General features: G+C 38.4%; 5 protein-coding genes, 1 non-coding gene and 1 pseudogene across 14 annotated transcripts; 5 read left to right on the top strand and 2 right to left on the bottom strand.

Moving 5' to 3' along the window:
* Nucleotides 1-49,199: 49,199 nt before the first annotated feature.
* Nucleotides 49,200-71,193, top strand: HMGCR (3-hydroxy-3-methylglutaryl-CoA reductase). 3 transcript variants are annotated; one of them, XM_057740986.1, is made up of 20 exons: nucleotides 49,200-49,338; nucleotides 54,772-54,959; nucleotides 55,758-55,869; nucleotides 56,158-56,245; nucleotides 57,619-57,703; nucleotides 58,895-59,000; nucleotides 61,661-61,767; nucleotides 61,873-61,989; nucleotides 62,422-62,582; nucleotides 62,704-62,951; nucleotides 63,061-63,239; nucleotides 64,277-64,471; nucleotides 64,865-65,023; nucleotides 65,167-65,324; nucleotides 66,038-66,143; nucleotides 67,771-67,941; nucleotides 68,250-68,390; nucleotides 68,475-68,633; nucleotides 69,073-69,227; nucleotides 69,358-69,496. In XM_057740986.1, exons 1-20 carry the CDS (start codon nucleotides 49,335-49,337, stop codon nucleotides 69,410-69,412), a joined length of 2,694 nt encoding a protein of 897 aa, XP_057596969.1. In that variant the 5' UTR covers nucleotides 49,200-49,334; the 3' UTR covers nucleotides 69,413-69,496. The 3 variants fall into 3 exon arrangements, with proteins under 3 accessions (XP_057596969.1, XP_057596980.1, XP_057596960.1); XM_057740997.1 differs by lacking the exon at nucleotides 49,200-49,338 and adding an exon at nucleotides 49,874-49,990 and having other exon boundaries at nucleotides 69,358-71,193; XM_057740977.1 differs by lacking the exon at nucleotides 49,200-49,338 and adding an exon at nucleotides 50,554-50,689.
* A 7,589-nt stretch (nucleotides 71,194-78,782) lies between these two features.
* CERT1 (ceramide transporter 1) lies at nucleotides 78,783-196,072 on the bottom strand. Of its 3 annotated transcripts, none has more exons than XM_057740922.1 (18): nucleotides 195,557-196,072; nucleotides 190,549-190,683; nucleotides 160,141-160,257; nucleotides 140,625-140,732; nucleotides 139,706-139,844; nucleotides 134,601-134,684; nucleotides 123,390-123,547; nucleotides 118,525-118,617; nucleotides 103,039-103,125; nucleotides 100,860-100,952; nucleotides 100,277-100,354; nucleotides 93,491-93,586; nucleotides 90,863-90,995; nucleotides 89,880-89,950; nucleotides 87,380-87,508; nucleotides 86,708-86,837; nucleotides 85,351-85,487; nucleotides 78,783-81,871 (listed from the first exon to the last, which is right to left on the bottom strand). In XM_057740922.1, exons 1-17 carry the CDS (start codon nucleotides 195,650-195,652, stop codon nucleotides 85,360-85,362), a joined length of 1,875 nt encoding a protein of 624 aa, XP_057596905.1. In that variant the 5' UTR covers nucleotides 195,653-196,072; the 3' UTR covers nucleotides 78,783-81,871; nucleotides 85,351-85,359. The 3 variants fall into 3 exon arrangements, with proteins under 3 accessions (XP_057596905.1, XP_057596922.1, XP_057596913.1); XM_057740939.1 differs by lacking the exon at nucleotides 195,557-196,072 and adding an exon at nucleotides 195,128-195,264; XM_057740930.1 differs by lacking the exon at nucleotides 100,277-100,354 and having other exon boundaries at nucleotides 195,557-196,070.
* A 66-nt stretch (nucleotides 196,073-196,138) lies between these two features.
* Nucleotides 196,139-260,236, top strand: POLK (DNA polymerase kappa). 3 transcript variants are annotated; one of them, XM_057740904.1, is made up of 16 exons: nucleotides 196,139-196,352; nucleotides 219,229-219,392; nucleotides 225,757-225,876; nucleotides 233,079-233,231; nucleotides 236,061-236,192; nucleotides 239,073-239,226; nucleotides 242,739-242,978; nucleotides 244,162-244,286; nucleotides 245,833-245,999; nucleotides 248,814-248,846; nucleotides 251,454-251,550; nucleotides 254,820-254,991; nucleotides 256,725-257,681; nucleotides 258,249-258,291; nucleotides 258,524-258,635; nucleotides 258,794-260,236. In XM_057740904.1, exons 2-15 carry the CDS (start codon nucleotides 219,237-219,239, stop codon nucleotides 258,606-258,608), a joined length of 2,634 nt encoding a protein of 877 aa, XP_057596887.1. In that variant the 5' UTR covers nucleotides 196,139-196,352; nucleotides 219,229-219,236; the 3' UTR covers nucleotides 258,609-258,635; nucleotides 258,794-260,236. The 3 variants fall into 3 exon arrangements, with proteins under 3 accessions (XP_057596887.1, XP_057596876.1, XP_057596895.1); XM_057740912.1 differs by adding an exon at nucleotides 197,365-197,530 and having other exon boundaries at nucleotides 196,324-196,352; nucleotides 258,524-260,236; XM_057740893.1 differs by having other exon boundaries at nucleotides 258,524-260,236.
* A 4,313-nt stretch (nucleotides 260,237-264,549) lies between these two features.
* ANKDD1B (ankyrin repeat and death domain containing 1B) lies at nucleotides 264,550-326,200 on the top strand. The gene is made up of 17 exons (XM_057720424.1): nucleotides 264,550-264,571; nucleotides 264,903-265,014; nucleotides 266,953-267,132; nucleotides 267,191-267,321; nucleotides 273,235-273,338; nucleotides 276,301-276,399; nucleotides 288,268-288,366; nucleotides 288,465-288,569; nucleotides 296,849-296,947; nucleotides 297,716-297,814; nucleotides 308,595-308,693; nucleotides 311,128-311,226; nucleotides 314,952-315,050; nucleotides 319,166-319,261; nucleotides 322,581-322,782; nucleotides 324,984-325,115; nucleotides 326,139-326,200. Exons 1-17 carry the CDS (start codon nucleotides 264,550-264,552, stop codon nucleotides 326,198-326,200), a joined length of 1,839 nt encoding a protein of 612 aa, XP_057576407.1.
* LOC130843273 (small nucleolar RNA SNORA2/SNORA34 family) lies at nucleotides 303,722-303,858 on the top strand. Its single transcript, XR_009050880.1, has one exon. It is a non-coding gene; the product is annotated as a small nucleolar RNA SNORA2/SNORA34 family (small nucleolar RNA).
* Nucleotides 326,201-329,381: 3,181 nt separating the features above from the next.
* POC5 (POC5 centriolar protein) lies at nucleotides 329,382-366,449 on the bottom strand. Of its 3 annotated transcripts, XM_057740963.1 has the most exons (13): nucleotides 366,334-366,438; nucleotides 362,861-362,956; nucleotides 362,361-362,645; nucleotides 351,365-351,506; nucleotides 349,120-349,206; nucleotides 346,890-347,095; nucleotides 345,259-345,435; nucleotides 343,507-343,611; nucleotides 341,736-341,915; nucleotides 340,447-340,600; nucleotides 336,738-337,021; nucleotides 333,005-333,181; nucleotides 329,382-329,747 (listed from the first exon to the last, which is right to left on the bottom strand). In XM_057740963.1, exons 4-13 carry the CDS (start codon nucleotides 351,414-351,416, stop codon nucleotides 329,604-329,606), a joined length of 1,566 nt encoding a protein of 521 aa, XP_057596946.1. In that variant the 5' UTR covers nucleotides 351,417-351,506; nucleotides 362,361-362,645; nucleotides 362,861-362,956; nucleotides 366,334-366,438; the 3' UTR covers nucleotides 329,382-329,603. The 3 variants fall into 3 exon arrangements, with proteins under 3 accessions (XP_057596946.1, XP_057596931.1, XP_057596938.1); XM_057740948.1 differs by lacking the exon at nucleotides 362,361-362,645 and having other exon boundaries at nucleotides 366,334-366,449; XM_057740955.1 differs by lacking the exon at nucleotides 362,361-362,645 and having other exon boundaries at nucleotides 349,120-349,203; nucleotides 366,334-366,449.
* A 122,507-nt stretch (nucleotides 366,450-488,956) lies between these two features.
* LOC130837019 (keratin, type I cytoskeletal 18-like) lies at nucleotides 488,957-490,362 on the top strand (annotated as a pseudogene).
* The last annotated feature ends 24,740 nt before the right edge of the window (nucleotides 490,363-515,102 follow it).

Genomic DNA, 515,102 nt, shown 5'->3' with positions numbered 1-515,102 from the left:
TGTATCTCAATAAAAGTTCTTAAAAAAAAAAAAAAAAAGAGCAACAGTTTTGAAAGCAAATGTGACTTAGCCAAAAAAAAAAAAAAAAAAGTCTTAAATCCTCAAGACAAATAGCATCTCTCCTGTGATTAAATAACTTTACATACACGGGTGTGTATGTAAATACTTAAGATAAAACGTAGCTGACACGGATGTGTATGTAACACAAGATAAAATGTAGCTGACATTTCTTCATGTAACCTGCTCTGAACTTAAACAACATTTGTCACCACATTATATAATAGGCATTATCATGAAGAACCATATGAGATGTCCCTAAGCAAGAGTACCAGAGCAGTGTAAAAACCTCCAAAGGCAAAAAGGAGCAAAAAAAAAACCAGAATGGCATCTGAAAGGAACAGAAGTGTCCAGGAATATAAGCAGAGAGTAAGAGAGAAGAGAGAACAGGAGGAAAGGGGTAAGGAGGGAGCCAAGGAAGAAGAGAAAAATAAAGCAAAATCATGGGCTAACTGGTAAGTTTACAGAATCCAGATTTATCCTAAGATAATTGTTGTCCATTCATTGTTCTCTTAACCGAAAAGCAGGTGTTTCTTAACCCCTCAAGCCTGTTTGAGGTGCCCAGTCCCCCAAAGATCTTTGCCATGTTTCCCTTTGACTCAATGCATTACCTTTCCCATCTCACTTTCACTAGAAGTTTAGGACCTAGGTAGGTATTGGGTGGTAGTTGATGAGTGAGAAAAAAAAGTTACCTTAGAAACTGTCTCTAATTTCTCTCTGCCTTAACTTCTCTAGTTGCAAATGAGACAGGTTAATTTGGTCCCTGTAATTTTCATAAACATTGTTCCATAATCATCGACAATTATTTATGAAAATGCTTTTTAGTCATAGAAAAAAAATCCATAAAGCTTAGATAGTAGTGTTACCATTCCTATGCACACCTAAGAAGCAAATACCTGCTTACGGCCAACAACATGTGGGCTGGACTTCCTAGGTGGCAGAGTGGTAAAGAATCCGCCTGCCAATGCAGGGGACACGCGTTGGAGCCCTCCCCTGGGAAGATTTCACATGCCATGGAGCAACTAAGCCCGTGCGCCACAACTATTGAGCCTGTACTCTACAGCCTGTGAGCCACAGCTATTGAGCCCACGTGCCGCAACTGCTGAAGCCCACGCGCCTAGGGCCCATGCTCCACAACAAGAGAAGCCACTACAATGAGGAGCATGCGCACCGCAATGAAGAGTAGCCCCTGCTCGCAGCAACTAGAGAAAGCCCATGTGCAGCAACGAAGACCCAACGCAGCCAATAAATAAAATAAATAAATTTATAAAGAAAAAAAAAAACATGTGGGCTGAGCTCCACGCGAGTTAGGAAACCTCATTCTGCAATCTGGGACCATTTTTGTTCTAATTTGGCTTGTTGGAGAGGGAAATAAAGGCATTATTGAGGAATTATTGAGGCAGTAGGGTGGGCAGGCAAAAAATATGAGGTTGGGGAAAGGGAAGACTTGTCCTATCAGATATCAAAATGTATTTTAAAACTATGAATTATAATATCATATATACCGGAGCAGATATAGACAAATAGCTCAGTGAAAGAGTATGGGAATCACATAACTAGACCCATGCATGCATGAAATGCTTGGCAGTGAAGATCAAGAGGGAAAGGCGGACTTATTTAAGAAATGGTGTTGGAACAATTATTCGTGTACAAAATATTAAATTTGGGTCCTTACCTCAAATTATATACAAAAATGAATTCCATATGGATCAATGAAGAAGCCAATTTTTAAACATTTAGAAGAAAATATATCTTTATCATCTCAAGGTAGGGAAGGATTTCATAAACAAAACACAAAAAGCAAAATTCATTTTAAAAAGGTTGATAAAATATACAACATAGAAATGAAGAATTGTGTTCTTTTGAGAGACAAGGAGAGCACAAAAACAGAAATGCACAAACCAGGAAAAAAAACTTATAGAATATATAACCAGGAAATTATTAACATCCAGAGTATATAAAAAGCTCTTCTAAATCAATAAGAAAAAAAAATCAAACAATCCATAGAAAAATGTGCAAAGGTCACAAACAGGCGTTTCATATAAGAGGAAACTTGGTTGTTGAGTAAACATGAAAAGATGCCCAACTTCATTTGTAATCAGGAAGACGCAAATTGAAATGAAAAGTAATGCCAATTTACATCTACCTAGTCATACCTCCTTGAAAGATCTTACACAGGTGCATTAGAAGACAAGAATATTCATCAAAGCCTTATTTATGATTAGCAAAAGCTGAAAAAAAAATACCAATAGGAGAATGGATTAATAAATTGTATGATAGTCATGTAACATAAACACAGCAGCAAAAAATGAATGAATATAGTTATAAGTATCAACATGAATGACTCAAAAAGACAAAGCTTGGCCAAAAAGGAAGGTATGACAGAACATACCTATGGAAATAATTTTCAAAGGAAAAAGCAAAACTATTCAAAATATACTGCTTAAAGATACACAGACTGTGTAACATTATAAAGAAAATCAAGGTGAAAGGGGCAGTGACAGTAGCACAGTTTTTAATCTCTTCAAATTCCCACATAAAAACAGAGAAACTAAGTGGCAAAACCAAAAACTCGTGGACAACATTTCCAACACAACCATCTGCCAAGGACCTGAAAAGACAAATGGATGGAGATGAACACCCATGGCCCCAAGAGCTGTGTGGTACCTGGGGCTGCGCAGGAGGAAGCAGAGAGAGAGCTGAAAGCCCCAAACAGCCAACAGATGGTCCCTGGAAAGCATGATGCGCCCATTTCAGAACAGCTGCAGAGATGGAGAAGGGTGTTGTCCAGTGCAATAAAAGGTGAGTACAAGGGTCCTTGGTAAAGTCTGAAAAGGGTGAAGGCAGCCTGGGCTGCAAGAACTTGTAAAAACAGCCAGGCAAAGCTGCCTTTCAAGACAACTGCTGAAAATAGGATAGAAAAGAATAGAGACACAGTGTGCACTTCATAATATAAGAGTACTGTTGTAGAAAGTGTATTGTTCCCATTTTTTTATATGTATGTAGCTTGAAAACCATATTGCAATAGTTGTCCCAAGTTTTAACTCCAATCTTTCTTACTCTACCCTTTGAATTATGTTCCTAAAACTCTTATGTGGCCTTTTTGCTTATCTACCTACAAACATTTAGGCCTGTATTTCTCTAAGTAAGATCCATTGATCCCGTGCACCAAAATCACCTGGGATACTTTTTAAAAATGCAAATTACCCAGGCCCCTTCCTAGATTTGTGAAATCAACACTTGGAAGTGAGGCTCAGGAATCTGCATATTAAACAACTCTCCCCCAGCATATGCTTGGGTGCACTAACGTTTGAGAAGCTTTAAGGCCCGCGAACATGAGTATGACCCAAACAGGCCTGTCCCTCCACCAGCAGAGAAGCAGGCACCTCCCTCCACCAGCAGAGAAGCAGGCACCTCAAGATACAGGACACAAGTGTTTCTGTGGGAGATGACTGGGCAGATAGGAAGAATGGTAAGGGGGCTATTTTCTGGTCTCCTAAACCTAGTGTGGGGTACTGTGGGTTTAAAATGGATCTTGGTCAGGCCAAACACATCAGGAGCCTTTTTGTTTCGAGCAATAAATCTTGATGGCAATGGCGATTCAGTTTCTATTTGTTCTGGCTTAGATCTATTGTACTTGTAGACACCATAACATATACCTTCTATTTGGCCTCTTTCGGGAGGAGTCCTGTGACAATCAAGAGCCCCAAATCCAGAATAAATAGAGGTTTGAAGAATCAATGCAGAAATGCCAAATAGCTTTTTGATATGTGGGCAAGAAAAGATGTAGAGAACAGTGAACAATCTCACCCTGGAAGGGATAAAAGATATTCTCTCCTTCCCCCTCTTCCCATATGTACACAACACACAACTGAATGCAATTTTGAGTCTGAGCAGAGGGTGGAGGTGGGGGATGGCATTTTCCTGGAGGCATTTCACTGGGTTCCTGGTGTCTTGTATCAGTGCAGCTTGCATAACCTACCTCACTCATAGCACACATCTTAGTTTTTCAGCAAAGCACTTAAAAAAGTACAGTTAGCTCTCATCTGTTGACTAATAAGGCCTAATTACCCAAAAGAAGGGCTCAACAATGTGTATTTTCAGTAAGCATCCCATAGAGTTTTGTAGGAAACTTTAGCCTAAACATGGAAAAGCTGCTGAGGAGAATAAGCAAATACATTTTTAAAAATTTCAGCATGTACTCAGGTCCAAGTGAAGCCAGGTATCCAAGCTGCCCTTGCACCATTCATGTGTACAGTTTGTGTGACGTTTTCACATCAAATACGCTGCACAATAAAGGAAATGGCTATGACAGGGTTATTTGTATTTGTGCTTTTTTCTGGTGCCAGCTGATGATGAAACCCACTTTTTGCAAGTCACACCAGCTGGGAGCAGGGCTGAAATAACGTCAGATAGGAGTCCTCTGCTCAGCGGTCCCTGGCAGACTGGGTGAACGACCTTCTCCATTAACTCAAATCCCTTTCAATACAGGAGGTCATCCTGGGTGCCTCATCAGTCTCCTTATCTGCCTGTGACGTGGGTGGAAGGATCCTAGGGCATTCTTTGCCATCGCCTGCCACTGAGTGGTTCCGCTCCAGATTTCTGAGGCCTTCTCAGGCTCCTGGTGTTGACTACACAGACCCCCCAACTATGACTGGCATATCCTCTGTCCTCAACACTTCACCCTAATTATATTTCATACTTTCTAGAATGGCACTGAGGTTAAAGTGGCACAGATTTTTTTTCCTTTCTTTGCTCTTCCTCAAGTCCCTGGAAAAGGTAAGTTCCGTGCATATCCTGCTGACTTCAGAATTGCCCCTTCCCAAGAGGCCTAATGCTTTCAGACCAAGCCTTGGTGCCCTGACTCCTTAGGTGGAGGATGAGTTTGTTCCTAACAATTTCTGCGGTTCTCAAGACCCTCTGCCCCACTGCACTAAGACTTGTTTAAACCATCAGCATAAATACGGTTTATGCGCCCAGTCTGAGGCTACCACTGCATGGAATATTCTGAACAAGTTAAAGCAAAGAGTACAAATATAGTTTGTCTGAAAGCTGCCAAATGGCTAGATTGTAGAAAATCCAGAAGGAATTTTGGGGGAATATTCTAAGATACAGTTACAGCCATTACCATTTACTGAGTGATGATTGCCAAGTACTATCCACACACTCAACATTACGACAACCCTATGAGATACATCATCACATACTACAGGTGAGGAAAGGGCTCCAGAGAAGTCAGGCAACTTGCCCCAAATCATAGAGATAGTAAGTAGGGGAGGAGAGGTCAGGATGAGGGGATTAGATTTGCTCCCAGGTCCATGTCCAAGTCTGTGCTCTTACAAGCTCGGCGCTGCCAGATCAAGACCTTTGGAAGTGAAAGGGCCCTGAGAGACCAAATCAGTTGAGATCCCAGGGGATCAAGATTGTACTTTACTGTATTGCTTGAGGAAAGGCAGGTATTCAAACACAAATAAGACAGGTGGATTATTCAAAAAGAAACTGAAGACACACATATTTCCCACTGCTTAATTGCCATCAGTTCAGTGAAATCACAGACCTTGATGTGATGCAGAACTATTTGATGGAAATTAAGTTACCATTTCTGAAAACCCAGAATTCATGTATTGATGAGTGTGAACCATCATTTGTTTCTGTAACTGTGGAGTGCAAACTTTTGCAATAAGTTTAGACTGATGTGAAATCAAACTGTATTAAGTGAGAAGACACAGCTTTCCTGGAATGATGAGCATTAGTACACAGTTAGTAAAACGACCTTGAAATTCCATGCTGAAGCAGGCTTCAGTACAAAAGGTAATGTTGCATATATCCAACAGTAAAAAAAACATTCTCTTTATAAAACTGTTCATCTCAAGGCTGGGATACACTTCTCTTAAAAACAATTATAGTAGTGAGAATTGAGTATGTCAAAATTGAGGAGTTCTGAATTAATACAATCCAAGGTTCTGATGAAGCTTGAAATATCATGTGGCAGTATACTGAAGGGAACAGAATATGCCACCCCCAAATATTCCACTTTGGCATACAGATTTTTTGAGCTGAACACAATTGAGAAAAAGTAAATATAAGAAAAGTTCTCTGGGGCTTCCTAGGTGATGCAGTGGTTAAGAATCTGCCTGCCAGTGCAGGGAACACGGGTTCAATCCCTGCTTCAGGAAGATCCCACATGCCGCAGAGCAACTAAGCCCGTGAGCAGCAACTACGGAGCCCATGTGCCACAACTACTGAAGCCCATGTGCCTAGAGCCCATGTTCCGCAACAAGAGATGCCACGGCAATGAGGAGCCCTTACACCACAACAAAGAGTAGGCCCCACTCGCCGCAACTAGAGAAAGCCCGTGTGCAGCAATGAAGACCCAATGCAGCCAATAAATAAAAAAACAAAAAAGAAAAGCTCTCTTGCCCCATCTCATTTGCCTAAAAGCGGGACATAAATTTATAAAGGTGTCTCCCCTTTCCTCTCGAAAAGGAAAATTCTTGTGTTGCTTTATTCTTACACTCTACTAACACTCTGACACCAGATGTTTGGGGGATTTTCCCATCAAGCAATTCTCAGATATCAGCTAGATGTCGTACAGTTTAACTCAATTTTGATACCATCTACCTGAAGGTAGCATTCGCTCCCACAAGTTCAGGGCTCAGTCCCACAACATTGCCCCAACTCAAGCATGTCAATCACAAGTCCAGGTTGTCATCTGTGCTTCTGACCGATAGGCTATAAGTCAGAGGTTCGATGGTCCCCTCCTCGGGTTTTATCACGTGCTAGTATGGCTCACAGAACTCAGGGAAACAGTTTACTTACTAGATTACTTGTTTACTATAAGAGAATACAACATAAGAACAGCCAGGTAGAAGAGATGCACAGGGCAAGATATGTGGGAAGGGACTGAGCTTCTATGCCCTGTCTAGGCAAGGCTACCCTCCCAGCACCTCCATGTGTTCTCCAACCTGGAAGCTCTCTGAATGCCATCATTTAGGATTTTTGTGAAAGCTTCATTACACAGGCATCACTGATTAATTCATTGGTAGTTGGTGATTGATTCAATCCCTAGTCCCTCTCGCCTCCCTATAGGTCAGGGGATGGGACTGAAATTTCCAAATTTCACATGGTTGGTTTCCCCCCACCAGTCATCCCCCATCCTGTGGTTACCTAGGCACTTTCCAAAAGTCACCTCATTAACCTAATCTCAGGATGAGCTGAAGGCGCTTGTTATGAATAATTAGTTTCACCTTCATCATTCTGGAACTATTTGAGGATAAAAGACCAACCGTTATAACAAAAATGCTCACATTGCTCTAATACCTTACAAAATTACAAGAATTTGGGGAGCTGTGAGCCAGGGACTGTGGACAAAGACCAAAATATATATTTTTCACTATATCACAGTATCGCACCTCTTTACCAGGAAGAACAGACATTAATCACCAGAGACCACTCTAGACCTGTATCAGTCCAGAGACTGAAGAGGGATTACACAACAAACTTTACTAACTAGCTCTTATCTTCCAGTAGCTCCTCCAATGCTTACCTTCTCTCACTTTGCCACACCAGAAACTCACAATTTTTTTTCCTTCGTCGTCTCTAAAAATTTATCGCTCTTCTGTTAAGAAGCTATGTGAGCTCAAGCTCTAACCACTCCTTTGACTTACTCATCACTGAGTTCTCCTGTGTGTATGTACAATGCACATGTTAATAAACTTCTGTTTGTTTTTCTCTTGATAGTCTGTCTTGTGTCAGTCTAATGTACAGGGCCTCAGAGAATCTAGGAGGGTAGAGAGGAAAAGTATTTTTCCTCCCCTGCAACATGAATATGTAGGCTGTTTTAAATATGATAATGTAACTTTTGTTTTTTTTTTTTCCTTTGTGCACAAGAAAAATGAAATTCAAATATTTACACCTCACCTCTTGGAAAGATTTGAAGATTAGGCCATCAACCGCACTTACCCAGTTCTCAAGGAAAGGGAGATTTATTTTTTAGTTACTAATGATCTGGGTTCTAGGTTTCAGAAGATAACGGGGAGGATTTCCCAATGTCTAAAAAGGAAAAGCAGCAAAGTGAGGTAGGATGCTCCATGAGGTCCTGGCACGCCCCGCTTAAGAACAGCAGTCATTAACATCTGCTAGGAGGGTAGATCTCATGTTAAGTATTCTCATCACAGAATAATAATAATAAATAAAGAGGGTAAGAGGAAACTTTTGAAGGTGATGGATATACTTATGGCATAGATTATGGTGATGGTTTCTTGGGTACATACTTATTTTCAAATTTATCAAGTTGCAAGCATTACATATGTACAGCTTTTTGTATTTCGGCCATAGCTCAATAAAGTAGTTTAAAGAAAAAAGGACAATAGTCATTATATGGCAGTGGCAGAGGTCTCAGGTCCCATTTAGACAGCTGTTCCAATGGTCTCTGATAACACTCTAAGTGGGCAACCTCCCTGTTCCCCAACCCTCAACAATGCCCCGGGATATATGGAAGTCCAAAGAAGGGGAGGAGGAGGGCAACTAGAAACCCATTTGGGTAGGAATTTCTTATATACACCTGTACTTGTCAGAGCACAATGAACTGAAAGATCCTGAAACCTACGGGCTGGCGCAAAATTAATAATACCATTTAACATTAGCTTTGGAAAGTAGTATGGAGGTGCCTCAAGAAGTTAAAAATAGAACTACCATACAATCCAGCAATTCCACTCCTGGGTATTTTTTCAAAGAAAACAAAAATGTTAACTCAGAAATACATATGTACCCCTATATTCACTATAGCATTATTTACCATAGGCAAGATATGGAAGCAACCTAAGCGTCCATCAATAGATGAATGGATAAAGAAGATGGCTACCCTGGTGGCCTAGTGGTTAGGATTCGGGGCTTTCACTGCTGTGGCCTGGGTTCAATACCCAATCAGGGAACTGAGATCCTGCAAGCCTCGCTGCACGGGCCGAAAAAGAAAAAGAATGAAATTCTGTCATTTGCAACAACATGGATGGACCTAGAGGGTATTATGCTAAGTAAAATAAGTTAGACAAAGGCAAATATTGTATGATTTCACTTATACATAGAATCTAAAAAACAAAACAAATAAAGAAACATGACAAAAGAGAAACAGAGTCATAGATTCAAAGGGCAAACAGGTAGTTGCCAGAGGGAAGGGGAGAAAAAAAAATAGGTGAGGAAGATTAAGAGGTACAAACTTCCAGTTACAAAATAAATGAGCCACAAAGATGAAAGATACAGCATGGAGAATATAGTCAATAATAATGTAATATCCTTGTGTGGTGACAAATTGTAACTAGACTTGTCATACCGATCATTTTGTAATGTACAGATACACTGAATCACTATATTGTATACCTGGGGCTAACATAGGGTCATAGGTCAACTATACTTCAATGAAAGTAATTAATTACTTTTTAAAAACATTAGCATTGCCACAAGCTGGTGGAAACTGAGGTGGTAACTGGGGTGGTCATTGGTCAATTAAACTGATTGGATTTTCCTTTTTCTTCCCTATTGCCTTTATATTATGTTGGGGGGAAAAATATCTGACATATTATGTTTTTATCATTTTTATTAATAACAAAATTTTATGATCGATGATAGTGTTGTTCATAATTGAAATAATATGGTTAATGGAGTTTAAATGAGCAGGATGAAAGTCAGTGGAGAGGACAAAGGGGTCTGGGTGCTTGGGGCCGACAGTGAGACTCAAGGGAAAAAGGGAAAAGGCCTGGGCCATCATATGTTCCTCCAGATCGTTCAACACAGGGCAGCAGGGCTGGCAAGGAGGCGGGAACCCATAGCAACAGCACTGTCTTGGGGGGAAAATCATGCATTTGTCTGAAATGTGTCAGAAAAGAGGAGAAAATGGCAAGACCTGGGCTTGAATCTTTTCTTTAATCAAAGTAAAACAACCAGAAGCAAAAGATAGAAAGTCATAGCCCAAATGAGCATGCAGCTGAAATCGCTAAAGGCCAAGTACCTACTCCTTTGCTTCAAACTTAAAGCAAAATGACCATGAGAAGCAAAGAGCTAGCAGAGTTTTAGAGGCCAATTATCTCTCACCTGAAACCAGAGAGAACCCTGAGCAGATCCAGAAGCAAATGCTTAGGAAAATATAGGACTGCCGGACCCACTGTCCCTGCTGGAAATGGCCGGCATCTGGCGGTGGATGAGAGCACAAGTCACTGTTAACTTCTTCTCAGCCCACCTATTACTTTGAAAGTTCCAGCTGGCAAAACTGTTTTCAAGGTAAATGAAGCCCGGATACTACTTATTCAAGCCTCCTCTCAATTTTCCCCAAATGTGACCTTGTTTTTGGACCTGAGAGATAGTGAATGGTACAGCATAGCATTTCAAAGCCTGCAAGATGGACTGATTTTGGTAAGACTAAAAATCACTTCAGGAATCTATCCAATCCTAGTATTTTTCTGTTGGCTTCTTTTAAGTGGGTTATTCAGGAAAGTAAGCAATACACAAGATGAACAGAGAAAAGTGTAACACAAATAATCCCACTGTCAAGTAGGGTACTTCCTGTCCTAGGTCTCCAGAGTGAGGTTCTTTGCTATTTATTTAGTCCTATATTTGCCCCTCTGACTGCCTGCTTCTTTTTGTTCTAAGGGGAAAAGTATTCCATTAGAATATGGGCTTTACATCTTTGGGTCTCAGTTTCCTCATCTATATATTGCGCATTAAATGCATCCCTGACTACCTCGCAAAATGGTTGTGAGACTTAAAAAGAGATAAACTCAATGCTGGAATTGAGGAGGTCCAAATAAAGACATCCCTGTTTTCCTCCGTTATGTTCTGAATAATTGAGGCGTAAGACAAAAGAATATGTCAGATAGAGAACTATAATATCTCTTTTATTAGAGATAAAGCTAATATTGGAAAAAATGGCTTATATCTGCAAGCAAACAGAATTCCAAATATAGAACTCAAGAATTAAAAGGACTTACCCACCCAACCCTGGAATAATTGAGTGTCCCTCGCCACTTCCTTCCTCCCTTCCCAGTAAACACCTGGAATAGAGGAAAAGGGCAGAATTTATGCTTCTGCTGGGTAGCTTGCTCCCAAGAGGAAGATGGTATAACTGAGCTGAACATGGCCACTTTACACTTCCAATCCTACCAATCTATTGGGTCATCCCTTCTTTTCTGGAGAAGTGCAAAGAAAAAGGGACAGAAAGAATCAGACGTGTCCATACAGGTAAAGTCATCTCCATATGGAAGGGCACATCAGGAATAGAGAAAAAACATGGCCTTCACCTTCCCAAGAAACAGATCTTATCACACCATATACATATTATATTTGTATTCAAAAGCTACACTTTAAATATAGTACTTTATACCTACAAATAACAAACACTGGAGAGGGTGTAGAGAAAAGGGAACGCTCCTACATTGTTGGTGGGAAGGTAAGGTGGTGCAGCCACTATGGAAAACAGTATGGAGTTTCCTTAAAAAACTAAAAATAGAGTTGCCACATGATCCAGTATTTCCACTCCTGGGCGTATGTCCAGCCAAACTATAATTCAAAAAGAGAAGAACTTGAGGTTTGGGGGGGCGGGGGGTGAAGGGGAAGCTGAGACGGAGGGAGAGAGTAGCGTAGACATGTATATACTACCAACTGTAAAATAGATAGCCAGTGGGAAGTTGCTGTATAACAAAGGGAGTTCAACTCGAGGATGGATGATGCCTTGGAGGACCGGGACGGGCAGGGTGGGGGGGGAGTCGAGGGAGGGAGGGAATACGGGAATATGTGTATAAATACAGATGATTGAACTTGGTGTACCTCAAAAAGAATCAAATTAAAAAAAAGATACATGTACCCTTATGTTCAGAGTTGCACTATTCACAATAGCCAAGACATGGAAACAAACTAAACGTCCACTGACAGGTGAGTAGATGAAGATGCAGTACATATACACAATAAAATATTACTCAGCCATAAAAAAGAGTGAAATAATGCCATATGCAGCAACATGGATGGACATAGAGACTATCATACTAAGTGGAGTAAGTCAGAAAGAGAGAGATGAATACCATATGATATCACTTATATGTGGAATCTGAAATATGACACCGCTGAACTAATCTATGAAACAGAAATAGATTCACAGACATAGAGAACAGACTTATGGTTGGGGGGTGGGGGAGGGATGGATTGGGAGTTTGGGATTAGCAGATGCAAACTATTATTTATAGACTGGATAAACAACAAGGTTCTACTGTATAGAACAGGGAACTATATTCAATATCCTGTGATATACCATAATGGAAAAGAATATGAAAAAGAATGTATATGTATAACTGAATCACTTTGCTGTGCACCTGAAACTAACACAACATTGTAAATCAACTATACTCCAATAAAAATTGTAAAAAAAAAAAAAAAGAAAAGAAAGAAAAAGAAAAATGAGGAAACCACACACACACACACACACACACACACACACTAGTGAGAGAGAATCCCTTTCTCTAGTGTGCTACAACAGTCTCATATAACATAATGTAATCATTTGGCACGTTCTATTGGTTAAAAGCAAATGACAGGGGACTTCCCTGGTGGTGCAGTGGTTAAGAATTCTCCTGCTCATGCAGGGGACATGGGTTTGATCCCTGGTCCAGGAAGATCCACATGTTGTGGAGCAACTAAGCCCATGTATGACAACTAATGACCCTGTGCGCCTAGAGCCTGTGCTCCACAACAAAAGAAGGCACCATAAGGAGAAGCCTGTGCACCTCAACAAAGAGTAGCCCCTGCTCACCAGAACTAGAGACAGCCTGCGTGTAGCAACAAAGACCCAACACAGCCGAAAGAAAGAAAAGAAGCAAGCAAGGAAGGAGGGGGAAAGCAAATGACAGATTTCACTCTTACACAGGGCAAGAAATTATACAACGGTGCAACTCATGGGAGGCAGGGACCACCTTACAGTGTCTACTATGCATTGTATGCAATAGCGCCACAGTTCATCACATCATCACCTATGGCTGATACTGTTACAGCAGTAATGATGACTGTAAGGATGTGGTGATGAACAGATTTTTCTGAGTGCATTGGAGCAGTTACAGAAGAAAAGGAGCTCAGGCCTTTAAGCTCTCAGCTAAGTCATCATCATAGAACCAGAGGGTTTCTACGGTTAGCCCGAAGTTTTTCAATGTTTGGTAGCCACTAAATCTCTCCTATAAAAGTTAGGACATTGATTGGGAAGAAGTGAGACCCTGAAACTTAGAATGAGTACATCTGTTTGGAATAAGATGAGGCTGAGATTCTTGATTCTTGAGACACCCCTTGGAGTGTGGGGAGCTTGCTCTCCCTGTTTGAGTAGGCTAGCCTTAACTTGCATGAAAAACCTGTAAGAATTTTGCCTGCAGCAGGTGCCTGATAAAGGGATACCCATGCTCCTTGAGATGTGCCCCCGCTACTCTGTCTTGTCACAAGACCCATAAGTAGGGTGAGATTGCAGATTGGTTCAGGGAGATAAGTACAAAGTTTGACACAGCAGGAAATAGCTTAGTCTCTAAAATAATGAAACATTTTGCTTACTTATATTGGCAGAAGCCTGGTGAATATGTGGATGACCAAGGAGGATAAAAGGTAACATTGAACAGGCCAAATGTTATTGCTACGGGTGTACTTGCCAGTGATTCTGGATTTTAACGAGTTAGCATCAGTACACCTTTGTTTTTATCCAGCAGGGCCAGCGGTCCACTGTCACAGTCTTGCCCAAGGGGTATGTCAACCTACCCGCTGTCTGCCAAAATTAGCAGAGATCTTGACTGTCTTGAATTCTATAAAGTATCACACTGGCCCATCACACTAATTATGTCTATTGGCCTAATGAACAAGAATTTGCAAGTTTTTAGATGCTTTAATAAGGGCTATTTGAACTCCATGAATATTTAGATTTAGGGGCCTGCCATCTCAGTAAAGTTTCTGGGGATCAAATGGTCTGGAGCATGTAAAGATATTCTTTCGAAGGTGAAATACAAGTTACCGCCCCTTACAATGTCTACCTTTTAAAAAGGCAGAATGCTTCGTGGGCCTCTTTTATGTTGGAGGCAATATGTACCACACTGAAGAGGTTACACAGAGCTATTCACTAAATAACTGGACAGACTTCAAGCCTTTTTTTTACTTTATTTCTCTGCAGTTTAAGTTGACTTAGCTCTCAAGCCCCCATTTCCACTGAGAGTAGAAAACTTAAGCTTGCTAACTCAAGCTTTCTTAGTTTCATCTGGATTAAATTTCTTGTAAAGAGAGACAGGAAGCAAGGCACAGGTATTCTCTGCTCTTGTGTTTCCAAGCTCATCTAGTTTTTCATTTGTTTGTTTTACTTTAGTTGACAGCTTTGAGTGAGTAGAAAGTTCAGGCTGCAGTGCTAGTTGCTCCTGTACTTAAGTCCTATGACCAAAATACCAATGACCAATGATACTCAAAGTGCCTAGGGCACGTCCATCGGGAAACTCTTGCAAGCACCAATAGGAAATTCCCAGCAGATACCTTTAGGGTTTAGAAGCAATTTATTATTGTGTCTTTTTTAAACAATATTAACCTGAAGTTAAATAACTTGTCTAAGGACAGACAGCTGGGAGGTGGTAGAGACAACATGTACCCATGCCATTTGAATTAGCCATCAGGCTATATTGCTTTTGGTAATAAACACACAGTACTTCAATTACGGCACTTATCTTCATCTAATCTCTGCCTCATCTTCCCACTAAATTGCAGTCATTGCTTCTCGATATTCCCACACCACCCTGTAGAGTGCCATGCACAGAATGGACACTGCATTAAACATCTGTGGGATTTGACAGCTACACCCCTGCTCATGAGAAGTAACACTTACGTGATCATATGATGAGTTGAATTGGCAATCAATAAGTATCATAGTAGCCTTTTTCTTTTCAAACCCAAAGCCAAAGAATCTTCTAAGTTACATCTGAATCACAGCATCTGTGTACCCATGCCTATCATCCTTCTCTCTTACTCAATGCTTTCCTTATGGCATCTGCTTTATAACCTGCCAAAATTAAGGATGCTTCTCCTCTATGGGCAAAATCATATTCTGACTCTTCTGGCCACAATAAAACATAAATTGTACAACCAAAAAACAGAGATCTGTTATAGGGTTTCATTCTTCTAGCCCCATCAGACGCAGTGCCAAGCAATACCCAGATATTATTCACATTCTTCTTGCCCTTGACTGAAGCCATAATTCTTCCATTTTTTATCTTTGACCTTAGTCAGTGGTGATATCACTCTGTGGGCATCATCTGATAACCACATACAAGAGCAATAAGTGTGCAATAACAAAGTTCACTCAGGGCATAAACTGTGGGCCCAGGTGACACCTTTTACCTTATTCAGGACACTGAGAATCAACCTCCACCCTAATTTTTGTAGCAATAAAGAAAGCACAGGGCATGACTTTACAACAAAGGGGCATTTAGTAGGGGATTTGCAGGCATTGCTACTTACAAAAAGCAACGTAGGCTTTGACATGCTTTCCTAAAGAACAATAGGCAATGTTGATCCATTTGCTCCTCAGGAGACAGTAAAATAACAAATTGATATCAGGAGGTCTTAGGCTCCGGGCTTCCCTGGTGGCACAGTGGTTAAGAATCCGCCTGCCAATGCAGGGGATGCAGGTTCAATCCCTGGTCCGGGAAGATCCCACATGCTGAGGAGCAACTAGGCCTATGTGCCACAACTACTGAGCCTGTGCTCTAGAGCCCAAGAACCACAACTGCTGAGCCCATGCACTACAACTACTGAAGCTCACACACCTAGAGCCCATGCTCGGCAACAAGAGAAGCCACTGCACTGAGAAGCCCGAGCACCACCATGAAGAGTAGCCCCTGCTTGTCACAACTAGAGAAAGCCCATGTGCAGCAACGAAGACCCAATGTAGCCATAAATAAATAAATAAATAATAAATCTTAAAAAAAAAAAAAAAAAAAAGGAGGTCTTAGACTCCATGGGGTAGATTTTTCTGAGAGTCTTCCATCACATTTGTCAACTATACTATGGAATTCATATGTCTAGTGAAATTTTTCTTAAATGCTAACTCCTAAGAATGAAAGCACATGTCTCAGGACCTTAAGATTGTCTGTGGGTCTCTGTGCAGGTATCACTTGAAGAGATATTCACTGCTCTGCATCACGTATCTGACTTTACCAAAATCTTTGGGAAATTCTAGAGTGAGACATGCTTGGCTCATTCATTCATTCAACACAAAGTTCTTGAGAGCTTAGACTGTGGAAAACACTACTAAGTCCTAGGGAGTAAAATGGAATCTGAGTGGTAGACAAAGCAGACGAGGTCCCTTTCCTCGAGGAATGTAGAGTTTAGTAGCAGAGGTAGGAAATTAGACAAGCAATGGCACTACCATGTGAAAAGCGCTATAATAAAGGAGGTACAGGGACATGGGAGTTAATTCAGGAGAAGAGAAGGATACCCAGCAGAGGTGACATCTAAATGGACACCTGCAGAATTCCCTGGTGGTCCAGTGGTTAGGACTTGGCCCTCTCACTGCCAAGGGCGCAGGTTCAATCCCTGGTCGGGGAACAAAGATCCCACAAGCCATGTGGTATGGTCATAAATAAATAAGTAAATAAATAAATAAAATGGTTAATGAAAAAAAAAAAAAAAAGAACATCTGAAGGATGAGTTAGACTTTGCCATATGGTGGGGTTAGGAGGTGTAGGGACACTGTTTCAGGTGGAAATAATAGAATATTTGAAGATTAGGTGGTGTGGAAGAGGAAAGAAAATAGCGCAACTGGGCCACAATGTTCAAGGGTAGACATGGTGAGAGATGAAGCTGAAGAGGGAGACAGTCAATAGGATCCAGTGCTGCCAGCAGGTTGTAAGGTGCCTGTTGGGTTGTTTTTACACAACATATAGCGTACTGTATAGAGTTTTCTGCAGTTTTCTTTTTTCACGTATATCTTGGAGCTTTTTTTCTACCAGCACATAGAGGACTTACCCATTTTTTTTTTCAAGTTGCATAGTATTCCATTGTATAGATGCACCAAACTGATTTAATTAGAAAGATCAATGAACATCTTTCACTACTGTGAATGATGCTGGAGGGTATCACTTTGCCCTCGAGAGCACAGCCCCCGCTTGCCCGTGAGCGCTGTCTCAGTCAGCCTCCCCCTCACTCCCCGCTCTGCAGAGGTTGATGAGACAAGGGCTTGGGTGCGGTTAGTCTATTGACATGTGATCCCAGGAAACAGGAGAATGGGAGTAGGGAGAGGGAGACGTGGGGGAGGAAAAGCCAATATCACAGTATTTTTAGAAGTTTCCAGGACCTCCTGAGACACGTACAGAGCACCCCAGAATTGTTCATGTAAGCATTTATCCACTGCCTCTAGATGCATTAGTTCTCCCACACTGCTGGGCTGAATTTCCCCTACTAAAAGCTCACAGAAGGTTACTGTCAGCCGAGATGAGTCTGAGAAACCATAAAACTGCCCACAGCAAGGTGGCTGAGGTGTGTGGTGGGGTTTTAGAAACATCCGTTACATTTGCCTTTGTGAAAATTAGAGAAAAGGTGCTCCATTTAAGCAGAGCCGATCCTGCATCCTCCTTGCTTGGTGAGTAGATAGCATCTCTGTGCTAATTTGAAAAAGGCTTCTTTCTCTAGGCTCTTATCATCCCTGCCCCAGGACCAGGGTGTGCAGCTAGAAAGGAGAATAGACTGGATTTCAGCCCTTGGCCAAAGGCAATCAAGCACTGAACAACTTGCACAACTTTACTGTGTGCTGTGGGTATGTCTGTATCAGGAGGGTAATTCCTCCAAATGTGCCAGAGGTATGATCATGGTTCTTTCTCCAGCTCAGTGGTTTCCTCACACATTTGCAGCTCTCTGGGCACTCTCTCTGTACGTCCTCCTCCCTGGTACTCTATTCACAAATTCCATCTGCCCCGGCCTCCTCATGTTCCAAACTCTGCTTTCCAACTCAGGGAGATCACTTGTGCTTCCCTTGCCTGCGTTGAGCTTGGAACTTCTCTGCAGGCAGTGATCTTGGACACTCAAAGCATCCACCTTGCTTGTTCCTATCTCAGACCACTGGTCTTGGCTGCCTGATGGCCAATATTTTGAAGTCGTGATCTCATATATTTGGTCTGAATTAACAGTTGTTAAAGTATGAAGGTAAATTGAGTACCAGTTATTCCTTCTTGGCCAGAAATGGGAATCTCCGTATATACATTTTTTTTTTTAATTTGTTGGCTTCATTGGGTCTTCGTTGCTGCATGTGGGCTTTCTGTAGTTGCGGATAGTGGGGGCTACTGTTCATTGCTGTGTGTGGGCTTCTTATTGTGGTGGCTTTTCTTGTTGCGGAGCGTGAGCTCTAGGCGCTCGGGCTTCAGTAGTTGTGGCACATAGACTCAACAGTTGTAGCTTGCGGGCCCTAGAGTGCAGGCTTAGTTGCTCCGAGGCATGTGGCATCTTCCTGGACCAGGGCTCGAACCTGTGTTCCCTGCATTGGCAGGCAGATTCTTAACCACTGTGCCACCGGGGAAGCCCTGTATAAGCATTTTTAACTTTGATAAATACTCCCCAAATTATTTCCACACTGGCAGTACCAATTTGTACTCCAACTAGCAGCAACATATAAGGTATATGTCTTCAAGTGCCAGCCACAAGACAGAATGTTATCAAAATGTGTTTACCTTTGCCAGACTTACGGGTGAAAATGGTGTCTTGTGATAGCTTTAATGTGCATTATCTTGCTGTGAGTGATATTGAGATTCTTTAGGATATTGAAGAACCATTTATGTTTCCTGTGATCTCTTTACTAACATCCTTTGTCCATTTTTTTCTGGGTTGTTGGTATTGTTCTTTTTGACATATACTGAGGTCCATGACTTCAAAGCTTCACATTATCAGTTGAAGGTCACACCAAGTCAGAGGATAATGCTGACATTATAGTGCATCTTATGTCATTGGTGTTTCATTTATGAAGTACCATCATACTTTAGATTTTATATTACTATTTCTCAAGTAAAATGTGAAACTGAAAAAACTTCCTAGTAGCTAAAATAATGGTCTCAATACAGGAGAACACACATGTAAACATTCTGAAACAGGAACTTCGAGGACAAGTACATTTATTACTATGTAAGACCATTCCCTTGAGGGAAGGGATCAGGTCTTATTTTTATAGTTTAACATATTTTATAGTTTTACTATATTTTAGTCTCTCTCTCTGTATATAGATAGATAGATGCACTCTCTTAAGAGGATTCTCTGATATGCCACTCAGCAACGGATATAAAGGCAGAAATCCTAAGCTTTCCTTTTATTTTTATAACTCTCTCTTCTGACTTCCTTTTTTAGACTGTATTTTCTTCCTTCGTATATGCCCATTTTCCTTGTATTCAGTCTATATATTTTTTAACCCCTTGAGGAAGGATTTAATATGTCTTCACTTTCATCACAAAGAACTCAGTTTTACCAAAGCTTCTGAAAGCAATGCACTTTTTTAAAAACATAATTTTTGTTATTGAGATACAATTTAAATATAGTGAAATGCACACATCTTTTTTAAAAAAATATTTATTTGGTTGTGTCAGGTCTTAGTCGCAGCGGGCAGGCTCTTTAGTTGTGGCATGCAAACTCTTAGTTGTGGCATGCATGTGGATCTAGTTCCCTGACCAGGGATCAAACCCACACCCCCTGCATTGGGAGCGTGGAGTCCCCACCACTGTGCCACCAGGGAAGTCCCTGAAATGCATACATTTTAAAGGTACAATTTGATAAGTGTAAATCCATATACAGGATCTTGGATGTCTGCATCATGGTGGTGTGAGTGGTTACTTTTTTCTCTCCCCTTTAATCTCAATTAATTGGACATCCATAATTTTTAAAAATGCCTCTGATATGGGGATATATGTATAAATGTAGCCGATTCACTTTGTTGTACAGCAAAAACTGGTACAACAGTGTAAAGCAATTATATTCCAATAAAGAGCTTAAAAAAAAAATGCCTCTGCACAGTGTACTAGGATACCCAAAAGATCCATCCATCTATGCACCAGAAAGTGGGTGGATTGCACCACAGAGAAGATGGCAGAGTAAGAGAAGTGGTGGTGAAGCCAGTGGCAGCAAAGGCAAAGAAGGCAATGGCTGGTCCAGCAGCAAGCCAGCATGACTTTTCTGGCAGAGGAGGTGGAGGGTGAAGGTGGTAAGCGGGAGTGTGCCTGGCCATGCATGTTGCAGCTGGAGGGACCAGTTGCTGTCTCTGAGGAGAGACCACAGTGACTAAGGGGACAGAAAGGAAAGAGAAGTAGGCAAAGAGAATTGAAGGAAAGCATCTCTTGCTGTCTGCCTTGGGAGGCAAAGAGGCTGCTCATGGGCCTCTGAGACCATCCCCAAATTGAGGATCCTCCAACTAGGCCACAGGCACATTCAAGTGCTAAGTACACACATCCCTCTGCCACCCTCAAGAGGTATACACTCTGCCACCACCAGTTGCTTTTTTTTTTAATGCGTTATGGGTCAGTTCCAGTGCAAGAAACCAAAAACTTGTGCTATAGCGCCACCTTTTGGAAAGAAAAAGGAAAGCTCCTAACTACTAACCTGTTGAATCAGAATCAAAGTAAACAGAGCATTGCCTAATAAGAAAGGTGTTCACTATTTCAAATGTAGCAGCAGAGGCACTTTTCATCAAAACCATAAAAAGTCACAGTAATATGGTATCACAAAAATAAAATGACAATTTTCTAGCAACCAAACCCAAAGAATGGAATACTAAGATGTAAACCATAAAGAATTTTAAACAGCTGTTATGAAGAAATTCAATAAGCTACAAGAAAGCTCAGAAAGACAATTCAATGAACTCCAGAATAAAATTAATGAACAGAAGGAGTACTTTACCAAAAATTTTAAAAAAGGACCAAATAGAAATTCTGGAGCTGAAGAACCTAACAAATGAGCCAAAGAGTGAATTAGAACGCATTGGAAATAGAACAGATCATATAGAAGAGAGAATTAGTGAGTTGGAGGTAGAAATATAGAAATGATTAGGGTGGAAGAGGAGAGAGCACTAAGATTTTTAAAAAGTGAAGAAACCCTGACACCATTAGAAAAGCCAACATAAAGGAATTCCCTGGCAGTCCAGTGGTTAGAACTCCAAACTTTCACTGCCAGGGCCTAGGTTCGATCCCTGGTTGGGGAACTAAGATCCTACAAGTTACATGGCATTGCCAAAAAAAAAAAAAAAAAAAAAAAAAAGCCAACACACGAATAATGGGTGTCCCAGAAGAAGAGAGTGAGAAGGGAGCAGAGTGTATTTAAAGAAATAATAGTTGAGAACTTCCCAAAACTCGGGAAGGAGCTAGATATGTGAATCCACAATGCTAATAGAACACCTCATTATCTCAACAAAAAAATACCTTCTCAAAGACATATTATATTAAAACTGTCAAAAGACAACAGTAAAGGAAGAATTTTAAAGGCAGTCAGGGAAAAAAAGACAGTTACCTACAAAGTTACCCCCATCAGGCTATCAGCAGATTTCTCAGCAGAAACTCTACAGTTCAGGAGAGAGTGAAATAAAATATTCAAATATTGAAAGATAAAGTCTGCCAGCCAAGAATCCTCTATGCAGCAAAGTTATTCTTCAGATATGAAGGAGAAATAAATGATTTACCTGATAAACAAAATCTGAGGGAATTCATCACCACTAGACTGGCCTTACAAGAAAAGTTGGAAGGAGCTTTTCAAGCAAAGATAAAAGTACACAAAACTCTAATTAAGATGATAAATAGTCAGTCAAAATTAGAACACTGTAATCTTTGTAGAACAGTATATTAAACTCTTAACTATAGCATAAAGTTTAAAGGAAAAGAATAATTAAAAATAACTATAGCTACTACAACTTGGTAATGAAATCACATCATAAAAAAAGATAATTTGTGACATCAAATACATAACAGGGGAAGAATAAAAAGACTGAGCCTTTATAGGCAAACAGAGATCAATTGCTAACAGCAGAAAAAAAGATTACTTTATCTATGAGGTGTTTTATATAAACCCCAAGGTAACCACAAAGCAAAAATCTATAGCAGAGACAGAAAACATAAAAAGAAGGGAAACTGAGAAAATCACCATGGAAAACACCAAGCTACAGAGGTAGGCAAAAAAAAATGGAGAGACAAAGTAACCAGAAGGCAAAAGATATAATGGTAGTAGTAAATCCTTACAGATCAAGAATCATACTAAATGTAAATGGATTGAACTTACCAATCAAAAGGCACAGAGTGACTAGATGGATTAAAAAACAAGACCCAGGTAGCCTGCAGGAGACTTGTTTTAGCTCTAAAGACACATGTAGATAAAAGTGAAAAAAGTGAAAGGATGGAAGATGATATTCCAAGCAAATGGAAACAGAAAGAAGGCAGGTGTAGCCATATTTACATCAGACAAAATAGACTTCAAATCAAAAAGAATAACTAACAAGAAACAAAGAAGGTCATTATATAATGATTTATCAATGATATATACACTCCCAACACCTCAGCACTGAAATATACTAAGCAATTAATAACAGATATTAAGGGACAAATAGACAACAATAAAATAATTGTACAAAACTTCAGTACACTATCAACAATCAATAAATTGTCCAGACAGAAAGTCAACAAGGAAACTTTGAAATCGAACCATACTTTAGAACAAATGAACTTAATAGACATATACAGAGCATTCCATCCAATAGCAGCAGAATACACATTCTTCTCTAGTGTACATGAAACATTTTCCAGGATAGATCATTTGATAGTCCTCAGAACAAATCTCAGCAAATTTAAGAAGACTGAAATCACACTATCTTCTCTGACCACAATGGTACAACACTAGAAATCAACAATAAAAGGAAAGTGAGATCTACAAATACATGGAAATTAAGCAACACACTTGTAAACAACCATCAGAGTCAAAGAAAAAATCAAAAGGGGAATAAAAAATTATCTTGAAACAAATGAACATGACAAGACAACATATCAAATATTGTGGGATGCAAGAAAAGCATTTCTGAGAGGAAAAGTTATAGTAATAAATGCTCATATTAAAAATTAGAAAGGTCTCAGATAAACAACCTAAATTTACACAAGGAACAAGAAAAAGAACAGACTAAGCCTAAAATTAGCAGAAGGAAGGAAATAATAAGAATCAGAGCAGAAATAAATGAAATAGAGAGCAGAAGAAGAATAGAAATGATCAACAACACTAAAAGCTGGTTCTTCAAAAAGAGAAACAAGATTGATAAACCTTTAACTAAACTAAGACAAAAGGAGCTAAACTCAACTAAATAAAATTAGAAATGATATTACAGAAATACATAGTATCATGAGACTATTATGAACAGTTATATGCCAACAAATTACATAGAAGAAATGGATATGTTTGTACAAGCACACAACCTATCAAGACTGAATCAGAAGAAATAGGAAATCTGAACATACCAATAACAAGCAAAGAGATTGAATCAGTAATCAAAACATTTCCAACACAGAAACCTCCAAGACCATATGACTTCACTTGAGAATTCTACCAAACATTTAAAGGATTAACACCAATCCACTTCAAACTTTTTCAAAATATTGAGGAGGGAACACTTCCAAATTCATCCTATACAAGGCTAGCATTACTTTGATACCCAAATCAGAGAATGACACCACAAGAAAAGAAAACTATAGACCAATATCCCTGATTAGTATAAATGCCAAAATTCTCAACAAAATATTAGCAAATTGAATTTAAGAACACATGAAAAAGGGGACTTCTCTGGTGGTCCAGCAGCTGGGACTCTGTGCTCCCAATGCACAGGGCCTAGGTTTGATCCCTGGTTGGAAGGCTGGATCCCACATGCCACAACTAGGGATCCTGCATGCTGCAACTAAGACCTCGTGCAGCTAAACAAACAAACTTCTTTAAAAAAAAAAAAAAAGATTCAATATATTAAAAAAAAATAAAGAACACATGACAAGAATTATATGCCATGACCAAGTGGGATTTATTCCTGGGATATAAGGATGATTCAACATATACAAATCAATAAATGTAATAAAATGAGCAGTAAAAATCACATGATCATTTCAATCGACACACAAAAAGTACCTGACAAAATAAAACATCTTTTTAGAATAGAAATGCTTAACAGACTGGGTATAGAAGGAACATAATTCAATGTAATAAAGGCCAAGTATGACAAACCCACAGCTAACACTATACTCAACGGAGAGAAATTGAAAATATTTGCCCCAAGATCGGAAACAAGTCAAGGATGCCCACTCTCACCATTCCTATTCACTGTAGTACTGGAAGTCCTAGCCAGAACAGTTAGGCAAGACAAAGAAATAAAAGGTATCCAAATCAGAAAGGATGAAGTAAAATTGTCATTATTTGCTGATAATATGATCTTATAAATAGAAAATCCCAAAGAATCAGTTTTTTAAAAATCCTTATTTTTAAACAGATGATTGAACTTGGTGTACCCCCCCCCAAAAAAAATCCTTATTTTTACTTATGAACACACAATATACTGCCAATCTCTTAATTGTAACCTAACTCTATTCTTTATCAGAAATATTGTCTACTGAATTCTCTTTCTACAGAGTCACCCAAAGCTAAAGTCTAAAAGTCATCCTATACAAATGAACTTATTTACAAAAACAGAAACAGACACACAGACATAGAAAACAAATTTATGGTTACCAAAGGGGAAAAGGGATGGTGGTGGGGATAAATTAGGAGATTAGGATTAGCAGATACAAACTACTGTATATAAAACAGATCAACAACAAGATCCTATTTTATAGCACAAGATGTTCAGTATCTTATAATAAACAATAATGGAAAAGAATATGAAAAAGAATATATATATAAACAAACCACTTTGCTGTACACCAGAAACTAACACTGACAAAATATTGTAAATCAACTATACTTCAACTAAATAATTAATTAATTTTTAAAAAGCCATCCTTTATTTCTCCTAATCCTTTATCCCAAACCACTGAGTCCTGCATTCTTCTACCTTTTGAATTTCTCTTAATATATCCTTTCCATTCAACCCTTATTAATCTGCTTCAGTTCTTAAATACCAAAATTTCTCATCTAATTTCCATACCTTCAGCCCAACTTTCTCATTTTTCATTCTGCCTCCACAGTGACTGGTTTAATAAGTAAATTTATTAAAGGAGCCTAAATAGTCATTACTTGAAAATGATTTTGTTTACATAGAAGACCTAAGAGAATCCACGGAGAAACTGTTAAAATAGAAAGACTTGGTAAAGTGGCTAAATATAATAAAACATTTTTTAAAATAGCTTTCTTTTATAAGGAAACATAAAGGAAAAGTAATCCTCCTCACGATAGTAAACAAAATATCTAAAATACACCACAGATTAGTTTTAAAAAAAAAGGGAATGTGCCATGAAGAGAAAAACAGCAAACTTCTGAGATATATAGAATATAAATAAATGTCTCCATTACTTCTTCTCATGATAAACCCCTAATTTTCTAAGATAATGTGAATAAATCTTTGTTCCTTATAGATACATCCTATTGATGTCCCTGGCAGAGAAGACTGAAGAGTATAAACATGTCAATTCAACCCACATTAATATGTGGATTTATCAAATTCCCACCAGGAACTGTTTGGGGAGGAGAGTGCTTGACAAAATAATCCTAAAATTCATTTACCTGGTAAGAATGTCAAGGATAATTTTACAAAGAAGAACATTTAGGGGGACTAGGCTTCCCAGATACCAAAACATTATACAACCATGATAAGTAAAGGTTTAGAAACAGCAAAAGGATACAAAAATGAATGAAACAGAAAAGGAAATTCCCAGACACTTGTATCAGTAAACATTATAATATATAATAGCTATTTGATATATAATTTAATTGGGAAGAAATGGATTATTAAAGGAACAATTGGGGAGCAAGGGTTAGATATTGAGAAAGAAATCAGTTAAGACTTTGAAGTCACTGTCTATTTATCTAATCTATTCCACACCATAGAAACTGAAAGCATTTCTTACGAGTTCCCTCCTCAAGCCCCAGGCCCCAGTCTGAGTTAAGTGCCTCCCATTTATCCTACTGCATTGCAGTAACTGGCTTATGTGTCTGTTACCGAACTCAGACAGGGACAAGGAACTGGAAACTCAGACCAAGACAAGAATTGCTATGTGTCCCATCCCTCTTTAGTTCATACTAAATGCTCAGTAAGTGTAGAGTTCATAACAGAGGAGAGGGAACACTAAGTGCACAGGATTGTAAGCAAAGACTCCATTCAACAGCTTTTATTACTCAATAATTGATGGTTGGGTTATTCAAGACTAACAAGTCTAAACAGTAGCGATTTTAAAACCAAGATATTAAGGAAATGCACATCTATATTTTTGGGGTTAAAAAAAGATAAAGTAGTAAAATTAAGATAAACCATAATATCCCCAAACAGTAGAGATCGTTCAGCTACATCCAATCTCTCTCTTTTTTTTGGTCGCACCGCACAGCTTGTGAGATCTTAGTTCCTTGTCCAGGGATCGAACCCATGGTCCCTACAATGGAAGCACAGAGTCCCAACCACTGGACCACCAGGGAATACCCCAATCTATCTCTCTTTTATTCTACATGGAATAATACCATATCTTCTTGCATAACTCTAAACTCCTTCCAGGTGTATTTCCTCCTCTGCCAATCTTTTAAGGAAAATACAAGATTCTTTGGCATAGCATGTTTTTTCTACGGTGGGCTGACAGTGTAGTTGTTGTTACTGAGCATTTTATAAACTTTCATCAAGGTTATTATTTTTCCTGCTACGTTGGCGGGAACAGCTACAATGCATTCCAAAGAACCATGCAGCCTTATGATGGTACGGTGGAGCAATCATGCCTAGTTATGTAGGGTAGAGGGCAGGGGAGACCATGTTCTTCTAGATTTCCGAACAGCTTGACAGCAGCAACAATGATGTTTCTAGGTGTGATAGTGCTGGTGGTAGGGGGTTTTATTTTGTGTTGGTTTAATATTTATCTGTTTTGGCAAGATCATTTTTTTTTTTTTTTTTTTTTTTTTTTGCAAGCTGACGGGTAGAGTGCTCTTTGATGGCTCTACTGTTACATAGAAGAAAAATTTTTTGTGTTAATAATCAGGCCACCAAAGGAAATTCAGAAAGAAAACCCATGTAGCAGAACACGCTTTTCTTTTACATGTATAATCCCTCACTGAAGGAAGCTGCATGATCTTTGGCTTGTTATTCTCCTCAACACAGTGACCCTTCCCAAACTGAAGACAGTATTCATGAGCAGATCACATAGGCAGCCTAGAGAGAGAAGTTGAATGAGAGGGAGAGCTGGTGGCTGATGGTTGGGAAAAAAGGATTAGGGAGAAACCTAATGAGGATAGTAGGTTGACTAAGGCTCCAAAGTCTAAACGAGGTGTCTTTGTTTTTGTGGCAGCTGGATGGTGACAGAGTCTCTCTTTTCCTGTCTTCCTACTACCAATCAACTTACTTCACCCTCCACCTCAGGTCTACCACTCACTCATAGTTTCTGCTTTCTAATGGCTTCTGTGTGCTGTATACCAAGTCTTTTGGATCCTGCTCCTGCTACTAACTGCTTGGCTCTTTCTTCAGACCTATCGTTCAAATTTCCTAGGAAACGAATTGGCTTAACCAAACATTGTCCCCATTAGAATAGAGTCTTCCTATTAGGGCACTTAAAAATCATAGGGCTGAGGCAACCTATGGATTAAGGAAATTAAGGACTTCCATGGTCAGCAAGATCTTTGCAGGGGAAAGTTCAATAGTACAATGTAGAAGGGGCCTGTGGACATAGCCATAGCCTGTGGCTTGTCTAGTACTACAATATAGAAAGAAGAACTTGGGAAAGTGGGAAGGAGGGGGAGTCACAACTTAGATTTGCATCTTGTTTCATTAGTTGTCTGTAGTTTGTCCCCACAGATATGTCCTGCAGGCTGAGGGAAGTTCTGGGTGTGAAGGTTGGGAGTTTTAGCAGCATTTTTTGTGTCTCTTGTAGTACCTACTTTATTATAATTATCAATTTACTTGTTTCAAAACACCAGATTGTTAGCTCCTTGAAGCCCAATATTTATCTTTGGGCCCTCAGTGCCTGACCCAGAGGAAATGCTTAATAACTTGATTGAATGAATGGTTGTGGTTTGGAACATGAACATTAAGAATGTTTCAGAGTAAACTGACAGAGATCATAATATCACGGTATCTTCCCTATTTTGTACCTGAAAAATATTAGCAGGAAAGACACATTTCATCTTTTGAAATCTTACATTTCATAAACTTACATAATCTTAATCCAACAAATGTCTTAACTTACATTGTCTTTACATAGTGTTCTTTTTTTCCATTTACCATTCTTCTGTACATAGATTTCTAAATATTGATGTAGCCACATAGCAGATATTTTTGTGAACTTCCATGGTCTTAACATATCATTGTCTACTTAACCACGTCCCAGTTGTTAGATGTTGGGAGATGTTACAGTGTCCGTTAGCATAGGCTAGTATACACGTATAAATTAATTTTCATCTCACCATAGAGGTATTTAGTTAATATTTAAAATACTCCAATCAGGAATCTGCCCTGCTGAGATAGCTACACAAGCATTCCAAATATCTTATTGAAATCTACACAAGGATTTGTTAATTAGCTAAGGGACATTAGGTATGACTTTCATTGGTAAAACAAGTGGTGCTCAAGATACAAAGACTGCATAGACATCACTGTCCTTGAATGAATAAGCTATAAGAATCCAGGAAGCCCCACAAGTTATTACCTTTGGTGGAGCCCCTGAGGTCTAGACCTTTGCTTTATCCAGCAGCTGTCACTTCACAAAAGATTTTTTTCCTGACAACTATAGGATTAACTGTTGCCAAGTCCACCCAGAGTGAACCTCCAACTTCAGGTACAAGGCAGAGTACCTGAAGCCAGAGATTAACTAATCTGAGCTTCTAAGAATCGATTACATGACTGCTTTTGTGTTTGTTTGCTTACAAACGTGATTTGGCAGAATTTGTTTGAAAGTTTGCTTTCACCTGGAAGCAAGGTTGTAAAACAGGCACACAAACCCTCCACCTATTTAATCACCAGGGCATTTACTTGTACCTGAACAAATTGGCTTATGTCAATTCTCAATAGATGGCTTGCAAATATTCCCTGCCAAAAATAAGTGAGAAGAGATTGTTGGGATCAAGATGGTGGAGTAGGAGGCCGTGCGCTTCCTCTCTCTTGCAAGAGCACCAGAATTACAACTGACTGCTGGACAATCATCAACAGAAAGACACTGGAACTCACCAAAAAAAGACACCCCACATCCAGAGACAAAGGAGAAGCCACAATGAGATGGTAGGAAGGGCGAAATCACATTAAAATCAAATCCCATAAATGCTGGGTGGGTGACTCACAAGCAGGAGAACAGTTATACCACAGAAGTCTACCCACTAAAGTGAGGGTTCTGAGCCCCACATCAGGCTTCCCAACCTGGGAGTCCAGCAACGGGAGGAGGAATCCCCAGGGAATCAGACTTTGAAAGCCAGTGGGATTTGATTGCAGGACCTCCACAGGACTAGGGGAAACAGAGACTCCACTCTTGGAGGGCACACAAAAAAACTGCTCACCAGGACCTGGGGGAAGGAGCAGTGACCCCATAGGAGACTGAACCAGATCTACCTGCTGGTGTTGGAGGGTTGCCTGCAGAGGTGGGGGGCAGCTGTGGCTCACCGAGGAGACAGGGGCACTGGTGGCAGGGGTTCTGGGAAGTGCTCATTGGCGTGAGCCCTCCCAGAGTCCACCATTAGCCCCACCAAAGAGCCTGTAAGCGCCAGTGCTAGGTAGCCTCAGGCCAAACAACCAACAAGGTGGGAACACAGCCCCACCCATTGGCAGACAAGCAGATTAAAGTCTTACTGAGCTCCACCCAACCAGCCCTACCCATCATCAGTCCCTCCCATCAGGAAGCACGCATGAGCCTCCTAGACAGCTTGCTCCACAAGAGGGCAGACAGCAGAATCAAGCAGTATCAGCAGTATTTCCTTCTTTGGAACTGAAAACCATAGCCTCAGAAAGATACAGAAAATGAAAAAGCAGAGGACTTTGTACCAGATGAAGGGACAGGATAAAACCCCAGAAAAACAACTAAATGAAGAGGAGTTAGGCACCCTTCCAGAAAAAGAATTCAGAATAATGATAGCGAAGATGATCCGGGACTTTGAAAAAAGACTGGATGCAAAGATCAAAAAGTTTGCCAAAGACCTAGAAGAATTAAAGAGCGAACAGAGATATGCAACACAATAACTGAAATGAAAAATACACTAGAAGGAACCAACAGCAGATTGAGGCAGAAGGGCAAATAAGTGACCTGGAAGACAGAATGGTGATAATCACTGATGCGGAAAAGAATAAAGAAAAAACAATGAAAAGAACTGAATCAGAAAGAGAAAAACAAATACCATATATTAACACATATATGTGGACTATAGAAAAATGGTACAAATCAAGCGGTTTGCAAGGCAGAAATAGAGACACAGATGTAGAGAACAAATATATGGACACCAAGTGGGGAAAGTGGGGAGGGTTGGAGGGGAATGAATTGGGAGGTTGGGATACCAAATTGTACACTCTAAATATATGCAGTTTATTGTATGTTAACTGTATCTCAATAAAAGTTCCAAAAAAAAATTATTCAAGTGGTAATGAAAACATTCTAGTTGTTAAAAAAAAACAATATCTAGGTTTATGGTGTAAAAGTTAAAATACTCTTTCATATCTTCTTCTCTCCTCAAATTCCATTCTTCTCTACTTATAAGTTGTAACTTAAATTTGGTACATATTTAAAATTTTTCACATGTAAATTTTTCCATATTATATGTGTATTTGATTATATATTTGTATGTAAGCCTATTGCTGTGGTTTTTTTAAACAAATAAACCTGGAAATCATTTTTTTTCCTGCAAAAAAAAAAAGTGAGAAGAATGATATCTTTTAAAATAGGAAACTACAGTCCTTTGAGATTAAATTCTAATCCTTACATGTAAATAAACTGAGGACTCTAAATTTAAGTGATTTTGTTCAAGATACATACAATTTGTTAGGGCAGGGCTGAGACCAAACCACAGGATCTTGTAGCCTAGAATTATAAAAACACCCATCTTCTTTTTCCATTTTACCAGGGACATCCAAGTTTTCCCAATAATAGTCTACATGGTGATCATGAAGGCTAGATAAAGTTTTCATTGATTAAAATTTGTGTCAAGGAAGTCCAAAGTGGGCATATGAAAACCTGAGTCATTTAGAGGCTTTATTTATGCTTATTTTTCTTTTAAAGTCTATTAGTCTTCATAATTTCAATTTAATGATCTAATTTAAATGACATTAAACTAGAACAGGTTAAAAGTCATATAATTATGTTCAGCTTCAATTATAGTTACTAATCAGTCCAGACTGCTACCATGACTCTTAGCTCCAATCAGTTACATTACAGTTAATATCCTCAGTGACTTACAGATTCATATGTTACTTTACTGGACAATTTTGGAGGCCTAAACTATTCATTTTTATAATATATACAGTACTTATTTCCCAGTTGGATCCTTACACATGATTTTTTTTTTTTTTCTAGCTGGCTTCTGTCATTAATCTGGCTGACTTTGGGTGAGTCATTTAACCTCTTTGGAACTTCTCTTAAGAGAATTGAGGTAGAAAATCTCTAAGAACAATTCTCACTTCAAAACTACCCTTCACTGTTCACAGTTTGGGTACACCTTAACATTCATATTTGCTTCCAAAGTGTACCCTAGATCCCTGCCTTCTTTCTAATTTGGATTAGGTACTCTGGAAGGAAACGTGAAAATCTCCTTCACCATTTCCCCTGCGCCTAGAAACAGCTCTCTGAAGCCCTAAACTCTTCAAAGCCAAAGATACATCTTAAAGAAAAAGAAAACCCTCCTTTCTCATCCAGCCTCTAAATTCACTTCTTCCTTATTCATGCCCAAAGTTCCACACCCTCCAGTTTTTCTGAGACTGTAAATTTTCACTCTTCTAGAGAAAATATCTTCCACTCTAAATGTATTTTCTACTTCTAAGAAAGGAAATAAATATCAGCTACCACCTTTGTGCCAAAAGGTAGGTCTGTTCCAAACTCCAACCAAATTAAAACATTTTTAGTATCGGTTTCACTTTTTCACTCCTGTTCTATTTAATTAAATTTCTTTTCTTTTGTCTCATTAAAAAATAAGTAACAGTCACCATACAAAATTTGGAAATTATAGAAGATTACAAAGAAGGAGATTTTTTAAAAAGGAAAAAAAAAAAAAACCAACCAGTGATAGTCTATTCCCAGACAGCCACTGACCACAGTTTGACAGTTTCCTTTTAAGTCTCTTTTGAGTCTCTATAGTGACTTTTCACTTTTTCCTCCCACTTATCCTTCCCTGCATGCCTTCAGAGTCTGAGAACTCTCAGCCTACCCAAATAACCAGACTAAAAAAGGTGAGAACTTAAAAAGCAAATTAAATTCTAGAATAGGCAGAACAATCCCCACTTTTTCAGACCATGTTTTCTGCCCAATTTAAAAAAGAATATGAATATTTTCAAACACATGAGAAGCTGAAAGAGTAATGAAATAAACACCTGAATGCCTACCACCTGGATTCAATAATTGTTAACATCCTAAAATTTTGCTTTATCTCTATCAATCATCTGCATATACCTTTTTTCTTCTGAACTATTTGAAAGTAGGAAGCAAACATCAAGGCACTTTATCCCTGAATACTTCAGCATGCATCTCTTAAGAATAAGATATTTTCTTAAATAACCACCATACCATTACTTTACTTAAATTATTAACAGTAGTTTCACACTATCATCTAGTACTCAGTCTATATTCAAATTATCCTAGTAATCCCAAGAATATGCTTTGTTGCTTTTTTCTTTTGAACCAGGATTCAATTAAATATTCACACATTGCAGTTGGTTGTCTCTGTAGTCTCTTTTAATCTAGAACAGTCCCTTTTCCTTTTTCTTTTAAAATGAGCTTTACTTTTCGGACTTCCCTTGTGGGCCAGTGGCTACGTCTCCATGCTTCCAATGCAGGGGGCCTGCGTTTGATCCCTGATCAGGGAACTAGATCCCACATGCTGCAACTAAGAGTTTGCATGCCTCAACTAAAGATCCCATGTGCTGCAACTAAGACCCGGTGCAGCAAACAAACAAATAAAAATTAAGAATAAAGAAAGAAAGAAAGAAAATGAGCTTTACTTTTTGAAGTCAGACCATGTTTTAAGACCATCCTTTAAGCTTATTCCACCTCAGAACTAGCACAATTCATTATCTTTTATCTCTACTATCGCAATTACCTCCTCACTCAAGTCTTGACTCCATCTCTCCAATCTTGTCGATAAGATTATTTTTCTAGAGAACATCCCACATCGTCTTCCAAATCAGGACTGGTGAACACAGCCTTGCATCCTCCATGCAAATATGACTTGAGTTGGGCCGACTAATGTGAATCCCAAGACTTTGACGGAAGCTACCAGACACTACTCTTCTCTTCTTGCTAGACTTGAACTTAACAGCTTTTGAGGCTGGAGTGCCCACAGGCATCTTGCCACCATTAGGGAGAGTGTGGGGACACTGGGGCTGCACTTGGAGCCAGAAAAAGAAGCCAACATGGCAGAAGGCAGAGCAAAGAACTAGAGAGAAATAAACCTTGGGATATTTTCGGAGGCCTGAATCTTAACTGAATAGAAGTCAGATCTTACTCCTGGACTTTTCAGTAATGTGAGCCAATAAATTCCCTTTTGGGGGCAAGCCAGTTTGTGCTGGGTTTCCTATCACTACATTCCAAAGAGTCCCAGCGGATGCATGTTTTAAAAATTTACTTTCACAATAAACACTGATTCTTAATGACTCCTGGAACTTGAGCCTCAGCACCATAATTTATCAACATCCCACCACCTTTTTTCTGAATATTTGTTTTGTTTCATTTGCAGAGTTTTTTACTTCAAAGATAGCAACTTATCCTTAAGTTAGCTGATCTTTTTATGGCCTACATATTTATATTCTATTATCTAATTGCTTTCATTGATTTGTTTTTTCACTGCATTTTCTTTAGTATCTCAAGACTTTCTCTTTATCAATAATTCTATATTTAATCCTCTCTAGTCAGTTCCTTGATATTTATAATTTATTTATTAGTTCTATAATGGTATTATTTTGGGACTCAATTCATTTCCATCGCATTGAAATCTCCTTTTTCAGCCCATTCTGTTATTTTAGCATATAGTCTTTGAACTTTTGTTTAATTGAATTTATATTGTTAATAAGTTGTTCTAAATTATTAATTGTTCTAAAGTATTAATCGTTCTAAAATGAGAATGAGAGAAATTTCTTCTTCTCCTCGAGTTATGTTTTCTTCTAGAATGGATTTATTTTCTACCTTTTGCTTACTATCTTCCTTAATTTAATTCACGTATTGTTTTATTATGGTATGTTTCTCTAGCTGCCATGCCATTTCTTTTCTTCTTGCTCATGTTTGAAGTGGGCTGCCATGTCTAGACTCTAGAGCAATGGTTTTCAACTCAGGGTGATTCTGCACCCAAGAAAACATGGGGGGCATTTTTGGTCGTCACAACTGGGGCAGGAGTGGGGGTGGTGGTGTTTGCTACTGACATTTAACAGGCAGAGGTCAGGGACCCTGCTAAACACTCTGCAATGCACAGGATACCCCACTCCCCAACAACCAAGTACTATCTGGCCCAAAATGGTAAGTGCTCAACATTGAGAAACCCTGCTCTAGGGCCTCTGTTCATTTGATGTCTGATCTACGATATAGAGGAATTGTCCTTTGTCTTCCTTTAAAAAGAATAACTTTCAAGCTGAACACTGTGTTCTACTCATTTCTCTCCAGAACTAGAGGGGAGACAGGAGAGTCCTTCTGGGGCTACATGCACCTGTTATTATGGTACCTGGGCTTTGCTCTATTTTCTGAGATTTCTTATACCCAGGAAGCCTCTACCTGGTTGAAGCAGCATTTATTCCTATGGCTTTATATCACATCCCTAATTCAGTGTGAAACCAAGAAAATGATGAGCCCAGGCAGTTCTTCCTGCCTCCGCTGACATCCTGTGGTGATAGTGGCTTCTCTCTAGGATTCTGTGACTTTTCCCTGGTCTATCTACTGACCACCTCAGTCCAATTCCTTCCTAATTGAAAGTTATTAAGAAAGATTGGATCAAATACCGAGCTCCTCGGTTTTCCTTAATTGGGATGGGCTGAGATAGGATGAAGAGGGGGGTTAGAGGTAAAAATCTTGTCTTTGGTTCCTTGGCCACTACTTTTTGAAGTTTATGACCTAAAGTTGTAGTTCTTTCCTTGCTTTATTGCTATTGGTGAGATCTTTTCATCTCTCTCTCGCTCTTTTTTTTTAATTAATTAATTTATTTATTTTTGGCTGTGTTGGGTCTTCATTGCTGTGCACAGGGTTTCTCTAGTTGTGGTGAGCAGGGGCTGCTCTTCGTTGCAGTGCGCAGGCTTCTCACTGCAGTGGATTCTCTTGTTGTGGAGCGCAGGCTCTAGATGTGCAGGCTTCAGTAGTTGTGGTGCTCAGCCTTAGCTGCTCCACGGCATGTGGCATCTTCCTGGACCAGGGATTGAACTTGTGTCCCCTGCATTGGCAGGTGAATTCTTAACCACTACGCCACCAGGAAAGTCCTCTCTCTCTGTCTTGTGAAGACTTTGTCAGGTGGTAAGAAAAGATTTTTGTGTTCAACCCACCCTCTTTCCCCACAATTTTCCTACTATAGCAATAGGTATTAAGATACCCCAGACACAATATTTCATTACCCTGATATTACTTTATTATTGATCTTGGATGGCTACAAAACCAGGCCAACCAGGAATCACTAGATCTGGGTACTGGGTGACAGTGAGGAGGTTTATGAGCAAGGAATCACGATCAGGTGAAAACTTTTCTAGAAGAGATTTGTAAATATAACACCATCTAACCAGAAAGAAAGAAAAGAAATCAATTTTGAAACAGACAGGTCAGATGGGATTCTTGTTCAAGAAATCAGGCAAATCTGGATGAGAAATAGCAATAGGGTCCTCAGGGATGGACCCTCAGATGACAGCTGTTTAAGAGACTGCTCTCCTCACATGCCTTTAATAAGCCTTTCTTTTCTTTGGGGCATGTAATACCTCTGTCTCTAATCTGGTCCACTTCAAAAGATTGTCCCAGTCTAATTCCACCGAGCTTTCTTAGGTACTTATAGAACAAGGACACTGGATGGGAGGAGGGAGAGAGATGTCTGAGTCTCTGTTTTCTTGAAAGCCCAGCTTTCCCACCCTGATCCTAATTACGTTTTTTCTATTTCTGTGCTCTGCCTTCCTGACTCCCAGCTTGCTGTGTTTTCTTCTTCTGAGCAATATATTCACTTCTCAAATATAGTTTTCAAAACATGGAAGAATCCACAAACCTCTGTGTCTCAGAGTCCAACCTTTCTGCCCGCAAACATGCAGGGCACACAGCTGTGCAGACAGCGTGTTCTGATCACTGGCGAGAGCTCTGTACCTTTAAACGCTTACCTTCACTGATAGGCATTCCCTGAGAAAGGCAGCATGTAGGGCACCCTCTGTCCACAGACGCAGCCTTCCCATCTGCATAACGCCCCAGGAAAAAGGCTGAGGAAAGAGGTGTCTCCACCCTGACAGCCAGTCAAGAGCCAAAACATCGGGGCAGAATTTTTGGCTACAAAACCACTTACGTTCCCTGTAAGTGCTACATTTGGAATATCTCGGCAGTTTGCTAGATTCAAGTCAATACAGAGCTGGCAGCCGGACCTAAGTATCCATTTCTCACAGCCAGGAGAGGGTCAGCTCCACAAGTGCTGTTTATATCTGCCTTTGGCTTACTGGTTTCACTTCCACAGCTACAGTTCATAAGAGATCATAAAGCTGGCCTAAAGCAGGTGGGAGATATTTCTGGCAGTGAGGGCCAAGAGAGCAGAAGATAGAGGCGGGAAAGGCATCATCACTTTTCCCCCAGCCGCCTCCCAAACGCTGATGTTCCTGGAAAGCCCTGAAAACGTCAAGAAATTCTGTGAATTTCTCATCTGTTTAATTCCATAGCTATACAAGCTACCATAAATTGGTAGGAAAGTAATTTTGCAATTATGGTTCTTGGAGTTCAACCAGAGGCTAGCCCACTTGGGGGTAAGTGGAGGAGATGTGACCAAATCAGATGGTCAGACCCTATCATCCCTGGAGTTTCCTCTGGTTTCTGAAACTTGGGAACCTGACTCTGTTGCACACTCATGTAAGGTGTTTGGGAGCTTTCAGCAAATTGGTTAATTGGCACATTAGCTTTTGAAGAAGTTATTTCCAGGGACATGACCTAGAGCCCACTTCTCTCCCAGACACTTGTCCCTCATCACCCACTCCGGCCCTTAGCACGTCTCCCATTCCAGGCTCCGACACTGACAACCTGCTCCAGCTCCTAGTCTGCTTCCCAGGCCTCTGACCTCAGTTCACAGCTGGCCCAGACCAGCCACCACAGAGCCAGTAATCAATTTGCCTGACTTACCTTAGGCCCTTCCAAACTCATTTTCATCAGCAGCTATCATCCTTGATCTCTCAGAATCATTGTCTCCGTCTTTCTCGAAGCTGGTTGTTGTTTTAACTCCACCACCACCTGCCTTGTTGACGCACTATTCCAGGTCAAGGCTGCTACCCTCTAGCGGAGTAAGTGGGCCCTCCTTTGTTACAGTGGGAAGTCTTCAGAGTCATGCGAACTCATCCTTTCCATTTTTTGCTCTATTGGTGTCTCTGAGGTGTTTTCACTCACAACACTTCTGACACCAAACGTGTGGAGTCTTTTCTAACGCCATTTCTCCAACTCTCCTACACCAGCTGGCTGACCTGCAATGCAACTTAATTCAGAGCTATCTACTTGGAATTGGAATCAGAGCCTACAAGTTAAGGGCTCAGTCCTGCAAGACCACCCCATTTCAAATATGAGTCTCAAGTCCCAGGTTGTCACAGGTGCTTCTGATCGACTGGTTATAAAGTCGGGGGTTCCCATAAACCCTTCCTCAGGTTCGATAACTCACTAGAATGACGCATAGAATGCAGGAAAGCACATTTATTGGTCTACTATAAAGGATACAACTCAGGAATAGTCAAATGGAAGATGTGCATAAGGCAGGATTTGGGGGTAGGGGGCACAGAACTTCCATTCCCTCTCAGGGTGCACTACCCTCCCAGCACCTTGATGTGCTCAGCAGCCCAGAAGCTCTCCGAGCCCCATCATCTAGGGATTTTTATGGAGGTTTCATTACATGGAGATGCTTGATTACATCACTGGTATCACAGGGCCTTGGGGGAGGGGGTGTTGAGGTGACAATTCCAATCCTTTAATTATGCCTTGGTCTTTCTGGTGACCAGCCCTCATCCTGACACTATCTAGGGACCTCAGCCACTAGTCATCTAATTAGCATACAAAAGATGCTCTCATCACTCTGCAGATTCCAAAGGCTTTGGTAGCTGTGTGCCAGGAACCAGCGACAAAGACCACATATGATTTATTTTTATTATATCATAGTATCCCAAACAAATCAAAAACTAATAAACTTGCCTGCTAAATTTCTCAAACTGGAAATCAAGACATTTCTACTTAATAGCAGGCATAATTACCCTACTTAAAGGGTAGTTGTCTTCTTTGGGTTTCTGGATCTGACAATATACCACCAATTATCACATATCAACATACCAAGTTGTTTAGATTTTTACATTATTTATACTTACATATACTAAAACATGCTGTCCCTTTGCCTCAGCATCTCCAGGAATAATCCCTCAGTGGTCAGGCTTTCTCTCCACGACTTACCCCCTGCCTGTGACCTTGAGAGCAGTGGGCAGCCAACCCGACCTGGTCTGGCCAACCTCTTTCATCTGAACTTGAATTGTGGGGCATAGAGACTAGGAGTTGGGAGCTGAATGCCATCAATAGCAGAGCTTTAAGCAGAAGATCCCTTAACTCGTGCTGTTGAGATTCCTACCTTCTGCTTGTTTAAATTTTTCTTGGATTGCATAAGATCTGGTACTGCATTTTCAGACCTGTATCATACCAGGCATTGTTTTCAGCAAGCAGAAATTTGATATTTCAGCGTGGTCAATCCATTGGTTGGTTAAGTAGCCATTCCCAGTCCCCTCCCCATGGCCGTTTCCCCCAAAAGAGATTACAAAATTTTAAATATTCTATTTCCCTGCTTCTCTTGCACTTAACGGTGGCCATGTGGCAGAGTTCTGGCCAGACACAAGCAGAAGTCTTCTGGAGAACTTTGGGGACATTTTTTTTTTTCTGATAAAAGAGGTGCAGTATGCCCCTTTACCTTATTTCTCCTTTGAACTGTAGGGGAGGCAAAACTTTTCATCAACCTCTTAGAGTTTCTGGCCGGGCCTAAGAATTAAGTTGACATAAGACAGGTTAAGAAGAGAAAAGCATACAAATTTCATTTTTTACATCTGCTTGAGAGACTTCACATAAAATGAAGACCCAAAAAGCAGTTACACTTAAATGCTTATCTACCAGGTTGAACAAAGAGCACTAATTGTGGAAAAGTAACTAAAATATATGGGGAGGCTAAAGGAAGATAAGGGTTAATTTCACAAGATCTGTTTCTACAGGTTTCCCTTAGCCTCAACTCCTGATCTCTGATGATAAGGATGTCCTTTTCTTCCTGGTGTAGGGAGGGTATTTTCCACATAAAAAACAAAAAGTGCTTTCAGGAAGAAAAAGGGAGATCACAGTGCCTTTCCTGCATCTGCTATTTTTCAAGTGCCTCTAGCTCAAAATTATCCTTATGCCAAAGTGGCATACTTGGGGATAGCACATTCTACTATTCTTCAGAACCCAGATGCAATACCTGGAGCTTCAGTGGCCATTTTGGAACCATGTGTCAAGGCCAGCAGAATCATAGATGTGCTATTTCTGACACTACTGAGCTATTAGACCAATGCTAGTAACAACCTACCTCCAGATTTCTTGATGTGAGAGGGGAAAAATTGTTTAAACCTCTGTGAGTTAGGTTCTCCATTACCTGCAGCTGAAATGAATAATTCAAAAACAACTCATCTGTAAAGACTAATTATCCTGCCTATATCCAAAGAAAATAAAAACACTAACTCAAAAAGATGTATGTACCCCAAAGTTCATAGCAGCATTATTTACAATAGCCAAGACAGGGAAGCAACTTAAGAGTCCATCAACAGATGAATGGATAAAGAAGATGGATATATATATCACATATATATATCATATACATATATATCACATCCATTATATATATATATATATATATATATATACATAGAACACTACTCAGCCATAAAAAGAATTTTGCCACTTGCAACAACATGGATGGACTCGGAGGGTATCACGCTTAGTGAAATAAGTCAGAGAAAGACAAATGCTGTATGTTATCACTCACATGTGGTGTCTAAAAAATAAAACTAATGAATATAACAAAAAAAGAAACAGACTCACAGATATAGAAAACCAACTAGTGGTTACTAGTGGGGAGAGGAAACAGGGGAGGGACAAGATAGGGGTAGGAGATTAAGAGGTACAAACTACTATGTAAAAAAAAAATAAGCTACAAGGATATATTGTACATCACAGGGAATATACTCAATATTTTATAACTATAAATGAAGTATTATCTTTAAAAATTGTGCATCACTATGTTGAAACTAATAGAACAGTGTAAATCAACTACATCTCAATTTTTAAAAAAAAGATGAATTACCCTAGTGCAGAGAAAATACTTCCTGGTATTAAGGCAGTAAACCATAAACTTCGCTAGTTCTATGCAGCCTTCAGTTGTTTTTCTAATCACTCCACATGTACTCCTTAACCATGGGAACCATATCATCCACCTTATTTAAAATTTCCACAATCGCTGAGCATGGTTGGACCATCAGAAAAGTGCTTTTTAAATACAATATTCTTTTCATGAAGCACTAGGGCTCCAGAGAAGGCACACCCCAGAATCTGTAAACAGTTTCAGAAAATAGTACCCTTTGGAACCAAACAAAAAAACTAATGTGATTCACTAGAGGCAGAAGTGACTTATCCTAAGAGGGAGTTATAGATGCAGAGAACACAGTGTTCTGTGTATGAGAAAACCAGAATACAGCCACTTGGCAAAAGATAAAATTGAATCTATACCTCACACCGCCTACAAAAATAGACTCCAAACCAATCAGAGATCTTTATGCAAAGAACAAAACCCAACAAGTACTCAAAGAAAACACAGATGGATTCTTTTACAACCTGGTGTAGGGAAAGTCTTTTGAATTATAATTCAAAATCCAGATATAATAAAGGACTACATTTTAAAAGGCAAAAACAAAACCCAAACTTTTGCATGGCAAAAATCACCATAAGCAAAGTCAAAAGACAAAGTGGAAGAAAACATTTGCAAAATGTATCACAAATAATGGGCTAATTCTCATAACAAGAAGTACAGCTCAAATCTAACAACAAAGAGAAGGGTAACACTGACAGATTAGAGCATCTCTGCCTACAGGCAAGCAGGGATGTATTACCATTCACTAGCTACGTAGTTCCCATGTATTTTAGGCCTTAGTTAAATCTTACAGACAGAAAGGTTGAAATGCTTACCAATCTGCAGATAGACTCTTTCAATAGTCAGGGGATGTCAAATCTAGTGTGCAGAAGAATTTCTGTCAAATCTGTAAAAACAAAATACGCACCCTAAATTTAAGAAATATAGGAGAATTGGAGAATTCAAGGATATTTTTGACTCGGACATTTTCCCTCCTCACATGGTTTTAAAAAAATTAAAAAGCTTTGAGATTCTGCTGGAGTTCTGATTTTTGCACTGATTTTAGAAAATAACTCCAACAAATCATAAGCTTCCTCTGTCCTACAAGATTTTACATATTGGAATCATAGTAACTCCACCTGTATGTAAAGCTTCATGAATTCCTACTTAACTATCCATCAGCCCCCTTGTGCTTTTTTTGAAATACATAGGGCAAGAGATATTTCTTGACTTCACCTGACTGGGCAAGTTCCTGCTTAACAGTATTTATAACCAGAGTCAGAGTTTCACTATTGTTAGGATCACCAACAAATATGTACTGATCACTTTCCATGTGTAAACTAAAGTATTTGCAAGCTTAAAAGTGTTGACATCCACCAGTTACAGGGATCGGGTCTATTCAGAGGCCAAGGACAACCAAAGTGAGGAATTACGAGGCCTTCAGAATGTGGTTTGTGAATGGAATTCTATTGCCCAGGCATTAGGAAGGAATTATAACAAATTCGGGGGGAACAGGGCCAGCTTCTGAGATGGCTTAGGGCTTGTAGTCAAAAGAGGCCCAGTAGGACTATAAAAGGGATGAAAAGGCTGCTATGGCAACCCACGATGCAGTCCTCACGGCAGATGAGCTGCCTCTTGCCATATCTCCTGTTCGTGGGTCATCATCTGCTGCAATTTCTGGCAGGCGGAGAGTTTCCCCCTTCAGGTGTCCACCAACATGTGTTTGAACTTCTTTGCTTCAAGGCTTTTTCCAAAGCCTCAGTATCTCTGCCCTGCATACATGCAGCTGGAAATGTGCCCCAGAAGGCATTTCTCAACCAAAGAGGGAGGCAATAAATGACCCCACATCACCACCACTCCCCCCCACCCCCTGCTCCGCATCTTTCAGAGGGGCATTCTACAGAGGGTCCCCGGTAGAACTGAGCCCCAGTCGCCCACAATGGTGGCTAGCTGGATACTGACTTTCCTTCTTCCCTGTTATTCTTTGCATCCTTATTCTGACCTCCTGGGGTCATACCCCAAATGAGCTATTGCACTAGGGTTTTTGACCGTCTTTGCCTTTGGGGGTAAGCCAAACCAAGATGGTCCTAGTCTAGGTGAAGGAGGAATAGGATCAACTGAAAAAGCAGGTTGAAGTTTTAGACTCAGTCAGACCTGCTGGAAAAGAATAGGGTACCAGAGAGAAGTGGGTCTATCATACCTGTGCAGGGGAGAGTGGAAAGAAATGCTTCTGTTATATTTAAGACCTACCCAAATCAGAATGCCTTCCTTCTTTGTACCTGACTATACTTTTATCTTTTTCTTTTTATTGGAACGAGAAGGGCACCTATAGACAGAGACCAAACAGTTTCACTCTCACTTTATTCCCTGCTAAATACAATGTCACACAGTGGCTTGATATTACAATCTGAGCTTTGAGCTCTTTACCAAAATTGAGATTATCTGGTCATCCAACCAGTTCTAGATTCCAAAATAAAGATGGCTCCCCTTGTGAAGAATAAAGTAGAGACCCAAGGCTTTGTCCACAGCCTGTAACCAAGCTCCTGGAGAGTTTCTAGAGCAACTGTTTCAATAAAGGACCAGGTAAGAGTCTGTTCTGGCTGCTTTCATTACCTTCTTTAGGGCAAAAATTATTAGCCCATGGTGACATCAACTGTAATTATCTTAACCTTCTTTGGCGAACATGCGTCAAATTTCTTCCTAAACATGTATTTCAAAAGAACAAGCAAATGAGAGTTCTGAAGAGAGGCGTTGAGCAGTCTTTGCAGATGTTTTATGTTCTCCCCTGGGGAAGATAAACAGCCCATCTTTCTAGAAGAAGCACAGAGATCTTGGCAATACATTTCTTGAGAACACAGGTTAGTTTGCTAATCCCACTCATTCTCCCGGAGAAGGAAAAAATTAGCTTTAGGGATGTTTGGATCCAGCTAGGGAGATTTTATCAAGAACATCTCATAACACACTGTCATTCAAGAAGCACAAATTATTCAAACCTTGGAAGTGCAAAGTCAAAGGGAAAAATGAGATTTTAGGGATGAGACAAGGTCAGAAGACTTATCAGTGCTCATTGGGCCCCTCCAAGGCACAGGCTTTGAAAGCATCAATAACTGTAGTTTCAGTTCAGACCAGCTGAAACAAATATGGAACGAACTGGAAAACTTCTTAGGGAGGCAGGGCTCACAGGCCTAAGAAATTTCAGAGTAGGAGGTAGTGATTGTGGTAAAAAAAGCATGGAGATCATGGTAAGTATTAACTGACGCAGAGGAAAAAGCAGGGAAATCAAGACCACACACTGGTTGAAAGTTGCTGTTAACTATTCATTCAGTGTTACAGGTATTAGAAACAGAGCAGTGAATAAGACCAGTGAGGCCCTTTATTCTTTTTTTATTTTGGCTGTGCCACTTGGCTTGCAGGATCTTAGTTTCCTGACCAGCGACTGAACCTGAGTCCTCAGCAATGAAAGCGCAGAGTCCTAACCCTTGGACCACCAGGGAATTCCTGAGGCCTTTTATTCCGAAAAGAGATCCCTCTTTGCTAGTTTCCCAGATTACCTTTTAATGTGCAACTATTTGTAATATTATACATTTTTGGTAGATGTAGCTGAAAGTCGTCTAGATGTTAATGAGAATTCCAATGACATTTCAAGCTAATGTTTATAAAATAACAGATCTTTGATCTTAGGTTTATATCTTTTCCTATGCCCCTAAAATCTTGATAGTAAAATTGTTTCCTATTTTTGAGTTAAATGATCAGCCACTGGATCGGGTACTTACTGTGTCCTCACACAGCATGGGAACCATGTGGAAGATTTAGAGGTGGGAGCCTTTCTTCAGTTTTGAGCTGGGCACCTTGTTGCCGAAAATGAAGATTGCATTCCCCAGCTCCCTTGTTGCTAGGTATGGCCTGGTACTTCTGGCCACTGAGCTATAAACATTGAAAAGGGAGCTGACTCAGCTGGGAAGGGCCCTTTTTTCACCCTTTTGTTTTTATTCTGCTCCTTCCAGAAGGACTGAAATGCAGATATGAAAAGTGGAGCTCCAGTCGCCATTTTGGACCATAAGGTGACCCTGAGGATGGAAAACACAGGCTGAGGATGGGGAAGCAGAGAGACAGAAGGGTCCCTGAAAGCATCTTGTGCTTCCATGTTAATCCTAGATGATCTGTTTCCTTTACCCAAGAGAAAAAAGAAATGCTCATCTTGTTGAAGCCACTTCTAGTTTAGGCTGTTACTTGCAGCCAAATTCATTGCAATTTGTAGCAGATATAGTTAGGGTGCTACACACTTTTTGGGCCATCTTTACCTACAAGTGACAGTAATTTCATATTAAAAGATTGCCTACTATTTGCAGGCCTGGGCAATTGTTCTTTGGCTTCTCTTTCAATGGAGTTGCTCAGGAAAGCTGAGGAGGGCTCTCTTGGGCTACTATCCTTCTTTCTTTTACATTTGCCTTGTTTTTCCCCGACCAGTATAATTTCCTCCCTCAACTGGGAGCAAATACAAAGCTGAAGGACAAGGTTGGGACTGGGAAAATGAAGGTGAACAGGAGAAGGATATTGGGAACTTGGCAACTGAGCTGGATACAGCTTTTATAGTAAACAGCTCACTCTGCTCTTAACTGAGATCACGTTTAGGTTTGTTATTGATGGAGGAAAAGCAGTGCTCACACTTGGGTCGAAATGTGTTTTCTTTCCCCCTTTTATTGGTCTTTCATTGACTTTTTTGGGAACCAGTTACCCTAGCCCTAAGAATCTCAGGAATAGGTGCTTACTCCTCACTACAGATATGCTGTTCCTATTGATATGTTGCCTGAGCATTCTTTTTTCCCTGAGGAGAGTAAATTCCTTCAAAGGAAAAAAGCATATAATCCAATATATCTCATACCTAACTCCCCAACTGATCCTGCAAAGCTGGGGAAAGGCCTAAAGAGAGGAATGGGGAAACTGTAAAGAAAATAAACAAAATGACCATTAAATAGTGAAAGCAGGCTTGGTGGACAGAAGAAATCTTTAATTGTGGGCACCCTCTCCTGCAGAGAGCTTTGCTCCTAACTTCAAGAGAAGCTACAGCTATTGATTTCTGTTTAGAAAGTTTTGGAAACAAAGCAGCAGCAGCATTCTAAGTTTTGCCAAAAAAAAAAAAAAATATTTCTGCCTAATGAAATGTTCTGCTCCTGTATCTATGTCACCTCCATTCTCATGCTCACGATCTTGACTCCAGTGCCTAGAATAGCCTTCCTTCAAACCACTTCCTCCCCTTGTTCAAAACACCCTGCACCCCAACTCCATGCCCCACCTCTTTTCTCAGTGGAGCCTTTGCACACCTCACTCAGAACCCTTATCATGTTATCTGAAGGATTCGTTTGTGTATGTTTTCTTATTTAAATCTGCACCTTGAGGGACTTCCCTGGAGGTCCAGTGGTTAAAACTCCATGATTCCACTGCAGGGGCCGTAGGCTCAATTCTTGGTCAGGGGACCAAGATCCTGCATGCCGTGTAGTACAGTTAAAATACACACACACACACACACACACACACACACGTATATGTATATACCCTTACACATATGTATAAATCTGTACCTTGAGCAGCCCTTTGCCTAGCAGAGAGTAGCTTGGTGAATATTTCTTGACCTTGAGCAGGAGTGATAACCAACCACAACATCTACCAAAAGTTAAGTGACCAGTTATCACTTGCAATGCACTAGTTAAAAAAGTCATTCCTGAAATTAAAAAAAAAAAAAAAATCGTGCAAGACAAAGAGAGAGAGAAAATTACCCAAAGCTGGAAGATACAAATTTGAACACAGCTAGGAACTGTGAATGGGAAATAAATAAGTAAAACTCTTTGTTGATGTTATGAAAGGCCTTTCACAATGGATCATCAGAAGCTTCAATAATCATGATATGTGCTAATACTAAAGGCAGCACAGCAGAGAGGTTTAGGGCATGTGCTTAGGAAATGTATTTCAAAGTTCATATTCCAGCTGTGTAAACCTAGGCAGATGATTCAACTTCTCTGTTTCTGTAGCTTCATCATTTGTAAAATGCAGATTCTACTAATGCTTTCCTAATGTTATGAGAATTAAAGGAGTTAAAGCACTTAGAAAAGTGGCTAATGCATAGAAAGAGCTATATAAAACTTTATTATTATTGTTATTATTGTTCCTGTTATAATTGCTCATCCTAAAGCATGATGTATGACAACAAGAAGAAAGAAAAGTAGATGGTTAGAGGGCTAACATACTTACATAAGTAAATACTAAGAGCTATGCGGATAAAGATGGCAATGTGGACCATTCACTACTCTAAAAGAGTATTTTAAAACTGTACTTTTGGGGCTTCCCTGGTGGCGCAATGGTTAAGAATCCAGCTGCCAATGCAGGGGACACGGGTTCCATCCCTGGTCCAGGAAGAACCCCTGTGCCTTGGAGCAACTAAGCCCATGAGCCACAACTACTGAGCCTGTGCTCTAGAGACTGAAAACCACAACTACTGAGCCCATGTGCCACAACTACTGAAGCCCGCGCACCTAGAGCTCATGCTCTGCAACGAGAAGCCACCGCAATAAGAAGTCTGTGCACCGCAACGAAGAGACGCCCCACCTCTCTGCAACTAGAGAAAGCCCACACACAGCAACAAAGACCTAATGCAGCCAAAAAAAAAAAAAAATCCAAGAAAAAATCAAAAGCAAAAACTGTACTTTTATAAACTCTTTGCTGTGAGCGTAAACCCACAAAAGAGGAAGGTACATAGATTCCCTACCACCCACTTTCCCTTTCTATGTTGTGTCCTTGCCAAATTTTGTAATTTATCATTAAGTACAAATTATTATTTAAGTGCAATATTCTTTTGACATAAATTTTGGAAATCATATCAAAGTTGTTTTAAGAACATAAAACTAGGCAATTAGAGTTTATTATTTGCTTTTGAACTCATAATCTCATTGGAGTTCTTAATTGAGCAGAGTTTGGGAATACAGTTTCCAAATCTTGGTCTAAAGCCTTTTGTTGAAATACCTTCATAATCCTTATTTGAGTTTATATTAGTAAGCATTTGTATAATCTGTAACTTATAATTCTGAGATATCTGGTCCTTTTGACTTCTAGGAACATTAAAAGTATGACAAAGTTTCTAGCTCTTAGTACTTACACATCTTTTTTCCTTTCTTCTTCCTTTTGATAAGATTCATAATAGGATACTTCCATTTTTGGTTAGTTCTCCTTAGTCTTCTTCACTGTGAAAACTCTTTCCTTCCATTGTAATTAATTCAACAAATATTTAACAATCATCTAATTCTATGAAGGGATATAAGGTTCATAAAGGCAGTTTCCATGTTTGTCATGTTGCCACTATAACTCCAGTGCCAACCAAGATGCATTGCACCTGACAGGCGTTCGAAAAGTATTTGGTAAAGAGATATAAAGATTCTATACTGAAGCAGTGGAGGTTAGTAGAACCAGTATAAGTTTTAGATCTGGGTTCAAATCCCAGTTTTCCTAATTATTATCTATATGATCTAAAGCAAGTTGTTTAACAAACTCATTTTTCTTTGTAAATGGAAGTGATATCCATTTCATAAAGATTATGAGAATTCAGCAAGATAATAGTTTATTAAAACTCCTCCTGAATGTATAGTAGGTATCAGGGACTGCGTTTCAAAATACAGGGCTTTAAAAGTTGAGTGGATTGCAATTCCTGTTCTTAAGAAATTTCCACATAATGAGATAATAACACAAGTCACAGAATGGACATGTTATGGGTGTTCGAAGTAGGGAGAGATGACATGCATTGATATTTGCGGGAATCAGGCAACAAGGTGACATATGAAATGATCCTCGAAGGAGAGTTAGGATTTCAACAGTGACAAGGGGCAGGCATATCCAGATGAAACAAAGAGAACATAAACAGGGAGGTAAGAAGGTACTGAGTGTGACTGAAAAACGGTCAGTTACTCTTTTGGCTGAAATGTAGGGCTGACAGAGTGAGTAGTGAGAGAGCAGCAAGAGATGCGGGGTAGGGCCATATTGGGGTTGCCAGGTTCTTTAATCCCGTAGACAGTGAGCAACTCGAAGGTTTGGGGGTGGGCCAACAGAATCATAGGACTGGAAGTTGTAAGCACCTAAGAGTGGAGAGACCAGTTAGGAGAGCCTATTGCATTATTGCAGGCAAGATATAATAAAGGCCTGCAGCAGGGAGGGGTCAGAGGGAAAGCAGGGAGTGGTCGGGGTGAAAGCAGACAAGACAAAGGAGGCACATTTCAGAGAGAATCGCGTCCGTGAGTAGAGCCTTGCACTGGAGGGAGAGAGGGAGAGAGAGAGATACCCCATGACTGGAGGCATTTAAAGTATTTACAGGAATGGGTAAGTCACAGGACAGTGTCGTTTTAGGCTTCGGATATGGGTCAGCTTGCGGTCTGGACTGCTTCTTGCTGCCACCTTCCCTCTTTTTTTTACATCCTGGATTCAGGGCCACCTTCACCTCCCTCCACTAAGCAATTGTGCTTTCTGTCCTCGACCTGACCCTGCGTTTATCTTCATGCCCCAATTCTGCTCCCTACTACTGCTTTCCCAGAGTACTCTCACAGCCAGAATGACCCCAGGTCAGGTCCTGGGCTGCAGGACACTCCACCCGCCAGATCCCCTATCGTCTTCGCCTCGGCCGCTTCCATGCGTGCGTCCCCACGGCTCTGTGACCAATAGGCAGGCCCTAGTGCTGGGATCCGACTAGCTATTGGTTGGCTGAGCCATGGTGAGAGATGGTGCGGTGCCCTTTCTCGGCGCCCGAGAGAGCTGTGGGCGGTTGTTAAGGCGACCGTTCGTGACGTAGCGCCGTCAGGCCGAGCAACCCCCAGCTGATTGGCTAGACGATCGGACGATCCTTCCTTATTGGTCGCAGGCTCGTCCGGCTCTGGGCGTGCGTAGAGCGAAGGTTCCTTCCGCTCCGCGTCTCCGTTGACTGGAGACGGGCGGAGTGCCGGCTCCCGGGAACTGTGGCCTCTAGTGAGATCGGGAGGTGAGCAGGGCGGTGGTCGGGGTGGCGGTGGGTGGGAGCTGGTTAGGGTCGCGTTGGTGGCGGTTCTCGACTTCCGTCCGGCCCTGGGAAGGGGCAGCCGGCACCTCCTGCCGACCCGGGGGGAGCTGCGCCGGCAGCTTTGCCCGGGGTGGCGCCCCGGTTCCCGCGGGGAGTTCGAGGAGACGTCCTTGAAGCGCGGCCGGCCGAGCGGCGGCCCGCACCTGTGCCGGGGAGCCCGCGGGCCAGGCTGGGCCTGAGGGGCGGACGGCGGGCCGGCCTCCTCGGGGCTGCGGTCGCCCTCGGTGGGCCGGCGGGGCGTCGCCGTGTTCGCTGGCCCTGTCCGAAGTCGGCGGTGCTGGCCGCGCAGTCAGGATCGTCGGGGCGGAAAGGGCCCAGGCGGGGTGACCTCGCAGTTCCCTTGATTCGAGAAATGCCGGGGGGCTGTGGAGCAGCCCGACCCACGGCTCGGGGAGAGGCCACGAGAAGGTCTTATCAGGTGCGGGCGTTCACGCCCAGGCTTGCTCTTCGCACTAGGTTCACGCCCTGGCGCTGCTGTTCGTCAGCACCTTTCTTTAAAGTGATGGGCGAGATCTCCGTAAATGCTGCTGAGTAGCTCAGATCCGTGAAAGAACCGTGGATCTGCTTAGATGCGTTGGGTTATTTCCAGGAGAAACGGATTGAGAGGATGCAGAGCCCAAGGTAGAGACTTGACCAAAGACGTCAAGATTCTTCTTTTCTTTTCTTTTTTTTTTTAGTAAGGGGCGTAGGCTCCTTGGTGCTGATTGCTGATGTCCTTTAGTCCAGACCTTTAGGTTTTTCGGAATATTTGGTCTTGGTATTTTGGTTAGGAAAAAACACACCTTGGAGATTCACAAATAGAACAGTCAGTTTTTGCGGTAGGAGGTTGATGTATTCCATCTTAAACGGTCGTTTAAAAATTTTCAGGGCTTGAGGACATGCCTTCTTAGACTTGGTCCTGAAAATCCTGGGAAACATCTGTTTCCAGGCTGTACTAAGTAATTATGTATAATTTTAGCATCACACAATGTAGAGAATGTATTTTTTTTGTATACTTGTGAATTAATTTTTCTCTCCATGCAATGAAAGACATTTTATGATTTAGAGGTAGTCTAGCAAAGGCCCAGAGTGTACTTTGGGGATAGACTGAATTTTGAGAGCCTGCTCGGTGGTAGTGTCTTTCCAATTTGTGATAAACTTGGCAGTAAAGACAATGGAAGTCAGCAACATGAAGGCTAAAAAAAGGTGCAAAGATTACATCGTTAACCTGAAAATGGTTGTGTGTGTGGCATGAGCATTTCAAGATGAAAGTGTGTGCACGCGTTTGCACGCGCTCTTATTATTCTTGTATGAACTAGTTTCTAGACCATAGGTAGATAACCACATCTATATCAGTATTTAGTTAGGTTGACCATACGAAATTGCTGATATTTGAAATCCGATCATTTTTCCCACACAAAAAATAGCAATTTCATATCGTTCACTTAATACTTGCCTTTGGTAAAGAACTTTGGAGCTCTAGCTTCATAAGTGAATACAAAGAATTGGGTGTAGAATCCAGGTTTCCTGATTCCAGGGTAAGAATTTTCTTTTCCCTTCAGGATAACGGGTTGAGCAGCAAAACTGTAGATCCTATTGTAATTAAAAATGACTCAGTACAAGACATTCAGAGAGACAAAACGTACACAGCAATTAATTTGAGAACAGTGTAAGACATTGCATAGTCAAATACTGGAATTGTAGCACAGGAAGGGTGCTGAGTGGGGGGAGAGAATTAGAGTAGGATGCCAAAGCATCTTTTTCTATGATTGGCCATAGTAGGTGGTTTTTGTAGCATATTGAATTAGAGTTTGGGGATTCACTTTAAATTATCCATTCTTTTGTATAACCTGTGAAATGCTTGCAGCGTACTTCAGTCTGAATAAGCAAGGCATGCATTGCCTAACTTGATTTTTTTAAACTAATATTTAATTTTATTGCAGCGTGGCCTAACTACTGTCCTTTAAATTTGCATGAGCTGTCACTATTGCCTGCTAGTGCCACTTGCAACTGCTAATGAAGTAGGAAGATTGGATTCCATGGCATTTAAATGCTTTGCATAATCACAGAGAAATGGGGAGGGTGCTAGTGGGAAATGAGATGCGTGTGCAATTATGGTTACTTTTGACACACCCTTGTACATTTGGTTACTCATTTTGTATTTCCAAATGTGTTTGGGAATGATTTGTGGGATCATGTCATGGGATCATGTGTAAATCTTTCCCTGAATGTTGCAGAGAAGACTTTATACCTAGGAAAGAAATGTCCCAGATTTGACAATGCTACCATGAAGCTTTTGAGGGAAAATGTAATGTCCCTAATGTATAAGTATGGATTAATAATGCTAAACCTACTTGTGATCAGATTGGGGTGCTTCTTGCTAGCAGCTCAGATTTTAATTCAACTGAATTCACTTTTTAATAGTGAAGAATACATTTTCTTGATAAGGGAATATTCTAAGTTGAGAGGGCTTGAGGGGAGGGAGTGTTAGAAATTTTGACCCCCACCCCCAAAAAAAAGAAAAAAAAAAGAAATTTTGACCTAGCTTCAAAATGTTTTAGTTAATTCATTTTCTGGAACCTTGATACTAGTTGATCCTGTAGACTGGTTTATAGGGTTTTGTTTTTTGTTCAGTAGGGAGGTTATGTGATAGAAGGCTGTCACGAAAATCTGGGCTCTTATGAGGCTTTTAGTTGAAGTAGAGTTCAAATCCAAGATATGATTAATATTCTTCAATACTGTAAGTCCAAGTCTCTGCTAATTTAATGGAAAGCATTTTTGTTATTGTTGCTCATTTTCCAGGATAGTATAGAAAATGTAGCCTCTCTTTCCCACCTCATCCCCCCTTAATATGTTCTCTAAATGTAGAGAACTGGGGGGCTTGAAGTGGGGGAGTTATATCTATATCCAAGTGCCCTTTAAAAAAGTCATCTTTAGGTTTATTTCAAGATGTGTTAATAAAATGCATGCCACTGTTTCTTAAGAATTTAATTAGCAGATATTTGTTGTGCAGCTCCTGTATATGAGTACAAGGTGCTGGAGGATGAAATGAGGAATAGGACTCAGGGAGGAAGGTTGAAAAAGCCTGAATAAACACAGGCAAATGCATGCCACATTTATGCATCTCTGTGACTGACAGCCTTTTAAAATTGAGACCCACAGTAAGAAATACATGTTACCTCAGAAACCAGTACATACACTCATATGTATAATTTCATGAAACGTAACGTTTCAAGAAATATCTACCCATATCACGTCTTATCCACAGCTATTGTTTTCTTTTTTCTTTTATTTTGAAATGTTTGTTCTGACTTATAAACTTGATTTCATGAGCTCATCGATCCAGTGAAGGGTTGTGACCTGAGGTTTGAAAACCAGGTACCTACTTGGTGGCCTGGTATGGCTAAATGTAGAGAAATGAGTGATACAGTGAGAGGTGACGCTTAGCAATTACTTTGGTTCCTAAAAGCATCTCTTATTTTCTTTTCCCTAATGCTTTAAATAGATTAATGCTTTATTTTCCTTAACTTGGTTCCTTTTTATTTTCTTCCTTTGATAAATGAATCACTTTCTTAATTATTACCATAAATGTGAGATTCATTTGAATTCTTGATAGTCTGTCAATCAGTGGGCTTAAATCTTAATTTTAATTGATTTTTATGAGTAGTTAATATACTTTATCATAAGCATTCATTTTAGTGTAAGAAGTAAGGCTTGCAAGTTCCTACATTAGAGATCAATAACTATATTAAGATTTTTTAAAAATCAGAATATCAAAATTATTATTATTTAGCCAGCAAACATGGAGAAATTTAGTCGTGGCAGTCATTAGATCAAAATAACCCCTAATCTGTTGGGAATTTTTGAATGCTCTGGTTGTCTGCTTTGGCCAGCCATCCTCTTATCCTGGTACTGTTTCAGCATTTTTATTAGCTGTTAAAGTTTGGGAAAAGACCTCTGGTGACAGCAACATTAGGAAGGTTTATTAAACATCATTTTGCTAGTGACATTATGCCATGTATTGTATGGAATGGAAAAGTCTAATGGACTCCTGCCCTTGAGGAGCTTTATAAACTAAGATAATGATTTACAGGAAGACACCAAACAAGTAGATTGTTTGGTGTTTACCTTTTGCGTAACTGTCAATAGAATGTAGAGAATGAAGAGAGTGCTTATATGCATTTTGTGTTAGGGTAATCAGAAAATAAATGTGAATGGTTGTTTCTCACTATTGTTTTCTGCTTTATTGCTCTCCTTGGGTCAGATAGTAATCAGGGGCTGAAATATTTATTTGGTTTGATCTTAAATGCTCTAATTCATGCAACTGGTAAGAAATAGCTGCTTTTAAGTTGTTTGCTAGTGAATAATAGAGGATTTAAGTGTTTTGAGTAAAGAAGTAATAACAGAGTCCTCTTATTTTAATTTTGTAATTATTTTCCAGAATTATAAGGAACACTATTAAGTAGTATTATTCTTTTTTTTTTTGGCACACGGGCTTAGTTGCTCCGCGACATGTGGGATCTTCCTGGAGCTGGGATCGAACCCATGACCTCTGCATTGTCAGGCGGATTCCCAACCACTGCGCCATCTAGGAAGCCCCAGCATTATTCTTAATGTATAAAACTGCATATAAAAGCAGGGTTTAAAATGCACTTTGCTTGAACTCTTTTCCTGAAAGTACAGTGCACTGTATTCTAAGTGTTCATACTTGATATTTCTTCCAGGATCCAAGGATTCTGTAGCTACAATGTTGTCAAGACTCTTTCGAATGCATGGCCTCTTTGTGGCCTCCCATCCCTGGGAAGTCATAGTGGGGACAGTGACACTGACCATCTGTATGATGTCCATGAACATGTTTACTGGTAACAATAAGATCTGTGGTTGGAATTATGAATGTCCAAAGTTTGAAGAGGTTTGTGAGATTAATGTGATTATTGACTAAAGTAAATTACATTTTAAATTTCTAAAGGGGAATCTTTTAGGGATCATATAATCAAAAAAACTTATGAGTAAAATTTTCATTTCAGTATTCATAACTTACCTCAAATTTTCATTTACTTTTTTAAAAATAAATTTATTATTTATTTATTTATTGGCTGTGTTGGGTCTTTGTTGCTGCACACGGGTTTTTTCTAGTTGCAGCAAGCGGGGGCTACTCTTTGTTGTGTTGCACGGGCTCCTCATTGCCATGGCTTCTCTTGTTAGAGCACAGGCTCTAGGCACATGGGCTTCAGTAGTTGTGGCACTTGAGCTCAATAGTTGTGGCTCACGGGCTCTAGAGTGCAAGCTCGATAGTTGTGGCGCATGGGCTTCGTTGCTCCGTGGCATGTGGGATCTTCCTGGAGCAGGGATCGAACCCGTGTCCCCTGCATTGGTAGGTGGATTCTTAACCACTGCGCCACCTAGGAAGCCTCATTTACTTTTATAGTATGGAAATGCATCATAAATATTTCTCTTTTGCTTTTGATATACAAATGAGTGTAATTGACTTTACTCGAGAAATACAGCTTTCATAAGTGACTAACAGTGAAAAATGATTGGCTTAAACATTGGATTGTTTAAAAATTGGGAGTCAGATTTTGATTTGCATTTTAATATTTTATTTAACTTGTGCCTAAATTTATATTCTCATGATGATATGTAAACTAATATGCATACAAAATAAAAATTCTTACTTTTGATTTGGATTTTTGTTTATCTCTTCCAATAGGATGTTTTGAGCAGTGACATCATAATTCTGACGATAACACGATGCATAGCAATCCTGTATATTTACTTCCAGTTCCAGAATTTACGCCAACTTGGATCAAAATATATCTTGGGTAATAATTTTACATATGAACCTTTTTGTATACTATCAGATTTTTGATTTGCTGTGGAAATTTACCTGTTTGTTTAAATCACGTGTGTGGAAATGTGTATGTTGCTTAAAGTGTGCTACATGTATTCAGTAGTTTCATTTCTTTTTATTTGAGTTAGACCTGCTATTTGAGACCTTAGTAATCTGGAGAAAATAGTATTATTTCTTTCAGAATATTGTATGGGACTATATGTTATTATGTGTGTAATAAAAGATGAACTTTTTTGCAATTTGAATTTTGTCGTTTTAGGTATTGCTGGACTCTTCACAATTTTCTCAAGTTTTGTATTCAGCACAGTTGTCATTCATTTCTTAGATAAAGAATTGACAGGCTTGAAGTAAGTATTTAAAGCATAAATATACTTTCTTTCAAAATATATTGTTAAAAACTTTTCTTCTCCATGTTATAAAGCATTGTAATATGTAAATTATCAAAAGTTCATAGGAAATATGGGAAAATTTTTCATGTAATCATTTAGCTAATTTTAATAACTGTTAACATTTTGGTATATATCCTTTCCCACTTTTTTATACTTAAAGAAAACTTCTGAGATAGTATTATACTCTACATACTGCTTTATAACTTTTATGCTTAATAATAGTTTATTAACATCTTTGCCTGTCCTTAATGCTAACCTAAATTATTTGTAACAGCTGTCTGTTATTCCCCTATGTGAATATATTGTAGTTCATTTACTTAATCCTCTCAGTTGGACTCTTAGGTTATTTACTTTCCTCTGTTACTAACAACACTGATAAATGTCTTTGTAGATAAGTTTTTGTTCATATTCGTAGTCATATTCTTAGGATACATTCCTAGGAGTGAAACAGTGACTGTATAGGTTTTTAGGGCTTTTAAGAGTTATTATTGCCAGTTTACTCTCCAGGAAGTTTGTTAGTTTATCCTTCCATAGATAGTGATTAATGAAAAAAGAATTGCATACAGTATACTGCTTTCCCCTGCTATTCAAAAGTACAGCTTTCCTATGAAACCTTTTGTAAGTGAAGAAGCAATTACCTTAGGACACATCTTGCTAATGGATGCACAAGAGAGAGAAAGCACGGATGCTCACAGACATGGCGGCTTGGTGCTGAGATGCTGAATGTAGTTCCCAGGCTGTGCCACTCTCACTGTCTGCTCCAGGTGCCCACTGCCTCTATAATGGTTCCCTGCAAAACAAACACTGAATGCTATTTTCACTTTTCGCCTTTTTTTGTAGAAGTGAAAACCCTTTTTGGGTTTTTTTTTGGTTGGCAAAAACTGGTACTATGTAGGTCTTTCATGAAAGTGAAGTGGCATAAAGTGAACTTTTGAAGTGGTGGATGCCTGTATTCTTTCTTTCCCACGCTGATTCACAAGAACATATATATACATATATATATATATATATATATATATTTTTTTTTTTTTTTACTAAGGATGATATTTTGCTATAAAATGATCAAAAGGTGTTTGTGTAAATGTATTTACATTTTTAACATTAAAAATATTCTTAAATATTTTGAGTGACTAGTATATTTAGCTTTGAGGCTGTCAGAGGAGTATAGGTTATACCTTTTGGCTTGCAAAAAAGTACACATACCAGAGCTCATACAATATATGGGATGGGGAGGGGCGGGAGAAGTTTTGTTTTAGAAAGGGATTTTTAAGTGACATTTTTTCTTTTGTGAAATAATCCCTGATTATCTTGTTTTCTTTTTTTTTCCCCAGTGAAGCGTTGCCCTTTTTCCTACTGCTGATTGACCTTTCCAGAGCAAGTGCACTGGCAAAGTTTGCCCTCAGTTCCAACTCACAGGTATTATTTATAAGACATGAATGTTAGTAGTATTCTTTTTTTCAGATTGTTTACATTAAGAGGAAAGATTAATAGAGTTTCTTCATAGTCCAAGATTCAGGAATTGCCCACAATTTCAAGTCCTAAGACTCGTCTTCCTAGGTATTCTAGGTAGGAACTGTCCTGTTTATCTAACAACTCATTTGTAATTCCATAGCTTTTAGAATTTGGAATCTTCCCCATTTTCCTTTTTTTTTTTTAAAGATTTGTTTATTTATTTATTTATGGCTGCGTTGGGTCTTCGTTGCTGCACGCAGGCTTTCTCTAGTTGTGGCAAGTGGGGGCTAGACTTTGTTATGGTGCACAGGCTTCTCATTGCAGTGGCTTCTCTTATTGTGGAGCATGGGCTCTAGGTGTGCAGGCTTCAGTAGTTGCAGCATGCAGGCTCAGTAGTTGTGGCACACAGTCTTAGTTGCTCTGTGGCATGTGGGATCTTCCTGGACCAGGGATTGAACCCGTGTCCCTTGAATTGGCAGGGAGATTCTTAACCACTGAGCCACTAGGGAAGTCTCCCATTTTCCTTTTTTAAAGGTTTCAAAATGTAAGGTATTATGTCTTTTGGATAAATTAGAGTATCTGCCTAGTGAAACATAGCAGAGTATTGATTTCTAAACCCACTGAATTAACACTAGCATTACTTCCCATCTAGTTTTATCTTGGTGTTCATTAGTCACTTTAAAGAATGTAACATTTTTAATAATATTGAGTAACAAAGTATAAAATATCATGTACTTCTGCTCTGATTATGTATTTAATGACTATATGAGCATTTTGACAAGGATATTTAGTTTCATAATACTAACATGATCTCAAAAAATTTGCAACTAAGAACTTCTGTTAGTGGTATCCAAAATATAAAATGTTGTAGGATATGTGTGGGATTTAAATGGCAGGATTAATACACCACCTCAAAGGAATCTTCCTAAGAAATATCTTGTTCAGTGGACGTGGCAGGGCAGTGTACGTATTCTTCTTTTTTTTTTAGTCCTCTATATTGTTAGCATCCTTTGTATCTGGAATGCCCGTTAGTCTTATCATATTGTGTATTTTATTCTTAATATAGTAAATTAGATTTAGTAGAAGCCCTGGGATGCTCTAACATTTTTAAAAGTTGTTTTGTACCTTACCCTCATTGATTTGTTTGTGTTTTAGGATGAAGTAAGGGAAAATATTGCTCGTGGGATGGCAATTTTAGGTCCCACATTCACCCTCGATGCTCTTGTAGAATGTCTTGTGATTGGAGTTGGTACCATGTCAGGTTTGTAAATAATTTTCAATATATTTTAAAGTGAGGTTGTAAAAGAGAAAAAGGAACGTATTAGATTTTTATCAATTATTCTTAATTCTGACTTTTAAAAGTCTGACATTACTCTTAAAATTTTTTAATTGTATGAATATGTGGGTATATCTGATTTGACCTTATGTCTGCCTGCTTTAGTGAAAACTTAGTAGGTTGCTGATTTATTTTCACTCTTACTATCTCGTCATCTTTTCCTGTGCTCCACTTTTTTGATGACTTTAAGGTGTTTTTGGTTTTTGTTTGGTTTTTAACCAAGATTGTATTCTAGGCTCATCAAGAAAGCATCTTCTGGCCCCTGCTTTTGCCTGGACTAAATTTATGACTTGGTTCCTTGTGTTTTAATTGTCATGTAGGAGACAGGAGTTGGACAGATCTAAGTTGGGTCCACCTAACAGAATGGTTAGAAAGACTTAATCAGACAGTATGCAGTACATCTTAGCACTTAGCCAGCATTGACCTCAACACATGTTTCTTCATCCTTAATTGACAGTAGAGATTTAGATGTTAAATATCAAACATAGGACTCCATTATATAGGACAGAAATTATGGCCTCATGTGGAGATTTGTCAGAATGAGTATATCATGCTGTTGTCAGTATTTCCTAATCAATTAATACTAGTTTTTATGGCTTTCTCATGAAGGCCACAGTTACTTAACTACTATTCTAGTGTATTTCCTGGTGCCTTAGTGCCCTCAATAAGGGGTTTCATTCTTTCAGAAGTAAATTATCTAACTTTTAAGAGAGTAGTTAGCTGTCATTATTAGTTCAGATCTGTTCACTAGATGGTATATTAAATATATATAATGTTTCTGCTAACTTTCTGAGGGTAAATTTATTATTTATTAATTTATTTAACCTGTTATTCAAAACTTACTTAGCAAAGAAGATTTTTTAAAATTATTTTTTTAAATGTACATTTCTTAAAATCTACTCTTTTTGGTTATAGTTTTTAGTTTTGACAAAGGTGTATTCATGCAGCTGCCACCACAATCAAGAAAAAATGTTTTTGATCTGGTGATAATATACCTATGTGATTTTATTCAAGCAGAACAGTACATAAGAAGATGAGAGGATTAGCTAGGAACTGGTAGTAGGCTGTGAAACCAAAGATTATATATTTGAAACTTACGTGGAAAGCAGTCGAGACTGATGTGGAAAGTAGTGATGAGTTTGGTCATGATAAGTCAGAGGAGTGGACAAAGGAAGTGATTAGATTTGACATTGGACAAGCCAGCTAGGAGGCATTTACAGCCATACAGAAATGGTAAAATTAGGGATTTGGCTTAGGGTAGACTAAAAGGACAGATTTAGCACATACTAACTAGGATGTAAACCTTTGGAAAGCTACTACTTGGAAGTATGTAGATTGATGCTGTCTCCTTGAAGTAACAAAGTGGCACAAAGAGACTGTGCTGCTGGGACAGAGTAAGGAAGAATGCCTGAGGAACCTATGACAACAGCAGCAGTTACTGTTGTACAGAGAGAAGGAGTAGATAGCCAGGTGGGAAGAAGCAGTGGTCAAGTATGATTTTGATAGTCTCAACTTTGAAAAGGTTATATTTGCCTGCTTTTTAAATATAGGTTGTTCATAATGCTTTGGTCATTGTAATTTTGTATTCTCTTGAATTTCTGCATTTGAGAGTCATAGCTGTAGAATTTTTAGAAAATACAGTGTATGCTTTTTTTCTATTATTTAGTCAAATGATCTATTACAATTCAGAAAAGAAAATACAACACTGAGGGTTTCTTTTTCTTACTATTCTAGTTAGCAGTTTTTATGGGAGAAGGGAATCGATTTTTATATGTATTTCAAAGCACTTCTATATTTAATATGAATAACATCAGAAATATGTTTTATATTTTATATTCAAGTTTATTTGTAAAGTGAGGGAGTAGGATTTGGTAATCTAACCTTTCTCCAGTTCTGTTCCCTTCTATTTGAGAAGATTACCAAATGATACCTCAAGCATTTTGTAGTGGAACATTTGTTAATTTTGGATCTTGGGTTGCCTTTTTGCATTATTTCATTTTTCAAACAGATCAATGAAATGAACCAAAATTGTAAGAACATCAGTAGACACCACAGAGGTTATATTGAAATTAGAGTTGAGTAGTACACATAAAATATTTATTATGATCCTATATCAGGAATGACATAACTGGCAGTGTTTTTTACTTTTACAAAAGGTCCTTGGTCCAGAGGTGAATTGTTTTTGTGGTGATGAGTGGGATTGGATCAGTAGTATAACAAGGTGGGAAGAGTTTGCTCCATTAGAGTTGACTGTCCTTGATATCCTATCTCAAAACAGAGTACTACCATTTGATAAAAGGGGGTGATCAGATGGGTATTAAATACTGACGTTTCTGGCATTGTGACGCTGGGGACATGGGACCCTGACCCCAAGGTCTCTGCCCCCAAAGAAGTTATTCTTCTGTGCACTCAGGCTTCACAGCACCGCTGAGTTCTTAATTCTTTTTCCAGTAGATGGCAAAAAGCTTAATATACTAATAGTTCCATGTATTTGTCTACCTATAGGAAGAGTCCTTGTGATATGCAGCATCAGAAATACACACACTGCTTTACTAGCTAATACATTTAATTTTTTCTCTAACCAGGGGTCCGTCAACTTGAAATTATGTGCTGCTTTGGCTGCATGTCAGTTCTTGCCAACTACTTCGTGTTCATGACTTTCTTCCCAGCTTGTGTGTCCTTGGTTTTAGAGGTAAGAGCAGTTCTTACATATGGCATTAGTAGAAGAGTAATGTTTCTCATTAGTTCACCTAAAGAAAATCAGCACCTTCTAACGTAACGCCGACTTACTTTGTAGCTTTCTCGGGAAAGCCGCGAGGGTCGCCCAATTTGGCAGCTCAGCCATTTCGCCCGAGTTTTAGAAGAAGAAGAAAATAAACCAAATCCTGTTACTCAGAGGGTTAAGATGATTATGGTAATTACATAGTTTTCTTCTCCTTTCATTATCTTTGGTTCCAGTATCATATTCTGTTTTTCAGTTTTTTTTCCTTCTTGTTGTCTTTCTACAGTTTTGGCTCTTTCACTGATGTTCCTCTTCCTTTTTTTTTTTTTTTTTGTCTTATCTTTTTTTCCCATTTCTTTGAGGCCCCTGGTCTTCTCTCTGCTCTAAATAGATTTTTCAAATTCCTCTACTTTATCTCTCTTTGAAAATCTGTTCTCTTTTTTTTGGAATGTTTTTAGCTGTTCAATGGGGACATTACGTTAGTCGCATAGCAAGCCAGGGGCTTTCTCTTCACTGTAAGGGAGGCCATGGGAGGAAGATAGTGCTTGGTTATCCAGTTGCAAAGGATGCGTTTAGGTTCCGTTGATGTGCAGAGGATACATGATTTTTAAATGTGTACTTCAGTCTCTAGGCTTGGTTCTTGTTCATGCTCACAGTCGCTGGATAGCCGATCCTTCTCCTCAGAACAGTACAGCGGACAATTCCAAGGTTTCTTTAGGATTGGATGAAAATGTGTCGAAGAGAATTGAACCAAGTGTTTCCCTCTGGCAGTTTTATCTCTCAAAGTAAGTTCCCCGAGCCTTGCTTTGTTGTATGTGAGTCATAGCACTCTAAGCTACTGAGTGTTTAGGTTGTGCCTTTTGTATTTCTGAGTAATAACATTTTAATTTGCTTTCTTTTATTTAGAATGATCAGCATGGATATTGAGCAAGTTATTACTCTGAGTTTAGCTTTCCTTCTGGCTGTCAAGTATATCTTCTTTGAACAAGCAGAGACAGAATCTACACTCTCGTTAAAAAACCCTATCACATCTCCTGTAGTGACCCAAAAGAAAGTCACAGATGACTGTTGTAGACGTGACCCTATACTGGTCAGAAATGACCAGAAATTCCACGCAATGGAGGAGGAGGCCAAGATAAACAGAGAAAGAAAAGGTGATTTCTTATTCTCTTCATTTTCCATTCTTCCAATGTTGACTTATCAAGAAGTTGAGTCTTTTTTAAAAGTTCAGTGGTGTGAGATTTCTTTTGATCTCTTGAACAGTTGAGGTTATAAAACCCTTAGTGGCAGAAACTGACACCTCAAACAGAGCTACGTTTGTGGTTGGTAACTCCTCCTTACTCGATACTTCACTGGAACGAGAGACACAGGAACCTGAAATTGAACTTCCCACGGAGCCTCGGCCTAATGAAGAATGTCTACAGATACTTGGGAATGCAGAGGTGAGAAAATAAAACAAACTGAAGCTTGCTATCTTTCTTAAGAAAAGGAGCTTTTTTATTAAAGGAAGGAAGGAAGTTATAGCTACTGAGTACCTATAAGTTCTAGGCAGAACGTTGCATGGTTTACAGGTACTGTTCTTATTTGTTTGTTCCCTACAACCTTGTAAGATAGGTGAAATTTTTTCCGTTTTTCAGATGAGAAAGGGTAGACTCCAGGAGGGTTAAGTATGTCCCAAAGTAAAACATCTAGGAAATGGTAAAGCTGGGATCAAGAGCCCAAGATTTACTGAGTCAAGTGTCGGTGCCCTTTGTGCCTTATTACTGTTTATTAAAGGGATGCGCAGCTGCTGTGATCTCACTTGTGTTAAGGCCTAGGAAAGCTTTCACACAGAAATCAACTTCAGAGAAAGAAGAAAGGTTTTGGAGGCTTTGTGTTTGTTTGGTTTGGTTTTTAAAAGTAAGCTTGATGCTCCTGAGGAGGTTTGTTTTCTTTCTGACGTTTGAACAGGATGTCCTGCTGACATTTCGCTCATGCTTTAGTGCGACTCGTGTTCCATCCATACCTGCTTACTCTGGTCCATTCCTAATGTTTATGTGCGTGTGAGTGAGAGGAGATTGTGTTTTTTCTTTATCACTTTCCTCTCCCTCATTCTTATTAACCACTGTACCAGTATCTCAACTGTCAGACTGTACACAGAATTTATAGGGTGGGTCTCAGAATCTTAATTATGGAATTTTTTTACTATGAACGTCACTTGCAAAATTTAGTGTTTTGGCTTAACATTAGTTTTCACATTTTTATAAAGAATTTGTTTTTATTTTGATATTCTTATTTCTCAATCATCTTATTACTCAGATCTCTCCTTTAGAACTTCAAATTCTTTTGCGTTCTTAATGTACTTGTGCTTTAGTTCTGTGGAGAGCACTGTTTGTATTCAGTGGTCTGTTTATTATGAATAGTGTGAGGTAAGGTTCTTCAAGTCTTTTTTTCATTTTCCTCTATCAACCCCCTTTCATTTTTTTTTCCATTTCTTTAGAAAGGTGCAAAATTCCTTAGTGATGCTGAGATCATCCAGTTAGTCAACGCCAAGCATATCCCCGCTTACAAACTGGAAACTCTGATGGAAACCCATGAACGAGGTGTATCTATTCGCCGACAGTTACTTTCCAAAAAACTTTCAGAGCCTTCTTCTCTCCAGTATCTACCTTACAGGGACTATAACTACTCCTTGGTATGTTATTTTCTTGATTTGAGCAGGTTTGCTTTGTAGCTTTAGTTTTCATTTTTTCAGTCCTTCTTGACTCGCCTTTTATATGCACATAGTTTTATAAAATATTTTCCTTTTAACATTTTACTGTAATTTTGTACCCTGCTTATGATATAGGTCATCAAAATTCAAAAATATTTTTCCTGTTATGTTTAGTCATTATTCAAGATTTTAGTATTTTCAAATTTTTTAAAAGTAAAGTTTAAAAATTTTTTAAAGTAAAGTTACTTTAAAAGAGTAAATAAAAAATTTGGTTGAAAAATACACTAAAAGATTAAGTTTGAAGAAAGTTATTAATGACAGGGGCTGGGTGTTTGCTATATAGATTTTCACTTGGTGCCTGACTTTACCTTTTAGGTGATGGGAGCTTGCTGTGAAAACGTTATTGGATATATGCCCATCCCTGTTGGAGTGGCAGGACCTCTGTGCTTGGATGGAAAAGAATTTCAGGTTCCAATGGCAACAACAGAAGGTTGTCTTGTGGCCAGCACTAATAGAGGCTGCAGAGCAATAGGTGTAAGTTGGCATTTATGTATTTGCTTGTTTTAAGGTACACTCTAGGCAGTGAGAAGAAATTTGGGGACAATCAAGGACACCTTTTGGGACAAACAGAACTATTTTCAGGATTAACATGTGCTTTTGTAACATACTTCGCATAGCTTGGTGGAGGTGCCAGCAGCCGAATCCTTGCAGATGGGATGACTCGTGGCCCAGTGGTGCGTCTTCCCCGTGCCTGTGACTCTGCAGAGGTGAAGGCCTGGCTTGAGACACCTGAAGGGTTCACAGTGATGAAGGAGGCGTTCGACAGCACCAGCAGGTGTGTGGGGGCTTGTATGTGCCCCTATGTTTGTTTCAGAGCCAGTGCCATCTTCTAGGGTGGCTAAACATAACTGTTACCATATTGCCTGCTTAAGATGATGTAACAGAATATCAACTTTAAATCCATTCTTTCAAAATGAGTAATATTAATGCTTGGTTGGGATGGGGGCAGCAGGGTGTTGATGCAGATGAATATCTCCATAGAGGTTAATCAGAAAACAATAGTGTGAGCCAGTAAGTTTGTGTGTTGGTTTTACAAGGCTCACTTTGATTAGGCTATTACTTTGCCCTAGATGAGTTTTGACCTAGGATTGCCCTAGGGCAAAACCGCCTGAGAAAACGATTTTCCAAGCGGGATAGAAGTAAATATTAGTATAGTAGATTTACTTTGAATACAGAAAATTAAATTTATAAAGAAGTATAATCAATGCAAATGGTAACCCCAGTATAACCTGCCACTTCAAACTTATGTGCTTGTTTTTATATGGCATTTATTTATGATGAAATGACTTTCTGCAGCCCTCCCTTCTTGCCGCGTGTAAGAACGAGAGTTGAAGTCGCATTGTGATATGATGTTTAATTAAAGAAGAAAATACATTTAATATGTAGTCTCCATGAGCATTCTTTTAGGTGTAAAACAAACCAGCTTAGCTAGACTTTAAGATAACTTCCTTTTTCTTAAAGTAAAAAAGTCTTTGCTTCTGTTTACAGATTTGCACGTCTACAGAAACTTCATGCATGTGTGGCTGGACGCAACCTTTACATCCGTTTCCAGTCCAGGTCGGGTGACGCCATGGGGATGAACATGGTTTCAAAGGTGAGTGTGGATGGGCCGTAACAGAACTCGTGGGACTGACCGTGCCTGGGGGGGCGCACAGGCACTCTTTACTTTATGCCCTCCTGAATTTTGTACCACGGGCACATACTGCTTAGTCAAGGAGTTAATTGATTGAAAGATTTTTATTGACAGGTAAATACTGATACATGTAACTCATGTTCTATACATCAGGCGTTTGTTGATTGGTGGTGTTTGTATTTGATGTATTTAGTTTAGATTTAGCATTGTACATGTTCTGGGTCTACTCAGAAGGGCTGGGAGGAATCTAGGAATTACCGCTTCAAAACTTTGTCCTGTAAACCTGAAAGCTGACCTCTTCTAGAGACTTCAAGACATATGTAAGAAGGCAAGTTCATGTGTGTATAGTTCCTTTATTTTAATTATCTCCTCATAAGAAGATTGTGTATAAGTTACATTTTATGCTATTGATATTTGTTATTTTTCAGATAGAAATTTAAAATGTAAAAGTCAGTTAGGCCAGTTGCGCTTTACTTGTTATAAGGACTACTCAGAAAGAGAGTATAGTGACTAAATACGTATGCTTTAAAAATTTCCAGTAAATAGTATAGCAGTTCCTGAAAAAATTAAAAATAGAATTACTTTGATCCACCATTTCGCTTCTGGGTAGATACCCAAAAGAATTGAAAGCTGGGTCTCAAAAAGATGTCTGTGTAGCCATGTTCGTAGCAGCATTCACAATAGCCGACAGCTAGAAGCAGCCGAGTGTCCATCAACAGATGAATGGATAAAGTGTGGTACATACATGCAGTGGAATGGTATTCAGTCCTTTTTAAAAAAAGGAAATTCTGATACATGCTGAATGTGGATGAGCCTTGAGGTTCACTTATTAAGTGAAATAGTCTGGTCACAGAAAGACAAATACTATATGATTCCCACTTAAGAGTTACCTAGATTAGTTAAATTCATAGGGACAGAAAGAAGGGTGGTTGACAGGGGCTGAGGGGAATGAGGAATTGTTTAATAGGTATATAGTTTCAGTTTTGCAAGATGAAAAGAGTTCTGGAGATTGCTTACACAGCACTGTGAATGTACTTAACACTACTGAACTATACACTTGAAAATAGTTAAGATGGTAAATTCTATGCTATGTGTATTTAACCACAACTAAAAAGATTTTTTTTTAATTGCCAATAAATATGTTTTGGGTTTTTGAAATATGAGTTAACTGAATTAATTTGACTTAATTGGAAGTCATTGGAAGTCTTGTTTATATTTTATGTAAATCCTAATGACTTTCCATTAACAAGATATACTTTAATGTCTGACTTCTCTTTACAAGCTTGGTAACTTGGGCTTTTAGGTAACAATTTAATAACTAGAAGATGGAATTTATTACACAATGATCATGGATGCAGTATTCTCACTGAGTATTTTTTTAAATATTTTCATTATATTCTCATCATCCTATTCATCAATGACTAAAGGACTTAATTTTCATATCTAGAAACATATTAGGAAAATAACATTATTATAGTTATTTAGAAGTGTTAATATCATTAGATACAAATAAAGCCTCTGATTTGTAAATAATTTTGTGTTTTAATATAGTTTTTGTTGTTATATTTTTGCTTTTTTTGGCTAACAGGGTACAGAGAAAGCACTTTCAAAACTTCATGAGTATTTCCCTGAAATGCAAATTCTGGCAGTTAGTGGTAACTACTGTACTGACAAGAAACCTGCTGCTATAAATTGGATAGAGGGAAGAGGAAAGTCTGTTGTTTGTGAAGCTGTCATTCCAGCCAAGGTTGTCAGAGAAGTGAGTGACTTTTATTTTGTTAATCTTTCATAGGATTACAGAATTGGGAAAAGGAGTATTAATTTTCTAAGTAAACTTGAATATATGGGCGTGTTTTGTTAAAGATGCGTTTTATCTTATCTTGCCCGTTTGCCTGTGGGTGGCATTCACAGGAACAAACCTTACTGATATTTCGTATTGAGGACAGGGCTTACCTGGGGCCACATCTACACTCCCTTGTTTTCTGGAGGTACAGAAATTAGATCTGGGTAACCCACTCCTGAATCTTCTAGGGGAAGATGTAAAATGTGCACAACTTTGTTTTCTAGGTATTAAAGACGACTACAGAGGCTATGATTGAGGTCAACATTAATAAAAATCTGGTGGGCTCTGCCATGGCTGGGAGCATCGGTGGCTACAATGCCCACGCAGCAAACATTGTAACTGCCATCTACATTGCCTGTGGACAGGTGAGGGCTCCAGCCTCCAGCTTTCTTGTCTTTTGTTGTTCTAAGTGAGAGAAGTTTTATATTTTTCCTTTCAATTTTTTTCAGGATGCAGCACAGAATGTTGGTAGTTCAAACTGTATTACTTTAATGGAAGCAAGTGGTCCCACAAATGAAGACCTGTATATCAGCTGCACCATGCCATCTATAGAAATAGGAACTGTGGGTGGTGGGACTAATCTGCTCCCTCAGCAAGCCTGTCTGCAGGTGAGACCCATAGGGCACAGACTCTAGTGACCTCAGGCTTAGTTCTGACTCGTTCGGATTCTCTGTGTTTCTACCTGGGACCACGTATCACTCCCCTCTATATCTTAGCCCGTCTTTTCATTCGTTTCCCACCAGCCTAATTCAGTGTGTCCAGGTAAGCATGTTCAGGCACAGGCTTAATAAATTGAGAAGGGAGATTAAGAGAGCAAATGATTGTTCATCTGCTCTGAGTAAGTGCACTGCCAGCCAGGCTTTCACTAGGTTCACTGTGGTGTATCCATTGTCAGTACCAGCTGTCAGATCTTGGAAATGCAGTACTTCCAGTGGAGCCTGGTTCTATTCTAACGCTGTTGTAGTTGCCCTCATTTTAGTTGATTGAGTAGGAAGTTGTTGCTGTGACTTGAAGGGTGAGTCCTGCTGTGTCTGTCCCTGGCTGCAGATGCTAGGCGTTCAAGGAGCGTGCAAAGACAATCCCGGGGAAAACGCCCGGCAGCTGGCTCGGATTGTGTGCGGTACAGTGATGGCTGGGGAACTGTCTCTGATGGCAGCATTGGCAGCAGGACATCTTGTCAGAAGTCACATAATTCACAACAGGTAAGACTTGAAGATTTGTTGAACATTTTCTTCCCTATACTTACAAAATGCAGTAAAACAACCTACTTCTCAGATACAAGTCCCAACTTAAAATTTTGCATTCCTGATATTTTGTCTTTTTCTGCCATAGGTCAAAGATAAATTTACAAGACCTCGAAGGAACTTGCACTAAGAAGACAGCTTGAACAGCCTGACCGTTCAGAACTGAAACATGGGTGTTGGGTTCTAAAGGACTAACATAAAACCTGTGAATTAAAAAGCTCAATGCAGTGTCTTATTGAGGATGACTAGACATGATCAGTGAGACAACTGCTTGGTTTTTGGCTCTTTCAGAAAGTCTGAGGTTCTTCTTTCCATGCAGATCTGAAAACAGTTTACATGCTGTTTACATGCTGTGCTCTTTGGAAAGATCTTAACATGGATATTATGCCTTTATAGCATCACAGGTGGTAATCTACAGCACACTTTTGAAAGAGAATACAGCTGGGAAAAAAGTTTTCTTTTGATGCAATTCATGGCGTTCATGGTGATCAGTGTGATTTTGAACCCTCCTCCTGTCCACATCCCCCCAGCCCCAACCCTGGGATGAAAATGGGTTTTTAAATTATATTGTAGCTGGCAGAACTCATGATTTCACAGTTAATTTATTAAGTCTGGGTGGTAGACCTTTAAAAAATAAGAGCTAAGTTTATTTTTTGTAAACTAATACTTCATTTGGTGCTGGTCTATTTTGATTTTTGGGGAGCTAGCTAACATGATTCTTCAGAAGGGGACCTGCTTTCTTCAAAGGAAGAATTACTCTTATTCCCAAAATACAGAATAATGTGCTAAGCAGTGCTAAATAGTTCTCTTTCAAGAAAACAAATCACTGCATTTCTCTCTGCAGGCTATTTGTTCAGAGAGGCCTCTTGTCTGAATATAAATGTTTGTCTAGATTGGCTATACATATCTTTCAGTATATAAGGCTTTAAGAAAGACTTTTGTGCTCTTTATTAAAGATACAAGAGCTCTTAATGTTGCTTAGACAAAGGTGACTCTGTTTATCAATGACACACAAGCCTGTGACCTCTCTTAGAATTCAGAGGGTGGAAGACACAGGTTTGGAAGAAAATTACCATCTCTCAAAGCCAACGTTAATTTCTTAAAAGACACTTAAATTTATTTAGCTGAAAAATCTAGGTAGTTTTTTGTAAAGAACTGTACCAGATCTGTATATGTTGTAATAAAACTTCTTGTGCTAGGAGTTTATTGAAAGTGTTCAAGAAATAAAGTCAACTGATATACTGGTAAAACACTCTAAGCCTGGGCCAGAGAAGACAGTGTTCTTTAATGTTGTCCAGGAAACCGTGGCTTGCTTGTTGAGTCTAATGAAAGGGAAAGTCAGCTTTCAGAGCCAGTGAAGGTGCCGCGTGAATGGCCATGGAGGGAGTGTCCCTTGTCCTGTGGCCAGGAGGTTGGTGACTGAAACATCCACACAGGGCTCTTTGATGGACCCATAGACGCTTCCTCAGGGGGTCAGCCAAGTTGTTGAATCTTAATTTTTTTTTTAATGTACAACTTTTGTATAAATAATAAAGAACTCCTTATTTTGTATTACATCTAATGCTTCAAGTGTTGGTCTTGGAAAGCTGATGGCTAGAAGACGGACTCTGAGAAATATTCCAGTAAAGCCGTGGTAGCATGGAGAGCCTCGGAGTGATTGTGTCTGCATTATTGTTGGGGAAGATTGACATTTTCTGTTGTATGTAAAGTTTAATGAATGCTTCTGTTGTGACTTTTCAGCCAGTGACAATATTTATCTGAATTTTTCATGGAAGTGGCAGTGAAAAATATTTTGGGTCTTCATTTTCATGACTGTAACCAGTATCTTGCTAAAGTAATGTTTTGTACAATCACTAAATTGTATACATTTTGTTATACTTTTTTCCCTCAGTTCCAGTAAATTATAAAAAGGAAGTTAATACTGCTACGTGTAAGCAGTAACCTGTTTTGTTTGGATTAACCATAGGCCTGCCTGAGACCTGGAAGCTTTTAAAGTCTGGCCAGAGTAGTAACCCTGTAATTCACACTAGGTGTCCCAAGACCTAGGCATCATTCTCCATCATCGTCTCCAGCTATAGCAGGAATGGCAGGCCAGTGTTATACATGCATTAAAACTATCTTCCTTATACTTTAAATAGTTCAGATTCATCATCTCAGCTGGACTGCTTTTGGATATTGGGCGTTTGACGGTTGAGAGGAAGAAGCCATAAAGACTGGGCAGCCAAAACCAAATGGCCATTGCAGGTGTGCACGTGAACTGTATCAGCTGAGAGGACAGCGTAACATAGCTGAGGCTGGCCTCTTCAAAAGCTGATTCCCATTTACTGGTGATTTTTGACTATACTTCTGCCATAGTTTGAGGTGAACAGGTGTATAAGCCACTAAGAACCAAGCCCAGATACTTGAAAATCATTTTGAATTTTTCTCCCCAAAGTGACGTGATCTCACTCGTCTGGTTGGCCCCCTCGAGAGTGGGGCAGGCTAGACAGGAGATGGAAGGAGTTTCATCCCTTCACTGCTCAGTGATTTGATGAGCAGTGAGATGCATGTGGCAGCACAGGAGTTTCCCTCTCATCTTAGGAGAAGATGGAGAATTAAATCCAAAGAGAACATCTCACATTGAAGGGTCCAAGCTCAAACCAGAGGACACAGCACAGCAAAACAATACAAATCTGCTGTGTACAGAAGGTTGAAGTATGAGGAGTAAATTCACTATAGGAATTTTTTTCAAGACCAGTGTTTCTCCAGGTATCTTCTTTCTGTTCTGGACATGACTTGAATTCATTAAGAATGAACTTTGCCCAGTTAGCAAAAATACTAGATAACTTCTACACTGCAAGCCAAAAGAAAACAGTAGGTGATTTAGTTTATAATTGTATTTTAACAGATTCCCTTTTCATTATATGTGTGGAACCCCTCCCCCATCACACACACATACTTTTTGTTCTTTTCCTTCTGAGCAAGCTTGGGAGCTGCTGAGGGAGGTGTGGGTAGTCTTGTGTCAGGATGTGAGGCACTTTCAAACATCTGTTCTCTAAGGCCAGTGGGAGAGAACCTTGTGCAGCCAGCTGGAATCAGGAGGTGGTTCCAGTCTGGGGCTTCTCAAGCTCCACTGCAGCGCGCTCACCTGGGTTCCTGATTCCCTTGGTCTGGGGTGGGGCCAGGACTTCGCAGTTCTCTCTGCTGTTGCTGCTGCTGCTCTAATGGTTCTGGATTTCAGCGTGAAGTGCTTGTTGTTACTGTGAATGAATGGTATTAGAAAATTGTGTTTATTCAGAAGCACACAGCAGACACCCGCGGAGAGGCCAAGTGGCACTTAGTAAGACAATTAGAATTAATCCTATAGAGAGAGAGAACCAACTAGAAAGTATGTTGAGTTTGTGTCTAACCCACTGTCCCCCACCTGTGACCCCCCACCCCCCAAAAAACACCAAAGTTCTCTGCATTTTCAAAGAATGGAATGACTATCCCAGAAAAAGGCATTTTTAGCCATTTATTCACCTTACTGTCCTACCCCTTGGTCTCTGCTCTCTCCCAAAGTGCCAAATAAGACAGCGGGAGGCCAAAGGGGAAGAAAAGCAGGTTAAAGAGGTTTGCGTGTATACCACTCCCCGCTCGCTGTCCTCAACTCACCCACCCTATAGACCCAGAGTGTGACTGCTTTGTATCCATGCTTTAACGTCCCAGGATTGCGGCACTGGAGGCAAGAAGCCGATTCCACAGACCATTCGACTGGTTAATGCTGAAGCCAGATGGCAGAGAGCCTAAAGGTGGGAGGGCCCTGTGCCCGTTGCTAACATAAAGTACACAGGCACCTTCGTGTGTTCTGTCTGTCAAGGCGACTTGGCAAGAAAGCATCAGGAAGTAATCCCAAAGAGAAGGGCTACTGTCATCTGGCCTGTGTTGATTATGGAAATCCTTTGCTTTCCTGTCACTTGAAATTTGAAATGGAAACAGGGTTTAGTGGATGAAATGGGGGGGAGGGGACAGTGAAGGGAGCAATTTTGTCTCAGTCTCCACTGCAAAATCAGCTGGGACTGTATGTTAGAAGCAGTGGACATAATAAAGCAAATCCAGAGTGCTGGTAGCCCTAAATGACGTATGATGGGAGATCCTCACTCCCCAGCTCTCTCCTAGCCCTAAGTTCACAAAGGAGACAAACACAGGTGCCCTACGTCCTTGCCCATTTCACTGTCTGGACCAGAACTATAGCCTCAGGGGCTCTGACAGTAAAACCAAGTTTTGGTGCACTTCCTGCCTCAGTCTCTTCTGATCTAGGGCATGACCTGTGAACAACCTACCTCATTCTTAAAACTTTACTGCTCTTAATAGGAAAGTAAACTCAGGTCTGTGTGAGCAGCCCACTCACCTCTGGCCATGGCTCCTTCAGTAGATGTGGATGCTCTCGCCCACACTGCACAGACCTTAGTAAGTAGCCAAAGCCTGCAGCTGGCTTGCTGGTACAGCCTGGATAATTGAACCATTTAAATGGAAAGCTCTTGAGGAAAGGCCCATCTTTAACTTGCTTTTAGGACGGTGCCTACCCAGGCCCGTAGAATACAAACCTTGAACAACCTTGAGCACTCCATCAGAAAAAAATAAAACTGATGAAAATGTATACAAATAAAAGTTGAAATTTTTTGTTTCCGTATTTCAGTGGTAAATCTTGCCCACATTTTCCCCCAGATGAAAGTCTCTTGAAGACAGGGACCATATCTTTTCTTGTAACCTAGTACAGTACCTGAAATTTAAAGGTCCTCAATGTTGTTGAATGGCTGACAATAAATTATTGTAATTAGGACTTACTCCAAAGAAAAAATAATACGTACAATAGGAAGAGGACGGCAGTGTTGAGGGAGCTGGGAATCCAGAGACCTCCACGTCAGTCGTGGCTCTGCCACTAGCTGTGACACCTTGGGTTATTGGATTCATGTTTCTTTCCCTCAGTTTCCTTATTTGTAAAATGACACAGTTGGATTGTCTGGCTTCTAAGGCCTTACCTGGCTCTACATATTCCATGAAATACACGGAGTTAATAAATTCTCTCCTAATGTATATATACAAGCTAACTGGGCTTATAAGCTGCAGTGTAGCTTATTGGTGAAGTTGATAGCTTAATACAACAGCAATGTCATAGTAGTTACAAAATCCAAGTATGACGGGAAAAGCACATACAATAGAACCAGAGAGGAAGAGTTAAGGGTTGAAGGGGCTGGTATAGTTAAGGTCAGAAATTGGGACCCTGAAGTAGGTTCTGGATGTTGACTGAAGGGAGGAGAGAAAGAAGACCCTTCAAAGGTGAGCATGGATCACTGAGTGACAAGGAGTAAATCCACCTGGTTGGGTTAAGTAATTTGTGGAGAGGACCAAAGGGACTCAGGCTGGTAAGGTAGATGCAGTAAGCCCAAACTCTTGTCTTTTTTTTTTTAAAGCTCTTTATTGGAATTTAATTGCTTTACACTCTTGTGCCAGTTTTTGCTGTACAACAGAGTGACTCAGCTGCATCTACACATATATCCCCATATTCCCTCCCTCCCACAACTCCCTCCCACCCTCCTTATCCTGGGCCTCTAAGTCATCACCCATCATCAAGTTTATCTCCGTTATGCAGCAACATCTCACTAGCTATCTGTTTTACATTTGGTAATGTATACATGTCTATGCTACTCTCTCACTTCATCCCAGCTTCCCCTTCGCCCCCCCTCCCCCAACCCTGTGTCCTCAAGAACGTTCTCTACATCTGAATCTTTACACTTGCCCTGTCACTGAAACATCAGTTTCATTTTTTTAGATTCCATATATATGAGTTAGCATACAGTATTTGTTTTTCTGGCTTACTTCACTCTGTATGACAGACTCTAGGTCTAGCCACCTCATTACATATAGCTCCATTTCATTCTTTTTTATGGCTGAGTATATATGTATATCCATTGTATATATGTGCCATATCTTCTTTATCCATTCATCTGTTGATACGCATTTAGGTTGCTTCCATGTCCTGGCTATTGTAAATAGTGCTGCAGTGAACATCATGGTACGTGTTTCTGTCTGGATTACGGTTTTCTCTGGGTATATGCCCAGTAGTGGGATTGCTGGGTCATATGGTAGTTCCATTTTTAGTTTTTTAAGGAACCTCCAAACTGTTTTCCATAGTGGCTGTACCAACTTACATTCCCACCAACAGTGCAGGAGGGTTCCCTTTTCTCCACACCTTCTCCAGCATTTACTGTTTCTAGATTTTTTGATGATGAAGGCCAAACTCAAACGATACCTTGAACACCAGACTGAAGTCGAGTGTGGACTGTCCTGGAGATGAGGGCACTATTGAAACATTTAGCAAGAAGCATTAGGTATTAAAGTATAACTTGATCAGGAGAAAAGAGAACACTTAGGATACTCTCATCTCTACCCTGATTCTCTAGCTCTGAACACTTCCCCATTCATTTACAAACAAGGCAGTGACTGCTGGGCAGCTTGTTTGACACACTATCACTTCCATTTCTCAAGTTTTAAAAACTATTATTACTGACATTATAATTGTCACTTTCTGACATTAGCATGAGAATTACATGCAAGTAAAAACGACATTAATGGTTGACTTATTCTATATCCAAACAACCAGGCCCCAAGTCCCACTGACTTTTCTTAGATATGTAAAACAATACTGCTCAAAAAAGCCCTTCAATGACCCCCCCTATAGAATGAAGATCAAGCTACTTCGCACAGCATTCAAGGTTTTCCATGAACTGCCTCTGCCTCTCTTTCTAGTTTTCTCCCTTATTGGACATACCCTGTAGGCTAAACCCCTGATAAGCTAAGTGACTCATGGTTTGGCTCAAAACCCCCAAATCTTTGCATTCTTCTTGTCATTATTCCTGTGTCTTATTCAGCTTCATGCCTTCAGCACTCAAAAGACACACGTTTGTGGCTGACCAAATAGGTCCTTACATTTGCACAGTAGAGTTCAGTGCTTTGAATACATTATCACACTCTTCCCCAAACAATCCTGCGATGTAGATGATTTCATATTATTTTATAAAAGAGAAAAATAGATTTAGAGACACTGAAATGACTTGGCAAGATCAAAAGTGTTCAAGTGACAGAGCATTCCCTTTCAGTATGCTGTATACATGGTATCCAGAAACGTGGGGAGAAATTCACTTAGAAGTAACAGAAGAATCTACTGGATATTAGGAATGAAAAGTCAGAAGTCACAAACCACAAATTAAACTGTAGTTTTAAATTTAAGTAATCGGCAGAGTAGAACAGCTTACTTACTAATTTGGTGCTATCGACGTGCATGGAAGTTGGTGAACTTGTTAAAACACAGCAACAGGACTTCCTAGGTGGCGCAGTGGTTAAGAATCCGCCTGACAATGCAGAGGTCACGGGTTCGATCCCAGCTCCAGGAAGATCCCACATGCCACGGAGCAACTAAGCCCGTGTGCCAAAAAAAAAAAAAAAAAACACAGCAACAACCTATTCCCTATCTACCTTTTGAGGACACAACTGAGAACCAAGAATCAAAAAGACGTTCACTCACCTCAGTTGCGGTTAAGTCTACCGTTAATGCACCTTATTGAAATGCTCCTGATCTCAAAGCATATTTCCTCTTAGTTTCAATGCATTTCTAAAAAGCTTGGTTATGACAAACACAATGAAAGGCCAGATGTTCTGTCTGTTGCTGTATCCCCAGTCCTGGAACACTGCACGGCATGTAGTAGCTGCTCAACATTTACTCTGCAACTTGTTTCAGGTGCTGTAGAATTAGTGCTTTCTATCCACATTGCTAAAATGGTCGGATGTTGACTACATCTTGATTTAGCCACCACACAAGGATTCCCTGCTGCTGGGCCCAGCTATCACTTAGGTCTCCCTTGGGCTGAAAAATCCAAGATAAAAACCCTCCCTTGGGCTTCTCTGTGGTGATGTTTCATACTTCTAAACTAGAAGACAGGAAGGCAGTTAAGGCACCAAATGATGGCCAAACTTAACCTTTAAGACAAAATTTACAGATCTGGTGGGGTTCTCAGACACATGGGTATTGTAGTTTTGTGAAGCCAATACTCAAGTGTGTGATGTTAAGACCCCTACCTCCAAAGTTCTAGTCTTCAAGCATGTCAGCTCTTCCTATTCTGTCAAACACTACATTCTATACATCAAATACATAAGTAGCAGAGTCTAACAGAGAGAAAAGACTTGAGAGTCACTCAGTAGGCTTGGAACCCTGGCCCGTTTCCTTATCTTTACCATATGGTGGTACCACCAACTACCACCACCACCAACCATCACCACTGCCACCCAGCATGTTGTAAGGGGAGAAGTTAGATAAAACGCAGGCAAGGTGTGTGGTACACGTAACGGAGACATCCTCATTTAGCACCTCAACAATCCTAAAGCCTGGGTGATGGGAAAATCCTAGTTGGGCATCTTTTAGTAACCTCAAAGATCTTTAAGATTTATTCCAGCACTGAACTCAAAGAATTCTTTGGAGGAGAACAAAGAGGCCAAAAAAAGTAGTTTCACTTTATATTTGTTTAACGCTATTCAAAGTATACAGACATAGAGGGTTCACAAAAAATTTTTTTAATGGAAAGACAATGCACATGCCAACAGTATGAGTCCTCTGGTGATCTAGTTCCAACAATGACAAGAAAACCTGGAAGACACTATAAAAACAATTCAATTGGAGATAGCTAGTTAGAACCACACCTTATTAACAGGTTATATTCCAAAGTCAAGCCTAAGGCAAAAGCTGCAGGAAGTTAAAACTGCTCTTGAAAAACTTCTTAAAAGCGTGCCATGAGGACAATACAGATTTCTCTGTCAATAAACCCAACACAACAGCCAGACTGTCTCTCCAGCATCCCATGAGATTAAGCAGTTGGCTTGTTTCTCAAGTCATATTGTTTGGATGGTATGTCTCTTTGAACACCAGGAGAGATATATGCTCAGTGCCTTTCAACGTGGAGGAAACCAACGACCGAGTGGACTGCAGATCTGCACTTCTCACGGTGGTTCTAGGATGTAAATTCCCTGAGTGTAACAAGTGGAGCTGGCCATATTATTTAAATAAATGAGGGATGATTTATTTACGGTTAAATGCATATAGCTAAATTTTATGTGTGTATGACCGGCACTGTGCTTTTCATTTTAGAAACACCCAGCTGCATGTGGCTTCACTCTCTAGCAACTGAAAAAAAAACTTTTGGACCAGGGTCCATAGTAAAAAATAAAATTAAAAAAAAAAATCATTTAAAATTGTAACATACATACACATATATATGTAAAAAAACTCACAAAAATTTACCTTTATTACATCCTATGTATTTGATGTATTCCAGTCTGTTCTATTTTGTTAAAATTTTTTTAGGTCACAACTCAGTAGTTATCTTGATGCCCAACTGGGTTACAACCTATAGTTTGAAGAACACTGAACTGGAGTATCGCAAGCTTTCAACTACTCAATTACGTAGGGCAGTACCTGGGGGTTAAGAAAAACAATCAAGCAAGTACATTTGTCCATAATATTTTAATACTTTTCCACTTTTAAATACTGGTTTTAATTTTGTGATTGTAACATGGAAGATCCAACTTTATTATTTTTTTAAAAACATCATCAGGATCATAAAGCTATTTAGAATAGTTACACTCTACACACTCCCAAGGTACTTTAAAATGATTATGTTTTGAGCTTGTAGATGAACAATGACAATAATCCAAATACATCGTCTGTACAACTTGGATCAAATACTGGTGAAAGTGTTTAATTGGACAAACAACTGATAAGCTTAAAGATAACCAGCACAATTCCACAAGAGAACCAGCTCGGCCCAACTAAAATTTTCTCAATAGCAATTGACACTGATGTTGTAGAGGAGTACAAATTAGTTGATGAAACTGAACAAATGGGAACCCCATCCCTCCTTTTCCTTCTTTTGTATTCTTACATCCCTCCCAGTCATCCTCCTTTTTGGTCTGGCTACCCCCGTGGCGAACCCAAATCAACAGCTGCTATGATCACCTTTCACCTCAAAATCAGGAGCCCTGACTTCTAAGCAAAGCACTGTGCTCTCATGAACTGTACAGTGGGCACTCAGGGACAAAACCCCTCATTACCAATATCTTTCATGTTTCTATCACAGTACAAAAGAGTAACTGAGTAGAAAAGAGAGTAAAGTGATAATTATTTTTTTGCCTGGGGAAGAGAAGTAGGAAATAACTGCGGATGAGAAAACTCAGGTATATTCAGTATGTAGGAATTAGCCATATGGAAATAATTCTAGAGGGTCTGAATGCTGTCTAAAAGGCTAGTACCTCTCCAAATTCTGATCTCTTTTAAACTCCTTTCATGTTCCCCAACTCATTTCTAAACCTGGTTGGGCAGGATTAACCCGAGTGAAGTACCAGTGCAATTCTCTGAAAGTAAAATGTATCTTTTTCTTTTCTTTTTTTTAATACAAATATTTTCACTGTAATCATTTTATTTACAGAATAAATTGCAAAAGTATATCACTAACATTTAGTGCAAATGCAGCTAATGTAGATTTAGACACTGCTCTGTAAACTTTCCATACCTTTGTAAAATAAAATTATCCAATTTAGTCATGATAATTACCAGAAATGGCAAACAGAGAAACATTTATAATAGGCATAGAGAATTTTTTTTGAAGATTCCCATCAGTGGCTATCTGAATGAACCTTCCCTCCCCAATCCTCCCATACTCCCATCCCAGTCCCACAACTGATTGTAAAATAAAATACACATCTGAGGTATAAACTTTTCTTTTTTAAACATCACAATATAAAATGTTAACTGGTGATGTAGTAAACTGATAAGATAATTTGTCTTATTTGCCTTAACTAGCATTACCACCATATAGGCACTTTTCCACGTAGTCAAATTATGAACAGCATTTTTCTGTAATAAGGCATATTCCATGCACATCATTTAGAGAAAGGTAAATTAAAAAATAGAAAAGATCTATGGAGCATGAAATTTGCGTGCATGTAATGCAAGCATATGTTTTATATGTATTTTTCTCTCTGTACAGAATAATAAATACCACTATATCTGATGCAAGTAATTCACTTCCAGGATTGTGTATTAAGTGATCAGACTAATCCCATCATTAAATTATCACCTTGCATTTATCACTAAGACTCCATTACCATGTATGAAATATATACAGGACATGTTCCACATGACGTGACTTTCTGCTTTACAAAATGGGTCTGGTTTCTGTGTTTCTACAGAGATGAACAAGTCAGCAAAGCATCTACAAAATGCCTCTGATTTATGTAAGCACATTTGTGTACAAACACAATGAAGATTCTGAAGTGGGCAGTCATTTCTACTTCAATGAGTACCATTCTCTGCCTCAACTCCATGTATCAAGGTTTTTCAAAGGGGCCTAAAACTGAAAAGGTATTTTACATTTAACTTCTTACAGCAACTAAAGAAAGAACTTCAGTTTGAATCACATGGACTTCTTTACTGCCCCGCTGAAGTTTCTGATCAAGAGGCAAACAGCAGCGCTGCCCACATTTTCTATGCGTATCTCGCAACATGTCTTTTAAACTGACCCAAATTAGAACTAACAAACATACATGTTACTGAATACTAAAAATATTGAATCACATGTCAAACGCAAACAGCGAGATTTGCTGGAACAAGTGATACTGTATATCCTCTCACAAATTTCAGGAAAACATGAGCTCATTTTACTCTGACCGCTTTACCAGAAAGTAGTTTATAGCTCTTACAAGGCTGTACAGATGTCTCTGTTCGGAGGCAGGCAGAACCAACTTGGGAAGTACCAAATTGTGTTTGTAACAAACTGAAAAGAATCTGTAGCGCACAGTACACAACTAAAAATACAATAGAAATATAAAGATATCTGGAGGAAAAAAATACAGCTTTTCACTCTTTCTCCATCAGAACCAAGGTTCTTCATGGGAGTAAGACTACAGAAAAGGCGAAATCACAGGTTATTGACAGCCCTCGGTTATTAAGAGACACGTTACATGACAACATGAATTATTATAGAAATCAGCAGCAATGAATTCTATGATTATACAAAGCAAAAAAGTCAAAAAATTTTGGACACAGATTTGACTGTAGGCCTAAAAAAAGAACCCCATCCAGATATTTCGTGCACAGAAAGCACATGCCCCATGTGCGTCCAACTTTTGTGCTTTTCTTTTGTGCACAAAACCTGATACAACTGAGGATCTTAGGCCGAACAACAGTAAATTAAAAATTCTGAAAAAGTTTCCAAAAATTAAAGCATCAATACCTAGTTGTGATTCAAAGTGGGTTTGTTTTCTCTGCTAGGAGCAAGCAAATAAAAATATAGCCATATACATGTAATTTCACATGTATTTATAGTTATATGCTGAGCAGGGAGATCTAGCAGAAGACAGCTAGTGTTAAGATGTTCAGCTTTGCTACTGCAGTATTTCTTCACTTTTGTACACAAGGCCAAGGTGTTGGGCCATAGACAAGGCTATAGATCCTATGTTCCAGCGTTGAGCATTCAATTTTGTTTTTTACTTTTTTTTCCTCCAACATGGAATGTCATACAGCCTTGCTTCAGTCACTGTAGGAAAGAAAATGACAAGTAAACATTCAGCACTATATTATTACTAACAGCTGCAGGACTACCAGAACAGACTCCTCCTACCTTCTGAACTCACGGAATGTACAGAATCCCTATTAAAGTTTATATTTTAAGGACTTTTCACCTTTAAGGATAGAAAATTATTAACTTTACATATTTAAAACTTATCAGGAAGGAATAGAAGGTATAAGAAACCTTTTGAAAGATATAAAAAATTAAAAAGGGCCACGTGCTACGGGAAGCAAAGAGGGAACCAAGTAGAGGTCTCTGGATCTGTACCCCACAAACTGGAATTTCCTTATTAGTGTAATAAAAACTATGCTATACAATATCATTTATTAAGAACTTTAAAAATTTACTTAGGCTGTGGGAAAGAGGTCTACGTTATCTTAAGAAATACTTTGTCAAATAAGTTTTAGAGTTTTGACTGAGTTTTAAGTATCTTTGGGCCTCATTAATTCTTCATGGTATTTCTCTAAAGATGATACTATTGAAGGTTACTATTTCTTCATCACCAAAATTAAGAACGTTAGCTTTCCTAAGGTTTCAATGCTAGGATCCACTTCATACATACATCTTCCAAAATTATTATAAAACAAATAATACGTTTAGGTAAATGAAGATTTACTTTAGATAAATGAAAATTTGGTTCTCTGTCAGAAAGAAACTCAATTTGGACTCAAAGGCCAGAGCTAAGTTTTGGCCAGTGAGTCTTTTCCGCTCTATCTTTACACGTCCACAAACAATGCTACCACCTCCTTCCCCTAAGATGAATTCTTTTGCAAGGATTTCAGCTCCTTCCCTCTAGGTCCACAAAAGAAGAATGTGTACACTTGTGGGAGCACACACAGTCAGTCAATAAAACAATGCCCCAAATCCAACAGTTTAGAGGCAAATGCTATGAATATGTTAGCATGTATTTTGCAAATATTTTCAAAATTATTCTTTTCGTCGTTGAGAGCATGTTCTATTACATAACTGCATTCTGACTTCTTTTGCTTAATATACAGTTATATTTTCTGCCCTTCTATGCAAGGCTGAAGGCAGAGGTGAAGAAGAGGGAAAACAGATATAGCTGCAAACTTGGTCTTGCTTCAAGCAAAGAGCAATTCTTTAGAAATCTTAAGGCTGGGGGAAGAGACACCCAGCTAAAGTAAGGTGACAAGCCTGCTGCCATCATGTGGCATCAGACATTTGGTGTATGTGATAAATACAATGCAGTGACAGAATCACTAAGAAATTATGTGTCCAGATCGAGCCATAACAATTCTGAAGTACGACAGATTCTAAAAATAGTGCATTTAGGCAGTGCACTTATGCTTTAAGAGAATCCCTCAAAGGTCAGGCTTTGTCCCAAACGCTAACCACTCAGAGAAGTAAGACCAGAACTTGTTTAACATTTTCATTTAACTTGTTTTCCTGGGAAAAGCTACATATCTGGGAAATCAATGCAATAACCCTTGTGTTAGTGTCTGAAAATAAATTTAGCCTTTGAGTTTTTTTTTTTTAAAGAAATAACACACTATAAACAGTATCAGGAACCAGACTTAATTAAAAGTATAAGTCACTACAGCTGACCCTTGAACAACATGGGTTTGAACTGCGCAAATCCAACTATATGCAAATTCTTTTCAGTACTACACAATCTGGGGTTGGTTGAATCCTAGGATGCAGAGGCACCTAGGCTGTGGAGGGCAGACTGTATATCATACTCGATTTTCATCTGTGCAGAGGGCCAGTGTCCCTAACCCCCATGATGCTTATGGGTCAACTATATATGGTTATTAACTGTATTATTTTTATCTAAAGAATCTGATTCAAGAATATAAATTTCTCAGCCAATGATTTAACGTGAGCATGAGAGGATGTTCATGTATACTTACTGCGTGTGAATTATACTTCGGTAATATCTATTACAAATTTAAATATTAACACTCAGAGAGTTTCATAGAAATAGAATTATACAAATGGTTCTCAAATGGATGAAAAGATGCTCAAACACATTTGTAAAAACAAGAGGACCACAATTTTTTTTTTGGCCATTCCATGTGGCTTGTGGAATCTCAGTTCCCTGACCAGGGACTGATCATAGGCCAGGGCAGTGAAAGCCCTTAGAATCCTAACCACTACGCCACCAGGGAACTCCCAACAGGGCTACAATTTAAGCTACACTAGGAGAGTATTTTCCCCCTATTAAGTTGGAAAAAATCAGAAAGTTTTATTTCATACACTGTGTATGAGAGGGACAGAGAAACAAGCACTCCCAACACGTTCCTGCTGGTGAGATGGTAAATTAACATGACCTCCACAGAGGGCAATATCTAAATTACAAATGCATAAGCCCCCCAGAAGTGCCAGCAGTGTCACATCTAGAAAATTACCCACATACAAAATGACATTTGGATATGACTGCAATACTGTGTGCTCAAGCAAAAATTAGAAACAACTTTAACATCTACAAATGGAGAATTGGTTAGATAAATTATGTACATGCATACAATGGGGTTCTACAGAGCCATAAAAAAGAATAAAGCAGCTCTGCACCAATATGGAAAGACCTTCAAGATAAAGCATATGAAGAAGCAAGATGCAGAACCCTGTGGATAGTATGCGACCTTTTATCAATAACAATAAAAGTGTTACATGTGGGAGGAGTATAATGGTATTTGCTTACTCAGGTGAAAATAAAACATCTCTGGAAAAACACAAGAAACCACTAACAGTAGCGACACACTTTTGTATGTATATGTGTGTATGTCTGGGGGTGGGGGGTGGGGGGGTGCAAAACTGGATGATCAGGGGACAGGGGATAAATTTTACTGTGTATCTTTTCATATTTTTAACTTCTGAACCATGTTAACATATCACATATTTAAAAAAAAAAAGTAAAGATTTCAGCTCCTTGCACAAAGATATTCAGTGGGGCATTGACGGTAAAAATATGGAACCAACCAGACATTAACATGGGACAGCAGTTAATAAATTCTGCAACATTTATACAACAGGTGTTAAAAGAATGAGATGGTTTTATGTGTCTCATGTCTTTATATGGACTAATAGTCAATATATATTAAATAGAAAAAGCAAACTGCAAGACAATGCTTTGAAAAAAAAAGTCAAAGATATATGTCAATACATACATACAAGTCTGGAAGAATATACAACAAACCTAACAGTAATTTCTAGGAAGGGAGAAATATAGGGAATTTGTACTTCTGAAATGTTATAGTCCTATAATATTGAAATTTCCTTTAATTAAGCAGATATTATCTAACATAAGCAGAAAAAAATGAAAAATTAAGTTTTTAAAAGGCTATGAAAACTACAGTTCTTCACATCTAGGAGCATGATGTAACATAGAAACTACTCTCAACAATTAACTAACTTGTAACATCTGCAGAGCCATATTAGTCAAATAAAGTTTAAAAAAAAAAAAAGGATAACATATTTTTCAGTACCTGTTAATACTAGAACAAAATAGGTTTTCCTGCAGTTTTTTCTTGTACGTAGGAAGTAAAACGTTTTAGAAACTTTGGATATTCTCTCTTTGCCACTGCCCTTAACACTGAGGCTGGTGCCCATCCTCCAGGGTTTACTGTGAGATAAAGGAAAATGAAAAGTGTTAAGATAAGTTCTCCAAATACTCGTAAAGCACTCATTTTGTTCCTTTGCTTTTAAAAAATTCCTCACATTGAAACAGCATCTCTTAAAAGTCTTGACCACTCAGTCCTTAGTACCGTACTAACCACCAGATGAGAACAGATAACAAATAAGAAAGCATTTATTACTATTCTAAAATGTTCTCAGTTCCCTAAATTATATGCAAATATTAGTATAGCAACACTTCATGTTACTTAAGGCAGATTTATTCATTAAACTACTATAATCAAATAGTAACTTGCTCAGGCATATGTGTCTCTTTAAACATACTAGCAAGTGATGGCCTGTGTAAAGAAGGTCTGAAGACTTGATTAGAGGGACTCCAGTAACTACTGCAGGTAGCAAATGGATGTAGTGAGGAACCACAACGAGTGATGAACAAGGCTGTCCAGCAGTAGGCCAATGTGAAAAAGTCACTAGCAACTAAGCAAGGACCATGGAGCAAAAAGATTCAGAAAACCAAAAAGGCTGAGAACAAAAAAAAAGAACTGTTCACCTGAAACTAACAATATTTTACATCAACTATTATTTCCATTAAAAACAAAAAACTACACACCAAAACCAAAATTATAATGTAGAAAGGAGGAAGAAAACAATTTCCAGTAATCCAACTAAGCAACAATTCACTATTGACATTTTGTTATATTTCTTTCCAACTTTTCATACAGAGATTCTTTTCTTCTTTTGAAAATTATTCAAATGGTATTTTATATGCTTTTTCTCACCCCACTTAACATTATGTTGTAAACACTTTTCTAAGTCACTAAATGGTTTTTAAAAATTTGGAAAAAAAAGTGGTGTTAATTTCCTTTCTCACTGTTGCTTATATTCCTAATTACACATATATTCTATTAGGCAAATATCTAATAAAACGGTTCTTAAAACCAATAATATGTAACAGTCATCTGAAGACGAAGTTTAAAAATTTACCTATCCAGCCCCAGCTTCAGAAATTCTGATACAGTAGTTATTCAGTCATGTATATTTTGAAAGATTCCTGATAATTTTGATACACATCGCTCCAAATTAAAAATTACTAAATCTAAAGGATAAAAACTAAAAAGACATTTGTAAATGGTATTTGTCCAAACTGTCAGTTATCATGTAGATCATAAAAACATCTGTATTACCAAGTGGCAAAAACAAAATACATACCATTAGCTACATACGTAATCTTGCATAGAATGTTGTCCCTGCTAATCTCCTGGTTTCCCTCTGGTGGGCTTACCAAAGTTTGACAAATCATAGCAATATTTATTTTGGCACGGACACATCGATTGTTTAGCTGCCAAAACAAAAAATAAAAACAAAACATCAGTGTAGTAGGTATCCAGTATCTTGTAACCTCTTCTGGTCTAATTCCACATTAAGTTAACCAAAACCATAACTCATCAACATCTCCAACAAAATCTTAAAAGCACCAATAAAGAATACATGTCAAGCTGATATGACACCGGGAATGGTTTTCCCCCCTCTTAAGTAGTAAAAGGAGCTAAACCGAGGTAGAAACCAGAGGTTTTGCCAGTAGTTGATCATGGCTTGAGAGGCAACTGTGAGAAGTAGCCTACCTATATGACCCATTCAGCTGTCTCATGTGACCTCAGGAGGAAAGGAAAACAGCCCTGCTGGGTGTTCATGGCCATGACTGTTGCCCTCAGATAACACAATGGCTATACTCTTCCAAGAAGCCAACTTTAATAAAAAAAAATTTAAGAAGCACTTTCAAATCAATTCTCTCTGTATGTGTGGTGTGTTTATCACTTCTGCCCTGTGATGTATAGTCAGCTTTACATTGTACAATTAGACACATTTATACAGTGTACTTACAGGAGCACTGTTGTGATCCACAGAAAAATTACAAACTATCCAAGTTTCCGGGTCATTTTCAGTCAAGGCTGGTATCTTTCGAATGGCAGAAAGATATAATACATCCCGCTGGGAAGCAGGCCACACTCTCTGCGGAAGAAGTACAAATCTTTTGAAAATTTTAACTACTTTTTGTTTGGCCGCACCGTGCAGCATGCGGGATCTTGGTTCCCTGACCAGGGATAGAACCCACTCCCCCCTGCAGTGGAAGCACAGAATCTTAAACCACTGGACCGCCAGGGAAGTCCCAAAAATTCGAACTACTTTTTATTCATATATAATATGGAACTAACAAAGAAACAAATGTACAACTAATAAATGCCTTAGTTTAAGGTAACATCTGTCAAATTTTAAATGGAAAACACCCACCACAGGATTGATTACAAACACTGAGTTAATGGCTTTGCAGAACATACCAAAGGAATAATGTTCTGCTATTTTTTCTTTTTAAATTTGCTAATATATACGTAACATAAAATGCCATAATTAATATTTAAGTGTACAATTCAGTGGCCTTAACTATATTCACAATGTTAAGTAAATACCACCAGTATCTAGTTCTAAATGTCATCTCTCCCAACAGAAACTCTGTACCCATTAAGCAATCACTCCCCATTAGCCCTCCCACAGCCATTAGTCCACTTTTACTTAAGTACAGTATTTGAACCTCTGTTTCAACTGTTCAGAGCAAAGAATTTAAAAGCAAAGATTTTAGGGAAAGAAGATGTTCCTTTGATATCATAATCGTATTTGAAGAATTCTGAAAGCAGCAAGATTGAATCTTCCAACTTCATGGTATGCAAGAAAAAACATACGGTTGGAGTGATGTGGAACCTAGGTCTCTGAAAACTGGGACTATGTACTTTTAAACAAGAGAAAATATGCACAGAGTCTTTCCCAATTGCTGAATTTAATAAACAGCCAACAACTCAGTGTCAATATAACACAAATCATTTGCAAAGTGAAATGGTTCATCTTTTAAAGATACAAAATTTCATGAAGTTGATGAAAGCACTGCTGGGCATATATATGGAAGCCAATAATAAACGAAAATGTGGCCATATTAGAACTAATGGATGCAAGTCCACAAGGATGATGATAAGACAGAAATTTAAAGGGTGAGAATGACAAATATCAAGAGATGAGCAGCCCTCTAAGACCATATTATACAAGAAGCCAAATTTTTTTAAAGAGAAAGATGTTGTATAGTTATTGGATTTTGTTGGAAAAATTATGCCAGGACAATTCATCTATTCAAATAATTACAATTGTAACTTAAATTCTGTTACATATAAAATACATTTTAGTAATTTTTAGTTTTATTTTCCCAGAAATAATCCTAATATACCTATATAGGCCTCCCCTCCATCTACTATTTACCAAGTTAAATACTTTCAGCAGACCATTTTCCAGGATCAGTTATCTTCAGAGAATAAGAGTCTTCTGATTCTAAATGATTCGTCACTTATTTTCACTGCAAATTACAGGGTGACTAAAATTTTAAAGTCTACTAAATTTCAGACTTCACTTTAGACCCCCCTAAATTAGTAGGCTGAAACAGAATCTTCATTGTTACACATTTCTTGAGTAGCTGTCACATTTCTAAAACAAATAGGTCATAGTCATTTAATAAAAGATACCTCAGATGACAAGACTGAACTCAAGAAATACATAGCAAACCTGAAATATTTTCAAATATTCAGCTCAATTAAAAATTATTTTAAAAAAGAAAAATGTAAGTACTTACCGAATTATCATGTTTCTTATATAACATATGATATTGCTTTTGGTGGATCTCTCCAAAATTTTAATTTATTTTATTATTGTTTATTCAATATAATATTTGGCAATTTTCAGAAAGCAAACAGAAGCAGAATAAGGTAAGAGAAATATTCTATAATTTAAATATCTAGATCAACAGAGGAAGAACTGAAGTAAAAGGGAACCAATTTAAATGACAATGCTTCTTTGTGCTCTCATGTATGACCAACCTCTCAATAGCTGATGCTCAGCAATTTTCTCTTGACGTCAGATAACTCACTTAGATCACCTTCACTTCTGAGTCTTAACAGAGACTAATAACATAATTTTCATCTCCCTATTATTGTCACAGGAAACTGATTCACTTTCATATTTGGTAACTCAATTATCTCCTCTAGAGACTAGATGCTAGAAAAACATTTAAATGGATTTCAGTACTTTCCTTTCCAGACTTAGAGTGTGCATAATTAACTGTACATCTTTATCAAACACACTGTTTCTGGATATTTCTCAGATTCTTCTTTGCACCCATTTCTGCTTTAAATGAAATGATATACCTTTCAAATACACGAAATTAATGAATTATTAACTGTCTTTGAATCTTTGTGACACTTAGTTTCCTGCCAAATTTTACTTTAGAGAATTTATATGTCTCTGTTCGAACTACGCTGGAATCCTTTTGGGATTAAAAGATATTTACCTTGTGCGTTTGATAAATGATGATTGCATTATCAGCTAATGTTTCCACCACATGAAAGTTTTCTATAGTTGCTGCAATGAAGAGAAAATGTCAGTAGTCAAAAAGATATATTATCTTTTTCTAGAATGTGATTAATTCACTTATATTGAAAGTCAATTACAATGGACATTACAGTAAAATGAACAGGATCCTGCCCTACCTAGGCTAAGTTTAAATGGAAAGCAGTTAGTATTTGGTATCAGGGCTATAGATGGTGGCTGAGACCTAAGCACCAGGAAATCTCATTTTCTTGAGCTCAGGATCTAGCTTCCATTGCAAGAAAGCAATTCTAATCGCCACTTCATTACTAGGGCACAAATTACTCCCTAACACTATGGCCCCTCCCCTTCCTATAATCCTTAATTTATTTAACCTGAACAAGCTGTTCTGTTTAGGTTTAGGTGACAATGTTTGTGAAGAGTGTCAAACTGCCATGGATAAACATGTGGTCCCAAAGTACCCATATTTATAAAATTTGATGACTGAGGGCAACACATACACACACCCACCCACACACCCACCCACCCACCCACCCAATAACGCTAAACAAACCACAGCAGGATTCATCTACAATTTATCATGGAAACAAAACAATCTAGGAAAAGAAAAGATGATAAAACAGAAACATTTTATTTTAGTCCTGGCTTTTCCATTAACTAGTTCTGTGGTCTTTGACAAGTCACTTGAGCGATCTGAATTTTACTTTATTACCTACCTGTCACACAGGGTTACTGAGGTAGTGGATCAAATGCTATAATTTACTGAGAAGCATTTTGTACAGTGAAAAGCTTTATTTAAATGTAAGGTATTATCAGTCCCCTATATGATTCTCCATTTCTATACTGACTTTGTACACTATAGATCAGATGTAGAAAACCAGGTTAGATTTGGTATTAAATTCAAAATAATAATTTTATCAAAATATATTAACAATGGCAGCTTACTTTCCCAATCATTGCGAACATCAACATTCCAGAAGTAATTGCAGACCTCATGTCCTGTAACACCTTTAACTGCATGGGTAGCTTTCAAAGGATCCAGAACAATCCCGTTTTCTTCTACTTCTCTTCTGTATACCTAGAGGATATATTTTAAAACATGTTTAAAAAAAAAAAAAAACTCTGAAAGTACAAATTTGAAAACATGTTTTAAAATTTAGCTGCTTTTTAGAATTTTATGTATGAAAATACACTTATGGAACATAAATATTCTGCCAAAAGAAAGTTTAAAATTTCAAATTATTAACACACAAAAATATTTAAAACTACAAATCCAAGATAAACACCAACTCTGAAAAATAGGCATATGTGATGAATGACTAAATTACTGTGAATTGTTGAAAAAGTAAATATATCAATTTAAATTAGGCATTATTTACTGAACATTCTCAAAGACCATTCAACATGGCTAAGAAGGCCAGATAAAGCTGGTTAGAACATAATCTCCTTAGGGATACTGATTTAAGGTAGTTCTGTTCAAGTCTGTATCCCCAGCATCTAGAATAGTATCTGAAACACAGTAGGCACTCAATTATTTGTTGAACTCATGATGGAAAGCTAAAATTGCATAAAGATCAATGATATCTTGCTTTTAAATACTGAGGTTGCATACCTAAAGGTCTATCTTGCTTTAAATATTGAGACTATATACATAAACTGCTGAACATAATTAATTACTTCAAAATTATAGATGGTTTCCTACTTTAGACAGCTCTGTAATAAGTTCTTTTGAAAAATGAATAAACATATGTTATCACAGCTCTCAATTTATGGAGTGCCTACGGGGCCAGACACTGTTAGGCATTTCACATAATTTCTCTTTTACAATCTCTCTCTCCAAAGTACCTTTCCTTACATACTTATTTATTCTTGTTACTAGGATTGTTATTTTCCCAGTCACTGAAACTGGAAACTCTACACTTTTGATTCCTTCCCTCACATTTCATACAGCTATTAAGCTTATTACTAATCTTCTATAAGACATCCAAAAGCTTGACTTTTCTACTACTGGATACCTTTTTTAGGTAGGTTTTCATCACCTCCTACCTGACTCAAGTGGTTTTCTTGGTCTCTAGTTTCACCCCATCAGCCTACTCCTCCAAAAATGTTACTTTGTGTACAATGGCTAGCCTACTGCTACAGACAACAGAAAATTCTGTTTAGTGGGTTATTTTATACTCCCCATAATTCAGTCCCAATTTCTCTCTCTCTAGTGTTGTAGGAACATGTTTTCTCTACCACTCACTCCACGTGGAGGACCTTCACCTAAACTATCGCTTCATCTAAGCTATCTCAACTATCTAAACTATCGCTTCACCTAAACTATCGCTTCACCCTTTCACTTCCTTCTCCCTGGGGGGAAAGAGGGACATTTGAATGGTGAGCACAGGAGGAGGACTAGAGGGGCTTGGCTCAACCCCTTCTCCTGTGGACAGGATGTATGCTGGTCTGCTTTTGGGGCTTGCTCTTGTGGGGGAAGGCCCGTGACTAGCCAGCTATGTCAGAAATACTGTGTTTAATTCTGGGGTAACAAATTAGCAAGACCTCAGGGCAGCTGGTCTTCATGTTCTCCAATCAGCTTAACAGAATTACAACTAAAATCCTGGCATCTCATTTGCCTGTTTCCTCTATCTTCTTCCTTAATTTGTTTCCTATTCAGGAGGAGAGGAAATTCCAACATCTAACACTGTGTCTCATTTGCTAGAATAATTCTGGCCAAAAGTCTATACAACACTCCTGAATACAAAATTTGCTTTCAAGTTTTTGCTCATATTTCTTTTATAAAATGCCCTCACCTCTCCTTTGTCATAATCTTGTTTCCATTTCTAGATATAGTTCAAACGCTCCTCAATGTAAAACAATCTGTCTCAAATCAGAGATCTCTTTCTTTTCCAGCTTTTCTCCACTGTTCACCTGTACTTGTCATTCACTGTTATCCCATGGAGCTAAGTAACTGTCTCTTTTAAATGCCAATATCCTCTTTCTCCAACCAAAGTTTCAGCTTGGAAGGAGTCTTATTAAACATCTATTTATCTTTAGCACAGTGCCTTGGGCATGAGGTAATCCAAAATTCAATGCTGCTGCTCCTTTTTAACCCAGCTCTCAATCTCTTGTTTCTTGCTCTGTCTTTTGTGTTTAGGGATGTGAGCAAGATTAGCTAACTAATGTTCAAATAGCAAAAAAAGATGCAGTGAGAGAAAGAACAAGAAGTGAGGTACAGACCTAAGAGGGAAAAAAGTGACATCTGGGCACAACATTTAGTATATTAAAAAAGAGCCATCAGCAAATTGTGACCTATTCACATAGAAACCCCCAAACTATTTTCTCCATGGCATAAGCAAAACAGAATGATCCGTGCACAGATTTATATTATAATCATAAAGAAATTATGTAAAAGCTAAACCAGGGAAGCAAAAGGACATTTTATTTCTCAATATTTAGTGTTTCTTTGATCTTATATAATAATTTACTTAAAAGAAATTTCTAAATGCTCTCTTACTTATATCACTAGTAATATAGTAGGATTGCAACAGGGTTGCAATTAGCAATCTACAACACCACGCTGGGAATTACCTTCATTTCTCCTTCTTCTACAACCAACTGCCAATTGGCATCTCCACCTACATCTTGTAATGAATAAGTCATGTGGTTCTGCACCATCTCTTCAACCTCAAAAAGAAAAATAGAGCCATAAGAATCAACGTCCAGTTAATAGCTATGTCACAAGCTCTAAAACAGAATGGTATTCAGTTTACTTCAATTCAGAAATGATGTTCTTAGAAAGCTAAGCAACCAAATGTACAAAGGTTAGTAGGTTTTATACAGTGTTGAAGAGTTTTAGTCCACATTCCAGATAGCATATCCAGGTTAATGACAGGAAGGAGAAATTTAGGGAAGGAAGGTGCTTCACTTTAATAACGTATTGGCCTACTGTGCATCAAGTGACCAAAACAAGCATTTTCTGGAAAAAAGAATGATTCCTTTCTTTACCATAAAATGCATCCTTACAGAGATAATGCCTTAAAGCATAAAATCATGGAACATTAAGGGTAAAGGGGGCACAAAGAGACCATCTAGTCCAGTGTTCCTATATTTAAGACTACATAAAGATATTAGAAAGCTCATTATGTCAAGATTTCTCTACAAAAAGGTAAAAAAATTTTCGTTATTTCACTGATAAACTCCTTTTTTATCATGAATATAAGTCAACTGAAAAAATTACTAACTCCTCCATAAATCTGATTCCAATTTAGTTGTTCTAAATTCTTTTAGGGACAATGCTAATTATCATACATGTACATTATCGCCTTTTATTTACAGTTCATTCTTTGTACTAAATTTAAATTGCAACCTCTGCTTTTAACTATCAAATTACCCCTACACATCTTTTATAAGCAAATAAAGTCAAATAGTTCACACTCCCAGAATCCTGAATCAGATTTATTAGTAAGATTTCATTTAAGTGTTCTTTGGAAACCCTCCTAGTATGAAACATGTTTTAAAACAGAACTGAAGTGACAAAAAGACTGTCTCTAAGAGAACAGCACCTTAACTATCTATACATAGACACTTAACTTCTCAGTTCTATTTTCTGAACTTTTACTCATAATTTTGTTTTATATAATATTAAAAGAAGGCAGAAAAGAGTTGAAAAATATGCATATCATACTTCGATTTAAAGATTTATTCCTCAGTTTAACTACTTATTTTACATAAAGTCTATTGCATTCATTAGGGAAACAGAAGAACCAGGTTTACATGTATTTTGTTTGTTTGTTTGTTTGTTTTCTTTTTTGGCACACGGGCTTAGTTGCTCCGCGGCATGTGGGATCTTCCTGGAGCTGGGATCAAACCCGTGACCTCTGCATTGGCAGGCGGATTCTTAACCACTGCGCCACCAAGGAAGCCCGACATGTATTTTGAAATAAACACATTAATGGTTTAGGGACATAGCTCTTAAAATTATTCACCCTGGGGAATATAATTTTTCTACACAAAAGGATGTTATCAACATGGTATTGTGATGTGTACATCAAGTTTTCTGGATTTCAGAATGCATTTTTGGTTACTGAAAGCAGTTATGGCTTTAAGTGTCTCTTTAATTGGCAATGATCACTGGAAAAGTTTTTGATAAAAATGTTTATGCTGAAATTCTACAATCTAGTTTTGTACTAAATAAACATTACATAATCTTATTTCTTTATTCATAATCTTTAATGTGAATGGTGTTGAGTTAGAGACTCGAAAGAAATTTTAAAACATGACTACTAGTACATCTATAATTTTATAAAGCCTTGATTAGAAAACAACTTCAGAAGCTAACTGGAAAGAACCTTTGTGCCTCTAAAATTCTGAAATCTGCTTTGAGAGGATAAGGATAACTAATGTAGGATTCCAAGCTACAAATACTACACACAAAACGTATCTTATTACCAAAAGAGGAAGAACAAAGAAAGTCCCAGTTAGTATGCACAAATAAAACCTCCACAGTAGCACTGGCTTGATTCATTTGTCTGTCAAAACGTGACTGAGAAAAGTTTTTTTTTCTTAATCATTTGTAGATCCCAAGATCTTAAAAATCTTCAGATCTGAATATGTATGTACTTTTTAGGTACGACACTGGGAGTTAAGAACACCTGTATTTATCATGAGATTAGAGGCAGAAAGAAATGTTTCCCCCAAACAGGCCCTACTTTAAGTGAATTATTTGTGCAAGAAGAATGTTAAGGATTTTACTCTGCTGAAAAACAGAGTTCTGTTTAAAACAACTTTAGTGTCATTTAGCTCTTTTGTTGAAAAATGTGCAGGTAATTGTGTTTCTGTTTAGATTATTCCTAAATTAGTTATTTCAAATGTTTGAAAAATGAGGTGTTTTTGATTTGTGTTTTGGTGCAAAAGAAACCAGATTCCACAAATATAAATTGATGGGAGGTAACTTAAGTTTGAAACAATGACCAGTAAATACATTTAATATCATCTTGCTAGACAGATGAAGAAACAGTATGCCTATTATAGTTCCACTGCATCTATGGAAAAGTTTTCAGTCTTCTGTCCTCATTTACTTCCTTAACAGGGCTTGAAAAAGTCCAAAAGAGAAACAAACAAGATGTATTTAGTATTGTGCTCCTAGGAAATTAATGAAACTAATGAAGTACCCAATTACTGTACTAACCATGTTTGCAAAGCCTTCATCAAGGAATCTTTGTCCATTATGGTATGGTATATATTATGGTATATTCCTCAAGGTAATAACATTAGGTTAAGTAGAAAGATGATACTGGTAAAATCTCACTATAATGAATTTTATGTTAAAGTATGCAGTAGTCAATGTTACTCTAGGGGCAATGACTTGGGCATTCGTGACCACACTCACATTTCAGATATAATCTTAAAGATGCTCTGTTTACTGTTTTCAGTTATGACTCTATATCAAAAATAAGTGGGAAACTAGGCACCAGTAATTGGATGACAAGAATAAACATATGCCAAATTTTCCACCTTATTAGGTTCAAAATTTGATTTACTAGAAAATAATATTAGAAACATCTATTACTTAAAAAAAAAAACCCTGAATTTTAGACAAAGAATAATTTCAGGAATCATGCCCTTGATTTTTTGCACTTTAAGTTGAAAATGACAAGCTGACACACACAGCATCCGCATACCAAATGAACTATGAAAAAACTTTTGATAAAGCCTATTTGAAATAAGAGGTGTTCACACTCCAATTCTTACCTTTTCTTTCACTTCACATTTGAATCACTCCGAATGCCATTTTAGAAGGCTAGATCTAACTGGATTTTTCTAACACTATTGACATAGAAACTTTAAAAGGAAATTGTCCTTTGATGGTACAAAAAAATTGTAATGAACAAAAGTCTCAGAAGGTCTCAAACAGAGCTTGGATCTCTTTTTTCTTATCCGTGTGAAAGGAATACAACTATGTTTATTGTTACAGAGTCATAAAGGGATCTGTTGGATACAATAATTTATTAATAACAAATTAACCGTGTACTGTTAACCCAAAAGAAAAATGGTCAAAGACATGAATAGTCAATTCACTGAAAAACTCAAATAGCCAAGAAGCAAAAATAACACTTTTACTCTATCAGATTGGCAAATATTAGCAGAATTATAATATTCAGTGTCAGTATAGCAAAAGAAAACTGACCTGGGAGTGTAGCTACTTCAACTTTTCTTTCTTTCTTTTTTTTTTTTAAATATTTATTTATTTGGTTGCACCGGGTCTTAGTTGCAGCAGGCAGGCTCCTTAGTTGTAGCACCTGGGCTCCTTAGTGGCATGTGAACTCTCAGTTGTGGCATGCATGTGGGATCTAGTTCTCGGACCAGGGATCGAATCCAGGTCCCCTGCATTGGGAGCACGGAGTCTTAACCATGCGCCACTAGAGAAGCCCCTAGTTCAACTTTTCTAATGAACAGTTTGGCAATAAGAATAATAATAATAAAAAAAACACTTGGCTGTATGCATGGGCTTTGCCCTAAAAATTCTACTTCTTGAAGTATATTCTAAGGAAATAACTGGATAAGTGTACGAAGATGTATATAAAAGGACGCTGTATATATAAGGATGCCCATGTAGCACATTTATTAAATAACAGAGACTAACTGAAAATAAACTAAATGTTCAATATTATGTGAGTAGGTAAATCTAGTATGCATATCCATACAATGGACAAGGAGATCTAGACCTATATTTACTGATGGGAAGATGGGCCTAATTATATGTGTGCTTTAAAAAAAAAAAAAACCTAGTTACAAAACAGTATATATAGAATTACCTACTTCGGTAGGAAAAAAAAAACAATTACTAAGGTGTGTGTAATTATCAATATGTGCCTGATTTTATTATTTATTTTAATGTACATATATATGAAAAAAGGATATGCATAAGAATACTAATAGTGATCTAGCATTTTAATTTTATTTACTCTATTTTCTAGTTCTGCTAAATTAGCATGTATTACTTATATTGATACAATAAAAAACAGCGGGGTGAAATAAATTATTACCACAACAATGTTACTATGGACACAAGTGGGAAAGAACTTTACACAGATTTGTTTTTGCAACAGTGATGCTCATCATATATTAACCTGCAGATGTACTATCCAGCCTGCGCATTTCTCTTTTCTCCCCCACCCCCAACTAAGGATGCTTTTTATTTCCCTTTGATTTCTGAGGTGACATCTTTAGATGGTAACTGTGTTATGGAAATAAATGTGGCCAAAAAGATCCATTTATAAATCTAAGTCCTTTCTACTTTTTGTACACTTTCGTTCACAGCTACTTCAATTCAAACATCTGTTCATTGGACAGATAAAGATTCATGTGCTGCTACTCATTTCCTAGTAGAGTTATATTTTATTTGAAGTAATTTTCAGGGCATCTCTCAGTCCTACACTTAATTATCCTAGTCAAGCAGGACTATGATCATTATTTCAACAAGAACAAAGCAGTTATGAGCCAAGACTTGTATGTACTGATATATGGCAAAGCCAAAGTAATCAACAGTTAACTGCCAGAGCCCAAGTCTGCTAATGACAACACACACTTCAGCAAGGACAATAAATACTTGAAGAACTCAGCGTTATTTTTCTTCATCTCCTCTTCTGGCATATAAAACAACAGAACAATCAAAAGCTCAAAAACAGAATCGGATTAATCATGAGCATCACACATGAGAAAAAAAAATTCTAGAAAGATTTTTCTCAACTTATATACAAAAGTTACACAAAAAATTAGGTAAAGAAGTAAGCTACAATTTGGCAGCCTTATAAAGATCTGGGCACCTGCCTCTCAGTGATATTTCACTTGTATCTGAAGGTTTTCAGCTGTTTTACGTATCTCTATAGTTAAGGCCCAGGTCTGAGTTCTGAAGCCCTAATTCTTAGTCACCTATCAGCGGCTCAAATTCTTTTCATTATCTCATTACATTTTCTTTAATTTATAGCATGTATATTTCTATATTTTAAGAGCATGTTGACCAGTACTGATGTCTTTTAGTTGTTACTTTATTATTTTAATGCAAGGTGGAGCTTAACAGAATAAACCAAAGTCTCACAGTATTATCCAGTTTGGTCTCTGATTTATTGTGAATATAAGTCACTATTTTAAAAACATGCATACATGAATAACCAAGAGGTAACAAATATTGTAATAAATCTGGCTAAGGGTAATTTTTGATGAGGAACTGATACATCTCTTTTTCAAAAATTTTCAAGGAGAGAAAAAGCTACAAAAGTCAGAAAAAAAATTTGAGTCAAACAATTTTGTTCTTTAGTACTTAGTTGAAAATTTTTTTTTGGAACACTGATAGAGAAAAATTTTTTATTGGAACACTCTGATAGAGAAAAAATAGATAGTTTTGATTAGCTCAAAGAAATAATACTAAAATGATAAAAGCTCACTTATTGAGCTCTTACTATATGCTGAATTCTAGCTCTATTATAGCCCTAGCTAGATGACAGAAGCAAAGCAACGAGGAGTTAGAAAAGTTGTCAAACGTCATCAGGATACTGGATTTAAACTTGGTCATTTTGACAAGAGAGTTCAGGTTCTTAACATACGATGACATACTGTAATCCAATAAAATGCAATCACCATAAAAATACAAAGTTGAATGACAAATATGTAAAGATTATAAAAAAATGTTTTTAACCTGATGCTGATGCTAAAAAAATATCCTTCCGCTGATATTCTGATTTTATTATGAGGGCAGAGACTGCAAGCATCCAGCTTCCTGTCCTAAATTCCTAAACCGTGCTGATACTAAATAATTTAAATCAATTTCCATAGATTTCTCATGTGGACAGGAATACTCATTTCCAAGGGTAATTTTTGCCTAAGGAAAACACAACCTGTTCAATAAAGCTTAGTATTATAATGATAATGAGACATTTTATTTAAAAAGTTATTCCCTGTTGAATATATTATGAGACATTTTAAATTATTAGAAGACTTGAACCCACTTCAATGCTATAACATATCCTATAGACAATGTCCACAAAAGTTGCTAAATCCTGTCTGAAGAAACAGATATCACAGGATAGTTAAAAACCAGGTACCTTCTATTCGTTTCAATTCAATTTGAAATCTTTCAGGAGCACCTCCTATATGGCAAAATTCCAAGCGATTCACAATACAGGATACAAAGGGCACATGCAAGCCTGACAGAGGAACTATTTAGCAGATAAGGAAGGCTTTTTTAATGCTTGATGTTACTAATTAAAATTCAAAACCAAAACAAGTGGCCTATCCAAAAGATTTCTAGGAATTGGGAAAGCAGGCTGAAATATAGCACAGAAAGACTCAAGTCCACTCTATACATTCATACAGTACCTGGGAGCTGAATCTGTGAACATCGTCAGAGGCACTGACTAGATCAATGGAAGACATGGAGGAAGAGCGACTATAGGGCTACCAGAGACAGACAAAGAAAAAACCAAGTAATCAGAACAAAGGCACAACAGAGCATTCAGTACCAACTTCCAAACACAAGATAAAGAAAGAGAGAACAAAGCACTATATGAAACAAGCTCAGCAGCAAGTGCTGACTTCATGCACCTATTATGTGTTATGCTCCAAAATCTTTCTATAAAGAATGCAGTGCTTCCAATAATACAAAATAATACCATTAGCCCCAAAGCAAGAAGAGATTTAATATCACTGGCTACACTTCTGGTTAACTACGTTGGACAAGCCACTCCCCACCCTTTTCTTCCCCTTAAATAAAAAAGAAAGAACATTATACTTAGAAAATTTCTAACAGTTTTGGATGATGTATATGGAAGAAAACATGTAATACCAAAAAATCTCATTACTTAAATTCAAGAAAGGAAGAAAACTTATGTAACAGGATAGTTTCATCAACAGTGAAGAAAAATATAGCATATACTTCTAATAAACTCTGACATTAGCTTACCTTTTGGACAAATCTATGAGTCCCCACAGAAGAAAAGGCATCTCCAGATGGCATCGATGTAGGCCAATGTAACCTGACCTTTTCACTCTGTGACTGAGAAAAAATATAATGTTAAATGGGAAGGTTTAAATGCATTTTGCAGGTTAAGAATGGATAATATAACATTTAATTACTGAACACTTTAGTACTTATAAATATTTGAATAATGAAGCTACTCTAAAGATACAAGCCTTGCCAAATCTTGACACTTCATGTATCCCAATTTTCTTCTTATTGATTCCACAGATACCACCTCAGACCAAAGATTAGTTCTTTGATTTTTGCTTCCAGTCAGAATCTCCAGTACCAGCATGGCACCACTTATCATGAATCAACCTTAACACTGCCACCAAAATAATTTTCTTATCCAAACTCTGGCCAAGTTATTCCAATCATTCCACATCATCAGGGCCCTGCAGGGCTGTATCATTTGAACCAATATCATTGTCTGCTTCAGTTATGTTCAAAAGAACATATCATGTATATCTCTGTCTCCTTTCCATGAAGGTATTCTGCCTTCATCACATCACCTCACTCTTGTTAAGCTACCAGTTAACCTCCTTCCTCCTCAGCTTGCCCAGTTTCTTCTCACTTATTCAATAAATATTTACTATACGTACTGCACCAGAAACTGTGTGGTGCTGTGTGATTATCTTAGTCATATCAACGTGCCTGGCTCTTGGGCAAGGAAAATCATGGTCTTTTTAATGACTTGTTTTTATCCACCAGAGTGTCAGGAATAGATTGAAATTAACAAGTTGATAGCCCCACGAATATTTCTTTCTTCTGAAGTGTACAAAAGTTTTTATTGATTCTTTTCAACTCCAACTCAACCACCATATTGATACTCAGTAGAGGAGCATTTTAGAGCCTGAAGGGATGATGTGAATCATCTTGTCCAATTACTTGTTTCACAGATTAGAAAACCAAGGCCCAGAGAATTTAAGTGATAAGTTTAGAGCTACAAAATTAGTGGCAAAACTAAGACTAACTTGTCTTAACCTCACAGTTCACTACTCTCCCCAAAATAACACAACTTAGGTAAAAACAAAAGTGAAAACACAATGAAGGGGAAAAAAAAAACAAAAAAATAAAACCCCCAAAACACCCCAAAAAAACCAAATACAACGATGCTATTTCAGATGATATTTTTGGCATCCAAAATTGAACTCATTTAGGAACTGAAAGTTCTATTAAGTGCTGTGTAGCATCTCTGGGGTATAAAAAATGAGTAATAAGCTTTATAAGTTAATGTGACAAATTTTCATCACTGATAAAAAAAAAGGGGAAAATAAGCATGAAAAGTAAACAGCCACTATTGCAGATGACTTACCCTCAGATAGACAGATCAGTAAATGGGCATAATAACCATGACTGAATTAGCAATCACAGGGAATAAACAAGCCAATTTTTCTATGCGAGTTAATTTGTAGTATAAAACTGATACACATATGATTTGTAAGATGCTGAAAGTCTTTGAGAAGAACTAAAATTCATCTTTAAGTACCATCTAGTGGTAATATAAGGTAACTGCATTACTGCAGAATTAAAGAAGGTAAAGCATTAAATTAATCTTGAAACTAGAGTTAAAGGATTTAGAAAATGCTTTCCTTCAATTTCCACACAAGGAGTTGGGTATAACTGCTGTGAATTTAATGGTGAAAAAACACTGAGCAAAGTTAAAAGTAGGGAAGTAGTAGTAAAAGTTAACAATAAATGAGTCAACAATAAAAACTGAATGGTACCAACATAAAAGAAAAATAAGTTCTTGGCCATCTTCCTTTTGAATTCACATGGTACTTGGTGGTGAAGAGAAATTCAAAAGGATTGTTTTACTCAGAGCAAACATATGCTTTGTATTAACAGAATGATAATAAAGTTGCATACTTCAAGGGGAACAGGCAGAATATTTCCTTTTAATTTCATGTTAATTATGCATGCTTCCTTTAAACAATCATCAGTCTTCTTTCTATTGCTTGCAAATTGATCAATGAAGAAAGTGACTTATAAGGAGTCTTCTACATTTGTGATTCCATGTAGACACAATTCATTTTTTAGGTTATCAGAATCATTACTTCAAATTCTATTTATATGAATAACATACATCAAGGATTTTTATAATTTTTAATAATATACACACCTGTTCTTCTATTTTATCTTGTCTGTCAAGAGCAGCTTCAACAGCATCAAAGAACTCTTCTTCATTAATCAAACTGTTTGGGCCTTCCTATTCAGACATACAGGGAAAAAAAAAAAGCAGTTGATTCACAAAAACAGCAAACACTGATAACCCTGGCATTAACTCTAGGAGAAAGTTGAAAAGTGAGTTGACAAACATTTCTGAATCAGTTAGTACACTAGATGAATAACATATGCTCTGTGCAGAACCATGAGTTACAATTCACTCACTCAGTACTCAAATACTTACTGTATATGGACCGACACTGTGTTAGGGCAATAATCTAGAGCAGGGGGTTGGTGAGCTACAGTCCATGGGTCAATTCTAATCCACTGCCTATTTTCAGAATGGCCTTTAAGCTCAGAATTTCATTTTTAAATGGCTGGGAAACAAGAATAACATTTCATGGGGAATTCCCTGGCAGTCCAATGGTTAGGACTCCACGTTTTCTCTGCTGAGGACCTGGGTTCAATCCCACAAGCCAAGCGGTGTGCTCTCCCCCCCACACCTCCGCAAATCATGACATGTGGGAATTATATGAAATTAGAATAAAGCTTTCTTGGAATATAATATGCTCATTCCTTTATGTATTGTTTATGTCTGCTTTCATGCTACGGTGGCAGAGTTGAGTACCTATGATTTGAGTACTTGGCGACAGAAACCATATAAAATTGCAAGAAGGTTTTAAGTACAAAGTTGCAGAAGATCTATAGCCAATGAGAAGGACAGATAGGGTTTCTGAGGGGGACCTTCCTAAGCAAAGACAATTATATTATAGAGAAAGAAAAGCTGAACTGATGCTTGAAAGCCTGCTTAGAATGGTAGAGCAGTGGGTCTCAATCACCTGAACTGCCGGGGGAACTTGTTAAAATGAAAATTCCCCGGCCCTCATTCGCAGAAATTAACTTTTCAGTAGGTCTTGGGTGGAGTCAGGAATACGCATGTTTAGTAAATCCTCCAAGTAGTTCTAATGCAAGCAGAACCTCAGCTGTATCAGAAGATAAAAAAAAGAATAGCAAAATGGAAACAAGCAAAGTATGTGTGTATCTTGCTGTGATAAAAGAAATTTAAGTGGACTATATGTGGAACAATAGCTTTGTTGGGGCCCAGAGTAGGCTACCCCAAAATATGCCTCAATGGCATATTGATTATTTTGAATTAAAGTTACTTAAGAAATGGCCAGTGCAAGAGGGACAGACACTCTGACACTCCTGTCTCCCTGAAAGCAGGAAACAAATCTCGTGAAATGTGCATTGCCTGCCATCTGGAGGTAGGACACCATTATTGCCAAAGACAGGGAATTCTGGCCCAGAAGGCAGAAGCTTATATAAATAACCTTTGTTACTTTTTAAATTTACTACTCCAAGCCCAAACTCTGTTTGGATCCTTTGCTAATTGGGCATCCCAAACCTGAGTTTCTTTGTCCTATCAATTCCTCATAAATTTACTGTTTCTTTGTTGAAAGAGTATAAAAGCTGCCTGCTTTGGCCTCTTCTTAGTCCCATAGAAATGGGACCTCCATGTACATGAATTAAAATTTATTTTTCTCTGTTAATCTGTCTCTTGTCAATTTTTACTAACAGTCCAGCCATGAGAACTCAAGAGAGGCAGAGGGGGAAATATCCCTCTCCCCAATAGCTTCATATTACTGTTAAACTAAAGGTTGAAAAGGCAGGCTTGGGTTTAAGTTCCCTGAGTTCTTAAATATACAAAATAAGACATGTGAACAACTGTGGGTCTGTCTGGAATCTTCCCAGTTAGGCTGAAAATCCCACGTCATCACTACTCCATTAAAATGTATGTAGCAACACCCTTCCTGCCCTGCCACAGCCTGGGGCCACACAAGAAGAGGGGAGGAACTGTGCTGAGATGCCCTGTCAAGTGGCGCAGCCACATCAGAAGTCTTCATTCACTGCGGTAGTTCTCGTAGAGTCATGAGCATCCCTCAAAAGTCACTTCAAAACAAAAAAAAACAAACGCAACTTTTAATTTAACTACAACACACATACAGAACAGTGCGCATCTTGATGAATTACCATGAAGTGAATATAACTGCAGGGGAGCAAAATGTACCACCCCAAAATGTCTCTCTGGCATGAGGATTATTTTGAGCTAAAAACAATCAAGGCCCAAAAGACTCAGGAAGAAACTTTGATCTTCCCCTCTCACTGCCTAAACAAATTTTAGATAGTGGGTCTGTTCCCAGAATAGAACTATCACCAGAGATATTTGCAAAGAACATGGGCTAGGTGTTATGGGGGAAACTCACAGGGTCTACTCTGTGCCCCACTGTTTCTGCATGGCCCAGCAAACATTTGTTTACCAAACATTTGCTTTTTCATCTTCATGTGAATTGCCTTACACCTCTTCTAAGTTCCAAACCACTACTCCCATATCTTCTTTTGTCTTTAGCTGAAGATGGTATTTAAGGTGAGGGTTTCAGTCATTTTGGTGAGTTACTCAGTTTTCCTACATATACATGTTATTAAACTTTGATTTTCTCCTATTAATGTCTCATGTCAATTTAATTCTTAGGCGTGCCAGAAGAACTTAGAAAGGTAGAGGAAAATTTATCCCTCCCTGACCTAACCACCCAATGACCAGCTGGATCATGAAAAAGAGTCCTGCAGGACTCCCTTTATAAAGTCAAAACATTTCAGACCCTCAAATGACAGCAGTATCACTTTGGTCTCTGTTGAAATGAGGAAAATATAAAATACCCCAAATCTATTCTGAACTCAAGCATACTTCCTAATGATTTTTAAATTCCACTGATCATAAGGGTCACAGGGAAGAGCTAAATCGGACTCCATGGTTAGTCTGTTCCTTTGACTTTAACTTCTGCTTTTCATTGTTTCTGTTATTATAATCATATATAATGGCTTGCCTGAGAACCCTGCCCACCTGTGAATGGCTGCAGAAAAGAAGAAATGAACACATCCCCTCCCCAAGGCTAGTCATTCCAGGACATGTTTTGCAAGATGGATAGCCCTTTTACTTTACTTCCTCGCACCTCTCCCTCTCTGTTCTACCTTTTTAGCTTTACTTGCTCACTGCCTCTCCCTCTCTAATTCTATAAAAGAAACTGGCACCCAGACCCCAACAAGATGGCTTTTTGGAGACATTAGTCTGCCATCTTCTCAGTCTGCTGGCTTTCCAAATAAAGTTGTATTCCTTGCCTCAACACCTCATCTCTGATTCATTGGCCTGTTGTGCGATGAGCAGAGTGAGCTTGGACTCGGTAACATAACCACATCCACACTTTAAAAAACTGTAATACTCATTCAATCTATTCAATCACGTCAGAGTCTCAGGAGTCTACCAATTGTGAACTACAGCATTAAAAATCTGAGGGAGAACTAAAGTAATTGGAATAAATTTTCCTTTATTAAAAAACTTAACCCTTTTATCTCATCATGCTTACCAAGCAAAAGAGCTATTTATTGCTAAATCTATGAGACAGACACTTCATTGTCTTTATCTACTTGCCCTATTAGCAGCATTTCTTATGTTAATGACTCTCTTGGAGCCATCTTTCCCCTGGGATTCTTAATTTCCCAGTTCCTCTCTAAGTAAGCACTGTTCTCTGGGTTCCAGGGCAGGCTCCTCCTCCTCGTGAGTGCTCCGCAGGGTTCCACATTTGCTCTCCCCACAGCATTCTTACTCATTTCTGTGACTTCACTCAGCATCTGACGATTCCCAAATTCACAGCCTGTCCATCTCTCTTCTAAGTGTTAGATTTTCATGTCTAATAATATACAAGATGGAGTACTCAGGTGAATGTTTCAACTCACATACACCAGGTCTAAAAGCTGTTCTTCCCCCATCGTCATACCAATCTATCTAAGGCAGAAACCTGGGCCTGTTCTTGAATTCCTCCTTCTTCCCTCATTCAATCACTACATCCTTCAATTCTACCTTCCAAATATCGGAATTGTCCATGTATATTCCTACTGTTCTATCCCAGTTTGGGCTATCTTCAATTCTCACCTGTAATACTGAAAAAGTCTCCAAGACCTAAGTCACAACAGTCAACTTCAGTCCACTCTCCTCACTGCAGAAAGTAAGAATGACTTTTCTAAACTGTAAATCTGAAAACTTCCTGTGCTTAAAACCCATTGCCTGAGGGAACTGGTTCTTACAGCCCTTTCTAGCCAAGTCTTGCCACTCTTCCACCCTCTACAGATAAGTGCTTTGTGTTACCCTGCGGAAAAAATGCTCTCTTTTTCTTCTGGTCCCCAAATGTCTTCTTTTTTCTCAGCCCCTACAAGCAAAACACTTTCCAGGCTATTCACTTGGTTAAGAAATACTCAGCCTACTCATTCTTAAGGTTTTAGTTCAGATGTTGTTGCATCTGGAAGACATCCCTGACTCAATATCCTCCCAGTGTTAAAGTGTTCCATAACATACATTATTCTAATTGCCTGTTAACTGCCCTATGTTCCCATTATACACTCAGTTAAGGCCCTCAGGCAGGATGCTTGTTTGCCTTGTTCCTCACAATACCACCCATGCCTAGCAGTGTCTTGCACTGTTAAATTTTAAGGAATGGATCTAAGATTATAATTTCTGAGGCTACAGATGACAGAAACATTTAAACTTTGTTCAATAACTAGAATACCATGAACATTGGTAAGAACCAAAACAAAGTCATATTTTGAATTAGTGTCTAAAATCCACACAAACATAGTATGAACACAAGTAAATATGGATGGTTTAAAACTCCAAAAGGGGAAGAAAGTGTAAAAATAGGCCCTAGTCTATTTAAGAATTACATAACTTGATACTATAGGGATTTGAAATAAAATTTGTATTTTATGGCAAGACAAGAAAAATTTAAATGTAAAAAAAATTATCTCTGCCCTTTGGCCTCCTCTTTTCCCTCTACTGTGTACTGTATATCTGCATTATGCATCCTGACCAAATCTTCCCCTTGGCAAAAATATCAGCTCAATCCTAAAGTGCAACATTTTCCTAGCAGCAACAAGACAACTCCTTAAAAGATAACCTTCCTTCTGGATCTTGTAAGGGGTCACATGACTTACCACCTTGTTCCTGTAGAACTGTTTTGTGTAAACTGTCAATATTACATCATTTGATATACCACCCTCTGTCTCGAAAAACTTATATTCCTGTGCTTTGACTTCTAAGGGGCAGAACAGTTCTCCTCAACTCAGCTCAGATAAAATTTTCCATTTCTTTCTCAGATCGACTGATTAATTTTTGTCGGCATTTGCATGGTTTAGCTGGCAGGATGTCAGAAATACTCACTAGAGGACACCTGGAGTCCACCCAGAACCAGTGCTCAGTATCAAGCATGGGCCCAATGAGCCCCACCAGATTCTCAGTACTCCTCAGGTGTTCTGGTAAGTTCTCCTAATATCCAGATCTCACAGCTTGAATGATGATCCTGAAAATTTTATTTGAGCTGTTTCACTTAAGGCTTGGAGTCTTAAGGGGCACTGGTGCATTTCCTAGGCAGGACCTAGGGCATCTAGACACGGGGCCCAGGGAAACACAGGAGGCTAGGTTTTTGTTAAATTTGACTTATGCTGAAAAAAATGAGTTCATATACGGTCTGAAAAAAGCTTTTGCTAGTGAAATGAGAGACTGAATTATTTAGTAATGAAGAATAATGGAGACCCACTATAACCATTAAGTAAACACGGCTCGTCCAGGGAGCACAGAAGAGGATGATAACCTAGTGCTCTAAGCACCCACAGTGGTTTTAGACTGTCACAGGGACAAGCTGAGCCATGTAAACGAGTCAAACCAACCCAAGGTTAACTGCTTGGGGTTGGACTCAGAAGCAGCACACATCTGATCTGCCACACTGTCCTAAGACAGCTGTACAGATCATATCTCATATCCCATATCTGAAATTAGGCTATAAAATAATGGGAAATTGTGCCTCAAAGGCCAAACAGCTCCCAGATGGACAGGCACCTAGGGGAATATCAGCTGGGTTTATGTATGCTTGCAAGTTCTTACTGGGAACTAAAAGATATCAGGCTCTGAAATGGTCAAGACAGGTTCTATTGGCACACCCAAACTGTTTTACAACAGCTGTTAAGAGTTTTTTTCTTTTCTAAAATTATATTAGCAGGCAAAAATATTTGTCAGACTAGCTTCTTAGATCCTTTGAATGGGAAAGTCTACTAAACTGTTAAAAATTTACAGAGCTCTCATCTTAAGTATTGTACCTATTTTAATTGATATACAGAAGCCCCCAAAGGCTTCAAAATTCCAAAAGAGCCTCACTGAAAGATTTGTTGTAGAAGGCTAATAAAAGATGAATGATATAAAAGGTACCTAAAACTTTAACAACTGTTCCCCTCTACTAATAATCTGTCTGAATTGCTTTTCTACTCAGAAGACACTATTAAATGGTTACCTTTGGGAATGGGACCACATGAGGCTTGCAGGCAAGCCTCTTCAGATCTCATTTCACTGAGGGCCACAGTTAAAGAATTTAAACCCAGGGAGAATCCTCACAGGTGTTTATACATGGTTTACCAAGTTGGGAGGTAGGAGGCCAATGGTTTGACTAAACTGACCATGGCTGATTCTTGGAGCCTGACAGGAATTTGTTTTGTGGGGGAGGGCTTCTCCCCTAAGTTAAATGAGGGAAAGTAAGACATTCCAACACAAGTGAATGGGTATGTCAGTCCTTTGATATCCCTGAGGTGGCCATCCAGTTCTTTGAGGAAAAAACGAAACCAAACAAACTGTCCTTATTTTATAAATCTTGTCTTTACAGGACCAGAGGTATGGCTCCAGATATAATCCAAAGCCCACCAATCCTTTTACCACTCCCAAAATGTCCCCAATTTATCTTAAAAGGCTTGTAAATAGAGAAGAAAAATTTTTTTCTGGCCTTGAGGGAGGGTAGATAACTTGGTATTTGACTTGTCAAGGACAAATAGAATTCTTAAATGTCTTTTCATAAATACTAGTAAAAAGGGTTAAGCAATCTAGACAGATGATCTTGAGTTGTTCCATCTGCAAGAAACCCAATTTTAATTCAACCTCTTTTATAACTGATGGGTTTTATGCTGTTACACCTGATTCCTGGCTGAAATTTTGGAATGGGCACTATGAGGTCTCTGTCTGTTTCTTCATCTCTATGTATGTGTGTTGTAGATGTGTGGTACTGCCAAAATTAATTTGTAAAAGAGCTCTATTTAATTGGCTTAAGGGGGGAATATCAAGGGAATCAAGATGGCGGAGTAGGAGGACGTGTGCTCACTCCCTCTTGCAAGAGCACCGGAATTACAACTAACTGCTGAACAACCATCGACAGAAAGACACTGCAACTCAGCAAAAAAAAACCACCCCACATCGAGAGACAAAGGAGAAGCCGCAATGAGACAGGAGGAGGGGAGCAATCACGTTAAAATTAAATCCCATAAATGCTGGGTGGGTGATTCACAAGCTGGAGAACAGTTATACCACAGAAGTCCTGAGGGTTCTGAGCCCCACATCAGGCTTCCTAACCTGGCGGTCCAGCAACGGGAGGAGGAATCCCCAGAGAATCAGACTTTGAAAGCCAGGGGGATTTGATTGCAGGACCTCCACAGGACTGGGGGAAACAGACTCCACTCTTGGAGGGCACACAAAAAAGTGTGCTCACCAGGATCCAGGGGAAAGGAGCAGTGACCCCATAGGAGATTGAACCAGACCTACCTGCTGGTGTTGGAGGGTTGCCTGCAGAGGTGGGGGGCAGCTGTGGCTCACCGAGGAGACAGGGGAACTGGCAGCAGGGGTTCTGAGAAGTGCTCATTGGTGTGAGCCCTTCCAGAGTCCACCATTAGCTAGCTCCACCAAAGAGCCTGTAAGCTCCAGTGCTGGGCTGCCTCAGGCCAAACGACCACCAGGGTGGGAACACAGCCCCACCCATTGGCAGACAAGCAGATTAAAGTGTCACTGAGCTCCCCCACCAAATCAGATTAAAGTTTTACTGAGCTCCACCCACCAAGCCCAACCCACCATCAGTCCCTCCCATCAGGAAGCACCCACCAGCCTCCTAGACAGCTTCCTCCACAAGAGGGCAGACAGCAGAATCAAGCAGTATCAGCACTATTTCATCTTGTGGAACTGAAAATCACAGCCACAGAAAGAGAAAATGAAAAGGCAAAAGACTTTGTACCAGATGAAGGGACAAGATAAAACACCAGAAAAACAACTAAATGAAGAGGAGATAGGCAATCTTCTGGAAAAAGAATTCAGAATAATGATGGTGAAGATGATCCAGGACTTTGAAAAAAGATTGGATGCGAAGATCGAAAAGTTGCAAGAAAAGTTTACCAAAGACCTAGAAGAATTAAAGAACAAACAAACAGAGATATGCAACACAATAAGTGAAATGAAAAATACACTGGAAGGAACCAACAGCAGATTAACTGAGGCAGAAGGGCGAATAAGTGACCTGGAAGACAGAATATGGTGATAATCACTGATGCAGAAAAGAAAAAAGAAAAAAGAATGAAAAGAATTGAAGACAGCCTAAGAGACCTCTGGGACAATGTTAAACGCACCAACATTCGCATTATAGGGGTCCCAGAAGGAGAAGAGAGAGAGAAAGGACCTGAGAAAATACTGGAAGAGATTATAGTTGAAAACTTCCCTCACATGGGAAAGGAAATAGCCACCCAAGTCGAGGAAGCACAGAGAGTCCCAGGCAGGATAAACCCAAGGAGAAACATGCCAAGACATAAAGTAGTCAAATTGACAAAAATGAAAGACAGAGAAAAGTTATTAAAAGCAACAAGGGAAAAACGACAATTAACATACAAGGGAACTCCCATCAGGTTAACAGCTGATTTCTCAGCAGAAACTCTACAAGCTAGAAGGGAGTGGCATGATATATTTAAAGTGATGACCGAGAGGAACCTACAACCAAGAATACTCTACCCAGAAAGGATCTCATTCAGATTCGAGGGAGAAATCAAAAGCTTTACAGACAAGCAACAGCTAAGAGAATTCAGCACCACCAAACCAGTCTTACAACAAATGCTAAAGGAACTTCTCTAAGCGGGAAACATAAGAGAAGAAAAGGACCTACAAAAACAAACCCAAAACAATTAAGAAAATGGTAATAGGAACATACATATCGATAATCACCTTGAATGTAAATGGACTAAATGCACCAACCAAAAGACAAAGACTGGCTGAATGGATACAAAAACAAGACCCATATATATGCTGTCTACAAGAGACCCACTTCAGACCTAGGGACACATACAGACTGAAAGGGAGGAGATGGAAAAAGATATTCCATGCATATGGAAATCAAAAGAAAGCTAGAGTAGCGATACTCATATCAGATAAAATAGACTTTAAAATAAAAAATGTTACAAGAGACAAGAAAGGACACTACATAAAGATTGAGGGATCAATCCAAGAAGAAGAGATAACAATTATAAATATATATGCACCCAATATAGGAGCACCTCAATACATAAGGCAAATGCTAACAACTATGAAAGAGGAAATCAACAGTAACACAATCATAGTGGGGGACTTTAACACCCCACTTACACCAATGGACAGATCATCCAGACAGAAAATTAATAAGGAAACACAAGCTTTAAATGACACAATAAGTCAGCTGGATTTAATAGGTATCTATAAGACATTACATCCAAAAACAGCAGATTACACATTCTTCTCAAGTGCACATGGAACACTCTCCAGAATAGATCACATTTTGGGTCATAAATCAAGCCCTGGTAAATTCAAGAAAATTGAAATTGTATCATACATCTTTTCTGACCACAAGACTATGAGATTAGAAATCAATTACAGGAAAAAAACTGTAAAAAACACAAACACATGGAGGCTAAACAATATGCTACAAAATAACCAACAGATCACTGAAGAAATCAAAGAGGAAATCAAAAAATACCTAGAGACAAATGACAATGAAAACACAATGATCCAAAACCTATGGGATGCAGCAAAGGCAGTTCTAAGAGGGAAGTTTATAGCAATACAATCCTACCTCAAGAAACAAGAAACATCCCAAATAAACAATCTAACCTTACACCTAACTGGCTTAAGGGGAATTAAGCACTTATATAAATACTCAGAAATATAAAAGAACCTGGCCAAAATGAATTTCAGGTTTATGTGATCTAGGAAATATTCAGTACTGAATTACTATTTGGTATTAAAGTTAGCTTAAGCTTGCTGGTTTAATTAATACTGACACATCTTTAGAGTCATCAACATTAAGTATAGTACTTTTATTGTACCTAGGTTTAATAGAAATCAAATAAAACATTATTCCTGTTAGAAAGTTGTTCAGCAAGAAAAAATAATATGATGAAACTTTTAACTCTTTAGGAATAATTGTGTTTTGGGAATGTCTAACTAAAATAAAATACCCTTTCCAGATTTTGGTAACTTGAAACTTTAGAGTTGTGCTAAACTAACTTAAATAATGGGAATCCATCAAATATCCAGGTAAGATACTGGGACATTAGTTACTGAGCACAGGCTTCCTTTCTTCAGAGAAACTAAAGATATTTAGTACTATTTATATGTTTGATGCCACATTAAAACATTTTGTATAAGAAAGCGAATGTTTTCTAGAACCATAAATAGTATTTATAAGCTTGCCAACCTAAAGAATGTTAATGTAAAAGACAGTTCATAATTGCTTACTTAGTTTTTGCTGGAAACTAGGTTTTAAGGTTAACAATTATATTTAACTAAAGCTATTAAAATAATAAGGGAAACATTTCAGTATGCAAGGAAAATGGGAAGCATGTTTTCATTAAAAGAGGGTATGAGGACTGGAAATGCATTTTGTTAAAGGAGGAAAAAAGGGTAGTTTTGTCTTAGAGCTGGTTATTTCTGAATGGAAAAGAAAATAAGAGACAAAATAATATCGATACAGAAAGTTGTAAAGGGGTCAGGATTAGCTAAGATAAGACTGAATTTAATTCAGAAAATGATTTTTAAAGTAAAGTGTACAAAACCTGAATTTAGTTTTCTCTCTAAGAGGACAAAGTTTTCCTAAAATACTGAGCTGTTTTTGGTAAGAGATTGTGTGCTTCGTTGCCTTTAAGTGATTTATTACAACTTCCGAGAGCTTTTATTGTCACTGTGGTTAAATAAATAAATGGATATTGTTTCACAGTGACCTATAATCCTATTTAACCAGGTATCTTGAAACTTTCTGATATTTTTGACAAAATTCCCAAAGATCAAATTCTAAATGAAGTTCACTGGACCTCTAGTTAACTCTGAGGTTTTCCAAAGGGTCCCTGCTATACCTCAAAATATTGGTTTTCTCTCCATCTCAGAGAGCAGAATATTAAACTATTTAGGCTTATTTGGTATGTTAAATTTGAAGCACTGTTAAATTGAGTGGTGATAAAACTTCTTAGGTTGTCTCATATGGGTAAATATTAATATAGAAATTCTAGAAATTATATGGAATTCCTAAAAATCTGGTATGTCCTGGTAAAATGTTATTAGTCATAATTCTAGTAATTCTCTTAAATTGTTGTATGCCACAGCAGTAACCAAGTTTTTGTTTTGTTTTTAGTAACCAAGATTGTCAATTGCATTGTAATCAGGTCTTCAGCCTTTACTTTTTAAATCTTTCGTCATTTACCAACAGTTATTATTTTACTCTGATGTTTTTGCAAAAATGCTCATCTTCAAGAAGATTCACATAAAGGATTTTTTGACAAGTATTGGTTTCTGATAACTTTCAGATCATACCACTGAACTGGGTAAGAAATTAAAGACTTCTGATGGAAAACCTGATGGCTTCATAACTATTCAATGAAGGTTAAGATCAAGGATTAGTCACATAAGACTGAATGAACTTATGAGTATGGCTACAATTTTTGGGTTTTGTCTAAAATGTTGTTTTTAATCTGTTTTCCAGATATAAAGAAAACTTTAAATTGTTCCTCTATATGTAGAATTGAAACATTTATCTTTTCTCTCTACCTGATCCTTCAGAATCTGTAAACGCTTAGGTTCCCAGCATTTTCTCAGGTATATAAGGAAGGCCACCTCCTAATAGGTACAGGAATCTTGAGGTATTCAGGGGACCCTGAGAAGGGAGGAAATGACCCAAACCCAGCACCCAGATCTATAGTTATCACAGCTGGAATCCATGACATGCCTTTGGTGTGGCTTTCCTGGCCTTTAGAGTATTTTTTTTTTAAAGTTCAATCTGAGATTCCTTGTGAAATGTTTCAGCACAGCCAATTTAAAGAGTCTATGTTGTCAATTAACCAGACATTTTGCAAACAAATTAGTCTTAATATGGCTATATTTGGTAGACATTAGGGTAATTTTAGAGAGAAAATGATTATATTTCAGTGGATATTAAATTCGTTTTATTAAATGAGGTCTTTATTTACTGCTGCCTAAGACTCATTTTCCAGCTAGTTTCCTTATTGCTATATTATTGTAAAGTTTAGTCATTAAAAGGAAACTCTAATTAATCGAAATACTGGATTTGTGGCCAGTTACCTATGCCCCAGTACTCCCAGGTTGCTTTGGTAGATTTCTCCTCTCCAAGGCTCTAACTGAATGGCTCTTAGAAATTTTATTTTAAAAGAAAGAAACTAGCACCGTGCAAGCTAGTATCACTGCCAATATCACTAAGCAAGATGCTCTTTCCTGGCCAATTAATGATGTCTGTTCTGAACCTGGCCATAAACAGTCCTTTTCATTAGATGGTGAATATTGGGTAGCTCCTAAGAGAACCCAATGGATTTATGGAACAAGTTTAAGACCTTGGTTTTCCCCAGGTTGGTTAGGAAAATACATAATTGGTATCCCTTGGGCTCAAGGTCACTTATGGGTAGCTCCTGTCAAGCTGTGATGTCAATCTATAATGTGAGCACACTGGTTTCTATCAGGTTTGCAATGGTATGACCATTCGGCCACAATATTTGTTAACTCATCGTATGACAAACAAAGAGTCAAATTTCCACTCTGAACAATCCCCTTCCCAGTTTAGGGGAAATACTAGGAAAAGGGTTTGGTTCATGAGGATCTTGGCTTAAATCTTTGTTAATGATGTTGTTGGTCCTACTGGCAATGCAAATTACCATTTGTGGAACTTACAAGGTGATATTATATATACATATATAATGGAACCAGAGGATGTGAAATGAAGAATCTCATGCATGCACCCTCTGCAGAATGGATCTTAAGAACTGAGAGAATGATTTCCCATAAATGCCTTATCAACAGAAGATGGAGGCTTATCTTCTGACCAATGACCATCTGCCAAGTATCTCTCCCCATTCTTAAGCCAATGAACTTACTGGTTGGACTCTGGCTGGACTCCCCTTGTCTGTACTCGTTGCCTATAAATACAGCCTGCCCCAAACCCTCAACAAAACTGCCTACAACTTGCTACTGCATGCATTTCCCAAATTGCAATTCCTCTGCTATCTTCAAATAAACTCAATTTCTGGTAATTTGAGCATGCCTCAGTTTACCTCTTTAGGTTGACAAGAGAATCCTTTTTAAAACATGAAAAAAAATGTACAGATAAGTGTATCAAAAGACTGTGAGTTAAAGTATAAAACTTTTATATGGCAAAACCAATAATCAAAAAGATTTTTTTAACTATAAAAAGGAAAAAATAATTGAGAAATAAAGTCAATCCTGTCCATCTTCTAAATCAGTAAGGGGAAAATACCCAAATTCTAATAAAAATTTCAAGGTGGGGGGGGGGGTCTTCCCTGGTGGTGCAGTGGTTAAGAATCCACCCACCAATGCAGAGGACACAGGTTTGAGCCCTGGTCCAGGAAGATCCCACATGCTGCAGAGCAACTAAGACTGTGTACCATGACTACTGAGTTCTCGTGGCACAGCTACTGAAGCCCACGCACCTAGAGCCCGTGCTCCACAACAAGAGAAGCCACTGCAATGAGAAGCCCGGGCACCGCAACCAAGAGTAGCCCCTGTTCATCACAACTAGAGAAAGCCCGTGTGCAGCAACGAAGACCCAATGCAGCCAATAAAGATAAACAAAATAATAATTAATTAATTTTTAAAAATGTCAAGGGATGAATACAAGACAGTCATTAAAGAAGAAATGCAAATGACTAACACATTTTTAAAGGAAAGCCTAAATCACATCAATGAAGCAATTTTTTAAACACTAATAAACACATAAACCTAGCACAAGGACCCTCCTTCCTCCACCCTGCTCTCTCCCCTGAAATAAAACCTGTGTTAACAAAAGTGGAGATAACCATAAAATTATACAGTACTTACATATTGCTAGGAGATAAATGGGTACCATACATTGTTAAATTAAAAAGATAGGCTTTTTTGTATTTTCTATAATCTTCTTATAATGAACATCTATTTTATTTATAATGTGAAAAATGAGGGTAACTTTCAAAGTTCCCCCCAAAATACACCTAAAATAGCAAAACAATCTGCTCAGCTTCAGAATAAAAATTAAAACTGTAACAGCTGATATTTCAGTAATCTAAACTTAAAATCCCAGACAATAGCTAATTATGTAATTTTTATACATTCCAGAAGGAACGAAATGACAGCTTAGCAATTTTAAAATATTACCACTCAAGTCTCATACTATGGATTTTCACAGTTGGAAATCAATTCCAACATAAAAAATATTGTCAACAGCAGGTCTTTTTCTTCCTTTCTAGAATAAAAATGGCAAGAAATTTTTCTTCTACTTCCTTAAATACAATCTAACTTTTGTACCATTCTACTTCTATGTCAGCGATACTCCTTGCCACTTCTATATGTGTGTGTATATGGAGAGACAGATTTTACTAACTGCTAAACAAGTAACCGAAAGGGGAAAGAAGCTGGTTTCAGACATTTTTCAAACATAAAGGCGAGGCAACAAGAACAGTCCATGCTCTGCTATGGATAAAAGCTCAGATTATAAAGCACAAACTAAAATCTTTCACCTGTAAAGTTCTCATATTTTTCCCCTGTAGGTTGCTTTTGTTTAAAAGATTTAGAGACTTCCCTGACAGTCCAGTGGTCAACACTCTGCACTCCCATGCAGGGGGCACAGGTTCAATCCCTGGTCAGGGAACTAAGATTCTGCCTGCCGCATGGTGCAGAAATTAAAATATAATACAATATAGTAATGAACCATTTATCGATTTCAAATAATAAAATTAAAAAAAAGAGAGTTAGAAGGTAATATCAATAAGTATCATCCTCAAAGGGGAGAAAAAAACTTGTCCTGTAAAGTAGACAGGCATAGTAATAAGCCTTTTAATGCTTTGGAGGCAAAAAAAAAAAAAAAAAAAAAGAATATGTTTCAGCACAAGCCTAGTATACATACATAATGAAATATTCAAAATATTTAAAGGTTACAAAAATATTATGTAAAAATTAATCAGTTCTGTGATATACATATATGTCCTATGGGTTTCTCTTTCCAAGACCAAAAATATAACTTCATACCTCATAATCTGGTCCTCCAAAGTGGGATTTTTTCTTAAGTTCTGTCATGGCATTTTTGTATGCTTCCTCTGTTCTTCTTCTCTTCTCATTTTCCTATTTAAAAAAAAAGCAAGTGAAAAATTTATCATGTGAAGTGGGATTTTCTTTGCATTTCACCAAAATTTTATAATTTGGCCAAAAAAATAACTCCACTCCTATGAAAAATGAGGGTTCTTCCACCCAAGAAAACACTTTTTTTTCTGGGCCATGTATACAAGCTACCATTTAAAACACCACTAAGATCACCTTACAGGTAGTTTATACTACCAAAGTATCTAAACTTAAAAAAAAAAAAAAAAAGGTTAATTAGCACCATAGAAATGACTACAATATATATTCATGTGTTTGTTTCCCCCAGTAGGAGCTAAATTTATTTTGTTATAGAGAAAAAAGGCAAGTAATGGACACCAGAAAGAAAATAACTCAATTATTGGTAGAATCAATAAATGCAAAAAGATATTTTAAAGAAAGATACCTTTCTTATACTTTCCAACTGCTGGTTAAAATTATTTTAGAGCTGAAAAAGAGCTTAGATTTCTACTGTAACTCTCTCCTTTTATAGACAGGGTCTATAGCTCTAAGGGTTTACTAAAAGATCCAAAGACAAAATTTTAAAAGGCTGGCCTTGGCACCAATCTCAACCTTTGTTTTACAACAATGGACTACAATGGGTCACATCTGATATTAAAGCCCTACAAGCTTATAAAGCACCTAATGTTCAAGAAGATAATTTCAACAGGTAAATTCTACTCATAAAAATTAAAAACAAACAAAACCAAACCCAAAAAGAACCTAATGCCTTTTTTCCCTCACCTCAAATATTTAAGGACTAAAGTCCACACCGAACTCACACAGAGCTTAACTACTTTCAAAAACCCTATCTGAATTAGGTATTATAAATCAATGAATTAGTTCACTAGGCCCAAAGATAACTGATTTTTGTGTACTTAAGAGAAAACGGGACTACAGACCCATCAGAATGGCTAAAATTAAAAAAACAAAAATCGCCCACAAAAAATGACAATACCAAGTGTTGTCAAGGGTGAAGAGCAACTGGCATTCTTACCTACTGCTGGTGGGGATATAAACTGATATAACCACTTTGGAAAATTGCTTGCCTATACTCACTAAAGCGAAGCATATACCTCATGAATCGATAATTCTACTGCTTGGTACATGCCCAAGAGAAAAGAGTGCATATATCCACCAAAAGATATGTACAAGAATGCTCACAGCAGCTTTATTCACAACAGCCAAAATATGAAAAGTTAAATGTCCAACAGCAGGAAAAAGGAAAAAACAAACTGAAGTCATATAATGAGAATTCAGCATCGGGCTTTCCTGGTGGCACAGTGGTTAAGAATCAACCTGCCAACACAGGGGAAACAGGTTCAATCCCTGGGCTGAGAAGATCCCACAAGCTGCGGAGCAACTAAGCCCGTGTGCCACAACTACTGAGCCTGTGCTCTAGAGTCCGTGAGCCACAACTATAGAAAGTCCATGTGCAGCAAGGAAGACCCAACACAGCCAAACATAAATAAATAAATAAATAATAAAATAAATCTTAAAAAAAAGAAAAGAAAATTCATCATATAATGAACAGAATATAGCAACAGTACTATACAACAATAAAAAAAAACTACCACTAAAAGTTACAAGATGAACGAACTTCACAGTCAGTGTTGGGGGGGAGGTGGTGAGAAGCGAGACACGAGTATATTTTGTATGATTTCATTTACATGCTGTTCAAGAACAGGCAAAGCTAATTTATGACTACATAAGTTAAAACTATGGTCACTTCCTGAAGTGGTGGTATGGTATGGACTAGGAAAGGGCATGAAGAAATCTAATGGGATGCTATAAGAGTTCCTTTTTAAAAAAATTTATTTATTTATTTATTTATTGGCTGAGTTGGGTCTTCATTGCTGCGCGCGGGCTTTCTCTAGTTGCGGTGAATGGGGGCTACTCTTTGTTGCCCAGGCTTCTCATTGTGGTGGCTTCTCTTGTTGTGGAGCATGGGCTCTAGGCACGTGGGCTTCAGTAATTGCTGCACATGGGCTCAACAGCTGTGGCTTGTGGGCTCTAGAGCTCGGGCTCAGTAGTTGTGGCACAGAGGCTTAGCTGTTGGGCATGTGGGATTTTCCCGGACCAGGGCTTGAACCCGTGTCCCCTGAATTGGCAGGTGGATTCTTAACCACTGTGCCACCAGGGAATAAAAGTTCTATATCTTGATTTGAGTGGTGGTTACAGGGGAATATACATATGTATAGAACTCATCAAGCAGTACACTTAAGATTGGTACACTTCACTATACATACGTTAAACCTTAATTTAAAAAAATGAACAAAACAAACACAGCACAAATGATATTAAAAAGATTTCGAGGAAAGTCAAAAAACATGAAATTACACACCTGTGAGTCTAATAATAATATAAGCAAAAATCTTCAATAAATAGGTTTTCTCTTATTAACTGTGTTAACAACTAAAATTTGTTTAATCTTAGAATTTTTGGTCTTCCTGGACATGACAGGCTAAAAATTATGTACACTTCTGTAAAAGAAGGAATTATTTTTACAGGTAACTAAGAAAAATCATCACCACTGAAGACTATTCAATTATTTGGCTGTAAGAACAATGGAAATGGCATTAGAAATCTACATAAGAGCTATTAAACATAAAAACAGAGATCTATTACATATTTATATGTTATGAACATCTATTACATGTATATCTATTATATACATAAACATTTTTAGAAATCTACATAAAAGGTACACAAATATTAAATAGCTATTATTATATCACCTATCACCTATTTAATTTTTCTCATTAGATTTTAAGCTCCTTGAAGAATGATTTCCTGTTCGTTACTGTTTCCTCATTTCTAGCTTAGAGTGTAGAACACAAGCATACAAATACTTCATGAATAAAACAACAATTTCAATTAAACCATACTGTTATCATTGTACTGTCCTTCTCACTTATATGAATTACCTAAAAGACATGTTTGTTGATAAACAACTTTCTCTATTCAAGAACCTCCTAATCTTTATAGAGAGGTGTATATATATACACACACACACAGAATATACATGTATGTATGGTGTATGCACACATACACGTATATTTCCTGTAAAATGTAACTGGGATCCTATATCAACCTTGAGAGAAAAATTATGGTGGAAAAGACGAATAAGATTTGACATCAGATAGACCTGTAAGAGGATTATGAATTACAGTCATGTGCAGATTTCAATTAATACTGCCATCTTTTGTGGCTGTTATTTGGTTAAATGTGGTGCAACAAAAGTGTTTTTTCACAGATCCTTTGGTATAGTCTACTTGTTGCTACCCAATAAAGAAAGAGAATGGATAAGATTACCAACATTAAAGACAACTGCAAGTCCACATCCCTTTCCAAATAAGAAATACGATTGCCAAAAAGATGGAGAAGCCATGTCTTATTTTTAACGAATATTTTTTTAGGCAGTGTGCTTAGAGCACATGACTAGAGATGATGATCCTCTAGTGAAGGATAAGTAGACTGAAGAGAAGGGAGCTTAAGAGAATGTTGCCAAAAAGTTCTGAATAAGCTAATCCGGACAAGTTGAATGATTCTCCTGAACCACTAGTCTAATGGATTTAAGGGGTTGTCCTGTTTTCTCAATACATTATTTTTTGTGTGAACACAGAATCTTCTAAAAATTCAATTTGATCCAAAATTGAAATCTTTGACCATTTAACAGTAAGACTCCAGAATAATAATGAAGTATCTGCATGTACTTTAAATGGACATTTTCACTGCTTGTTTTAAAAGAATACACATTGCTAGTCAACCTGGCTTACTCTCACTTGCACCTGAGAATTCTGAACAATTCTCTTTTCTTTAAACACGGGGACCTTCTTAACCATACAGTGCTATTTAAGTCCTGTAGCCATCCTGTTATTACATCAATGGTGACATTGCTTTCCTTAGTGTTCTGCTCACATTGATAAAACCTCCAAATACTACGAGCAATATGACTCACTAATGAATGAGAAGATTCTGACTGATGTTTGCCCCTAATATCCAAAGCTGAAATATAGAAGAGTTAAATTCCTCTAATTTTGCTACTTAATACCTCTAGACAAGTCTCTGGGCCTCAGCTGCTTCTTTTATAAAATGATGGCACTGGACCAGAACTAATTCTCTAAGGTATGCTTTGGTTCTTACATTTTACTTACGTTAAATTATAAACAAAAGTTTTCCTATTAAGCAAATTCACTGAGCCAAATTCTACTTCACACTTGAAACTAAACATTCATATTGTATTATTATTATCAGTGTTGCAGTTTAAACAAAGGTGGGAAAGGTGAACATAAGGCAAATGTTCAATGAACAACAAAATGTGTGTTAAATGATATCACAATGACCTAGGAAAACATACATGGCCAGGAATGCAATAAGTGAATATTTAACTTTATAAACTGGTGTTTTTAGCAGCCCATATAACTTAAGTACAGTTTCACGTACTACACAATAAAGTTAGGAAACGTTAAATGGTTCATTACTACTATTCCAAAGCATTACTATTATCGTTACAAAAACGTTTATGTTAAAATTCAATGAAGAATGCACACTGTACAGCAAATACATAACTGGTGAATCTCATCAGAAAAACAAGTTTAAGATGCTCACAAAGTTTCAGAGGAGTAGTACCACCTGCTACTTCTATCAATCTGATAGATTTTTCCCTAAGAAGTTAGTTTGATTTAAATGTTCGATTAGTATATAAACAAACAAAATCTGATTGTTTTTTACAAAGAAGCAAAACAAAATCTTACCTTATCCAGTCTCTTTTGCCAGCTGTCCTCACGTTTTACCATTAGTTCAATACAATGAGAAAGTGTAGCAAGGATTCCAGCAGTAGTTGCTTTAAAAGTTATCGCTTCCCCTTTAAAGTCTATACCATTAATTCCTTTTGGTGTTACATGTGGAAACACTGAAAAAAAAAAAAGTCATTCACTAAAAATCTTTTTAATGAAGAAATCATTCCTCATCACAACATAAAATTAGGAAATTTTTAGAAAACTATCACATCAGAGCAGACTTTCAAATTGCAATTTCCTTCCTGTTGGCCAATATTTTAAAATTTCCATCCATCTCTATGAGAAAGAAGCTTGTGAAAGCATATGTACTCTTAAGTCCTTTTTTCTGGATTCTATTTCCTGAAATCTACTTGCTATGCTGCACCCAGTGAATAAAGTGGTAGGAGGAGTAATTTTTTTTTTTTTGCTGTGTTGGGTCTTAGTTGTGGTGGCAGGGGCAAGGCAGGGTGGGGGGGGCTACTTTTCATTGTGGTGCGCTGGTTTCTCATCGCGGTGGCTTCTCTTGTTGCAGAGACAGGCTCTAGGTGTGAGGACTTCAGTAGTTGCAGCACGCGGGCCCTAGAGCATACTGGCTTCAGTAGTTGCAGCATGTGGGCTCAGCAGTTGCGGCAAGTAGGCTCTAGGGTATGTGGGCTTCAGTAGTTGCGGTACATGGGCTTAGTTGCTCCACGGCATGTGGGATCTTCCCAGACAAGGGATCGAACCCGTGTTCCCTGCTTTGCCAGGCAGATTTCCAACCACTGTGCCACGAGGGAAGTCCGAGTAATACTTTAATAATAACACTCAGACCAGAGTGAGACCTAATTATGGCAAAAACTACCTTACATTTTGAGAAACCTTAAATTTAAATAGTATCTGAAAAACTGCAGAAATGAATAATATATTAAAATTTAAATAAATATAATTTGGGGACCAAAGAACACATTAAACAGTTCTTATGTTTACATATTATAATTGTAATTCAAAGTCAGTCTTTGAATTAAATGAAAAATCTTAAAACTCATAAGATGCAAATAAGAGCATAATATACTATAGTTAATAAGAAACAATTTCAGTAGAACTTTTATAAATGAAATAATGATACTTGCAACTTTAAAAACTCATATGTAGATATGACAGCAAAGGCACAATCCATAAAGTAAACCGACAAACTACACTGTCAAAATTTAAAATTTGTGTTCTTGAAGGCACTGTTAGAAGAATGAGAGTTGCAGTTATACAGGGTAAGTAAGTCTAGAGAGCTAATCCACAGTTAATAAAATAATGGTAACTGTGAGGAGATACATTAATTAGCTTGACTGCGGTAATCATTTCATCATGTATACCAAATCATCATGTTGGACACCTTAAATACATACAATGTCTATTTAAAAATTTTTTTAAAAAAAGACTGAAGAGACAAGCCACAGACTGGGAGAAAATCTTTGCAGAGTATGTATGATAAAGGACATATCTTTTATCTATATATATTATAAATTAATACAGACATATTCTATATTATAATATACAATATATAGCAATCTCAAACTCAACAATAAGAAAACATATAACCCAATTAAAAAAATTGAACAAAAGATCTGAATACACATTTCACCAAAGAAGAAAGACGGGTGGCAAATAAGTAGATGAAAAGATGCTCAATACTATTAGTTACTAGGGAAAAGCAAATTAAGACTACAGTGAGATACCACTACACACCTATTAGAAGACTAAATTTTTTTTTTTTAATTTTTACTGCAGTATAGTTGCTTACAGCACTGTGTTAGTTCCTACTATACAGCAAAGTGAATCAGCTGTATGTACACATGTAACCCCTCTTTTTTGGACTTCTTTCCCATTCAGGTCACCACAAAGAATTGAGTAGAGTTCCCTGTGCTACACAGTAGGACATTAGTTATCTACTTTATACATAGTATCAATAGTGTATTTATGCAATCCCAATCTCCCAATTCACCCTACCCTTCACCTTCTCCCTCATCCATATGTTTGTTCTCTACATCTGTGTCTCTATTTCTGCTTTGTAAAGAAGATCGTAGAAGTCTAAAATTTTAAAAGATGGACCATGTCAAGTGTTAGTGGGTTTGGAGGAACTTGAACTCTCAAATATGCCTGGTGAAATGCAGACTGGAAGGTTTTTAAAAAGTTAAATATATACCTACCATATGATTCAACCATTCCACCTCTGGGTATTTAGCCCAAAGAAATGAAGTAAATGTATATAAAAAAACTTGTATGTGAATGTTCACAGCAACATTATTTATAATAGCCCCAAACTGTAAACAATGTAAATGTCCACCAACAGACGAATGGACTGAAGAAATTATGGTGTTATCTATACAGGGAACACTATTCAGCAATGAAAAGAAATTAAATACTGATACATACAACGAGAAATCTCAAACTAAGAGAGAGATCAGGGAAAAAAACTGAGTTCATTTACATTAAATTCTAGAAAATGCAAACTAATCTATAGTGACAGAAAAATCAGTGGTTGTTTGAGAATGGAAGGAGGAAGGGAAGACAAAAAGGGATGGAGGAAACTTTTGAGGGTGATGGACATAATAATGGTGTTGATTGTGGTGACAGATTCATGATACTATCAAAACTTACTGAACCGTACACTTTAATTAATTAATAAATTTATTGGCTGTGTTGTGTCTTCATTGCTGCATGCAGCCTTTCCCTAGTTGTGGCGAGTGGGGGCTAATCTTCGTTGTGGTGCGTGGGCTCCTCATTGTCATGGCTTCTCTTGTTGTGGAGCACAGGCTCCAGGTGCATGGGCTTCAGTAGTTGCGGCACATGGGCTCTAAAGTGCAGGCTCAATAGCCGTGGCACACTGGTTTAGCTGCTCCGCAGCATGTGGGATCTTCCTGGAGCAGGGATTGAACCCATGTCCCCTGCATTGGCAGGTGGATTCTTAACCACTGAGCCACTCAGGAAGCCCCCAAACTGTATACTTTAAATATATGCAGTTTATGGCATGTTAATTATATCTCAATAAAGCTGTTTTAAAACCTACTTTCTTTCTTATATTTTCTGAAAATCCTTCCTATCATTGTAACTCCTATATTTTCTACTTGCCAAGACTGATGTTTTATTATAAACTACAATTTTTGTTCACAATCAACTCAGGAACTAAGTCATCTGTATCCTATATATGAGAATGTGTGCCACTGTAATAATGTGTCCTCCATGCTGTTTGCTAATTTATAGTCAGTACAAGATGAAAGACCAATATAAAATGTCTTTGAAAAAACTTTTACAAATGCATCTCTTCAGCTGCGCTTAACTACCTTCAGAAGTTGTCACCATCAAATCCTTTCCAGAATGATACAGGGGTTATGTAACAGATTTTCAAGCTTTCAAACAGTTGAAAGCAAGTGTCTCACACACAGTAAGGTCTCTAAAAATAAATTTCTCTCATGTTAACTCTGTTAGGAAATGAAGGTCATGAAGATAAAGCCTCATATTAATTTGTTATCCACTGCGCTCCTCTAAGTACTGGTTACTCTGATTTTTGCTCCAAGTCTTTTATACCTTATCTTGTAGAACTACATTAATCTTGATGGAAAAACTTAAGCAAAATCCTAAACTACTCAATAATTTTAAATAAGCATACTCATCTAAATGTCTCAGCTGACCACAAGGGAAAGAAGATCTTAAAGAGACAAGGTGGCATGCCCTAGTGTCTCTGGGAAAAAGATACACTGTAGTAAAAGGAAGTTCAAAGTTAAGTGAACGTAACCATGCTTATCAAGGGCAAAGAAGAAAGAAATTATAAAATAATCTATAAATCTAGATTTTTAAGTACCTAAGCTCTTAAAATTATCATTCAAATCTATCGTTCTTTTAGTTGAACTGACATTATACAATTCAAAATTATTTTAAAGATACTAACACTCAGAAAATAAGGAACCCAGAAGCTATTGATAACATCAACATGCCAAAAATAGAAACAAATACTGACAGAAACCAAGAGATTTTTAATCCTTTCATTTCATTAAGACTCTCACCCACTAATTTAAATAGTAGGCAACCTAAGGGAGAATCCCCACAGTTTCTGTGGTGAGGAGTTTTTCATTTCCCCACCTGAAATATTCCAAATGATGGTGTCCTTCTGAACATACAGGATGGCAACTTTGTTTAAATCTCTCCTCACCTGTCTACTATGATAAAGAAGAAACATGGCTGAAGATTATGACCATGATATTAATCACACTAGGGTCAACAATCAACTGGTTTGAGACTACTGGTCTATTACAGACGTGATTATTCTAACAAAATAAGACACAGTTGGCCAAAAAAACTAAATGTAAAATATTCTCACATGAAAAATCTGTGAGCTAAAAGAGGATGAAAGTGATCTGTGGTCGGTCCAACTTCTTCCTGTAGACAATTTATGAGCATCTGCACACAGACTAAGTGGGAGAAAAGGAGCATAATCATGTTTCACAGAGTAATGAATGTACCATTAACACTACATTTCCTCTCAATAAGTTACATCAAGAGTGTACCTTGATTTGATAGATTAGTTAATATGTACTGTCATTATTTTATATAGTACTCTACATAGTATACATGATACTAAGATCCCACAAGCTGCACGGTGTGGCCAAAAAAAACCCAAAACAAAACAAAAGAAACCAGCCCCCAAATTTAACAGTATTAAGTCAGTGTATTTATTTAGATTTTTAAAAATTTACACTGTACATTTTATTTACTCTTTATTTTTTTTTTGTTTAATTTTTCTTTTTATTTTACTCTTTATTTTTTATTATTTATTTAGCCACTCCACACAGCTTGTGGGATCTTAGTTCCTCGACCAGGGATTGCACCCGGGCCCTCGGCAGTGAAAGTGCAGAGTCCTAACCACTGGACTGCCAGGGAATTCCCTAGTCTTATAAATAACAGCTTTATTGAGATACAATTTACACAGCATAAAATTCACTCATTTAACATATACAATTAAAGGATTTTTAGTGTATTCAGAGTTGTACAAGCATCACCACGATCAACTTTAAGATGTTTTCAGGAACCAACCCCTCAAATCCCAAAAACATTAGCAGTCACTTACCATTTTCCCCAACCCTACACCCTAGCCCTAGGAAACCACTAATACACTTTCTGCTCTACGATTTGCCTCTGAATGTTTCATATAAATTAACAATAAGTGTTTTGTTTTTGTTTTGGCTGCGTTGGGTCTTCGTTGCGGTGCGCAGGCTTAGTGCGGTGGCCTTCCTTGTAGAGCATGGACCCTAGGCACACAGGCTTCAGTAGTTGCAGCATGTGGGCTCAGAAGTTGTGGCTCACAGGCTTTAGAGTTCAGACTCAGTAGTTGTGGTCCATGGGCTTAGTTGCTCCATGGCATGTAGGATCCTCCCGGACCAGGGATCGAACCCATGTCTCCTGCATTGACAGACGGATTCTTAACCACTGGGCCACCAGGGAAATCTCATAAGTGATTTTCTGTGACTGGCTTCTTCCACTTAGGCATAATATTTTTAAGGTTAATCCATGTTACTGCCCATATCAGTATGTTATTCCTTCATATGGCTAAAAAATGTGCCATTTTGTTATCCATTCATTAGTGGATGTATGTTTTGGTTATTTCCACTTTCTGACTGTTATGGATAATGTTGCAATGAACATTCCATGTACAAGTTTTTATATGGATGTATGTTTTCATTTCTCCTGAAGATATACCTAGGAGTGGAACTGCTAGGTCAAATGGTTAACACCATGTGTATGTTGAGGAACTGCCAGACTTTTCCAAAGCAGCTATACACCATTTTACATTCCCACCAATAGTGTATGAGGGTTTCAATTTCTCCACATCCTCACCAACACTTGTTACGGCATTTCTTTCTGATTACAGCCAGCCTAAAAGGTGGGAAGTGGTGTCTCACTGTGGTTTTGATTTGCATTTTCCTGATGGCTAATGAGTTTCTCAACTTTTCAGGTGCTCACTGGCCATTTGTATATCTTCTCTGGAAAAATGTTTACTCAGATGCTTTGCCCATTTTTGAACTGAGATACTTGTCTACTACAGATTTTTAAGAGTTCTTTATGTACTTTAAATTCAAATCCCTTACCAGGTAAATGATTGGCAGATGTTTTTTCCCATTTTGTGGGTTTATCTTTTCACTTTTTGGTAGTATCCTTTAAAGCACAATAGTTTTTAATTTTGCTAAAGATCAATTTATCTACTTTTTCCCCTTTTCCACTTCTACTTTGGTGTCATATCTAAGAAAGCTTTGCCTTAAGGTCATTAAGATTAAGTCCTATATTTCCTCTAAGGTTTTATGGTTTTAGCTCTTTTAATTAGGTTTTTGATCCACTTTGAGTTAATTTTTGTGTTTGGTGTTAAGTAGGGGTTCAACTTCATTCCTTCATACATGGATATCCAGCTGCCTAACGTCATTTGTTGAGAAGACTTTCCTCACTGAGTTGTCTTGGCACTCTTGTGATGTTAACAAAAGAGCACACATTACATGATGCTATTTACATAAAATACAGAAGAATGCAAACTAATTTATAATGACAAAAAGGCAGATCAGTGATTGCCTAAGGCCAGGAGCAGGAGCAACAGACCACACAGAGACAGGAGGAAATTTTTTGGGGGGAGAGGGGGTGGTGGTGATGGAAATGTTCCCTATAATGATTAAGTTGTTTTAAAAGTATATGTAGAATTCACCAAACTGTACCCTTTTAAAAAATGCAGCTTATTGTATATACATTATACTTCAATAAAGTTAAGTTTTTAAAAAGCTTAAGAAGTGATGTTAATGGTGGGTTTCATTAACAGATATTGGTATCAAGGTAAAAGTGGCCTCAGAGAACGGTTAGTTAGGAAGTGTTTCCCCTATTCTATTTTTGGGAAGAATCTGTGAAGAATTGGTATTAGTTTTTCTTTAAATGTTTGGTAAAATTTACCAGGGAAGCAACTGGAGCCTGGGCTTTTCTTTGTGGGAAGTTTTTTACTAATTGTATTCTCTTTACTTATTCTCTGTAATTATTATTGGTCTATTTGGATTTTGTAGGTCTTCTCAACAGTCTCAATAGTTGGTGTCTTTCTAGGACTTTTGTCCATCTCATCTAAGTTATCTACTTTGTTGGTGTACAGCCATTCATAGCATTCCCCTATAATCTTTTTTTTAATTAATTAATTAATTTATTGGCTGGGTTGGGTCTTTATTGCTGTGCGCAGGCTTTCTCTAGTTGCGGCGAGCGGGGGCTACTCTTTGGTGCAGTGCTCGGGCTTCTCACTGCAGTGGCTTCTCTTGGGGAGCACAGGTTCTAGACTTGCAGGCTTCAGTAGTTGTGGCATGAGGGCTCAGTAGTTGTGGGGGATCTTCCTGGACCAGGGATCAAACCCGTGTCCCCTGTGGATTCTTAACCACTGTACCACCAGGGAAGTCCCCCTTATAATCTTTTTTATTCCTGTAAGGTCAGTAGTAATGTCCTCCCTTTCATTCCTGATTTCAGTAATTTGAGTCTTCTCCCCTTATTTCTTGATCAGTTTAGTTAAAGGTTTGTCAACTTTGTTTTTCAAAGAATCAACTTAAAGTTTCATTGATTCTCTGTACTGTTTTTCATTTCTCTTTCTTCTTTTACAATAAATGTGTTTCAGGTACAACTTTCCTGCTAAGTACTGCTGTAGCCCATAAGTTTTGGTATCTTGGCATTTCCGCTTTCATTCACCTCACAGTATTTTCTAATGTCCTTTGTGATTTTTGTCTTTGATCCACTGGTTATTTATGAGTGTGTTAATTTCTACATATTTCTGAATTTCCCAAATTTCTGTTATTAATTTCTAATTTCATTCTACTGTGATTGGAGGACATACTTTGTACGATTTCAATCCCTTTAAATTAAAGCTTGTTTTATGGCCAAGCATAAGGTCTATCCTAAGGAATATTCCATGAACAACTGAGAATATACAACAATTGAGAACTAGGTCTGTTTAGTAGGTGGAGTGTTCTATAGATATCTACTAGGTCTGTTTATGTAGACTATTCAAATATTTTATTACCTTGTTGATCTTTATCCTACTTGTTCTATTCATAATTGAAAGTTGGTTTTTGAAGTCTCAAACTATTACTACTGACTTGTTTCTTTGGTTTGGTCAGTTTTTGCTTTATGTATTTTGGGGCTCCATTCTTATTATATGTAAATATGTATTTTATTGTCTTAAAATCTCTCCTTTTGTCTCTAGAAATATAATTTTTAAAAGATGGTACAGAATTTAACAGAAGAAAACTTACATTAGAGGTAGATAAGAAAGTTTGTCCAGAGAAGATTGAGGAAATATGCCTTTCACCATGATCTAGAACCTTAAAGTCTTCAACCAAGAAAGGTGTTTTCTTATCCAAAAATTTCTCCTCTGGTCTAACCTTCAAATTACTTTAATTGCCTTTCTTCTCATCTTAGAATCTCTGCAAGTTTTATTGCTATTCTAGTCTTCACCCCACACCCCTCATTCATATTCTTGGAATATTTATTAGTAAGTTGGTAAACTAGTACTAAATCTTTAAAAACTTTAGTATAGTTATAATCACAATATTTGATGTAGACTTAATCTTTAATAATGCTGAGACTATTACAACAGCCACTCCCAAGAAAATAGTGTTATTATTTTTCCCTCTTCCAATATTTGCTCAGTCTGGGACTAAGACTCTGTCTGTTTTTAAGAGATGATGGAAATACCCTAATCCCAGACTGCAACCAAGTAATAGTCTTTCAGATTTAAAGACTACATGCTCTGTGCACGTTACCAGATTATATTCAATGCTTCTGACATTTCTAGAGGTTAACCACAGAAAGATACTTTCCACCTGTGATGATTTTCAAGAGTTAATTTTCACCAACATTAAGGCACGAATTCTTTTCTTTTTTAAATTAAAGTATAGTTGATTTACAATGTTGTGTTAATTACTGATGTACAGCAAAGTGACTCAGTCATACATATATATACATTCTTTTCCATATTATTTTCCACTAAGATTTATCACAGGATATTGAAATAGTTCCCTGTGCTATACAGTAAGACCTTGTTGTTTATTCATTCTATATATACCAGTTTGCATCTGCCAATCCCAAACTCCCAATTCATCCCCCTCCCACCCCTCTCACCCTTGGCAACCATCAGTCTATTCTCTGTGTCCCTGATTCTGAAGAAAGGAATTATTTTAAACAGTGAATTCCCCAAGTATATTTAAAACATCACTCATGATTTAAAAAATTATTCAGATATCTCATAGGATATTTCTCTAAATGACTTTAATAACCAGTCTTCTACTGCTTGGTTTCAGTCTCTTCAAAAAAGAGATGTTGGAGGCTTCCCTCAAATGTCTGGAGATCTAGCCAGATCACATTTAACAGTTAGGTATTGGAAGCTCTATATGCACTAGCAGGGCTTTTTACCTACTGGACTTTATCAAAGGGTGATCTGGTAGTAAGACAGCTTTTTCATGGTAGACCCTGCAAAATCTCTCACTCTTTTCCCTATGGCCTTTCAGTGTCTCCAGTTACCTTTTAATTCTGTATTGGAAAATTTATGTCTGTTTTTATATCAGAAAATATATTATGGAAACAGGGTAAGAGAAGGAAGCTGGGGACTGCATCTTTCCGTATATAGACTTTAATTTAGTCCCTGACTACCAGAGTTCTTAGAGATAAGCAGAACAATGAGGCTGTCAGATTTCAGTAATCAATATGTATATTTCTACTTAATCACTTTATTGATAGGCTGATACAACCTATCTTTTGATGTACCTGGTACTCTTGAATCTAAAACTCTGCAGTTCAATTTCAACAGAAAATAAGCTTCCATTCTCTTTTGGGGAATACAGATGGGGTAGCTGAGTGTATGTGAGATGATGGAAGATTGGATCTGAGAGTTTTACAATTTCTTTCAATAATTTTTCCCATATCCAAACAATATCTTTTTTCTATTAAAGCAGATTATTCACTGTAAAATTAAAATGTAACATAAAGAACCTTCCCAAAGTAATCCTCTAATTCCAAAAAGGCATATAAATCTGGATGACTCAACAAGGTTCAACATTTTAGCCCCAAGTTACAAGGAAAACTTTGTATAATAAGAAGCTAGTATTTTGCAAGACTGAGAGCAGAGTAGGTTATAAAGAAGTGAACCATGATGAAAATAAGAAACAGGAAGATGAAAGAAGGAAAATATGGGGAAGAGAAGCATTAGATCTTAGTATCACTACTACAATATTCCCATACGATTTCTGAAATTTCCATGCACATAAGTTTAAAAAATTATTTGAAAATAAGCCATGGCTGCAGATCTTATTTCATATTCTTTCGTAACTTCAGCAAAAACAAGCACAATTAGATTATATTTTTTTTTTTCACAAAGGCTTATTTGCAACTTAAAAAAAGTTTTAGGAATCCATGCCAGCTTTTTCTTAGGATATGTTAAAAGAAAGCACTGACTATGAATCACAGGTTTCTGTCACAACCTCCTCCGCCCCCATACATATAGATTCCACATATAAGTGATACCACGAAGTATTTGTTTATTTCTCTTAGCATAATGCCCTCCAGGTTCATCCATGTTGTTGCAAAACACAGGTTTCTAATGAACAATTAAGAATTCCATCTAATGAGTGAGACCTTATAAACAGAGCAACAATTAACTGATATATGAAATAAACTGGTATATGAAATAAACCACCCTGCTACTGAGTCTATAAACAATTGTGCTGTGAAATCATCTACTTCAATAATTTTCCTTTAATAACACTTATTATAAACTTCGCAACACCAGTTTATCAAGTGAAGAGAGAAAAGAACATTGAACAGAGAGAAATAACACTTTAAAGAAACATTCAATTTCCATTACAATGTTTCCTCCATAAGAAATACTCTTTCAGTACTAGAAATTGATTCTACCAAATACTGCTGAAATAAATGGCCAACATCTAAAATTTAGAATAAGTCCTTCTCAGATGAGCTGTCATATTATTTAATGTCAGAATGTATACTTTACCTACATGTCTCTTCTTAGAAGAAACTTTCACTTTCCAGTTTAAAAAAATTTTAACTACTCCATTAGATAATTATTCTTGTTATAGAGTTACTTATACAACTTTAGAAAGTGTATTTTACCCAACTGAGGGGGAAAATCTTACCACTTACCCTTTTCTTTATTGCCATTGGTATTATGCAAGAAGTCTCCATCAGAACGTGTTGTAGGAAAGTCATCTTCATCATCTTCCACCACTAAATAAAATATTTTTAAGGATATCAGGATGAAAGCACACAGAAATTCACCAGTTTATTCTTATATTCAACTGAGTAAATATACTCTGGATTATGTGAGTACACGATCTTATTCATCTTTATATTTTCAGTGCTTATCAATGTATGCCCAATAAATATGCTGTGGAATGTCTTTAAATACAATATATTATTATAAAAACTGTACCCATTCTCATTCATGTAAGGGATGGTACTGAGATATGAATTATTTTGTGCTTTAAGTCTTCCTATCTCTTCCTGCTTATCTTGGGGAGATTTCATAATTCTACCAGAGGCCTACAAAGACTGAACAGGATGGTAATGGTACATGCAGAAGATACTTTATCTTGCCTCTAGGATGTGCAGGGAAAATATAATGACATACAGATGTGACATCAATTTTAATTCATCCCAATGTGTCTGTGCCTGGACATCACTTTTAACTTACCCAATTCCAGACAATACAGAATGCCCTGTGTTCTTCTACATACCTCTTTCTTCCACGTACTATCCCTTTTTCTACTGCCTAACAGGCTTAATCCTGTGCACTGTGTATTCCACTTCTTAGTGCCAACTTCTAAACCTCAGCCTTCAACCTTACTCTCTGTTTTTGAACAGCTTCTTTAGTTTATTATCTTTTGAGGAACTCCTTTTCTACAGAAGAAATCTTCACTTTAATGTCTTACTTCTTGCCTATCTCTCTCTACAGCAGGAGTAATTTGTTTCTATGAGGAACATTTCATCTATTTAAACTCTCTCTCCAATGGATGCAAAGCCCACTCCTATTGCTTATCCCTTCCCTTGACTGAACGGTAGGAATTACTACGGATAATACCTTTATTCTATACTACCATTTTCTAATTACTGGGCTATTTCATTTTTTCATCACCTGAAAATTTTGCACTCAACTACAGCAACTTTTTCAAATCATAAGCTGCTATTATCTACTAACACATACTATTTTATAACCAGCTAACTGCTATCAGTATCTGACTGACATTTTTCTTTTCCATATTCATCATTCCTACAGACTTCAATATCCATACTGAAGCCTCTGCAAACACCTTAGTTCCAAGATTAATTAAATTCCCAGTCTGTGAATCTTCGTCTTCTCATCAATAACTGGCAAATATGGTCAATCCCAAGAAATTAACTACCACAGTGCTGCTCTGATTTTAAATCATTACTTGTCATCAGACCTTGACTCAATACTGCTCTGATTAACTGCTCTTAAATACTGAAATGCTTGCACTTCTCTCATCTCCTCAGGATCTACCTTGGGTTACTAAAGATTTACGTTCATATCCCTAACCATCCAATAGCCCAGTACTACTAAACAGGGATTTTCAACCTTCTTTTTCCAGAAAATACTCAATATATAAAACTGATGAAAACAAGAGATGCTCTGACTAAAAGAGTGACCTTCCCCCTTTCCTTTCCAACGAAGCACTCCTAGTTCATCACTGATGCATCTTTAAGGGATCTCTGACATGGTTTAAAACCACGGTCCTAATACAAATCCCCCATCCCAATCAGACTGGTCTCCCTTACCAACACTCAAATCTATTATGCTAAATGCCATCTTTGGATCTTGCACATTCCTGCTTTCATTATCCCTGCAACAATCCAAATTAACCACAATAATAATAGCAGCTATTATTGACTTTTTGCTATTAAGCACAGTGCTAACATACACATTCTCATTTAAATCTCACAATCATATGTGCTGGATACAACATCCATGTTACAGAGGAAAGAGATGTGCAGAAATGTTAAGTAATCTACTTCAAGTCATCAAACTAATAATGAATAGAAGAACAAGATTAGAACGTTTACTTTTAATATGACATTTATGCCGTGCTTTAAAATATATGGTTAGGTCAGAGATAATGTCTTCTACTTTTGTAATCCTAGAACATGTGGACCTAAATGGTTAATTAAATCTTACTAAAGTGTGTGTGTGTATGTATGTGTGTGAAAGAGAGAAAGAGAGCAAGAGAGAAAGGTTAAATCTCCTTACTAGCAATTATGATAAAATGTTTTAAATGAAAACACTGAACACCTAAAATGAGAGCTTGCTATTATCATTTCAATGACACACTTAATGAAGAACAGTGATTCTAAAAATTCTTTAAGTCACAGATAATTGTGAAATTGCATCTACAGAGATCCTTACGCCAGCAACTCTCATCTACAATCAAAGTAGGAAACAATGGTCCATGTTCTTATTTCACCTTTACCCAGCATGTACTCTTAAAAATATCATTTCTTAAAACAGCCATTTATAGGTAAATCAGTTGTCACAGGCTGAATTGTGCCACAACCAAATTCATATGTTGAGGTCCCAACGTTCTTGTACTCCAAAATGTGACTGTATTTGGAGACAGGGTCTTTAGAGAGGTAATCAAATTAAAATGAGGTCATGAGGTTGGGTCCTACTTCAATATGACCAGTGTCCTTATAAGAGGAGGAAATTTGTACCCAGACACTTATAGAAGAAAGATGATTTGGAGACACAGGGAAAAGATGAATCATCTACGAGCCAAGGAGAGAGGCCTAGAAGAGATCCTTCCCTCATTGCCCTCAGAAGAAACCAAACTTGCCAAAACCTCGATCTCACATTCTTAGCCTCCAGAACTGTGAGGAAATAAATTTCTGTTGTTTAGGTTACACAGTCTATAGAGTATTTTGGTGACAGCAGTCGTAGCAAACTAATACATCAGTCTACTACTGTTGCTATATATTCAAACATGAATAATGTTTAAAAATACTTTTCAAATCTTCTACACAACCTGGTTATTATTGCATTCCAATTTCTACTCATTCCACCATCACTTTTGTCCTTAAAAATGCTAAATATTATTGACATGAATCATTTAAAAATAAACAAATAATCCAAATCTGTATACACCCTATTTTAGTTTAAAGGGCTGTTTGCAAGCAAATGAAAGCTGATGTGTAATGTCTAATTTGATTAAAATTAGATGTATACTTTTTTTAAAATGAGAAATAGAAGTTCAACTGTCTGTATTTTTAGAGAAATAAACATTAAATGTTAAAGAACCAAAAACTTAAAGTGTATCAAATACAAAGAACTTCAGGGATACTTTAGATAAAATTTAAGTACTTTAATATGGGCTTCTGTGGGAAGTTGTTGTATAACAAAGGGAGCCCAACTCGAGGATGGAAGATGCCTTAGAGGACTGGGGCGGGGAGGGTGGGGGGGACTCAAGCGGGGGGGGGGGGGGGAGTCAACGAAGGGAGGGAATACGGGGATATGTGTATAAAAACAGATGATTGAACCTGGTGTACCCCCCCCCCCAAAAAAAAAAAATATGGGCTTCTGCTTCAGGCAAAGATGGAATAACAGGGAGAGAATTTACTCCCTAGCATGAAACTAAAAAATCAGACAAAATATATGAAACAGTGGTTTTCAAGACACTGGATATTAGGTAACACAGGACAATGATCCCTAAGCGTTGGGAACAAATGATGTGAGCCCTGTGACTGCTCCAGCTTACTGCCATGGGAGAGTTTCCAAGCTGTAGAGTAACTAGGAACCCAGGAGGAGCCTGGTAGACTCTCTGAGGTGAGGAAATGGAGCTGAGAATCCAAGGAGACAAAGGCCACTAGAGTTTACAAGGCAGACTACTTGGGAGGTGAGAGTTGTACGGAGATAGAACCCTGGAGATGGGCTTACAGAGATAGAACCCTGCAGATGGGCTGAAGGTCCTCCTGAGTACTGAGTGGAGTACTGATAGCACACAGAAGTTAAAGAACTACAGAGGTCATAGACAGAACCATCTGCAAGGATTCCAGGGAAGAGTAGCCAAAAGCCTATGTGGGGCAGGGAACAGTACCTGTTCCTACAAAACAGACCTGGAATAATTCACAGGGAACTGGCTAGAGAATGCTAAAGTGCCTTGCCTCAGTAGTGGGGAGAAATGGAAATACATTATTCTAAGGTTCTTATACAAAACAAGAAATAGTATATTACTTGAAGGTAAACTGTAATAACTTAAATGTGCATGCTATAAAAGTAGTCACTATAATAACAAAGAGTTTAACTAAAAAGCCACCAAAGCAGATAAAAAAAAGAATTATAAAAAATACTCAATTCAAAAAGAAGGCAGAAAAAGGGAACAAAGAACAGAGAAGACAAAAAGAAAATGTAATAAGGGGTGAACTCACATCCTTCTACTCCGCCATCTTGCCAACAAGTCGACAAAAAGAAAGCAAACTCAGATCAAATACATTTAATAAGACCAAGAAATAAAACCATGTTAGGCAACCTAGTTATACTAGGAATGAACTTAGCACTATTCACTAATACTGCTATGAGCAGTTCATTTTTGCCTATATGACAAATTACGAGAAAAACTGAAGAACAGATATTGACAACACCAGTAATATTTAGCAGTAACAAATGAAAAATAACTTCAAAATTCACATTATAAGTTAACTAAAGATCATGTCTCACTTTTTAAAAAAAATTCACTAAAATTACTTTTATATGTATATGTAATTCCATTATTGACTTCTTCTATGAGAAAAAGGCCAGAGGAAGGGAGGGTGACAGACGGAAGGAGAGAAAGAGGGTAAAGAGGCAGAGGAAGAGGAAGAGGGAGGGAGAAAAAGACTGATTCCAGATCTGGAGGATTTAACATAAACATCTGCTTGTCTCTAAGACTCATCACAGGGTACATTTATTAGACATAATCATGTGAAATGCCCCGTATTATCAAGATGATAATATATTTTTTAATGGAATAAAGAGTTCAAAAACCATTTTAAAATCTTCAGTGATACCTGGTATGGGTGATCAGACTAATCAGGATGTTATTAAAGTACACTAGTTATGTGGACACTGGAATCTGTTACATTAGAGGTATGCAGCAAAAGTGACTATAATTACCTTCACTTAAAGACATTACCCTTTAAGATCAAGAGGCTTTAAATCCATTCATTCTCCAAGTAAAAATAGTGGTAATAGCCTAATTAACCTTTATCCCTTTGAAGTTCATCCTTGGAAACAGCATCAGCACAGGCATCAAAGTACTTCTGCAGAGTATCAACTTGTCTACATAGGATATCTCTAAAGGTTTCCATTTCAGCCAATTTCTCACGTAAACTGTGGCCCTTCTGCAAAACACAAAACGGGGTGATGTAATCCAAGTTAACCAAACTAGAATTTATTTAGTCCCATGATATTTCATTACCTTTTAAGGTCTATATCCTACTATTGAGGGCATGGGGTAGGGAGAGTTGTCAAGTTCAATGTAATATTTCCAGGGACAGACTTGAAACATACTAATTAATGGCTTTGATAGTGATAAGCCTGAAGGATATGAGAGCAATAAGCCTGACAACTTGCTACTACAACATTTAATATTTTCAGATTAAACGTGATGAAAAATTGCAAAAGACTTCAAAATGGGCAAAAATACTACTAGGTGTCCTTTGAAAGGAATAGTGAGTGTCATCCATGGAGAGGGTTCTGATCACATATAAGTCTTTGATTTCATTGCATTTGAGCTATTTTACCACTCTTTAAGTCATAGAAAAACTGAGAGTAATGTAAATGATTCTTGTCCATAGAGAAGCAAATAAACTTTGTTCAGTAGAGATACACTGGTTACTAATGTGTGACTCTTGATCAGTTTTGCATATATGAGCAAAATCATTTCAGCATTCCTCACCTTCTCCTTTGAACCACATTTTTTCTTTAACATCTTATTTCATTAACGAATGAAACAAAATCTCTGACATGTTCATTTTATTTTTATCAGTCATGATTTTATCTCTTAAAAAACTGTTCTGTAACAACTTTAAGTAAATTACATTGTAGAAAAGTTCTTTCAAAAAACTATCAAATAAGTTCTGTTCACAACACTCAGTACTAAAGCATTCACAGCCACAAACCTTGAACGAAGAGGTGGATGTTGCAGAATAGCCACTTGCTCCAGACACCAGTGACACCATGGAGCCATGTCGACGCAAGCTGGATTCAGATCCATATCCAGACTCAGTCTAAAAAGGAAAGCAATGTACATGAAAAAAATTAAGTAAAAAATACTTAATCAGCATAAGAAAAAACTTTATTAACTATGTGAGGTGATAGATGTTAACTTGTGGTAATCCTTTCACAATACATACATACATCAAATCATTATGTTATAAACCTTAAACTAATACAGTGTTATACATCAATTATATCTCAATAAAACTGGAAAGGGACTTCCCTGGTGGTGCAGTGGTTAAGAATCCACCTGCCAATGCAGGGGACACAGGTTCGAGTCCTGGTCCAGGAAAGTCCCACGTGCCACAGAGCAACTAAGCCCGTGCACCACAATGACTGAGCCTGCGCTCTAGAGCCCACGAGCCACAACTACTGAGCCCATGTGCCACAACTAGTGAAGCCCACGCACCTAGGGCCCTTGCTCTGCAACAAGAGAAGCCACTGCACTGAGAAGACTGTGCACCAGAAAGAAGAGAACCCCCGCTTGCTGCAACTAGAGAAAGCCTGTGAGCAGCAATGAAAACCCAATGCAGCCATAAGTAAATAAACAAACAAAGAAACAGAGAAAAGTAATATAGGCAAATCACTGGCATAAGTAATACCTTTCAATTCCCAACTGCCATTTAATTTAGAAATTTACTGAATACTACATGCTGGGCTAGTGGGCTAAAAGAGTTTAATAACAGTAAAACTACCTAGAGTATGTAAATTCATAGAGATAGCAAGTGGAGTAGTGGTTACCAGGGTGCTAGGAAGAGGGGAGAATGAGGAGTTAGAATCTACTAGGCACAGAGATGGAGTGAGAAGATGAAAAAGTTCTGGAGATGGATGGTGGTGATGGTTGAACAACACTGTGAATATACTTAATGTCACAGAATTATACAGTTAAAAATAGCTAAAATGACAGGTCATCAAGCATATTTCTTTTAAAAAAAGGAAAACTTCTAGTACTATTTCTTTATAGACGAATTATTTATCCTGACACAGCTCAAATATTACTGTCTCAATGAAGCTTTTCCTATCATTCCAGGTAGTCTGTCTCTGTATTCTCGATCATTCTTAGCATATCATAATTATGCCATTTGCCACAATTTTAATAGTTTACATTTTGTAACTACTACTGGATTTGGACCTTCTGTAAGAAGACTGTATTTTTCCCATTTTTGTAGCCACGTTGACAGTTCACGGCACAAAGAAAATCCCGTTTTGCCAGTCTATTTTCTAATCACACCATAAAAGATAACCGAAGTCCTTCAGGGATTTAGTTACTCAGCACTGTGATCTAATTTTGATGGAGTTGGCACTATTCAGAGTATCAGTTTTGTATCCCATCCTCCCTAGGAAAATGCAGTACTAAAAATACAGAAAAAGGAATTAAACATTTGAAAAAAATAACTTCTAAATACCTAAAACTTGCTCAAGTATTTCAGGATCTCTGATTACTTTCTACTGTTATTTTTTAGAAAGTACTGTGCATGACTTTAATCCTAGACAGTAAATTTAAGAGGTAAAATAATATCTAATCATTTTTGGCATCACACCTAGTGCAGCTTCTTAAAATTCAAGCTTCTAGCACATACTGGTCACTAAAGAGTCAAAGTAAAATTGTCATACTTCAATAACGTTTGTTCATAAAACACTCGATCTATAAAAGGTACTGCAATATGTTCTTAACTCTGAATTTACTAACAAATTACACATAAACTTATGACTAGATGGAATCAAAGCTCTTCTCCAAGACTCACAACACCACTCATATCTAAAGCAAAGCAATGTTTTAGTGATAAGGCAGGAATTGCAAAGTAAGTATTTCAGTGCCAGGAAAACTATTAATGAAAGGGTAAAGTATATTATACATTGCATGTAAATTGTACCTCAAGAAAACTGATCTTTTAAAAAAGACAAAACTAGTCTATGAGAAAAGTAAACAGGCCAGGATACAGTGGAGGGCACTGACTACAAAGGGGAATTTGAGGGGGTATATATTACAATTGTCAAAACTCAAAAGTGTCCAGTTAAAATGGATACATTTTATAAATTGTACCTCAAAAAAGTAGCTAAAGAAAAAAAGGTAAGCTTGTTTCAGTATAAAAGAATTTTCAGCAAAAGAGAATTCTAATTACAGAAATCCTATTATTCATAAAAAATAAAACTCCTCATCAAATAATGTCCCAGAAAAAAGGTACTGAGTTATGTTCCTTAATTAAAATGGCTCTAGTTTCTTTTTCTCATTTGACAATAATGCTAACTTTCTAAGTGTAGTGTTTCTATATTTTAATTGTTGTACTGGTTTGGTAAGTTTTTCATTAGATTTAAATATAGAAGATTAGAATTAAAAATAAGAAAAATTTATCTATAATTGACTAAAAATATAAGGTACGTACTCGGAAGTCACTTATATCAGACACCTATGTATCATTCATTTTTAAACAAAAATTAATCTGAATTGCCCATTTAAATACAAAACTGCCCCATAATTTACAATCGAAATTTTATTTAAAAACAAATTTTGTATACTTATTTGAAAAATATTTAGAACCAATTTGAAATTCAAATCCAAATGAATCGACTCTCTCCATTTACTTGCTTTATATCAATGAGTCCTAAACAGAGTAAGTCAGAACTTTAAGATCTTGAAACAAAACAGAAACACTACAAAACTTTACTAAGTGTTTTTCGGGCTTCCTAGGTGGCACAGTGGTTAAGGATACGCCTGCTAATGTGGGGGACACGGGTTCGAGCCCTGGTCCAGAAAGATCCCACATGACGCAGGGCAACTAAGCCCATGAGCCACAAATACTGAGGCTGCACACTAGAGCCCGTGAGCCACAACTACTGAGCCTGTGTGCCACAACTACTGAAGCCCACACACCCGTGCTCCATAACAAGAGAAGCCACGGCAACGAGGAGCCCATGCACCACAACGAAGAGCTGCCCCCGCTCTCTGTAACTAGAGAAAGCCCATGTGCAGCAATGACCCAACACAGCCAATAAATAAATTAATAATAATAAAAAAAATGTGTATATAAGCAAGTGTGATTCATTAAACCATTAAAGCACACGGTAAGCCTTTATAAAAAAACAAACAAAAACTTTACTAAATGTTTTTTTATTGTAAAGCATACTTCTTATATCTTTGCCAATTTTTTTCAGGTTCCACTGTTTTAAAACAGTAACATCTCCTTACAACAAAGACATGATAGAACAAAAAACTCTACTATAGCAATAATGTTCCTGTACATTTTAAGTAATGGATAGCAGACAAATGTTGAGGTGAGGTCAAGTTTAGAGTAACTATCTCTACTACTAATAAAATTTCACTTAAATAAACTGCATTACAAATTACATACATCATTCCAAGGAAAAAGAAAATACAGTATAATCATGAATACCAACTCCATTTTATTCAATTTAAATAATGGGGATTTATTTGTCACTCTAAGTCAGTAACTTCACTGGGGTAACTTTAAAAATAAGTGTTTAACAAATACACACATGCACATACAAATGAATCCTCACTGCTTAAAAACCGGTCATTCTGGAAATCTCTATAATTGTGCTAATGATGCTGTCATTGCATAAAAGATTCCCTATGGTACTACCGTAATATTTAGAGTAATTTTATGATACAGCCACAAAACAGATCTAAATGCATTTTGGGGAGTTGCAAAATAAAAATTTTAAAACTGTCTCACTGCTTTAAAGCTGTATAATTAATCTGACTGCCTTTCTTATTCACATGACATCACTGATTTAGTACTGGATTTCTCTCAAAAATCTAATCTATCATCAAAGATAACAATATCTTAAAAACACTTTGTCACAGGGGATGAAGATGATTCTAAAAGATAAGTCATAATACTATTCTGAAAAGTAGCAATGTTGTTGACATCTATCAGGGCTTTTCAGAATGTCCACTTTAAAGGTAACAATACTTACCCTGAAATTATAACATCTGCTTTTTGAAGGTGGAGTGAGGGAAATTTCCAAGGTTGGAAATGGGAAGAAATTACGGTCTCAACTGATACACGCTGTTAAACGTTCTTAAAAATCTTAACATGCTTTCAAAATCTCATTTAGGGATACTAAATACTTTGAAGGCATGCTGGCTTTTTCTTAATTCTGCTCTTCCACAGGAAAAAAGTTGAGCTTACTTACAACTTCTAATCACCAATATAGTATTTTTGAAAACACCAATTTCCATCTAAAATTAATAATGTGGAATTCAAATACAGTCACTATAGGAACATTTCCCCCTTTCAACATATATGCTTTAAGATCCCTCACACAAATTGCTTTGCAAAAAAACCCTTCTTTCCCAAATTTGTGTGTTTGTAAGCAGTATTCCTCAACATGCTTTGCATAAACATAAAATGCCATTTTGGTTCAACAGAACACTTACTGAACATGTCCTATACAGAACAAGGCTGGGTTCTTTTAAATATTACAGTAATGAGATCACACTTTTGTTACAACATTCCTCCTTATTTTAGGGAAAAAAAGGGTAATCCTTTGGCCACTAGAGGGGATCAGTAGCACTTTCCAAGCTGTATACTTGGAAAGCTGATACAAAGGTTACTATTGGTCAAAGTACAATAGTAACCTTCAGACTAAATACCTTGTTTGTACCTGTACCTTCTGTATCTTGATTTTTTGAGAACATTTAAAATCATGATAAATTAAACCATATAGTTCAAAGTTATGAATTTAATAAAGGACCAGAAATGCTTAAGAACTGATTTGAAAAGAAAACACCCTTAAAGTCACAACTAAATTAATTTTATAGTTTGGTTCATTCATGTAGGAGATAAACATGTACTTTCATTTTGTACAGTCTGTTCAACAGCCTATCTATACTCCAAAAAACTGTGATATAAAATATAGGAAAAAGGTTGGCTTATTTTTTTTTTCATAGTGCCTGCCTTTTGAAAAGCTTATTCATTTTCCTAATAACACTCTCCAGAAAGAAGCACAGAAAGTAACTGAGAAAGAAACTAACTTCCTCAAGGTGTCAAAAATTATCTATTTTGTGACATAGTCCCCCCATTGCCTCTTTCCATTTTAATTATGGGAAGAGAGAAAATAGAAGATTAAATATTAATGTAGAACAATGGAGCATTTTCCAGGAACTGAAATTCTGAAACTCATAATAAAATCAAATCCATTGCTATGTTGCCAGCACCCACACATCTACTTTCAATATTATTGTTTTAAAGCAAACCACATGAGGAGCAAGACACTATAACCAGGAGAACAATTTAATCAACAGAATTATGATTTTATAGTATCGTAATAAGTTACAATGGCAACAATTTTATTTATGACTGTAAGTAAACATATATTATTTGCTATAATAAAATTTGGCACAACAATTTCATGCTTATAAATATTAAAATCTCATCTACTTAGCCTTTCAAATATGTTTAGATCCCCCTAGAGAAGAAGTAGCCTCTGAAGTATAAAGAATACAATGATAACACAGAGAAGACAGGCTCAACTGTCACTGTCTCCACTAGACAACCAGACAAGGCAGTCATTACCTTCCTGGGCTTAATTTTCTTAACTTTAAAATGATATGGCTGGACTTCCTAGGTGGTGCAGTGGTAAAGAATCCACCTGCCAATGCAGGGTACACGGGTTCGAGCCCTGCCCTGGGAAGATTCCACATGCCACAGAGCAACTAAGCCCGTGTGCCACAACTATTGAGCCTGTGCTCTAGAGCCCGTGAGCCACAACTACTGAGCCCATGTGCCACAACTACTGAAGCCCACACGCCTAGGGCCTGTGCTCCACAACAAGAGAAGACACTACAATGAGGAGCCTGTGCACCACAATGAAGAGTAGCCCCCGCTCACAGCAACTAGAGAAAGCCTGTGTGCAGCAACAAAGACCCAACACAGCCAATAAATAAATAAATAAATAAATTTTAAAAAATAAAAATAAAAAAATAAAATGATACGGCTAGTTTAGAACTATATAACTCTCTACATACTAAACCTAAATACCAAAACTTAGGCTAAAATGTACACATCCAGTGGAGGCCAAATGTAAGACATTCCTTTGTTGAACCAGCTGTTAAGATAAAACATAACACAATTTATTCAGAAAAGCAACACTAATAATGTATCAGATGAGGAAAGGTTGAACCTTGATTTCTAGAAATTGCAGTACCTCATGAATCAAAGAAATTTTAAAATATATTTAAGAAAATGGTATTAAAGAAGATTTTATCCACTTCTAACTGCCTAGAACCCAGCAGCAATACAGTTAACTTCAGAGTAGAATATTTGCTTATCCTCAAGATTCTTTTCTCAAATCATACTGTAATGTTTCCTCGTCATTCTTGTAATTTAAAAACCAATATAAAATAAAATACCTCATTTGAAGGTCATTTATGGAACTTTGTTATTCATTTTGCATTTTCTTCTAATAAGCATGAGATAGGCTTTCCTTTACAGAAATATATAAATAAGCAGTGTTTTAGTGAGATGAGGCTGGAAGGGTTAACACACACACTAGTTAAGTGTTAAAAGAATGCTCGAGGGGTAAAAGAAAATAAAACACACTGCCTATCACAATCCAAAGTACTAAAAAAAGGACCAAATACAAGATGATACTGTAGAAGTAGAGGGCAACAACAGCTTCCCCCACTCTCCTTTACTTCAGATCTTCCTCTTTCTTGTACTTTTAATTTAGGGCTTTGGATTCCATAATATACTGTTTTATCTATAGGGGAAATTAAAGCAGACTTATCAGGAAGCTACCAGTACATCTTTTGCATCGAAAGCTTTTTAAGAACCCAATCTGTGACACAAAAGATGATTCTAAATAAACTAATTTTCACACTCTGAAATTCAGTCTTATCTTTTTAAAAAAAAATCCTTCCCCCTTTGAGGGAGTCTAGAAGTCCAATTGTCTTTTCTTAATGACATTAAAATGCAGGTAAGAAATAACTAGATAAATTAAATGAGGCTGTATTAAAGAAGTCTGTTTTTCCACTCTAGCTTTAGAAAACAAATACCAAAAGATATGGGAGATCTTTCTTGTTTTGCTTTGAGAAGAGTGATGATGAAAGAGTTGAGCAATTTTACATGGATATTTTATATATAAATTCCAGAAAGCCACCCTGGATAAATTATAACACCAATACCAACAGTAAAAGCTAACACTTCGGATACTTACTTTGTGCCAGGCATGATGCTAATGTTTTTAAGTGTATTATTTCATCTAATCCTTTTAATAGCCTACATAAAAAGGGTACTAATATTATACCCATTTTATAGGTGATTTTACGTTAATGAATCACACAACTGGTAAGTAAGGGAGCCAGGATTTAATTCCAGATTCAAGAGCCCGTGACGTTAATCATTACTATGCTGCCTCAATATCCAGAGACTTTGCTTCTACTTCTTTCAGATCTGTCCCTGTCTCTATTTTCCCACTGCCATTTTCTAGTTATGGTTACCTAGTGTCTCATTTGGATAAATCCTTCAGATTTCCAGCTAATTTTAGCCTTGTTCCTCTTGAAATCCTTTCTAGTGTAGCCAGAGTGGTCCTTTAAAAACTGACATCTGATTCTTCATTTTCTGTTTTAAATCCTATTTGGCTCCATATTTCTCCTTGGATCAAGTCCATACACTGCTTATAAGTCCCTACTAGAGGTAGAAATACAACTAAACTCAACTACTATCAGCCTCCATATTCATTTATTTCCATTATTTAAAATGTGTTGTATCAGTATTGCTGTAATGAAGTCTTTTGTTCTAGCATCTGTTTGTTGTAAGCAAATACCTGTTTTGAAATAGTGGAACTTGAAGAAATAGACATGGATTTAAGAAATGTGCTTTATAGTGAAGAAATCTTTAATAATACTTTGTAATATTTATATTACATCATAAGTGCTTAATAAGTGTTAGCTACCATTCTTTCTTCACGTTCCCACAAAGGCAGGATATTCCTTTATATCTCTACTCCAGAAACATTTATATAGAGGGAAATAAATTTAATAAGAAGCTAGCAGCAGATGTAACAAAATACCAACACCGCTCACCAACTTTCTTAATTTATGATTTGCCCTAGAAAAAAGGGCCAATGTAAATACATTTTCTTTTAGAAGGAAGTTTCATAGGCACAAAATGAAAAAGTCATAATTCCATTCTTTTTATCTAATTGTCAAGAGATGACAGTGGCAAATAATTAATGCTACTTTTTGAGGCTCCTTTAAATGTCCCAATAAGAGAAAAAACAGGTTTAATATGCGTAAGTAGTACTGCAGGATTGCTGAAATGTTAAGATGGTAATTGGCCAGAGGACAATTCTTTCCTGCAAGGATACTAAAAGAAATACACGCACATAAAACAATGGTCAGTAAATGAACATTCTTAATTATTCTGGGGCTTTGGTCCCAAACCTAAATTTTCTACAAAAGACACAAATTCCTTCTTAGGGAGTAAGGGAGGAATGGAGATCTATATCAAACATGAAAAGATACCCATAACTTACTGTTGAGTGAAGAAAAAGCTACAAAGCATTATGGTATCATTTATGTAAAACTATAAGGAATATAAGAAATATCTGGAAGGAATCTTTACCAAGGATGAACTGTGGTCATTTCTATGTGGCCTGAATTTTCACTTTCTTTTTTTATAGTTTTCAGCATTGTCTATATTATTTGAATCATTTACAGTAATCGTATATCACCTCTACAAAAATAAAAACAAAAAAATAAAGTCATAGAATACATGTTTAATCTATCTCACTTAGAAGGGCTAAACTAATAATACTGGTAAAGATGCAGTGAAAGGAAGATCTGCACATTCTACAGATGGAATGTACATCAGCACAATCTTTCTGGAAACTAATTCAGCAATATATATCAAAAGTGCTCATACCCTTAAAGTCTAGCAATTCTACTTCTGAGAATCTATTATGAGGACACAGTTAAACTACAGGAAAATACTTTATGTAGGAAGGCAGTAAATACTAAACGCAAAAATACTGAAACAATCTCAAGGTCTTATAATAAGCAAATGAGTACCAAAATTACAATACAATGAAATATTAATAAAGCTGTGTTATAAGGCGAAAATGATGTTAGATTAAAACAAAGAAAACAGGATATAAACTTTGCTATTTCTGTAATGTTTTAGGGGCAAAAGGTATAGAGAATAAGAAGGAAATACACCAAAATGAAGAATAATTGTCTTGGTTATAAAACTGATGGTAGTTTTGTATTTTTTTTTTCCTTATAATTAACAAAGTTACTTTTAAAAACCAGGGCAAGGGGAGCCAATGAAATCTAATCAATAAAACCATCTGCAGGAATGGTTTTAAAAGACTTGCTAAGAATTTTTAGATCTAACTATATGAGGAAGAGTCTCCTTTTAAGGAGGCTGACTGATGATTTATTTTTTACTATTCAACTATGCATCCATGAGAAAAAGCTGAAATTAACGAGAAATGGGGTGTATTACAAAAAATTGAGGTCGCTGTTCTTAGAATAATAGTGTTAGCAGTCACTGGTCAATGTTCTCATAATTCATTTTATTTCATTTTTATGCAAAATGGGAATAACACCTACACTGAAAGACTTCCAGGAGAATTAAATGGTAACAGTGCCTAACTGCTTGTCTATGCCTCTACAGATCAAAGGGGTGCTACTGAAGAGAAGAAGGAGCTAGGAAATGAACACTGCTGTAAGCATTCCTGCCAAAGATCATGTCTTGTCTGTCAAGAACATGAACTTGCTATATGACTGAAAGACGACAGAATTTTTTTCAGGATAACTTTTTAACCTGTAGAACATTCATTTACTTCGCTATCTGTTCTTATGACTCTTAACCCAAAGCTGTCTTCATACCTCAATACCAAAGAAGCCCGGAATATTTACTGGGCAATGAAGACAATAGAAGCTAAATCGTTTTTAAGCTATTAGCTAAAAAGATGTTTCATGAAAAAGAGCAGTTTTGTGTTCCTCGATTTTTTAAGAAACATCTTCTCCCAGCTAATGTCCAATATACTCAGCAAGTAAAATTAGAAAATAGTTTCCACTGCTGTCAATATGCGTGAGCCGTGCCACCCACCATTACGTTTCCACATCAAATATAGAAAAAGCAGAATCCCATCTGTCCTGGTGATTGTCAGAAATCTTCCCTCCTGATTAAATAAAAATTCAAATACAATATTGAAATACTATTAAAAAAAAGAAAAAGGACTTTTATAGCACACAGCCTCATTTTCTTTAATGTTTTCTACAGTAACAATATGGAAGTTATTCAACTCTAGATTAATTTTTTCCCATCTTTCTTATCTAAAGAAACATTCTGTAACCAAAGTACAGACTAATAAAAGGTAAGAAATCAGCTGAAAATCTAGTAATATTCACCTAAATTATTAGTAGCAAATATGTGGTAAGCATTACAAAAACTTGAAGGTTTGGTAAACTCTATACAAAATTATAGAATGCATTTTCAGAACATTTTACTTGTATACCTGGCAATCCCACTTTATCTTTTAAGTACAAGTAAATATACAATTAATTATAAATGGACCTAGGATGGCCAATAGTATCCTGGAGTAAAAAGGCAATCAAGTTTTCTTGAGACATTTATTTTAGGAAATGTGAAGAGATTAGGGCAGACAGAGGTAGAAGTTGAAGCTGAAAAGAAGCCAAAATTACGAAAAGGTCATGATAAACCAAGGAAAAACAAAGTAGGATGGGAGAGCGAAACATGGATAAATAGGAGCCATGAAAAAGAGAAGAAATAATAGAATGAAACTAAGCTACTTAACTGTAGGTGGGGGCAGGTGACTGAGTGAGTTTTGTTCACAATAAAAGCACTCAGAATCAATAAGTATACAGTTCCGGCTTTCTTTGTACGTAAGGCATTATAAATTTTCTTCGTTCCTGGCAATATTCCCATTTTTCAAGGTAACATGGGTTGGCCTGTACCCCCTGTAACCTAAAAAGCTTAATTAAAAATGGATGGACATCAATACTTGTGATATGTTTTCAAATTTTCAATAGTCACCTGATATAAATAGATATCTATGCTCACCTTTAGTAAATACTACAAAACTTGTTTTACCAGTTTACATATATGTTGTACCACATCCTTACCAAAACTTGGTATTAAATCTTTTTACTTTTTAAGCCACTCAGATGGGCATACGGTGATATCACTGTGCTTTAAATTTGCATTTCCCTGATGACCAATGGCACTGACTACCTTTTCATATGTTCACTACCCATTTGGATCTCCTCTTTATGAAGTGCCAGATCAAGTCTTTTGGCCTTTTTTTTTTTAATTGCATTGTGCAAACTTTTCTTATTGATTTTTAACTCTCCCTGCCTTTTCGACATAGAATGTTGTCAAGTTTTCTCATCTAGCCGCATAGTTAACATGACAAGCTACCTAGATATCTTCTTTATTCCCTGTTCCATGTAAAATCCTGATTCCTCCTTTACTACCTTGGTAAAAGATAAACACCTTCCTCAGATAAAAGAACCTGGCTGAAAACTACAAATTAATGACATTTATTCCCTCTTTTTAATATGAAAAACTTCATTAAGTATTTAGGCAACATATGGAAGTACAAAGTGCAGATGTTGGCTCAGGTGAATTCAGCTTTTGCATGCAACAAAATTGCAGGCAACAGAAACTAAAAAAAGTTATTTTAAAAGCCCTTGACAGTAGAATTATTTTTATTCCAGAACATTAATAATATTAAAGAGAGTTAGTACCTTGCTTTCTTTTTTGATTTTAGCAACCTTTAAAATCATGGTAGTATGACATTATCTACATTTTAGGTATTAAAAAAATATACTAACCATGTACAGATTACTGCAAACAATATAGCAACTAACTCCCACTGTTAGAAACTAACCAAATTCCTTACCTTAAGGAGAAAAACAACCAGAGACATAATGAAGGGTTTTTGCTGGTTAATAAAGTTCAGTTGTGATACCATCTACTTGGGTTTTTCTATAACTTATCGGAGAAAATAGCAAACCCCTAACTACTCCAGCAGCTAGTTACTAGATTTGTACTTCCCTCAAAAATTAAAACTCTTGAATGTAAAGGAAAAGTAAAGTTTGATTCCATCTTCTTCCCTCCATCACTGTGGTATGATGCAAATAAGGTAAAAGAAAAATTGTTCTAATCCACTGTTCCAAGAAATCACTTATATAAAATATATACTAAAAAACAGTAGTTTTAAAACTTAAAAGCCTTTGGCAATTAAATCAGATTCAAAATGCAAAGCTAAGTTTACACGATAATCATTTATAAAGCAGACAAGAACCTCTAGTATCTGTTAAGAAAATTTTCCATTATTATAGTTTTTAACTAACTAAGGCAAACAGGGGACTTTCTGGTGGTGCAGTGGTTACGACTCTGAGCTTCCACTGCGAGGGGCGCAGGTTTGATCCCAGGTTGGGGAACTAAGATCCTGCATGCCATGCATAGCGCAGCCAAAAAAAAAAAAAAAAAAGAAAGAAAGAAAGAAAGAAAAAAGGTGAACAGATAGGATGACTTTATATGACTGATATTTAAAAAGTGCTAAGAAGAAACAGGTATATTCTGCCACATAGCTATTCAAAACAGTTTTCTAATAAGCTTATGTCAAATTTAAGGCGAAACCAATTAAAGTGTCAAATAAGCAGAAATTGCTCCTAAAAGTAGAGAAAAAGCACCAAGATCAAGCTGACCCTGACACACCATAGGAAATATTCATTATGGCAAATAGCAATACAATTTTAAAAAGATCTTTAAAGTGAGTCTTGGGCATCATTTAGGTTGCTCAACCATGAGAATCTTCTAGTAGGAAACTTCTTTCATACTCCATTTCAAGAAAAATGTATAAATTCCTTTAAAAAATATTCCACATAATTTCCTCAGACAGAAATCCCTTAACTTCTCAGCTGAGAATAATCCTGTCTTTCTGAAAGTAACCAAATGGAGCTTCAGGTATGAATTAGTGGGCCTTCACAAAGGAACAAATGCACAAAAATTAAACAACTGCCTGTAGATTCTGATCACAGAAAATCAACATAAGTAAAAAATTACCTGGATTCTTCCTCCCTATACTGTATATTTTCCTGTGACTCTTTATATCTTGGATAATTTCCAAAATAGGGAATATGGGTGGTCCATGACCACCCAAATTTCCGGATCTACTAAGGCTGCTCCCTTATGGAAATAAAGGAATGTCATGATTACCAAAAACTCTGTCAGAACCAAAAAACTTAACAAGATTCTTATATCTGCTAGTGCAAGGAGAGCCTTCCTGCTAGTGTTTTTGAGGGACGCATAGTGAGGTAGGGGAGTCTATTTCTCTCACTGTAAGAAGAAACTGTGTTTTTTCAAAATCACATGTACTACAACTGTAAAAGATTCTAGGAGTAATCCTATAATTCTTTTAAATAATAGCATCAACAGATGGTTTATCATATTTCCTTTATTAACTAATTATGCAGAAAACACTCACAGAAGCCCTTAGATAATACAAACACATCTTTACCAGAAATATATTAATTTATCCAAATAAACAATAACCATCTTAACTTCACATTCACATAGCTTTTAGTTTTCAAATAATTTTCACAAATAAAATCGCGTTTAACCTCAAAGACAACATGGCAGATGGCTAAGAGTTTCAAAAAATAAGTAAACTCTGTCTTTAAAGATTTAATTTAGTGTTGTCTCAAATCCTAAGGAGAAATGCAAAATACGAATGGATTCCACATAATAAAGCCAGCACACTAGCACACTATTTTAAATAAAATTACTGGTCTGGTATATACATGCCCTTTTCCATATTTTAAATTAAAATATAATCTTTGAATTTAAGAATGACCTCAGAAATACCTTTCTCCCACACGGGCTATTTGTCTAATGTCACACTGAATTATGCAGTTTCTAATATATTGATAAAATTTAAATCACAGAATCATCTTTTTAAAACCTTTTTTGTACTAGGCAAGTTATTCTGGAATGAATACACCAAGGAGGACAAAACAACAGAGCTAGACAAAGAACACAGAACCCTAGTGTATTTCTGCCAGTAATCATTCTAACACCAATCATGAAGATTAAAGGGGAAAAAAAACCTCTCCAAAAATTATAAATTTTCCTCATAAAAACTGTTTTACACTGCTGCAAATTATTTCAACTGGAAAATTTATGTGTCCAAGGCTTTGCTGATTCCTGCAAAGAAGCTGTATCCCTGAGCCTTTAAGGAGTTTATGGTCCAAAACAAACACTAGAGATATGAAGAACATATACAAAAATATGACACCATTAGGATTCAAGAAGCCCATGATTTAAGTCCACAGAATATACCTCCCATGAATACATACTTATAGGATGGCAGAAGAGCTTGCTAGTCAAAAGCTCTGGTTCTCAGGCCATAAAGACCTGGGTCTGAATGCTGGCTCCTTCACTAATTAGCAGTTAAACCTTGGAGAAGTTACTTAACCTCTCTATGTCTCAATTTCCTAATCTGTAAAAAATAGGACAATGATGTTAACCTCATAAGATTGTGAGAGTAAAATGAGATAAAGTATATGAAGTGTTTATCACTGTATCTGGCACACTGCAATCCTCAAATATGTTTATCATCACCGTTGTCACCTCTACCACATTATTATTGTTGAAGAGGTTCCGTAACATGTTTAGAACTCCTCGTATGCATGTATGTATGTATGTGAAATTGATTGGCATAATAGCTTCCTGGGAAGAAAAGAACAGAAACCTCCAATTTCTCTGCTGAAAACCTACCAGGGAAGCCCAAAAAAGGCCTAATAGCAAGAAAAGGCAACAAGGGACCATCTGATGACATCAGAAGAGAAAAAGAGAGGTCCGCTGTTCCCAGTGTCCTGTCCGGCCATCATAAGGACACGTGGTGCCATGGAACTAACACTGAAGTAAACTGAGATGAAATGATGGGAACCCAGATCAACTTTGAAGTACAATATTCTTGGTTTATCACGACTTGGTTATTTTGCTTGCTTGTTTGTTTTTTGTGGGGTTTTTTTTGGGGGGGGTGCGGGGGGTATATACTGAATTATGTCATCTCTTCTCCTTTAAGTACTTTACCAAGGTCACACAGGATTTAATCCTGTATGTGCCAGACCCCAGTATCCACTGCTTAAACACTACAATATAACATTGTTATCGCAATCCACGGGCAGAAAGATGAGTTCATATTTATCTGGTATATATATGGTAGCAGAACTCAGATGACACACTCTAACCTGCAAGAGGTGAGCCTTTGGGAATTATTTTCAAACATTCTGCCAATGGTAATGATAGAATATGATGGGAATAAGATAAACTTAAGCAAGAAGAGACACCCAATTAGGAGAATTTATGGGCCCCATTGTACACATCTCATGTATCTTAGAATTTATGACCCTTTCTCCTAATCACACAAACACATAAACTGAACTGGAGTGATGGTTAACAGGTGCAGGGAGGCATTCACTAAATTTTAAAGCTCTTACTTTAAATCTCTTTGGTATTTATCTAAATGTTTGTGAAACCTGCCAAGGAGAAATTTTGAATCTTGTGAGCTAATTAACTCCTCTTTTTTGGGTATATGAGACACACATGTAAGACCCCTTCTCGGGTCTCTCAACCCCCTTCTGGTGTCTGTGCCAGAAGCTATTGTACTCTCTCTCTAACTGCTCTCTAACAAACTGTTACTTTTTAACTTAAACCTGTGCAATGACTTGTTTTGATCCTGAAGAGAAATTCTTTTCTTCCGGAGATCACGAATCCGCTGCCCTAGACGGATTTCACGGATTTCAGTAACTCACAGAAGGCACAATTAACATAAAATTGAATCCCATGAATCCACTAACCAAAAAGTAGTACAGTCTCTGGAAAGTTACTTAAATTTAATCTAAACCTGTTTCCTAATCTGTAAAACAATATGTCCCACACCTCTCAAGATATCAGACAGAAAATAAAGAACATGAAGTACATAATACAATAATTAGCACTCGGTGACCCTCAATAAAGAGCGGTTCCTATCATCAACATCATCGTCATCATTATGCCTTAATAATGATTTTAATTTTGAATATTAAAACACCAATGCTTGCTTAAATAGCAAAATTACTAAATTTAGGTTACTAAATTACTAAATATTCTTTAGTGATTTTGAAGAATGAATCAGGAAACATCTTCTCACTACCTCCCTGTTGCTGGTCTATGGGGTAAAAACAAACTTTGCTTTGCTGGTTATGTTTGGTGATAGCAGTTGAATTTTCTCCCTCCTATATTAGTTTAACAACTCAATTTATTTTTAGAATTCAAATTCAATTTAAATTTTCACTGATATGTTGTTTAATTGTTACATATCACCCATTTTACATTAAAATTAAATAAGTATTAATAAGAATAACAATTAACAATGATCTCTCCTTCCTTGTTTATGAATAAGCTATACTTAGAAATCAGTAAGGAAAGTTTATACACTGTATCTGAAACCTTGCTGCTGAATCTATTTTCTAAGAACTTAAATTCACCAAAAATCTGTTATTGAGTGTTAAGTCACAATGCTCTAAGGGAGACCCAAAGATTATTTTTATCCATAGTTCAAAGGTGCAAAGAAATCAATGATATGGAAGAAATGTATGCTTTATGCATCATTCTTCATCTAAGGAGAAAAAACAAAACAAGAACCTGCAAGGATTCCTGAATCAGCTTTACTAATATTAAGAAGAACGAGCGGAAGGGTGGGGGGGACTGGGGTGGGGGGAGTCAAGGAAGGGAGGGAATACGGGGATATGTGTATAAAAACAGATGATTGGGCTTCCTAGGTGGCGCAGTGGTTAAGAATCTGCCTGACAATGCAGAGGTCACGGGTTCGATCCCAGCTCCAGGAAGATCCCACATGCCACGGAGCAACTAAGCCCGCGTGCCAAAAAAAAAAAAAAAAAAAAAAACAGATGATTGAACTTGGTGTACCCCAAAAATAATAATAATAAAAAAAAAAGAATGAGCAAAATAAAATATGCTTAATTAAAACAGATAAAACTAGTTCTGCAATCTAAATCAACTGATTAAGCCTTTAAAGGTCATCTCAGTTAAAAATACAGAAATTAGTTCTACTTAATAATGTCTTTAATCATTAGTAAGAGGGCTGGCCCTGATTAACTACACAAAAATAGGCCACTCTCCTTATATGCACATTTAGCAGATCTCACTGAATACAGAACTCTTCATCCATAAAAAACAGGGTGTAATTTTAGTGAATTTAGTTATGACTCCAAAACCCTTTTTTCCCCCACTATGTCATACATGGAAAATATATCAGGCACTCTGGTAAATAACCTTACATATACTACTTCATGTGTTCCTTAAACACATTAAGAAGAAGTGAATTGTCAGGCAAAGTTACATGCGTCACACATGGCAGAGGCTGCAGTGTCTGAATCCAGTCAGCCCAGCTCCAAAGCACTGAGATTTTGGAATTCTAGCTCATTTCTCTTTTATTTATTTATTTATTTTTATTTAACTATAGTTGATTTACAATATTATGTTAGTTCAGGTATACAGCTTCAGATTCTTTTCCATTATAGGTTATGACAAGATATTGAACATAGTTCCCTGTTCTATACAGTAAATCCTCATTGTTTATCTGTTTTATATACAGTGGTATGTATCTGTTAATCCCATATTCCTAATTTATCCCTCCCCTTTCCCCTTTGGTAACCATAAGTTGTTTTCTATGTCCGTAAGTCTGTGTTTTGTAAATAAGTGCATTTCTATCTTCTTTTTAGATTTCACAATAAGTGATATCATATAATATTTTTCTCTATCTGATCCTCACTTAGTATGATAATCCCTAGGTCCATCCACGTTGCTACAAATGGCAATATTTCATTTTTTTTAGCCCTTTATTGGAGTGTAATTGCTTTACACTGTTGTGCCAGTTTCTGCTGTAAACAAAGTGAATCAGCTGTATTCATACATATCTCCCCATATCCCCTCCCTCCCTTGACTCCTTCCCACCCTCCCTAACCCACTCCTCTAAGTCATCACCAATCATCAGAGTTGATCTCCTTGTGTTATGTAGAAGCCTCCCACTAGCTATCTGTTTTACATTTGGTAGTGTATATAAGTCAATGCTACTCTCTTACTTCGTCCCAGCTTCCCCTTCGCACCCCCCTTCCCCCCTCCCCAGGCCCACCATGTCCTCAAGTCCATTCTCTACATCTGCATCTTTATTCTTGCCCTGCCCACTAGGTTCATCAGTACCAGTTTTTATATTCCATACATATACGTTAGCATAGGGTATTTGTTTTTCTCTTTCTGGCTTCCTTTGCTCTGCAATATTTAATTCTTTTTTATGCTGAGTAATATTCCATTGTGTATATATATACCACATCTTCTTTATCCACTCTATTGATGGACATTTAGGTTGCTTCCATGTCTTAACTACTGGCTCATCTCTCTTTTAAATAACAGAAAACTTTTTCTCATTTTTAGACTGTTTTCTGAGGTAACAATATCAAGATAACTAAGATTCACAAAATGCTTTAAAGCAATATAACCCTAAAGCTAAAACAAGGAGAAAAAGAAAGCATCACAGCCAGATTTCTTTAGGCTGAGAAAAATTCATAATCAAGAAATAAAAAGGATACCAAATTGTACGCTCTAAATATATGCTGTTTATTGTCTGTCAACTGTATCTCAATAAAAGTTCTTAAAAAAAAAAAAAAAGAAACAAAAGCTAATGCATGATCAATATCAAGAAGAATGTGCCTGTAGTATCCCAGGCCAGACTGGTTTTTCTTACTGTATGTGTGTGTGTGCGTTTTGTGCCTGTTAAATAACCAAAACAGGCGTTTCAACTACAACTCTGTGAAACCCAAAGAAACAAGTACAGACAAGTGTATGAACAAGCTCAAAGTTTTCTTAAGTCACAATCAGGAGTGGCATGGTGAATTTATAACTTTCCCTATTTTTTGTTTTACCGTGATATACTAAATTAGTTAATAATGCATATTTATTAATATCATATTTACAAAAACTTATCTACAAATGTTTATACTAAGAATTTACCCAAATGGTTACAAATGACGACAAAAATTAACACTGAAGCTTTCAAATATTTCAAGAATCCTTTTATCCAGAACATATAACTTAAGGCTTTCATTACGAAGCCTAAATATAAAAACCCAAATTTATTTTATATAAAAGGGCATATTTTGTTTTAATTAACAATTAAAAATATTTATCATAGCAAATTCCCTTAGTGTAACTCAAATGTTAGAAATAAAAATCTGTACTGCTTTAATCTTTACCACCCAAATTATGTTCAACTTTTCAGTAACATATATACATCTCAAAATTAAAGGAGTTACCACCATATCTATGGACAGGTAAACAAACCCTGGAGACCCACCTTGTGCTGTTCAATGGCATCTATCCACTGTTGTCTGTGATCTGGATCCTGAGCACGAAGATACCAAACACTATCATTTACACTAATATCAAATCGACATTCATCAAAATCATGAGGCTGTGGAGAAAAAAGGAGAAAATGAAAACCAAAGCTAATTATATTCTTAGAAGTGTTATACCCTACAGCAAAAACACGAACATACCTATTCTGGCTGGCGGAAGACTCTTGTTATTCTTTCATTTTTCTGCTCAAATAACTTTTCTGAAGATATTTCAGATAAAGAGCACAACAAAGGGCATAATAACCAAAAACTAAGTTTCATTCATTATTCCTACAAATGAGTTGACACATAAACTACAAAGATATTAAAAAAAGAGAATATTTTTCATCAAATGCTTTGAATTAGTGTAACCAGTGGGAATACCACTGAAAGCACAATTTTAAAAGGGGCCAAAGTAAGTTTTATGAAAGACATTTACTGATTTTTTCCTGCCTCCATTATTCAAAAAAAAAAAAAAAAAAAAAAAAGGTACTGATGAACCCTGTGACAGGGAAAGAACAAGGATGCAGATGCAGAGAATGGACTGGAAGACACGGGGTTGGGGGGGCAGGGGGCGAAGGGGAAGCTGGGATGAAGTGAGAGGGTAGCATAGACATATATACACTACCAACTGTAAAACAGATAGCTAGTGGGAAGTTGCCGTATAACAAAGGGAGATCAACTCGATGATGGGTGATGCCTTAGAGGGCCAGGACAGGGAGGGTGGGAGGGAGTCATGGGAGGGAGGGCATGGGGGATATATGTATAAATACAGCTGAGTCACTTTGGTGTACCTCAAAAGCTGGTATAAGAGTGTAAAGCAATTATTTTCCAATAAAGAGCTTGAAAAAAAAAAGTAAATTTTCAACATCAGTAGTTTTATTTCATTAAATTTGATAAACAAGATATTTTTATATTCTATCAAAAAATAATATTAACATTTCCTCCTATCTCAAATTAACCTCTAGGCTTTTACACATCTTTGATCATAACAGCCAGGAGAGCTTCCAATGAAAAGCAAAAATAAAATGAACATTACATCAGACCTATGTTAGACAGCTAGAGGGAACTTGCCTCCATCAAAACATAAACAAATAGTGAAAATGTCAACTATTTGGTTCAGTGTTTCACATTCTTCATAAGAACATATAAAAAATAAATATTTTATATACTTGTTTCTCCCCCAATGAATGAGTTCAAATATGACAGGATCACATCACAAATAGCACCTCTTCTTCATCTGGATAAAGTACAATCAATTTCCTCTTCTGCGAACAATCTTAGCCTTAGAGGAGAGAGAATCCTCTCTGGTCAATGTAATAATAAACTTGCTGAATGTAATCTACATATTGTGCTTATTCTCTCCCCCCCTTTAACAGCATCAATCTTTTATCTCCTTATCAGTTTATTTAACAAAAACAATATAATTCCACAATGTTCTCTGGCCTATGCAACATTTTCTCTTTTAAGATTAAGACAATTCATGGTTCTGACTGGCCAAAGGACACAAGTTAAACTTTCTGAATCACTACGTGCTGGGCATCATAGTTAGGACTATAGTGGAAGGTAGAGAGTACAAGAGAGAAGAAAAAAAGAAAAAACAAGACAATGCATACCCTGCCTCAGTAATTATGAATACGGAAACACATGAAAAACAACATTTAACACTCATAAATATAGTGACTATAAATTTAACTGAAAGCCAAATAGTCATAAATCTTAAAAATGGAGTCCAGTTATTTAGAAAAGCTTCTTGGAGAGAGGGAAGCATATATACTATTTGAAGAACTAAGTAATTTATCTGATCAGTCTACTGTTCTAAATAGCCTAGCGGTTTTTAAACTTTTACTTTACATAATTATTATATTTCTTGTGACTTCCTGAAAATGTTTTATATTTTATATTATGTGCAATATTCTCATTAAAGCTTTAAAAAATAAAAAGAAGTAAAACATATACAGTTGTCCCTTGTTTTTTGCAGGGGATTGTTTCAAGGACTCCCCTTGGATACTAAAATTTCGGAGGCCTAAGTTCCTTATATAAAATGGCTCAGTACCATCAGCCCTCCTTACCTGCAGATGCTGAGCCAGTGGATATGGAGGGCTGCGTGTAGTTCAAAATTTACTAGTTTCTCCAGCAAATACTTTTTCCAGCTTTTATAGCTTCAAAATTTCCTCACAATCTTCCCAAGAGCCCAATGCCACATTTTAAATATTGCTAAAAACAGGAACCTGCCATTAAGCTTTCTCTGCGAGTGACTTAATAAAACCTGAAATCAACATAAGTAAACTTCCAAATTACTAAATCTATTAAGTGTATCAATTATGATTTCTTCTCTCTGTTTCAAAGTTTCAGTATATGGAGAACTTTAAGCTGTTAAAAGATAAAAAAGTTATACACAGGAATGGAATAAAATGATAGTCTATAAATCTAGAATTAAAGAATTTGAAAACTTCATTTGAATGTCACACATTTATATGAGATGCAATATCTCAATATCTGCTCAAAGAGGTGGAGCTGACAGAAAGTATACACAAAGTAGCCATTTCTACCATCAACAATCTGAGGGATAGGCGGCACAGAAGAGAGGCATACCAATTTTCAGGTGATAGTCTGTGAACAACACAGAAGCCTTGAATCCCTAAAAAGTGAAGAAGCGTGGGCAACTAAGTCTACAAGGCAAAAGAAATGACAGATTTGTTAAGAGGTGTATTCAGGAGGATAAATCAAAGTCTAGACAACAAAGCTTACATCATGTCTCAACACACACACACACACACCCTTAAACACATAATACAACAGCCTCTCTTTATCTAAGAGTATGTGCCAAGATCCCCAGTGGATGTCTGAAACCACAGATAGTACCAAACCCTATAGATACAGTTGACCCTTGAACAATACTGGGAGTAGGGACATGGACCCTCTGCACAGGAGAAAGCCCGAGTCTGCATCTGGGGCTCACCATCCTCAGATTCAACCACTTTTGGATTGTGTAGTAATATAGGTAGTATTTACTATTGAAAAAATTCCAAGTATAACTGGACCTGCACAGTTCAAACCCTTGTCATTCAAGGGTCAACTGTACTATGTATTTTCCTGTACAGATATTAACAAGCAGACAACATATATAGCATGGATATACAGGACAAAGGAATGAGCCATGGCCTGCTAGGGACAGAGCTGCATGTGCGAGATTTCATTATACTGCTCAAAACAACGTGCAATTTAAAACTTATGTATTGTTCCTTTCTGGAATTTTCCATTTAATTAAAACTTTCAGACCTTGAAGATAACTAAAATTGCAGAAATCAAAACTGCTGATAAGGGGTGAAGGGGGGAATTACTGTAGATAGACTGCTTCATTCAAACAACTGATCTTGTCTTTATTTAGAATTTCATTGTGGATATTTTGTTCATTATGCATTACTCTAAAAAATGCATTGAAATAGTATTTATCTTGATTAATGAGTTTTTTGATGCCCTCTTAAATTTTACGACTGAGGTTGGTCCTCATTGGTCTCATCCAAGTCCTAGCCCTGACAGACGTTTACTAGAAGGAAACAAATAAGGGATAAAGGCCACAATTAGATGAAAAACTACAAGAGGTGGTAAATTTTAAGAGACAACATGAGCTATCTTCAGAAAATTAAAAAAAAGGACTAAAAAATTTAAACAAGAGATAAAGCAGCAGGCAATGAAAAGCTAACAGCTAAGAAAAAAGAAATGAGTTGAAACCATGTCAGAGGCAGCAATAAAATGCAAACAAAGCTAAAAGGGGCATGGTGAACAGACTTGAGAAAATTATAAAGTGAAACAAATAATAAGTGAACAAAGGAGGTCAAGCAAATAATTTAACTGGTGTTTTGAAAGGGGAAAATGTAACAAATGTAACAAAAAATTCAGATACTACCTTTTCTTTAAAAAAAATATTCAAGTTATAGATCAGAAAGACATGCTATGCCCAGGAAAAATGGTCACAGAAAAAAATCAATCCCAAGACTTACTCTGTGAAGTTAATTTATTTAATAAAGAAAATGCTATAGGAACAATATTTTTCAAGATTTTTGCATTATCACCCCCCCCACCTCGAGAAAAAAAAAATTCTCCTTAATGAGAGAAATTAAACAGTAAGAACTAAGAATTTTTTCCAGTAGATTTCCCCTGGAGGGCCATATCAGATATTGTGATAAGATAATGTAAGATTATTTCCCTACCCAAGAACTAAGTGTTGGCCCCCACTGAGAATGAGAATGCATGCTACAGAAGAAAGCCAAGTACATAAAGGAAAATGGAAGTGGGATTCATCCTTTATCATGTCAACATTCATTGTTAAGGACAAAAAATATAGGTGAAATGACATATATATCCATTCTTGATCCTCTTAGGGCTGCTATAACAAAAATACCATAGACTGGGTAGCTTTACCAACAAAAATTCCAGAGATTTTCCCTCCCAGTTTCGGAGGTTGGAAGTCCAAGATCAGGGTGTCAGCACAGGAGGGCACTCGGTGAGGGCCCTCTTCCTGGTCTGCAGATGGCTGCTTTCTAGATGTGTCCTCATATGGAGGAGAGCTTTCTAGATGTGTCCTCATATGGAGGAGAGAGAGCTCTCTGGTCTCTTCAGCCCCTCATAAGGGTACCAGTTGCACCATGGGGGCTCTACTCTCCTGACCTCATCTAAACCTAATTACCTCCCAAAGGCTCCACCTCCAAATTACCATCACAGTTAGAGTAGAGGCTTTAACATATACCACAGCATCCACTATCTATCAAAATAATCTTACAGGAACAAAAGAGACATAAATCCACAAAGAAAAAGAAGAAAAAAACTTGTCAACAAAATTTAAAGTTGGAATGTGATAACTGACTTATTAGCAGGCCTGAAAACGCTGCAAAGTAAACATCTACAAGGGAGAAGACAAAAGAAGCCAATCTGTACTGGAGGCATCAAGTAGCCCTAAAGATAAAGGCATGGGTAGAGCTGAAAACAGAACTGATGAGAAATCATTAAAAGGTGCAATTAGACCCCTGGAACCTCACTTGCCCATCCTACTGTGCAGTAACATTAGAGGCCCCGCCTCTCAGAGAGATGGTACTGGACAGATGTAAGAAGAAGAGGCATTCCAATACAGCAGGAAGAAAGGGAAAAAAGCAGATAAGAAGTGTTCCTATTAAAGGATTCCTTCCCGTACTTGACTTCCAGAAGGCTTCACCCATACTTGCTCCTTCTATCTCCGTCTCCTTCTGTCTGTAAGGAAGATTCTTCTATAGGAAAACAAAGTAATCCAAGAGAAAAGGCATATAGCAATAATATTTAGGGGTTTCATACTCAGGCACTTAGTATGAAAATTGTAAACCATGAAGACAAAGAAAAAATTACCTTTCAGAACTGGAAGATATGCTTCACCAAAATTAAGGAGTAAACAAGAAAGTAAGAGGCAACTGAGATCCAGTAAAAGCAGCAGCAAAGGGACTTCCCAGGAAGACATTAAGGAAAATGCCAGCAGCAGAGTTACACAGAAGACAGAAAAGTCTAGATTAGAACAGTATGACAGGATGCTTTAGAAGGGATTTCCATAGTGGGGGAAAGGTAGAATGAAAAGATTACCTAAAAAGTTAAACTCAGTGGAGAGAGTGTAAGGAGATTTAGCTAGAAATTCAAAGAAAGTCAACCAAATTTTTAATAAACTTTATTGACATATAATTAATGTACAATAAACTTTACCCATTTAAAGTGTACAATTCAGGACTTCCCTGGGGGTCCAGTGGTGAGGACCCTGCGCTCTCAATGCAGGGGGTGTGGATTCCTGGTTGGGGAACTAAGATCCCACATGCCCCACAGGGAAGGAGGGAAGGAGGGAAGGAGGCAAGGAGGGAAGGAAGGAAGGAAGGAAGGAAGGAAGGAAGGAAGGAAGGAGGGGAGGGAGGGAGGGAGGGAACAATTCAATGGCTTTTTCACTTTTATATAATCCATGAAAAATCACTGCCACCGTCAAGATGGAAATGTTTTCATTTCCATAATCTCCAAAGGATTTCTCATGCTTGCGTGCAGAACATCTCTTCCTGTCACTAGCTTCCAGAAACCGAAGATCTGCTTTCTACCACTATATGTTAGTTTTCATTTTGTCTAAATTTATATAAATTGAATCAGATAGTATATACTCTTTTTACTCAGTATAACAATTTTGAGATTCATTCATATTGTTGTCTTATCAATAACTCATTCTTTTTATTGCTGAGTAGAGTTTAATCACATGGATATAATTTATTTTACTTATTTATTCACACCTATTGTTGGATAACTGTTTACAGGTTTTGGTATTCTGAATAAATTTTTTGTGAAAATTCATGTCTTTGTATGGGCATAAATTTTCACTTCTCTTGACCTAGGAATGGGCTGGCTGATTCATAAACTAGGTATACAGCTAACTTTAAGTAACTGCCAAAAGCAGCTGCACCATTTTACGTTCTCACCAGCAGACTATCAAAGTCTAGTTACTCCACATCCTTGCTTGGTTTACTTATGGACTCTCTACTCTGTTCCATTGATCTAAATGTCTATTCTTACTCCAATAACACTATTTTAATTACTGTTGCTTAATAGTAAGTCTCGAAATCATATAGTATTAAAGTCCTCAAACTATATTCTTTTTAAAAATTGCTTTGGCTACTTTAGGCAGTTTGCATATTTCCAGGTAAATTTTATTACCAATTGCATTAATAGCTTAGATTTTCTATAGATTAATATGGTAAGATGTGATATCTTAATGCTGAGCTTTCTAATCTACGGACATAATATCTCTCCAATTATACAGGTCTTCTTTATCTCAACTCTCTCACATAGTTTGCAGTTTACAGTGTACAGAGTACCGTACACAATGTTAGACTGATTCCTAACGTATTTTTTATGCTACTATATATGAAATTGTTTTAAAAATTCAGTTTCATTATAGTATATGATAATACAGTTCATAATTGCATATTAACCCCTTATATTCTACAACCTTGCAAAATTCACTTAATAGTTCTAAAAGCTACCTAATAAATCTGAAGGAATCTACAGAACAATGATGTCATCTGCACAGTTTTACTTCAGCCTTTCTGATCTTTACGCCCTTGTTTATCTTTTTTCTTGCCTTATTAAAATGACCAGGATGTCCAGTACATTGTTAACAGAAGTGGCAAGGGGCAGACCCCCTTGCCCTGGCCCTAATCTTAGGGGAAAGGGGTAATATTTCACCATTAAGCATGATGTCAGCTGTGGGTTTTTGTTGATGCCTTTCATTAGGTTGATGTTATTTCTATTTCTAGTTCCCTAAGAATTATTTTTCAATCTAAAGCAGTACTAAATTCTGTGAAACACTTCTCTTTTTTTGTCTGTCTGCCTCTACCAAACTTTGTTATAAATTTTTGTCTTTAGTTTGTTAATATAGTGAACTAAAATGACGGATTTAATAAAATTATATTAACCTTACATTTCTGAGATAAACTGCACTTGGTCCTTTTTATATACTGTTGGATTTGATTTGCTAATATTCTGTAAAGGAATACAGTATTTATGTTCACCAGAGATACAAAGCTGTAATTTTATATTTTTGCAATGTCTCTGACAGGTCTCGGTGTCATGGTTATGTTGCCCACATAGGTGTGTCGTAAAGAATTTATATAAGATTGGGATTACTCTTTGAATGTATGAAAGAATATACTGGTGAAATTATATGGGTATTTTTTCTTGGTGGGGGGATCAACAAATTTTTTTTTAGATACTAGATTATTCACATTTTTTGTATCTTAGAAGCATTAAGAGGGAAAAATATAATCCTGTATTTACCCATACATTTATTTTTTTTGATGCCCTTCATGAGTTCCTAAAGGTCTGAGTTTGCCTCTGGTGTATTTTGCTTCAGTATGAAAAATTTCCTTTAGCATTTCTTATAATGCAGGTCCACATACAGCAAGTTCTCTTTATTTTCCTTTATCTGAAAACATCTTCATTTCGTTTTTAAAAGATATTTTCACTGAATACAGAATTCTGAATGGACAGTTTTTTCTTTCACCGCATAATGTCTTCTAGCCTCTGTGGTTTCTAATGAGACATGTATGGTAATTTGAATCACTAACCCCCAATATGTGTGTTATTTCTCTCCGGCTACTTGCAAAATTTTTTACCTTTGGTTTTTACAGTTTGACTATGATTACTATGATTATTCTGCTTCATGTTTGTTAAGCTTCTTGAATCTGTAAATTTACATTTTTCACCAAATTTGGTAAGGTTTTTACTATAATTTCTTCAAAAAAATTTTTACCCCCTTTCTCCCTCCGAGACTCGTAAAACCCATTTAATTGGAAACTGCCCTAGAGATTCCTGAGTTCTGATCATTTAAAACCAAATACAAAAATCTAAAATCCTGTTACTTAGAATGACTTCTTTTGTGCTAAATTAAAAACCCTGATTTTCTGTCATCTTTATCTGCTATAAATCCTATACAGTGAATGTTTTTCACTTCAGATGTCATTCTTTTCAGTTCTAAAAGTCCCATTGGTTCTTTTATATATTTTCTTTGTCTCTGCTGAAACTGCCTACCTTTTCATTCATTATATGCATGTTTACTTTTTACCTCAAATAATTATAAAAGCTACTTTAAAATCTTTGTCAGATAATTCCAACATCTAGTTCATCCAGAACTTTGCATTCGTTCATGTCTTCTCCCTTGAGAATGTGCTGCAGTTTCCTGGCTCTTTGTACATTAAGTAATTTTGAATTGATCTTAGACATTACGAACGTTAGGTGCCAGATACATAGACAGGGTTGCTTCCTCTTCAGGACCTTGTGAGCCACTACTGGCACTGCTGCCACCAAAGACTGATGCTGCAGCTGCCAGCACTATCAAAAGAAAAACTTGTCTCTGCTTCTACACGTTCCTGCTCCACAATCAGGGTAGAGCTAAGGGAGACAAGGAGGGGTAGGCATAAGGGAAGGTAGTGTAACAGCAGTCTGATTGGCTAGGCCTAATTCATACGTCCATATTAACTAAGGGGAGTTCAGGAGGTGGAGGGATACTGGGGTGGGAGGGAAAACTGAGTATCAGGCTTTTGCAGACTCATGTGGGAAACCTACTCTAACTCATGGTAGGGAACTCTTCAAAAGCAGAGAGGGGATTTTGAAAGAGCACACCACTTACGAGCCTACTGTTTTTTTTTGAAATCCACCCTTCTATACTGTTTTGTGCTACTGGACTGGCATGCTGCAAACCACATTTCTCCTCTGCCGGCCTCCTTCGTTAGGTTCTCCCAATATGGGCAATATGCTAGATGGAGACTAGAAGCCAGGAAAAAGGTAGGAAACGTGTGCTTTTGTTTGTCTACTGTTTCCCATCAGCATCTGCCAAGCTAAGGTCCTCAGCCCTGGCAGTGGCAGTCAGTTCCAGTCTCCATCCTCTTTTAGAACTCCCTGAACCAGACTCACCTAAGTGTACAGGGATGGGGGAGGACAGGCGAAGTAGCACGCTTATCTGTACCACAGAACCACAGAAAGAATAAAAGAATGGGAATCAATAATTTGAAGCTCCATGTTCCTCTGAAGCTACAAACAGAAAGACTGCTTATAAGAAAGAAACAATTAGTCTGCCTAGATACCATCTCTAAAAATAGCCAAATTACCCCTCTAGCAGAAGATTAGAGGTTTTCTATTTGGGTATGTTGAACTAAAGGAACCCTTAAACTAAAGGTTATGAAGGAAAGCTGAAGAAAAGGGTGCAATATTTAAAACAGGAAGATTAAGGCAAAGCCTATACTGAGCAATAAGACCCCCCCACTCCCAATCTGATACCATTTCCTACCCCAAGCAGTCAAGGCTTCTAGAGATATGGCTGAACTCAAGACTGCAAAAGGTCTAAGGTACAAAATGAACTTGGGGGCTTCCCTGGTGGTGCAGTGGTTGAGAGTCTGCTTGCCAATGTGGGGAACACGGGTTCGAGCCCTGGTCCAGGAGAATCCCACAAGCTGCAGAGCAACTAGGCCCATGCGCCACAACTACTGAGCCTGTGCTCTAGAGCCTGCAAGCCCCAACTACTGAGCCCACACACCACAACTACTGAAGCCCGTGTGCCTAGAGCTTGTGCTCCACAAGAGAAGCCACTGCAATGAGAAGCCCTCGTGCTGCAACAAAGAGTAGCCGAAGAGTAGCCCCCACCCGCCACGACTAGAGAAAGCCCACGCGCAGCAACAAAGACCCAATGCAGCCAAAAATAAAAAATAAATAAAATAAATAAATTCAAAATGAACTTGGAAAATCTTGAGCCTAAAAGTAAGGAAGTGCTTTTGGAGATGGGGAGGTGCTCCTGGAGGTGATGTCAAAAGGACCAAAGAACCAGATCTAAGGGACTTCAATTAGCCAGAAACAAGGGCAATTTGATCATCAAAATACGTAAGTACAGTAGTGGATTACAGCTCATTGAATAATTCACGAATATATGAGTCCATTCTGCTAACAAATAGGACAAAAAGAGAGGGTTTTTAAAAAACAAAAACAAGGGACTTCCCTGGTGGTGCAGTGGTTAAGAATCCACCTGCTAATGCAGGGCACACAGGTTTGATCCTGGGCCGGGAAGATCCCACATGCCGCGGAGCACCTAAGCCTGTGTGCCACAACTACTGAACCTGTGCTCTAGAGCCCGCAAGCCACACTATTGAGCCCACACACCTAGAGCCTGTGCTCTGCAAAAAGAAAAGCCACCGCAGTGAGAAGCCCGTACACAGCAACAAAGAGTAGCCCCCGCTCGCCACAACTAGAGAAAGTCCAAGCGCAGCAACGAAGACCAAGTGCAGCCAATAAATTAATTAAAAAATTAAAACAGAACAGTAGAATGCTGACTGATAAATGTGGAAGGGGTTTATAGAACTGGAAAGTCTCCATTTTGCAATCATAGAAATGATTAGGTGGGGCAGATATCATAAATGGTTACTAAATCAAAAATGGAAAATTCTGATGAAGAACAGGACTTTTTACATGGTCTTAAAATGTCTTCCCAGAGAGCTTACATTCTAATTTCAAGGAGAAAAACAGTCACTATAAGCAGAAAAACTGGGGACTTTCCTGCTGGTCCAGCGCTTAATACTCCTCGCTCCCAGTGCAGGGGGCCCAGTGTTTGATCCCTGGTCAGGGAACTAGATCCCTTATGCTGCAACTAAGACCAGGCGCAGCCAAATAAATAAATATTTTTTTAAAAAGGCAGAAAAACTGGACAATCCTTTGACTGGATGATTGAAATTAGCATCATATATAAAAGGCAGATAGAAACATGTGTCTCTGATGTGATACCCTGAGAAGGAAATCACATCATTTTAGTAGTATTTTGCCAAGGATGCACAACCTGAATCTAACCATGAAAAACTATAAGACAAACCCCAAATGAATAACATTCTATGAAATAACTGTCCTGTATTTTTCAAAAATATGAATGTCATACCAAACAAAGAAAGGCTAAGGAACTGCTCCAGATTAAAATAAACGAAGAGACATGACAACTAAATGCACTATATACTCTGGACTGGATTCTGTACTGAAAGGAAAAAATATGCTATAAAGGAAACTGTTGGAACAAGTGATAAATGTACACTGTAGATTAGAAAAAAGTATTATAAAAAACTTTCTGAATTTGATAGCCAAATTACATACTTGGTAAGAGAATGTCTTTTCTTTTGGAAATTACACACTAAAGTAGTAAGGGGAAAAGAAGCATGATGTATGCAACATATTCTCAAATGACCCAGAAGAAAAAGTCTGTGTGAGTGTGTGTAAAGTGTGTGTGAGTGTGTGTGTGAGTGTGTGCGTGTGTGTGTGTGCTCAGAGGAAAAGAATGAAGAAATAAATGTTGTAATGTTAAAATACTGGTGAATCCAGGTGTTCACGGGAGTTATTTACATTACTCTTACAACTTTTCTGTATAAAATTACTTCAAAATAAAAAGTTACATAAAAATATGCCAGTAGTCACCTCTATTCTTTCTCTACTCACAACAGTCCCCTCTGAGAGCCAGCTGCTTAATCTCTTGCTTACATCTCATTGTTAAGGGGAACCAACGTCATCAAACATTTGAGAAAACTTCTAACTTTAAAATCAAAGACTAAACACAACGTGAGAAAAGAAAAAAGGAATTCTGAAGAAATCAATGATGCGAGGACCAAAAGATAAATTTACACACACACACACGTGATACATGCATATTCACGCACACACAAACATACACAACTTGTACCTCCAAACAGGCCCTCTTCCCTGACATCCTGACATTTTGTTAACTGCCTCCTCCACCCTCACTTACATGCCTAAGAGGCATCTCAACATATCCCAAACTGATCAGCTGATTTGCCTCCCTAACCGTCTCTTGCAGGCTTCCTTCCACATTTCTGTAAATGGTAACTACTAGTTGCTTAGACCTGAAATCATCTGACTCCTCATTTTCTTCACACCTCATAAGGAATCCATCAACAAATTTGCAAATCTTGTCAGCTCTACCTTCAAAATAAATCTGGAATCCAACCATCTCTCATAATCTTCACCAACGCTACTCTAGTCCAAGCCACCACTATCTCTCATTTGGATTACTTGTAATAGCCTCCTACGGCTGCCTGATTTTATTTTCCTGCTTCCATTCCTGCCCCCTACAATTTATTCTTAACAAAGCAGCCAAAAGAGATCTTGTTACAAGGATCAAATCACTCCTCTGCTCTAGCCTCCAATAATTTCCCATCTCATTCAGCATGAAAGCCGAAGTACTTATAATGACCCACAAGGCTCGACACGGTCAGGTCCCACAACCTCTGTGCCTTCTGTTCCTACTACTTTCCCCCTTGTCTTCTCCACTCCAGCCATACAGGCCTTCTTACAATTCATTCAAGTGGCCCAGGAGGGCCTTTACAACTGCTGCTCCTTTCCTGGTCACCTCTCCCCTTTTTCCTTTTCCTCCTTGAAATTTCTATTCAAATACTCCACCCATTATAAAAACTACCCCTTTTAAAAATCTCTGAAATAAGGACAAATCTTACATTTGATATCCACTAGAATTAGCAACGTGACATATAAAATAATGGTGCATCGTAAATTTAGTGGCAAACTCATTAAAATACAGTAAAACTTTGCCAGAGAAACCTTCCCAGATCACCCTACAATAAAAGATGCTAAAATAACAAAACCTTCTTAACAAACAAGTGTTAGTTTAAGAGAGCAGACTCTGAGAACAGATCCCCAGACAAGGTCACTGTGATTAACCTCATGGCCCCCAATTGCATGTTATCTTCCCCAAGATCTTTTTCTGTTTTTTTGTAAACCTAATTTGCAAATCTTCAGGAAAATATATAGGAAAACAAATTATAAGTATTCATTATTCAACTTTTTTCATTTAACATATTGACTTGATATACCCTCTGGGTAGTCTGTCTCAATTTTACCTCAATTTTGAGAATTTCTGAATATACAAAACACTTTCAATTTTTACCCTCAAATAAAGGCTACACCATGATCCAGGCAGCCGCCAATTTCTTCATTTTTAATATGCTTTAACATGTGTGCTATCCAATACAGCAGTCATTAGCCATGTGTGACTAATCTGAACTGAGATGTGCTGTAAGTGTAAAATACACACTGGATTTTGAAAAGACTTGGCACAAAACAAAACATCTCAGTTATAAATTAGGATGATAATATTTTGGATATATAAAGTTAAATGAAATATATTAATCATTTTTAACTGGCTACTAGAAAATTTTTAATTACACATGTGGCTTGCATTTGTGACTTACATTATATTTCTATTAGACAACCATGATCTAAACCATTCATTCATTTATTTATCCATCCTTGTAACCAACTAACCAATAAAATATTTATGAGCACCTATGATTTACCAAGTACTAAGGGCACACTGATGAGGAAGAACAGGCATAGTCCCTAACTCTGCAGAGCTCACAGAGTTCAAATTAACCAAATCATCACCCAAGAACTGTTAAAACTTCAACTGCAACAAGCCATAGATAAGAAAGGTATATCATGTCAAGAAAATCCATAATAAAAAGAAATAACCTAGTCAGGGAGGCCAGGGAAGCAATACCTGAGGCCAATGGAGGAAGGATAAAACGGAATAAACAAAGTAAGAACATTCCAGACAGCAAGAAAAGCACATGTAAAGATCTGTGGCAGGAGAAAGCAAGCCTAGATAAGGCATTGAAAGAAGGACAGCATGACAGGAGATGATACCATGAGAGGGAATCTGGTGAGAGATGAGGTTTAAGGAGGCAAATGAGGGAAAATCTTATAACCCAAGAAGCCTGAAGCCTGGAAGAGAAAGGATGGTATAATGCACCTTCTTTTCTTCACTGGGTCTGAAATACTTCATTTCATTTCGGAAATTTAGATATTAATTCTTTCATCTTAAATTACTTGAAGAGACATCAATAACAGACTCAAAACAAAATTCTAATGCTACAAAAGTGTTCTGTGCAGTCCTGTGGTTTGGCTAGATACAGAATTCAGTGCTTAATCTTCAGAAGAAGGAAGGCATGGCCTATTGGATTTTAGCTTCCAGGGTTGTTCTTGAGAAGTCCACAGTTATTTTGAAACCTTATCCGTTGTTGTGATCTGTTTTTTCCCCTCTGAAGCACTCAGGATCTTCCTTCTTCTCAGAGGTCTGACTTACCTCAAAATGTGTATTTTATGATTTTTTTCCCCATCTATTATGTTGACCCTTCCTTGGCTCTTTCAGTGTGACAACTCAAGTCCTCTATTTCCATACATTTTTCTTGCATTCTTGCATTGATGATTCTTTTCTTCTCTGTTCTCTCTTCCTAAAGCTCCCATTGTTCAAATATCAAAACTCTTGGATGATTCCTTTAATTCTGTGTTTTCTCCTATTCACTATCTTTTTTCTACTTTTTGGGAAATGTCTATAATTCTACCTTTCAACCCTTCTGATTTTTTCATCACTGCAACCAAATTTATAATTTCTAAGAGCTCTTTTTTACCATCTTCCTTTTTTTAAAAAAGTTTATTTTATTGAAGTATGGCTGATTTACAATGTTGTGTTATTTTCTGCTGTACAGCAAAGTGATTCAGTTATACATGTATACAGTATATATATATTCTTTTCCATTATGGTATACTATAGGATATTGAATATGGTTCCCTGTGCTGTACAGTAGGACCTTGTTGTTAATCCATTCTATATAATAGTTTGTACCTGCTAATCCCAAACTTCCAATCCATAGCTCCTCCCTCCCTGCCCAGGTGACCACAAGTCTGTTCTCTATCTGTGAGAACGCCTTAACTTTTTTTTTTTTAATTTTTCTTGGAGTATACTTGCTTTACACTGTTGTGTTAGTTTCCTGCTATACAGCAAGGTGAATAACTCATACGTACACATATATCCACTCTTTTTTAGATTTCCTTCCCATTTAGGTCACCACAGAGCACTGAGTAGAGTTCCCTGTGCTATACAGTAGATTCTCATTAGTTATCTATTTTATGCATAGTAGTATATATATGTCAATCCCAATCTCCCAATTCATCCCAGCGACCCCTTTTCCCCCCTTGGTAACCATAAGTTTGTTCTCCACATCTGTGGCTCTATTTCTGCTTTGCAAATAAGTTCACCTCTACCATTTTTCTAGATTCCACATATAACTGATATTATGTGATATTTGTTTTTCTTTTTCTGACTCACTTCACTCTGTATGACAGTCTCTAGGTCCATCCACGTCTCTGCAAATGTCACTATTTCATTCCTTTTCAATGCTGAGTAATATTCCATTGTATATATGTACCACATCTTCTTTATGTATTCCTCTGTCGATGGACATTTAGGTTGCTTCCATGTCCTGGCTATCGTAAACAGTGCTGCAGTGAATAATTCGAGAGGATGCATACATTTTCCTGCCTTTTTTATAGCATACATTTTTGGATTAATGATTCCAAATAATTTCCTTAGCTCTTTGAGAATACTAACAACTTTCTTATTTTTGTGGAATATTTGAGTAATTTCTTGCCTAGTATTGCGTTTATTCTCTTGAGCTCTTTCATACTGAAAACCTACCTCACGTGCCTGGTAGTTGTTGACTGTTCATTTTTAAAAGTGGGGGATCTAAAAGCTGTAGGAAGGGACTTCCCTGGTGGCGCAATGGTTAAAAATCCACCTGTCAATGCAGGGGACATGGGTTCGATCCCTGGTCTGGGAAGATCCCACACGTCACAGAGCAACTAAGCCCATGCGCCACAACTACTAAGCCTGTGCTCTAGAGCCTGCAAGCCACAGCTCCTGAGCCCACACACTGCAACTACTGAACCCTGCGTACCTACAGCCCATGCTCCGCAACAAGAGAAGCCACTGCAGTGAGAAGCCTGCACACTGAAACAAAGAGTAGGCCCTGCTTGCCACAACTAGAGAATGCCTGTGCGCAGCAATGAAGACCCAATGCAGCCAATAAATAAATAAATGTTAAAAATAAAGAAATAAAAAAAAATCCATTAAAAAGTAAAATAAAAGCTGTAGGAAGCTGTGGGATAATCTAGTTGGGCTACTTTATTGGGGAAGCTCTAATGCTATCATTAGCTCTTTCCTCTTGAGCTGGTCAGATTCTCCAGAGAAGACTCCAGCAACCCCCTGCCCTGAGGATGAAAGTTTGTTAGCTAGTGTTTTGGGAACCAAGTGGGGAATAGAAGTGGGATGGGATGGAGGGAGGTCTCAGTATTCAGTCACCATACTTCCCTTAATCACCCTCTATTCAGTATGATTCCTTGCTTTCAATTTTTTTCTAGTGCCTATTTCCCCACTCTCCAGCCCAGAAACCACTATTTTTTCCATGCTACAAGAATAATCCATCATCTTTTGTCAGGTTAGGGGTTGGTTAATGACCCAACTGCCAACAGTTGGGGGAGAAAAATCTGGGGATGTGATTGTTTCTTAAACTGGTATTTGACTCATCTTCCTTATTTACAACTTCCACCCCCAATTCTCATTTCAAGAGGTATCTGGTACTGCTGAAGTATTATGTGATTGTGATGTCTACCTAGTTCACAGCATTCCCAACTTATAGCTTAGGAGTTGGATTTCTCAGATCTACAAACACACTTAGCACTTGTTCATATTTTCCAGCTTCTAAAACGCTGTCTTCTATTGTCTCCTCACCTTTCTGCCTTTAGGGATTAAAAAACTTTTTAACCACTTCACTATTCTTTTTATGGGCAAAGAGATAGAGTAGATGAATCTTTATCTGGATGAATTTCGGATTTTTTAAAAGCTAAATGAAACCACCTGAAGTCTTTCCTAACAAGAGAAAAATCTCACTTTATGGAATTGGGTTTATACCTAGGTTTTCAAAAATTATTACCCAACCCGATCTCTTGCCCTCAAGGCTTCATCACTTAGAGATCACCTTGATTTCTGGATGAACTTCAACTGGTCATGACTTCTTGGTTTCTTGGTTCCTTATAATCAATTTATAAACGATCTTTTTCGTTTTTAAGTGATAAATCCTCACTAACGGGAACATACATTTTTAAAAGAAGTAAGTGTTGCATAATAATATTCCTCTAACTTAGGGACAAAGAGTGTAACTCATTCTTTTTATCAGCCATGGTTTCCTTCCTTAAATGAAGAAAGGACAGAGATCAAGCCTACACAGCACTCACTTCAAAGAAGAAACTCAACAATAATACCAACTTCCCTGGTGAAATCACTACATGATGAGTTGTCAGCTTGTAATTTAAATCTAAAGCTTTAAAAAACTCTGAGAAATGTTGCTTCTGTACCAATAACCTAGGAAAAAAACAAATAACAGTGCTGTGTTATCTCTGCAAACTACTCTGGGAAATAAATAAGCTTCAAAGGTTCCCAAAAATTCAGAGCAGAAAGCCAGCAAAATATACATTCAAATACGTTTTAAATGTAATTTATTTTCTAATGACAATGACAAAAATCTATCTATTATGTTGGCAGGAAATATTTGCCAAATACATGTTTGAAATTACGGTATCTAGAATATGTAAAGAACTCAATATTAAGAAGATGAACAGAAACAAAAGATTTGAACAGACATATATATATCATCAAAGAGATACAAATAACAAGCAGATGAAAAGATGCACAATGTCACTGGTCATTAGGAAAATGCAAATTGAAACCACAATGAGATATCACTACACACCTACTAGAATAGCTGACATGAAAACCAAAATAAAAAACCCAAAAAACAAGTACTGACAAAAATGTTAAGCAACTGGAATTCTCATACATTGTATGAGAATATTAAAAACATAAAATGGTACTGCCACTTTGGAAAACAGTTTGGTAGTTTCTTTTTTTTTGTTTTTTTTTAAGATTTTTTTTTTTGATGTGGACCATTTTTAGTCTTTACTGAATTTGTTACAATATTGCTTCTGTTTTATGTTTTGGATTTTTGGCCCCAAGGCATGTGGGATCTTAGCTCCCCGACCAGGGATCAAACCCAAATCCCTTACACTGGAGGGTGAAGTCTTAACCACTGGACCACCAGGGAAGTCCCTGGCAGTTTCTTATAAAGTGAAACATATACTTACCGTAGGACCCAGCAATCCCATTCCTAGCTATCTACCCAAGAGAAATAAAACATTATATTTACACAAAGACCTGTTCTTGAGTGTTTAGCAGCCTTACTTACGGCAGCCCAAAACTGGGAACATAAATCTATCAAGTGGTGAATGGATAAACAAACTCTGATACATCTATTCTGTGGAATAGTACTCAGTAATAAAAAGGAATAAGTTAAGGATACAGGTAATACCACGTATAACTCTCCAAAGCATTACACTAAATGAAAAGCCAGACACAAAGAGTTGCACACTGTATGATTCCATTTATATAACATTCTGGAAAAGGTAAAACTATCAGAACAGCGGTTGCCAGAGACTGGGAATGGGGAGGTAACTGATTACAAAGGGGCAGATGAGAACTTTCTGTAATGATGAAAACTGTCTATATTCTGATTGTGGTAGTGATCACATGACTATATACATTTGTGAAAACTATAATTGAAGGATGAATTTTACTGAGTGTAAATTATACCTAACTAAATCTGGTTTTTTAAAAGGTACAACAGGCCTTTAAAAAAAAGCCCAAAACACACAATAAATAGTGGAACAGGGAAAAACTCAGTCTGTCAGGAACATGCAGAAAGTTTATATATTATATATATTATATATATATATGTTTATATACTACATATTTTATACACACACATACAAGTTCTTTTAAGTTGTGAAACAGAACCACTTGGTGGAAGGAAATTGCTTACAGGAAATGCATGAGATACCTGTTCAAATATGACATGTCACATATTCCGGCTTTAATAAGTCACTTGCATCTTTGCCTCCCTTTAATAAAAGGCTTTGCCAGCTTCCTTCTTCTTTTAAAACCACAGCCTCTATTTCTAATACAAACATATCACAAAATAAACTTAAAGAAATCTGAGTGCCTCTTATATGTTGCCAAGAACAAAAGTACAAGTGCTTTTATGTTACTTCGTTTAATACACATAATCGTTCTACCCTTAGATCTCATGCCCCCATCTTTAACCACTTAAGAAAGGTATAGCTCAGAGAAAGTTAGTAATCAGTTCAAAGGTACCTTTAGCCGTAAGAAGCAGAGCCAAGATCTAAATCCGGGTTTGACTTCAGAGCCCATGAACGATATTTTAAGCACAATGGAAATTAAGTTAAAATGCTAAATAAAAAATACTAAATATATATATAGCACTGGGAATTATAGCCATTATCTTATAATAAGTTTTAATGGAGTATAAACTGCAAAACTACTGAATCACTATGCTGTATACCTGCAACTAACACAATCTTGTAAATCAACTGTACTTTAATTAAAAAAAAAAAGAAAAAAAACTAAGTAAAAACTGGTATATGTGAAGCTTAAAAGACCTTCAGAGAAATAAGAAAACAAGCTTCTAGCTAATCATTTCAAGCAGGCTAATTTAGAAAATTTTGTATATTCCTTGCTTTAAGGAAACCTGAATGCTACAATACAAACTATATTTATTAGAGATTTAACAGAAAACAGTAAATTACAATTTTTTTCTTTTTTTTTCTTTAGAAAAAAGTTGGTAAAATTGATATGTGAGTAAGAAGCATATATCTCAAACAGATCTTCTTAGGATTAAAAGGAAAAAAACAAACAAACCCTTTTTATCTTAGTAAGATGCTTTGTCCAAAACAAATTTTAAAGAGCTGCTTTATAAATATTTAACAGTCATGTTCCTGCAAGTCTTACACAAAATAAAATGCATCGTATATGCGTTTTTCCTATGCTCAGTGACACGATAAAATAATACTAGGTGGGAATCTAGAGACTTGAGTTCTAGTCTTAACTCTGATACTTTGTGTTATGAGTTACATTGCATACCCCCAAATTTATACGTTGAAGCCCTAACCTGAAGTATGTCAGAATGTGATTTTTTTGGAGGGGGGGGTGGTGTAAAAGGAAAGATAACTTTATTGAGGAAGCCAGCAATCCTGGAGAGGTGGACTCATGTCCCAAAGAACTGACACCCGTTGCCAATCAGGGGGCAAGAGTTTTTAAAGGGGAATTTCAGAGGTGCATGGGCAGGGGTGGGGGGAATGGGCTATGTGCAGAACAGCACAGTTAGCTCTGACATGCATCTAGAAATTGGTCATGTGGTGGTCTGATCTGTATCATTTTGATTGTTTTAAGTACAGTTAATCTTCAGAATGTGAATTTATTTGAAAATAGGATAACTGGAGATGTGATTAGTTAGGATGAGGTCACAATGGAATAGAACAGGTCCCTAATCTGATATAACTGGTGTTCTTATAAAAAGGGGAAATCTGGACATAGTTACATGCACAGAGTAGATGCCGTGTAAACATGAACAGAGATCAGGATGATGCATACATAAGCCAAGGAATGCCAAAGATTGTCAGCGCACCATCAAAAGCAACAGAAGGAACCAACTCTGACAACATCTTGATCTGGACTTCTAGCCTCCACAACTGTGAGACAATAAATTTCTGCTATTTAATCGGTAAAGTTGGAGGGTACAAAATTAACATACAGAAATCTACTGCATTTCTACCCACTAACAATGAAATATCAGAAAGAGAAATTAAGGAAATAATCCCACTTACTGTCACGTCAAAAAGCATAACAAACCTACGAATAAACCTACCTAAAGAGGTAAAAGACCTATACTCTAAAACTATAAGATGCTGATGAAAGAAACTAAAGATGACACAAACAGATGGAAAAATATACCATGTTCTTGGATTAGAAGAATCAATATTGTTAACATGACTATACCACCCAAGGCAATCTACAGATTCAATGCAGTCCCTATCAAATTACATTTGTCACAAAACTGAAAAAAAATCTTAAAATTTGTATGGAAACACAAAAGACCCCAAACAGCCAAAACAATCTTAAAAAGAAGAACGGAGCTGGAGGAATAAACACGCCCTTGACTTCAGACTATACTACAAAGCTACAGTCATCAAAACAGTATGGTACTGGCACAAAAACAAACATATAGATCAATGGAACAGGACAGAGAGCCCAGAAATAAATCCATGCACTATAGTCAATTAGTCTATGACAAAGGAGGCAGGGATGTACACTGGAGAAAAGCAGTCTCTTTATTAAGTGGTGCTGGGAGAACTGGACAGCTACATGTAAAACAATGAAATTAGAACATTTTCTACACCACACACAGAAATAAACTCAAAATGGATTAAAGACCTAAATGTAAGGCCAGACACTATAAAACTCCTAGAGGAAAAAAAAGGAAGGACACTCTTCGATGTAAATCACAGCAAGATCTTTTTTGACCCACTCCCTAGAAGTAATGGAAATAAAAACAAAAATAAATAGTGGGACCTAATGAAACTTCAAAGCTTCTGCACAGCAAAGGAAACTATAAGCAAGATGAAAAGACAACCCTCAGAATGGGAGAAAATATTTGCAAACGAATCAACAGACAAAGGATTAATCTCCAAAATACATAAACAGTTCATCCAGCTCAATATCAAAAAAACAAACAACCCAATCAAAAAATGGGCAGAAGACCTAAATAGGCATTTCTCCAAAGAAGACATACAGATGGCCAAGAGGCACATGAAAAGCTGCTCAACATCACTAATAATTAGAGAAATGCAAATCAAAACTACAATGAGGTATCACCTCACACTGGTCAGAATGGGCATCATCAGAAAATCGACAAACATTAAATGCTGGAGAGGGTGTGGAGAAAAGGGAACGCTCTTGCACTGTTGGTGGGAATGTAAATTGATACAGCCACTGTGGAGAACAGTATGGAGGTTCCTTGAAAAACTAAAAATAGAGTTACTATATGACCCAGCAATCCCACTACTAGGCATATACCCAGAGAACACCATAATTCAAAAAGACACATGCACTCCAATGATCCTTGCAGCACTATTTACAATAGCCAGGACACAGAAGCAATCTAAATGTCCATCAACAGATGAATGGATAAAAAAGATGTGTACACATATACAATGGAATATTACTCAGCTGTAAAAAGCAGTGAAACTGGGACATTTGTAGAGACATGGATGGACCTAGAGACTATCATACAGAGTGAAGTGAGTCAGAAAGAGAAAAACAAATATCATATATTAACACATACATGTGGAATATAGAAAAATGGTACAGATCAACCGGTTTGCAAGGCAGAAATAGAGACACAGATGTGGAGAACATATGGACACCAAGTGGGGAAAGCAGGGAGGGTTGGGGGGGAATGAACTGGGAGACTGGGATTGCCATATATACATTACTAATAAGAAAAAATATCAAATTGTACACTTTAAATATATGCAGTTTATTGTATGTCAACTGTATCTCAATAAATGTTCTTAAAAAAAAAACCCATAGAGTCCCTCCAATGAGGAAGCACGCAAGAGCCTCCTAGATAGATTCCTCCACAAGAGGACAGACAGCAGTATCAAGCAGTATCAGCAGTATTTCGTCTTGCAGAACTGAAAACCACAGCCACAGAAAGATAGAGAAAATTAAAAAGCAGAGGACTTTGTACCAGATAAAGGGACAGGATAAAGCCCCAGAAAAACAACTAAATGAAGAGGAGATAGGCACCCTTTCAGAAAAGAATTCAGAATAATGATAGTGAAAATGATCCAGGACTTTGAAAAAAGACTGGATGCAAAGATCAAAAAGTTTACCAAAGACCTAGAAGAATTAAAGAGCAAACAAACAGATATGCAACACAATAACTGAAATGAAAAATACACTAGAAGGAACCAATAGCAGATTAACGGAGGCAGAAGGGCGAATAAATGACCTGGAAGACAGATTGGTGATAATCACTGATGCGGAAAAGAATAAAGAAAAAAGAATGAAAAGAATTGAAGACAGCCTAAGAGACCTCTGGGACAATGTTAAACGCACCAACATTCGCATTATAGGGGTCCCAGAAGGAGAAGAGAGAGAGAAAGGACCTGAGAAAATACTGGAAGAGATTATAGTTGAAAACTTCCCTCACATGGGAAAGGAAACAGCTACCCAAGTCCAGGAAGCGCAGAGAGTCCCGGGCAGGATAAACCCAAGGAGAAACATGCCAAGACATATAGTAGTCAAGCTGACAAAAATTAAAGACAGAGAAAAGTTATTAAAAGCAACAAGGGAAAAATGACAAATAACATACAAGGGAACTCCCATCAGGTTAACAGCTGATTTCTCAGCAGAAACTCTGCAAGCCAGAAGGGAGTGGCATGATATATTGAAAGTGATGAAAGGGAAGAACCTACAACCAAGAATACTCTACCCAGCAAGGATCTCATTCAGATTAGATGGAGAAATCAAAAGCTTTACAGACAAGCAACTGCTAAGAGAATTCAGCACCACCAAACCAGCCCTACAACAAATGCTAAAGAAACTTCTCTAAGTGGGAAACATAAGAGAAGAGAAGGACCTACAAAAACAAAAACAAAACAATTAAGAAAATGGTAATAGGAACATACATATCGATAATCACCTTGAATGTATATGGACTAAATGCACCAACCAGAAGACACAGACTGGCTGAATGCATACAAAAACAAGATCCATATATATGCTGTCTACAAGAGACCCACTTCAGACCTAGGGACACATACAGACTGAAAGTGAGGGGATGGAAAAAGATATTCCATGCAAATGGAAATCAAAAGAAAGCTGGAGTAGCAATAGTCACATCAGATAAAATAGACTTTAAAATAAAAAATGTAACAAGAGACAAGAAAGGACATTACATAAAGATCAAGGGATCCATCCAAGAAGAGGAGATGACAATTATAAATATATATGCACCCAATATAGGAGCACCTCAATACATAAGGCAAATGCTAACAACTATGAAAGAGGAAATGCAAGGCAGAAATAGAGAGACAGGTGTAGAGAACAAACACATGGACACCAAGTGGGGAAAGCGGGGAGGGCTGGGGGGGATGAATTGGGAGATTGGGATACCAAATTGTACACTCTAAATATATGCTGTTTATTGTCTGTTAACTGTATCTCAATAAAAGTTCTTAAAAAAAACAACCCATAAATCACAGCAATATCTTTTCAGATCTGTCTGCTTTCCTAGAGTAATGGAAACAGAAGCAAAAATAAACAATGGACCCTAATTAAACTTAAAAGATTCTGCACAGCAAAGGAAATCATAAACAAAGTAAAAAGACACCTATGGAACAGGAGAAAATATTTGCAAATGATGCAACCAACATGGGCTCAATTTCCAAAAAATACAAACAGCTTACATAGCTCAATATCAAAAAAACAAACAAAACAATAAAAAAAATGGGCAGAAGACTTGAATAGACATTTCTCCAAAGAAGACATACGGATGGCCAAGAGGCATATGAAAAGATGCTCAACATCACTAATAATTAGAGAAATGCAAATCAAAACTACTTCACACCAGTCAAAATGGTCATCATTAAAAAGAGGGTATGGAGAAAAGGGAACCCTCCCTACACTGTTGGTGGGACTGTATATTGGTGAAGCCACTAGGGAAAACAGTATGCAGCGTCCTTAAAAATTATAAACAGAGTTGCCATATGATCTAGCAATCCTACTCCTGGGCATATATCTGGAGAAAACAGTAATTCAAAAAGATACATGCACCCCAATGTTCACAGCAACACTATTTACAATAGCCAAGACATGGAAGCGACCTAAATATCCACTGACAGATAAATGGATAAAGATGTGTGTGTGTGTGCGCGCGTGTGTAAAAACGGAATTTACTCTGCCATAATAAAAGAATGAAATATTGCCATTTGCAGCAACATGAATGGACCTAGAGATTATTAAGTGAAGTAAATCAGACAGAGAAAGACAAATATATCACTTACATGTGGAATCTTAAAAACTGACACAAATGAACTTATTTATAAAACAGAAATAGACTCACAAACACAGAGAACAAACTTATGATTACCAAAGGGAAAGGAGGTAGGGGAGGGGTAATTAGGAGTCTGGGATTAGCAGATACAAACTACTATATATAAAACAGATAACAAGAATCTGATGTATAACCCAGGGAACTAGATTCAACATCTTAAAACAACCTGTAATGGAAAAGAATTTGAAAAAAAAATATATGTATATAAAAAAATACATATTATATTATATATATATATATACACACACATATATCTGAATCATATCTGAATCGCTTTGCTGTACACCTGAAACATTGCAAATCAACTATACTTCAATTAAAAAAAAAAAAAAAAGACACCCAGTTTGCCATTCTCTGCTATGGCAGCCCTAACAAACTAATACATCTTGTAATTATATAATTTTGGATAAGCTATTTCAACATTCTGGGCTTTACATTTCAAATGGTATCTTTTTTAATATTTTTTCTCCTCCAAAACCTCTCACCAAATATTTTAAATATTTCCCAGTGTATTTAATTGAGTTACATTATTCAAGTTACATTCAAGTTACCTGAAGATGGAAGATATTTCCAAATGAACTGCTGAACAGATATTATTAGTTTCCAAAGGCATAAATCTCAGTAGTAAGGTTCTAATTTCTTTAGAAATTCACTGGCAAATGCTCATCACATGAAGAGAGTTTTCAACTAGTATCTATCTAAGCACTTTTACTCCTTGTTATATTTTCCTCTCTTTCCTTCAGTTCTTACTAATAAAGTTCAATAGAATAAAATTGCACAATTGATAAAAAGCTAACTTCCTAGATTTCTTACTAATCAGGAGTTCCTCGTATGATGATTAGTTACGGCCCTACTCATCTCTGGTGATACACAATTTCCTGAACATTAATTTAAATCATAATTTTTTACTTTAAAATCCCACATTTGAAAACTTAAAAAATTAAAAAAAATTTTTTTCTTCCAGTTTTACTGAGAAATAGTTGAGTCAAAAACTGTTTAGATCTGATTACTCTTTATTTGGCACTTAAAAATTTTTTTGTTTAATGATCCTTTTCAATTTTGAATACTTCCTTCCCTTTCTTTTACACTTCTGTTGGCTTTTTTACTTTTGCCAGGATCTTTCAATTTCTTCCTTCTAAACCCCTACCTAAACGCTATTTGGCTTACAATTTTTTTTTCAATGTAGCAGGAAACATTTTCATTACCTTTCAGTTTTCTGTCTGAAAATATTAAAACACTAAATTGATGAATACATTTAACTATATCTTATCTATAATAAGGATAATACGAATCTCATTCATTTGGTACCAAAGAAGTTTTATAAGACAGTAGGTATACAAAGTCAGATACCTAAGATAAGACTTGGGACTATAGATAGACCTTAGGCAAACCAATTTTAAAGACATTACTATTTCCATCATACCAAAAATCTATACCTACCTAATTCCTAAAGTATCTTCTGATCTCAGTAGCTACAAACAAACCACTTCTTCTATTTTCACAAAAGGATCATTAGCAGTTTAAAGAACTGATTAATGAAATATCAGCAATATAATTTTAAATGTTACAAAAAGAAGGAAGAGACAAACCAACTGAACAAAAGAGAGTCCAGAAACAACCTCAAATACACACGGTAATGTAATATATAATAAAGGTGACATTTCAAACCAGTGGGGAAAAGGTGAATTTTTTAATAAATGGTATCAGAATACATGGTTAGCCATTTGGGAAAAAATTAAAAAACTAAATTTCCACATCACTCCTTATACTAAAATAACTCCACAGGAATCAATTCAAATGTAAAATTGTAGATGAAAATATAACTACGTTTACATAGAGTTATAGTTTTTGAGGGGGAGACACCTATCTAAACATAGCTAAATACAGAAGCCATAAAGGAAAAGGTCAATAAGAGCATATAAAAATTCTTAATTTTGTAAGGCTTAAAAGGAACATAAAACAAGAAAAAACAGACAAATGACAATCTGGGGGGGGGGAGGACATTTGCCATAAATATGACAAATTGCCAAGTATCATGATATGAAGAGCTTCTACAAAGCAATAATTGAAAAAAAGATGAACAAGCAATGAGAAGAGGAAAAAATGAGTTATAAACATATGAAGTTACTCAACCTCTTGAATAAAAAAGTGCAACTTAAAATAATGAGATGCCATTTTTATCTAGCAGTTTGACAAATATTTCAACATATGCTAAAACCCAGCTTCCTCAATACTTGAGGATATGGGGAGATAGAGACATGCATGCACTATTGGTAGAAATGAAAAGTGGTATTTTTGAAAGGGCAATTGACACTAATTACAAATTTTAAAATACTACATATATTTGTTTCAAGAGTGTTTGTTAGTCAAACAAATTTAAACATGATCTAAATGTTCAAAAACAGGGAAGGGGCAAATAAATAAGATATAGTACATCCACATAATTCAACAAAATATAGTAAATGTCCAAGACACAGTAAAAGAAAACAAGGTACAGAACAATAGGTTTAGTATGATGCTATTTGTGTAAATGAAAATGAAGGATATAAACAAATAAATGCTTATGCAGGCATACATATTATCTGGAAGGAGAGACCAAAAATTTGACTTTGGTTATTTCTTGAGTGCAGGACTAAGAGTAAAGAGAAGCATTTACTTTTTAAACCTTTTCATGCCATGGATTATATTTTTTACCTTGGGCACTTTATTTAAAAACAGAACTTAAAAAATAAATAACAGTTTAAATATTCCATAAGCATTGCTTTTGATTGAGGAAATACAACTAACATATATTGAACATCTACTATACGGCAAGTTTTGTAGCAGGGACTGGGTCTCAAGCAAATAACTACTAAACTATAATAATTGAGAAATTCAACTTTCTACAGACGTTTATTACACATACAGATAGAACATTTCCCACAAAGTGACACAGTACTATTTTTCCTCTCATTAACTTACTCCCAACCTCTTCACATTAAGAATTATTTCCAGGTAACAAATCTCCCAGGAAATACTTTGTTCCTTGAAAGTATTTCAATCTATTATCACATAGCTAAAGAACATGATTTGAATAAAGAATAATTTAACTGTTACGCTAAAATAAGAGTGAATTTAACAAATAAATTAGGTTCTATTGGAAAAGGTGGGCTCAGACATTAGGTTCACCAACAAATAATAAATATGTTAATTATGGTTACAGTAAAGTCACAACTCTTCAAGTCCAGATTTCCTCATATATGAATACTATCAATTTTCATAAGGATGTCATATGCACAAATTCAACTATATTCATTCTTTGCCTTCACAGATGAACTGATACATATAATAGCCCATATTTAAGAAAAGCAAAAGATACCTATTTAACAGAGGTTAGTATTACATTTTAAAAATTAAACTCAAATACCTACTCTATTTGTAAACTTCATTCTGAGAAGTTCACTGAATTCAGTTATATGTTTTGTAATTTCCTTGAAATACGTAACAGTGAACATGTGAACCAACAGAGCAGGAACAAAGTTAAAGGAATTCAGAAATATAAATACTTGTGTCTCTCCCTACCACCTGTTTAACTATAGTGAAGACTAACTACCACTCAGATTCTGTTGCTTCATACATTTTTTTTTACCTTCTCTACTACCACTTAGCCCAGTGAGTACTTCCACTAGATCTCTTTAAAGTTTTCAAAATTGTTTTGCTTTCCTACTCATTTCTTTGATTATGAACCACAATGAAAGTTCTGTAAGCAAACACAGATAACAACAACAAAAAACAAAATAACAACAACAAAAAAACTACAAAGAACTAACACATTGTTTTTTCCTGAGCAGATGCAATATAAATATTTATTAAAAGTTTTTCTTTTTCCCAAATAAGCCATGCACTATTACCATAATCCATAATTCAAGACAGGGTAACTAAATTTAACTCCATAGAAACTAACACAGTACTCTAGGAATACTACTACTTAGGAAACAATAAAGATATAAAATTTCATTCCTCTCCATTTTCACATCACCGATCAAATATAGTATTTTCAAAGAGTCAAACACGCATTTTAACATACCCATGTTTAGATTTTAACTACAACAGCTCCCTTAACTGACCTCCATCTAACTGACCTGCCTTAGACAACACCTTTTTTGCCCTTTATTAAATATGCTGACATGATGACCATTCTCAACTAGTATGCTATTTTTACTATATTCAGGCACTTCCAGCCCACTAGTTGAGTTACAAGTTACAATGTTTAACAAGTCAGTTGTTCCTAAGCCTGTTTATGCCAGTTTACTTGCTGTAGTCCTTACATAACTAAATTAAACATTATGTAAGTATATGGAATATAAGAACAAAGAGTTGTTTCTATGTAAACTAAGTTGAATGCAAGTTAAGTAGAATGACTCAATAAAGGTGAGTCATTCTTTTAAGAGGTATTAAATTAGATAAAGGTAAGACATCTGTAAAATATTAGGGAAAAACATTAAAAGTCAAAGAGAGGAACCTATATTTAGGGTTTTTCAAAAGTATCTTTAAGCTTTTATTCTACTTTAGAGAATCAAAACTGGAAATTGCAAATCATGCATTATGGATATAATACTTTACACAAGAACAACTTCTCTCAACTCCTCCTTCAAAGAGATACTGTTTTATTCTGAAGTCTTTGTTTATGGGCTTGCTGTAATCAACTAGATACATACTGCATGGTGTATAAAATAACAGTATGTAGTAATACACTCAAATAATTTGATGGAAAAACATATTAGACTGTATGCTCCACAAGAGCAAGGATCTTAATCTATTTTGTTCACAGACATATCCCAAGCCTCTAGAGTAGGTTCCTGATGTATAGCTGATACTCAATAAATATTTGCTGAATGAAGAACAGAAACTTACCGTGATGACAGCTTTGCTAAGACAGATGGATCCTCTGCAACCGTACTCTGTCTCATCTTCAGATTTGTAGTAACTCAGTGTATTATTTTTCAAAACTACCCAACGATCCTGCCACCCATGAATGTAGTTTGTCCACTGGAGAAGAAAAAAAATTAAGTCAGTATTTTAGAAATCCAAACTTTCTGAAACAGCAATCTAAGTTTAAAACCAAAACTGTGAAAAGTCCTAACTTAATTATAAACAGCAAAAAAAAAAAAAAAAAAGTGAGAAGTTAAGACTTTCCAGACTGCATATGATTTTCAGTAACTTCTATAAAAGTAAACATAAAATAGACAATAAATAAAGTATAACATTTTCTTCTAAAGTTTGAGGAATAAAACTGAAGCACACTTCAGGTAAAAATTCTGCTTTATTCTTTATGTGCTTTCATCCTCCCCTCCTCATCACCTTCAAAATTCTCAAATTGCTTTGGTCCCTGCTATAATTGACATACTCAATAGAAAAGTAAGCTTGGCTATGCGATCTCTCCTTCTCCTAAACCAGGTACTGCATGAAGCCTTCTAAATCAACACAAGTAGAAGCCAATCATGACCACAACTCTATTTTTGTTCTAAGCTATTCCTACATGAAAATTTACGATGTTTATAACTACATTAAAGTAAAAATATAGATCATTAACCTTTAGAAAGTCTACATCAACTTTATTTTTACCTCCACAGAACTCAATATTATATAATAGTTAATTCATTTTCCAAGTTTCTCTGAAGGTTTATTTTTCGAACTCAAGAGTAAAATACAAACATAAAACTGGTTTTCAAAAACATACTTGGACTATCTGTTTCCAGCACCTACAAATGGCTTCTGTGTTGCTAAAGTTTCGCTGCTGCACAGTGAAGATCACAATCAATAAGCTTGCAAAGGCAGAAACGTAACCTCTATGGAAATTGTTGATACTGCGTATCTTTATGCTCTGGGATTTTTAAGTACAGACAAGTCCAAAAACTATCAGCTAATTCAAAGACTATCTGCCAAAAACTAACTCTAAGTGGATTGTTAAAAATATACTGCATTGGCTCAGAGAAATCTTTTCTTTATTATTTCCTAATTCCACAGGTTTGAGATGGTTCAGCTCTTGTATCTTCTAAACTCCACCATTATGACCCCTTCCGGAGAGCTTATCCATGATGGCAATTTAACCTATTCTTTCCTAAGGGCTCTCTAATCACTATTTCATTTTTAACTCCCTGCCATTTACCACCACTCTAGACAGTCACTAGAAATAATGATAATAGTAACTGGAAATAATAGTAACATACAAAACTAAATTTCCCTCCACCCATATGGGCCACTTCCCCCCACGTTCCTACTTCCTTGGCTATACTGCTACTTCCACAGCCATTCAGACTCAACCCTGGCTCAGGGTTCCTGTTTTGTACAGACAGAGCAGTGGATACAATGTCACAGAGACTCAACTACTTTTACTAGCTCTGTGAAAAGTTCTGACAAATTATTTAACTTTTCTAAACTTCAGTTTCTTTGCCCTTTGAACAGCTGAATAAAATCATGAATACACCCACTACATTCATAGGAGATACTCAACACCTGACTGTTCCTTCTTAATCTTTACAGCCCATCACCAACTCCTATTCATCTTTCCTTCCTATTAAACCCTTAAATCTGACTCCTCTATTTTCAAGTAATCCAATCAAATTAACAGTTTCCTGGATTCCTGAGAAGGCTTAATAACCTCACCTCTGATATCTTATGCTTTTTATTTTGTAACTTACATAATCTTATTTATTAGGCATTTTTTGCTGACTTGTCTTACATATTAACCTCACTGAGCCTCCCGCTCCAAAACTTACATGAACAACTCTCGATTGCCTATAACACAAATTGTTTAGACTGGCATAACTATCCTACCTCGCTTCCAATTACTGCCCCTCACAAAGCTAGTAACTGTGGTTAAGTTACTTATCCTCTGTTTGTTTGTCAAACTCCACCTCTTAAAATTGTTTAAGATTAAGCAAGAATAGACTCAGAACACTGCCAAGCACACAGTATTTTCTCAGTTGGAGGCAGAGTTACGCATAGCTAAACAAGCTTAGAAACCTTCAGGGAAGCTCACAAGAACAGATCCCTTCCAAAGTGACAGAAGGGGCCACAGAAATCATGTGTCCATATTTTTATATATTTTCTTATAGAAGACCCAATAATTACACAAGCTTCAGGACCCTTTACTCAGAAAATGTTAATTCCTATTCACAGCGAGAATACAAGATTTTTGCCTTTTCTCTACCCTCATAACATTCCCTCGCTCTTCCCCATTTAACAGATACAAGGCAATATGTAGACACTGTAGGAGAATCAAATATTCCTGCTTCCAATAGTACAGCAAGCATAAACTCAAGAGGGAAAAAATACATTTATAATAAGCATCAGAAGCAAGTTACAAATAAAATACTAAAGGAATTCAAGGGAAGGCGCTCTCAGATGGTTAGTGAAACAAGAAAAAGTCTTCATGGAAAGGACAGTTAAGATGAACTCTACAGATGGATAGAATTTCAGCCAACAGTTACGTGTGTGGAGAAAATATTAAGGTAAAGAAAAGGTTAAAAGGATGGAGATAATTCAGAAGGAATTGGATGAGATTTATACAGGCTTAGTTGCTCTAAAGTTCTACTAAGCCATGAATCTTTTCCCATCCACAATCCATCCTGATATTTGTTATAATCACCTAGAATTATTGTCTATCCAGTATTTTTGGAACTTAAGCGCCTAAGAAGCGAGTCTGTAGAAAATATGTTGATATGACACTTTCGGCTGGTGTATTTCTAAGTTTACTCCACCACCATCCTTTCAAATCCACTCCATTTGGCAGGTGGCGGGGACAACAAGTCAGTATTGGGACTTAACTGCACGACTAAACGGAAGGAAAAGAATAGATGCTGAGTTCTAACTGTTGTTTAAAATTCCCAAGTGAACACAAAGGGTCAAAATTTATATGTATTTTAAATTTAAAAACATACATTCAATATAAAATATTCTTGCTTAAAACACTTCCAAGAAAACATATGTAACCATAAATGGTTAAATTTCAGGGAAATTTCCCTCATGGCTGTTAATAAGAATACCAAAACTACATCCCTGTTGATTCCACGAATGCAGCAACACTGAAGTTATCTACCGACCAAAGAAGTGGTCAAATACTACACTTCCATGCACTTAAATATCAAAGAGACAGTCTTCTTTTTTTTTTTTCATAAAGTACACACTACACTGCTCTGCATAAGTGATACTCAAATACTCATTTGCAGTGCATACTCAGAGCAAGTGACTCCACCAATCACTACAATCCTTCTACCCACCAAAAAGTGATGATCAATAGTTCAAAAGTACAGCTTCTTTTGTAAAATACTTAATGCACCACAATACTAATTTGGAAGTCTGCTCCTCATTTAATGAGAAAAAGTGATGAAATTACCAGAATCACTGAGAAGCAAAGAGCCCATTTCATAACAGTTCCAAAGGAAAATGTATACCTATTACAGAATATATTCAATGCAGAGTCCTAAATTACAAGATACATTTAATCCAAAGAAACCCTAGTGAGCTTCACTTTACTGAAAACTTTTCACTGAAATTTCAATAATGATCACAGTATCAACACACACCATAATTTTTCTGTAGGCAGATAAAAGTCAACACACGCAAGCCTTAGTTCTGACATATTCGTGCCTTTCTTAGGTCCTTTCTGAGCCTTCTAAAGACAATATGAAAGCCTAACATGAAACAATTCCACAAACAACACTCAAATGTTTAGCCAAAGTATGTATACTGGAAGTAGGGTGATTTCTTAATAGCCAGTGACTGCACATGATCTAGTATCTTGTGACCAGCTTGTTGAGAGACTGGACCTTGCTCCCCCTCTCCAAGTTAACTGCTAGCTCTAGGCATTTCTAAAAGTTTAACAGGAAGAGAAAAGGAAGTAAAAAAGGCAAAGTAGATCTTATAGCAAAAACAGAAAGGAAGGAAGGAAGGGAGGGAGGGAGGGAGGGAGGGAGGGAGGAAGGAAGGAAGGAAGGAAGGAACCCCAACAGCAAAACCCCAAACCATGTACTACCAAAACAAAAGATTACCCACCCTCTGTCTTAAAAGGGCCACATCCAATTTAATTAATTAGCTTTCAAATTCTACAAATGACTATCTGCTTTGTAAAAATTTTGGAAAAGGGGTTTTAAAAAATACAGGAAAAGTAAGATGTCTTTTCCTTATTCTGGTCCACTGACTACAGGTATATTTTACTATTAAATACTGCTCTCCTTCCCGGACTAAAGGTCGGTCTTCATTCTGACAGGTTTCAAGTCACTATGAATATTTCCTGTACCTGTCACCTGCTGATTCAATAGCTCTTCTCTGAACCGGGGTAAAGGGTGAAGGGAAAAGTACAAAAGTCCTCTCTGAGACCTTTCACTACATCTAGCCTGGCATAGTTTACCACCTCAGATTTCAGCACCAAGCCGAGTTGCTCGGGCTTCTGTCTCAAAAGCCGCGTCTGAAGAAACCCCCTCAAACCTACTCTGTTTGGCATCTCCGGAGTAATCCCGTTTCACAGGTCTGATGTGCACCGTTCCCACACCCAGTCCTTCGGATACTGCTGTTGCCAAACCCGAATTCCTATACCCGGGACAGCTGCCGCCCGGGGTCCCAAGTCACCGTGCGCATCCCGCTCCCAAACAGGATCCGGGGTAGGGACACCTCTTCCCCGGTCCTCGGCCGCCGAGCCCCAGGGCAGGCGAGGAAAACAGTCCCCTTCTGCCCCCACCCCCACCCCAGCCCTGGCCCGGGCACTCCTGCGGCAGTCCTCGGCCCCACACCCCGGCACATTCCGCAGCCCCCGCCCCGGGACAGCCCGTGCCTCGCGCCCAGCCCCACCCCACGCCTTCAGCGGCTCGCCCCGCGGCAGGTGAATCTGGGCAGGGGGTCCTCGGCCCCGCGGGTCGCTCACCTTGCTGAGGACACCGCAGCGCTCCACAGGCGGCCCGGACTCCGTCTCCGGATCCTCCTCCGAGCCCGACGAGTTCCAGCTCTGGTTATCCGACATGGAGGCGCGACAGCCGAGCAGGAGACCGGCCCCCGCTCCCTGAGCTGCGCCGGCGGAGGCGCCCAGTCCCTGGGGTGAAGGGTCGGCGGATGGCGAAGGAAGGAGCGCCTGCTCGGGTGCAGGAGCGAGCTGGAGGAGGGATGAAGTCCGTCCGCCGCGCCGCCGCCGCGCCTGACACCGAGCGGACCGGGGAAGGAGGACGAGCGGCGAAGGAAGCCTGCCCTTCCAGCCGTCAGCCGCCGCCGCCGCCGCCGCCGTGACCCCTGCGCTGCGCCCGGCGCTGCCACCCGAACTCAGCCCCCTCGATGTCAACCTCGGGGGGAAGGAAAAGGAGAGGAAGAGGGGAAGAGAAATCCAGCTGCAGAGACCCAGGTCCACTCACACCTCCGCTACCGCCGCCATCTTCCTGCCTGGCCCACTATTTACCCTCCCCTCCCCACTCCCCTCCCTTTCGTCCTCCCATTCTCGCCCGGCTCGCCGCCCCGTCCTCCTCCCAGCGTCTGACGCGACACGCCGAGGATCGGAGTCCCCTCCCGCAACCTACCTCTGGCCCTCCCGGGTGACGCCGGGTAGAAAAGTAGGAGGAGCGGAGAAAGGAGAAGGAGGGATGCCGACGCCTCTGCAGTGCATTCTGGGGAGGGCGCTGCTCCGTACGCCGCGTAGCCTCCTGGGAGTTGTAGTCGCGGTCCTGAGACAACTGGTGAGTGAGCCGCGCCAGTAAGGCTTGTCGCCTTGGGGACGGAGAAGGGGATGGTGGGCTTCATTTGACAGTTGCGTAACCTGTCCCCTTGGCCGCGCTTCTATCTCTGCCTAGCGTGTTTATGACGAACCCCCCGGGCTTGTGGGCCCGGACGTGCGATGACTGCTGAGGATGCCCGGGCTTGCCCTTCATGGCGGCTTCCCTAAAGCCCGGGAGTATCTTGCCGCTTGCCCGGGCAGAGGTGTACCGGGCGCTTCCACTTCAGCTGGGGGCCAGGGGTTTGCGACCTCTCTAATGACAGGGGCGTTTCTTTCCGTTATATTTCCACCTCTGCAAATTTCAAAGGTCTTGCATCTCGCTCTTTAGAAGTTAGACTTCACACCGCGTTTCCCGCGTTTGAAGGAAGAAGTCTTGCCTTCTTCTCATCAGAGCAAGGACTTTTTATTGTTAAATTTACAGAGTTTTTATGTGGAAAGTAATTTTGAAGATATCAGAGAATAAATGACGTTGAAGAGTTTTTAAAGTAAAATAAGAATGTGAGATGAGAGCCTGGAGTGTTAAATGAGTGTTTTCCTGAGACCCCAATTAACTACAATCGCTACTGACCCACCTCTCTCTGAAAGATAGGAGAGGTTAGGATAGAAATTTTCTGGTATAACAAAGACCAAAGCGCAATAATCTTATTGAGTAATAAGGGATTAGGAAGTAGGAGGTTGTCTTTGCCTTCAGATTAGAATTGAGTTAGTGGAAAGACCAATAGAAGATCTAACAGATCTCCTTTAGTCTTTTTGCATACATTATAAGGATAACTTTTATTGGGGAGAGCTTTAACTTTGTAGTTTCAATTCTTTCATCTTGTTCATTACTTCTCCATCTTGATCTATTTGTCTATACCTGTGCTAATACCATACTGTTTTAATTACTTAACTTTATACTATTTTCATATATATAATACCAAAAATCTCCTGATGTTCTTTTTCACTTGGGTATTTTTGTATATCTTCTCTTCCAGATGAATTTTAGAACACCTTCGCAAATTACTTGAAACACTGTATTGGAATTTGGATTAAGAATGCACTTAATTTGTGAAGAAAATGACATCTTTACAATATTAACTCTTAGCCTTGGTCAGGCACTTTACATACCTGATCTAACTTATTCCTTAAAAACCCCATAAGGTGAGCATCGATGGCCTCATTTTAAGGATAATGAAACTGAAGCTCAGTGCTGCTAAGTAACTTATCCAGTGTCAAACAGCTACTAAGTGTTGGGGTTAGGATTTGAATACGGATATGATTTTAAAGATCATACTCTTTTCTTTGCTTCAGAATACCTCTAAAAGTGGGAAGAGTTGTGTAAATAAATAATATATCCTGTAGATGAGTATATCAGAGCAACTATGCTCTTAATTCAGCTAATGAATTTGAACATCTTTCATTTACCCAGCGCTTACATCTATGCTCTTATTTAATCCCAATGTAGAATTTATTGTTATCCTATTTCTATTATTATTTCTATTTCTAATATTTCACATGTAGAAACTGAACCCAGAGAAATTAAGTAACTTTCCAAAGATCATACAGCAGTAAAGAACATGGTTGCATTTTGAGTCCAAGTATCCTGATTGCAGCCTTCATTCTCATCCCACTAGAGTTCTTCAATTCCTCTTCTCTCTCACCATCTTCCACCTCGCTTCATTCTGCCACCTTTTTTCTCCACAAAACACTAATCCCAAAGCCTTCATCCCTGCCTCCCTCTCCTACTGCAGTGAAACAGAAGCCAAAAACCAAGTGGTGCTGATGCTGAGAATTTTGCAGTTTTAGGTAGAGACACGGAAGGGAATATTTCCTTCCTTCCTTCCCCCCCCCCCCCCCCCCCCCCCCCCGCCGGCACAGACTGTGGGATCCTAGTTCCCTGAGCAGGGATGGAACCTGGGCCCTCGGCAATGAAAGTGCCTAGTCCTGACACTGGACTGGGAATATTTCTCTTGATGCTAGAACTATAGTAGAAGAGGATGTCCTAAGGTGAACCTGAAGACATTGTCTAGTGTTTTTAAATGATGCTATAAAGAGCCTCCATCAGTATCTTAGCCTGCCATAACAAAATACCACATACTCAGTGGCCCTGGTCCCTCTTCCTCTTCTAATAAGAACACCAATCCTATTGGATTAGGGCCCTACCCTTATGGCCTCACTTAATCTTAAATATCTCCTTATAGGCCACGTCTGCATATACAATCACATTGAGAGGTTCTCAAAATGTGAATTTGAGGGGAACACAATTTAGTCCATAACAGAGCCTATAGGATCTGTATTCCCACAGTATTTATTATGGTAAAGATGCATTTTGAGTTAGTTTTTTTTAGCTTACCTGGGAATTTATAATTGAATTACCTGTTCTTTGTAATCTTTATAATGCTGTTGACAACATTTCAGTTCCCAGCTGAAACATAACCAGTTAAAAACTGGGGATTTACATAAGGAATATGATTTTGAAAACTTAGGGATACTAATGTAGTAGAGATGATGATCCATGAATAGAACAGTATAAAAACTAAAGTACAAATGAACAGCATGTGAATAATACAACTGATTTTTTTTTGCCCTATTTTAACGTCTTTAATAATAATCTGAGTGGTGAAATTATGGACCACTTGAATTTTTCTCTTTCTGCCATTTTGTATGAAAAAAATATATTGTGAGTATGTGTGTGCATGTATATATGTAACACTTTTGTGAGAAGAAATGGTGATTATAAGTGATATAAGTTAAAGATTAGTTGATCTCTTTACATACAGAGTGTTCTGAAGTAATTTTCAACTAAGTTGTTAATATCCCTGTTTTTCCATCAAGAGAATTGATTACAGCATTTCTTAAAAATGCCCCATCACTGTCTTCATTACCAAGCTGCCGACCCCATCCTTCACATTTTGTTACATAGGTAATGACAATTCTGTTACAACTGCTGTCTCACTGACAAGGATTATATGAAGCCTCCCAATTTTTGAAATATTAAAATATGAAAAAAATATGTGTTCTTGAAGCAATGAAATACAGTACAGTCAGCCTTCCCTGTCTGTGGGTTCCGCATGCAAGGATTCAACCAACATTAGGTCAAAAATATTCATTAAAAACAAAATTCCAAAAAGCAAAAGTTGAATTTGCTGCCCACCAGCAGCTATTTACATAGCATTTACATTGTATTAGGTGTTTTAAGTAGCCTAGAGATGATTTAAAGTATACAGAAGGCTATGCGTAGGTTGTATGCAAATACTGCACTATTTTACATAAAGGTTCTGAGTAGTCATGGATTTTGGTATCTGTAGGGGGTCCTGTAACCCATCCCCTGTGGATTCTGAGGGAGGTCTGTACTTGGTTTTTTAAGCATTTCCCCTTCTTTTTTCCTCCCTAAGAGCACTATTTATAATTTTCAGAATATAAACATATACAGACAGTCCCCTACTTAAAATGATTTGACTTTATGATGGCGCGAAAGTAATACACATTCAGTAAAAGTCATACTTTGAATTTTGAAATTTGATCGTTTTCCAGGCCAGCAACATGCAATATGATAACTTTCTTGTGATGCTGGGCAGTGGCAGCAAGCCACAGGTCCCAGTCAGTCACATGATCATAAGGGTAAACAACTTACAATCATTCTGTACCCATACACCTGTTATGCTTTTCACTTTCAGTACTGTACTCAATAAATTACATGAGCTATTTAACATTTTATTATCACATAGGCTTTGTATTAGATAATTTTGCCCAACTGTAGGCTAAGTGTTCTGAATATGTTTAAGGTAGGCTAGGCTAAACTATGATGTTCAGTAGGTGTATTAAATACTTTTTGTACCTAAGGTATTTTCAGCTTACAATGGGTTTATTGGGACATAACCCCATCATATGTCAAGGAAGATCTGTGTATATGGTAGGCTGGGCGGGGGGGGGGGGGGGGGGGGACGGACGGACACTGCACCATTGTGCAAATTGCACATTTCATAGCATTCTTTTTTTAATTAATTAATTAATTAATTAATTTATTTTATTGCTGTGTTGGGTCTTTTTTGCTGTGTGTGGACTTTCTTTTTAGTTGTGGTGAGTGCGGGCTACTATTCATTGTTGTGTGTGGGCTCCTTATTGCCGTGGCTTCTCTTGTTGCGGAGCATGGGCTCTAGGCACGTGGGCTTCAGTCGTTGCAGCACATGGGCTCAATAGTTGTGGCTCGCGGGCTCTAAAGCGCAGGCTCAATAGCTGTGGTGCACAGGCTTAGTTACTCCGCGGCATGTGAGATCTTCCTGGAGCGGGGATCAGACCCATGTCCCCTGCATTGGCATGCGGATTCTCAACCACTGTGCCACCTAGGAAGCCCTCATAGCATTCTTTTTAATGACTGCGTAGAATTCCCCTTTTGATGGGCAATCAACATTTTTTGTGTTTTGTTATTATAAAAACGCTATAAGGTAACATTAGTTTAACTCTATTTTTGTGCACTTGTCTAGCTCTTTTGGGGGGGTAAATTCCCAACAGTGGGCTGCTGAAATAGAGAATATGTACATTTTACAGTGTGAGACTATCAAATTGGCCTTGAAAAGATTTCATTAGTTTACACACTGTCCCCACCCCCTGCCCTTCCCCAACACTTAAAGACAAAGGATGGTGGTAGGACGTCATTTGAGTGAGCTATTGGAAGGAAACATTGGCAGGAGGTTACAATCTCAGAATGAACAGCAATGGAATACTTCTATTAGTGTTTATTTTGGTTGACCAGTTGGAGACTATACTATTAATGATCTTATCAAGTCTCTTTGACTGAAGAGATCAGAAATATTAATATGTTTTGGGTAACTCAAAAAAGAGAATGTTATTGGAGAGCTCTCTGAATCCAGCTGGGCCTCGTACACATATTCAGTCCTTGGAAAATGAGGACTTGATGTTTTTCTGTTCATCTCTTGGGCCTCATGGTGTCTTTCAGCTCTATGTTTTTATGTTCTCAATATCAGTTTATTTCTCTCTTCAGATCTCATCTTGCATGTTGTCCAGCTTGGTTTAACTTCCTGGCAGTTTCAGGGCCCTCTCAATGTCTCTTAGTTCCGATTCTTAAAAGAAACAGGTAGTTGGCCAGCCAGTGCTCTAATCAGCTCTTCCCCAAGGTCTGGAATATAAGTCTACCCCTTCTGTGATTTGTTGGGAGTGGGAGGCCAACTGGAAACAATAGGTGTGTCTAGTATATAGAATTTGCATTAGAGTCTGTTTCTAACTGTAGGGGTAGGTAGGAAAGCAGGCATTCTGAGGGGAAAGAATTAAAGTATGTGAAAATCTCATTGTCAAGCACCACACAGATATTAATTCTTTTCAAAGGCATACCACATACTAGCACATGATAAATAGTTAAATGAATGTATTAGACTGCATATATTTTCTTCCACTAAAACATGAGTTTAAAATTTGTTTATCCACTTTTTTCTGTTTTTAGCCCCCAGAGTAGTGCTCAGCACATGGAAGGCAGTCAATATAATTAATTAATGTATTTTACCTTATCTTTCAGTTAATAATTTAATTCAACAAGCATCCAATATGCAGGATATTACACTGACTACTGCGGGTAATTTTAAAATAGTGAAAGATAAAAAAATAAGGAGATTATAATAGAAAACAAGGTAAGAAAGGTGTATATGTAACTATAACAGTTGCACTAATATTTTGTAAGTTAAAAGTAACTTTTACTCCTACTACCTGACAGTGATAAATCTTGTTCTCTAATCCTGTGATCTAATCCTACTTCTACTAGATCTCTGTAGGCCATTTGCCCAAGGTCTTTTTAATTAAAACAATGGTTGTTTGGAATTTTAAAGAAGAAGGATTGTCCTTGTTTGCTGATCACTTTCCACAAAGTTACCATGTAAACTGTTTAATGAATCTTATCACATTAGAAATATTATAAGTTGATAGATCTTTTTTTTGGCTTATAACTATGTAGGTGACATTCAGCATGTCCCCTAAATGAAATTCAGAAATTTGAAAGATTTAGGAGCTCCTCTGCAAGCCTTTTCCAGTTTAGCCTGTACTACCTGCCTTTTTGAATGCTTTTTTTTTTTTTTTTTCCCTTTTCCTGCTTTGACTACTAATCAATCATATCAGCCTGTTAGGCTTAGTGTTCCTGTCAGGCCTATTAAAGAAGTATAGTTTCTGCCACTGCGGTAATTGTGCGTGAGCTCAGAGTGAGCAAGCAGACAGTCCCTGGGTATGAATCCTAGGGCTTCATCCTTAATAACCGTATGACTTAGGTTGTGTATTAAGTAAATACTAACTTAATACATGGCATCAGTATAACCAGTCTGTTTTTATTACTATGTATATCCCAATCATTGTGGTGTTATATGCATTTGTAAAATGATATTTACATAAGCATATCAAAATGGATTTTCATTTATGTGAAATGTGGTGAATGCATGTGTCCATTTCTGACTGTTAACACCAGTTTCAGAAACATTAGGGGCAGGGCTTCCCTGGTGGCGCAGTGGTTAAGAAATATTAGGGGCTGCAAGAAACTTGCATGTATTCATCTTTTATGACATTACACAGAATTCTTTTGTGATATCATTGTGAGTGTATTCAAATAAGGGGGTAGTATACAAACGTGTAAAGTAAATACAGGAATATTGAGGGCATCGCTTCCCTGTGTATCTTAAACTTTTGAGTTGGTGCAAAAAAATGATTGTATTTTATCTGTCTATAGTTAACATCTGGCATACCTATCTCCCAAATTAGTGACTTTCTGTTAGACTTAGATCTTTACAGGTATATTCATATCCAGTGTAAGTAACCCAAGTGTACTAGTCTATGCATTAACATAATAAAAGGATATATCAAATTTTTTAAATAGTAAAATAGAACAAATTTTCCGGTTGCTGAGAAGAATACCAAAAGCTAATCATAAAAATCTAGTTGAATAAAAGGAGCCTTGTAATTAATCTGGTGAGTTTATGTGCATTCTTTATATATGAATGACCCCCACAGCCAGACAGCTGCAGAATTTCTCTCTTCCTGTATGTGCTGGTACTGTTTTCTTTCTGCTCATTCCTCCCCTTCCCCTGCATTACTGTTGTTTACATGTGTTGTGCATTACTATTGGCTGTTACTTTTGAGTTGGCCAAAAAATTAATTCTGTTTTTTCTGTTACGATGTTACGGAAAAACCCAAATGAACTTTTTGGCTAACCCAATATTTTTCCTTTTCTTCTGTTCCTCCTCTACTGTAGCAATCATTGGCAACAGTGATGGGAAAAGCAGAGGAGGGAGTAGGTGAGAAATAGTAAGAAGCTAAGAGAAAAATAAACTATAATAGAACCTTCATAATACGCCTTCCATCCTGTTTTTTTGTTTTTTTTTAATAAATTTGTTTATTTTATTGGCTGCGTTGGGTCTTCATTGCTGCGCATGGGCTTTCTCTAGTTGCAGTGAGCAGGGGCTACTATTCATTGCAGTGTGCAGGCCTCTCATTGTGGTGGCTTCTCTTGTTGCAGAGAACAGGCTCTAGGAGCAGGGACTTCAGTAGTTGCGGCATGTGGGCTCAGTAGTTGTGGCTCATGGTCTCTAGAGCACAGGCTCAGTAGTAGTGGCATGTAGGCTTAGTTGCTCCGTGGCATGTGGGATCTTCCCGGACCAGGGGCGGAGCCTGTGTCCCCTGCAGGCGGATTCTTAATGACTGCGCCGCCAGGGAAATCCTGCTTCCATCCTGTTTTAATATAGGAATAGAGAAAAGTATGTTATACCTATTCTTAATTCTTACTTCAGTCCTTTTTCCCACCTCACTATCTCAAAAGCGCCTAATACTCTCACCATTTTTCCAGGCCCTGTGACTGCTTTTCGTATCTTGGTTTCAAATACAGGCTTGATGTCCTTTTACTATATCCCAGTCTCATATTTTTATTTTCCTCAATTATGATTCTAATGATTAGTAGCACTAAGTTAGGTTATCCCTGTTATGATGACGGATATTTAACTAGGCATTGCCAATATTTACTTTGCTTACTTTCTTTTTCTTTGCTTTGTTTCTAACTACCCACAGTCCATTTGGATTGAAAGACTTTTGTTTTGACATCAATTATTATTACGCTCATACTGCTAGGACTTACCTTAAGGTGACTTTGCATATATATCTTAGTGGTAAAAATCAACACACACTCCATTGTGTGTTGATTTGTACCACTTAACTCTCCAAGGAGAGTGTTATTGGGGGCACGGGGGAGGTACTCATTGATACCTTAATACACTGCACACAGCTACTTAGGAATATGTCGCATCCCATGGAAAGTTATAACATTCAGCAATAAGACTGATTTCAGAAACAATTTCAAAGAGCATGTAGGCTGCCCTTTTATCCTGTTGCACAAAGGAGAGCCAAGCCAGGCATGTTCCAAGCAGAAATATTCTTTCTTACTGTTGAATAAAATTGAAATTGTATTCCATTATCTTTTATTTATATCTATTTGGTTTTGTGGGATAAAAACTTGTCAAGGGTAATTGGTATTTCATAGCCTTCAATATAACAGTAAAAAATCCTTTAGTCTAAAAAGTTCATAGTGTACATCTATAATAGATGAACACTGTCCACTCTGCATGTATACATTTTCCTTCTGTTTATCTCCTCAAGCTTTTGAGTCTCTAACATTTAACCTCTTTTCATTACATTGAAAAATTACATTGAGAAATCCCTTTATTAATATGTTGAAGCCATTCTGTATAAAGCATTATGGTATTCTTAAGTATTGGTAGAATCCTCCTGATAGTTATTTTGTAAATGTGTTTGCTTTCTGTTTTTCTCCCCAGCCCTTTCATTATTTCACTTTTACTGTAATTTCAGATCCTCTTCTTCTTAGTCAAGTAAGCTGAAAAATATTGTTATGGAATATACATGTTGTTATGGTGATACAGTTTATTAATATACAGTTTATCTTCATTTTCACTTAAAGTATTTATTAAGAACTTGCTATATAATGATCCTGATTAGAATGCTGTAAAAATGAGATATGTACCACATCTTTTATAGACTCATTATTTTCTAGCATACAGAGATGCATGTCTAAGAATACAGGCAATAATCCTAGACTATTTAGAAATATAGACAAAAATAAGTAATAAAATTATTTATATGTTTTTAACAGTTACATTATTATTAAAGAGCAAGTAAAATTTTAAAACTGCCTGTCACAAAGTAAGTGTTCACTATCTATGGATGAATGGAATAAGTTTAGTTGGTTGCTGATTGAAGGGAAGTTGTAAGAATTGCAATTAACAAGGCCCAGGAGAAAAATCACTAAGCACTTTTAAAATTAATGAGAGACTAAAGAACCAAATTCCATCATAGCTTTTTGTAAGGAAGAAGTATCATTTGTTAAGGACCAATTCGATGTCCCGCATTGTTTTAGGTTTATTACATTTAGTATTCCTTTTTCACAAAAATCCTGCAAGATAGACGTTATCCTTATTTTACATATAAAGGAATTAAAGTTCAAAGAAGTTAAATAAGTCGCCCAAGGTCCTAGCTAGTGAGTAATCTAGCCCAGACTTTTGAACCTCAGAGGTTTATACTGTGTGCCTTTAATAAATATGCAGTTGTCTCTCAGTATCCTCTGGGGGTTGGGTTTGTTTCCAGGACCCTGAAGATACCAAAATCTGTGGATGCTAAAGCCCTCGTATAATAGTGGCATAGTATAGTTGGCCTGTCATATCTGCATTCCACATCTGCGGGGTCAACCAACTTTGGATCCATTGGTAGGTTGAATTCACAGATGTGGAAACTGCAGATACAGAGAGCCAAGTTTATTTAAACAAACAACAACAACTGCGATTAGTATTAGTAAACATTTAAGCAACTGTTAGAGCCAGATTACTTTCTACATATGTTGCATAGTTTTTCTTTAGTTTGACAATTTTCTTAAAAGAAAATTCATCCACATACATTTTTAAGCTGCAATAACATATTATGTAGCCAGTTTACAATTTTTTCTACGACTGATAACTAAAGGAGTGTGTTTGCTAGCAAGTTTGTGTATTCATTACGCATAAATAATTTAAGTGATCTCTAGAGCCTGTTGCAATCATCCATTTGTCTAATGTTGACAAAGGAGTTATATATTGATTTAACTCTTGTATCATGAAAAGTAGTCATTGGCATTTATCATTTTATTTTTTTAATATTTTGGAGTAATTTACGAATAATCTTGAGAAGTAACAATAAAGGGATAGTGAACAACAACCTTATTAGAAATTGTAATAAAAACCAAAACTTAGTAAATTCAAGTTTTAACTTCATATTTTCCTGAAATAGGTAATATCCTTTGAAAGTAACTAGTTGCTCATCAACTTTTATGCATGATCCTGGAACTATCCAGTTTTAAAATGAAGATCCCAGATTTCATATGCATCTTTAATAGAGTCTAGCTTATCATTACTTCTGGCTCTTTATCCTGCACTTGTATCATCGAAATGCAATAACATTAAAAATTTTGACATCTCATAATCTTGTTAAAAAAAAAAAACCATTTTCTTTCCTTCACAATTGTAAAACATTTTCATTTTTATATTTATAAACACCAGTTAGAATGAAAACCAGTAGTTTTCATTTCTTCATCATCTATTTCCTTCCTATCACCTTTGTGTATATATATATCTGCGTTTAGCATTTGTGCACTTGCAAACCATATTAAGTAACTTTTAGTGCACAAACATCATAAAGGATGAAAGAACACTGTCATACATCCTGTTAGCAAAATGGGATATTCCAAACCCCTGTTGCAAAATACTCTGTGTAGAAGTCCTTCCTGTTGAAAGACAAACTGGGTGGGAATGCCATATTTGCTTTTTATTCTTAAAAGTGCAATGTTCACTCATTGATTTTTGAGTTTGAGAAAATATATCTATTTGAATCATCTGAAATTTCACAGTCTGAGATTTTGCTTATAAAATTAATTTCATTGTCATTATAGTCTAGAATGCCATTAGTCTCTTTACATTTATCTTCTGGTTTGTCTGATAATTGTGAAACTCTTCAGCCAAATTTCCTCTTATTGCCAGTATGGACAGAAAATGAAAAATCTAGAACTCTCAACTATTTTTAATGAAAACTACCCCCCCAAAAGACAAAAAAAATCCCCCAAACCCCAAAAACCCCAGAAACCTAAAAACAAACAAAAAAACCCTGCAGAAAGAATCTCTATACTTCTCTTATACTTTCTTTCAAAGATATGATACTGTGGGCAACACAGTAAGAAAACTGAATAACAATGTAATAGTGATCATTTATTTCACTACTAGATCATCTTTCTAGATGATTCCATTCTATTTCCTTATTATTTTTAAAAATAACTGATTAGTAATGATTAAATAATTCTTAGGGTGATAAAATAACAAAATACTCAAAATATAGGAAAAATAAGATCCCTAAGATGCCATAAAATATCTTCAATTTATAGAGATCACCATAATGTATCTTCCATTTGTAAAGGATTCAAATAGATCCAGATAGAAATTACAAGATAAAGTGAATTTTATTCTGATTAAAAAAAAAGAATAATTTTTTTGGTTGTTCTTTGGAAGATTCCTAAGAAGGAATAAGATTTGAAATATCAATGCTTACAATAAAGTTGCTCAAAGAAAAAAACTCAAAAACTAAAATTGAGTCTAATAGATCTTTGTGGTATACCACGGGTTAATATGACCACATTCCTTAATTTTATTTCATAACCAAACCTGAACTAGTTTGCATTTCCTTCTCCTGTCTCAGGTGAAAAGGTTAGAACTAGTTTGTATTTCCTTCTATATCAGGCAAAAGGTTAGCCATTGTAATTCATTCCAAAGTAGTAATAATTTGACCAAATGAGGTACTCATCTTAAATATCAAAGTGCATCTTAATATACTACTACTAGTTCATTTCTCTTTGCCCAATCCAGAGAAATTTTTACACATTTAAAAACTAGATGGAGAAAGTATAAAAACAGATGTATAAAAAAATCATGTAGGGACTTCCCGGGCAGTCCCGTGATTAAGACTGCATGCTTCTACTGCAGGGGGCGCGGGTTCCATTCCTGGTCAGGAACTAAGATCACAAAAGTCCTGCAGCATGGCCAAAAAAATAAATAAGTAAAGTTAGAGTAATTTTAAAAAATCATGTATAAAGTATATAATAAATATTTGACCTTAAGAATATCTCAATAAGTCCTTTTTGTTAGAAATAACTAAAATATTAACGGAATTTTTCAGTTTTTCACATAAGAAAAGCATGGCTATCTTGTATATCCCATTGTAGCAAGCATTTCACAGTGGAACCATACTTTATACATCGTGATCTGAGAGAATTATGAAAAACCAACATGAATTCAAGGGAATCAGTGACCAAATGGGATAATATTTACTTTAGCCTCAAGCAGACATGTTCAAAGACGTTTGAAGTAACAAAATACTGTAAACTCCAGAGAAAAAGCCATTCTCCAGAAAGACTTTTGCTTCTTTCTAGGGGTTTTTGCTAGTTTTTTATGGAATGAGAACCCAAACTATTTTGTGAGTAAGATTAATATAATACTTGATATTTCAGATAGTAGTTAAACAGGTACATATTCCAAGTAGCTTTTGTGGGTCATATTCTTGAAAAGAAAGATTGGGAAGTTTTGAAGCCTTGGAAAGTCTTTTTTCTCTTTCTCATGGGAAATTTTGGAAAAAGAGAAAAAAAATTTAAAATATGCAATATGAGGGTAGGAGCGGATGAGGAAGGCAACTCCGCTGCATATCAGAGACAGAGAAAACTTTCAGATCTTTAAAGGGGCAGATGAAGAGGAAGCAGGAGCAGAGGGAAGTGTTCACAGAGAATATAAGAACCAGGTCTAGATCTGTCCTTTGGAGGAAGGTATGTGTCTAATCACATCATGACCAAACTGTTGAAACCAAAGGTTAAGAGGAAAAACTTGAAAGCAGTCAGAAAGGAATGACACATCACACATAAGGAACAACAGCTTGAACGACTGTGGTCTTAAAGATATAATGGAGACATTAAAGCAGCATCTGAAAAGTACTGAAAGAAAAATACTGTAAACTCATTTCTATATCTGATGAAAATATCTTTCAAGACTGATGGTAGAACTTCCTAGGTGGCATAGTGGTGAGGAGTCCGCCTGCCGATGGAGGGGACATGGGTTCGAGCCCTGCCCTGGAAAGATTCCACGTGCCGCGGAGCAACTGGGCCCGTGTGCCACAACTGTTGAGCCAGTGCTCTGGAGCCCGTGAGCCACAACTACTGAGCCCATGTGCCACAACTGTTGAGGCTCATGCACCTGGGGCCCGTGCTCTGCAACAAGAGAGACCACTGTGGTGAGGAGCCTGCGCACCGCAATGAGGAGTAGGCCCCGCTCACAGCAACTGGAGAAAGCCCGTGTGCAGCAACGAAGACCCAATGCGGCCAATAAATAAATTAAATAAATAAATAAATTTATTAAAAAAAAAAAGAATGAAGGTAAAATAAACCTACTGGCATGTTAGGCAGTATTTATATATTTAGCATACAGATTTAAATTGTAGGCTCTGAAGACAGAATCTGGATTTGAATTCTGTCTTGGACACCTCCTGTGATCATGGCTGTCTTAAATAAATTCTCTAAGCCTCAATTTCCTTATATATTTTGCTAATATATACTCTGTTGGGATAATATCTAAAGTAGTGAATAATCATGGAGAATAAATTAGAGAATTTCTTAAGCACTTAGTACCTGCCTAGCATATGGTAAGTTGTTAGAAAATGTTATCATTTATTCATACATATTTTTGGCAAATGTAGCTAACCTTATGGAATTTCATATTTTCTATTTTCATCTATTCTATTCTCCCTCCCCCCGCCAACTTTAGAGAGTTTGGCTATATCTTGAAAAAGGAAGAAACCACTGACAATATTGTAAAAGAGAAATCATTTTTGCTACTACTTTGACTTGTACAAAGGCCATACTTAAGAAGCTCTCATTTTCAGAAGAAAAAGGTCTTTCTCTTTATAAATAATGCTTTCCCTTTATTGTCTGTGTTGCTTTAGGGAGAAATATAGGGCCTTTTATTTTGATAATTGATTTTCATTCAAGTTATTAGGTAAGGCAATGCCTGGTGAAAATGAACTGTTTTTTTTAGTTGCTATGATTATTGAAGAAATTTCCGTTTAGATCACTAGGAAGATCTGCAGTTGATCCCCAAACATATTTTTCTTTGTGTAGTGTTTCTCACATTTTGGGATACTCTTTTAAAAGTTCCCAGTTTTTAGAGAAGTCTGAATGAACATCATATTTTCATAATTTTATTTTAGTTTCCTTGTCATTATTTCATATTCTTCATTTGAAGAATTCCTGTGCTTTCAGAGAGTTTTCAAGACCGTGATGTCATTTAAAAATAAATTTAAACCATAAGTTGTGCTTTCTATTTTTTTTTAATTAATTTATTTATTGGCTGCAATGGGTCTTCGTTGCTGCACACGGGCTTTCTTTAGTTGCTGCAAGCAGGGGCTTCTCTTCATTGTGGTGCTCAGTCTCCTCATTGTAGTGGCTTCTCTTGTTGTGGAGCACGGGCCCTAGGCGCGTGGGCTTCAATAGTTGCGGTGCATGGGCTCAGTAGTTGTGGCTCACAGGCTCTAGAGCACAGGCTCAATAGTTGTGGCACACGGGCTTAGTTGCTCCGTGGCATGTGGAATCTTTCCAGGGCAGGGCTTGAACCCACGTCCCCTGCATTGGCAGGTGGATTCTTTACCACTGCGCCACCTAGGAAGTCCTGTGCTTTCTATTACAGTAAATATTTGATATTTTATCTATTATAATTCACACCACTTTGATGTTACTTCCATATCAGTCTACAAAACAACTACTCTTCTTTTTTTTTTTAATTTAACTAATTTTCTATTTCACCTTCTTTGTATTTATAGTGTAGTGGTTATGTGTGACAGCTTTGAAGCCTGATCTGAAATAGTCCCAAATCTCTATGACCTTATCTAAGGTACTTACTACATCTGCACTTTAGTTTCCTCATCTCTTATAAAAATTAAATAGGATAATGCATGTAAAACACTAGAAGATCCAAATGCTAACTTTTACAGTGATTGCTTTTAAAAAGACGTAACTGAGGTATTACCATTCATTTTATTCCTTCCTGTATATTAATCTGCCCATGATTCACTCATTCAACATACATTTATTAAATAACAGGCTCAGTGACCTAGCCCTATACCAGTTTTTGCCCCCTTGAAGTTTATATTTTAGTTGTTCTGAGTATAAAAATATTGCTTTTTTTTTTTTTGCACAAATTATAGGAGAAAAAGTTATTTGGCCTAAAACTTTAGTTGATTAGTTTATTCGTATGTTTACAATTTTCACCTTTAATCAAATGAAAACAGTTGGGGAGTTCCTTGGCAGTCTAGTAGTTAGGAGTCGGGAAACTAAGATCCCATAAGCTGCACAGGGTGGCCAAAGAAAGAAAGAAAGAGAAGAAAGAAAGGGTAAGAAAAGTAATAATGTTTAGTATACAGCTGTTTTTTCTTTAGGCCACCTATTTATTCTTTTACTTTTGTGATAGAATATATAGGAAGAAATTATAAAAGAGCTGTACAGCATTTGTAGAACAAAGATTTAAGGGAAAGTTTGAGATTTTACGTAAAGTTTCATGTGAAAGGGTTACATTGCTGACAGTATTTTAAACTCCTGCCATAGACTGTTAGAGCTATAAGAAATCTAAGAAATCAGCAGCAGTGGATCAAGAAATAACATCAAGATTAGGGCTCAGAAAAAATTGGAGCAATTTGGCAGAGGAGGTAATTGAAAGGATCATTTTTCCAGGACAGGAAAATAAAATAATATCCTGTACAATTCTTTCTGACTTTATTAAATATTTTCCTTCCAGTAATATAGGACATAGTGTAGTGATAATATAATAGTTGAAATTTCCCATTAGTAGTGTAACCCTCACTTATTATCCTGGCTTCTTATGCAATTCTATATTAAAATGATAACATTTGCGATTGTAGAATTAAAAAAATAGTACAACACCAAAAATGTACCACAAGAGAAACTTTTCCTCCTTTTCTAAGAACATATATAGTTAACTATCCTTTAAGATTTGTGTGCTTTACTATATACCTCAACTAAAACAAAATTAGTCTGATTGATATCACATCTACCTAAGTAAATATTTTTGCTGACTTGATCTAGTACCCAAGGAAAGAACTTCTTGGCGTACCTCCTTCATGTGAGTGTAAACAAAGTTTTCATTGTTAAAGAACCTGGAAGACTTTTTACAAAATATGCAATTCATCATCAAAATAGGAGCTTTGGGAATTTACCTTTGAACTGATATATATATATAATATATATATATATTTTTTTGCCTCACCCCATGACATGTGGTATCTTAGTTCCCAACCAGGGATCAAACCCACACCTCCTGCATTGGAAGTGTGGAGTCTTAACCACTGGACCACCAGTGAAGTCCCTGAACTGATGTTTAGTTAATATATTTTGTATCAGGATATATTTCATTCTGTACTAAGAAGCAGTTAGTTTCAATTTACTTTTTTGTAAGTGTGAATTTTATATGTCTGTAGGATTATGTAGAGTGTAGGGTTTTTGACTGCCTTCTGTCTCTTCATCGTTGGAATAAATTGAAGTAATAGGCAACTCAGGAAGAAGAAGGCAATTGAAGAGAATGTATGCACGATTCTCTCTCAAAGAGTAGATCTTAAACTCTTGGTGAAAACTTGAGGGGTTTTGTTTTGGGTGGGGGGCAGTGCTGTGTGGCTTGCGGGATCTTAGTTCCCTGATGAGGGATTGAAACCAGGCCACAGCAGTGAAAGCGCCAACTCCTAACCACTGGACCGCCAGGGAACTCCAAACTTGTTTTCTTTTAGCATACATCCCCTTGGTTTAAGATGTGTTACCTTATTTCTGTTATTTCTCTCAGTGATACATACAGATTTTAAAATCTTGCAAATAATCCTATCTCAAATAATTTTGAAATTTTTGTACATTTTATTTTGCAAAACCTAAATCTAAAAATACAGAGCGGTCTCTGTGCTTTCATTCCCATCACATAAAAAATTATAGGCATGTGGTTTGAGTATATGTGTTCACATATGTGTGTGTAAAATCATTAGAGAGGAACATTAGCAAATTAACATAATGTCTTGGGGTTGTGATTTTTTAATTTTCTTGAAAATTTGGGGTTGTGATTTTTTAATTTTCTTGAAAATTTAGAAAGTATTTTTATGACAAATGAGAAAGGAACACCTGTCAGACATTAATTTGAAAATTACTGTATTATAATAAGAGTAATATTCTTAATATTAACTTAATACACTTAATTCACTGTATTTAAATGTACTAATAGATGGTAAAAAGAACATTTGATCACAGTCTAAAGTTCTGTACTGGGTGCTTAATCTGTTCAAACGAACGTATTAAATACTTGAACATTTGAGGAATTTAAAAATAGTATTTGTTCTTAAGACATATAAAGGTTTTCTGGTGGTGGGGTGGTTATTGATTTTGATTATCTATAGCATGTTAGAAATAGGAAGCAAGCTTCGCCTAGGAACCTGCTATAGTTTAGTTTTCCCTCCTTCTCCTCTTTCCGCTCTTCCTTCCCCTCCTGCTCAATCCTCTCCCTCTCTTTCTCTCTTATTACCTTTAGTACATTTTGCCTGTTTCCTGGTAGATTAATTCCAGGTGACTTTGGTCAGTATGCTAAGTGCTTGTGATATCGTTTACATAGTTTTGTGTGCTTTTTTATAAGGAGGAGGAAACTTACCACACAAAACTTCTTCCTCAGAATTCCTTCTGAAGAATTCTAATTTTCCATTCTTACTGTCACCAAAAACAAAGGTTGGCCTTACATTTTTACAGTGGTAACCTGAATAGTCAGTGGTAGAATCAGACTGGAAGAATTTGAATATTTTCAGAGAAAATGTGCTTTTAAATCAACCAATGTGCTAAACCACAAGAACCCAGAATTCTTTCCTTTGAGCTGTGCAATACTGTTTATGCTTCTGAGTTGAAGTGAAACAGTCTGTATTCTGTAATATCAAACTATAAAAATGTTTGACTTTTCTTTCCCCCCAAAATTTTTGTTTATAAGTCACAGTTATATCCATTCGTAGGCCTTGGATATTCCAGTGCGTAGTAATCGTAGGACAAATACTTCTTTGGAAGCAAAACAAACAGAATTCATCTATATGATCTGTGAATGTTGGCTTTTTCTCAAGGATGCTCATAGTATACCCTGTTCCTTAGGGTCTGTTTATCTTAGAGAGAAGTAAGAAAAGTAGGACTAGTGACTTTTACAGCTCTGGAAATTTGGCTTAACTTTAATTATAATAATAAATAGGCAAGTTTATTATGTACCAGACACAATTCTAGGCACTTCCATTATATGCTGCCCTCACAAAGCCATTTGAAGTAGTATTAAATCTCACTTCCCAGAAAAATAGGGAAAATTATCATACTTTGTTATATTATGTGATCATCTGTGCTAGGAGCTCCCCCTTTCAATTTGTGGATTTCTAGATAAAGACATTCAGTGAGAACTAATAGGAAGAATGCAGATAATCAGTAGTAGTGAGAAATTTTAGAAATCTGAAAATAACAGAAATACTAACCAATAAAAACAAAAGCAGACTCACCAGAGTAACATAAATGATAGTACCAAAAGGAACTCATAGAGATCCAAGTATACTAAAACTTAGTATGTTGTTTATTACCTTTCTCCAATGATTTTTCTTAGATTTAGATATAATTGAAAAATATTTAATCAAAGAAATTAACAAAGTAACTTAAATTCCCAAAGTAGACATGCAAGCTAGATTTTTTTAATGTTAATGGAGCCCTAGCAAGCATTCTAATATGTAAATTCAATATATTCTTATGATACAAGTCCCAAAGCTTTAGTTTTTAAATATTTATTTATATTTATTTTTGGCCATGTTGGGTCTTCGTTGCAGCACGTGGGATCTTTCAGTGTGGCAAGTGGGCTCTTCAATGTGGCGTGTGGGCGTGTGGGCTTCTCTCTAGTTGTTTGTGAGTTTTCTCTTCTCTAGTTGTGGCGCATAGGCTCCAGGGCAAGTAGGCTCTGTAGTTGTGGTTCACCAGCTTAGTTACCCTGCAGCATGTGGGAAATTAATTCCCTGACCAGGGATAGAACTCACGTCCCCTGCATTGCAGGACAGATTCTTTACCACTGGACCACCAGGGAAGTCCCCCAAAGCTTTAATAACCCAATTTAACCATTAAACATCGTAGGAAAATAAGGCTTATAAAATCAAAAGTTGTTAAGCTCATATACTTGTCCTTACATACATAATATTGAAATAAGGGAAAGCTAAAAGTATTTTTAAATTATTAACTTCAGAAAAGCAGTTTTTCTCCCAATCTTTTTTTTTTTTTTTTTGGCTGAGCCATGCCACATGCAGGATGCAGGATCTTAGTTCCCTGACCAGGGATCGAACCTGTGCCCTCTGCAGTGGAAGCACAGAGTCTTAACCACTGGACCGCCAAGGAAGTCCCTCTTCCAGTTTTTAATGTGATTATGTGATCTTGCTATATGAGTAAAAGAATGAGAAAATGATATAAACTGAGTTCAATCATTTAGCAAATATTTATTGACCACCTGCTTTGTGCCAAGCACTGTTTGAGGCATTTGGTATACATCAGTGGGGGAAAAAAGTTCCCTGCCCTTATGGAACTTACGTTTTTACAGGGGAGGTAGACAATAAACATAGTAAGTAAGTAAACTTATGTTAGGGAATGATAAAGGCTGTGAAAAACAATAGGGCATTGGCAGGAGGGGGTAGGAGGGGTAACCAGGCTACAGTTTTAAGTAGGGAGGCCAGGGTATGCCCTCATTAAGCAGGTGACATTTAAGCCAAGACTTGAAGGAGATAAGGGAGTTTAGTCAAGAAGATATCTGGCCAAAGAACCCTCCAGGAGAAAGGAACAACCAGTGCAGAAAGCATCAAGGTCAGAGTGTACCTTGCAGATGTGAGGAACAGCAAAGTTGGAAAACAGTGAGGAAGGTGGTATTAGGTATGAGGGTAGACAGGTAACAGGTAATAAGAATACAGATTCTGTGAAGATTTTGGGGTTTTATTCTGGAGTAAGATGAGGTGCCATTGTACAGTTTTTAGCAGAGGAGTGATATGTGACCTAACATAATTCAGAAGAATCAGTTGGACTACTGTGTTGATAATCGACTGTAGGCGGGCAAGGGCAGGAGCAGAGACTATTTAAGAGCCTATTGCAGTGATCTAGGCAAGAAATAATGGTTCAGACTAGCGTGAAAGCAGTGAAAATAGTGAGAGGAGGTTACATTCAGGGTGCATTTTGAAAGTAGAGCCCACAGGATTTCCTGACGGTTTGGATGTGGGGTGTATGATAAAGAGGAGGGTCAAGAATCACCACGAGGTTTCTTGCATGAGCAGTTGGAAGGGATTAGAGTTGGCCTCATCTGAGATGAGGAAGGCTGAAAGTAGAGCTGGTTCGTGGAATGGAGGCAGATGGGAAGGTCCGTTTTGGACTTGTTAAATTTGAGATGTCAGGCAGGCATTTGGACTAGAGCTGTAAGCTTGGAAGTCATTAGCATGTAGATGATAGTAAATCTGTGCCCAAGAAATGGGATGTGTGATGCCTGGTGATGGGGCATCAGGCAGCAAGGTAGCTGAAGACTAACTTTACCTATCTCACAACTTTGCCTGGCGCCAGTATTGCTGATAGGCCAGTGCACCTCACCAGTTAAGAACCAAAGTCAATTCTCAGAGTTTTGGGGCTAAGTAATATACTATGTGCGAAGTAGTAGGCATTCAATAATTGTTTCTTTTCCTTTCACACATTTCACCATTTGAGGGACAAGACAGCTTAAATATAGGATGTCTGCATTTAGCCTCTTTACTCTTCAGTAGTGTTGATTTGGGGAAATTATGAATGAATTACATTTTCCTGTTTTACTAGAAAATGACAAGTTACTGGGTTACGAAAGCATAAGGCGAAATACAGGATAATGTTAGGCTGAATGTGAAAGCTGAAGAGAAAAGAATTCCAATGATAAGAACAGAAAATCAACCTGTGTTCCCTTAGGTATTTAGAAACCATGTCGCTAGTGGTTCCTATACTTTGGGGCACACTGAATTATCTGGGCATCTCTTAAAAATACTGATATCTGGCTCCTGCTCCCAGACCGTCTGATTTATTTGGTGTGGGTTACAAGCTGGGCATCAAGACTTTGAAGACCTCTCCAGGTAGGTCTAATGTATAGCAAAGTTTGAGAACTACTGGGATATACACTTTTTTTTTCTAATGGAATTGTCACTAATAATCACAGTATTCAAATTTCCTCCTATAATTTATTTTATTCTTTGCTGGTGCCAAAAATGGAAGCAGCTATCAAGAAAAAATCCTCTTGAGGGCATCATGCTAAGTGAATTAAGTCAGAGAAACTCAAACACCGTATGATCTCACATATATGTGGAATCTAAAAACAAAACCGAAAAACAACTCATAGAGAACAGATTGGTGGTTGCCAGAGGCAGCGATGGATGGTGGAGGGGAAGAGTGAGCATTGGGGGAGGGGGGGAGGTAAAGGGAGTCCAAAGGTATAAACTTTCAATGATAAAATAAGTCATGGAGACATTATGTACAGCATGGTGACTATAGGTAATAATACTGTATTATATACTTGAAAGTTGCTAAGAGAGTAAACCTTAGAAGTTTTCATCACAAGAAAAAAAGTTGTAACTATGTGTGATGATGGATGTTAAATAGAAAAGAAAAGAAAAGGGGAGGGGAGCGGAGGTCCTCAAGGCCGGGTAGAATAAATGAGCTGTCTGCAAATCATGAAAATGAGAAATCACTGTCATAATTTGTTGTAGATTCATGGCAGCTATTCACCTGGCTATTTATTTGTAGTATAAATGAACCCCAGATTGGAGGCAGCTGTGATGTCATAGTAGCTGCTTTAGACTTGGAGTAAGAAGACTTGGATTGAAAATCCTAGTTCTTCTGCTTATTAGCAGAGTTGTGGGCAATTCATTTAACCTTCCTGAAATTCAGATTTCTTTTTCCCTAACATGAGAATGAGCAAATCTATTTTGCATGGTTGTTATAATTCTTTTTAAAGGCTAATGTATGTGAAGGTAAATTATAAAGAATTATATAGGGGTACTAAAAAATTATTATTTGAAATTAATCTTAGAAGTGACATAATGTTGTAAAAATGTAATGATTTCCTGGAAGTGGATAGATTTTTTTTCCTGTATTTTTTCACTGATTTAAGATGGAACTCTGCAAACAGTGGGTAATAAATGCTATTGAACTTAACATTTGCCAGGAAAAGTGTTATTTTGTATTTATTTCTTATACAGTGTATTAAGTATGGGAAAAACATGAACTTTGGACACAGATGTTGTCACTTATTGAATTTGTGTCAGTAGGCGTGTTCTAAAACTCAAGTTTCTTTAATCTTTATTTTGGAGATAATAATATCTACCTTTCAGGGCTGCGTGTGAAATTGAAGTGTAAAGCACCAAGCATAGTGGCTGGCACAGAATTGGCAGGAAATGTTAATTCCTTTCTTCCCTCCAAGAGTATAATAATCTTGGGATAATAATTTTTAAATCTGAGTAATAATTATTTCTCAATAGCCAAAAATTCTTAATTATCATTTTTGTTTTGCTGATTTCTATATCATTTTAACTTTTAAATGTCTACCCCTCTCCCCAACCACCACCCTCCGTGAATGCTTTGAAAATGTTTGTTTTGTATGCTTTTTCAGATAATAAAAAAAGTCATTTTAACTTTAACTTTCTTTTTTACCTTTAAGTTTACACCATGGATAGCACAAAGGAGAAGAATGACAGCACAAATGAGAAGAATGACAATTACAGAGATGATCTCATGCTTGGGATGGGACTTAATGATAATAAAGCCGGAATGGAAGGATTAGATAAAGAGAAAATTAACAGAATTATAATGGATGCCACAAAGGTATGTTTCTTTTTTCTTTCAATATCTTTAATTTAGTAACTTTTGGACTTTCTGTTTAAAAGAAAATACAAAGTTTTAAATATCATTTCAATTATAATTTTTAATATTTTAATATGTAAAATTATTAAGCTACAATGCATATAGAATAATCTGCCTTCACTTCTGTTGCTTTTGCCATCCAGTTTTCCACTTCACATGCACATAGTATGCATGTTAAAGCAGAATAACATATATCTTCCTTTTCACCCTTTTTTTTTTCACCCCAATAGGAGAATGCTACTATTGTGGTTTTTTTGTTTTTGTTTCAGTTAATGTATCTTGGAAATCTTTCTGTATAAGAAATTAAAGATCATCATTCTTTTTTATGCCGACATATGTGGATAGACTATAATTTATTGAACTAGTCAGAATCTTTATGGATAGACACATAGGTCATTTCTAGTCTTTCGTTTTTATAGACAATACTACAGTGAATAACCTTGTATTTCATAACTTTACATATGTGCACCTATAGCTCTAGGAGAGATTACCAGAAGTGGAATTGCTCCCCTAAATACGTACAGCATGAAAGGATATACGCATGTGCAGTTTTTAATGAATTGCCCAATGGCCCTCCATAGCAGTGGTATCAATTTCCATTGCCACTGCCAATGTATGAGAGCATGTTTTCCCATGCTGCGACCATACCAGCACAGTGTGTTACTGTACTTCTGGATTTGTCAGTCTATGGTAATGCAGTGCAGCATTAATTTATATTTCTCTTATGAAAAGTGAGATTGTATATCTTTTTCATATATTTAAAAGCCACAAATACACACACACACACACACACACACACACACACACACACACACACACACACACACACACACACACACACACACACACGAGGGTGAGTCAAAAATTATCCGCACGCTGGCTGTAGAATTTATTTTAATTAACTTTTAGAAAAGACAAATACATCATTGTTCGACATAATCTCCTTGCTTTCCAATACACTTTGTCGATCTGTCAACAAGCTATCGGATTCCCTCATTAAAAAATATTTTAGGCTGAGGTGCAAGCCACAGGTGCACCACTGTCTTCACTTCATCAGGAAGTAAATCTTTGTCCTCGTAGGGCTGTTTTCAGGGACCAAACGAGTGAAAGTCTGATTGAGCAAGATCAGGACTATAAGGAGGATGCTTTAACACCTCAAAACAAAGTTTTTGCAGAGTGTTGACAGTGTAGGCAGAAGTGTGTGGACGTGCACACCCTCAGACCACAAGAAAGAAATCGCTGTACGCTGCTCTTCTTTCGTGCAAATCGCAAGTGGGGCATCCATTTTTGCTCCCACCGCAGTTACAAATGAACTGATGTAACGCATTCACACCTGCACAGCAGTGACTAGAGAGACAGTAGCCTTGAATGGAAAGCACTGATAAGACAGTGTGACCAACAGAAGTTTTAATATAACTGGAACGCGGGTAATTTTTGACTCACGTGTGTGTGTGTGTGTGTGTGTGTGTGTGTACTTTTTTTTTAACACAGTGTCTCTTCTTACCCTTTGCACAATTTTCCACTGGATTACTGTTTACCTTTTGACGTTGTTTGTGGTAGTTTAATTCTGTGCAATAGTTTTTTGTTTGCTTCTTTTTATGTACTTGAATTAGTTAACTATATATGGCTTTCTCCAAGGTCATTAAAGAGTTCTTTATTTTTTTTTTCTACCGTTTGGGGGGTTTCATTTATATTTTATGAAATATCCATGCAGAAAGGTATAAAATTTAAGAGAATATCCTTATTTTTAGGACATGCATGCTGATAACTACACCAACTTACTTTCAAATAGTTTAGCAAAAAAAAAAAAAAAGAGAGAATGGAGAGAGAAGGAGAGAGAGTGAATGTGTGTGTATGCGTGTGTGTGCACGCGTGCACAAAAGCGCGCCTAAGAGTTGGGAGAAACCAAATGTAGCAGGATATCAACAACTGCTGAATCTAGGTGAGAATATGTAGGTGTTCATTGTATTATTCTTTCAACTCTTGAATATTTGGAAATTCCATAATAAAGAGTTGAGGGAAAAATAATTTTTTAAGTATATAAAATATAGATACAATTTTAAAAGTAAAAGATAATTAAGAGATGAAATAAATAAATATGTGGATTGGATCCTGGATTGGATTCTAAATGTTCAAATACATTTAGAACATTTAGAGGAATTTGAATATGGAGAGGAAGGGCACTAGATAATATTAAGGAATTATTGTTAATTTTATTAGCTATGAAATGTTATTATGACTAAGTGGGGAAATGGCCTTATTTTTAAAGATGCATGCTAAAATACTCTAGAATAGCTAAATGTCATTATATCTGTAATTTACTTTAAAACAGTTCACTTAAACAAATCATTGAAGGAAATAAGGCAAAATGTTAACAGTTGTTAAATCTCAGTGATAGTTTTATATACTGTTTATTGTAGCAATTTCTATATTTTTCTGTTTTATACTTCTTTGAAATTTTCATCATAACAATTTTTTAAAAGAAGAAGAAAAGAGTAAAACCCATGAACCTAGTTTTCAGGTTAAGAAATAGAGTATTTAAGTTATCCTCCATGTCCCTATCAGATCTTCCCTCTCTCTTCTCTGTGTCTCAGTACCATTTACTAAATAGTCCATCCTTTCCTACTGGTCTGCAGTGCTTTACCCTGTTCTACTGGATTATTTGTCTGTTCTTGCACTATACAACAGGATCTTAAATACAATACTTTATAGTAAGTCTTGGTATCTGTTGGAACAAGTTCTCTTTTTTGCCCTTCGTTCTTTTTCAAGAGTATCTTAGGTATTCTTGAATCCTTGCTCTTCCATATAAATTTTGTATGATATTGATATATGTCAATCAGAATATATACCTTATATATTTTGTATATTAATATATATTAATTAATTTATGTATTCTATATAATATATATTCCTCTAGTAGGGAGGAGGGGTGAGTTTATCATAAATATCTTTTTCAAATTGAAATTTTCTAATTATTGCTGCTCCATAGCAATTTACTCTTTAAAAACTTTTATCAGAAAATTTTAAACATACCCAAAATTAGGATAGTAAAGTAAATCCCAGGTAATCATCACCCAGCATCAACAGTTATCAACATTTTTACAAATATTATTTTGTCTTTCTCACTTACCTCTCCCTACTAATTTTGGAGGTGGAAAGTAGAGTATTTTAAAAGAAATCCCAATAAATTGGAAAAATTTCTAGGCATTCACAAGTTTCCAAAACTGACAAGAAAATATGGAAAATCTAAGTAGACATAGTTTAAAAAGGAAAGAAATTAAATAAGTTACTAAAAATCTTGCCCCCCCCCCCCCCCCGAAAAAAAAAGAGATCAGGTCAGGGTGGCTTCACTGGTGAATTTTATCTGACATTTAAAGAAGAAATAATACCAATACTCCACAAGCTCTTCCAAAAAATAAAGAAGGATGGAACATTTCCCAACCCTTTCTATGAGGCCTGTATCCCCTTGATACTAAAGTCAGACATGCAAAAGATTATAGACCTTTATAAATGTAGAAATCCTCAACAAAATATTAGCAAACTGAATCCAACAATATATTAAGATTATGTCGCATGACCAAATGGGATTTATCCTAGGAATGCAAGTTGGTTTAGCATTCAAAAATCAATTAATGTACTCTACCATATTAATAAAATTAAGGACCAAAGACACACGGTCATGTCAGTAGATGCAGAAAAGTCATATTTGACAAAATCCTATACCCATTCATACTAAAAACTCTTAATAAACTTGAAATAGAAGGGAACTTCTGCAACCTAAAAAGGACATACATAAAAACCTATACACCCCAATAAAAATTAAAAAACAAAAAACAAACAAAAAACCCCTATAGTTGTCATTCTACTTTATGGTGAAAGACTAAACACTTTTGCCCTAAAATCAGGAACAAGGCAAGGATGTCCAGTCTCACTTGTTCTATTCAACAGTTCTGAACATTTTAGCCAGTGCAGTCAGACAATTAAAAGAAATAAAAAGCACCAAGATTGGAAATGAAGAGGGACTTCCCTGGTGGTCCAGTGGATGAGACTCCACGCTGCCAATGCAGGGGACCCACGTTCAATCCCTGGTCAGGGAACTAGATCCCGCGTGTTGCAGCAAAGATCCCATGTGCCATAACTAAGACCTGGTGCAGCCAAATAAATAAATAGATAAATAAAATATTTTTTAAAAAGGTTGGAAACGAAGAACTAAAACTATCTGTTCGCAGACGACATGATATATAGAAAGTCCTAAGGAATTTCAGAAAAAGCGTAACACTTGTACCCTGAAAATTACAAAAACTTGGTAAGGGAAAATAATAACCTAAAAAATGGAGACATATGCCTGTTCAAGCATGAGAAGATTCCATATTGTTAAGAAGGCAGTTCTCCCCAAATTGATCTATAGATTCAATGTAAGCCGTCATCAAAATTCCAGTGGCTTTTTTTCTATAGAAATTGACAAACAGATTTTAAAATTCATATGGAAATGAGAAACACCTAAAACAACCAAAACAATTTTAAAAAGGAACAAGCATGGAAGTCTTTGACTTTCCTATTTCAGAACTTACTATAAAGCTACAGTTATCAAGACAATGTGCTACTGCCATGAGGCTAGACATATAGAACAATGGAGAGGAATTAAGAGTCTAGAAATAAATGTTTATACTTTATTGATTTTTGTACCAAGGCAAAAGGATAGTGTGTTTAGTACATGGTACTGAGACAACTGGATATCCACATGCAAAAAAGATGAACTGAGACCCTTAACTCACACCAGACGCCGAAAATTAACTCAAAATTGACTTAAATGTAAGAACTAAAGCAATAAACCTTTTAGAAGACAGGAGGAAATCTTGGAGACCTTTGGTTAGGCAAACATTTCTTGGATACAACACCAAAAGCACGGTTGATAAAAGAAAAAGTTGACAGATGGGGCCATATCAAATTTCAAAATGTTTGTACAGAAGATACCATTAAAAAAATACAAAGATAAGCAACATACTAGGGTAAAATATTTGCAGAACACACATCTGTTAAAGGACTTACATCCAGAAAATATGAATTATTCTTACAACTCATTAATAAGACAACCCAATAAAAAAATGAGCAAAAGATATAGTCATTTCACTAAGGAAGATACAAGAATGGCTCATAAGCACATGAGAAGATGTTCAACATTAGTCATTAGGAAAATGCAAATTAAAACCACGAGATGCCATTCATAGTATTATAGCCTAGAATGGCTGTGATAAATAAGACAGACAGTAACAAATGTTGCAAGGATATGGAGAAATTGGTACCCTCATACACTGCTGTTAGGGTTGTGGTTCTGCCACTTTGGAAAGCAGTCTGGCAGTTCCTCAAAAGGTTTAGCATGGAGTTACCATATAATACAGAGATTCCACTCCTAGGTACATACCCAAGGAAGACGAAAACATGTGTCCACACAAAATATGTACACAATTGTTCTTTGCAGCGTTTTTCATAATAGCCAAAAAAGTAAAAATAATCTAAATGTCTGTCAACTTTACAAATAGATAAATAGTATGTTTAGTGATGGAATGATCGATGATTTTCTAAAAGTTATTTTCTACATTTTATTTGATGGCTAACATTAATTTTTTTTAAAGTACTGTTTAGCTAAAACAAATAGACTGCAAGTTATTTCTCCACTAAAAAAATGGGTTTATTCGAGATCAGCAGAGGATTGCAGCTCAAAGTCTGCAACCATGGGAAGCCACATCCCCAGCAAAACTAGAGGGGAGAACTCTTTCCAAAAGGGAAAGGGAAGTTGGCAAGGGTATAGTAAACAGAGTGCATGACTTTTCATTGGCTGCGTCGTTGCCAGGAAAGAAGAGGAGTCTTCTTTTTGTTGCTTTCTACTATAGTCAGAGGACATGAGAGCTCCCCCTTCTGATCTCCGACTCTGTTTCATTGACGTTTCTGTTAATTTTTTACAACACTTTTTAAGTAAAAGTGAAGGAGGTAACTGATGACCCAGATAACTCAGGCCTTGGAGGATCCCGCCTAGGACACCTTGTTATTTTCTGAGTGCAGATCTGTACTCATCTCAGAGAGTTTTTACTGTGCTACATACTGCCTCACAACAATCCTATGATTTAGGTAATTATAAGTTCATTTTACAGATAAGGAAACCTGAGACATAATAAGATTAATTTTAGGGTCACCCAGCTAGTAAGTCATGGAGGTAAGTTTTGAATTCAGTCATTCTGTCTCTAGAGTCTGTACTCTTAGTCATCAGGTTCACAGCACTGCTTCCGTCAGACATTTTTCTTATGCTTTATTTTGTTTTCCTACCTAGGGGTCCAAATTTTATGGATATGAGCTCAAGAAAGAAAAGCAAATCAACCAACGAATTGAACATATGATGCAACAAAAAGCTCAAATTACCAGCCAGCAGCTAAGGAAAGCACAATTACAGGTATTAATTCAATTGCTAAATAAAGTGGAAAGCTTTAGTAGAATATAATTTATTTAGTAGAATAATAATTGATATTTAAAATGCATCATGGTCAACTCATAACTGAAAACAAGGTGAAACGTAAATGTTCATTATGTTGTAAAGCATAAAACTTAACAACTGTGCATACAACTTTGTTAAATATAGCTCTACTCTTTTCCTAAAGATCCACACCGAGACATTGTCACTTAGTTAGGTTAAGTGACTTGCCCAGCTTCATATGACAGGTAGTTGGCAGAGCTAGGATTTAATCCAAAGCTTTTGTTCTTTTTATTATATACATACATTGCAGCTAGAAAAGGCCCCATGATAAATGTGACATGTTTTCTGCAAAACTAATTTTGCAAAAAAGATTTGGAGGAACATGTTAACTAATGAAATTTGAAAGTACTTTAAAACATAATTGTGTTACAGTAAAACAGAAAGTCACGTAAATGGTAGAATGCCAAATGTATGTGAATTTTAAGATAAAACACAAGACTTCTAAAATTTGGGGGCCTTTTGGCTTTTTCAGCGTCTTTGGGGAGTACCTACTCAATTTCCTGTGTTATTAAAAGTTATTTCAGTAGAAAAATTGGGGAGAAGAGCCAAGCTGCAGGCATCATGTGGTAGATTGAGAACTCAAAGCAGTAAAACTAAAGTTTACTTTTAAAGTAAAACAGTTTTACCCTCTATCAAAATCCGATTCAGTTTTACAAAGCACTTTAAGCTATAACATAGTCATAAAATTATAATATTAATCTACTGTGCTACAGAATTCTTCTCATGGTAGAGTTCAGAGGTTATAGATTTTGTTTTCTTTACCAAACTACGTGTCATTTTTTTTTTGATATGTGCTTTCCTAGAACACAAGCTAGTTTTTTATCTTGTGTGTTAAAGAGGTCTGCTATCACGAATAAAGATGATTTGTCTGTCAAATCATCATTTGTAATGGTTCACAGCAGTCCACTATGTGGAGGTACGTACTTTATGTACCTTCTTCCACCTTGTTCCAGTTTTTTGCTTTTTGTACAACATTGTGATGATCATTCATATTCATGTATCTTCCATCCTGTTATTTTCACCAAAGATCGTACCATTTTACATTTTCAACATAAAAATGCTGGTTTCCTCACATACTTGTTTAAAACTAGATTTTATCAATTTTATCAATCTTTTAGTTTTTGCTCACACAGCATCCAAAATAATATTTCATGCTTGTTTTAATTGGCCCTCCTTTGATTATGACAGAAACAATCTCTTTTCACATATAAGTTAGCCATCAATATTTCCTGCTTGTGGGAGTATCCTCCTTTATTCTGTTTGTTAGGGTATAGGATAAGTAGCGCAGTGGTTAAGAATCCACCTGCCAATGCAGGGGACACGGGTTCCATCCCTGGTCCGGGAAAATCCCACATGTCGCAGAGCAATTAAGCCCACACGCCACAACTACTGAGCCTGCACACAGCAACTACTGAAACTGGCATGCCAGAGCCTGTGCTCTGCAACAAGAGAAGCCACTGCAATGAGAAGCCCATGCCCTGCAATGAAGAGTAGCCCCTGCTCGTCACAACTAGAGAAGGCCCACATGCAGCAACAAAGACCCAATGCAGCCAAAAAAAAAAGGTTCAAACAATTTTATTTCTTTCCCACATGCTAGGTAAGTAGTCCCCGCTGGTCTGGAGGTTCTGATCACCATAGTAATTTAAAGACCCAAGTTCTACAGTGTGTTGTTCCATCATCCCCTAGTGTTATCCTTACCGGGATCAACAAAACTGGATTACCTTTAGTCCATATTCCAGCTTCTGGGAAGGAAGAAAGAACAAGGAAAGTATCATCGAAGGAAAGTAATTTGCTATTAAACAAGTGAAGAAGTTGCGCACATTACTTTAGCTCACATTTAAGTTTCACGACCACACCTGAGTGCAAGAGAAGCTGTAAAGTATATTCTTTAGTGTGCCCAGCTAAAAATCCATTACTGTGGAAGGAAGAGAGAGTAGATTTCAGGGTTCAACTAGCAGTCCAAAGCAATACTCTTTGCCCACATTTCTAGAGGAATTTGAATCTTTTTCTTCTCATTTATAGACCTTATCATATGTTAAAGATTTTTTTTTTCCTCTGCCACTTGTTATAAAGATTTTTCTAATATGTTGTTTGTCTTTTAATTTTGCAAGGATTTTTTTTTCTAAATGTTTATGTAATTAAATGCAGCAGAATTAAACTTTTTTTTTCTTGGCTTTAGCATTGTGCATAGAAAGTTACTCCTCACAACCAAGCTATGTTCTTTTAGTATTTTTACAGATTTTTGTATATTCAAATCTTTAGTCCATTTGAAATTTGTTTTGATGTAATGTATGAAGTATATTTTTCTTAAACAGTATTTTATATTCCCTAAATGGTATTGTTTTCCCTAAATGGTGATCTGCTTGTCCCAGCATCATTTATTGAATCATGAGTCCTTTCTCCACTGAATTGAAATGAGGCACTTCCATATACTAAATTTTCATTGTGCTTGGATTTGTTTCTAGACTCTTTTTTAATCAGTTGAATCTTTCTCCGTATTAGTACCATGCAGTTTTATTTATTGAATGATATAGTTTAATACAGTTTAATAATCCCCCCTCACTAAATATAGGAATATAACTATATAGGAATATAGTTTAATATATAACTATATAGGAATATAGTTTAATATTTCCCCCTCACTACTCTTCTTTAGAAAAAAATTTTTTTCTCATGCATTGTTTCTTTCACATAAGTCTAAGCATTATTTCATCAAGTTAGAATTAAATTCTATTCTGTCCACAGTAGCATTGTTTTTAAGTTGATATTAATCCTTAGGCAGTTTACTTTCTGGAACTCTTTTTGGTAAGTTTTATTGATTTATAGTCTATAAATATCTTTAATAAAGTTTTAAAGATATAATACATGACTGGTATGATATAACAATTTCTTGCTGTTTATACTACTTTTAAAGCTCATATCCTTAAATATGCTAATAATCTGAGGAAACAGAAAATACCTTACATTGTGTAGCAGAACTTCAGGTTTTGTTACAGCTTTAGTAGACTGTTCCACGGGAGGGTCTGCAGCATCTTTTGCAGGGGAAATGGCAGGAAATGTGTTTTATGTTGATTGCAAAATTGTTTGTTTTTGAGCTTCCTTTAAAAGAAGTTGTATAAGTGGGAGGGGATTGAGGAAATCCTTAGGAGTCTAGAAGGTCTGAAAGAACAGAGGTTTTCATGGGAAATGTGTTTCTATTTTAGAGTCGAAATTTCCAAGTAGTAGATTTTATTATGTGTGATAAGATAAGAAAGTTGTGTAGGCATAAACTCCTTGATGTTTCTTCAGAGCCTCTCTAAGTATCCCCCGCCCCATCGCGTCCTCATTAACCTTCTTAAAAGCACAATCATTTTTGTAGCTATCAAAACCTTATTATAACATAAATTGAATAGACAAGCATCCATGTTACATTAAATGACAACTACAGAGCACATCAGGGCATTTTGACCACTTTAACAGTTGATTTGGAGAACCCAGCTTTACTCAACAACGTTTAGGATAATATTGTCAAGAAAATGAAAAACAATATTTCTGAAGTAGTCTCTTAAATATAATCCAAAAGGGGGATTTTTAAAATGTAAATAAGACATAATATGGATATAAAATATACCACTAGAGCTTGATTTGAGCTTATTTCAATGCTAAACACTTTTAAAAATCCACTTTAGGGAAGTATCATAAAATAATGGAAAAAGCATAGGCTTTGGAGTAACCTGATTTCCAGGTCTAATTCTAACATTTACCAGCTCTATGACTGAGGGCAAATTACATAATCTTACTGAGCTTTAGTTTCATCTATAAAATGAGAATAATAATTATTCTCTCAATTAATTTGACCGTTAGGTGAGTTAACATAAGAAGCATTTTGCCTTTTACATATAATATACTCAGTAAATGTCATTTCTACTTTAAAAATTATAGGTAATATCACTAAGCCCTTACCATATCCCTAGATAAGTGCATTACAGAGGTATCTCTTTTAATTCTTTCAACCTTTTGAAATTGGTTTAGTCCCTCTTTACAAATAAAGAAAGTAAGGATGAAAGGGGTTAACTTGCCCACTATCATGTAACTAGTAAGTGGCAGGCCTGAGACCCAAACAAAGGCCCTTATTTTTACCCACTGTGACCCACACTGGCTCTGAACTGTAGCAAGAGGGACTAGATACATGTCAGAGACTCAGATCAGAACTTGGAAGTCATTTGGAAGGAGAAATGGAGAAAAGGAAAACACTAATGAGGATTTCAACAGAAGGAACTGGAAAAAAGCAGCGGTGGTACACATTTGGTAGATGTAGAACAAAAGAGTTCACACAAGGGTGACTAATGAGAGATAGTGAAGGAAAGTGGAATGTGTGAGTCATTTAGTGGCGAAGTTTCCTTTTGGCAACTGTACACTTGCTTTAAGCACAGAAAAGACAATAGATTGCTGAGGAAATGGTCATAGCATTAATGTATGAGCCTAAGGAGAATTTTTTCCTGTTTGATTTGCTTTCTATTTATTATCTTTTTCCTTTTCAGTGTTTCTGGGTTAAGATATTTCAGATGCTGCTCCTTTATTCTCAGTCGACTCAAATCTTAGGCACATTTTCTGAATTAATATAGAGTCGTTTTTAATCTACCCTTATTTTTATCAGTCTCCGTGATTTGTTTACAACTTTATTTTTTATGTCAGGATGCTGTTCTCTAGTTCAAAATTGAAGTACTGGAAGAAATAGTTATTTTAAATCTGGATGATAAATTGGGGTAATGTTAAGAAGTTCCATTTATTAGTTGTGGTGTCTCACTGCATGAGATCAGCCTTCTCCAAACTTTTTCTACAAATACTACTTTCTCTTTTTTAATCAGAAATATATAAATTATATGTATGGACTAGATAGATATATAAAATAATAAAATTTATACTGGTATGTATGAATGGGTATACAAGTCTCTCCTCCCTTTCTCTTTTATGAGGAAAGAATTTATTTGCTTGTTTGTTTACATAGTTACCATTATTTATTTTCATGGTGAGAGTCTTTAAGATTTATATTCTAATTTTCACATATCAGTACAGTATTGTCAGCTATTGTTATAATACTGTACCTTAGACCCCAAATCTTACTTATCTTTTTTTTTTTTTTAACTGAAGTAGGTCAGTTGACCTATATGTTAGTTTCAGGAACACACTATGGTGATTTGATATTTCTGTATGTTACAAAATGATCACCAGGATAAGTCCTTAGTTACCATCTGTCATCATACAAAGTTATTACAATATCATTCCCCACGCTGTACATTTCATCCTCATGACTCATTCATTTTGTAATTGAAAGCTTGTACCTCTTAATCTCCCTATGAGCAAAAAATTTTAAAGAAGATAAGGTCTCTCTCCTGATGGAACTCACAATTTAGAGTCTAATATTACAAGTGCCATAGTAAGAGTGGGAAAACAAATAAGGGAACATTGAATTCTATGGACAGAGGACAGAGATCCAGTTAAGTTACAGAGAGATGTCTGCGCTGATCCTTGAAGGCTTGGTGACAGAAGTAGGAAGGGCGCTCTGCACAGAGGCACAGCCTGAAGAAGGCACAGAGCACTGCAGGTTAGGCAGCCTAAACAGGAGTGCCCGCTCTAGAAAGTCTCACCGTGGCTACTGCAGACAAATGTGAATCAGGGTGATTGTTTCTAAAAGAGGTGTTGCAGTTTTAACTTGTAGCTAGTAGGCAGCTAGTGTCACTATAATGTTAAGAAGGAAGACCTTGGGGAAAAAAATTCTGCAGAATGAAAACAAGGTTGAATTCCAACCAGGGGAAAAAGCTAAATTTTACCCCTGAGACTCTCCATCTGTTAGGAAACCTACTCTAGGGATTGCCACATGATGGAAATTGCTTTCATTCCAGAACTCACCACGCCATTTGCTTATTTCTGGCTGCTTTTCCCTCGGTTTTTTATTGCTTTGCTGTGCAGTTCTCCGGTGATCCTTTTAGTAATCAATTGCGTTTATTGAACTTGTGCCGTGTGCCAGACACTCTTCCATGCTGTTTATGTATTGTTTCATTCAATAGCTTTATTTTCTCATCTCTTCATGATTTTATTTAATGGTCTTACTGACTTCCTTATGTGTTACTAGATGAAAACGGTTACACAGCCACCCCCAGCTGCAGGGAAAGCTAGAAAATTGTGTATTTAGCTTTTTCAGCTTGTATAGTAGAGGCCACAAAAAAGGAACACTTGGGAATGGGTATGTCTGCCCTACTTTGGTTATTTCTTTTTCTCTTTCTTCTCTCTTACCAATCCAACTCTTTTTCTCTAAAGAAACAAAAAAATTCCTTAAACATTAAGATTCTTTACTATTATATTTGATATATATGTTGAAATTTCATGAAAGGATAAATTACAGATTAAATTTTCTGTTTTGAATCAAATAGACTTAACAGTTACCAAATTTTTGCCTTATAACAGCAATTCTACAGAGGAAATGTTTACATTACACCTTAGGACAATCAATTGTACAATCCTATTCAGCGTAAACATCAAATGCCAAAAAAGTATAATCTCTTATTGTACGTTTCCTTTGTTAATATTTTAAGACACTAATTTTATGAGTCAGGTGGGAGTTGTTTATTTTACCTAAACCGAAGCTTTTAGTTACAGTTGTTTTCCAAATTTATAAAGCAGTAGAATCATTTGCTATTTAAACAGTTGGAATGCTTTATTCATTCAGTAAATATTTATTAAGTACCTGTTATGTACTTGTGGGTATTGAAAAATGAAAGAGTTGGTAGGGAATGATATTTGAGAACAGACTGGCTATGTTCATGAAAATAAAAGCTCTTATCAGCCTTAATAAATAATAATCAAATATACATAGATAAGTGTGGAAATGGGTGGGTGGGTGACCAGATGGATGGACAGACAGAAACAAATAGATACCTACTAAAAGTAAGATTAGTGTTGGGAATTCCCTGGCAGTCCAGTGGTTAGCACTTGGCACTTTCCGTGCCATGGGCCCAGGTTCGATCCCTGGTCGGGGAACTAAAATCCCACAAGTTGCATGGCCAAAAAAAAAAATTAGTGTTACAGTTAGTGGTATTTCAATATTATGTTGTCTAAAATATGTTAACTTTTTGAAAATTAAGGTTGACATGTTTGCAATGGAGTTGGAACAGACCCGGGATCTGAACAATACCATAGTGCACATTGACATGGATGCTTTCTATGCGGCTGTAGAAATGAGGGACAATCCAGAACTGAAGCATAAACCCATTGCTGTAGGATCATGGAGTATGTTGGTAAGTAGGTAAAGATCAAAGACAAAAAGGAAGTTTCATGACATATTCATATTCAAGTAATCCTTACTGGTTCACAAAGGGGAAAGGCTTTTTGAGTTCTGCCAGTTCTATCAGAGTATTTTTCTGGGTGTTTTTTATGTGTTCAATTACTGAATCCTTTCAACGTTGCTTGAGGTGCAAATTTTTATTTCCATTTGACAGATAAAAAAACAAACTCAGAGAGGTGTTTAATAATGTCCCCAGAGAATGGGCTGGAGAACTTGAGGTTTGGGGGGGCGGGGGGTGAAGAGGAAGCTGAGACGAAGTGAGAGAGTAGCATAGACATATATATACTACCAACTGTAAAATAGATAGCCAGTGGGAAGTTACTGTATAACAAAGGGAGTTCAACTCAATGATGGATGATGCCTTAGAGGACTGGGATGGGAAGGGTGGGGGGGAGGGTGGGGGGGAGTCAAGGGAGGGAGGAGATACAGGGATATGTGTATAAATACAGATGATTGACCTTGGTGTACCTCAAAAACTGGTACAAGAGTGTAAAGCAATTATATTCCAATAAAAAAAAATAATGTCCCCAAAGTTACAAACCTGGTAAATGGTAGAGTGGCATTGTATCCTTCTGTTGCAAATTATATTTTTCTTAAGTAGAATAACTAGAACAGTTAAAAAGTTAAAGAGAATTGAAAAAGAAAGAAAAGGAAATGTTATTCTAAAGCAGAGGTTTGCAAACAATGGCCTACAGACCAAATACAGCCTGCCACCTTATTTTGTAAATAAAATTTTATTGAACACAGCATTGCAAATCAGCTATACGCCAATAAAAATATTTTAAAAAATTTATTGAAACACTCACACCCATTCATTTATTATTGTTTCATTGAAAGAGCAGAGTTTAGTAATTGCAACAGAGACTGCATGATCTGCAAAGCCTAAAGTATTTGAACCTTTACAGAAAAAGTTTGCCAACACCAGTTTTGGAGTAACATGCTTCATTATTATAAGTACTGTGATTAAGTAGTTTTTTCCATGACTTGAAACCTTTGCACTTCTGTTACTGTGTTGCTTTTCCTCATTGCCACCCTCACCATAGAAGGTAAAGGTGACCAGGATAGCTGTGTTAGCCAAAAATGTGTTGGGAATTAGAAATAGCGACTGGAATAGATGGGTTTTGGTATTTAAAAAACTACAGGGCTTCCCTGGTGGCTCAGTGGTTAAAAATCCGCCTGCCAATGCAGGGGACATGGGTTTGCTCCCTAGTCCAGGAAGATCCCACATACCGCGGAGTAACTAAGCCCGTGCACCACAACTGAGCCCATGCGCCGCAACAAGAGAAGCCACTGCAATGAGAAACCTGGGAACCACAAGGAAGAGTAGCCCCCACTTGCCACAACTAGAGAAAGCCCGTGTGCAGCAGCGAAGACCCAATGCAGCCAATAAATAAATAAATAAATAATTTTAAAAATATATTTTAGAAAATACACAAGAAATGAGGAAGGTTCTTCCCTGTTTTGACTCCTTTCGGTGCTTTAAATAGCTATTAACCTGATTCCTGAGTTATTTTATTATAAAACTATAATCTGTTTTTTCATTATCTCAGCTCCCACAAGTATACAGGCAACTAGCAAAATAGTGGTTGTAGGAAAGGATACTCCTGGTTCCAAAATAGTGTTTGTAGGAAAGGATACTCCCCTTTCCTAGAAATCGTCAACTAATATTTGAAAAAAAAATACATTTAATTTTAAGAATACGTATCACCATGTATTTCTGTGAAAGTATGTACATGAACCCCTTCACTACTTAGTGGACACCCATCTATGCTCATGATTCTGTAATTTGAGCAGAGTATGATGGGGATGGTCCATCTCTACTCCACTTGGGGTTGGCTAGGCTACTTAGCTGGAGCTGAAAGATCCAAAATGGCTTCAATAACGTGCTTCCGGCTATGAGCTTTCCCCTCCACGTGGTGCGTCATCATTTTGTAATTTAACACGAGATCTTCACGTAGTTGCTGGATTCCACAAAAGCAAAGGTAGAAGCTGCAGACTTTTTAATGCCTAGGTTTCAGGACTCATATAATGTCACTCCCTCACATTCTTTTGGTCAAAGCAAGTCACAACGCAGGTCCCTTGGTATGAGGAACTAGAACCCATCTTTTTGACAGGAGGAAGTATAAAAGGTTGTGGCTGTGATTTATAATCCCCCACAAACCTAAAAGCTAAAAACATAATTGTTTAGTGCCATCTTCTAGTCAAAAATGTTTTCACCAAAAAAGATATTCAAGCCTTAAGAAATAAAGCTTAATTTTTAAAGTTCTTTTATGCTTTAATCACTTAGTTTGAGACTTAACTGACCTTATATTAGACCTTTGTTTTTTTTTCTAGATAAAAAATTTCCAAAATCCCAAATAGAGCCAATTCCAAATCTATACTATTATACTATACTATTACTTTGTATACTATTACTTTTTGTAACTTCTATACTATTTTTACTATATTGCTTTATAACTATTACTTGACTACTACTATATTATTACTTTCATATGTAACATCACCCACTATTATCTAAATTTTATATATACTGTACTACAAATATTTATTAAAACCAGTGAAGTTTAGTTACTGGAAATGTAAGAGAATCTTTTTATTAGCACAGGTCATGGTATTATATCCACGATAGGATAAAGCCAAAGCTTGATTTGAGACAGTAGCCTATAAAAGAAATGTCCTTGAGTTGAAAATACACATCAGTAATGTGTTTCTCTTGAAAGCATCGATCAATATGTCCATTTAGGTTTGAATGTTTTTCCCCATGTGATCCATTTTCTTTCAGACTACTTCGAATTACCATGCGAGGAGATTTGGTGTTCGTGCAGCCATGCCAGGATTTATTGCAAAAAGACTCTGCCCACAACTTATTATAGTGCCCCCAAACTTTGACAAATACCGAGCTGTGAGTAGGGAGGTAAGTCTGGTCGTCTCACCCCTACTTATAGCCTTTTGCTGATTTCCTATTGTCTACAGAGTCAAGTCTAAATACCGTAGCACATCAGAATTTGGCCTTAGCTTATCCCTTTAAGTCTCCCTTCTACCACTTCCTCAGCTTATATATTGAATACTGAGCTGCATATGTGTCCAGAATACACTCTTCTATTTCCCAGTTCTTTGCTTTTCCATGTGTTTTTCCGTCTACATAGAAAACTCTTATCGCCCCAGAAAACTCTGAATTGCCTTTAATTATAACTTAAATTGACTTTAGCTATTTTTCTGTTAATGTGCAATGTACATTTTCTTCTAGAATCACCTTATATTTATGATCTACAGAATTAATTCCAATTCATTAATTCCAGGCTCTTTTCTGAATAAATTTTTTATCAATGTTTCTAAACAGTAACAAAATTAACTTATTTTGATTAGCTCCTCTGCGTGCTCCATAATATAGTGACGGTGCTTATGAGCATTTAGTATCCAGAAGGCTGTAATCAAAGTAAAAGGGGAATAATCTGTTGCTTTGAAAACGATCTCTGAAAAATAAAGGTTTGATTATTCACTTAAAGTGCCTAAACTGTCATATATGAAAAACTTCCCTTTTCTCTAATTTTGGAAACAACTGGACTGTCATGCCCGTGCTAAAAATTAAGTCATAAATTTAAATTTTAATATATGACATCAAACATTTTTAGCCTACTGTGGCAAAATGCAGTATGTTAAAGACTACTGTCTGAATTGAAACACTTAAAAACTCTGACCTCTCACTTATTACCACTTAGTCTTGTAAACTGTCTTTAGAGTCACTCTTCTTATTTGTATCCTTCCTCATTTCCCCTAGAAATGAAACCTCCCTCAAATTAAAGTGATACTCCACCCCAAATTTTTTTAAAGTTTTTAAAAATTCTTCCAAAAACAGCCTGTGGAAACAAGTGGTTTTGTGCCTACATTTGCAAAGTTGGTGGAGAAGGGGAAGCACAGTCACATGGGTTACTGCTTATCTGTTTTACTGTATTCTTAATTAGAGATAAAATGCCAACCATAAATATTATAAGCTTTTAATAAGTTTGAAAATCCTTCAAAGACTTTGTAAGAATTTTTTTAAGTTCTACCTTAACTCAGTAAAACTCCTGACAGCATGACAATAACTAAATTGTTTTTAGTTCTCTTTAGTTATTTACGTAAGTTGAAGAAATCTTTCTTCAAATTTGATCAGGATTTAGCTAGTTTATTTGCAGATGAGAAATGGATTCTTATCTGTAAATGAACTACAGCGCAAATTCACTGATTATAAATGCATTAATATTTATGGCTTGGTTTAAAAGTTTAAGAAAAAGCCATTTTTGTTTTATCCAAAAATAATGGAATAGCTTCAACTGCTCTTTAAGCCTAAGTGCTTGATTTTTACTGGATTCTGTCTATTTTTCTTCTTAACACTGTATTCTGTGTAGCGGAAGTTAGTGAGTACTCATTCTCTCCAGAGAGTACTTCTCATTCACAATAATCTTAGTTGACTGCCAACTACAGACTTTTCAGTGTTCCATTTTCACTAGAAAGATTCCATTTGAGCACACTGTAAAAATGGGTTCTTCTACAAGCGAGAGAGTAGCACAGACATATATATACTACCAACTGTAAAATAGTCAGTGGGAAGTTGTTGTATAACAAAGGGAGTCCAACTCAAGGATGGAAGATGCCTTAGAGGACTGGGGCAGGGAGGGTGGGGGGGACTCGAGGGGGGGGCGTCAAGGAAGGGAGGGAATATGGGGATATGTGTATAAAAACAGTTGATTGAATCTGGTGTACCCCCCAAAAAAAAAATAATAATTAAAAAAAAAAAATGGGTTCTTCTACAAGAACAAAGCTAATTAAGGTACTCTCTGGGTAAAGCTTGGCCAAGTTTTATGTCACCATTTTCTAAAATTACCTTTGACTCAACTGTTCATAATTACATTAAGCTGAAACTTTTTATAAAACATCAAAAAAAGTTTTCTCATGATACGGCAGACAGCTTTTAAACACCAGATGAAACAACATAATTCAGCAACTGTTTTTCTAAAATACATATTAAAATACATATTATTTTGGCAACCATTTCCTCTAATTTCAGCTAATACTTCCGTGGTTAAAAAAATTCATAGTTTCATATAATAAAACTATCTTATATAAAAGGCATTTCTGGAATCATGCAGAGATTCTGATCTCTTTACGTATTTCTTTTATCCCAAGATGCAACTCCAGACTTTTCCCCATCATCAATATAGTCACAGACTTACACTACAGATATTGTCATCTTTTCCATTCTGAATCCTGATAGTTGTTTTGTTTTCTGAATACACACATGCATTAATGTGTGTTGAGTGGGGTTTTATGGACATGTTATAATTAATTGAAGTAGAACTACTTTCTAAAGCAACATAATACCTTCATGTAAGATTATTCCTTTTTAAAATGAACAAAAATGATTGTAAAAGGTAAGGGAGATCAGGGTCCTATTGTTCCTGTTTCTGCTTTTGACCTGCCACCTAAATTTGTGTTGCTTAACCATTTTTTCTGTGCCTATCAGAATGATGTTGTCTGAGATTTATTTGAATCATTTGTTATACATAGATATAGGTGGCTAAATAGAGATTGAATCAGATGAAGCTATTTCATGGTCTTCTGCCTTCGTGATAATACAAAAGAGAATTTGGACAAACTTGTCCTAGCAGTAAATTATTTATTCTCTAAATCCATGAGTTATTGATTACAGAATCCTTACTATAGCTGCAAAGTAAGAATATTAATGTTTCTTATCAGCTGTAAATGGCAGGTTTTGCTTTGGCAGTAAAATTAAACTATTTTTTTCCTTTCAAAGGTTAAGGAAATACTTGCTGATTATGATCCCGATTTTATGGCCATGAGTCTTGATGAAGCCTACCTGAATATAACAAAGCATTTAGAGGAAAGACAAAATTGGCCTGAGGACAAAAGGAAGTATTTCATCAGAACAGGGAACTCTGTAGAAAATGGTAAGCAATTTATTAGAATGATCAGACTAAAAAAAAAAAAAATTTAAATTAACCAGTTAACTTATTAGGGTGCGTAGGTACAGGACTAGATATAGCTTTATTATGAAAAATTATTAAAAATGAAAAATCAGGGATTATCTGGCAATCCAGTGGTTAGGACTCCACGCTTTACATTGCAGGGGGCACGGGTTCGATCCCTGGTCAGGGAACTAAGATCCCGCAAGCTGCGCAGTGCAACCAAGTGGGTTTTCTGAGCTAAACGTGTAGACTGTCACTTTTAAACCAAATGAGATTGTTAAATCTCTAGACTTTAAGATTGTGCAGAGTCCCTAAACAAAGTAATTTCATAGCAGTTTTTTTCCCTAAGATATATCTAACGAAGGGTTGGATTGCATTGAATCTGAGGAGGTTCTTTGTTTATGGTGGTCTTTTTATGTAGCTGTTATTAGAAAAGAGATTTTTATAAATTAGCTTTGAACATATCAAAACATTGGATGGGTTTTTTTTTCATTTCCCAAATTTTCTGTAATCTGGTTATATAGCGATTATTGTTTTTAACCTTGCCAAAATTAATGACCCCCCAACTCCTTTCTTTGCCTTAGACCTTATTTTGATTCTTTTTATATATCATGAAACAGAAGTTTTATGACCCCAAGGTGTTTTAAAATGAGCCCCTTTTTACCTACCCAAAACAATGCCAAAAAGCATGCAGATGATACACGTACTGCTTTCAATCCTCTTTCAGAGGTGTGATTAATTCAAATGCCAGTGCTGCCCTGGATCCCTGAGCAAAGTTCACCTGGATGAAAAGGCAGAAATAGAGGGTTTGCTCAAAACCCACAGCCATGTTTCATGTACACAACTCATTAACTGCTTCAGAGGGGACAGGCTGTGCTGGGGAGATGCTGTTTGTAACTTTCCGTGAAGCAAAAATGGTAGATCCTCAATGGCATAAAATTCTAGCTTTACCATTATTTGGGGCTCACATCTTTAGAGCAAATTAGTATGGACATCAAATCATAATTTTATTACCTTACTTAGAGCTCTAAGTGGGTAGATCTCTCTCTCTTTAAGAGAAACATTAAACAATAAACAAACAACTTCCGGACACAGAAGCTTGGAGCAAATGGTTTTTTGTTTATTGTTTGAGGAAGTGACACACAAAGTCTGATGTCACTTTGTTTAAAATCTTAGTTTGTTAGTTCCTTATTTTTCATAGGAGAAAGGAGGGGAACCATTAAATAGTTATGTCAAAGTGTCCCCTGAGGGTCTCCTATAGTAATTACTTTCACAATATGTTATAAAAAATTTTATTGGGACTAAGGTAAATGTTTTCATTCTCTACTAATGTTCTTTTCATTTACTACATGTCCACAGTCACTATGAGGATGTGAATTTTTAATATCTATTGCTCTTAACATATTTATGTATGTACTTTCCTCTTCTTGCATTTCATATTCTTAAGCAATTTAAATAGTTTAGCTTTTCTTTGTGTGTGTGTATAAGTCCCTGCGGGCTGGACTTTCAGGCATGTCTGATTTCACATTATGCCAAGAGAAGCTGTCAGTAATGAGTTGGAGTCAAGGCAGGTGGTTGATATATCTTTCTCTATAGTCTAAGGCATTTTTCTGCTGTTTGCCCCTTTTCTAAAAGGTGCAGTCTTTGGAAAAGTATTGTTATCTACCATGTCTATAAAGAAAATAAAATAATTATTATTTTATGTTTTTTCTCTCTTACAAATCTAGATGGTGCCAGGCAATATAGAAAACTAAAATACTGTACTGTATACTTTTTGGGACTTGCCATCCAGATGAGACTTAATCCTAATAAGAAAACTTAGTTTTATGTGCTGATCACCTCAGTTATGAGGCATATAGAGATATTTCTTTCAGAAAGCAAATAAGAAACCACTGCAACAGTTGGTTGCATAGCCAGGCCTCACAGAGAAGTAGGCAGGTTGAAAAGATAACTGCACCATTCAGCAGCGGCTCTAAACAATGAACCTGAAAACAGCATGCTTTGCTTTCTACTGTAGCGTTCTATCAGTGACTCACCTGAGGGTAGTGTGATAGCGGCATGAGGTGCAAAACATGACATAATGAACTGCAGAAGGGGGTTGTGAACGTGCCTTATGTGGCCTGCAGGTTTTCTGTAGCTCTTTGCCCACATCCACCCATCTAGGTGGGAAAAAGAGGGTCCAGGGAGATACCATTTCAGCTGTGCCATGGTCTTAATCCCCTCTAAATTGTTCTGCATTTTAAAACCAGATAATGGAAAATGAAGGGAACTAAAGTACGTAAATAACAGCTAATGTAAGTTTGAAAATAAGGCTTATTTTGTATATGGCCTGGGAATTCAGATTTGGAAAATATCTGTCTGTAACTTAATTCATATTACATACTTAAAAATTCTGTCATATTATTTAATTTATGTTATCTTTATAAAAACTTTCTAAAAGGCCAACTTCATTTTTTAAGTATATTTGTCTTGGAACTAGAAATTTAATTTTTGCTTCTGTATTTACCTTAATTTGGAAAGCATTTATATGTAATAAAATTATGAAATGGATCAGAAAGCTCTGTTGTTAATCTTAGTTTTTATAAATTTTACACTTAAACTGATTTCTTCTCCATTAAGCCCGGAAAGTAGAGTCTTCAATGGATTTGTTCATGAGGACATTTTTAGTATCTGTATAGATTTAAGTGTATTTCACAGTTCATTTATGAAAAATGCAAATAAAATAATAACCAGATTAGCTTTTTTACTTTACATTTTAATAGTAATATTAGTTTACAGCCTTTTAATAATAGCAAAGGCTTCCTGCTCTTAAGCTTGGACCATGGTTAATCTGATTAGACCTTAAGAATTTATATATTTAAAGAAGTATAACTTCCAGAAGTAATTTCTATTTATTTCAAATGTGCTCTTAGTAAGTGATACTTTATAAACAAACAAGTCAAAATTAAAATCAGCATTTGAAAGAAGAAAATTCAGATTATTTTAACATTCAAAAAGTTCTTCCATGAATGAAAAAAATTTTTAGGCTTTTTACCCCCTCTAAAAGCAAAATTTATCTTTCAGGCGTAATTACTCTAAATTGCTTAATGCCTTTTTCCTTATTCCTAAATTCTAATTTAAGAAGGTTCTTTTTCCCCTAGAAATGAGTAAAGGAAAAAAACCTTTCATCTTTTTAAGAAAAAAATGCTGTGAATCTAATTCCAATTCTGGGTTTCAATTAATTTCGGTACAAAAATTAGTGAGATTTACATAAGATATTTCCTTTTAAAATGTATACAATGGAAATGGATAATATTCCTTTTAAGAAAAACTTAGAATCAGTGTTTTCTTTGTTAGACAGTTAAAAATGTAAACGATAACCTTTCTGATCTTGATTCTTAGAAACAAAAGTAAACTAATTTGTTTTGTCTTTAGAAAGACTGTAGGGAAACCTAATTTGAGAAGTATGTACTTCTTAAAACTAAGATGAATTACTGTTCCTGTTTATAATTTAGATAAACCAGGAAAGGAAGTTAAGAAACTACATGAGCAGAAAGGATCCATCTCTCCACTACTTTTTGAAGATAGTCCTCCTGATTTGCAGCCCCCAGGAAATCCTTTCCAAGTGAACTTTGAAGAACCGAATAATCCTCAAATACTCCAAAACTCAATTGTTTTTGGAACATCAGCTGAGGAAGTGGTAAAGGAAATTCGTTTCAGAATTGAGCAAAAAACTACACTGACAGCCAGTGCAGGTACTTAAAAGGATATTGATGGTTCTGATAGTTATTTTTTTTTTCAGACTAGCTAATTTAACTGTAATATTAGTAGTTTCTCACTATAAAGTGTATAGTAACATTTTATTTATCTGTTTTTTGACTAACTTCTAGCAATTTACCTATTCAGCATGCTGTAAACCTATAGGTAAATTGGAATTAAGCACAAAAGCCCATGTGTCCAAAGCAAAAACTTATCATAAAGCTCATGTAGCTATCTTTTTGGAAACACAAAATGAATTTTAATTGGTTTTGGACATAATTCTTTGTTTTCCCTTTGAAGACTTATAGTGCAAGAGAGACCACAGATGACCACACTAGATATGGATGAGACAGAAAAAACACCAACTAGCAACATAGCAATCTAGGATCATCTGGTGAAGGGAAAAAGAGCTTTACATATGTCAGTAACCCATGAGGGTGTAACTGTGTCTTAGCATAGAAACGGATATTCATGAGGACCCTAGGTTATCTTCAGAAAGCCAAATTATAATTGGGTTAATCTTTTCTTCCTATGCCAAAGCTTGAGAATAATTAATAAATTTTAGAAAGGTGTGTATAAAAATTGAAATGAACTATTTAATGATCATAGTTGAATATACCTATTTCAAGTTATCTTAATCATTAAGACACCTACAAATTATAAAACACCTCTCTGAAAAAGGGTAATTTGCTTTGTGAGTAGCATTAAAAAGGATGCACACATTTCATTATCATTGTTTTAAATATACTGGAAACAGAATCTTTGATTCTTTTTTTTCTTTATGTGGATAATCTATACAAAAGACCTTTTCAAAGAGTAAACATCCATCCTAAATTATATTCTCGATCTTTTCTATGAGATGGCCCTGTCTTCCTACTAAAAATAGTAAGCAAACTTATAACAATATCACTTAAACTCAGAAATTACTCTTAGACTTTAAAATACCATGGAGATTTAAATATTTCTCATTTCTGCTGCCACAATAACTAATACAATTCCTTTTCCCAAAACCCTAAACAAGCCCTGGGGAGATAGATAGTAATCAAATGTTATTTTTTAAGTAGCACTCCACATCATTTCAGATTTTTGCATTTAATTTTGCTTTTCTGTATTGCTATCACATATTTTAAAATTATATGTATCATGTTCTTTGAGTCATCAGAGTGTCCTTCTTTTAAGGCATTGCACCAAATACAATGTTAGCAAAAGTATGCAGTGATAAGAATAAACCAAATGGACAATACCAAATTCTCCCTAATAGGCAAGCTGTGATGGACTTCATCAAGGACCTACCCATTAGAAAGGTGAGATTTTGTACAAAATTTATCATCTATATATATACTCTGAGTTCTGAAGAAATATTATTTAAGATGATAGTAATCATTGTTTCTGAACATTTTTAAAACAATAGGTAACAAGCAAGAATGATAATGGATGAGTGAATTTGGACTTGAAGAAATCTTTCTGTGAAATCCTAAAAGTGAGGTTTAGGAAGCTTATTTGCTGAAAAGTTTTAAGAAAGTAATAGACTACAAACTTTTAAGTGTACCCCAGCTAAAGAGAAGAGAAATAGAAAGAATGCCTGTAAGAGTCCCTTTAGCTGTAACTTAATATACTATCTCAGTTCTAAAGTCCAAATTGCTACCAGATTAACATGAGGGTGAGTCAAAAATTATCTGCACTCTGGTTATATTAAAACTTCTATAAATTCTACAGCCAGAGTGCAGATAATTTTGACCCAAAAAGATTTAGAATTTTAATTGTTTTTGACCAGGAAAAAAACCCCGAAATATTTTACCATCTTTAAAATGGTAAAATGATCCCTCAGGGATTATAGAAAGTGTATATCTTATAACTTCTAGATTGTTCTGCATGTAAATGCTTTTTTAAAAATGATTGCATTATTTACTATTTGATGTTCTAGGGCTTGCTTTTCTCACTTGGCATAGTGTATATGAGTGAATTTAAATAAACATTTTCAATGATCAAAAGAAAAACTATATCAAAATATATAATGTATAATGACTACTGAATAGTTTAGTATATTTTCATAAGATCTAGCTATAAAGCAGTGTTTTCCAATGTATTTTTCAAGGTATGAATGGGTGTTCTATTAAAAAGGTCCTGGGGTCCAAGAACTTTGGAATGTACTACCTTTGGTGGATCATAACAGATATTAGTTTATTGAAGATTCATAATTCTTGCGATAAAAAAATTCATTTTAAGTTTGTTTATCCTAGAAACAAACTCATAGTTACAGAGAACAAACTGGTGGTTTCCAGAGGGGTAGGGGTGGGGGTGGGGATTTGGGCAAAATAAGTAGAGAGGATTAAGAGGTACAAACTTGGATTTATAAAAAAAATGTCATGGAATGTAATGTACAGCATAAAGAGTGTAGTCAATAATATTATAATGACTTTGTATGGTGACAGATGGTTATAGACTGATTGTAGTGATTGATTCATCATGTTATGTAAATGTTGAATCACTGTATTGTGCATCTGAAATGAATACAATGTTGTACGTCAACAATACTTCAATTTAAAAAAATAAAAGAGAATAAAAAGTTGTTTATCCTACCATTCCCCAAGTTTGTATGACCACAGAACTTCTTTAAATGCTTTTTAAAAGCTCCATGAGATTTAAATTTTTAAATTTCCATGGAACACTAGTTTAGGAAATATGGCCAAAAGTAATTAAAGCTGTTTTTTTGCATGACTTTTGAAACTTTACTTTTGAAAAGGTATTATTTATACCCTTTATTGGTTCTAAAAGGTATGATGAGATTCTTATATCAGTTCTTGCCTTAATTTTAAAATGTATTAATGATAAGTGTTGGTTCTTTTCTAGGTTTCTGGAATAGGAAAAGTTACAGAGAAACTGTTAAAGGCCCTTGGAATTATTACTTGTACAGAACTCTACCAACAGAGGGCATTACTTTCTCTCCTTTTCCCTGAAACATCTTGGCATTATTTTGTTCATATTTCCCTGGGTCTAGGTTCAACACACCTGGCAAGGTATCTGTATGTATAATCATTCTGCTTTTTCTTTATCATTTTCTGAAATAACAGTTTTCACCATTGAGACAGAGACTTGTAGTTGTAGTCTCTGTCTCAGTAGAGATGGATAACATGTTTTAAATTTCTTTCAGGCTAGCTCAATTCAGAATATAATTTTTGAATTAGAATCAAAAGATTGGATGTGAGAGAAAAGAAAAAGAGGAATAAAGAATCACTCCTAGGTTGTTGGCTACAGCAACTGGATAAATGGATAAGAGGAATGATGGGTGCTTTCTTTTCTGTATCTGCCTTGTTCTTTGTTCAGAACATAAGAATACTGGTGGTCAGATTGTGGAGGAAAGAAAGATGGCTCATACTCCAGAACTTACCCTTTAAGCAAGTAGACTTAACAATTCTTTGAAAGCCTTCATGAACTACCTGTATTTCTTCTCTTTTCCAGATTTGTAAATGATTCATTCATGCAATACCTAATACTTTGTGTTAGGCACTGTTCTAGGTACTGAGGATAAAAGCAGTAAACAAGACAAAGTCCTGCCTTCATGGAGTTTGCAGAGTAGTGTGGGAAACAGAAAGTAATCAAGTAAACAAATGAAGAAAGTAAGGCAGAGTGGGGGTATAGAAATTGACTTGGGGGGTAAGAGGTGGAGTTGGTAGTGGTCCTCCAGAGGCAGAGACCTGAAGGGGCCAGCCATGCAAAGATCTAGGAGAAGAGGAAATGGCTAGAGGAGAGGCCCTGTGTTTCCTCCTTGACACTCTTTCATCCAGGTCTTAAAAAGAAGGATCCCAGAGCTAGAAGGTAGGTGAAAAGAAGGCACTAAAAACAAGAATGAGAATTAACATTGGGCACTATTTTCACACTTTTGTTATCATCCCACTAGCCTGCCCTCAAAATAATCCTTTTATATTCATGTAGTTAAACTAAAGGAAAACAAGAAGATTACTGAGGAAGCATATAAAATGTTTGATTAACCAGTTAGACCTGCTAAATCTTACAGAGATCACAAGACATGTGCTATTGTTTTCCTCATCTCTCCGTGCTCTTCATTCTTTCAAGTCCAGGTGGCTGCCTTTGATCTTGAGTGGATATAATAAAAGATAAGAGAAAGACATCATAGTATTATAAATAATCCAGTATTTGGAGATGATGAGAAATAAAACTTTCTTCTTTACTCCAAAAATTATCCTCTTTTTATTTCCATAGTGCTTGAAAACTATTTGGTGTTTTTTTTTTAATTTTAGAACTTTTATTGAGATACAGTTAACAGACAATAAACTGCATATATTTAGAGTGTACAATTTGGTATCCCCATCTCCCAATTCATTCCTCCCCCACCCTCCCCGCTTTCCCCACTTGGTGTCCATATGTTTGTTTTCTACATCTGTGTCTCTATTTCTGCCTTGCAAACCAGTTGATTTGTACCATTTTTCTATAGTCCGCATATATGTGTTAATATACAATATTTGTTTTTCTCTTTCTGACTCACTTCACTCTGTATGACAGTCTCTAGGTCCATCCATGTCTCTACAAATGTCCCAGTTTCATTCCTTTTTACAGCTGAGTAATATTCCATTGTATATATGTACCCCATCTTCTTTATCCATTCATCTGTGGATGGACATTTAAGTTGCTTCCATGTCCTGGCTATTGTAAATAGTGCTGCAGTGAACATTGGAGTGCATATGTCTTTTTGAATTATGGTGTTCTCTGGGTATATGCCTAGTAGTGGGATTGCTGGGTCATATGGTAACTATTTTTAGTTTTTCAAGGAACCTCCATACTGTTCTCCACAGTGGCTGTATCAATATACATTCCCACCAACGGTGCAAGAGCATTCCCTTTTCTCCACACCCTCTCCAGCATTTACTGTTTGTAGATTTTCTGATGATAGTTTTTAATATAACATAGCACATACTAACCTGGGGTAGACATGCAGGTAATGCTTTTAAGTGAAATTCATAGGTAATTTTTAACAGCATAAAACAGCAAACCTACCTCCCCTTGTATCCACATTCTCTGTTTCCCTAATTTGCTTTATTTTTTAATCTGTAGTACTTCTCCTCCTCTAACCTATTCCATATTTACTGCTGTGTTTATTTGTCTCCCTCCACTAAGATACAGGTTTCCTAAAGGCAGGCGCTTGGTCTGTTTTGTTCATTACTGTATCTCCAAGGCCTAGAACAGTGCTTACTTCCTAAGTGGTTCATGAAATATTTGGGAAAATGAATAATCTACATGTCAATTCAGCTGTTTGGGTTTAACTACTCCTATCAGAGCTGAACTAGAATCCAGCTGAACTAGAAGGTTCAGATTCCCAATCATCATCCTATTGCTGTATGCCAAATTTTGACTGCGCTTCTATAGAGTGGAGTAAGTGAATAATAAATAGGCTATTATTAACACACTAGGCCAAAAACTAGATAATGGGTATTAAATTATTTAAACTTTAATTATATCTTATAACTGCAAGCCATTATGCTACTGCCTTCTATTGGTTTTTATAAGTTGTAATTTTTGATATTCAGGCTTTTAATAGAAATAATGTATAATATCCTGTTTTCCAGTTTGTTCTCTGTGATAGATAGGGACTTGATCCATCACACATGTAATTATATTAGCATATCTATCTACATTCTTTGGTGATAGTTTCATTTTTAGATTAAAAAACTCACTGTGTTTCATGATGTATAACTTTTCATCAAAAACATTATTGAAATCTCTAAAGTATAACTGATGTTAAATCATCTTGGTTGACTAAAAGGAACTCAGTCTTCGAGAAAGCAAATAAAACCTCTTTTTTTTTTTATTTCAAGGGATGGAGGGAGGAAAAGCATGAGTGTTGAGAGGTAATGTTTTGTTACTAATTTAATTTTAACATAATTTGTGTTATTTTTAACTGTTTTAATTTTTAGTAAAATATCACTGAAATTTAAGTCTATTTGCAAACCAAACAACAATTTTCAGCAGTTGACACTCCTGAAGTAAATATTCCAGTGTAATGCTTCATTATCTTTGCTTGCTGTGCTCTCAATAGGAAAAAATTTCATTGCAGTTATTTTTTTAAATGTTAGTTTTGTTCCTGTTCAGTGAAAACCAAGCATCTTAGGATTCTAAATCTTAATTTCTAGGCTTGTTTATAAGAAAAATTATGCTGAATAGTTTTCTGGGAAACTTAAGAAAATGATGATGGGAATTCTTCCTGAAATTCTTCAAGTATGGGTAAATGACCATAGGCATCAAATAGTAAGGTACTGATGAATGAGAGCTTAGAGGTGATCTAGTTCAGTGGCTTACAATCTTGCTTAGAAGTCAACTGAAATCTCGATGGAACCTTATTGTTTTGGGAAATATGTCATTGTTTGAAAGTCACTCACTTACCTCAAAGAACCAAAGTTCCACTAAGATATTTAAGAACCATTTAAATTACTCGACATTTAAGACCTAGTATAAAGTTATGTTCATTTTGCACATACAATATTTGTGATCAGAAAAGCTGAATGAGTTTTACAAGACAACACATTCAGTAAATGACTTTGATAAAAATTGCAGTTTTAGGCTGTGATTTACCTAAAAGCAATCAAAGGAAAAGAGGGGGAAGAAGCATCCAAAAATGAGATAGTATTGTCCTATCTAATGATTTTTTTCTTCTGTTTTATTTTTCTCTTGTTATTGAGAACATTGCTTGCTGTGCAAGAATATTAATATTAACTAATATTAATATTTCTTAAGAAAGGGCCAGCAAATCAATAGAAAAAAATGAACAAAGATCTAATTAGTTAATAGAAAAGAAGGTACGATGGCTTTATAAACATGTGAAAATAATCCCAGTGTCCATATAATTTAAGAAATACAGATTGAAAATTCTCTGAGATAGCTTTTTTCACTAATCAAATTGGTAAAGATACACACTCTATTGACAAGACTATGGAAGCAAAAAGTTATTAAACTCTAAAGGAGGGTGTACTAGTTTCTCACTGGTGGTATAACTAATTACCACAAGTTTATTCTCTTACAGTTCGGAAGGCCAGAAGTCCTTAAAATTAAGGTGTCAGCAGGGTTGCATTCCTTCTAGAGGCTCCAGAGGAGAATGCATTTCCTTACAAAAAAGCTTCTAGAGGCTGCTTGCCTTCTTTGGCTCACAGCCCCATTCTCCATCTTCAACTCCCACATTTTGTCTTTGACTCCTACCCTCCTGCCTCCTTCATATAAGGACCCTTGTGATTACATTGGTCCTACCTGGATAATTCAGGATAATTGCCCCATCTTAATTTAACCACATCTGTAAAGTTCATTTTACCATGTGAAGTACTAGATTCTGAGAGATTAGGGTTTGGACGTCTTTGGGGACCGTTATTTTGCCTACTATAGGGGGCGGGCAATTTGCAGTATCTATCAAGATCATAGATACACATGTACTTCGATCCCACAGTTCTTATTCTAGGAATTTGTTCCACAGATGTAATCACACGTCATTTTACATGTATACAGGATTAGGCACTGCATTTATTTTGTGATAGCAAAAGATTGGAAATAACTTAAGTATCTACAAATAGAGGATTGGTTAGGTGATCTTACATCTTTAAATTAGAATATCATGCTGCCATATAAAGATGAAATGATTTACTCATAGGGCACTCTCACCAGGATGAATGAGAAAAGCAAAGTGGTAAACAATGTGTATAATATTCTACTATTCATATAGGGGAAGTGTTTGCTTGTTTGCTTTTAAATGCCTGCAGTATTCTAGAGGAATAAGTAATGAATAGGAAGCTGGCAATACTGGTTGCCACTAGGGAGGAGAACTGGGTAGCTGGGAGTAGTTAGAAGGGGAACTTTTCACTGAATGACTCTTCAGGGTTTGCTCAGGATTTCTTACTGGTTATCCCACTCTCTCTTTAGTGTCTTCCTCTTTTATGTCAATATGACCTTTCAACACCCTTGCACAGATGAAGTCACAAGTTCTACATTTAATCTCACCAGCCCTGATTTCCAGTTGTCTATTAGGCCACTTTATGTGGGTGCCATGAACCAATCCCTTAAATCTACTTGAAGATAATTCTCTTCCAGAAAATACATGTGCAATAATTGGAATGATGTTCTCATTTGTACTTTCTTAAGGTAATCTTCTGAGGCAGAGTCTGTATACATATATACCCCAATGTTTTATAAGTTCTGGGGCATTACCCTTATATGTTGGTGACTTTAATCATCTTTTAAAAAATATTGTAGAGAGCAAATGTACCTTTGCTAATCAATTTAGCTGTAAATAATCTTCCATTATTTAGGAAGATCTTGGATGTTTTTACTTAATCATATCTTAGTTCATCTGAAACTTTATTCTGTACTGTAGAAAATATAACTTAATGCTAGGCCATTTACATGTACTGTATCATTTCTAAATTATCCTGAATTGTAGTTTACTTTGTACACCAAAAGCATTCTTGTCTTTCTAGGACATTCAGTGAGATGAGTAAAGCAGAAGAACAGTACAGCTTGTGTCAAGAACTTTGCAGTGAACTTGCTCAAGATCTGCAGAAAGAAGGACTTAAGGTACTTTATTTTTGTGCAATGTTCTTAGTTTTCTAAATTTTTAATAATAAAAAGCTACCTTGGGCTTCCTAGGTGGCGCAGTGGGTAAGAATCCACCTGCCAATGCAGGGGACATGGGTTCGAGCCCTGCTCTGGGAAGATTCCACATGCCGTGGAGCAACTAAGCCCGTGTGCCACAACTGTTGAGCCTGTGCTCTAGAGCCCGTGAGCCACAACTGTTGAGCCCGTGTGCCACAACTATTTAAGCCCATGCGCCTAGAGCCCATGCTCCACAACAAGAGAAGCCACTACAGTGAGGCACCACAATGAAGAGTAGCCCCCACTCGCAGCAACTAGAGAAAGCCCGTGTGCAGCAATGAAGACCCAACACAGCCAATAAATAAATAAACTAAATAAATTAATTTTAAAAAAAGCTACCTTAAACCAAGAGTTAGATTTTGCATTTAAATACAGATTTGGATGGGCCTCCTAGGTGGTGCAGTGGTTAAGAATTGCCTGCCAATGCAGGGTACACAGGTTCCATCCCTGCTCCAGGAAGATACCACAAGCTGTGGAGCAACTAAGCCCGTGTGCCACAACTATTGAGCCTGCGCTTTAGAGCCCATGAGCCACAACTGTTGAGCCCATGTGCTGCAACTACTGAAGCCCACCCACCTAGAGCCCGTGCTCTGCAACAAGAGAAGCCACGACAATGAGGAGCCCACACACCACAACGTAGAGTAGCCCCTACTCACTGCAACTAAAAGAAAGCCCATGCACAGCAACGAAGACCCAACACAGCCAATAAAATAAATAAATAAATAAATAATAAATTATTTTAAAAAAAATACAAATTGGGATGTGTCAGAAAAGAGAGTTCTTGTCTTCAACAGAGACAAATTGAATTCTGACCCTTATCTGAGGCCTATGCTGAGGTCATTTTATGAGAAGCAACTTATGAGGCTGGAGTGACTCCAGTATCATTCCAGAGGAGTTTATATTACATTTGAATAAGTTCAAAATCAGAGTTATATTGGCAGTAAAGTATAAGGCAAAGGGAAGGATTTCCCTAGAATTGTACTTGTTATAAATGCCTTTCCAATTATCCTTTAATATCATTGTCAGGTAGACAATGACCTTCTGGAATAGGCATTTTGTTTCAGGGCCTTAATCCAGGTTGCTTAACACATTGAGAACAAAACCTGGAAGGCTTTGAACTTTGTATTTTATAATCTTCACTCATAACAATCCATGTTTAGTATTTTTCCAACACTCTCAAAACAGAGGTGGAGTTATTACAAAGTATAATACAAGAGCAATAAAAAGTTATTGCAAAGAAAGGGATATCTGATGAATATTTTCTTATAATCCTTCTCTATTATACCTTACATATAAAGAATTCTTTTTGAAAACTTTTTAAAAATTTTTAAATAAACTAAATAAATAAATGGTACAAATCAACCGGTTTGCAAGGCAGAAATAGAGACACAAATGTAGAGAGCAAACATATGGACACCGAGTGGGGAAGGTGGGGAGGGTTGGGGGGGGAACGAATTGGGAGACTGGAGTACCAAATTGTACACTGTAAATATATGCAGTTTATTGTAAAAAATAAAAAGTTAAAAAAAAAAAAAAGACTCCATGCTTCCCTATTTACAATAGCCAGGACATGGAAGCAACCTAAATGTCCATCAACAGATGAATGGATAAAAAAGATGTGGTACATATATACAATGGAATATTACTCAGCTGTAAAAAGCAATGAAATTGGGTCATCTGTAGAGATGTGGATGGACCTAGAGACTGTCATACAGAGTGAAGTGAGTCAGAAAAACAAATATCGTATATTAACACATATACGTGGCATATAGAAAAATGGTACAAATCAACCGGTTTGCAAGGCAGAAATAGAGACACAGATGTAGAGAACAAACATATGGATACCAAGTGGGGAAAGTGGGGAGGGTGGGGGGGGAATGAATTGGGAGATTGGGATACCAAATAGTACACCCTAAATATATGCAGTTTATTGTCTGTTAACTGTATCTCAATAAAAGTTCTTTAAAAAAAAAATAAATAAAATAAATAAAATTTTTAAATAGACTTTTAATTTTAGAATCATTTCAGATTTAGAGAATAGTTACAAAGATGGTGTAGAGATTTCTAGTATACCAAGTTTCCCTCATTATTAACATCTTATATTATAGTACATTTGCAAAACTAAGAAACTGACACTAACACATTTCTGTTAACTAAATCCAGACAGTATTTGGATTTTACTTGTTTTTTCCATTCATGTCCTCTCTTTGTTCCAGGGTTCAGTGCAGGGAACCACATTGCATTTGGTTGTCATGTCTTCCCAGTTTAGTCTGTGACAGTTTCTCAGTATTTCCTTGTTTTTCATGACCTTGACAGTCTTGAGGAGTCCTAGCCAGGTATACTGCAGAATGGCTTCCAATTTGGGTTTGTTTGGTGATTTTCTTATCATTAGACCAGGGTTATGGGTTTTTAGGAAGAATACCACAGGAATGAAGTGTCCTTCTCATCACATCCCATTAAGGTATATGATAGCCACATGATATCACAGGTGAGAATCACCTTCCTCACTTGGTTAAGGTAGTGTTTGCAAGGCTTCTCCACTGTGAAGTTACTGTTTTTCCGTTTCCATACTCTGTTTATTGGAAGTGAGTCAATAAGTCTAACCCACTCTCACAACCTCTAGGAGGTAGCAAAATATACATAACAAAATTTACCATTTTAACTTTTTAAGTATACATTTTAGTGGCATTAAGCACATTCATATTGTGCAACCATCAACACTTTTGATCTCCAGAACTTTTTCATTATCCCAAAGTGAAACTCTGTACGCATTAAACAGTAACTTTAAAGGAGTTCTAACATGTAATGTTAGCATGATATCTGGTATATGGTAGGCACACAGTAAGTGCCAAGACCTTTTCAATGAGGTCCCTGTCTTTTTAGGTACTGAATTAACCTCAAAAAAAGATTCAGTAAAAAGAAAAATGATCAGTTAACTTTGCCCTTTATATAAAAGTCTTTTCTAAAAAGTCAGTTGCGGAGGGAAGTAATAATTACTGACTAAAATGGGATTTTTAGATTATGGATTTCAGTTATTCTTTATGACAATTTTCATTACCATGTTTTGTAAATAATTGATTTACTTTCATACTGTATGTACATGAGACCTTTCTGAATTTTTCTAACCTGTAAAATAACTTTTTTCTAGAAGTTAAAGAACTGTTTATAATAATGTATTCTGTTTGTTACAGTGTAGAACTGTTACCATTAAACTGAAGAATGTGAATTTTGAAGTAAAAACTCGTGCATCTACAGTTTCATCTGTTGTTTCTACTGCAGAAGAAATATTTGCTATTGCTAAAGAATTGCTGAGAACAGAAATTGATGCTGATTTTCCACATCCCTTGAGATTAAGACTTATGGGTATGAATTTATTTGTTTTTCCTTAAATCTGCTAGACTTTTCCAAAGAATCAACTTGGGAAATATTCTCACCGCCATTTTATTTCTTAAACCTGTTTAGGAAGTTGTACTTATACTACTGCCATTGTTCTTGACTGTTAGAACCTGATGCATGTGAAGCCATGATCATTTTAGTTTAATTCCAGTAAGAACCAGTTAAAGTCGTTCTTTGCCTTACTGCTTACTGAAATCCTTGGGGTTATGTATCTTTCAAAATTTTAAACTTTTCAGATTTTAGAAGGCAAATTCAGTGCATGTTGAGTATATTATGTAATACTCCTTTGGGATCTGAGGCAGCACCTCATGATCAAACACATGATTATTTCTGTAGCAAAACAAAAAAAATATTCACACTGAGTTATAAAGACTCAGCCTCACACCGAACTTGTCATCCATTACCCTTTGTTGCTTACAATTTTCAGAGCTATTTGGATTTCAGAATTACAGATAAGGGATTGTGGCCCTATTAAACCACATTTCTAGCCATCACTTCGTAAAAAAGACAAACAAACCCATGTTTCCAAAGTGAACGAGTGAGAGAATGTTTAGGGATAAGCACTCCAAATGCCAACTTTACTGCTAAGAATGGGTCATTAGCCGTACTTTCATATTTGAAAATAGCACACGCTGAAGTCAATTTGAATAAAGTAGGTTCACTAAAAGAGCTAAAGAGTGCATGTTAATAGCAGCTTTGTTTATAATTGCCAAAACTTGGAAGCAACCAAGATGTCCTCCAGTAGTAGGTGAATGGAAATCGTGGTACATCCAGACAACAGAATATTATTCAGCATATAAAAGAAATGAGCTACTGGGGTAGAGAGTGGGGAGAAGAAAAGAAATGAGCTGTCAAGCCATGAAAAGACATGGAGAAAACTTAAATGTATATTATTAACTGAAAGAAGCCAATCTGAAAAGACTACATACGGTATGATTCCAATATATGACATTCTGGAAAAGGCAAAACTATGGAGATACTAAAAAGATCAGTGATTGGTGGGGGCTTGGGGGCAGGGGAGGGAGGAATAGGCAGAGCACAGAGAGTTTTTAGGGCAGTGAAACTATTCTGTATGATGCTATAATGGTGGATACCTGTCATTATACATTTGTCAAAACCCATAGAGTGTACAATACCAAGAGTGAACCCTAATGTAAACTATGAACTTTGAGTACTAGTTTTGTGTCGGTATAGGTTCATTGGTGGTAACAAATGTACTACTCTGGTGCAGGATGTTGATAGTGGAGGAGGCTGTGCATGTGTGGGCAGAGGGTATACATGGGAACTCTTTGTACTTCCTACTCAACTTTGCTGAGAACCTGAAATTGCTCTAAAAAATAGAACCTGTTGCAGAAAAAAGAGCTAAAGAATCTATGCAATTGACTCCAATTAGTTACTCGATATTTAATGGTATCATGTGTCAGATATTAATTGAAAGACCTATATAATCATGCTAACTCCAGTAGCTACTTAACTATGTAGTATACCCAGCTTTATAATGAAAGTAAATTTCTACTCATAATACCACCTTTGAAAGAGTATCCTTTAATTCAGAAAATATGCAGTGTTGCTTATTATTTTGGGTTAAACAGCCTTTTTTATATATGTCATGATAGTATTATGCAAAATATCTTTATGCTTTATAAGTGAGTTGGTTTTTTTGACTTTGAAATGGATTAATTATGGTTGGTTTAATTTAGGGGTGCGGCTATCTAGTTTTCCCAATGAAGAGGAGAAAAAAAACCAACAAAGGAGCATTATTGGCTTCTTACAGCCTGGAAACCAAGCCCTGTCAGCCACCGGGTGTATACCAGAGAAAACTGACCAAGATCAGTTTCTAAAACCTCTAGAAATGTCTCCTAAGAAGAGTTTCTTTGATAAAAAACGATCTGAAAGGAAATGGAACCACCAAGACACGTTTAAATGTGAAACTGTAGATAAGCAAAGTTTACAGACATCACAATCATTCCAAGTTTTAAAGAAGATGAGTGAGAATTTAGAAACATTGGAGAATTCAGATAACTGTCAGATATTTACCTGTCCTATTTGCTTTAGGGAGCAAGGAAGCATCAGTCTGGAAGCCTTTAATAAACATGTAGATGCATGTCTTGATGGACCTTCCATCAGCGGAAACTCTAAAATGTCCTCACATTCACATGCTTCCTCTACAGAAGTGAACAAGAAAGCAAATGCGCATGATTCTATTTCTCTCTGTGAGAAGCAGGATTATGAAACCCATCAGAAGAATACAGAGATCATGTCAGTAGATTATGTAGGGCTGGTAGAGACCACCGGTAACCCATCAAATACAGAAGGTGTAGATGCTTTAAGCAATAAGCACAGTGAAGGGGAATGTTCTGGTCTTCCAAGCAAATCATTTAATATGGAACACTGTCCTCAGAATTCGTATACAGTTTCATTGGAAAATGAAGATGTTGGGTCATTAAGAAGGCAAGAACCACCGCAACCTTATTTATATGAAGTGATCAGTGACCAAGTGCTAGTTTGTCCTGTTTGTAATCTAGAACAGAACACTTCTGATCTTACGCTATTCAATGTGCATGTAGATGTTTGCTTAAATAAAGGCATTATCCAGGAACTGAGAAAGGATGGGGTTAATCCAGTTAACCAACCCAAAGAAAGCACCAAAAGTACTGGTGAGTTTACAATTATTTTAAAGAACTTGATTTTCTAGGAATGTTTTATTAAAATTGAGATTGTTGTTAAATATGAAACATGTACCTTTAAAGGGATAGTTTGTGTATGCTGCCATTTCGGAAAATGTTAGTTACACTGCCATGGGTTAGAATTAGCTGAAGCCATTAGATTTTAAATTCTGGAAAACCTTTGATTTGGGCTTGATTTAGCACAGAATGAACTCAAAGGTTTAGGGAGCTGAGTGACCTAATCAAACAAGAAATTCCTTCAGAGAACATTTGCCAAGGCACAGTGGTAAATTATAATTATATAGCCAGAAAGCCTCTTTAACTTCTTTCTGGTAGTTCTGACTCTAACCCAACTTCAAAATTAGCTGTAATACTAATGAAACAAGTAAACTGCAAAGAAATTATGCTATAAATTAGTTTCTGGTATGTACACATTTGAACAATGTAGTACTAAGGATGTTTTTATTACCTTTAATCAGTCAACCTTAACTCTCTAAATTTTTAGAAAGCTTTTTAATTATTTCATGGTATTCATTGTGGAATTTCTTCCTTCTAAAGATAACTCAGGCAAAATAGAGAAGATTGGAACAAAAGCAAAAAGGTATGGCTAATTTGAGTTTTAATAAAGCTGGCTATGAAATTGTTATATTTTAAGGTCTGATTTTTAGGAAATGTTACAATTTGCTTTTATAAATGTTTAAGTAAAGTTTTAAAATCAATTATTTGCATGAACAATTTTTAAAATCTCTTCACGCATTTTATCATTTTTTGTTTTTGTTTTTTGTTTTGTTATTCTCCATGCATTTTAATTGCGTGTTCTTTTTTTATTCCAGGCCAGGATTGATGACAAAGTCCTCAGCATCAAAGAAAACAAAACCAAACAATCCCAGACACACCCTTGATATATTTTTTAAATGAATGTTGAACATTTTATCATTAATTTTTTTTTTTTTTTTTTTTTTTTTTTTTTGGCACACGGGCTTGCTTAGTTGCTCCGCGGCATGTGGGATCTTCCTGGAGCTGGGATCGAACCAGTGACCTCTGCATTGGCAGGCGGATTCTTAACCACTGCGCCACCTAGGAAGCCCCTATCATTAATTTTTGATTGAAACTTGTTATTTTATAATCAATGAATGTATTCTTCCTCATTTCGGGCTTATAGATTCATTTAGTAAAAGGCAAGTGCAATAAGCCCTCCCTAAATGACATTCCTTTATATGAATTTGGAATGTATACTAATTTACTTCTGTATCCTTTTTTGATAACAATGAGAATTTCACTTCCATTATACTTCAATTGGAAATCAGAGATAATTTTAAAATGAGAAGTTAAGAGTGGGATCAGGAAGTGATTTCTTTCTTTATTATATTTTATAGTGAATATAAAAACATTTATAAGGGCTCTCCGGTTCAGATAAACCTTTTTTAGCATGAGAATTTTTTAGCACTTAACCATTTCGTTGGCACTGGACTGCTATGTTTGATTTTAGTATCTTCTACAGCTTTGTATACTTATATTTTAGCTCCTAGTATCTTCAGATACCTCATGAGCATTCATAATTAATATTTATCATAAGTTCTATGAAGAGTATTATCTTAGCAGAACTAGCATGAGTGGGTTTGTTACCTTCCGGAAAATAATATGACAGTATTATTTTCTGTGTTAAAAGATTTTTTTTGTTTAAAATATGATTATTCATTTGATTTTTTTTTTTTTAGTTTAAAATTTCTTTAATGAATAAGCACTTGGTTCACTTTAAAAAATATTTAGTCTAAGATTCAAAGTAATTATTTTCTTATCTGGGACTTTTAAGTGGCAGTATTTCATTTCTTGGCAGTTATGTTTGTACTTTACACAAATCTGTAAGAAAGGATAAATTGTACACTCACTTTATTATGATCTTCTAGAGAAGAATGTACAATTCAAAAGATTGTGTGTTAAAACACCTCATTTATCTTAGTTATATTTCTATCATGTTTTTATTAATATTCATGAAAGAAAACAACTTAACAGTAGTTAGCTTAAGTAGTTGCTCCAAATATTTTTGTGCTATCAATAGGAGCTTTTATCAAAAAACAATTATTTAATTGAAACATGAAGATGGAACGATTTTCTATTACTCCTTTAAGGAACTGAATCTTTTGTTCTTATGTTTTTGTTTTTCCTTTTCATATTTTATTGTTCATTACATAAATGTGTAAAGACATAATGTTTTAGGAATAGCGTAAATTAGGATCTTGCACAACCTTTGGCCAAAGTGGTAATTTGACTTTAGATTACTGTATAGTTTAAAATTAAACTTAGTGTTTATCAGTATACCAATTTCATGCCTAGTATTATTGTACGCTATGGTGAATACTTAGCTGTAGAGCTATGGTTCTTGATTGTGTGATTTACTTATATTAATTCTTTACAAAATTAAGTTCAATGAAGCACTAATTTAATGTATTGGAAAGTAGATAGCACTGTGTTTGTCCTTTTCTATCTTGTTTAAAGTTTATTTTTATTGTGTTTTCAACATGAGAGTAAATACTAAATTATTTTCATTTAGATGCTTCATTTAATTGAATGTTATCATTTGGTAATATTTAATAAAAATTTTAAATGAAATTTTAAATGTTTAATCTTTTAGCCAATAGAAACGGTTTCCTTACGTTTCCACTCTCTTCCCACCTCTGTTGCTTTCACTCTTATTTTCTTTGCCCAGAATTTTCTCCATATCCTTTTCTGTTTTATCTAATAATCCAACTCATTTTCTTTTTATTATTATTTTGTTTGGGGGCATGTAAAAAAAAAAAACCACAAAGAATAAGCACCTATAATCTTACCTATTTAGAGGGTCAGAATATAGGGAACCACCTGGGAGAACATATTTGCAACACATATAATTGGCAAAATACTAGTATCCAAACTATATATAAAATCCAGAATATATAAATAATTCCTATGAATCAGTAAGAAAGAGAGAGCCAATAGAAATTTGGACAAATGTCTCTAGATGGCACTTTACACAGAAAGAAATCCAAATGGCCAAGAAACATGAAAATATCTTCAGCCATAGGGAAATGAAAACAAAACCAAAACCAAAACAAAACCACAGAGAGGTATTATAATACTTTTGCCAGATTCACAAAAATGAAAGGATCCAATGATATCAAGTTTTGGTGATGATGTGGAGCAATGTGAACTCCTACTTTGAAAACAATCTCTTTGGAAAACAGTTTGCCCTTCTTTAGTAAGTGGGAGGATGTGCAGGCTCAGCAGCCCAGCAGCTGCACTCCTAAATATACGCCTTTGCTGGTTCCCTTCCATTTGCCCTCCTGATTTACTCTGTGCCCTTCACCCTGCGTTATGTCAGTGGGGCATCATGGCAGCGGGAAGCCACGGCGGAAAGTTTCAGGGAGGAAAGAAGATGAAGTTGTTTATGTATTCCTTCATATACCTTTTTGAAGAATCATCTCAAGCTGGTTAAGTCCCTTGACGAAAGGTCCCAACTTCTTCATACATTATTCTCTGCTCCCTCTCCAGGTTCTGATAATCCTTTCCTTGCCCTCACCCCTTCACCCGAGAGGCGGCAACAGAGCCTTGCCCTTAGGAGCCCTGAGGTGCTGCCCTATCTTTTGTGGGTTCCCGACACCCTGCCCACACCTTTGTAAATGGTCCCTTTCTTAAAAGTCACCTCAAAATACAAGTTGTTTTTCCTGCCAGAACCATAACTGACACAATGTCTTGGGAAAACTATTGAACATGTTTTTTTTTAGGAAGCATGTACAAGAATGCACATAGCAGGAATGTAATAGCCAAAAAGTGGAAATAAACCAAATATTCGGCACTGGTAGAATGGTTTAATTCTACCACTGTGTATTCATGTGGATTCAAACAACAGAATTCTACACAGTGGTGACAAGGAAGGAAACAGCTAATCAGAAGGTGGACGCACATCACAAAACATAATGTGGAGCGAAAGAAGCAAACCGTAGAAGAATGCCATCAGCATGGTTCCGTTTATATAAAGTTCAAAACAGTTGCTTTAAAGATGTATTCGTATGAGATCAAATTATAAAAAGAAGCAGGTGTATTATTGTCCCCAGAGTTAGAATAATGACTTGCTCTGTGGGGAGAAAAGGGAATGTGATTGGGGAGTGGTTCATGGAGCTGCTGGGATGCTGGCAGTCTTCTATTGTCTCGCGTGGTGACTGCATGGATATTTATTTTTTAAAACATTTAAACTATATGTATGTATTTTATAGACTCTGGTTCATATGTGACCTGTATCACAATAAAAAGGGGGAAAAAATGGCAGGAACTGTTTCCTTAGTAAGGTGATGTTTTCCTTCATCTCTGCAGGCTACTAGCTTCAACAGAGAAAAAAAATACATCTCTCTCGCTAGGACTTTACTGAACACAGCAAGAACCATCCCATGCCAACATTTTGAATTTTTCTCCTAATGTTTCCCCTAATGGTATAGTCTCAATCAGCATTTGGTCTGCTCTCCAAAGTCAAATTGCCAGAGTTGACAATTTGACCAAATATTTTATCATCTCCAAACAAGTCACCAGCTTCCCAACCTGTGATATGTATCCCCACTCCTCAAAGCCCCTCCCTCAAACACTAAGCCAATTATGTATATTAGATTTTGTTATTTTCAGCACCCTACTTTCTGTATCACTTCAGAATTTCACTTCAGCTATGAATTACAGAGAAACAATCGGTGTCTTAAAAAAAAAATCAGTTCTAGTTTTCCCATGAAACACGGATTTCATTGGTTAGCATTGGCTCAATGGTTCAAAGATGGGTTCACAGTCTGATTTCTTGGCCTTACATGACCAACTTCTGGTCACAGGATGGATGGGCTTTTCCACATCCAGCCTTACACATGAGTTCCAGGTAGGAAGACAAGGAAGTGAAAAGGATAAAAGAGCAACAAGTCTGTCCCACTTTAAGGAGGAAACCTCACATAATTTCCACTTCCATCTTATTGTCCAAACTGTGTCATGTGGCTTCCCCATATTAAAGGGAACCTGGAAATATAGTTTTTAGCTGGGTATATTGCTGCACCCAAACAAAACCAGCTTCTGTTAGCAAATTGTGCCTCACCTATTAAAAAAAAAAAAAAAAAACCTATATAAATTATACCATTTAATGGTGAAATTTTAGAAGCACCCCTTAAGAATAATACAAGGGTACCCTCTATTATTTTGTTGGAGATCCTAGCCAATTCAATAAATACAAGAAATAAGATGAATAAAAACTGGAAGCAAAGAAATAAAAATAAAACTGTCAGATGATGTGTTTGTCTACATTTTTTAAAAATCTACATTTAAAAAGTTCAACAAGGTTATGGCTACAAGATCAATGTACAAAATCAGTAGCATTCCTGTACAGCAGTAATAACCAATTAGAAAATATAGTGAAAATAATCTCTTTCATGACAACAATCTATAAGGGACTAAAGGGGCAGCAGGATGTGGGAGGGAGGTAGCTATCAAAATTAGGTGCAAGTACTTAGGAAATACAAAATATTATTGAAACACAAACAATCTGAGTAAAATAAAAGAGTAATCCTATTCATGAATAGGAAGAGTAACCACCTTAAAGACAACTATTCTCCCCTAATCTGTAAGTTCAATAAAATTCAAAACAAAACTTCTCATGGTTTTTCTTGGACGTTGTTAAGTAGATCATAAATTTTATACAGAAGAGCAAAGGCCCAAGAATAATAAGGTAGAAGGACAGGCCCTATTACATATCAAGAGTCATTATAAAGCTGTAGTAATTAATACCATATACTAATATAGTATTGGCCCATGTACGGACTTTTTAGACAATGCAGTACAAAAAGTATTTACTATTTAATAAATGGTGCCTAAACTCTGATCTTCCAACTGATTTCTCAGCTTTTCCTGCCCTAAACCATTTTGTGCATTTTTTGCACATTAGCCATTAATAATGTTTTCATAATGTCACTCAGAAACAAAACAAAAAAAGATTTCAAAAGCTCTCAACTCTGTCCAGGACCAGTGCGAGCTGAGAAGAAGGGGACTGATTTTCAGCATATGATGATTTCTATGGTGCAAATACCACGCAGACTTCAAGGTACTGACATGATGTCAACCAGTTTACAAAGTTCCTGAAGATTTAATAATTGGCTCTTGGGTGCCAGTACAAGCGAGCTTCCGAAAATCACTATCCATGGTACACACAAAATACTGGCTTGGCATTCAAGGCCAGTCAAGTCACACTGCCTAGCTTGTAGTTTCCCGAATTAACCAAGTTATTTCTCCCTTCTGGTGTCATGCTCAGTTGCTCCCTCTGCCCAGAATGTGCTTCCTGAATGCCCCTTTGCCCTCTCCATACACAATAACCATATACGACTATTCATCTTTCAACTCATCCCAAGGACCACCTTTAGGAAAGGGTCCCTGCCCTCTAGGAAAACTGATCAGTCACTCCTTCGTGCTCTTGTTTCTCTGTGAAGACACTGACACATCCTTTGCTGTGGTCTCTCCCTACTAGGTTGTAGGGCTGCTAGAGATGCTAGACTGTCTTTCACTGATCTCTGAATTATAAGTGTGAAGTATAAAGCCTGGCACTCAGTAGGTGTTAACTATCATTTGTTGACCATAAATTAATAAATAGTATTTGCCTAAAGACTGGTGTCTATTACCGTTTTTTTTTTTTTTTTTTTTGAATCAGAGATTTTATTGGCTGTGGTGGCTTTTTTTTTTATGTCAATATTTTCACACCTTTAAGTCTTTGCTATTTTCTTTATTTCTTTTTTTAAAACTTTCATTTAATTTATTTATTGGCTGCATTGGGTCTTTGTTGCTGTGCACCAACTTTCTTTAGTTAAGGCGAATGGGGGCTACTTTTCGATATGGTGAGCGAGCTTCTCATTGTGGTGGCTTCTCTTGTTGTGGAGCACAGGCTCTAGGCATGCAGGCTTCAGTAGCTGTGGCATACAGGCTGAATAGTTATATCTCATGAGCTCTACAGCACAGGCTCAGTAGTTGTGGCACACGGCCTTCGTTGCTCTGTGGCATGTGGAATCTTTCTGGACTAGGGATCGAACACGTGTCCCCTGCATTGGCCAGTGGATTCTTAATCACTGCACCACCAGGGAAGTCACTGCGGTGGCTTTTTAATGTGTCAATTTGGCTATGCAAATCTACATTTCCCAGCCTTCCTCTCTCTGAATGATTCCTTTTTAGATGGACCACATAACAGGTTCTTGCGCGAGTTTGGAGGGCTGGCTGAAATGAAGCAGCAGCTATGTTGTAGTTCACACATGCTGTCCCTTATCTGCTGGCTCATCTCCAGAGTGTGAGGCTACAGCCAGGACTGCAAATGCGTCACTGTCCCCTGAATAGTGCTTCAGTTTTTTCACCTTCTGGGCCAGGCATTTAGCCCCCTGGGGAATGGTACCAGCTTCTCCTGCAGGATGCTCATACCATCAATATCAGAAGGAAAAGAAGCCAACACGGGCTTCAGTCCATTCTCATGGGGTCCTGCTTGTCTTTGTTCTCCACCATTGTTATATATGTGCTCACTACCTGCCCTGTGGACTCCAGACATGAGGTGAGGCACAGCAGCCTTACAGAGAATGCCTGAGCAGTTCCTACAATTGTGTAAGGTCAAACCCCTGTGACAATTTCCTATTACCGTCTTACTAATTTTCTCTGTGAAGACAGAGTGCCTGACATAGATGGCTGCACTCAAGCTGGGCCTTTATGGATAGGCATTCCAGAAAGAGGGAATTGCATTTCTTTCCCTTTATCGGATAATGGCTTGCTTTATAAATGTTTTATTGCTATGTTCTTTTGGGGTAGCTTGGAAGTATTTGGGAAAAGGCTTAGAATATGACTATTAACTTAAGGCTAAAAAAAATGTTTTTTGAGGAAATATTCCATTTTGAAAACCATACCTGGTGCCTGGTGTCAATTTTTTTTTTTTTTGTAACGTCCCCCACCCCCCACCAGCACGCCTTGAGGCATGTGGGATCTTAGTTCCCTAACCAGGGACGGAACCTGTGGCCCCTGCAGTGAAGAGTGGGGTCTTAACCACTGGACCACAAGAGAAGTCCCAGCAATGTCCCATTTTGACAAGCAGTAATATATTTGAGCTTACCTGGTGGTGGTAGGGTTTTAGTGAACTTCACAGAGAGGTGGTGTTTATATCCCTGGAGCACAAACTGTTCTTTTGCTGAATCATTAAGGGATAATCACTTTTGCTTTGTAATACATAATTGGATTAACAGTTGTTCAAGAAAAACTCAAATGATATTATGGTGAGTGCTGAACACATGATTCCACTTATTAAGTAAATCATAATATTGGACTGTTCCCCTTACAAGTGTGAGGTAATTTATTTTCTAATTGTTGCTGTCTACAGAAGGCTCGGGGAGACAATTCAGAGGCAGTTTTCACCCTTTCCTTCTAATCGCAGTCTCTTAAGTTTGTTATGATTTCAAACTCATGTATACCTACGTATACATATGCATAGATGTACACACACTATATATACGTGTGTATACACATACTATACACACATACACACAACCTCTGCCAAACCTGTATCTGTTACTGAATTCTGCCTACCCCTGTAGGGCCTGTTGAAAACATCCACTTCTTTCTATTCCTTTTGTCAAGTCCTCAACAGTTACCTAATCTCTGGCCTTCTAACTTATTTCTCAGCTTTCATCAGTTTCTTTCTCTTCTCTAAACCATTTTGTTCATTTTTAGAGACAATGCTTTCCTAACGTCACTCATATCCCTGTGTGTTCCAAAAAAGGTGGGTCAGAACTGGGGTCAAATCTAGTTCTGTTTTACCAGATTTTATTTTCACTCCTGGAATATGCTAAACTTCTGATTTAACCTTGGAACCCATTCACAGGCGTGAGGTGTGCCATGGTTTTATTTTTATTTGTTTGAAATCCATCACACACACTGTGCTTATGTACTAGTGAGTCAATGGAGAGATCCTGGTTGTCCCTCAATATCCTACTTTTCTTCCATATTATTAGAATTTTAGCTAGACACATGACTGCCCAGAATAGTTTACTATATTTCATCAATTCTTTATTTTATGAACCACTAAGAAAAAAGTAATACCCTAGATGGGGAGTCCGCAGCATTAAAATGGGATGCCAAGGTTTCCCGTCTTCAGAGAGGCAACTGAGTCTTACTTTATGCAAAAGAAAATTCTGGAAGCCCATTTAGAAATGATTCGACACTGACGTTCCGATAGTGTTGGTTAATAAAGCCAAGCTCGACGCGTCTCCAGATTGTATGAAGAACCGCTTACGTGTGCGCCGGGAGTTTTCTCAGAGCGTTTTGCCTCAGGTGAACGCAACCGCCTCACGCGGGCGCCACACCTGAAGGCGGCTCCGCCCGGGCAGGGCTGGAGCCCCGGGGCCAGCGGCCCGCAGAAGCGCCCGCAGCGGCGAGCGGCCCCGGCTGTGAGCGGCCTCGGGGCCTCGGGGGCCTCCCGGGCGGGACAGGGAGCCGGGCCCGCGCGCCCCGGGGCGCAGGGCGGCGGCGAGGGGGCTGCAGGAGGACCTGAGGGGCCTGGCGCGGCTCCCGGAGCAAGAGGGGCTGCGGGAGGAGGCGGCGGCGGCCGGGCACGCGTTCCGTGAGTCCCGGGACGAGGTCTGGAAACTCGGGCGGTGGCGGCGCCGGGCGGGCGGGCGGGACCGGGGAACTGGCAGCGCTGGGGCCGCCGCGGGAAGGGACCCCGCCGAGCCCATCCTCATCCCTGTGCGCTCTGTGGCCGGCTTTTCAGCTTTGGGATCCACCCCCACCCAAGCGCTGGCTCACGTTTCGCAGGGCGTTTTGTTTCAGGTTGACCCTGCACTGTGGGTGGAAGGAAAGTATCACACTTTCAAACTAAGAAAGAGGATTTTTCAAGAGATGATTAAGCCCTTTTACAAATAAGGAAAGTTTTATGTGCTGTTATCTCCTATAGCCTGACGCATTTACAGATTTATTGTGTGACTTTAAGTCACTTGATCTTTCTGTACTTAAGTTTTGAAAGCATGGAGGGGATCATCTCCGCCTTGGGAATAAATTTATAGCATAAACGGAGGGACTCTGTTTAAGAGTCTTCAGTGACGTAGAGCCTCTTAAGGAACACACCATCCAAGTCGCCTAGGTGGGATGGCCTCATTTCCCCAAGACCAGCCTTGGGGGTAGAGCACCAGTTTCTTAATATAGTGTTCAGTTAGTTCATCCATCCATCCATCCATCCATCCATCCACCCATTCACCCACTCCTTCTAGAAGTATTTTCAAGAGCTTACTATTTTCTAGACATACTCTAGATGTGGAGATGCAGAGAGGGCATGACAACCCCTGTTCTGGCGGAGCTCACATTCTGGTTGTGGTGGAGGGTTGATAGACAATGAAATAAGTGAGCAAAGAAATGCATAAGAGATTTTAAAGTAGTGGTAAGTGTTGTGGAGACCGTGGAATAGGGTGATGTGACTGGGACAGGGGCACAGGAGGACTTTAGATTTGGTGGTCAAGGCAGACAAGACATTAGGGCCAAATATCTGAATGACAGGAAGGAACCAACTATGGGAAGTTCAGGGTGAAGAGCATTACAAGCAAGACAAACAGCAAATGCAAGGCAGGAATGAAATTGATGTATTTGTGAAAGAGGAGGAAGACCAGACTAGTTGATTATTAGGAAGTGAAGGGAAGAGCAAAAGAGGTTGGGGTGGTACACAAAACCAGTTCAGGCAAGGCGTTGATGCCCTAAGACAGGAGCTTAAATTTGGTATTGTCAGTGTTTTTTTATTTTAGCCATTCTAACAGGTGTGTATTGGTATCTCCTTGTGGTTTTAATTTACATTTCCCTAACGGCTGATGATGTTGAACATCTTTTCATGTGCTTATTGCCATCTGTATATCCTCTTTGTTGTTCCTCTTTGTTCCATTGAAGTCTTTTCCCTATTTTTTAATTGGATTTTGTTTTCTTACTTTTGAGTTTTGAGAGTTCTTTATATATTTTTAAAGATGTGTAATTTGCAAATATATTCCCCCAGTCTATAGCTTGTCTTTTTATTCTCTTAGTAGTACTTTTCACAAAGCAAAGTTTTACATATTGCTGAGGTCCAGTTTACTATTGTTTTCTTTTATGGTCATGCTCTTGGTGTCATGTGTAAGAACCCCAGTTTAGGAAGGTCTTCCCCTGTGCTTTCTTCTAAAAGTTTTATGGTTTTAATGTTTTACATTTATATCTATGATCTATTTTGAGTTAATTTTTGTATAAATTTTATATCAGGGTTCATATTTCTTTCATTTGGATGTCCAGTTTTCCAAATATCATTGGTTGAAATGATTATCCTTTCTCCACTGTCAAGACCTTCAAACCTTTGTCAAAAATCAATGGCAAGGGAATTCCCTGGTGGCACAGTGGCTAAGAATCTGCCTGCCAAGACAGGGGACACAGGTTCAAGCCCTGGTCCAGGAAGATCCCACATGCTGCGGAGCAGCTAAGCTCGCAGCTGTGCAGCAACAAAGACCCAATGCAGCCATAAATTAATTAATTAATTTAAAAAATCAATATCTAGGTAGTTCCCTAGAGGTCCAGTTGTTAGGACTCTGTGCTCTCACTGTGGAGGGTCTGGGTTTGATCCCTGGTCGGGGATCCCACAAACTTCAAAGCATGGCCAAAGGAAAAAAAAAAAATCAATGCTTATTTGTGAAGGTTTATTTCTCATAATTATTACTTTTAATTTCTTATTTTATTTATTTGTCTGCATTGGGTCGTTGTTGCACGCAGGCTTTCTCTAGTTGCGGCAAGCAGGGGCTACTCTTTGTTGAAGTGTGTGGGCTTCTCAGTGCGATGGCTTCTGTAGTTGTGGAGACGGGCTCTAGGTGTGCTGGCTTCAGTAGTTGCAGTGTGTGGGCTCAGTAGTTGTGGCTCTCAGGCTCTAGAGCTCAGGCTCAGTAGTTGTGGCGCATGGGCTTAGTTGTTCCGCAGCAGGTGGGATCTTCCTGGACCAGGGATCAAACCTGTGTCCCCTGCCTGCATTGGCAAGTGGATTCTTAACCACTGCGCCACCAGGGAAGTCCTCTCATAATTTATTATTATTATTTATTATTTATTTTATTCTGTTGATCTCTGTGTCTGCCTCTTTGCTGATCCAAGCCTGGATTTGTTTGTCTAGCTCAGCATGGCCCACCCCATTCTGACCTTCTTTCCTCATACTTGCTCTGCTACTGAAGGCGTGGGAATGCTTGACCCCTAAAAGTTTAAGTGAATGATACAGCTCTTTGTAACCTGCTGTTTTTGACTGAACATTTAACCTTTCCTTGGTTTTATCCATTACATTTTTAAAGCATATATACTAAAGTAGTCCTCTATATATTATTTAGTTAACTGATACATGCTTATGATTTTGTCTAGACCATTTACTCTGTCACCTACTACCTGGAAGATAGGCAGTGGTGTGTTGGTAGATGTCTAACTGCCAGCTCTCTGGGGGAATAAATTTTGATTTGTAGTGTTTTCCAGTTTCCTTTGTGTAATGCTTCCACTGTGACTGATTTCAAGTTGCAATGTGATGTCACTGAACACAGAGTTGGGAAGAGTTACACACAATTGGTTCTTATTAGCCTATACAAGCTGGCTCCTTCACACCACTGAAGGAAGGTTTTATAATCTCTGTTTTACAGGTTGGGCTAATAAAATTCAGAATTGTTACTGGGTTACACAATTAGTAAGCTGTGGGCAAGTCAGTGAACATTTTAATCCCCTAGATATTCTGATGTAATTGGCTTGGGTTGAAGAACCTCATATGGATTTTTTTTTAAGGGATCTAGTTGATTTCATTGTGAAGCCAGAGCTAAGAACCATTGATGTAGTGGATCAGGAGTTTTTTATGGTGTTTTTTAATTGTCTTAGAAAATTCCTTAAAATTAATTTTCTTTATAAGATGTGGTAGAAAAGGGGCAAGATATTCAACTTCAGGGACAGACTAGAAGCCATGTGTCATATTTCAGGGCACAGTAAGGTCTTGACTTGCCCAGAGACATATCAAAGAGGGATAAGGACCTGGAACTAGCACTCCCCTCCCATTGGATTAATACAAGGTGGCAAGGAGCTGCGGCCAGGCTCTGTGCGAACCAGGAGAGGGAGCTGAGAGGAGTCCAGCCTCACTGGCAGAATGCATTGGCTAAAGCACATGGCCAGTGGGCAGTTTGGAACTCCTTCAGCAGTACATTCTCCTGCTGACACCCTGGACGTGTGCAGTGACTGGAAGCTTGGGTTTTGAATTCAGGCTGCCTATGACAGTTCTGTCATTTATTATCTTTAAGGCATGAGCAAGTGGTTTAACTTTTCTAAGCCTCAGTTTTCTCATCTGTAAGATGGGAATTATAATGTCTACTCCATCAGGTTGTTAGTTTTATAAAAACCCTAGGGTGCTCCAACATTTGGAGATCAAGCAGAGGAGGAAGAAGCAGTGAAATAGACTGGAAAGCAACAAGTGGTCTAACAGAAGCCTAGAGAAAAATGTGTTACAAGGAGAGTGTGGTCCTCTGTGTCAAATCTGCCAAGAATTCAGTGCACATGACAGAGAAGTGATGACTGGATTTTAGCAAGATGGAATGACTCTGAAAAGAGCAGTTTTGGTGGAGTAATGGGAATGATGTCTGATTGGCATGGGTTGAGATGAGACGGTTGAGATGCGTACATGGAGACATCATTATAGAACACTTCTAAGAAGTTTGAGAGTAATGGGAGATTGAGAAATGGAATGGCAGTATTGGAAAGGAATGTGAAGTTAAGGGATTTTTTTTTTCTTTTATACACTGGAGGTGTTATAGCATCTCTGTATATGGTGAAGGGAATGGTCCATTGGAGAGACGTTAAATGATGCAGAGGAGAAGGAGGATAATTTCCAGGAATTTGATAGATGAAATAATTGAAAAGATGAGACGGGATGGGATCCAGAGCCCAGGTGGAAAGGTTGGCCTTGGGTAGGCACAGGGATGTTCCATCGGTGGTAACAGTAATAAAAACAGAATGTGTGGGTATAAACGTAGGTAGGTAGATTGGTTGACTTTTAGCTGTTCAGGTGCAGAAATGGAGCAGATGGCAGTTGGGCTTAATCTCAGAATTTGGATTCTGCCAACTAGTCAGCTGAAAGAAGAGAGTGGTGAGGGAGGTAAATGTGTTTGCCTGGAAGTGAGTTCAGAGAGGGACCACAGGATCTAAACTGGGTGAGAAGGGAAGTAAGGGCCTAAGGGATGGATAACATGAAGAGATGGTGAGAAGAGTGGAATGGAGGACTTGATGAGGTCACAAAATTTCTGGACCAGGAGAACTAGAGTAGGTGAGCTGAATGGATGAGGTCATGGTCAGAGAATGGGATTCTTAAAGATGTCAAGGGTAGTGTAGTTTTTGATGATAGTCATGTCAAGAGTATGACTCTGAAATTAGGTGGCTGAGGTCAGGTGGAGGAAAAGATTATTGGAGGTGAGGGTGTTAGGGAACTGAGAGACCAAGGTGTTGGATTAATCATCTACCTGGATGTTAAAGTTACTTAGAGTGGTAGCAAGAGTAGTAGGAAGGAAGAGCCAAGGTCAGAATGAATGCGTATGTCTCCCAGGAAGATGGTCCCTGGTCTTCAATTGGACTTGGCAGCATGCTGAAAAGTCCTTGGCAGATACTGGGGCAACTACTAACAACACATCTATGAAACCTCTCTTAGGTCCTTTCTTTTCGGCGATGGTCTATTGCTGATTTCATATCATTCCAATTCTGACTTTATCCCCCAATGTTGGGATTGTCCTGTGAGAGCTTTCCAGCTCCTTTACATTACAAAATAACAATAACAAACCAAGAGTAAACAGACAGACAACTCAGTAAATCCAGGAATCTTCTCTAGGCTATTTAATAAAACCTGCCATCTGAATGTGTATTTGTATGTGACGTGTAGTGTTCACTGTGTATAGTAATGTTAATGTTTATGGTTAAAAGTGTGAATCCACTTTTATCTCCTTTCATATAAATGAGAATAAAACAGGTTCATCCATTTTAGCCTTTGTTGGTGTATATTTATATGATGTGCTGCATTTTAAGGTTTTGTTTCTGCAGGTCTGGCATCTGCACGGGGTTCTGCCTACAACAGTTTTATCTCTGTAAGCTTGTGTGCAGCATTTGGGCTCCTCCCTGCCTAATCTTGTACAAACATTTTATAAACAACGCCCCCTGAGAAGTCAGTGGCCACCCTCCGACCTCCTAGAGCTAGATACTGCCTTGCTGACTTTGGGGTGGTCCTTGGGAATAATGTTTTGCTTGGGACCAGGAGGATTTTTTAAGGCTGTGAAAATACTTGCAGCATGAGGAGAAAGCAGAATCTTGATAATACAGCTTTATGAAATATTGAAGGAAAGTTCCCACATCCAGAATAGCAGAATGTGAAAGGCTCAAGGCTGTTGTTTCAAGTTTTTAATTCCAAGGTTTGCCACATGAGATTTGCTGTCTCTTCAGCCCTCTTAAATTCCCTCAGTCATGCTTGTTTGCTTGCTTTCAGTGCTGCCAAATGAGAGAAGCTTCCAGAATGCTGCTAAAAGTGATAATTTGGATCTTATGGAGAAGCTGTTTGAAAAGAAGGTTGACATTAATGCTGTGAACAATGTGAGTAGAAATCACAGATGTGACAAGTGACGGTGGTGTGGGTTTACACAATCCAACTGAAATAAAAAAAAAAAAAAGATTCTGCTAAATGAGATGAGGGAGCACTCCTTTGTTGGCAATTCCAGAATGTTTAAGCTAAAGGCAGAATCAAGCAGTGGAAGAGGCTCTGGGTGTTTTAATTGGTCTAATCCGAGGGGACGTGTCCAGGGTCTTTATGTGCAGCTGTGCTAAGTCTGTGGGTGGGCAGTGAAGCAAACTGTCAAGGTTATGGGCCTGGACTTGGTCCTGATCATAGCCTGTGGATCACTTTGGCCTCACACATTCTGGAAAGGCAGAACATCTTTTGCTACACAGTTCATCATTGTTTTCTTGCCAGTGATGTCCTTTGTGGTTGGGGCCTTCCAAATTTAAAATCCAGAGGAGAGTATGGGTTTGCATTTTACTGCTTTTGAAATATAGTGCATCTGCATGTTGGGCAGTGAGGCCTGTTCTGAAACCTGGCTCTCACTTATTCTTCAAGTGCCTAGGTTTAGGGGAGAAGTCCCACTGCCAGAAATATGGATTTCCTACTGCTTGGTTTTGTGGGGATTTCCTGACAGCCCTGCAAGGCAGGGTTTATCAAAGTGAACAGGTTGGGGGCTGTGTCAGTTGTTTAGGACAATTTGTGGAGTGGTTCAAGGTGGGGATGGCAGAGGTGGATTTAATACTAAATGAAGCATAAACTTTCAGACCCCTGCTTGTACAGGCTCCTTTCAAGGGGCTGGGAGGGCTCTAGCAATGTGTTCCATTGTTATATGATTTTGTAAAATCTGAAAAAGTAAGACATTTTAACTGCAATCAGCTAAGCTTTCTGACTCTGGCTTTAAAGAGGGCTCCTAAAGAGTGTACACTTCACGTTCCACAAAGCCTGGATCTATCCCAAGGCAGTGAGGTCATAGAAACTGAGGCCATGCCTCATGTGCAGGGGAAGGGTGTTTAGCAGTTGTGTATGTGTGTGTGTGAGGGACTCTGTGTTTATGTGTATGTGGGAGATTAGGTGTCTGTGTATTGTGGTGTGTGTGCATGTGTGTATCTGATGTATGTGTGTGTACTGTATTCATTGTCCACAGACATCCTAGAAAGAGTAGAAAAATAGCAAATTTTTGCAGCATAATTTTAGGAACAAAAAAAAAGGAAGGGAATCAAGGAAGGAAGGGAGCAAAACGAAAAGAAATAAGCAAGTATCTTTGAAGGTAATATCTGGATTAATTGTTGAAAAGGGAAAGCAATAATCATTTTTCCAAAGAGCAGGAAATAGATTATCCAGTGTACCTTCGTAAAATTTTTTCCATACAACTTTCCGATATTTTAAACCATATTTTTATTTTTATTTTTTAATTTTTTTTCCTGCACTGTTTTTTTTAAGCTCTTTATTGGAATATAATTGCTTTACACTCTTGTACTAGCTTATGAGGTACACCAAAGTGAATCAGCTGGATTTATACACATATGCCCATATCCCCTCCCTCCAGTGACTCCCCCCCACCCTCCCCGTCTGGCCTTCTAAGGCGTCACCCATCATCGAGTTGATCTCCCTTTGTTATACAGTAACTTCCCACTAGCTATCTATCTTATAGTTGGTAGTATATATATGTCTGTGCTACTCTCTCACTTCGTCCCAGCTTCCCATTCGCCCCCCGCCCCTCCTACCCCATGTCCGCCAGTCCATTCTCTGCATCTGCATCCCCATTCTTGTCCTGTCACTGGGTTCATCAGTACCATTTTTTTTTTTTTTTTTAGATTCCATATATATGAGTTAGCATACAATATTTGTTTTTCTCTTTCTGGCTTACTTCACTCTATATTTTTATATTAAAGTAATTAGATAGTACACTTAAACTTATAGTCAGTGTAGCAAGTTATTTTAAACTCTTGATGAATTATATTATGCTTTCTAATGACATCTCTTTTAGTCCTGTTAACAGCAAATTGTTGACAAGGTTACTTGTAGAGTTCCTTAAAAATCTGTGATGACAGAGATGAAAAAACATGGAAGTGGTTTTATTGAATTATCTTGGGTGCTATTTTGGTTTGCATCCTTATTCACAAATAAAGTTAAAGGGGCGTTTATAAGCCCAAATTCAACATGCTAGAACACAGCCCTAGACTGCAGACAGTAGCAAGGATAAGTCAGGTTTTGTCAAACTTTATCACCGATTTAGCTACCAAGGAAATCAGATATTTTAACAGTTCTCATATTTTTGCAATAAATTATTTATGAGAAACAAAGGATAGTAAATTCTTTGGAAGCAAAATTGGTGTCTAGAATGTGGGAAATATGACGTGTTTTACTTACAAGCAAAACATCCATTGTCTGAAGCACATCAGACTGTCTCTGGACATCCTGGGAGCACCAAGTTGCCTTTTCTTTGAAGCAAAAGATATTCATAGCTTTCTTTCTCTGTGTGTCTTTTCTTCCTCCCCTCCTCCTTCCTTCCTTCCTTTCTTTTTTTCTTTCTTCCTTTCTTTCTTGATTCGTTTGCTTCAGTAAAATTTACAGTCCAAAAAATTACAGAGGAAAGAACCACGTATGGATTGAAGTTCCTAGAAAATTTTTTTGTTATGCGTTTTCAATATATGCTACCGTTGTTAATGATTGTATTCAGGAGAAATACAGCTCTTACTCTCTAGTTGAAATCCGTGATATTGTTACAGTCAGTCATAGGTTTGGATTAGCAGTGGATTTCAGCTTGAGGCACATCCTCAAGCTGAAATTGCTAAATTCTCTGTTAGTATCTAACAGTAGAGAAATGCAGGATTATGCTGGACACAGTTCTCACTATTTTCACAGGCAAGGTGTAGGGTAGATAAATAATCAATACATAAACACCTGGTAGAAAATTATGGCCTGCTCAAGAAGGAGGAATCTTAAGAAGGCTAAATAACAATCAGATGACTGAAAACACAAATTATGTTTCCTCAGATGAACTGCACAGCCCTGCATTTTGCAGTGGGGGCAAATCATTTATCTGTGGTGGAGTTCTTGCTTAATCACAGGGCCAGGGTGGATGTTGCTGATAAGGTAAGCTCATCATTTGGTAGAATGGATTGGAGCAGAGCCAATGGAGGGGGGGGGGAATCTGGTCACTGGGTTATCTTTTTTCCACTTACATACAAAGTATTTCCATTGGCAGTGTGCATTTTGGAAAGATCTCTTTAGAGAATGTGCATATTATGTGCTCTTTGTATTTGGTGACTAAATGGTTCACCCATTACCTGTAGAACTTGGGCTTTTACTTATTTTCTCATCTTGACCTTATAGCCAGTAGCATGCGTTTATAAGAATAAGATTGTTGCCTGAAGTGTAACTGGAGACATAGAAGACAGACGTTAACTGGCCTCAGGAACATGAAGTCTGGAGTTTTCCCTGTGACATCTGATAAATAAATAAAACATACTAAACACATATGGTGCACCAGGCACCAGTCTTAGGACTTTGATGTTTAGCGCCCCCAACCTTGTGAGAAGATTATTATTATAATGTCCAATTTACAGATGAGGAGCCTGAGACACAGAGAAAGAAAAAACAAAAAAAAAAAGAAAAAAACAGAGAAAAAAAAAACAGAAAAAGAAAAAAACAAAAAACAAAAAATAGCTTGCCCAAGAAATTACATCTAAGAAGGAGTGGAGGCAGGATTTGAACCTGGCTTATCTGATTCCAGAAACCATGCCTAGATATCAAAATCCACTCTGAAGATTTTCCATCTACTTTTCCCAGCTTCATTTAATACTTTACCATGGCACAAGGAAACCTCTTAGGCTGAAGAGAACCAGCATCGTGTTTCTCATCTCCAGTTGCAGAAGTAGGTAATAGCCTTGGTTTTTAGTTAATCCAATGGACCATGGTTCTTAAAGGCAAACTGTTCGAAAAATTTCCAAAGAGCTATTCTATTTTTTCCTCTGGACTGATTCTTTGGAGGGTAAGACTTAGCATTGCTTTACCTTCATGTCTCACGGGGCTTAGGTTTAGTATGTACTTAGTAAATTTTTGGACGATGAATGAATGAAGTCAGTTCAACCAGTTGGTCATCTTACTGGTTTTGTTGGCAATCATAGACACGGCCTAGACTTCTTCTCTTTGTTTCACCACGGGGGCACATACCTCTCTGTCTAATTTATTGCTCTGGTATTTGTGGACAAATGGATTGATATGCAACAGAATCAGAATGAAGAAATACCCCTTTTTAAAAATTAGCACAGCAAGCACTCCAACTTTATGAGTGTAATAAGTTGTAATACAGTTATGCTACTTAAGGAACATGTTGTTTAGGTCTGAAAATTGTCATTTGATTATTTTGTAGCATTAGTTAGCCTGCAAAAGATGTTTTGGTTGCCAAGAGTCTATTTTTTTAAATTAATTAATTAATTTATTTATTTAATTGGCTGTGTTGGGTCTTCATTGCTGCACACGGGCTTTTTCTAGTTGCGGTGAGGGGGGCTACTCTTCGTTGTGGTGCGTAGGCTTCTCATTGCGGTGGCCTTTCTTGTTGCAGAGCACGGGTTCTAGGCACGTGGGCTTCAGTAGTTGTGGCACATGGGCTCAATAGTTGTGGCTCACGGGCTCAATAGTTGTGGTGCATGGGCTTAGTTGCTCTGCGGCATGTGGTATCTTCCTGGGGCAGGGATTGAACCTGTGTCCCCTGCATTGGCAGGCAGATTCTTACCCACTGCGCCACCTAGGAAGTCCAAGAGTCTATTTTTATTTTGACATTGAAAACCAGATACAACTTTTAATTTTACTTTAAATGTTAAATTAACATACTGTGCATTAACTTTCTTTTTGGCATATAGCTTTATGAATTTTAACACAGGTATAAATTCATGTAACCACTATCACAATAAAAATACAGAACAGCTGTGTCATCCAGAAAAATCCCATATGCTGCCTCTTTGTAGTCAAGCCCACCCCCACCCTGGCAACCACAGATCTCTTCTCCATCTTTATAATTTTGCCTTTTTGAGAATGCCATATAAATGATATCATATAGTGTATAACCTTTTGACACTGGCTTTTTTCACTCAGCAAAATTTCTCTGAGGCTCGTCTGTGTTGTATGTGTCAATAATTCCTCCCTTTTTATTGCTGGATAGTATTCCAGTGTATAGATGTACCACAGGTTTTTTTTTTTTAACTTAAAATTTTTTTTGAACTTTTAATTTTATATTGGAGTACAGCTGATTAACAATGTTGCGTTAGTTTCAGGCATACAGCAAAGTGATTCAGTTATGTAGCTATTCTTTTTCAAATTCTTTTCCCATTTCGGTTGTTACATAATATTGAGCATGAATTCCCTGTGCTTTACAGCAGATTCTTGTTGATTATCCATTTAAAATATAGCAGTGTGTACATGTCAATCCCAAACTCCCTAACTATCCCTACCCCACTTCCCCCCGGTAACTATAAGTTCATTCTCTAAGTCTGTGAGTCTCTTTCTGTTTTGTACCCTTTTTTAAGGTTCCACATATAAGCGATATCATATGATATTTGTCTTTCTCTGTCTGACTTACTTCACTCCGTGTGACAATCTCTAGGTCCATCCATGTTTCTGCAAATGGCATTATTTCATTCTTTTTAATGACTAATATTCCATTGTATATGTACCACATCTTCATCCACTCATCTCTAGATGGACATTTAGGTTGCTTCCATGTCTTGGCTATTGTAAATGTACCACAGTTTATCATATCCATTCATCAGTTGAAGGACATTAGAGATGCTTCTAGTTTTAGACTATAACAAATAAAGCTGCTGTAAACATTTGTGTACAGGTATTTGTGTAAGCATAGTTTTTATTTCTCTAGTGCAGATACCTAGAGAAGTGAGATTACTGGGCAGATAGTAAGCTATGTACGAGAAGCTGCCAGACTTTCTTACAGGGGCTGTGCTGCTCTCATTCCCACCAGAAATGTACCAGGTTTCCACTTGTTCCACATCCTTATCAGCACTTGGTATTATTATTTTTCTTCCTTAATTTTAACCATTCTGATAGGTTTGTATTGGCATCTCATTGCGGTTTCATTTGCATTTCTTTAATAGCTAATTATTATTAAAGCATATTTTCTTTTGTCATTTACCATTTGTATATTTTCTTTGGTGATATGTCTGTTCAAATATTTGGAACGTTAAAAAAAATGGATTGTTTTCATTGTTGAATTTTGAGAGTTCATTATATATTCTGGATCCAAGTCCTTTGTTAAATATGTGATTTGCAAATATTTTTTCACACTCTGCAGCTTATCTTTTTTTTTTTAATAAATTTATTTATTTATTTATTGGGTGCATTAGGTCTTTGTTGCTGCAGGCTTTCTCTAATTGTGGTGAGGGGGGACTACTCTTCATCACAGTGCGTGGGCTTCTCACTGCGGTGGCTTCTCTTGTTGCGGAGCACGGGCTCTGGGCACAGAGGCTTCAGTAGTTGTGGCACGTGGGGTCAGTAGCTGTGGCGCACGGGCTTAGTCGCTCCGCAGCATGTGGGATCTTCCTGGACCAGGGCTCGAACCCGGGTCCCCTGCATTGGCAGGCAGATTCTTAGCCACTGTGGTACTAGGGAGGTCCCTGCAGCTTATCTTTTTAGTTTTTTTGACAGAGCAAAAGTTTTTAATTGTGATGAAATACAATTCACCTATATTTAAAAAACGATTCTGGCTATTGTTATTATATCTAAGAATGACTTGCCTAACTTTTAAGGTCATAAAGATTTCTCATATTTTTCTTCTAAAACTTTTATAGCCTTGTGTTTTTACATTTAGATTTATCATCCATTTTGAATTAATGTAAGCATAACATATGAGGAATCTTGTGTATAGATGACTGATTTCTTCAACACCATTTGACATCAATGTCACTTCGGTTTTTAACGCTTTTACAGTGTGCTATTTGGACCTGTGTGCCATCCATGAGCCATAATTGTCTACCCTGTAATTCAGTTCCCTAAGCTTTTGTCACACTGTTTAGGGTCAGGTACATGTATAGGTCGGGGGAGGCCAGGAATATATATACAACTTTATGGGGTTGCTTTCTTGAGCTCCCACCTTTCCAAGATCATCTCCCGCACATTCTCCACCTTCAGGGCCCCTCTCCACCTTTTCCTGGTCCTCTGACTAGAAAGTCAAGGGTGTAGTGTCCCAGCTCTGTTGTGTACTTTCCACAATTAGGTCTGCCTCTGGGACTAAGAGAGGAAAAACAACATGTCTCCCCATCCCCCACCCCCAACCTCTTCTTCTGACCACAGTTCCTCAGGTCAGAGAGAAGGATTCCCTCTGTCACTGCATGCCATCTCCTACCTCTTCTACTGTGGGGTTGCAGCTTTGGGAGTGAGGCTTGCCTGGGGCGGAACCAGAAGAGAAAAACAAAATAAAATTAGGATTTCCCCCACCTTCTCTGTCCTGTAAGGGCCCCCCTCCTGCTCCTTAGACCAGAAAAGGGAGCTCTTCTTAGAGCTCTTTCTGTCCAGGCCAGTGATTTGTGCTGCCTTGAGTCCCAGCTGGAAGGTATGGGAGAAAAAATATAAAGATCAGAAAACCTGATTGTTTGTATTTTGAATTCTGGTTTTCTTCCCCAATCTACCTGCTATCATTTACTTCTCAGAGTCCTCAAAGAGCTGTTCCAAACATTCTGTCCAGAGATTTTAGTAGCATTTGGTGGAAGAGACAGAGTGGAGTGTACTCATGCCATCTTAAACAGGACCATAACCCTAAACCTTTGATATACTATAAAAGTGGAGAGAATTGTATAGTAAACTCTGATGTATCCATTGCCCAGGTTCAATAGCATCTTTTCTTTTAAACAGCATGTCTGAGGATCGCCATGTGTCTAATATATTAAATACACTGCTCGTTTATGTCAGAGTGTGAGTCAGTTATCCACAATGATGAAGAGAGGTTTTACCAATTTGTTCTCTCTGAGGCTTTTCGGAACATATATTTGTATTTCCCTGTATTTGAAGTATGACTCCGGCTAGCATCAGCTTCTTATAACTTTGCCTTGGGGGACTGAAATGCTGTCAGGTGGGAAATAACATCATTCCTGATGTATCTCTGTATTCTGCCTTGAAAGATTCACTAAGTTAAGTATTTCTGTAACTAAATCAGTTATTCACAGTGGCATTAGAGCAGGGGTCCCCAACCCCCAGGCCTCGGACTGGTACCGGACCGCACAGCAGGAGGTGACCAGCAAGCGAGTGAGCGAAGCTTCATCTGCTGCTCCCCATTGCTCCCCATCTCTCGCATTACCGCCTGAACCATATTCCCACCTCGCTACCTGACCCCATCCGTGCAAAGTTGTCTCCTGTGAAACCAGTCCCTGGTGCCAAAAAGCAATTCTGTGTTTGGCCAGACCTGGCAGCTTCTTTGAGTGATGAGCCCTGAGTTTGACTTGGCAGTTCTGTCTTCTGAGTTCTAACACCTATTTGCAAAGAGCCAACAATTGCACCCCTTCACCATCAATATTTATTCAGTGCCTGTTATGGGTAAGTATCAATGCCCACTACTGGGGATTCAAGTAGATATAAGTCCTTGCTACTCAAAGTAGGTCCTGGGACCAGAAGCACTGTCATCACCAGGGAGATTGTTAGAAATGCAGAATCTCAGGCCCCACCCCAGACCTTCTGAATCAGAATCTGCGATTTAACAAGATCCCCAGGTGATTGTATCAGGAAGCACTGGCATAAGATACAGCCCCTGCTTTGAGGAACCTACACGCCGTTGGGGAGAAGGACTGAGACTGTAACAGATAAGTTGCGGGCTGAGGATCACATGCACAGCCCAGAAGCTGAGGACTCTAGGTTCAAAGTGGGCAGCATCCACAAATCTGGGGAAGAGGCAGACGAGGTAAATGGAGGCTCTTACTCCAGATGTGAATAAAGGATTTCAGAGTGTGAGTGGTGCTCAGAAGGTAATGCAAGCATCTACTCTCATAGCTGCTTACTCTGAGTGCAGGTATTCCCCAGGGGAAGTTATTGACCTTCTCACCTGTCATCAGGCTGGTAATGAGGACAGGTTGTCAATGTCTCTGGCCCATTTTACACTTTACAGAGCATCATGTCCTGACTTGAATGGAATCTCTGACTCATGCTCATAAACGTCTCAGGCATGTCAGTTTCCTATCAGACTTAGTTTACATCTGTGAGGAGTGATTCTTTGCCTCTGAGCAACGATGGCTCCATTTGGAATTTATGGTTTCAGAGACTCAAGTTGTTTGCCGCTTAAATTCCTTGCTTTTGGATTTTATGATGTGTTTGAAATCCTAAAGTGTTGGCTGCTTTAAAATTAGGAATGACCTCCTAGGGAAGAATAGAGCTTCTATCAAAATACAGTTTATCATCTATCCCAAATATTTCTGGCCTCTTTTTTGACCATATGTGAAACTAGATTTAGTGTTATTGTATGTGGCACACTGATTTATAGGGAAGGGTAAATTCAGGGGTAAAATTTCCTGAAGAAACTCAACTAGTTATTGTACATTATTGTTCCTTGGGAAAAAGTGCAGAAATTAATAAGCATTTTCTTCATACTGGACTTGTAAGTATATAAATAGACTTAAATAGACTGAGTCACTTGTGACAGCTGAAATGTAAATTTTATAGGGTATATACATTTACAGCAGGGTTACTCCGCAGTGGCACTATGACATTTTGGTCAAATGATTTTTTGTTGTTGGGGCAGGGGAGGTGTGGGGATTATAGGATGTGTTGCAGTATCTCTGGACTCTACCCACTAAATGCCAATATCTCCCCTAGGTTACAACAATCAAAAGTGTCTCCAGACGTCTCCAAATGACCCTGGGAGCAAAACTGCCCCTAGTTAAGAACCACAGATTTAGAGTTACATCTCAACAGTCTGGGACTTGCTTTTTTACTTCTCTGTACCTGAACTTTAGTGAGAATAAGAAAAAAACATTAATTCAATTTTGGGGGCAGCCAAAATAACTGCCAAAAGGCTTATACACTTTAAGATTGAAGTCCCCCCACAGACCCTCCTTCCTTGCTTATTTATATGCTATACTTTGAGCAAACTGGTCTCCAGGATTACAAATACAATTGATTACGAGAGGCAAATAAGATGTGCTGAGAAGGCTTACTTTTGGGAAGGCACGTTTACAGAGGTTATGGATAATTTTCTTTTTTGAGATCAAGTACCATATTTATTGTGATTAAACATTTAACCATTTAACATGTACAATTGTACTACTGTTTTTTTTATTAGGATCTGTCTTACCTTAGGCTGCTGTAACAAATATGCCATAGGCTGGGTGGCTTCCACAACAAACAAATGTTTCTCACAGATCTGGAGACTGGAGAGTCCAAGATCAAGACTACAGCACTGCCAGTGTCTCGTGAGAGCTGCTTCTGGTTTTATCCACTCTCAGTGGAGAGCAGGGAGAGGAAGCAAGCTCTCTGTGTCTGTTTGTAAGGGCACTGATCTCATTCATGAGGGTTCCACCCTCCTGACCTAATTATCTCCCAAAGGCATGACTTTCAAGTACCATCACATTGGGAATTGGGTTTCATCATATGAATCCCCAAGGGACACAAACATTCAGTCCACAGCAGGGTCCTAGCTTTTCTAAACGTGTCAATGACGGAGTTTTTGAGTGTTGAGCCCCTGCCCCATTTCCCCTGTAAGCCCTGTGGGTTAGGTTCTTGTTTGTTTCCATTTTAAAAGCTTTTTTTCAAACGTTTTCAGCTTTACATAGTTGACAAATAAAATTGTGATACATTTAAAGTGTACATGCTGATGACTGGGTGTATGTGGACACTGTGCAAGGATCCCTTCCATCTGGTTAATTAACACACTCGTCACCTCACATACTTATTTATTTTTTGGTGAGAATATTTAAATTCTACTCTCTTAGCAAATTTCAATTACATAAAAGTGTTATTAACTATAGTTACCATGTTATACATTAGATCCTCAGACCTTATTCATAGTTAATGTATGATTTTTTAAAGAACTTTTACTGAGATATAATTGACATACAATAAACTGAATATATTTAGAGTATACAATTTGATATTTTTTTCTTATTGGTAATGTATATATGGCAATCCCAATCTCCGAATTCATCCCCCTCCCCACCGCTTCCCCCACTTGACGCCCATATGTTTGTTGTCTATATCTGTGTCTCTGTTTCTGCCTTGCAAACCGGTTGATCTGTACCATTTTTCTATATTCCACATATATGCGTTAATATACAATATTTGGGTTTTTTTTAAAGAACTTTTATTGAGATACAGTTAACATACAACAAACTGCATATATTTAGAGTGTACTATTTGGTATCCCAACCTCTCAATTCATTCCCCCCCAACCCTCCCTGCTTTCCCCACTTGGTGTCCATGTGTTTGTTCTCTACATCTGTCTCTATTTCTGCCTTACAAACCGGTTGATCGGTACCATTTTTCTATAGTCCACACATATGTGTTAATATACAATATTTGTTTTTCTCTTTCTGACTCACTTCACTCTGTGTGACAGTCTCTAGGTCCATTCATGTCTCCACAAATGTCCCAGTTTCATTCCTTTTTACAGCTGAGTAATATTCCATTGTATATATGTACCACATCTTTTTTATCCATTCATCTGTGGATGGACATTTAGGTTGCTTCCATGTCCTGGCTACTGTAAATAGTGCTGCGATGAACATTGGAGTGCATGTGTCTTTTTGAATTATGGTGTTCTCTGGGTATATGCCCAGCAGTGGGATTGCTGGGTCATATGCTAGTTCTGTTTTTAGTTTTGCAAGGAACCACCATACTGTTCTCCATAGTGGCTGTTTCAATTTACATTTACACCAACAGTGCAAGAGCGTCCCCTTTTCTCCACACCCTCTCCAGCATTTACTGTTTGTCGATTTACTGATGATGCCCATTCTAACCAGTGTGAGGTGATACCTCATTGTAGTTTTGATTTGCATTTCTCTAATAACAAGTGATGTTGAGCAGCTTTTCATGTGCCTCTTGGCCATCTGTATGTCTTCTTTGGTGAAATGCCTATTTAGGTCTTCTGCCCATCTTTTGATTGGGTTGTTTGTTTTTTTGATATTGAGCTGGGTGAACTGTTTATGTATTTTGGCGATTAATCCTTTGTCTGTTGACTCGTTTGCAAATATTTTCTCCCATTCTGAGGGTTGTCTTTTCATTTTGCTTATAGTTTCCTTTGCTGTGCAGAAGCTTTGAAGTTTCATTAGGTCCCACTATTTATTTTTGTTTTTATTTCCATTACTCTAGGGGGTGTATCAAAAAAGATCTTGCTGTGATTTACGTTGAAGAGTGTTCTTCCTGTGTTTTCCTCTAGGAGTTTTATAGTGTCTGGCCTTACATTTAGGTCTTTAATCCATTTTGAGTTTATTTTTGTGTATGGTGTTAAGGAGTGTTCTAATTTCATTCTTTTACATGTAGCTGACCAATTTTCCCAGCATCACTTATTGAAGAGGCTGCCTTTTCTCCATTGTATATCCTTGCCTCCTTTGTCATAGATTAGTTGACCGTAGTTTATCTCTGGGCTTTCTATGCTGTTCCATTGATCTATATTTCTGTTTTTGTGCCAGTACCATACTGTCTTGATCACTGTAGCCTTACAGTATAAGCCTGAAGTCAGGAAGCCTGATTCCACCAACTCCCGTCTTTCCTTCTCAAGATTGCTTTGGCTATTTGGGGTCTTTTGTGTTTCCATACAGATCATAAAATTTCTTGTTCTAGTTCTGTGAAAAATGCCATTGGTAATTTGATTGGGATTGCATTGAATCTGTAAATTGCTTTCAGAAGTATAGTCATTTTTCACAATGTTGATTCTTCCAGTCCAAGCACATGGTATATTTCTCCATCTGTTTGTGTTGTCTTTGATTTCTTTCATTAGTGTCTTATAGTTTTCTGAGTACAGGTCTACCATATTGTCTTGATTACTGTAGCTTTGTAGTATAGTCTGAAGTCAGGGAGTCTGATTCGTCCAGTTCCATTTTTTTCCCTCAAGATTGCTTTGGAATGGATGATTTTTTGACAGAGATAAAAGGAAACAGAAAAGCAGACACATGAACTTACAGATAAGGATCCTGAGGCTGAGAGTTAACTAAGTTTACCAAGATTACAGCATTCAAAAGTGGTAGAGCCAGAATTTGACATCAGTTTTGTTGGAATCTACAGATCATGCTCCTCATGTCTGCTCTATAGATTTCCTTAACTTGGGGCCTAGGACAGAGGTCCCAGTTTTCCCCGGTTTATGGCCCTCTAATCCCTCCTCCCTGAGACAGCCAGTGTTAACCACTGGCTGTTTCCTTTCACACTTTTCTTCCTGCTCATTTGGTATACAAGTCTACGTGCCCCCAGCATCACTATAAGTCACTAGGTCTTGAACGGACTCTCTCTTTCAACCTATGTTATGCATGTGTGTGTATACACACACACACCTATATGATTTTATGGAGAGAGTATATTTCAAACAATTTATATGTAAATAGAATTCTTTTTATAACTTCAGTATTTTCTGTTTTTTCTTTTTTGTGTAGCTTCCTCTTCTCCAGTAATTACATTTAACAATGTGGGATCTGTGTGTTTATTTCTGTACTTATCCTCATGCTCATATAATGATATCCACATTGTTAAATATCAATCTACTGACCTACTTATTCACTTAGATATAGATATATACATATACACATATGAGTTTTTTGGTCATTGCTTGTTTTATAAAAAATGGGATTGTATTATATTTTCTCTGCATCTTACTTTCCACATTTAACAGCTACCTAATGGAAATCTCTCCTTGTCAATTGTTATAGCCCTAATTAATTATTTTTAATGCCTACATGTTGTGGTATGACTATTCCCTGATTTGTTTAGTGTTCCAATATTGATGGATATTTACCTTGCACTCAGCTTTTTGTTGTTGTTTTTTTTAATAAATTTATTTATTTATTTATTTTATTGGCTGTGTTGGGTCTTTTTTGCTGTTCACGGGCTTTCTTTTTAGTTGCAGTGAGTGGAGGCTACTCTTCGTTGTGGTGCGTGGGCTCCTCATTGCCGTGGCTTCTCTTGTTGCAGAGCACGGGCTCTAGGCACATGGGCTTCAGTAATTGCAGCACATGGGCTCAATAGTTGTGGCTTATGGGCTCTAAAGCACAGGCTCAGTAGTTGTGGCGCATGGTCTTAGTTGCTCCGCGGCATGTGGGATCTTCCTGGAGCAGGGATTGAACCCGTATCCCCTGTGTTGGCAGGCGGATTCTCAACCACTGCGCCACCTAGGAAGCCCTGCATTCAGTTTTAATGGTTGCAGTTAGTAACCTCGTTCATATAACATTAGGTCCTATAACTTATTTTCACAGGATAGAGTTCCAGGAGTGGGATTACTGGTTTTATTTAAGATTTTAATAGATATTGCAAGATTTCTTAAACTGTAATTGTTTCATTTCCACTAATACCTTAAGAAAGCAACTTTTTTGGTCCATTTTTCAATGGGTTTTATTGCCTTTTTTCTTGTTGATTTGTAAAAGAACTTTATATATGACAGAAAGTAACCATTTGTCTTTATTAAGATATGTTTAAAAATCTATCATTTGTTTATTGACTTGGTTTATCATCTTGTTCCTTTTATAACTTTTGAATTAAAATACATACATTATAGTCTAGATTTTCTTCTAGTATGTTTATGTGTGCTTTTTTGTATGTATGATATGATGTAGGATTTAATTTTATTTTTTTCCAGATGAACAACAGCTTCTGCCTATACTACTTATTAAATATATTCATTTTCCCCATAGAATTGAAATATCACCTTTGCTGTATATTCAACTGTCATTTCTTAATTTTCAACAGTTAGGTAACCTTGCTTTTGTTAACTGAGATAGTGTGGTGGCTTACCCAAGTGATAGGTTCCTGTCTTCTCTTTTCTTGAGGAAGTATGGCTTGACAGTAATTCACCTTGCAGCCTGGTCTAGAAGCCTCGAGATCATGCTCATGCTGGTTAGAGCTGGAGTGGACCAGAGAGCCAAGAATCAGGTAGGTATGTGGATCACACCTGGACATAAGCTCTCTCCTCACAATGCAGGAGGGGAAGATTGCAGTGTAATAATCTCCCCTGTCCTGACTCTCTTTAGGATGGAATGAATGCCCTCCACTTTGCAGCTCAGAGCAATAACATGCGCGTTGTGGAGTACTTCATTCAAGATCTGCACCTGAAGGACCTGGACCAGACTGATGAGGTGTGTTTGCTGTTGGGAGGACAGGTCTCAAATATACCCCCACTAAATTCTGCTTTCTTCCTGCCCTTGCTAAAACTGCCAAAGCAGCCAGTACAGACAGACGTGACCCTGTAGCCAGCTCCTTTTTCACTCTAGCAGACCACAGAGCAGAAGGAAATTGTTGGTGCAGGTGGTGGCCCTGGTACCTGCATGTGGGGAGGGCAGGAGGTATTGAGGAGGCTGCCTCTACTCCCTCATCCTGGCCAGGGGTGGACAGTATCCACCCTGTTTGGGGACTTGCATTTTACTCTATTGTGCTTGGCCTTTTGGGAATGTATTTGACCCAAGACTGCTGTAATGAGCCATGGGATATAGTGCAATTTTACCATATTCGCCTATATTTTTTTCTTTTCATAAGAAGTGATAGAGTAACACCTGCCACTTACTGAGTATTTATTAGTGTGCTTGGCCCAGAGGAAAGCTGTGTCCACACATTATTTCAGTGAGAGGCCTAGGGCCTGGCACGTATGGATGCTTAACAAATCATTGCTGAGTGAATGAATTATACTGTTAATCCCCACAGCAATCCTACACAGAAGAAATGCTTTACTTATTTTCAAAGGAAATCTTATCTTTACTGATATCCGAGGACGTCAAGGCTCAGAGAGGCTAAGTACCTGGTCTGAGGTCTCCAAGCTGGAGAGTGACAGAGTCAGGATTTGATTTCCTGTCTGGCGGACTCCAGTCACCAGGCTGTACTATCTCCCTTCGCAGAGGACAGAAGGCAGTGCCCACATGCTAGGGCCTGTCTTTCCCCTGGGATATCTCCTTCTGGGCTTTTTTCATAGGGTAGTATCCTCTGTGGGATTGGCATTTGGATTTCGAATGGAACCTGCTGTTCTTTTTCTTTCTTTTTTTTTTCTTTTTATTATTTGTTATTCCACTTTTTTATGACTAATTTTTTAAAAAAAATTTTGATTAATTTATTGGCTTCATTGGGTCTTCGTTGCTCTGTGTGGGCTTTCTCTAGTTATGGTGAACGGGGGCTACTCTTCATTGTGGTGCACAGGCTTCTCATTGAGGTGGCCTCTCTTCTTGCGGAGCACAGGCTCTAGGTGTGTGGGCTTCAGTAGTTGCAGCATGTGGGCTCAACAGTTGTGGCTCAGCTCTAGAGCTCAGGCTAAGTAGTTGTGGCACACAGGCTTAGCTGCTCCATGGCGTGTGGGATCTTCCCGGCTCAGGGACCAAATCTGCACCCCCTGCACTGGCAGGTGGATTCTTAACCACTGTGCCACCAGGGAAGTCCCTGGAACCTCCTTTTCACTGTGCCTCTAGAACTTTATTCTCCATTAAAGTCTCTAGAAGTTAATCAGTAATATTCACTTTGTTTCACCTCTTTTAAAAAGCTTCACATTTTTTCTGACCTCAATCTTAAAAATAACAACAAAACCATTTCTTCAAATGAAATCTATAAATTTATTTTACTTCTTTTGAGTATGACTGAGAAACTCTACATTTACAGCTTAGAGGCAGACAGACTTGGGTTGAGGTCTGGGCATATATTAATTATGTAGCTTTAGCAAGTTCTCCAACTGCTGAAATCCTCAGTATCTCCCTCTATGCAATGGGAATAATAAAACCTATTTCATGGTAGCATCAAGGCATGATGGGGTGGGTGTCTTGACCTACATGTCATTTTTTATCAGCAGTACCTCCATTCATTGATGGAAATGATTTTGACACTTCCTCAATCTTATATCCAAATACCTATGCCAGCGAGCAAAATGGCAAGCCATTCTACTGTCCCTTTCCAATCAGACACCATCACTAAGCCATTCCTATGTAGCAGTATTAGAGCAGCCACTGTTGGAATGCTTAAATGAGTTAATGACTATAGAGCCTGGCACAGGCTAAGTGCTCACTAAATGTTGGTTATTATAACAATTATTGTAGGGTAAAATGCTCTCTAATTTCCTCAAACCGACAACCATAATCAAACAGCACTTAATGTCAGGGTGAGGAAGTCAGACATTCCAGTTTGATCCATGCTAACTAGGGGTGAGGCCTATGAGTGCATTCCACTCAGTTCAATTCAACAGATATGTTTCAGGACCTGTTTGTTTGTTTGTTTGTTTGTTTTTAATAAAATATATTTTTAATTGAAGAATAGTTGATTTACTGTGCTGTGTTTCTGCTGTACAGCAAAGTGATTCAGTTATATATATTATACTTTCTTTGTTTTATTTTATTTTTGTATTGAAATGTAGTTGATTTACAATGTATTGATTTCTGCTGTACAGCAAAGTGATTCAGGTATATGTATTATATACACATAATATATATATTCTTTTTTATATTCTTTCCATTATCTCAGATTTGTCTCAGGATGTAGGAATAAAAAGGATAAACCTTTTTGTTTATCAGGACCTGTTTTGTATGAGACACAGGACTGTCTTCCTTTTCACTGGGCTCTGGATGCTTTCATGGGAGACAGCTATGTGTGGGAAGGATCAGGCAGGCTGAAGGGGCTCAAAGACCAAAGCAGGTTTGTGGGGAACCTTCCCCACTTCCGGAGCTTCTGCGGGCCAGCCACCTTCCTGTGTATTATCTCCTCACCTGGCTCTGGGCTTGTCCTGTTCCACTCCTCTTCCTCCAGCTCTGACTGTTTGTTGGGGAAAAGGCTGAGGAGTCCTGGTAGCAGACTGTGCAGAGCCAGATGTGCAGCTAAGAGCCCCTAAAATTCAGATGCATTGAGAGACATATGCGGAATGAGCAAATAATGAGTCCACTGGGTCACACAGGGAGAGAAGAGTCTGAGTCCAATTTTAGTCCTGAAGAAACCTGAAGTAATTCGTGGAAAAGATGAACGCTATCCTTTTCCTGAGTGGGGTCAAGAATATTGGCAAAAGCCAGTAGGAACTGGGATCAGAAACTCGGGGTCAATTAATTCATCGCTGGGTTTTCCATCTGTATTTGCTTAAAGGTATTGTGGAGCTCGTGAAACGCATTGGATAGAAAAGACTGCTCCACATTCATAGCTGGCCTTCTTGCCCAGTTTCTTATCCACCGAAAGTGACTGAGAGCCTTTATACCTGCCCAGGGTTAGTAATCCTTCTCATTAGCCTAGAGGGAACTCCAAAAGCTAACAAGGAAAGCCTTACAGGGAGGAGGTCTTTATTAATAAAATGCATTTAACCTGGCCTGGAAGAGATTGAGTGAGATGGGAGAGATGGAGGACACTAGGAAATATTGTGTAAAATCCCACCTCGTGATCAAAAATAAATACTCAGACCAAAATGTTTGGAGAGGGAGGGACACAGAAGGGAATATCTTCAGAGGCCACTCATGTATCTGTTGAATGTTTACAAAGTTTGGTGCTACAACGTTAGGTTGGTTTCAGCTGCGTAAATAGGGGAACTTCCATTGGTTTAATGGAATCTGTATAGGAAGTCCCAAGAGGTCCAGAGGCAAAGAAGCATCCTTTTCTGGAGGACTGGGGACAATGAGCATCAGGGGATTTGAGAAGACAGTTTCCTATATGGACCTGAGGCCCACATCCAACAGCCTTGGATTTTATCAAGCCTGTTCACTCGCATCTGGGGAGACCTGACCCAGCAGCTCCCGTTCATACCAGTTCCAAGCCTTCATATGTTACACACTGCTCTTCTTGTACTTTTTACTGAATATTCTTTTTCTCTCTCAAATCTCTAGTTGTTTGGGGACCTGCTATTCTCCCCTTTTGCAGCCTTCTGCTGTGGATTCCTGATTGCAGGGTGAAGGGAAATGTCACGGGGCGTAGACATGTCCAGGAGGCACCGGGGGGTGGGGGGGTTTGTCCTGGGTTCCACCGGCCTCCTCTCCTCAGAAGCTCTCCAGAACAGCCTCTCTGGGATCCCTGTGGGAAGGGATGGTCAGGTTGGACTTTGGGTGCCCATTTAATGGCTGTTTGTGAAACTTTTGCTGAACTTGGTAAATTGTCAAATAGCCCTGGCAGTAAACTTAAACATTAAAAATAATTTCTAGTGAATAATTGCAACTCCTCAGACTTATTCATATGCAAACAATGTAAATGCATTGAATTGACATATTAGGTTAAATACACATTAAGCTAATAAAGGAAAAAAAGAACAGGAACTCTGGACCCTCCTTATTTTTGTTAATTGAGAAAGGGATTCCAGATCCTGAGCCAGGAAGTTGTTGTGGTTTGTCTGGGGCTTGAAGCCTGAGGCCCTGACACCAGGCTCCACAGTCCTCCAGGATGGAAGATCTGCCTGCCTTCCAAGTTAGGGCCGTCTCAGTCCTCTGAGACAGCACTGGATAGAGGCCCACTTGAACATAATTTAAAAGGGTTGGGTGGTTACAAAATGAAATAAGACATGAGAAATTATATATTTTTTTAAAAACCCACATTTTTGAAATTCTCATTGTTACTTAATAACGTACTAGAGATGGGAGAAAAGATTTGTATCTCATTTTATTGTCACCTCATCTTTCTTTATGCTACCTTTTGGTATGTTTATGAGATATAGACTACTTTAAATATCCTTGTTTTGTGTAATTTGGCTTTCCCTTTTTTTTCTTGATGATAACATTTTTTTTTTTGATGATAACATTTTTTAAAGGGCATCCAAAGTTTAAAGTAATAGCTGTTTTCTTGGCAAGGAAAAATATTTCATCTTTGATAACCTCCTATTTCTTACCAGACTAGGCTTTCTTTGTGGGTGGGTCCTCTGTCACTTTGTTTAGCTATGGAGAAATGCAAGACTTTGTAGCAACCAAGGTTAAAAGAGGAAGGCCATTTTAAAGTTGAACAGACTCCCAATACTTCCAGTGGTGTTTAGGCTGCTAAATATGTGTTAGTTAGAATTCTTCCTATTATAAGTGACAAAAATCCAGTTTAACCTAGAATAAACGTTAAAGGTAGTTTATTAACTCCTAACTAAAGAGTTTGAGGGTGTATCTGGCTGGCTTCAGACATGGCTGGATCCAGCTCTTTTTTTCCCTCCTAACTCTTGGCTATCTTGTTGGCATTATTAATAGGTATACTCTCCACATGGTGGGAAAGATGGCTGCTAGCAGCCTCAAGTTTGTATTCTTATAGATATTGTTATGGATTTTGATTCATAAGAAAGAAAATTCCTCTCTTATCAATTGTTTATATATAAATCTCAGGAGCAAGTATTTGACCCTGCCTGAATCATATGCCCCATTCTGAACCAGGTACTGTGACCAGCATGGGTTGTGTGATCACTTCATGTGGCAGGTAAACCAGCCTTATGTGTTATTTATGGCCTCTGTGGGTAAAAGGCTAACAAAACCCCTTTTCTTTCTGCATGAGAATTTAAACTTTGGTTACCTTTCTGGCTCTGTGTCCCTGAACACAAGACAAAGATACAATATTAACTGTTACTAAGCAGCATTGCTTATGATAAAAAGGACCCCTGATTGGTAAACTGCATCTGGACTCGGAGGAACTCCAGATGAGCTGTGAATACCAGAGGGGAAGCCATACTTTGGGCTTCTCTGAGAACCAGGCATGTCCCTTGTGGGGACTTGGAAGCTGTGTCGAAGCAGTTGTTACAAGAGCTATTGTTCCTGTAGGACATCTGCCTTCTAAGCCAGGGTGGCTCCCACACCTGCCCAGTGTGCACCTTGTCCCCTTGCAACTGAGCAGTCACCCGAGGGGGCAAAGACAACAGCTCCTGGAGGGCTGTGTGGAACATGGCATAAGAGGAACAGCTGTCACTGACAAGCTGTGGCTCGTGTCCTATGTCTTCTGAGTAGACTGGCGTCAAGTGTGGCCTGTGATAATTTTGTGAATCTGAAATGCTTAATTGAACCTAAAAAGACCTCCTGGTGGGCACTGAAGTCACTCTCATGATTCTGTGAGACAGGAAATCCTGCTAGTGAAAGGTGACAGAAGCTCAACTCAAATTACTTTAAGAAACCCCCCCAAAAAAAGAAAAAAAAAAGGAATTTAATGACTCATTCAGTGAACAACTCCAGGCATGGGTAGCTTCAGGTATGTCTGAATCCAGGAGTTCAGATGATATCAGTAGGGCTCTTTGTCTCTTTCCCCATTGTTCAGCTCTGCTTTCCGCTGTGCTGGCTTCATTCTTAGGTGGGATCTCCTTATCAGAGGGGTCCTCCTTCTTATCAAAGAGGGCTAATGACAGCTGAGCTGATGACTCCAAAGTGAAAATAGAATGCATGGGAATGAAAGCCCACTGGTGACTCAGATTGGCCTCTGGCTTGGCACGTGGCCATCCCTGAACCAAACCCTGTGACCAAGGGGTAGATGGTGGAAGAGGCAGGGGCTATAATGAACAGCTCCACAAAAATGGGATGCAGGGGCTGTTCTCCAGTGGAAAAGATGGGAGCAGGAAACAGGTCATCAGTGCTCTTTTCTGCTGTTCCAGGGCGCTAGCAACCTTTAAAGGCCATCTTCCACTATTTCTTGTCACCTGCCTCCCCAACCACAAACACACACTCACACTGAGTTATATGCCCCCACATGTCACCAGCTCAGTTACTGCATTTCATTACAATCATTGCATGTGTGTTGGACTTCCCTAACAGACTGTGAGCTTCTTGAGGACGGGGAGCTCTATTTTTTTTATCTTGGCCACTCTTGCTGAGCACAGTATCTGACATATACATAGGTGCTTAATAATTGTTGAATAAATGAGTGACTGATTTATAAGGTGTGTGACTAAATGTTTCATCTAGTGTATAATTAGTGTTTCTCATCTTCCTTTTTGTGATTTGTCTATGGACCTTTGTCTGTTGTCACTATTTGCAGATATTTGTATAAGTCAGACAGTAATTTTGGGTCTGTCGTTTCCCAAGAGCTGTTCATGGCTCAAGACTAGCCCTTGATCTTCAATTAGGGGTCTAATCTCACAAGCACCAGACGGGGGCCCCAAGCAGTCTCTGTCTCTGCCTTTTGCCCTTGTTTAGTGATTCAATGAGAACCATCGCTGATGTTAGGATTTCAGACTTTGAAGGGCTGGGAATGTAGGTCTAATTGACCACATATCCGGCTCAAGAATATAAATGAGGTGAGTTTTTGGTGCCAGTTTGTTTCTCTGGCCTCCCTACGTGCATGAATACAGAGCCCCATAGGGCTGATCTGTACACACTTTTGGGGGGGGGGGGCATGTATTATTTTAGCACTTTTCCTTTTTCTTTAAATTGTTGGGGAATCATGAGCTGTTATCTCAAGTTAACAGTGACCATTATCTTTTTATTATCTTGCATTCGCAGGAGATCAGATAACAAACCTCAGATTCAGGAACCTTCTTATAAGGAGTTTCATATCTTATTCTTCACATTTCAGACATCTTGCTAAGCTTTTAGTTGATAACATACCAAGCCAATTTGTGAATGTTTTCTTTAATTGAAGAAGATACTTCTGCTCTTGTTGTTTTGTCATCCCAACTTCCTCTCCTGCTTTTAAACATCTCAGATTAGAAAACTGAGTTTTTTATGGGTCTTTCACTGTTTTGATGACATTTTGGCTATGGAAAATGCAGGCTCCCTTTGCAAAGTGAAAAGACGGCGAAATTACCATAGTCAGAAGATTCTACCCTTGAGCTTTCCTCCCCAACAAATCACACCTAAACATCCCTTTTAAGCTATATTTTCTGGATAATTCCTAATTTCTCCATCCCATTTCATATAGACCTGTTCTCAGGAATTTTCCTGTTAATCCTTAGTGAACATTAGAGATAAACATATGAGCAAGCAAGGAGGGCCTAAAAAGAGACAGCTGACACAAGGTCATGTCTGAAGGAGTCACATCAATATTAAACCCTGGGGAATTTCTGCTTCAAACATTTTTATCAGTAAGGCAGGGCTTACTGAGTGATATGCAGGTGACTCAGACGGGGTCTGGCACAAAATTAGCTTCTCAATAAACAGTTGAGTGAAAGAACTATTCAACAAATGCAGAAAGTGGGTAAAATTGTTACATTTGAAAGGGAATCTCATTGTCTGGCTGTGAGGTGGTGTCTCCCCAGGTGCTTGGGAGGACCATTCCAAATGTACGTCTCTGTCCCCATTAAAAATGATTCTGTGCTGATGCGGAGATCCCACAGGTTGGGGCAACAACTCAGAACAGGATCTGGTTTGAAGTGAGAGAGATTGTTATCACCTGCCCCTAAGAAGGGCCCAGAATGCTATGACCAGAATCACCACCTGGGCCTCCTCGCCCCCCTCAAAATGCTGTCCAATTTGTCAGTTGTCTTGCCTGCTCAGTAAGTGTGTAAGTAACACTGGAGTTTGTGATTGACTTTCAGAAGGGAAGAAAACCATTTCTTTTGGCGGCGGAAAGGGGCCACGTTGAAATGATAGAAAGCCTTAGCTTCCTTAATCTGCATACTTCAGAAAAGGACAAGGTGAGATGGACTTTTATTCCTCTGCTGAGTACTAGAGAGAGGGGAGTGACAGCTGAGGTATAGATTTGACAATGGCATTTGGTGAGCAGCAGAGTTGTTCAGTGGTTATTACAGTTGGAGAGATCATGGGACAGCCAGATGAAATCAACCCACTTTTTCAGTAGATCGTCCGATTGCCAATTTTGCTCCATAGATGTCTGTGAAATCTGTGTAATATGTGGAGTTTTCTACTGTCAGCTCCAGTCGTTCTTTTCTTCCCCTGAGGCCTGCTGGAAACTCAGCCCCACCTGAGCAGGGAGGGAAACACTGGGTGGACCTCCATGTCTGTGTGCATATCTTTGATGCTTTCCTTAGGAGAAATTCTTAAGTGTGGAATTGGGTCAAAGAGTTGTGCACATTTTAAAATCTTTTGGTATATATTGCTCAAAATCCCAGAAATCTTACCTCCCAGAAATCTTTCACCAGTTTGCCTTCCCAAAGGTTATATAGAATTACTTTTATGGTCCCACTTTTTGCTAGCAAATTAGCAGCAAAGGTAGAACAAGGAACATGGATGAATTTCCCCCCTTTTGTTCAAACAGCTACGTATTTTCATTTAAAACTTTAGAAGTATGGACTTCACTTAAAACTGTGAAAAACATGGCCACTACTCTATCCGCAGCTTTAACCAATATGACCCCCACGCCTAGAAGCCCCATTGCAGCCCTGACTGTGGGAGGGACGTGTTCCTGGTGCAGGATGCTCTACTGTGGTGTGTCTCTGTTGCAGGAGGGAAACTCTGCCCTGCACCTCGCAGCAAAGCATGGTCACAGCTCTGCGGTCCAGGTGCTGCTCACCCAGTGGCAAGAAATAAATGAGACCAATGAGGTATATGGAGATGCTCATTATAGATGGGCATGGGGCTCAAAAGTGCAAGGAATGGCTTTCAAGAAAGAAATGGGAGGCAAACAAAGATGTTAGTGCCATAGGACATAAAATGTGATGCACAAAGGTTCCTACTTTTTCCCCTAAAGTAGCTCATGGCAGTTCATTTGTTAATCCATTCACTTATTCACTAAAAAAAAATATTTAATATGTGCTCTATGCTAGGTACAGTATGTTTTCTTATTCTAGACGCCTACAGGGCAAGAAGGGCATACAAAAAATAATATATTGGGCTAAATGCGGTAATAGATATGTATACAGTGTGCTGTAGGAACACAAAGGAAAATCTTTTAGAAATATCATAGACTTCACAGAGGAGGTGGTATATTATGTGGATTTGAGCATTTGAATGGACACTGGTACAAGGAGATTGGAGGAGGGCACAAGGGTAGAGTATTTCAGACAGAGGGAAGAGCCCGTGTAAAGGAACCGAGGCATGAAAGAGGATGGTGTGTCCTGGGAATGACAAGTTCAGGGTGGCAGAAATTGAGGACCGGTGGGCTGGGAAAGGTGGGTGCCATGTGGGCCAAGGCAGAGAGACGATGAAAGGCTGTGCTCACCAAGAGTAGGGTTGACTCTGACCTGTTACAGCAGAGAACTTGGAGGGTTTTAAGCAGCAAACAGTGATAGGATCCATCCTGGGTGTAGGTGGGTAACTGTCACCATGGTTTGAAGGGGGGGATTGGTGCCTGGAGAGGCTGGAGGTGGGGAGCCCCAGTCAGGTGACTGCAGAATGGCTGCAGCAAGAGCTACGGGAGGCCTCTCACCGAGGCTCTCACAGGCAGCAAACAGGATGAGGTGGCAGGAGGAGGCAGAGGCCACAGGATTTGTGACCAGGGTCTGGGAGAGGGAAGACTTTCTGACCCCAGCTCTTGGCTTGGACTCCTGTGGGGCACAGGAAAGGAGAGGGCGAGTGTGGTCAGTAGTAAGGGTTTGGGTGGGTTCACTTTGAGGCACCGGGGAGCAGGTGGGGGAGTATATTCAGGTGGAAGGCAGCAGGGAGATAGAAACCGGGCCTGGGGTTCAGTGGAGAGGCTGTGGCTGGGGAGGCAGACTTGTGAGTCATCTGCTCTGAGTGGTCACTTTCTATCCTCTGGGTCAGTGCCTTTGGAGCTGGCTCTTTGGAGACTCAGGTGAGTGGAATCCTCTTGAATTTCATAGCTTAATATTCTGATGAATTCTAACTTGGGCACCTCTCCTGAGAGTTTACTTTAAGAAGTAATATAATCATTTAATTTAAGGCACCATTGATTGTAAGGCACATCATTGTTTTATGTAACACTAAGAAAAAATAATGCTGCCAATTAAACTATGACACAAAAAACTTTCTTGTCACTTAGAATACTTTATATTATTGAGTTTTTAGACTCTTATCTTAGATTTTATTTATTTACTTATTTATTTTTTAATAAATTTATTTTATTGACTGTGTTGGGTCTTTTTTTGCTGTGTGTGGGCTTTCTTTAGTTGTGGTGAGTGGGGGCTGCTCTTCGTTGCGGTGTGTGGGCTCCTCATTGCCATGGCTTCTCTTGTTGTGGAGCACAGGCTCTAGGCACGTGGGCTTCAATAGTTGTGGCACATGGGCTCAATAGTTGTGGTGCACGGGCTTAGCTGCTCCGCGGCATGTGGAATCTTCCTAGAGCAGGGCTCGAACCCTTATCCCCTGCATTGGCAGGTGGATTCTTAACCACTGCGCCACCTAGGAAGCCCTATCTTAGATTTTTGAATCCTATACATATAAAGGACCAAATAAGCAAGGGAAGTTGGTTAAGTATTCCTATACTTCACACACTGAGTCGAATTCTTCTAAATCACTTTCTTACCCAGAGTGTTGATGTCCTTGCTTTTCCAAACAAAATATTGTCTTCTGTGCCTTCAAAGATGCTTGTGATGCAGTGTTGCTTTAGAAGGTACCCTGCTATAGATTCTGAGATTTTCTTCTAAGCTACTGACACGCATTCTGATTTAATGCAAATCACAAGCAATGACAGCTATTATTACATCTGCTGCCTGGTTCACTGAGATTGTGAAATGCATCCTGACCTCAGGTGTGTTAACCTGAGAAACAATATGTGACTTAGAATTGGTGGAGTATGGTCTTAAAAATAGCAACTGTGGGATGAATTGGGAGATTGGGATTGCCATATATTATATACATTACTAATAAGAAAAAAAATCAAATTGTACACTTTAAATATATATAGTTTATTGTATGTCAATTGTATTTCAATAAAAGTTCTAAAAAATTAAATTAAATTAAATTGAAAAAAAAGAATGTTCTAAAAAAAAAAAAAAAAACAACCGTGGGCAACAAAATGAAAACTGAAGCCTGTGAAAGTGGACATGTGTGATGCTTGGGAAAAGTCAATATTCCCCTTGGACCAGAGAAGCATAATCAGCCTGGTCCCATGCATCCCTGGACTTGGATTAAACGCGGGGCCCTGACTGCCTGGGTCTGATCTTGGCTCCATTACCCCAGCTAGATGATCTTGGACATGTTACTTGGCCCCTCTCAGCCTTAGCTTCCTCATCTGTCAAATAGCCTCATAAGGCCTTAGTGAGGTTTAAAAATGAAAGGCTGTGTTACACACTTAGTACAGGGAATGGTGCCTGGCACATGGTAACTGTGTAACAAGTGGTATCTGGTGTTGTCATTGGTGTTGTCTGGGTGCAGTAAGTGGGATCTTGGTTATTGTTGGTATCAGTGGTATATATCATTATCATCCTCCTTTCTTTCTCATTCAGTTCCTGGGAGAACGTAAGCCAGGCTTTCAGCTGAGGATCCTGGACAAAAATAGAGCCTTGGTTTGTTTATTTTTATGTGTGTGACCATCTGACCTAGTGATGAGGAGGATGAACTGGTTTAACTTAAGGAAGATCCTAGGAATTTGGTCTTCTTGAATAAGAGTTACGAATGACATGTGAGAAACTCAAAAAGAACATGTTTCACCTAGCATAAATCCTAGCAATGATTGGCCTTCACAAATCAATACAGAGGTCCAGTCCTATAGTCATAGGATTTAATTTAAAGTCTTAGTTGTGCTTGCCCTGTTCTGTTTTAATACTTTACCACTGAAATGTGTGCACTTGGATTTCATCCACCTTTTAGCTATTTTTGAGTTAGGGCACATTGAGGAAAAGTTATAAAGTCCAGCAAACTGTAATGGTAGATTGTGATAGGTTTTATTTGCACAAAGTAAAGTATCTCGTGATAATATTAGCCTTTTGGGTGAGGCCCATAATGTACATACAGGCTTGGGCTGCTTCTGTTTCCTGACATAGGCTGTTGCCAGACCAGTTGGAGTGACTCATGGGACTAGGCTCTGGAGCAGCGGTCTCCAAACATTCTTGGTAGCAAACTCATATCAATAAAGAAACTTTGAGCATGCACCCACTCACATGTCCATTTACAATTACATTAATGTGCTACAAAACACATGCCAGAAATATAAATTTTAAAGATGGAGATACAAATAAACATGAATAGCTGTTCTCATTTTTCTCTACACTGAAAGGATTATCTTGTAAATATCTGATACATTTTCCTTCCAGTTTTCTTTGTGTTCTTATGCATGTATGTTTTTAGTGGGTGCCCAAAATTCATTTAATTCTTCTTTAGCTCTTGGATACTTAGGTTTTGTTCAGTTTTTCTTTATTAAAGTAATGCTGTCATGAACCTCTTTGTATACAAATTTTAGTCTGTATTCCCTACTATTTTCTGTGGGTATATTCTTAGAGGAAGGATTGCTGGGTCAATGAGCTGAATGTTTATTAGGCTCTTGCTCTATTGAAAACGTGAATTCTTTCCTTCATGATTTTTGCAAATGTTTTTCCACTGGGGTTTGCCTTTTGGCGTCTCTCTTTTTGGAAAATGAGAAGGCAGATTATGAGGAGAAATTCCTCTGGAACAGATGTCTGTTCCAGGCACTCCGGTGAAGCTGCCGGGACACAGTTTTTCCGTCTCAGGGGGAGAAGAATTGGTTCCATGTGCTCTTGTCCCTGTTAACATGGTTGTTCATACCTAATTAGCTGTGAGTAAAATTTTCTGAACTTATCCTAATGCAGCTGTTAAGCAGAATAATATCCAAGGTGGGGAATGGTTAGAGCATGGGGGAGAAATTCTGCACTTCCTCCCAATATTTTTAGGAAAGAATCTGCATGAGGAGGGGGAAATATCCAAGTAGCTATTGTGTGAGACCAGTTCCTTCTTTTCTATGTTTTGGCCTAAACGAAACTCACTTTGTGCTACTAGTGTTTATCATAATGAGTTCAGGAAACATAATTACTGAGATAGGGTATTACCTTTTTAAAAAATGACATGCAATATTTTAAATCAGTTTTAAAGGTTAAAGCTGTACTTGGTACAAATGTGCTTCTATTTTTGTATGTTTCAAACTGCATTTTAATTCCTCATTTCCATGATTATCTTTCTTAACAGGCTGTTACCTTCTTGTAGATAGGGTCTAAATCCTAGTTGTCTTCCCAATCCCGATGCCTACTAGTGTCTGACAAACAGCAGGTGTCTAATACATGTTTGTTAGATTAATTAATAAAGATTGTGAGTTTGAATGATGGAGGGAAGGTGTGAAAGGAGGCAGCATAACAGAGTAGTTAAGAATGCAGGCTTTGGGGCTTCCCTGGTGGTGCAGAGATTAAGAATATGCCTGCCAATGCAGCGGACATAGGTTTGATCCCTGGGCCGGGAAGATTCCACATGCTGCAGAGCAGCTAAGCCTATGAGCCACAACTAATGAGCCCACATACTGCAACTACTGAAGCCTGTGCGCCTAGAGCCCATGCTCCACAACAAGAGAAGGTACCGCAATGAGAAGCCTGTGCACCACAAGAAAGAGTAGCTCTTGCTTGCCACAACTAGAGAAAGCCCGAGTGCAGCAACAAAGACCCAACACAGCCAATAAATAAAAATAAAAATAAAAATAAATTTATATTAAAAAGAAAAAAGAATGCAGGCTTTGGAGCCAAGCAGCTAGACTTGCATCCTAACTTTGCCACTTTTCAACTGAAACTTAGTTTCTTTATGTGTAAAGTGGGGATAATAACCCTGACCTCATAGAGTTGTGCAGTTTAACTGTGCCAAAGCATATAGTCTTGGCAGTACAAGTTGGCACATAGAAGCTCAGTAAATGCTATCTATTAAGAGTTATGCACAAAAGAGATAGAGAAAGCATGCTGTTTCTCAAATAATGTCATTCCATGCCAAGGAGCAATTAATTTTAACTTTCTTTTTCCTTTTGTTAGAATGGTGAAACACCATTCTTCTTAGCTGTTGAAGGAGGTCATGAAGAATGCAGCAAAGTGCTACTGGCAGCAGGAAGTGATATCAACATTCCAAATAAAGTATGTGCTCCATGTCTATTCACTCATACAGGGAGAGGGACTCAGAGTGTTCTTTGGGTAGTCTGGTAGTGCACTGATCCATTCACTGGGCTTTTGTACAATGAATACAGTTGTCGCTCATATCCGTGGGGGATTGGTTCTAGGACCTGCCTAGGGGTACCAAAATCTGTGGACGCACAGTTCCTTATGTAAAATGGTGTGGTTATCCATCCAACTGTGGGGGGCAGGTGTATTTGCAGAGCCGATTATATTAATAATTTGCTTACTTTGGGGTAAGAATTAATGACTTACCTCTAACATTCCCCTATTAACGTTGCCTCAAAAAGAATACCATTCTTCTTATTTATTTGGAGAATAATTGAAAATAGGGCAAAAGTAGCAGATAGTTGTTCCTTTCCAAACAGAGACGCTTTTATTCTACTTTGTTTTCTCCCTAGAAACTAGTAGTGCCTGGCTTGTACACAGTAGATGCTGAAAAAAAAATGTGTAAATTTGGCCCTGAATCAAGGCCAGCAGTTTGCTAAAGCTGTTGGTTTCAAGCAGGAGCCTAAAGAAGTCTCCTTCTGTGGTCTGTTGGCCACTTCAGAACTTTGGAAATGTAATGATCAATTCATTAGAAAGAGACATCTCAGTCATTGGTGATATATGTGGGCTAATACTTATTTGTAGTTGATTAATACTGGGATTCCAAAATTTAGAGATCCCTGATTTAACTTGTTCATTAGAATTATACTGTTAAATCCAGTTACTACAGAAAAATTGCTGAGGATCCAAATACAGTAAGATGATTCTGAACTGTGAGCTTTCTTTGCATATTATCCTTTTGTATGGTCAGGGCCCTAACTTGTATATTTTAGACTTCATTCAAATAGGAAACTTATATTTACTATTGGGCTGTAAAATTTTTTGAATTGTATATTGGGTTGTGAAAGTACATCTATATTATGGACATCGATTGAGAAAGTTACTTTTGTAGTAAATGCACTATTTAAATATGATGATCTTCATTATATGAAAGGCATAAATCTTGCTGGATTTCATCTGCCTGGCAAAAGATACAAATATTTGGAAAAAAAAATGTGTAAAAAGCCGAGTGGTTTTTCTGGAGCCTAAAGAAGACAGGATGATGCTTTCTTCTAAATACAAAATACTTTGGTGCTGAGATCTTTTGACGCTGATCTTCACTTATTTTTAAAATTTTCTATTGTTAATTTTTTTTTTGGCCGCACCGAGCGGCTTGTGGGATCTCAGTTCTCTGACCAGGGAACAAACCCAGGCCCACCAAGTCCTAACCACTGGACTGCCAGGGAAGTCCCTCACTGTATAAAATTATATATACATGGACAAGATTGCAAGAGAAAGTAGAAAATGTAGAGTAAGGTGATTCCTACTGATGTCGCAAGGTTATTTATGCAATAAATGAGCCCAAAGTTAAGAATTCACGGGGCCCAGGAAATATTCAGAATATGAAAAGCGATGCTGTTATTCTGTCATGCCCATGTGCCCCTTTGCCCCAGTCTGCAGCCACCCTGGAAAGAGTCCCTGGAAAGGCCTCCCTCATTAGCAAGATCCTGCTGGGCTCTCTCCGTTTGGTTTACTCCATTGCTCTGTGCCTCCCTCCCTTCTGTACTTAATCCTTTGGCCCTCGGAAGGGTTTTGCTTTGTAATGGCTTTCACACGCTCGTATTCTCCCCACCCTGCCAGGACTGCCGGCTCCACGATGTCCGTATCCTTATGGCCTCGGCCTCATCCAGACAGCCTGGAAATTGTCCTAAATCCATTTTTCACTTTTTACATTATCTCGAATTTTCCCCCCGAGTTCATTAGCACACTTCCTGGATCAACAGCCTCAGCCCCCACTGCTGTCCGCACCTGTCTCGGCCCAACCCAGCAAAGACCCCCTGGGGAAACCAGCAGCACAAGCTGGAAGCCAGCAGCATGGACACACGCCGGGCTTGTGTTAGACTCATTTTGCTTTCACATCTGTAGGTGATTACTGTGTTTGATCTTGGAAATGCTTCACCCGCTGACATTGGTTAGTCTTGGTCTCCAGGAGCTTGCCTTGCACCCCCACCCCAACTAAGAGGTGGGAGTAAAGGTTGAATCATTTCTTAGGAGGTAATTGGAGAGAGATTTAGCTGCCTGTGGAGGCTGCCTCCATTTGTGCTGGGTGGAGAGGCTGCCTAGGTCCTGTGAAGACTTTTGTAGACCCTAAGAATTCCATATTTCCAGAGGCCCTATCTTCACATCTTATCTTTAAATGACCCCACATTCCACATTAAATACAGTTTTCTTTTGCTGTAAATTATTTTTTAAAAGCTTTTTTATTTGTGCATTTACAATCATTTGGATATAATACACTACCTAATTTATGAGTGATTCTGATTTCTTAGAACTCTGCATATTTGAGAATTTGAGGGAGGTGAAAAAATTTAACCTACAAATTGTTTACAGTGTAATGCATACTTTATAAATATTACATTTAGCAATCAATGAAGTATGAATATGTCGATTAAATATTTATTCACTTCAATTTTGTGGTTTTCTTTTGGTATCTTGGAACCAATCTTTTTTTCTTTTTTAAGAGTACAGATATTTCTTTGACTCCTGAAAAGTCTGTAGGCCCTACACACTGTGCCTGTCATGCCTCATGGATAAAATGCCACAGACTCCTACAGCTCTTCCTACTGTAGGGTTCCTGGCTTTGGGCTCTTCACAAACCTGTTTCTGCATCAGATCTTTCCATTGGGGGGCACTTCCTTCCATTCTGATCTCAGTCTAGATGTCACCCTATCCAAGACGTTTTCTTGATCACTCACTGGAAAATAACCCTCCAGTCATGCTATTTTACTGCTCTTCGTAGCGGTCTCATCATCACCAGCTGATGTTATTCTTCTCATAACGTCTAGAATCTAATAGATGGGTTTATTCTGAATCTATTGATTTATGGATCTACCGATCTACTGATCTACAGATCAGTTGATTGTCCATCTCTACTGGAATGTAACATCAGAGATATTGTCAGTCTAGTCATCCCCCCCCCCCGCCACTATTTAACTATTTAGCACATAGTGCTCATAAGAATAAGATGATAGCGAAGATTACTGTACACATTTACTAGCTCATTTGCTTTCCAAGTATTGCTGTGTTTTAAGAAAAAGAGGTAAGATGATGTGGTGGCCAGAATAACAGCCCCCAAAGATGTCCACCTTATGATCCTTGGAACCTGTGAGTATGAGGTTACATGGCAAAAGGGAATTAAGGTTGCAGATGGAATTAAGGCTGCTCATCATCTAACCTTACAATGAGATTATCCAGGGGAGCCTAATAGAATCACGAGGGCCCTTTGAAGCAGAAAGAGGAGGCTGGCAGGGAGGTCAGAGGGATCCAATGTGAGAAGGACTCATCAGACCATTGCTGACTTTGAAGATGAAGAGGGCTGTGACCCAAGGGATGCGGGTGGTTTCTACAAATGGAAAAAGGCAAAGAAATGGATGCTCCTGAAAGCCTCCAGAGAGGCCTTTATTTTCACCCCGTGAGACTCATTTCAGACTTCTGACCTCCAGAACTGTAAGATGATACGTTTGCATTGTTTAAGGCCCTAAGTTTGTGGTGATTTGTTAATAGCAGCAATACAAAACTAATCATATACGTGGTGGTGTCATTTTTACAGAGGAAGATGTAGACGCCCATCCTTGAGAGGCCATTTATTCAAGGTCATATAGGCATTTAGTGTCAGCTCGAGCTAGACTCCGGTTGGTCAGAGTGTGTATCATTTCTGTGAGTATTTGTATGACTTATCTATTACTTCCTAAGAAAGCAACCCAAAGCACAGTGGCTCAAAACATGCACTATTATCTTTCATGGCTCTGAGGGTTGACTGAGCTCAGCTGGGACCGTCTCACGTTGGGTTGGGGATGTGGTTGCAGTCAGATATTGGCCAGGACTTCAGTCGTTTGTGGACTTACCTGAGCTGGATGTCCACGGTGGCTCACTCTCATGCCTGGCGGTTGAGGTCGGCTGTCAGCTGGGGTTCTTGATCAGAGCACCAGCGTGTGGCATCTGTGTGTGCCTTGGTCTTCTCACGGCATGGCAGCTGGCTTCCATCATGTAGGGAGCAGACGCTGCCAGGCCAGTTAGGGGGTCACCCCTGGAACTAGTACACTGTCACGCCTGCCATGTCATATTGGCCAAAGCAGTGACAGGGTCTACCTAGATTCAAGGGGGTGAAGAAAGAAACCCCACTGCTTGGTGGGTAGTGGCAGGGTCACACTGCAGAAGAGCAGATTGGGTGGGACAAACTTATACAGCCAGTTTAGGAAAACATACTAACCTAAAGCATCCTTATTCTGAGGACCTGAAAATACGGTGTAGCAGTCTTGCAATTATAGGACACCTCCCCAAACCAAAATCTGATGATGCTTAAGTCCCTTATATAAAATGCACAGTATTGGCCTATAACCTATGCACAGCCTCCCATGTACTTTAAATCATCTCTAGATTACTTATAATACCTAATACAATGTAAATTCTATGCAAATAGTTATAACTATAATGTAAATGTTATGTAAATAGTTGCCAGCACATGAGTGAATTCAAGTTTTGCTTTTTGGAACTTTGTGAAATCTTCTTTTTTAAAATATTTCTGATGCATGGTTGGTTGAATTCGCACATGCAGAACCTGTGGCTATGGGGGACCAACTGTAATCAGTCCGCAACTATTCATTGACCTTGTCTTACTGCAGGGCCTTTTGGAGGAGGGCAGGAAAATCAAGAGCAGGCCCTGACCTAAGTAGTTTGCCCTCTTGTGGGCACTAAGTGAAGACACTTGAGCCCGGGGATCAGAGGGAGGCATCTGGGAGCCGGGTAAAGGAGGGATGCTGGAGAAGTTGCGTGGAAGGGCTGTAAGGGAAGCTGCACATAGGCAGCAATCATGCTGAGTTTTGGGGTGGCTCCTGCAAAGGGGAGAGCTGCTAGTAAACAGTGAGGGCAGGAGAGGGTTTAAGCATTTCTGGGGCCAGTACCAAGTTCAGCTATTTTGGCTCAAGGAGGGTGTTTGCAAGGTGTAGAGAGAGAAGACTTGGCTCCAGTCCACTTCGTACTTGCTGGAGAAGGCAACTGGCTTTAGCTCATATTTGCCTGAGGCGTGTGTTGTCTCGGACTCTGACTCTTTTAAATGGGAGACACCCAGAAGCAACAAAGAGCCCCCCGCCCCCAAATAATCAGAAACACGTTGGATTTATCTTTTTTAAACAGTCGTCCTGTTTCATTGTATTAATTAATTACCATGGGAGGAACACCAGAAAGCATGCTGGATTCTAATGGGAATCCCTCCCTGCCTTCTCTTTCCACCTGTCTCTTGCAGCTCAATATCAGTGCTTTGCAGACAGCAACCCGGAATGGCCACGCATCCCTTGTCAGCTTGCTTCTCAGTGAGAACGTTGATCTGCACCAAAAGTTGGAAGTGAGTCTATTATGATAACATGGGCTTTGATCCCGGCTCTGTGAGGCTGGCTGTGCTGGGAGATGCTCCTTGCAGATACGTGGAGAGTGGGAGGCAGAGGCAGGTGATCACAAAGGAGGAATTCTTTCTGGGAGGGCTGACCGACTTCTTTTGGAGACTGAGTCTTAATCTTGAGAAATATAATCCAAGGGATGAATTTTAGAAAGTCATTGAAGTTCCTGAACAAAATGAAATCTTTGTGTTTTAAATATTTGTATTTGCTGCAGTTAAACTTTCTCATGTATCTAAAGATGTCATTCTTGTATTAAATTCATCAGTCTGGGAAAATGATGAAGCTGCTGGTAATAGGAAGGAGAAGGATTGTTTTTCCCCCTTCACTGACCGATCTTGTTTTTCTTTTGAAAGTTAGTTGTTTGTACTGATTTACGTTTTCTGAAGTTCAGATTGGCTTTGGCAGAATTAACAAAGGCCCTCTGTGCTGCAATTAGGTGGGGAAACATTCCTCTATTTTTCACTCTACTTTCATTTCTCCTGTGAGAATATTCTTTCCTCTGATCTTGCTTAACCATTACTATTTATTGTATTAACTGGAGAGAAGGGATGTGATTTAACCCATGACTGGTAGTTTTGGAGAATGGCAGTAGGGAAATTGGTTCTGAACTTGCCTGGTCCATCCAAGGATGCTTCCTGTTTCTCAGGAGGGATTGGGCCCCAGCAAGGCCAGTGGTCCCAGCAGGAAGGGCACTGCCTACATCCCTTGGATGAAGGATACGTTCTCTTTTTTTACGCTTAGTGCCTCTAGAGAGAAGTTTCTCCCTAAGCAGAAGAGGCCTGCACAGAAAGCCTTCCCCTCCTGCTGCCACTCCGACCCACCTGTCTCCCACTTCCCTTGCTCACCCTCAGACAGTCTGACATACGCAGCCACGGCCCCTCCTCTCTTCTGTGTGCTGGTGAATCCCTTGCTAACTCACTACATCTCTCTTCCATCCACCTACATCTGTTTCCTGGGAAGGAGGCTGGTGCTGATGTCGGAGTCAGGAAGATCTGGGTTCACCTCTTGTCTCTGCCACTTCTTAGCTCTGATGCTTCATGGAAGTGATTCAACCTCGGTGGCTCATATATAAAGTAGGGAAGAGAAGACCTAACTGCTAGCGTAGTTGTGAATGGAAAGCTGTTAGCCTAGTGTTTAAAACAGAGTGTGAACTGTTGGGGAAGTGAGTGTGTAGTAAGCACCATTAGGAGAATGTGTTGTATGTGCATAAATGATGCTGATTAATATCTATCCGCTTGAGCAGCGCTGCACGTGTCCTCACCACCTACCCTGCAGCACCTGCGTTCCCGCTCTCCACTCACTTTGCCTCTCAGCCCAACTACTGTTGTCCACACAGTCTCACTGCATCCTCGGTCCCCGCTCTTTCACACCTGTACCCCTGCCCCTCTCCTCCGCACTGGATGCCCCTCACCTCACTCTCTCTCTCACATCTTACCTGTGTTCTCCTCGCCTTTTTTCCTCCTTGCAGCTGCCTTTTCTACCCTCGGGGATGGGTTTTCTCTCCAGCCTCCTGGGCCGGTGGCAGCTGGGTGGGAGTGAGGGCAGCAGGAGGCTGTGTGTGAGGCTGTGGAGACGGGCACTGAGCCTGGCAGGCGGATTAGCCACAAAGGAGGAGGAAAGGGGAGCAGGCTGCAAGGGCTTGGGGAGTCCTCGGTGTCTGGACATTACACAGGTGGGAGGGCTGAGCACGGACGGTGCCCCCGGCTGAGCGGGGCATTAGTCCCACAGCACGCTCTAGGGAGAAAGAGAGCCCTGGACCAGAGCAACTTGGAAAATGCCGCAGGTGAATGCTATGCCTTCCTTGTGGCTATTCCCGCGGCACTTTAGCTCTTTGAAGGCTCTGGGAAGTCCCGCTGTTAAGCTATTCAGTATTTTCTTAGCCTTCATATTTGACCTCAAATGTCAATTCTTCAGGAAAGCCTTTTCTGACCTCCAGAAACGTTGGCCCTCGGCCCCCCCCCCCACATATGCTCTCTTACCAACTCTGCACTTTTCCTCCAAGGCGCTTATCACAATTTGTAACTGTATATTTTGTGACTTAAAAAAAATCAATATCTGCTTTCCCGATTAGATGAAAGATTCCTGAGGATGGGCCATGTTCACCACTGAACCCCTAGCACCCTGAAAAGAGCCTGGCCCATAGGAGGTGCTCAGTGTCAAGTTCTAGAATGAATGAAATGGGAAAGTGGGTTGCTGGTGAGCGGGTTTGCTGGACTGCTTTGGTGTGCCAGTGATTGCTGAAGACTTACTAAGGGCCTGTGACCGTGTTGGGCAGTGTCAGTGTTCAGGTTATCAGGAAATGTCTGATGAAATGAGTCACTTTTTGCCCTGAATGATGAAGCCAGAATCTTTTGAATTTGAAGTTGTCTTTTCTTTCTGCAGCCTAAAGACTCCCCTCTTCATTTAGCTGTTATCAACAACCATATCACAGTGGTAAACAGCTTATTAAGTGCACAGCATGATGCTGACATCTTAAATCAGGTAAGCCAGGCAAATCAGAACCTGGAGAGTCTGTTTTCTTGTTTCAACTCAGTGTGTGTTTAGGGGTAGTTTTGATCAAGTTCAAGATACTCTAAAGATTCCTGGGAGGAATACGCGCATTCATTTTTTATCCTTTTTCTTCTGTAACCCGCACGCCCACTAGCAAACACATATTTTGTCTTTGTCAAACTCACAACTGGGATTCAGCCAGTGCGTTATTAAACTGTTCACATTTAACAGGCCCAGTACTTCTGATGGATAAACAGTAGCCCGGAGGTAAATTGCCAGAGGCTCTTTAAATCAAAAGCTACTCCCCCAGTGTGTGAAATGTTGTAATTGGCAGGGAGCCCTTTTCCACAAGAAGGAAGCTTTGTTTCTGTATTATAGACAGTAAATGTATCTTCCTTTTGCCCAAAGGCAAAAGAGACCTCTTGGAGTTTTTTAAAAAATCACCATGAGTTCAGACCACTGGAGCAGAATCAAATGTTGCACAAAAGGCATCCATCACTGGCGGAAATGGAAATGCTGAGGTGGAAGAATTAAGAGGATGGGGTGGGTGCTGTCTGAACCAGGGCCTGCTCTGGGAAGGGCTGCCCTCTTCCAGAGGTCAGGAGTGGGAAGGAAAACTCGGGAGAGGGGCCTCTCCAGAGTCCTGAGGACAGATGAGCCCCTTCCCAGGTGAAGGAGCAGCCACGTGCAGTAGGCATGCCTGTCCTAACCCACTGTGTAGCCCTTGGTTTCCTCATCTGTGAAACCAGAGCACTGACTCAGATCTTTGCAGTCTGCTCCAACTCCAGTCTGTGAGGTCATTGGTGCCCTGAGCTGAATGGGGACTTAACTCCCCATCCGTTCCTTCCTTCCCCAGGGACTGTCCTCCTCCCTGGTCTTTTACTATCCCAAAAGTTTGGGGGAGGAAAATCTCTCTTATTATTAAACATATGTATGTATTCAACTATGTCAGCGCCCCCGATCTTTTCTCATGGGCAGTCTTTGCTGTACACGTGGACAGAACTCACGAGTGATTCTGGTTTCACTAGAATTGGCTAGATCCACTACAGTGAAGGAGGCTTGCTAGGCTACCACCCAGTTATAGACCTAGACTTTATCATGTATGGCTTTTGTTAGACCAGGAATACACACAATGTATAAAAGTAAGAAAACATAAATAAGCTAAAAACTTTATAATCTGTAATCCCTCTGAAGAAAGAGAACTCTGTTAACATTTTAGTCCATTTCCTGCCTTCTAGGCTTCTAGCAGTTTTGCCGTAGTGAGATTCTATGGGTATTTGATGTATGACACTGTGTCTCTGTTCCACGTTGGTACAGACTTTTGATAGGCCTGTCAGTATAAGTTTGATGTCATGGATAATGAGCCCCCAGAGGGGCACATTGCCACCTAAAAATGGGTCTTTAGTAAATGCTTTTCGATATCAATGACGTTAACATCCCAAGCGGGTTGACCTTATGCTCCGGTAGGAAGAGTCTTGGGCTAGATGCTACTGCCCGGCTGTGTTACCCTGGGGAAGTTGCTGCGTCTCTCTGGTCTAGGAGTTGGGCTATTAGGCTAGATCATAACCAATGTTCCTTTCTATGCTAATATTTTAGAAATGTCTTCACATCAGCATTCCTTTCAGTGGGAGGCTAAGATGGGTGATTTTCTTGTGATTTCATATATTTCTCTGAAACACTTATCCTCTTCATAGGAAAGTGGTTATTCCAGAAAGAAATTAGAAGTCTTGCACTCCTTTATACACTGTAGTGTAGGAAACTTACAAAATAGAGAAGAGCACCAAGGAGGCAATAAAAATAAGCTCTAATCTCTCCATCTAAACATTATCATTCTTAACATCACCAATGCATTTCCTTCTCTTTCTATTTTTTTTTTTTGAAGGAGAAATAATTTTTTATTGATTGCTGGCATTTGTGAAAAAAGGTTTAATTAGACAGGATACAAAGGAGGCTCACTGGCACTTTCATCCACCAGCGCTGACGTGGGTCTTTGCTGCATCTCGTTTGCTTGGGGATTTATGAGTCTCTACCACCTTCTGCTGAGTGTGCCAGCAGCACAGCTTTTACGCTCATTAAGTGTGGCCGTTTTGTTTTGTTTTTAAACTTACACATCATGGCACGTGCTCAAAAGTTTTCCCAGGCACAATTTCTCTGAAGCAGGATTTAAGGTTCTTGCCCCTTCTGTCCTGGGGCACGTTGTCTTAGCCCTTCTGTGGTCTTCCCTGTCCTCTGTGGCTACTTGGGTGCACGTGGGCCATTAGCTGCCTCTCAAGTCCCTTCCCCTCCCAGCTGTCCCCTGGCTCTGCATGCTGGTGGCATCTAATGTGGAACTCCTGTTGGATATGGAATTTGGGGTGTCCACCGCATTGGCAGACTTCTAATTAGAACGTGATGGTGAGTCACCATTGGCTGACCAAATGTCCTTCTGCTGGAATTAGAAGTTAGGGGAAGAGAGGTTTAGGCAGATTTTTATCCCTAGGACCTTTGAACTGAGTAGAGTAGAGGGGTAGGTTGAGGGTGTGGGAGTCCACGAAACTGTGAAATATGATCACAGTTTGTCTATGTGTATTGTTCTGGGCTGGAGGGTCCCCTACAGTCATCAGATTCTCAAAGAGATTTCTGACCCCTAAACTTTTAGAAACCACCAGTTGATAAGAAAGTTCAGGTTGTGTCTTACTCATCCCCACAGCAGTCTCTTGGACCGTTAAAAGTTGGAGAATAGCTCCATCTGGCTTAGTTCAATGAATGAAGCTTTGAGTGGGGATTTTTGATGAGAGTTGGGTCACTATTGTTTGATGAAGGGCAGCTCTCCATCTAACGGGGTCCTCAGCTCAGGGTGGTGGTGTCTCTGCTGTTTCTGTTGACTCCATCCATCCATCCATTGTGCATCCTTCCGTCCAAGTGCCTGAGATACATGAGTGTTTGACGAGAAAAAGCTTCTTTTTCTATTTTTATATATAAATTGAGCTTGGCTAGATAATGTTATTTCTAAGGTTTTTAATGTTATAACATAAGCATTTTTCATTTTTAAAAATCTCTGAAATTATTTGTTTTGTGGCAAAATAAACATAAAATGGACCATTGTAACCACTTGTAAGAACACAGTTCAGTGGCACTAAGTACATTGACAATGTGCGTAACTCTTTTCATTTTTTTTTTTTTTTTTTTTTTGGCACACGGGCTTAGTTGCTCCGCGGCATGTGGGATCTTCCTGGAGCTGGGATCGAACCTGTGACCTCTGCATTGGCAGGCGGATTCTTAACCACTGCGCCACCTAGGAAGCCCAATGTGCGTAACTCTGACACCATCCATCTCCAGAACTTTATCTTCCGAAACTGAAATTCCATGCTCATTCCCTTCCCCTTTCCTCCTGGAAACCACCATTTCACTTTGTCTCTACCTTGACTACTCTAGGTATCCCGTACTGAAATCATTTTAAAAAGTCATTTGTGATAGTTGCCTACTATTCCAATATGTGGATATACCATAATTTATCTCATGAGTCTCCTGATTGAACATGTAACTTCCTTTCAGTTTTTCACTGTTGTAAATAATACTGCAATGAATGTCTCCTGTACCTATTTAAAACTATGTGACCTTATCTATTTTCCCTTATGCCTATGTAGGACACCTTTGCTTTCCCTTTGTCTTTTCACTGTGCAAGTTTTTTCTCTTCTTAACATGCTTCGTTATATTTTTGAAATTTCTCTTGGCAGAGGCAGCAGACTCCTTTGCATGTAGCTGCTGATCTTGGAAATGTGGAACTGGTGGAAACCCTGCTGAAGGCGGGCTGTGACCTGAAGGTTGTTGATAAAGTGAGTTTATGGACTTCACTCTGCTTAGCTGAGCTGGTTGCTGTGGCCTCCCTGGTGGCTGTAAGCCTTGAGAGGCAGTATTAGCATATCCTTTGTGAAATGGACACGAACTGGAGGAATCTTATATCTTGATAGTCATTCAGTAACATCTCAATTTTAACTGAGATAAGTTGGTAACAATTTTTACTCTCAACATTAAAATATATATATATATTTTTAAATTAATTATTTATTATTTATGTATTTATTTTTATTGGCTGTGTGGGTCTTCGATGCTGCACGTGGGCTTTCTCTAGTTGTGGCGAGCGGGGGCCACTCTTTGTTGTGCGCGGGCACCTCACTGCTGTGGCCTCTCCTGCTGCAGAGCACGGGCTCTAGGCGTGTGAGCTTCAGTAGTTGTGGCACATGGGCTCAATAGTTGTGGCTCACAGGCTCTAAAACGCAGGCTCAGTAGTTGTGGCACACAGGCCCAGTTGCTCTGCAGCATGTGGGCTCTTCCTGGAGCAGGGATCAAACCCATGTGCCCTGCGTTGGCAGGCGGATTCTTCACCACTGTGCCACCTAGGAAGCCCCAAAATATATATTTTTAAAACTCAAATTATTAATTTTTTGAAAAGATGAGAGATTCACATGGTCCAAGAATTTAAAAATCAGTAAAGGTTTTACAGTAAAAATTTTCCATCCACCCCTGTCTCTATTCGTCTGGCTCTCATACTATCCTTGCCATACATACCCATTATTATAAGTTTCTTCTGTTCTTTTCAGAGTTTCTTTATGCATATAATAGCAAACATAAATATATTATACTCTTATTCCATCCCTCCATCCTTTTTACACTATGGTGGATTCCTATACATATTGTCCCACGTTTAGCTTTTTTCCCCTTACCAGTAGAAAGCAAAGATCATTCCATATAAGTACATGGAAAGTTTCTTCTCTTTTATACAGCTACATGGTAGACTGTGGTGTGGACATATCATAATTTGTTTAGTTCTCAACTGATGGGCATTTAAGTTGTCCTTAAGCTTTTGTTGTTATAAACAGAACTGCAATGAATAAATTTATGTGTCTAAACTTGTTTTTTTTCATTTATTTTAAAAATTTTAATTGTAAAATACACACAATATAAAATGTACCTCAACCATTTTTATTTTATTTTTTCTTTTATTCATCTACTTTTTTTTTTTTGGCCATGCCCCATGGCTTGTGGGATCTTAGTTCCCCAACCATTGAACCTGCACCCTTGGCAGTGAAAGCTCAGAGTCTTAACCACTGGACCGTGAGGGAGTTCCCTTAACCATTTTTTAAAAAAAAATTGTATTATTTATTTATTTGTTGCATTGGGTCTTCATCGCTGTGAGCAGGCTTTTTCTAGTTGAGGTGAGTGGGGGCTACTCTTTGTTGTGGTGTGTGGACTTCTCATTGCGGTGGCTTCTCTTGTTGCGGAGCAGGGCTCTAGGTGCGTGGGCTTCAGTATTTGTGGCATGTGGGCTCAATAGTTGTGGCTCACAGGCTCTAGAGAGTAGGTTCAGTAGCTGTGGCGCACGGGCTTAGTTGCTCCAAGGCAGATGGGATCTTCCTGCACCAGGGCTCGAACCCGTGTCCCCTGCATTGGCAGGTGGATTCTTACCCACTGCGCCACCAGGGAAGTCCCAGAAGTTGCAGTTTTCTCTTCCTGGTCTTCGCCCACACTGGCCGCCAGCTCAGCATGTCCCTCATTCCCAGTGCAAGCCTGCGTCCTCCCTAGTCTGTTTCAGAATCACACTTGTCATGTTGGGGACCTGAAGTTGTGATACATTATTTTACCCATCTCTGTGTGTCCGTTTTCTTTTTCTGATTATAAAAGGAATACAATTTGGAAAACATAGAAAAGCATAGGGGAGGAAAACACAGCCGTTCGTATTTCCATCACTTAGGTGGGATTCCACCCGTGGTGGCTCATTAGTTAACATTTAGCATTAGTGTTAACGTTTAGCGTTAGTAGCTTCCCATGCTTTCTTTTTATACTTTATTCTACTTTTTCACTAACACTTAACACCTCCAGGGCCGTCTGGTGAGTAGAGAATCTATAGCATTGGGCAGGGAACTTATGTTGGGCACCCATTGCAAGCGGACTGGATATTCCAGTGAACACATTTGTGCTACAGCTTGATTCTGCTTTCAAAACAAAAGCCACAGTTTCCTGGGCCTCACAGTTCTATTTCCCAGATCTCCTTTCTCCTCCTCCATCTTTCCTTGCCGGGTCTGGTGCCTAATTGGCACCCAGAACATATGTAATTAATGAATTAAAAACTATCCTTTCTGCCTGTTCCCACAGTTTTTACCACATCTAAATGACTGTTTCAGAGACTGAATTATGGTCTAGTTTGGATGGGAAAAAAGGAGCCAAGCTTTGTTATAAACTTGACCTTCCCTGTCCTCTCAGCCTGCTGCGTTACAAAGCTCTCCGGGGGCCCCTCACCCTCAACAGCACAGTACAGCTGGATTTCTGTTTTCCATGAGCTTGAAAACTCTGGCTCTCAGAATTCTGCCTTCCCAAAGTAGGCTAATTATGGTGATTCAGATGGTTTTACAAGCCAGAATTTAGATGGCATACAATTAGAGGCTTGCTAAATGCCTGCAAAATGCAGTTCTTCCTAATTTCATTACTGTCTCTTTTGATTAGAAGCTGATTACTTTCAGCTCTAATTTTCAGGCTCACCTGGGTCTCAGTGCTTGGACTAGCAGACAAATCATTTGAATCGGCGGGAGTTGCATTTCACAAATACTCAGCCATGTGAGAGAATTATGGGGATAAATTTCTGGATCTCTAAGCATAGAAACATGGGTTTCTGAGGTTGGAACTTCTTCTGAGGTTATTTCTGACCGTTCATTTAAATTGTCTTCAGGATCCTTAAGCGGATTTTTCATGAGTCATTTGTAAAACAAATGAGAACCACCGTCTTTTGCTTGGGGCACAAAGTGTAGATGTATAGCTTGTGCACTGCATAAAATCTAGGGGATACTGCTTGCAAAGCTGTGTGCTATAGCTTTCAACAATATCCATCTTGACAAAGGTATGCCATTTATAATTTGTATAAGGTACCATATGGGCTCCAGGCCATTCATGCCCCAAATTATGTCTAGAACAGTCATTGTTGCTCATCCATTTGGTTAAGATTCCAACCCTTCATCTTTGGTTAGAGGTAGTATGATGTTTTAGAAAAAAGTCCTGGATAGGAGTCCAGCAAGCTGAATTCTGTACTATGTAGTGTTACCATTATTGATTTTATTCTGAATAAGATCCATCCCTTTTCTGTTCTATTACTCTGCCCTCCTCAACACATTGCTTTTATTTCCTGATCTAAAGTGGCTGTTCAGGCTCCTGCCATCATGCCAGCACTCTACTCATGGAGGAGGAGGGAAGGAAGGGGAATGACATCCCTCCTCTCTTTAAAGAAACTTCCCAGAAGTTGCATGTGCTGCTTCCATTTACATACCATTGGCCAGAACTTAGTTCACGTACCCAAGGGTAAGGGAGGCTAGGAAATGTTGGGGGTGGCCAAGTGCCCAGCTAAAATCAGGAGGTCTCTTTTAGAAGAAAAAGGCAATTTGGTGGTGGGGGGGAGGGGGAAGGGGACACTGACTAAAGCCTCTGCCACAGGCGGAGTAAGCCTTTGGAGGAGGAAAATATATGATCACGTTATTTGCTGAGGACTTCACAGTGCAGTGAGCCAGGGAGACCCTTGCGGGTCTTGGAGAAATGCTTGCGTTCTCATGGATAGAGCATGTGTAAAACACTGCATGTTGACGTTGGGTCCCTAAGCCCAAATCCTTCCCCCTGCCCCGCTGACACAGCACCTGATGCCATCACTATCTAGCATCTCTTAGACAATTGCCACACACAGCCCTACACTGTGCCACACACAGTCCTAAGGGCCTATATGAGTTGTCACACTTGCCCCTTACCACTACACAGAGGGGTAGTTATTGAGACCTAGGGAAACTGAGGACTGGCCCAAATTTGCCCTGCAAGGAAGCAGTAGGATCAGGATTTGAATCCAGGCCCCCTTGTTCCAAAGCTAGAGCTCCTAACCAGTAGCCCGCATTGCCTGACTCTGATTTTTGACTTTCAGCAAGGGAAGACTGCCCTGGCCGTGGCCGCCAGGAGCAACCACAGCCTCGTCGGGGACATGCTCATTAAAGCTGAAAGGTACTATGCCTGGAGAGAGGTAAGGAAGGCCAAATTCAGCTCAGCGAGGGCCTCTTCTGCAACCCCTTATTCTTACAGGGCAGGGTGGGGTCTGTGTAATTCTTTTTTCTGCTCTAGTGGGCAGGGCCCTGGTTAGTGTGGTTATAACTGTCCCTTCTGCCCAGTGCTGTCCCATTCATGGCATGAACAGCTGCCCCTCATCCTCTCCATCCTTTGTCAGCACCGGTGGTTGGAACTGAAGTGTGTAGAGTTCAGTTGGGCCAAGCAGGCCAGTCCACGTTGGCTCTAAGGAGCCTGGCGTGCGTGCCCTGGGTGGTTGGCTGCTGTCTGTGCCTCCTGTCACAGAGTCTTTGGCTATGGTCCCTTCTGGAAGCTCCCAGACTCGCATAATACTGAGTGGTAAGGATGTTCATATTTAGAGTTTTGCAGTTGTCGACATACCGCTGTGCTGGCTGTTCAGCACTTAAGTATTCTGCCACGGTCATGAAAACCTTATTTATCTTGAGAAGACAAAAACTTGTCTCCGAGACATTCCTTCTGTCTTCTTTCATCAGTACTCCCTCTGATAGCTGCCACTCATGCAGCGTCTCAGTAGAACGCCCTCCCCTCCAAGATTCAAGTCTGTGCCCTCGGGCAGAAATTTCATTACCAGACACCGCCCTCCGCCATCCTAGACTGAATGTCCACTCTGGTCTAATAGGCTGGAGCCAGAATTTAGGTCCTAGTCCCTCACGCGTCTATCCCTGAGGAGCCTCGAGCGTGGAATGATGTCTAATTCGCCAATCCTGAGAAATGTCCCTTAAATCCTGAAGGCAAAATGCATTGATTTGCCTCCTTGCTCGCAGTACTGTTTAATTGGCTCAGTCTTCCAGGTATATGGGGATCACTTTAAAGGCCACACTGTCCTCCCCAGACTTTCCTTATCTGCCGGTAAGATAAAACAAAACAAGAAAACATTTGACAATTAGAATTCTGTTTAATCACTCTCCTTCCTCCTCTGATTTCTATTCCCCCTTCTTCTTCCTGTTCCTCTTTGTCCTAGCCTAATTCTCATTTTCTTAGATCATCACTGTATTTTATTGAGGATGACTTTCCCAAGTTCCATCTTTTTTCTTGCTCTTTAAATTGTTGTTTTCCCATTTTGTCTAAAAATAGGAATATTCATTGGTTCTATTTTTAATTCCTGTTAGCATTTTTAGATTCTTTTTCCTAGATGAGAATAAATTATTTTTCCACCAGATGCATAAGCCTGCTTTCCTAACGAATCTTAGGATGTGAGAGTTGGGTGAACTTTGAAAATCATAAATAATGCATACATATAGCTGAAGTAGACCCCCAGAAATGCTAAGAGTTGTTAACCCTGGTGACAACTGGGACCCTGAAGTCTGGAGTGGGAGGAAGACTTTTTTTTTTTAATTTATAGCCTTAAATTTTTTTTAATCAAATGTATTTATTGTTATTTATTATTTAAAATTCTCTGTTATTAAATGTTTATATCCTGGCCTAATGTAAAATGGTTCCTAATGAAAAGATTCAAAAGAAGATTGGAATTTCCTCTCATATCCAGTTACACATCTACATAACCACCTAACCATCCATCATTACATTCCATGGTTCAGAGGCAAATGGGAGCTTTCTGGCTTATGCTACTTTAATTTCCACCAGTTCTGGTTTATGTTATTCCTGCAAATAGTTCAGTGCTTTGCAGACAGGCTATTAATGCTTCCACTGACTGTTGAAAAAGACCTGAGCTTTCCAAATCCGTAGCCCTTTCTATGGAAGCCTGAAGGACCGTCCAGCCCAATCCTGGAATGCACAAAGCAGGTGTATTTCTCAAAGAAATAAAAATGCTATAATGCAGAGTTGAAAGCAGAGGCATATTGTATTCCTCCCTTTAATTGGTGGTGTTTGGGGTTTTGATGCTCTTGGATTTAACATTTTCAGGAGATGGAATGAGGAGAAAAGGAAAAAAGGCAGTGCTCACAGCTCCTAAGTTTGTTGAATCCCCCACTCTCAGCATTACCTCTGTTAGGATTTCCTGGGAGCCAGGCACTGTAGGAGTAGAGCAAGGCTGGGGTAAAGAAGACCCTGCATTCTACGACCCTGAAACAGTTGTGAGACCGTCACTCCTCCCATTCCTCTCCCAGCTTCTGTTCACGAAGTCCAGATGCTGGAGAAAGGTCTTGCACTTCTCCCTGGCCACGTCTCCCAGGAGTCTGTAGACCTTCCAGCGGTGGTCTGTGATGCTGTGAGGGTGCAGGCTGATCCACGCTGGGGGCTGAGCCACAGGCCCCACCACGTGCTTCTCACAGGTTTCGAAAACCAGGTCCCCCTACCCCTCTGGTTCACTTCCTGCCCCAGCGTTGACTCCTGAATTGCTGTTCAGAGTATCTTTCATGAAGATTCACTTTTATTTAAATGAAAGACAAAAACAGAAGTCACTATATATAAAAGAGGGAAGGAGAATAGATAGAAGTCCCAAACCTCTTGGTGGGCTGTGTGTCCTGTGTGTCCCTTGGTCCCATCTCTGGAGGGAGGCTTGTCTGCGGCCCTGATGGCATGTGCCTGACAGGTGCAGCCCTAGGAAACCATCCATGACCCCTGCCTTCACTTTGAAAGTCTCTCCAGTGTTTTTGGTTGGATGCTGTAGGCCTCTGGTGGATCCTTTTTTAGTTTTTATTTTTTTGGTGGATTCTTATAAAGGGACAAAAGGAGCCTTTGACAAATCAGAGAACAAGAATCAATCCAGGCACGGTGCTATTGGGTTGAGCCTGGCTGCAGTGCTGTAATACAAAATGCCGTGGAGCCCTGTCCTCTCCACTCCTCAGCCCCCAGAGTTAGGATGCTCATTTGCTCTCCTCACCGTCACCAGAGACCAGGATGAATGGAGGGATCAGCCTTGGGGTCTTATCAAGGATATATCCAATCTGGGCCCCACTGAAACTTTGATATGAGAAAATCAAACACCCCAAAGAAGAAAAAGGGATATTGGTTGAATGTAAGGCCTTTAAAGATGCGTTTGTTGTTGTGGCATTTCCGAGGTCAACGTACCCCCTCTGTTTCCTTTTGGGGGGGTGAGCAGGCTGGGATAGAGGCATGGGATACAGCATGGCAAAATCCCTCACATTTCCTGTCAGACAGACTCCAGCTTTTTATTTCAGACATTTGTCTCTATCTTGGATGACAAAAAAATGGTCCAGTTATAGTTAATATTGAAAACATAGTCTCAGTTACCACCTTATGGGTTACGTCTGAAAAAATATATATGTATATACTCTGAAATAAGGCAATCAGCAGATAATGTCTGAAATCATCTGATACACTTACCTTCAATCTAGGAGCATGGGGAGAACATCAAGGCCCTATCAACCAGCTTTACTCTGACATTCAAGCAAGATCACAGTCAGGAGACCAGGCACATGCGCAGCCTCCTCTGGCACCTGGCTTACCGTCAGCTGAAGGCCAACGAGTGGCAGAAGCTGGCCCGTTCGTGGAACTTCACAGACGCCCAGATCAGAGCCATCAAGGGGCAGTGGTCAGGTCAGCATGGCCCAGGCGATATGGGCAGGAGGCATTCAGTGTTAGGAAGAGCCGTCCTCACTGGTACCCATCTTCCAAGTGGGTGTCCAGCGCTCTCGATAAGCAGCAGACTGCAGGGGCCCAGGAGCAGGGACAGTGAGCTTAGGACCACAGAGGTGGTGGGGGACCTTGCACACGGACAGTACTCATGGGAATCTGCCGTAGACTGGAGTTTGCACAGGATGATTACCTTTACTGAGCCATATTCTAAAGGTGGTGTTTAGCCTAGAAGGAAATTACGGTTCCCAACTGAACTGGGCACCAAGGAAGCCAGGATTTAACAGTTGGCTTGTCACTGAGAAGTCACCTGATTTTTGGAGTTCCCTGCGATTGTCCTGGGGTGGACAAGTTCATTTGCTAACAAACGGCTCACATTTAGGGCTGTCACTCCAAGGAGGAATCCCTTACACCAGGCCTGGGGCCATTGCTTCTTGTAGGTCATGGCCTTGGTGAGAGACTGGTGAGATGCAGACTCATGGCTCTCTGGATTAGAGGATTCCAAGCCATGGTGTCATTTCAGCCAGACTCCAGCTGTCAGAATTAGTGAGGTCAGGTCAACTTGGAGTCCTTAGCTTTGCTTTTTCATGATTTGACCCAAACCTAGGAAATACAGAAAGCTTGTTTGCATTATCAACGAATCAGCTTTAAAAACAAAGAAGCAAATACCTTTTTTTGGCAAAACTTTCTATCCAGAGCCCTGTCCTTACATGGCCGTCCTGAGATGTGAACGAGTCCCATGCTCGGGGGTGATCGCATGATTGATGGCTGGGGACTGGGGACAGCAGGACCACAGCCCACGGGCACGTGCTGCTTATACTACACGCCAGTAAATTACGGCACTTTTTATTGCTAATTCCAAGGGTACATTTTCATGTGAAAAAGTGGAAGATGATGCCTTGAAAATGTTGGATATCAACTATAGTTTCTGAAAAGGTTTCTTTTGTATTGTTACGATTTCTCCTTGTGGCTAATTATGCATATAGTGTTTTGTGAAATCTTTAGGAAAACGAGTTGCCTTCTGGAAATTTCTCTTGACCTAAAGAATTGATTTGGAAATACAGTATGCCTTCAGAGTACTTGCCATCAGGATGAGGGGAGTTTTGATGTGTTTTGTTTGCACATTATGGAGTGCCTAGAATGTGTTTAGCTGTGCCGGGGGGATACATCAGCTCTGTAAGCCATGGTGCATGTTTGATGGAGTCGATAATCTAGTTGGCGTGATAATAGCACCATTCACAATCCAATTACATTGTAACTGGCACAAAGGAGTTGGTGGGCTTTCGAGCAAAGGAATGACACGTTGATGATGGTATTTAAGAAAAATGAGTCTGGCAGCGGGAAGATTAGGAAAGGAACCGGATTCACCTAGGAGTACATTCTTAATGGGTACAGTTCGCTCTCCCTGAAACACCTGCCCCCGTCTATGCAGCAGACTTCCTCCCCAGAGCTCAGGCCCTCCTTATCTCAGCATCTGGTAGAGCTAGGAGCCTGGCGCGGGTTTGTAACTGTGACCTCCAGCCGGGAGTGGCAATGGATTCCCATCTCCATATCCCAGCACTTCCCCCAACACCTCTTAGGGGCAGAATGTCTAGTGAGATGTGCCCAGTGAAGAGTGCTGGCCTGGCCAGGGGATGCAGACTTCCACTGGAGGAGTTTCCTGGGAGCTGGAATGGCTGGTGGGTGCATGCTGGCTGCTCAGGGCGTGGTTAATGGGCTGCAGCAGCAGTAGCAGCAGTGGGACCCGGGAGCTTACTGACCCGCAGATCCTCACCCCAGACTGACAACCAGAATCTCCACTCTCAGAAGACCCTCAGGTGAAATGTGCACGTTAAGTTTGAGAAGCGCTGGCCTGTAACAGTACCACCTGAACAATGAAGAAAAGCTCCACATCTCTTTAAGATGGTCTCTCCCTGCTGGCAGGGATGCAGCTATTACAATCTCTCATCTGTTGCTTTGGTCTGTGTCAAGCACAGCAGGTGTGTAGCAAGGACTGCAACTCTGGTCCCCCTAGAAGTACCAGTGAGGGGACTGGAAGGGCTTTCGTCCACTGGGCTTCTTATCTCACAGCTGCCCAGAGGAGGAACCACAGTCATGTGGAGATTTAGTTAGAATTGAGTTCACAGTAAGGAGGTGTCAGCATCTGCCCTTTGTGCTTGGCACAGGAGAGGAGCGCTTCCGGGAACATGGCCACAGGGCTCTATTCATTTGGCTGCACGGGGCCCTGGTGATGCAGGCCACGCCAGTCAAACACCTGTATGAAGAGCTGGTGCACGCAGGCTTCCCACAACTAGCTGGTGAGTTAGTGTTCAACAAACAGATAGAAATGCCTGCTCCCTTAACATGGTAGAGGACAGTGGGCAGAAGTACTCCCCTGAGCCCCAGCAGTCCCAGCTTGGTGTCAGAACATGTGACCTCTCCTTTGGTGACTTAATCAGTACTGGCTCCATCGTTAGCCTGGTGGTCTCAGTGTCGTTCCCCTGCGGGGCATTTGAAAAATGTAGGAGTACTTTTGTGTGTATGTGTGGGTGGGGTGTTGGGGGAAGCAGGGGAGCAGGGGTGCGAAACCATCCCAAGTTATAGGGCAGTGCTCCACAACTAAGAATTGTCTTGCTCAAAATGCCTGTTCCTCCTGGGAACTCTGGAAGTTAGTGTGTTTGAGAAAGTTATCTCTGAGCTGAGAGCAAAGAGCAGACAGGCTATTGTTTTGCCAGCTGGGATTATTGCTAAAAACCACTCTGCCAGAGACCATATTGTCAGGGAAGATGTTTTGAAAACTCATCAATAAATTAGGTTATAACTCTCATGTAATAACCATTCAAGCAAAATACAGGGCCATCTGTCATTGTCTTCGCTGGTGCAGTTTCACCTGAAACTGAGAATAAGAATGCACCTCAGATCACGGACCCAATATTCAGTTTCAGGCGGCGGTAGTACGAGGAATAGTGCCCGGGTGATGCCTACCTTCCATGACATCGTCCTCCTAGCTCTGGGGATGTTCCAACTTTGAACTTATTTGTTTCTACGAAAGAGTGTCTGTCCATAAGAACTCTCAGGGAAGACCAAGAGGCAGCCCACTGAAGTGGGGAAGGGCATGTGCTCCGGAGCGAGACTGTGTGAGCTTATAGCTGAACTCCAACAAATAATGGGCTGGGTGACTGAGCAAGTTCTGTAGAGCACTAACTCTGCCAGCATTCTTAATTATTAACTAGAAAAGTGTCTGTGTCAAAGGGCTGTGGTGGGATTGAGTAATAGTGCCTGGCATGTAGCAAGTGCTTAATAAATGTTAGTTATTAATCATGGTATCTGATTTTTTCCAGAAAAGATTCGTCAATTTAAAAGTGAAACTGACTCAAGGCCCAAGAAATGTACAGTTTCATAAAAGCACATTTATGTGCCTAAAGAAACTGTATTTAAATGATTTTCCATTCAGTATTCAGTCCTCTTAAATTCAGTTCTTTAAATGCCATAAAGTTCTTCCAGCAGTAGTACTGATTTTCCTTTCAACTATGAAGATGGCAGTGACACAACCCTCTAACAGATGAAAAATGGTATTATACTTCCCAACCACTGAAAAGTCAAAATATTTTTGGTTTTGCTTAAGGCAAGTTGTATGTGATTTTCCCATTTCCGTCATTTGATGCAACATAATATGATAGCATATCTAGTGATAGAATACTCTAGGATTTTGTATATCATATTTTAAAAAGTTATGATGAGAACATTATGGTGTATGAAAAAACCAAGGGTTTTAGAATAGACAGACATGGTTTTAAATCATGGCTTTGTCATTTATTAGCTGTGAGCCCTTGTGCATGCTGATATGCAAGTTCCCAGATCTCGAGTCTCCTTCTTTACAGCACACAGGAGAGGCCTCGCTCTTCTGTGCTGTCACGGGGGTGATGAAGGGAGAATGCCTGTTAACTGTTACTTCTGTTCCGTGAGAGAAGCTTGCTTCGGAAATTTAGTTACTGTTGGCTTTAAATAACACCTATTCTATGTGTAATATATCACTTAAGACCAGAGGTGTATGCACCAATGTTTTTTAATCTTTTGGTGACGTAATTACAGGTGATTTTAATTTTCTTTGTACTTTTGGTACCTTCCCAATTTTTTTTCCCATTGACCATGCGTTATTGCTATAATCTGAGAAAGTTCTGAAATATGAAATCAAGTATCAATGTCTATCAGCCTATATGCACCTATTCATTACAATTTAAGGCTCTCCATTATCAAATTCTGACTCTACGTCTATAAGGCTAGAAATAAAATCATGAGCAATTTCAGTCCAGTTATTATATCATGAATTTATAGTTCTACATCTTTACCTCATGCTGATTGTAAATGGTACACTTAATTTTAAAACAGGTTTAAAACAGGTAATATGTTCACATGATTCTAAAAAGTTTTTAGAAAGGTATTTAGTGAAAAGCATTTTCTGCACCTGTTCTTCAATATGGCCAGTTTCCACTGACCTTGCTTCAATATCTGGGCACCCTCTTTATGCAATAATAAACAAATATGAATACATACTCTTACTGTTTAAGTGTTTTAATTATTGAATTTAAGTTGAATTAGGCTAACACTGATTACCTGGTGCTTTAGACAATATACAATTTCTAGAGTTTAGATAAAGCTTTAAGAAAGATGCTTACAATATTATTAATTACATTATTCATAACATTCACTTTAGCTTGTCCGTGTGGTTATGGGTTTGATACTGAAAACCATTCCTAGTTGTCATGTAAATTCCTTTAAAAAAGCAGAGCCCAAGACCAAAGTTTATGAGCAACTACTTTTTTCAGGAGTGCAAATCCAAGGAAGCAGGAGTGAAGGAAAAAGGAATAAGATAGAGAGATGAGATGGAGGGAGAGCCAAGACCAGTGAGATTTACCAGACTAGCCATCACTTGTTATCAAGGATGGACTGGTGCATCTCAGGACAATTCACACAGGGGAGGAAGTAAGAACTGGTCTGTTGACCCCAATGTGGTATTGATTCCAGGCTGCATATGAGTGGAGCCTGCTGGTAGCTCAACTCTGAGTGGATAGGGAAGCCCTGTGGAGGAGCATGCCCATGCTACGGGCAGCGGGAGATGAGGTGCTCCTAGTCTGTGCTTATTGAAACCCAAGAGGAGCTGTTTGTCACAGCAGTAGCTGGCCACAACCCACAACAAGTGTTACATAAGAAAGATCTAATGCTCTTTAAGACACAGCCAGATTCTCTTATGGTTCAAAAAGCCTTGGTTTGTCCTTTAGAAAATGGGATATTTGCTGATCTCACATTTATCCTCTCGTGTCCTATTACAACATGAGGCAATAAGAAAAATTATTTCCAACAGTAAAGTTAGAGCACAGGGCTAGGTCATGTTCAGATTGAGAGGCTGAAACCATCCACTTCTGTTAAAGATACGGAAACTAAGGCTCTACACAAGTTCTTCAGAATTCACTCATTTTTATGTAAGCCATAAGTACTTTGGGAAATAGGGTAGGTAGAGCTCATTATTTCACAGATGAGGATCCTGAGATTAATTTAAATGCCTGGCCCCAAATAACCCAGTCAGCCATCAATAAAACCATTAGAACCTTGGTCTTATCCTCCTAAATCTGTTTGCCCACATGGTTTCTACTGACCAGCCATTGAAAAGTCTCTGCCAAGCCTGGAAGGTTTGCTGAATTGTCCAGGGCTGTACCACCACAGGACAACATTTGGATGTTCAGAGTGAAAAAGGATTCGACGCTATAGTTTCAGAAAGGTAAGAAAGAACATCAGAAATAGGATCATTCAAACAAGAAATTTCTCTTTGATGTTTCTGTAACTCTTTTTATGCTAGTAAAATGTTTTTTCCCTTTTAACATTAAAAATTATTCATAGGTATTGCTATTTCTCCCTATTTTTAATTGTTACAGTCCTAGAAAAATGAGGACTAATATATTAAAGTCACAAAAAAACTTTGTGACATTATTACTCTTGGCCTTTATCTTCTTTTTTTTTAAACTTTATTATTTTATTTAATTTATATTATTGGCTGTGTTGGGTCTTTTTTTGCTGTGCACGGGCTTTCTTTAGTTGCGGTGAGTGGGGGCTACTCTTCGTTGTGGTGCACGGGCTCCTCATTGCCGTGGCTTCTCTTGTTGTGGAGCATGGGCTCTAGGCACGTGGGCTTCAGTAGTTGCAGCACATGGGCTCAACAGTTGTGGCTCACGGGCTCTAAAGCACAGGCTCAATAGTTGTGGCACATGGGCTTAGTTGCTCCGCGGCATGTGGGATCTTCATAGAGCAGGGATCGGACCCGTGTCCCCTGCATTGTCAGGCAGATTCTTAACCACTGCGCCACCTAGGAAGCCCGGCCTTTATCTTTTTAATTTTCAAATAAAAATACCTTAGTTTCTATTAGTTTAAATAATTTTTTTAGTAAAGTTCTCCCTCAAAATTCATTTGGTAACATTGGAAATGATTTAACCTTTTGGAAATTACGTTGCAAAAACAGGATTTATATACCTTGATGATATAACCAGTGACAGGCTGAGCCTATTAAAAAAAATTAAGTCCAGTTTTTTAATTTAAAAAAGTTTTACTTAATTGCTTAAATAAAAAATAACATTAAAATAAACCTACATATAGTTACAAAGGATGGTACAGCTTGAAAAAGTCTCCTGTGATTTTGAAAAAATGAACATGATGTATCCATGATGTTCTAAGAATATGAAATTTTAAAAACTAAAGACTTCTAATTCTTGGTAAAACCAGAAGAATTAAAAGACCTCAATATAAACATATTCATTTTAGTCAACCACTTTTATGGACTGAATGCTTGTGAGAGACTGGGTGTGAGTTGATCTGGTTCCAAGAGACCTGGAAACTGAGGTACTACTTTCAGGGTGAATGGTCCGGGGATATTTTGCTGCAGCAGCTTGAGGAATGGTTTGCTGAAAAGGCAAAAATATGCTTTAATAATTCCACAAAATCATACAAACTAAATATCATTTCATTAAATATTTCATTATCTGTAATTTAACTAAACAATCATTAGTATATGTATATTCCTATTAGGGTCTTCCACTCAGAAAAGTCATCTTTAAAATACTTGAAGTAAAATTATATATATCAAAATGTTCACTGTGTATTTCAAAAGCTCTATGATACAGCTTTTGCTTAAAAAAATGAATGAAACCTCTTGTAACAAAGATCCTCATGTCAGAGTCCACTTTAATAAAGAGTTCCTTTTTTTAAAAAATTTATTTATTTATTGGCTGTATTGGGTCTCTGTTGCTGCACACGAGCTTTCTCTAGTTGCGGTGAGTGGGGGCTATTCTTTGTTGTGGTGCACGGGCTCCTCATTGCCATGGCTTCTCTTGTTGCAGAGCATGGGCTGTAGGCACGTGGGCTTCAGTAGTTGCGGCACACAGGTTCACTAGTTGTGGCTCACAGGCTTTAGAGCGCAGGCTCAATAGTCGCTCGGCGGCATGTGGAATCTTCCTAGAGCAGGGATCGAACGCATGTCCCCTGCACTGGCAGGCGGATTCTTAACCACTGCTCCTCTTAGGAAGTCCCAAGAGTTTCTTTTTAAAGAAATGGAAAAATAGCCTCCTTTCTTAATTTATATAAATGTTTCTTTGTACATAAATAACTGGAAAATCATTACAAATGGGAGAGATTCTTGCAACTAGTATGAAATTTTAGTTGCTAACCACCTAATCTGACCCTGACAAAAGTGCTATTTCTCCTTAGGGATGACGGGCAAGAGAAATGTAGAAACAGATTCATGGTACCACTGGCAGCACGATCTACAAAATATGGCACAGAATGAAGCAGCACTAGGAGCAAGCAATTATCCAGCAGGTGGCGCTCAAGTGTCAGAAATATGATTAATGGTTTATTAGTAATAACTGTTTCTAATACTAGTTCTTAGGATCCTGGGATAAAATAGAAAACAGTACAGAGGACTGCCACTGTGCCTGTCATGCAGTCCAAAGTAGGAATAATGGAAGCAGTTTATGGCTATTTAATTCGTGGCCAATTACTGAAGAGTCATTGGACATACTAAATAAAGAGGAGTTTGAGAAATAAGTATCAGCAACAGGGGTTTTAAGTCTTTAGTTCCTTGGTTTTTCTTCTGTAAAATATCATTCCAATCAGTACAAAACAATAGGTTGTCTGAATTAAAAATAAACACATACGTGCTCTCTTTGTATCTTCTTTATCTTACAAATGGACAGTCTCTCCCCCCCCATCCCCTTCTAAACATCATGTGTGCTGACACAAATGAGTTCGTTTCTTATCTTTGATAACTAATCTCACATTTTCAAAAATATGCAGAGAAGTCATCTAAGGACTTTCTGTCCAACGTGTGAAGGCTAAGATGATCCTCCACCTTCCATGTGTCCAATCTGGACTTGGTACCTCCATCTCCATCTGCCACTTCTCTGTGGTCACACTTTAAGTGAGACTAAATTTAAAAAATCCATCCAGCTTTGTTTGACTTAATCACCTAGCAACAATCTAGTATTCAGGAAGAAAAGGATTTCAAATTATTCCTTGTACTTTTTAAAAAACTTTATTGGCTGCGTTGGGTCTTTGCTGCTGCACAAGCTTTCTCTAGTTGAGGAGAAAGGGGGTACTCTTTGTTGTGGTGTGAAAGCTTCTTATTGCAGTGGCTTCTCTTGTTGCAGAGCAGGGCTTTAGGCTCTCAGGCTTCAGTAGTTGTGACACACGTGCTCAATAGTTGTGGCTCGCAGGCTCAGTAGTTGTAGCACATGGGCTTAGTAGCTCCACAGCATGTGGTATCTTTCTGGACCAGGGCTTAAACCTGTGTCCCTTGCATTGGCAGGTGGATTCTTAACCACTGTGCCACCAGGGAAGTCCTTCCTTGTACCTTTTTGACATATTAAGTAGATGGGAATGTTGTTTAACACTGAGAATTATAAGGAGGGCATTCTTTTTTAAAATCAATCCTTGTTTCTCTTCAGGGATGTATTCTTGTAACGTTTAGAAATTAAACTTTTTGAGATAATTGTTGATTCATATGCAACTGTAAGAAATAACACAGAGGTATCTCATGTATCCTTCTCTAGTAATATTTTATTAAGTTAAATTTGTTTATGGCTTTACAATTTACAAAGTGCCTTTATACATCTCATGTATAATTTTCACGTTATCTCATTTAATCCTGAATCCTGACAATAACTGAGGAGCTGAGTACTCTCATTCATTCATTCATTGGCTTGCACTGGGCCTTTGTTGCTGTGCACGGCCTTTATCTAGCTGAGGTGAGCGGGGGCTACTCTTTGTTGTGGTGTGCAGGCTTCTCATTTAAGTGGCTTCTCTTGTTGCAGAGCATGGGCTCTAGGAGTGTGGTTTTTAGTAGTTGGCTCGCAGGCTCTAGAGTGCAGGCTCAGTAGTTGTGGCGCATGGACTTAGTTGTTCTGCAACATGTGGGATCTTCCCGGCCCAGGGATCGAACCTGTGTCCCCTGCATTGGCAGGAGGATTCTTAACCACTGTGCTACCAGGGAAGCCCAGGAGCTAAGTACTCTTATTGCTCCTGTTTTACACATGAAAAATGGAGGCTCAAATATTTTACTGAATTTGTATATGATCACAAAGGCGGTAAGCAGCAAAATGAGGCACTAACTCAGGTTTTCTTGTTTATTTTCACTTAAATTCCATGTACTTTCCTTTACATCACATGAATTTACTGCAGCCAGATTTTTTTCCAAATTAGAAATATGTTCATAATTGTATTTGAAAAAGTAGGAGGAAGGCTTCAAAAAAAAAAGGAGCAAAAATTAAAAACCATAAAAGTAGGTAAGTGTTTTGCAGAGTAAAAAATTAGCTACATGGACAGCAGTTTATGAGTAAACAGTTTTTGTCTTTTTTTTAATTAATGATAAATTATATATTTTACCTTTCTGGCCATCAACACACTGGATTACTTTTTTGTATTTGATAATTTTATACTATTTAGAAAAAACAATGTTTCTGAAATTAATTTCCTAAAAGAGAAAAGGTAGATTTAAAGTAGGCATGATAATGATAAGTATATAAAGACTGTAATAGTAAAGGCAGAACAAGTACCAGTCATCATGGATTTTGATCTTCTCTTCAACATGTCATTTAAGTGTTTGTTAGTCTATCAACTCTCAGGAAAAAGATTTTTTGACAAAAACTATCAAATGCAGACTCACCACTGTGACCGGATGATGTTTTTCCACAATGACGGAGCTCATGGGAGGAGAAACTCCCATTATAGCTAAACTGCTACTGATTCTATTTTTTGAAGCAAAATCACATCTCCCTGTGATCCGGGCTGTGATTGTTCTTCCAGCTTTCTGTTGTGCTGATGTCACAACCCTGGGCACATACTAAAAAACAAAGACATATCCACTTGGTAGAAAATCCATGGCAAAATTTATGGTACTTTTGCTTCTATAACTTATAAAGAAAATATACAGGCACTTAATTATATATTCAGTCAACTCTAACATGGGGAGAATTTTTTAAACAATAAGACAAAAAGCAAAACATAAAACCAAGCACCCCAAACACCCCTTTAACCTTGGTATACCAACTATTTATAGGATTTTAGGAACTTCTAAAACTTTATGCTGAAATAATTATAGATTCACAGTAAGTTGCAAAGAGCATAGAGAGGTCCTGTGTATTCTTCACAGTTTCCTGCAATGATTACATCTTATATAATTACAATATAATTACAATATCAAAACCAGGAAGCTGAAATTGGAATGATGCCTGGATATAGATCTATGTCACTTTATCACATGTAGATTCCTGTAACTATCATTGCAATCAAGATATAGAACTATTCCATCCCACAAAGCTCTCCCTCACGCTAGCCTTTCTCTAGAGTTGTACCAATCTCCCTTTCTCAACAATCCCTAATTCTTGGCAACTGCTAATCTGTTTTATGAACTTCTGACCCTTATGGATAAATTATCAATACTCATATGCTTTTGTGCCCTCCCTTTTTTCTTATAGCATTGTTAATATACTTTTTTTCATGGATACCAGCTATCATTTTTAATGAGAGGTTTTTATATCAACAAACTACAGTTTACCTAACTGTCCCAGTTCTTTTCCCATTATATATAGCAAACTCTTGTAATAATTTGTAAAAGCGATGTGGCTTGTGGGATCTTAGTTCCCTGACCAGCGGTGGAACACAGGCCCTCAGCAAAGAAAGCGTGGAGTCCTAACCACTACACCACCAGGGAATTCCAGGATTTTCCTTTTCCTTTGAGAGTTATTTGTAGAATGTATTGCAAAAAAAATGAGATGATCATATCAAAAGGTAACGTCAGGTTTTACAGCTTTTGTTGTTTACTGCTGGACAACACACCAAAAAGATTACATTTACTCCAGGAGTAATGCATACATGTACTCATTTTTTTTCATGATCAACTAATTACATTAGCTGGGCAAAAATCAAAAGGAACAAGAAAAAAAGGGAAATGACATATTTTAAAAAACCCAACACTTGTATCTTAGTATCTGACATGGAAACGATGCAGATTATTGGTTGAGGGTACAGGGCTCGGAAGCCGGCTTGTCAAAGTCGGAATTCCAGTTGCGATAGCAGTTGTGTCCACTGGCAAGTTACTCTCCCTAAGCCTCCATTTCCTCATGTACGAAACAGGGACAGCAGCCCCACCTGGCTACTGCCAGCCTTCAGATGAAGAGCAAAGTTCCAAGAGAAACTTTACAAAATAGCTTAAAAATCCAATTAAAACCCTTTGATTATTTCAACCGGAGTTAGAAAATGTAAACTGCCATCTACCGTTCAACTTTGTGAACTGCAATAGTACATTTGCTTTTAACTGCCTAGTACATACACATACATTTTCAGTACGTGCTGCCCAAGCAAGCACATGTATTTTTTGAAAATATTTTCCACCATGAAATTCTGATATTTTATTTAACATATTGATGATGTCTGCAGAAAGGAGATAATTTTACAGAAGAACTCAGTCTTTCACTAGAATGGTAATCCTCCCTTCTCCAGTTATTTGTCTCCTGATTCTCTGCAGTTTACTGTCTACACACACATCATTTTAGCTACTGGAAACACTGAAGAAGACTAGAAAAAGTTTTGAATGTTCATAGGAAGTCTCTGTGACTCAAATGAAGAGAAAGATAGCCAGGCCTGAATCACAAATCTTCTTTTCCTGTTCCCAACAATAATGGTTTCGTGTAAGGTAAGTAATCCAAGTAATGTATTTGTTTCTGCTTTTGTCATCATGCTTCTTTTTAAAAACAAGAAGATATATTTGAGGTAAATCTGAGTATTTTAATTAAATAAGGAAGGAAGAAAACTAGCATGACACTTACAGACTGATTTACTTATGATTCTCCTCTCTCTCTAATCCTAAAGGCTGTACTTACGTGAATGAAACTGAATGGGTGTCTGTTTTGAAGGAGCAGGAGGTAGTTGGAGAGGTGGGGGAAGAAGAAGGGCTGTTTATATAATACTGTGTTTTACAGGTTTCAAAGACTTCAAAATTATCTCAGGTGACAAAATTGTTTCAGAAAAGTACCAAAAAGGGTAGTAAATACACTCATTCATTCAGTTCTCCTATGCACGTTCAGATTCAGATATAAACCCAGATGTATAAATGGTGTAGTCATATTTTAAGAAGGGAATTTGGAAAAATCTAGCTTTGTGTGTTATCTGGATATGCAACATGAATAACAAACCAGAAATTTAAATAAACACTCACTGTATTTATTTAAGTGAGATCATTGGTATAGGATCACACTTCGAAATGTGTAATCATGAAAAATAAACACAGCTGAACACGTCAGGGTTGAATTTCAGTGTCTTATTTCTAAATCAAAACTCTTCCACATATTCAAATTTCTCAAGTCATATTTAAGAGATGCAAAACAGCAGATCTCAACATATTTTCCCCCAAAGTTAGTAAGCTCCCAAAAGGCAGAAATTCATGTCAGCCAGAATACTACAAAGGACCAGCTGTCCGGCAGACTTGATGCGCCCCTTAGCTACAGAGAGCTGCCCAGCACTATGGCACCGTCTAACGGCCTGCCGTGTAACTCTCAGTTAAGACCTGAGACCTACTCTGCCACCTTCCTTCCTCTCACGTAAGTGGTTAGGGTCAGGGAGCAGAAGGAGACAAGCAAATCTGAATCATCCTGGCACTTGTAGAGAACTGTACATGCCTTTGTGCCAGATCCAAACCACAGTAGGGAAGAAGGGGATAGGGTTTTTTCCTTTAAAAAAAAAAAAAAAAAAGCCCTGCAGAGATGAGTCTGATAAACTTGGCCTGTATCCTTATACCCTTCACTTGAGAGACACTGAAGAATACAGGTTTAACAGGAGGCTGAGAAGTCAGAACCACGATATGCATATTAATAGCTTGATGAATTTAACTTCAGGTAAATTCTCCCACAAATACTCCAGCCCCATTCAGTACTCTTCCTCCTCTATGGACTCCTCTATTAACAGCTAGTGACTTTAGGAAAAACAATTCCTTTCTTCATTCCAATTATAAATGAAAACTTAAAACATAATCAAATCAAGATGGGCTCACTACAGAATAGTGTTAATAGGTTTGCATCCAGGAAAAGGGAAACTAGTTGAACAGAAAATATACAAAAGCGCCATTAGCCTCCTAAGCCCTTGAAATATCCACTAATTTCCTTTAAAATTAAAAAGTTCTTTCTTTTTAATTGTCACTACTGTAATAGAATTTTCAAGTATTATTTTCATTACAAATTAATGTTTTAGCTACTTTGTGTACTAAATATTTTCTGTGTATTGGCCTAAAGGCTATACAGACTTTTTTCTCCATGGGAAAACACGTTCTGAGTTCAAAATATCCAATATATGAACAAGTTTGGAACCCTTTTCCCAGCACAGGCACCTGCATTAACTGCACTGACCATTTCTTCCTGTGCAGCAGAAGCTGTCGCTGTCAGTCCAGCGCCATGAGGAGCAGAAACAGGAAGGTGAACGGAGGAAGTGGAAGTGGCCCCGGCAGAGGTGACGGAAGCAGCAGAGGGAAAGGCAGGAGCACAGGTGGCTCCCAGGGCTGCTGCTGGTGGGGATGGCGGCACTGCAACCGATGAGGGCATCGGAGGAGCTGAAGGATCCAAATGGGAGGAGTGTTCTTTTCCTTGAACACCAGGACCGTACTCTTCCCTTTTATTACTTGTGAAGTCTGTCCCTATAAATCACAAATTAATTCCATCAACACTCTTCTTAAGATTACTTCTATCTTCCCAACAATTAAAATATGTAATAGCTAAAATCTGGTCCAACAGAAATGTAGAAATGTGTCATATACTGGCTTAGTTAATACTGTTCAGTAAATACACTTTGTCAGTGTTAACTGGTTAATGTCAGCATTAACCACTGAAGACTTCCAACCAGTTCCTTCAACATGTGAAAGCTAATGAATGACTTATTCTTATGTAAAAGACTAAATTATGTACTCAGCTGAGACTTTACAACCACTACAATAATATGGTCACACTGTACCTAAGAATTTATGTTCTTTGCATTATTTCATACAACTATCCTGATAAATTGCTGGTATTTATATCTTTAGAATAATTTTCTGATATCACCATACCCTCTCATTTACTGTCTATTGCTCTTAGCCTAACAAAACCAATGTATTTTTAATTCTTAATTTTTTTCAGCAAACAATAATAAATCAATAAATAACACTAAAATCTTTTTTTTAAATTCTTACTTTTGATGCTGTAAAAGAAATGCATTCTTACAGGTAGATTATATGTCATGAATTAAGAGCATATTTGCACGCTTAACTGATTTTAGTGACACACACATATAGAAACCTTCTCTCAAAACTGAACCTTAATCTTAGATCAAAGGAATAAATAACGTCAGCTTCCAGAAGCCAGGATGAAGGGACCTATTCTAGATTTTTCCCTCCCAGTATCAGAATTTGGTTAAAATTTCCATTTAAGACTATATCTACCTGGTACCAAACATCAGAGTGAGGATTTCAATATTCAGTCACTGAGATGTTTCAGAATATATAAATAGAGGGCATATGTAGCCCTCTGTTGAAAAGGTTTTCTATGTTATCCTCTTTCCATCCAGAAGTTTGGGCTTCTGTATAAGGTCTTGTCTTAGACTATCTTAATATAAAATAGAGCAATAGTTACTTCATTAACAAAGTTTACTGAGGATTATAATGCATAGGTCCTTTGAAATAATTTGATGAAAGAGATGAATTCAATATAAAATACTGCTTTTGCTTTGAAAACAAAACTCACACATATACACTCTGAGTTTTAACATGTTTTTCATAGAAAGTGATTCTGATTGTCTTTTTTTTAGGTGGGTGGCAGACTTATCAGATGTGGAACCAGTATAGTAATTATTCTTGCTTTAACTGGATACGTTTTTCAGTTGGAAAGCATTTTTCTACTGTTCCTAAAACTACTTTAAAAATTGGCAGGTATCCTTTTAAAGGCCATTTGTATTGTCATGTTTTGTCTACCTCACAGAAACTTTTATCCAAACTGTAAGATTTATTAGGATATTGTACAACTTGAGATGCACTGCAGATTATGGCTAGCAGAGAATCAGAAGGGATAAAAAAAAATCAAATATTTATTTTGCTCTAACAAGTAGAGCAGTACATTAGAAACACTGCATTATTAAAATCTGCATTATAAAAAACAACTGTTTTAAGGGGGGGCCAGAAGTAATTTTTTTTTCTTGTGAGAATTTTAAAAAACTTATTTTAATAGCTCTTATTAAAATGCCACAAGACAATTATCACAGAGCAAATCTAGCATGAGATTACACTGAACTTTTGCCTTTGGTAGCTCCACCAACACTAGTGTGTACTACTAACGTGTATCTTACTATTCCTGTCATCTTTATCCCCCGTTGTTATGGTAAACAAAGCACAAGGGGACTTCCCTGGTGGTCCAGTGGTTAAGACTCCGTGCTTCCAATGCAGGAGGCATGGGTTTGATCCCTGGTCGGGGAACTAAGATCCCAAAACAAAACAAAGCAAAAGGCCACTCAAAACAACTGAGATCCCAGAACCTCACATTAGCTGCAGATGACATTAGACTTAGAAGCAACAGGAACAACATAAATCATGTTGTATAATTATCAGAATACATTTTCTCCAAATCCTGTTATGGATATTTGCCTGTAGGAGACATAGCTGTATTTGAATTTAAAATTTAAGATGGTAAATTTATTAAGGTGGTAAAACACTCATAGTGTCCATTCATAACCTTCTTAAATAAGCTACAAGAAACAGATTTCTTGCAATTGAATGCAGCAAGTTCTAATGATTATAATTTCTCACTGTACTTGTGAAACTCAATTATCTGTTACAAGTATATAATTAAATTTTTCAATATATACAACTTGCTGACAATCACAATTGAAAGCAGACTATTCAGTCATTGGGGATGGTGAATTTGTTTTTAGCACTGATACTCAATTAAAAAACCATTTACTGGAGAAATCAAGTACTCACTTGGGTATTAGTAAGGTAAACCATTCAGCCTCAAGATTCTATGGTCCTAAGTTTCTGACCTTCATGTGGGCCACACACCATGACTGCTTCAGAAAAAAAACCACTGGCCTTAACTCACTACCATCCACAGTGTGCACAATTTAAATAAGAAATGTCTGTTGATGCTTTAAAATCAGGGCATAACACACAAAGACAAGTTATTCACAGCACTGAAATCATATTAATGATGTTACAAAATGAAATTGTCTCACTAAAAAATAAACTGAGTTTCAAACAGGATTTAATATGAGCAAATACTGCAAAAATGTTCACATATTTACATGAAACTTAGGAAGCTGACTTAAGACTGCAATAATTACATCATGACTATCCTCTTACATGTTAAAGTAATTTTTGTCTTTTAAAGTGCTTTCAATTATATTTCACTGCATTCTCATAAGAACCCTCTATGAAGCAGGTAAGGAAGATTTATTTATGTTATCTTCCTTGTTCAGAGAAGAAAACTAAAACCTGGTGGAGAAAATAGGCCTCCTTGTAAACTGGTGGCAAAGCTGTCCTACGCCATGCGGACGACAAAACCCACTAAGATCCTAGCCAATACACAGACCTTTCCTGACATTATTTTACTCAACTTCTATAGATAGGCCTGTATTTATATTTGTTGAAAATGAGTTTTAGTTGAAGCCTCTCTTGCGCTGGAAGACAAGCAGTTTTTTAAAAAATGGGAAACCATGAATAGACAAGAAATATTTAATAAAGAGAACAGTCCAAGGAATTTGGCTACATAGGAAAAAAACAAATTTTATACTTAAAGGCATTACCATTATAGTTAAAAGAGCCTTAAAATGTTATACATTCAAAGCATTATTGTAACATTAAGCCTAAATACTTAAGAGTTAACAGTTTACTTGATCAGCTATAAGATGTTAAGTAACCATGACAGAGAATTTTCATGGCAGATTTAAAACTGGATATAACACCATGATATTAAAAATAGCAGTGCCTCGCTAAGACATAGGTATTGCAGAAAATCAGTACTGGAGACCACACCAATCACTGAAATCTCCTCAAATCCTTTTTGAAAGTAGGCAGAGAATCTTAAATAAAACACTAACCTGTATCACCTCTGTTTTGAAATATAGTCATGGCTTCAAGATTTAACGCACACACACCCCTCATGAACGCCTTCTTCATGGAATCTTCAAAGTGCTCTTTTTCATGCTGCATCCTTTGGATCTCAGCTTTTGCATTTTCCAAAGCTCCAGATAACTAAAATCAGGAGAATTTTTAAAAAGAAGAAAAAAAATTGAGACACAAGGAAGAATATCATTTCTTGTTAAAAAAAAAAAAAATAGTGTGAAGTTATTTTTGTGTGAAATACTAAAATCACTTTACCATATACCACTTCTGCTGTGTCTCAATTTATTTTTAAAGATGCATCTAACCTCTATTGTCTCCATCAACAAATCATTTTCATTCCTAACCATAAAGTCAAGGTTTAAACAAAGGGACTTTTATACCAGTCCCAATCAGGACTGATGTGTTCTAACTATACAAAAAGATGTTACCATAAAACTTTTATGTAGGATAGTGAACAAAGTATATTAAGAGCCTCAAACAGCCCTCACCCCTTCAGAAAAAAATAACTAAATGCCTGTAACAGCAACAGATTTTTTTTTTTTTACTAAATGTTATCTATAGAATTTAAAGTGCAAAGTGCCATGAGATACAGTACTCTCCCACAGACCAAATCTAAAGGGACTGCATTTTTTTGCATGTCATTTTCAATTGCATAAAATTATTTGCATAATAAAACTTTAACATTAAGAATGTAGTGTTACAATGATGAAAAAAAATTTTTCCTTTTGCTATTTGATTTCAAGAGGCCATTCTTTAGTATGGTTTTTAGTTTCATTTTGGGTCTCGAATGTTTTCCCATGGAAACAATGTTAATATTACTGTTTTAAGTCTAAATAATTTCAATTTATATACAACCGCTTTATATCAACCTTATAAAAACATAGCTTATTTAAAATAACATCAGGATAAACATTTTTGGTTTTGGTCTTTATTTCTGGCTAAATAAAAGCCAAAAGAAGCCTAAGAAAGTATGCTTTCTTGGAGATGTGAGGATCTGTGGGTGATTTACATTTCCAAGAGAAATGTACATACAAGAGATTTAACACAGGTTTGGCGGTCCAAGTTAAAACTATTTAAAAGAATAAAGAAGTCTGTAAGTCTGGCTAGTGCTGTTCGTTTCTAGCAGTCTCATTTGAACCCACACTGCACTGAATGAAACTGGAGAAATGGGTTATTGCACCTAAGTATAAACCAACACTGAGTGATGCTACCCATCTTTTTTATTTTTATTAAAAGAAGTGAAAATAAAATGAAAAAAGTTTACCACAGCAACTTTGGCTTCATAGTCGTTGGAAATCTGGACACAAACTTCCTCAGCCCTTGCTTGGCAAGCTCGTTCCACCACTTCTTTCCACTGCTTCTGTACTGTGGCCCGCCAGCCTCTCCAGACTTTCTTCAGTAAAGTTCTCTGGAAGTACTGGTCAGCTAATTTACTTTCATAAACCTAAATGGAAGTAATATACAACCTCGAAAACACAGTGGACTGGGAAGTATACTGGCAGTAACAATAAACATAAGCCTGAGGTAAGCAGGGTACATGTGTAATCGTTTAATACTGTGTGACCATGTTCTTCTCATGTGCAGTTGGGAGGACAGGCGTAGAGAGGTTAAGCAGCCTGTCCAGGTCACACAGGAAGAAAGGGAAACGCCAGCCTTGCCTCATTCCAGAGCCTAAGCTCTTCTCCATTACATCACTGCTTTATGCAACTAATCAAGGTAGGGAGAAAACAAAACCCAATGAAAGAAAATGAGTTAACCTGCCCCTTGTCATCTTGGTTATGAATGTGCATGACCTTTTAGCGGAAAACAGGACTAGGGGCTGGAAGGCACAAGGGGTGGTGGCTCCAGATGGCCCTGCTTTCTCTTCAGCTTGGTGGCCACCAACATAAGCAGATTAATTTAATTTACACACTTTGCCAACATATTTAGTACCAAAAGGATCCTAGTAGGAACATACGCTATTTTTCTTTTATCAATGAATTGAAATTCTTTTGAAGAAGGATATCCAATTCTTTATCTTCTTAAAAAAAATTTTCATGCAAAAACTGATGGCAACTTCAACTATTTCAACTAACATTTGAACATAATATATTGTCATTATGTCACCCAATAAATAACTTTCAAATTATGACTCAATTTTAAATAGCTCTTTTACATATGGTTAATGTAGATTTAATCTATTGGGATTAATTTTTTTAAAAAGCAATAAGTACTTTTGAAGGAGAAATCCTATTCCATGACAGTAACAGCCTTTTCCTTAAATGTTAATCTGTGGAACTAAATGCACAAAGATTACTCCATGACTCACATAAGTATCATATATATAAAAAAATTATATATATATAATCTCCATCCCCTACACTCTTTGAGTCTCTGTACTCTGTCTTCTTGTGGGATACATAAATACTTTCATACTTTTCTACTTCTGATACAATAATTTACTATTCTCAGCTTATATTTACACTGATATACTGCTTCGGCTCACTTAATTACAATAAAAGACATGCAAGTTTACATTATATATAAACTAAGGATAATTTTTAAAAAGCTTTAAGGACATGGATTTCTTTAATTCTTATTAAGGCAAGTTATACAACAAACATTTATGCAACTTTATATTATATATAAATATAGTACTGCCTCTTTATGAAGATGATATATTCAGGTATCAGAAAAGTAGAAATAATATAGGAAGCATATGATATGCTAAAGATGATAAATTCATGTAATTACATCTGAGGTCAAATTTGTTAAAGGGGGTCCACCATGAGGATGTCTGTAATTTAGTCCTTATTAACCTACTAGGAAGTAGAAAATGATAATATCAATAAGTCTATAAAATATAAGCAGTATTTTTTCCCAAATCATACCAAAATCAAGTTCCTTTAAAATAAGAGTAACATTAAATTAATTCATTTTGACTTATTAAAAAACAAACCTTTCTTTGACTTGAACAACAGTTCTAATATGTGATTCTATTTAGAATGAGTTCAGAAGTCTACTAAGTGTCAGTCAGCTTTTCTTTTCACACTTACGTCCTGTCTGGATTTGACATGGCTGATTCGCCAGTGGAAGAATGTTCTCATCAACTCTATCCTTTCCTTTTGCTTGCCTATGGCATGAGACAAGCTAGAAATCACCTGTAAACAGCAAGCAGTAGAATGGTTTTTTTCACATATCAAAAAATGCTAGAGAGAGGACCTATGATCACTACTGTCTCCATCCAGCTAACCTGGATGAACTAGCTTTAAAAGGACCAAAAAACTTCCCCATATGAATACACTACTTATCAATGAATGAAGGGGGACAAAAGAGGAAGAAATCTTCATTATGTGTACCCTGGTAATAATAAAATGTTTATATACAGTATATGAAAATTAATATGATCATTGGCACTTAATTCAAGAAAAACAACCACACATTTTAGAGTTTTGCTACGTATACAAAATGTTTTCATTCACTAGACTTGAGGGCAGAGACCAGTTTTTAAAATATCTTTCTAGTCCCTAAGTACCTTTAATACCTTGGATTAGAAGTTTATTAATAACTGTTTAATGATTTTCTGGATTAAAAACACTCATAAAAGCAAATAATTAATAGTTACACTTTGATGTACTTTTTCAGTGATATTATTCTTGTTCTTTAAAAAAAAAATCTATAAAGGCTTTCAAATCCTGAGATATTATTCTCTCGTATAAAGAGCTGTGTAAAAATGGCCCCATTAAAAAGAGATTTGGTAACTTAGGCATATTTACTAAGAGACATTTATTCTGATTCTTTAAATAATTTTCAAAAGTGGAAAAGGGCAGGAATTCTAAGATACTAGTAATATTCTATTAAGGTGTGTAGTGGCACACGACTGTTTGTTTTTAAAAACTGGACATGCATATATACTCTTTTTGTGTGAGACACAAATAAAATAAAATTAAATAAAAATCTTAGGACAGAGTTTTGAGGGTAATAGGGAAAATGACTGACATTAGTATCTATTGTTTCAAAAAAGCAAACTACATAAAATGATCAATTTTACACTGCACCCCCCAGAAAGTATTGGGTTGGTCAAAAAGTTTGTTTGGGTTTTTCCCTAACCTTATGAAACAAAAGAACTTTTTGGCCAACCCAATATATTTTTTAAAAAGCCATAATCTCATCTAGTTCATTAAAACAGTGAGTGTTGCATCTGCAGACAAGTAGCTGAGGTGTCTGCTGTGAGTCCCTCTTCTCTGAAAGCTACCATCCTCCTGGGGGAGCTACAGGTTTGCGGCCCATCTGCTTTACTCAAGGTGCCGTTGGGAAGCACAAAATTAGCACAGACTTGAACCCTACTCTCAAGTTCTTAAAGAGGCTGACAGAAAGTGAAATAAACAGTGCTCTCACGCTTATCAACAAAATGAAGACAGGACTTCATTAACAAATAAAGACATATCATAGACAGAACGCGGGAGACTTACGCCCCTCCAAGAGAATGGTTTAAAATGTGGTAATGCTGGTTCCCTGACACTCTCTTAAGGGTAGTCAGGAAGAAAAGATTGGGAAGAATAAACTAGCATTCCCACACTTAGTATGCACTCTTAAAGCCCCCAAACATGATGGCAAAGATACAATGATGTGATCCTAGCACATTTAATGTGAGGAATAAATCTTATTTCTATGCATCTATTTTTCTACCAGTTTCTGAAATGATCTTCCCTTTGTATCTTGTATGATCTCAACAATCAGTTCCTGGCATTTATTACTTAGCAAGACATTTACTGAATCTCAGTTAAAAGCAGTATGAAAAAGAAGACCTCATCTTTTCTCCCAATGGAGACTTCATAGGTTTTTTGCAGCTCCTTCAAGCTGTTGATCTGGTTGCACAGTTGTTTTATATCTGCTGCATGTTTTTCTCTCTCTTTTTTCATTTCCATTCGGTGCCAGTCAATAAAATTAAGTCTCCATTTACTTAGTTCAGATATGATGTTTGTCTGAAAAATAAATATACTGACAAGTAGTTTGTTCCTTAATACTGCTTCATAAAATGACACTGAAATTAAGAAAAAAAAAATCAGAACAAGCAATCAACATAAGAGCTATTAAAAAAAAAATCCGCTAATGAATATGTCTGCAAGTTCAACAGTCACGGCTCTTCTTAGTTTACATTCATCATACTAAGGACATGATTTTTTTCCCTATTTTAACTTACTTTGTATGAAATCTTAGTATCATTAAAATTTTTTTTAGGTCTCATTCATTAATAAACAGGTCCTTTGTTTACTCTAGGACTCAAGTATCCATATTAAGGTAGATCAGAGAAAAAGGAAATGCAGGACTATGGCCTAGACTGAGCCACCAGACTGGGATGTTATTTAGATAGAGATGAACAGTGGAAACCCTCGGAGCTGATGCTTTCTTCCTCCAAATCATTCATCACAATGGCCACCTTACAACCAATTGCTAAGACTGAGCTCTATTCACCCTACTGACTGGCATAAGTAAAAACACCAAATAATCATGTTATCAAAAAGCTTGATAACAGTATGGTTAAGTGAACACAGGACAATTTTAGATGGCTGGTGGTGTACTACTCCAATGGACTTACACCATGATTAGAAGTACGAAACCTGTTCTGTGGGGAAAAATGATAGAAATGATACTAAAAGATTACTTCTAGAATTTAAGGTTCCAAATAAAGGAGAAAATATAGATGCCACAAAACTCTCATGACCAAAATTTCTCCATGTATGTGAATACTCAGCTTAGTTTTCTCAAACTATGTTTCAGAAAAACTCATTTTCTCCACTATATTTTAGATAGCAGAAAAACTGCCATTTCTGGAATACTTTGTTTTATTTAGAAGCCACTAACATCACCAAAATAAAAATCAATTTTTATCAATTTGTCAGTTACAATTTGTCAGCAACTGTGGTTGCTATAAGAGTGGCTATAGAATGAATATATGTTGCTAAAATTGGGTCTTCTGCTTCATATAAAAGGAGACATTTCCATTAGTCACAGCTATGACGTGGGAAAGGTTCACCAGGGTGTCTCTTCTCAGGTGTTTTGATAGGCTGAGCCTTTCAAAACATCTGAGAAGTTCAGTGGAATACGCAGAGCTGTTCCAGCAACTATTTAAAACCTTCCTATTCAAAGTATGGCTTCTGAACCATCACCCGGGAGCTTGTTAGAAATACACCATCTTGGACCGTGGCCAAGACTGACTGAATAAGAAGCTGCAGTTTGAAAGAATCCCCATGTGATTCATACGGACATTAATAATTGAGAAGCACAGACTTAAGACACTGCACTGATCTCAGGCAACTAAAGTTGTTTTTGTTTGTTTTTTAACTGTTTAATTCAAAGAAAAGAAGAATAAACAGTGGAATCAAGAGCAAAACTGCTACACTACATATTAAACAATTGCAAGTGAACACTGTAATACCTTAAGATCTGAACTCCAAAGATCAAGCACATTTTCCATCTTTTGAAGATTTTCATCAGAGATAAGAAAATCAGTCACAACTATTTCATGGGTATCTACAGGACTAGAATTAGACCTTGGTGAGGAAGAGTCAACCAAAAGATTCGAACTGAAAAAATCCATGACTGGGTGAGGTGACTTCCTTGGGGATGACACTGATGATGACCCTAGAAGAAAAGAAAAGTTGGAGTGGTCAGCTAAACTGAAAATAACCCAAATTGGTAATGAGTTATATTGGAAGGTTAGAAGATGTCAGTTATCTACAGAGGCTAAGGGAATGCAGAGAAATGGCCTTTCAGTGTACTGAATCTGGCTACTTTACAGTGCGGTGCTGTCTCTGATTTAGGATTGACTAGCACAAGGTGTCTTTTACATCTCCTTCCCTCACCCACAAATGACCTCTATTCCAAATAAGGATGGTTCATATATCTAGGGGTAGCCTGAGCTGAAACTAGTATCATCCACATCATCATATCAACATTTACTAAATGCTTTTTATGTTTCTATAACAAAAATGTCATAAGAATTAGCTATCATAATACACACTACTCTAAGAAAAAGGTATTATTATCTCTATTTTGCTGATGAGGAAGCTGAGGTTTAGAAAGGGTTAAGTAATTGACCAAAGCCAGAGTGGTTGTATATAAGTCATTATTACTTTACATAAAACGATGGGGTAGGTTTTAACATTACTAAAATTCAACACTATAAGAAACTAGTAATTTAGTTTATCAGACACTCAGTTATAAGGCACCCTGTTAGCCTTCAACATATAGGTGAGAAATATATGTATCTATATATATGTACGTACATATATACATAACTCCAATCCCCTGCCCACGTACATGGAGGGTTGGCGTGAGAGCCACAGCCAGAAAGAAAACTGATATCTATCTTTAAAAAGCACAAAAATAGAAAAGTTACTATTTTATCATACGTATATTGGAATTACAGACTATTCATCATAATTTCTCATGTATTTCACACTTTTGTTATAAGGGTCCTAATAACCAAGACTGAGGGCTTTCCTCTTCTCCTTACTGAATGAATCAAACAAAGAATAATCTACTATAGAACTTGTTACTTAAAAGAAAATCTTTAAAGAATACTTTGCAAAAGGGAAAATCATTCCCTAATACATACATTTTGTGTAAAAAATGTATCAACAAATGGTTCACGCTAGTCATACAATGAAACACTGCCTACATGTTCTGAAGATGGTTAAGGAACCCAAAGAAAAAGGCAGAAGGACAAAGTACATGAATATTCTCTTTTACTACAACTAGATTTGCACTCAGGGAAAAAGCATGGCTCTTTTTTTTTTTTTTTTAATATATACTTAACCTTTTAAAAAATAGAATCAACTTAAGAACTTGGGAGGCCCCAAGTCTTTTATTTACAAGTGAGAAAACTAAAGGATAGAGGCATTTCTTATATGGTGGCTTAAATGGCCCTTACATTAAATAATGCTGAATCACATATTAAAAGTCGATTTTTATTATTTTAATTACTGTATGTCAAAGAAAAAGTTTCAGCCTCCTGTTAAATGTGCTTTTAAAATCGCTTTCTCACTTGCTAATCTCTCCCTTCAACAAAGAAAAAGATTTCAGGCTGAACACATCACCACTACTAGTATTTAACTGAAATTTAACAGCTTTGTTTCAGTTGCATTTATTTTTACCATTGCTTTCTAATTGTAACAAGTGTATATTATTTTTCTGGTATAATCAACGACAGATATAAATTTTCCTTTTAAAATGAATTTAAGCTCAAAATGAATATATCTAAAGAAAAACACTAAATGATAGGACAGGTGGTATAAAGATGGGATGAAAGTCATTAAGTTTGTACACGGACACCTGAAAGTTGAGACATAATGTACTAGTTGATGAAAAAACTTAAACTGGCCAAAATGATATCCCATTAAATCTTTGAAAATATCTCCCCTCTAATCTAGCAGTTTTAAGAAAAAAATGCCACACATTATAATGCATTAACCTGTCTTAACCATACTATCTGGGCATCTTACAAAATTATTTTAAATAGTATTACTTAATAAGTTAGCAATAATAGCATTTAAAAGTCCTGCCAATAAGTAATATGGTGAGATTATTCCCCTTACTACATGGATAATATTCACCAAACACAAAATGTTGTATATTAATAAAAACAAGCTAAGGAAAAGTCATACCATCTGTCTTTGAATGGACTGAAATATTTAAATCACATCCTTTTCCAACTTCCATCCTCGTTTCTCTTACTGCAGGGCTATTTCCTGCTGAAAAGAAAGGTTTTTCTTTTAATTAAAGCTAACCAGTCTTAGATAAAATACCTAATTGCACACATCTAATTTAAGAAGGTAGCTGTATACAAGTAAGATTTTAGAATAAGGAAAATACAGTATGCTGGGGATGTAGGAGCACTAAGACAAAGAATAAGAAGAAAGAAAAAAGTCTGACTCAAAAAAGTCTTATTGTATCATTAATAAGGTCAATTCAGCCAACAAATATGGATCAAAAAGAATCCAGTCTACTAACGGCATTCAATTCACACTAAGAGAGAACGTGGACGAATGACATTAGAACTTAGACAAGCTGTCTTATCCTGCAACACTGGATATTTCCGGGGCCTGCTGCTTGTCACTAGCTGCATTCAAGCAAAAGTGACACTGGTTCCCCCCAAGAGGGACTTCTTTACTTCCACCTCAGAAATCTTTAGTTAATGCATGGCGAAAAGGAAACGGGAAAAAACCTCACGAGGATGGCTGTGTCAGAGGCTTACAGATACTTTGCCAACTTCAACACACCCTATTTATACCAAGCAACGGCAATACTAGGAGTAAAGAGAATGGCATGATAAATTTACATGGTCCATTCTAACCAAGTCTGCGTGTGAATCAGGATATCTAAATTCACTGCATGTTGTACGCTTACATCTCAAATCCTTTTTGAAAAGGGCTGAGCATAAACAAATAAATGCTATCTTTCATGCTAGAAAAGACCAGGGTTCTTAGGTCCCAAGTGATTGGTGTAAGAGAGTATTCAGCACTTTGGGTTTGCTCAGTAGGGAGTGCATGTAATCAAAACATGGTCAACATCACTGATGGAGAATGAATAAATCCAAGGGTCATATCTCTTGAAATCCAAGGGCAGAAACCGTTCAGTGTCAGTATGGTTTACTGTTAGAAGCAATATGTATGTTTTGAGGTTCTGGTCCTATTTGTTGATGCAGTGCAGTAGGCTGAGAAGCAATGAAAACTCCACGTCTACAGAGGCAGAGGAACAACACACGCTAGGGCTGTGACTTACCAGGAGCCCAAGAGCCTGCTGGCTCTGAGTAGCCTGTGTCATGTGCTTCAAGGACGGATCCTTGGAGTTATGCCTGCTGTTGATAACTGCCCATTATCAGGGCTGTTTTAGGAAGGCTGTCTGTGCCCCTTGAAAGAACACTTATTTTGAGTGAGCTGTTTGGGATCTAGGTAAAAGGAGCTTTATCCTCCTTTCTCCACCTTTCACTTACTCATCTATCATCACGTATCCTGGTTTGTATTAGTTCTCAATTCTGTCAGTGACACAGTTCAAAGATGGGTTTGCCTCTGTGGTGACAATCCAAACAGTCCTACAGACCCATATAAATACTGCTGACAAAGTCCTAGCACATGGTTCATGAACTTAAGGGGTTCTGAGGGTTATCTATGGACCATCTCTAATTTGGGGGCTTGGGCATTTCGTTTCCAATGTCTCCTGGCATAAATAAAGCCATTGTAACAAGTACAGAGATGCAACATACTCCACTGAGACATGTAATTGCTACAGTGTGGTTATAATTTTATGACTTCATAAAATAGCCAAATGAAGTTCAAATAAAAATCCAACTGTTATATAAGAGCCAAGAAAAACATATTAAAATCTAAAATTTCCCCCAAATGATAGTGATATACACCAGTGATTGAGAAGAATCACTGGAGAAGTATTTTCACAATCAAAAGTCATAGCATTGGACTTCCTAGGTGGCGCAGTGGGTAAGAATCAGCCTGCCAATGCAGGGGACGTGGGTTCGACCCCTGCCCCAGGAGGATACCACATGCCGCGGAGCAACTAAGCCCATGCGCCACAACTATTGAGCCTGCACTCTAGAGCCCGTGAGCCACAACTATTGAGCCCATGTGCCGCAACTACTGAAGGCCACGCGCCTAGAGCCCGTGCTCTGCAACAAGAGAGGCCACCGCGTTGAGAAGCCTGTGCACCACAAGGAAGAGTAGCCCCCGCTCGCCGCAACTAGAGAAAGCCCGTGTGCAGCAACGAAGACCCAAAACAGCCAATAAAATAAATAAATAAATAAATAAATAAAATAAATAAACTAAAAAAAAAGGTCAGTAGCATTAAAAAGCTCAACAACATTTTAAATAAAGAGACACCTCGGAAAATATACATAACCTGGGTTTTGAAGACTGTCATCAATTACAGTAGGAATTCTAATATCTGGCATCACTTCTCTTTTAGAATGAGATGGCTGTGAAGCACTTGATTCAATATTTGGAGTCACTATAGCATAACGCAGCAGTTCTTCATACTCTTCCTATGAGAAGCCAACAATAAACAATGTATTACATCCCTGTAACAAGGGACACTCAGGCAAAAGAATGGTAAAGGCACAAAGACGTTCTCTACTTCAGTTCCCAAAACAGTAGGCAAACAATAGTAAGGAATGTGTACTTTTGATTTATGTTTTTATGCATCAATTTACTTACTCTCTTGTAGTAAGTTAAATTTCTTAAAAACAAGCAAAAATCCAACAAATATACCTACCCAATGTTCTTCTAGTGACAGTGCCTTAGTACCCATACTCCTTTAGCATGTCAATTTAAAACGGTGACACAAAGATTACCTAGAGTAGTTTCCTGAAGCCAATCAACATCTACAACACAGAAGAGCCCTCTCTCAATTGACAGCTGCTCGCAGGTGGGAAAAGACACAACCACTTCTCTCCTTTGCTTACAACAGGAAGATTCCACAACAGGAGGGTCTAAGGATGAAAAGTAGTTTTGGCTCTGATCACTCCCTGCTCCCATGCAATTCTACAACAACCCTGAGTCTCTTTTCATATATAAGCATGGAAAGAGTGTAAGAGAAATACTGGAAGAGAAAGAATACTGAAGATAAAAAGAGAACATGAATGCCAACCTGTATTCTACCTGCTGGCAACATCATGGTACATGTCAAAGGAGGATAAAAAAAAAGGCACAAGGTGTAGACCTTACAAGAATATTCCTCAAGTTTAAAAAAAAAAGTGGAATTTCCTAATATAGATAGTAAGATATTTGCTTAGCCAAATCAAAAAATTCTATTGCTGCAGTAAAAAATATAGTGGAACTTAGTCTCTATTCAAAAAGGAGTTGGTCACTGAGGCAACAAATATTCCTATTAAGGAGTAATTTCTAAGAGTATTACGCAATGGACCCAGAGAACATCTTTGCAGTAAAAACTGGGGGAAGGTTTTCAAGAATATAAAATGTCATTATTCTAAAGAATTATTTAATATTAATTTTTCTCCATAAAAAGTTTAGTTCAGATAGAGAAAATGCCACGATCATCATCTCAGTCGTCATAACTGCTTACTATTTGATTCACCCTCACGATGAAGAAAAATGATGCTAAAAATTACCTCCTTGAAGTGTCACAGTAAATATCTGCTGAACTGAAGTAACACAGATTCTGTCTAAATCAAAGAAAGAATCTTACCTTTAATAAGACCGTTATGATATGGTATAGGTTTTTGAAAATTAGCAACCCTTACTTTCCCCCTATGTTTTCTATGAGTAAGAATACTTAACTGTCTAAACACACCCAACTTTCTGGCTATGAATATATCATATAGATGGCTGAAATAAGTGTCTTGGTGTTTCTCAAAAGAACAGATGTAACTGCAGTCAAAGTTCTGAAGTCAGAACTACCTTGTAGACTGTGTAAGTAGTCAATACCAATGCATTCCAAATTAGTTTCCAAGAAGGTATTCAGAGAATCCACAAAGTTTTCTTCATAATTCATTTTTGAGCTATTTAATAAAGGAGCATACACTATAAAAGGTACCATATATACTAAATTTTAACAGGCCAGAAACTATATATTCTTTTTTTTTTTCTGTATCATTTTTTATTTACTTTTTAATTGGGATATAATTGCTTTACACTCTTGTACCAGTTTTTGAGGTACACCAAAGTCAATCAGCTGTATTTATACACATATTCCCTCCCTCCCTCGACTCCCCCTGCCACCCTTCCCGTCCTGGCCCTCTAAGGCATCATCCATCATGAAGTTGATCTCCCTTTGTTATACAGCAACTTCCCACTGGCTATCTATTTTACAGTTGGTAGTATATACATGTCTATGCTACTCTCTCACTTCATCCCAGCTTCCCCTTCACCCTGCCCCCAACCTCGTGTCCTCCAGTCCATTCTCTGCATCTGCATCCTTATTCTTGCCCTGTCACTGGGTTCATCAATACCTTTTCTTTTTTTTAGATTCCATATATATGAGTTAGCATACAATATTTGTTTTTCTCTTTCTGACTTACTTCACTCTGTATGACAGACTCTAGGTCTATCCACCTCATTACATATAGCTCCGTTTCATTCCTTTTTATAGCTGAGTAACATTCCACTGTATATATATGCCACATCTTCTGTATCCATTCATTTGTTGATGGGCATTTAGGTTGCTTCCATGTCCTGGCTATTGTAAATAGTGCTGCAATAAACATTATGGTACATGTTTCTTTTTGGATTATGGTTTTCTTTGGGTATATGCCCAGGAGTGGGATTACTGGATCATATGGTAGTTCTATTTGTAGTTTTTTAAGGAACCTCCAAACTGTTTTCCATAGTGGCTGTACCAGCTTACATTCCCACCAACAGTGCAGGAGACTTCCCTTTTCTCCACATCCTCTCCAACTTGTTGTTTCTAGATTTTTTGATGGCCATTCTGATTGGTGTGAGGTGACACCTCATTGTGGCTTTGACTTGCATTTCTCTGATGATTAGTGATGCTGAGCATCTTTTCATGCGTTTGTTGGCCATCTGTACGTCTTCTTTGGAGAAATGTCTATTTAGGTCTTCTGCCCATTTGTGAATTGGGTTATTTGCTTTTTTGGTATGAAGCTGCATGAGCTGCTTGTATATTTTGGAGATTAATCCTTTGTCTGTTGCTTCGTTGGCAAGTATTTTCTCCCATTCTGAGGGTTGCCTTCTTGTCTATGGTTTCTTTCGCTGTGCAAAAGCTTTTAAGTTTCATGAGGTCCCATCTGTTTATTCTTGATTTTATTTCCATGATTCTAGGAGGTGGGTCAAAAAGGATCTTGCTTTGATGGATGTCATAGAGTGTTCTAAGGCCAGAAACTATATATTCTTAAATTTGTTTGTTGGTTGGAATTAAGCTTCTTCTGCCATCAATATCAACTTCTTGTAAATGTCATAGAGTGAAAAGGCTGTAGTTCTGCACAAGTTTATTTATTTTTGTCTTAACTTCACACTTGTTCACATCTGCTAAAGTAAACTGTACAAGTGAGCACACAGCTATGACATAAGTGGGCCAAATCAACCACCAATCTCTCAAGTCAAGTACATCTGATAGGGTCAGTCCCTTCTTATGGCACGAGAGTGATGAGTGTGAGGCAGCCAACGACTTCGCAGCATATCACATGCTTATCATTAGCACTTACTCTAGGTTTGAGTCTCTGGGTGCTGCTTGTGTGATTTTTACATTTATGACAAAAGTTTGAAGAGGTGATAGATTTTTGTTGGTGATTCAACACTGCATCAAAAATTTCGTATTCAGCAAAAGCAGTTCTAAGAGGGAAGTTTATAGCAATACAGTCCTACCTTAAGAAACAAGAAAATGATCGAACAAACAACCTAACCTTACACCTAAAACAACTAGAGAAAGAAGAACAAAGAAACCCCAAAGTGAGCAGAAGGAAAGAAATCATAAAGATCAGAGCAGAAATAAATGAAAAAGAAAGGAAAGAAGCCATAAGAAAAATAAATAAAACTAAAAGCTGGTTCTTTGAGAAGATTAACAAAATTGATAAACCATTAGCCAGACTCATCAAGAAAAAAAGGGAGAAGATGCAAATCAACAGAATTAGAAATGAAAAAGGAGAAGTAACAACGGACACCTCAGAAATACAAAACATCATGAGAGACTACTACAAACAACTATATGCCAATCAACTGAATAACCTGGAAGAAATGGATACATTCTTAGAAAAATACAATCTTCCAAGACTGAACCAGGAAGAAATAGAAACCATGAACAGACCAATCACAAGTACGGAAATGGAGGCAGTGATTAAAAATCTCCCAACACACAAAAGCCCAGGACCAGATGGGTTCACAGGCGAATTCTATCAAACATTTCGAGAAGAGTTAACACCTATCCTTCTCAAACTCTTCCAAAATATTGCAGAAGGGGGAACACTCCCAAACTCATTCTACGAGGCTACCATCACCCTGATACCAAAACCAGGCAAAGATGTCACAAAAAAAGAAAACTACAGACCAATATCACTGATGAATATAGATGCAAAAATCCTCAACAAAATACTAGCTAACAGACTCCAACAGCACATTAAAAAAATCATACACCATGATCAAGTGGGGTTTATCCCTGGGATGCAAGGATTCTTCAATATATGCAAATCAATCAACGTGATACATCATATCAACAAATTGAAGGATAAAAACCATATGATCATTTCAACAGATGCAGAAAAAGCTTTTGACAAAGTTCAACATCCATTTATGATAAAAGCTCTCCAGAAAATGGGCATAGAAGGAAATTACCTCAACATAATAAAAGCCATATATGAAAAACCAAAAGCCAACATCGTTCTCAATGGGGAAAAACTGGAAGAATCCCCTCTAAGAACAGGAACAAGACAAGGGTGTCCACTCTCACCACTATTATTCAACATAGTTTTGGAAGTTTTAGCCACAGCAATCAGAGAAGAAAAAGAAATCAAAGGAATCCAAATTGGAAAAGAAGAAGTAAAATTGTCACTCTTTGCAGATGACATGATATTATATATAGAAAACCCTAAAGACTCTACCAGAAAACTGCTAGCACTAATTGATGAGTTTAGTAAAGTAGCAGGATACAAAATCAATGCACAGAAATCTCTTGCATTCCTATACACGAACAACGGAAGAGCAGAAAGAGAAATTAAGGAAACTCTCCCATTCACCATTGCAACCAAAAGAATCAAATACCTAGGAATAAACCTGCCTAAGGAGGCAAAAGATCTGTATGCAGAAACTTTAAGACATTGATGAAAGAAATCAAAGACGACACAAACAGATGGAGGGACATACCATGTTCCTGGATTGGAAGAATCAACAACGTGAAAATGTCTGTACTACCCAAAGCAATTTACAGATTCAATGCAATCCCGATCAAATTACCAATGGCATTTTTCATAGAACTAGAGCAAGAAATCTTACAATTTGTATGGAAACGCAAAAGACCCCGAATAGCCAAAGCAGTCTTGAGAAGGAGAAATGGAGTTGGTGGAATCAGGCTTCCTGACTTCAAACTATACTACAAGGCCATAGTGATCAAGACAGTATGGTACTGGCACAAAAATAGAAAGGAAGATCAATGGAATAGAATAGAGAACTCAGAAGTAAGCCCAAACACATATGGGTACCTTATCTTTGACAAAGGAGGCACGAGTATACAATGGAAAAAAGACAGCCTCTTCAATAAGTGGTGCTGGGAAAATTGGACAGCAACATGTAAAAGAATGAAAGTAGAACACTTCCTAACACCATACACAAAAATAAACTCCAAATGGATTAAAGACCTACATGGAAGGCCAGACACTATAAAACTCCTAGAGGAAAACATAGGCAGAACACTCTATGACATCCATCAAAGCAAGATCCTTTTTGACCCACCTCCTAGAATCATGGAAATAAAATCAAGAATAAACAAATGGGACCTCATGAAACTTAAAAGCTTTTGCACAGCGAAAGAAACCATAAACAAGACTAAAAGGCAACCCTCAGAATGGGAAAAAATAGTTGCCTATGAAACAACGGACAAAGGATTAACCTCCAAAATATACAAGCAGCTCATGAAGCTTCATACCAAAAAAGCAAATAACCCAATCCACAAATGGGCAGAAGACCTAAATAGACATTTCTCCAAAGAAGACGTACAGATGGCCAACAAACACATGAAAAGATGCTCCACATCACTCATCATCAGAGAAATGCAAGTCAAAGCCACAATGAGGTATCACCTCACACCAGTCAGAATGGCCATCATCACAAAATCTGGAAACAACTAATGTTGGAGAGGGTGTGGAGAAAAGGGAACTCTCCTGCACTCTTGGTGGGACTGTAAGTTGGTACAGCCACTATGGAAAACAGTTTGGAGGTTCCTTAAAAAACTACAAATAGAACTACCATATGACCCAGTAATCCCACTCCTGGGCATATACCCAAAGAAAACCATAATCCCAAAAGAAACTTGTACCATAATGTTTATTGCAGCACTATTTACAATAGCCAGGACATGGAAGCAACCTAAATGCCCATCAACAAATGAATGGATACAGAAGATGTGGCATATATATACAATGGAATATTACTCAGCTACAAAAAGGGATGAGATGGAGCTATATGTCATGAGGTGGATAGAACTACAATCTGTCATACAGAGTGAAGTAAGTCAGAAAGAGAAGGACAAATATTGTATGCTAACTCACATATACGGAATCTAAAAATGGTACTGATGAACTCAGTGACAAGAACAAGGATGTAGATACAGAGTATGGACTGGAGAACTCGAGGTATGGGAGGAGGCGGGGGGTGAAGGCGAAACTGAGACGAAGCAAGAGAGTAGCACAGACATATATATACTACCAACTGTAAAATAGTCAGTGGGAAGTTATTGTATAACAAAGGGAGTCCAACTCGAGGATGGAAGATGCCTTTGAGGACTGGGGCGGGGAGGGTGGGGGGGACTCGAGGAAGGGGAGTCAAGGAAGGGAGGGAATACGGGGATATGTGTATAAAAACAGATGATTGAACCTGGTGTACCCCCAAAAAATAAAAAAAATAAAAAAATAAATTTCGTATTGATTCTTTTTTATGCTTCGAGTCAGTTTAACTGAAGATGAGACATGGTATTAAAAATCTACCATTTTCACTACTTATACTGAGAATCAGAATATTCTTGATAATTTGTAACCCAAACAAAATATAGAAATAAACTGGATACTTAGGTTTATAAAACTGCACCAGCCATCTAGTAACCCCCAATTTCAAATGTACATTTATCAAGGCAGCTTCATTGTTTTTCCAAACTGCTTTTATGAGAAGTAAATGTCACAAATTTGAATTTATGAAATAAACCTACACAACTGCAGTTCAACTTTAATCTTTTTATACTGGAATTTGAAATTGTTTGAAAAAAGGGCTTATGCTAGTAGATGTCTGAAAACTGCTAGTCTTTAGGGTAGTCAAATGTAAAGAAGTGACTTGGTTTCAGTTTCAACCTTGATTTAACATTTAACGTAGATTACTTACATGCAGTAAATTTTAGTTATAGCAAATACCAATTTTTACATATATTAAGGCTAGCCACAGAAGAGAAACAGAGATATTGCAAAGAGAGCACTATTAGAAAACTCAGTCACCAGCATCTCCTTCATATTGCTATAGTCAACTCCTTTGTCAGTGATGTCCCCTTCATGACAATAAACGCATATCTGAGTCTTAAACTTACATTTCTTGATAGAAAGTAAGAGTCAGTATTTCACATAATGGTTATCACTGAGGCCGAAGGCTCTTTTTAGGAAAAAAAATCATTTAGAGTATCAGAAATACAACATTTAAATTTTATGTTAACAAAAATAACTGTAAGTCTTTAAATAGATTTAAAGAGCCTTGAGTTTATATTTCCTGAACCATATCAGTTTTCCAGTTATTAGAATAAAAGGAAATTCCCAAATAATTTGATAACTTGCAGCCATACACCAGATATTTCCCTGGTTCCTACAACCCTGAATGTATGAGTCAGTCCTAATGAGCTAACTATCAAAGTATACAAAATTTTAAGTACAATAACTTACTATGGTAGAGAGGCTAACAGTTCAGAAGCATCCATTTCCCCTTCATTTCTTTCAATTAGTAAAACTGAAGGGTTTGAGCTAGACAAATGGCCACCCAGAGACATTTCTCAGCTTCCTTCGCAAGCAGGTGTGGCCAAGAGACCTGGTCTACGAGATTTGAATGGAAATGATGTATACAATTTCAGATCAAGTCCTTAAAAAGGAGGCTCCTTGCTTCCTGTACAGCTCTTCCCATGGGCTAGAGGCTGTAGTGACCCAGTACCTGACAATGCAACACAGTCAACACCCTAGGGCAGGGCTGAGCAACAGGATAGAAAAGACTGGGTCCTCAGATGACCACAAGATTATGTACCAACTCAGATTTTTATAAGAGAGAGAATCAAACTTTAAGCCACTCACTTAAATCATTCTTGGCTCCTATTAAAGCACCCAAAGCAACATCCCAGTATAATCTGCAAACATTCAAAGAAAACCTTTGCTTTTGGCAAAGAATATATAAAAGTGTGGCTATCATGCACTGAATTTTTCTTTCCCCAAAATTCACATGCTGAAGCCCTAATCCCCTGGCATGACTGTATTTAGGTTTGGGGCCTTTAAGGAAGTAATTACATAATTAAGGTTAAATGAAGTCATAAGGTTGGAGTACTGATCTGAAAGGATTAATGTCTCTTCTCATAGAAGAGAAAACAAAGAGCGCGCTCTCTCTCCCCCTGCACACATGTACCACTGGAAAGGCCATGAGAAGGTGGCTGTGTGCAAGCCAGGAATAGGGCCCTCTTCAGAAACAGACCTTGTCAGATCTTCATCTGGCACTCCTAGGATCCAGAACTGTGAGCAAATAAGTTTTTGTTTAAACCACCCTGTCTACGGTATTTTGTCATGAGAGCAGGAGAAGATTAATACAATGGCTATCTTATCTTTGTATTTTAAAGTGAATTAACTTTTAGCATCTCCTTCCTCTGGAGGCAGTTATAACTAGATATAGCCAAATCAGCTCTGCTCAGTTAGTTTATTACCACAGGAATAAACTCCCTTTAGGAATGGAGGGGAAGTGAAAGTCAGAGAGACTTTAACTTGTGGCTTCCCTAGTTTGACCTCTGAAAGAGAAAGATCGGAACATACATTTCCAAGTTCTCACAAGAATCACTATAAGTTAGAGGATGCAAGCGGGTATACATTAATAAGGTTTAATGTACATATACATTTTAACTTATTTTAAGGGAAAATTTTTAAAAATCAGTTACTTAAACAACTATTTTAGTTTCATATATGTAGATACAGGCCAAATGGGTTATTTTTTAGTTAAGGATCAAAATAAATAATATTGTCTTCCTTAGCTGTCAGAGAAAACCTGCCTTAAGGTAAATAAGAATCCTAAACTAATAACCAAAACTTGTAATTCTGCCCCCCTCCCCCCAACAGCTGGACTGATGTGAGCCTAAAATACAGCCGAGCCCATGCACACCAGGTGTGGTCAGGACAAGCGGCTGATATTCTGGAGCTGTGCTTAGAGGAAACTGCAAGTGAAGAAGCACTGTGGATGCTGCCCATCCTTCAGCACTTATCATCAACAGCTTTATGAAGCCTTCACATATCTGAGGCAGGAATAAAAACGCCCTTAAGAAGAATGCTGATTTATGAGGGGCTTTTGTATTAACTGTTTGGTGTTACATGTTTAATATATATGCAAAAGTATATAGTTATTTTATGTTATTTTATTTTTAATATCATTTTTGGTATTTAATTTTGAAATGTTTCCAGTAATGGAATATGGGCAGGTTTTCAACTGTAGTCAAGAAACAGTAGGGTCATAAGTTGAGGGTTACTAAAAACAGAATCTCAGTCGGGGGTAACATTCTAAGTGGGTAACCCATAACACAAAATGATTTCTGGCATGTCTGTAAGATTCTCCCCCCCCCTCTTAAAATTCTACTCCAGAAATTTCTTTTGATGTAAAGCTTTGTTTCTTGACAAAATGACAACCTGAGATCTTATACGGTATTTACATTTTAGTATTAAAGGGTTCTGGACCCAACAATTACAATGTGTGAATTTTTTTCCCCACCACCACTAAGCAATTCTCAGACACCACTTGGGTGTCCTACAATTCAACTCAATTCTGACACTTTCCACCAGAGACAGAACCAGATTCCACAGGCTAAGGAATCAGTCCCACAAGATTGCCCTCCCCCACCCCACAACTCCAGATGCCAGTCGCAAGTCTAGGTTATCACCTGTGCTTCTGACCAACCAGCTATGGACTGGAGCTTCCAAAGACCCCTCCTTGGGTTTGAGTAATTTGCTAGAGGGCTCACAGAACTCGGAGAAACATTTTTCATACTAGATTACCAGTTTATTGTAAAAGGATATAACCCAGGAATAGCCAGCAGGAAGGGGTATACAGGGCAAGGTATGGAGAAGGGGTGTGGAGCTTCTGTACCCTCTTCTGGCAGGCCAGTCACCCAGCACCTCCACGTGTTCACCAACTGGAAGCTCCCCAAACCCAGCCCTTTTGGGTTTTTATGGAGGCTTCATTAAATAGGCACAATTGATTAAATCAATGACCACTGGCGATTGATTCAACCTCCAGACCCTCTCCTGGAGGTCACGGGGTGTGACTGAAAGTTCCAACCCTCTAATCACATGGTTGCCTCTCCTGGCAACCAGTCTCTATCCTTAGGTGAGGTCCAAAAGTCACATCATCAACATAACAAAAGATATCATCATTCTCACTAGTTAGGAAATTCCAACAGGTTTAGGAGCTCTGTGCCAGAAATGGGATGAAGACCAAATATTTATTTATTATGAATCACAATATCACAGGTATCAATAAGTTAATCAGTTGTCTCTTGAAGGAAGTTGGATATGGCAAAGACGAAGGGTGCAGGACAACACTGTTACCTAAAAAGATAGCACTAAATCGGAGAGGTACCATCCAAATGGAAGGCAAAGATGAAATCTAATTCCAGACTGCTTTTACCCTAGTAAATATTCACAGATACTTTTCCAACAGCTTCCCAATTCCTAAACCTGTCATTTCAATTAAAGGAACACATTTGTTTCATAAAATATTTCCCTAAAGCTTCTGTCTTTTTCTACAGTGCCAGTAACAACTTATTGTATGTAGGCATAAACATACCATCCAACTTTTCCCCTCTGAAGTGATATAACTATAAAACCCAAGATATACCACGTCAGTATTCTCTCACTTAAAATATACTCAAGAAATCTGAATTCATATTTTTGATGATAAAACATTTAGAATTAAAAGAAATTTAAAACATATAAAAGCCACACCTGCAGTCAATGTACCTATTGCTGTCCAGGTCCTGGGCAGCAGCAGGTGCTGAATGTTGTGGCAACAGGGGCCAGAACTGAGAGTGGAACACTGGGGAATCTGGGGCCCCAGAACTCTGGATGTTTTGATATTGGATTAATTTGCATTAAAGTGAGAGCGGCACTCATGAGAGAGAGCTACAAAGAGAATCTTTCAAGAAAAAATGTTTCTTCAGATTTTCAGCTTCTCATTACGTTGTTTGAAGCCTTTGTACAAAGAATGCTGGAAGAGTTCATGAGTGTTTTCTGAAAAGTGAATTAAAAAAATGTAAGGTATTTTCCAAGGTTTGTAAAATAATTCCCCAAATTTCATATTATTATAATTTGACACACATTATATTTACATTATAATTATAAATGTAAATGGCATGAATGAATGACAAATGTATTCCTAGTTTTCCCTCATATTATCACTTATTTGAAATAAATAAGTCATGACAAATTTAGACATGTCTTCCTACCTGAAGATCTGAAGAGACAGAACTGCCTCGGTCGGAGCCATTTTGCAAAACTGGAGGTGAGCATTTCTCCTCATCTGATGACATTCTGTACAAATACTAAAAAAAAAGTAGAAGCTAACTTTAGCTTGTTTTCTCAATATTTAAATTAAAATGTTTTCTAAATATGTGTGTGTGTGTATACACGCAAGCCCATGTGTCTAATAATATCCTACGCTGTAAACAATAACCATTCTACATGTTAAAATCATTCAACATACTGAACACCCAAAGACAAAATCACTGGGCAATAAAAAATATTCAATTCCCAAGTAGTGAGTTTATAATGCAGTCAAAGAGATAAGACAAATACATGAAAGGTTAAAGAAAGACTGAAGCTCCTCAGAAAAAGCCTTGGTAGGAGCTGTTGAGAATAAGAGTGTGATCACTGTTCAACAGTGTGATGACCCAGGTGCTGTGTCCTTTCCTACCAGACACTGAATCAAGAATGAACAATTCTCTGCTTGAGGAACTGACCTTTGGGGGATATTATTTTAAGAAAAGCAACCCTACACAGAACACAGATTCTAATACCATGCACAGAAAAATTGTTTAAGGTCTTAACCAAAAAAATGAATAATAATAAACATACTTTTAGTAACAAGTACACAAATTGCTTAAAAGGCAAACAGTGACTATTCAAACGATCTGAACACCAGTTACATGTAAGACATTGGTGAGGAAGGTAAGATGGGGAAGTCCTTGTCCTCAAGAACTCTGCAATCTGAAAGCAGGGCCAGATATGTGTATACTAGAAATGACTAATGAAGAAAGTGCTGTTAGATCCTAAAACAACAGAGACACAAAGAAGGGAGGCTGGAGTAGCCTTTTTCACGGGGTGGTGGTGAGGGTGTGCAGTGGGAATAGATGACCCAGGTGGTGAGATCTGAAAGCCAGATAAAACATTAAAGGATATTTGAGGCAACAGCACAGCATACGCAAAGACACAGAGGCATGGACACTATGTCAGGAACTGCAAGTATTTTGTGAAGCTAAAGCAAAGGGTACAAAGCAAGGCTTGGCAAGGGATCAAACAGGCAAGGTAAGGAGCAGCCAGATCATGGAAGACCACAATTATGTCATGTTAAAAAATTCTGTCTTCCTTCTAAGAGAAGTGATTACAGTCTTAAATAAGTGATAACATGATCAGGCTTGTCTTTTAGAAAGATCACTCTGGCAGCTTTCAGGATGGATTTGAGAGGTGGGATACTGAAGAAGGAGCAACTGAGAGCCAACTGCAGTAGTCCAAGAGCTAAGTGTTCCCTCCAGCAAATGGGGACCTGAAAGGAGGAGGCAGCAATGGGAAGTGGACGCAGATATGACGGTGAGGTAGCTGCATTATGGCAGTGGAAATCATGATCAACAACTGGTTAAGAGGTTAACGGGAGGAAATGCCGATCTGTTTCAGATTTCTGGCTTGCAGCTAGATGAATGGTAGTGCTACTCCCCAAGGCAAAGAATACTGGAAGAAGGCTGGGAGGAAGGGTAATGGACTCACTATCAGACTTCTTGGGTATAAGGTACCTCTGAGGCACTGAAGTGAGGCTGCAGGTATGAGGTATTTGGCCACACCAGTTATGCAATGCACAACTCCAAGGAATGCCATTCACAGTGGTTACAATATGAATGGTGCTTCCTGGAGTTAAGCAGTGTGGGAGCCCTGCAATGGAGGTATAGGTTTGGAAATTCATTTTGAGGAATCGTCAGCATCATGCAAACTGCTGAGAAAAGGGAGAGGATAAGATCACTTATGAAAATGAGTGTGAGAGAGAGTTCTTATTCTGAGGTCCTTACACCCAAACTGTATGCAATATTTTTAGCACATTATGTACATTTCTAGGAAGAGGACCCTCAGCTTCCAATGTGTCCAGAGGGTACCATAACCTTAGTAAAGTTAAGGACCACTACTATAGCAAGAGGAGAGTTAAAATCAGAACCGCTAATATTTAAAGGGGACGTGAAGAAGAGCCAGAAAAGACGGAAAAGGAAGTCAGAACAGTGGAATGAACAATGAGAACTGTGTCAGAAAAGCTTCCAGAAGGGAGTGATCAGAGACAGATGCCAAAGACAGATGAGAATCTGACAGAGTCCCTTGACTTTGGCAATCAGGAAATTGCTGGGGCATTTGCCTGAACAATTTCAGTGGACAGCAGAACAAGTCTCAATCACAGTGGGCTGAACATTAAGGGACGAAGAAACTGAAACAGAAAGGGCAGATACAAGAAGTGCAATATTAGAATGGAAACATAGGTTGGAGCTAGAGGGTGGAAAGGAAATTTCAGCTTTATTCAATGAGCATTACCGTGTAGAGACATGAGAAGTAAACTAAATCTCAGCATGACTGACTTTAGTTAAGCCAATTAGGGAGGATAAAATAAGCACACACATCTGCAGCAAGGAATGGCTGCTTCACCGACTTCAAATCCACCACTGTGGTAACTTGTGTCCTTTCTACTTCAATTCACTCCTTCCTTTAGGATGTGTCTGCAGACTGGTAAAAGGGCAGGATTGGGGGTGCTCATTATTTAAAAAACAAGCTGAAACGTACCCTCAGATCTCGATCTCGAAAGGAGTTTCTGAGTATAGATTCTGCGGACACAAAACGACTACTGTACTTTTGGAAAATATGCTGTGAATCTTCCATCTGCCCTACTTTGAGGCCAACAAAGTATGACAGTTTATCTAAAACTCTACCAACAGTAGCATTTTCCTTACTGTTACTAGTTCAGAGACAAAGGAAAAAAATAAAACTTGCTTTGATGGGAAGCAGATGTACATCAGATAACTAAATTTTCACTAGTCTCTAACCTAAGATACTAGAAACCACGAGATAAAAATTCTGAGCACGTGTCTACTGCCAGAGAAATCAAATTACATCTCCGTAATTACCTGCCTGATAGGGAAAGCGGGGTCCGGGAATTCAAAGAGGCAGAGAAAGAGTGAATTAACGTGCGAGCTGGCAGCAGGGTGACGTCCCTGTGCCCTTGACCTTAGTTGCAAGCAAGGAGAGGGGTTGCGCCAGCCCCTCCCCACGTCAGGGACTACAGGCAGAGAAGCAGCTGCGAGCAAGCAAAGGGCCACAAGTTCTCTTCAATCACTTTCTCTTACCCCTGTGTTAATCAAATTCTTACTTAAAAACAAAGGGTTAGACATGGTCATTTTACCCCCTACGTTTTAAATGACCCGAACCTATAGCGACAACACCGCTATACTTCAGGCACCCCTCACTCCTGCCCTCTCTTCCCGGACGCCTCGGAGGAGAAAACCTCTCGTCCTCGCCGCCCCGCCGAGCAGCTGAAGGGCCCTGGTTTCAGGAAGACGCCCCCAGCCCTGTGCTGTCCGATCCCCATGCGGCGGCGACCCGGGCCGAGGCACTTTAAATCCCACTCCAGGGCCTTCGCCACCGGCGCCGGGCCGCCCGGGGCGCCACGACCCACCTCCTCGCCTCTCCGCAAACACCGACACCTCCCTCCTCGTCTTATCGCCGGGACGCCGTCGAAACCACAGCCAATCCAGCGGCTTCCTTAGCAGCAACCTGACAGTTTCAAACTGCAGGGAGGAAATAAGGACGGCCCCGGGCATTGGCCCCGAGCTTCAGCAACGTGCCGTGCGATTGGTCCGAGAGTCGGGGGCGGGGCTCTGGGCCGCAGGAGGGAGAAACCGGAATTAAGTTACTTAGGGATTAGCTACGCCCCTTGCGTCGGCCGGCCCAAAGGGGGCGGAGTCTTAGGGAGCCCCGCCCAGCGCTCAGGAGCCCGCGATCAGTTCCGTTCTGCGCCTGCGGGAGACAAGGTGGCTCAGGGAGCGGGGCTCAAGTCAGCTCTGATGGTATGCCGTTGTCTGTGAGATAATGCCCGTAGGCTCTGCGTGTGGCCCTCATGCGTATGAATCATATGCTTCCACAGGTGCCCCGGAACAGATCAGTAACCCCCACCTTTCGATGCTTTCGGTCTTAGGCAGGGCCAGGGAATCTGAATTTTTCGAAGATCATCAGTGATTCTGATGCAGGGGTCTGCGGACCACACTTTAGGAAACTGCTGGACTAGGTTTTACTAGTGACTTCAGACGTGTCAGATCGCAAGGCAAGCCCTTCTGGCGAATTGAGTATTGACCTTAGAATTGTAAGTATATCCTGGATGTATCACCTACTCACTGTCACCTTGGTTATAGGTTTAAACCATAGCGGGATTAAATGACTTACTATATCTAAAATACCTATCACATAAATATAAAAAAAACTAGTCTTTCAGCTTATATCGGCACAACGGCTAGGGGTACGTTAGGATCCAGATGGCAAAGGGAGTGCCCCAATCTGGAGAGCAGGTAATGAGATCCTGGTGAGTTTTCAGGCTCCCTGTGTTACCTGGAGGATGAGGTATCCATTTCTTTTTCTGTGGATAGAAATGGCATAACCTGGGTCTCACCTGTTGCCAGAGCCAAACTTCTATTTATACAAGCAATGAAGTAAGCACCAGCAGTTTCTCTGGCATAAAGCTATGTTTGTTCCCCACCCCCCTTCTTTTCCACGCTTATAATAAAGGACAAATTCCTGTTGATAGATACAGATTCATACCTGGTTCAAAAATCTCTTTCTTAATTGAATTGCCATGCGGTGACCCCTTACACTGTAATTGTTTCTGATTCACTATTCGTGTGCCCTCCTTGTCTCCATGCTCCTCATTTCTGTCTCTTTGGGGATTTTCTTAGAAAACTGTTGGGTAAGCCATCGCCATTCTTCTATGAAGCTACATGGAGAAAGAGAACAAATCTGTCTCATTTTCAATTTAGAACAGATTCTTTTTCCAAGTTTCCTGGAGGGCGAGCCAGAGAGAGAAAGAGAGAGGGAGAGGGAGAGGGAGAGAGAGAGAGAGAGAGAGAGAGAGACTAAAGCCCCACAAACTCATGAAAAATTGCCAGCTTGAACCCTGCATAATTATTTATTCAACAAATATTTACCTAACAATCATCTGAATCAAAGCTTTTTGTTGGTGCCAGGAATAGAGTGGTGAACAAAATAGACACACTCTGCTCTCATGGAACTTAGCCTAATCGGAAGCAGACATCAAGTTAACAACGACAAAACCCCCACACAAATGAATGAATAACTATGAATTATGTTTGAAGTGAGGAGAAATCAGGAAATTCCTGTATGATAAAGTACATTTAAGCTGAGACCTGAAGGATGAGTGTATAAAGAACTATCTAATAAACACACATGTAATATTTTCTATGTCCAGGGCACTGTACAAATTAACTCATTTAATACTCAGATTCTGCCTGTGACATGGACTCTGTTTCCATCTTCATTTTATAGATGTGAGAACTGAAACCCAGAGAAGTTATGTGGCTTGTCTAGGCACACACAGCTTATAAGAGCAAAACTGTTATTCAGATTGAGGCAGTCTGGGATCCAGAGTCCATGTCCTTATGACTCAATATATTCTGTTGGGAATAACATCACTGTTATGGGTTAGATAGTATCCTCCAGTAAACGTATGTTTAAGTCTTAAACCCTAGTACCTGTGAATGTGACAGTATTTGGATATGGGGTCTTTGCAGATATAATCAAGTTAAAATGATGTCATACTGGATTAAGGTGGGCCTTAATTCAATGACTGGTGTCCTTTATAGGCGAGGGAAATTTAGACACAGAAGAGATACAGGAGAGAAAGGGAAGCAGAGATTAGAGTGATGCATCTATAAACCATGAAATGCCAAGTATCTCCAGCAACCACCAGAAGCTAGAAAGGCAAGGGAAGATCTTCCCCTAGAGCGTTCAGAGAGAGCATAGCCCTGTTGACACTTTGGATTTCTGACCTCCAGACCTGTGAATGAATAAATTTCTGTTGTCTCAACTCATTTTGTGGTAATTTGTTATGGCATCCCTAGTGAATCAATACAGTGGCCACGGCTTTGAGGTAAGAACGTGCTTATTATATCTGGATAGTGAATAAAAGCAAGTGATCTTCGTGAAGGAGGGGCAGGTACAGGATAAGGCTTCAGATGGAAGTGAGGGTTCTATGTTAAAGGTTTGAGATTGTATTTAAAGTCCAATGGAGTGTTTTTAGATGTTCAGGAGAGCGGTGAAAACAATTTAGGATAGAGGGGTGGCAGGGGAGATGGAGAGAAGAGGACAGATATCAAATATATTTTGGAGATAGAATTGATGGGCCTTGAATTGTATTCGAGATGAAGGAGAGAAGTGATAAGAAGGATACTCTGGTTTCAGGTTTGTGACTTGAGTGACTGGGTGGATGGGATTTACTGAAAAAGAGAACACTGAATGAGGATCAGGTTTTAAAAGGAGAAGATCAAAAGTTCATTTTTAAATGTGCTGTTTGAAATGCCTAGAGATATCTAAGTGACTGTCCATTAGGTCATTGGACATACATATCTAGAGCTCAGAAAAGAGGTTGGGACACAGATACATAAATCAGGGAGGTTTTGCAGTAGAAATTGTGGAGGATTTCAAAAATGGCTCCAATTATTCATCTCTTCCTATATCAGTGTGCTTTGCTGTGCTTTCTCATTAATGACAGATGGGATGTACAAACATGATGGAGGCAGAGGCTTTTAAGATGCTTGTTGATTGACTTGACTTGCTTTTGCTACCCTCATGAGAATGTGTCTCAACTAGCCTAGTGGAAGATGACAGTGTAATAGACCTGAGTTGCCTGATCATCCCTGCCGAGGCCATCCTAGATCAGTGTATAGCCACCCAGACAGGTGGGTAAGTCCAATCAAGGATGGCAGGACCACCCAGCCAACCTGCCTAGGCGTGAGCTAAATAAATGTTGATTGCTTAAAGCCATTGTGCTTTGGAGTGGTTTGTTATGTAGGTTTATTGTGGTAATAAATAACTGATAAGATGCAATTTAAAGCTAAGGAACTAGATGAGACAACCTGGGGAGACAGAGTAAAGTGAGTGGAGAAGAGGGTTTAGGACTGAATCCCGGATTCCTCTAAGGTTCAGAGGTTGGGTTGCAATGGAGGAGACAGCAATAAGACAGAAGGAGGGCCTGGAGGAGTGGGAGGAAGACCAGGAGAGGCTGCAGTAAAATGCTAGCAAAATGTATTCTGAGTTTGACAATACAGATGCCTTTCCATGGGCCCTAAATTGTGAACCTCTGCTCTGATATCTGTTTCTTTTTAATTCCCACAGTTTTAGTTAAGCTGTAGCTAAATGTGGACTGTTTCTTTAGTTTCAGGTCTTTATTTCTTCTTTCTATAATTCACTCTTCACACTGCTGATAAATTATCTTCTTAAATTTGGATTACATCACGTCTTCCTCAAAAACCTTCCTGGGTATTACATGGCATACAAAACTTTCCTAAATTCAGAAGGTCTATCCTGGAGTTTTCAAATTTACCATGTACTAGGTGTAAAACTTTGGGGAAGATCTGTGTCCTTTATGAGCCTAAGCTCATTTCTTTAAAGTTGAGAAAATAATAGAATCTACTAAATCTAAATCTAAAACTGAATCTATATCTATGTATCTATATATCTATGTATCTATCTAGCTATCTAGCTGTGTATCTATCAAAAATCTATTCCTTTCTTCCACAGTAAAATCATTGACACTGGGCACATGGCTGCCTAGGTAGACTATGTTTCCCAGTCTACCTGGCAGTAAAGTGAGGTCATGGAGTATGAGTGGAAGTGAAATGGGATTTAAGACATTAGCTATGCTTTCTCTAAGCCTTCTCCTTTCCCACTGTGTTGGGCCGAATTATCCTGTGGAATAGAACTCTGCCAGTTCTGTAATATAGGAAAACAAACCAGTTGTTTCTTTTTCTCCTTTAAGTCACTGTATTTTTGGGACAACCTCTTATGGCCATCACTCCAACTAATATCACAGCTAGATATATTCAGATGGATATATGAATTTGTTGGGAAGCAATGTATATGAAAGTATTTTGCAGTTTTTAAAAGTACATAGGGTTCAGGTTTGTGAGATCTGGTGCTTAAGATTCTTCAAGATGAAGGCATGAAGCTACGATGGCCCGAGGTACCTGTTGGGAGCATCTCTAAGTTATTATTTTTGGAAAGAGTTGAAACCTATGTTATTTTTGCTAGGCCAGGGTTAGGGGACTGATTTGAAACCTGTTTATTTTCCAGGTCATCCCTGACTCATCTAAAAAGCCTGTCTCCTCACCCTATTATTTATTTAGCTAGGACTGTGAGGGAACATTCCTCAACCTGGAAATCTTCAACATTGATGACTCTTGTCCTAGGGTAGCAAGCATAATCTAGTCTATCATGTTCATTTTATGGAGGAATAAATTAGATTCAGAGAGAACTATATTTGCTTTCTTGGAATTGCAAATCTGGAGAGAGAAAGTGTCAGATAAAGAGAAGTCCTGAGAAAAGGAATACGGGTGGAGACGGAGAAATTTCAGGGTAAGAACCGTTGCTAGGGCCATATCTGAGTGAGGCTGCCATGGTGTGCCCTAAGGTCTTGATACATTATAACTAGCCCCATGGATGTTTTCCCACAAGACAGCTGAATTCACAGATTTTCCTTCCCTTCTTTTTCATCATCTTCTTCTGAATTCAAATGTACCTGCCTTTGTTTCTCCAGGTTACAAGTGGCTGACATAGTAATTTAACCTCCCCAGATGAGAGAGGCACACGTCTCCAGAGAGGTCCATTCCTTCTGAACTATGAGTACTGGCCTTCTGGAAACAATGCTCTGGTTTTTCTAAATCAGAAAAGTGACTTGATGATGAAATCTGAGTTTCAGCAGAAAGGTGTGCAAAGAACATGGTAGATTATTTTGCAGCAAGTGGCTTACAATGCATGTTCCCACATAGAAGCTCTGTAGCTGGACCACGTAGTCTATTTAGAATCCCAGCACACTGAGGGCCTAAAAGATGGATTCATTGAACACATTTAACTGAGGGAGAGCAGAGGAAGAAAGACTATCTGTAAGCAAAGACAGAGGGAGGTGGTGGGCATCGTGGGCACAGTGTTCTGGAGATGAGGCAGTGTGGTAGCGCTGCGTGGGGCAGGTATTTGTAGTGGAATAAGAGCTTATTCAGAATATTTTGATTCTGTGGAATCCACAGTTGCATTTTGCAGCACAGCATTCCCTGGCCCTTTTATGGCAGAAGGGAGTTCATTTCTCAGCCCTCATCATCAGCCTTCTGTTCTTCCTAGTTATAAAGACATGCCCTTGAACCTCTCTGTTAGCATCCTTTAGCCATATAAAAACTTCCTTACCCTTAGCATTTCTTTTTCCTGATAAAACAATCTAGGACTAGCTGTGAGAGGCACATTAATTAGTTTTTCAGAGAACAATATTACTGAGTCCCACCGATGTTTTGAGTACTATACAGATGCTGTATTCTGGGGTCATTAGGGCTTCTGAGGGTAGGTTTGCAGATGTGGGTAATTCAGCTCAGTGAAATTCTTTTTTTACTATAATAATTTTAAAAAATTGACGTATAGTTGATTTACAGTATTGTGTTAGTTTCAGGTGTACAGCAAAATGATTCGGTTATACATATATATTCTTTTTTTGGATTCTTTTCCATTATAGGTTATTACAAGACATTGAATATGGTTCCCTGTGCTGTACAGTAGGTGCTTGTTGTTTTTCTCTTTTATATATGGTAGTGTGTATCTGTTAATCCCATACTCTGAATTTATCCCACCCCCCACCTTTGGTAACCATAAGCTTGTTTTAATATGTCTGTGAGTCTGTTTCTGTGTTGTAAATAAGTTAATTTGTACTATTTTTTATTTTTTTTTTATTTTTTTTTTTAATTAATTTATTTATTTTTTGGGGGGGTACACCAGGTTCAATCATCCGTTTTTATACACATATCCCCATCTTCCCTCCCTTCCTTGACGCCCCCCCCAAGCCCCCCCCACCCTCCCCGCCCCAGTCCTCAAAGGCATCTTCCATCCTCGAGTTGGACTCCCTTTGTTATACAACAACTTCCCACTGACTATTTTACAGTTGGTAGTTTATATATGTCTGTGTTACTCTCTCGCTTCGTCTCAGTTTCCCCTTCACCCCCCGCCCCCTCCCATACCTCGAGTTCTCCAGTCTATTCTCTGTATCTGCTTCCTTGTTCTTGTCACTGAGTTCATCAGTACCATTTTTAGATTCCGTATATGTGAGTTAGCATACAATATTTGTCCTTCTCTTTCTGACTTACTTCACTCTGTATGACAGATTGTAGTTCTATCCACCTCATGACATATAGCTCCATCTCATCCCTTTTTATAGCTGAGTAATATTCCATTGTATATATATGCCACATCTTCTGTATCCATTCATTTGTTGATGGGCATTTAGGTTGCTTCCATGTCCTGGCTATTGTAAAGAGTGCTGCAATAAACATTATGGTACATGTTTCTTTTCGGATTATGGTTTTCTTTGGGTATATGCCCAGGAGTGGGATTACTGGATCATACGGTAGTTCTATTTGTAGTTTTTTAAGGAACCTCCAAACTGTTTTCCATAGTGGCTGTACCAGCTTACATTCCCACCAACAGTGCAGGAGAGTTCCCTTTTCTCCACATCCTCTCCAACTTGTTGTTTCTAGATTTTTTGATGGCCATTCTGATTGGTGTGAGGTGATACCTCATTGTGGCTTTGACTTGCATTTCTCTGATGATTAGTGATGCTGAGCATCTTTTCATGCGTTTGTTGGCCATCTGTACGTCTTCTTTGGAGAAATGTCTATTTAGGTCTTCTGCCCATTTGTGAATTGGGTTATTTGCTTTTTTGGTATGAAGCTGCATGAGCTGCTTGTATATTTTGGAGATTAATCCTTTGTCTGTTGCTTCGTTGGCAAGTATTTTCTCCCATTCTGAGGGTTGCCTTCTTGTCTTGTCTATGGTTTCTTTCGCTGTGCAAAAGCTTTTAAGTTTCATGAGGTCCCATCTGTTTATTCTTGATTTTATTTCCATGATTCTAGGAGGTGGGTCAAAAAGGATCTTGCTTTGATGGATGTCATAGAGTGTTCTAAGGCCAGAAACTATATATTCTTAAATTTGTTTGTTGGTTGGAATTAAGCTCTGTTTTTGGTCTCAAAGCTGCCATAATGGAAGCTGTGAAGTGGCTTCTGGGGATATAGTTCCACAGCTTTGGCGCCCAGATAAGTTCAGATACTTACCATATACTACTATCTCATCACTCACGTGCTGACCTTTCTCTCAGGGAAATGGTTTTTCAGAATTGCAATTTCAAGGCTACAGCAGCCTTGGAGTAAAGCCAAGATCTCTATAATATTTATTTTGTTTGGTCCCCACCAACTTCATGATAAAGCCTTACTCTTAATTGGTTTCTGTGAATCAGAGGAACTAGCTCACATACAGTCACAAAGAGCATCCTCCCCGGTACCTTGAAGAGCTTGCCATTTTCTTCCTTTCTCACTCAGGATTTCTCCCCCGGCCTCCACCCTCCCGTCCTCAAGTGACCCGCTGCTGAGACCTCAGATTCCCCAGAGACACTGCTGGTGCCCAAGGTGCCTTCACCTTCCACACCCACCTGCTCTCTCTGTGGCTCTGCTCTCTCAGACCCCTGCCAAAAGGCACTGCTTCTGGCTGTCCTGCTACAGCAGGGGTGAGACAGCCCAGGTCAGCCCATGTCTCTGCTGAACGCATTGGCCTATGTTACTGGCAGAGTTGCTAGGGTTCTGTCTGTTGATGTGAAAACAGGTGGTGGCGCTGATGTGATGAAGACAATAGGTTCTCTGCTAAAATCGGAAGGATCCTTTTGTATCTTTTGTCTTATGCCTTTTTACCTGGGTTCCGAGGTAGTGCTTCCTGGTGTTGCCAGTGACTGGAAAGAATTGAGTGAAGGAGCCTTTGGCAGAGATGGCTAGCTGCATCCCAGAATTCCGTTATGTAGAATTAGTGCAAAGAAGTAGCTGTGCAGGTATTTAAAAATCTTTCCGGACCCCTGACCCCATCTTTGTATTCAGTGGAGTTTCAGAACTAGTTCCCCACAATGTGAACAGAGCTGGTGTGTATCATTTTCAGGCCAAGGAGTTTAGAAGTAGGAGTGCCTCCTTTCTCTGCTTTCTTTCCCCTCCTGCTGGATGTATGACCTCAGGGAATGTTAGAATATAGGATGGAAGGAACTGTTGCAGAAATTGGTCTGTCGAGAAACCAAGCACCACACTCGGAGGGTTGGAGAACTCAGGTTTATTAAGCTGGCGGCCCCAGATGAGCTAATGCTCCAAAGTTCTGGGCCCTGAGCTCAGGGTGAACTTTACTTTTATAGGGGTCAGTGCACATGTTTACAGTTAGCATGGGTAGGTTGGTTACTTGGTTTTCAGAGCAAGGAAGTTTCCAAACAGAAACTTACAAGAGCAGGTGCAGAACATTCCCTTTTTAGCAAAACATCTTATGGTTACATTGGATTGCTAGGTCATCCTGTTTTTTTTGTTTTTCTCTGCACAGCAAGCATATTTTACAAAAGCAGAACAAGCATGGAGTTATTTTTAGCTCAGTGCAAGTTTCTAATTTTCCTCTTCAGAACCAGGACATTCACCTTGGTCTTTGCTATAAGCAAGAAATATATTTTCTGTACACTTCTGTAAATTGTATATTATGTATGGTTTATCACAATTAAAAATATGTTTCTACTGTAAGTTACTGAAAATTTGATGTTTATTTGTACAGCAGCTAATATTACCCTAATTAATTCTCTGCTCACTAAATTTGTTTCATTTTAGACTCCATCTCCTAGAAGCCTAAGTCACACACAGAGTGCAGTGGGAGCAACATGCCGAATTTCACATCTCTTTTCACATTAGCCTTTTGTCCTTTCAAGTCCTTCTGTGCCTGGACTCCATTAACACTCCTTTAAAGACCTTTCTAGAAACAGACTCTTGTTATTATAGAATAGCGATTTTTCTCAAAGACCCCAGGCCAAGGTGCCTGGATTTGAACCCCAGCTCTTCCCTTTACTAGCTGTGTGACCTTGGGCAAGTTACTTAACCTTTGTGTGTCTCAGTTGTCTTAACTGCAAAATGGGGCAATAGCATTACTTACCTTCAGAGGTTCCTATGAGAATTGCATGAGTCAAAAGAGATAGAATACATAGACCTGGCTAGAGTACACATCACTGCTACCTAAGTTTTAACTCTGCTGCTATTGATAGTATACCTCACAGCCCCTCCAGTCCTACCTACACATGGGTGACTCTTCAGTAGATAATTTAATTTGAGCTGAGCTTCTTACTACAAAATAGTACAATGCCATATTAATAACAGATGTAATTTCCACTCAAACAGAAAGGACAGATTCTTACATTTTTGGAGTACTCAACTCCAAAAGTACTTGAGTAATTGTTATCCTTCAAGCATTTTGCTAGACCATTTAATGTATATTTTGCTATTAGTTGTTACAAAATTCTGCATAATTAAGCCATGGGAGAAGAACTAAAAATTTAGTTTGATTATGTATGGGGAAGTGTGATGCAATATTAACCATTATTACATATTACAGTTAATGCATTGTATATTTATCTCTAAAGTATAGAATTATTTCTTAGAATGTTATTTGCATTTTAGAATTTTTATTAATAAGAAGAAAAGCAACTCAATAAAACCAGATCAAAGATTATTTCCTAGAAGCAAAATGACATTAAAAAATGAGATTTTATAATCTTCCTCAAGTATCATCTTTATCCATTTAAGATATGTAAGATACCTAATCCTAATATTATTTAAAGCATGCTCTATCATATACCTTTAAAATATGTATATGTGTATATATGTATATGCAATTCTGTTAATATAAAAAAATGGAAAGTTCATTTGAAAAGTTACGGTTGACAGGATTTTATATTTAAAAACATTTTGTTTTGTTATTTAACTTACATAAATCATTATTTTTTCAAGATTAGTGGTCATGTATTTGAAGACTATTCTAATAAAAATTTGTCATTGTTTTATTTTTATGACACTGAACAGTTATAAAATTTATGTAAACACCTCAGAATTCTAAAAAAAAAAGCTATGAACATGCTCTTCTATAAAATCAGATTTTAAATTCAAGGTTGCAAAATGCCAAAATAGCCTTGCGTAGACTATAATCAAATAATTGAAATTCAGTTGAAGATGTTGAAAGAAACGTGTGCCATGTAAAAGTATTAATTTTTACCTCGAGAGTAAATGAGGGGATGAAGTTGATATGCTGAGTTTCTACCCAAGCATCTTTTTTTTTTTTTTTTTCCACTGCACAGTGGTGGGATCTTAGTTCCCTGACCAGGGCTTGAACCCAGGCCCCAGCAGTGCAAGCACGGAGTCCTCACCACTGGACCACCTTTTTTAAAGCATCTTTTTTAAAAAAAGCTTTAAAAGTAAACAGCTATTAATTCATTTATGGTCAATGAGTATATAATATTATGAATATAATATGAATATGATAATATGAGTATATAGTTTAAATTATTTTAAAGTTTAAATAATTCTGTGAATAAAATTATGGAACGTTTCTATGGGAGGGTTTTTGTCTTTTTTTTTTTTTTTTTTTTTTTTTGAGGTAAAAGGGATTTGAAGAAAACTTAACCGAAGTATTGCTATCCAATGCTATTATTTAGAAATTACTTTTCAGGGAAAGCAAAATCCTTTCAGTATTTCTAATTAAATAACTTTCACCCTTCTAATAATAAAATTCTAATCACAAGTGACTGTGAAAACTAAAAATTTTCTCTTCTATACTTTGCTTATAATAAAATGGCAAAATAAAAATAGTAACTTTTTTAAAAAAAATGAGTACGTTTAAAGAGGTTTTAATTTATCATTTTGTTATTTTTTGTATGTATTTTTCCTCTTTCTCCTCAGTTTCCTATCATAGCCTATAAAATCTCAAATTTCCTTCAATGCCTGTTCCAAATACCACTCCCCTAAGAAGTCTGTTTTTGTTTTATGTTATTTCTTGTGATCTCTTCACCACTTATACACTTTGTATGCTTAGCTCATATTGTAGTCTGTCGTATATTGATAAATCCTCTGGGACAGGGTTTGTGCCTTCCTCATTTTTATGTCACCTGTGGGACTAAACACAGACCTTACCTGCACTGGGCCCTAAATAAACATTTGCTGAATTAAAAATGCTGAATACATATGGTTTTCCCCTCCTCTATAAAATGATTTGTATTTGCAACTGATGCAAACCTCTCTCTTTATTTTACATTGACCTGCAAATTCCTCTAGAATGAAGTTCAGCCTGCGGCATGACTCAGCAATGCCATCCCTGCCCTGGTAGCTTCTACAGAATGGAAGGAAGTTTGTCCCAGCCACACCAGGTGGCAGTGTGACCCACGCCTGCATGGCCATCAAGGCAAGTATATGAGGAAAAACAATGCAGTGATTCTACAAAGAAAACACTTGAAAAAAATTTTAACACAAAAGGGATAAGTGAACTCAATTTTCTATATTTTAATCAGAGATTCCAAGATTTGTGTAATTTATATATCAGCTGCTGACCGGGAAAAGTGAAAAAAGGAAGTCTTATTATTTGCACTGCCAACAGGTACACAGAGAAAAAAATATGTATTCTGGCAGACAAGAGTAAATATTTACATTATGTAAGGGAATAGAAGTGATCATATTGAAAGTTATTGTTATTATATGATTTTCTAAATAGGAGAATAGCTGTAAAAGGCACAATTATTCTTTGGAATTCAAATGGTCAGACTATCCTATCAAAAATTAAGAGATTAATCTGATTCTCAAGAAATAGTATTTTTGAAGTTATAAAATGATTGAGTTTTGGTGCAGGTGAAAGATTTCTGCAAAATGTTTCCCATGCATGTATTATTGTCTTCAAGTTGGGATTACAGCTGAAGTCCCTCTGAATTTGGGATATGGCGAAATAAGGGATAATTGCATTATTCTGGTATCTGCCATATTCCTCCATGAAGTTGCACACTCTGCAACATTTGGCGGGTATTCCCTCTTCTACATTTTGATTGGTTTTCTGAGTATTTGTTGCAAAAGTAAGACAGAGGAAGCACTCACCAACAGAGAGAAATCTCTCCTTTAGGGATTATTGAGGACATTTGTCACTTAGGGCATTTCTGATTACCTAGCACCCTTTAAGTTCTCTTCTAATGTTTGGAAAATGTCCTGTCTTGTGAATTCCACTTCCCCAGGTTGAAACAGAAAATTAGCTTTGCCAGGTTCCCTTGCAGCAAGGGCACAGGTGTAGATGGCCTGGATTTCATAGATCAGATGTCTTGCATGTGCCTTTGATGCAGCAACGAGCGATGGGAGAAAGGAGGCTTGTAGAACTTGTCACCTGGCAAGCACGGCAACAGTAGTGTAGGGGTTTTGGGGGGCATCACTGCCAGAGTTCCAGGTGTGTGCTCCTGAGTGTCACCAGCATGAGCTGGGCAACATTTGTGCAAGTCATGGTGGAGGCACCAACCAGTGGCAGCAGGGGTGTTCGAGCTGCAGTGGCTCCTGTGGAGTAATTGTACATTGTTCCTGACTGCTCAGCGTCCAAGCCTGGTTCTCAAACCCTCTCGGAGCTTCTGTGAGCTACCTACTAGCCTTTAATTAATTCTTTTTCCACTTAAACCTTCCAAGGTGGATTCTGCTGTTTGTCACTTAAAACCCTGATACAAACAAGGAATGAGAGGGCGTACTCTCTTTTTCTAGACATAAATTTTGGAGTAAGTTGTAAAAACTTTATTGTTTTATAAATCTAGGGAACGTTTTATACGAAACCAAGAAAGGAAAAAAAGAAAGAATACAATATAATAATTGTAATCTGGAACTGATTAAGGATCCAATAAGTGAAATAAAGCAACCAAAACTCAGTTGTCATTTTAATATTTACATTTATAAGTAAAATGCTTTTTATAAATAAGAGAAAAATTGAGTACCTAATGTTGCCAATTCCAGAATCTTTGTAGATTCTGCAAAACATATTGGGTTTCTTCTTGGCTTCTTCCACTGCTGGTTGAAGACTGAGCTTTCTTTAGATTCTTTGTCTTTAGATTCTTTCTCACTCAACCAGCTTTCAAAATTGTGCTGCAGTTGTCCTTTTTTTCCTTTTTCTTTGTGATTTCGTGTCCTTTTAAAAAGTTCTTTTCTGATGTTTTGGTGTAGTTTTGGGGGTTGAATAAATGGAAATTTACCTGAAAAATAAAGTAAGGGGGAAATAATTTAACGTTCAAAACTAAGAATTTTAATATTCATACTAGGGAACACTTAAATTTGATATCAAAGAGTAATTTAGCAAAGTAGCAGTCTTTTAGAAAAGCAGAGTAGAAGACTTGCTTTTGTTTGACCAGTACCCCATTTCCCTTCTAGTTACAGAAGCCCTCTCTATTATGTGGAACGCTTGGCATGGGACTATTCATGAGAAGATAAGAAATAATTGTTGAGAAGAGTGGGGCAGAGGATTAACCAGGGCCATGTTGGTAGCACTATGGGCCACAATAGTGTCATGAGTTTAAAATGAGTCCAGTCATCCTAATTGTGTGTTTTTTTCCAACCACATTCAGCTGATTAGATGTGGGTGTGGAGTACTCAGAGTAATTTAGTCTGGGATACTGTTTAGCCATTGAAGTTCAGGGCAAGAGTGGTGAGGGATGCAAGGGAGTGATTCTAAAGATAGATCATGGACTCTTAGTGGGATAAGAGAGGAAAAGAGGACATGAAGTGGTGAGGGAGAATGAAAAGTTGGAGGGCTCACTGGGGTCAAAGCACTGGTAATATACGGAGTGGGAGAGGAAGAAAGTGGTGCTCAGAGAATGGAATCATTGACATTGAGATTAAAATTTTTTTTGGTAAAAAAGATACTGTCTATCAATTTTCAATAATATTCTTTCTTTAAATTAAAAAGTTAATATATAATTTATAATAATAAAATTCACATATTTTAAGTATATGGGTTGATGACTTGACAAATATATACACCCATGTTATTGCAGTCAAAATCAAGATATAGAAGAGTGTCATCTTTCCAAAGTTCACTTGTGCCACTCTGCAGTCAGTCTCTCTGCAATGGACTGTATGTTTGTCCTGCACCACTTCCTCTATCCCTCAGTTCAAATCCTAACCCCCAGTGTGATGGTATAGGAGGTGGGGTCTTTGGGAGGTAATCAGGTTGTGAAGGTGAAGCCCTCATAAATGGCCTTAGTGCACCTATAAAAAGAGGCCAGAGAGCTGGTTAGCCTCCCTCCACCATGTTAGACACAGCATGAAGATAGCCATCTATGAACCAAGAAGCAAGCTCTCACCAGACATTAAATCTGCGAGCGCCTTGACCTTGGACTTCCTAGCCTTGAAAACTGTGAAAAATAAATGCTTACTGTCTAAGCTATCCCAGTCTATGGTATTTTTGTTGTATCAGACCCAAATGACGAAACACTCCCCCCACCCTCACCGTAGTGAAACACTGGTCTCATTTTTTTAAATCACTTTAGATGAGTTTTAACTTACTATAGAATTTCATATGAGTAGAATCATATAGTAAGCACTCTTTTTATGCCTGGTCACTTTTACCCAGTGTAATGTTTGTGAAGGGCATCCATGTTATTGTGTTTATCAGTAATTCATTCCTTTTTATTGCTGAGTGTTATGCCAGTGTATAAATATACGACAACTTGTTTTTTCACCTGTGGGTAGACATTTGTGTTATTTCCAGTTTGGGCTGTTATTAATGTTTACATACAAGACTTTTTATAGGAATATGTTTTCATTTTCTTGGGTAGATACCTCGGACGGTGGTTGATACTATATATTATGTTTTTACATATTGTTGGATTTGATTTGCCAGTATTTTATTTAGAATTTTCATGTCTACATTTACAAGGCCAAGGGAAATCACGATAAGTATCAAAGAGGGAAGAACTTAGTTCTTGGCTGGGAGGTTGAGCCAAAACTAACCCTTTGGCTCCTTACCCTGTGTTGGAGCCATCACAGCAACAGTCCCTTGATCCTAAACAATGGTAAATGGAACCAGAACACATATAAGCCAGATGGAATCGTCTACCACCGCAGCAAGAAAGGCATAAGATATGAATAATGGGGCCACAGCAATGAGGAATAATGCAGAAATTCAGAGGCCACAACACTCCATCTACATATCTAAGTGGATTTGCCCCACATGCCTTCCAGTCTTTGTTTTTTGGGCCTCTATGTACCTATATTCTTAGGCAACCAGTCCTTAAGTTGATGATCTTCTATTGGCAACACAGACAGTCAGAAACTCCCCAAAGTTGCACTGTACATTTGGGGGGACTCATGGTGTACTTTTAGATGTCCTTATGAGGCAGGCTGTTTTCAGTTGCAGCAGTGTAATCACTAAGCCACTGTACCCAAAGGTGGGTCCAGAGAGGAGCAGTCACCCTGGAACCGTGGAGTTACAGCCATTGACACCTGGATCAAATGTCTTCTTCCTTAAGCGTGCAATGTCTCTGGAGTGGTATTGCTTTAAAGACCATCAAGTTCCTTAAAAGTAAAAGTTATTTATTCTGTAGCAAATAATTCCATTTGCAAGTTAAGATTTATAATTAATTTACTGGAACTTCTCTTTCTTGCATACTTCTTAAATACTCGACTGAACCTCCCGCATGTATTAAGGCAATCAGTAGATTTTTAAGAAAGCAATCAAGATTCCAAAATGTCTCATCACAAAATTAGGAATTATGTAAAGATAATTGAAGTAAAAGACGAAGAACACATTGTTCTCTTGACTCATTTCCATTCTCCCTGACAATGAATTTTCATGAGCTGCTTGGACAATTAAGGTAAATTGGTATTTTAAAGTCTGTGATTATCTGTGACAGGAGTACAATATTTGTAGGCTTTTGTTTGTATATTTATATTTATACTGATTATCTATGAGCAACTGTGAGTAAAATACCTTCTGTTTGAAAATTGCTCATTTAGTCTAGTACTTGCCAAACATCACTTAAGTGAATACTTGTTATATGTGAAACACACGTGCTTTAATGACTTGCCTTTAATTATTTAATTGAGGGGAGGAAATGAAAAACGGAGGGATATGATCTTAGGGCACAATGTGAATAGCTGATATGACTTTGGGGGGAAGGATCTGTTAGAGTAAGTTTTCTGAACATCTAAAGCTTCAAGAGCTGCCTTTTTTCTTTTAACCAATTAAATAACATTCTTTTTAAATATAATGCTTGAGGAGAGGGACACGATAGGGGTGGAGAATTAAGAGCTACAAACTACTATGTATAAAATAAATAAGCTAGAGGGATATATTGTGCAGCACAGGGAGTATAGCTGGTACTTTATAATAACTTGTAATGGAGTATAATCTATAAAAGTATTGAATCACTATGTGGTACACTTGAAACTAATATTATAAATCAACTGTACTTCAGTTACAAATACAATGCGTGATTTCCTGCCATCTTAGCAGAACGTATAGAATATAATCTACATGTCCTATGGGTGATAACCATGTAATTCAGTTCACCAAGGGGTGTTGCCCTTGAGGTTTATTAAAGTTTATAGACACCAAGGAGGTCAGAGGAGGAAGCAGCACAGCCACTTGGGGCCACACGGTCAATGGCGAGTCTGCGTCCTCTCCTCCTTCCCACATCCATTTGCTTCCAACCTATTCACTGCAACTCAGGAAGACTGAGGATTGATGAAGGGCACCAGATAACCTTGATGATTCCCTCACTAACTTCACTTTACATTCTTTTACATTTTGGTTTTGAAAAGGGGCCCAAAGGGGACTCTAAACGCTTTCATGTGGGAGTCAAGCGCTTATATCCACAGGCCTTTTCCTCTCAGTTTTGTTCCTATAGATCTCCCGGTTTATTAAAGGCAGCAAAGGTGTGGCTGCTGGAGACCGGGCACATTACTGGACTAAGGTCTGTGTACGTCACCTTTCCGTTCCAAGATGAATAAATTCTGGGAACCTAATGTACGATGTGGTGACATGGTGGCTATAGTTAATAACACTGTATTATATCCTTGAAATTTGATGAGTGCGTAGGTCTTACGTGTTCTCCCCCCTCACGCAAATGGTAACTATGTGAGGTGGTGAATATGCTAAATAGCTTGATTGTGGTGATCATTTCACAGTGTATACAAATACTAAATCATCACGTGGTACACCTTAAAAATATACAACTCTTATTTCTCAGTTATACCTCAATAAAGATGGGGGGACGTCCTGTCTACTTCAAAGTATAGGAAAAGCGTGGTTGGCCCACTCAAAACTTGGCTTTTTTATTCTTTTCTGTTTGTCTCCTGTCCTAGAAGCAGATCCTGAGACAAAGATTCAAATAAGAGTACAGTCGGCCCTCTGTCTCCATGGGTTCTGCATCCCCAGATTCAAGCAACCTTGGATGGAAAATATTTGCAAACAATTCCAGAGAGTCCCCAAAAGCAAAATCTGCCTTAGGTTGACAACTATTTACACAGCATTTACCGTGTATTAGGTATTATAAGTAGTCTAAAGATGATTTAAAGCACACAGGAGGGTGTGTGTAGGTTATATGCAACGACTATGTCATTTTATATAAGGGAATTGAGCATCTGTGGATTTTGGTATCTGCAGGGGTCCTGAAACCTATACCCCCATACTGAGGGAGGACTGTAGTTTATTTGGCAAGTGAAGGCAGGGCCACAGGGGCTTGAGAGAAGGAAGTGAAGGCCATCAAAACAGTGTGTGTTTATTGAGCCAGCTCCCCTCACTGCGGCCATCAAATACTGCCTACTTATAAAACTTTATACTGTCTTTATAAGATGTTCAGCTGTGGGAACAGTGACTACAGATAAACAGGGATTCTGTCGTACGTTGTAGTGGGAAGCTTTTTGTTGTTGCAAACAGAAGTTTTCAATGGCTCTTGCATTACAACACTCCTGAGAGGAAATGATGCTTAATATTTATGCCTTGCAGATTAGAAAATGACTCCTAGATATGTTACCGGCCCTTTTGAGTTGAGCCCCAACAAGGGTCCTGCGGCCCAGTGTCGCTTGCTCCAATAGAACAAGGTCAAGTTCGGTTCAGAAGCAAAGGAAAATTTTATTCCTGGATCAAAGAACTTAGAGGCAGGAGCTTGCACTCTGGAGCACACGCACTTCCCAAAGGCCATGGGTAGGGCTGCTTTATAAGGTTCTCGTGCGGGAGGGGAGGGGGCGGAGTCCTTGCCTGTGGGGCGCAGGCGTGCTGCTCACAGCACGTCAGACTCAGGTGCTGGCTGCAGCTATCTTGAATTGAGGGGCCGGGAGCAGCTCTTCCGCACAGGGCCTGGGGAGTTGGGGTGTCGCGGGGCAGTTCTGCACTGGGAACTCTAGTCTGACGTGTTAGGAGCAAGGCCTCTGCACACGGCTTCCTAGAGGTACGTGAAACTAGACTAAGCACAAAAGAAGAGGTTAAACATTATCACCTAGATTCCATCTTATTTTCTCTGGGGAACTTAGTGGTTTCTGCCAGTGACAGATATTCAGGTATTTTTGTCTCCTAGCCTCCAATTCCAAATAAGTTTGTGAAAGTTGGTGAGTGAGTAAATATATATATTCTTTTATAATTTTAATTCCTATGTGCAACTTTATTTCCAGGGCTAGGGAGTTAGGCTCTGAGGTGATTCCCAAGCAGGGAAAGCACTTATTGATGTGCAGTATTTACGCTCTACAGTAAATCAAATGGTGCTTGCAGTTTCTTTGCGGATTTGTTGGAAAACTATGAGGTATTAGCTAATGTCTGGCCTTGGAAGCCTCGAAAGTTCATGTGGGGATGGATGAGTCTTATAGCAAATCCCTGGTCTCTCCTAATCACCAGCACCTCCCCCTCCTACTGAGCAATGATCTCAGCTGTAGATGCCCTACCTTAAAAGTGACCCTTTGTTGTACAATAAAAACGAATGATTTAGAGAGCACCGGTGGGCCAGGGCCTCTTAGTGTGGAGGTGCAGAGCTGGGTGTGTTCTGCCGTGTCACCTACTCGTGGGAGTAGCCAGGGTTGTAAAGAATAAGGAGGGTAACACGATAATTGGGACAAATCATCTGTTCTCAAACCTTTTGTTTTCAGGACTCTTGGCCCTCTTAAAAATTACTGAAGAACTCAGAGAGCTTTTGTTTATGTGGTTACATCTGTTTGTATTTACCATTTAAGAAGTTAAGAGAAACCTAAGTATTGGGAAGCTTACAAGCTCATGGTGGAGGATATGAGTTTCCAATATTTTAATTTATTTTAAAGATTAGAGTTTGTAATTGGCAACAAATACTTTCTTTTCTTTAAAGTGAGTAGAATGTGAAGTGAAAATGTCCACCGATACCCAAATCTGAATAACCATACTGTCAGCGTTTTTTTCAAGACAATGTGGAATTCCTTTAAAAAGAGTGTGTAGTTCAGCTTGTAGCTTAAACACTCACACAAGTTGTTTTCCTTGAGCCAACCATTGTACTTTGGTATATAACAAAAGTGGTTTATGAGTACTTTCCATTTTTTAACATAAAATATTAAAAAGAAGTGTACTCCAGGCTTCAAAACTAACAATTTTTAGTGCTTTTTCTAGGACATTCTTAAGTGAAAGTAGCTTTTTTCTTTGTTTGTTTGTTGTTTTAACTGCAAGTGCACGGCAATGAATTACACAACTGCTAGAATAGTTTGATGCTACTGCCTTGATTGGTGCTAAGGCAACAGAAGTTTTACCCACATTGCTTTTGCACAATCAGAGTAAATGTCAATACAGTGAAAAATATTCTCTTAGGATTATTATGAAAATAGCTTTGACCTTGTAGATCCCTTGAAAGGATTTGGGAATCTCCAAGAGTTGGCAGACCATACTTTGAGAACCACTGATTTAAGAAATGCTATAATTCGAAAAAAGACTTACTGAGTATACCTGTTATTGCTGGGCACTTCTGTGTGCATGGGACTTCTGTGTGTTGGTGGATAAAACAAGGAGCTCTGCCTTCAAGGAGGTTATTTTCTAGAAGGGGTGGTGACTGACAATAGGTATAATCAATAGGTATATTAGGAGATGCATCAGGAGATGATAAGAGCTATGGAAAAATAAAAATTAAAGTAAGGTAACGGTGATTGGGAGTGCAGTAGCTGACAAAGAGCAGGTTGAAATTTTAGGTCTCATGGAAAAGATGATATGTGAGCAGAGTCTTACAGGAGGTGAGGGAGTTAGCCATGTGGCTACCTGGTGGAGGAGCATTTCAGTCAAGCGAACAGCCGTATAATGACTAAGTGGGCGTACGCCTGGTGTGGTCCAAAAAGCACAAGGATGCTGTGGGGAAGGAGTGGAGGGATTGAATGGTAAAGGCCTAAAATATGTGGTCAGAAAAGGAAAGGAGGGAGCAGATTGTGTAGAAACGGGAGCTACTGGAGGGTTTTTAGCAGAAGAGTGACCTGATCTCTCTCATGCTTTAAAAGGTTACTTTTGTTGCTGTGTTGAGGATAGACTGTACAGGACAAAGTAAGAAAACAGAGGTTAATTAAGACGCACATGTAGTAATCCAGATGAGATAATAGTTGGTTGGGCCAGAGTTGTAGATGTGAGATGTAGATGTGAGATGTGAGACTGGTGAGAAGGGAGAATCAGTAGAACTTCCTAATGATTTTTTTTCCATTTTATTTATTGATTTATTATATTTTTGGGGGGTACACCAAGTTCAATCATCTATTTTTATACACATATCCCCATATTCCCTCCCTCCCTCGACTCCCCCCCACCCTCCCCGTCCCAGTCCTCTAAGGCATCATCCATCCTCGAGTTGATCTCCCTTTGTTATACAGCAACTTCACACTGGCTAACTATTTTACAGTTGGTAGTATATATATGTCTATGCTGCTCTCTCGCTTTGTCTCAGCTTCCCCTTCACCCCCCGCCCCCCTCAAACCTCGAGTTCTCCAGTCCATTCTCTGCATCTGTGTCCTTGTTCTTGTCTTGTCACTGAGTTCATCAGTACCATTTTTAGATTCCGTATATATGAGTTAGCATACAATATTTGTCTTTCTCTTTCTGACTTACTTCACTCTGTATGACAGACTCTAGGTCTATCCACCTCATTACATATAGCTCCATCTCATTCCTTTTTATAGCTGAGTAATATTCCATTGTATATATATGCCACATCTTCTTTATCCATTCATTTGTTGATGGGCATTTAGGTTGCTTCCATGTCCTGGCTATTGTAAATAGTGCTGCAGTAAACATTATGGTACATGTTTCTTTTCGGATTATGGTTTTCTTTGGGTATATGCCCAGGAGTAGGATTACTGGATCATATGGTAGTTCTATTTGTAGTTTTTTAAGGAACCTCCAAACTGTTTTCCATAGTGGCTGGACCAACTTACATTCCCACCAAGAGTGCAGGAGAGTTCCCTTTTCTCCACACCCTCTCCAACATTTGTTGTTTCCAGATTTTGTGATGATGGCCATTCTGACTGGTGTGAGGTGATACCTCATTGTGGCTTTGACTTGCATTTCTCTGATGATTAGTGATGTTGAACATCTTTTCATGTGTTTGTTGGCCATCTGTATGTCTTCTTTGGAGAAATGTCTATTTAGGTCTTCTGCCCATTTGTGGATTGGGTTATTTGCTTTTCTGGTATTAAGCTTCATGAGCTGCTTGCGTATTTTGGAGGTTAATCCTTTGTCCGTTGTTTCATAGGCAACTATTTTTTCCCATTCTGAGGGTTGCCTTTTAGTCTTGTTTATGGTTTCTTTTGCTGTGCAAAAGCTTTTAAGTTTCATGAGGTCCCATTTGTTTATTCTTGATTTTATTTCCATGATTCTAGGAGGTGGGTCAAAAAGGATCTTGCTTTGATGGATGTCATAAAGTGTTCTGCCTATCTTCTTAATGATTTTGATGTGGGTGTAAGAGATACAGAGAAATCAGAGGTAACTTCAAAATTTTTGGCCTGAGTAACTGAAGAAAGAGTGTATCTCTTATACAAAAATTAATTCAGAATTTACCATAGGTCTAAGTATAAAATTATAAAACTTTTAGGGGAAAAGATAAAAGAATGTCTTCATGACCTATGGGTAGGCAAACAGTTCTTAAACATAACACAAAAAAGCATGACCCATAAAAGAAAAAAATCAATATATTGGACTTCATCAAAATTAAAAATATTTGCTCTTTGAAAGACACTATTAAGAGAATGAAAATAAAGTCACAGCATGGAAAAAATTACTTGCAAATCACATACTGCACAGTAGATTTCTATCCAGAATATATTTTTAAAAAAATCTTTAAACTCAACAGGAAGAAAGCCAACAATCCATTTTGAAAATGAGAAAGGGATTTGAACAGATACTTTGACAAAGGATGACAAATAAGCATGTGAAAGATGCTTAACATCTTTAGCCATTACGGAAATGCAAATTAAAGCCACTAAGAGAGGATGGAAGCAAGGAAAATTCCACTAGCGAGTAGAAAGAGAGTAGGTCTGGGTGAGAACAAGCTAGCTGCTCTTACACATAAACAAATTTGCTGGCTACTTCTGGTGAAGGACTTCCTGTGTTTCAATTAGAAATAATGAAAAAGGAAGCAGGTATAACCCAAAGAACTTACCCTTTCCAGTATTTTGAAATACACATACACTCACACATATATATACAATATTGCATTTTGTATTTGAGTGTGTGTATACACACACACACACACACACACGCACGCACATAAAGCTTCTAATACAAAGAGCAGGACATTGGGGCAATAAAAAAATATAAATGTAAAGAACAGGATTTTGACTTGTACCTCTGCTTTTGATACAACATAGTTGTGGAAAGCAGAGATAAATGGTTGATTTTTCCAGAGTGTGTTTAAACAACAGAATGTTTTAATTTCCTCTGGAGGTCAACCTGCGCTACATTCTACCTGTTCTTTGAAGAATGCCAAAGGCAGGGCAACTAGTTCTTGGGTAACAGTGATAAGCAGTGCAGTCTTCTTTCTCAAAATCACAGGTTGCCATTTATTTTTTAAGCTGCAGTTTTGTGCTGTTATTTTTTCCTCTCCATCTGATTCATTCTGAGTCATGGGGAGCACACTCTCATTGTGATGGGATGCACTGCAGAGAGAGCTGCCTTGCTTGTTCTGCACCATTAAATGTTTGCTTGAGTCTTCCTATCAGAAATAGTTTGGAGAGTCACAACACAGGGGGAAAAATGAGTGTGTGAGGATTCTGCCTGGGAAGACTCAGATTAGTAGAAATGGGATCAATGAAGAGAGTTTTCTGTTGTTTTCCTAGGAAAAAAATAATGAACGAATGTGCTTGGTGGGCAGCTAAATCTCTCTGTGTGTCCTGATTCTCAAGCAACCAAATAGCCCTTAACAATGGCATTCTCTCCAGATGAAAGATTCCATTCGAGCACGCCAGGGTCCCAGGCAGGGAGTATAGGCTGGGGGGAGGGATCCCCTTAGTGGCAAAACAGCATTACCAAATGTCAGGTCTTCTTGGTCATTCGTCTTTCCTATATACTTATACTTCTAATCCCGCAGCGGGGAATTGAAGGATGTCACCCCAGTCACACTGAAAAGACATGATTTTCCAGGATGTGGGAGGCTTCTGTTCATGAAGCTGAAGCTGAGCATAGCTTGAAGAATTTAATCTGAACAAAATGGCCCTGAACTCAGTGGGAGTTACTTCCAAGGATATAAGACAAGGGCAGTATACCTTGGGGATATTAAAAGCTGGAATAGAATGGAAGTGTGGTACATTTCTCTCCTTTCCTTCTTCTTTCTGTGCTTAAAACAATTATTTCAAATGTACATATGATACATTTAGAAGATGGAGACAGTGAATCAAAAATCATTCTTTGACCTCTCTTTTGCCTGGAAACATTAAAATCCAGTTGATTTGCTATAACAGTAATAATTCCATTCACAAGAGACAGAAACAATACCAGTAAAATGATAGAAAAATGCAATTTGTTGCATTAGTGGCAAGCAGTTGGAACAAAATGTATTAGTTTAGAAACCATTCTGTGTGTAATTATGTGTGTGCTTTGTATTAAGGAAAAATACACAGAATGGAAGGACATGAGGGATAAAACCTTTTTTCATTACCATGATCCTTTTACTTGAAAATCCTTCTATAGTTGTAAGTTATAAAGAAGCATATTTTCCCCCGAAACCGTGTAGCTTGCAGTAAAATCCATTTTCAGCACTTCTGAATTCAGCTCACATAGCCTTCTTGTAGGCTGTAAGGAGGTTCAAGCTGTTCTAAAACAGTCATCACGATCCATTACACTTTGTTCCCTGTAGCTTTTGTTCCCAGTTGCATGTGATACTGTTGATTGTGAAAGAAAATTTAAAATATATGCTGACTTTACATATGGAAGGATTATAGTTTCACTTGTTCAAAGCATTCTTGAATATATCTTCTAGAATCTATTATGAAAATCCAGGGCAAAGGTAACATTTCAAAAGAAGATATATCAAATTAATATTCCCTTTTGTTAAAAGAATTATCTTAGGAGAAAAATACTTTTTGAGACTGTGAGTTTGTTTAAATGTGGGGAACAGAAGCCAGTAATTTGAACCTGGAAGGTTTATTGCAAATACCAATATCACTGAAGCAAAGGCATTTTGGGTCAGTACACATTAAAGAAAATTTATCTTTAATTGAAGATTGTATTGATTTTTAATTAATAATAAAAGGCATCGCATCTAATATTTTAGACCATGTTTGGAATTTAAGTGTTCTTTGTTTGGATGTTGCAGATTATAGAGAAAGATGTACTTTGAAAGGTAACACATATTTGAAAACACATATTTTTATACTAGTTTATGCTCTCAAACTCTACGGAAAACTGAACATTTTCTCCCAGGAACCTACCCCTGCTCCTTATGATCATTATAGCTTGACGTCTTCCAGTCACTCAATCTTTATTGAGATCTTTCATATTTTCCTTCTCTATATAATCAGTTACCAAGTCCTATGAAGTTCCTTCCTTCCTTCCTTCCTTCCTTCCTTCCTTCCTTCCTTCCTTCCTTCAACTGAAGTATAGTTGATTTACACTGTTGTGTTAGTTTCAGGTGTAGAGCAAAGTGATTCAGAGATATAAATATATATTTATCCTCCTTTTTAAGATTATTTTCCTTTATAGTTTATTACAAGATGTTGAATAGAGTTCCAAGTCGTCTCTTTTAAATTAACTGCCCTCCTCCATAGAATTATAGATTTTTATGTCTTAGAAGGAAGCTCCTATAGTCCAGTTTTTTCAAAACTTTTAAAGTAACAGGATCTTTTCTGTGAATGATACCTAGAAGCCCCCAAATTACTGCTATTACTGTTACTGCTACTACTATTACTGCTGCTGCTGCTGAGCCTGCTTTGGTTGAAACAAGGGTAGACAAGTTTTTCTTACATTGTTCCCCAATCCGAAGCCACTGTGCCAGACTCTTTGCTTTCTTCGCTGATCCTTGAACCACCTCCAAGTCTTTCTTTATATTTTGTCCTCTACCTGGAATGCTGACTTTCCATTGAACCTGTCCTTCAAGGCTCAGATCAAGATCCTTGAAGCCTATTCTAACTATACAAGTTCACAATTACCTCTTTTGTCTTTTTGAAGGACTCCATTCTGTACCTTTTTTGGCTTTTAAATTTCACATGGGTAAGCATATGTATTGTCTTATCAGTAAAAACATAAGTTCTGCTAGGACACGGACTGTGGCTTATTTTGTATGCAATACTGACGCGGTGCTGTGTGAAAACCAACTGTGTTTTTGTGACTGAATTAAATTGGACTGAGATGATGAAAAATTCTCCCTGCTCTTGATCACCACACAAGGATCCACTGCAGCATTTTTCACGTAGCAGCTGATGGGTTTTCCATCCATTTCATCCATTTTCCTTTCTTACCATAAAAAATTGGATCTAAGAAGATTTTCTGTTTGATCATATTCTGTAACTGTGCCATCAGCCTAATCATTAAAAAATTCTAATTGAACATAAACATGTCAATAATAATACTAATATAAATGTTTTATTGCAAATACCTATTTCTATAAGTTTTCAATAAATATCTTTATATTTGCATACTATAGTAAATATAACTCCTTTTCAAAAATTAATAAGATTCACACCAAAAGTCATATTTAGTCCTAGAGCAGAGGCTGTCCACGCCTCTTTCATATCCAGATGGTGAACTCAGGCAGCACTCCACATCTTATCTACCTGTACATCTACAATTAAAATTCAGAAGGCAGGGTTACTTGAAAGGAAAAATGGAGTCAGAATTCTGACTGGTTATTGGTTTGACAATGAGAAATAACTTTGCTAATTAGGTTATATGATGAGTATTTTTGATATACTTTGTTAATACCTTTTTAAAAAATATGCAAGCTGAAGATTTAACTCAGTGTATTGAAAGCATGTTAACAATATTAAATATAATTAACAATATCTTAGTTTTCCCAATGTGTTCTGAGTATATTAGGCTATAGAAGATGCCGCTAAATGAAAGATTAAGAGGTATAGTTAATAGTTATTTAATCAGTCTTGGAAAAAGACTTTTTGATATATTTCCTAGAAATTGAGAAATTGATGTCACTAATGATGGGTAACAAATCTCTTCACAATTCAGGATGATTTTCATTTCTTTGCTTGCAACAAAATTGAACAATGTCTAATTGAGTTGTCAGGTGGTGGATCACAAAAATAATATTTGAAGATGTGCCCCTGTGTGGTTTTGGAATGTAAAGTGGACGAAGCTCAAAGAGATGAATGACATTTCTATAGCAAATTTTGCTCCAATTTCATCTACTTTTATATGTGAACAAAGATTCTCAGAGCTCACAAAAAACTCTTTAGAATTGATACCGAACCCAGTCTCATTGTAGTTATAAGTAATATTCATTCACCAAAACATGAAATAAAAAGCCTCATCTATCCCATTAATGAAAGAATTTCCAAATTCTTTCTTTTTATGTTTAAAATTTATAATATATTTATATTGCTTTTGTTAAACTATATATTAATAATAATTATAATAATGGCTCAATCCAGAAGGAAAAATTTTATCTGGAAAGATGAAATGGCATCAGTAAAAGATTTTCAAGAATAAAAATATTTTATGTGAAGATATTCTGTGGGGAAGCTGGAATGGAAATATAAGTTCAAGGAGAAAAAAGAATGATATGAAATTTCTAAGTGTTGAAGATCAGCTTGTTCCTATAAATATATATATTTCAATGGATGGTATTGGGTAGTAATAGCTTTGGTATTTTTATATATTTTTGAGATATTAATTATTCTATTATTTTAAAATGTCAATTTTACAACACACCAAAAATCAAATCCTTTGCAACCATGTAAATTTAAAATGAAATAATTTAGATATGAATTACTACTGTGTGAGTGGGTACATAGTTTTTCAAAATTATTTTAGAGGCATACATAAGTAAATCTTGGAAACTTCTCTGGCCAAGAAGCAGAATGTCATAGCCTCTGCCTGCCTCTCCAGTCTTATCAGGTGCTTCCCTCTTATTTGCTCTCTACTTCCAAGGCACGTTGGTCCTTTTTTAGTTCTCTTAATGCTTCTAGTTGCTTCCTGCCTAAGGACTTTTCCTCCTTCCCTATCTACTCAATGGCACCACTCTGCCCCCACTAACTTAGCCACCCTTAGCCAGATGGTGTCCACTCATCCTTCTAAATGAAACTTCAGTGTTAGGTCTTAGGGAAGCCTTCTCTAAGCCATTTGCCAAAGGTAAGTTCTCTAGACTCCTCCCTAAGCCTGTAACACCTTGATCTTTTCCTGTGTATCTCTTATCACAATTAACACTTAAAAAGTTCATCATATTTTTTTTTAACTGTGAGTTCCATAAGGGCAGGTACCAACTATATCTTGCTCACTGCTGTATCCCCAAGAGAATCCAGCACAGAGATAGTATTAAAGATGGTGAAATTATTCATGGCCTTTGTTAAAGATGGTAAGTCAGACTTTGTTCAGTTCCATTGTGATAAGTATAGGGGTCACTTCGATAAAATTTTGCAGTGGGGAGAGAGATTGGGTTCAACTCCGAACACAGCATGGGCAAGTGGGAATTTAGGATGGGGGTCAGTGGGTGAAAAATTACTAACGAAAATATTAGGAGTAAGATGGAATTCTGGCTAAACCTATATAACAGGAGTCTTATTGAAGACAGGCCAGGGTGATCAGGTATCACCTGGTGGTTGGTAGAGGATAAAGAACCTGATCAGATATTAAGAGGGTGGGGTGTTCTTGCTAAAATGACTTAGCAGAGTTCTTGTTAAAACTGGATTTTATAAGGAGTACACAGATGGGCCTAGGAGGAGGGTTCAGGAGCCTGACTAAAGTTTGGTCAAGCAAAGAATCTTTGTCAGTGGGTACGTAGAAGTGACTCAATATTTGTTGAATGGATGAATGAACAATCAAGCTTATTCTTTTTTTTAAATTAAAAAAAATTTATTGAAGTATAGTTGATTTACAATGTTGTGTTAGTTTCAGGTGTACAGCATAGTGAATCTGTTATACAAATACATATATCCACTGTTTTTTAGATTCTTTTCCCATATAGACCATTACAAAGTATTGAGTAGAGTACCCTGTGCTATACAGTAGGTCCTTATTAGTTATCTATTTTATATATAATAGTGTGTATGAATACAGCTTATTTTTAATAGACATATGTGATCACAGATAATTGTAGAGTATTATTTTCATCTAAGGAAGAAGGACCTCTTTATTCATGAAAGATCTCAAGAAAACTTTACAAATAGTTACATGGATCCAATAAGATTATGTACAAAAAAAGACTTTGAAGGAGTTAAAATAGTTATTCAGATGTTGAATATTTTGTGTAAACTCTCTGTGTAACTTTGAATTCTCTGAGAAGCCGTCACCATGATTGGTTCAGATTGCGGGAGATCTTTTGAGGAAAGATAAAGGAGAGAGAGTGGGAGTAGGTGGGGAGAGCTTCAGACTGTGATGTGGTTAAGACACTTTTGAAGAAGGGGAAAAAGGAAGGAATATTTGACAGGAAGAGTTTCAGACTGCAATGCAGTTCTAAGAATGTGTCAGCCACATCAATGAAGAGTTCTCTAGCCTAAGTCACCCATTGGAGGAGTTTTGCATCTTACAAGATGGACCTGCGCTAGTATCCCTGTCCTGCAGAGCCAAGACTTGGGGAAGCCTAGGAGAAGGTAAGCATGGCCTTGGTGCAGACATGGTGATGGATCCCAAGGGATGCAGCTGGGGCTGTTGATGCATTCTGCTCCTGCCAGCAGGAGAGCTGAGTGGGACATTCACATGGCATCCACACCTAGAAATCTAGAAGTACATTTGAATTGATCTACACGCAGGGCTTGAGGCAGGGCTTATATTTTCTGATTGTTCGTTTGTAATCAATGAGTTATATTTTCCTCCACGAATTTGATGGGGTTCATTCAATAATGCCACCAAGCTTCCAGACCTAACTTCTGTTTGCCATCAGCTTATTGAATATTCCGGACAATACAGATCTCACTTCTTCATGACCACCCGTCCATTTACCACTTGGAACTGGCAGGTTGGTCCTTGGTTATTCCAATGTTCGTTTACAGAACAATAAAAAACAAATGGGTAATAAAGGACTGCTTAGCAAACAATCTTCATTGTTGTTGCAGTTCTCTGGCACAACCACTTCCAAAATATTGTAACAAATAGGAATTCAAAGGAACAGAAATTCAGAAATATTTAATCATAAAAGTACCTCCAATTCCAATGGCTGATCTCCTGGCAGTGAGTTCTGCTTTGGAGAAGTGCAAAGATCCAGGGATAATACCTTAGCACTTGAAAGGCTGTAGAAGACCAGTTTCTATCTTCTCCTTGGGGTTTCATCTGTCCTCAGCAGTTACAACTGAACCATTCGTTCCATTTCCCTCTAGAGGAGTTTTGTTAATGGCTCTGCTACTATCCTTGTCAAGTCATCCTTGGAGGAACAGTTTCAAGTACGGTCACCATAGTGATGCCACATAGATCAATTTGCCCTCTCACTCTTAGGTGAATCAGACTTCATAGGCCTTGATTTTAAGCCAGTCCTGTACTCTCTTCAGGAGATGTGTAATTATGAATCAATCACTTAAAGCACTAATACTCATCATACAAAGGTCTAATATTAAAATAGCATTGAGGGGTAAAAAACGTTCACATTTGCTCCCTCTCTTATTATCTGGCATTCCCTCCCCCGGGCAGCTTGGTTCTGAGTGGCTGTATAATTACCTGATGGTTTTTCTGAGTGTTCCTTTATTTTTTTCTTCTCTCCTGATTCTTTACATTAGACTACTTGGAAGCCTTTTTAAAGTAGAGTATAGATAAGGCAATGCAAAGAATATACATTTTTCATGTATAGTGACCACCTGTTTTCATTATCAAAGTAACATAAGAGCCTCTGGTCAAGATAGGATCAGAAACCACGCTAGACCTCTCTTTGTCTCATGGATTGCCATGGTGATAGGAGGGGAGTAGAACTGGGAAAGGACTAGAACTTATTGTAATATTCAAAGCTTATAAAATTTATTTTATTTATTTCTGACTTGGATATTGACTGATCCCCATCATAATAGTGAAGGATACCATCTGTTTAAAAAAGTCTCCTAGCATCCTCTCAGGACTTCAGAGATTGTGGCTGTTGGGGAATAGGTTCTTGCATTTATAATACTGTTTAGTTTTATCCATACAACATTTGGCAGGAAGAAGGAAAACTATAATATCCTGTGGTGGTTTGAGGGTGTTTAATGGTGCAGGCAAGAATTGTAATGAAGAAACTCAAATGGAGGGTCCCTTTTCAACTACCCTTTCAGCAAGAATGCTGATACCTGCAGAAAGAACCTGCCCTCCAGTGAGAGAGAGAGAAAGAGGGAAATAGAGACAGAGACAGTTAAGACAGTGAGCTCTAACCATCATAGCCATGACAGTACTGCAGCGCTGACTAGAGGGAAGAAAGCCTTTCATGCTAATCAATGGTGTTGATTTAATCCTATGCATGAACAAGTCCATGGACCAAGACTGAGAGCTATCTGTGACCAGGCACAAGAGGCTCTGAGGAAAGGAGACAGCACAGCACTGTAGAGAAAGGGAACAGGGACAGGAATGACTGGGCTCACGGTAGAGGACCCAGACAGCAGCGTCCCCGATACTGTCTCCCAGTCACTATGGTTAAGACAGTTTCCTGAACTACGATCTACAGAACACCAGTTCTGTGAGATATTTGGATAGGACACACCAAAAAGAGGATTCGTGGTCAAATAAATTAGGAAATACTACCTAGGATATCCTCCTAGGTGGAGATGGGTAATACGTAGTAGTTACATGAAGTAAAGCAAACTTTATTTAAACCCACTGTTTCTCAAACCTTTTTGAATGTAAAACCTCATTTTTATTTACTCATTTAGATATTTGTTATTAATACCTAGTGAAAAGTGTGTCCTGTTAAATACAGTATGGAAAAGCCATGGTAATGATTACTAGTGATGAAATGCGGAGCATTGAGAATTGGATATCAGAACCCAATAAGTGGCCTTTCAAGTTCTTGTACATGTACCCAACCTGGTTGTGCATCAGGATCATTTGGTGGAGTTTGTAAAAAAAGTGCATTTCAGATCTCATCCCTAATCTAAGAAATCTGAATCCAGAGAATAGGGCCTTGGGATCTGTACTTTAAAAATGTTTCACTGGTGATTGTTATGAGCCGGTCCAGCACTGTTCTATCCCAAGCATTTAGAAACCATTAAATTATAGAGTTTGGGCTTAGTTGTTCTAATAAAGCTTTTGCTGGCTCTGTGAAGATCAAGTTAAATAATCCATGTAGGTAGTGTCATATACTATATACCTAAACTGAATATAGCCTGCCTATAGATTAGAGTCAAAATTCTGGTGCCCAAAGTTGGCAAAACCCAGTAAATTTTTTTTTTGGGCGGGGGGGGCTCATTCTTTTTTTTCCCTCTCAGATCTTTATTGGAGTATAATTGTTTTACAATGTTGTGCAGTGTCTGCTGTACAACAAAGTGAATTGGCTGTATTTACACACATATCCCCATATCCCCTCCTTCTTGAGCCTCCCTCCCCTCCTCCCTATCCCACCCCTCTAGGTCATCACCAAGCATCAAGTTGATCTCCCTATAAAACCCAGTAATTTTTCTTCTTCCATAATTCTGCTTTAACAAAGTTTAAATTTTAATTTTCCTGAATGTGTTACCTTTTATTTTTAACTAAAAACAAACAAACCAATGTTATTTAAGGAATTGAATGAGGGTAGACGAAGACAGGATAGCATACAGAATAATTTTATAAATCCTCAATTCAGTATGGAAGGATTTCATCTAGAAGTACAGACTAGACTGCCCTTTTAGTATTTTGGTAGAAATGACACTCATTGCACATGGAGTGACATTTGAGAGCAGAGAAACCTGGCAACCTTTATTGGGGAATCTACTCCAACAATCTGCTCTTGAGCATCTTCCTTAGACATCTGCACCATTCTTATAGCCTAGCTAGACTGTTTACTTGATGAAGCATGAGTGGTGATAGTTCTGATAAGGTAACTGTCTGTAGATTCCTTAAACTCAGCTTAGAAATTATGATTCCATGGTCAGAAACAACTGTGTCTAAGAATGGTGATGTTGTCAGTAATTACTCAGAGCAGTGATGGTTACAGTAAAGTAGCTAGGATTGGAACTTTAAGAAAAACTCCAAAAATCTAGATTGTTTCTGCAAGATAAACTCATTTTGTCATCGAGATTTCTTGGTCTAGCTCAGTGGAGATGAATGCACATTTGGTAGGCTATTCAAAATAACTTCACATGTGATGTTTTTCCTGGTGGCCTTTTACATGTGAGAATTAATTCCAAGGCAACAAGCCTAGATCAGAAGACCCCAAAGACTGTTACATATGCATTTTGCCTCTGAATTGTCAGGCAGGAAAGGAAAGTGATACTTTAAGGCAGTGCTTCTGAAACTTCAACATGCATATGAATCACCTGGGAGCTTGTTAAAATTCAGATTCTGGTTGAGAAGGGCAGTGATGGGACCTGAGATTCTGCATTTCTCACAAGCTCCTGGGTGATGCTGATGTGTCATGGACCACATTGAGGTTCTAAGGTATTTGGAAAGCTTTTCTCTTTGGAGGCATATATGGAAACACAAGGAGAATAGTGTATTTATTATACTTCACGCAGAAGCATACTGAACATACTATTTGGAAATGCAGCTGAATAGTTATACACTATTTTAAAATGTTTCCCTTATGTTTCTCGCCTTCACAACACTTATGGCTGCCAGCTGAACAAGGCTGGTGCAGTGTGAGTGGCTGCCAGTGGACAGTGACAAAAATAAGACTTACTGAAACAAACAAAGGTTTCTTATAAATAATTTGGAAACGATTTTGGAATCCATTTCTTGGCAATGGAAATAGTACATTTCAGATCCTATTAAGTAATTGATTTATATGCGGGAAGGCCTCAATTAGTAGTTCTGGAAGTACTTAATGATGCTGTGAGACTGTCTATGAAGTTGAGAAGATAACCTATAGAAGATGAAAATCCCAGAGGAAGGAAGTGCATGCTGTCTGTGCACAGTCACGATCACCTAATACAAGGTTTGTGCTGTAGAACAGTGGTGACACAACCAGTTGCAACTGAAATGGGCCCTCAAGGATAGATTAGAGACAAAACAGGAATCTACAAAATAGCTCCAGTATATGTTTGGGCAAGCATCCAACCAGTCAACCTTTCTATGTTTATTCAGTCAAAAGACTTCCTCTTCTTCTGTGATCCATTTGTCAAGTACATTTTGTCCACACATGGGAAACATGTGATAGTCCAAAAGTCAATCACATTTTTCCCAGCTGTAAACTGACTGCAGAGATGACTAAAAACACCACGGAATTGAACATAAAATAGTAATTTTGCTTTTTTTGTTTAGTGCTGCATTAGGAGACAAAAAGATTTTGAGGGCTATCAGATTGGTAATACTTGGTATGAATTGGTGATAATATATTGATAATAATTTATCATGTATAGATATGGTGGATGTAGGAATTATTATATTTGTATTGAGTTATTTTACTGAGTTAGTTTTGTTATTAATTGTACGATAGAAATTAGTCCTATGTCATACACATTCTACATTTTTTCATAGTTTGCCTTTTTCTTTTGATTTTGTTTAGTGTCTTTATCCACACATACATTTTGAAATTTGTGTTGCCGTTATACCACCAAGTTCACCCATTTTAAGTGTACAGTTCAATAACTTTTAGTAAATTCAGATTTATGCAGTCATCACCATAATCTGGTTTTATAATATTTCCATCACCTCCAAAACAGTCATTGTGCCATTTGCAGTTATTATAATTTTTGATCTATCTGAAATTTATTTGGGTAGAAGAAATGGGTTAGGAATCCAGCTTTCTTTTTCTTCCCAAATGGCTATAGCCTGTTGCCCCACCATTTCTGCTTAACAGAGATGAAATGCCACCTTTTATCATAAACTAAATTTTTATATATACTTGTGTTTAGGTCTATATTCTAATCTGTTCCATTAGCTGATGTTTATTAATCTAGGATGATCATACTTTATAAGTTAGTGGAAAATTATGATGTTTTAATTGTGGAGGTACTAGATTTCAATTAGTATCTTCTTTTTCAGATTTCCCCAAATATCTTGTATGTCTATTTTTAGGTCGTTTGGTCAAATGCTTCCTCCATGCCTTCATAGCTGCGGGTCATGCAGCTTTTATACTTCATTTTTGATGCCTCTGGTTGTAAGATGACTGCCTCTACTATGGTATCACCTCTGAATCCCAGGTAGAAGTAAGAGAAATGGCAAAAGGTGTTAGCTGACTGGTCTCCCTTTATAGATCATTCTGGGAGCCCCGCCCAGTGACCTGTGCTTTCCTTTCATTGGCCAGAACTCTGTCGCATAGATACTTCTGGTTTTAGGAAGGCTGGGAAATGTAGTTTATCAGCTGGGCACATTTCCAACCCATTAAAAATCAGGATACTGTTGGTAAGGAAGGAAAATAGATATCAGTAGACACCGAGCAGCATATGCCACTTTCCTGTTCTTGGGCATTTTTTGCAATGTTGGGACCAGAAGTGACTTGTTTTCTTCTTGTTCAGTATAATATCAAGGTACATTCACACTCTTCAATTCACATCACCATATATTTTGGTAGGGACCAATTTCTATGCAAATATGTGACCTGAAGCACATGACTGCTCCCAATAAGAATTATAACATCTATTGTCCTTTGGTGTGAAGAGTCATTGGGGAACACTAAACTTTTCTTTCTTTTTCACATTTTACCCAGTGATATTTGTGGCATATGTCTCTTATTCTATTTAATGCACAGGAGTTGGAGATTGTCAGTTCGATAGAAAATGAGAGTGGGGCAAAGGAAATGGGAAAAATAAGGGTAGTTTATCAAGGATGCACACCAGCATTTAATTGTTTAATAGCACTGGTTAGCACTTCGCTGCCTGATGCTTTGACCATAAGATACAGTTGAAAAAGAAAATGAATGTATAAACGATGTTAAAAAAGAAATGTTAATTTCTCTAGTGAGCATTTTGTTGTCAGTACTGACTGCAGTAGCGTGCACTAACATTCAGGAAAGTGCTCTGCTCTTTTCCTCCACAGCCATCCCCTGAGAGCATGTGATTTTCTCACTACCAGGATTTCTGTTTTGAAAGACACTCTAGCAGAGAGCCATTATAGAATTCTAATGTAGAAATAGTGCTATTTTACACATTTTAAAAAAGATATTTTCAAAGTATGGCTCTCATGGGGTAGATCTAGGTTTTGTAGGTCCTGAAATTTAGTCAAAAATTTAGGCCTTCTTTAAGAAGAGAATACAAGATAGGTGCAAATGTGAAAACTTACTTAGAGAAGATAATCAAAACAAATGATAAATTTAAAAAGCTGGTAAATACACAAACATCACAAAAATCCAAAAAAGTAGCATAACAATTAAAATACTAATTGCTTAACATGCTTCAAGTACTTTTTACCCCACTTTTTTTTTTTGGCTGTATAATATTTGACCATATTCTTCATATGACAATGATTTTGTAATGTTTTCTATAGAAAGAATAGAAAGATAATTTAATCTTTCCTCTATCATAGTTGATAAGAGTTTATAATAGTTTAGGAAAGTGTCTTTTAGTTTGACAACTCATTATTGGTAATGTCATGTTGTATTTAGTGTTCTTGTTAAATGTTGGAAAATCTCTGTTTCTTTTACATGTGAGCTATAAGATCTCATTTTAAATTTTCTTGTGCAGTAACTAATCTTAAGTGCTTTTTGAAATGATGATGCTCATTTACCAGGTCATCAAGGGTTGTCCTCATTGTCCTACCATATTATGAGTTTTATGTTATCTGACGGGAGAGAAATTCCATCTTGACTAGGCATTCATGAGAATCACATTTTTTACCTGAAATTTTATATGTCTGATGTTGAAAGGATTTTCCACAGACTAGCATCTGGCTCCTTACATATCATACTGTTTTCCCACCACTACCCACAAACTTCCAGTGCCAAGTGCCATAGGATACATTCACATCTCAGTATGACATCTATCCTTGCACAATTGTGTCCTGACGCTGAATTGGCACAATGAGTGGGTTGTAGTGGTGTACCTGGAAACCATTCCCATGATAGGATAACTGTCCTTAACTTGTTTGTACAGGAAGTGTCTGTGAGCTACAGACATGCATCCCTTCAACCCAGATGAAATTTATCTCCAACTAAACTTATCCTTAGCTGAATCTCCAAATGCTGTAGCCACTCCAGCACTACACCCCATGATGAGAAACATGAAGAAGAGAAGTTGAGATGGAGAGTCAGTAAGCAGCTAAAATATCTTACTTTTGCAAATTTTACAAATTTGCTGAAAGAGTGGATGTAGGATTCTTTTCCTGGGAAGTACACTCAAGAAGTTTAGCATGCACTGTGTTTATTAGTATGTGCCCTTGGGGTCAATACCTATGGATGAAAATGGAAGAAGGCAGGATTGGGCAAAAAGAGAAGTTGAGTTGCCTCTGCTGACTTCATGAAGACCTTTCCAAGTTGCCCAGTTTTTCATATACAAGGTTCTTTGTTGTTGTTGTTTTTAGAAAAAACTTATTCTGAGTTAATTTTAGACTTACAGAAGAGTTGCAAAAATAGTACAGAGAGTTCATATATACTTTTCACCCTGTCTCCCCTTATGTTAACATCTTATATAACAGAATAATCATAAAAACTTGCTGAAGGAATTCCATGGTTGTTCAGTGCTTAGGACTCTGCACACTCACTGCTAAGGGCTCAGGTTCAGTCCCTGGTCATGGAACTAAGATTCCACAAGCTGTGAGGTGCAGCCAAAAAGGAGAAAAGAAAGAAAGAAAGAACAGGGTAAAAACCAAAAACCAAAAAAAACAAACTTGCTAAATCGAATTTCCAAATACATTAGTCAGACCTATCAGTACTGAAGAGAAGCAGCAAGCCTTGGAAGTAGTGAAGGTATAATTAAGTATCTAGAAAAAGACATCTTATATTCCCAGATATTCCCTATCCATCGACTCTATTTTAAAAAAATTGAGTCGGGATGAACATTACTGATGGTTAGTTTTTAACGTGAGCAACTATCATTTTGAATATGAGGCATATTTTGTCCTGATTCTTGCCTTGCTACTGACTCTGAAAATGAGACACTCTGCTTCTGAATTTTAGCCTATAAATTAACTCTGGGTATAGATTTAGTTCAGGAAATACTTTGGGGTTCCAGTTAAACAGTTTTATAAAATACAATAGCCTGTCCCTCTTCCTGGGGGTATATCTAGGTGGGACATGTACCTATATATGACATTTTCACCAGTTGTAGGTGCGATAAAAATCAAGTATTTCAAAGAAAGATTAGACCAATATACCGGTGTCTACTATAATAGAAAACTGTACTTTAATGCTGTAATTTGGTATTTATGTTCCAAATATTCCTGATCCTTGTGTCTGGAATGTTCTTACAAGACGCTCCCCTGCGCCCATCATCAGCACTGTCACCAGCACTCAGCCTCTCCCATCTCTCCCTCCTTCTCCTCCCATGCTCCACGAAGTTATACCTTTTCTAACTCTCTTGGGTGGTTACTTTCTAGTTCTTTTGGGTCTCAGATGAAATATGTTACTCCCTCACCAAAGCCTGTTGTATTCAGTCACCAGCATCGAGCACGGTGCCTGAGATATAGTAGACGTTTAATTAATTTATATTATTCCTATTTTTACTGGTGAGTAATGCTGCAATTAACATCACTGTGCACATGTTCCATCCATATATCCGGTCATTTCTGCAGGAAGCTAATTGAGTTTAAAAGGTATGAATGTTTTCAAGACTCTAAATATATATATTGCAAAGTTGCTTTCTAGCAATTGTTCCAGCTTCTATATATACCATTAGTGTAGTCTCTCTGCATCCTGACGAGGAAACAATTAAATTTGGGGGGCATTGTTTTCAGGCTTCCTAAACTCTGCAACTTCATTTTGAATTGATTGAAAATGTATTTGCATCCTCTTTTTATTTTCCTCTCTTGTTTGCTTATTAAAAAAAAATCTCATTTCAATGAGCAGGCATGTTACTGACACACAAGTATTTATTCTCTTACAGTTTTCCTACTCAGTATCACATGATCTCTATTGTGAAAGGCAATTTTTTTTTTTTTGCCAAAACCACAAACGATTCCCTTAAAGGTTTTTTTAATGCCTCAAATTGAGCTGTCATCTAGTTCACTGATCCAACAAAAGGGTGATAATACATTTTATATAAATAATTTAGAAGGATTCCTCCTGTCAAAACAAAAAGCGCCTCTAAAAATAAACCAATATTAACAGTAGCAATTCAGAAAAAATACTCTAGCAAGTCCACAAATGATATTTCACATTTATCTTATGCTTTATGTGTGAAAGCCGTATCATATATCGCAAATAATAAACTATATTATATTATCAGGTTCTTAATTCACAATATTATGTAGCAAGTGAGGGGAATGAGTAAAAGAATAAGTGTTCTTTTATAGAAAATATGGCAAAAACCAATCACCAAGATTTAGAGTTTTCTCCAACTGGCTAGTGTATGAACAGTCTAAATTAAAGTTTGGGTATGCTGGTGTTTTATATTGATTGAGAATATTTGATAGCCTATGTCATGGAGTGACAGACTTTTTTCTGTAAAGGGCCGATAGTACATATTTTAGGTTTTGTGGGGTCATTGGCTCTCTGTTGCAACTACTCAACTCTGCCATTTTAGTGCAAAAGCAGCCACAGGCAATGAGTAAACAACGGGTTTGGCAGTGAACCGATAAAACTCTTTATCACAGTAGGAGGGCAGGAGGGCTGGAATTTGCTGACTCTTGGCCTATATGATAGATAGGACAGCCATAGGAAATGTTGCTCCAGGACCTGAGAGTCCAAAGCATCGTTGTAAGGAAATAGAGAAATATTTATAAGTGCATGTTACAAAAAGCATGAAGAAACCAAACTTTAAAAATGGCAAATAAAAAAAATAAAACCGATGTAGAGAAAGTTTGAAATGATATCCTGAAAATTTTCAAAGCTGGTAGAGAAGAAACTGAGTTAGATACAACAGAGCAGGCTCTCTCACCTTAAGGCAAGAGGAAAAATAATTCAGAGGGTGTTGATGGTGAGTAGGGGGGACTAGAGATGTTTACTGAAGCTCAGATTGCAGACTGGTCTTAATGTCAGAACCCCCAGGAGAAAGGACCTTTTTTCCTTAGGTATTTAAGGAAGGAATGAGCTACTGAGATGGACTTAGCTTAGTGTGTAGTGAGTTGGTCTCATCCTTCTCTTCCCACAGTGGTGATCCTGGGGACCAGCAAGGAAACTAGGTTGCCCAAATGTTACCCAGATTACGATGCCTGAAGACCCTCTGGCTTTATTTATCCTTCCCAAAGTATACTCAGATACATCAGAGAGGTCTTGCAGTACTGCCTCATAGGCGGTAAGCTTGACCTCCTCACCCTCTTATCTTCCATTCTCCCTGCTACACCTGCACAATGGTACCTCTCTGGCTGATGGCTCTCATGCTTTGCATAGCACGACTCTCCCTCCACTGGAGCTGGTGAGCCCCACTGCTTTAGGAGAAAAGGTATATTTTTCTCCTCGTAGAGATGGCATTCAGTTTTGACTAAGTTGTAGTGACCTAAATGGATACAGATCTCTTTTGGTTACAAAATAAGTCCAGGTTCCTTTTGTGCCACCATGCTTAGCCTGTGGATTTTATCCTCATGGTTGCAAATTGTCTGTTTGCACCTCCATATCATGTCCACTGTCCAGGTAGGTAGGCAAAAGTGAAAGAGTTGGCACCAGCAAACTTCTTCTTATGTAGTTTTGGCCCAAACTCTGTCAAATGGCCATACGTAGTTGCCATAACACCTGAGAAATTTATATGTGTGTATATATATATATTTTTTTTTTTTTTTAAATAAATTTATTTATTTATTTATTGGCTGTGTTGGGTCTTCGTTGCTGCGCACAGGCTTTCTCTAGTTGCGGTGAGCAGGGGCTACTCTCCGTTGCAGTGCGCGGGCCTCCCATTGCTGTGGCCTCTCTTGTTGTGGAGCACAGGCTCTAGGCGCATGGCCTTCAGTAGTTGCAGCACATGGGCTCAGTAGTTGTGGCTCACGGGCTCTAAAGCGCAAGCTCAATAGTTGTGGCACATGGGCTTAGTTGCTCCGCGGCATGTGGTATCCCCCTGGGGCAGGGCTCGAACCCGTGTCCCCTGCATTGGCAGGTGGATTCTTAACCACTGCACCACCTAGGAAGCCCTGTATATATTTTTAATAGCCTCAATAAAATGGCAGTTGTGTTAGCCAATCTTTACTGAATTCGCAATTTCTTGTTTACTTCATTCCACAAATAGGACAGTCCTTTCTCCTAAGTTTGCCAAAGTATAGTAGAGAGCAGGCTTAACTTTAACATGATAGCTTACTTATTTTGAAATAGTTTAAGATTCACAAGAAGTTGCAAGAACAGTGATACAGATCCTGCATACCCTTTATTGAGCTTTGTCAAGTGATAGTATCTTACATAAGTGTAGTATATTGTCATAACTAGGAGACTGATGTTGCTACAATACTATTAACTCAGGTACAGACCATATTTGAATTTCACCAATTTCATATGCACTTTTTTCTTTTTCGGTGTATATTTCTATGATATTTTGTTGCATGTGTAGATTTGAGGAACCATTACCACAGTAGGGATATGGGAATGTTCCATCACTACAAAGGAAACTCCCTCATTTTTCCCTTCATAGTCACACTCTTCCTCTAACAACTACTCCTCTGTTCTCCATCACTATAATCTGAGAATGTTATATAGATGAAATAATAGGATATGTAGACCTTTTCACTTAGCATAATGTCCTTGAGATCCACCCAGATTTTGAAGGTATCAAAAGTTCATTCCTTTGCTGAGCAATATTCCATTGTATGGATATGCCACAGTTTGTTTATCCATTTGCTCCATGTAGAAATTTGGCTTGTTTCCAGGTTTTGAATATTACAAATAAAGCTACTATAAACATTCATGTACAGATTTCTGTGTGAACAAAAGTTTTAATTCTTCTAGGGTAAATCCAGGAATACGATTGTTGGGTTATATGGTAAATGTATGTTTAACATCATAAGAAACTGTCAAGTTATTTTCCCAAGTGGCTATATCATTTTACATTCCCATTGTTCATACTAGTCATAAGGTGGAAACAGCTCAATCCAAATATCCATCAACTGATGAATGGATAAGCAAAAAGTGATATATCCATACAAGAGAATATTATTTGGCTGTTAAAAGGAATGATATAGTTATACAAGTTGAACATGATTTGAGGAATGCTTCAAAAAATATTATGCTAAATTAAATAAGCCAGACACAAAAGACCACGTTATATGAATGTATTTCCTAGTCTGGATTAGGAAAGTCTATAGAGAGAGCAAGTTAATCAGTGGTTGGTGCAGGAGGATGGAGTGACTGCTAATGGGCATGAGGTTTGGTTTTCAGGTGAGAAAAATGCTCTAAAGATAGATTGTGGTGATAGCTCTGTAAACATGCTAACCCCCATAGAATTGTACACTTGAAATGGATAAATTTTACAGTATGCCAGTTATAGTTCAGTAAAGCTATTATATGAAAATGTAAAATACTTAGAATAGCCCAAAGATTTTTGATGAGGAACAAATGTGGAGGACTAACACTACTTGATTTCAACATTTTATAAATCTACACTAATCAAGACAGGATGAGGACTTCCCTGCTGGCACAGTGGTTACGAATCCACCTGCCAGTGCAGGGGATATGGGTTTGAGCCCTGGTCTGGGAAGATCCCACATGTCTTGGAGCAACTAAGCCCAGGCACCACAACTACTGAGCCTGTGCTCTAGAGCCCATGAGCCACAGCTACTGAGACTTTATGCCACAACTACTGAAGCCCGCGTGCCTAGAGCCCATGCTCCACAACAAGAGAAGCCACCTTAATGAGAAACCTAAGAGTAGCTCCCGCTCAAGTAGCGCCTGCTCACCCAACTAGAGAAAGCCTGCGTGCAGCAATGAAGGCCCAATGCAGCCAAAATAAAGTAAATAAATTAATTAATTAATAAATTAATTAATTTATATATTCAAAAACAGTGTGCTATTGGTAGACAGATAAACAAATAGATCAGTAGAAGCAAAGAGTGAGTTCAGAAGTGGATGCACTCATATACTGACAATGACTTTTTTAAAATGGTGCACATGTGATTCAGTGGAGAATGTGGTGTAATCTTTTTAAAAAATGGTGCTGGAGTAATTAGATATTCACATATTAAAAAAAAAAAACACTTCAATCCATACCTCACACCATACACAAAAATTAACTCAAAATGGATCATAGACCTAAGTGTAAAATGTATGCTATAAAACTGCTGGAAAAAAACATAAGGAAAAAAATTTGTCTTGGTCATATTCTTATATATGTCACCAAAAGCATGGTTCATAAAATGAAATATTGATAAGTTGTAATTCATCCAAATTGAAACCCTTTGCCTTTTGAAAAACACTCTTAAGAGAAGGAAAAAATAAACCACATATAGTGAGAAAAATTTTATAAATCATAGTTCTGATAAAGGACCTGTATCTAGAATATACAAACAAATCTCTAAATCTCATCAGAGAACAAACTTTCCTATTTAAAAAAATGGGCAAAAGATTTGAACAGACACTTCACCAAAGAATACATACAGATGGTAAATAAGTACCCAGAAATATGCTCAACATCATTAGGAAAATGGAAATAATTAAATCACAACAAGATAAAACTACATACAAGACTGACCATACCAAGTGTGGGTAAGGATATGAAGGAACTAGAATACTGGTGGGAGTGTAAAACAGAACAACCACTTTGGAAGACAGTTTGGCAGTTTCTGAAAAACTGAACATTTACCCACCATGTGACCTAGACATTCTATCCCTAGATATTTACCCAAGTGAAATAAAAGTATATGTCTATACAAAGACTTGAACACAATGGTCATAGCAGTTTTACTTGTAATAGCTGAAAACTACAAACAACCTAAATGTCCATCAACAGGTGAATGATAAGTTGTGACGGATCTATGCAATGAATTACTACTCAGCAATGAAAAAGGAATAAACTATGGAATCATGAATCATGTGGCAATATGGATTAATTACAAATTACTAATGCTGAGTGAAATAAATAAGATGAAATAGTACATGATTGCATTTCTATAAAATTTTATAAAAATGCCAGCTAACTTGCAGTGACAGAGAACAGAATAGTGATTGCCTTGTGTCAGTGGGCATAGGGTGGGGCAATTTGGATGCGGGAGAAAGATCGCAGAGGGACACGTGGAAACTTTGGGGTAATGAATAGTTTCACTATCCTGATTGTGGTGATGGTCCTGGGGTGTGTCTATATGTCAAAACTTCTGAAATTGTACATTTTAAATATGTGTCATTGTGTATCACTTATACTGCAATAAAGCTATTTAAAAATAGTAACAGCTAAAGTAAATTAATATTGAATTAAATCCATGTATCATCACCAAAGTTATGATATGATCAACATTATAATTTATTGAGTGTTTACTACCTCCCAGGAATTCTAAGTACTTTCCGTGTTTTTGAACATTTAGCCATCACACATAGCGAGGTAGTGCTATGATGATCAGGTTTTACAGATGAAGAGACTGAAGCATGCAGAGATTAAGAAATTTAACCGAGGTCATTTAAGTAAAAAGTGGCAGAATCGGGACCTGGGCCCAGAGATTTGCCTGTAGAAATTGTGCTTGTAGGATTAGTCATTATAGATGAAAGCTGAGAGAGAAGGTGTAACTATGGGGCTGGGGAAAGATCCAGAGACATGCAGATACCCTAGAGTGAGACATGTTGGTATCCTAGGCAACCTAATACCTTTGGGCCCTCTTCAAGCCAATAGTTCTTAAAAAAACTTTTGTGGGGTTAGAAAGAAACTAATTTTCTATTAATAATAATGTTATAGTTTTTAATGTTCTAAACAAATATTGACTATTCAGAAAAATTCTTACGTTTGAAGTTATCTTCATTTACCAATTTTTTTCCTATTGTGTTTTATAACCAGTTCTCTAATGACAGAGGTAACAGAGGATTTGATGAGAGTCTTGTTCATGTTTTAAAGAGGTTTTTTCCCACTTGTCTGTGCATCTTGTCCTCCCTTCTGTTTTCTTGGGTAAACAAGAAATTAAACAAGTTCTTGGGAGGTACATTACAGAACTTAACATTTCTTTCTTCATCTCAATAAATCCATGATGCTGTGCATCATTTAGCTCAGCTGTTTGATCAACTTCTAGGCTTCTGTGAGATGACTAGTCTAGGGTTCCTGCCATAGACTGTTGGGCCATGAAACTTGTATGTCACAAAAATACTCAAGGAACGTGGGTCGGCTCTGGTAAAGAGCATTTTTTTTCTTATTACTCAAGGCTACTTCCTACTTCAGAGGAAGTGGTGCCAAATTACATTTTGCCAGTTATGTAAAGGATCAATTCAGGAACCCTGAGTTAGTGGCATTATATTTCTGCTTTACTCCAGATCTGTTTTAATGCCCATCATAGCTGGCTGCTGCTTGGTAGCCTATGTCTGAATCCAGTTCTGGGAATATTCAAAACCTAACAGTCTGATCAGAATTATACTCAACTAAATAGGATGGAATAAGACAGAAACATACTGAAATCTATGAAGGCTCCAGAAAGTGAGAAATCACCACAGAAAAAGTTGCTTAGTGTTTATCCAGCAGTGCTGAAGACCTGAAAGGTATTGTACTCTGAGTGTTTGTGCCTGGGCCCTCCACGTTTTTGGTACCTCTAGTTTTCTCCATAACAGGAACCGTGGGTTAATATGAGGTGAGGGAGAGTGTGTTGATCTCTTCATTCAAATGAATGGCTTTGTTTTCAAGCCCATTATGCACTTTTCCCCTCTGTCGTGAGTCCTCTTTAGGTCAATAAAGGAAGAAACCCACCCTGAAGTGTAACAGCACTATGGTTATTGATTCGTTGTATAATAACTAATGCTGATTTTACTTATTTGTGGGTGAGATTCAAATTGACTAACAGTGAAGAAAAACACGTTAGTTTTCTCACCATCAAAACATGCTTAACAACAACAAAACAATTGCATTAGGCTTATTCTTGCTTTTCTCTTAGGGGTTTGACAGGCTAAATAATTGATCAATTTGTATTCCAATTCATGATTTAGAACAGCAATGGAGCTTCTGACTAAGGAAAGGAAGGTATTGATTTATGACTTGGGAAAAGAATGGTCAAAATGTTGATGTGCCATCAGCATGTATAACAAATGAATCATTGAGATCTTGACTAGGAATTGGCATGTGTTTAACTGCACGCAGAATACTAAGAAATCTTTGATGACGACTAGAAGACAATGATGAGAAGGAAGAGGCTGAAGTCTCACCATTTAGTATTTTTTAAAAAATTTATTTATTTGTTTATTTATTTATTGCTGCATTGGGTCTTCCTTGCTGTGTGTGGGCTTTGTAGCGGAAAGCGGGGGCTACTCTTCGTTATGGTGCTTGGGCTTCTCTTGTTGTGAAGCTTGGGCTCTAGGTGCATGGGCTTCAGTAGTTGTGGCACATGGGCTCAATAGTTGTGGCTCGCGGGCTCTAGAGCAGAGGCTTAGTAGTTGTGGCACTCGGGCTCAGTAGCTCCGTGGCATGTGGGATCTTCCCAGACCAGGGATCGAACCCGTGTCCCCTGCATTGGCAGGTGGATTTTTTTTTTTAATATAAATTTATTTATTGGATTTATTTTTTTATTGGCTGTGTTGGATCTTCATTGCTGCACATGGGCTTTCTTTAGTTGTGCATGAGAGGGCTACTCTTCCTTGTGGTGGCTTCTCTTGTTGCAGAGCACGGGCTCTAGGCTCATGAGCTTCAGTAGTTGTGGCACATGGGCTCAACAGTTGTGGCTCGCAGGCTTAGTCGCTCCGTGGCATGTGGTGTCTTCCTGGGGCAGGGATCAAACCTGGGTCCCCTGCATTGACAGGGGGATTCTAAACCACTGCACCACCTAGAAAGTCCCAGCAGGTGGGTTCTTAACCACTGTGCCACCAGGGAAGCCCCACACCATTTACTATTAATTCTAATGAATGATTCTAGATGAGGCACTTTGCTTTTTTGTTATCTTAGTATTTTCATCCAAAAGCCACATATTTAAAGATTGTCTCTGACTTTCTGAGTAAGGATTTCTTCACAGGACTGAACTTGAAATGATCCAAGGATTTAATTCAAGGACAGCAGGTTCAGGTGGCTTAGAAATATACAAAACTGTTGACAGTGGAGGTATTGTAGGTGATCTTTATTTTCTGTAGTTCCCAAAATTCTGCTATGAATAGGTATTGATATTATAATTAGGAAAAATTAATAAATGTAATTTAGGCAAGAAACATGGACTGAAGCCTCATTGGTTGTATTCCCAACTGAGCTTAACTGGATCCCCAAATGCCATAGTCACTCCAACACCACACAATGTGATGGAGAGCATGAAGGAGCAGAACTTGAGATGGAGAGTCAGCAATCTTAGTCAATTGTAGTTAAAATATTCTATTTTTGCAAATTTTACAAATTTGCTGAAAGAGTAGATATAAGATTCCTTCCCTGGGAAGCACACCCAGAGAAGAACTTTAGCATTCAGCATGTTTATCAGTGAGTGCCCTTGGGGTCAATACCTGTAGATGAAATGGAATTTGGCAAGATTGGGCAGAAAGAAAAGTTGAGTTGCCTCTGCTGACTTCATGAAAACTCTGGAGCTAGAGTGGCCTTTCCAAGTTGTCCAGTTTTTCATTTTCGTTATTTTTTAAAAAGGTAAAACAATCATATGGTAGAAAATTCAAAATATTCAAAAAGAGTATCCAGAGGAAATTCATTCTCCTGCTCTTGACCCTCAGCCCCCAGGTACCTTCTCCAGAGTTAACCTCTGTTACCATTTCTGTATATGTACTTCCAGAGATATTCTAACCACATCAAATCAAATTCATATTTTTATTTCTTTTTTCTCTCTTTTATACAAATGGCAGCATACTATACACAAGGGCAAGTGGGTCCACAACATTACAGAAAGAGGACAATATGGAACCCAGAGATGGATATGCGACAATCTTTGCTTCTTCTAGGCCCTAAAGACTCAGTCTTAGATGACTATTCCCCATCCTGATGTCCTTCCTTTTTCCTTTCCTATCCTCTACCTTTTCCCACATGCCCAGATTTATTTTGCTACTATGATGAAGGCTGGGGAAGTCATGATTCCTGGCTGTGGTAGGCTGAATAATGGCCCCTAAAGATATGTAGAGCCTAATCCCCGGAACCTTATAGGACAAAAAAGGATTTTGCAGATGGGATTAAGTTAAGAATGCTGTGATGGAGGAGATTATGCTAGATTATCTGGTGGGCTCCAAATGTAATCACATACATTCTTATAAGAGGGAGGCAGGAAGGAATTTGAGTCCAGAAGAAGGCAATGTGAAGACTGAAGCAAGACGCTATTCTGCTGGCTGTGAAGATGAAGGAAGGGGCCTTAAGCCAAGGGATACAAGGAATGCAGCTCTTGTGGCTAGTCTAGAACAGGCAAGGAGAAGGGTTCTACCTTAGAGTCTCTAGAGGGAGAGCAGCCCTGCGACACCTTGATATCAGCCCAGTGAAACTGATTTCAGACTTCCGACCTCCAAAACTGTAAGGTCTAAGAGAATGAATATGTGTTGCTTTGAGCCACTGATTTGTGGTGATTTGCTATAGCCACAGGAAGTGAATCTACTGGTCACATCTGTAACAGGCAGCTCTTGGAGTCCGAAGCTTTCTCAGGTCCTTCATTACAACAGGAGCAGCATCTCATCTGCTCTCCTTAGTGGTGTGGCAACATAGAGAGATTGTCAGTTCTGGAATTACTCTCTTCTTTAGCAGAACCTCTTAGGGCAAACTTGCTGTCAAATATTTGTTGCGCTTCTCTGTTCTTGTGAGTCATAAATCTATCAAAGCATCCTTCCCCACTAAGCTGGGACTGGGTCTCTGAATGCCTCTCAATACAGAGCTTTCAACGGCTACTGCCAAATGAGGGACATAGATCAAGAGGTTTTCAACCCCAGTCCTAATTTGAACACTCACGGCAACTCCAGACTGAGCATCTTTCTCCCACCGGAGAACAGAAGTGACCTGATTAGATTTGTAAATGTTTCTTTCCTTTTAAAAAATATTCCTTCAAAATCTCTTATGTGAATCATGAGTAGCATCCCTGGAAAATCTTCTCAATTATGAGGAAACTCAAACTGTGAGGACTCATCAGGTGTGTTAATTGTTCTGACTTCATCAGGGGAAGACGTGTCATAGAAGTAAAAAAGATTTCTAGCTACTTTTCTTTTAAAGATGAAAACAAGTTCTTTAACATTTATTCTCTCTGTTGGTTGGTTTTTGCATGGTGGATACCAAATATTATTGTGTATTACTCTGTCTTCAGCACCTTTCCTCTCAACTTTGGGTCACATCAGATTCCAGTTTGGTTTCCACCTAAGGTACCCAGCATTCTGCCTGTGCCTCTCGATGGTCTCAAGCTCGGCATCACATCTCCTCATCCAGTTGTCTTACTATCCCCATTGGCGTTCTAGGTAACGGGACATTCATTACCTCTGCTAGATCCTTAGGAGCCCAGTGAACAAGTCCTTTGGATCTCTGGTTGCCCTTAGCCATGGTCCTCCTCTTGGTCTCTATAGATAGAGTTGAACTTGGCAAAAGTAGGTTTCGTTTATTAATAGAGATGACCCAATTTATGAGCTAGGCGTTTAGCACATGCGCTGAGAAACGATAGTTTTCATGTCTGAGTGAATTCAAGGGTTGCAGAGCTGGCTTAATTGAATCTCTTATCTGTCCTTACATTTTCTTGCAATTCTTTTGTTTATAAGCAGTTTAAACATAAGTGTCTTTTGCAGTGAGCTGTGAGATGAAAATTTGAAATGAGAGACAGCATGCTTTATATATTTGAAATTGGTTCACTGCAAGTGGTACACTCCTAGAGGACAACAAATGTGTTCATTTTGTTGGACAGCCTTTCCCAGGGCCCACTATTTGTGCCCTCATAGCCACTATTCTAGAAAGCTGTTTAGGGTAAATCTAAAAACTGTAGTCATCAGATGGTTAAAGCTGTCTGCAGAAAGGAGAAGCTGACATCCCAGTTTTAAGAAGAAAGATTTCTTGACAGGTTTACTGCTAGTGTTGAGGCCCCTTTTATTAATGTCTTAAAGACCCAAGTTTTAAGTTGTTAGGAAGAGTGAACACATAGTTTTGGGGGAAATACACTAAACAGGATGGCCATGGATAAGTTTACTATAAATATCTCTGAATGTCTTTTAAAGGAAACATGTCTGCATATTTGTATGTACAAATATATGTATATTCTGTAAATTCCTAGATGTAAGGAAAGGGAGTCACTGAACTCTGACATTTAATAACACAATTTCCTCTCTGTATGGCTTGGTACCCCAGTACCATTAACTATCATTTTATTTCCTCTTAAGGTTGCTGTCATTTCACTGCATGGGTTCTATACTCTGGGATTCTTCTGTGGGCCTTTGGTTGTGTGCAAATCAACACAGCTCTGAAAATCCCACCCTTCTGGAGCTTATTATTAAATCTCTCTTTGTATAACTCACTTCCAGTCATCTCAGCTTTCCTGGTAAGGGACTTGTTTCTGATAAATTGCATTCTGCCATTAAACTTCCTTAAAATCTCACATTTTATTCTATTCTATTGATTTAGTCTCTTTCCTGCTCTCTTTGCTTATCCTTGCCCATCATCCTTCACCATTACTAGCTAGACTAATGAGATGACTAATACTTAAGACTAGATTGAACAATTCAGGTGAGGCATCCCTTTGGGGAGTGTGAGGACCACTCTGGGAAGAAGTGGTCCTTCCAATGAAAAACCGAAGCAGGTATTGCTGCAGTACACATTCAGCTATGGACCTTGAAACTTGGAATAAACAACAACAGTAATAGCGGTTATGATGGTGTTGCTAGCTGCTTAGGTCAGATTTCCTTAGATGGAGATTTGTGTGCAAGAAGTTCATTAGGAAGAACTCTCGAGAATAACACTTGTAAGGGATTGGGCAGAGGGAAAAGTTGAAATAAGATACAATTGCAACAGAAGATTCTGCTGATTCTACCTGAAGCTCAGGAGCTGGGATGACCCTTCAGAGTTGTCCTGAATTGAGCAAGGAGGCTGGGCATTGATAGTCATTATATATTGGTTGATTCTCACTACCCAGTGAGAAGAGTATTCCTATTGTTATTTCCATTTTACAGCTAGGAAGTCAGGACCCAGTGAGATTAAGAAACTTGCCTAGTGGCACATGACTAGTATATAGCAAAGGCAGATTTTGAACCTGGGACTCAGGTAAAGGCCCTATAATTATAATACCCTGTTCTGCTTGTCTTATGTTTAGTTTCCAGGAGACAATCACTTAGTCTTTTTTTTTTGGACTGCATTGGGTCTTAGTCTCTGTACACGGGATCTTCGTTGAGGCACGTGGGATCTTTCATTGTAGCACGCGGGCTTCCCTCTAGTTAAGGTGTGCAGGTTTTCTCTCCTCTAGTTGTGGCACGCAGGCTCCAGGGCACATGGGCTCTGTAGTTTGTGACATGCAGGCTCTCTAGTTGAGGTGCTCAGGCTCAGTAGCTGTGGCATGTGGGCTTAGTTGCGCCCCGGCATGTGGGATCTTAGTTCCCTGTCCAGGGATCAAACCTGCATCCCCTGCATTGCAAGGTGGATTCTTTACCGCTGGACCACCAGGGACGTCCCCATTTAGTCTTTTTTAATTCCTGGAATTTCTAATATTTAAAATGGTGATGTTAATGGTGTATCATCTCCCTTCTTATAAGATGTCAGTATGCATGGGCTTGGGTATAGATTTATTTGCTCGGTTCTCCCAGGAGGCTCTCACAGCAAGAAGCCAGCCCGTGCATGCTGCTACGGCAGTTTGGGAGAAAACTGTGACTGTGAGTGTGTTTGCTGTGCAGGGGAGGAAAAGAATTATACTTTTATGTTCCCTCAAATATGAGTCCTGTCTATATACAATTATAGGAAGAAGTTCATGGTTGTCTCCTAGGAAGGCATGAAATAGGGAAACGGAATGTTTACCTAATTCCCATGACAGAGCTGTTTTATAGCAATGAAATTCTGTGTAATTGAAGGTTTGCTTGTTCTTGCAGTTTAAAAAAAACTGTTATTGCTACTCTCATTTATTGCTGGTAGGAGTGCAAAATGGTATAGTCACTTGCAAGACAGTTTGGCAGTTTCTTAGAAAGCTAAACATAGTCTTACTATATGATCCAGAAATCACACTCTTAGGTATTTACCCATGTGAATGGAAAAGTTCTGTCCACACAAAAACCTGTACGTGAATGTTTCTGACACTTAATGTTTCTAACCTTAAAAGCTGTGTGTAACTAAGATGTCCTAAGTTGTCCTTCAGTAGATAAATGGATAAACAAACTGTGGTGCATTCATACAATGGAATATTATACAATGATAAAAAGATTTTCCTGCTAGTCTGTGAAGCCCAAATAGAAGCCTTAGAAAGATTTCAGTTGTGCTATCTTTGTTTAGAACTAAGACTTTGCTTCCATAGGTGTGCCTCTCATCAAAATCATCACATATATATTTCACTGTTAGAATCAAAGGTGGTGAGGGTAACGATTCTTATATTGCTGTCTCATAACTCCCACTATAGAGACCTTCTATACTTTAAAATAACAGAACACCATTAAACGGGTATTTTTTAATATGCTAAGCACTATATATTTATAAGGTAGTGTGGGGGCAGGGGCAAGAAATTTTCCTCTGCCCTTCTAGATTCTTCTGGCTGGTCTAAGAATCAAGTTGACATAGGACAGATTAACAGGAGAAAACCAAACAGAAGTTTAGTAACATGTACACGTGGGAGAGACCTGGGAGAACTGAGTAACTCACCAAAATGTCTGAAGCCCTCGCCTTAAATACCTTCTCCAGCTAAAGACAAAAGAGGATGCTGGGGGTAGTGATTTGGGACTTCAGAGGGGAGGGAGGCCATTCACATGGAGATGGAAAAGCAAATGTTTGGTAAACAAAAGTTTGCTGGGCCCTGTCTAGGTCCTGCCTAGGTTTCCTCTATCACACGTAGCCCAGGGATACTCTTTTCAGGTATCACTGGTGATAGCTTTCTTCTGGGAACAGGCCCTTTATCTAAATTCTTTTAGGCAATTCGTGGGGAGGTAAGAAAAAAATTTCCTGGGTCTTCTGTTTGTTAAAAATAATCAGCCTAAATTCTCATGCAAAGAGACACATTTTGGGATGGCAGATTTTGCCCCCCTGCAGTAACCAGGTTATCGGGGAGCTTTGTGAGCAGCATGACGACCCTTAGAGTGATGGCCCTCTGGCACCAAAATGATGCCCTGAATCCACTCTAAAAACCCCAGCCTTTCTGGTCTCTCGCATACGTCTTGACTACAGCATCTCTCAACCAAGACAATGCTATTTTTCATAAACGGGTCCTTTGTGAAAAATATGATGACAACATTGTCGACAGCTGCCAGCCGTAGTTCTCGGATCTGGAATTCAGGGCCGACAATCATTCCATGGGCAGGAAGATCCTAACTCAGGAAATGTTGAGTTTAAGGTACAGAGGTCTATTTAGTAATAGAAAAATAGGACTCTTAGGATATCATATAACATGGCAGAGAACACCAAGTCCTCACCAGCAAATGTGAAGATACTGGAGATGAGACAGAAGCCCATTCAGGCAATTTCTTCAGTGATAACCCATGATAAAACTGTGAATGTCCAGCTCATGTGGAAGCTGTCCAGCAGCACCTTTTACCATTTTACCAAATCTGATATTTATAATGGCGCAATAAAAAATCATGGCCAGTCAGACTGCCATCACATGGGCAGTGGGGCCAATGAAACTCGTTCCTTACCTCCCATAGTTAGAAGGGAAATCAAGTAACAGAGAATTTGGGCATGGCAAAATTTATCTTCAGGTAATGTAGCATGCTTTGTCAGGTAGCCCAACTTAAGAAGAAGCAAATATCCTCATCATAATAAGGCCATGATATTTTTAAATGTAAAATAACTTCTGAGTTATGCTATGAATTTATCATGTGAGTTTGAGAGTGAAAATCCTTATGGTGACAAAGTGTGTTTAATGTTTAGAACCTTCAAGAGAGAATGTGCTACATAGAGCCCAGGGTAGAGGATCCCCTCCATCTCTCACTCTATCCTCCCGCAGCCCAGAGCCACCAGAACCCACCCTTCCCCTCTGCTGAGCAGTGGGCACAGTAAAAACCCCCTGGCATTAAACACTTGGGGTTGTGGAATCTGCAAGACTTGGAGGGAGATGATGGGGATTGAGATGACTGTTTTTGTGGGACATTGTGATAGATCCCAGGGGAGAAGCTGGGTGGTGACTGGAGCAGGGCTAGCAGAGGGGGAAAGGGTTAAAGGAAGAGGACTGTGGGAGAGTTAAGAAAGGGAGAGGAGGAGAGTTAGGAAAGAAGCAAACACTCAGGCACCTTTCCAACACCCACCCTAACCCTTTCCCAGCCCCTTAGTGAGGGTGTTTTCCCTGATGTGGGAGTAAGAGTTAGAGGTGGGGGCCCCCAATCCCCACCCTGCCACACCTCTGTTGTCAGTTAGCAACCACAGTAACATCCCTTCATGGGTCACTAGACAGTAAGGGTGTCTCCTCCTTCAGGTGCCAAGCCAGTAAGGGAGGGAGAAAGTCCCTGACATCACCCTCCCCGAGGATAACTCAAGGCAGATTTAAGGAGCTGCTTCCAACAGAAATGCTGCCCACAGTGTTCACACAGATAGGGAAATGAAGCAGCTCTTTTGACCCAGGAGACCTTTTGTTGATACCATTGTGATGCAGCTGTTTGGAAGCATAGAGTCAAAGTCGCTGAGCCAAAGTGTAAAAATTTTACCTTTTGGGGGGAGTCAAGGAAGGGAGGGAATACGGGGATATGTGTATAAAAACAGATGATTGAACCTGGTGTACCCCCAAAAAAATAAAAAAAAAAAAAGAATAAAAAAAAATAAAAAAAATAAAAAATAAAAAATTTTACCTTTTATTACATAGTAGTAATGTACACAGCAGGCACCTCACACCCTGACCCTTAGCTACTGCCACATTCGAACATGGGGAATGGGTTGAGGTGGGGAGACAATGTACTTCCTGAGATAAGTGGTGAGCCTCTGATTCCATCCTTGTGCCATTATTGTCTCCTCACTGATGGTTCCAGAGAAGCTGTGGTACTAAAGCCGCCATGGAGTATGGCTGTGACAGCTTCCCTAAGAACACTCCACATAGTAGATTACATACATGATAAAAATAGAGAGCTACATAGAGGCCACATAACTGGTTATTTGATGCAGAACTGAGTGGGGGTCAGAGTTGCTAAGCTGTAGCCGGGAGGACAGTGAGATTCCCATACAGCTCAACCTCTGGGCCCAGCGTCAAGTATTACACCACAGGCTTCCTCACAGTTAAATGCAGTATAAAAAGCAGGACTTAACTTATGGGGATAATGGGTGTCATGTTGTGCCATTACTATTCTTCAATCAAGCGCTTTTTTTTTTTTTTTTAAACCAGATGTAGTAATGCCTAGTTTGGAAGTAACATATATCAATCCTAGGCAAGATAATCTGAGGACATCACAAATGGTCCATGACAGAATTAATATAAGTAATGACTTTCCAATTTTTGCTGGCCTTAGATTTTAGAGCATGCTGTTGCCGTTGCCACCACCTAAATTTCACCACTGCCCCATTTCTTGCATCTGTAGCTTCACATCCAAAATTTTAGTTTCTGTATTTGATTCCTTTCCCGTAGGTCAAATGCTCTAGGTGATGCACCTTCCACGGAGACCCATTAGGAAGAGGATAATGTCTGGAAGCCAAAAGGACTTGGCTACAATCCATGCTATTGACTGCCCCCCATTAAAGCACACTTCACTTCCCATGTTTACTTCTGACAAAAAGAAGGAAAGAGAGGAAAAAACTCCCTCCTTACGTAATGCAACTGTTTCTTCAGACACCTGAAAGCATACTTGTGCCTTCCCAAAGGTAGGCCAAATCTCCTCAGTTACCACTACATTTCCAAATCTAACTCCATCTAGCTCAACACGGCTCTACATCAGTGTTCTGCAAGTGACAGCCTGTAGTGCCAAATTACCCACCATCAACATGCTGTATAAAATAATGGGTCCCATTGTCCTTCCTCTGTTTCAGGTGGAGTACCTTGACCAGAACCAACATTTTATGGGACACCATAATGGTGAATAAGACCATGGATGGTTTCATTGGCAAAGCATAGCGGACAGGGATGGCAAATCCAGATCTGCAATGTGTCAATTACAGTGATTTTAAATTGCTACTCCTAATAAACAGCTAAAAAAAAAAATTGCTACTCCTTTCATGAAGGAGAGGATCCAAGGTAATCTGTCTGTGATCAGATCAGCCACGAGCTCTTTGGGGATATTGGTATCACTTTTCATCTTTTTGCAATTCCACCCAAGATTTAAATTCCCTTGAGAGAGAGGGTGTCTGATTTACCTAGATTGGATTCTATGCCCAACCACTGGTCAGGGGTGGAGGTTTAAGGAGAGTTATGATCGACAAGAACAAAAAGTATGGTTAACAAATAAAAGGAAAGGGATGCTGAGTAGACAAAAAGAACAAAACCACATTCTACCACTTTGAGGCTCACTTCCCTCCCCTCCACATCACACATGGATTTTCAGGCAGCATTGTAAATGCCTTATCCTAATATTAAAAAATATCTTGCATGTAATCGAGAACACATTAGTTACTGTATTGACCTTCAAGTTCAGGCTCTCTGGTGAAGTTCATCCCTCTTCTAGTTTCACTGTGATTCTGCCTTGGCATTCTAAAATGTCAAACTTGATTCTTTTTTTATTACTTAATTTGTGTAGTAGAGTCATCTACTTCATTCCTTTCACTACTATATGAATATATTATGATTTACCCATTTTTCTGTTAAGGGACTTTTGAAATTTTCTATTTTTGGCAATTATAAATAATACAGTGGTAACCATTCTTGTGTGTTTCTCTTTGTTCACACGTACAAGAGTTTTTCTAGGGGACGTCCTAGGAGAGGAATAACTGAGTCAGGGTATGGTGCATTTCTAATTTTTTCTGTTGTTAAGTTGCTTTCCACTTTGTATTCCCATCAACTGTATGAAAATTTTATTTCCTGACCTCCCCAACAACACGTTGTTATCGGATGTTAATAATTTGCTTATCTAATAGGTGTGATGATATCACATTATAGTTCTTATTTTCTTCTCACTGATGTCAAGCTTAGGTGGCAGATATTAACTCCATTTTATAGATGGGGAATCTAAGACTTAGAAAATACTTTGTCCAAGGCCTCACAGTTAGGAGGGGACGGGAGGTCAGGAATGATCCTGGAGAATCTAACTCCAAGCTATGACATTTTGGCTAACAGTTTTCTCTTAGGCCAGGATGTGTTATTATAATGCAGAAACAGTGCAAGAAGTTGCTTTTTTCTCTTCATTCTGTACTCTTCAGTAGTCTGCCCTCTGTTCAAACTTCCTTCCATTCATCTTTTTTATGCTTTGTTTCCTTTCTTCCACCTTTTCTTTTCCTTCTCTCCCTTAGTTCCTTTCTCCCTCCCTCTCTTCTCCTTCTATCCCTCTATTTTAAAAGGTGATCTTAGCTGGTTTATCCTGCACTGCTATTCATAGATTTGAAAAAACAAAGTGAACAGGCATAATAAAACCTTGAGAGATTAACTGATTTTTCTTTACGATGTATGTGAAGAAATGACAAACCCACACACATCAAGGTTGAAATGGAAAGAAACAAAAGCTGAATCATTTGCATGTGTGTAATTTGGAAATGACTGTTAGCAAAAACTCTCTTTGGAGCAGCTGCTTCTGATACACACCACTTGTCTCCCTTAATTAGAACAAAATTTAAGCTCCCTTAGGAACTGAAATTATGCAGCAAATTTATAATTAACAATAAAATGTTGAATGGAGAGCTGCCCCACCATTCATTCCTACATTAATTTCTATTTTTAAAATTTCTTTGGCAAGTTTTATTCTTAGCTAAAAAATAATTATCACCTAAGCAGGTAATGTGAGGAATATGATTGTAAAACAAAATATAAGCTCAGGATGTTCTAAACTTTGTAGTTGGAAGAACAGTGAAATAAATTGGACTCAGTCACCAAAGCACCAGGTTCAGCAAATTTCTAGGCCTCAGGGTTTGCTATAAAGAAGGTACAAGAAGCTGAATCAATATTTTTATACATAACATTATAGTTTATCATGTTGCTTTTTTTCTTACATAAAGAGGAAGTCTCTCCTCTGTGCCCACATAGCCTGTCTACATCTTGAGGACATTTTTGGTTTATGTGGTTGCTACCATCATACTGCAGAAGATCCTTGATAGCAGGGCCCATGGCTCTCACAGGTATTAGCAACTTGTCTGGCACAAATAGGTACACAATATATGATTACTGAATTAAGTTAAACTGAATTCAATAAAGTAACAAACATCCTGCTTTCTAATTCTGATCATGTCTATAAAGAACTGGCCCAGAGCACATGATGAACTGTTACGATAACAGCAAATCTCTTCATCTCCATAGCCCCAAACGCTGGAATACAACTCTGTTCATAGAAAAATTAAAGTATCCTAGGTGGGATATTGGGAGCTGTGGCATAGGTTAGCAGATAACCAGTAAGAGCAATGCCACTTCTTGCAGTGCATCTGAAAAAGTGAAAATAATCTACCTTGGGTAGGTAGATTCAATATTGTATGAAATTTTTTTTCCCTTAAATTAAGACTTATAGGAAGTTTGGGGTGGGGGTGGAGGGTGAATTGAAAAGAATATTTTAAATTGGAAGAAAATATTTTAATTTGGAAGAAAAACATGCAGGAATTCACAAAATCTGGAAGAGTAGTAAGGAGTAAAGACTTATACAAAATATTAAAATGTATTACAAACTATAGTTATTAAAACACAGTGGCAGGACTTCCTAGGTGGTGCAGTGGTTAAGAATCTGCCTGCCAATGTAGGGGACATGGGTTAGATCCCTGCTCCAGGGAGATCCCACATGCTGTGGAGCAACTAAGCCCGTGCGCCACAACTATTGTGCCTGTGTGCCTAGAGCCTGTGCTCTGCAACAAGAGAAGTCACTGCAATGAGGAGCTGTGCACTGAAATGAAGGGTAGCCCCTGCTCACTGCAACTAGAGAAAGCCCGTGTAGCAGCAAAGACCCAATGCAGCCAATAAATAAATACATAAACAAACAAACAAACAAACACAGTGGCACTGGAGCAGGAACAAATTAACTTATCTTTTCACCTATTGATAGACATTTGGATTTTTCCCAGTTTTTTGCTATTATGACATTCTTGTACAATTCTTTTAATTCACTCTGATAATCTCTGCCTTTTAATTAGAATATCCAGATTATTTATATTTAGTGTGACTATTGATATGGTTGGATTTAAAACTACTATTTTGTCACCTATTTTTTTAGTCTCCTCTGTTCTTTGTTCTCTTTTCCTCTCTTTTTTGGGGTTGAGTATTTTATAATATTTCATTTGTTTCCACTATTGACTTATTAGCTATCTTTTTAGCTATGTTTGCTTATTAGCTTGTTTGTTTGTTTTTAGAGGTTGTTTTCTAGTTTAGAATATTCTTCCTTTGCTTATCACCTTCTACTGGGGATGGTAGGTTTTGTTGCCCTTTCCCCAGTGACTTCTGCAGAAAAATAGGGTTCAGGTGGGCTTTGTGCCTTTCCCACTCTACTGAGGGAAACCCTCTCCTGTCTCTCACCCTGCCTAATCTTTCTTGTGAGCACCCATTAGAGGTCTGTGTAGAAGAACCGCAGGTGAATATGAACTCCACTTGTGTCTGAAGCTCCCAGGGGTTCTATGATATCACATTAGTCCACACTGGGCCTTTTGCAGGTTGTTAAGAATTTTAGCTGAATCCTTCTAGCCCACTTGTATGGTGTCCAGTGTCTCTGTCTCCATACTCTGCCACAAGTAAGCCAATGCTTCCACCTCTTTGGAGGCTCCTGTCTTTCCTTGGCTTTCAATCTACTTCATTGGCCTTTGATCTCAGCTCTCTGATGGGTTAAAGAAAAGTTGTGAATTAGCAACAAATCCATTGTTTTTTGCCCTTGGGATGGGAATGATACCTTTCCATCTACATGCTAGGCAGAAACAAAATTCTCACAATAGAGGAATTTTAATGCAGGAATTAGTAATGGAAAAGCTGAGAAGCCAAACAGGAGTTGTTGAGCAAATCAAAATTTGCAACATGAGGAAGCTGAGGCTGGGAGATGAAGGGAGGAGGTGCTGTTCAGCCTGGTAGCTAGGGTAACCAAGCAGAATATGGAACCATTGAGGGGGCTTGCCTGGTGGGAGCTGGAGCCTTGAGGGAAGCACAGACACTACTTGAAATGGAACTTATGACATAAAAGGTGAAAAAAAGTACTCTGTCTTTTCTTTTCCTCTTGTCATTCAGTTTTCTGACAGTGCCACCCATTGACCAAACCAGCTGTTTTCAACTGACATGGCAGCCTGGATGATGTAGACTGCAGAGACCAAATACCTCCCTTATTAGACATAACAGAGCATGTAAAGAATGAAATATAGAAGGAAGAAATATACCCTCCCCTATACTAAGGTTCCTCTATCATGCAAATGTAGTTATAACACAATTTTTGTCTAAATAAATAGAATACTACACTATTATGAATATGTATGTACATGTCCACAGCTGAGCCAAGTAATGTGTTATGATTACATTTCCATTAAAATAATTTAAAAAAACTGTGGTTAAATACACAGAGCATAAAATTTAGCATCTCAACTACTTTTAAGTGTACAGTTTAGTAGTGTTAAGTATATTCAAATTGATGTGTAACCAATCTCCAAAACTGTTTCATACTTGAAAACTCCTCATTTTCCCCTCCGCTCCCCACCCCCGACCCCTGGCATCCACCATTTTATTTTCTCTTTCTATGAGTTTGACTACTCTAGATATCTCATGTGAGGGGAATTATACAGTATTTGTTTCAGTGTAATGTCCTCAAGGTTCATCCATGTTGTAATGTGTCAGAATTTCCTTCCTTTTTAAGACTGAGTAATATTGTATGTATATACCATATTTTGTTTATCCACCCATTCATCACTATTTATTTGGGTTACTTCCACTTTTGGCTATAGTGAATAATGCCACTATGAACACCGGTGTACAAATATCTCTTTGAGACCCTGCTTTCAATTCTTTTAAATATATATCCAGAAGTGAAATTGCAGGTATTTCTATTTTTAGTTTTTTGAGAAACCATTATACTGTTTTCCATAGTGGCTGCACTGTTTTACATTCTCACTAGCAGTGCACAAGGGTTCTAATTTCTCCACATCCTGTCCAACACCTGTTACTTTCTGTTGTTGTTTTTTTATAGTAGCCATCCTAATGGATATAAGATAAATCATTGTGGTTTTGATTTTCATTTCCCTAATGATCAGTAATGTTGAGCATCTTTTTTTTTAAGCTCTTTATTGGAATATGATTGCTTTACACTTTTGTACCAGCTTTTGAGGTACACCAAAGTGAATCAGCTGTATTTATACATATATCCCCATATGCCCTCCCTCCTGTGACTCCCTCCCACCCTCCCTGTCCTGGCCCTCTAAGGCATCACCCATCATCGAGTTGATCTCCCTTTGTTATACAGCAACTTCCCATTAGCTATCTATTTTACATTTGGTAGTGTATATATGTCTATGCTACTTTCTCACTTCGTCCCAGTTTCCCCTTGGATCCCCACCCCCCGCCCCCCCAATCCTGCGTCCTCCAGTCCATTCCCTGCATCTGCATCCTTATTCTTGCCCTGTCACTGGATTCATCAGTACCTTTTTTTTTTTTTTTTTTTTTTTAAGATTCCGTATATATGAGTTAGCATACAGTATTTGTTTTTCTCTTTCTGGCTTACTTCACTCTGTATGACAGACTCTAGGTCTATCCACCCTATTACATATAGCTAATGTTGAGCATCTAGTATAAGCTTGTTGCCTATTTTTATATCTTCTTTAGAGAAATGTCTATTCAAGTCCTTTGCCCATTTTTTAATCAGTTTGTTTTTTGTTGCTGAGTTGTAGAAATTCTTTGTATATTCTCCATGTTAATTGCTTTTCAGATATATGATTTGCAAATGTTTTTTCCCATTCCATAGATTGCCTTTTCACTTTGTTGACTGTGTCCTTTGACATAAAGAAGTTTTTGATTTTGATGTAGTCCAATGATCTATTTTTACTTTTATTGCTTATGCTTTTGGTATCATACCCCCCAAATCCTTACCAAGTCCAACATCATGAAAGTTTTTCCTTATATTTCCTTCTAAGGATTTTGTAGATTTAGGTCTTACATTTAGGTCTCTGATCCATTTTGAGTTTATTTTTGCATGTGGTTTAAGTGTCCAAATACATTCTTTTGCATGTTTGTGAGTCACCCACCCAGCATTTATGGGATTTGATTTTAACACGATTGTGCCCCTCCTACTGTCTCATTGCAGCTTCTCCTTTGTCTCTGGATGTGGGGTGTCTTTTTTGATGAGTTTCAGTGTCTGTCAATGATTGTTCAGCTGTTAGTTGTAATTCTGGTGCTCTTGCAAGAGGGAGTCCATACTGTTTTGATTACTGTGGCTCTGTAATAAGTTCGGAAGTCTAGACATGTGAGACTTCCAACTTTCTTCTTCTTTTTCAAAATTGTCTTGGCTACTTAGGATCCCTTGAGATTCCATATACATTTTAGGACAGCTTTTTTTTTTTTTTAATTTCTGCAAAAACCACCTTTGGGATTTTGATTTAGATTGCATTAGATCCATAGATCCATAATACTGACATTTTAACAATATTACTTTTTCAATAAGCACCCCATCCCTGCGCTCAGTTGTGATTGATCTTGCCCAGGCCAGAGAGATCTTCTGATCTCTGGTCTTTTGCTCTTCTTCATGCCTTGTCTGAATGGGCTGGTGGAGTACTCTGGGCATTGGGCTGCTATCTACTTACAAAGATTTTCAACCAATCCTCTTGCTTTCAGCCCAACCTAAACTGTTGGACCCAGTGATAACTGGTTTATCCAATGCTTGAAAATTCCCAAGGTTCAGTAATTTATCAAGTTTTGACACATAATTAGCTTACTTCTCATTGGATTCTCTATTACAGATTCAAGCTTATTTTTTCTCTGGTCTATTAGACTACTTTTCATTTATTGTTTTTCAGTTTCCAGATTTTGTTGACATGTCTCATATGCTATAATTATTTCCTTGATTTTTTTTTCCCCTGTGGACTTATAATTTTAAATGCCTTTTCCTTTCATTTTAGTGGGATTTCAGAGGAAACAAGGAAAAAACAATTATATTCAACCCAGCAAGTTCACTCATAAATTTATGTATTACATTTTAAATTATGAAAAAAAAACTTAAAATAAGAATTGGTTATATTGAGAGAGTTATAATTAGGCAAATTAGTTTGCTGGCTAATTCAACTTAAAAATAAAATGTTTTGTTATTAATAGTAAGGTGATGAGGAAAAATGGAAATAGTGAGTTGCTTAAGTTATTAGATATTTACTTTAATTTTTCTCTTTATTTGACTTTTTTAATAGAAAATAAAGAGGGAAAACATGACTTAAGAGAGTAGCATTGACATATATACACTACCCAATGTAAAATAGATAGCTAGTGGGAAGCTGCTGCATAACACAGGGAGATCAACTCAATGATGGGTGATGACTTAGAGGGCTGGGATAGGGAGGGTGGGAGGGAGGGGATATGGGGATATATGTCTAAATATAGCTGATTCACTTTGTTGTACAGCAAAAACTGGCACAGCAGTGTAAAGCAATTATATTCCAATAAAGAGCTTAAAAGAAGAGATTATAATAACAAACAAAAACCTTAAAATACTAAGAAAATGGAGAATACAAATTTGTAGATTTGCTTGATCACAAATGTCTAGAATTTCAAATAAAAATTGTTATTATAAATATTATTTACTTCATTGTATTCCGAGTGCTTTGATGTTTACCATTAGTCAGTTTAAGTCCATAAAAGGGTAAGAAATAACATCTGGATGGAAGAGCCAAAGGAGAACAGACTAGAGAAAAAGGTTACATGTCTTTGAAGATGCTGAACTCTGATGGACAAGCAGCTTTTAAAGCAATCCTTGATATTTTTTTCTGGATGCTATAACTGGTCATGACTTTGGGTTGCCTTCCTCTTGTTGGAAGATCAGCATGTTTGTGATTGTAAACATGTTAGTCAGACCGTGTTGGGAGTGGGTATGTTAGGAACTATATATGTGGAATGAGGTATTTTCTCTCCCTTAGTTTTCTGTGTTCTCCAGATTTTGTATAAAGACTATGTTACAACTGCCACTGAATAGAAGTTCGTGAGATTTCCAATAGATGGCATCAACAGGATGCAGAGGGCATAGGGCATACAGAAGAGCAAGAAGGATCCTAGGTATCAGGCGGGAAAGTGGTGTAGTGCTCTGAATAGGCCGATGTATCTCCTTCTAAGGGAGACATCCCTGCCCCTATCCCCTAACAAAAGAGCAGCGGTAGGTACAACTGTGATCCCACCAACCTTAGGCATAGCTCATTAGAAGAAGAATTAATTAACTTTGGCCCAGAACTAAACTGTGGTGGTTTAATAGACATTAGCAAATTCTTTAAACCTCCTTTCTTTGAAAGGTGAGGTCTGTATCCCCTCTCCTTGAGTCTAAGCTGACCTTAGTGACCAGTTAACCAATCAAGTATGGTAGAAATGACACTATGTGACTTGGGAAGGTAGGTCAGAAAAGGCCATATATCTCTCACCTGGCTCACTAGAACAGTCACACTGGACTATTACACACCATGTAAGAATTTACACACCAGGAAAGAATTTTATCACCCTGAGGCTGCCATTCTGAGATGAAGCCCAAACTATCCATATGGAGAGCCCACAAAGAGAGCCCCTGAAACCTCAGAACAAAGAGCGGTACCTGGCCAGCCACCAGTTGCTTCAGCCCTGATGCTTTTCTAGTTCTAGCCTTCATCTTATTACTACAGGGTGTCAGGGAACACCCTGAGCCACAACTCCCCAAGCTGAATGCTTCTTAAATTCTTGACCCCCAGAGACAGGAAAGAAAATAATTGTTGTTGTTTTAAGCCAGTAAAGTGTATTGTTAACTGATACAGGTATAGATAATTTACTTACAGTACCAAAATATTTTCTAGTTATTTATTGGTACGTAACAAACTATTCCAAAACCTAGTGATATAAAGCATGCACTTTATTATAGATACTGTCAATCAAGAATTCATACAGGGCACAGTAAGGATGGTTTGTCACTGCGCCATGATATCTGATGCATCAGCTGGAAAGACTCAAAGGCTGGGACTGAGTGAATGGCTGGGAACTCATATCATGTGGAAGTAGTTTACTCACACGTGTGGTGGTTGATGCTGGTTGTTGGCTGGAACCTCAGCTGGAGCACCTACCTGGCTCCTCTATATGGCCTGGGGCTTCCTTGCAGCATGGTGGCTGGATTCCAGGAGCAACCTACTAGTTTCTTAAGGTCTGGTCCTGGAAACCTGTACAGCGTCACTTCTATTGTGTCACACAGCCTAGATTCAAGAGAAGACACACACTCTCATCTCTGGATGGAAGGAGTGTCCAAGAATTTTGGATACATTTAAATTCCGTCACACAACCCATAGGCTAGGTGGTGGTTTATACTCAAAAAGATAAACTGGGTTAATTATTTTCTCTTTTTCAAAACTTTAAGTAATGCAATGGAATTATCTAGTTAGAAGTGACAGAGATGAAAGCATACCATGACATAGAGACAAGACCATGGGTAAACCAAGGTTATGAAGAAGCAGAAAATTATGAGAAAGCAGAACATCTGTTGAGTAGAGATACAATGAAGAGAGGAGAAATGAAGTGAATGAAATTTATGTAGCTCTGGCGAGGGGCCATAATAAGACAGGGGGGCCTCTGGAATGGCCCCCCATCTGGCAGTTCCTCTTCAGCTCCAGTTCATTCGTTGCTTTTGACATTGGGCTTATCTTTCTTACCCAGTTTTATAGGTCACAGTTAATAACAATGTCCTACATGGCAATAAGGTGTGCTGAAATGAATGAGGCTGGGAAACAAGTTCCTTCTTCTCTCAGAATTTTTAGTAATGTGATGGTGAAAGGCACCATTAGAGAGAAATAACTGTGTGAAGTGGTGCTTCTGAGTAGTGAGGAAGAGCCACTCTGCTCATTATGTCCACTTGAACTTGATCATTACAGGCTGGGAAGAGGAGTAGGAAGTGGGCAGGAGAAAATAACATTATTTCTGAAGATGGATTGTCTTAGAATGCATTTTGAAATGGCAGTGAATAACCAGCGGAGATCTGATTTTATCCAACCACAGGGATTATTTTTGTAAATAAGGAAAGAAAAAAAACTTCAAAATACATTTGTTCAATAGGATTTCCCTGAAATTTGAGAACATATGCATCATCTGGTATATACTGGTCACATGATTACTTAATTCAGTGGCACGCACTTTTAAAAAAAAATTATCTTATTCAAGTATAGTTGATTTACAATGTTGTGTTAATTTCTCCCGTCCAACAAAGTGATTCAGTTATACATTATATATACATTCTTTTTCATAATGCTTTATCACAGGATATTGAGTATAGTTCCTTGTGCTATGCAGTAGGACCTTCTTGTTTACCCATTGTATATTTAATAGTTTGCACCTGCTAATCCCAAACTCCTAATTCATTCCTCCCCTGTCCCTCTCCCACTTGGCAGCCACAAGTCTGTCCTCTATGTCTGTGAGTATGTTTGTAGATGAATTCATTTGTGTAATATTTTAGATCCCACATATAAGTAATATTATGTGATATTTGCCTTTCTTTTTCTGACTTACTTCACTTAGTATGACAATCTCTAGGTCCATACATGTTGCTGCAAATGGCATTATTTCATTTCTTATGGCTGAGTGGTATTCCATTGCATATATGTACCACATCTTTTTTACCCATTTATCTGTTGGTGGACATTTAGGTTGTTTCCATATCTTGATTATTGTGAATAGTGCTGCTATGAACATAGGAGTGCGTGTATCTTTGTGAATTATAAATTTTGTCTGGACATATGGGTGGCAGACACTTTTCAAAGAAATATTTTGTTACCCAAGAAACCTGATGTTTTCCCAGTACTCTTTTTTTTCTTTTTTTCTTCAACTGTAGATTAGAATATATTTTCAATATCCATATCTGACAGAGACCTGTATCCAGAATATACAAAGAATTCATACAAATCAGTGAGACAAAAGGTAAACAACTTAATTTTAAAATGGCTCAAGTAGGCGCTTCTCACACACACAAAAATACCCAAATGGCCAATCAACATTATCAGAGGTGCTCAATATCAGTTGTCACTAGGAAATACAAATTAATTGCAAAGAGATACTACTCCACACCTACTAGAATGGCTAAAATTCAAATTCATCAAGCTATATACATGATTTGTACATTTTCTATATGTAGCTTTCCAAAACATTAACTTTAAAAATAGCTACATAGTATTTTTGATTTGATTTGTGTTATTTTTATCAACTTTATTGAGGCATGTAATAAAATGTATCTATTTTAAGGAGTATAGTTTGAAGAGTCTAGACCAGGGGTCAGCAAACTGTGGCCCTTGAGCCAAATCCAGCCACATACATTTGTTTACGTATTGTTTATGTCTGCTTTCATGCTACAGTGATAAAGATGAGTAGTTGTTTCCCAGTACTCTTAAATGGGGTGTTTGGAGTTCATCTACTGCTATATATTGATCCTCTTATCTGAAGGGATAGTTAGGCACAATGATTATGTTAAATAACTATAATAAGTATTAAATGTTAGTGTGACATTGTGAAAATATGTAAAAAGCACAGGGCTTTTTCAAAGAACGACCTTCATCAGCAGGTACAAGCCTCCCCTGACCTGACTTCAAATTGTGTCTTTCCTATTAGAGCAAGAGCAGCCCGAAGCATGCAACTTTATTGGCAGAATTTTAAGTGAGCCTTTGGTCAGAGAGGTCTGTAAGAAGAAGATATGTTAATATTATTCACATGAATAGTTAGGCAGTCACTAAGTTACCACTATCAAAACAGCATTGATTCCAAGAATATCATCTTCTTACCAGAGAGAATAAAGAATTCTGAGTTGTGAATAATACTAATATATGTTGTACGGTATGAAGTCAGGTCAGGGTAGGGCTGTACCTGCTGACAAGGGTCATTCTTAGAAAAGCTCCCGGGCTTTTTACAGATTTTCACGATGACACACTAACATTTAATACTTATCGTAGTTATTTAACCTAATCATTGTGCCAAAGATATAATCGGTCTTTCTCCTGTAGGGGGAACATAGAATAACAATGCTCTAATTTTGTATGTCTCTGTTCTGTAACGACAGGCTGTCATTTTCTATAATTTACCAGAGATGATGAACAATGTGTGTAGGCTGAATGTAGTTGCTTAGTAACCACCTTTTAAAACTTTCTTAAGTGTAATTGCCTCTCTGGCAGGGAAACATTGATCCAGTTAATTTGCATTGAACCACTCTCTAAGCAACTCAACATATTAAACACCCCCGTGCTTTTAATTTCAAATTATTTGCCCTTTTAAATTCTGTTAAGGTAAGCCACCACCTTTGTTATGACCACTATTTGTCTTTGAACAAAGTGAGACTTCCAAATGATTATTTGTACATTGTCATTTCCTGTTTTTCTGTATCTTTTCACATTGCTTTTTTAAACAGTTGAGGATAGAAACTTGTGAAGAATCGCGAAAATCTTCAGAGTTCTGAATAATTCTAAATGTTTCCAAACACCACCAGTCTTTAACTGTGTACCAACACTTGCACCATATGAATGCTCTCTTTGCATCTGTCCCTGATCCCACTTCTTGCAGTTAATTGAATGTCTGTGTTGCTATTGAAGAAAATGTGGAGTCTAAGCGGACACCTAGCACATAACTTCAGTTTTTATGGTTGTGTCTGCCCATGCACACGGACTTGAAGGAGAAAATGGTCCAAAGCTAGAATTCTGTTAAATATGTATTGTTAGTATTGCAGGATAATATTTCAAATCATTAATTGCTGCACTATTCCAAGTCCACCTTGTGTAGTTGCCCACTTTTTCCCACATGGCAGGAAGAACTCAATGCAGGAATAATTCACAGCTGAGGACAAAGCTGACTTATTCTTAGATTCTAAGTTTGAGGTCATTTGTGAGATAGACCAGACTGCAGATTCAAGGAACGGAAAGAACATGGTTATATTTCTGCCTGCTAATCCCCAAACTTAATAAATGACATCCAAGCTAGAAGGCAGGAGAGACTTAAAGAGAGGACAAAGCAATTTAGAATCAGTATAGTGACTTCACACCCATCTCCACCCTCTCAGATCTTCCTTACATCTCAAGATCCCAGAGAGGAAAGTCCCAGGTGAAATCTGAAACAACTACAAGCCTCCAAGAGAAACCCCTTGGTCCATGCTGTCTCAGCAAAATGGCAGAACGGTATAAATGGAAAAGAGTGGGACAGAAACACTCCCCGCTCCCCCCAAAAAACACACCACTTTTCTTATGGATCCTGAGATTGAGTTATTCCTGCGGCCCCAGCATGGCGACACAGAAGTTAGCCATGAGTGAGATCTGATAAACCACCTGCCAGGAGGTCACCTTACAGGGCTGAGAAGGTCTTCGCCAAAAGAATGCTGTTTGCACTTTCAGCCAGGCACAAGACGGAATGCAGAACTGACCCCAGAGGGCTGGGAGCACAACAGAGAGAGCTGGTGGTCAAGAGCTCCGAGCTCTGCCTGAGGAAGCACTGAACACCTTAAACCAAGAGGACATACAGGTTACACCCCTGGGGGACACCAGCAGAGACATGACCTCAGAGAGGTGACATGTAGCCTACCAGTGCCATAATGCTCCCACATGAACTCAGGTGGTATCCCAGAGAGAAGGATGGAGGATAACAGGACATTTAGTTCACTAAGGTTTAACCTGGTAAGTGATTTGATTACAAGTTGGAATTGATCGAGTGAAAAAAATCACTGCGGGACCAAGAAAATCCAGGAACTAATCGTTTTAAGTTGCCTCCCCTTATACAGACTGGGGAAACAGATTTAATTGTTATACAAATAAAGTGAACATATTTGCACCCTGTTAATTTGTACCTATGTGGCTCAGCCTGCTTTTGTGTTGAGGTGGCAGGGGTTGGGGGGATGAGGGTGAAGGGGGCAGAGGAGTGTACTGAAGTTTCTATCCCTTATGGGATAGTTTGATGATATGACCGAGAGTAAACAATCTGAAACAGGCAACCAGTTTTCTGCTTAGGGGAACAAACAAACATTTGATTCTGCTGAGTCTGATTTTTCTCATCTGCAGAAATAGGAAATGGTCAACTTCATAGGGTTGTTGTGAGGTTATGAGATAAAATATGCTACACTTTTGGCACATAGTGTCTGGAATATAATCACAGTATCATATTCTTTTTTTTATTTTTTATTTTTTATTTTTTTTTATTTTTTTGGGGGTACACCAGGTTCAATCATCTGTTTTTATACACATATCCCCATATTCCCTCCCTTCCTTGACTCCCCCACCTCGAGTCCCCCCCACCCTCCCTGCCCCAGTCCTCTAAGGCATCTTCCATCCTCGAGTTGGACTCCCTTTGTTATACAACAACTTCCCACTGACTCTTTTACAGTTGGTAGTATATATATGTCTGTGCTACTCTCTCGCTTCGTCTCAGTTTCCCCTTTACCCCCCGCCCCCTCCCATACCTCGAGTTCTCCAGTCCATTCTCTGTATCTGCATCCTTGTTCTTGTCACTGAGTTCATCAGTACCATTTTTAGATTCCGTATATGTGAGTTAGCATACAATATTTGTCCTTCTCTTTCTGACTTACTTCACTCTGTATGACAGATTGTAGTTCTATCCTCCTCATGACATATAGCTCCATCTCATCCCTTTTTATAGCTGAGTAATATTCCATTGTATATATATGCCACATCTTCTGTATCCATTCATTTGTTGATGGGCATTTAGGTTGCTTCCATGTCCTGGCTATTGTAAATAGTGCTGCAATAAACATGATGGTACAAGTTTCTTTTGGGCTTATGGTTTTCTTTGGGTATATGCCCAGGAGTGGGATGACTGGATCATATGCAGTATCATATTCTTGACCTCCAGTATGCTCCTTCATCCTCACCCCCACTGCCTCCCACCCTTCACCATGAAAGAAGGCTCCATGCAGGCGGAGCTTCTTCCTTATTCACGTCTGTATCCATAGTGTCTGGCACAAAGTAGCTGCCCAATGAAGAGCTGTTGAATGAATAAATTGGGAAGGAGCTCTGAAGAGAGAGCTGGGAGTGTTAAAGCAGGTTCTACCCATAGGGTAAGTCCCAAAAGAAAGGAAAAAACTTAGGTTTCAGTGAGATAAATGGAAGAGCAGGTGGTTGTGAATGAGTCTCAGGAGAGTAGGTTTTGATCAGAGGGAGGGAAACAGAAAACAATCATAGTCATATGCACACACATGTTGACAGTAGGAAGGGAACAGATATCTATGGTCCAGATGGACAAAAAAATCCTGAGCTATAAAATCATACCTTTATAGACCACTGTTTTTTTCCCCAACAGTGTGTGCATGTTTATGGGGAAGTGTGTGTGTATCTGTTTCTACTGTGTGTTTTTGAGTGTCTATAAAATACTTGGACTAGATTTTTCAACCTGACCTGCTTGTTTAGGATCTCTGTATCTGTCTGTTTATCTATCCATCTATCATACGTGAAATGAATTTTTCTGTATGAAAAATGTAAACAATGGAATTTAACTACATCACATGGTCAGTACTAATGCTTTAAGATTTTTTTTTTAACTTCTAATGCTTATGCTTTAAGATTTTTTTTTTTAACTTCTAATGCTTTAAGTAGCTTTAAGAGCTTGTAAAGATGAATAAAATTTGAAAAGATTTCTGTTTGACATTTCAGGACCACTGGAGGTTTTCAGACTATAATTAGCCCTTGGACCTGGCTCATTTATAAAATGGGTAACAGAATTGACCTTGGAATAAGAGCAAAATCATAAAGGATAATGGGATTAGGACATAGTATACCTTCTTTCTTTTCCTTTTGTAAAAAATTTTAAGAAAACCCTTTAAAATCTGTAGTTTTCATTATTTTATCATAACTGCTAGGGATGATGGGTAATAGCTTTCTGAAGGAATAAAATTTTATATTTCTAATATTTAAAGAGATTTAATATCCTTGACATAGTAAGTGATGATGTTTAATTCTGTTTTTCTTGAAAATCCTCCTCATTTGATTTCCATAATCTTTGCCACATAAGGAATGCCCTCTGTACAAAATGGTCTGCCCTAATATTATGACATTCTCATCAAGCTATAAGTTAATGCTCTTTTATTTATGAGAAAAGGGAAAGGTTAATTCTTGTGTTTTTTGAAAATAACTATTTGAATATGTCATCTCTGAATAAGGTAGAACAAATGTTTCATGCTTCCCATAAAGATCTTTTTCTGAGACCTGTAGCGGGAAAGAGTTGTTTAGGAGAATCCAGCTGGGTAGGAAGGAATTGGTCTAGTAATTCTCGAACTTCAGCATCACAACAATCACCTGCAAATTTTGTTCAACTGCAAATCTCTGAGCACTGTACCCAGAGATTTTGATTTAATGGATAGTGTAGTTGATTGAAAAACTCCAAAAAGATGTATTCACAGTCTATCCTATGGAATCTGTGAATATTACTTTAGTCATCCTGGATTATGGGGATGGGCCCTAAATCCAATGATAAGTGTCTTCAATAAGGGATACACAGAAGAGGAAGAGACACAGGGGAGACAGCCATGTGAAAGCAGAGATTGGAGTTTTGTCGCCACAAGCCAAGGAATATCTGGAGCCATTAGAAGCTGGAAGAGGGGAAGAATGATTCTTCCCTAGAACTTAGAAGGATTCACAGTCCTGCTGACACCTTGATTTCCAACTTCTGGCCCCTAGAACTGTAAGAGAATACATTTTTGTTGCTTTATTGTAAATTGTTATAGCAGTCCTAGGATACTAATGTAGGTGCAGATCAAGATCCTGCATTTCCTGCAAGCCAATGCTCTGGTAAGTGGACCATGATTTGACTAGCACTGATTTAGTAGATGCCGCAAGTTGAGATGAAAAAGAAATCCAGTCCAGGTATTCCATGAAATAGTTGAATGAAATAAATTTAGATCATCAAACTGTTTAAGATAACTGAAGATGAACAAGAATGAAACTAAGAAGTTAGCTTGAATTGCTTTTTGATCTCCTTTTTGATTGTTCCTGCTGCTGTAAGTGTTCTATGCTCACAGGAGCCTGTTAACTCCTGGGTGTCCTCTGGCCTCACTTTAAACTTCATTTCCTGGATGGGAGCTTCCAGATTAGGTTAGCCTTTGTTGTAACGCTCCAATAGCTCTCTATACTTCTTTGTGGCATTCATCACCATAGTAATGATTGCCTAATGTCTGTCTTTCTGGAACGCTGTAAATTTTGAAAGGACAGAGGCCACAAAATTCTTATGCATAGCTGTATTTCAGTTCCTAATACAGAGTCTGATATACAGTAGGTATTCAAAAAACTTATCAATGAATGGAAGTTGAGCCCTGCTCAAAGGTAGAATTAGAGTTTCAGAGATCACTGCTCTGAGTAGAATATTTGCTGTTTCCCTATTGACTGCAGATTTTTATTAAGCAGACTTAATAGATAAAATCATGTTAGAAGTAGACCAACACATGATTATTAAGTACTTCTTTCTGTGCAGAATGCTTTACTGAATTAGATGCTCTGAGTCAAAAGATATGTTTTATAAATATATTCAAGCACCATCCACTGCAATGACTGGTGTGATTGTGCTTTTCACCTCTGAGGCAAATTGATTTTCTGTCCATTTGGGTTATACATATGCAAAAAAAGATGACACTTTCTGAAAAGTGTTCATTTTAATAACCACAAATACTTATGTTTTTATTAGACTTTTAAAGACGGGCTTTGAAACTGCAGCTTCTTATTTTTTTAAATCAATAATATGAAATAAACTTCTTGAGTTAATTTTCATTTCTGAGAAAATGACCAATTTGTTACTATGACTAGCTAACACTGGTAAGAATTCCAGACTATCACATAGATTGGTATTCAGTTTTGGTCAGGTCACTAGCTCCAGTTCTAACTATGCAAGATGACCCAGGAAATTTCAGCAGAAATTATCTATCAGTAGCTCATTCTACGTCTATGGAATATCTTTCTTCTTAACCTTTCAAAATTTCCTTTTTTTCCAGCTTTATTGAGGTATAATTAATGAATGAAATTGGAATATATTTAAAATATACAGTGGAGTACACTGGATCTGTTAAAGGGGTAAGAAATCACACTGTGAAGGAACAGCAAGAATTTAGCTAGCATGTACCAGCAGGGCCCAGAGAACTCCCCTAGGAGTGATGAGGTTGGAGCCAATTCATAAAATACTTGAATATGAAACTCTTTAGGGGCTTTTTTTTTCCTCTGCCATTTATGAAGAGAGTATTTAAAAATAACACTGGGCCTTCCCTGGTGGCACAGTGGTTAAGAATCCGCCTGCCAATGCAGGGGACACAGATTCAATACCTGGGCAAGGAGGATCCCACACGCTGCGGAGCAACTTAGCCCATGCACCACAACTACTGAGCCTGCACTCTAGAGCCCTTGAGCCACAACTACTGAGCCTGTGTGCTGCAACTACTGAAGCCCGTGCACCTAGAGCCCGTGCTCTGCAACAAGAGAAGCCACCACAATGAGAAGCCTGTGCACTGCAACGAAGAGTAGCCCCCACTTGCCACAACTAGAGAAAGCCCACGCAGAACAAGGAAGACACAGTGCAGCCAAAAATAAATAAATAAATAAATAAATAAATAAATAAAGTTTGAAAATATATACATTCCTACCAATAGTGTACAAGGGTTCCCTTTAAAAAAATAAATAAGTAAAACCAAGAGAGTAATATGGACACATTTGTTCTCTGAAGTGAGCACTGTGACTACTGTATGTGAGGTGGGTCAGAGAGGGGCAGGGCTGGAGGGAGGGAATCTCTGTGTCAAACAGTACTGGGGACCAGACCTGAAAAACCTCACTGTTGGCTTCAGGAAATACTTGCTCCTGGAAGAGAAGATGGCGAACTAACTCAAACAGTTTGCTCATCAAGACTCAAAAATCTTCTCTTCGCTGTGCCCACCAATAAAAAGCTGTTATGTCATGAGTTGAGAGAGTCATGATGCTAAGGGTTGAGAAAGGAATTGGACGTGAGGACGCAGAGTCCCAGAGCTGGGTGGTGGCAACGTCAAAGGGAAGGCAGACTGGGAGTTGAGACAGCATCTTTCTGCTCCAGAGGACCGGCCCCCCACGCTTGTTTCCCACCACTACTACTCCATGGCCGTGACTGCTGACAGCACTCTCCTGAAAAGCCTTCTCTGGTTCCTGGCATGCAAGGCACAGGTTTTGCTTGAGAGATTCCTCTCACAATTCCGAGTTTTCCTGCTTTATTTACCTGAAACAATATTTTAATAAGACAAATCTAAAAAAGAACAGCTAAGCAAGCAAGCACTTGTTTTCTTGCAAGTTTTAATTAGAAAGAAATGCCAAACACATTTGGGTATGTTCCTCCTTAATCCTTCACACCTCTTTAACAATTTTGTACTTGGACTACTTTAATAATGTTTCTTTTTAATTCAGCCTGAATTCTATCAAAAATTAGATTTGTGTATTTTTAGTACCTGGTGGTAACCTGTTGTCTCAGCTAGAGGAAATATGTTTTACTGGCTTAGGGGGAAGAAATGAATTCAATTTCAATCTTTAACAAGTTCAGTAAATTAGAAAGGTCTGTGCAGTTGCCACTACACCCTTTATCTGAGTTTTTCTGCATTATTTCTCTCATTCAAGTAGAGAAAGAAGGAAAAAAAGCCAAAACAAAACAGCTTGTGAAGATCACCATACTAAGAGTATATAAATCCTGTGGCTAGTTTCCTTAGGTAAAGAAGATAATTTCCCTTTATGCTCTTAAAGAAATTGTTGTGGCTTTCTCCCCATCCCCTTTAGCAATGTATAATAGCACTTTCCTAAGCGCAGGTTAAAAAGGAACTGAGGGATCCCTGGGTAAGAAACTAATAGAACGCAGGCAAGAAGTCTACCAATTGCCTAGAGTTCCACTTACACACCTATTAAATACTAAAATAGAAATATTAGAAACTGATATTAGAAAATATGAAAGGGTGGCCCAATTTGCCAGGAAGTTTGACAGTTGTAGGGCAGATGAGACTGAAGTGAAGAATGGACGAATGTGAATCAAGGTTCTCCACTTGGGGCCTGAGACATCAAGGAACACAGTTCTCAGCAGAATTTCCTCTCATTCACTTATTTAGGAGGACTCGTGGCGTGGCGTCCTGACAGGGGGTGATGAGGTAAGGGCCTGTGCCCCTGGGACATGTCACACTTAGTGGGGCCGGGAATGATTTTGCTCCTGGCTTACACTAAACACAGGCATCTGTCCCAGACAAAGAGCCTCATCTGCCTGCTCATGAGGACACACATGCCAAACAAGAATTGGGGCATTGCTGCAGCTCATTCCTGGCTGCTCAATAAACACAGAAGCTCAGTGCCAGCCTGAGGACTGTTCTTCCTGCTGTGACTGCCTCTGGCTTTAGCTCTGGCTTAGTGACTCAGGAGGTTCAGTTTTTATACTCTGAATGGAAAATTACATTAAATCCCTACCTTTCATTTTGCTTTTTATCTTGCTCTGAAAGATTTGGACAAAGATCCAGATAATCTTTGATAGAATCCATCTCACTTCCTAGAACTGAACAAGTAGAGATACTTCTTTAAGAATGAGCAAACAGGAAAAATCCATCAGATGTATGAAAAGATATTGCTGTTTAAAAAGAGGGGGGCGTGCTGTAGAACCAGAGCAAATGTCTTCTTATGAACTGCAATTACTGTTCAAAATAGAGAGGAAAAGTTCAAGTTTTAAATTCATGATCTTAACATGATAGAGAAGAGGTTGTTGAATCTACAAAAATAAACAAGGTGGTCACAAAGTACAATCTGAGGTCAGGAAAAAAAGAGCATAGAAGAAAAACAATTGATGGTAATATTTAAAGCCTAAATGAAGATCAGGTTTGTGGTTGCAGAAAATTCAATCAATGGAGTAAATGATAATCCCTGGAACCCATCCAGGATTCAGAGGAATAAAGAGATGAAAACAATGTGGAAAAAATTTTAAAGGTAAGTAATGAAGCACTGAGCTAGCAGATCTAATATACATGTAATAGAAATCTCAGAAAAAGAGAAGAGAGCAGGTGTAGGAAATAGATTTTAAAACTTTCTGGAGCTGAACAAATATTAAACATTAATTGTTTTCAGATTAAGAGGTCAACAAGTTCTGGTAAAAGTAAATAAGATCAACACCTAGACATATCCTGGCAAATATTTTGGCTTTCAAAAATTAAGAAAAATTTATACATAATCAAATATTTAAAAAAGTTATCCACCAGGAAGGGAAAGCACTAAGGTTTCTCTACTGTCAAGTGCCTGAAGAGCCACCATCACCCTGATACCAAAACCAGACAAAGATGTCACAAAAAAGAAAATTACAGGCCAATGCCACTGATGAGTATAGATGCAAAGATCCTCAACAAAATACTAGCAAACAGAATCCAATAGCACATTAAAAAGATCATACACCATAATCAAGTGGGGTTTATCCCTGGAAAGCAAGGATTCTTCAATATACACAAATTAATCAATGTGATACACCATATTAACAAATTGAAGGATAAAAACCATATGATCATCTCAATAGATGCAGAAAAAGCTTTTGACAAAATTCAACATCCATTTATGATAAAAGCTCTCCAGAAAATGGGCCTAGAAGGAAATTACATCAACATGATAAAAGCCATATATGACAAACCAACAGCCAACATCATTCTAAATGGTGAAAAACTGAAAGCATTCCCTCTAACAACAGGAATATGACAAGGGTGCCCACTCTTACCACTCTTATTCAACATAGTTTTGGAAGTGTTAGCCACAGCAATCAGAGAAGACAAAGAAATAAAAGGAATCCAAATTGGAAAAGAAGTAGTAAAATTGTCACTCTTTGCAGATGACATGATATTATAGAAAACTCTAAAGATGCTGCCAGAAAACTGCTAGCACTAATCAATGAATTTAGTAAAGTAGCAAGATACAAAATTAATGCGCAGAAATCTCTTGCATTCCTATACACTAAAAATGAAAGAGAAGAAAAAGAAATTAAGGAAACACTCCATTTACCATTGCAACAAAAAGAATAAAATACCTAGGAATAAACCTGCCTAAGGACGCAAAAGACCTGTACACAGAAAACTATAAGACACTGATGAAAGAAATCAAAGATGATATGGAGAGATGGAGGGACATACCATATTCTTGGATTGGAAGAATCAACATTGTGAAAATGACTATACTACCCAAAGCAATTTATAGATTCAATGCAATCCCTATCAAATTACCAATGGCATTTTTCACAGAACTAGAACAAGAAATTTTATGATTTGTATGGAAAGAAAAAAGACCTCAAATAGCCAAAGCAATCTTGAGAAGGAAAGATGCAGTTGGTGGAATCAGGCTTCCTAACTTCAAGCCATACTACAAGGCCACAGTGATCAAGATAGTATGGTACTGGCACAAAAACAGAAATATAGATCAATGGAACAGAATAGAGAGCCCAGAGATAAACCCATGCACATATGGGCACCTTATCTTTGACAAAGGAGGCAAGAATATACAATGGAAAAAAGACAGCCTCTTCAATAAGTGGTGCTGGGAAAATTGGACAGCTACATGTAAAAGAATGAAATTAGAACACTTCCTAACACCATACACAAAAACAAACTCCAAGTGGATTAAAGACCTACATGTAAGGTCAGACACTATAAAACTCTTAGAGGAAAACATAGGCAGAACACTCTGTGACATACATCAAAGCAAGATCCTTTGGATCCACCTCCTAGAATAATGGAAATAAAATCAAGAATAAATAAATGGGACCTCATGAAACTTAAAAGCTTTTGCACAGTGAAAGAAACCATAAACAAGACAAGAAGGCAACCCTCAGAATGGGAGAAAATACTTGCTAATGAAGCAACTGACAAAGGATTACTCTCCAAAGTATACAAGCAGCTCATGCAGCTTAATACCAAAAAAGCAAATAACCCAATCCACAAATGGGCAGAAAACCTAAATAGACAGTTCTCCACAGAAGACATGCAGATGGCTAACAAACATGAAAAGATGCTCAACATCACTAATCATCAGAGAAATGCAAGTCAAAGCCACAATGAGGTACCACCTCACACCAGTCAGAATGGCCATCATCAAAACATCTAGAAACAAATGTTGGAGAGGGTGTGGAGAAAAGGGAACCTTCTGCACTGTTGGTGGGAATATAAATTGGTACAGCCACTATGGAAAATGGTATGGAGGTTCCTTAAAAAACTAAAAATTGAGCTACCATATGACCCAGCAATCCCACTACTGGGCATATGCCCTGAGAAAACCATAATCCCAAAAGAAGCATGTACCACAACATTCCTTGAAGCACTATTTACAATAGCCAGGACATGGAAGCAACCTAAATGCCCATCAACGGATGAATAGATAAAGAAGATGTGGCACATACATATAATGGAATATTACTCAGCCATAAAAAGGAACAAAACTGAGTCATTTGTAGTGAGGTGGATGGACCTAGAGTCTGTCATACAGAGTGAAGTAAGCCAGAAAAAAGAAAAACAAATACTGTATGCTAACTCATATATATGGAATCTAAAAAAATAGTACTGAAGAACCCAGTGACAGGGCAAGAATAAAGATGCAGATGTAAAGAATGGACTTGAGGACACGGGGCAGGGTGAGGGGGGCAAAGAGGAAGCTGGAATGAAGTGAGAGAATAGCATTGATATGTATACACTACCAAATGTAAAATAGATAGCTAGTGGGAAGCTGCTGCATAACACAGGGAGATCAACTCAATGATGGATGATGACTTAGAGGGCTGGGATAGGGAAAGTGGGAAGGAGTCTTGGGAGGGAAGGGATATGGGGATATATGTATAAATACAGCTGATTCACTTTGTTGTACAGCAAAAACTGGCACAACAGTGTAAAGCAATTATATTCCAATAAAGAGCTTAAAAACAAACAAACAAACAAACAAAAAATGCCTGAAGATAAAGGAGTAACTGTTACAGACTTCTGAGGAAGAAAGATTGTGACACAAAAATTTTGCTATACAGGCATTGAGAGAGGATTTTAAAAATAAAGTGTTACATGTTAAGAAGATGGAAAGGTCACATGTGCATAAATTATTGTTAGCAAGTTCTATTAAACATCTAGAGAAGAGTTACTTCTAGTCATCTTGTGGTAGAGCACAGAAAAGATGGAAGTCTTTTCCATTTATTTAAACAAGTTAGCACGAGCCTAATGTCAAAATCTGGTGGCTATAACAGAAGAAATGACAGAATAACTTCATATAAATACAGATTTTAAAATGTGAGGAAAAAAAATAAGTAAATCAATTCAGTAGCATAATATGAAAATAATATGCCAAGATTCAGAACGGAAAGGATGGTTTAATATTAGGAAATCTACTCATACAATATGCCATGAGGCCAAAGGAAAAAGGTATATGATCATCCAGATGGATGCAAAAAAGGCATTTAATATAATTCAACTACAATTTCTGGTTTTAAAATGTTTTTAAGGAGAGATGGAAAGAAGCTTTTTTTTTTTAATAAAAAAATCCAAGTCTACTATCATGCTTGATACTGAAGCAATGAAGGTATTGTAATTAATGAGAAGAACAAGACAAGAATTCCTGATATTACCACTGTTGTTTTGGGGAACTTTTTGTTATAATTATGTGAGAAAAAGAATTAAGAAGTATAAATGCTGGAAAAGAGAAATAAAAATTATTTTTATTTGCAAATGATAAGACTGCTTACCTGGAAAACCCCCAAAAGTAAGGGGAAAACTACTTATGGTTGCCAGTTAAAAAGTAAATATAAAAATAAGATTGTTTTGTTATATGTTGTCAACAACAATTAGAAATTACAAAGGGGAAATCTCATTCATGATAGAACAAAAACACCAAATAACTTGGAAAAATCTTAACAAGAAATGTGTAGGGCCAATATAACATCTACTAAATTTATTAGCTAAGATGAAAAAGATCTGAATAAAGAGACATACTGTTTAGTATTGGGAAGAATAAAGATTATGGAGATATACATTCTTCCCAAATTAATTTATACCACCTTGAAATTAATTCCAATTAAAACCCCAATTTGATTATTTTTACCTAAACAAAATTATTCTAAAGTTCCCCTGGAAGAGTATTTTTTGGGAAAAACAACATAATTGGGGGGAAAAACAGATAGTGAAATATAATTTTAAAATAAAATAATTGAAACAGTAAGACACTTGAACCATGTCCCCTGCATTGGGAGGTGGATTCTTAAACACTGCGCCACCAGGGAAGTCCCACATAATATTATTTTAGAAAGGTTTTCAACAAACTGAATTCTTTTTTTTTTAAGTTTTTTTAAATTAATTAATTTATTTAATTGGCTGTGTTGGGTGTTTTTTTGCTGAGCACGGGCTTCCTTTGGTTGCAGTGAGTGGAGGCTACTCTTCATTGTGGTGCACAGGCTCCTCATTGCCGTGGCTTCTCTTGTAGCGGAGCACGGGCTCTAGGCACGTGGGCTTCAGTAGTTGCAGCACATGGGCTCAATAGTTGTGGCTCAAGAGCTCTAAAGCGCAGGCTCAATAGCTGTGGCGCATGGGCTTAGTTGCTCCGCAGCATGTGGGATCTTCCTGGAGCAGGGCTTGAACCCGTGTCCCCTGCATTGGCAGGAGGATTCTTAACCACTGCGCCACCTAGGAAGCCCAACAAACTGAATTCTTTCAGGTATATTTCTTATTTATCTTGTTAACTAGAGCTGACCATTGTCTCAACATTCTATTCAATGGCATTTTCACAATGGAATTGTTTACCAGTCACTTTGATAATTGAAGAAGATGCCAGAAAATGCAAATTCTGATTAATAAAGAAATTAATAAAGACTGGGGCTCAGCAAAAGTGAGTTTGGGTTCTGTTAAACTTGGAAAGATTAACTCCAGTCTTGGGGAGTTTTCTTGGGGAGGGCAAATGGAAAAATTACACCGTGAATTAATCATGCTCCACAGGTGTGAGCACAACCTTAGAAACACCAAAGGGGCCCGTGGGAATGGACTATCTGATTGGCTTTGCAATAGCACTGAAAAATGCTTGACTTTTGCTAATGTGGTAATTTTGGAATGATAAGTGCAACCTGACAACAATGCCATTTTGCTTGATTGCACTGTAATTGCTTTTATGTCATTGATCTCAAACTGTGCATAATGAGAGACTGTTTTAACTCTAATAATAAATAATACACTTTGTTTTTACATGGCTAAATAATATCCTACAGAAGCAACATCCTTATATTATAGAATAATGGCTCAATATATCCGTTCAAGGAAGACCTGCCTTTTCTGACTGTTCATAGACAGGACTGATGGACTTGGTTATTCTTATTTCACAATGTAAAACTGGGTTGAGGTATGCTTATTGAGTACGTTGCAAACTTACCTAAATGATGAATTTAAAACATATTGTATAGAACTCAGTAACTACACACTTCATTCTGGTGTGCAAACAGTACTGGATCTTCATAACACAATTAGTGATAGTAATAAAACCTTTGTGACATTAAGATGCTAAATATTACTTGAAACTCAAGGCAACAAAAGCAAGTAAACAATAGAATAAAGGCTATTTTGAGTGCCTGTAATGCACTCATGACTCAACACGTGAAAGTTTTACAGGACTTGTTTATCCTAGAGATGTGACACATACAAGAAATTTAGTGCCTATTGTTCCAAAGTGTGGCTCTTTGTGACAAAACAAATTATAGGGATTATCGAGTAAATACTCCCCCTAATCATCCTATCACCCCTTCCCCCCACAACCCTGATTAGAGTCTAGGGATGCCTAATGTTGTGCACTGATGGGACATTCCTCAATTTCTGTGTGTCAACTTATCTCTAAAATAATATTCACCTCGACTTTTATAGCATTTACTATGTGCCAGACACTATTTGGATACTTCACATTCATTCACTCATTTAATCCTCATAAGAACTCTACAAAATAGATAAATTATTGGCCCCACTTTAAATATGAGGAAACTGAGGCGGAAAGTGGGTACATGACTTGCTGAGGTCAAATGGCTAATAAGCAGGAGAGCCAGGAAGTCTGGCTCTCTGACAATGGGGCTAAGAAAACCTGCATCCCAGAATTGTTCAGAGAATTAAATCAGATATCCTATGGAAGCTCCTAGGACTCCATAGGGTTTGTTCTAATGCCACGCATATTTCTACTCCACAATTTTTATGTATTTCTTGTGCAGTGCAGGGCCTGATCATTTATTTCCTTTTAGTTCTCTTGCCCTGTGTCCACCACTGACCATGGGGGGCTTTGATGCATCAGTTCTTAGGAGCCGTTTCTCTCCAGACATGGTACCCAGATGTGTTTCTTCAGGTATCAAACATTGACTACTACAAAGGTGACCCTTACAGTAGTCCTGTGAGGCAGGTACTGTTATTTCCTAATTATTACCCTCTTCTCTCTCTTCCCACTTCCTCTGGAATCACAAAGCTCTATGTTGCAGTCAGAGCTCAGGCAAGGTCCTACCAGGCTCCAGGCATGGCTCTCAGGCACAGTCTACCCTAGAGCCATAGCAATGTCCTTGGCACAGTGCCTGTGGGCATCTACACGTAGTGAGTGTCTCTGCTCTGTGACCAAAGCAGGTGTGAGTGTGGTTGCAGAAGTGGGTGGACAAACAGTGCTGTAACTCCCAATCTTGCTTCTGGTTGCAGTTAGATAGTACAGCATGCAAATTCTGACTCAGTGCCCTGGGCTGCAGGATTTCTCTTGTTTATTGCAAGGCACTCTCAATTTTAGACAAGCTGTATTTATAACAATTTTTTCTCAGTGGTAAAGAATGCTGACTTTCACATTTGGATACCTGACAATCTGTGACAACTGTTGTTTTCATTGCTGGCCCAAGAAAAGTTGAAACTTAAATGTGACTTGTCTTTTTTTTTTTCTTCCCTGACAGTTTGGCTACCAGGGAGGAAAGGTAGCCATGTGAAGTAAAGGGCCAGGATAAATGACCCTGTAGAGTCCTTTCTGGCCTATGAGTCTAGAGATTAGTGACAACTTTTTTGGAGATTTTGCTAAATCATGAGAGAAAGTAGTACTCCTTTTGTATGTGTGCTACTGTTCCCTGCCTTGGCCGCTATCATCACTGTTCTGACATTACTACTTTTTTTAAGCAACAAGTCAGGTTGGCAGCACCAGTGATCTATTTTCATTTAAGTGTCAGTGTGTACTGTGTCCTCTGCCCATCACACCTGAGCCTTCCCATAGATGAGACTTCTGTAGTCCCTCTCCCTGGCGTTTTGCAGCAACACCTCTCAAACTAGTGTTTGGGTCCTCAAGTTCCATGAGGAACTTAAACTTGGTATTTTTATTTTATTTTATTTATTTTTTTATTTTTTGGTATTTTTATTTTTGTGAAAACCTAAAACTTTTCTTAAACCGGGTAAAAGTCAAAACCTCTTTTTTGCAAAGATAATTCATGATTAAGAGACATTTTCATAAGATGAGTTTCACAAATCAGTGTTCCTCAAATCTGAATTCCTGGAACACTTGCAGTCCACAGACATATTCTCAGAGGACAAATGGAGCTTGGCATATTTGTATTTCCTGTCTGAGAAGCGCTCTGACATCGTCCCTTTGCAGGGGAATCTCCCATTGCACCAGCTCCCTGCCCTGTTGTGTGGTCTCTTTCCTCATTCTATCCCTTTCCTTGTATCCCCTTTCTCCTGAAACCCCCACCTTCTCCACTTATATCAATCACCTTCTGAGTCCTTTTGTATTCGCTGTGTCCTTGTCACTTTCTGAGCCTACCTTTCTCTACTGCTTGACCTTTGCCCTCTGCCCCTCGCAATTCCATTTCTGTTTCTGGCATTAAGGTTATTATCTGGCAGGAAATGGAAGAGCAGAGAAAGTCAGCCTGAGCTAACAAGCAGTCTGAGTAATACAACATATTTAGAGAAATATGATTTTCTTTGATAACACTGAACTGAAGAGGAAGGGAATAGAGCTCTATAAGTTAGTGAATCTTAACAAGAAAAAAGAAAGATTTTAAATGAGCAGATCATTTCTCGAAGATGAAAGTTATTGCTAAGGGCTTTCTTTCTACAGGGAGCCAGCACTTCTATAGCTATACTATTTATTTGCTTAGTAAATTCTTTTAAAAACATTTACATATGTGGATTATCTTAGCGTAAGCTCCCGCTTCTAAAATTTCTAAGGTTTTAACTCTTCAAAATTTGCTTCATTTCCTACACATCTTCCAGTAAGATAGAGCTTCCAAGTCTGCTCTAAGAATCTTTAGGACTGCTCCCCACCACCTCCACCAAACACAGCAAGTACCACACATTGATCCTCTCTGAGAGGCACAGAACAAGGCCCTGGGTCTTGCCTTTATTTGTATCATACAGTTGAATGTGTTATTATTATTTCCTAGCTTATATAATCTTCAGTTGTTTCCTCTTTATAAGCCATGAATATGTATATATTCTGAACCAGAAATTATTTTGAATCTTTGGTAGGTTGTGGGTGTTTAATGAGTAGTTTTTGCCTTGAAATCTCCCCAAGGCTGGTTCACAAACCTTAGCAATTGTAAGATACGAAAAAATGATGGCATCCCAAGCCATCCTACTAAACATGATAGAATGAGCATGTTAGTTCTTCTCAACTCCCTCCCCGATTAAAATTACAGTCAAAGGATAAACAAAGGTGAAAAACCACAAAGACATTGAGAATGGAAGAAAGGATGTGAGGAGGTGAGAGGTAATGAAAACAATTTTGGAATATGGAAAGCAAATGGATAAGGATAAATAAGTTAGCTTGCCAGAGAGTGCTGAAATCAATAAGGAAAAAGTAATTTTTGTATCACAGAACCCTAGAAGTTTCAGGAATGGATATTGGATATTCCTGAAGGTGGATTACAGGGCAGAACCCCAAACAGAAAACTAGTTGAAAGCCTTTAGAAAAGTCAGCTAGATTTCCAGGTTCCTTCTTCCAGCCCACTCAGCTAATCAACAAACACACTCAGCCAATTCAGCCCATAGCAGAAGACTGGATGTTCACTGTCTTAGAGATATTGAGCCATACGAGGTCAAGTCTCAGGGATACCAGACACAGATGGGTACAGTGGTGTGGCACTGTACTAAAAATCTAAAAATTGGCTGGGGGGATTAAATGAAAATACATAAGCTGAAGGATGAAACCCATCCCCAATCTCTTCTTGGCTCTGAGGATGAGTTCTTTGGTTCCATATGACTTTTAAAGTTATGTACATATTTAATTGACAAAAGTAAACAATTAAAAAGAAAAAACTCTACAATAAAGAAAAAACTAAATTAAAAAGAAAATTTAAAACTCTACATTATATTTAAAATTAAATTAAAAAGAAAAAACTCTACAATAACCAAATATATAATTGAAAATGAAAAAACACTACTCTGAAAATTAATAGAGGCAACATTTACATGAATGCTGAAATTATAATAGCTTCGCAAGTGTGTGTGCATGTGTGTTGGGAGACAATTGTCCCCAGTCATCTCCCATTTCTGCCCATCTTCTATCAGTTTTTGTTATGAACTATCTATTCCAGGATGTTTAAACAATCCAATTGAAAAATGGGCAGAAGAACTGAATAGACACTTTTCTAAAGAAAAAATGCAGGTGGCCAACAGGCACATTGAGAAGATGGTCAACATCACTACTCATCTGGGAAATGAAAATCAAAGCCACAGTGAGATATCACCTCACACCTTTCAGAATGGCTGTCATCAAAAAGAATGCAAATACAAATGTTGGCAAAGATGTGGAGAAAGGGGAACACTTGTACACTGTTGGTGGGAATGTAAATTGGTGCAGCCACTGTGGAAAACAGTATGGAGGTTTCTCAAAAAACCGAAAATAGAACTACCATATGACCCAGTATTTCCACTCCTGGGTATATATCCAAAAAACACAAATATACTAATTTGAAAAAATACATGCACCCCAATGTTCATAACAGCATTGCTTACAATTGCTAAGATATTGACGCAACCTAAGTGTTCATCAACAGAAGATGTGGTGTTTATATACAATGGAATAGTACATATTCAAAGATTGTATAAAAAATTAAGAAAAAATTTAAATGGATGTTTATATGAAACAGACTTAGAAGCTAGAGAGAGTACCTGCCTCCGGGACAGAAGTCAGATTTGTTTCCTGACCAGTAGAATAAATATAATGTCTCCCTCCAGGGCAAAGGGTAAGCTGATTTGCTAGTTGCCCCATTTAAAAGACGGCTTCCTAAGCTCAGGGTTCTTTGGCTGTGATGTAAACCTTCTCTGTGTACTGTATCACCCTGTGGGTTTGGGGGAGCAAGGAAAATCAATTTGAATATGAAGTTCATGCTGCCTGCCGTGCCGTGAATAACAACATTCTTTGTCCTAGACCCAGGAGTCTTATGTCTTCTGCCAGAATCTATAAGCCTGTGGCAGATTAACCTGTTAGCTTTCAGGTAGAGTGAAAGTCCCAGACCTTTCAGTTTTTGACACGGAGAAGCAGACTGAGAGGCGATTTCCATGCACAAAGTCAATGGGAGATGCTCTTGAGAGCAACACCGTTGTGGGAACCATGGAAAGAGGGCTGGGCTGAGGGAAACGTTAAGCTGTTGAACTGCAGTGCAGCCACAAGCTTCAGTCAATTCCACAGGCTTTTCTGAAGCCTGGATGGCCTTGTCCCCAGCTGGAGAGAGAGGCTTGGGCCTGTATGCTGTTTGCATGAACATGTCTTTATATTTGGGCTGCTCCCAGGCAGGGGGCTGGGCCTTGAGTAAGTCAGCTCTAGTAGCTGAGGGCAGGTCCAGCAGATGGACTTGGCTAAGTGCTCTCAGCTGCCGTCACTCCCACAAGCTAATGGAATGGGTACAGGCAGGATAGCTTGGAGTTTCCTTTGCTTCATCTCTCTCCTTTCTAAGGAAGCTTCCAGACATCAGACTCCGCCTCTTTTTACCAAGGGATGTCTCCGGTGGGCATTTCCACTCCCTTCCCCATCTCCACCCTCACACAGACTCCTAAGTGACACACTGCCTTCCCCTCTGAGCCACCAGAGAAGGCTAGAGATTTCTTCAGCTTCTCTTTTCCTGACCCTGCCTGGGGCAGCTCCTTCCCTGTCCATTTGTGCAGAAAGATTCTTCCAGAACTTGACTTTTCACTGAGCTAATTTTTTTCTCATCTTCAGCCTTCCATCCAGACTTGTAAATTTTCTCTGTTGCTTGTGAGGATCTTAAAGCCACTCTGGTTTTAAGCAGATATTTGCCAAATGCCTTCTCTGGTCTAGGTGTTGTGCCAAACACTTAGGATCTGATAAATGGAGGTGCTCTTCTTGTTTGCTCAGTAACAGTTCAACCCAGAGCTCAAGTCAATCAGCAGACGTTTACAGAGTTCCTACTTTGTGCCCGGGTCTCTTTCAGACTCTGGGGTAGTATAAGTTAGGATGCTTGTAGCTGCAAGAAACAAAGACCCACCTCAAGGTACCTCTTAAAAAATAAGAGGCCTACTAGGTTGACTAACCATCCAAGTTTGCCTGGGACTGTTCAGTTTTAGCACTAGAAGTCCTGCAGCCCAGAAAATGCCCCAGAACTGGACAAGCTGAGATGGTTAGTCAGCCTAGGCCTACTAGGCATGGTGCTTCCTCCTTAGTGGTGGGAAGTACAAGATGTAGTAATTTGTTCTTCACTTTAGAGGGGATATCCTGGCATGCTGGAGACAACTGGACCCTTAAAATCGTCACAGATGGAGCAGGACCCTGCATCTTCTCGGTCTATCTGCCAGCCTCTGGAATTCAGTGCTTTAAGAAGGCCTCCAACATGCTTGTTGCTTCTTGCTCCTCCAGTCGAAGTGAGAGGGACATAGCGGACTAATGCCTTGTTCCGGGCGATGTATGATGGGATAGAGGGCATTCCTACAGCTCTCTCCAAAAATCCTTTAAAAAACCCTCTTCTTTAATCTCTAGATCCTAATCTTTTTATGCACAGAATGTTGGAAAAGAGCTTAGATGTCACCTAACCAGTTTTTAGACACCTACTTTGAAGTATAAGAATGGGTCTGACTTTAGAATGTGGTGTCTCTTGTCTTCACGCTGCAGCCCAAACTGAGGTAGCAGGAACCTCATTTCACTTTCCATTCCATAAATGTCAATTCCCTGCGTAAAAGCATTCAATTGTGTTTTTCTTTTTCGAAAAATAAGAATAAACTTCAATTCTACCATAATTAAAAAAAAGATCTCATAAGTGGTGTTTGGCTATAGCAAATTTAAAAAGTAACATTTCTTTTTACCTTAAACAATTCATCTCAGTCCATTGTGTAAATTTTGAACCTGTCAAAATTACAGGATTATTTACCACTTCAAGGAACTAAAGGGGCACTTTAGTACACAGCATCCAGGGGATAGTGATGTTTGGTCACAACCTTGTGACTCCAGTAAAAACATTCTGCTGTAGGCATGGTTTAGCTGAGGCTGAGCTCAAAACTATTTTGCACTGAAAATTTTTTTAAATTCCATTGCTTTTTTTTTTTTTTTTTGCACTTGGAATAAATTTTAAGCTCTCTACTATGGATTTTAATGTACAGGCCCCCACCCCCCGCTCACCCAACCTTATTTCATGTCACTTCCTTCATCACGAATTGGCCACTAGGCATTTCATTTCTCCAAATAAGCATATTTCCTTCTCTCCTCCAGGTCTTTGCATCTGCTCAGAGTGGAAGCCTGTTCCTTTAGCTTTCACATCACTGCCTCATTCCCCTCCTGCAGGTGTCAGCTTGACAGCTTCAGTGTCAGTGCTTCAGGGATTCCTTCTCTGTCGACTTCATCTAACGTGGGTCAACTCCCACCTGTCTTCTCCTTTTTGTTTACAGCAACCAATATGTGAGCTTCATAGGACTGACCATAACATGTAATTATTTCTTTTTTTTTTTTTTTTAATTTAATAATTCAGACATTTATTGAGAACTTACTCTGTGTCAGGCAGTTGGGGAAACAAGGATGAAAAGAAAACATGTAATTATTTCTTATCTGACCCTCCACTGGACTGTAAACACCATGGGACTGGGACCATTTCTGTGTTTTGTCCTGTGTAGCACTCAGAATCTCGCATATTACCCTGTGAATTAGTTTGCTAGGGCTGCTGTAACAAAGTACCACAGACTGGCTGGCTTAAACAACACAAAATTATTTTCTCACAATTCTGGAGGCTAGAGGTCTGAGATCAAGATATCATCAGGGTTGGTTTCTTCTGAGGCCTCTCTCCTTGGCTTATAGATGGCCGTCTTCTCCCAGTGTCTTCACATGGTCTTCCCTCTGTGCACATCTGTGTCCCAATCTCCTCTTCTTATAAGGACACCAGTCATATTGGATCAGGGCCCACTCTAATGGCCTAATGTGTGCTTTCCAATGCATTGCATTTAAAGAGAGCCACCTTTTCCTGGCTAATGAAAATCACATACAAGTTAGACTTTAAGTTACGTATAAAAATGAAGTCATCATTCAAGGAGTATGACACTGTTCCTTTGTTTGCCTAGGTCAGTGTTTTGCAAAGCAGGTACACTTGTTCAGAGGGGGAGCGAGTGTTAGCCAACCTCTTCCTGTTGCGACAAATCTGTATTATATAGAATTCAGTGATGGTTGATAGAATAGTGTGCAGCCACCTTTGTTCTCCTCCTGGGTTGGACAGAGTGGGGAAGAGGGCTAGCCCCTTGCTTTTGAGAGTATGTGGCAATAGTCTAGCAGCCTTCAAAGGTGATGCTTACCTGCATGTAATCCCAAATGCTCACACTCCTTATTTTTATAAATTTCCATCATTCCACTACTGATAAAAGAAAGCAAAGGGCAGAAAAAGGTGATGGCATGATGACAACACTTAGATGCCACCAGGTTGATCCCCTGCTTGGAGGAGGGTATATGTTTTGTCTTATGAACTGGGGGTCTACAGAGTGTATACTTCTTTGGTTAGTCTCCCCTGTTGAGGCCCCAGTGATGTTTAATAAAGCAGGCATAGGAATCGCCCTAAGTGAGAATGCCACTGGTACCTTTCCCCCTGGCCTTTAGGGCCTGCGCACTGTGTGGGTAGGGAGAGGCCTGTCATTGACGTTGGGGCAGGCTTTTGCATCAGTGTCAGCAGAGGTGAATGAGGACACCCAATGACTGCTCCTCTCACGTTAAGAAAGACTTCCCTTAGCATCATGTTTCTGGTTGGGCATGTATAGGGATTAGAGTCAAGATGTTACTGAAATATTCTTTCCTTCTCTGAATAACACTGCTGTGTGGATGAGGGGGGAGGCTGATGGTGGGATCTCACCCTATTTGTTTTGTCTTGTTTTCCCTTGTTCTTAACCACACGGAATGGTGGACTGCATGTTTTGACTCTTTTTGATTCTGAGGTTCTTGTACCAGCCCTAATTTTGGGAGTCCTAATTTTTTCTGACACAAATCAGTGACTGGTATTGATTGTGATGAAAACTAGGAACTTTGAAACTTTGTTTATTGATCAGATCCAAACACTGGGTTTACCTGTGCCTGCACTGGAGAAACACAGAAATGTCCAGGACTCCTAATCCTTGACCAGCTGCCTTTATCCACCATCTCAGATTTCAAAGGGACTCTGCAGGGCAGGACATTCTTGAGACAAATGCCCACATTTCAGTACTAGTGCTGGAGATTTGTAAAATAGATAGAATGTGCACTCATGTTCTAGATTTTTTTCAGGAAAAGATTTAATATATCATCATTTGGTCCATCCAAGAACACTGATGCATAATCAATAATCTCTAAGTACATTTTAAGTTAAAAGAAGATTGAATCAGTACTTTGAAAATGATTATTTATTTATCATCAAATTTATCATCATTTTTTAATTTCTTTGTTTCCTATAACATAATTTTGATCTCTCTCTCTCTCTCTTTTTTTTGCATCATTTCTGGTGAGTAATCTATTTGCTGGAAACTTGAGTTATAACAGATGGCATGAAATAGAAATGTTACCTCTGCAATTTAAAATCCATTTTCTTTCTTTCCAGAAGTTTATTTTTGAGGTATTTGCCTTGCAATCTCAGACTATGTAAATGTGTTTGTGACTTGGCAAAGAAATGTGCCTCCGACTGGCATAATTGAATTGTAGAATAAATTTCCTTTTCCCTTTCTATCTTTATTAGGGCTGTGTCTAGACTGTGAGATGACACCACCCATTTTATGCTGCAGAGATCTGTCTGGGGCCAGGAGGGACCTTTGATAAGGCGCAGACCCAGAATGGCTTGAGCACACTGGTCCATTAAAAATAGCTTAGGGCCTGATAAACCCTGACCTCCATAACAAAACTGGATCACCTGTTTCTTACTCTTGATGTGTTTTTCAGGTTCTTAAACTTTGGCCTCCATTTCCAAGTTAAAACCTTTTACCTGCCTTTTATAACATTTGGCCTTTTTTATTCTTCAGACTTGATTTTGGCCTTGCACTAAAATGCCAAACCTTACTTCATGGCTGAGAGGATCTATTTCTTCTCTGGTATTATGTATCTTTCTGTACCCCCAGTTTGGGTCTTACTATGGCTTATGTCATTGTCAGTCACTACCTTATTAACTGACCTGCTTGATGGGAAGATTTATAAAAGAGTCTGCTCAGGTGGAATAGTGGTGAGCTGGCTTGGGTAGCTAAGATCTTACAGGGGAAATTTCCGTAGACAGTGACTATTTTAAATCCACCCAGCAAGGTAGTCCCTCTTCCCTTTATTCCATCCAAATAGTCTGTCCCTTTATTACTCTTCAATATGCTGATTTCTAGTTGACAGCTGACATCTACTTTTATTCTGAGGCTTATTATGGGCTCCTTATGTGATTTAGGTGAAGTTGGTCACATGTATAATTATTTTATTTTCGCTTGAAACAAGTTGGGGAAAAAAACTTGTACTTGCTTAATGTCTAGCAAGATAGTTTTTCTTAGGGAGAGGATTATATTTGGAAAAAACACCTGGATAAGCACTTGGGGTAGAGGATTAGAGACCAAAGAGATAGGTGTCAGCTGGTGACGGAAAATGAGCAGAGGGCAGACCCACGTGAAGAGGGTGAGGACTGTATTTGTCATTTTCCTGACAGAAGAGGTGATAAAGAAGAGAAGGATGGAAGGATAAAGCCCTGGTCTCTGCAAGGAGAAGGTACAAAAGATGACCACTTAGAGATAAGGTGAGCATGAACACTTTGGAGAGTAGGAATGGCTAGGAGAGGTTTCTAAAAGACTTTCTTGTACCGTCCACAATCTGAACCCTTCCTAGGATCCCAGATATTAAACAAATTAAGAATGTTTTGGGTAAGAATATATAGGTTTTTATTCTGGGGATGACTACCGGGCAGCGTGCGCATGCATGATTTGCTCTGTGGCGCCTGAGAACCTACCACCAGTCATCCATGTCCTCTATGAAAGTGTGGACAAGGGCCCTGCCTGCCAGGCAGGCCATGCCCTGTGGCTAGCAGTTCCCTGCAGAGCCTAGAAAGCTGCTTACTGCCAGAACCCTTATAACCACCCAGGTGTATCCAAAAAAAGAAAAAGAAAAGGCCATTATTCCTGATCTCTGTGAGTGAAGTGATGGTCCATCCTGTGGCCAAGTAAACTGGAACACTAATCTTTATTATCTTTCTCCATTGTGACATATAATCAATCTGTCAAATAGTGTTGATTTTTTGGTCTTAATAAATCTAGAATGTATTGTTTTCTCTTAAAAAAAAAAAGGTATAGGTTTTTGAAATGAAAAACCACAAATGAACTGATTTGTCTAAGTTGATTGAGTATGTTGAGGTGTCAAGTGAGGAAAAGTCTCCTGGGAAGTGGGGAAAACACACCAGGTATTCTCAGATCCAATTGCCTTGGAGAAGTATTGGAGTCCTGAAGGCCAGAAACTGCTTGAGACGAGGCAATTTACCCCAGATCTCAAGAGGCTGAAAACACCAACTGATATAAGTTTTATAGCTTGGATATTGAATAAGAAGCTTAAGCTTATGCATAGTAGTCTTTGGGCCAAGAAATCAGAAACATGTTGATCTATGGAGACTTTCAGTCGCCGATTTGTTGATGTTAATTAAGAACCCACACGATCATCAGGAAAGCCCCTGAGGAGTGACCTCTCTTTACTAAGGGCAGAAGTTGGGCTCATTGCTCTTCTTTCTCCTGGTAACTTACTCCCTGTTCAGTATGGAACATGTGCTATTATGGTGATGGGAAGGGGCGAAGGCACAATGAGGTCTTGAAATGCACTGGGAAAGAATGCAGAGGTTTAACCACAGAAGTCTGTTATTCAAACTCTAGATTTGGGATTAAGATATTGAGTTGTCTGCTGTCATGATGCGGATGTGCCGTCATGAGGTCTGTAAAATTTTCTAGCTTCGGTGGGTCTGACTAACTTCTGACCTTGAGGTTTGATGCAACAAATTTACTTCACATCTGCCGTGTGAAAGACACACAAGAAAGACGCTGGAAGTAAATAAGATAGAGGAAGAGAGACAGTCTTGCTGGAGAGCCCAGAGAAGTCACCAAGGAGAACAAGGATTTTGGATCTGTGGCGACTGGTACAATTGACTGGATGTTAAGGGGAATTGTGGGAGTTGAAGCCACCAAGGTAGGCAGAATTATCAACTTCATCTTTAGAATTCTGTTTTGAGATTTAAATTTTTGTTTACAGCTCAGGTTTCTACTTGCATTCCTCTTTTGTTCAAAGAAAAAAAGTCATGAATCAGCATAGTGTTGTGGGAGGCACACCCATGAATAAAACCTTCTGGGGAGAATGGTTAAAGAGGTTTGCATAAACACACATGGATGTTGAAAGCATGAATTACACATTACAGCTCAAGACCAAATCTGTGCTCTTCACATCTTAGGGATGGATTTTTGATAGTTTTTATATCGTTTGGTGTAATTTCAGAAGGTTAGGGAGAGAGAAAGTTTTTTTTTTTCTTCTCGTGATTCAAGCGATTGAATTATAGCCTATAAAAATATCATCTCTTTTGGCTAGGGTGTTTTGTTTGCTCAGAACAGTCCTTTGGAAGGTAAGTTCAGTACCAGCTTACTCTCTGGGGGCCCTCGAGATACTTCTGATGTGGATTAGCTGGCATCAGGGATCCCAGAGGCTGCAGACCGGAAAGAGAGCGGCTGTGGGTAGGCTTAGACCAATGAAATACCCCAGCAGCCCTGGGTGTCCTGTGACTTCTCACCCTCTTAGTGCAAATTGATTAGAACTTTGAGAGGATGGGCTGCCTTCTGGCCAGAATGTTGAGAACAAAGTCGTCCTCTGCACAAGTGAATAGGAAAATGGAGCCCAAACCCTAACAAGTGATCCATATCACTGCACAATCTAATGACTTGACTTCCTATCTCCCTCCCGCCCCGCCTCCCACCAAGTTTGAGCCATCACTTCTGGACTGGATCCTGGGAGAACATAGCTCCCATGTATCTTCCTCCCTTAAGCAGACATAGACACAGACAGAGATGAAGTCTATGATGTGACAGCCAGTTTTAGTAAATCTGTCACTTAAAGTACTATATGTGGTCTGGCTGTGATGAACAACTCTTTGTTACTTGAAGACCGTACATCTTAGTGAGAATTTTCACTCTGTTAAATTCTTGACTTGACTAGACCCTGCTAGTAAATGGAGAGGACGTAGAGTTCACTTTTGCAAATGACATTCAAGTCCTATGTCTTACTGGAAAGCAAGATGAGTGTAGATAATCTCAACACTTCAGATGATTATCAGTGATAACTGGAGGTAAGAGGACCCTGCTTCAAATTGTGTCCTTGGAGTGCTGCTTTTAGCTCCAATTTAGGTTTTAGTGCTGCAGTATGATATGACAACCATTAACCTTTTCAACCCAGGATTTGGCCATGAAACAAAGCGAAGTTGCCTTCTCTTTTCTTCTGTGCTTCCACCCAGGAGCCACTGGTAGTGATCATAGGAGAACAAAGGCCCTTGATACATAATAACTCTCAAATGCCAAGCTTTTGGCTGCTAGTGCGCTGCTGGAGTCCTTGTCCTTATCCTCAGGACAAATCATCTAGTAGGCAGTTTGATTAATACATGCATTTAGAAATCCACACCCACAGTGCAAAATAAACTGGAAAAAGAAATAGCACCTCTGGTTGGCTATGCTGTTATATTTCTTTGGATAGAACTCCAAATGGAAATTCAGATGATTCTTGAAACAATATAATCAGCATTTAGATCCACATACTGAGGCTGCAGATAAAATTTGAGACAGAGTAGGACAGAAAGACACGGTGGTCTGCAGGCAGGCAATCCAGCTTGTCTCCAGTCTCCCAGCTGATGCTGTAAAGTGATTTTCTAACTCACTCTGTAGAGCTCAGAGTTGTTCACTTCAGAGCATCCTTGAAAAAAGGTGACTTGCATGTCTGCCTGCTCTCTTTTCTTGAAAGTGCTGTGAAAACTGTAAGGCTTTCTAACATAGGTATTGTTGTGCCATCTGTAGTGGATTGAATAGTGTCCCCCACAAATTCTCATCCACCTGGGGCCTCAGAATGTGGCTTGATTTGGAATTAGGGTCTTTGCAGATGTAATTAGTTAAGATAAGGTCATACTAGATTAGAATGGGCCCGAAATCCAATCTCTGATGTTCTTATAAGAAGAGACAACATCGTATACGCAAACGCACAGGGGAGAAGGCCATGTGATGCAGAGATTGGAGGGATGCAGTTACAAGTCCAGGAATGCCAAGGGCTTCTGGCATCCACCAGGAGCTAGGAAAGAGGCACAGAACAGATTCTCCTTTAGAACTTCCAGAAGGAAGCAATCCTGCTGACACCTTGATTTCAGATTTCTGGCCTCTAGAACTGTGAGAGAAGAAATTTCCACTGTTTTAAGTGACCAAGTTTGTGGTACTTTGTGAAGGCAGCCCTAGGGAACTAACACACACACTATCCTTCAACCACTTTTGGGTTGAAGGATAGCTTTTTTGTGTCCCACACTGTACTAAAAAAGATAACGAAGAATACGAAAGTAGTAAAAGATGCCCCCATAGACAGCAGAAGCTTTTTGTGTCGTTTGTTTTTGGCTGATCATGAGCCTTTTTATTTTTTTTATTTTTTTAAAGCTCTTTATTGGAATATAATTACTTTACACTCTTGTACCAGTTTATGAGGTACACCGAAGTGAATCAGCTGTATTTGTACACATATCCCCGTATCCCCTCCCTCCCGTGACTCCCTCCTACCCTCCCTGTTCTGGCCCTCCAAGGCATCACCCATCATCGAGTTGATCTCCCTTTGTTATACAGCAACTTCCCACTAGCTATCTGTTTTACAGTTGGTAGTATATATATGTCTATGCTATCCTCTCACTTCGTCTCAGCTTCCCCTTCACCCCCCGCCCCCCCAACCCTGTGTCCTCCAGTCCATTCTCTGCATCTGCATCTTTATTCTTGTCCTGTCACTGGGTACTTTAGTACCATTTTTTTTTTTTTTTTAGATTCCGTATATATGAGTTAGCATACAGTATTTGTTTTTCTCTTTCTGGCTTACTTCACTCTGTATGACAGACTCTAGGTCTATCCACCTCATTACCTATAGCTCCATTTCATTCCTTTTTATGGCTGAGTAATATTCCATTGTATATATGTGCCACATCTTCTTTATCCATTCATCTGTTGATGGGCATTTAGGTTGCTTCCATGTCCTGGCTATTGTAAATAGTGCTGCAGCGAACATTATGGTACATGTTTCTTTTTGGATTATGGTTTTCTCTGGGTATATGCCCAGTAGGATCACAAGCCTTTTTAAACCAGCTTACCTGTGGTTAGAATAGGCAATTGTGACTCTGCAAGAGATACTGGGGTCATACTTGGCTTCAGAAAAGATAGTTATGTATGGTCATATGTGTCAGCAATTTGCTTTAGTTGCAGACAACCTAAATATCACACTCAAATGAGATTTAGATGTGATTAGGTTTCTCTCCATCTCTCAGCTTTCTTACGTTTTTTTCTGTTGGCCTCTCCTCCTGCAGATGGCTTCTGCATAGAAGCTTCCTTCCAGGGAACATGGACACAGGCAAAACCAGCTTATTTTTTCATAGGAACATCTTACAGCAGTGATTCTTAACTGGGGTTAATTTTGCACTCCCCAAGGAACTTTTGGCAATATCTGAAAAAGTTTTTGGGGGTTTGCGATGGAATCTGTTAGGAATGCTGATATACATTCTAGAATGCATAGGGCAGACAATCATCTTGACCGAAAAGTGAATAGGGCTGATATTGAAAAATTTGCCTTAGAGCAACCTTCCTGAAAGTGCTGGTGGAAAAGTTTCAGGTGGATTCTGATGGGCCCAGTTTTGGTCATGTGCCCAACCTTGAACTAATCGAAGTGGCCGTAATAACAACCCCTAGGGCCACATGGTTAACCCATCCATACCACAAAAAAGAGGAGTAGTGCCCAAAGGGAGGAATGCTTGGCGGAAAATGCATGCTCATTAAGGAGACAAGTGGAGGAGCTGACTCTTTTGACTGTGAAATATTACTTAAAAGAAACAAGGTGATCTTGATCATGGCACATCTCCAAAGCCACCCACCAGGGCTCAATTATTCCTTTAGCACATGCTCACGGAAATTCTGCTCTGTGCCAGGCTCTGTGCCAGGTGCAGGGTGCAGGGGCCGAGGAGGTGAGCTTCCCTGCCAGGTTGTTACACTGTGGCCACACTTGCAGGCTAATAACAGAGGTGGATATACGCAAACACCCATATAAAGCTGAGATAAGTGCTGAGAAGGAAAAGAGTCCTGGGTGACAGCGTAATAGGAATGGCTTATCTTGGGTAGATGGGACACATCATCTGGCATATGTGAGTGCAAAGGTGACATAACTATGGGTTTGCACAGAAATGTCAGCTAGTGCAGTGGTCCCCAGCCTTTTTGACACCAGGGACGGGTTTTGTGGAAGACAATTTTTCCACGGGGGTGGGGTGGGGAGCCGGGGGGGTGGGGAAGGAAGGAAGGAGATGGTTCAGGCGGTAATGTTAGCGGTGGTTCAAGCGGTTAAAGAAGTGATGGGAAGCGGCAGATGACGCTTCATTTGCTTGCCTGCTGCTGGCTTCCTGCTGTGCAGCCTGGTTCCTAACGGGCCTCGGACCACTATCAGCCTGCAGCCCGGTGGTTGGCGACCCCTGAGCTAATGGTTGCTGGTGGGGACCACGGCAGGCCCTAACTGAGACAGATCCTCTTTAAACCATCATATGTTTGGAAAGGCAGGTAGATGGTTAACTTTTGTTTCTTTAATCTGATTCTGAGTAGCCTGGTAAGAAAACAGATGAAGCAAATTAGCTAAATGGTTCTAATAGAATAGAGGCTTGAAGGAAGACAGAATATTAAACATGCCTTGAGGAAGCCAACCCCCAAACCCCAGAACCACCACCATGGGCTTCGGGTGAGGTCTCTGAGCCCTGTCCCTGCATGGACCGCCTTGTCCCTGCTCTTTCTTATCTCCTGGTAGGCGCATTCCCAGGAAAGGGGGATTTAACTGTGCGATGCTCTTGGCCTTGACCAGAGAATACCAGTGTTAATTGGGAATGAGTCAGAAAGGGAGTATGACTTTTCTTTTATAATAGATTTATGGAGCTTTTTGGACTATATCATACAATTCACCCATGTAAAGTGGCCAATTCAATAGTTTCTCATGTATTCACTGAGTATGTATAGCCATCACCACAACTGATTTGAGAGACTTTTCATCACCTCCAGAAGACTAATGGGATTAGCAGTCACTCCCCATTCTCCTCCTCCTCCAGCATGAGGCAACCTCTACTTTCTGTCTCTATGGATTTGTCTGTTCTGGACTTTTCATACAGATGGAATAATACAATATGTGACCTTTTGTTTTGGATTCTTTCACTTAGCATAATGTTTTTAAAGTTCATTCATGTTGTAGCAGGTATCAGTACTTACTTTTTAAAAAAAAATATTTATTTATTTATTGGCTGTGTTGGGTGTTCATTGCTGCACACGGGCTTTCTCTAGTTGCAGCGAGCAGGGGCTACTCTTCTTTGTGGTGCACGGGCTCCTGATTGCGGTGGTTTCTCTTGTTGCAGAGCACAGGCTCCAGGCGCGTAGGCTTCAGTAGTTGCGGCACATGGGCTCAATAGTTGTGGCTTGCGGGCTCTAGAGTGCAGGCTCAGTAGTTGTGGCACACAGGCTTAGTTGCTCCGTGGCACATGGGATCTTCCCAGACCAGGGATCGAACCAGTTTCCCCTGCATTGGCAGGCAGATTCTTAACACTGTCCTACCTAGGAAGTCCCTTTATTTCTTTTTATAGCAGCATAATATTCCATTGTATGATGTTCCACATTTTATTTCTCCATTTATCAGTTGGCAGATGTTTGGGTTGTTTGCAGCAATAATTTGTATGAATTAGGTGCGTGTGCCAGATGAGCAAGGGAAAGGATGAGTCCCAATCTGCCCCTTGGTTTGGGTACCTGAGAGCTCTGCTTGTGGGGTTAGGAAGAGAACTCTCACCCAACCGGTGACTCAGAGCTTGTTAGTGCATATCTATCCCAGCAATTTCCCTTCCTCTCCTTCCACGGACATCTGGATTTGGTTATGTCAACTACTCAGCCCTTTCCACAATTCCATCAGTCCCTGTTTTACCTGCTCCTCCAACTCTGGGGCTTTATCATTGCTGGTGGTTTTGGTTCCACCAGTCTCTGACAATCCTTCAAGTGCTAGATAACCTCTCCAGCAGTGCAGAAAATTTCAGTATCATCTCATATAATAAACTCCTATGAAGTTACCTCATTTTGTACTTTGAGCCCCCTTTGACATTCAGTGTCGTTCAGTGTTAGTGGTTCCTATAGGCATCATGCTTTCTGATTGTAGGAAGGTGGATGTTACTGTTCTCACTTGAAGAGATGCTGAGACTCAGAAGCCAGCGGCAGCAGCTTTGGCTCCAGGATCAGGGTTGCTGACCACCCTTCTCTTCCTCTTTCCTGAGGGCCTATGCTCATTTCCACAGTGCAGTGCTAACCATGGCAAGATGTGGCCAAATTGGCCTGCTAATGACAGCTGGTCCTCACGTGTCAGGGTCCTGAATGCTCTCCCTGCTACCTTGGACGGACATTAGGAATTGCCCTTCTTATCTGGAGGCGGGAGAGGCATCCGTGCTCCTGCTTGCCTTTTCTCCGGTACCGCAGATGCTGCTGTAATGTCACTTAGTCTAAACGGGGGAGGTGAATGGAGCTGCACTGTCTCGGTGACTAGCTAATTGCAGTTGCTGAGTGCATGTTCTTATTTCTGTTGATGCACTGTGGGAGTGCAAGGACTAGAAAATGGTATTCTGTGGGAGAGACACCAGCAAGAGGGAGACAACAAGTGGGCTAAAGGTAGAGGAGGAGGAATTGTTCTTGGAAGCATTTTGTTTCTTTTTAACATTACTGTTGAGTGGTAGAATTGTTTCTGCTTCCAGTCTCTTTCCATTAAAGAGACACTAGGAAAGCATACATAGCAATAAATACATGTGTTGACCTTTAGTTTTAGCCTGTTCTTCCCTCTAAGCCCGAGCTACTGTTAAGTTTGTTCTAGGATTTTCACAATGTTTCTTGTCCATGAATAGTTGTGAGTTGTTCTTATGAGGGAAAGCTAAGGTGGGAATGACCAATGCCCCCATCTTGATGTCACTTTCCTAAACATGTAAACAAATTAATTTATCTCTTATCTCTTTCATTTATCCTTCTCAACTTCCCAAAATAACAGGGGGTAAAATTATCCCTATTTCCCCACCCCCCTCACAAGAGATATAAAATCACAAAGAATCGAACCACCGCCACCACCACTACCCGCAGAACACCGCGGAGCCTGCAAGATCCATCCACAGACACAAGACTTGCCCCTGTTTGATCTAAGTGTGTGCTGCCCAGGAAACTCCAGAGCTTTCCAGGAAAGGCCGTGCCAGGGATTATGGCCTGTTGTGTGTCGCTGCCTCCCTGATGATGACTGTCAGAGAGCAGGCACTCCATAAGTATTCGTGGAATGAGTGAACCAGTGCTCGTAGTAGGCTCAACACATGTTTGATTGATTTGATCTTCTTATCTCATGTTTAAAGTCGTCTCATCTCCTTTTTGGATGGAGAAAAGAACATATCCCTTGGTTATGAAGTGTGTGGGATATGATCAACTGGGGACCTTGTTTTTTTTGTTTTTGTTTTTACCTCACATCGCTTCTCTAGACTTTATTCAATGGAGGGCCCTGGATGAACGCTCTGCAAGGCCCCATTATTTTTCTTCTCACCCTTCAGTAACAGTCCCCCAAGTAGAAGAGAAGAAACAAACTGAAACAGGGGAAAGTTTTAAAGTTTTCCACAGAAAATATTTGCAGAATTATTTCAGAGTAAAGCCAAAGTAATGTACTTTAGCTTAATAGGTTTTGGACTATATTCTGAGATTACGTTGCCCAAGAGTAAGATCAAGCCAGGTGGGCTGGAGTAACTCTGAAATGGCCAAATTCTCTTTTTCCCATATGATGGGAGAGTGCATTTGATTTGGGGTATAGTGGAAACATGAAGGCAAGAATCCAAACCAGGCCCTGATTCATTCCTGGTAAATGCAAATCAGGTTTCCTATGAGACATGCTGGACCGCAGGAATGGGCCAGTGGGAGAGAAAGATAGCAGGTGCTTGGACCCAACCTAGTAATATAGTCCAGTAGGGTTTCCCAAATGATAGTGTCTTAAGGTGCAGAGTGAAAGTGGGTTTGGTCAGTATTGGAGTCTCCAGTATCTAATCCAGTGAGTAGGATATAAATCAGGAGTCTCCAGGAATGGAATATACTTGAAATCAAATAGGCAACAGTATCATCCTTCTGGATAATTCATTGCCTCTGGAGGAAAAGAGCTAACCTACACTGGATGGTATAAATTAGAGCAAGATAAATCTCAGGGTCCCAGGCAAATGAGCTCATAAAAGGCTTAAGTCTAGGTGCTGGAAAGTGGGGAGATAATTAGATGTGGAAAGATTAGGGGTTAGGCAGACATGGGAGTAGTTCTGAGGTAGAGGGAGGCTGTGGTTCTGAAAGCTTGTGAGAGCCTGAGTTCACTACATGTACACTGTATGTAGGTGGCAAGACTGATTCCAGACCCCATCTTCTGATAGGAATGATCCCACTAAACTCTCTGGGGACTTCTTAGGCTCCAGGATTGCAGGTTGGATGTGTTGAAAAGTAGTTGGAGGATACCAAGACTGGTAAACTATCCTTGCCTTGTGTTTCAGAAACAGAGCTCTTAGAATTACCATTGTAACCTGAACATTAAAAAAAAAAACAACAAAAAACAAAAAAACAGAGAGAGAGAGAAAGAGAGATTTTGGATTCTTCTCAAAAAGCTAGAGTATTTGAACAGGACTTGTAGGTTGCAAACCACTGAAATACACAACACAGAAGAAATCTTTGTACTGTTGTGATAGGCATCTTTTGTTCTGATGAGGTGAGTCTTGGTGGGCTCCTGGATAGCTTTAGGATGCGTGCTGGTCACCAGAAAGACTAAGGCTTGATTAGAAGCTTGGAACATTCAGTCCTATCCCCTATCCTCTAGGGAAGGGAGAGAGGCAGAAGATTTAGTTAATAATTATTGGTCATGCCTATGTGATGAAGCCTCCCCAAACCCCCTAAACTACAGAGTTTGGAGAGCTTTCAGGTGGATGACCACATGGAGGTACCGGGAAGATGGTGTGCCTGGGGAGAGCGCGGAAGCTCTGTGCCCCTCCCCTGTACCTTGTCCTGTACATCTCTTCCATCTGGCTCTTTCTGAGTTATATCTCTTATAATAAACTGGTAATAGTAAGAAAAGTGTTTTCCGAGTTCTATGACCCATTCTAACAAATTACGGAACCAGAGGGAGGGGGTCATGGGAATCTTCAACTTATAAGCAGCCAGTCAGAAGTATGGGAGGCCCAGACTTGCAATAGGCATCTGAGCGGCGGGCAGTCTTGTGGGACGGAGCTCTTAACCTGTGGTGTCTGCACTAACTCCAGGCAGTTCGTATTAGACTGAGTTACATTATATGACATTCAGTTGTCTGCGGAAAACTGGAGAATTGCTTGGTTTGGAAAACCCATACATTTGGTGTCAGAAGTGTTGTGAGTAGAGAAACAGGTCTTTCTTCAATCTCCCAATGAAACTGTTGGCACTTTAATTCTTGTCTCAACATCTGCTTAAGCTAAAGATGAAAACAGATTAAAAAAAACAGCAGACTCTTTTTTTTTTAATTGAAGCATATTTTATTTACAACATTGTATTAATTTCTGCTGTACAGCAAAGTGATTCATTTATACATATATATACATTCTTTTTTTATATATTCTTTTCCATTTTGGTTTATCACAGGATATTGAATATAGTTCCCTGTGCTATACAGTTGGACCTTGTTTTTTATCCATCCTATATATAATAGTTTGCATCTGCTAACCCCAAACTCCCATTCCATCCCTCCCCCATACCCCCTTCCCCCTTGGCAACTGCAAGTCTATTCTCCATGTCCAGCAGACTCTTTTTTAAGAAGTCCAGGACAATACCTCACTCCTCGCTGCCACACGAAATTAATGAAGAACACAAATAGAGAATTCAGCCACGAGATGGTAGCATGAGTATCTGGTAACGTGTGCATAGCAGTTTTGTCTGTCTGTAAATAATCTCTGAATTGCTGAAGTTAGGTATAGAACCATATCCAGAATGAAATATACCTGGAATGCTATTAAAAGAGGAACAGGAAGAGAAATAATATTAAAGGAGTATTTACCACAGAGCTGGCACCAAATAAGGCACTTTATGAGAAGTAGATATTGCCTTATTTTTTGGCTGAAGACATTACTATACTGTAAGGCCAAAGAAGGTAGAGATTGTATCTTACTTGCCACTGTATCCAGGTCTTAGCAGACAGCCTGGCACATAGTTAAACTGAAAAAAAATATTTGTTTAATGAATGAACAATTTTAAGTGGCTTATGCAAAGTCACAGAGCCAGTTATTTGTAGAGCTGGGATTGTACCTTATCATGCCACTCAAGGAACAGTAATCTTCTATCATTTGCCCCAAACAATACTCCAAAACTTTGATAAATGCAGTAAGCCCAAACAAATTTCTTCTCCATGTCTCTAGAAGAAATAAAAGCTGGGCTTTACATTCTTTTTCCTATTTATTATGTATTTTGTAGGCAAGTGAACAGAATGATAGTGGTATATTTATTGTCATTTCGATGACAATTTTCTGTGACTTTTTAATTAAGTAAATGTTACATCTTGGTGAAAGATGGAGGCTCTAAGAGAAAGCAAACTGAATTGGAGAAATAAGAGGAAGAACTTGATCGTCACAGTGATGTCTGGTATACAGCAGCCCTTGGTACCCTTTTATGTGTGGGGCGCTACAGGCTCCTCATTCTGAGTGGCTCTTCTTGGCTCCTCTTCTACCACTCAGACTGTTGCAATTAATCAAAACGAAAAAGACTATCTCTTGAATGATGGAATTTGGGGTGCTCGTGGTGAATGACAGGAGAGATAAATGCTCCAAGAGAAAGCAGAGATCAGAGAACAAGAGAGAAGAGGATTATTCTAGAGAGTGAATACTGCAGGAAAAGGACAAACACAATTCCCAAATCCAACAGAACTAACACAAGTTTGTAACTGGAAACCAAATGTACTTTGCTATAAACATGTTCCAATTCACAAGGTAGTGGGCGTAAGAAGTAAATGGTGAGATCTGATATTCACTGCATAAGGAGCTTACATTGACTCTTTGATGCCAGGGAATATATCGAACATGCCAGCAGAATCCACGATTTCTTGATTTGGCAATTTTTTCTCTCTTATATCCACATGGGATCCCATCAACTCCAAAGCTTTGTTGAATAGAACTATAAGTGAGAATGTAAACTTGTGAGCCCAAAGCTTATCATGGAATACCCTGTTTTGGATTGGATCATTCTTTTTGCTCAACATAAGAATGCAGTATCAGTTACTGGTTGGATTATGTGATGACCCAGACTGTGTGAGGGCAAAGCAGGCTGATGGAGGGAAAATGTACTTTCTGCAATGAGTTGGTCTTCTGACTCTTCACCATCTGTGAAGATGCTCTCTGTTTCTGCTTCTGTTTACTTGTTTACTTCTTCTGCTTTGTGATGAGAACCAAAACCTTGTACACAGCTGCCTGTCTCCATCAGCATAACTTTATTAGTTTAGGAGACTCTCCCCAGGGAGATAAAGATGCAAATAACTTCATAGTTTGTTCCAGTAATATCCTGGAAGATCCATTAACTCTCCAATAGAATACCTCAAAAACCAGTTTATACCTGACTCTTTGAACCCTTCCCCTCAAAGTCCTTACCTAGCCATGTGCACTAATCCTAAATTATTATATCATAACCCTGACATTATCCTACTTAATCCCCTCCCACTCATGAAAAGAACCCGACTTCAGAATTTCATGCAATATCCTGACTTTGTCATTTACTCTTTGAGATGCTACCAAGGCTCTGTTGAGGTAGTATTCTCCCTTAGTAGATAAACGATAAACTCAGCTTTGTCTTATCAACAGGTTGTTTTGGTGATGTTTTGGGGAGTCAGTATTTGACAGTGGCACTTGTGTACTGCATTCTCTGTGTCTTTCTGCTTCAACTTCCTTTACTCCATTCCAAATTCTATATTTTAAACTCCAAATTCCAGAAGTGTAAGAGTTTGATAAGTTTGATTAACTTATGTTGGACAAGACTGAAATACCAGGCCTCTTATGAGCTGATTGTCAGTTTAGGGATTTATTGCCAGGTCCCTCTCCTGGTCCCAACATATAGTCAGGTGGTGGAAGTACATGTCACGAGATATAGCCGTACAAATTTAGTGAATTAGCTATAGCCACTTTCTTAAGAAAAAAAATCTAAGAATAGCACTTCTTTAGAAGGGGGCTGAGGGCAAGAGTAGACTCTTATAGAGCTGTAAAGGAGGAGGACAACACTGTCTAAGAGATGAGAACGAGGGTGTGGTACTAACATCATGGTTTAAAGATTGGACCCACTTTTATCTGTTAACAGCAAAGGACACAACCAGCAAAGAACAGGGGGTGTCAGATGTTTGGGGCTCCCCCAGCATTTTGTTTCAGAGGCTCATGGATCTACTAAGCCTGTGCCAAGGATTGCTGTGAGCATTCAATAAGATAATATACAGGAGGTTATTTTTTAAATCTGTAAACTGTAAAATGGTATCAGGTGCCATTTTACATTTGCTCACCATAGTGAGGTTGCTCCCAGTGGGCACTGAGGCCAGATCTTTGTTCCACCAGGCTCGTCATAGATGCACTCAAGCCGTCTTTGGGCCCCAGGGAAAAATGCCTCCATCTCCTATGTCGTAATCTGTAAATGGGTGTCAAGGCAGTGTTGTTTGGGCCCCAGTATGTCGGAGTATAGGGAAATTGTTTTTACAGTTCCTATTCACAGCATCCCCCCATCCCCTTACAGGGCTGAGGAAGCAAGTCCGGTACACTGTGTATGCAGCACACAGAGCCACTCCTTCCTTCCAGCAGCGAAGGGCTTGCTCAGCATATCAGTCTCATCATGGGCAGTCCTCCAGGAGAGCTCCCTCCCAAAGGTTTCCCAGCCTTCAACAAACAAATAGGGTGCCAGAGGGCAGCCCCTGAAGTTGAACACATAAGCCCCAGGTACACCTGAGTCACCCATGGACTTAAGGCCCCAACCCTGCTTGTATTTCAGTGATGAGCACTGGGGGTCAGTATCACGGTGGTGGAGAAGGAGCCTTCCTTATTATTTGCAATATTATGTACATTTAAAAATATATTAATTTTATAAACAGGAAAGATTTTTTAAAAACACAAGGAACATAGACTATAAGAATAAGCCATTTGAGAAAGTTACAGTTTTTAAAAATAGGATGACTTATCATACCCTGGGGTGGTGAAATGTGATCCTTCAAATGAGCTGGATGACCACCTAATCTTAGGTTTCTATGAACAGCTTGGGTTTCTTTTACTCTTTTCTGTCTTTGACTCATATCTTAGCCAGAAACAGTAAGACTCTGTACAAATTATTGAATATTGAAATTATTGAAACACTGACGTTGGGGCGTCTTTGAGTTTCAAGCTGAAGTGACTTCCATGTAGGTTCCATTTAACTGTGGTTGGTAGAAAATAGCAATATTCACTTTAATCAAAGTTGTGTGTAATTTAGGGAAAGAATTACAGGTCAGGGTAACTTAACACAGATATAAATTATCCTCACTGAGCTTATCCAAATTTACGTCTGCTCCAAAGCTTGCAGCTGTATAATAGAAGTTTCTTTCAGAGTTATTTTAGTTCATTTCAATAAAAAAATTATCAAGTATAACAAAACATTCTTGGAAAGACAGAAGGGATTCTTGGTATTTCAGCTGACATTAAAAGAACTAATGAGCTTTGCTACTGATAATTTTTGCAATCACATTTGCTTCAAAGAATGATACTCAGTTAATAATTCTTAAACATGTACATCTTTCCCATTTTTGTTTTTCTTGTTTAGTGCCAGAGTTTTCCTGGCTAGTGCTGGAATATACTGAACAGGCTGGCTCTACTTTTTATCTGCATATTCCATGAATCTGGTGGCTTTGAATCCAAGTCACTTGAATAATATGGGAGACCAAATGTTCCTTGCAAACATACATTGTATGTAGCCCGATATTGCCAACAAATAGCGGGGAAAAGGCTGACGTGGGCCAGAGCAGTACATATAACCTGCATTCCTGCCAGGCTGAGTGTGTGCATGGCTACAAAGGGCCAAAATCCTTTGGTGAGCAGTCCACAGTTGAGGAATAGGGCACAACATCTCAACATATTCACCATTTTAAAAAAGTAGTTTTTACTCCTCTTAGTAGTTCCTTTTGATCCCTGTAGCTCCCCTTACCCCCACCCCTGTTTACAGTCGACCAGAGGCATCAATTTCTCCTGAGAAGGAGTGTTATAGGAGAGGGGGAAAAAAAAGGAATCAATTCTCAGGTTTGAGGTTCAAAGTGGACTCAAGTCAGTTTGAAGAAAAAGTTTTGATTTCAAAATCCTGATTTTTGAATATCAAGAGTTAAGATCCTGAAGGACTCAGTGCAAAAAAGTCTTGCAATTAACACAGTTAGAAAGAATGTATCTGGATGCCAGAGCTTGTTTTTCCTGTTAGAGAGGAGCTACGGATCCTACAGATTGAGGGAGGAGACGAGAACTGGAGGGCAAGACAGTTTGATACCACTGAGTGTCTGTAAGAAAGGATCTTGTGCTTTGACTCGCAAGTGGAGCTGAGCTCGGGATGGAAGATCAGAGGCATGTGCATGTTCTAAACCACAAACACATTTGGATTTCTGACAACAGGTGGGATCTAAACAAAGCCAGGCCATGTATCAACCATCTAGGAAAGCCCTAGTATCCACCATGATGTGGGAACGATAGAGTAGAAATGGATGCAAGAGGCATCTAGGCAGATGGTGTGGGAGAGCCTACCAGAGCCCCTTTTTGACTATTGGGAGTAATGCTGCAGTGAACACAGGAGTGCAGATATCTCTTCCAGATAGTGATTTTGTTTCCTTTGTATGTCTACCCAGATCCAGAAATGGAATCGCTGGATCACATGGCAGTTCTATTTTTAACTTTTTGAGGAATCTTCATACTATTTTCCATAGTGGCTGTACCAATGTACCACCAACAGTGAACAAGGGTTCTCTTTTCTCCCCATCCTCACCAACACTTGTTATTTCTTGTTTCTGATAATAGCTATTCTAACAGGGGTTAGATAACTCACTGTGGTTTTGATTTACATTTCCCTCATGATTAGTGATGTCGAGCACCTTTTTAATGTAGCTATTGGCCATTTGTATGTCTTCTTTGGAAAAATGTCTATTGAGCTTCTTTGTCCACTTTTTAATTGGGTTATTTGATTTTGTTTGTTTGTTTTGCTGTTCAGCTGTATAAATTCTTTATATATTTTTGATGTTATCTCCTCATTGGATATATGATTTGCAAATATTTTCTCCCATTCTGTATGTTGCCTTTTGATGTTTTTGATCTGCTGAAGCTTTTTAGTTTAATGTAGTCACAATTGTTTATTTTCTTTTGTTGCCTATGCTTTTGGTGTTATACTCAAAAAATCTTTATCAAGATCAATGTCAAGGAGTATTTTCCTGTTTTTAATTTTTTTAAGCGTTTTACAGTTTCAGATCTTACATTTAATCCATTTTGAGTTAATTTTTGTAAGTGGTGTAAGATAGAGGCCTAGTTTCATTCTTTTGCACATGGCTATCCAGTTTGTCCAACATCGTCCTTTTCCCATTGTGTGTTCGTGGTGTCCTTGTCAAAGATTAGTTGACCGCATATGTGTGGGGTTGTTTCTGGGCTCTCAATTCTGTTCCATTGGTCTATGTGTCTGTTTATATGCCAGTACCATACTTGTTTTGATTACTATAGCCATGTAATATAGTTTGAAATCAGGGAGTGTGAAACCTCCTGCTTGGTTTTTCTTTCTCAAGATTGCTTTGGCTATTAGGGGATCTTTTGTGGTTCAATACAAATTTTAGAATTGTTTTTTCTATTTCCGTGAAAAATGTCATTGGAATTTTTTTAGAGATTGCATTGAATCTGTATATTCCCTTGGATAGTATGAACATTTCAACAATATTGATTCTTCCAATCCTTGAACATGGGATATGTTTCCATTTACTTGTATCTTCCTCAGTTTCTTTCATCAATGCCTTATAGTTTTCAGTATACAGGTCTTCACCTCTTTGGCTAAATTTATTCCTACACATTTTATTCTTATCAATGCAACTGTAAATGGGATTGTTTTCTTAATTTCTCTTTCCAATATTTTGTTGTTGGTGTATAAAAATGCAACTGATTTTTGTATATCGATTTTGCATCCTGAAATGTTACTGAATTCGCTTACTAATTCTGAAAGGTTTTTGGTGTAGTCTTTAGGGTTTTCTATGTGTATAAGATCATGTTGTCTCACAGACAGTTTTACTTCTTCCTTTCTGATTTGGATGCCCCCCCCCTTTTTTTTCTTGCCTAATTTATCTGGCTAGGACTTCCAGTATTATGTTGAATATTGGACATCCACTATCAAGGCCCACTGTTGCCACTCTCATTGTCTTTTCATTTTGTTGATGGTCTCCTTTGCTGTAGAAGTACATACCATCTATATCCAATTTTTTGAGAGTTTTTAATCATGAAAGGATGTTGACTTTGTCAAATGCTTTTCTGAATCTATTGAGACAATCATATGATTTTTATCCTTTATTCTGTTAATGTGGTGTATCACATTGATTGATTTGCATATGTTGAGCCAACCTAGCATCACAGGAATAACTCCCACTTGATCATGGTATATGACCCTTTAATGTGCTTTTGAATTCAGATTGCTAATATTTTGTTGAGGATTTTTACATCTATGTTCATCAGTAATTTTCTTTTTTATAGTCTTCTTTTCTGGCTTTGGTAGCTTTCTGGCCTCATAAAATGAGTTTGGAAGTGTTCTTTCCGCTTCAATTTTTTAAAAGAGTTAAAGAAGGATTAGTATTAATTTTTCTTTAAAAGTTTGGTAGAATTCACTAGGGAAGTTACTGGGTTCTGGGCTTTCTTTATTGGGAGGATTTTGATTATTGATTCAGTATCCTTACTCATTATTTGTCTGTTCAGATTTTCTTTTCTTTGATTCAGTCTTGCTAGGTTGTACGTTTTTAGGAATTTGTCCCTTTCTTGTAGGTTATCCAACTTCTTGATTTATAATTTTTCATAGTATTCTTTCATGATCATTTGTATTTCTGTAGTATCAGTTGTAATGTTTCCTCTCTCATTTCTAATTTTATTTATTTGAGTCTCCTTTTTTTTGTCTTAGTTAGTCTAGCTAAAGTTTTGTCAGTTTTATCTTTTCAAAAGACAAGCTCTCACTTTCATTGATCTTTTCTATTGTCTTTCTAGGCTCTATTTTATTTATTTTCACTCTGACTTTTGTAATTTCCTTCCTTCTGCTAAGTATGGGCTTAGTTTATTCTTATTTTTCTAGTTCCTTGAGATGTAAAGTTAGATTGAGATCTTTCTTTTTCCTTAGTGTAGGCTCTTATCACTATGAACTTTTCTCTTAGAACTGCTTTTGTTGTATCCCATAAGTTTTGGTATGTTGTGTTTCCATTTTCATTTGTCTCAAAATATTTTTGATTTCTCCTTTGATCCACTTGGTTGTTTAGGAGCATTTGTTTAATCTCCACATATTTGTGAAATTTCCAGTTTTCCTCCTGTTATTGATTTATAGTTTTATAATATTGTTATCAGAAAAGGTGCTTAATATGATTTCAGTATTCTTAAATTTGTTGAGACTTTTTTTGTGGCCTAACATGTGATCTGTTGTGGAGAATGTTTCATGAATGCTTGAGAAGAATGTGTATTCTGTTGCTGTTGGGTGGAATGTTCTGTATGTATTTGTTAGGCCTATCTGTTCTAATATGTATTTCAAGCCCAATATTTTGTTATTGATTTTCTCTCTGGGTGATCTATCCATTATTGACAGTGGGTATGGAAGTCCCCTACAGATTTTTACTTAAATTCTATTTTATCTGAAATAAGTATAGCCACCCCTATTCTCTTATGGTTTCCATTTACATGAAATATCTTTTTTCCATCCCTTAACTTTCAGGCTGTATGTTTCCTTAAAGCTGAAATGAGTCCTTGTAGGCAGCATATAGTTTTTTTACCCATCCAGTCACGCTGTATCTTTCAATTGTTGAATTTAATTTATTTACTTTTAAAGTAAGTATTGGTAGCAAAGGATTTATTAATGATGTCTTATTAATTGTTTTCTGGCTGTTTTGTAATTCCTTTGTTTCTTCCTTACAGTCTTCCTTTGTGAATTAAGGATTTTGTGTAAGGATATGCTTTGACTCCCTTATCTTTATGTTTTGTGTATCTACTATAGGTTTTTTTCTTTGCGGTTACCATGAGGCTTACCTAAAACATCCTGTAGTTTTTTCTTTTTAATATTTTTATTATTATATTTATTTATTTTTTGGCTGCTCTGCACAGCTTGAGGAATCTTAGTTCCCTGACCAGGGATTGAACTGGGCCCTGGCAGTGAAATCACTGAGTCCTAACCACTGGACCACAAGGGAATTCCTAAACATCCTATAGTTATAACAGTCTATTTTAACTTAATAATAACTTAACTGCAATCGTATATAAAAATTCTACCCATTTACTTCTCTCCATTTTATGTTTTTGATGTCACAATTTACATCTTCTTATATTGTGTCCATTAACAAATTATTGTAGCCATTGTTATTTTTAATATTTTTGTCCTTTAACCTTTATACTAGAGTTAAATGATTAACATACTACCATATTATAGTAGTAGAATATTCTGAATTTGACTATATTGTTACCTTTACCAGTGTGCTTTATATGTTCATGTGTTTTCATATTACTAGTTAATGTACTTTCATTTCACCTTGAAGAACTCCTTTCAGCATTTCTTGTAAGGCAGGTCTAGTGATGATGAACTCCCTCAGCTTTTGTTTGTTTGGGAAAAGTCTTTATGTCTCCTACATTTCTGAAGGAGAGCCTTGCTGGTTAAAGTATTCTTGGTTGGAATTTTCTTTCAGAACTTTGAATATATCATCCCACTTTCTACTGGCCTGTAAGAATTCTGCAGAGAAATTAAAAAGTTCACTGACCTCCCTTGCCCTGCCTGAGCCTTCCTGTCCCTTCACACCTGTCATTTCTTAGGGGGATACTGCTGGCCTGCTCTGCACTGCCCACACTCTACAGTCAGCAGCCTGGGGCCCTCTGTCCTCAGGTACCCAGGCCAGGCCCCCTCCATAGGAGAACCAGGGAATGTTTGCCTAAGGCCAAGTGTGGGGAAGCAGGGGCACCTGCTTGGGAGAATGCTATCTGGCCTCTATGGTTTCTAGGAGTGGGATTATCAAGAATCTGGAAAGAGAATTAATCTTGTTTGGGAAAATATAAGTCAAGATACATTATAAAGATGCAAATCTCTAAAACAGAAAGGAGAAAAACTAGAGCTGGTTCTGTAAAGGTAATATTAATTATAGGAATTTATAAGAACTTATTTATAGCTAATTACCAGATGCACTAACATTTATGTATGCAGGTAATTTGTGTCCAGTTAATTTTGTTGTAAGTTTTATTGGGTTGTACCATCACACAAATAATAATCATGTTATTATTTGTTGAGCTCTTTCTAAGTGCAGGTACCATGCTAATCACTTTATATAAATTGTTTTATTTAGTCTCATACTTTGCTCTCAGTCTTTGGTTGCTTATTGAGCATGATCTATTTTATATATTTTAAGAGAAACAGACTACTTTTTTTGAGTAAAAGAAATATTTTATTTATTTATTTATTTATCTATGTTTGTTTGTTTACATCTTAAAAATGTTGGCTGAATCCTAAAGCTCTGGAAGTCCTGGGTACAGACTAGTTGTGTATCTTTCATATTTATCAGAACTTTTATTGTCAAAATTCCATCTGTCATACCAACAAAAATAGATTTTTATGGGAATTTCCCCAAATTCTTCTTTATCTCTAGGAGAAGACGATGAAAGAAAAGGCTTGATGAGAGCTGGTTCATAAGCATTCCCTCTTCCCTTCTTTCTCCCCCTATCTTTCCCTTCTCCTCTACTCCCCTCCTTTCTACTCCCTTCTTTTCTCCTCCCCTCCCCCCTCTTCCCCTCTCCTCCCATCCACTTTGTCTCTCTCCCTTCTCCCTGCTAAGTCTAGCAACACCCATTAAAATAGTCTCAGGTGCCAAGGAGACAGCGACACTGGCAGCAGGGGTTCTGAGAAGTGCTCATTGGCGTGAGCCCTTCCAGAGTCCACCATTAGCTCCACCAAAGAGCCTGTAAGCTCCAGTGCTGGGTTGTCTCAGGCCAAACAACCACCAGGGTGGGAACACAGCCCCACCCATTGGCAGACAAGCAGATTAAGGTGTCACTGAGCTCCACCCACCAAATCGGATTAAAGTTTTACTGAGCTCCGCCCACCCAGCCCAACCCACCATCAGTCCCTCCCATCAGGAAGCACCCAGGAGCCTCCCAGAGAGCTTCCTCCACAAGAGGGCAGTCAGCAGAATCAAGCAGTATCAGCAGTATTTCATCTCCTGGAACTGAAAAATCACAGCCACAGAAAGACAGAGAAAATGAAAAGGCAAAAGACTTTGTACCAGATGAAGGGACAAGATAAAACACCAGAAAAACAACTAAATGAAGAGGAGATAGGCACTCTTCTGGGAAAAGAATTCAGAATAATGATGGTGAAGATAATCCAGGACTTTGAAAAAAGATTGGATGCAAAGATCGAAAAGTTGCAAGAAAAGTTTACCAAAGACCTAGAAGAATTAAAGAACAAACAAACAGAGATATGCAATGCAATAACTGAAATGAAAAATATACTAGAAGGAACCAATAGCAGATTAACTGAGGCAGAAGGGCAAATAAGTGAGCTGGAAGACAGAATGGTGATAATCACTGATGCAGAAAAGAATAAAGAAAAAAGAATGAAAAGAACTGAAGACAGCCTAAGAGACCTCTGGGACAACGTTAAACGCACCAAAATTCGCATTATAGGGGTCCCAGAAGGAGAAGAGAGAGAGAAAGGACCTGAGAAAATACTGGAAGAGATTCTAGTTGAAAACTTCCCTAACATGGGAAAGGAAATAGCTCCCCAAGTCCAGGAAGTGCAGAGAGTCACAGGCAGGATAAACCCAAGGAGAAACATGCCAAGACATATAGTAGTCAAATTGACAAAAATTAAAGACAGAGAAAAGTTATTAAAAGCAACAAGGGAAAAACGACAAATAACATACAAGGGAACTCCCAAAAGGTTAACAGCTGATTTCTCAGCAGAAACTCTGCAAGCCAGAAGGGAGTGGCATGATATATTGAAAGTGATGAAAGGGAAGAACCTACAACCAAGAATACTCTACCCAGCAAGGATCTCATTCAGACTCGATGGAGAAATCAAAAGCTTTACAGACAAGCAACAGCTAAGAGAATTCAGCACCACCAAGCCAGCCCTACAACAAATGCTAAAGGAACTTCTCTAAGTGGGAAATATAAGAGGAGAAAAGGACCTACAGAAACAACAACAAAACAATTAAGAAAATGGTCATAGGAACATACATATCGATAATTACCTTGAATGTAAATGGACTAAATGCACCAACCAAAAGACACAGACTGGCTGAATGGATACAAAAACAAGACCCATATATATGCTGTCTCCAAGAGACCCACTTCAGACCTAGGGACACATACAGACTGCAAGTGAGGGGATGGAAAATGATATTCCATGCAAATGGAAATCAAAAGAAAGCTGGAGTAGCAATAGTCATATCAGATAAAATAGACTTTAAATAAAAAATGTTACAAGAGACAAGAAAGGACACTACATAAAGATTGAGGGATCAATCCAAGAAGAGGAGATAACAATTATAAATATATATGCACCCAATATAGGAGCACCTCAATACATAAGGCAAATGCTAACAACTATGAAAGAGGAAATCGACAGTAACACAATCATAGTGGGGGACTTTAACACCCCACTTACACCAATGGACAGATCATCCAGACAGAAAATTAAGAAGGACACACAAGCTTTACATGACACAATAAATCAGCTTGATTTAATAGATATCTATAGGACATTACATCCAAAAACAGCAGATTACACATTCTTCTCAAGTGCACATGGAACATTCTCCAGGATAGATCACATTTTGGGTCATAAATCAAGCCTTGGTAAATTCAAAAAAATTGAAATCATATCAAACATCTTTTCTGATCACAACACTATGAGATTAGAAATCAATTACAGGAAAAAAACTATAAAAAACACAAACACATGGAGGCTAAACAATATGCTACTCATTAACCAAGAGATCACTGAAGAAATCAAAGAGGAAATCAAAAAATACCTAGAGACAAATGACAATGAAAACACAATGATCCAAAACCTATGGGACGCAGCAAAGGCAGTTCTAAGAGGGAGGTTTATAGCAATACAATCCTACCTCAAGAAACAAGAAAAATCCCAAATAAACAATCTAACCTTACACCTAGAGAAACTAGAGAAAGAAGAGCAAACAAAACCCAAAGTTAGTAGATGGAGAGAAATCATAAAGATCAGAGCAGAAATAAATGAAATAGAGACAAAGAAAACAATAGCAAAAATCAATAAAATTAAAAGCTGGTTCTTTGAGAAGATAAATAAAATTGATAAACCTCTAGCAAGACTCATCAAGAAAAAGAGGGAGAGGACTCAAATCAATAAAATTAGAAATGAAACAGGAGAAGTTACAACAGACACCACAGAAATAAAAAGCACCATAAGAGGTTACTAAAAGCAACTATATGCCAATAAAATGGACAACCTGGATGAAATGGACAAATTCTTAGAAAGGTATAAACTTCCAAGGCTGAATCAGGAAGACAGAGAAAATATGAACAGACCAATCACAAGTAATGAAATTGAAACTGTGATTAAAAATCTCCCAACAAACAAAAGTCCAGGACCAGATGGATTCACAGGTGAATTTTATCAAACATTTAGTGAAGAGCTAATGCACATCCTTCTCAAACTCTTCTAAAACATTGCAGAGGAAGGAACATTCCCAAACTCATTTTATGAAGCCACCATCACCCTGATACCTAAACCAGACAAAGATACTACAAAAAAAGAAAACTACAGACCAATATCACTGATGAATTTAGATGCAAAAATCCTCAACAAAATACTAGCCAACAGAATCCAACAACACATTCAAAGGATCATACACCATAATCAAGTGGGGTTTATCCCTGGAATGCAAGGATTCTTCAATATATGCAAATCAAACAATGTGATACACCATATTAACAAACTGAAGGATAAAAACCACATGATCATCTCAATAGATGCAGAAAAAGCTTTTGACAAAATTCAACACCCATTTATGATAAAAACTCTCCAGAAGGTGGGCATAGAGGGAACCTACCTCAATATAATAAAGGCCATATATGACAAACTTACAGCAAACATCATTTGCAATGGTGAATAACTGTAAGCATTCCCTCTAAGATCAGGAACAAGACAAGGATGTCCACTCTCACCACTACTATTCAACATAGTTTTGGAAGTCCTTGCCACAGCAATCAGAGAAGAAGAAGAAATAAAAGGAATCCAAATTGGAAAAGAAGAAGTAAAACTGACACTGTTTGCAGATGACATGATACTATACATAGAAAATCCTAAAGATGCCACCAGAAAACTACCGGAGCTAATCAATGAATTTGGTAAAGTTGCAGGATACAAAATTAACACACAGAAATCTCTTGCACTTCTATACACCAACAATGAAAGATCAGAAAGAGAAATTAAGGAAACAATCCCATTTCCCATTGCAACAAAAAGAATAAAATACCTAGGAATAAACCTAACCAAGGAGGTAAAAGACCTGTACTCAGAAAACTATAAGACACTAATGAAAGAAATCAAAGAAGACACAAACAGATGGAGGGACATACCATGTTCTTGGATTGGAAGAATCAACATTGTGAAAATGCCTATATTACCAAAAGCAATTTACAGATTCAATGCAATCCCGATCAAATTACCAATGGCATTTTTCACAGAACTAGAACAAGAAATTTTACGATTTGTATGGAAATGCAAAAAGACCCCGAATAGCCAAAGCAATCTTGAGAAGGAAAGACGGAGTTGGTGGAATCAGGCTTCCTGACTTCAGGCTGTACTACAAGCCTACAGTGATCAAGGCAGTATGGTACTGGCATAAAAACAGAAATATAGATCAATGGAACAGGATAGAAAGCCCAGAGATAAACTACGGTCAACTAATCTATGACAAAGAAGGCAAGGATATACAATGGAGAAAGGCAGCCTCTTCAATAAGTGGTGCTGCAAAAACTGGACAGCTACATGTAAAAGAATGAAATTAGAACACTTCCTAACACCATACACAAAAATAAACTCAAAATGGATAAAAGACCTAAATGTAAGGCCAGACACTATAAAACTCCTAGAGGAAAATATAGGAAGAACACTCTTTGATGTAAATCACAGCAAGATCTTTTTTGATCCACCCCCTAGAGTAATGGAAATAAAAGCAAAAATAAATAAGTGGGACCTAATGAAACTTCAAAGTTTCTGCACAGCAAAGGAAACTATAAGCAAGACAAAAAGACAACCCTCAGAATGGGAGAAAATATTTGCAAATGAATCAACAGACAGAGGATTAATCTCCAAAATATATAAATAGTTTATCCAGCTCAATATCAAAAAAACAAACAACCCAATGAAAAAATAGGCAGAAGACCTAAACAGGCATTTCTCCAAAGAAGCCATATGGATGGCCAAGAGGCACATGAAAAGCTGCTCAACATCACTAATTATTAGAGAAATGCAAATCAAAACGACAATGAGGTATCACCTCACACCGATTAGAATGGGCATCATCAGAAAATCGATAAACAGTAAATGCTGGAGAGGGTGTGGAGAAAAAGGAACACTCTTGCATTGCTGGTGGGAATGTAAATGGATACAGCCACTATGGAAAATCGTATGGAGATTCCTTGCAAAACTAAAAATAGAATACCATGTGACCAAGCAATCCCACTACTGGGCATATACCCAGAGAACACTATAATTCCAAAAGACACATGCACTCCAATGTTCATTGCAGCAATATTTACAACAGCCAGGACATGGAAGCAACCTAAATATCCATCAACAGATGGATGGATAGAGAAGATGTGGTACATACGTACAATGGAATATTACTCAGTTGTAAAAAGCAATGAAACCGGGACATTTGTAGAGACGTGGATGGACCTAGAGACTGTCATACAGTGTAAAGTGAGTCAGAAATAGAAAAACAAATATTGTATATTAACACATATATGTGGACTATAGAAAAATGCTACAAATCAACTGGTTTGCAAGGCAGAAATAGAGACACAGATGTAGAGAACAAACATATGGACACCAAGTGGGGAAAGCGGGGAGGCTTGCGGCGGGGAATGAATTGGGAGATTGGGATACCAAATTGTATGCTCTAAATATATGCAGTTTATTGTAAAAAATAAAAAAAATAAAAAGTTAAAAAAAAAAGTTTCAGGTGCAATGTGGAGACATTTGGGAAGGGGACATCTTTAAATTCAAGCAGAAATGTTTAATGCTTCCTTACATTATTCTTGAAAAGGACAAAAGTTACCAATTTTAAGTTTTACAATATCCTAGAAGGGCACATATTCCTCTGTGGACATCTAGCTGTGGTGCACTGGAAATTTAAGATTGAATTTAGTTGAGGCTCACTGGTTCTATTAATAAAAGGAATCATACTAAAGGTCTCTATGACATGCTATTTCCTTCATGGGTCAGCAATTGGATCTGCAGTGTATGTGATGGCTTGAACACCACACAGAATTCTCTGGAAGGTCTGTAATCCAGGAGATTGCATTTCAGAATGCAATTTCTGTTCACTGACCTTTATGAAAAAGAAAGACATGCAAATTGATGGTATGAAAGTTGGAAATTCATGGGTGTGAGCACTCTTCTAACAACACATTTAAAACTTGAGGGCACTTTCAGGAAAAATTTTAAATGTGAATAGAATCTACGTTTAAGAGAAAGACACATTTGAGAATAATATGTTAAATATTTTATGAACCATTTGTATTGATTTGACAATCAATTTCTTTTGGCGAAGAGTCACAGTAAGCAAACCCTCTTTGTCTTGTCCTAAGAGATAGAATCCTTGTTTTAGGAATAACTGGCTAAGGAGGTCTCCACTCTACAGCATTTCTTCCATCTCTAATCATTTGAAGGGCAGTGGTATAGTGGAAAATGCACAGGGTAAGAAAGCTGGGTTTTAGTTTATGTTCTGTCACAAATCTCCTATGTGGTCATAAGTCAATCAGCTGCTCTGAGTCTCAGTCTTCCCACCTGTAAAATGGAATAGTTGAATCATATGTTCTTTAGCAGTCCCTTCCAGCTCTAAAATGCTATGGTTCAAAGTGGTGATGATTGAAAGTGCCTTGGCAACTGCATGGAATGTTATTCTCTCTTTTGTAAACTGTAGTGCATGGGCAAATCTTTGTTCCAAAAGCAATGCTGCCTTTTCCACAGATGCTGCTTTGCTCCCTTGTTTGAGGACCAGTTCATTGCTGGCAAATTATATTCATGTCAAATGGAGGTTGAGGCTACATTCAACCTAATTTGTTGTTGAAAGAAAGCAAGTTCAAAGGTATGTCCCCAAATAATCAAATTCTCTTTGCAATACCCTGCAAAAACTGCTTAGATAAGTCAAATTTATATTTTGAAGAATATTGGGTTCTTTTGCATAACCTTTGATTTTGTACATCTACTCCCATAATGTATCAGTGGACTTCATCCTGGATAGAAGAATTTAATTTTATCATCTTTTCTAAATTTGAATGTGGCTTTCCAGGGTTGTTTTCTTTTCTTCTTTTTTTTTTTTTACTTTTTCCAAGGTAAATTGAAGTAAATTTTCGAGTGCTAACTTTCCTTTTTCATTTAACACATCATTGCTACTTATCACCTCCTTTTTCCAGGGCAGTGCTTATATCAGTCCCTCATAGATGACTTCTTCAAAGAATCCCTAACTCCAGATCTCCAGGCCTCTGAGGAATGAGGCTCCACCCAGGCATTCGTGGTACTGCCCCTTCTCACCCATGTAAGCCCTCACCAATTCCTTTCTTCCATCCATCTCAAATCTCTTCACTTCTCTCATCTCCACGTCTCCCACCCTAATCGTAACTTTCATCATCTCTTGCCTGGACCACAGCCTCTTGACTAGTTTCTCTGCTTCCAAGCTTACCCTCTCTGATCCATTCTCCACACAGCACCCATATTGGTCATGTGTGTTGAGTCATGTCATCCACTTCTCTCCCATCCTTTGGCAGCTTCCCACTGCATAGAAATAAAATCCCAACTTCCAAGACTGTGGCTGTGGGAAACACTGTGGTGTCCTGCCCAGATCTCCCTTCAAAAAAGGATCTGGACCATCTAGCATCTGAGTCCTGGCCTCGCTCTTTCCTCTTGGAATAAACAACATGAGCTTCAGTGCCCAGTCCACCTTCTCCAACTACCAGTCCCTGGGCTCCGTGCAGTCGCCAGGCCACTGGGTCCAACCAGTCAGCAGCGTGGCCAGTGTCTATGCAGGCACCGGGGACCCGGGCTTCTGGATCTCCATGTCCTGCATGACCAGCATCTGGGGCGGCTGGGGATCTGGGAACCTGGGCGCCGGGATGGCCGGGAGTCTGGTGGGTGTAGGGGGCATCCAGGGCGAGAAGGAGACCATACAAGACCTGAATTACCGCCTGGCCTCCTACCTGGAGAAGGTGAGGAGCCTGGAGGCTGATAATAGGAGACTGGAGAGCAAGATCCGGGAACACCTGGAGAAGAAGGGACCCCAAGTCAGAGACTGGGGGCATTACTTGAAGACCATTGAGGACCTGAGGGCTGATTTTTGCAAGTTCTGTGGACATTGCCCACATCGTTCTGCAGATTGATAATGCCCGTCTTGCTGCTGATGACTTCAGAGTCAAGTATGAGACAGAGCTGGCCATGCGCCAGTCTTTGGAGGGTGACATCCACCGGCTCTGCAAAGTCATTGATGACACCAATGTCTTTTTATTTATTTATTATTTTTTTTTGGGGGGGGTACACCAAGTTCAGTCATCTGTTTTTATACACATATCCCCATATTCCCTCCCTCCCTCAACACCAGTGTCACCTTGCTGCAGCTGGAGACTGAGATCAAGGCTCTCAAGGAGGAGCTGCTCTTCATGAAGGAGAACCACGAGGAGAAATTAGAGGGTCTACAAAACCAGATTGCTAACTGTGGGTTGACCATGGAGTTGGATGCCCCCAAACCTCAGGACCTCAGCAAGATCATGGCAGACATCTGGGCCCAGTATGATGAGCTGGCTCAGAAGAACCAAGAGGAACTGGACAAGTACTGGTCTCACAGTGGTCACCTTGCAGACCGCTGAGATAGGAGCTGCTGAGATGACACTTATGGAGCTGAGATGCACTGTCTAGTCCCTGGAAATTGACCTGGACTCCTTGAGAAATCTGAAAGCCAGCTTGGAGAACAGCCTGAGGGAAGTGGAGGCCCGCTACACCATGCAAATGGAGCAGCTCAATGGGGTCCTCCTGCACCTGGAGTCGGAGCTGACCTAGACCCGGGCAGAGGGGCAATGCCAGACCCAGGAGTACGAGGCCCTGCTGAACATCAAGGTCGAGCTGGAGGCTGAGATCAACACCTACCACCACCTGCTGGAAGATGGGGAGGACTTCAATCCTGGTGATGCCGTGAACAGTAGCAGCTCCACGCTAACCATCCAGAAGACCACCACCCTCAGGCTCGTGGATGGCAAAGTGGTGTCTGAGACCTCGGACACCAAAATTCTAAGGCATTGAGTTAGCAGAAGTGGGGTACCCTGGGGAGTAGGAGGCCAATAAAAGCTGAGACGCTATTGCATATCAAAAAAAAAAAAAAAAAAAAAGGATCTGCTGCTTTGACTACTGAGAATGCTGTTGGTAGATACCTTCAGCTGTCAGTCCCTTCAGTGGCAGGGAGCTGCCTTGCCCAAGGTCCTGCCCTTCCCAGGGTGGTCCACATCCAATAACAGGTTAATGCAGTGGCATAGAGGCTTGGCCATCTTGACCTGAAGGACCACTGTAGCTCCACACGGGATTGGCTACAGCTGTCATGTGGGCCTGAACCTCAGCTCACTTCTTGCTTTGCCCATCTTGCTTACTTCCTTTCCCTTTTCCACACGTGTTGATCTAGAGGGAACTCTTTAATAAACATCCTGCAAGCTAAACTCCATCTCGGAAACCAGCCTGCAACAGTGGCCTATAATGCCCTGTCTGTATTATCTGGTCCTTGCCTACTTCTCCAACTTCATCTTCTGCCACTGGTGCCCTGGCACACCGCACTCCAGTCTACTTTCAGTTCCTGGATTGTTTGTTCCCACCTTAGGATCTTTGCACCTGATGTTTCCTCTTCATGAAAGCTCTTCTTCCAACTCTAATTTTTGCTTGTCTGTTCTCAACCTAAATGTCACTTCTTAGAGAAGCCTCCCCGGGCCTACCCCCATCACCATCGTTGACATAACAATATAAATTAGGTTTTTCCTCTTATTCTTTCTCATCATATTCTGTTCTTTTCCTCCATAAAGCTGTTCACAATTTGTGATTATATATTTACTCATCTGTTCACCACTTTATACCCACTGTATCCTCAACATTTTCCCAGTGCTTGGGCCTTAGTAGATGTTCAATAAATAATGGCTGAATGAATGAATGGCATGGAAAATGTTTAAGGGAAGGCCTGACTATCTCTAGCCCATGGCCACTTATCCTTGAGATCACTATTCAAGGAGCTAGACTGGGTAGTTAGGGTTACCCTGGGGCAGGACCAAAACCACCGCAGCTAGTTGCTCAGCTGAATGTTCTGATATGGTTAAGTACCTTCTGCATCTAGTGGGGAACCATCTGGGTACCAGGCCAACTGCTGCCATGCCTGCCTTCTCTTACTTTCCTGCCTCATTCATGTCCTTTCTTCTGTAGAAGTTTGCTCCAGTTTTCTGTCTGTGATCCCTTTATGCTTCACATTCTCACCTTACCTACCTAGTTTGCTCATACCATTGTATCCACCCTCAGTAGAGGCACCTTATTCCCTTATACCTTCATAGCCTTTGGGGAGACCCTCTCACGTTAGGCCACATACAGCTTTCTTATAAAGCATAGGTTCACTATTCAGCTCCACTGAAACGTAGATACTATTATTTAGCATTTAGGTGGTACACCAGACAGAGGCTGAGAACTTTGCAAGAATGATGGCTTTCAATTCTCATTCAATGTCAACCGTTCTACTGAGTACTTACTGTTATTATCTCCATTTTATGAAACTTAGATGGTGAAAGTGATTTGCTTAAGGCAAGAGGGGACATTGGGATTCAAACTCAAATGGTCTGATTGTAGGGCCAACCTATACTTTTAATCCTCCACTTCATTAGACTATGATCTTATAACTCACTCCACTGAGATAAGGGACATTATTTCCTAGTAAACAGAGTTTGTTTCAAATTCTGCTTTGGTTTCTTTCTTTGCCTGTTTTAAAACATAAAGAAATTTTGAAAAGGAAATTAGAATGACTTAAGGCCTTAGAGAAATCTGTCTCGTGTCATTGCCTCATTAATTTTGCTTCTGAGTCCTAGTCTACTAATGGGAAGGAGAGTCTGTGGTCATCATGGGGCCATTTGCACTTATGTCCTCTCCTCCTCAAAGATGGAGAGGATCAGGGAAGAAGCAGTGAACACACATTGGTGCTGGTATGATGGACAGGACCAGATAGAGGAGAACAATTTAGTTTTCATTTTCAGTCATCTTGTGCTCTCTATCTTGTGTACTAACTTTGGTTACTGTGTGGAAAAATGTCAGTTACTTATAAATACTGACATAAAGAAATGTTACCAATGTAATTAACTGCATGGCAAGTTTTCTTATAAGAAATGCTCATGGGTTTGCTATTTTTTAAAATATAACTTACCTAAAATGTAGTAGTTTATATACTGATTTTTCTCAGACATGGTTGAAATTTCATATTTGATTTTACAATATGAAACCATGTATTCTAACTTAGATACTCAAAAGTGAATTCAATAAAATTTTAAAACTTCATTTTGTGCTTGGTCTTTGAATTATAAAAATTTAAAACAACAAAAAGTGAACTTTTTTTACCTACCAGATTGGTAAAAATTTTACCCATTTTTTTTTTCATCAAACATTGATAATATTTAGTGTCTGGTACTGATTAGGATGTGGGAGAAATATGTTCTCTTATATGTTGGAGTAGGAGGGAAACATCTCTGAAAGTTGACTCAGCAATTCTGTTTCTTGGAATCTACCCTCCAGAAATACTCAACCATGTGCACAGGAATTGATGTATAAATCACTGCAAGATAATTTTAAATACTGTAAGACTAGAAACAACCATCAATAAGGAAAGGGTAATAATTATGGGTATAATTAATTAATTATTTATAATTAATATAATTATTAATACTATAGATGCCATAGAGCTGTTAAAAACTATCAGGAGACCTTAACTGACTGACAAATATGTTTAAGATATGTTAATAATTGCAAAAGCAAGTTATGAAAGAATAGATAAAGCATTATCTTGCTTATGTTAAGGAATAGATGACATTTATATGCATAGAGACAAATGAAGGATCAGAAAGGTTGTTATTAGAGTTTATCTCTGGAGAGTGCGTGGGGAGAGCCAGTCTTTGGTGAGGAAGTATAGGAATTTTCACATTCAAAGTCTCTCTATACATTTCTGTGTCATTTAGTTTTTTCACACTGACTATCCATACATGAAATACCTTTGTAACTTTATAACAGAAATGAAAAGTTATAAGTGGGAATCTACAAATTTTTGGCTGGATTAAAATTATAGATTTCTATTAAAAGCTGAGCTCTACGCAGGATGCATGTGGCATTCGAATTATGGTACATAATTTGAATATTATTGCAATGTGACCTAAGGAACAGAAACTCATTAAAAAAGCATGTGTATAATTAAGGAGATTTGTTGAAAAAATGTAGAAGAAACTTAGGAAACTCATACAATCCAGGCTCTTGAGACCAGGGAAGTACCAAAGCTTCTCTTTCTAAAGCCCCAGGGTCTCTTACATCTGCTTCTCTTCTCACATCTGTCTCTTCTCACATCTGCACAATTCCCCTCTGCAGACTGACCTCCTCTGCATTTTGTTTGTTTGTTTGTTTTGAATCACCCTCAGGTCTATGATTTTACAGGCCAATCACCATTCTGGGCAGAGGAAATTCTGGGAAACACTTTGAATAAAGATCTTGATTCTATCGGTTTACTCTAATATTCGATTTTTGATTTTTTGAAATTAATTTCCAAATATTAATAGTATTTAAAAATTTATCCACGTATAGTCACTGTTTTTGGTTCATGTTCTGCTACTGAAGTACAGCCAACTTTTACGTAGAAAGGCCTGTCTTGTCAGAAGTTTGTGGCCAGTGACGTAAGGGGTGGGACCAGGCAAATTGAAAAGATGCCTTACTGTGGCAAAGCCTGAGTTCATATGGCTAAAGGCAAACATCATATGCTATGAGCAGAGAAAAGAGCTTACTGATATTGAGATTCTGAGCTAGTGTCTAATGGTTATTCACTCTTCATTTTGCTTTACCTTTACTAATTTCCATTTCCAAGGGCATAAGTTGACTTACACAATCTATTGATCCTCATTGGAACATAGTCTTTAAGGCTATCACACTAGGACGGGAGTTTATGACAGGAATTGGTTGGTAGTTGAGCAGTGTGTTAAATGTTTGTTACCCTAGCAATTACCCTCCTCAGTACAGGCAGTCCTTGCCTTGCTCAGTAATATGGGATACACATTACTGTGCAAGGATAAACATGGAGAAACATGGCCATGTAACCTGAGGCCATGCAAAGCGATCTTAATAATCAACGGGGAAATGATGATTCTTCTGCGATCTTTCAAAAAGTGTGTCAAAATGTTAAAAACTCTCCTCCTGTCACATTTGTATAGAGAAATAAAAAAGATAGAACTAATATGTATTTAAGTACCCTGTAAAGTATTACATTAGAAACATTGAGAATTAAAGCATTATGTTTGTTTGTAAAAAAGTTATCAAAGGTGGTTTGAAGAATAAGTGCCTTCTTGTCATATTACACATGATATGGAGCGAGCATCTTTTCTATGCTTTGGTAATTGTTATACTCCTTCTGAAGTTTGGATTGGCTCCCAACATTTCATTCTTCTTTCAGTGTTGTGAAGTATCTCTGAGAGTTCATTTAATGTAAAGTTTTTTGCTGGTGTCACTTCATCTGGGACATCTTCATCCTTTTTGTCATAATCATTTTTCTTCATATATGTTGATGAGTTCACCTTTGCTAAATTCTTTTGGATGCATATCTAGTGTCTCAAACAATGGCAGTGTCAACATTCCCATGATCAACTATTTCTTCTATAACTCCATTTATGTTTGATTCAAATTTCACCTCTAATGTTACTACTTTTTGCTTATTTTTTGCACTTCTTCATTGGCCAGTTCCCTTTTTCAATTATCCATTTTTATAAAATGTCATGTGGGTTTATCACTGGGAAACAAGTAGGCAATACAGCAACAGGCTTTTCTGTGAGTGAACTGAATAACAGATGTGCAGACTTCTTTACAAGTCCATGATTGATCTTGATGTCCATCATATTCTTTACATGGTGATTTGTGAACTGAAGGGTTAGACGTGAAGTCTGTACTTTCGGCAATTGCTCACAGTTAATGTACAGTGTTAACTGAAATTCACTTTGTGTTATTGGGGGACTGGTGTTATTTCACTAAACCGTGGCAACTGAAATTTGTGCCTATTGGTACTGTGCAAGTTGGGAACTGCTTGTATATGCCTGACAGAAATGCATACACGTATTCATCAAAAGACATGCATAAGAATGTTTATAGAGAAGAGTGGCCAAGATGGGGGAGTGGGAAAACCCTGAGCTCACCTCTTCCTACAGGCACACCAAAATTACTACCGTGTACAGAGCAACTATTAACGAGAAAGACTGGATGACTAGCAGAAAAGATCTTCCACAACTAAAGATATAAAGAAGGAACCACAACAAGATGGGTAGGAGGGGTGGAGATGCAGTAGAGTCAAGATCCATACGCTGGGTAGGTGACCCCAAAACAGGAAGATAATTGCAATTGCAGAGGTTTTTTCCCCAAGGAGCGAGGGCTCTGAGACCCACATTGTGTTTCCCAGACTGAGGGCCCTGTACCAGGAAGATGAGGCCCCAAGACATTGGCTTTGAAGGCCAGTGGAGTTTACTTTTGGGAGAACCAGAGGGCTGTAGGAAATAGAACCTCCACTTTTTTTTTTTAAAGCAACTTTATTTAATTTATTTATTGGCTGCATTGGGTCTTCATTGCTGCACATGGGCCTTCTCTAGCTGCTGTGAGTGGGGGCTACTCTTCATTGTGGTGCGTGGGTTCCTCGTTGTAGTGGCTTCTCTTGTGGTGGAGCACAGGCTCTAGGCGCGTGGGCTTCAATAGTTGTGGCACATGGGCTCAATAGTTGTGGTGCACGGGCTTAGCTGCTTCGCGGCATGTGGAATCTTCCTAGAGCAGGGCTCGAACCCGTGTCCCCTGCATTGGCAGGTGGATTCTTAACCACTGCGCCACCTAGGAAGTCCAGAGCCTCCACTTTTAAGGGGTGTACACAAAATCTCAGATGTTCCAAGACCCAGGACAGAAGTTGTCATTTGAAAGGAGACTGGGTCAGACCCACCTGCTGATCCTGAAGAGCCTCCCAGAGAGGCAGGAGGCATATGGAGCTCACCGTGGGGTCACGGACACTGGCAGTAGCTGTTTTGGGGCGCTTGCTCTACCACGTGGACACTGGTGCTGGCAAGCGCCATTTTGGAATCCTCCTGCCAGCTTATTAGCGCCAAGGTGGGGCCCTGCCCAGCAGCCTGTCAGCACCAGTACTTAGCCTCAGGCTGAGCAGCTAGCCAGGTGGGGGCAGAGCCCCCCCCACCAGCAAAGCCCCTGAGCCCACAGCTGCTCCGGGACCTGGCGCTGTCCACCAGAGGACTCAGGACCCAACCCCACCCACCAGTAGGCAGGCATCAGCCCTGGGACCACATGGGCCCTGGGCAGACACACTAAATCTGGAAATCTGGGACCCCCAGGTCCTGCAACCAAAGACCCTAGGACCTGGCTCTGCCTACCATCAGGCAGACATCAGCCCAAAGACCACCAAAGCCCTACAGCCTGTTGTGTCAGGACACTATCCACCCACCAACAGGCCACCACCAGCCCAAGAACCCCTTGGGCCTTGGGCCCACCCACCAGCAAGCCTACACTAGCCCTGGGACACTTTGGGCACCTCATCTAGCCTCCCCAGGATCTGTATCCACCCTCTAGCAGGCCGATACCAGTTTTGGGACACACCAGACCCTGCAGCCAGCCATGTCAGGAACTGGCCCTACCCTCCAACAGGCCGCCTGCAATATCTAGATCTGCAATATCTTTGTATGGTGACATAACTCAGCTGGGTATTTATTCCTCACAGTTCTGGAAGCTGTGAAGTTCAAGATCAAGGTGCTTGCCAGTTCAATTCCTGATGAGGGTCCTCTTCCTGGCAGCAGAAAGACAGCTACTGTCTTTTTCTTTTTCTTTTTTTTAAGCTCTTTATTGGAATATAATTGCTTTACACTCTTGTACCAGTTTTTGAGGTACACCAAAGTGAATCAGCTGTATTTATACACACATCCCCATATCCCCTCCCTCCCATGACTCCCTTCCATCCTCCCACCCTCCCTGTCCTGGCCCTCTAAGGCATCACCCATCATTGAGTTGATCTCCCTTTGTTATACAGCAACTTCCCACTAGCTATCTATTTTACAGTTGATAGTGTATATATGTCTATGCTACTCTCTCACTTTGTCCCAGCTTCCCCTTCGCCTTCCCACCCCCAACCCTGTGTCCTCCAGTCCATTCTCTGCATCTGCTTCCTTATTCTTGCCCTGTCACTGGGTTCATCAGTACCAGATTTTTGGATTCCGTATATATGAGTTAGCATACGGTATTTGTTTTTCTCTTTCAGGCTTACTTCACACTGTATGACAGACTCTAGGTCTATCCACCTCATTACATATAGCTCCATTTCATTCCTTTTTATGGCTGAGTAATATTCCATTGTATGTATGTGCCACATCTTCTTTATCCATTCATCTGTTGATGGGCATTTAGGTTGCTTCCATGTCCTGGCTATTGTAAATAGTGCTGCAATGAACATTATGGTACATGTTTCTTTTTGGCTTATGGTTTTCTCTAGGTATATGTCCAGGAGTGGGATTACTAGATCATGTGGTAGTTCTATTTGTAGTTTTTTAAGGAACCTCCAAACTGTTTTCCATAGTGGCTGTACCAACTTGCATTCCCACCAACAGTGCAGGAGCATTCCCTTTTCTCCACACCCTCTCCAGCATTTATTGTTTCTAGATTTTTTGATGATGGCCATTCTGATCAGTGTGAGGTGGTACCTCATTGTGGCTTTGACTTGCATTTCTCTAATGATCAGTGATGTTGAGCATCTTTTCATGTGTTTGTTGGCCAACTGTATGTCTTCTTTGGAGAAATGTCTATTTAGGTCTTCCGCCCATTTGTGGATTGGGTTATTAGCTTTTTTGGTATTAAGCTTCATGAGCTGCTTGTATATTTTGGAGATTAACCCTTTGTCCATTGCTTCGTTGGCAAGTATTTTCTCCCATTCTGAGGGTTGTCTTCTTGTCTTGTTTATGGTTTCTTTTGCTGTGCAGCAGCTACTTTCTTGCTGTATTCTCACGTGGTAGAGAGAGGGATCTGTTTCTTCCTATTTTTATACCAGTAATCCCATTATGATGGCCCCACTCTCATGACTTCATCCAACCCAAGTTACCTCCCCAAGTCCCAGCCTCCAAATACTGTCATATCAGAGGTGGAGCTTCAATATATGAATTTGGTGGGGGAGTAAGGACACAATTCAGTCCACTCCAGACATTGTCTGTTGACTTCCAGCTGGGGAAAAATGAAGATTTCATATTTTCTCAACCTCACAACATAGTCACCCTTCCCATCCCTCATCTCCCCATATAATTGTACAATGATTTTAGTAGGTCAGGTGAAATAAGAAGCCAGAAGTATTACACTACTTAAAATGCAGTTGACTCCCAAATCTATCCCTCCCAAGCCTGACTTCTGTCCTGCTCTGGCAATCACACACAGCCTGTACCATGTCTATTCAGGTCTCCGTGCCTTCACTCAACTGTCCCTCCTACCTGGAAGATCTTTCCTCCTCTCCTTCACCTGCCGTCCTTTGTCTTTTAGTACAAGTCTGAATTTAGTCCTGTCTCTTCCAGCAAAACTTCCCTTGCCCCTGCCTTACTTCCCTGTGAGATTTCTCCCCTGGGAACGGAACTTTAGTCCTGTAATTATCGTTCTGTGTTGAAATGATATGTGCAAGAATGTCTCCACCTCAAGACTGTAAGCTCCCTAAAGAGAGAAACCTTGCTTTTTCACCTGTGTGATTCCTAGTACCAGTACTATGCTTAGCACATAATAGGCATTCTATAAATGTTTATTTAACAAGCACCATTGAAGTAATATTTGGCTCTTTCATTCACTTGTGCCTTCAGGTTTTTGTTTTTGTTTTTTCTTAGTATCTGATACCTGTGCTTTGATGGGACTAAAATTGTTTTCTACCAGTTAATGGTCCTCTTGCTTCACAACAAAATTTGCAGGCCATGCACAATTTGCAGAGACTCTAATATCTCATTGATAAGAGCCTCTGTCACACTTGATTTAATCCTTAATGGGTATGTTTCTTACTTCAAAGTGTGACTGCCCTCCTGCCTATTAGAGTTGCCTTGTACCAAATCATTAAAAGAGAGTTAGAGGAAAGGGCAAACAATCCTTGTAGCAGTTACAGCACTATTTCATGATGAGAAAACAAGTTTGGAAGGCTTAATAACTAAATGGATTTAAATTGCAAGAGGTTCTTAATCTTTTGTTACTCTGTAAATGAAGTGGATAACCCTTAGGTCACAAGAGTATTTTTTAAACGTAATTTTGTGTTTGTTTTATTACATTCCTAAGACCTACAACTGTTTTTTCTTCTGTGTGTGTGTGTGTGTATGTGTATGTGTGTGTGTGTGTGTGTGTGTGTGTGTGTGGCTGGTTATAATCTTTCTCTTTCTTCCTTCTTTCCTCCCCTCCTCCCCTTCCCTCTCCCCTTTCCTTCCTTCCTTCCTTCCTTCCTTCCTTCCTTCCTTCCTTCTTTCCTTCCTTCCTTCCACTTCCTTCCCTCATAGACTTTTATTTTTTAGAGGAGTTTTAGGTTCACAGCAAAATTGAGGGGAAGATGCAGAGATTTCCCTTATACATACCCCTTGCCCCACACATGCATAACCTCCCCCATTATCAGCGTCCCCCACCGGAGTCATGCATTTGTAACAACTCATGAACCTATATACATTAAAAAAAAATAAATTTACTTTATTTATTTACTTATGTATTGGCTGCATTGGGTCTTCATTGCTCACATGGGCTTTCTATAGTTGCTGCGACTGGGGGCCAGTCTTCATGGTGATGCTCACGCTCCTAATTTTGGTGGCTTCTCTTGTTGTGGAGCATGGGCTCTAGGTGTGTGAGCTTCAGTTGTTGTGGCACACAGACTCAATAGTTGTGGCAAACACGGGCTTAGCTGCTCCAAGGCATATGGGATCTTCCTGGAGCAGGGATGGAACCTGTGTCCTCTGCATTGGCAGGCGGATTCTTAACCACTGTACCACCTGGGAAGTACCGATGTACATATTTTGGGTTGTTCATTTAAAAGGAGAGGCATGTAATCTCCCCCTTTCCTCTATCCACAAAGATGTGATGGCCAGAGCTGGAGCAGCCACATTAGATCATGAGATAAAAGCTGTGTGCTGAGAATGCCCAAGCCATGAGACAGGAAGGACTGGGGTCTCCAGCACCATGCAGCAGCTCTATTAGCCTAGGTTGCCCACCTCAGTCAGTTTTGTAACTGAGAAAAAAATGTCTAACTTGTTTAAGCTATTGTTTCTTTGCCCTTTTCTACAGCTGGACCTAAACCTGTTTCATTGAGATATAATTGACATACAGCACTACATAGGTTTAAGGTATAAGGCACAATGATTTGACTTCCATACATCGTGAAATGATTATCACAATAAGTTTAGTGAATATCCATCATCTCCTATAGATACGATATTAAAGAAATAGAAAAACATTTTTCCTTGTGTTGAGAACTCTTAGGATTTACTCTCATAACTTTTGTATATAACACACAGCAGTGTGAATTATATTTATCATGTTGTACATTATCTCCCTGATACCTATTTATCCTATAACTGGGAGTTTGTACTTTTTGACTGCTTTTATCCAGTTCCCCTCACCCCCAGCCCTCACCTCTGGTAACCACAGATCTGATCCCTTTTTCTTTCTTTTTTCTTTTCTCCAGCAAAGATGGGTTTATTCAGGATAGGCAGAGAATTGCAATTTGGGGTCTGCAACCATGGTGAGCCATATGCAAGTCCCCACACAGTAAGGGAAAGAAAAGGGAAAGGGAAGTTGGGAGTGCTAAAGTAAATAGAGAAACCATGATTGAGTCCTTGCCAGGAAAGAAGAGGAGTCATTCTCCCCTTTGGGCTCTGCTATTATCGCAGGGCATAAGAGCCCCTTCTGGTCTCCCAACTCTATTTAGTTGAGGTTTCTGCTTATTAATTTTTTACATTTCCCCCTTTTAATCAAGATCTTTCTCTGAAAGTATCACTGGCCAAAAGTCAGTTTTTTCTAGTTTCAACAGCTTTTTGTCCCTCAGTGCCAGGAAGAACCCTTCCTAGGTGTAATGTCTCACATCAGAGGGAAAGTGCACAGACTGAAACCTATTGAGGTCACTTTCAAGTGATAGGGGAGGGTAGATAGAAGAATTCTCAAGCACTTTTTATCTAAAGCCCATATGTTATCAAGACCATAATCATTTGAAATCATCTGAAGTTTTATGTCATCATCAGAGGTTTGGCAACAAACTTCCAACAGGGCTGGTCCAGATATCTTGGGAAAGCTGTCTCATCAGATATTGTTGCTTCAGTTCTGGGAAATCTTCACTTTCAAGTAACCCAGATAATGTGCAGGTCTAGTCAGGGTTTGGTGCTTTCTTTACTTGTATCACATGACTCCACAAGAGTCTGCTCCTTGGAGTTTGGTGGTACAAGGGTTGGTTAGCATACCCAATAGGGGCCTTTCCAGTGAGGTATAAAAGAGTTCTTTCCCAAAAGATGAAATCTCCAGGTTACAAAGTGTGATGCTTAAGGACTTTGTCTCCCAAGGGTGCACTGTGGAAAGACTGTTCAAAAAAAGCATGGTTATTTTTAATAGGAAGCAGTTAGGCCTTTGCAATATTAGAATATCTCTCCTTTTATAACCCATGGGTCAAAAGAAGCAGAAGCAGAGGGCATTAGACATCTTATGACTATCTCAAAGGGTGAGAGTTTATGAGTTCTAAACGGGGTGGATCTGAGATTTGGAAGGACCAACAGCAGTGCCTTTGGCCAAGGTATGTGGAGGGCCTCTACCAATTTTGCCAATTGAGTCTTTTTTTTTTTTGGCTGCGTTGGATCTTCATTGCTGCACACGGGCTTTCTCTAGTTGTGGCAAGCAGGGGCTACTCTTCGTTGGGGTGCATGGGCTTCTCATTGCAGTGGCTTCTGTTGTTGCGGAGCACAGGCTCTAGGCTCAACGGCTTCAGTAGTTACAGCACGCGGGCTCAGTAGTTGTGGCTCATGGGCTCTAGAGTGCAGACTCAGTAGTTGTGGCACACAGGCTTAGTTGCTCCATGGCTTATCTCTTTTTCTATGGATTTGTTTGCTTGTTTTTTGAAGTACAATTGACCTACAATACTATGTTAGTTTCTGGTACATGATATCATGAGTCAGTATTTGTATACATTTCCAAATGATCACTACAATAAGTCTGGCTATCATCTGTCACCATACAAAGGTATTACATAATTATTGACTATATTCCCTACACTGTATGTTTCATACCCATGATTCATTTATTTTGTTGCTGGAAGTTTGTGCCTCTTAACCTCCCTCATCTATTTCTCTCATCCCCTTACCCTTCTCCCCTCTGGCAACCACCTATTTGTTCTCTGTATCTATGAGCCTGTTTCTGTTTTGTTGTTTTTGTTTATTAATTTGATTTTTGGATTCCAAATATAAGTTAAATCATACAGCATTTGTCTTTCTCTGACTGACTTATTTCACTTAGCATAATACCCTCTAAGTCCATCCATGCTATCACAAATGGCAAGATTTCATTCTTTTTTATGGCTGAGTAATATTCCAGTGTGTGTGTGTGTGTGTGTGTGTGTGTGTACCATATCTTCTCCATCCATTTATCTATTGATGGGCACTTAGGCTGCTTCCATATACTGGCTGTTGCAGATAATTCTACATGAACATAGGGGTGCATATATCTTTTCTAATTAGTGTTTTTATTTTCTTTGGATAAATACTCAGGAGTAGAACTGCTGGGTTGTATGGTAGTTTTATTTTCAGTTTTTTGAAGAACCTCCATACTGTTTGCCATAGTGGCTATACCAATTTACATTTCCACCAACAGTGTAGGAGGATTCCCTTTTCTCCACATCTTCACCAGCACTTGTTATTTGTTGTCTTTGTGATAATTGTTATTCTGACAGGTATAAGGTGATATCTCATTGTGATTTTGATTTTCTTTTCCCTGATGATTAATGATGTTGAGAATATTTTTATGTGCCTGTTGTCCAGCTGTATGTCTTCTTTGGGAAAATGTCTATTCAGATTTTATGCCCATTTTTTAATTGTCCCCAGAAGATTTTTAATAGGACCCAGTGTCTTACAGCATAATATTCAAAATGCTCACTCTAGGATCCAAAATTACCCAATATACAAAGAATAAAAAATATGATTAATATGCAAACAAAACTAAAAACAATCCAGCAAACCCCAGGAAACAATGATCAACAGAATCAACATTAAGATGACTCAGATGTTGGAGTTATCAGAAGAAGACTTAAAGCAGCTATAATAATCATGCTCCATGAAGTGATGGTGGGAACTCTTAAAATGAATGGGAAGATAGAAATTCTTAGTAGGAAAGTAGAAATTATAAAAAAGAAACAAAAGTAAATTTTAGAATTAGAAAATATTGTATCTGAATACCTGAATAAGGCTATCAATCAACTTGACATAATTGACATTTATAGAAAATTTCAGGCAACAACCACAAAATACACATATTTAAAATATACAGTATTCACTAATATAGTTCATATCTTGGACCATAGAACAAACCTTAAAAAATGAAAGATTGAAATCATACAAAATATGTTCTCTAGCTATAATGAAATTGTATAAGAAATCAATAACTGAAGGATATCTGGAAAATCATCAGATATTTGGAAATTAAATAACAGACTTCTAAATAATAAATAGGTCAAAAAAATGTCAGAGAAAATTCTGAATAAAGTGAAAGGAAAATAGAACATATCACAATTTGTGAGAGGCAGGTATGGCAGTACTTAGGGTGAAATTTATAGCACTAAATGTCTATGTTAGAGAAAGGAAAGGTCTTATAATAATCCAAGCTTCCACATTAAGAAACAGGAAAAAAATGAAATCCAAAGCAAGAGAGAAATGGAAATTAAGAGGAGAAATAAAAAATGCAGACAATGATATAAATAAAACTAAAAGCTAGTTCTTTATAAAGATTTTTAAAAATTAATAAACCTCCACATCGATTAACAGTGAGAGAGAGAGAGAGAACACATATTACTAAATCAGGAATGAAAGAGGAGTTATCACTATGGATCTATAGATATTATAATAAAAGAATAAGGTGTGAGATAGAGGTAAGGGTTTTCAGGTTTTTGCATATGGATAGTCTATTATTCCAGCACTTCTGTTTTACCACCCTTTTTCCATTGAATTGCCTTTGCATCTTTGTCAAAAATTAATTGACTATATGTGTGTTCATTTCTGAACTCTCTAGTCAGTTTCACAGATTTATGTGGTTATCCTTACACCAATTTCATACTATCTTTTTTTTTTAATAAATTTATTTATTTATTCTGTTGGCTGCATTGGGTCTTCGTTGCTGCACACAGGATTTCTCTAGTTGATGCGGGTGGGGGCTATTCTTCATTGTGGTGCTCGGGCTCCTCATTGTAGTGGCTTCTCTTGCTGTGGAGCATGGGCTCTAGGTGTGTGGGCTTCAATAGTTGTGGCTCACGGGCTCTAGAGCACAGGCTCACTAGTTGTAGCGCATGGGCTTAGCTGCTCCGTGGCATGTAGAATCTTCCCAGAGCAGGGCTCGAACCCGTGTCCCCTGCATTGGCAGGCAGATTCTTAACCACTGTGACACCTAGGAAGTCCCAATTTCATACTGTCTTGATTACTGTAGCTTTATAGTCAATGTTGAAACCAGGTTGCATGAGTCTTTTAATTTTGTTCTCCGTTTTTGAAAAATTTTAAGCTATTAGTGGTCCTTTTCCTTATCAGGAATAACAATGAAATATTACATAGTAATAGAAAGGAGCGAACCATTGATACACTTGACAAAATCAATGAATTTCAAAAGTATTATCCTAAGTGAAACTGGATAGACTCAAAAGATTACATATTTTGTATAACATTTTGGAAAAGCAAACTGTAGTGACAGAGATCAGATTGGTAGTTGCCAAGGCAAGTGTTTGACTAAAAAGGGACGGCATGGAGTTTTTTGGCGTTAATGGAACTGTTCTGTGTCTTAATTGTGGTCATAGATACATGACTCTATATCCATTTGTGAGAACAGAAGGAACTGAATAATAAAATGAGTGAAATTTACTGTATTTCAATTAAAAATTTTAAATATTTTTTATTACTAATCTTTTATCTTTGCATATCTTGCTCAAGACTGAAATATCCAAGCATGAGAATCTCATTGGCTGAGTCTGGTTGGTGACCATGCCTTAACTTCCAGGGGTGGGGAGAGGCGGTCTTGGTTTGCTCTCCGTATCTTTTGGACTCCCACAGTTTCATACAATTGGGGACTTTGCCCAAGTAGGATGAATTTGGAGGTGCCAGTGGGAATAAAGATAAATGTGCATTGGGACGTCTTTATCAATACAGAGCATGAGCATCAGGAGTTGTGTCCTGATCCAACGCAGTCCTTCTGGGAATGGTGCTGAGGAGGAGAGAAGGCCTCAGGTTTTGTCTTTGGACTGATCATTCACTCTGTTCCACTTGATCTCACTTTGACTTTCTCTTTCTGCAGTCTCAATTCAGAACTAACAACCTACAGTCTATTTTCTCCATCCCCACCCTTGGACAACACCACCCCTTTCCACACTAAGGAGACCATCACAGTCCTGAGTCTCCTCGTATCTTAAAAAGTCTGGTGCCTGAGACTTTGAATGCTGAAAGATTTCTTCTCCTCAGGTTTTGCTAGGTACAAGGGTGGGAGGGGCAGGTGAGGACATGTGATTTGGTCTGTAGAGTGAAAAAGAAGATAATGAGTGTCCTAGTCCTACCAGTTGCAACTACAGCTCATTTTCTCCTGCGTTTCCCAAGGGCAAATTGTACCTGACTACAGTAAATATAAACATCCTATCTCGAATGAGAAAGGTATAACCTCTTATCAACTTTTAACCTTTTTCTTACAAAATAATCACTCTGGGCATGATTGGGTTAAATAACATTTGTCTCCTCCTTGATCTTACTTTTATTAAAAGGGGCCCCAAATTATGTTCTTTATGTTTTCCAAGTTTTTATCAAGAGTGGGGGGTATTATTCCACTCCACAAAATATCAGCTATAACTGAGCTTTGGGGCACCTCTGATGTGTTTACATGCATTGTGAATATCTAAGAGGGAATATAACAGGCTGCATTTCTTAAATTTACTCCATTATAGAACTTGTGCTTTATCTTATGGGTCTAGTGTTTCATGGTACATACTTCAAAAATAAACATAATTGAACTGAATTGAATGAGGAGATAGTATGAAGAGAACACATCTGAGAAATAGACCATCACCAGTGAGTTTAATAAATTACCAACACTCGCATATGTTATGGTTTTCAAACCGTCCCTACATGGATGGGAAGAATTAGTTATATTCCATTTTGATAAATTATAAAATGATAAATATTACTAATTTTATCTAATTTTACTAACATTGTTAATATTTATAAATATTACTAAATATTAAATTACTAAATATTACTAAAGTAACATGACTGTTTTTTTAAGCTCTTTATTGGAATATAATTGCTTTACACTCTTGTACCAGTTTTTGAGGTACACAAAAGTGAATCAGCTGTATTTATACATATATCCCCTTATCCCCTCCCTCCCGCGACTCCCTTCCACCCTCCCTGTCCTGGCCCTCTAAGGCATCACCCATCATCGATAGAGTTGATCTCCCTTTGTTATACAGCAACTTCCCACTAGCTATCTATTTTACATTTGGTAGTGTATATATATCTATGCTACTCTCTCACTTTGTCCCAGCTTCCCCTTCGCCTTCCCACCCCCAACCCCATGTCCTCCAGTCCATTCTCTGCATCTGCTTCCTTATTCTTGCCCTGTCACTGGGTTCATAAGTACCAGTTTTTTAGATTCCGTATATATGAGTTAGCATACGGTATTTGTTTTTCTCTTTCAGGCTTACTTCACACTGTATGACAGACTCTAGGTCTATCCACCTCATTACATTTGCTCCATTTCATTCCTTTTTATGGCTGAGTAATATTCCATTGTATGTATGTGCCACATCTTCTTTATCCATTCATCTGTTGATGGGCATTTAGGTTGCTTCCATGTCCTGGCTATTGTAAATAGTGCTGCAATGAACATTATGGTACATGTTTCTTTTTGGCTTATGGTTTTCTCTGGGTATATGTCCAGGGGTGGGATTACTGGATCGTATGGTAGTTCTATTTGTAGTTTTTTAAGGAACCTCCAAACTGTTTTCCATAGTGGCTGGACCAACTTACATTCCCATCAACAGTGCAGGAGACTTCCCTTTTCTCCACACCCTCTCCAACATTTGTTGTTCCTAGATTTTTTGATGATGGCCATTCTGATCGGTGTGAGGTGGTACCTCATTGCGCAAGGCTTTGACTTGCATTTCTCTAATGATTAGTGATGTTGCGCATCTTTTCATGTGTTTGTTGGCCACCTGTATGTCTTCTTTGGAGAAATGTCTATTTAGGTCTTCCACACATTTGTGGATTGGGTTATTTACTTTTTTGGTATTAAGCTGCATGAACTGCTTATATATTTTGGAGATTAGTCCTTTGTCAGTTGCTTCATTGGCAAGTATTTTCTCCCATTCTGAGGGTTGCCTTGTTGTCTTGTTTATGGTTTCTTTCACTGTGCAAAAGCTTTTCAGTTTCATGAGGTCCCATTTGTTTATTCTTGATTTTATTTCCATGATTCTAGGAGGTGGGCAAAAAGGATCTTGCTTTGATGGATGTCATAGAGTGTTCTGCCTATGTTTTCCTCTAGGAGTTTTATAGTGTCTGGCCTTCCATTTAGGTCTTTAATCCATTTTGAGTTTATTTTTGTGTATGGTGTTAGGAAGTATTCTAATTTCAATCTTTTACATGTTGCTGAATATGACTAATTTTTAACAAATGTGAGAATTTTCTACATTCAAAAGAATACTTCCTCTTTTGAAGTAGTCCCTTTCTATGGCTAAATACTTAGTCTAATGCTACTACAATTGGTCAAGATATATTTGGAATTTACACTTGGACTATCTTCATACACATATTGCTTTGAGACTCCTTAGAGGTGGCAAAATGTCTTTCGAGGGTGGATTTTAATTTCTAAAACTGCCAAACGTCACTCAAGAGTCAAACTGGGTATAAATGGATGAATAAATTGAGAAACATTTTACTCTTCACTGGGAGTTGGGTCTATAAGATTGAATTTCCTGATGGCCTGGAGAGACATTCCAAAGAAGAAATTCAAAAACATTTTTGAACAATGGCAATATCCATGGAATAATTATGTTTCTTCCATAGTGTCTGCCTTCATTCAGATACATAAGCTTTGCTGTTGAAGTCTGTATGTTATAGCCACATGTTCAAAGTCAAATGAATAACTCTATCTTAAAAACTAGGGAAAATGGTAAAGAGGTGAAATTAAGTTCCCCTGTGCCAACTCTCGGCACCTATCCTCTCTCTCTATCCCTTTTTATTCTTGATCTGTAGATTTGTATACAAAAATACCATAGGATATTAAAACTATCTTGATTATTATAAGCTGGGTTTGAGCTAGTTCTATTCAGATAGTCTAGATGGTAGGAAGAAAGGGATAAATATTCTTGTGTAGGAGGTAGAAAAAAATGTTTGCCTCTAAGATCTATTTTAGACTGAGAAATTAATATACCAAATGGACCTGGCCTGGTGCCCGATGTTTACTGTTTTCCAATTGGGTGCAAACGCGTCTGTGAATTTTTGGTGATGAGCCAGCTGCTCTGTGCTCATTCTAGTTGATTAAAATGCTCTCAGTAGAGATTCTATTCAGAATTGATCATTCTGCTTTTGCCTGCTGGGAAATGGGAACTGCCAACGCTTCTTAAGCTGAATGAAAAAATTACTCCATTTCAGCAAGGCTTTCTCCGATCCAAGGCTTCCAAGTTTTTCAAGGTTGGAGAGGCTTTCTGAATCGTACCCCACGCCAAGGATACTAACCTGTGCTTCATGGGGGTTGTTTTGGCCAAACAAGGAAGTAACAAAGGAGATTCCAATTAAATACAACTGTCTCAGTATGGGAATTGAACTGATCTCCTAGAGGTGCTTCACACAGAGAAAAAAAATTGTATATATATATATCTCCATCAAGAAGAGGGCAGTGACTTGTTGTCACTGAAAAAAGCCACTCATTCTGGACATGGACGTGGATTTGCCTTCCCTGATCACCATATTTCTGCCAACAGCACTATCCATAGACTTACAGAAAGCCTTATACACCATTATGGTATCCCACATAAAACTTCTTTTCACAAAGGAACTCATTTTATAGCAAAGGTGGTAAGGTCCTGTAAAAAACTAATTGTTATCTCTCATGCTTCCCCCCATTAGGAAGGAAATCTTTTCAAGTGATTGGTGAGCAAAAGTAAAAATAATAAGTAATCATACTCATGTAACCCAAAGAACTCCCAAGTCTTTGTTATAACCTAAGGGATTCAGTAAGTACAGCCAGTGAAAACGGAATAAAGATTGATATCCCAACTTGCTTTTATTGAAAATGAAGGACAGAAAATTGAAATAACCCTGACCAAGATAATTCATCTGGCATTGTTGAACCTGAATCTCTTTACTTCCTCTGATTTCCAATACACTCTTCTCCCACATTTTTCTTTTTCTTCCCCATTGGATCTCATATCAATACCATCCAGAGGCCATCTACCACAGAAGAGACTGATCAATGAGTTAGAGAGGAAGGCTTGTCCAGTGGAAGTCAGCCAGCCACGCTGTCCAGTCACCCCAGTGTTTGCACAACAGGCCAATGAATTTAGAAGCCATGGTGGCAGGGATGGAGGCTATCCATGAGCCCAGCAGCAGGGGATCCAAATATGCTCTGGCAATTGCCGTTGCTGAATATCTGAACTGTAAACAGCAGAGACTGATGCTGAGTCCTTGGTATGGTACTATACTGTGAGGAGAATGTGGTGACAGGTTTATTACATCAGACCTCTGCCACCCTGGAAGGGACAGCAATTCATTCTTCCTAGAATCAGTACAAATTCTGGATGTGAGTTTGTCTTCCTTGTCCCATAGGTCCTCAGCCAGTCTAATCACATGGAGTGTCTGATTTCTCATGGAAACCTATTAACAATGCTGTGAACTAGGGACCCAAGTAAGGGTGAAAGTTGTCCAACAATGGACTTATAGTCACAGTATCCTCTGGTCCTACCTTATATTATCCGAAAGTTTGCTGCATAATAGTGATTACATGGTACTGTGTTTTCAGTAGGCAGAATGCATGGGCTTGGGAACCAAGAGGTTAAAGGAGAAGTGGACCCTCTCACCATTACTGTCAGTGGCCCACTTGGGAAATTTGTGATTCCTATACCCGCAGATTTAGGTGCTGTGAGATCAGAAGTCCTGACTCTCGGGGGAGGGGCATGTTTCCTAAGAGACACAGAAAGGGTTTCACTAAATTTAGAGTCACAGGAGATTCACTGGGGCACCTCTTGGTGTTTCTATGTCCGCAAATGGGCAATTGCAACACCCATAGCCTGGAGTGGGCACAAGGGCTTGGGCCTCTCGTGGATGAAGGTGTGTGGTCTAGCAAGCAATCTAGACCAGCAGAGTGCTGGTCAAGAATGAGATGAGTCTAGAGGGGTATGAGGGAAAGAGATGACAGATATCGTTTGCAGCCTTAGGGCTAGCTACAGCAGTGTGGATTGTATCTTGTCTTACTACCCCTCCTATCGTTAAAAGTCTTTCCTTTAAGAAATTATGACCAGCTACTACTTTGAAGAATCAGTCATAGGACAGAGGGAACTTAACGTAGGGTACAAGGGAACTGAGTGATGAAAGAAATGTGCTTAGTCTAGACGCTGGCAGCGCCTCAGACTCACCATCCCCATGGGCTACAGCTGGCTGCCAATCCCCAACCACATCTCTGTGCCTGGGGACTTGCTCTGAATCACCAAAAACCAGTCTGCCCTCCTGCACACTAGGTCTTCTTTTTTTTTTTTTTTGGCTATGTTGGGTCTCTGTTGCTGTGTGTCGGCTTTTCTCTCTTGTTGCGGTGAGTGGAGGCTACTCTTTGTTGCGGTGCACAGGCTTCTCAGTGTGGTGGCTTCTCTTGTTGCAGAGCACAGGCCCTAGGCATGTGGGCTTCAGTAGTTGTGGCACACAGTCTTAGTTGTTCCATGGCATGTGGGATCTTCCTAGACCAGGGATCGAACCCGTGTCCCCTGCATTGGCAGGTGGATTCTTAATCATTGCACCGCCAGGGAAGTCCCCACACCAGGTCTTAAATGCAGGGGAATTCACACCCCCAGGAGCAGCCTTCACTAAAGCCTGAAAATAATTGGTGCAGAGAACCCCAGCTCCCTTACCCCTCAAGGGGATAATTCTGGGGTGGGTGTTTTACACCATTTCCCAGCTACCTACAGTGGTGACACACCCCTCTTTGGCTACCTTCCCTTCCCTGCCTCACTTCCCTACTCCCCTACAAAACTAAGGTGCCATCTAATCAATGACTTACGGTAAAACAAGAGATTGGTCACTGCACCAGTGGGGAAGCATTACCTCACACCCTAGACTCTGAGTCCAGAATCAGCATCCCTGAACACGGCATTGCCTCCCTTGTTCACTCTCCACCATAAATCGAAAAATGTCAGTGTATAGTCAGACATGTAAATGATTCTAACTTGTAAATGATTCATGGATATCCTTGGAAATGGTTTGAGGAGCACTAAAAATATTTAGATAGTATACTTGAAATTCAGAAAACCCCTTTTTAAAAAAAACCACCAGTGACTTTCTGAATTCAGATTATAACCAGGGTAACCATTGCATGGAACAAGAGTCATTTGATAGAGCATAATCGTAAAGCAATTTTACTTGCCGATCAAACCTGCTTGGTGGGCTGGTTTCTTCTCTCCCTTGGACACAATCTCTGGTAGACCTAGAGTTTTTTCCACTTGCATGTAGATACTAAGAATCTTCCAGTTACCCTTGGTCACACACATACACATACATACACAAAAGTCAGTTTCATTTCAGAAATTAAAAAATCCACTCATGTAATTAAAAGTCTAAACTCAGCTTGAAGTTAAAGCTCCTTTTCTCCCACAGTTTGGGCCTGCAATTAGAAAGGCAGCTGAGACCTCCCCTCGCCCCAGGTACCACACCAGAGTTTTTCAGGGATGCTGGGGGCAAGGAAGGACTTCTTTAGTGGAAGCGTCATGACCTGAGATGGTGCTCCTTGGGTTTGGTGGGTGTCGACGCTGACTCTCAGTGGGCCTGGTAGATCTTCAAAACTGTCTCTTTTCCTTGCAATGAATTTTGCAGACTCTTTGGAAACACCTCATAGCTAGTAATTTTTCATCTGCAGTTCTATAAATGTGAGGGAACTGATTTCTCTTCAAACTGGCAAGCCCCTAGCCCTTACCCCCAGACATCTGTATCTGCTGGTATTCTTCCTGTTTCCTTCTATTGAGGCAAATTTTCCTCTGGAAGGAACTCCTCTTGGGCACGTACTCTTAAGGCAGCTTCCAGCTGGGCCACATCTGGTTCCCAGAAGACATTCTTGCCTCTGCTGCCCTGACAGACTCTGGAGTGCAGACCCGTTCCAGCTTGGCCGCTCATCCTCACCCCGCAGGCGAGCAGATTCCAGCCACTGCCTCTGGCCTTGGGGGTTTCTCTGGTGTGGATTTCCACTGGCATCCTAGGCTCACAGGATGTGTATCAGGTTCCCATGGTTCTCCTCGAAGCATCTCTCATTCAGCTTGAAGTGGAAGGGGCCCTGACCCTCTCCCATAGTAGGGTGGGGTGTTCACAGCACATCTGCACTTTTCTCCAAGGAAATCCTCTCCCTGACCTCTTCACCCTTAACCCTTTGATGCTCTTGAAGTGCACCTTTGGATAAGAGTTTCAAAACACTTCCTTTTAGAGGTGACTTAGTGGTTCCTGTTGGCAAACGTGGGCCAATTTCTATTTACTCTTTTGTTCCCCTACCTTTTCAGACCTCACACCAAAATTGTGACAGAGTCTTTTATTAATATCAGGTTTTATTTATTCATGCATATATTCTTTTACCAGTTATTTATTAAACACCTTCTCTTTGCACAAGGATAAAGAAGACGGGGTTTCTAATACCAAATGCTGAAGAGGGTGTGGAGAAAAGGGAACCCTGCTACACTGTTGGTGGGAATGTAAGTTGGTGCAGCCACTACGGAAAACAGTATGGAGGTTCCTCAGAAAACTAAAAATAGAATTACCATATGATCCAGCAATCCCACTCCTGGGCGTATATCTGGACAAAACTATAATTCAAAAAGATACATGCACCCCTAGGTTCATAGCAGCACTGTTCACGATAGCCAAGACATGGAAACAACCTAAATGTCCATCAACAGAGGAATGGATAAAGAAGATGTGGTACATATGTACAACGGAATACTACTCAGCCATAAAAAAGAATGAAATAATGCCATTTGAAGCAACATGGATACAACTAAGATTATCCTACTAAATGAAGTAAGTCAGAAAGAGAAAGACGAATACCATATGATATCACTTATATGTGGAATCTGAAATATGGCACCAATGAACCTATCTACAAAACAGAAACAGACTTATAGACAGAGAGAACAGACTGGTGGTTGCCAAAAGGGAAGCAGGGGAGGGAGAAGGATGGACTGAGAGTTTGGGGTTGGTAGATGCAGACTATTACATTTAGAATGGATAAATAACAAGGTCCTAATGTATAGCACAGGGAACTATATTCAATATCCTGTGATAAAGTATAATGGAAAAAATATTAAAAATGTATATAGGTATATAACTGAGTACTTTGCTGTACAGCAGAGATTGTCATAACATAGCAAAATCAACTATACTTCAGTAAGAGAAAAAAGAAGTCAGGGTTTCTGACTTAAGAAGTCCAGATTTGAACAAATTATGCCTTGAAGACAGGCTGGTAAATGACCTCTCTTCTAATTTTCTGCTGTTTGGCTGGGTGGAGACTGTGCTTAGAGGAGACCTGCTCTCTCCGGCTGCCACCTGCGTGGAGCAGCCCTTTTTGGAACGTTTGTCCTTTGTTCTGTGCTCCTCCTAAGGAAATCCCAGTTACAATCTGGAGGGAAGTGATTGCTTCCACACTTACCCTGTTTAACATCTCAGGGGGTGTTGAGTAGTTAGAACTAATAATTCCTGTCTACTTAGTGCAGTAGTTTTTGACTCCCTTCATGTTTGGGGGTGGGGAGGATGATAACGGTACTTTTAAAATGCTCCCCAAGTGATTCCAAAATGGAGCTAGGGTTGAGGCTTATCAGTGAAACATACACACACACACACCCCATCCTTAAAATCATACTGCTGCTCAGATATTTAGTCTAGCTTCTGTGGTCATTGGGAGAAGTATCAGGTAAATCCACAGAGATGGCATAATATACACTTCAGACAACATCACTTCATTGTTCCTTTGTGGGGTTATTGTTCACATCCTCACTCTTTATCTACTTTCTGTCACTCCAAAGATAGAAATACATGATTTTGCAAATGTCGTTCTTTCCTATAGAGGGAAAAAGAAATATAAGACCAGTTCTCTTTGCAAAGAAATGAGAAATTGCACTAAAAATCAATACTCTTTTAAAGGCTCGAAGCATCATTACTGCTTCCTCAGACAAAATTAGCAGTAATGCTTATACATCACATCTTTACTGCAGAGTGAATTCGCTGAAAAGACTTTATAGTGAAAAATGATATTCAAGTTTAAGAGTGGCTTCATGGGATTGTAAAATCTTGCTGGCA

The sequence above is a fragment of the Hippopotamus amphibius genome, chromosome 1 (assembly GCF_030028045.1).
Source record: "Hippopotamus amphibius kiboko isolate mHipAmp2 chromosome 1, mHipAmp2.hap2, whole genome shotgun sequence".
Classification (NCBI taxonomy): Eukaryota; Metazoa; Chordata; class Mammalia; order Artiodactyla; family Hippopotamidae; genus Hippopotamus; species Hippopotamus amphibius.
Note: the sequence above shows the minus strand (reverse complement) of the source record. Positions and strands in the feature narration are given on the sequence as shown.

Coding starts and splice junctions, on each gene's coding strand:
- HMGCR (XM_057740977.1), top strand. CDS start 50,638: ATGCGTTGGGTTATTTCCAGGAGAAACGGATTGAGAGGATGCAGAGCC. Junction 61,990..62,421: donor AGAGGGTTAAGATGATTATG/GTAATTACATAG, acceptor TGTGTACTTCAG/TCTCTAGGCTTGGTTCTTGT. Junction 64,472..64,864: donor GGGACTATAACTACTCCTTG/GTATGTTATTTT, acceptor TTTACCTTTTAG/GTGATGGGAGCTTGCTGTGA.
- CERT1 (XM_057740922.1), bottom strand. CDS start 195,652: ATGTCGGATAACCAGAGCTGGAACTCGTCGGGCTCGGAGGAGGATCCG. Junction 123,548..134,600: donor CAATGGCAATAAAGAAAAGG/GTAAGTGGTAAG, acceptor TTTTTTTTTCAG/TGTTTCCACATGTAACACCA. Junction 93,587..100,276: donor TTCACAGATTCAGCTCCCAG/GTACTGTATGAA, acceptor TTTCTTTTTGAG/GTTGAAGAGATGGTGCAGAA.
- POLK (XM_057740904.1), top strand. CDS start 219,237: ATGGATAGCACAAAGGAGAAGAATGACAGCACAAATGAGAAGAATGAC. Junction 236,193..239,072: donor ACCGAGCTGTGAGTAGGGAG/GTAAGTCTGGTC, acceptor TTCCTTTCAAAG/GTTAAGGAAATACTTGCTGA. Junction 254,992..256,724: donor CTTGAGATTAAGACTTATGG/GTATGAATTTAT, acceptor GGTTTAATTTAG/GGGTGCGGCTATCTAGTTTT.
- ANKDD1B (XM_057720424.1), top strand. CDS start 264,550: ATGGGGGCTACTTTTCGATATG. Junction 308,694..311,127: donor ATCTGCACCAAAAGTTGGAA/GTGAGTCTATTA, acceptor TTCTTTCTGCAG/CCTAAAGACTCCCCTCTTCA. Junction 311,227..314,951: donor ATGCTGACATCTTAAATCAG/GTAAGCCAGGCA, acceptor TTCTCTTGGCAG/AGGCAGCAGACTCCTTTGCA.
- POC5 (XM_057740948.1), bottom strand. CDS start 362,944: ATGTCATCAGATGAGGAGAAATGCTCACCTCCAGTTTTGCAAAATGGC. Junction 349,207..351,364: donor TGACAGTCTTCAAAACCCAG/GTTATGTATATT, acceptor CTTTCTTTTCAG/CAGGAAATAGCCCTGCAGTA. Junction 337,022..340,446: donor TCAAAACAGAGGTGATACAG/GTTAGTGTTTTA, acceptor TGTGATTTATAG/GGACAGACTTCACAAGTAAT.